Raw genomic sequence first — 576,716 nt, forward strand, 5'->3', positions numbered from 1 at the left:
GTTGATCAAAATAAATTGGGAAATGAAGAAAATTTCTCCAAGCAATCAAAAGAAGTTTCAAATCAAGGACAAGCAGAGGAAAATGGTTACCCTAGCCAAGCTTGATGTAATAACCCTTTGTTGTTGCAATACTTTTTTGTTTAGAATGAATTACGTTAGAAAGAGTGGCGGAAAATCCATGAAGACTATTGGAATATTTATGCAAAGGAATATTTTATTAAATTAATAAATGGAATTTAAGTACTCAGTATGGGACACCTGGAAAATAATATTCTTTCCAAATAAGGATAAACAAAAATCTCATTAGTAAATGAGATTGGAACATTCTTTCATGATAAGAATTCTAAATGAAATTCTAGATAAAATTAATGGATGGGAGAGAAAGATCCATTAAGTTTCTTAGCTAGAGAAAGATGCTAATCTTGGATAAGCATAAAAGTGTTGCAAGAGAGAAAGGTGTGTTTTTATTGAAAAGCCTAGGAAAGTGGATAAAAAGGTCCACAAAAGTAGGACACCACTAAAGGAAATTGTATCATGAAAGAAAGGCATTAAATACCTATTGAAGGGATCAACAAAGGGTGTTGATACCCAGGAAATAACTTCTCATCTCAGGGGTGAACTATGGAGATACAATTTTAGGTTGGGTGGAAAAAGGTGTGGAATTCCCAAGTATCCCTAATGATAAATCTTAATAGTATTAGCTATTGTTTCATCTATTAGTTATTGTTGTATCTTCTTAATCGAAGTAGTCTTATGTGGATATTTTAATCCAAAATTATTAGTATTATAAACTTAGTTCTACGAAATTCAAATTATCCGAGAAGGGTAAGTAAATGGTGATATGAAATGTGAATTATTATAATGAGAAGTAAATTAGCTTAAATATTGACTTGTTTTTTGATCCAAAAAGCATGTATTTTATTACTCTAAGATTTAGTTATATGAATGGGAACCTTGCTTCTATAATGCATGTAGTTATATTCAGTGAACTTCTATCAGCTATCTCAGTTGGAATAATTCAGTTATGTATTGTATTTCAATTCCCAGTTGTCTTATTGTTTTAGTAGGAATAACTAAAAGAAGATGTTGTCCTTTAAAAATAGACTAAAGATTTCACAAGTCAGTTATGTGATTATAGAGCTGTGAATGTATTAAGGAGATGCATGTCTTCTGGGTTAGTTGGGTAATTCTAATTTGGAGGTTGATTTTACTACTTCATAAACATGCAAGCACTTTATTAGTTTCCTCATTATATATAAAATACATATATACTAGGTATATGAACTAAGAAATAGTTGCAGTGATGCGTGCAATATTTTCCAAAGTGTATTAATAATTATTCATATAAAATGATGCAATTGTTTTTAACTAAAGGAAGGGGAGGAGCTTAAATTTAAATAAGTTTCTAGGTCTAAAATCAGAAGTGAGGTGAGTAGTTGTGACTATACAGAGAACTAAATTCTTAGGATTTTCAGTAGTTTTTCTTACAAGCTTAAGGTATACAATAAATTTGAATTAGTGGTTCAATCACCTAGGTGGTCACACCATAATCCTAAGGAAGAACATGTATAAGGTATACCTCCAAACAGATTGTTAAGATAGAAACCAAGAGAGTTACTCTGGAATTATAAAATTATCAAGCTATGTTTTACTCACATGGTATTGTGAGATCAAAAAAATGAAAGAAATGAAATTCTTGATGAGAATATCCTTTGTTATGTAGTATGTAAAGAATAAATTGTAAAGTTAAAACCCAACAAGAAGAAAATTGGAAATAAGAAACAGTAACCTATGTACAAAGTTAAATAGCCATAATAACTATGTAAATTGGTAAAGGAAATGTATAGGTTAACAAAAAATAGTAAACTAATACCAAGCTAATAAATCTCAACAAGATATAACCATATATGAAAAAAAGGAAAGAAACATGTAGAAAGTGATAAATTAACATCAACAAAATATAATAGAGAAGATATTAAGAGTGATAGTTTGAGAATTTAATAAAGGGCATAGATGCATTAAATTAGGTAACAATTGAAACTTAAAAACCCAAATTTATTTCAGTAGTACTAAATTACGAAGTAACCATGAGGTAGGATATAAGCCAACTTATGAGGCGTGCTTAAGTAAAAGGAACAAAAACAACAAAAGTAAAAGTAATTGACTTCACAACCAAAGAGTGAAAGAATGACCTAATCAATTCCTAGTTTGAAAGGAGATGAAAACATCATGGAATTATGAAATCACAAGTAGTATGTAGCATGGGGTAACCGAGAGAACACCAACCTATGAAGAGCAATTAGATGTCAAGGTTGCAAATCGATTCCTACTCCCAACTCAAATTGGGAATTCATGTTAAGGGAAAAATCAATACGTGTAGTAAAGGGAAAAATAAAAGGAAAGAAAAATTAGAAAAGAATGTGTTATCTTATCCCTTAAAGAAAGGACAATAAAATTTTTCCACAAACGAGTGAATGCGTGTGGCTGGTAAGGACGAGATCTCCTCCCTGTACCAGATACAAATACATGTCTTAGTGATAAGAATGTTTATAGAGAGAGAGGTAGAGAAATTTAAAGGGAAAACAAGCCTTCAGAAAAATACCTTCTAGGGTCATTCCAAGCATGTGGAACAAAGAAAGTCCTTGGGCCAAATTTTGTAGAAATTACAAGCTTGGGAAAGAAAAATTTCACTTGTGGAACATCTAGCGCCCTAGCTAGCTAGGTTGAGGCAAGTGTGGATTTTTCCCTTCTAAGTGGTGCTCGACAAAGCAAATGGTCATGCTCACAATGATGCATCTAGTCGAGTCGTTTAATCAATAGAATCAAGATTGTGTCTATCATTCCTAATTTTTATCCAAAGGGCTCAAAATGTGTGTGATTAGACTTTTAATACTTAATAAAAAGGATTGAAATAGTAGGATTTGAAATTAAAATATCCAAGGTTACCTAGAGGGTTTCGACGGTGAAGACTAACATACCGATGCAACCCTTGTATATGAGCCTTCAATTCCTATCAAGAATTATAATGGGTGGTTAAACTGATAATAAGAAAATAAAGGGGTACAAAAGGAAACATAAAAAATCCTGAAAACACACCATTTTTGCAACTTAAACCGCGAAATAACCCAATACTTCGCAAGGTTTTCTCCTACACCAAATCTAGTGGGAGAACCTTGATTTAGAATAAAAAATTCAAAGGTTAGTGTGTGGATAATAGTCAATGATATCATAATAAGTATGAGAAATTAAAATGTAAAGTAATTCTATGTATATTTCATGGCCAGAGTATAGGTATTTCCAGCAAATGGAAAGTGGTGCACGCATGTTGGATAAATGCCCACAAGTGCGACGAGGATCAATGCCACTTTCTTCCACTTCCCTAGCCTCAACATTATATTTTGACACCAGGACAGTGGTGTGGCACTAGGTGGGGTGTCTTTGTGAGGATAATTTCACTTATTCTCTCTATGACAAATTGATATGATCTTAGAATGACCTATGTTCGAGCATTTTCTCAAACTTCCATGGACAATGTAACAAAAGAAAGCTAGTATGTGATAGAACCAGAGGAAAAAAGTGTTTTAGGGTTTAGGGTTAGTAAGGATAAATCCTCAACATTAGATCTTATCTACGAATGTAATTTGATGAAACCAACTCACAAAAATATAGAAAATATAGATCAACGACTTAGAATTCAGCCTCTTCAAGGGGGCAAGCTCCTTTACATTACACAAATGAATGATTCTTTGATGATTCAAATGACAAAACCTCCTTTATATATATAGGAGTCTAAGGAGTCACAATATAACCTAGCCGACCTAACAATAATAATATAAAGGCACAAAAATAACAATAGAGGGATTCTATGGGGCACAGTAATAACAATATGGGGACAACAGGAGCAAAACAATATTAATAAGGGATACAACTACAATAGTAATGGGTAATCACTAGTATTATAGGGACCTAACATGCCCCTCTCCTTCAAAAGAGTGTTTTCCTCAATGCTTGAGTAGTTCTAGATGCTTCTGTGTAAAATTCTCATCCTCCCATGTGGAATCTTCAATAGACAAGTTCTTCCACTTAATGAGATACTCCAAAATTGATCGATTTCGTAGCTGTCGAGTTCTTGTTTCTGTGACTGCTTCCGGTTCCAATATAATTTTTCCTTCCTTGTCAAGTTCTGGCAATATTGTTTGAACTAGGAGCTTGTCACCTATAACCTTATTTAAACATGAAACATGGAAAACTAGGTGCACTCGAGAAGCTATAGGAAGCTCCAATTCGCATGCCATAGTACCAATCTTTTGCAACACCTTGTACGGACCATAATACTTTGGTGATAATTTATTATCCTTCTTATCTTGCTTGAGGGACATTTGTTTATATGGTTGTAGCTGTAGGAATAACCAATCACCTACATCAAAACTTCTTTCGCTGTGATGTTGATCTGCATATTGTTTCATTCTATTATGTGCCAACATGAGGTTATCCTTTAAGAGTTGGAGGACTTGTTGTTGATGCTCGATGTGATGTTCCACTGCTTGAACCTTAGAATTTTCTCTTGAGTATGATGTGATGGATGGTGGCTGATATCCATAAAGTGCCATAAATGGGGTCATTTTTGTTGTTGTATGGAAGGAAGTGTTATACCACCATTCAACCAGAGGCAACCATTTGACCCATTGTGTTTGTTTATCAGATACAAAACAACGAATATATCCTCCCAAACATTTGTTTACTATCTTAGTTTGCCAATTAGATTGAGGATAATAAGATAAGCTATGAGCTAACTGAGTACCGAGACAAGAAAATAATTCTGTCCAAAAATTTCCAGTGAAAATAGGATCTCTGTCACTTACAATAATCTTTGGGTTTCCATGTAGCTTTTTAATTGTTTCCATAAATGCAGTAGAAACTGTACTAGCTTTAAATGGATGTGATAATGCACAAAAGTGTGCATACTTGGTAAGTTTGTTAAATACCACCATGATGACACTCTTTCCCTCAGACTTGGGTAAAACTGTGATAAAATCCAGTGAAAGCTCCTCCCAATGTTGTCTTGAAATGGATAAAGGTTGTAATAGACCTGGGGTCTTATTTGTTTCAACCTTATTTTGTTGGCAAACCAAACATTCTGCCACAAACTTTTGAATATCCAATTTAAGGCCATCTCAAAAAAATTCCTTCTTAACCCTGTGGTAAGTTTTTAAAAATCCCGAGTGCCCTCCTAAGGGAGAAGTGTGCAATTCTATAAGAATATTTTGTTTGAGTTGGGAATTATTATAGAGGTTTAAGCGATCTTTGTACCATAATGAATCATTTTTCTAGCTAAATGTATCAGATGTATTGGAATCTTGTTGTAAATTTCGAATAAGTGCCCACACTTCTTCATCATTCTTCCATTCCTCCCTTGCTTCATTTATCCAATCTAGTTGGATAATAGAAATGGTGCACAACAATGCTTCCACATCCTCATCCTTTCTTGAGAGTGCATCTGCCACCACATTTTGCTTCCCTTTTTTGTAGATGATTTCAAAGTCATAACCCAACATCTTTGTGACCCACTTTTGTTGCTCTTCAAAGGATAATCTTTGTTCTAAAAAGTATTTAAGGCTATCATGATCTGTTTTTACCTTGAAGTGTCTTCCCATTAGGTAGGGTCGCCATTTCTTAAGTGCATGTAGTATTGCCAACATTTCTTTCTCATAAATAGCTTTGTGTCAAAACTTTTCCTTGATTGGACGACTTTCAAAAGCAATGGGTCTTTCATCTTGCATTAAAACAACACCAATTACATTTCCTGAAGCATCACATTCCACAATAAAGGTTTTTGTGAAGTCCGATGTAGCTAAGACCAGTGCTTGGCACATTGCCTCTTTAAGATGTTCGAAGGCCTTTGTTGCTTCTGGAGTCCATGAAAATGCATGTTTCTTCAATAATGTTGTTAGAGGTGCTGCTATTCTCCCATAATTCTTTACAAACTTGAAATAATGCCCTGTCAACCCGAGAAATCCTCGCAAATGCTTTATGGATGTGGAGATTTTCCATTCCTTAATGGATTTAATTTTGCTAGGGTCTACCTTAACTCCTTCATGAGATACAATATGACCCAGATATTACACCTCTTGTACTCCAAAGAAACATTTGGATCTTTTTTCATATAATTGTTTCTCCTTCAATAGTTGTAGCACCTGTCAACATGTTCAACATGATCCTTCCAAGACTCTATATAGATTAGTATATCATCAAAAAATTCTAACACAAATTTTCTAAGGAATGGTTTGAAAATGGAATTCATCAAACCTTGAAATGTAGAAGGTGTTGTTATCACCCCAAGAAACTCTCCTAAGTTGTATCTCAGAGATGCTCGGGAACATTACAAACTCAACAAAAAATGTTGGAAATAGGTGGATGAGTGTAAGGAATGATGCATATTCAAGCCAGATAACCAGTTCTACTATGCTTAACCCTAGACATGGGTGAACACCCCCAGACTACAACGCTTTAGGCCACCAATTACTCGCAGTTTGAGGAACAGGTGAAGATGGAGAATACTGACCACACTAGTAGATGCACAGGACCCTGTGATGGCCGGCTACAACAAGTTAAAAGGTTTGTAGATCTATTTCGTAATGCACAAATAGGATGATAGCTCTCTGGCATTAAAATAATAGAAACTTGCATAACACATTCAATGATACATACTAGATTCTAACACAAAGGTGGGATGATAGCCCCTCTAATGCTAAACATCAAGAGCATATGAAAAATGCATAACAGGCATAGCCTGGAACAAAGAAGAAGTGGAAAGTGAGCAATTAATAGCAAAAGAAGCTTGTATTAGCTGAAAATGAATACCAGACGCTGCAGGTATCACAATAGTTACAGTCTCCAAAATTTGAACCTTACATCAAAACCACAACCATCAACCCTCAGTACATCTTGTTTCTGGGTATATATAGAGGTGGATTATAAAAATATCTGCTATCCTATGCGTGGAGGGGTCATAATGGACCACCAACCACCTTAACTCTCTAATATGGGTCTCTGAAACAAACTAATGCTTCAATAAATTAGTTTGACATTCTCTGTTGCTCAGTCGTCCTTCCTGCACAGGTGGAGTATAAAATGAAACGGGCTCCATTACTGATTAGTACGTTTAACTGCTTGAGGCACATCCTTATTGCTCTTCGACCATAATTCTCTTGAATGGAGTTGCTGAAGAATAACTGCGCCATGTATAGGTAGGTGATCGCCTTCGTTCTTCAGAAACAAAGCTCAGTCAAAGGTGGCATAGACTTCATAGCGGAGGTGTGAGTATGACGGGAACAATTTTCGGCTGTCGGATCACATAGATGAATGGCTAAGATCGGCTTACAGGGGGTATCAGGAGAAAGCGTGGATGGAGAAACGTGGGCCGTCGGATCGTGGTCGGGCAGATCCGATGGCTATTGGGTGACAGGGATGTGTGAGATTTAATGAGTAGGGAATGTACGAGAGGGCAGTAAGCAGTATTCCCTGCACCACTTACGGGGGATGGCAGAATTCATACATAGGGGAAGCGATGCGAGTCAGCGAGTGACACGTGTCAGATGTGACGGGCACGAAACCACTTTCCTCGCAGTTATCGTGTGTGCAGGTCATGGGAACAATACGAGCAATCACGATTAGATCATGCGGGAGGAGCGATCAGATGGTGGAAAGAGATAACAGGTTAACATGCGGGGAAGTCAGCGGAGACCGTTGGATTGCGGCGGATGCGATCGACGGCTCGAAATTAAAGGTGAAAAAGGCGTTATGGAGGCACATGGTCACATGGTTATGGTGATATGGTTTTAAACTTTGCACCTCAGAATCAAGGGAAACATGGGTTTATACAGGGTTCTAGAGGAAAACAGAGCTAGCGGGGGTTTATGAGAGTAAGAGGAAAATAAAGGAGAAGAAGAAAACAGGCTGTTGCGAGCTCTTTTCAAGCACAAAACAACCCGACCAAGCCGTATTTGACCCTTAAATTTCGAGTTATATAGCAGTGCTAACACTGGCTCCTTTTGGGGATGAGATCCTCCCTATGATGTCTCAAGAACCTGCAGATCAATGCCTTTCTGACAAAAAACAAATTAACAAAATTCCTAATGTTCCATTGGGCATGGAGTCTGACTGAACCTACACTACGACTACTAAAAACAAAATATTTACAACTTTTAAGGCCACAGGACCTTAAATCACATAAATTTTTTAGAAAATGCCCATTAACTGGTCCATCAAAAATTGCTTCTCCTCCCATACTTTTCAGTATGAAGGTGTTCTTCCCTTGAATCTGAGAAATGATGAAAGGCCTTGTCCAGAAAGCGTCAAATTTCCCATTATTGTCCTTCTTTTCTTTCAATGCATCCCACTTTAGGACTAGATCTCCAACCTGAAAATTATCTGACTTTGTCCCTTTGTCAAAAGCATCCTTGATCTTTTTCTGATGTGCTGCATCCTTTTCCACTAGCTGCTCTCTAATCTGATGTACCTCTGCCAAATCAGTGATCCTTTTTGCCATGTCTTATTCTTCATTCTGTTCTAGTTGTAGGAACTTCACCAGAGGGATAGTTAATTGAATTAGGAATACAGCCTCAGTGCCATATACCAGCTTGAATGGAGAATTCCATGTGGATTTCTTAATGGTCACTCTGTCAGTCCACAGTGCATACTTGAGCTTAGAATCCCAATTCTTTTTGTTATCCTTCAACAGCTTTTTGATTATCCTTATTAGGCTTTTATTAGAGGATTCTACTAGACCATTTCCTTGAGGATAATATGAGATGGAATGAACCAGTTTAATACCCATTGAATCACACATTTCCACCAATTCATTTTCCCTATAGGCTGGTGCATTATTTGTGATTAATTTATGTGGACATCTAAATCTGGTAAATATATTCTCAACTAAAAACTTCATGACCACATTATGATCAGCCTTCCTGGTAGGGATTGATTCAATGCACTTAGTAAAATAATGAGTGGCTACTAATATCCATCTGTTTTGGCCACTGGAATGTGGATTGATTTCTCCAATAAAATCCAAGCCCCACTGCTGAAAAGGTCCTTTTGCATGTATTGGTTTTAAGGGTAGGGACTTCAACTGCTGCTTTCCTTCAAATCTTTCGCACCTGTCACAAGATTTAACAAATAAAAATACATCAAAAAATAAAGAGGGCTAGTAACATCCAGCTCTGAGAATCTTGTGGGCGGTGGTTTTCCAATAATGGTGCCCTCCACACATGCTGGAGTGAAATTGTTGCATGACTTCTATTGACTGTTCTTTGTCCAGACACCTCAAAAGCACTCCAGATGGATCCCTACAGTAAAGCAGATTTTTATTAATATAATATTTAGCTACTCTAAGCTTGATGGTTCTGGCTTGACTTTGAGTAAGGCTTGAAGGAATTTCTAGCTTCAGCAAGAAATTAATTATTGCAAAATACCAATCACAAGAAGCTAGATTTTCTGCCACTGGCTACTTTCTCTTTGGTTCAGTTGCTTCCTCTTCTTCATTTGTTTGACCAATTTCTGTAATTGTGCATAGGAAATCTATATCCAATGATCTGCAATTTTCTTCAGCTAACAACTTGGAAAGACCCTAACCTCTGACAAGTTTGGTGGGCTTCAGCTCTATATTAAATTCAATCAACTTTGCAATCCATTTAGCCCTTCTTCCATCAGCATTAGGTTGTGTTAAGACATCTTTTATTGCAGCAGAGGGTACATATGCAATTATTTTGGAATGCAGGATGTAAACTCTGAAAGCTTTCAAAGATTTGATAAGAGCATATGCTTGTTTCTCAATAATATCATACCTCAGTTCAGCATCCCTTAAGTTTTTGCTGAAAAATGCCATTGGATGCTTTGAACCTTCTTCATCTCCCTGCAATAAAACTATTGCAATGGTGTCTTCAAAGGCAAATGAGAATACATGGAACTCCTTGTTGTAATCCAGACTTATTGAAGTGGGAGCTTCCATAATGGCTTTCTTAATGGACTCAAAAGATCCTCTTGCTATATCAGTCCATTTGATCTTTGACCCTTTCTTTAACATGGCGGTAACATGCTTCACTAGTTCTACAAAATTTGGTATAAACCTCCTTACAAAATTAATTTTTCCCAGAAAGGACTGGACATCCTTCTTTGACCTCAGGACAAACAGGGTCTATATTGCTTTTACTCTCTTTGGGTCAATTCGGACACCTACAGTAGAAACAATATGTCATAACAGCTTTCCTTCCTCTAAAGAAAATTGTGATTTTTTAGGATTGACTTAAATCCCAAACCTTCTGCACTTTAGGAACACCTTTTTCAAATGCTGCAAATGATTTTGATGGTTGTTGGAGTATACTGTTATGTCATCAAGGTAGATGAGGACAAATTTATCCTTCTCTCTCATAAATTCTATATCCATAGCTCTCTGAAAGGTTGCCCCAGCATCCATTAACCCAAAAGGCATCTTAGCATACATAAAAGTGCCCCAAGGAGTGGTGAATGCAGTCTTCTCTTGATCATCTGGATGCATAAAAATCTGATTAAACCCTGAAAATATACCCAAGAAAGACATTACTTTGGCTCCTGAGACCTTCTGCAATAGATGCTCCATCTTTGGTAGGGGATAATTGTCTTTCTTTGAGCACTTGTTCAAGTTTCTGAAATCAAAACACAGTCTAATTTCTCCACTTTTCTTCCTCACCACTACTAGGTTGGCTACCCATTTGGAATATCTAAGAGGAACTATAATCTTGGCAGCCAATAATTTTTAAATTTCTTTTTCAATTAGAGGAAGAAGCATAGGATTTATTGGTCTCAGCTTCTGTTTGAAAGGAATGGTGCCTTTCTCCAGAGGGATTTTATGTTGAATAATCTTTTTATCATAGGTTTTCAGGTCACTATATTCCCAGGCAAACACATCAGAAAATTGCTTCATTAAATTGCAGTATTCAGAACTCCAATCAACAGATAGATGGGAAGACAAATTTATGTATCTAGGTTGACCTGGACTCCATATGTCATGCTTACAAACTGCAGATTGGTCTTCATTTGGGCAGCCTTGTGAGGCACATCATTCTGGTCAAGCAGTCTTTTGAGAGGAATTAAACCCTTAGGAATATGATTGCTGGGAAGCTGGACATTGCTATATTTGCCAATTTTGTTTCTAAGCTGAGGTTTGGGGCTTTCTTCCAAGGCTTCATTTTCTTGGTCAATTTGCATCTCAGAAAACTCATCAATGACTTGCAGAAACCTATTTATCTCATCATCATCATAAAAAACTTTCTAATGCTGGACATTATCAGGCAACGATGGCCTATACTTCATTTTCACTTCATAAACTAGTCTGGGAGGCATGGGAGGAATAAATAGACTAGCAGACACAACAAGGGAATCAACAAGCTGATTTTTGACTCTAGGGATATATGAAATACAAAAATTATCAAAAGAATCTTTGATTCTCCATACCTCATCTCTCTATGCTTTCAGCCGTGGGTGCTTTGCTTGAAATGTTTTATTTACTTGCTGAATGATCAGATCAACATCTCCAGACACCTTTATGTTCCTGACTCCTCTGTCTTTTGCTGCATTAAGGCTCAATAGCAGAGCCTCATATTCTGCTATATTGTTTGTGACTTGAAAAGCCAGCTTGAAAGACAGATGTGTGCTTTCTTGTTCTGGAGATACCAGCACCACCCCTGCTCTTGCAGTCTCCCTAGAACATGCTCCATCAAAGAACATCTCCCAAACCTTACTACCTTTCTCTTCTTTGGCCTGAACTGTTGGTTTCCTGAGATGCATTGAGGCCTTATGATATTCTTCTATTTGTAGGATACATGCTCCAAAATCAGTGTCCACAACATATATGGGATGATTAGTAGGATTCCTCTCATCACTGATGATGTATTCCAGTTGTGCTTCTCTATACAATCTCCTGCTTTCTCCTCTAAAAACTGGGACAGTGGCATAAGATAGATCATTTTGTAATGTCCCACCTAGTCTCTTAATCCATCCTCTTGACAGCAACATGCCAAACTAAGGAGGGACATATGCTACCACAATATCCATCATCATACTCTTCATGGGTAGCTGAGTTAGGGTAATGGCCAGGTCTTTGATTAATCCTAGGCATTTCACTTTCCTTGAATCAAAAGAGAATAAATCATGATATGGTCTAGTGATATCAAGGCCCAACTCTTCCATAACATCTTTAGGCATCAAATTGTGGATGGCCCCTGTATCTAGCAGGGAGTTGTGGAGGATTTTGTCATGAATGGTCAATGAAAAATAAAAATATGGAGAATTATTATTAGCAGGTTCAATAATGGGGCTAAGCACTACAGCAGGCTTATCATCTTGCAAATTGATAGAGTCAGTGGAGGTCTGTGTGGTTTCCAACTCAAGAGCTTCAAGGATGGGCTTTCTAAATACTTCCCTCTTTACCAACTCTACCAGGGGCACAAATATTTTTAACTTCTGGACTTCTGATTCAAAGCTGAAAGAGGGATATAATTTATCAGAACCTCTTACCTCTTGAATTGGAGCTTTGGGGATGACTAGATCAGCTGCTGGTCTTCTCTGTTTGATATTCTGTGATTGTGTTTGGACAACAGCTCTTTGGGCAGGATCCTCTTTGACATTTTTTGCATGTGACCTCAAATTATATCTTCGCTGGTCACCAGTCTGCAGAACAGCCTCTCTATCCCATTCTTGACTTATTTGGTCCTGCAGCAGTGATTCTTCATATGCAGCCAATGTCAAAAATGCAACATTTCATTTATCTTCGATGCAGTGAATTTCATCCTCATATTCAAATTGTTCTTCCTCCATGACTACATTCTAAAAAGGAGCTTTAACCTTTTGTTCTTCATTTGGTTCTTTTCCCCTTTGAATGATTTGCAACTGTTCATTTGCTCTTCTGAATGGATTTGGATTTCTTGGAGCAAATGTGTTCTGCTGCCTTGTCTTTCCTGAATTTTGCTCAACCTTTAGCTTAGATATTTCAGCAGCCAATGACTCTATCATCTTAGTCATTTTATCTAATTTATGCTCTAAAGATACAATAGAGGAAGAAGAAGCCTCACCTCTCCCCCTCCTTCTATTAGCATGTGTTTTGAGCTTTTCTACAACCATAATATTAGACTCTACTTCTAGGGCCGCATCCTACATGTCTTCCAGAGTAGCACGTCTTCTTTTTCTCAACAATAGGCATAAATCAGAGTCAAAAGCATTGGCATAAGTGAGTTTGGCAGAGGCGAGGGTAGGCTTTACTTCAGCTGGTATATTACTATACATACGATTGAATCTTTTATTAAAATCAGGCAATGATTCCCTATTTTCCCTCTTCAGGTTACCAAAATCCATATGGTAATATAGAAAGTCTTTTTTATCTCCCTAGTGCTTCAAAAATGCATCATCTAGAGCTTCAATATCAACAATAGATCTAGGGGCTATTTCTCTGAACCACTTTCTAGCCTCTCCATCAAGGCTCTGGACAAAAACTCTCATCCACACATCATTTTCACTTATATCTAAGTTATCAGCATAACTATAAAAAGCCTCAAGGTGTTCTTCTGCTGTTACTCCCTCTGTGCCAGTGAACTTAGGCATATATTTCTGATATTCTCCCACAGGCATGGGATTCAAAAGAACAGGCAAGAGCAGGGGTCCATATCTGGCAGCTACAATTCTTTCAATCTTCGTAGGGGCTTGCTGGCCTGCCATGACTGGGATATGTGGAAGAAAACGGAAAAATTGAGCAGTATGAAATAATGAAATGGATGACAGAGACAAAGGGATGCTATGGACTGTATGGGAAGCTTTCTCTGGACTGAGATTCAAAGAAGAACTAACTGCATAAGGGCTTGAATTAATCTCTGAAGGAATTTCCTTAATAATAGTGCTAGGCTCTAAATCTTGAAACTGTATATCTTCAGCTATAACTTTATCTTTCAGAGATGCATGAGATTTCTTAGGCTTACCTGATCCTGATGCCCCTTTCTATGATGTTTTCTTTAGCTTAATGATCTTCTCAGGGTTAGGCACTGGTTTAGCTGGTGCCTTCTAGGGATTTCTTCGAGTATGCCTCACAAACTGAGCCAAAACTCCCCAGTGGAGTCGCTAAAGGTTGGTCTTCCTCCAATGGAGTCGCCAGATAGATGATTACAACTAGAATATGTGTCCAAACCTTGTCTATCATCAAAATTTGGAACTGTGTCATTCTCCCAGGGAAGCTGAGCTTCAATCTCCTCTCCCCGGCAACGACGCTAATTAATGTTATCACCTCAAGAAACTCTCCTAGGTTGTATCTCAGAGATGCTTGGGAACATTACAAACTCAACAAAAAATTTTGGAAATAGGTGGATGAGTGTAAGGAATGATCCATATTCAAGCCAGATAACCACTTCTACTATGCTTAACCCCAGACATGGGTGAACACCCCCAGACTTCAAGGCTTTAGACCACCAATTACTCACAGTTTGAGGAATAGGTGAAGATGGAGAATACTGACCACACCAGCATATGCACATGACCCTGTGATGGCTGGCTGCAACCAGTTAAAAGGTCTGTAGATCTATTTCATAATGCATAGACAGGATGACAGCTCTCTGGCATTAAAATAATAGAAACCTGCATAACACATTCAATGATACATACTAGATTCTAACACAAAGGTGGGATGACAGCCCCTCTAATGCTAAACATCAAGAGCACATGAAAAATGCATAATAGGCACAACCTAGAACAAAGAAGAAGTGGAAAGTGAGAAATTAACAGCAAAAGAAGCTTAGCCGTTGGAGACTCTGCTCAGACTATTTATCATACTAAGCTGGATCTGTTTCTTCAACTTGTCCTGACGATGAACCACACTAGTTGGTTCGAAACGCGTCGACAAATGTCTGTCTACATGTGATTTACGCCGAAGTTATTCTTTCAAAAAAGAAGCTTGTATTAGCTGAAAATGAAGACCAGATGCTGTAGGTATAATAGTAGTTATAGTCTCAGAAGTTGAACCTTACATCAAAACCACAACCATCAACCCTCATTACATCTTGTTTCTGGGTATATATAGAGGTTGATTATAAAAATATTTGCTATCGTATGTGTGGAGGGGTCATAATGGACCACCAACCACCTTAAATCTCTGATATGGGTGTCTGAAAAACAAACTGAGGCTTCAATAAATTAGTTTGACATTCTCTGTTACTCAGCCGTCCTTCCTGCACAGGTGGAGTATAAAATGAAACGGGCTCCATTACTGATCATTACATTTAACCACTCGAGGCACGTCCTTCTTGCTGTTCGACCATAATGCTCTTAAATGGAGTTGCTAAAGAATAACTGTGTTGGGTACAGGTAGGTGATCACCTTCGTTCTTCGGAAACACAGCTCAGTCAAAGGTGGCATAGACTTCATGGCGGAGGTGTGAGTATGACGAGAACAATTTTCGGCCGTCAGATCACACAGATGAATGACTAAGATCAACTTATAGGGGGTACTGGGAGAAAGCGTGGATGGAAAAATGTGGGCTGTCAGATCACGGTCAGGCAGATCCGACAGCTATCGGGCGACATAGATGTGTGAGATTTAATGAGCGGGGAACGTACGAGAGGGCAATAAGAATTATACCCTGCACCGCTTATGCGGGATGGCGGAATTCGTACACAGGGGAAGCAATGCGAGTCAGTGGGTGACACGTATCGGATGTGACGGGGCGAAACCGCTTTCCCCATGGGTTATCGCGTGTGTAGTTCATGGGCGCGGGATGAGCGATCACCATTAGATTGTGCGGTAGGACTAATTGGATGGTGGAAAGAGATAATGGGTTAACGTGTGGGGAAGTCAGCGGAGACCATTGGATTGTGACGGATGCGATCGACGACTCGGAATTAAAGGCGACAAAGGGGTTATGGAGGCACGGGGTCACATGGTTACGGTGATATGGGTTTAAACTTTGCACCTAGGAACCGAGGGAAACATGGGTTTATACAGGGTTTTGGAGGAAAACAGAGCTAGCGGGGGTTATGAGAGTAAGAGGAAAATAAAGGAGAAGAAGAAAACAGGTTGTTGCGAGCTCTTTTCAAGCACAAAACAACCCGGCCAAGCTGTCTTTAACCCTCAAATTTTGAGTTATATAGCAGCGCTAATAGGTGCATTGGTAAGACCAAAAGGCATGACCAAAAATTCATAATGACCCTCATGAGTTCTAAATGATTTTTTTGGAATGTCTTCACTCTTCATTTTTATTTGATGATATCCTTAACGAAGATCCAACTTGGTGAAGTAAATTAATCCATGCAATTCATCTAGTAATTCATCAATGACAAGAATGGGAAACTTATCTTTAATAGTGAGCTTGTTGAGCTCCCTATAATCCGGACACATGCACCATGATCCATCCTTCTTGTGCACCAATACTACTGGAGCAGAGAAAGAACTTTGACTAGGTTGAATTATACCAGCCTCTAGCATTTCTGCAACCATACGTTTAATTTCACTCTTTTGGGCATAGGGATATCTGTATGGCTTGATGTTTAGAGGAAAACTTCTTGGAATCAGATGAATAGCATGATCATGCTCATGAATAGGTGGGATACCTTTGGGAGTCTCAAATACTTTGGAATGATTGTCCAAGACTTTTTGGAGATCTGGAGAAATAGATGATTTCGATGTGGAAACATCTTGCGAACATAATTGTGCAATTACACCTCTTTGTTCCTTCTTTAGAATCTTTGTCATACTGTCAGAGTTGATTATCTTTCCCGGTTTCCCTGCAATACCCCTTAATTCAACTTCCTTTCCTTCCAAAAAATATTTCATGAAAAGTTCTTGAAAATTAAAAGCTATTGTACCCAACGATTGTAGCCATTGGACTCCTAGTACAACATCATCACCTCCCATTGGAATGGAAAGCATTGGGCTAGTCAATACATATTCTCCCATGGATAGCTTGATATTATGGAACTTTCCAGAGTAATTTATCGTTCCTCAATTTGAAAACATCACTTGACACTCTGGTGCTGGATATAGGAAGCAATTCAATTCTTTTTCTATCTTACAATGAATAAAATTGTGGGTACTTCCTGAATCAATCAACACTATTACCTTTTTCTTCTTGATTTTTCCTTCTATCTTGATGGTTTGAGGAGTGGTAATTCCAGCCAATGCATTACAAGACATGGTCAGATTCATTTATTCTTTATCCAGGCTTTGTTCCTGGAGTATATCCTCTTCTTTTGGCCTTTCTTGCTCCTTTTCTTCTTCCTCTTCACAATCTATGTAGAATAATTTCTTCTCAGCACACTTATGACCTTTAGTGTATTTTCTATCACAACTGTAACAAAGCCCTTTTGCTCTTCTTTCTTCCAATTGTTGTGATGTCAACTTTATAGGTTGTGGAAGACTAGGGGCAACAACAATTCCATCTTTATAGTTGTGAGTGGTATGCTTCCTGGTTGCCATAATTTTGCTTTCCATTTTTCTTGCTAACCTGAATGCCTTTTCTAATGAATAAAGTTCCCAAAGGCGAACATCATGTTGGATATTATCCTTTAAAGTCCATATGAACAAATCAATCCTATGCTCCTCTGGAATATTTTTTACCCTTATGTTCAATTTTTGGAACTCCTCAATGTGCTCCATTATTGAACCCTTTTGTTTGAGACTTATCAATTGGCTAAAAAAGGTGTTGCTTTTTGTATCCTCATAATGTGCTGTCAATTCTTCCATAAAAATTTGCCAAGTGATAATTTGTTTACGAGAGAAAAGCCATTGATACCATGCAAACTGATTTGGTTCTGCAATATGTACATTTTGTGTGTTTTGCACATTATTGAGATCGAAAAATTGCTCCATCTGTAATATCCATGTTGTGAGATCCATGCCATCAAACTTCCTCATATTGATTTTTGGAATATGGTGGGTCTTCGATCCAAAATTAGAGTCTATGAAATCATGATTAACATTTCTTTTTTTCACATCATGAGTTTCCTTTACTACCCTTTCACCATTAGTAAGTATTTCTTATAGAAAATTTGTCAAATCTATCTTCAAATCTGTCATGCCTGTCTTCAAATCTGTCTTCAAATTGTCCATCTTAGCTTCCACGTCATTCATCTTACCTTCTACATCTTTCTTTAAACCATCCATCTTAGATTCTTTTACTTTTTGTGCGAGTAACATTTGTGTTAGAAAATTATATATTACGGAGCAATGGAACACATAAAATATTGCAGAAATATAAACACAGAAAGCGCATAAAACAAGAGAGACACAGATATATGTGGTTCACCCAGTTTGGACTACATCCACTCTAAACAGCCAGTCCTTCCTTTCTGTTATCCAACAAATTGAAGAGACACAACCTATGGCAGATCCATTGTAATATCCTTTTTTCTCTCTCACAGTCCCACCTCTCATCTTCTCGCTCGGAGAATACACATATATTACACAGACTCAATACAATGCCCTCATACAAAGAGAGGGGTTTACTTCAAGGGAAAAAGACCCTAAACTAAACATAAGTTCTATCGTCAGATCATCTGCCTAATGAATGACTCAGATTGACTAGAAATTACTATACTTTTACAAGGCAATTTTACATCTGTTCTTAGCTTCGGGGGCGCCGGCCCCCCTGGACCCCCCTGGACCCCCCCTACAATGAATATTTTATGGGCGAAGTTGCCACCCCATTTTGAACTGGGGTCCAATGTGGCGATACCTTTGAATACAGAAGATAGTTAGGCTCCACACCCAACAATTTGTTGCTCTTGGTCTCGTTATTTTGATATATCATGTTGCATTTCTTCCTCTTCTTCATAAGTCATGCTAGAGATTTCAGGTTTCTTACTTGGTGTTTGCATTTTCTTTCCTTGGGGCATCAGTTACTGATAATAATGCTCTACTATGCCCTTTGAATTCCTTCAAAATAATTTTTCAAACCAAGGTTAAGCCAAAATTTAAAAAAATCTACACACCTTTTTTCACTTTGTAGGAGGTTGATATTGCCTCTGATGTATCTCTGTAATTTCAGATCATCTAGTTTTGAAATCATGATCTATAGTAGCCCTCTATTTCCTCTTTCCAATGCCACTAGTTTGATCTAAATTGGATTCTCCAAGGAAGAGTTATGCCAAATCTCCTACAGTGACTTGATTATAGACTAGTTCAGTAGAGCGAACTTGTACGACATGCCACGTGTTCCTGATTCGACCTTTGGCTCTGAAAAATATATACAAGAAACTATAGTTTTTCCTCTTTTTTGACGTTGTTACGAAATTTAAATCTGATGCTCAGAGAGAAAGTTATGAAAACTTTCCCCAGGTCCCCTGTTTTGAATGTAATTCAGGAGTCTACAGAAATACCAACTTCCTTAGATCATATCTCTGTAAATATAACGCAAAAAGCTCTGAAATTCGAACCCAAGGTTCAATGCAATTTCATCTCAAATGGGGTCTTTTTTTTTCTTTTGAAATGTCACAGAAAAAAAGTTATAGCAAAAATTCCATGATGACCTATTTGCAGCAGCAAAACCTTAGAATCCAAAGCTCTAATACCAAATGTTATGAAACCAGCTCACAAAAAGATAGAAAAGATAGATCAACACCTTAGAATTCAGCCTCTTCGAGGGGGAAACCTCCTTTACATTACAAAATGAATGATTATTTGATGATTCAAATAACAAAACCTCCTTTCTATATATAGGAGTCTAAGGAGTTACAATATAACCTAGCCGACCCAACAATAATAATATAAAGGTACAAAAATAAAAATAGAGGGATTCTATGGGGCGCAGTAATAAAAATATGGGGACAATAGGGGCACAACACTATTAATAAGGGATACAACTACAATAGTAATGGGGTAATCACTAGTATTATAGGGACCTAACATCTAAACCATTATCAATTTAAGACAAATTCCATCTCCCAACCATGTGGTCATCACATGATTGAGTATGCGTGGCAGTGGTGGATTTGATATACAACACCCAAGCGCATACTTTGTTCAACATTTACCGGGTGTATATGGGGGCACTTAAAACAAAAACCTTTGTATTAATTAAAAATTATGATATGAAGGGTAACTATTGATTATAACAATGAGGAAAAATCTTGTATTAATTAATTGAAAACTGAAAAGAAGTTTTGAGAAGTATGTGTGCCACAAAGGTGCACTTAAGTAGTATTATAAAGTAAAATGAAATAACATATGCAACACTAACCTAATAATAAACTATGAAGTTTCATAAAAGGGTGAGGAATATATATATATATATATATATATATCTCTCTCTCTCTCTCTCTCTCTCTCTCTCTCTCTCTCTCTCTATATATATATATATATATATATATATATATATATATATATATATATATATATATATATATATTAAGAAACATACATAGCTACTTTTATATTAACCAATCGATAGGTATACAGGAGTATGAATTCAAGAAATGAATAACTATAGAGAATGTAAATGTATATAGAAACAATATTTTTATTCTAAAATCCTCACAAACAATGGACATGGAATTTTTATGATCATAACAAATCAGAAGGAAAAAAATTAATATAGAGTGAAGATATATGATACATGATAGTGGAGATAAAAGGTAATTTACTGAGGATATGATGCAGATAGATGAATAATATGCCATTGAGGAATAAAGGATAAAGAGTTCAAACTTTTCGAGGAAAGATATTTGATGCTTGTAACTGATATGTCAAAGGACAAATCTTCTGCAAGCCAACCTGTTATTCAAATTCATGAGAAATATTAAACAAAATTTAAGGTTGTTTAATCAATATATAGTGGACCTATATCATTTGAAAAGTGTTTCACAACCTATTACACTAAAATCCAACAACAAGGCTACCAGGCTAGACAGGAGAAAGTTGAACAAATTAAAAGCAAAGATCCTCCTCATTTACTTACTCTGGTAGATAAAAAAGGCATGTATTTAAATATGGCATTGATAGAGCCTATTCCTAAAGGAAGTAAATCTCATGAATGATTTAAGACTGATCAATTTAAATTCAATATAAATAAGTTTAATATTGTTGACTAAAATGATTTTTTCAAACAAGAAGGTTAGATGATTTGTGTAAATTTGGTTAATGGGTCCACTACAAAAGAAAAAATTTAGTCAACTATGAAGAAACTAGAGAATCAATTGAAGTAAGAGAAAACAAAAACCAAAGCTTTGCACGTAGGAAAATATTAATTAAAAAGAAAGATTATGGAACTTGATGATGATGCTACAAGTAATGTTGAAGTTTCAAATTTATCAGAAGGAAAATACACAACAATCCAAGTCCCAAAGAAAAATCTCAAAATTCCACATGATGCTCATCCTAAAACTCCAGAGCTTCTTGCAATAATTTAGGGAAGGAGGAGAAATAAAGAGAATTACAGGATGCTAAAGGAACCATTGGAGCATTAAGAAATCAAATTGAAGAGTTAAATAAATAAGTTCAAACACTTTAAAAATCAGAATTTGAACATCTCTCGAGGGATGATCTTGATATTACATTATCCAAATAATTGGAAAATGTGATAGCTAAAGATATGGAGTGCATAAAATTAAATGGGGACAAGATTAAATTAGAGCAAGATAATGGACAGAAAAAGAGGCCCTTGAGGAAGCTCTTGCTAAACAAAAATAATTAAGGGTAGGATTAAATTCAATGAAGCTCAATTTTATTAATACTAAATATGTTATTTGGAGCCATCTTACTTGGGAACTTAAAAGATTGAAGGATTATTTTCAAAGGTTGAACATTAAAAACAACTGGAAAATTCTTGTTTGCCTCAAGCTTCCATTTTTCAGAAGGACTCAGGACAAAAACCTATGAAATCCATAAATGTTGTAAGATTTCTTAAAACAAGGACTAAATCTCAATTGGTTTTCTCAATAATATAGGACAGGGCTGACCTTGTCTTTTAATCTAAGAAGTATATTGTAAAATATGGCCTAATAAAGGACATGATAGGAAAAGAAAATTATATGTTAGAAATAGTATCAAATTTTAAAGATATCTTCTAGGATATTTTTGTAGGGTGTACCAAGCTTCTGGAATGATCAAGGAGTGTTTATCCCAGATGAAGAATATCAGGTCAAGTTTCAATAAAAGAGGAATGGAACATCACAATTCAATCATGCTTCTTCTAATATAATAGGTCAAAACATTTTCGACCTTTTTGAAAAATATTTTGATCTTGTTAATCAAACAAGAAGAGCCATATATGATTTACCTCCCATCTCTTACGATTTTCACAAATAATTGGATAATATGTATAGAGAGATGATGTTAGGCCCCTATACTACTAGTGTAACACCTTAATGTTATTAGTACAACCCCCTTATTATATTGTTGTACCCATGTAGTCCCCATATTGTTATTATTGTGTCCCATAGAAGCCCACTATCGTTATTATTGTGCCCTTACATTATTATTGTTATGTCGGCTCTCATTATATTATGACCCCTTAGACTCCTATATATAGAAAGGAGGTCTTTTCATTTGTATCATTCAAGAATTATTCATTTGTGTAATGTAAAGGAGGTTTCCCCCTTGAAGAGGCCTATTTCTAAGGTGTTCATCTATCTTTTCTATCTTTTTATGAGTTGGTTTCATAAAATTTGGTATCAGAGCTTTGGCTTGTAGGGTTTCGCTGCTCCAAACAGGTCATGATGGAATGTTCACTATAACTTTTTTCTACAACATTTCAGAAGCTAAAATAAAAACTCATTCAAGACTACATCACACTAAACCTTGGGTCATAATTTCAGATTTTGTCTCGCTATATTTTCGGAGATATGATATGAGGAAGTTAGGGTCTTTTCAGACCCCCGAATTACATTCCAAACAAGTCATCTTGGGAAAATCATCATAACAAGCGCTCTGAGCATTAGATTCAATTTCCATAAGAGGTTACAGAAAAAGGATGGACTTTAGTTTTTTGGGTGTCATTTGAAGAACCTCAGGTTGAAACAGTCACCCATGGCATGTCGTACAAGTTCGCTCTACTGAACTAGTCTATAATCAGGTCAATGTGGGAGATTTGGCATAACTCTTTCTTGTATAATCAAATTCTGATCAAACTTGTGGGGTTAGAAAGAGAACTTAGAGAACTAATGTAGGAAGAAATTTCAGAGCTTGGGGATCTGAAATTACAGAGTTACAATCGTTTCAATATTGAGCTCCTAAAATCAAGAAAAATCTAGATGAGGAAGTTTAATGGCAAGGATCCGGTAAATTGGATACTACAGTTGGAGAAATATTTTGATCTACATGGTGTACCACTATTACAAAAGGTATGTATTGCATCCTCATATTTATAACAAGATCAATTTTTATGGTATAAAGGGCTTTGTTCTCGTAAACCACTTATTACGTGGTCAATTTTCATGGAGGAAATTATAGAACATTATGAGGATACAAAGAAAAACACCTTCTTTAGAGCAACACCACGACAATTGGAAGATAAAAGAGAAAAAGGGCTTTGTTACAAAGTGGAAAGAAAAATTGTGGCAACAAGGAAGTCTACCCCTCACAACTATAAATATGGAAGTGTTTTTTCTCCTAGCCTTGCACAACCTACAAGGGTTACACCAAAACAATTGGAAGGAAAAAGGGAAAAAAGGGCTTTGTTACAATTGTGATAACAAATACATTAAAGGTCATAAGTGTGCTGAGAAGAAATTATTTTACATTGATTGTGGAGAGGACAAAGAAAATTATCAAGAAATGTCAAAAGAAGAGTATATAGACCAAGAACCAACCCCAGAGAAAGAAGAAATGAATCCGACCATATCTTGTAAATCATTAGAAACAATTACTACTCCTCAAACTCTTAAGATAGAAGAACATATCAAGAAGAAAAAGGTTCAATAAGTGAAAGACCACATCAATAAAGAAGAAATGAATCCGACCATATCTTGTAATGCAATGGCTAGAATTACCACTCCTCAAACTATCAAGATACAAGGACATATCAAGAAGATACATGTTCAAGAAGTGAAATATCACATAGAGCATCAAGAAATGAATCTGACCATATCTTGTAATGCACTAGAAGAAATTACGACTCCTAAAACTCTCAATATAGAAGGACATATCAAGAAGAAAAAGATTCAAGCAGTGAAAGATCACATCGAGCATCAACAACAAGTTTTGCAACTTTTAAAGGATAACGCCACTTTGGTGCAAAATCGAATGAAACAATAGGTATATTAACATCACAATGAAAAAAAATTTGATGTAGGTGATTGGGTATTTTTGTGGTTACATACATACAAACAAATGTCCCCGAAGAAAGTTATTTATGAGAAGGAAATGTTGGCAATACTACATGCACTTGAGAAGTGGCGACCTTAGCTAATTGGAAGACACTTCTAGGTAAAAATAGAGCATGATAGTATTAAATACTTTTTAGAACAAAGATTATCCTCTAAAGAGCAACAAAAATGGGTCACAAAGATGTTGGGTTATGACTTTGAAATCATCTACAAAAAAGGGAAGCAAAATGTTGTGGCAAATGCACCCTCAAGAAAGGATGAGGATATGGAAGCATTGTTGTGCACCATTTCTATTATCCAACTAGATTGGATAAATGAAAAATGTATGAATGGAATAAGGAAGAATAAGTGTGGCCTCTCATTCAAAAGTTGCAGAAGATCCCAGTTCAAACAATATTGCCAGAACTTGACGAGGAAGGAAAAATCATATTGGAGCCTGGAGCAGTCACAGAAACAAGAACCCAACAGCTACGAAATTAATCAATTTCAGAGTATCTCATCTAGTGGAAGAACTTACCTGCTGAAGATTCATGGGAAGAAAAGAATTTTATACAGGAGCATCAAGAACTACTCAAGCATTGAGGACAACACTTTTTGAAGAAGAGGGGCATGTTAGGCCCCTATACTACTATTGTAACCCCTTATTGTTATTAGTACAACCCCCTTATTATATTGTTGTACCCATGTAGTCCCCATATTATTATTATTGTGCCCCATAGAAGCCCACTATTGTTATTATTGTGTCCTTATATTATTATTGCTATGTCATCTCTGATTATATTATGACCCCTTAGACTCCTATATATAGAAAGGAGCTCTTGTCATTTGTATCATCCAAGAGTTGTTAATTTGTGTAATGTAAAGGAGGTTTCCACCTCAAAGCGGCGTATTTCTAAGGCGTTCTTCTATCTTTTCTATCATTTTGTGAGTTGGTTTCATAACAGATGATAGAAACACCATTACCATCAACAACAACCTAGTAGAGGATAACTTCATTAATTAAGAAATGGATGCATTGGAGGAATATTCTACTTCAATTGATCATTACTCATAGACAATCCCATGATTTTTGCTACATATTGCAAATTTATCTTATTTTGTTACTAATATTGGGGCCTCTCCCCAAAGATTGTACAGCTGAATATTTTGTAAATTTTGTATAAATTCTCCCATCAGGATGAGGAAAATGTTGGGATTTTTGGAAAAGAAATACTATTATGTGTATGAAAATATATTTTTTCTTCTGAAATTGATTAAAGTTTGTCAAGATCATAAGTACTTGAGAAACTAAAACTAGAGTTTCATGTGTTGGTATATTCTAGTTTTTGTTCTTTAGTGATTGTTTCCTTTCAGTATTTTATTTTATTTTTTATCTTTGGCATTTGAATGTAATCAAAGGATTCATAATTCATCTTTGATGCTACATTTTCATCACAATCTCTGTTGATACAAAACGAGTGGAAGAAGCATTCAAGTAATCCTAATTTGTTTCCAATAATTCATACCATATATTGAACACTTGACTGATATTTCAATAGATAATTTATATTGACACAAATAATACTGAAGCATTTCAAATTTTAGGCCATAAGAATAATCATTTTTTAAACATGGATCACAAATAATTATGAAATTTAGAAGTCTTGTTCATTAACATCATTGTTTGGAACAATGTCATCTAGTGTATCATTGTCAATGTTGATATAATATTTCAAGTAGTTAATATTATCCTCATCCTCATCTTGACCTGAATCACCTTCATCATCATTGAAATTTGATTGTAGACCATACATATTATTAGCAGATGTATTTGGCTCATAGTTTTCTATACCATCCATATGATTGTCTTCCATAAAATCATCTAACTCTGTATTGCTCTCTTCTTGTTCTTGAACATAACCATCTTCAACATCATCATGGATGTCAATTTATTTGATTTGCTCTAATCCCTTTTTCTCATTTTTTTCCATCATTGTTTTTCTCAATATCCATTAATGCATCATCAAATACATGCCTTAATCTTGGTTTATAATGTATCATGAATATCCATTTCAGGTCCACAATCTCTTCATAAGGAAAATACCTACACATGAACGAGCACATACATATATTAGATGTATGTTATAACAATTTTACTAATTAATAAACACACATATATATTCACAATAAACAATATATTAATATATTATTGATCATTACCACTTCTTCTTTGAGTTAAAGAAATACCTTATCACAATGAATTAGTAGAACATACAGCTCCTTATCCTCTATGAAGAACATTTAGGAATCTATATAAAACAATATACTATGGGTATCATGTCTTTGTGTACTCTCAAATGCTTCATACCATCTACAATTAAAAATACAACATTTAAAAGAGGGGTAATCTAATTCAATAATTTCTTATATTTCCCCAACATATTGTAGATTCCATTCAATAATATTTTTATCTTTGGAGATTGATCAACTATATTTCTTGAAATCAACCATGAGGCCACAATTGAAGGATTGTCTCTCTACATGTTCTACACAATAATGTCAACCATATGCCCACATTGCTAGATATTTCCTTTTCGTGAGAGACCATTTATTTCGGTTAAAAAAAATATAATGACGGATATTAAAATAGTTAATAGTGTCAAAATAGTAAGGAAACAACATTATGTAAAATTCTAACTGTACTTTTCATATCCTCTAGGCACGTTTATTTCATCTTCTATTATGTTTCAATCTATACTTGCATCTTCTATTTGATTTAAAATTTGTTCAATAACCCACTCTAGTGTATAATATTTGGCCCATTGCCCTTGCAGATCAATAGGAAATGGGGTATTCCTTGGGTTAGATCTCTTAAAATGTCTCCTTTCTTCTAACACTTCTCCCTTTTTATCATACAAATCAATCCATTTGTTCATAAAGTCCATTGCATACAGAATGAACTTATCGAGTATAGCACTTTCATTTACACCTATTACATTTCAACATGTTTATTTCAAAATCCAAAGGCCATGTTGTTAATTTGAGAAATAAACTACGAAGAAAATTGATGATTTCAATGAAAACAATTACCACAATGATCATGAATTTTCTTACTAATTTCTACTTCAAAACCATTAGATTGTGGTTTTCTCCATAAATAATATGTGATGCACGTTATTCATCCCAAAAGCATGGCCCATCTTCGAATTCCTTGCCAAGGATTTCACATAAGAAGAAAAATTCCTCATTCAATACATACCCTTCATCCATGCAACCCTCTAGATGTGACTTTTATCAGACATATCTTTTTCGAGTTTTTGTATACCTCTCAAAGAAAAATATCAACCTCGTCAATACGACACCTGCCAATTTAATGTCATCAACTAGGTGAATAAATAAATGGACTTTTAGGGAGCTCCTTCTCAAATACACATAAAATTTCTACAATTTCGTTCTTCCAATTTGGCAATTCACATTTATGGATCTCCTTGGATGTCACCCACCTAATATAAGAATAGTAAATTAGTATGAATCTTTCGGAAAAAATTAAACTGAAATGAAATACATCTATGTCCTTATTTCATATGACATGATCTATTGTCCTGGCCTCATATTGCCCCTATAATATATAACATAGTCAATGATGTTTAATAAACCAATTATATCATTTCAAGCAATATGTTATCCAAGACAAAACCTCACTTTAATCATATATTTGACATATTGATATCATGTTTTGGATTTGAAAAAAAAAACAATATATTTTATACATATTTATCTAGTATATGTTGTAGCATTTTTGAATTCGTAAAAACCATCCTCCTTTGGTTGAGGTTTCTTTGTATTCTTACCTTTATTGTATCTTCATATTCCATATCTGATTCTATGACCACCCACTTTCCTCTCATCGATTTAATAGGTCTACATCATCTATGTCCTCTTTCCATGGCCTCATCTAAATCCTATTATACAACAAACAAATTAGTCAAATAACATTTATGCACTTCATTGTTGCTCCATGCATAATCAATTTTAGCTCAACTAGTTTTCACTGCACCTTTCTAACTAAAATGCCCCTATTTTCAATATACCATTTTTGTTAATTTCTACTCCTAATATGATGACATGACACAATTCTTGTAAATATTAGATGAGGATTATGAAAACTAATGGAATACCTTTCCTTTTTTTCATATTTTCATGTAACTTGATTTACAACCTTCATAACATGGAGGCTTCCCACATTGAATTTTCAGCTAATTTAGCACCTATAATTTTGCAAAATTATAGGTGCTAAATTAGTGCCTCATTTTGCACCCAAAACCTAATACTTTTTCTTATCCAAATGCTAACATAAAATCTAGCGCTAATGGTACACAAATTATCGTAAACTATTCAAGAAAATCGAAATTAAAAAAAAAACAAATTCCACCAATCTAAAATTTGTGTATAAAATGGATAAACCTATCATGTATCTTGATTATTCAACCAAAACAATGTAATGCATTCACCATATTTCCATTCTCATTTTCACTAGTTGTAAATTGAGGGAGATTTGAAATTCTATGTGAATTTGGAGTAGATCATGTTTGGAGAAATGCGTTGAGGATATTAAATAAAATACTAACCGATTGGATATTGGTTAATGGTGGGCAAAGATATTGATGGGCCTTTCTTCCCCTGTTGTGGATTTCAATAAAAGAAAATGATTTGTGGGTGTGATTTCGACATCTAGAAGTCATAAAATGAATTTGTGTATGTCATTGAACCCCTACCATAGAAAAAATCAAACCCCCATCCATCAATGTTGCACTACCATTGTTTAAAATAGTTAGAGGGAAGGGAGAAAAACATAGTGAGAAAGAGAAGGGATTTTCCATAGTCTAGAGGAAAACAATTTACTCTAGGATGCCAAAAAGTACCAAGCAAGAGCAAAGGGAAATGAGAAAATAGATATGATTCTTGCGAGAATGAGGTATTCAATATTCAATTTATAGATTTGTACATGTTTCCATTTCTTGTTGGAATTGTTTTTATTAGTTCTTAATTTCATTTTTCTTTGTAATCTTGGCAGAACCACATCTTCATCATGTCCAATATATCACCCCGATCAAGGTGGAGAAGTGAACCGGTGAGTTCACATCAAGGAGTGCCTTAACAGATCACCTAGTCACCATCTATCGAAGACCTCATGGACTTAATTTCAAAATTATAAAAGAAGAAATTAGTTTTTTTTTCTAAATTTAAATTAAAAAAATTATATTACATATATAGGGACATGACAGTGAGAAAGTAAAAGAGGAAATGGATTCTATATTGGGGGTAGAAGAAGTGAAAAAATTAGAAGGTATGGACTTGTCCTTGCTTTCCAAATTTGTGGAAGAACGTATGAAACAAACTCAAATAGACCAACCAAGGAAACACTATCAAAGAGAATTGATTGATTCCCCATCAAATCCTGTATCAAGCAAAAGATCTAGGAAAAAATCAAGCACAATAACCTATAAGAATGTGGAACAGGAAACAAGGACTTCCAATGTTCCACTGACTCCTAGGACATATCTTTCTACCATTGCTACTACATTTTATTGTTGGAATCATGATTGTTGTTACACCAAATCCTATAAGTGTTAGTAAATGGACACATCGCCAGAGTTAACGGATCCACGAGAGGCGATTAAGCCATGTCACAAAAAGCATGGGCAATGTTGGATTATCAAATGGACAATAATCTTCCCCCCCAACATGAGCCGGGTGTGATTCAAACTCGAGAGCTTTGGCTCTTATCCCACTTGTTGGAATCACGATTGTTGTTACACCAAACCTCGTAGGTGTTAGTACACAAAAGCATTTCCAGAGTTAATGGATCTGCGAGAGGTGGTTAATCCATGTCACAAAACACACGGGGAGTGCAATATTATCCAATGCCCAACAATTATGCATCTTGCATTGGTACATACAAAACCAAGGTAGAATATAATGATGTCTTCGAGAATATCAAAATGACAAATTCCACGAATGTGTTCAACCGTAAGTTGAAGGAATCATGCCTTCAATGCTTCAAAGAGAATATACATCTTACATTATTGAAGATACCCATGCATATTACATTATTGAAGTCATCCATGACATGCATACTGAATTTGGGACAGGTTGTTTAGTAAAGAAAGTAAAAAAAAAAAGTCTCAAAATGGCAAGATATTCCATTGCAATCAAAGGAAAAAGATAAAACAAAATCCTCCTAGTGTAAGGGCCAAAATAAGGCCAATTGATGTAAGAATGAAAGTATGTAAAGAGCTCGTTAAAGCATGTGATAGAGTAGATGCACAAAGGAAGTTCAATGAGGAGAGTACACATGAATTTAAATTTGGTCATAATATTATTTTAAATTCATTAAAGGAATTTTATATTTTACTGGTGCATAATTAAATTGAATTAGTTTATGTTTTAGGACACTGCCTCGAAGGCCAAGCTTGCCAAATATCTTGCCACACATCAAAGTGGCCAAATAGGTTTAGATATCGTAATATGAAAATTTGTAAGTATATTTAATATCTTAATATATATATTAATTTTGTACAAAATGGTAAATGGTTGGATATTAATTACTTTAACTAGTCCATTTTCCATGCTTTGGCAGGAGCAAAAATATGGCCATTATCCATCACAATTGGAATTTGGTATGATGCAAGAGAAAAAGTGGTCCAATTTTGTTACCTGGATGGAGGATAAGCTATCATTAGTTCAATTTCAATAAATTCGTTGAATTTTGTTATGTTAATAAGTCAACTTTCATTTCTTGTGTTTAGTTTTTTATTTATGTGTAGCTTGATTTGTTTTATGCTCCCATTGGTCATATCACCCTTATAAATCACGAAACTTTCACTATGATCAACTCCTTATAAATCATTACCTAATCATGGCTTTATCAAGTCCTTTTCCAAAAACCTTAGCCCAAAGGAGAGATGCAAGACCATGTAATATGTTGCAACTCCTAGAGAGAACCTTTGGGCTAAAAAGCATTGTTTCTTAGGACATCCATATAATTCCTTTAAATATATGCACACTCTGCTAAAAAATAAACCGAGATTTATACATTTTGATGATATATTTGCCTAGAGAAGACCCTCTAGATTTAATGTGAGCTAGCTATTGGGAAAATTAAAAAATAAGTTCAACTGGACTACTTATCTATGATTACAACCTTAAAATTGCGTGGTTGTATAGCTAGAAGAAAATTAAGGAATTTTAGATTTAAAACACAGTGATAAACAAAATCATTTGCATTAGATCTTCAACATAGAACATGAAATGAATGAAAATGGGATGCAGAAAGTGTGAAGCATTTCATTAAAGCTTCTTATATAAAAATTATAGGTATCTCAGCTATTAGCACAACATTAATCAATCTGTTAATGAATGGAACCAAAAACTTCATTACACAAGTTTCAGAAGATGAATAACGCAAATGTAAAGTTACAGAGAAAGGAAAAAATACTATAAGAATTAGATACCAGGAATCATGTGAAACTTATTCATTAACTTCCTAAAAAAGTTTGAACACATTAAAAAACAAAATTAGTTACAAATCATCTCTAGAGCCAAATATTTGAAGCCCCAATGAGTTCTCCTATAACCATTTTAAAGAAAAGGATCGTGTTTAAGAACAATTACAAACACATGTCAGAAGGTGCAACTGTTTATTTAGCCAATTGTCCTGTTATCAAGTTGTTCTAACCATCTCTTAACTAAAATAAATACATTGTAACAAAATTAAAGTCCACATGCTTAAACATTCACATGAGTATAAGAACTTGGCCGTTAGGGCCTAACACTTGGGTCTTAAGGCTCGATTGTAGATTGATGAAGGAGAGTTTAGCGCATGTCCCACAGAGTTTCATATGGAGTTGGACAATGAGACATTCTCTCAAAATCCACCTATAGCTCTAATATATTGATGTAGTCTAGAGTGGATTCAAACAACGTTTTTATTTACCAAAATAATTGGAAATCCCTACACAAGAAGTTAACTATCGTCTTTCCTTTCAATACCAAAGTATTATCTTCCAAAGAGGTATCCAATCTACACTTTACTGTTATTAAATCCTTCTCATAATCTTTTTGGGATAATAAGCTTCCATATATACCCGACATGTTGGTAATCCACCTCTTTGCCTTTGATCAAACTTGGAGTCAAAAGTCGTTATAGAACTATTTAATACCTTTAGTTTATCCTCATCTTGAACATGCATCTGATTCTTCTCAATATATAGAATTACTACAACCCTGTCAATAATATTGTAACAACCCTAGTGAAAAAGTTCATGTAATAAAAGTTAATAAAGGCAAAATAATACCACAGTTAAGGGACACTTATTCCAAGGTAAATGTTGGGAAAAGATATCCTAGTGGGCATCACTGGATGTGCATTTTGGCTAATAAAAATTGAAAAGGCTAAGGAAAAGACATTAAAAGGAAAAAAAAAATTTGGCACATTTATTAATGAAAATAAGGGAAATTAGGAAAAAGGTAAGGTGAAAGGTCACAGGTTCCATGTGAGGAGAAAATTGAAGGAAAATAATGGAAAATGAAGAAATTAGACGCCTCACTCATAAAACGAGTTCTGGGAAAAGTTCATGGATTTTGTTAGTCTTAGCTTGCGAACTCTCTCATTATTCACTCTCTCTCTCACTCCTGGTCACTTAAATTTTTCTTGGAGCACTCTAGTTTGGAGTAATGAAAGGAAAGGAAACAAAAGCAAGGATCAAGGAAGGAAAAGTAGGATCAGGAAGTTTCAACAAGAATAATTGCAAGTAGCCTTTTGTATGTGTGATTTCCTACCTCGTTTGGACATGCATAGATTTTCATGTTGGTGTATCGTTCTCTTGCTGTCGGTGGCATGGTTTTTTTGGGTTATGATAGTGGTTTTTCATCCTAGCCTTTCCTTTTTCCGGATGCCATGTTGGGATGTTTACCTTAGTTTAATTTTTATCTTTGGTTTTCCATATGGATTTTGAAATCCAGGGCGGAGTTGGTCGCAATTTTCATTCCCAAAGGCCTAGGAATCCCTGGACTATTTTTGGCGGGATACATGGTAAAGGCTGAGGGAGTAGTCTCATTTTATGGCCTAGTGATCCAGGTTTGGATTGCAGTAAATCCTTAGAGACAAGGAGGTATAAAATTACTCAAGTACAATGATGGGTTCCGGATGACATTCCAATTTCTGTTCAGTTGTGATCGGTGCACTAGTTTTGGTGTGATCACGGTTTGTTGAGGGTGGAGGTGGTTTAACCTCTGCATTCCCTTGGTTATTCTTGGATTAGTTGTTCTATGAGATCCCACATTCATTCTTGGAATGTGGCATGGGGGTGATTGGCTATAAGAGAGATTTCATTCAACCATGTTTATGGTCGGGTAGTACATGGAAGTTTGGAAACCTGGTCGGATTTGCCTATGATTAATAAAAACTAAGTCCTCTTACTTTTGCACTGATTTATATGTGGATTTAATGGATGTCATATCTCTAATATTTACATGGTTTTATGTTGGTTATAATCAAGTTTTAATGATTGGATGATGTCATGGTTATTTCATGTATTTACTTGTAACTATTAAATGGATGGATGCAAGATATAATTGACGATTTAGCAGTTCAATGTAGAAGGAGTTGATCCATCTAAGCATGTTTCATAAATTGTTTCAGTCATTTATGTTTTGTCTTGTATCTTAGGCCTGTAGGTTGCATTGATTCCAAGTGTTTGAAAAAATATTAGTCTTGGTTGGGGGAATTCTCATGCCTAGTCCTGAGGTTAATTCTGATTGGTCGACATTGTTAACCTATCTTTAATGAACTTCGAAAGATCTAAAAAGTTGTGGGTAGAGGCCAGGATTCTGGGCTAGAAAAGTGGCTTAAATCACAGGGTCACTAGCACATAACTATAAATTCTGGTCCATAGTCACTCGTAGGCAAGTTTGTGAGAGCGAATTTGGGTTTTTGGTCGCTCCCATGCCCATAGCATGAGATTGGTTGTCGTTGTTGGGATAGGGTACCCTAGGGTCAATTTTGATGCAAAAACCCAAGTTTTGGGGTAGAAATCAGAAGTCTTTATTATGTAAAGTGTAAAGTATCTGCAAGTTGTGGTCACGGAACACATGGATAGTAAAGTGTCATAAAAGGATTTTCATTCTTTTATGTAAGTTATGTCGGCTTTAGTATATCTACCCATGGTCCGCAAAGCATGGGATTCTATAAGAAGGAGAGTATTAGAGACTCTAAGGCATAATAGCAGAGATCAATGAATGGAATGGGTTAGTAGAAGTGAAGATCGAAGAGTATTAGAGTACAAGAGAGGCTCTGGAGCTGTGTGCACTAAGGCCTAGAGTAGAGTCTGCAGCTAAGTGTGTGGACTCCTGCAGCTGAGTGCACAGGGTATTCTTGAGTCTATGAGAAGAATTGAAGTATCAATAAACAGATTATTCCAGAAATATCTATGTTCTGTCCATTTACTTATGTGATGAATGAATATGTTTATGTGATGATGAATAATGGGGTTATGATTTAATACTGTATTGATGTACGATTCTGCATGTTTTACATTGTTATAAGAATGCAAGTAATAATATCTATTTATGCAAAGGATCTCAATGCATGTTAAAGTTGTCAAACACATAAGCTAATTTGGGTAAATATAGAACTAAGGGTAATTATAGAGGTGCGTAAGTGGTTGATTCACCTATTTAGGGTCCGCGAAAGAGAGTTGTAGACCTTCACGAAGGTCTAGAGGTTGATAAAAGGAAGTTATATAGATAAGAATTATGGTCTTATAGATCTATGTGGAGGAAACTTTAGGGCATAAGAAGACATCACAACCATCTCTGGGTGGGAAAACTTGGTTCGCGAATTCCCCCATACTGGTTCGGGTGATACTTCAGTTCGCGCTTTGCAGATTGATGCCGAAAGGGCCAGTAGTGTAGGGATTTGTTTGGAAAACTTAACTCTGAACTTGGGGCAGGACCCACTAAGCCAATGGTCACCTAAGAGCTGGAGAATAGTAGTGGGACCGAGGAACAGACTATCTGAGTGGCTGACTTTTCTCCTAAGGGTTTTGTTGATTATGTTGGATGACAATGTGTTATTTTTCATTGATTCTACTTCCTTAAGGTCACATAGGAGGTCAAATATGATCATGATAGCCTCTCTTCTCATGTTTATCCATGTTGGCATGGTTACTTTGGGTAGACCTAGGAAGTGGCGCTACAAATATGCATTACCTCAAAGTCTGTTATTGATTTTTCATATAAGAATTTGTAGTTTTTCTCACTCTTTGTGCTTCTTTTTGAGTTTCTTTCTTATATGCAGCCAAAAAAGCAGTAAGAGTAGAATCTACTTCCCTTTCTTTTGCAACAACCTGGAAAAATTTCCATGTACCCCATATTTTTTGGATGATATCCTCCCAAATGACTTGTCTAGCATCAATTAGGGACATATTCCCTTTCAACCTACTTTTTAACTCCTTTACCTCCTCTTGAGTTGTCTTGTACTTTTCAAAAGTTTTTTTTGTGTCCAATTTGGCTTATTATAATTTATTTACCTTAATAGCCAACTCTTCTTGAAGCAAGGTGATTTGATCTTGAAGTTTTTCATTTCTACCTTAGAAATGTTAAGATCGGTCATCACCTTTGTCATGTTTTCTAAAGGATCATCTGATTTGGTAGGAACTACAATAGTAAAAACACGATATCTAATAATGTGTTCTAAGTCTTCAACCTTCTCCTTCAAGGATGTTAGCTATTTGTTCCTATCAATTAGCTGAATGGTTATTTTTTCCATTTCTCTCTCCACAAAATCTACTTTAGCAGTGTGCACATGCTTTACTGTAGTCATCTTTAGCTTCTATTTTAATGACTAGACTTCAGCCTATGTTCCTTGTATTAGGGATTTAATTGCGTCTATGTCCTATGGGTTAACACCTAGTTTTATGATCAACTCTTTGAAACCCTCATTCTATACATAAAAGGAAATATAATGTACTTTTTTCTTTCTTGATTATATTAGCAAACTTTTCTAGAACTTTCTCTGCTTTGTTAATTGACAGTGAGGCCTTGCTCAGATCACGATATATCATCTCACCAATCTACCTATGTAAATTAAAATTTTCATGCAGAGGGACATCTATAGTGTTGAAGGATAAGCCCATTGTTTTAAACTCAACCCCTGTGGGGAGTAATTAAGTAGTAATATGTAATAAAAAAATGTTGAGTTTGTTCTTATCCATGTCCATTGTTGAAAGAAATCTGGTATGTGAAGAGGATGATACCTGTTTTCTTAGCTAAGAAATCATCACTCTCTTTGGTCTTTAACTTTTTTCAATTTTGTGATAATATTTTAATGTTGCATCTAGAACATAAGAACTACTTGCCACTGTAGTCACTTTCAAGTCTATGGAGGTAGATGGTACAATCTACTCTCAATTTGCTAGGATCATGTGAAAACATGGCTGATGAGAGGTACTTATTGTTATTTTCGACTGTATTTCATCCTCATACTTAGGTTATATCCTAGCCTTCTTTGGTTTTTGTACATCCTCCACATCTATATCCATTGCTTGAGGAGTATTCCTTTATAAATTTTTCTCTTTGGCTGCAAGGTCCTCAATCTCCAATTTTGAACTTATGGGCCAGGCCTCTTCATTTTCCTTCCACTCTATTTCAAGCCTTATTTCATGGGAATATGGGGTTTATTTGACACTCTTTATCCTATCAGAAACAATATGATGAGGATCATATTTCCATCTCTCTTCCAACTCAAAATGAAACTCCTTAATCGTGTCTTCAACATAAGTTAGGTCTTGTCTAGAATTTACAATGAATAGACTCACAATATTTCCTAAATTGAACATGTATCCTTTAAACCTAGGAAGGAAATTAAATTGGTCCACATATAAGTTCTATCTCATAAATTCCAAAGAGAAAACCCTCATGTGCGTAAAGATTGGAAATCTATAGGGTTTCTCATCAAATCCATACAACTTGATCTTAGTAGAAGACTCAAACAAATACCAATCTCCCACTTTTGCATCATTATTTAGTTACAATGATTACTTCTATGAGAGGATCCTTGGGCCTGCTGTAACATTCAAGATAGTGTAGACGATGGCCATAAAAGTGGACAAAAAATCAGAAAATCCCTGATTTTCATGCTTTCGTTTGACTATATTTGTCCATTCAATCATGAATTTTATCTAGTTTATAAAGTCAAAAGTGCTTAGACCTAGGTACAAAAATTTATCCATTTGAGCATACAAGAATAAATAGACCATAAAGGTGGGACAATTGAAGAGATCAGCAATGTGGAACTTTCCAAACCGGAGGTTAATGGATTTAGCTAGGAATTCATGTATGTCTAAACAATCGGTGTGAGCTAACATGTGGCTTAGAAACCCTAAGGCTGACTTGGTCACCTTGGCCCTTTTATCTTCCTCAAGTAGCACCAGAATTGAGGCTAAGACCTTATCAACATCTTGAGAAAAAATATACATAGGATAGGTCTCGTTCAGTTGAGGAGATGGTGTCCCTGATAGTAACGTTATTGAAAACAAGGCAAGTTTATTCTCTTTTGATAATTAAGCGATGTCTAGAGCCAATGATTCCTCATTGAATGGATTTGGTTTTTGGATATTAGGTAAATAGAAGGCCTTGTGAATGGGGTTAGAGGTGACTTCAAGGATAATTTCTCCTATGGAAGATGCAACATAGTTTCTCTGAGGGACGTATGCAAAAACTAGCCAAGTCACAAACTCAGGAAAGTGATAAGTGGTTGGGGTTAACATATAATACAAATCATAATTCACTATGTGAAAATAATCTCATTTTCTTAAAAAATATTCCCCAAGAGTCACAACGGAACTGGTCAAAGTCAAATGGGCACCTTGGGTCACATATATCTACTTCAGTATGCATCAAGGGTTCTTAAGTGGAGGGGTTAGAGGTTGTGGGCTTTGGGGCAATTTTCTAAGACTTATTTAACTTCAACGTGATGATAACTAGGTTTAGTGAGGTGTATAAGTACATGAAACCAAAGGGGAAGAGTGGAAGTCATATTGTGTTCTTCACAAGCTGATTTGTATGTTGGAAGTATTTTGGTTTGTGGCCAGAAAGGGGCAGGGAATGAGAAATACATATAAATAAAACCTTTTGCTCATTTGAGTTTGATAAGATAGATAAATTCGATGGAATACACGTAAGATGAGAGTAATGATGTGATAGGGAAATGACATGGGTAATGAGGTAGGCGAATGACTCAAGGGTGTGGATGGTGGAGGACATGAGGTGGAGTGGGGTTGATGTGGTAGGGTGATGTGGCAGGTAGGCTTGCTTGGCATATGCACTTGGCATGCTCACCTCATAAATGGAGAGGCCACATGATGAGAATAGTGGCTATTTTGAAAACTCTTTACTGCCCTACGTTACCCCCACTCGCGCTTTTCCAAAAAATGAGTCAGGGTGGCGCAATATATCATAGTCATTGATTGGCTAATCATTGATATTACAATCCCATGTTGCATTTCCCCTTACCCAGCTTATGATTGTGTTACTTGGTGCAGTTCATTTGTGTATGATGCCAACGAACCTATATCGACCCGCGATTGAAATTGCATGGTTCTTAACCATTGGTGATCATTGATGTGGACCCCTTTTAAGAAACATGTTCATGGGCCTGTTTGTTTGGAAATAGTAAGAAAAAAAGGAAGTTCACTAACCCAAATAATTCTCCCTCGTTTGTTTTCATTTTATATTTCCCCCCCTTTCACTTTTAGTATAATTTTTTGGAAAATATTAAAGACATAAGTACATCATAATACATAACCCAAAGAAAACAAACCAGATTACATGGGATTGGATATGGATGCTTGGGCTGAGAAAAAATTACATGGGATTGTGTTGAGGAGCATGGGGTGGTTGTCTTGGAAAAAAAGAAGTATTGTGATGGAAAGTAATTGACACTTGCAACCCATGCTTAGAGAGTGCACTACCCCAGGATTGGTCTCTTGACATGTACACCTTGGAGAGAGATAACTTCACTTGGAGACCTTATCTTCTATATTAAATTAAATTTCTTATGTAATTAGGCCATTTTACCAAAGTTTTCCTCCCTAACCTACTCTGTATAGAGGGAAGAGAATGCCTTTATACATACCGTACTCATTATTCCATCTATATAATTGTCATGGGGAGTTCATAGTGCTTGTGTGATGCAATAGAGGAAGACCTAGAGTTTGTGACATAAACCATAGAGAATAAATCAATATTATTGCTATCACTAGGGATGATCTTGAGTCTTAGCACTTGTCTTAGCAATTATTTTATATATGGTAGGATAAAGGGTGTAATGAGTTCTGAAACAATTTTTTTTGTAGTCATGTATATATATATATATATATATATATATATATATATATATATATATATATATATATATATATATATATATATATATATATATATATATATATATATATATATATGTATTGAATTAATTAAGGAGATATGTGCAAACATGGTTATTAGAATAGGAACATTTACAATGTAGTGTTGGAGCTTGTTTGAACTTTGAAGGCCTGGTTTGAAAGAAAGGACCTGAGTAGATGGTCTTTTATCTTGTCAAAGGTCTTCTTCCTCCTTGTAACCTCATTAATAAAAGTGAATCTTTATTTTGGGTAGATTGATTTTTTGGATCCTTGGCATACTCTATCTCCTTATTTAAAAGGGAGATTTAACCTACTAACTCACTAACTTGGTCCTCTTGCATTTTCATTTCTAATCTAGTTTAATTTCATTTACATTCTAATTGCATTTCTAACTTGCATTTCCTTGCACTGCTACTTGGTCTAAGTTACACTTGAAAAACTTGTTGTCTTGTTTCATTTGAAATTGTGATCTAAGTAGTCTTTCTAATCACTATTAGCAATCTCATCTTCCATTTAACAATTGTGAGATCTCTATAAATTTCTTTCCTGTTCAACTGTCTAAATAAGTGATAACATCTAATAAACACACTATTACCTAAAGGCATTGTGGGATTTCCTCTAATAGTTGAACATCTATTAATGTTATTGTTTCATTGAGGTAATTTTCATTGTTATTTTCTAGAAATGTTGTATCTTTGAACTATCTATCTCATTTGTGATTTCAAACACATTGGCATTAATTCTCTTTAAAGAAATTTTTATATCATTGTCTTATATGAATCAATTGAATTTTGATCCTATAATTTAGCCTTGCATCCTAAAATTTTACCTCCAAGCCTAAGCTTGGTTGATAGAAAGTTTTAGGGCCACCTTCTTCATCTAATTTGAGAGGCTAGAGGCTCATTCATAGTTAAAAGAAGTGGACTTACAATCATCAGGGCCATAATCCCTGCAACACTAGAGGCACTAGGGTAGTTAGAAGCAAGGGGATATATCGCTAATAAAGCCCTAGATTTCTTCCCCATACCTTATCTCTACAACTTATGTTCATGACTAACTTCATAAAAATTTAGAAGAAGGATTCATCTAGACAAGAAATTTAACTAAAAGTAACCAAGACCTAGCATTCTACCTAGTTTAGTTTTGTATTCCATCCTTCTAATTGTTCATCTCTTGTGTCATAACTATCATTGTCAGTATTATATCTTCCTTGAAATATTGTATCGTTGTTATGTAATCATATTTAATTATATTTCTCATTGTCTATTTACATTATCATTATTGTCGTGAGCATTTTCTTGAAAGAACAAGCTATTTCTATTGTGCAAGTTATTTTTATCTGCTCATATTTGATATTGTGCCATTTCTAACACTTCTTGCAAAATTGTTTTTATTGTAATTTGAACATCTATTTAGTCTCTAAATTTCCATTGAGAATTGTTAAGGCATTGGTATATCACCTTTACATCTTATATCTTCCTCATTTGATCTTAATTGGAATCAAATTTTCAAACATTACTTATAAACTCTTAAACTTGCTCTATTTGATAATCAAGTTTCAATAATAGCAATTTCCTTTCCTTATATCTCCTAGGCTTGTTGCTCCAATGAGTTTCATCCTTTAGTTTTCACATTTTAGGGACTACGCCCCTTGACTTAGCTAGAAGAAAGTCTAAACGGAGTGAATAAGGATTAGAGTGACAACCCTTGTTCTGAGCATTGCATCTTAAGTGTACACTTTAGGTAACAACATGTTTTTCAAACTAGAGCTTCAAAGTTTTTTCAATGTTACATGGGGGTGTGTTCTTGATGGTAGGAGACTTGTTGCCTACACTCCCCACACTCCTAGGACATGGGTACTTCAAGTGGTATGTTCCCCACATCCAACCTCATGAGACTTCATATGGAGAAAGTCAACTTTAATATCTCATTCACAATTCAAGAGACCTAACAATTTTCAAGGTTTGAGAAGATGGGTCCTTGGCATAGGAGGTGGACCTTCCTTACATGATCAGCAATAGGAAATAGGAGGAAATCATGGTAACCTTAGAATCATTGGGATCACATGGAATACCTTAGGAGGACAAGCACTTCACTTGAGGATGCTTGGGTTGAGAGCACATTACATTAAAATAATTATGGACCCAATATGCATGTGTTGAGGAGCATGGGATGATTTTTTTAGAAAGCAAGAATCCTTGTGATTCTGGATCTCCGAGCCTAGATCCCTATCAAATTTTGGTAAATCCTAGATATTTTAGACTGTTATCACATTTAAAGTCTTGAGGTCATCTCAATTGAGGCTTTAGGGTTTAAGTTCCGCTAAATTCTTATGAGTGTTTCCATTTATTTTTCTAGCACCAATTCTAATGATATAAAATAAGGCGATGCCAAAACTAATGGCAGCAAATACTATGAATTTTTGTAAGGGAAATGCAATCAAATGTGATGACACCACGTGAAATAAAATATCTCATTCCATAGGTGGCATTATGAAAATCAGGAACTATAATCATTCTTTACCTGTCAAATTAAATTTGCTAAGAAAAAAAGTTGATGCCCAAATGATGGGTATGATCAATGCATGAGGGGTTTATTAGATTTATGTCCACTTGTAAGTTTGAATTTCAATATTTTTACGGATAAATTTATAACTTCTTTGTGTTTATCGTGTTGGGTTTCTGTGGAAGTATCTCTTAGTTATTTGTTCCAAAAATAGTGCCCAATCAGTTGTCAAGTTCTTAACCGTTTTGTGATTTCCAGATCAATTCGTGAAGATGAGAAAGGGTACGTTTGTCTGCAATTATGAGCCAAATGAAGGAGACTTTATTGAATCTTATTTAGAACAGTATGAATGGTTTTTGTAGCAGAGTTGGACAAAGTATTATCATAAGATCCATGGGTTTAATTATAATGTTGCTAGGTCCTGCGTAGAGGGGTTTGATGGGAAGGTTACTCTTACTGACATTTTGTTCCTAGTTACAAAGGAAGTAGTTGTTGAGGAAAAAAATTGCATGTTGATGTGGATATATGGTTTAAAAACCAAAACCTTATGGTTATCAACATCAAATTTGTCCTAAAGGAAGAGCACCAAAATGAAAATTGGAGGATGAATGTGTGGAGACCATGGCTTAAGACCACCTAAAATGATGCCCTGAAGTTCATGTAGATGTATTTTACGTGTGAGGAAAGGTATGGTAGGATTTCCATGTGCCACTTCAAGTTTTTGGATCATTTGGCTTAACCCACTTGGAAATACCCAGGATCAGATTTTCTTTAGCCCAGTTACCTTCAATAGCCTTCAGAACTCACTTAAAACAAGCAACAAGCATCCATGAAGACCTATGGTCAGTCCTTGATGCCTCTGCAACACTCAAGGCTGGCAAGGAGGGACACTCAGCTCAGAGAAGACATAATAATAAACTACAAAACCTGGAAGAAAGACGTAGCAAGGAACGTGAATCTACCCTAAGGTAGCACACACAGAGGAATTTAAGGCGTGTAGATGTCTTCGAGAGGAATTATGCACGGGGAATAGGATCGATGCTACACAGCCTATAGCGGAGAACCTGAACAGGAATACGATGTCTAGTAAGTTTAACGTAGATTCTACCAACATCCATAATGAGGTAAATCTGGTGACCAATTCGAGGCATAAAGAAGAGCTGATGCCACGGAGCCCTATAGCAGAAAACCTGAAAAGGAGTTTACTATCTAATAATTTTAATTCAGATTCTACTAGTGTCCATAACGAGGTAAATCTGCTTCCCAATCTGAGGCATAGAGAAGAGTTGATGCCACGCAGCCCTATAGCAGACCAGAACAGCGGGTCACTGTCAAACAAAACGTGTATATCAGACAGCGCAGATTCTAGGTCCCAGAATGAGGGAAATTTGCCTCCGAGACATGAAGAAGCGCTGATGCTCAGCGAGAAAGTTGGGTCCAACACCAGCTAGAATGAGATTGATCCACGGTCAAACAAAATGGTGAATGACTCCAACAAGTACGCGGTTCGGAAAAGAAACATTAATAATAAAAACAAACGACAAAACAAAGGAAAAATAAATACATGATGAATTAAGTTTAAATGAAATTAAGGCAGATTCAGACTCTAGACCAATTAAAAGCGATAATAGCTTAAGCAATATAGCCATAGACTTAGATAATAAAATATATAGCTATATAAACACTAATGAAATAAATAAAATGGGATATAATAAAATAAATAATAAATTAGATAATAATATAATAAAACTAAATACTATGAACAACAACCTAGAAGAAAATATAGACAATACAAAAACTAATAATAAAACAACAAAAACCCAAAATTCTATTAACAATAAAAAAGTCATAAATATTTCATCTTATGAATTGAAAAAGGAAGAAGCTGAGGTCCTCAACAAGGGACTCAATTTTTCCCTAGCCCCCAAACGAATCCCTAATGAAGAAATTATATGCAGTCTTGAAGATGGAATAAAAACTCTCAATGATGAAGATAAAGAGCTTGTTAGACAAGAGTGCGTTGTCATACTAAGGAGAGCCAAACCTCCTAAAAGTAATCTAAACCATGAGCAACTTAAACCCTTAAAAGGTCTAAGAGATAATTATGACATTGTCATTCTAAAGGCTAACAAGGGAGGTGCCACGATGGTAATGAATCATGTGGAATGCATAAAAAAATGAAAGACCACCCATATAATAGCTTCAGCTACAAAAAGCTTGAAAAAAACCCCATCTTGAAAATTACAAGACTTGTCAAGAAAGCCATCAACGAAGCCAATCTGGATGAGAAATTGAAAAGGCACCTCACCCCTGATAGTGAAATTACCCCTTGTATTTATGAGCCCCCCAAAATACATAATACAGATGTCCCCCTCGGACCTATAGTCAATACTATCGGGGCACCAACTTATGAATTAGCAAGGTATGTCGCCAACACTCTAGCACCTATAGTGGGTAAAACCAGCTCTTTCATCAAATACTCCAACCAATATGTCGAGCTCATCAAACATGTTAAACTTGATCCAGGTGATAAAATTGTTAGCTTTGATGTGGTCCAACTCTTCACCAAGATTCCCTTAGATGAAGCAATCCAAGTTGTAAAAGAAGTAGCAGTGCCCCAAACTGCAAAGCTAGATGAAATTTGTCTCCATTCCACTTTCTTCACCTTCCAAGGGGAAATCTTTGAGCAAACTTTAGGAGTGGCTATGGGGTCACCTCTTTCTCCTATTGTAGCCAATCTCTTGATGGAAAAAATTGAAAAGAAGGCTCTTGATACCTACCCATTAAGACCTAAGTTTTGGATCAGGTTTGTCGACGACACTAATGTAGATTTTCCTGATGGAGATGAGGAGCTTAAAATCTTTTTAAACCATCTCAATAGCATGTCAGATGACATCAAGTTTACAATGGATGTTGAGGAGAATTATTGCATCCCATTCTTGGATATCCTTCTCATAAGAAACAAGGATGGTTCCCTAGGACACAAAGTGTTTAGAAAGAAGGCACATACAGATAACTACCTTCATGTTGATTCTCATCACCATGTAGCTCAAAAGATGGATGTCCTTCAAACCCTGTTTAGTAGAGCATGTAGGATACCAGATGAGATCCACACTGAAGAAGAGATTACTTAAGAAAAATATTTACTAGCTTACGATACAATAATAAAGACATCTTCAAAGCCATCCAAAAAGCCATATCCGGAAACGAAAAAGATAAAATTAATAACCCTCAAACTGCTAATACCTACCTTCCAGATATTTGGGGAGTCACTGACAAGCTAGCTAAAGTTCTCATGAAGAAAGATATCAAAACTTCATTCAAACCCATGATGACCATTAAACAAAGAATGAAATCAGTCAAAGATCCCAGAACACCTCTAGCAAAAAGGTCTGTATATGATCAACTAGTCTTGCAGGGAACACTATATTGGGGAAATAAGCATGTCGGTCAAGATAAGACTCAAAGAACATGGTGCGGATATCCATAATGAGAGAACTTGTTCTTCAGATTTAGCTGAGCATGTAGGTAAGATAAACCACCACATCTGCCTCGAAGACACAAAAGTCATTGCCAGTGAGAAATATCAATTTAAGCGTAAAGTAGGAGAGGCACTTGAAATCATCAAACACTCGAATAACCTCAATAGGGACGGAGGCTTGGAAGTTAGCAGAAATTGGATTCCCCTTCTCACCCCCATTAAATAGGAGACTCCCTCATTTACATTGACCTTACCATTTTTCGTCATACCTGTCCTCCTCACCCTTAACCTCAGTTCCAATCCCCTCTCCTCCTAAGTTCCCTTTCACCTTCTCATACCCCCTTCCTTGGAATTTTAATTGAACCTCCCTTCTTTGACCCTATCGTAGGAGAAACCTCTTTCCCCTCTCATAACCTTAATAAAATATAATATCTAACATTAAGTAAGGAAATATTTCATTTATAATATAACAACAATATTAAGTATAATTAAAACTCTATGTGGAACACAGTAGCAATAAACCAATTGCATAAAATGAAAGAAGCAATATATAAGTATAATAATATATTAACACTTCTCTAAAATCATAACATTAAAATTATAAATTATTTAGAATAAAATAAATTAAAACAAAAGACACAATTTGTAATCAAATCTTACTTCAATAAATCAACTTTATTTTAAATAATATAAGGATGCATTTTAATAAATACCTTAGGGACAAGCCAATAACATAAACGGAAATAAATCAAAAACATATAGGCATTATAGCAATAGTTTAACACTTTACCTATAATTAAATAAAACATTGAAATTTAATTAGAATATAATTAAATTTCAATAAATTAACTTTGTATTAAACATATGGATTAACTTTATTTTAACGCTTTACCTATAATTAAATTAACTATTGAAATTTAATTAGAATATAAATTTCAATAAATTGACTTTATATTAAACAATATTACTTCAATAAAGTGACTTTATATTCAACTATATTAGGACTCATTTCAATAAATTACCTTAGAAACAAGCCAATAACATAAACGAAATAAATCTAAAACTTATAGGCATTTTAGTAATAATTTAACTCTGCCCATAATTAAATAAACTATTGTAATTCAATTAGAATATAATTAAAATGAAAATTAAAGAAACTAATCTTATTTCAAAAGCATAAAGGTAGCAATATAAATAAACAACATTATTATAGCCATTATAGATATATTAATAGAAATATGTTAACAATTATACTAGTAAATCATTATTAAAACAAAGTAAATAATAGAGAAATTTATAAAATATTTTAGGAAGAGGATAATAATAAATAATTAAAATAAAATTAACAATATTGAACTAGTCGGCTTTACTTTACAAATCCTTGATTATATGTATAACTCACGTTTCTTTTCTTGGTAAATCAGTCCTAATGATGAGTCTTGTTCTAGACTTGAAACATAGACAACATAAAATGAAGACCGTGGAATATCCGAATTCTGAACTTAAAAAACCACACCACAGAAATCTGCAAACCATTGTCTTATGAAACTTTCAACAAAAAATTAGAGCCAAACCCAAGCCTTCCCCCATTGCATTTTTTAGAACGGTTTAATTAAATTATCAGTTGTCAATCATTCGAGCTAGATAAGAAGATGTTGGGATCATTTATTATTCTAGGGAGGAATTGTTGAATGAGTCTCTACCAAACCGAAATCCGTCAAGTGTAGGAAATAGAGAAAGCCCAAGAACCCTATCCAAAACCTAGAAGATCCAAAGCAAAAAAATTCCTTTGTCCTTACCATAGGCAGGAGAAAAACTTCGCTAGGTAAAAAATAGAATACCATGCTTCTTTTCCTATGGTAGAAAAAATGGATGTAAGAAGGAGTAAGAGTGTTCTTGAAAAAAAAAACTTCGACTTCTCGTCAAGAACATTTTCTAGAGGCGTTAGAAGATTACCCTACTGATAATCCTAGCAGTAATAAACAAGAATGTAGCTCAAGGCTTAAAAATTATGGGGACAAAGAACTTGAGAGATGAAACCCAATCATTCAAACTAGAACAAAAGGAATATGAGAAAGAGGTTACCCTAGCTAATATGTATGGGATGAGAAGACCCCATATAAGGCCCATAAATAAGCTTAGGTTCAACACCAAATTGTAGAAACACCCAACTTTGAAAGACAAATTCATTCTTATTTATGATATAAATATGAAGGATTTTATAATCAATAAGAAGGAAGCTTTACGTTCCTCGAAGAAGAAGAAGACCGAAAAAAAAAGTAAACAAGAGAGGTAGGCTTCAAAGGCCAAGAAAGGAAAAAAGAAAAAATAAATTGAAATAAGAAACATGGACATTTTTTTAGATGCAACAGAAAAAGTTAAATAAGTATCCCAAAGATAATGTTGTTAAATGTTTTGAGAATGTTGATTTTTTTATCTATTTTTGATAGTGCTATCAAATGTTTTGGTAGCACTGACCTATGATTTGTTTTTTAGAGAATTGGCAAATGTTTCAACAATTCTTTCACTGTTTTTATTTTGACAACACACATACCGAGATATTGTGTCAACCCCTAAATCATACTCCCTGGCAACATAGTTTTGAAGGCAATAAGGATATGGATTTTGTGAAAATCTTTTTGGAGAATATATATTGCACAAAAAACACTATACTGATAAGGACAAAACATAGATCAAAGGGAAATTAGTATTTTTAGAAGATTAGTCAACATCAAAGTACGATTTAGAGGCAAGAAACATGGGATTTGTTGGGCATGGGATACCCCACAGCATGTTTTTGGGGCTCAAAGCCCAACTTTTGGTCAATTATATTATAAGACTCCACGAATTGCAAGCGCAGAGTGCGAAGTCTAGGATGAGTCATAGGGTTGTCCACCCTAAAATATTGTAATTTAATGTAAATTTGTGTCAGCCTACGCATGGTCCATGGACCATGGGATTGTATAAATAGAGCGATGATCTAAGTGTAAAGATAGATGAGTGAATAATAAATAGAATAGGAAAGACACGGTTTGAGGTTAGAGTGGAATCTGAAGTATACTAGGTCGTAGCAGTAGGAAGAGGCTCTACAGCTGAGTACGTAGAGGCTTAGTAGAGTCGCAGCTAAGTGTGCAGACTCCTGCAGCTTAGTGTGCAAGACAGAGTTGGGTTTGTACTTGGGATTGAAAGTTAATGAAGAGAAGTTTACTCTGTGCATCTGTTCTTGAATCCTTATTTTGATTTTATACATTACTTTTACTCTATTTATTTACTGTGTGCACTTGAGGAATACTCGTATGAATGCTTAGATATGGAAATAATCTAAGTAATTACCTAATAGGGCCTAACTAAGGAAGACTTGGGTAAATAACACGGGTCGCACTGTGGCTAGAATTGTGTGAAGATAGTATCATAGGGCACAAGGTGCTTATGGGTGTGCGTAGTGTAGTAAGTTCCAAGGATGAACTGCGTGCCAATCACCTCATATCAGACATCCCCAAGGTGCGTAAACCTGGTTCTAGCACCCTCCCATACTACTTCGCATGAGACCTTAGTCCGCACTCTGCGGATTGTTGCCGAAAGGGCTAGTAGTACTGGGATTTGCTTGGCTAAATCACTTCTGAACCTGGTTCAGGCCCCACTAAGCCAACAAATGGTTCCATTGCTGGGACCAGGATCTGCATAAGGGATGTGTGATGTCACATCACTGGAACCCAACAAAGAAGGAAATTGAAGAGTGGTTCGACAAGAAGATTCACGAATTCGCAACACAAGAAAATAGAACTCCGCAAGTATCTAAGGAAAAGTGGTTGGAGCACTACATGTATATGGAAATCCACGAGATTTTCTTTGCATCCTTTCCTTCTAAGCTATATGAGTGGATTGCGAAGTTAGCTGACAGCCAAGGAAGGTGTAGGCTCGACCAACCAATAGTGTGGACTCTGGAATTAGTGCGCAGACTAGAAGCATCAGAAGAGAAGGTCGCGCGAGGAGTGGACAATTGGCTCGACCGGATAATAGGGGGATTTATTACTAAGTTTGTGGTAGACACTATTGTGAGCTACAACGAGGTAGAAGGATGCTTTCTCAAATGACCACGAGGTAAGTATATTAAAATATCTGAATAAGTGGATTAAGATGTTATTATTTGAAAAAAGGGTAAAGCGAATACATTGATGTTTGGGACTATGTGTAGTGGAAATATCTACAAAAATAGTGAAGAATTAGAAAATATTCCCTTAATTTCACCCTCGCGAGAGAGCGAGGAATAGTTCACAAAGGTATCTCCGAGAAGTGTAGTCAGTTTGATAAGGCAGTGCATTTTGCGGTTACCACCTCCACCCACACCGCCACCTGCTTCACCTCCCTCACCTCCATCTCCACCCACTCCACCTCCAGCACCTCCATAGTTTAGTATGGCGAGCACGATCAAACTACCAGTATTCAGAGGAGTAGGGAATGAGGATCTAGACCAATTTTGGTTCATGGTAAGAGCAGTATGTGAAGCACAAGGTGTCATGGATGACAATATTAAGAAGGATACAATGGTGAGCATGCTGTAGTATCTTGAATTAACATGGTACATCAAGCACTCTAATGACCACCCAAATGCAGCAATAGCATAGATCTAGAATGCACTGAATAGGGAATTTAGTAGACAAAAGTCAGAAACACAATCAATCATCGGGTTTAAAGAAATCACGATGCTCCCGGACGAGACTCCCTGCGATTTGGATCAACGGCTAAAGAGTACGATCCGTGAAGCCAATATAACATTCACAGATGGATAGCATGACGTATGGTTTGTAGCATCTCTAACATCGTACTTGAGGATAGCTGTCATGACAGAAACTTTCCACCCAGGCCGAAGTGTTGGAAATGGCCATGAGATTACATGAGACCTCGATACAAGACCCTGGGTTGGGAGTTCAACAAATCCACATGCAACTACAGAATCGTTGTTTGGAAATGCAAAGTTTGAAGAAGGATAGAGCACCGTGGCCAGAGGTGCACGAGGAAGTATGGTGCATAAAATGCAAAGGCCAGGGCCATAACAAGGATCACTGTCCAATGTTCGTGAACTACTTTGCAAGAGGAGGGCCAATGCCATTGAGACCAGAGGCACAGGCAGGGTCGAGTGCAGCACCCGCTTTATGGTGCGCGATATGTCAGATAGGAAGGAAACACATGATGGATAATTGTCATTTTCTACAGAAGTATACATAGACACCCCAAAAATTATTTTGTAATTTCTGCAGGTCGGTAGGCCACGATGAGTGCACTTGCCGCAGTTACGAGCTAATGATGGATCAGACCCCTACCTATAGGATGTAGACTGAAACGCAAGCCCTCGACCTAGATGCATGAATGGCATGCGCTAGATTTTAGGGGCTGGGTGGAGGACGAGGTGGAATGGGGCTAGGAAGGGGTTGCGAACAATTAATTTGTTGCAATTGTGGAGGACCAGGGCACTATGCCCACGATTGTACCAACCTGACAAGGATATCCTATTCATATTGTGCTCAGTTTTATCACGAAACAATAGACTGTCCTACATTAATCACAAAGATGTGCGAAAAAGGGGTATTCCAGCTTCCCTTGAATCAGAATATATAAATGATGAGGTCTGAGCCACACGAAGAGGACTCGAATGTAAACATGATGCTCAGAAGCCGTGCAACCATAGGAGAGGATACGGGGAGGCATCCAGAGGAAAGTACATGGGTTTGCAAGGCTCCTGCAAAGGAACCTAAGTTTGACATAGAATGCACAAAGGAGACATTCATGGAAGCTAAAAAGAGCTTCATGGAGGCCTCCACTTCAGGTAGTAAGGATCAACCAAAGCCAGGAATGGATCTTTCAATGCTCACAACCTTTCTAGAGACATGCATGAAACTACTACACGACAACAAAGTAGTTAAAGGACTATAGGAGCTGATCACTAGGAGCGTGGGATAAAGAGAACCATGTGTAGTTTGGAAATTGGGGAAGCATGCATTACACACTGGAAAGGAAATGAGGTTGACTGCATAGATTGGGGAGTATGGAATGGATCAGGTAATCCTAGATCTGGGTTCAGATGTGAATATATTACCAAAGAAAACATGGGAAAGCATGGGTAGGCCCACGTTACAATGGTCCCCTATTCAATTATGAATGGCAAACCAATAGAAGATTTTTCCCATGGGGAGGTTGGAAGGGGTAACAATTGATATTGAAGGCGCGAGTACATATGCGGATTTTGAAGTAATACAGATTGTTGATGACAACAATCCCTATCCTACACTGTTAGGAATAGACTGGGCCACAGATATGGATGGAGTCATCAACCTGAAGAAGCACAAAATGATATTTGAGAAAAAGTCACTACGCATAGTAGTCCCACTGGACCCAGCCAAAGGAGTGCACTACGCTGAACCAGTGCGTCACGACGATAGCGAAAATGATCTTGATTGTATTTACAAGATAACTGTGCGAGACTAGGATTGGGTGAATCTCACTGCAGATGGGAGGATCTCGTGGGAGCGTGAAAGCTCTTGCACTTAAGATTTAGACGAATAAGTAGAACAATGGCAGAATCAGTTGAATGGAGTGATGAGGCTGAATTGCAACATGATGGTTAGATCACTGTGTTGTGTGACAGCGGAGGCAAGAGAGCTACCGACATATGATGGATTAACGGTGGTGGATGAATTCTTGAGAAAATTTGAAAGCATTGTACTGGAACAATAGTGGTTCAATGCGTTCAAGTGGGCACTGCACGTAACACCTGCACGATGGTGGGGTACACATCAAGGAAATTTTGAGGACTGGCATGGATGCAGAAGGATGATGTGCATATGATTTGGGAAACCGCAACTACGGCTAGAAGACAAATACGATGGATGAGATGACCCACGCATGCACCTCGCGAAATGGACCAAGGTCTATGGGGAAGAACCACAACCCGAATGGGTACACTTATTCTAACATAGCTTGGATGTAATACCCATGAACTAGTATACTGAGATAGAACTCTGACGTGGTAGGGGTGAATGGGATGTCTTGCATGAGAGATTTCTGTTAACATTCGCATTTGAATACCGATGGTCGGATACTGTTGACGATGTGCTACAAGCAGTAAAAGCAGCCATCTTCAAAATACCACAAGAGCCATTGGAAATCCTGCAACCAGTATGTGCAACCCAATTAAGAAACGCCCTAGAATACTATAATGTGCAGGTGGAGGAAGATGATGACGACCCCTGAAATATTGATATTCCAAAAACCGAAGGCTGTCGTGAGGCTCAAGGACCATTAATTAAGGATCCAAACATCACCATGCAGCTAAAAACAAAGTAGGTAAACATTGGCATAGAAGTGGAGCCAAAGTATGCAACGCTTAGGGACTATTGGGACGATGCTACGGTAGATAAGGTCGCTGAGTTATTCTGTGAATACCAAGACTTGTTCCTGAGCAAAATCACGGAATTGAAAGGGATCATTGACGACTTAGGGATGATGAAGATCACTCTAAAAGCGAAGCTAGTTAAGCAACGACCTTACTGCTTGAACCCAAAGTATAAAGAAAAAGTCCACGATGAATTAGACAAAATGCTCACAGCCAAAATTATTGAACTAGTGGAAGAATCTGATTGGGTGAGTCCTATGGTAGTGCAAGAGAAAAAGCAGAAAGGCGAAATAAGAATATGCGTGGACCTCAGGAAGCTCAATGATGCCTGTGTTCACAATCCATTACTGATAGCATTCACAGATGAAGTATTGGAGAATGTTGGCAGTCAAGAAGTCTACTCATTTACGGATGGCTTCTCAGGGTACCATCAGATCAAGATCTCGCTACAAGATAGGAGCAAAACAACCTTCGCAACATAATGGGGTTGCTTTCAGTATGCTGTTATACCCTTTGGACTAAAGAACGTGCCAACAATATTTTCACGCATAGTGGTGGCAGCGTTCAAAGAATACATCCACAAGTTCTTGGAGGTCTATCTGGATGATTGGACTATCTTTGGATTAGTTAAGCACCATGTAGCAAGATTACGTTTGATGTTGGATACTTGTCGCCGACACCAGATTGCGTTGAACCTTAAAAAGTACACCCTCCTCGTTCCCTTTGGAAACCTACTCGACCATGTGGTCTGCAAACAAGGCCTGATGGTGGACCCTACGAAGATTGTTGTTATTCTGAATTTGGAAGCACTGTGCAGTGTCAAACAATTACACGCTACTTTGGGGCACACTGGCTACTATAGGAAGTTTATCAAGAGTTATACCCAAATAACTGTGTCGATGGAAAAGTTATTGAAAAAAGATGTGACATATTGCTGGAATGATGATTGCATGAAGAGTTTGGATGTCCTAAAGGGGAAACTGGCCTCTGCGCCAATTTGGTCTTCTGAAAATGGGACGTGGAATTTCATGTACATGTTGATGCGTCGTGTATTGTGTTGGGAGCTGTACTCACACATGAGGGTGCGAAGGGTGTGGATCACTTGATCACGTTTGCGAGTCAAAGATTATCCAAAGCAGAAAAGAACTACTCTCACACCGAACATGAGGGGTTGAAAATGGTGTATGCGCTCTAGAAATATCGACACTATTTACTTGGCAGACATTTCAAGATGTATACCAACCATTCCGTGTTGAAATACTTGGTGAAAAGGCTTGTGTTGGGGGGGCACATATGCAGATGGGTTTTACTATTTCAAGAATCTGAGTTTGAGGTCATAGTCAAGCCGGGATGGTTAAATGTAGGACTAGACCACTTGTCATGAATTGAGATAGGCGAGTAACCAACAAATTTGGAGGCGAGGCTACCTGATGCATAGCTCTTTGTAGTATGCATCATGGATGGACACTTCGAAGATATAATCCATTTTATAACAACAGGGACTATGCTGAAGGAGTACTCAATCCAACAGAAGAAAGAATTGGTGGTGCATGCAGCAGACTTTTCTGTCATCGCAGGGCACCTCTACAAGATGGGCAACGATGTGATATTGCGAAGATATGTACCTGAATTTGAATGAGGTTAGATCCTCGCGGAAGCACATGGGGTGCTGCAGAAGGCCACTATGCAAGACGCGTGACCGCACAAAATATTATTCGCGTAGGGTTATGGTGGTCGACCTTGCACCAAGATTTTAAAGCATATTGTAAAGCCTATGATATATGTCAAAGGACGGGAAAACCATCATGAAGGGATGAGATGCCACTAAATCCCCAAATGACATTGTAGCCATTTGAGAAATCAACAATCGACTTTGTGGGCCCAATCAAACCTCAAGGAAAGACAAGTGCATGCTACATCATCACTGTGATGGAGTACCTGACATGATGGGTGAAAGCACAAGAGGTGAAGGACTGCACGACTGCCATGACTACAAATTTTTTGTTCGAAAACATGTTGACACGATTTGGCTGCTCGAAAATCTTAATGAACGATCACAAAACACATTTCGTAAATGAAACCATCAGCATGCTCATGGAAGAGTTCCAGGGTTATCACCAGAAAAGTACAGCATACCACCCACATGCTAATAGAATAGTAGAAGCATTTAATAAAATACTAGAGACTGCACTGACCAAAATATGTAACGCACAGTGGGACAATTGGGACCTACACGTAGCCACTGTGTTATGGGCATACAGGACAACGTGTAAGAAATTGATGGGACAGACACCATTCTGGTTGGTCTATGGTATGTAGGCAGTCATGCCAATGGAATAGATCGTACCTAGTCTGCAAATAGTAGCACTCACAGGCATGATGGACTGCGAAGCTCTGGAAGAAAGGCTCACACAATTAGAAGAACTTGAGGAAGAACGATTTTTTTGCCAGATTTCACCGGCAAGTACAAAAGCAATGTGAGAAACCCTGGCACGACTGCCATCAAGTTGCACACCTTCAAGGTAAACAACTTAGTGCTACTCTATGACAGCAAGTTTGAAAAATTCCCTGGAAAATTCAGAATGCACTAGTTGGGACCATATGTGGTAAAAGAGGTCACAGACGAACGTGTGTTCCAGCTAGTCAAAATTAATGGAGAACCCTTCCCAGCAAAAGTAAACGGTAGTCACCTGAAGCCCTACACGGGTGGGTCGGCTATCTCACAAACTGACCGAAGCACAGTCTTCATGACCCGAGGAGCCGGACAAGGGCATAGGACTATAAGCACAAGCACCATAAGCCGGTACCAAAGAAGAGACTCAAGTCAGATGCAGATGATTCAAAAGTGGAAATGGAGTAGATCCAACAGATGATAAAATAGTGCACTACAGACCTTTGCGGAGCACAATCATAGTTGAAGGGGTTCCGTGCCAAGATCACCGCACCAACAAAATGACTCGGGATGAGTCACAATGATTGTGTTAGGGGCTTGTTAGGCAATGGATCCCCCACAACATGTTTTTGGTGCTGAGAGCCCAAGTTTTGGTATATTGTAAGACTCCGCGAATTGCGGGCATGGAGCTCGAAGTCTAGGATGAGTCATAGGGCTATCCACCCTAAAATATTGTAATTTAATGTAAAGTTATGTCGACCTACCCATGTTCCATGGACCATGGGATTGTATAAATAGAGTGAGACTCTAAGTGTAAAGATAGCTAAGTGAATAATAAATAGAATAGAAAAGGCATGGTTCGAGGTTAGAATGGAATCTGAAGTATACTGGGTCATATTAGTACGAAGATGCTCTATAGTTGAGTGCGTAGAGGCCTAGTAGAGTCTGTAGCTGAGTGTGCAGAGCCCTGCAGCTGAGTGCACAGGGTGGAGTTGGGTCTGTACTTGGGATTGAAAGTTCATAAAGAGAAGTTTACTCTATGCATCTGTTCTTGAATCCATATTTTGATGTTGTACATTACTTTTACTCTGTTTATTTACTCTGCAGACTTGATGAATACTCGTATGAATGCTTATATATGGAAATAATCTATGTAATTAGCTAACAAAGCCTAACTAAGGAAGACTTGGGTAAATAACATGGGTCTCATTATGGCTAGAACTGCGTGAAGATAGTATCGTAAGGCATGGGGTGCCCATGGGTGCGCGTAGCGTAGTAAGTGCGAAGGTTGAACCGCGTACCAATCACCTCATATCAGACATCCCAAGGGTGTGGAAAGCTGGTTCTAGCACCCTCCAATACTACTTCAGGTGAGACCTCAGTCTGCGCCCCGCGGACTATTGCAGAAAGGGCCTGTAGTACCGGGATTTGCTTGCCTAAATCACTTTTGAACTTGGGTTAGGCCCCACTAAGCCAATAGGATTCTCTAGGTTTTTCTACAGATTTTCAATTACCTATTTCAATCCATATCTTCAGTAGACTTCAGAGCTACAGGGAATTTTTTTCATGAACCATCAACACATCACTTTTTCCTTGTAAATGTATTTTTAGTTATAGTTTTAATAGATTATATATATATATATATATATATATATATATAGTATTTTGTAATTAAAACTTCCCAAAAACTATGGATTTCAGTTTGTAAACTTCTATAAAGATGTGAAAAACAAAGAACCAAGGGTTCATTTTTTGGAAAAAAATACTTATATTGTGTATATTTTAATTTTTATATTAATAATATTTTCAAAGAATAAGTATAAAATATTTCATGTCATATATTCCTTTTGTGGTGTTTATCACTTTGTTTCCTTAGTTATGTTTCTTTCTTGTGCAAGATTTCATGGATGTTAAGTCTTCATATTTGATCTAAAGTTAAGTTTCATGGAATTCATCTCTGTTGAGATGCTCTACTATTATGAGATTCAAATATTTTCACCATTTTTATAAAGTTTCACATAACTCATTATGATGCTTTATTGTAATGGTTTGTTCTCTTTTCCTAACTACCAGCTTGATAATCAAAGGTCTAAGTAAACATTATCATATTTTCTCTAAATGATGACAAACATTGAGTCTTCTTCTCTCATCTTTAGAGAAAACCTATATTTATCTCATCAACATGGATCATTGTGAAAATAAATATAAAAGAAAACAATGATGTATCTAAAACTTAATTATTATTTCCAATGCAATTCATTAATCAGTTGTCAATGCAGTGAAACTCATTTTTTAACAAAAATGAGTACCTTTTTCATTAAGTGTGTGCCTCATCGCAACAAAAATCTCGAGAGTGACATTGTTGATCTTCTCTTGGGCATTTGGAATTCCAAATTGCATCTATCTACCCCATTATAAATTACAGTAAAAGCCCCAAACCGACTAAGTACTCTTTTTTTATTAGATGTATATATGAAAAAAACTTGGTAATTTTCTCTTCGAAATTTGGAGTTCCAAATTGCATCTATGTAACCCATCCCAAATTACAAAAAAATCCCCAAACTAGCTAAGTACTCTAATTTTTCTAGATTTATATATGCAAAACACTTGCTAATTTTCTCTTGGGAATTTGGAATTCCAAATTGCATCTATCTACCCAATCCAAAATTATAGCAAAAGCCCCAAACTGAATAAGTACTCTTATTGTATAGAAACTAGAATCCATAGATGATAGATGTCGTGACGTAAACCTAATATAGGTAGAGTAGTTCAGAACTAGACAGGATAACCCAACTACTTGTGTCAAAGGAAAATACCTAATCAATCGAGGAAATAAATTCAAGCCCATATCACCACTTCCAAAAAGCCCACTTCAGCCTCGCTTTGGATTAAAATTGAGAAATTTGGGAACACCAAGTGTTGTTCAATGGAGCACCAAGGAAATTGAGCCAAGAATGGATAATTTTACCTTTGAATAAAAAAAAAATTGTGACTTATTCTCTCGACATAACCAAGCTTGTAATTCCTCATGAGATATGAAATCCATAAATGTAAAAGAGCCTCAGAAAGCTCCACGAAAAATTCCCAATATTCGCAAGTGTTCACCGCTCGGTGAAATGAAGCCACCTTTCTCTTAAGACTCAAAGATTCAACAACCCTTTCCTAGCGCTACTTATTTGAAATTGAGGAATTTGGGCCTCCTATCCACCATTTTAACTCCACTTGGAAGAACATCTCCATGCATGACTGCAGACTCATCTCACCTGATCTAGGTTCCCAAAGTTAGATAATTTTCTTCCCACTCCCCGAAGAGACATTTATCTTGCTCACCATGGTATTTGTGTCACTCCCCAGTATCATGTTCCTTAGATCCCATGGGAATGGCATGTTGGAGAGGGTAATTAAAGTGAGAGGCATAGATGCTAAGTAAAGGATGACAAGATCCATGGTTAATGCCAATGAATGCCACACATTTGCATGTATTTGAGCACTGTAGGTTGCCACGATTGCCAAGTATGGGAGGAGTCCCTCCATCATTGCATATGTAACCATATTTATGAGGATGCTAATTAATATGTAGTCTAACAATTCCAATGATTAAATGCTTATGAATTAGTGGGGAGTGAAGGTATTCAAACTAGGGTTAAAAATTTCAGCTGGTTAACTTAATTTCAACAAATAGTTACCTCACCTAAGCTAGGTTCCCAAAGCTAGAAAATTAACTTCCCATTCCTTGAAGAGACATTTTCCTCGCTCGCCATGGTATCTACCTCACTCCCTTGTCTAATATTCCTTATATCCCATGGGAATGGCACATTGGAGAGGGTGACTAAAATTATAGTCGTACATACTGAGTAAAGGATAACAAGGGCCATGGTTAATGCCAATTAATGTCGCACATGTGCATGTATTCAAGCCATGTTGGTTGCCACAATTACTGGGTATGGGAGGATTCCTTCCATAATTGCAGTTGTCACCATATTTATGAGGATCCTAATTAAACCGTAATCTAATGATGCCAATGATTAAACATTGAGGAATGAGGGGGGAGTGAAGGTATGGGAATTGGGGGAACAAATTTCCACCGATTAACTTAGTTTCAACAAAATGGAGAAGCCATGGGATGAGGGAGGGGTAATAAATATACTTCATAGACATCAATTAGGGGATGATATTTTGGTCAATGATTCCATTTATTTCTACTTGTCCTTCCTCCAAGAGGTAGGATTTGTTATCCAGGATACCAATATCACTATTCAGACTCTAGAGGATATGGTAGGGGCAATAATTAGAGAAAGATCCCAAAATACTAATGATACGATCAAATAGAAGAATTGGGATATTATCAATTGGGGGATTCTTTTTTCTAAGATGTCGAATAATTAAGAAGGATTCATTAGGGATAGTTATATATTTGATAACCTTTTTTTATACTAATATTTTCCCCAAGAAAATACCATACGTCTATGCCTGATTGTTGGATTTTCTGCCAATCCCCTAAGAGAATTTGTTTATAATTATTCCCTCACGATTCAAAATAATCCCTTCCCCTCTTATCACCCCTTGTTTAATTAAATTGTTAATTATTAATCACTTCAGGAAAATTGGTAGAACTTGGGAGAATTTCTTTTTTTGGGGAGGGATTTTTGAGTCGTTTTCTACCAATCCTAAAATGAGCAAAAGAAATAAATAAAGAAAGGTTTATAAACCAATCTAGACTGTTGACACTCTAAAAGAAAAATAAACGGAAATATTTTGTGGACAAACATATTGGAAACCATGTTTCGATACCTGTGGAAGAAAGTATATATGTAATAAAGGGTAAGAGGGCTCTTGAGAAAAAGGCTTCATCCTCCCATCAAGAACAATTTCTAGAGTTACTAGAAGACAACCTTACTGATAATTGTTTCAGTGATAAACATGAGGAGGGTTTAGAAGTAAAGCTCAATGAAATAAGGGATTTAGAGGGTCAAACCAAATCATCTAAACTTATATATAGAAAGAATGAAAAAGAGGTTACTTTAGATAAGATGTATGGTATGAGAAAACCCCGTATAAGGCCCACAAAGAATCTTATGCTCAAGCACAAATTGCAGTAGAACCCAACCCTAAATAATCAAGTAATTAGTCTTGATGATACACGTTTGAGGGACTTAACAGTAAACAAAGAGCAAGCTTCAATTTCCTCCCAAAAGAAGAAGATCTAGAAATAGAGTAAAGGAGAAAAATATGGCCCTAAGACCAAGAAAATAAAAAAAACAAAACAAATAAAAACAAGCAATGTGGACCTCTTAAGATCTAGAAATAAAGTAAAGGAGAAAAACTAGGCCCCAAGGCCAAGAAAAAAAAATCAAGGAATTTGGACCTCTTGTTAGAAGTAGTAGAAACATTAAAATGCCATAAAAAATATAGTGTTTCCATATGTTTTGTCATTGTTGATATTTGATTTTATTTTTGATAGTGCTCCCAAATAGTTTGACAGTGCTTTCACTATTTTGATTTTGACAAAGTATAACGAGATATTTTGTGAGTGCCTAAATAGTACTCCCTCACAACACAATTTTGACAATGATAAGGATATAGATTTCATCAAATATTTCTAAAGGCTATATTTATACAATAAGAATTATCTTGGAAAGATAGGGTAAATTTAGGGAAAATATCAAAAGGAAATTGCTATTTTGAGCATATCAATCAATATCAAATCAGGATATTGGGGCTATAAATAGGGAGTTTTCTATATTTTGTTCTAGATTGTCACTAACCAGTTCGGATCAACATATTCAACATATTTTATAGCTACATGTCTACTTTTTTGCCACCATGGATTATGTTTCAAAGTGTTAATGCATCACTTGTTCCTTGCAAATGTATTTTTTAGGTTTAATTTAAATTCACCAAGATATGTATATATTTTTAATAGTTTGTAATTAAAAACTTACAGATATTATGGATCTCAAAGATTACATATCTTTTGTATAAATTAGATGAAAAAGTAGAGAAAATGGTTAGTTTATGCAGAAAAATGCTTCTGTTGTATTTGAATCCATTTGTAGATTAATATAGATTTCAAGAAAGAAGTATTTGAACACTTATATAAGAGACTCCTTTAGTGATGCTTATTAGTGAGTTTTCCTAGTGATGTTTTTTGTGTGCAACTACATAAGTTCTTTTACTCTTCACATTTTGAACAAAAGTCACATAAGTTTGCATAATTCATTTGGTACTCTTCCTTACATGTTTCAAGTGATGGAATTTTTTGGTTCAATTATAAAACATAAATCAATATAAGGCTCTGTATTGATGTTTGTTTCTTTTTTCACTTATTAGAATGATAATCATATATCTAAATAAGTGTTATTCATCCCACCTCTGAGCTTAGATTGTTCTCCCACCCAATCCTGAAATCTTCACTAGAATGACATCTTAGTTGTAACTTATTTGAAATGTTATTATTATATGTGCACATTGATATGATGTAATATAATAATAATTTTTCATGCTAGATCTTAGACCTTTGTGATCCATAATGATAATCAGATTGTCTTTCGAATTAATCACATTATTAATATTTGGTCAATGTTTCGAACCATACAGTGTGGTTCATCCTTAGGACAAAGGTTGATCCTTTCTCCTGAGTATGAACCGCATTAGATGGTTCAAAACTTCGACCAACTATTAATAATGTGGTTAATCCGAAATACAAACTCATTAATAACTTTTCATTCTAAATGTGTTTTTTTCGAAACAAGGATCTTCTAAAATATTGGAATGGTCCTCATCACATAGATCTAGATCACGTTGGGTCTGATGTTGAGATCACAGAATATGCTCATGATGACACAAATGTAGATGACAACCAGGATGATGTTGATACTAATGATGATGATGATGATTATCATGATCATGATCACAATGGTGATGAGCCAATTGTTGGTAGCAACAAGTGACATTCATGATGATATATACTTCATCATGGATCATTTTTTATATATTGTTATGATGTCAATTTTCATGGTTACTATAATATGTATCATTTTGATGGCCTCCAATACCATATTATTGAGCTGTATCTTTTTGCATGTATCATTTTGAATTATATCATTTGGAAATGACCTATCACATTGACTTGTATCATTTTGTCTTACATAATTTTATCATTTTTATTTATATCATATGTACATGATATATCATTTTGACTTATGTCCGTTGTTGGACATGTATCATTTTCACATGTTATTGATCTAGTAGTATATGTGAATTTCACTTGTTTTCTTTATATATGAGGATGATCTCATCAGTATTAATTTGTCAATTTTTATATATTGAAAGTGGTTCATGATTTGGATGCATATTTATTACGTATGATGGTGTTGATTTACTACTAATGATGGATGTTGTCAAATTCAATTAAATTATATATAGTTGACTCACTTGTTTTAATTATAGATTATCATCATGTTACAATAATTATCTTTTTATTTTTTATATATATTGGATGTTGAAGATTATATTTTGATGGAGATTTAATAAGTATAAATATGTTGTTAATTTGTATGGGTTTTTGTTTCCCTAAAAATTCCTTATAAACGTTATCCTATAAAATATTCCAAATTAATTCATATGACTTACTATATAATCAAATAAGTTATTTAAGAGACATGATAAATTTAACTAATTAAATTGAAATAAAAAATATTAATCTAACTACATGCATAACAATAATAATTTTTAGAATAAAACAAAGAAACAAAAACGAAATCCAAATTGGAAGCCACACTAGAAGCAAAACGAGAAGCAAAAACAAAAGCCAAATAAAAATCCAAACTGGAAGCAAGCTCTAATGCTAAACTTGACTCTATTCATGGTACTATTCCCAATGCTTGGAAGAAAAAAAAGAAGCAACAATGGAAGCCAAGTTGGAAGCCAAACTATATGAAAAGCTAGAAGCAAAACAAGAAGAAAAACTAGACATACAACTCAAAGAAAAACTCGAAGCCAAATTGGAAGTAAATCTTGGTGCTATTCCTGGTGTAACCTCCACTGAATTTTCTGATGAAATTTTTGGAGATATTTCCAGTGTTATTGACATTGTTATTTATGGTGATATTTCCAGTGTTATTGTCATCAATATCATTATTTCTATTTCTGGCACTATTTCCAGTGTTACTACTAGTGTTAATTTCATTTCTATGGTCGACACTATTGTCAGTGTTGTCATCAATGTTATTTCCATTTCTATCGTTGATGTTATTGCCAGTGCTATTTATGGGGCCGTTGTAGGTGCTAATTTCGATGCTACAAACAATGTTATTGATGACCTTATTGGCATTGCTATTAATGATGCTATTTCCAGCATTTACTTCTCTGACGCTAAGACAGACATTATTCGTGATGTCATTTTTGATGTTTTTTTGGGAACTAAATTTGGCATTATGATAAACATACCAAGTCATGCCCAGTTTTGCACTAGAAAAGGTTTCCAATTCATGGAATGAAATACACTAAATTTCGGTGCTATTTTAGGCATTGTTTACATGTTTTATTGTAGTGATTGAATTGCGCTAAAGTAATTGAAACAACATAAAGCATTTTGAAATTTAACATGGTATCATAGTTAAGGTGAAAGAAAAGAAAAAAGGAGAGAAGAATTGAATAAATCATTTTTGCAATGTTGAGGGAGCCTATCTAATCAAGTCAATTTCTCTTCCCCTTTCTTACGAAAACATGAGAAGTTGGGTGCCTCATGTAAATTTGTCGCTTTGAAGATCACATTGGAGATTATGGCTGATAACAATGATGTTTTGGAATTCATTCAACGAAAGGTACCTGAGCCTCTTGAGAATGATTTTGATGTTATGAAGAAAAAGAAAAAGAAAGGTAAGTTAAAATCAAAGCAAAGTATGGTTGATGGTTTACAAGATAATTTACTTGCACATCCTGGAAATTTGAATAATTCTAAGGACATGTATGATAAGCTATATGGCATGTATGAAGTAAAAAATTTGAATGGAATCCTCTCCTTCAAAGATCAACTCAAAGATATGAAGATGAATTAAGGAGAATCTATGTAATCCTACATAATGAGGATATCATGTCCTAAAGATCAATTGTAGAGGGTTGGGAAAACTGTGCCTGATAGGGAATTGGTGATTGTAACTCTTAGAGTTGTCCTTCCCATTTGGGAGACCTTCATTAATGTTATAATCATCAACAATATATTCCCACCATTTGATGAGATTGCTGGAAATCTCATTAAAGAAGAATCAAGGATGATATAGAAGGCTAGGATTCAAAAGTATGAAGAAGGAGAGCATGATGCATTTGTCACACAAAAAAAGAAGAAGAAATGAAAAGGAAGTCCATCAAATTCAAAGAATGTACCTCCTCAAAACTCAAAGCAAAGGAATGATAGAGAATCATAACACATTAAATGTTACAATTATCACAAGAAAGGTCATTGTGCTAGAGATTTCCCCAAGAAGAAAAATGGTCCACGCTACAAATGTAGAATAAATAATAAGGTTTAATGATCAAATAAGAAGATATGATCGAAGGAATATAATGGAAGAGTTGAAAGAAGAAGAAGAGATGCTCTAAGTGATCATGAAGAATATCATCGTCCTCAAAATAAGTCAAGATACACCAGGTATGAAATTAATGTTTCCAATCAATCTGAATATATTCTTATTTATGATCTTACTAGTTCCTCTCCTCTCGATTCATGGGATAGTTGGTTGGTTTATAGTGGGGTCACTCTTCATTTCTCTGGGTATAAGGAAATTATCTCTAAGTTTGTAGAGAGGGAGTCAAATTTGAAAATTATTGTTGGAGACAACTCCACTCCTCCCATTAAAGGATTTGGGTTCACCAAATTTCATTTGAATTCCAGGGAATCTATTTTTCTCCATGATGTGATGTATGTGCCAAGATTGAAGAAGAATTTGGTAGAAATATCTACTTTGGAAGACAAAGGGATGAGGTTTCCTTCATTAATGGAAAAGTTATTAATTTTACTATTAGATCCTTTATGAGAAATGAATTCACATTGGGATTGAGATTTGAAGGAATTTATAGAGTCACTGGTATACCTCTTCTAACATTGGTCCATGATACTAATCATCTAAGTAAGCTATGAAACTAAATATTGGCCCATTTACATTATGATACTCTTGTGAAATTGAAGAAATTGGTATCTGGAATTCCTGATGCTTAAGCCCAACATGATAGAGTATGTCCAATTTGTTCCAGTGGAAATAATACAAGGGGGCATTCCCATCTAGTGGGAAAAATATGAAATACATCCTCCAACTCATTCATTCCTATGTATGTGCTCCAATGCCCATACATTATGTTCGTGTCCATTTCTACGGCATCACCTTTATTGATGACTTATTAAGAAAGACTGGATATAGTATTTGAAGCACAAGGATGAAGCCTTCGAAATGTTAAAGGGGTTCAAATATTTGGTCGAAAAATAAACTGGGAAGAAAATTATGATCTTTAGGTTTGAAAATGGCGGATACATTTCAAATGAGTTCATTGATTTTTGCAAGAAGGAAGGTATCAATAAAGAGATAATTATTCCCTATAATACCAAAAAAAAAGGAGTAGCTGAAAGAAATAATAGGTCTATTATAGAAGCCACTCATGCCATGCTCAATGATCAAAATTTCCCAAAGTTTCTTTGGGGAGAGGCAATGAATGTTGTCATATATGTTCAAAACAGGGTGCCTCATCAAGCATTGTACAACAAGGCCCTCGAAGAAGTGCTCACATGTTTCAAGCTCGATGTTCGCCCTATACATATATTATATTTCCCCATATATTTCTACGTGCCAAAGAACAAAAGAAACAAGCTTGAAGCCACAAGAAGAAAAGGTAAAGTTTAATGAAGATGTTTCCCTTGGGAAATAAATCGACCTTCCTCCACCTCCTCCTCCTAAGAAGAAGAATTATGATATGGATATTTTAGATGGTCCTTCCATGCTTGAATCTGAGAGAGACATCGATGATGATCCCATGGAGACCATGGACCCCTTAGATCCTCCTCCATGTGATCCTCCTACAAGGAAGAGCAAAATTTGGCTTCATGAAACATTACATGATGATGAGAGACATGTTCTTGTCCAAAGAACATTTAGAGAAAGAAAGAAGCCATGGAGGTACCAGGGATATGTTGTAGCTATGAGCACTATGATTCAAGACAAGCCTCCCACCTTTGAATAATACACCAAAGAACAAGTTTGGAAGGATGCTATGGCTAAATAATATGATTCAATTATGAATAATGATATACAGGATGTTATTCCAAGGCTGATAGGAAAATTTTTGGTGAGTTCAGACTAGCTATTCAAGGTCAAAGATGGAGTCGATGGAAGAATTGAGAAATAGAAGGTAAGGTTTGTGGCTTGAGGATTCTCCCAGAAATAGGGAGATGACTATGATGATATATTTGGACCTATGGCTTGATATACAACTATTCGTTCGATAGTTTCACTTTCTACAACTCAAGGTTGGACCCTCCATTAGATGGACATGAAGACAACATTTCTTCATGGCATGTTACAAGAAGAAGTCTATGTTGAGAAACCACATGAATTGTAAGCAGAGGATTTAAGGACATATGTTTATAGGTTGAAGAATTAATTGTATGGTTTGAAGAAAGCCCCTATATCATGGTATGCCTACATAGAAAGTTATTTGGTGAGGCCGGGATTCACAAGAAAAAATGTTGATTCCAACCTCTACTTCAAGGTAGTCCAAGGTATGCCATTTATTTTTGTTTTATATGTTGACAATATATTCATGACAGGTAGTGATCCCCTAATGATCAAGTGTAAGAGGGAGTTAGCCTCTGAATTCGAGATGAAGTACCTTGGACTCATGCACTACCTTTTAAGCCTTGAGGTGCGGGAAAGGCCTAGTGAGGTTTTCCTTTCACAAGGAAAATATGTCATGGAACTCTTGGAGAGATTAGGAATAAAAAAATGCAAGTCCCTTCCCATACAAACGGAAATTAATTTGAGGAAGCTATGTGGAGAAGCTTTAGGATTCGATTTGGAAAATACATCCAAGTCTAGACAATTTATTGGGCCACTAATTTTCCTAGTGAAAACCCATCCATACATATGCTATGTAGTGAACACATTAATTCAATTCATTATCTAGCCTCTCCAAGCACATTGGATTTCGACCAAAAATATTTTGATATATTTTTGTGGGACAACCACCCTTGGTTTGAGATAATTTTTCGAAGATGTTCGACTTCATGGATATACAGATGCTGACTCGGCAGGAAATGTTGTCAAAATGGAGAGTATGTCTCGATGCTTTTTTAGCCTTAGATATGTCATGATATATTCGATTTGTTAGAAAATTAGAAAGGCAGAAAGCTTTTATTATACTTGATAATTAATTGTGAGATTCTTGCGTTCTTATTAACTTTTTTATGTTCTTATTTTATCTTAATTCATCAAGAAATTACCAAAACAATAGCATGACGATCAAGGACACTAGATGTAGGCAATAGTCAGGGAAAAACCCCAATATTGGGGAAAAGATAATTAAAAACTCTACCTTCAATAGTTTTCCTGAGATAATCCAAGATTGTTAACATAGACACAAAAAACCTCAACACCAATTCAACCCTTTCCTTTTTCAGTAGCTGATCACTTTCGAGTACTGTCCTTGATCTAGATGTAACAGTAGCATCAGCAAGACTTGAGTGCAGTAGTATCTTCGACCTAGAAACTTTTATCTTAATGCAAAAATGTTGACCTTGAAGCACTTATCTCGTTGACCTTGAAGCAACACTTCTACCTTGGAGTAGCGCTTTGAAATTGATTTTGTACTTCGACCTTGATGGCTTCCTTCAAACTTGATGTTGCACTTCCACCTTGAAGTCATAACAAAAATTCTTGATGTCGTAATATAACTTTGACCTTGATGCCATAGCCAAGAAAATAACATGTTTGAGAGAGAGAGAGATAACCCAAAACCTTCGATCCTTCAATTCTCTTTATTCCACTGCAACTTCACACTTTTTCACGGCTTCTTCTAGGAGATCAAACTCATGTGAGTGATTTTCCTCCAAATGAATTGAACTGATTCAAAAAATATACTTATAGAGTGGTTGCATTAACTTTATTGAGGTCAACATGAACTTCTTGAGGCCTATTGGTGACATAATTCATTTTTGATTCATAAAAAAACTTTCTACATGATTCAAAAGCCCAAGAAGGGTCTCTTTAAAATTACAATGACTCTATTGACTTAAAATAAATCCAAGAATTCATAAATGGGGACTTTGAATTTAAAAATGATGATCCAAGCATGAAACCCATGCATTAATAAGTCATCATAATCAAATTTATTTTCATTCTTTTTCACAATTTTATTATGACTCAAATAAAGTTATGAAGATCGAACCTATTTACATTTTCCAGCACTCCCTCTTAACTAGGGAGGTATTCATCATATACAAGTACAAGGAATATCTCTAACCATGTGAACCATGAAGAGTTTAGGAAAAAAAATTCCATGGACTAGATTGTTGACCACAGAAATCTATCCATGGTATCTCAACAATTTAGGCACCACAATGCTACAGACTAGATTCCTGACCAACAAAATCTATCTGAGTGGGACTAAGATGGACTAATGCTTTCAACCTCTCTAGATACCATGAGTCTTATGTTGAAAATAGCAACAAGTAGTGCTAACAATAGAAGTGTTAAAAATAGCAGTTCAGGTACCAGCGTTGGACATAGCAACAAGGAATGAAAAATTGAAATGATATAAATAGCATTGCTAAAAATAGTAGTTCGAGATAGATTCCTATTTTAGTTAGTCCCTAAACTAAAACAGAGAAGTAAAAGTTTGAATTTGATCTTAGCAGTTGTTTGTAAAATAATTAATTAATTCACCATGAGTTAATTAGTTGTAGAAAATCAAACATGAAGTCTATGTGGGGACATGCAACAGTTTCTCCATTAGTTGAGGAATTTATCCGTCAGTTAAAGAGATAAGTGTTACAGGGAAAAGTGTCTATACAGAACTGCTCTATCCCACTAAGGTGTGACAGCTACCTTAGAAACAAACAGAGTAAAGCTACTTTCGTTTTTCCTTTATGAATTATAGATAGAGAGGAACAGAAAGACCAACCTCTGTCTTGCGCTAATCTCCTGATTTGATTCCTCTCTTCCTTGATAGTCTTTCGCTACTTGTTCCCTTGCACGTCCAGCTTCACAAAGTACCTGTAAGATCACAGTAGCATAGCACTATACAAAGACATGGATCTATAATCATAAACAATCTAGGATCAGATGTAAATTGACCATACAAATGCAGCAAACAACAATGACACAAGAGTATGGAGGAAAACTTGAATAGCTTTTATTGATAAACAAGAAAGAGCCAAGAGGAGTTACAACCAGTTGTTCTAACCCAGCATCAACCTCTCAGCAAGGAAGCCCCTCTTCACCTCATACAAAGCTTAGATCACCCAACAATCTGATGTTTGTCTCAAGAAACCAACAAAAATTCCTTACAATATGCAAAATTCCAGCCTCTGGATCTCTGGGATGAGGGATCCATATATAGATATCTGTAATGGAGATGAGTCAGCTTATGATTTGATTAGTGTCTTCCCTCTGATAGTTCTTGCTTCCACTTGGAGATTGATGATCTCTTACTCATCCTTGGTCGAATTCAGAGAGGCAAGTGTCACAGGAGAAGTTTCTGGAAGCTTCCATTGCCTCTCCACCTCGCGGAATGACACTGCCATTTGTCATTTCTCGCCCATCGCACCCCATATAAGGGATTTTTGAAATAAGACACACCCACACAGTGTATTTAGGTGAGATGCAATGCACTTGCCCAGTGTAGCAGCTGAAATGATCCTGTTTTGACCAATTCTGAGCAGTTTTTCATGGAGAACTTCTGGGAGAAGCTGTAATCTGTTGACCTAATTCTTTTAGGGGTTAGAACAAAACTTTTAGGGACTTAGGAGCCCTTGGTTTATGGACATTTCATGCTTGGGGTTGTGGTGCCCAAAAATGTCTATAACAGTTGCCCCCTAAAGCATGAGGTTGTTAATCTTTTGATGTCGGGTGAAATGCTTTATTATGAGGATTCAAAGTTCTTTCAAGCTGGGAGGAGACCTGTAATAAGATACAATACAATACATTATCTTCATAATATTTTCATGATCTAGCTGAGGCGGGCATTCCCATGCTCAGCTTTATAAATTCATTTTCATGTACATAGGACAGACAATCGTCTGAGTGTAGACTGATGATTCTGATAGAGCCATCATCCCTTTGATTGGATGATTATCTGTGCAGCAATGATGTACATTTGATGTCTTTATTTTTCCTGAATGTATATCGCAGCCCGGATGGATGAAACTAGATCCAGGGTCTTCAATCTCGTTCGATCTTCACTCGAAGTACAAGTCTATCCATGTGAGAAATGTTCTGAAGTCGAACATGGAAAGACATCGCTTGATTACCAGCCAATGATGTAAGCTGTTAACAAGCGCGAGAGGAATCACCGATAATGATAATGACCCTCAAGGTACTGTAGTATAATTCACGTGGTGTGAATAAAGGACTTGGCATCGAAAACCACACAAAATCTTTCGGTCGAAGGCCATTGATGTAAACCTGTCGCCGGAAGTGAGAAACTTGCCATTGAGGCATGCAAGCTTCAAAGTACTGAATGGGGTGTTCCTAGATCAACTTCTTGGATAATGAAATGATGTCGACAAGAAGTGATCCGTCATAGGAGGGCCTTAATGAATCCCACACCAATGACACGAAACTGAGCAAATGATTTTAATGGAGGTGAAAACGGTCTGGTGATATAAGGTTCAGGGTGGCGGTCATGAAAGAATGGAGTATAAATGTATTGTAGTGGGTGAGACACAGGTGAATTCTCTGAATGACTTCTCTTGAACATATCGACGACACTGACGTGATGGATTGGTAGCATTAACCCCAAATGTGGATGGTATGATGGGACCATGGTGATGTGACCGGTGAATGAAACAACCCAACCCGACTTGGATGCGGAGTGAAAGTGTCATGTTCAAGAGCGACTTGCTACCAACAAAGTTTCTTCAAGTTTTCTTCCCAATTTTCCCTAGCCATTGCTGACCAGTACCTCTTTATTTTTGTCAAGCTTGAGGAGGATAACATATTCTTGTTATATAATTTTCCCTTCTGGCAAACCCATCGCTATGTTTTAACGAGCCTAGCGATAGTGAAACTCGTTCTCGTCTATAGACAAGTTTGTCACTATTAAAATTTTAACGAGTTTAACGACAAAGATAACTTGGTTCTTTTCAATTTTAGAGAGTCTGAAAAGGAACGTAAAGGTAACTCCAAAATTCCTTTTTCGTCATCTAATCCTTCAAGTCCAAAAAAGTATAAAACAATATAGAAGGGATGAATTTTCGATACTTTTAACGAGCCGAACAAAACAAGCGCTCGATCTTTTTGTGTAATAATCCCTCAGGTCCAAAAAGATTAAAATTTAGAGGAGGGATAGCACTTCTGGTCCCTTTAACAAGCTGGAGAGGCCAATGGCTCGGCAATCTTTTCATATTTTACGAGTCAGTTGAAAAGAGCTTAAAGGAGACTCGTCTTTTGAGGAACGAGTGATAAAATGGGTAGCAACTGATTCCAGGTAAGGATTGGAATTTTCCAATCACGGCAGTGTTACAAGGATGGCTAGTGAGATCACTCTTCGCAGCTGTTCCTCAAAATGGGTAAACAATCAAATGGAGGTGAATGATCAGCCAATGCAATAATGGAGGTGACGGTGCAAACACGACCAAGGCTTTAATGGCTGAAGTACTACATTCACGATGGTTATTTACCGGGGAATAGTTCATTTTTTAATGAGCTTAAATGCGGGGGGAAACATTTGCTCATGGCTTATGTTTATTATTGAACGAGTTTGAACTATGCGCTAAAACTGCTCGATTAAATGGTCTCTTTTTAACTTTACCATAAAATACCTTTGTTCTTTCAAAGATTGTACTGTATTCTCACTTGCTTCATCAAACTAGTCAGAAATGAACAATATATGCTTGAAAAATGAGTTAGAACCCTAACATTTTACTTTGAACTACGTAAAAAGTGATGAAAAGGTGCTTTTACCTCTCATTTTACCATTTCATTTGAACTTTGGTTTGTTGGAGCTTTGGAGGTGCTTTCCCCCTTTGATTTTCATCAGCTGATTTTGGGAGATTCTGTGGATGATTCTCGGCGCCGTCTAGACTAGGTAGGAGCTAAACTTGAGCTCTTTCATTTCATGCTTTCCATTTTGCATTCTGAGCTTGATTCCTAGTTTTTCTGAGCCTCTAGGATTTGAAAAACTCGTTCTGCCTTCAACGCACCCGCTGTGTATCGAAAGGTGCGTTGGATGTTGGCCTGTCCAATGGCCATCTGACATGCAACACACCCAGAGCACTATTGTAGGTGCGATGGGCACAGAGAAGGAATGTTATGCACAATTTTTGATGGAAATTTTGCCTGTTTCTTACCAAAAATAGGATCTAACTCTTCTCTTGTTTATTTTTCAGGGATATTTGGAGTAAGATGACTATTACATTGCGAGAACGTGAGCATGAAGAAGAGGACATGCTTGCCCTTCATGATCCGGTTACAGTAAATGCACTGCGGAACTGTGGCTTGCTGAAGTTTTTCCGCATTTCTAGCATGAGACAACAAATCAACTTATTGCAGTATTTGCTCGATGCTTGGGATCCTACCAACCAGGTGTTCCAGATCAGGGGCAAATCTATCCCCTTGACTGTAGTAGACATCTATTTCTTGACTGGCTTGTCGAGGCAGGGTGCCCCCATCTCTTTATCAGGTTCGCCCCGAGGAGGTGAATCTGTGAGAGATTATGTTCGTCGGTATTGCAGAGAGGGATCTCAGCCGAGTAAAGACGGCAAGATCATCATCCGTGATGTCACTGACAGGTCCCTCAGGACTATTGTGTTTACTTTTGGTAGGATGGCTGGTGGTGCGGCTCTTCATGTAGCCAACAGATCTTATATGCAATATGCCTTGGAATGCCTCCAACCGAAGGTGTTCAACTGGTGCGACGCGGTACTTCTTGTGATGAAAGAACAGTTGACCAAGGTAAAGAGCGGGAGGCTGAAGAACTTTGGGTATCGTTCTATTTTGATCGCCTTTGCCTTGGAGAAGATACCACTGATGCAGCCGCAGTATATTGCACTCGATTTACCTTCACCTACTGAACCACGTATGCAGAGATGGGTTGACCTTATGTCTAGGCACGTTGGTCAGTCTCAGATTTCATTTTCTGATACCTTCTTCAGGTGGTTTGATAATCAGGAGATGGTTTATTCCGAGTATCCATATGCTGGCATGGACTTCCGGGGTGATCCAGATTTAGTACTGCCGGATGGCGAACAGTGGGGCGCCATTGGTAAATTCTTTGACCATATTCCTGTTTATCGTTTTTCATTTATAATGTTCTTGTTCTTTATTCTATCAAGACTTTAATCAAACTCATGTGTTCATGCAGATGTTGGTCCTGTTCGGCCAGTAGCATGCCTGAGAGTGCCAGCTATTGCCCCAGCAGGAGAGGCTATTGGAAGGGCTATCCTTCGCGACCTCGATGTGGCCGAGACTCTCACAGCATTACAGGAGTAGGTTGAGGGCCTCACTCTTGGTATTCCAGATGTGAGGACTGGCAAGCTGCCTTTGAGGTTGCAGCGGCATACTACTGGTGTGCCAAGACGATGGACTCGTCTCTTACGCATGATCGCACAGGCTGTGACTTGGTATCACGAGCATAATTAGACTAGGGTGCCCCCTAGCATTTTTAGTTTTTTGGTCATTTGACCGATTTTGTCTTGGTTACAGAACATTATGTGTAAACCATAAACAGTTATATATATTTTTTATTTTCGGAGTTTTATTTTGGTTAAGTTACATGATCCAGATGCAAACATTGATGGTATGCTTCTTTTTATAAATGTTGCAAATGTCTATCTAACACATAATTTGCCAATGAGTCGGCTAATGTGTTTAAGTTTTTGGAAATATGTTGATATTGAATAAAATCAAATTGTCTTTCCAAAATCTTAACCCTTACGAACATGTGATAAATAGCTGGATTTCAGACAGAATAGATACGAGTGAGTTGCAGTATGACGAGTTGTGAGTCTAGCCTGACAATCAGTCGGCATATACCATGTGTGATGGAATCAGAGAGAATTTCTATCAACACGCTATATTCAGCGATGTTATTTGTTTATCGACCAATACATACCCCTCTAAAACTTACTAACTCGTCGCTTGGATCAAAAATGGCCCAGGCCGCGGAAGATAGGTTCCGCGAACTACGACTCGCTCCGTCGGGATATCCAACACATGACTCCAATAGGTTTGACATCTGCAATAAATGTAAAAAGTGGATTACTTGACCAAAATAAACACTTTAGCGAAAACAAAAACATAACAAAAGCATACAGGTTACTATTACGAATAGTAACGCTTGAGGTACAACCCGTTACGAGGTTGCGCCAGTGGAATTCCGTCATATTCCATTAACTCGTAGGTTCCTTTTGTTAACACTCGCTTAACAATATAGGGGCCCATCCATAAAGACTTAAATTTACCTGCTCCCAATTTATCGGATTCTTGGTCGTAAAGCAAGACCAAGTCACCTTCTGAGAAGACACGGGGTTTGACATTTTTGTCAAACTACGCTTTGACTCGTTTCTTATGGGATTCATTAGCCAAAGCGGCATCATGACGGGTTTCATCCAATTGGATTAGTTCCAAGAAACGAGCTTCTTCTTCTGAAGTTCCGGGGAGGAGATCAATTGAGAGTTTGAGAGACGAGATTTCGCACTGGATTGGTAAGATTGCTTCCAGGCCATATACCAGTTGGAAGGGTGTAAAACCAGTTGCATTCCTTACCCACGTTCGGTAAGCCCACAAAGCTGAGTACAGGATTAGGTGCCATCTTCTTTTGTGAACTCCAATCATCCTTTGCAGCATGCATTTCATGACCTTGTTGATTGCTTCAACTTGTCCGTTGGCTTGCGGGTAATATGGAGTAGAGCTGTCGTGAGACAACCCTAGTTTGGCAGCGAATTCAACCATCATGTGATTTCGAAAATGCGATCCATGATCTGTGACTATAGCTTGTGGTACGCCGAATCTGGTGACTACATGATTGAAAAAGAAGAGGGCAGCTGTTTCACCAGTATTATCTAATGTAGGCATCACCTCGTCCCATTTGGTAAAATAGTCAACTGCAACTATGATATACCTTCACCAGTATTATCTAATGTAGGCATCACCTCGGCCCATTTGGTAAAATAGTCAACTGCGACTATGATATACCCATGGCCCCTAGTCGAGGTGGGGTTACATGTCATGAAATCGATGCCCTATTTGGCGAATGGCCCGACAGCAACTATCGGCTGCAGAGGTGCGGGTGGTCTTCTGGTTTTGCTATCGAAAATTTGACAAGCATGGCAACTTCTGACTGCATTTATGCAATCTTTAAACATTGTTGGCCAGACGTATCCTACTCGTAAGATTTTTTGCACTGTAGCATAACCGGATTGATGCCCCCCACACGTGCCTGAATGGCAATCATTCAGGACTTTTTCGGCCTCCTCATGCGTGAGGCACCTTCTCAGAACTGTATCGATACTGCGACAGTAAAGTGTATCACCGATGATCATGTAGTCTTTTGCTTGGTATCGAATACATTTTTTTTCGAAGCGGGAGGTGTTTGGCCTATATTTTTGGGTTTGGAGATAAATTATTATATCTCCATACCACTCATTGCTTGAAGATATCAGAAACAAACTTTCGTCCACGATTGTTTCTTTGGATGTTTCATCATTGGACGACGATGGGAGATCGCATAATAATTCTGCGAAAACCAGAGCTTTCTTCGACTTGGATTTTACAAATTCCAGATCGAACTCTTGTAGGATTGCTATCCATTTTGAATATTTTCCCCTCAGCAACTGTCGCGACAATATATAAGTCATGGGGTTGCAATCTGACAGAATGGTAGTTTTTCGAAAGAGGACATAGTGTCAAAATCTTTGCATCGCTTGAACAGCTGCGAGCGCTAGCTTTTCAACATAAGAATATTTGCTTTCTGTATCATTTAAGTTTTTACTTAAATAATATATAGGATGTTCGATTCCATCGTCTTCTTGAACTAAAACCATTGCGATGGTCGTATCTGCTGCAGCCAGATACAGGTTAAAGTCTTTTTGATTATCAGGGGCGTACATTAATGTTGCTTTCATTAGGGATTCTTTTAAAGCATCAAAGGAAGCTTGCGCAACCTGATCCCAGACAAAGGGTACTTCCTTTTTCAAAAGACGTGTATAACCTTTAGCAAGTTCGGCGTAATTTGGAATGAACCTCCTTAGAAAGTTTGCTTTCCCTTGGAGTTTCTGAATCTAAAGAAAATTCGAAGGTGGAGGCAAATTTATGATTTCTTGAACCTTACATGGGTCGAGACGAATCCCGTCCTTTGAGACTACAAAGCCAAGCAAACGACCAGAACTGACGCAAAATACACATTTGTGTGGATTGAGTCGTATCTTGTAGTGTCGGCAACGTAGAAATATTGCTCTTAAATGCTGCGGGTGATCAGTTCGCTTTCACGAATGAGCTGGAAGGTCGTCGAGGTATGGTTGAACGATGTTTTTGATGTCATGGAAGGCATAATTCATTGCCCTCTGAAACATCGCCCCTGCGTTCTTTAAACCACAGGGTAATTTTCGATATGCGAATGTACCCCATGGACAAATAAATGTAGTCTTTGACTGGTCCTGTGGGCGGATATTTATTTGATTATACCTGGAGAATCCATCCATGAATGAAAAGATTTCGCATTCGGCGCATTCATCAATTATCTGGTCGATGAAGGGTGTAGGGTAGTTGTCTTTCGGAAAAGCTTGATTTACATCCCTATAATCGACGCACACTCTAATTGTTCCTTGTTTTTTCATAACAGGGACAATATTCGATACCCAATCGGTTAGAGGAACTGGGTAAATGAAACCAGCATGGAGAAGTTTCTCAACTTATGCCTTAATGGCAGTGGCTTTCCTGGGGTGCACCTGCCGTAGTCGTTGTCATACTGGTTTGACATCTGGATACATCTTAATTTCGTGTTCAACGATACTCGAGTCAATGCCTAGCATTTCACTATATGACCAAGCAAAGACATCTCTGAATTCGCGAAAAAGAGCTTCATATATTTCCAGTTCTGAAGGAGAACAACATTTGCCAACATAAATATTCTCTACAACATCTGTTTTGGTCGAGATATTTATGGCGATTGTCTCTTCAATGTTGGACAAGTTTCGCTCGGAATCCACCGTGTTTACAGTATTTGATAGAAAATCAAAAACTGGAGGATGATAAAGGTCATCAGGGGTATCTTCTCAACAATCCGGAAGAAGGGAACGATGGTGTGGATCATTCCATGGTGCTCCTTCAATTACCATTGATTGAACAATTCCTTCGTCGGTGACATGCACTCGCGACCAAGGATCTGAAGGGGTACCATATTCCTCAGACCTATCTATCCAAACGCTTGATGAGCGTTGATTTGGGTTTGCCATCCAGGCTAGGAACATTGATTGCTACAATATTTCCGTTGGGCTTGGAGGCAAAACCATTACATGATCCATGTCAATATCGTTTTCTGAGATCTTTTTAGAAGATATCATATTGCAGGTTCCTACCGAAGCTACTTCCGCCAGATGGATTGGAGGTGGAAGGGCGAAAGTTCCCATTAATATAGGATCTTTTAGTAGGCCTACTCCAATATTTTGAAGCGAATGGGGGCTTCCATGGATCATAGAGATGCTTCCTGTAACTTGAGAACCATTGGGGAGGAAGTTTTGTTGATCGAAAATTGTAATCCCTCCTTGGAAGGGAAATGCAATCTTCCTAAAATAGGTCGACACAACAGCAGCCATAGCATATATCCATGGTCTTCCTAGTAGGATGTTGTAATCGAGATTTCCATCGATTACTTCAACATCTATTTCTACTGTTTTCCCTCCTAGTTCAACCTTCAAGTTATTTAGAATACCATATGGGGTATATGTTCTTCTGTCGAATGCTTTTAATGTCGTCGAAGATCGCGAAAAGGTTGGAGATCCTAAAGTTTTCCAGCAACTCATCGACATAATGCATGTAGATGCTCCCTCATCAATAATTGTTCGATGAACAGTTTTGTTGAGGGCTTTCACTTGAACAAGGAAAGCTATTTGAGCTGGTAATTGAGGATCATATCCTTTATGATCGAAGGATACAAGATTGGAATCCTTTGGGTCTATCCCACCAATGGCTGATAATAAAACCTGCTTTTGGGATGGGAAATTTTGTAGTACTTCAAGAGTCGACATAGCGGATGGCGATTGGGCCAAATCTTCCACTATATTATAATGCTGTGCCACTTTAGCGCCAGGATTAAATGCCGACTTGTGTACTACTCCCTTTGGCGGTTTTATTGTCAATTTAGGAATGATGGGCAGCGTAACTTCTGTCGAAGTTGTTGTCGAACTACTAGGCTGATCTTTATCCTTGTTGTTCGACAGTTGTGGATTTCCATAATCTTTGTTCCTTGTCGATATCAAAGCATCATCTTGGTGGTTTGGAACCGACAACATTAGCACTTGACACCGGGAAGCATCTTCACTCTCAACCAGATTTGTTCCTATATTTGGAAACAGATCAGTTAACACTACAGAGGTTTTTGAATTCTTGAAGAATTTTTTAAGCTCAACTCTGTGTGAATAATTTGCGGTCCAATGATCCTCATCGCATATAAAGCATGGATTTTTTGGTTTCCTATTTCCAGGAGGTTTTGCAGAAGATTCTTCAGGTGATGATTCTTCCTGTTTCTTCTTCTTCCATTTTCCTTTCTTCTTGCCCCCTGGTTGATTGGTTTCTTTGCCTTTATCTTTCGATACGGCATTTACTTCCGAGGCAAGAAGTTCATCTTTTTCATTTTGACCTGAAATCTTACGGTCCTTTTTGGATGTACCCTTTGTCGATTTCGTGTCTGTTGTGCCAATCACGCCATCACCGGCATGAGAGTCATTGTTTGATTTAGGAGGAGGAGGAACTGAGAATTCTAGTCTAGAGGCGTCAGGTATTTTATCGTAGAGCGTGCCGAACTGAGTGTAAATCAAGTCCAAATATTGCGCACGAGCGATAACTTGCTCTTCTGTTACGACTCCCCCCTTTGCCACATCTTCCGTGATGGAAGGTAGTAATGACTTGATAAACCATTCAGCTAAGAGCTGATCGGGAACATATGTTTTTACCATTCTACGACGACGTCGCCACTCATGTATATGATCAGATATGTGAGTGGTCGTCGTCTGTTTGAAGTTGGTAAGGAGTTCCGTTCCCGTTTCGTACCTTATTGGTAATTGAAAATGGGTTAAAAAGGTTGTGGCTAAGGTACTAAAGTTGTCGAATGAAGCTGTAGGCAATTCGATGTACCATTTTGCTGCCGGACCTGTTAACGTCCTTTGAAAAAGGTGAAGCCTTATCGAATCATCATTTAGGGTGTTTGATGAACACCGCAGATGAAAGGTCATCACATGATTCGACGGATCTTCACCTAGATTTCCATTAAATTTAGGAATATCTGATGGAATTTTATGCGGGATTGTTGGCCACCAAGGGGCGTAAGTTATTGGATCATTTGTTAACCGATTTAAATCAGGTAACTCTAAAGTTGCCACAAAGGGTAATTGTTGATTCAGGTTAGGTGAAGCATACCCAGGATAAGATGGGATTGCTTGAGTAGTTGGTCTTTGCATACCGACATAATGCATTTGATGTTGGTAACTTTGGTAAGGTTGGTGGGCATGACCATTGTAAAATGGTTGATTTTGACCGTTTTGAATATATAGCTGTCCACTATTTGCAAAGATTTTGTTGCTCAGAACCTTGGTATACTTGTTGGAATTGTGGTTGTTGGTATTGTACTAGCCATGGTTGTGAAGCCATGTGCTGTTGCCCGATATTAACAGTTTGACCAAGATGAGGGGTAATTGTACCCGTCTGAACCTGTGTCATTCCACTAGTCGGCGATTGTGGTTGAGTCGCAGGGTCAAGGGGCTGTTGCATTACAACCTGAGAAACCTGAGGTTGGCATACAACAGGCAGCGCTTGAACCTGTGACACCATCACAATAGCTGGCGTAGTTGGTATATTTGACATAGGTAAGAATTGTTGCATCGAATATACAACTCTTGGTTGTTGAGGTAGTATCGGTACCCAACCACTTGAAGTAATTCCAGCATAACCCGAATTTTGTTGTGAACTCCCGTATGGATGTCCTCCCGGAGGGGATAATGAAAGGGTATACTGCCCCCCATACGGTGGTAATCTAGAATTCAAGGGAATGGTTTTCCCTTGAGGGCCGGACTGCCCAAATTGACCTCCTAATGGATCAATTTGTTGAGACTCAACATAAGAGTTTTCGGATATTATTCCGGATGAACAAACAGGAACAGACCATACTGTCGAAATGGCCCCTGAGTGGGCTCCTTCTAGCGATTGAGAGCTAGTTGGGATAAATGGTATACCAGCGAACATTGTTGGAGTGATAGAAGGGAGTTCTGCCGTCGCTATGTCAGACGACACAGTCTTAGATGTTGACGGTTGTTCAGACATTTCGAGTCTATCCAAAATATTACCTAGAGATTCTACAGGAGCTTCTGCTGGCGGTAGACTAACTTCTGATGAAGAAGGATACATAGTGATCCCGACTCCAAATTGCGATGGAGTACTAGTTGGAGGATCTTCCACAATCTCTTCTATGGTAATCAGACCAGGTGGAAGGGGTAGACCATCAGGTCTGTAGAATATTTCTGGTGCCGAAGAAGGTATGGAATCGGCAGCGGCAGATGTTTGAGGAGCAAGACTCTCCGAACCAGTTGTAAATGGAACTGGTTCGGTAACACAAGTGTTTACCCTCATACTAGGATTAGTACTACTATCCTTCTGTGGCTGCTAAACTTCTTCTGTAGAGGCAGGGATTCTAGAAATGTTTGGAGTAACCAGAGTCTCTGATGTTGTTGGAACACTTGTTCTAACTTTAACAGGAGATTTGGAATTGGTTAAACGAGTTCGATTTGTCCGTACTAGCTTCGATTCCAGAGACAAAGACGGTTGACTCGTAAGCCTCCACGAACGACGGGGTTTCAATTGACTTTCTTCCACGATTGCGGATTACTCGATCAACTAAAAATAAAGGGGAAGTATGTTTCCGAATTAAATGAATTTTAGACGCTTTGACACAACTTGTTTTTTCAATTTATAAGAGTCGAGAAAAAATAAAAGATGACTCTAGTCTCCTTCGATTTTTAATGAGCCTGAAGTGAAAAATGCTCAGATGGACCTTTTTTGTTAAAGAGTCTAAAAAGGAACGAAAGGGACTGCTCTGGAAATCTAGGTAGAGGGATTACCAAACCAATCGCAAAACTACAGAATACTTTTTATAGTACGGCAGTCAATCTTCCCGAATGCTGTGTTCAGTGCATTGCGATCGATAGGGCGGCAAACACGACTTCCTATGGATAAAGGATTAAGCCTATTTGGGTCTCCCAAAATATACTTGACGGTACGTGGGAGCACAAGTCCGTACTGGCACTTATCGTCTCAAAGTGGAGGAATCGCCAAACCATCAGTGAGAACAACAATTACCAGGCTTTATGATGCCAGAATACATCTCTAGCCTAGACTTCTAAATGTTGTGCGTTAAGTTCCAAAGCGTTGTTAGATTCATTGAATTTATTTTATAATTGATCTTGTTTATGAAGTTTGCCTTTCAGGTTCACCACGAGATGTAGATGCAATTCCTAAAATGCAATCTAAGATGATAAACAATATTTTTATCTTCTTTGTGCAATGAAAATCCTAGCTACTAAGGAAAGAAAGACAGAATCTTTTCACAAAGAGCAAAGAGCACACTCTAAATGCACTTTCCTAAATCAAACCAATCAAACTGTCTATATGCAAATGCACATTCATGTATTTTTTTTCGACTTTCTTAGTATATGAATGATAAAAAGAAAGTTGATGCACAAATCTGAATTTCTTTTCAAGTGACAAATATCAACAAGTTTCTTTTCGAAATAAAAAATGGAGACGATCACAACACCTTACGATTTTGAAATGAACACTTGTTCTTGACACTAGAAAATTACAAATTCAGACCAAAAACAATAGTAACAGGATAATCAACCATCAACAGCAATCAAACTCTTTCCTACGATTGAAATCAACACTTGCAACAGTTTCAAATCAAAGGACGACAGTAGGATTACGCTACTTTTGCAGAGGAGAACTAAAAATGACTCAACAAACACACAAAAACATTTATAGTTCTTTTGTACAAAGGAGGCAGAATAACAACAAGGAAAAGGGGTTTCAAATAGACATATACTGATCACACGCAACAAAATTCAGGAATAGAATTGGAAAGAATGAATCACAGAAACCAACGCTGCACAAAGCCTAGTCTGATCAGTGCACTTGCAACACAGGGAATTTGAAATGCAGCGCACCTTCTCCACTCGGGAAGTGCGGTGAAGTTCAGATTCTCTGAACAATACCTACGCTGGGTCAGAAACGAGACTATTTTTGGGTTTCGGGTCATAGTTTGCAGTTCAGTTCATGGGTTTTGGCCGAGCAAAAGGTAATCAGTAATGCAACAATCAGGGGTAGATCTGAGGAGGATCTAAGAGCTATCACAAGGGCAATCAGAGAGTTTGTGAATCAGTTTTTTAAATCATAAACAGATCCCATAGATGGACTGAAGTAGCATTTATCTATTTTGCATTTGCTATGGCAAATGCAGTTCGAATGCTATCTGTAAGTTTATGAAATAGACAACAAGGAATGATAAACAAAAAAACTAATTCGTCCCCAGTGGAGTCGCCAATTTTTTATAGAGAAAAGTGTCTATACAGAACTGCTCTATCCCACTAAGGTGTGACATCTGCCTTAGAAACAAACAGAGTAAAGCTACTTTCATTTTTCCTTTAAGAATTATAGATAGAGAGGAACAGAAAGACCAACCTCTGTCTTGCGCTAATCTCCTGATTTGATTCCTCTCTTCCTTGATAGTCTTTCGCTACTTGTTCCCTTGCACGCCCAGCTTCACAAAGTACCTGTAAGATCACAGTAGCATAGCACTATACAAGGACATGGATCTATAATCATAAACAATCTAGGATCAGATGTAAATTGACCATACAAATGCAGCAAACAACAATGACACAAGAGTATGGAGGAAAACTTGAATAGCTTTTATTGATAAACAAGAAAGAGCCAAGAGGAGTTACAATCATTTGTTCTGACCCAGCATCAACCTCTCAGCAAGGAAGCCCCTCTTCACCTCATACAAAGCTTAGATCACCCAACAATCTGATGTTTGTCTCAAGAAACCAACAACAATTCCTTACAATATGCAAAATTCCAGCCTCTGGATCTCTAGGATGAGGGATCCATATATAGATATCTGTAATGGAGATGAGTCAGCTTATGATTTGATTAATGTCTTCCGTCTGATAGTTCTTGCTTCCACTTGGATATTGATGATCTCTTACTCATCCTTGGTTGAATTCAGAGAGGCAAGTGTCACAGGAGAAGTTTCTAGAAGCTTCCATTGCCTCTCCACCTCGTGGAATGACACTTCCATTTGTCATTTCTCGCCCATCGCACCCCATAGAATGGATTTTTGAAATGCAACACACCCACACAGTGTATTTAGGTGAGATGCAATGCACTTGGCTAGTGGAGCAGCTGAAATGATCCTGTTTTGACCAATTCTGAGCAGTTTTTCATGGAGAACTTCTGGGAGAAGTTGTAATCTGTTGACCTTGTTCTTTTAGGGGTTATAACAACACTTTTAGGGTAGGAGCCCTTGGTTTATGGACATTTCATGCTTGGGGTTGTGGTGCCCAAAAATTTCTATAACAATAAGGATGAGTTATAATATTGAGTTGTAATTAGTTGGCTTAGTTAACTGAGTCAAGTCCAATTAGATTAATTCAAATAGTTTGTTGAATTAATTGTGAGTTCAGTTAGTTAATGCATGCATTCATGTAACTGCTGCACTTCAGATAACTGGTATTCTCTCATAAATAACTCATGCACATCAGTTTAGATAGAGACCCAGTTGAGATCAGAGGAGGGACAATGTACTATCAGTTGGATGATTTTTTCGTATAAAGGAAACTCATCCATGCAGAAGGATTCATCTCCTTCAGGTTTGTGCAGTTATTTCTTAGTCAAGTGAGTAGTGTAAGGTGGGAATTCACACCTATTTCTTAGTCAAGTGAGTAGTGTAAGGTGGGAATTCACACAAGTGGAAGCACTGGACCCCAGGAAAAGCTACGCAAGGAAATAGGAGGCTTGGAGGGTAGATGAGAAGGTTGTGAGAGCCTTTGACTGTCTATGAGCAGTATTGTTTGATTGCAGAGGGATCAGGATAGCTTGAGAGTTGATTCTTTTTGTAACTTGAACAAGAATTCCACTTGTATGATAATATAGAGATTAGGGTTTAGGCTGAGGATTTCCCTGGGTTGTTTCTTCTATGTTATGTGTGATTGATTTCTCATTCTCAGTTATATGTGTTCTCATTTATCTTGCTCATATTTGATATGCTTCTGCAAAGTTTGATGTAGAAGTAGATCTTGTATTTTGCTTTAGTCTATTGCATAATCTATTGATCTACAGTGGGAATTTCTATATGGTATTAGAGAAAAGGTGATCAAGGTGAAGAACATATACAAGAAGGGAGAGGTTTGAATTTTGAGGTTCGTAAATATAGAAATCGATTTCTTATCACATCTAAATTTCACCAATGGCGCTCAGCGGTTTAAGACTCAAGTATGCCCTTGATGGAAGCTCGAATTATATAGCCTGGAAGGATTGCATGGAAGCAATATTAGAGGATAATAGTCTAAAGGACTTCATTGATCAAGAAGTCCCCAAGCTGACTGATGCTACTCCATTGGCGGAATGGAAGAAATGTGTGGCTAGAGCAAGGAGAATCTTTATGGAGGGAGTTCGAAACCACATAATCACGAGTCTCCATGGGAAGGAGACACCATTTTCGATGTGGAAAACATTGAAATATCTATATCAGAACATCAATGATCAGAGGAAGCTAGCACTAAAAGACAAACTTCAGAAAATCAAGTGTGAAAAGGGTGACATGATCTCTACCTGTCTGAACAAGCTCACCACCTGTAGGGATGAGCTTGGAGGTGTAGGGATCATGATAGCCGATGATGACATGGTGAGTCTTGCACTCCTCGATATCCCTAAGAGCTGGCACAACTACCAAGACTTGGTTAATGGAAGAGAAAAACTGCCAGATTGGGAATGACTTTGGTCGGATCTAACGCAGGAGGAGATAAGAAGAAGCACCAGAGATGGATCTTCTTCATCCAAGGAGGATGAAGAAAACTGCACCTTAGCGAGTAAGGAAAAGAAAGGGAAGGAGAAGGATTCTCATCCCAAATCGAGTTCTTCCCATGGTGGGAAGAAGTTTGACAAATCGAAGTGCGATGCTTTTGTTGTCATGAGGTGGGCCATTTTGATACAAATTGTCCATTGAAGAAATCCAAGATGGGATCCAAGGTATGTTCTGAAGGTGAGCCATTGGCCTCACAGTTCGAGTTGGATTTCACTCTCTTCGCATGCATGGTTTCATCCGTGGTGTGAGGTGGTTAGCTTCTCGATAATGGACCTTCTTTCCACATGACTCGCAACAAGAGTTTGTTCAATACCTTGGAGGAGAAAGATATCCAGATACTCATAGTGATGGGTAATGATGAAAAGTATAGTGTCTCAGGTGTAGGAACGATTGTTTTTCAGAGGGAGCATGGACCTCACATTACCTTGACCGATGTCAAGTATGTACCAGGACTAAGGAAAAATTTGGTGTCAATCGCGATGTTGGAAGATAAAGGCTATGATGTAGTCTTCAAAGAGAGAAAGGTTTTCCATAGACACATCACCATGAGACAAGTGATGCAGATCGGTTTACGAGTCAGGAACCTATATGCTCTTGAGGTTCAAGATGCATGCAAAGCCTTGAGTAGCAAAGAAACTGATGGAGACTTGGTGGTTTAGAGGGAGAGTACATTACCTCTCAACATGAAGCCCCAGAAGAAGTCTCAGACAATTATGGAGGAGCCACAATTGGTGAAGCAACTTTAGGAGGTTGTGGAGCATCCACAACTAGAGAAGCTGAGAGGAGATCAAGTAGAGACATCTACTCATGTAAAGACCTCCAATAGGGGGAAATTTTGAGCCAAGTGGGCAGATAGATCACATGCATCCATACCTCCAAGTCGAAGGTGGGGCGATGTGGAGTGACAGTCCCAAGAAGGCTGGAATAGGGGCAGGACCATTGAGGTACCCAACCTCCTTGATTAGACCTTGCTATGGGAGCCCTGTTGAGGAGTAGCAGGACTGGCTAAGTGGGTAGAGATAGATGTGGATGGAGCAGCAGAGAGAGCTACACTGTAGGAATCCCAAGACAGTGTAGAGCTAGCAGGCTACAACAATGTGAGAGGCACAGGAGTGTTGCACTAGTGCCGGATGGACAGAGAGGTGTGCAACAGTGCGAGATGCATGGAGTGTTGTAGTAGCTCAGAGGTCACAGAGGGAGAACTTTTCAGCAGTAAAGGAAGCTTCAACATCAGAGGATGTTTCTAGCCCAATAAAGAGGTCAGTTGGGAGATTTTTTATTTATAGAGTTGCTGGAGCAATAAAACTTGGGAGAAGTGTTGCATGCAGAACATTCCAGAGTTTCCAGATTGGGTTCGAGTTGAATGCCTTTCTTGTTGAGAGGGAGTGTCAAAAATAGAAACAAGAAATGCTAAAAATAGAAGTTCTAAAAATAGCATTGCTATAAATAGCAGTTCGGGTAGTAGTGTGGTACATAGCAACAAGGAATGAAAAATGGAAGTGCCATAAATATCATTGCTAAAAATAGTAGTTCGGGATAGATTCCTATTTTAGTTAGTCCCTGAAATAAAATAGAGAAGTAAAAAATTGAATTTGATCTTAGCAGTTGTTTGTAAAATAATTAATTAATTCGCCATGAATTAATTAGTTGTATAAAATCAAACATGAAGTCTATGTGGGGACATGCAACAATTTCTCCATTAATTGAGGACTTTATCAATCAGTTAAAGAGATAAGGATGAGTTGTAATATTGAGTTGTAATTAGTTGGCTCAGTTAACTATGTCAAGACGAGTTAGATTAATTCAAACAATTTGTTGAATTAATTGTCAGTTCATTTAGTTAATGCATGAATGCATGTAACTATTGCACTTTAGATAATTGAGTATTCTCTCATAAATAACTCATGCATGTCAGTTCAGATAGAGACCCTATTAAGATCAGAGGAGGGACATTGTACTATCAGTTGGATGAATTTTTCCTATAAAGGAAACTCATCCATGCAGAAGGATTCATCTCCTTCAGGTTTGTGCAGTTATTTCTTAGCCAACTGAGCAGTGTGAGGTGGGAATTCACATAGGTGGAAGACTGGACCCTAGGAAAAATGGCACAAGAAAATAGGAGGCTTGGAGGGCAGAGGAAAAGGTTGTGAGATCCTTTGACTATCTATGAGAAGTATTGTTTGATTGTAGAGAGAGCAAGATAGCTTGAGAGGTGATTCTTTTTATAACTTGAACAAGATTTCCACTTGTATGATAACACAGAGATTAGGCTTTTAGGATGAGGCTTTCCCTAGGTTATTTCTTCTATGTTATGTGTGATTTATTTCTCATTCTCATTTATATGTGTTCTCATTGATCTTGCTCATATTCGATTAAGACTTCGTAAAGTTTGTTGTAGAAGTAGATCTTGTATTTTGCTTTAGTCTATTGCATAATCTGTTGATCTACAATGGGAATTTCCACATCTTACTTGCTAACCGCAAACCTAGGGATCTAGGTGCATATCTGAGGTGAGAGTTCTATGACCAATGCCACCCTTCCTACTTTGGGATCTAGATATCAACACATAGTGTTGGCCTGATGTCCTCCCAGGAAATGCTTCACTCAGAAAGCATCAATAAATCTGATTTTTACAATAAATAACAAATGCATCCTGATAAAATAGATCGGCAACAAAAAATATCTCCTGATCAATATGATCGATAAACACAAGCATCCACAACATGTTATCAAAACTTTCAAGAGATTCACTTGTATAAAGACAACCCCAATCAGTAACAATCTTTCAAATGTACATAAGTAAACACAAACCTTGAGGGTCTTTTAGACAACTGAAGTTACTTCTCAATTTATCATAGTAGGACTTCCAAACCAAGCTTGACAGACGATTCCTTAATCATACATGTTCCTTTCCTACTTATGCAACAAGATATTTTATAGACAGATTCTGCTTTTCTTATCTCAGTAGCTCCTCAAAACACATTCTCCAATTTTTTTCTTTCAAGGTGTCCATCGTGACTATAATATTCCCTCCCAATTAACTAGGGACATTTTTTCATGAAGACAAGAGTGGTGTGTCCTTCTCTTACTCATGGCATTCACTAACACTTAGGGCTATTAGTCCTAATCTAGTGCATGACACATGAAGTAGAGAACCATATCCATCACTCCCTCTTAACGAGGGAGGATCTAATCATTCCTATACATGTAATATACCCAAGCTACCTCTTAACCTAGGGACATCAACTTCTTTTCTATGACATCGAGGAATATTTCATGGCTTCCATCATTCTCATCAGAGTTATCATGACCATCATCATCCATATAAATTTCTTCATCATGCTTATCATATCAACCTTACTTACGAATGTCTTCACCATCTTGAATATTATGTATGTGCATTATAACTTAGATAGAAGTTACAACCTAATCTATAGAATCATGAAGTTAACCTCATCAAAATCTTACAATAATGGAATCATTACACTTTATAAACACAATCAACAAGAGACTTTACTTCTATACTTGAATTTCTTGCCCGTGTTTTGTTAGAAACCCTAAATTACATCAACAAGTCAAGATATTAATCTTGTTATATTTAGGGCTTCAATATTTCTTTCAGAGATATGAAAAAATATTTTATAACGTATAGAAAACCCTAGAGACTAGTGTAACACTACATCTAACAAGTTTCAGAATTTATATGTTAAAATTCCTACTAGGGGATTTCATACAAACCTTAGATTTCATGCATGAGAGTCAACAATCAAAACCAATCACACCTCATTCAACAACAAGACTAGGTTCTACTAGGGTTTTATGTGATTTCATACAAACCCTAGATTTCATACATGAGATTCAACAATCAAAACCAATCAGAGCTTAATCAACAACATGACTAGCTTCTACTAGGGTTTGATGTAAACCCTAGATTTTCATTTACTAATTCTCAACAATCAAATTGATCACCATAAAATTTTAGGCTTATATCAACCTTTCATAAATCCTAGATTTGTAGAGAGTTTAACTTCTACTAACGTTTAGCTACAAAAACCTATAATTTACAAACAATATCATCCTAGAATATCAAAATTCAACTAAGGATTGGTTCTAAGTTAAGACTTATGACTATCAATAATTAGGTTAGCACAAATGAATATCTAGGATTTCATCATCATACAGAAGCATATGATAACAACATATGTGAGGCAAACCCAATAACGCAAACACATTAAAGTCAAACACATAAAAAACTTGATGAGATGAACAAATATATACCTAGGGATTCATTCCTAGGTCATAAGGGTATTTCTCATAAACCCTAAAGATATAGAGTTTGAATATCGAACATAGAAAACCCTAAATTAGCAAAAATTCAAAGGTTTGGAATTTCAGATATCACCTTTCAACCGTAACAAGTTAGGGTTTTCATAACCATACAAAAACCCAAAACATGACATCATCAAAGCATCAAACATTTTATTTAGACTTCATCAATAACACTAAGTATGTTAGGGTTTGACACATTATCATCAACATACCCTTAATTTAGGGTTTTACAAAGAACCTCTTTAGCGTTCCACAAGAATAATCAAAGATGTGAGGATGGTAGACTTATCTAATGATGAATCACCCAATCAAAAATATTTACAATTCGAGAGTGCTATAGACAAAAATGTTGGTAATGTAGAGTAGATTGCCAAAAATAATGAATATACCTTTATCATGAGGAGAACAAAGCTTGTGATCTAAGGCATAGCTTTGTTTCTTAACAAAATTTTTAATACCAATGATTTTTCTTGTGAGGCCATATTTCATAATCCTTTGAGTATTAAGTAATCCTTTCCTAAACAAGGAAAAAATGAATAGAAATGTGATTAATATTATATAAACAAACTTGTATGAGTAAGGGAAACCAAATATAAAAGATAATACAAGGAGTAAGATAATTATGTTTGGAAAGTGGTCAAGGCTCGTTTTTAGTCCAAACTTGAGGGATACGTAAGGGATAAGGTCCCTAAAAAATAGGTCTTTTACTTCAGATCCTTCCATCTTGTTCTTCTTTGGTGAAACTTCTTCACAAAACTTTCCCTGATCCTTTTTCCTTCTTTTATTCCCTAGTATTCTTTCAATAGATCTTGAAGCTACCTTTTTCTTTCTTCTCCACCATGGCTATGATACCATGTTAGAAAATCGAAAAGGCAGAAATATTTTATTATACTTGATAATTACTTTTGATATTCTTGTGTTCTTTTTAAATTTCTTATGTTCTTATTTTATCTTAGTTCATCAAGAAATTACCAAAACAATAGCATGAAGATCAATGACACTAGATGTAGTTAGAAAACCATTTTAAAACCCCAATTGCAGGGAAAACTGAGTGAACAACCATTTCTTCAATAGCTTTCGTGAGATAATCCAAGACTCTTGACATAGACACAAAATTCCTCCACACTAAGTGAGCCCTTTCATTTATCAATATATGATCACTTTTGAGTATTTCCTTCAACCTAGATGCAGTAGTAGTAGTAGCGACACTTCGATGTTGTAGTATCCTCAACCTAGAAACTTTGATCTTAATGCAACAACTTCAACGTTGAAGCACTTATTTGTTCGACCATAAAGCAAGACTTGTACCTTGGAGCATCAATTTGACATTGATGTCGTAATTTGACCTTGATGTTGTACTTTGACCTTCATGTCGTAACAAAACTTCGACCTTGATGTTGTAGCCCAGAAAGTGACATGTTTGAGAGAGAGAGATACCCCAAAACCTTTGATCCTTCAATTCTCCTTCTTCCACTGCAACTTGTCACATTTTCATGGCTTCTTCTAGGAGATTCAACTTGCGTGAGTAATTTTCCTCCAAATGAATTGAACTACTTCAATATATAGGCTTTTGGTGAGGTCAAATTAGCTTTCTTAAGGATGACTTGATCTTCTTGAGGCAGAATTGGTGTGGAGGTGACATAATTCACTTTTGACTCAAAAATACTTATTTTTACATGATTCAAAATCCCAATAAGGGTATGTTTAAAAGTAAAATGACTCTATTGACTTAGAATAAATCCTAGAAATCCTCAATGGGAAATTTGACCTAAAACATGATGACCCAAGCATGAAACCCATGCTGTAATACGTCATAATAATAATAATAAAATTTATTTTCATTCATTTTCATAAGTACATTTTATTATGACTCAAATACACTAATGAAGACCAAACCTAGTTACATTTTGTAACATGATGAGGAGGAAGTAGAAGTTTGTAGCATTGAGTACGACTGAGGTAGAATACATTTCCACTAGCATGGCTAGATATGAAGGAGTTTGGTTGAGGAAGCTCTTTGGAGAGATATTTGAGTAGGTCCTATATTCTATAGTGATAAATTCTCACAAGATGAGTGGGATCCGTTTCACATAGAATCTTGTATTTCATGACAAGTCTAAGCACATAGAAATCTGATATCATCACACTTGAGACATGGTACAAAGAAGAGTCGTTCCATCATATATCAACAGATGATAATATTGCATATATTCTCACAAAGGATTTATTTGAAAAAAATGTTCTTGATATTGAGAGATAAAACTTGATTGGTGGATGTGACCCCTCGAGATAATGGGCATCAATGATTAAGAACACTAAGCCGAATCTTCCCCCCTCTTCGAGATCCTACTATGAGGAATTGAGAGGGAGGGATCATGGGGTTAATGGATCTCTAGAAAACAAGGTTTTGCCTTTATATGTTACCGATCATATCGAAGATGTTTCTCCCATATATTAGTCTACGAAGAGTATAACCTAGTTGGCATCATACCGACCTCTCCCCATTTGGCCAATGGGTAGAGAGAGAGCTTGGAGGTGTATAACACAAGTTTATTAACATGTATGTGTTCTACCAGATGAATCTTGAGGTTAATTTCTCATAATATCAAGGAGAAATAGGATGGAGGAGATACTATATTGATTGACATAGAGTGGAAGATGTTAGCTCCCCTATGCTACGATTCCTATTTCTCAACATGGGGTGGAGGATGTTTTCTCCCCTATGAGATGACATGATGTGAGAGTGTCCGATAGGACCTTCCTCATTATCCTGAAAGGGTGGTAGCTAATGCTCCCTCATCATTATTCTTCTTTAGATTCGATAATGTTTCAATAGATGGACTTGAGGAGAGATGGAACATGATATGATGAAAGGATGCACATGATTATCACATGGTGTAGTTGGAATTTCTCCCTAGCTGAGTGGGAGTTTTATTTTGACAGCTCAATGACAAATTCCAAACATGGGAATAGATTTATCTTTTTGAGAGGACCAATTTTGACTATTGAAGAGCTCAATTTGGACAAGGAAAAGTGTACTTTTGAATAAAAGCCCAAATGTGTAGAAAGGACAATTCATCCCTAAGAGAAAAATGAAAACCCTTAGAAGTAATACAAGTGACCTCAAGCTCATTTTGACATCACCAAGTATCTTCTTCTTCAGTTCTCCATTGACTCATTTTGATCCAGGTGGCTCTAGAGACACACACAGGACAAAGAGGATTTGTGGGAGCTCAAAAATCAAAGTGATGAGAATGCTTTCGAACCAAGAATAGAGCATAGACCTCGTCATCCTAATTGTAGTGGTGTGAAGGATTCATCAATCTGAGCGTGGATGAGAAGGATAAAGGCAGTCAAAGTTTTGGTTGATTTTTGCTGACTAGGCAGGATTAATGGAGACAAACTTTGGAATTTTTCCGGCGGATGGAATCAGGCCAACTCCACCCAGATTCCAGGCGAAACTTTCGCCTCATTAAAAGTCTCCTTCGATCCAAAATTCTGCATTTTCAAAATGGGCATATTGTTATATTAAAACAAAAATTATTAAAAAGGAGGGGTGGCCGGCCACCAAGCCTGCCACCCCAACCCTTATCATATGTATTATGGAGGGGCGGGACACTACCCCCGGCCCCTCCCCCCATACCACGGAACCATTACACAGTGCAACAGATAAGAGGGTGGGTTGGCCCTTATGACATGGACCCAACACCCATTAAACAACCATCGCCCATGTGAATAGGGATATGGGCCACCATTAGAGAGGAGGTGAGGTGGGCGGGTAGCCCAAGGTGGGCCCAACCCGACCTCCCTTCTAAAATTAATAATGTTGTTATGTAAATGGGAGGGGGTAGGGTTTGACCACCTCACCTCCTCCACAACAAATGGATCTTAACCACTACGCCAAACACACTCATTGGTTTTACCGCCCAAAGTTTCATATAAACCCAAGATTTTCCTAGTGCGCCCAAGCATGGAGGTACCAAGTGCGCGCATGGAAACTGAGGCAAATTTTTAATTAATTTTTGCAGGTGGAACTATGATCTTGAAAAAGGGTAGGCGGGACCATGATTGAGCGAAATTCTGAGGAGGGTGAAATTTTTGTAGTGTCTAAATTGGAAAAATTTTATGTCGATCTTACACCTCTCGGTGACATGACCCTAATCGCACAGGAAATTTCCTGATCTGAGAAGTCAATTTGCAGATGAGCCGGAGGAGGAATTCTTTGAGGAATCTATGGGGAATCTAAAAGATTCCTTAAGCCCCAGATTTTCACTTTCTCAGAATTTAGAAATTCGACAGTCGATTTTGCACTATTCGACGACACAAATCTCATCACGTTTTTATATTTTCCATTTGCTCATTTTAGTTTTTGTCCCCTTTTCAAAGTGGAGTGCAGGTGTCAGCATTCATGAGCAAGTAGTCATTCCATGAGATTTGATGCCGTGAGATTGATGGTACGAACAACTTCAGCCATTTGACATCCTTCTCTTTAGACGGCCTCAAGATGTGAGGTATATGCAGTGCGTTCATGTACTTCCTTTTGCTATGCATCATGTTGCACAGATCCCTATTTGATGTTTAATGAGGGATCTTGTTTCTTACTTGTTTTCATGATTCCTACTTGATGTGATGCGGAATCATCTATGTGATGTACTTCTTGTCATGATTCATCATGTTTTATTCGAGATCCCTTTGTTGTTATGTTGATGGGATACTCATGTGTCGTAATGTATGTTTGCATTGAGATCCCTTTTATGACGTGTTGGTAGGATGCTCATTATCATCATGCATGAGTGTGTCATACTGATAGGAGTCCTTTTCTACTGAGAGTTCCTGTAGTGGAACATCTCTTAGAGCCAATCCTATGTGAGGGCATTTTCCTTGTATGATAGCAACATGTTATGAAACCAGCTCACAAAAAGATAGAAAAGAGAGATCAACACCTTAGAATTCAACCTCTTTGAGGGAGAAACCTAATTTACATTACACAAATGAGTAATTATTCGACGATTTAAATGAAAAAACCTCCTTTCTATATATAGGAGTCTAAGGAGTCACAATATAACCCAACCGACCTAACAATAATAATATAAAGCCACAAAAATAACAATAGAGGGATTCTATGGGGCATAGTAATAACAATATGGGGACAAAAGGGGCACAACAATATTAATAAGGGATACAACTACAATAGTAATGGGGTATTCACTAGTATTATAGGGACCCAACATGCCCCTCTCCTTCAAAAATGTGTTGTCCTCAATGCTTCAGTAGTTTTGGATGCTTCTGTATAAAATTCTCATCCTCCCACGTGGAATCTTCAGTGGATAAGTTCTTCCACTTGATAAGAGACTCCGAAATTGATCGATTTCGTAACTGTCGAGTTCTAGTTTCTATGATTACTTCTGGTTCCAATATAATTTTTCCTTCCTCGTCAAGTTCTGGCAATATTGTTTGAACTGGGATCTTGTCGCCTATAGCCTTATTTAAACATGAAACATGGAAAACTGGGTGCAATCGAGAAGCTGCAGGAAGCTCCAATTTGTATGCCATAGTACCAATCTTTTGCAACACCTTGTATGGACCATAATACTTTGGTGATAATTTATTATCCTTCTTAGCTTGCTTGAGGGACATTTGCTTATATGGTTGTAGCCGTAGGAATACCCAATCACCTACATCAAAACTTCTTTCGCTACCTGTTGTTTCATTCTATTCTGTGCCGACATGAGGTTATCCTTTAAAAGTTGGAGGACATGTTGTTGATGTTCGATGTGATGTTCCAATGCTTGAACCTTAGAATTTTCTCTTAAATATGATGTGATGGATGGTGGCTGATATCCATAAAGTGCCATAAATGGTGTCATTTTTTTCGCTGTATGGAAGGAAGTGTTATACCACCATTTAGCCAAAGGCAACCATTTGACCCATTGTGTCTGTTTATCAGATACAAAGAAACGAAGATATCCTTCCAAACATTTGTTTACTATCTCAGTTTGCCCATCAGATTGAGGATGATAAGATGAGCAATGAGCTAACTGAGTACCAAGACAATAAAATAATTCTGTCCAAAAATTTCCAGTGAAAATGGGATCTCTGTCACTTACAATAATCTTTGGGCTTCCATGTAGCTTTTGAATTGTTTCCATAAATGCAGTAGAAACTGTGCTGGCTTTAAATGGATGTGATAATGCACAAAAGTGTGCATACTTTGTAAGTCTGACAACTACCACCATGATGACACTCTTTCCTTCAGAATTGGGTAAACTTGTGATAAAATCAATTGAAACCTCCTCCAAATGTTGGCTTGGAATGGATAAAGGTTGTAATAGACCCGGTGTCTTAATTGTTTCAACTTTATTTTGTTGGCAAACCAAACATTCTGCCACAAAATTTTGAATATCTGATTTAAGGCCCTCCCAAAAAAATTCCTTCTTAACCCTGTGATAAGTTTTTAAAAATCCTGAGTGCCCTCCTAAGGAGAAGTGTGCAATTCCATAAGAATCTTTTGTTTTAGCTGGGAATTCTTACAAAGGTATAAGCGATCTTTGTACCACAACGAATCATTTTTATAGCTAAATGTATCAGACGTACTGGAGTCTTGTTGTAACTTTCGAATAAGTGCCCACACTTCTTCGTCATTCTTCCATTCCTCCCTTGCTTCATTTATCCAATCTGGTTGGATAATAGAAATGGCACACAAAAATGCTTCCACATCCTCATCCTTTCTTGAGAGTGCATCTGCCACCACATTTTTCTTCCCTTTTTTGTAGATGATTTCAATGTCATAACCCAACATCTTTGTGACCCACTCTTGTTTCTCTTCAGAGGACAATCTTTGTTCTAAAAATTATTTAAGGTTATCATGATCCATTTTTACCTTGAAGTGTCTTCCCATTAGGTAGGGTTGCCATTTCTTAAGTGCATGGAGTATTGCCAACATTTCCTTCTCATAAATAGCTTTGTGTAAAAACTTTCCCTTGAGTGGATGACTTTCGAAAGCAATGGGTCTTTCATATTGCATTAAAACAACACAAATTCCATTTCCTGAAGCATCACATTCGACAATAAAGGTTTTTGTGAAGTCTAGTGTAGCTAAGACCGGTGCTTGGCACATTGCCTCTTTAAGATGCTCGAGGGCCTTTGTTGCTTCTGGAGTCCATGAAAATGCATCTTTCTTCAATAATGTTGTTAGAGGTGCTGCTATTCTCCCATAATTCTTAACAAACTTGTGATAATACCCTATCAACCCGAGAAATCCTCACAGATGCTTTATGGATGTGGGGCTTTTCCATTCCTTAATAGATTTAATTTTGCTAGGGTCTACCTTAACTCCTTCATGAGATACAATAAGACCCAGATTTTCCACCCCTTGTACTCCAAAGAAACATTTGGATCTTTTTGCATATAATTATTTCTCCTCTAATAGTTGTAGCACCCTATCAACATGTTCAACATGATCCTTCCAAGACTTGCTATAGATTAGTATATCATCAAAAAGTACTAACACAAATTTTCTAAGGAATGGTTTGAAAATGGAATTCATCAAACCTTCAAATGTTGAAGGTGCATTGGTAAGGCCAAAAGGCATGACCAAATATTCATAATTACCCTCATGAGTTCTAAATGTTGTTTTCAGAATGTCTTCAGTCTTCATTTTGATTTGATGATATCTTGAACGGAGATTCAACTTGGTGAAGTAAATTTGTCCATGCAATTCATCCAGTAATTCATCAATGACATGAATGGGAAACTTATATTTATTAGTGAGCTTGTTGAGCTCCATATAATCCAGACACATGCATCCTGATCCATCCTTCTTGTGCACCAATACTACTGGAGTAGAGAAATAACTTTGACTCGGTTGAATTATACCAGCCTCTAGCATTTTTGTAACCATACGTTCAATTTCACTCTTTTGGGCATAGGGATATCTGTACGGCTTGATGTTTGGAGGAACACTTCCTAGAATCAGATGAATAGCATGATCATGATCACGAATAGGTGGGAGACCTTTGGGAGTCTCAAATACCTTGGAATGATTGTCCAAGACTTTTTGGAGATCTGGAGAAATAGATGATTCCAATGTGGAAACATCTAGCGAACATAATTGTGCAATTACACCTCTTTTTTCCTTTTTTAGAAGCTTTGTCATACCGTTAGAGTTCATTATCTTTCGCGGTTTCCCTGCAATACCCCTTAATTCAACTTCCTTTCCTTCCATAGAAAATTTCATGAAAAGTTCTTGAAAATTAAAAGTTATTGTACCCAAGGATTGTAGCCATTGGACTCTTAGTACAACATCAGCACCTCCCATTGGAATGGAAAGAATTGGGCTAGTCAATACATATTCTCCCATGGATAGCTTGATATTATGGCACTTTCCAGAGAAATTTATTGTTCCTCCATTTGTAACCATCACTTGACACTCAAGTGCTGGATATAAGAAGCAATTCAATTCTTTTGCTACTTTACAATGAATAAAATTGTGGGTACTTCCTGAATCAATCAACACTATTACCTTTTTCTTCTTGATTTGTCCTTCTATCTTAATGATTTGAGGAGTGGTAATTCCCGCTAATGCATTACAGGATATGGTCGGATTCATTTCTTCTTTATCTAGGCTTTGTTTCTGGAGTATATCCTCTTCTTTTGACCTTTCTTGCTCCTTTTCTTCTTCCTCTTCACAATCTATGTAGAATAAATTCTTCTCGGCACACTTATGACCTTTAGTGTATTTGCTATCACAACTATAACAATGCCCTTTTTCTCTTTTTTCTTCCAATTGTTGTGGTGTCAACCTTATAGGTTGTGGAAGACTAGGGGCAACAACACTTCCATCTTTATAGTTGTGAGTGGTATGCTTCCTGGTTGCCATAATTTTGCTTTCCATTTTTCTTGCTAACCTGAATGCCTTCTCTAATGAATCAGGTTCCCAAAGGCAAACATCATGTTGGATATTATCCTTTAAAGTCCCTATGAACACATCAATCATATGCTCCTCTAGAATATTTTTTACCTTTATGTTCAATTTTTGGAACTCCTCAATGTGCTCCGTTATTGAACCCTTTTGTTTGAGACTTATCAATTGGCTAAAAAAAGTGTTGCTTTTTGTATCCTCATAATGTGCTGTCAATTCTTCCGTAACAATTTCCCAAGTGATAATTTTTTTACGAGAGCAAAGCCATTGATACCATACAAACTGATTTGGTTCCAAATATAAAGTTTCAATGCGTACCTTTTCTGTGTTTTGCACATTATTGAGATCGAAAAATTGCTCCATCTGTAATATCCATGTTGCGGGATCCTTGCCATCAAACTTCCTCATATAAATTTTTGGAATATGGTGGATCTTCGATCCAACATTAGATTCTATGGAATCATGATTAACATTTCTTTTGTTCTCATCATGAGTTTCCTTTACTACCCTTTCAACATTAGTGACCATTTCTTGTAGCAACTTATTCATATTTATCTTCAACTCTTCCATCTTATCATCTGTGCCATAAATTTTAGCACCCATGCCATTCATCTTAGCTTCCATGCCATCCATCTTAGCTTCTATGCCTTTCTTTAAACAATCCATCTTAGCTTCTACACCTTTCTTTAAACCATCCATCTTAGCTTCTACATCTTTCCTTAAAGCATCCATCTTAGATTCTGTTGCTTTTTGTGCAAGTAACACTTCTTGCACTTGGTCTCATAATTTTGATATATCATGTTGCATTTCTTCCTCTTCTTCATGAGTCATGCTAGAGCTTTCAGGTTGCTTACTAGGTGTTTGAATTTTCTTTCTTTGGGGCATCAATTACCAATTCAAACTAATTTTTCAAACCAAGCTTATGCAAAAATTAAAGAAAAAACTACACACCTTTTTTCACTTTGTAGAAGCTTTATATTAAATCGGATGTATCTTTGCAATTTTGGATTATCCAGTTCTGAAATTGCGACTTGTAGTAGACCTCTGTGTCCTCTTTCCAATGCCACCAGTCTGATCCAAATTTGATTATCCAAGGAAGAGTTATGCACAATCTCCCAAGATGACCTGATTATAGACTAGTTCAGTAGAGCGAACTTGTATGACATGCCGCGAGTCACTGTTTCGACCTTTGGATCTGAAAAATATATACAAGAAATTACAGTCTGTCCTCTTTCTATACCTTCTTACAAAATTTTAATCCGATGCTCAGAGAGAAAGTTATGACTATTTTCCCCAGGTCACCTGTTTGGAATGTAATTCAGGAGTCTACAAAAAGACCAACTTTGTCAGATCATATCTCCACAAATATAGCACTAAAAGCTCTGAAATTCGGATCCAAGATTCAACACGATTTCTTCTCAAATGGGTTTTTTTTTAGCTTCTTAGACATCACATAAAAAAGTTATAGCGAAAATGCCACGATGACCTGTTTGGAGCAGGGAAACCCTAGAATCCAAAGCTTTGATACCAAATGTTATGAAACCATCTCACAAAAAGATAGAAAAGAGAGATCAATGCCTTAGAATTTAGCCTCTTCTAGGGGGCAACCTCCTTTACATTACACAAATGAGCAATTATTTGATGATTCAAATGAAAAATCCTCATTTTTATATATAGGAGTCTAAGGAGTCACAATATAACCCAACCGACCTAACAATAATAATATAAAGCCACAAAAATAACAATAGAGGGATTCTATGGGGCACAGTAATAACAATATGGGGACAATATGGGCACAACAATATTAAAAAGGGATACAACTACAATAGTAATGGGGTAATCAATACTGTTATAGGGACCCAACACAACATCACCCCTTATGTACATCATCACTATTGACAACACTTAATGTAGCGGCCTACACCATCTTGACACCGAGGCCCGGAGACGTAGTCCCTCTTGGATGAACTCCATTATCAACGACTTATGTTTTCATGTGCTGATGATTGTCATGTTCCTCCTCTTTACAACATGCATTTGTATTCATTTATGTTCTTTTAAAAATGCAATTTAACACATCATAAAAGTAAAAGCTCTTGGGAGGGTCCTTTGTCACACCCGGACCCAGATCATGTGGTATCAGAGCGGTCTTTGAGTGGATGTGAATTGCAAGCGTGAACAATGGAACGTGCATTGATAGAGGATGAAAAAATGATGTACGAGAACATGCTAAAAATTTCCAAAAGGGTGGAAATAATGTATGAAACTCTACAGAGAGAGATAGAGGAAAAGGAGCAATTATAGCTTCAGTTGCAAGCCACAAAAGAGGCCTTGGAAGAACTGAAGCACAACAACCAAAGTCTTCAAACAAATAATGTTGCGTTGAAGATGCTTCAACATGAAGAGAAAGAGGAGAAACATAGTTTGCTATGACAGCTGCAAGCAAAGGACGAGGCCTTGGAAAAGTTGCAGTGTGACCCATGTCAGGTAAAAAGTAGTTCTCTGAATTTATGTATGTTTCCTAATGATGATTTTGTTGTTTTTGAAAATCATGCCAGACGAATTGGCTCCAAACTGCTAAAGAAAATGGGGTATGAAGGAAAAGGATTGGGCGTTAATAGCCAAGGCATTGTTAACCCCATCAAAGTAGAAGAATTACCCCGCCAGGCAGGACTTGGGTATGTCAGAAAGGAAGTTGGGGAATGCGCCGAGACATCTAGAGAACCACCAACAATAGATGATGAGAAGCCCTCATCAGTTCTTTCCAAATTGACAGAGGAGGTAGAAGATGTTGATTTCCTTTTGGTTTCATCTTCACATAATATGGTTTTTGTTGGAGATTTGGAGATCCCAATTACAGGGACAAACATGAGGCTGCTTACCAGGACAAGGCACAAGGGGGAAATAGAACTTGGTGTTAATAACCAAGACATAACTCAACCATTGGAGGTTGTGTAGAGACCTCAATTTGCAAGCTTGAGATACACCAAAGGAGAATGCTCGAAGGTGTCAGATTCTTCTGAGATGTAATCGAAATCGTCAAGGAAAGATAATGATGGGAATACATCACCATCCCATGGCAGTGCCCATGGCAGGGAAAGAGCCGAGGCAAGCTCTCATTGCCATAGTTACACTAGATATGGCAAGGAAAAGTTCCCGATATTCAAACGTTCATTTCTATTATATTGATGTTGTTAATGATGGACATAAATCATGGAATCGAAAGACATGGACCTTTTGTGGATTACATAACCATACATTTTGTAAGTGTTGGAAAAGAATGGCAGCACACAAAATGATGAGGCATGAAAGACCCTCTCAACAATAGGTAAATAAACATGTTAAGAAGATATGGAGGAATAAGATGTATTGTAGTCATTGCAATAGAAATGGCCATCAAAAAGTCACTTGTTGGAGGCTCCATCGAGAGCAGCGCCTTAAAGACAAAGCGTTGATGCATGAACCAAGTAAAACAATTGTTCGACAAGCAAAACCACCACAGGGGGATAACCCATTCACCTTGATAAGTGGAAAATGGTTTCTAAAAATGTTAGCTTGTCATGGACATGCTTTTGTAAATCATTTGTTGCATTTTAAGATGGAAAATTGATGATGTGTTTTCCATCACTTATTAAGAAACAATGATGTGTGGTCTTATTTTGTGTTGCATTTTACACTGTGAAAATGATGTTGTGTTTCCATCACTTGTCAAATAAAAAATAGCGTTTGGCCTTATCTTTGTAAATCATGTTTTGCAGCGATGATGTGTTTTCCATCACTTGTTGGAGCAACAATGATATGCTAGCCTTGTTTTTGTAGCTGGGGTATTGTGTCCATCTTGATGAAAACTTGACCATTGAGTATGCGTTATAAATTCGTGGCACATGTGGGATGATTGGGTCATTAGCTGGTCATGAAAGTCAAGCATGTAATTTGCAAAACAATGTACTACAGGTTGCAGAGGTTGTAGGTGTCAGCTCACTAGTTAAGGCTTTGAAGAACAAAGGTGAAGGAGATGGAAGCGACACCTTTAAGGATGCTTGTGATGCAAACAATGTACAGAGAAGTTGTAGATTATTTTTCATGCTTTTGGAGGACCAAAAGCTCCTCAGTGGGGAGGATTGATCGAGGTGGCTCCAGAGACACACACAAGACAAAGAGGGTTTATGAGAGCTCAAAAACCAAAGTGATTAGAATGCTTTTGAAATAATACTAAAGCATATATCTCGTCATCCTGATTGCAACGGTGTGAACGGCTCATCAATCTGAGTCCGGATGAGAAAGATAGAGGTAGTCAAAGTTTTGGTTGACTTTCGCTAACCAGGCATGATTAATGGAGACACAATTTGGAATTTTTTCAAAGGATGGAATCTGGCCAACTTCAGCCGGATTCCAGGTGAAATTGTTGCCTCATTAAAAGTCTCCTTTGGTCCAAAATTCCTCATTTTCAAAATGGGCATATTGTTATATTAAAACAAAAATTATTAGAAAAGAGGGGTGGCGGGCCACCAACCTAGCCACCCGAACCCTTATCATATGTAATATTATGGAGGGCCAGGCCACTACCCCCGGCCCCTGCCCCCATACCAAGGAACCATTACATAGCACAACATATAATAGGGTGGGTCAGCCCTTGGGGCATTGACCCAATCCCCATTAAACAAGCACCACCCACGTGAATAGGGATATGGGCCACCATTAGAGTGGAGGTGAGGTGGGCAGGCCACCCAAGGTGGCCCCAACCTAACCTCCCTTCTAAATTTAATAATTTAATTATGTAAATGAGAGGGTGCAAGGTTTGACCGCTCGACCTCCTCCACAGCAAACAAATCTTAACCACTACGCCAAACAGACTCATTGGTTTTTCAGCCAAAAATTTCATACAAAGACAGCATTTTCCCAGTGCACCCAAGTATGGAGGAACTAGGAGCACGCACAGAAATCGAGGTGAATTTTTAATTAATTTTTGTAGGTGGAACCATGATCCTGAAAAAGGGTGGGGGGAACCATGATTGAGCGAAATTCGGAGGAGGGTGAAATTTTTGCAGTGTCCAAATTGAACAAATTTTATGTCAATCTTACACCTCTCAGCTACACAAACCTGATGGCGTAGTCAGTTTCCTGATCTGAGCAACCGATTTGTAGAGGGTCTGGAGGAGGGAATCTCTGAGGAATCTAAGGGGAATCTAAAAGATTCCTTAAGCACCAGATTTTCACTTTCTCAGAATTCAGAAATTTGACAGTCAATTTTGCACTATTCAACCCCAAAAATCTAATGGTGTGTTTATATTTTCCATTTTCTCATTTCAGTTTTCAGCCACTTTTCAAAGTGGAGTGCAGGTGTCAGCATTCATGTGCGAGTAGTCATTCCATCAGATTCGATGCTGCAAGATTGATGGTATGAATAGCTTCAGCCATTTGACATCCTTTTCTTCAGGCGGCCTCAGGATGTGAGGAATATGCAATGTGTTCATGTACTTCTTTTTTCTATGCATCGTTCTGTTGATCCTAAGTTTTGTTCTTATCACTGTCAGATTTAATTCCCATTTTTCCCCTTTTTGTCACCATGGAACCCATTTCTTTGCTAAATCACTATCCTAATCCTATCTTTACTCTCCACTTGAGGTAAACCTTATCATGGTTGTAGTTAGCTAATTATTGGTAGATTTAAGTAAAATAGAAGTGTCATATTCTCAAACTAACTTATTATTATTATCTAGTGTAGACTCTCGGCTGAATATGTAGGTCAATCCCTAGAAGGAGCAGTTGATGCATGCAGATCTTCTACTTTGGTACTCAAGGGTTATATGCAGATGGGCGCTCAAATATCGAAATGGCTAAGATTGCAACATGTTCTGGAAGACGATAGGACATCGCCACAAGAAGCACACATTATGATCCCTTGATTGCAGCATATACAAAATTGGGAATTGGTTATGGATAGACCAAATTTGAGATGCCTATTTGAACCAACTCACCTGAAATGAGTCATTCAGATTTACTTGTTATTTTTAGTTTATGTTTAACTGTTAGTGAAATTCCTATAAAGGCAATTGAATGTAATATGTTAGGGGGAGACCGTAGCACTGTGGCACTGAACTTATGAAGTAATTTTGATGTATGTTTGAACAAGTTGAATACAATCGTAATGCTATTGTTTTGATCTGTTTCCAAATGTGTTGATGGAATGAAGTTCATGTTTTAATTATATATCGAATCGTTAAACTACTGTAAGTTCTCCAACCCCAGGTGCGGCCGGGCCCACCCATCTGGGATTGTTTATATTTTGGAATAGTAGTGACACTGCAACCCTCGATTTGATTAATTCAATTTTACAGTTCAGTCGTGTGAATTATCATTTGTTTGATGGATTGTTGGTTACGCTTGCAGCAGTCTTTTCATTTTTATGAATCACAATTGGTTTGGTGTGATTTCGTGCCTTTCAAACCAGAGCCACCCCATCACTTTGTTGCCCTCACCTGGAACTCGTTATATGATCATTGATATATCAGTTGGAATTGTCACCCATAGTGGATATCAGAGCCCCTAACGCTTTCAAATAACTAGATGACAAACGATTTCAATTGCATCAAATAGGCTCTATCTATTTTCCCTAATTCCACCTCTGTTTCATTAGCATCAACTTAAATCCATTCCATCGTAGCGTTACAGAGGCATTGAAGATAGGCTGGCACTAGCTAGATCGTTCGAGAAATTCAATGAACTTAGTTAAATGATCAAACTAGTAGTTTAAATACATGTATGTCTAAATTACACAAATGATTAGTTGACTGTTTTACTGTGGATGGATGCATTGTGAACCAGTATAAAAATTCCAGAGAGGTTCCCAAAAGAACCACCCTATAGTTACCATTTATCCCCTTCTGCTCATTTAACTATTAATACCGGCGATAAATCAAAAGATCATCCTTAATTCTATGCAAAAGACAGTCTCTTGTGAATGAATGATTTCTTTTTCAGTTCATACATTAGGATGTTTACTCCATGAATAGCTCAACATTCTGATCAACAACAACATAGTGATTTATTTGATTGCATCATTATGATTTGATTGAGTGTAGCATAGAATTATATACATCTTTAAGGATTGATAGTTGGCATTAATGAGATAGTATCCTAGTTGTTTTCATTTAGGAGAATTCTATAAGTGAACCATTGAATCAAGAAGAAAGACAAAGAAAAACAGAGTAATTCTCCGAATTGGTGCTTGGACCCTAATCCTTGATTTGAACATGAACACTTAAGTACAAGATAATTGGTTGATTGAAGCATTAACATGATAGATCACTTATTGAATTAGTAGTTGGATTGTCATTAATTAGTTATCCTGATTTGCTCTGGTGATGAATGCTTATGGCATCAATAGTTTAATAAGAAGAGTGGTGATTATCATAGGGTTGTTTGATTTCTTCCAAAGAATTGTCATTACAGAATGTTTGATTGAGTTATTTTTGATATAGAGTCTGGTACCAGCATCCAAAGCTTGATTAGGTTTTGGTGTGAATAGAAGTTAATTTCTATTAGGAATATTTAGTTAAGTGCGGATTTTGAGATTTATGAAGATTTTAGGTAAGATTTGATTGTTGGGTTTGCTCATTAGATGATAAGATTTGAAATTATTTCTTTCATAAATCATTAATAAGGAAAACATTACACTCTGACATAGCCTGAACAAAGGAAGTGCAAGGCAATTCGTGCTTACAAACCCCAGGTTGACAATTAATCTTAAGGGATGTAATCTGACAAATTAATCTCTCAAAATTTTGGCGTCATTGCCAAGGAAATTTCCATTTCTTATTTAGGTGATCACTGTCAATTGAGTTTCAAGAACCTGTTGAACTATCAGAGGGTGGAGAGAGTATGGTAATATGTGAGTGAAGAGCCATGCATCCACTTTTATGGGGTTGCTCCAATGTTTGACTGATCACTATTTCTTCTTGAATTTCTATTTCCTTCATCTTTATGCATAAGAGTATAGGTAGACCTAGGGAGAACAAAGGTAGATTTATTTCAAACTCTAAATTTCCTACAACTTTTGGATTAGTCAATATACCTATTTTAACTATTGTTAATCGATATGTAGGTCTAAGACAAGAAGTAGGAAGTGTTGATGCCAACGTGGTTTTAGATCGGGAATTATTTGATCAAGAAGGAAGGATCATTCAAGAAATTATCTTCGATAACCTAGTAGAAGAACTAGTGGAACAACCAGACCTCATGGATGAGAAGTCAACCAATATCTATCGTGTTCCAATACCCCAAATCCACACCTTGATCAACAAACCCCAGTGGGTACCTATCGTAGATATGGAGCATGCAAGTGGTGAAGGCAGACACAATGACGAGCACCAAGAGGAAGGAGAAGGCCCTAGACGGAATGTTAACCTACTTGGGGGAAACCAAGAAGAAGAAGAGGAAGAGGTTACTTTCAGGTTCCCTATCCTAGATGTAACTCGCGACATTAATATGAAAAACATTCCGATGGTATATCTACCACTATTCTACAGTAAATCATCCGAAGATCCCAATGCTTTCCTTTTTGAGTTCGATATCTTATGTCGTAGCTATAACTATTATGATGATGCACACAAACTCAAATTATTTCCCGCCACATTAAAAGACGTAGCCCTTAGGTAGTTCAAGAGTCTAAGGCAGCACACCACATACACATGGGATGACATGAGGTCAACCTTTCTAAAAAAAATTCAAGACATCTGTAAGAGTAGGGACATCAGTGATATCTTTAGGATGCAGCAAACTAAAGATGAAAACCTAGAAGAGTATCTTGAGAGGTTCCTATACAACTTTCATAAATCTGTGGAAATACTCTAGATTTAAAAATCATCAGAACACTGTTCTTAAGAGGGCTAAGAGATGACTATATAGAGACATTAAACTTTCTTAGTGGTGGGGAAATTTACAAGAAATCCTTTGCGGAAGTCATTGACCTTTGTCTCACCTACTCTAGGAGCCACGCTAAAGTAGGTAAAAAGCTTCATGAGCTTAGGGAAAATTCTCAAGACTATGTGCAAAAGAAATCTACGGCTAGCATTGTCACTAGGGTTGAACTGGGAAACCTATTAGAAAATTTCAAAATTGTTATATTAAATAAAATCAGCAACCAACTTGACACCATGAAAGTCAACCAAAAGCATGAGGCTAAAAAGGCAGCTATGGTAGTCTTTTGTCCCAAGTGTAGACAGACACTTGCAGCGAGGGAATGTCCTCTGAATTCTATAGAAGTCTGTGGAATTTGCACTCTGGAGCACCAAACTGATAAATGCCCATCACTTCCTGGTCTTCAGGCCATTTACAAAGGCAATACCGAAACCCTTGACCGAGCTCAGCCAGCTAAGAGACCCACCCGGAGAGGTCAGAGTTAGAGTGCACCCGCAGACCCAAATTTTCAAGGGTATGGCCAAAACTAGCCTTGGACCTTTCCTGCATCCTACTCCGCTAAGAGTGCTCAAAGTACTTCCTGGAGCCAGAATTGGAGAACGATCCCTTATAGCACCAGCTATCAACCTCAATCCCAATTCTACATGCCTTATCCAAATATGCCAAGTACTTCATACAATCCAACCATGCAAACCTATCAGCAGGCATATAATCCTAAGATCTACCAATAACCTATGTAGTTTCTACCACCTTTACATCAATTACTGCCAGCACCTACCAACACATCACCTCTTATGCATCAATTGCTACCTGCACCTACTAACACATCACCACCGCAGGCACCAACTAACATAAACCCCTCACGACCTACACTGTTGCCTGCACAATCCGTACCTAACCCAAATCACAATAGGACACCTCAACCGGTGAAAAACATAGATATCTAGCCCTTTCTGACATACATGATTACGACCATCCCTATGAACGAAATTCAGTTACGATCAGGGAAAATGGTTAATAAGGGAAAATCAGTTGCAATTATTGAAGAAGAGGTGCCCTCCGCATGTTAGGCCCCTATACTATTAGTGTAACCCCTTATTGTTATTAGTACAACCTTCTTATTATATTGTTGTACCCATGTAGTTCCCATATTGTTAGTATTGTGCCCCATAGAAGCCCACTAATGTTATTATTGTGCCCTTACATTATTATTGTTATGTCGGCTTTGATTATATTATGACTCCTTAAACTCCTATATATAGAAAGGAGGTGTTGTCATTTGTATCATCAAATGATTGTTCATTTCTGTAATGTAAAGGAGGTTTCCCCCTCAAAGAGGCTTATTTCTAAGGCGTTGATCTATCTTTTCTATCTTTTTGTGAGCTGGTTTTATAACATTTGGTATCACAGCTTTGGATTCTAGGGTTTTGCTGATCCAAACAGGTCATCGTGGAATTTTTGCTATAATTTTTTTGCTACGCCATTTCAGATGCTAAAAAAAAAACCCATTTGGGTTGAAATCTTTCTGAACCTTGGATCTAAATTTCAGAGCTTTTTGAACTATATTTGTGGAGATATGATCTGAGGAAGTTGGCCTTTTTGCAGCCTCCCTAATTACATTCCAAACAAGTGACCTAGGGAAAATTGTCATAACTTTTGTTTTGAGAATAGATTGAAATTTAGTAAGAAGTTACAGAAATAGGATGGACTTTAGTTTCATGTTTATATTTTTCAGATCCTAAGGTCAAAATAGTGACACATGGCACTTGATACACGTTCACTCTTCTGAAAGGGTATATAATCAGGTCATCTTGGGAGATTGTACATAACTCTTTCTTGGGGAATATAAATTTGATCAAACTGGTGGCATTGGAAATATGACACAGAGGGCTACTGCAGGTCACAATTTCAGAACTTAAAGATCTGAAAGTACAGAGTTACATTCATTTCAAGATCGAGCTCCTAAAATCAAGAAAAAGAGAGATGAGGGAGTTTGATGGCAAGGATCTGGTAAATTGGATACTACAGATGGAGAAATATTTTGATCTACATGGTGTACCACTATTACAAAAGGTATGTATTGCATATTAATATTTAGAACAAGATCATTTTTTATCGTATAAAGGGCTTTGTTCTCGTAAAAAACTTGTTACGTGGTCAATTTTCATGGAGGAAATTATAGCACATTATGAGGATACAAAGAGCAACACCTTCTTTAGAGAAACACCATAACAATTGGAAGAAAAAAGAGAAAAAGGGCTTTGTTACAAAGTGGAAAGAAAAATTATGGCGACAAGGAATTCTACCCCTCACAACTATAAAGATGGAAGTGTTGTTTCTCCTAGCCTTCCACAAACTACAAGGGTTACACCACAACAATTGGAAGAAAAAAGAGAAAATGGTCTTTGTTACAATTGTAATAGCAAATGTACTATAGGTCATAAGTGTGCTGAGAAGAAATTATTTTAGATAGAGTATGAAGAGGAGGAAGAAAAGGATCAAGAACCATCAAAAGAAAAGGAAATATGCCAGGACCCAACCCCAGAGAAAGTAGAAATGAATCCAACCATATCTTGTAAAGCATTGGAAAGAATTACCACTCCTCAAACTCTCAAGATAGAAGGACATATCAAGAAGAAAAAGGTTCAAGAAGTGAAAGAGCACATCAAGAAAGAAGAAATGAATCCAACCATATCTTGTAATGCACTAGCTAGAATTACCACTCCTCAAACTATCCAGATAGAAGGAAATATCAAGAAAAAAAATGTTCAAGAAGTGAAAGATCACATAAAGCATCAATAAATGAATCCGACCATATCTTGTAAAGCATTGGAAGGAATTACCACTCCTCAAACTCTCAAGCTAGAAGGACATATCAAGAAGAAAATGGTTCAAGCAGTTAAAGATCACATCAAGCATCAACAACAAGTTCTCCAACTTTTAAAGGATAACGCCACTTTGGTGCAAAATCAAATGAAACAACATGTAGATCAACATCTAGTGAAAAATGCTTTGATGTAGGTGATTGGGTATTTTTACCGCTACATCTCAAGCAAGTTATTTATGAGAAGGAAATGTTGGAAATACTACATGCACTTAAGAGATGGCGACCTTAGTGAATGGGAAGACACTTCAAGGTAAAAATGGATCATGATAGTCTTAAATAATTTTTAGAAAAACTATTATCTTTAGAAGAATAGAAAAAATGGGTCATAAATATGTTGGGTTATGACTTTGAAATCATCTATAGAAAAGGGATGCAAAATTTTGTTGCAGATGCACTCTCAAGAAAGGATGAGGATGTGGAAGCATTGTTTTGTGCTATTTCTATTATCCAACCAGATTGGATAAACGAAGCAAGGGATGATTGGAAGAAGGAAGAAGAAGTATGGCCACTCATTCAAAAGTTGCAGAAGATCCCAATTCAAACAATATTGCTAGAGCTTGAAGAGGAAGGAAAAATCATATTGGAACCTAGAGCAGTCATAGAAACAAGAACCCGACAGCTATGAAATCAATCAATTTCAAAGTATCTCATCAAGTGGAAGAAATTTCCCACTGAAGATTCCACATGGGAGGACAAGAATTTTATACAGAAGCATCAAGAACTACTCAAGCATTAAGGACAACACCTTTTGAAGGAAAGGGGCATGTTAGGCCCCTATACTACTAGTGCAACCCCTTATTGTTATTAGTACAGCCCCCTTATTATATTGTTGTACCCATGTCGTCCATATATTGTTAGTATTATTCCCCATAGAAGCCCACTATTGTTATTATTGTGCCCTTACATTATTATTATTATGTCGACTCTGATTATATTATGACTCCTTAGACTCCTATATATAGAAAGGAGGTCATGTCATTTGTATCATCCAAGAATTGTTCATTTGTGTAATGTAAAGGAGGTTGCCCCCTTGAAGAGGCTTATTTCTAAGGCATTGATCTATCTTTTCTATCCTTTTGTGAGATGGTTTCATAACACTGCATCATCCAAAAAACAATTACAAAACGAAAAACAACAAACAACGAAAGAAGAATTAACTGAACCACCATAACATGAGAGGCTAATAGTAAGAAAAGAAGATGTCCCGCTTGAATATTACCTAGAAAATGAGCTTAGGAATGTTTGTATTAAAATTCCACTCTTACAAGCAATCCAAGACATTCATATATACACTAAAATTGTCAAGGATCTTTGTATCAAGAAACCGGGGAGAAAAGGGCATAAAAATTAGAATGTCAAGATTATGAGTCAAATTTCCATGATGATTTTAGATCTGCCCACAAAATACAGTGACCCTGGAAATCCCATCATCACTATTGAAATAAATTGAGTGCTTCTGCCAAATACTCTTGTAGATTTAGGGGCTGCCATAAATGCAATGAATTACGAAACAATGATATCACTACAACTACCTGGATTGAAAACCACCCCTATCCTTTTAGAGATGGTAGATAAATCTGTTGTCAAACCAATAGGATCCTTGGAAGATATAGTAGTCACTATCTCCTCCTAGCAATATCCTATAGACTTTGTAGTCAATTCTCCAAAAACTTCTAGACCTGGACATGCTATGGTCTTGGGAAGGCCATGGCTGGAAACTGCAGATGCCGTCATTGGATGCAGAAATGGGGAAATGACCATTTCAAATGAATCTCACAATCAAACATTTTCCATCTTTCCACATACTCAAACAGCTACCGAAGTAATGGTATGGCTCGAAAATCCTTATGGAAACGAAGACTGTATGTTTCCATTATTAACATTAGAACAATCTAGAAGTTTCCAGGAACACTCTAATGAGCATGTTTTGTAGTAGTTTCTAGCTAATAGTTCTTGCATCAACTATCCCATCTTGTTTAATGGTTATCAACATGTGTTTAGTGATGAGTTTCACGAAAATTTCCATCCAACCATCTTTGCCTCATTTGCCACCATGGAGGTAAGTCGCGAGCTCACCACAGAACCTGTGGAAATGTTTGAAGGGAAGATTATACATATTGGCATAGGATTGACTCCAGAACAAAGGCAACAGTTGATGAGCATGGTTCATGAACAAACCGGAGCATTTGCATGGGATTACTTGGATATGAGAGGTATACATCCATACACTTGCATCCATCATATCTACACAAATGAAGAAATGAGACCTATTCGACAACCCTAGAGGTCAATGAACCCCGCATTAAAATATATTGTTAAAGAAGAGCTTCAGAATCTTCTGGTCATAGATTTCATTTACCTCATTTTTGATAGCAAGTGGGTGTCACCTTTGGTAGTGTTCCTAAAGAAGAATGGCAAATGGCAAATCTGTGTTAACTATAGAGAATTAAACAAGGCCACACTATGCAATTATTTTCCATTGCCTTTTATCGATCAAGTTCTTGACACACTCTCAAGTAAGAAATAATTTTCTTTTCTAGATGGTTATAGTGGATACAATCAAATACAAATAGCTGAAGAGGACTAGGGAAAGACCACATTTACATGCCCATGGGGTACTTATGCGTATAAAGTCCTTTCCTTCGGCCTCTTCAATGCCCCTGCCACCTTCCAGAGAGGTGTGCTTACTATATTTTTTGACCTAATCCATGACTGTGTGGAAGTCTATATGGACGACTTCAGAGTCTATGGGGATGATTTCCTGCAAGCCTTGGAGAATCTAGAAAAGGTATTGATCCATTGTCAAGAAGCCGACTTGGCCCTTAGTAGTGACAAATGTAGGATGATGCAAACTAAGGGAATTGTTCTAGGCCACCATGTATCATTTGATGGGATTCAATTTGATCCAACAAAAATTGAGGTAATTTCATGTATCCCTATTTCTAGCTCGCAAAAGGAGCTAAGAAGCTTTCTAGGGAATACAGGATATTATTAAAAATTCATTGAAAATTTCACTAGAATAACAACACCATTATTTAAATTGTTAACTAAAGATGTTGACTTTGTATGGAATGTCAACTGTCAACATGCCTTTTAGGTACTGAAGGAAAAATTGTGTATAGCTTCGGTGCTAAGAGGACCAAACTGGTCCCTACCCTTTCACATTTGTACAGATGCCTCAGATGTTGGCATTATGATGGATGTGTTGTACTTGATGGCAACCCACTTGTAGCAGAACAACTCACTTGTACATGGTAATTAGATGAATCTACATAAGAGATATCAAATGTGATAGAATGCATAGCAGTAGTATTTATAGATGTGATCAAATGCAGAGCAGCTTCAAGGAATCATTTCACAAGGAAAATCACTCAAATGAAAGATCACAGTATAGCAGGTACACAACAAATAATTATAGATCAATCTTCACAAAATGAAGAAAGAGAGGCATACGTAGGTTCACCATTGACCAAGTTGTGTATACACACAGGTTCAATGTTTACAAGTCATTGTACACATGCGCTTTCACAGAAAGAAAAGTGCATATACCTTGGAAAACTAAAATTTTGGTCTGAAGTATTTGGTCCATGGTATTTTGATCCATGGTATTGGTCCAAGGTATCTGGTCTGAGGTATTGACCCCAGGTATTGGGTCGAAGGTATTGGTCCTAAGTGGTTCTGGTCCATGGTATTGAGAAAGGCCTAAAACTATAAAAGGAGGAGAAGATCATTAGCCCAAGGTGTGCAAATATCAAATATCTAATGAAGTGTGAGATATAATATGCAGCTTCTTAGCTTATGGTGTTGTGCTTGATCTGAACCAAGGATGAACCTTAGCATTTGATGAAGGATAGGATCTAATGATGTATCAGGATCTCAAGGCTTGAAGTGAATTATCTTTATGTGGTTTGATCATGTATCTGAATAACTGGCGCATGTTGTACTCTGCAAATATGATGATCTAGGTATGACTAAAGTCTAGAATATTTGTAATGTTTAAATCATCATTTACAGATCTGTACACAGGTTCACTTTAGAAAAGGAGCGTATACACACTGGTTCTACATACCAAAGCAGCGTATACATCATAAATTTGATTTGCAGATATGTACACTAGTTCACTTTGAGGAAAGCATGTATGCACACAGGTTCAACACATGGAAGTAGCATATACCTTATAAAATATGTTTTAGTTTCTTCTGTTTGTTGTTGCAGTGTTCTTGGTTTTGGCTTGGGTTCTAGTTACTGTATTTTGAATGATCAGATTTATGGAGTGATTGATTGATTCGGTTATGGTTGGTTCAAATGGAGATTGGTTGATGCAGATATATTTGATGATTGAATGATGTTGTTGATAGATCTAGTCTAAAAATTTATGAAACATGGTCCCTGGAAGAAAAGAGAAGGTTGCAGCATTCTGTAGGCCGGCACCTACGTACTAGTAAACATATCAGCTAGTACAAGAGCTAGGGAGTTGTAGCTCCCTTCCAGTAGAAACTGGAGAACGAGAGAAGGTTGCAGCCTTCTACAAGTAGAAGCCTACGTACTCGTATAAGACTGCAGTAGTACAAAAATCGTAAACAAAATTTTCTTATTATTAAAAGAAGTTAGAGATGATTGCAGTAGGTGGTTTTCATCCACATTAGGTTTCCACCTTATATCTTGGTGTTCATGTGTGTTGCTTATGTGTGATTCTTTATTTTGTTTTTACTGCACTATCTAATGAATTCCTGATATACTAGTTAAAGTTCAATGCATGATAATTTGGGTAAATCAAAAGATCTCTGCATATACGCTAGTTGCATTAAGTACAATTGCGTATACATGCTAGTTCACTAAGCTAAAGTAGTGTATACAAATCATTTTTGAAAATTAAATTATTGATCTGGTAATATTGATTCACCCCCTTGTCAGTATTATTTCCAACAATTGGTATCATAGCAGGTCCTTCGGAAGAAGCTTGATCAGTTGAACGAAGATCCATCATCATGAGTAATCAAGAAAGCCGAGGATCCACTAGACTGCCAATCTTTGATGGGAGCAACATTGTTTATTGGAAGGTAAGAACCATAGCCTATCTTCAATCTCTTGGAACAGATGTTTGGGAAATCGTGGAAGGAGGATATACATTTCCATCAACAATTCCTATAGATACAGCAGGTAAAAAGAAATATGAAATGAATGCCAAGGTTGTCAATACATTACTGGGAATTCTATCACAATCAGAGTTTGTCAACATTTTGCAGCTCAAATCAACCAAAGAAATATGGGACAAAATCGTTCTAAGCTATGAAGGAGACTCTCAGGTAAAACATGCTAAACTGCAGACTCTCAGAATTCAATATGAAACTCTCAAGATGCACAATGATGAAAGTATAGCTAGTTACTTCTTACGTATAGATGAGATTGTTAATTGCAAGAAGAATCTGGGTGAAGAGATAAAGGAAGTTACCTTAGTTGAAAAGGTGTTAATATCCTTATCTGCTAAATTTGAATCAAAAGTATTTTCCATAGAAGAAAAGCAGGATCTACAGACTATTACTATGACACAGCTTCATGGAATTATAACTGCCTTTGAGATGAGAAAAGGAGGTCCACCAGATATGAGAGAAGCTGCATTTAAAGCTTTAGCAAAAGGAAAAGAAGAACTCAATGAATCCGGACATATTTCAGAAGAATAAGAGGAGACGAACTTTGTCAAGAAGCTTCAACGGGGTTCCAGAAGATTCAGAGGTAAACTACCTTTCAAATGTTTTGCCTATGCTAGAGTTGGTCATTATGCTACCAAATGTCCTCATAAAGATAAATATGATAAAGAGAAGGGATGTGAAAAGTGGAATAGAAAACAAAGTGTAAGTAAAAAGTGATACTATACTCATGAAGATAGCAATGGTTTATCAAATAGTGGTGAAGATGAAAATAGTAATGACTATAGACTTCTAATGGCTTATGAAGATGATGATTTCTTGGATGCTTTAGATGAAGATGACCTTTATGAAGAAATATCTAAACTCAAAATCTGTTTAGAAGAAAAGAATATGATTATAGATACCTTGACATACCAACTTGCTGAAAGAGAAAAACACAATGAAAAGATAGAATGTGAAATTGTGGGTCTAAGAAAGGATCTTGAGAAAACAAAAGCTCTCAATATTAGATTTGCTAAAGGATAAGAAAACTTAAATGAAATTATCGAAGTGCAGCACTCTCCTCTGATAAAGATAGGTCTTGAATATATTGAAGAAACATCTAAATCATAGAAGCCGTCAACCTCCACTAAAAGCTATCTTGATGCAACAAAGAGCAGTGAACAGTTTGACAATTGTCAGCAAAGGCATAAAGAAAATCACCAGGTGAATTAGGATCAATTTACTTCAAGGATGAACAGAAGCCACAATCAACCTTAGGTAAATCATACTCAATTTTCTTCAAAGATAAATATCAATAGAAACTACAATCAACAGGTCAACATATTCGATAATCGCTAGAACTTATTTAATGGTCAATGTTTCTCATGTCATAATTTTGGACACACAGCTACTCAATGTGTTGCCTACAAAACTATCATGAATAGAGAAGCATGAAATCAAAGGAATGTGACAGGGATTAAGAAAAGTTCCTATAATAGCTTTTCTCTTCTTGAAAATGAAATAGAATGCTCAATCTGTAACAACTTTGGCCATGAAGAATCTGAATGCAAGAGTAAATTTTGGCAAATAACTCAAAAGAAGAAAAATCCATTAAATCGCAAAATATGGAGAAAGAAAGAACCACAAATAGAAAGATGTGGTATAGGCTTGTATGTAGAAGGACAAGAAAACCAATGGTACATTGACAGTGGATGCTCAAAACACATGATAGGTGACAAAGAAAATCTACACTCATATAATTCCTTAGAAAAGGAAAAGAGTGTCTCATTCGGAAATGACACTCCTGCTATCATAAAAGGTAAAGGCTTTGTTTTCTTAAAAGGAAAATTTAAATCTGGGAATGTTTATGTTGATGGCTTAAAGCATAACCTGTTGAGTGTGAGTCAAATGTGTGATCAAGGAAATGAAGTAGTGTTTCAATCAAATGGATGTGTTGTTCGTGAGCTTGATATAGGAGAAACCATGATCAAAGGGACAAGAACTCCAAACAACCTATACATACTCAAGGGAGGACAACAACAATACTATCTAAGCAAAAATGATGAAAACTAGCTATGGCACAGAAGATTGGGACATCTAAGCTTCTCTCAAATAAGAAAAGCATGCAGATTCCAAGTTGTTCATGATCTTCCAGATATCAACTTTCCTAAAAATACTATATGAAAATCATGTCAATTTGGTAAGAAAACCAGATCTCACTTCATCGAAAAGGAAGGGTCAGCTAGTAAGCCTCTTGAACTTGTTCATACTAGTTTATGTGGACCATCAAGGAAAAAATCACCTCGTGGAGAAGAATACCTTATATTATTCATTGATGATTTTTCCAAAACGGGTTGGATAGGTCTTATAAAGCATAAAGATGAATCATTTGAAAATTTCAAAGCCCTCAAAGCTTTGGTTGAAAATGAATCAGATCATAAAATCAAATGCCTCAGATCTGATCGAGGAGGGGAATTTATCTTGGATGAATTCTTTGACTTTTGTGAACAACATGGAATAAAAAGGCAGCTCTCCACTGTAAGGACTCCTCAACAAAATGGAGTGGTAGAAAGTATGAACATAACTGTTCAACAAATGGCTCGTGCTATGCTAGATGAATTTGGAACTCCTGCAACCTTCTGGGGTGAAGCTGCATTCACCGCCGTTACTATTCTCAACCAAGCAAATGTTTGGGTAAACAACACTCAAACTCCACATGAACTTTGGTATGGTAGGACTGCTACTATAAAATACTTCAAAGTTTTTGGAAGAAACTGTTACATCAAAAGGACTGATGAAAAACTTGGTAAGTTTGAACCCAGAGCAGATGAAGGTATTCTTCTTGGCTACTCTTCCCAAAGTAAAGGATATAGATTTTACAATAAAATACATGGGAAAATTATTGCAAGTATTGATGTCGTGGTTGATGAAGCATGCAGAAATCCAAAACATATAAAAACCAAATATTATGACAATGAAGAAGATGGGGATCATTTTCCCACATCAAATCACACTGATTCTGAAGAAGAAACCAATGAAGCACCAGAAGAAGAGATAATGATAGAAGCAAAGACCCTATCCAAGTATGTTCAGAAAAATCATCTAGAAACTCAAATTTTAGGAGAAAAAGGGGCAGGCATGTAGACTAGAAGAACCATTGCTGAAGCTTCAAGCTATCTAGCTTTACTATCTTCCATTGAACATCAAAATGTAAATGAAGCATGTAGATAAGAATGTTGGCTCAAGGCCATGAATGAAGAAGTTGTGAAAATTGAAAAGAATAATACTTGGGAAGTAATTTCTAGACCTCATGATAAGAATATCATAGGAACTAAATGGATATTCAAAAACAATATGAACAAAAATGGAGAAGTTATTAGAAACAATGTCGGAATTGTTTGTAAAGGATATGATCAACAAGAAGGTATATATTTTGAAGAAACTTTTGCACGTGTTGCCAGACATGAAGCCATAAGAATGTTTCTTTATCTTTCTAGTTTTTAGAAATTCAATGTATACTAAATGGATTTAAAATCTGCCTTTCTTAATGGAAACTTAGAAGAAGAAGTCTATATTGAACAACCAAAAGGATTTGTTCTTGGAAATTATGCAAAACTTGTATGCAAACTCAGAAAAGCTCTCTATGGTCTAAAAGAAGCTCCAAGGGCATGGTATTACTGTCTTGACAAATATCTCCACCAACAGGGTTTTTCAAAGGGGTCAGCAGATAGAAATCTATATACAAAGATAGACACTGGTAAATTGCTAATAATTGTTGTGTATGTTGATGATATCATTTTTGGTAGCAATGAAGAATCCATGAGTCAAAATTTTGCTCTAGTAATGCAGCAATAATTTGAAATGTCTTTGTTTGGTGAGCTTACCTATTTTCTTGGTCTACAAGTTCAGAAAAATAAAAAAGGTATTTTTCTCTCATAAACCAAATGTCTCAAACAGATCCTGAAAAAGTACGACATGGAAGATTCTAAACCAGTATGTACCTGAATGGTAACAGGATGTAGTCTTAGCTCAAATAATGAATCAGCAGCAGTACATCAACCAACTTACAGATCCATGATTGGCAGTTTGCTTTATCTAACATGTACCCGACCAGACATCATGCATGTAGTGGGAATAGGTGGAAGATTCCAAGCAAATCCAAAGGAATCACATCTTCAGGCAGTCAAAAGGATTTTCAAATATCTTCAAGGAACACAGAAATTTGGTTTATGGTATCCTAGGATATAGATCTTACACTTCATGCATATACAGATGCAAATTGAGTAGGAAGTGTTGATGAAATAAAAAGAACTAGTGGTGGTGCATTCTATATGGGTTCCAGGTTAGTGTCTTGGTTCAGCAAGAAACAAAGTTCAATTGCATTATCTACAGTTGAATCAGAATACGTGGCTACTAAATCTTGCTACACACAATTACTTTGGATGATGCAAACCTTGCAAGATATTTATATCACATGTACTCCACCCATCTCCAATCAATGTGATAATACAAGTTCCATCGGTATTTCAAAGAATCCAGTCATGCACTCCCAGACCAAGCACATACCCATCAAATATCATTTCCTACGTGAACAAGTGCTTGAACAAAAGGTCAAATTGGAGTATGTTCCCTCCAAAGAATAGGTTATTGATATATTCACTAAACCACTACCCAGAGAGACATTTGAATATCTTAGACAAAAGCTGGGAGTAGTTTCTGCATCATCCTGCTATTAAATCCTATTTTTCAGAGAAATTTTGTTATACGCGAGTTTCGTGAAGTGTCATCATGTACATACACAAGTTTCTGTGGACACATTTGCGTATATGTTGGTTTAAAGAAAAACAGTGCGCCAGACTCAGAAAAAAGGGGTCTTCTATGGTTCTGTCAATTATCTGCTCTGTTTGATGATGGTTTCAATCTGCTGATAATGTATGGAAATATATTGGTCCTCTTAAAGTTGTTAATAACTTGATATATATCTGATTGATGATGATTCTTTGATATCTCTTATTGACATATGCAATGATCAGATCTGACAGTAAACAGGTGGAACAGTTTCAGGGGGAGAACATGGTTGATGATACTTTGGGAACTAATGATGGACATATATAGGTTGTTGGTGTAGATGTTGTTGACAGATGCTGTTGATGGTGCAGATCATATGATAGTTGTTGATGACTATCATGGTCTTATTTAAGATATTTGGTCTCTGTTATATATGTCATGTATATCTTTTAATGTAACGGTCATGAAAAGACCTAATTTGTAACCCCACTATGCATGGGATGGATGATGTAATGTTTCTTGTTTTTGACATGTATAAACAATTGATATATCCCCACTTGGTTGGGTGGATGAGTCAAATTTAGTATATCCCCACTTGGTTGGGAGATGGATGTATCTCTGAGTCATTAGTGATAGGAAGGTCATTTGTAATGTATGTATAGAGTCATGTTCTTCTTTTAGAACATATTTTTGTAGAATTTTCTTATGCTCAAGGGGAGCATGGACTTGATCATGGGAGCTCAATCAACACACTTCAGCATATCAGAGAATTCAGCATGCACTCAGGGGGAGCATGACCCTTTGCCCTTGATGTCAAAGGGGGAGAGTGAATTGGCGTGGTTGTTGCCATCAAGTCCAAAGGGGGAGATTATTGGCATTATGATGTACTTGATGGCAACACACTTGTAGCAGAACAACTCACTTTTACACGGTAATTAGATGAATCTACAGAACAGATATCAGATGTGACAAAATGCATGGCAGTAGTATTTATAGATGTGATGAAATGTAGGGTAGCTTCAAGGAATCATTTCAAAAGGAGACTAACTCAGATGAAAGATCACAGTATAGTAGATACACAACAAAGAATTATAGATCAGTCTTCACAGAATGAAGAAAGAGAGGCATACACAGGTTCACCATTGACCAAGATGCGTATACACACAAGTTCAATGTTTACAAGTCGCGTATACGTACACACACTTTCACAGAAAGAAAAGCGTGTATACCTTGGAAAACTAAAATTTTGGTCCAAAGTATTTGGTCCATGGTATTGGTCCAAGGTATCTGGTCCGAGGTATTGACCCCAGGTATTAGGTCCAAGGTATTGGTCCTAAGTGGTTTTGGTCCATGGTATTGAGAAAGGCCTAAAACTATAAAAGGAGGAGAAGATCATTAGGCCAAGGTGTGCAAGTATCGAATATCTGATGAAGTGTGAGATCTAATATGCAGGTTATTGGCTTACGGTGATGTGCTTGATCTGAAAAAAGGATGAACCTTAGCATTTGATGAACGATAATATCTAATGATGTATAAGTATCTCAAGGCTTGGAGTGAATTATCTTTATGTGGTTTGATCATGTATCTAAATAACTGGCGCATGTTGTAGTCTGCAAATATGATGATCTGGTTATGACTGAAGTTTGGAATAGTTGTAATGTTTAAATCATCATTTACAGATCTGTACACAGGTTCACTTTAGAAAAGGAGCGTATACATGTTGGTTCTACATATCAAAGCAGCATATACATCATAAATTTGATTTGCAAATCTGTACGCTGGTTCGCTTTGAGGAAAGCATGTATGCACGCAGATTCGACACATGGAAGTAGTGTATACCTTATAAAATATGTTTTAGTTGTTTCTGTTTGCTATTGCAATGTTTTGGGTTCTAGCTTGGGTTCTGGTTACTGTATTCTGAATGATCAGATTGATGGAGTGATTGATTGATTCCGTTGTGGTTGGTTCAAAAGGAGATTGGTTGATGTAGATACATTTGATGATTGAATGATGTTGTTGATGGATCCAATCTAAAAATTTATGAAACGTGCTCCCTAGAAGAAAAGAGAAGCTTGTACCCTTCTATAGGCCAGCACCTACATACTAGTAAACATATCAGCTAGTATAAGAGCTAAGGGGTTGTAGCTCCCTTCCAATAGAAACTGGAGAACAAGAGAAGGTTGTAGCCTTCTATAGGTAGATGCCTACGTATTGGTATAAGATTGCACAAGTACAAGAATTGTAAACATAATTTTTCTTATTATTAAAAGAAGTCGAGACGATTGCATCTGGTGGTTTTCACCCACATTAGGTTTCCACCTTATATCTTGGTGTTCATGTGTGTTGCTTATGTGTGATGCTTTATTCTGTTTTTACTGCATTGTTTAATGATTTCCTGATATACTGGTTAAAGTTCAATGCATGATAATTTGGGTAAATCAAAGGGTATCTGTATATATGCTGGTTGCATTAAGTACAATTGCGTATACATGCTAGTTCACTAAGCTAAAGTAGTGTATACAAATCAGTTTTGGAAAATAAATTATTGATCTGATAATACTGATTCACCCCCCTCTTAGTATTATTTCCAGCATCGAATACCGCACTAGGAGCAGTTTTGGGACAAAGGGAGGATAACCTTCCCTATGCCATTTACTTTGATAGCAAAAATATCTCTCCTGATGAATTAAATTATACTGTCACTAAAAAAGAGCTATTAACAGTTGTACATGCCATAGGAAAGTTTAGACATTATATTACTAGTTATGAGACATTTGTCCATACAAATCATTCTGCTATTAGATTTTTAATGAATAAACCAGTTACTAATGGTAGGATAACTAGATGGTTGTTGCTTTTACAAGAATTTAACATAACTATAATTGATAGGCCTAGAAAGGATAATCTAGCAGCTAACTTTTTATCATGTTTAAACCTTGTGCAGGGGAACATGCCAATGCCAGTGGCCAATGAATTCCTCGATGAAGATCTATTTTCCATTTCTACCATTACTCCTTGGTTTATTGATGTGGCTAATTATTTGGTATCAGGAAAAATGCCTCAGAACGTATCGACTCAGGAAAGGCATAACATAGTCCAACAGAGTGTGAGTTATTCGTGGATTGAGGGAGATCTATTCTATATAGGGCCAGACTTGATTATAAGGCGATGTGTGTGAGAAGACAAAATGCATGATATACTAAGCGCTAGTCATAGCGAGCCTTGTGGCGGCCATTTTTCCGATAAAAGGACAGCATACAAAGTTCTCCGCACCGGATACTATTGGCATATGCTCTTCAAGGATGCCAAGAATCTTGTTTTAAGTTGTGAGGCTTGCTAAATAATGGGGAGGCCAGTGGCCTCCAATGAAATGCCCCTTCAACTACAAATTTCTATGGAACCCTTTGAGAGGTGGGCATTGGACTTCGTACGACCCATCTCCCCAATGTCAAATAAGAAAAATTTATACTCTAGTGTGTGCTAATTATGTCACCAAGTGGGCAGAGGCTAAGGCACTGTAGGCTACCACAGAAAAGGCGGTGGTAGAATTCTTTTTCGAGGACATCTTTATAATATTTGGGTTTTCATGGGAAATTGTCACTGACCAAGGAACCCAATTTACATCAAAGCTAGTCAAAGAACTTACAAAACAATACCAAGTGAAGCACTGCAAATCGACTCCCTACTACCCCCAAGCTAATGGGCAAGTGGAGTCCATGAACAAGGTGTTGGAATCCATCCTCACAAAGACAATCCAACTGCATCACAGATATTGGGTGGAAAAATTACCAGAGACACTTTGGGCTTACCGAAACACATGGAGGAATGTAACTTGGCATACTTCGTATGAGCTAGTTTATGGTAAGAAGGTACTTTTCCCCATCAAATTTTAGGTAAAAACATTTAGAACAGCTATTCAATTAGGCATGAATTTAAACGAGGCTCAAGAGCAAAGATTGATGCAATTAAATGAGCTAGATGAAACCCGACAACATGCCTATCACCAAACTACATTAGTATAGAACCAAAGAGCCCAATGGCACGATAAATTCATTAAGAAGAAATTCTTCCATCCAGGTGACTCAACTTTATTATACAATAGTAAGTTTAAGCACTTCAAAGGTAAATTTTCTACTAGATGGTTGGGACCATATGAGGTAATTGATGTTTTTGATAATGGCTCAGTTCACATTTGTACTATTGATAATGACAGGACTTCTTTTGTGGTAAATGGTCATCGGCTTAAAGTTTATCATAAGCCACTCTCACGTGATCAATTTTTGCAAGAAATTCAAAAGGACCCAGGACTAGAGATGATCCATGCAAAGGACCAGCCCCTTGCTGGTTCAGTTAATTAATTTTTATCTATCTTATATGTATATATGTATGTATGTATGTATGTATGTATATATATATATATATATATATATATAGATATATATCTACACACACACACACACACACATATATATATATATAACAGTGTGTTGTCCTTTTTGTTATCCATAGGTGGTCTTCCCCACAGCCCATGAAGAATAAAGGAGGAATTCACCAGGAGAATGTTTATCCCTTTAACCAGGCCTGGTGGATTACATATGGAAAAGAAACTCGTGGAGTCTCCCTTGTAAGTCTTCAGACTCTCTAAATATGAAGCTCCCAAGCAATGGCTGATCCATGCTCATAAATGAGATGGACCAGCAGTAGTCTAGGGATTCCTTGAGTACAAAATTGTTCCTTTTCGGGCTAAAGGAAATGATTATGGAAAGGAAACCTGGGGAGTTTACTTTGGGCAATTCAGACTCTCTAAATATGAATGCCTTGAGAACTAACTACTTTAGGCTCATTAAAATAATAAGATAGTAGTAGTATAAGGATCCTCTAGGCTGAGAATTATTCTTTTTCGGACCCAATGGAATAACTACGGAAAAGAACCCCCCTGGAGCTCTCTTTCTGGCCATTTCCAGCTCCCTAAAAAGAATGCCCCAGTCAGTCATCGTTGCAGGCCTAGTTAAAAATTCATGGATGGTAAGCAGTTCTTTATAAAGATAACAACAAATCTGGTCTATGATAACCAAGCTAGAGATTTTAGGAGGGTGTTAGTTGAACTATACACTACACTATGTTCATTCCAAATGTTTTCGTGTGAATCTCAGAATCTGGTGCTACCTAATTCTATTTAGGTGACTTTGCTTTTTGTCACTGATCAGAATAGTTTTATGTCATAAAGGTCTCTGCACTTTACTTTTTCCAAGAACGTGTCTCCTCGTGCACATACGAGACCAAGATTTGGCTTAAAGGAGGGTCCTACAATCCCTCAGCTATCTCCAACACACACACAAGACCACCTTAAAGCATTCATGCATATAAATTCAGGCCTATCTGATATGTAGTCGATGAATGCTCGGGACTATCAATTCGCTCACAATTAAAGAACAGGTTCACATAATCAATATTTTATCCACAAAGCATAGCATGTCAACCTTACAGAATCCAAGCACCATGCACGCAATCGCAGGGGCATTGTTCAAACTCATGGAGCTCACACTCGATGACAAATCACTTAAGTAGTTGAGGTATGTGCTTATTTTTGCTGGAATTTCACTGATCAGTAGTTATGTGTTAATCATTTTGAAGCACGCCTCGAGATCCATCATCTGATCAGCATAATCATCCATTTCATATATTGCTTGCCTAAGTCCCTATTTCATAAACAAATATTCCTTGTATTCCACAATCATCATGGGCTATTCATCCTTATTTTGTCATAATAACCGCTCCTCGCTTAACGATCATTCCACCATATCCCTTGTCGTCATGGTGGTAACCTGTCGCCTCATCATAGAGGAACTCACATGCTCTCCCCACCAACTGCATTCCGCACTCAATTACCCATGCTTCCCAATAGAGAAGGTAGAATGATTGCCACCAGGGAACCAATGCCTAGTATCTGATTGCCATTATGGAACCGATCCCCTGTGCTAGCTCAATTATCACAACAATCATCTAGTGGTAATTAAATAGAGGAATTTGAAGATAGGGGTTGAGAATTAATTAGAGTCTAGCAATGAAAATTGTAGTTGAACCATAGGCACCATGGGAGCTAACAGACACGAGCCAACCTTCATTCAGTTCTTACGCAGCCTAGAGTATGAGTAGTGTAAAGGAAACCTGGAAGAAAAAGGTTGGATGCCTTTTCTCCCAAGTTCCAAGGCTATAATGACCAAGTAGTGCTCACATTTGCTAAGAGCTTCGATGGTGAAAAGGCCAAAGTCAGCAATTTAAGCTTTAAAATCACAGAGGAAACAATTAGTAAGGCCACGGGTCTATTAGTCGATGGTGAGAAATTCTTCAAAGGTGACGAGTTGGAAATACCAAGTTTCACAAAATTCTTAAGCCAACCTACAAGACAATCAGCTGGACAAAGGGGGTGTTGCGTAATTGCATAGAAAAACGATGGTATCCACTCCTAACCATGCTACAACATTTCATAACCTATGAAGGGAGGTCCGATGTGGTCTTCCTCTATCACATCAGGCTCCTGGTTCACTTCACAAAGGGTAAGCATCTTAATATCGCTCATTTCTTAAGGTTGAGCTTGTGAAAAATGGCTAAAGGAATATAGTCACAGGTAAAAAGGCACGACACAGCATTATTCACCACAGTTTAATTCAGATTTTGATTGTGGCTGAGTTGAGGCAATGAAGGCAGTTGTGGGAGGACTTCCTCATAGAAGTGTTCCGTGGACAGGAGACACAAATGAAAGGTCAGTAGTGTGTAGTGGGTAGATCCCTCAAAATTAAAGAAGCCACTCCCCCATCAAGGTATGTGTCTACCCTGACCCATTCTCCTACCCATATTTCTACACCCCCTCCTACTACTGTAAATCATGTGAAGGATGGCACATGAAACGTTCTGAAGGAAACCCACTCAAGCCCATCACGAAAGAGGAAAGGTGATTAGGTAGAGGCCATCCAACTAGTCCAAAACCCCATGATGAAGAGCGATGATCTGGACTCCTCAGAGAAAATCCCCTTCAATCCTAAAAGAATCACTCTGAAGCCTAAGCACCGAATACCCTCATTTCCCTGTAACACTCCCCCGATTGTTGTGGCCGAAACCTTGGCTCAAGGAGGCCGATGAACCCGTAGTATGGGCCGCACCACACAGACCATGATTAAAGGAACTAGCTCGGTCCATGTCCATGTTTCTTCTTCCCACAATGACAGTTCCCCGTAGTCCCAATTGCCCACATAAGAGGAGGTCACTGCCCTTATCAAGCTCCAAATTGTGAAGGATATCGCACGAGATATGGAAGCTTTCTCTCCTACTGAACCAACAACGGGGGAGAATGCTACAGAGCCTACCTCGCATCAGTTACCATCTAAGAAGCAGAAAGGAAACTTGCCAAGAGGGAGTGTGTCACAAAAATCCACAACGCGAGCGAAAAGTCCTACATTGCACGTAGACAAAAATTTGAAAATAAAGCTCGTGAAGCTGCAGAAGACAATTGCTAAATTGAGAGAGTATGCACACAAATATAAGGTTTTGTTTCAATTCGTTCAGGACATAAACCAACAAGTCCGAGATTCCAATATGAAGCTATATGCATCGAATGATGCCTTGGTACACAAAAATAAGCACCTCCTACATTGGAAGGCAGCTCGGAACAAACCTATGAAATAATTGAACACTAAGGGACTAGTGTTGCAATTCCAGAAGTGTTCACCATGGATTGGAAAAGGGATAGAAGTCCTAATTAAGACTGCTAGTCTGTGACAGCAGTCCCCTTCAGTGGCACAATTCCTTTTTGGTTGGATGCATGAGGACATGCATCAGGCTAAGAGTGGGAGGATGTTGATCCTTAGTTTTTTTCTTATCACTGTTGGATTTAATTCCCATTTTGCCCCTTTTTGTCACCATGTAACCCATTTCTCTGCTAAATCACTATCCTAATCCTATATTTACTCTCCAATTGAGGTAAACCTTCTCATGGTTGCATTTAGCTAATTATTGGTAGATTTAAGTAAAATAGAAGTGGCATATTATCAAACTAGCTTATTATTGTTATCTAGTGTAGACTCTCAACTGAATATGTAGGTCGATCCCCAGAAGGATCTATTGATGCATGAAGATCTTCTACTTTGGTACTCAAGGGTTATATGCAGATGGGCGCTCAAATATCGAAATGGATAGGATTGCAACATGTTCTGGAAGACGAGAGGGCATCTCCACATGCAACACAAATCATGATCCTGAGATCGTTGTCCAATTTCCCTCGATTGAAGCATATACAAAATTGGGAATTGGTTATGGATAGACCAAATTTGAGATGCCTATTTCAACCAACTCACCTGAAAGGAGTCATGCAGATTTACTTGTTATTTTTAGTTTATGTTTAACTATTAGTGAAATGCCTATAAAGGCGATTGAATGTAATATGTTAGGGGGACACTATAGCACTGTGGCACTAAACTTATGAAGTAATTTTGATGTATGTTCAAACCAGTTGAATAAATGCTATTGTTTTGAGAGGTTTCCAAATGCGTTGATGGAATGACGTTCATGTTTTAATTGTATATCAAATCATTAAACTACTGTAAGTTCTCCAATCCCAGGTGTGGCCAGGCCCACCCATTTGGGATTGTTTTTATTTTTGAACAGCAGTGACACTATAACCCTCGATTTTCTTAATTCAATTTTACAGTTCAATCATGTGGATTATCATTTGTTTGACGGATTGTTGGTTACACTTGCAGTAGTCTTTTCATTTGTATGAATCACGATTGGTTTGGTGTGATTTCGTGCCTTTCGAACCAGAGCCACCACATCACTTGGTTGCCCTCACCTGGAACTCATTATAGGATCATTGATATATCAGTTGGAATTGTCACCCGTAGTGGATATCAGAGCCCCTAATGCTTTCAAATAACTAGATCACAAATGATTTAAATTGCATCGAATAGGCTCGGTCTGTCTTCCCTAATTCCACCTTTGTTTCATTAGCATCAACTTAAATCCATTCCATCGTAGCATTACAAAGGCATTGAAGATAGGTTGACACTAGCTAGATTATTCGAGAAATTCAATGAACTTAGTTAAATGATCAAACTGGTAGTTTAAATAAATGTATGTCTGAAATGAACAAATGATTAGTTGAATGTTTTACTGTGGATGGATGCACTGTGAATCGGTATAAACATTCTAGAGAGGTTCCCAAAAGAACCATCCTATAGTTACCATTTATCCCCTTCTGCTCATTTAACTATTAATACCGGCGATAAATCGAAAGATCATCCTTACTTCTGTGCAAAAGACAGTCTCCTGTGAATGAATGATTTTTTTTTCAATTCATACATTAGGATGTTTACTCCATGAATAGCTCAATGTTCTGATCAACAGCAACATAGTGATTTGTTTGATCACAACATTATGATTTGATTGAGTGTAGCATAGAATTAGATACATCTTTCAGGATTGATAGCTGGCATTAATGAGATAGTATCCTAGTTGTTTTCATTTAGGAGAATTCTGTAAGTGATCCATTGAATCCAAAGTAGCAAGAGAAAGAAAAAAAGAGTAATTCTCCCAATTGGTGCTTGGACCCTAATCCTTGATTTGAACATGAACCCTTAAGTACAGGATAATTGGTTGATTGAAGCATTAACATGATAGATCACTTGTTGAATTAGTAGTTGGATTGTCATAGATTAGTTATCTTGATTTGTTATAGTGACGAATGCTTATGGCATCAATAGTTTAATAAGAAGAGTGGTAATTATCATAGGGTTGTTTGATTTCTTTCAAAGAATTGTCATTACAGAATATTTGATTGAGTGATTTTTTATATAGAGTCTGGTACCAACATGCAAAGTTTGATTAGGGTTTGGTGTGAATAGAAGTTCATTTTTATTAGGAATATTTAGTTAAGTGCAGATTTTGTGATTTATGAAGATTTTAGGTAAGATTTTATTGTTGGGTTTGCTCATTAGACGATAAGATTTGCAGGTATTTCTTTCGTAAATCATTAATAAGGAAAACATTACACTCTGACATAGCCTGAACAAAGGAATTGCAAGGCAATTCGTGCTTACGAACCTCGGGTTGACAATTAATCTTAAGGGATCTAATCTGAGAAATTAATCTCTCAACAAATGCTGCACAGATCCATGTTTGATGTTTGATGAGGGATCTTGTTTCTTACTTGTTTTCATGATTCATGCTTGATGTGACATGGAATCATCTGTGTGATGTACTTGTTATCAGGATTCGCCATGTTTTATTTGAGATCCCTTTGTTGTTATGTTGATGGGATACTCATGTGTCGCCATGTATGTTTGCATTGAGATCCCTTTTATTCCATGTTGGCGGGATGCTCATTATCATCATGCCTAAGTTTGTGCCATACTGATAGGAGTCCTTTCTTACTAAGAGATCTTGTAGCAGAACATCTCTTGGAGCTTCTCCTGCGTGAGGGCATTTTCCTTGTATGATAGCGACATCACCTCTTATGTACATCATCACTATTGACAACACTTAATGCGCTGGCCTACACCATCTTGACATCGGGGCCTAGAGACGTAGTCCCTCTTGGACGAACTCTGTTATCATCGACTTATGTTTTCATGTGCTCATGATTGTCATGTTTCTCCTCTTTACAACATGCAGATGTATTCATTTATGTTATTTTGAAAATGAAATTTAATACATCACGAAATTAAAAGGTCTTGGAAGGGTCCTTTGCCACACCCGAACCCGGATCACGTTTGCACAGGTATGAGGTTGGGTCGAGGAGAATGGTTCATACAAGTGTGACATTGCATGGTCTCAAGCTTGCACGTGTTTTAGAGTTTTGGTTTCCAACCATGCATTTGACAAAGGAAATTTGTGGCTGTAACCGCAAGCATGCATGCTCATCCATGCGGTTGGAATCTCTCAACCTCACCTATACCTCTTCCTACGTGCGATTGGGATCTAGGTTTACAATTTGACATTTTACCGGAGCTGACCACATACAAGAAAAGTTGTCTTTGATATGGATTAATGCTTGAAACATATTTCTGAATGTTGTTGGGTTAATTTTGCTTGATGATTTTTGTATTGGTCATTCTCATAGAAGAAGAATTTCAAAGGGTTTTCATGAGAGGGGGTTTTTCTTTGGTCATTGATCAAAAATATGGTGTCGCTTATTGAAAGAGAAAGGCTTGAAAATTTTACAATGATGGTTGGACTCACAAAAAACTCTTCCACTTAATGGGAGAAATATAATATACATAATCCTTCTAGATTATTTATTATTATTATTATTATTTTTAATATATATATATATATTAATAAAAATATATAATCTATGAATATTAGAAAGATAATACAAAATTAGTTGTGTGCGGTCAAGAGCCATAATAGTCCATATCAATTTTGGTTGTGCAAAAATAGTGTGGTATTCCTAATATTTCTTAATACTAAAAATGTTAGTTACATGCCCACGGGGCTTTGGATTGACGGTGAATGGGTGCCTTGTTAAGACACTCCTTGCGATAGGTCACCGGTTCAAACCCCCCGTGGGTACATAGGTTAGTCTTAACATAGAAAAAAAAAAAAAAAAAAAAAAATGTTAGTTACATAACATATGTTGTAATACATTAAAAAAATTAAGAGAGTGAGAATGAGTCACTTATTAAGAGGTGGCTCCTTAGGTGGGTCCTTAGTAATAGGTAGGGACATATTCCCTTAAAAACAATATCTAAAGTAAGAATTATTCTTCTATAAATAACTTCTTACAAATTTCTTCAACTCAGATTAGACAAATTACGTTGATATGATGTCAAAAGTATTAGTATAAGAACTCAGAATAAGAAATGTGAATTGGTAAGCTACTATTACCTTATTAGTCCCTATTGCATGTGGCATGGGACTATAGTAATCGGTTTGTAGTCTTAGCATTAATCTATTTGTAAGTAACCTAAAGTTTTCCATTGGCATTTCATGAAATACCTTTGATTAACCTATCGAATAAATGCATTGGCTTTTACGACCAATAATAATCTTTTTGATCTTATTTGGCCTCTTCCCGAGCCGAAGAGGCCATAAAGATTATATACCAAAAATTGGTTTCATTAATATTTTCGAAAGATAAACTAATGCCAACATTGTTTATTGACATCAAATATTTGGTTTGAGAAGGGTCATTAAATTAGTTACCAAAGGTGCCTCGTACCATGATGCTTAATCCATCCCCACCCGTTAACTTCCATAGAGAATTCACATGTTTAAACACATGGCAAGCAGTTCACATGTTTAAACACATGGCTAACACATGTTGAAAGTAATTTGCAAGGCAGTACCCATTTGTCCACTTCCAAAGACTATATTCCAAAGACTATATCGCAGCAAGACTTGATTAGCTTTTTTCATATTTCACACACCAAAATTGCTCCAATGTTGGATGCTTTGATTCTAATGGCTCTCATGGCATAATGTTTGAAGCCACATTGCAAATATGGTAGAATGTTGAAGCCACGCCACATATATGGCATGATCTGCAAATATGAGCGTCTCTCATCACTCTCATGGCAGAATGTTGAAGCCACGCTGTAGATATGGTAGGATCTGTAGATATGGTAGGATGCTCGAGATACACTGTATGGAGAACAAAAAAACACAGAAAACTACAAAAGGATGAAGAAAAAGGAGAAAAAAAAAGTAGGGCAGCTATAGAAAACTAAGGCAGATACTACAACACTAAGGCTAACAAAACTACAGTTATATTAGTCTTTATACCATGGGAGAACACAGAACGAACATTGGATTCTTGCAAAATGAATGCGAGTGATGAGAGAATGCAAGTGGCCAATGGAGACAACACAGAGGTCTTTAGCGCGTGCTTTCCTTACAGATCGCCACTGTTGATGGCTAAGGTCGCCTACAGAGGCGAAGGGGGCATTGTCTATGTTTAATTAACCCTAGGATCACTGCACTTAAATAACAGAAAAGTCTGCAACATGACTTGCATCCATTAATCAACTGCAATCACATATTTTAGTGAAATTAACTAGAAATTAAAGCAGAAACACTGACATAGTCAAATTTTTGGGATGCTTGAATTTATGTCAAGAAAATCCTCTCTGGGTATAACGACATAGCACCGAAAAGAAATCAATTCTTATCGATTAGGATTACGGAGTACATAAGCTTCCTCCATTAAATCTTAAGTCTGGTATCCCTTCCTGCCTCCGGAAACGATGAAGCATTTACTATGGGATAGCCCTTTTGGCAAGTCTGGGGCCTTTTTCAAGTAGAGTAGGTAGCTATTCTTGAGGGGAGAGTACATTGGCATGCAGTATTGTTGGGTGACTGCAGATCTATAGTTCGAGCTTCTCCGTGTTATTTGGCATTGCTTTCTAATTTCAACTTTATTTTTCTTTGGAAACATCAATATGTGTTTAAGAATATGTGTTTAAGAATGAGGTTAGCTCTTTGTACAAAAAAGTCTGCAACATGACTTGCATCTATTAATCAACTGCAATTAGAGATTTCAACAAAATTAACTAGGAATTAAAGCAGAAACACCCACATAGTCAGATTTCAGGGATGATTGAATTTATGTCAAGAAAACCCTCTCTAGATATAAGGACATAGCACCGAAAAGAAATCAATTCTTATCGATGAGAATTACGGAGTACATAAGATTCATCCATTAAATCTTAAGTATGGTATTAAACTTTGGGTGAACTAAAAATCTCATGTCTGGTATTAAAATTTGCATGAACTACAGGCCGAAGACAAGAAGCTAACACAAAAGGGAGAACAATGCAAGTAGCAACTCAACTTCATAAATTAACACTGATCAACAACTCACTAATCAAAAACTCAAGCAACAACTCAACTGCCTAAATTAACACTAATCGGCTAATCGGACACGATTGCAAAGGAGGTTATAAGCACCAACACAAGGAGCAATCCACTTAGGCCAAGAGGCAGAAAAGAAGGTAAAAGATCAAAAGATCAACTGGATCAATGAAGAAGGAGTAGAGAACCCTACCATTCACTAGAAGTGGAGGACCTAAATAGTCAGCACCAACAAAGTTTTCTCCCTTTCAAGCAGCAACATATGTAGGACCTTAAAGGACAACGACTGAATCTCTTTCCCCTTAGATGCTCAAAAGCTCAAAATTGTGCCTAGGGTTACATGTTGTAGTCGCAAAAACTCAAAATATTTCAGATTGATGGTCCAAATTCACCAATTTACATTTAAAAACACGACGAACCAACCAAATGGTAAGTATGCCTCCTTCTATATCCATGAACCTAGCTTGAAATCACTCCCAGCTTCAAAAACAGACAAAGGCTCCCCGAGAGGCTTGTATTCAAATCCTCGGAACCGATCATCCTCCCTCAAGGACTCCGAACCTACATTGGAATCATATATACTAATTTCCAAATTTGATTCATTGAAAAATGACTGTCTCTGAATATTATCACAAAGCACATCGATTAAGTAAGGATGATCACCTGATATTATCCTCAAACACTTAATTTCAGCGTCGGTGAAGGATTCATTCGAACCCTCAACATCAGAGCTATGTTGAAATATATCTGTTTTCAGCCTCTAAAGTTCATGAGATGAAACAAAGTCACCGAGTTTGGTGGTGACTCTTTGAAAGTTCTGGTCTCTACCGAATGGCGATTCAATTACTTCTTCTTCACCAGTTTCATCATTAATGAATTGTACAACCATCTTCGAGCTTCAAAACCTTAATTAGGGATTCAAGAGAGAAACTAAAGATCGATTTTATTAAATAAATCAAAAGAATTAATTCTACCTTAAGTTTAAAAGCCTCTGGATGAAGGTTCCAGATAGGATCTCGTGAAGCAGCTGAAAAGCTTCCAAGTTGTAGTAATTCGGCGAGAAGGAGTGAGGTTAACTGGGTAGGTGAACTTGTGCAACTTGACCATGTGACTTCAATCTATGGCCTCTATGTGAGTTCAGTAAGGTAGGCTTTCTCAGAGGTATCAACCCAAACAAAGTATTTTGTGCCCTTTCAGATCATAACCAGTCTGACATGCATTCGTTTGCTTGACATTATCTAATCTATCTTTGGGAAAAGTAGTTCCTAATATCAACAAATTCCTTTGTTATCTCTGCTACAGAATCTACCGTGTTTCAATCTGCATATGGTTCTGCTTCACCTGGGACTGGATCTTTACCCGCTACCTTTTATGGTTCTCATGGATCCCAATCAGTAAACTTCTGAGACTGAGTCATCCGCCAAAAAAATTATGCTATCTTTGCCTCTGCCACTGGTGGAACTGGAACACAGATGCTGGTGTAATAAGCTGTTGTTTTCACACTTAAGAACTTTAGGCCTTATGTTCTAAACCAGGAATTCAAAATCATACGCAGAGATGATCCTTTGAAGTCTCTAACCTAAAAGCCATATTTGACAGGGAGAACTACAAAATGGATCTTACTTATCATATTTGACAGGGAGAACTGCAAAATGGATCTTACTTATGCAGGAATTTCATCTTGAGTTGAAGTCAAAAAAGTCAGTGACAGGCCAAGTTTAAAGGCTCTCTCGGCTTCTCTGGAGGCGGACACACCAGGGCAGGCAAGCACATAGGAAACTCACTTCGATATTTTCGAGAGGATGAAACAACTGTTTCTGTTTTGGTTTAGTCTCTCACCACGTGGTTGTCTTCGTCAGAGGCATGAAGACAAGTTTCATTTTGAAGTATCTCACCACGAAGCAAGTCCATTGAGTTAGCATTGGGGCGGGGCAGGGACTTGTTGTTGAGCAACAACCCTTGTTTAATGTATTTATTAGATGAAATGCATTATTAAATAGGGAACTTGAAACATTAAAAGGAACTAGATTCCACTCCTATTCTATATCAATATTAAACTTTTTTATCAATATTAAAGTGTTATGACAACCTTTGCTTGTTTTAAGTTGATATGCATTAGTGCATGAGATTTGACATTGATAAGGGTTGAATTAGCCATTGTAATAGTGGAAACAATGCAATAGAAAATATAAATAAAGAAAAATATTTATATTACCGAAGTATATGCCATAAATAAATATTTTCTTAAAAAATATAAAAATATTATATAATTTAAATTTTACAAATGAAATGAAATTAAATATGATAAAATACCAAATTTTATACATATATATATAATATCAAAATTATTATTTTTATCTTCTTTATTTCTTAATCTTCAAAAACTCTTTTATGTAAAAATATTTTTTTTTTACAACCATGTCAAATTGAATGGTTTCCATATGAAATTAATGGGAAAGCCATGTACTTTGTGTAAAATGAGTTAGCTCACACTTATGTGTACGTTGAAGAAAAAGGAAAAGTGGGAAAGAAAAAACTAATGTGGAGTAAGTACAAGATTTATATTTTCTACACCGTAAATTTAAAGAATGAATTAATTTCCATTAAATTCTATGTCCCCATAATCTTGATTTTTAGTAATGGTTTTCAATTTGAAAGGAGATATGGATTTCATAATTTTTTTTTTAAGCTAAGATATTCATTGAGGATTACTTAGTTGAATATCATTTTGAATTTATTAATTATGAGCTAAATTATATATATATATATATATATATATATATAACATGATTCGATGTGATGTGAATAATATTTTGATTACCATAATAGAAAAAATAAGTTGTTATTTTTATAATGTGAAGTCATAAGAATTTTTTAATTCCACATTGATGTATATGATATTTAAATATAATGTTGATAAATTATTTGAACATCATTCTCAATCAATTAATTTATTAATTATTAACGTACGTATGTATATATATATATATATATATATATATATATATATATATATATATATATATATATATATATATTCCTCGAGAAGGAACATGATTTGATGTTATATGAATAACACTTTCACTATCATAATAGAAAATAGTAGACTGTTACTTTCATAATCTAAATTTATTAAGAGTTGTCCTATTCCAAATTGATGTTTATGATGTTTTGATATAGCCTTCAAAAAGTTTTTCTTCATGGTTATGATAGTTCAATATAGCCTTGATAAACTTGTTCTTACTCGAGGATGCATGTAGGGTTCCTCAATAAATCATGGCTAGCCCATGTAGCCCTGAGTAACATGCTCTCAATAAGGATGGAATCCTAGGCACATAGAGAGAATATGTCTAACTAGGTGGAGGATGAACATCCATATCTAAAGAGCACATAAAATAGTATTAATATTTGACAACCAATATTTTTGTCCATTATTTCAGTAAATTATAGATTTTTATTTGTTTTACAAAAAATGGGTTTCAAAAGGTCACTCTCTCCTCTCTTCTACAATAGATTATAAATATTCATAATATAGATTCCACTATACAATCAAGAATTTATATGTTATTTATTATGAATTTCCAATTTATTTGACTAGCATGCTTACATGGACACTACACTAGAAGCTTGAGAACTTTCTCTTTTCATTTATACAAATTGGTTTAAACTTAAAATGTCCCTACTTATGGTTAAATGTACCTACTTATGGTTAAAAATGAGGAAACTATATTATGAACTCATCATCTCCTATCTACCTAGCCTTAGAACTTAGTTTTCCTTTAAGCCTAACCCAAGTACGTGGAAATCGTTACCTTATAGGTTATGATAATGTGAATGTGTAACAAAGTATTTTGATCTAATGGGAGTAGAAAATCTAGTGCATTATGTATAGGGTTGGAGATAATTATATATTTTTTATGCTAGGATGGCTCATATAAGTTGTGTTGATAATTATGCCATGAATACCTAGATATCGAGGAAATTCTATATGGAATGCACACATGACTATTCTTGACTATTTTCTTCAAACATATGTATGAGAAATATTTGATCTATTGAATTTTGTGATTTAGTTTCATGTGACTATTTTCTTCAAGAATATGTATAAGACATATTTGATCACTTGAATTTCGTGATTTAGTTTCGTGAGATTATAAAGACTAAACTAAATACCTTTTGCTAGGATCTAAGTTTCTAGCCTTAAGAGGGCTTAGAAAAGAGCATAGGGAATACATAAAGATCTAATAACTAGTTTCAATAGCATACCTTAAATGGTGAGTGCCTCGTTGAAAAGTGCACTGCTTAGTTCATCTAGTAATGCCAGATAATGTGAAGAGAATTAAGTTCATGTAATAATGCTAGATAATGTGACGAGAATTATTCCACTATTTATTATAGGAATATTTAGTGAAAAGAAGTTACACCAACATATTATTTAGGGCTTAGATATGTCCATATACCTATGGTAGAAGGTGGTTGAATATTGGAGTTTTCAATCTAGGAGATTCCACATGTGTTCCAAAAATGGCTAAGGGAATGGTAATCACAATTAAAAATGAGAGTGATAGGTAGTCCAAGTTAATATTATACATGTTAAAATAATAATTTTGTTTCTTTCTATGCCATGAGTGATGGGGAAGAAGTAAAATAGGTCCTTGGTGAAAATGAAAAAGATTCTATAGACATATTGTCACGCTTCTCCAAGTTTGTAGATAATCCACTAAATATGCTATGACATGGTGGGAAAGATATAAAATAGGCCCTTCGTGAAAATACAAATGATTCTATAGACATATTGTCATGGTTCTACAAGTTTGTAGATAATCCACTAAATAAGTCTATGGAAACAAACTCCTAGGCTTTGAGGGAACCAACCATGGCTAATATATATTGAGCTTATCAGTGGAAATATTTAGTTCACAACATAGTGAGTAGTGATGTATGAATTTATTGACTTGTTTCTTCAATATTGGTTTCTTAAAAATTATTTAGGGATGCTAAAATGACTTATTGGTGCTATACTAATGGGCGTCATAAATAATAACAATGTAAAACTGATACCATTGGGGACACAAATATGCTTGAGTTTTTAAAGCTAATGTCCTTCATCATGTATTCCATGAAAGAGGTTTGATTTGCCTCCGTTGGCTACCATAAGGTATTGATTTTTTTTTAAATATGGATTTTGAACGTACTATTGTTGTCCCTTTTCATATGAAGCTTTCATATGAAGGAATATTAATGTTTATAATAATGAGAGCATAAGTTGAAAGGTGACTCAACCAATTTACTAACGTTTGTAGAGCCTTTCGTGTATTTAATCACCAAGTGGAATTTTTAATATTGTAAATTCCATTCGAGGTGTTGTTCGTCATTTAGCTTTGAGTACGAGTTAACAAAAATCTTCGATCTCCTTATTCAAGATGCTACACGCATTGTGCAAAAATACCCTCTCACGATTTTCTTTCACATCATTACAATGCCTCACACTCTCAATTGATACAACCATGGCTTTGGAAAGTTTCACCAAATAAATAATTTCGTGAAATGATTAAACCATAATTACACTAAGAGAAATGGAGAACAAATCATCCTCGTTGATACACTATTAATTTGGTCCAGTACATTGAACATTGCCAATAGACTCAATTAATCATATTCTTCAATAAATCGGAGACCTTTTCAAGCTTAACCACACAATATTATTTTATGAAGTTTAAGGAGCATTCACTAAATGAAGTGGACACCATGGAAATTACGAGAGAAAAAGGCCGGTGATTTTTTTAATTTTATCCAACACAAGATCGTGCACATGTTGTTGATGAAGGATAACTCCGTATGTATGTCTCTCACTCAAAACTCGTGTATTTTAATTTACACGATCCTCAAAATGTAGCCTTACCCCAAATCAATAAATCACCTAACACCTTCCATACCTCCTTTCAAATATTATTCTAAATTTGAAAATGTATGGAAAGTAAATTACATTTACATGAACTTAGATTCATATTAAATAAATATCTATGAAGATCTTAGAGGGATCAAATCTGTTGAGGTGGAAATCTCTTTTTTGAGTGCTATACTTGAGGAAAAATTTGCACCTCTAGATATTATATACCTCTTAGTGCTTGATAGATCGAGAGATAATATGGATCTAAAATGTTTACATAATACTATATTTGCCTCTGGGACACTTTCTTATTCCCCCTCTCTCACATTTCATATCTCTATATCTTTCCCTCTCTCCTTCTCTCTCTCCCCCTCCATCTCTCCCCAATCTCTGCCTTCTTCACTCCCTCTCTCTCACATATCACTCTGTGCGAGCCTATCCCTCTCTCTATGTCTCTTTCTCTCTCTCACACTCAACCTATCCCTCTCTCTATGTCTATTTCTTTTTCCGTCTCTCTCCCATGCCATCTATACTCACTGCTCCCTCCATCTCTCCTTCTTTATCTTTATATCTCACCTCCCTAAGCACACATGCTCTCTCTCTCTCTCTCTCTCTCTCTCTCTCTCCTCCCCAGTCTCCCCCCTCCAACTATATCTCTATCTATCTATGTCTCTTCTTCTTTGTCTATTTATCTCACCCCCCGAAAAGATACACACTCTCTCTCCATATCTATCTATCTATTTATCTCTCTCACTCTTCCCCTTATCCTTCCCTCTCCTTCTCTCTCTCTTGCCTCTTGCTCTCCTTTCCTTTTCATTCTCTCTCTAACTCTCTCTTGTCACTCCCTCTCTCTCTCCACCTTTCTCTCTCTATATATCTTTCTTCTTCCCTCCCTCTCTCCCCCCCTCTAACTCCATCCCCCTCTCTCTCTCAAGTCCTCTCTATCTCTCACTTTCTCACCCACCTCCTTTTGTCTCTCCCTTCTGCCCCCATCATGCTCTCTCTCTCTCTCTCTCTCTCTCTCTCTCTTCCCCTTCCCTCCCTATCTCTATCCTCTCCTTCTCTCTCTCTTCCCTCCTCTCCTTTCTCCCTCACTCTTTCTCCATCTCTCTCTCTCTCTCTCTCTCTATGTCTTTGTTCTTTCCTCCCTCTATCTCCCCTCCTCTCTCTCTCTCTCTGTCTCTCTCCAGCTATCTCATTATCTCTCTCCCCTACTGTTGCCCCCCTTTTCTATCTTTCTTAAATCTTAACCCATGGTATTGTATTTAAGAAAGTAACTAAATAGAAAAAATTGAATTGGTTTTAAAATATTAAACCTATATTTTGGACCAATCATGTCAAAGAAAATACAATAATGAAAAAATTGAAAAACTTAAAAGAATCATGCCCTCTCTTTCCCCTATCACTGTTAGTTTCTTTGTTTGCTCTCATTGCTTGGATCTTAGTTAAAACATGCTTATATGTTAGTTCCTAATAATATTATATATATTATATAAATTTCACATCTCTATATATAAAACTATTCTCATTTATATTTTCATTAAAGCCTTGATTTAATATCTATCGGAATATTTTTAGTAGTGGTGAGGATAGAGGGTTTAAAAATATCTCAAAAGTAATTATAAATTTTTTTAGATATAAATAAAAAAATGTTATAAAATTAAATTAATATAAAATATTCATAAAATATTTTGATTGTGAAAAAAGTTATGTTTTGCACATGTGCTATTGATAATTCATCCTATTTTCACATGGTATTGTAACAAAGGTTATTTAAAAGTTAATAATATACATGGTAAAGTGGGAGTGAAGATTCATGGTTAAGGATCATGTCATAATGATATAAAATATTTTGATTGTGAAATAAGTTATGGTTTTTGGGCATGTGGTATTGATAAGTCATGGTATTGACACCATGGTGTTGTAATAATGACTATTTACAAGTTAATAATCTTCATGAAAAAGTGGGGTGAATATCATGGTTAAGGATTTTTTTATACTGTATGTTTATTTTAAGTATTCAGTTTTGATTTGAAAAATATTATAAAATTAAATTAAATTAAAATATTTATAATTTTTATTTTTATTTTGAAATGAGTTGTGGTTTTTGGGTATGTGGTATTCATAATCCATAGTATTGGGCCATGGTATTGTAAGAAAGTCTATTTAAAAATCAATAATATCTATGGTAAAATGGAGGTTAGTATTCATGGTTAAGAAATTGCAAATATTATATTTTTATGTGCTTATAAATTAAATTTAAATATGGTTATCATTATTTTAATTATATGATAAAATATATGTTAGTTTATAACCACTAATTATATGTTATACATTTTAATGTGATATGTATAAATTAAATTTAAGTATGGTTATCATTATTTTAATTTATATAATAAAATAGATGTTAATTTATAACCACTAATTATATGTTATATATTTTAATGTGATATGTATGTTATGACTGCATAGTAATGGCATTTTTCACGACCATTTTTCTAGTTAATTTTAATCAAAATATGATGGATATTTTTAAACGCTTGAGTCTAAATTGTGTAATGTGCGAGGGTTTTTTATAGGTGATGAATACATTTATGAATTCAAGATTATATTTTAGATAAAAAAAAAAATAATGTCCTTAGTGCGAATTTTTGAGCTTAGAGGTGAAATCTTGATTTGTGTGTGTTATTTAAGTTCCTTTTTTACTATATATATGGATTTAGCACCCTAATAATTCCCACTAAAAACCCAAGGGAAAAGCTTCGAAAAATCCACATAAATAGGGGTTTTTGAGGGTGGGGAATATATTTATGCATTCAAAATTGTATTTTAGACAAAAAAAATCTTGAAATTGTATTACCGGATTTTGGTGAATTTCGGAAAAAAGGCTATTTAGTCTGTAAGTTAGACTACCACTATTATGAATTTCTTTTATCTAAAAAATTATTCATAATTTATTAATAAAAATAAAATTACAATGTAAAATACTTTGAATTTAAAAAATATCTAATATTTGACATCTAACATCCTACACATCAACCCTAAAAACTTATAACATCTAACGCCTACACATCAAACCTAAAGTGGGTTGTAGAGGGCCTCCTCATTCAATACCGAGAGGTATTGCACCTAGAGGTGCTCTACATTTAACATCTAATGCCTATACATCAACCCTAAATTGAGCCCCTATAGTTGCAATAACAATTACAAATATTTAAATATTTGTAATTGTGCCGATACGTATTGCATCTAGAGGCGTTGCATAAAGATTAGGATTGATGTGTAGGTTTAAATGTTAGATATTTTTTAATTAACAAAATTATGAACAAATTCTTAGATAAAAAAGTCATAATATACATATCACATTAAAATATATAACATATAATTAGTGGTTATAAATTAACATTCATTTTATCATATACATTAAAATAATTATTGCGTAACCATATTTAAATTTAAATAATAATCACGTACAAATTTAATATCTACAATTTCTTAACCATTATTACTCACCTAAATTTTACCATGGATATTATTAACTTTTAAATAGATTTTCTTACAATACCGTGACCCAATGCGATGGATTATAAATACCACATACCCAAAAATAACAACTCATTTCAAAATGAAAATAAAAATTATAAATATTTTATTTTATAACATTTTTTAAATAAAAACTTAATACTTGCAATAAACATATAATAAAACAAGATTCTTGACCATAGATATTCACCCCAACTTTTTCACGCATATTATTAACTTGTAAATAGGCTTTGTTACAATACTATGTGCCAATATCATGGCTTATCAATACCACATGCCCAAAAATCATAACTTATTTCACAATCAAAATATTTTATAAAAATAAGACAATAAGATTCAGGCCCACTTTACCATGGATATTATTAACTTGTAAATAGGCTTTGCTACAATACCATGGGAAAATACCATGGCTTATCAATACCACATGCACAAAATCCATAACTTCTTTCACAATCAAAATATTTTAAAAGTATTTTATATGAATTTAATTTTATAAAATTTGTTTAATTAAATTTAAAAACAAAAAGGTTATAATTACTTTTGAGATATATATAAACTCTCTATCCTCACCACTACTAAAAAGATTCCCACATAAATTTAATTAACATTTTAATAAAATTATAAATGAGAATACTTTTCTATATAGAGATGTGACATTTATATAATACAAATAGCATTACTAAGAACTAGCATATATCCATGAATTAACTAAGGATACAAGCAATGAGAGCAAATAAAGTGACCAAAAATGATAGCGGAAAGATGGTCCATGAATTTTAAAGTTTTTTTACTATGTTATTTTACTTGACATGATTGGTCCAAAATATAGGTTTAATATTTTACAATCAATTTGGTTTTTTTAATCTACATACTTTCATAAATACAATATAATGTGATCAAATTTAAGAAATAGATAAAAGGTTAGTTGGGGGTAAAACAAAGAGGGATATATGATAGAGTTGGATGAAAGAGCGAGAGAGAGAGGGAGAGAGAGGAAGGAAGAGAGAGAGGAGGGGAGAGAGATAATGAGAGAGGGAGGGAGATAGAGATGGAGTTGGAGGGGTAGAGAGGAGAGAAGGAAAATATACATATATAAATAGAGGTGGAGAGAGAGGGGGAGTGACAAATGAGAGATAGACATAGAGTGAGGAAGAGAGGAGAAGAGGGAAGAAAGAGAGGAGAGGAGAGAGATATGGAGAGAAGGGGGAGAGAGAGGTAGACATAGAGATGGAGAGTGCCCAGAAAAGGGGAAGAGAGAGAGAGGTATACAAAGATATGGAGAGGGCCCAGAAAAGGGGAGAGGGAGGGAGATAGTGACAAAGTTGGAGAGAGAGAGATGTGTGAAGAGACAAAGGGAGCTGGGAGAGAAAGAGGCACAAAGAGGACTTGAGAGAAAGAAGGAGAGAAAGACGGAGTTAGATGGGCAGAGAGAGGGAGGGAAGAATAAAGAGAGAGGGAGAAAGGTAGAGAGAAAGAGGGAGTGACAAGGGAGATGTAGAGAGAATGTGAGAGAGAGAGAGAGAGGAGAGTGATAGGGAAGAGAGAGAAAGAGAGAGAGGCATGAAGAAGCTCATCTTGAGGTCATCAAGGGATATGCAAATTTTCATGTGGATAAGTATGCGTGAGGACTCTGCCAAGTGGAAGAGGAAGGTTGTACATGGTCTCCCCACTGCACAATGAGTGTGTTGTGCATCCTAGTGACAGAGTGTGATATTGAAATTGTGAGTTTGCAAATAAGAACCGCGGGGAGGTTCGATTTCCATATCAAGAAAAGTACCTCGCCATTTCTACAACCCTCATGATTGTGGGGGTGAACACCAATTGCACTTTGATGATGGTGTGGAAATGCTAGATATTGTTGTGTACAGAAGCTCGAGTCGTTGTTTATGTCAATTCTACCCACTTAATATTGGAGATGGTGAGGCTATACAATTGTATGGAGCAAGATAAGTAATAATTTTGTTGCAAGAAAATATCAACGATTTGAGCAAGAAAGGCGGGTTTTATGTGAAGATGAAGGTTGATATCACAATTTCATGAAAAAGTATTCAAAGACCCACACTACTACTGTGAAGGAATAAAAAAAGTTGAAGAAAGATTTGAATGATGAGAATGGTGGAGGTACAGTTTACTCTACAAGCTTGAAGAAATGGTATTTTTTGGTTGATAAGCCATGATTAAAGTGTTGGATTGCTCGTTGCGTGATGAAAAGGTTTCCAATTTTTTTCCAATGTTTAGAGTTTTTCTTTATTTCATGTCTGGGAATTTAATACATGTAATGGTTGTATTGAGTCTAGTCAATTTAGTAAGTATTACATATAATGGTTTTTCTAGAATAATTTTAGAGTTCCAGGTAAAGGAGCAATAAAAAGTGATGCATTGGGATGAAGTGTAAATGAGATTATATGTTTAGATAGATGATATTCACATATGAATGTTGTTGATCTATTTGTTGTTGTAAATCTTTTTCAATGCTTGTGATACTTGAATTTAGGTTGTTGTAATCATGCATATGTGTTGGAAGGGGTGAATGATGAGCTCTCCCTATACCCCTAAATATTGGTCCAATTTTATTTTCCTAAGTGTGCTATAAGTCCACTTGAGTCACATATGTAGTGTTTATCCTTTTATATTGGTCCAATTTTATTTTCCTAAATGTGCTATAAGTCCACTTGAGTCACATATGTAGTGTTTATCCTTTTTATTTGAATAAAGGATGTGACATCAAGGTAAGTACTAAGGTGGAAGAGGTATTAGTATCTAAGCTTGATGTACAATTGAAGAAGTTAGCCTTCCATTAAAGTAGGGGAATGAATGTGATGTGGAGTAAAACTGTAAGAGAATAATGGAGTCTTCCGTTATTCTCATCTCTATGTCAAGATGGATGATAAAGATTCCTAATAGTGTCAAATTTGAAAGGCTATCTCGTTTGAACAAAAATTCTGCGAAACAAAATAATCTAATAATTAGAGTACGCCACTGTCATAATTTCCTGGGTAACTGTAGAACTTGCTGGGAGATCTAAAGCACTGATTTGCCGGATGTAAAAGCAGGATTTGAGTCGAACGGTCTACAAAAAGTTGCAGTTGTAAACCATAGTGTAATCTTCTAGTGCACGTTAGCATATTATTAATGCGTGTAACGTAAATCTTCATCAAAATATTGTTCATGATTGTAACACCGTATCCTTTTCAGTGCCAGAAATATCAAAGCATGTTGGCGATAATGGAGGAAAAGGACTTTGCCTGCTTTCCGTGTTATCGTCCTTTGTTGAATTGGATTGCCATTGTTTTTCAAGAAGCTGTCATCCATTTTCGAGAACTCGAATCATTCTCTTTCAGGCTTTCGGTGACATACGGGAGGATTTACTCTCAAATTTCACAGGATTTCACAATATCACTGAATTTTGAGTTTTGTTTTGTTGCATTTTTCGGTATATTTGTAGGTTCAATCATTTTTAAATTATTCATGAGCAAAATATGGCTGAGTAATTCAGAAATTCTTAAACATAATTAATCTTCTCAGAAACCTTCTATATTTTTGTTGGTTTCATTTTTTACTTGCAATTTTGTTCGTTTCCCTCTTCGGTGTGGGTTTTGATTTGGCCCTTAGAGGCCAACGCTCAATCTCTGCATACTGTTCCCGTGAGTAAAATTTATGTTAAAAATGGAGGGAGCATGTTGTCCCATGTCGCATTAGCCATCATTTATTCCGTGTGTTGGGTTTGGGTGCATGCTCTACATTGGAGATCTCTAGGATGTGCGTGCATGCTCTACACTCGAGATCTTCCTTGAATTTGTTTTTCAATGATCCGCTATATCTGAGTGTTAGAAATTAAGTTTCAGTGCTCGGGTTGTGAAATTTTCTTTTTGGATTTTATTTAAAAGGAAAATGATGAATTTTTTATCGGGATGTTATTATCATAGTTTTTTCAAATTTGCAAAATATGTAAGGAGGTACGTTGAAAATGGTTGAACTTATTGAGTGTAAGTTTGTCAAATCTAAAGAATTTGAGGATGCAATCAATTAGTTTGTAGGTAATTTTATCTACGTTATTATTATTGGACAATCTTTCTCAAGCGTATATAAAAATTTTCTTTTGGACATTACCTTAATGTAAAAAGAGGTTTGACATATTTGAAGAGATTTGAAGACCTTGGACTTAAGTATTTTAAGGTGGTTGAATTCAATTTGATTGAAAATTTTGGTTGAAGCTTTGATGGAGATAAAAAAAAAACTAGGTGTTAATTTCATGCAATCTCATAAGTCTTAAATCCATAACTATCTCCTAAAGATCAAGTAAACAATGAGTCCCAATAGATTCTATGACATAGATAATATGCGAGGGTAAGAGGTTTGCATTTCAAAAAAAGTTCATATTCTATAATAGATTCTATGACATAGATAATATGCGGGGTAAGAGGTTTTGCATTTCAAAGTCAAGAATTTCACATTCTATAATGGAACCAAACACATCAAAAGTACCCACTCATTTGGCTTTATCATACAAAAGCCAATGCTATTCACTCTAGATGAGCTAAGGGTATTAGTTTGAGACATTATTCACAAATGAGCCAGATGTAGAAAATCTTGAATTGGAAGAGAAACGTTTGAAAAGTTCACAACGAAACATGGACTCACAAACACTCATTCCACTTAATGAGGAGAGAAGCATACACACAATCCTTATAGAATCCTTATAGGTTATTATTGTTGTTATTATTATTATTTTTAATTGGAATTGGGAAGTATATAAGCCTTTGTATTTATTACTAAAAATCTATGGTATACAAAATGTGAAATTACAAAATGGGAGAGCCATAATAGTCCATATTGATTTTGGCTTTAGAGAAATCCTATAGTGTTCCTAATATGTCCTAGTACCATCTGTATTTTGGAATAGACCTTCAATAATTGTAATTTAATTATTAGCAATTATTAGGTGGATGGTGGAGATTTAACATCCACTTAATATGCTAGAATATTCATTGTAGTATACTTAGAACAAGTGTTAAGATTTATTATGAGGTTATTTATCATATTTTAACTAATTTATCTCAATTAATTAATTAAAGAAAATGTCATATCAACATGCATTATATTATGTGTTATTGACCAACCATAATATTGTAACAAAAATGATTTAAAATTTCCATGAAAAAATGGAAGTGAGTCTCCATAACTAAAAATAATAATGTTTAACTCATATATTAATTGTTAATGGGCCTGATCCCCATATTTTATCGTTCACCCTATTTTATTTATTGACTACTTTTCTTTGTATATATATATATAGTCTCAATTAGGGCTTTGAATCATTTTATAATTTTTTACTTCCCTCTGTATTTGGAGTTTGACTTAGGTTTTTTTAATTCTTGATAGCTATTTTTTTTTCGATTATTAAAAGAATTCTTTTAATAAATTAATAAATTAATATCTTAATTTATATATTATTTTTCAAAAACTAGGCGTTACTTAATAATATTTAGTTTTAATAAATTAATATCATAATTTAAATATAGACATTACTTGAAATTATGGTCTTTACATTACTCTCTATTTAACCATTTTCCATGGTCTACCTCTTCATCTCATCCTCATGATGGATCACACTTTTTGTTTCAAAACATATCTAACAAAAATTTCTCTTATGTGATTTCTACAAAAAGACTTTTCTTAATTCATTATGAATCACAGAAGCCTAAATTCACAAATATTTTACAATTTCTGTTATATTTATTCAAAATTAAAAAAAAATAAAATAAAAAACTTTGTATAATAAAAAAAATTACTATAGATTTTACTAGTAATTTTTTTTACGATTTTATTCTTGCCTATTTAAATTTAATTAAAATTAAGATAAAAAGAAAATGAGTTCAATACATACTTTAAACCCTTCCTCCTTCGTGTAAAATTTTACCTTAGGGTTTAACTTCTTTTACCACTTCACAATTATGTTTTTTCAATTTAAGAATTTTAGATTTAATGGGTTTGTGTACATACTATATATAGAGTGTTTGACATGTAAAATAGGGAAATTAATTATTGAGTAAGATCCAAACTCTAAAATAGTTAATAAAACACGCTAATGTTCCCCGTTCCCCGTGTAGTAGAACACACCGAGATATTTGAACACTCTCTATTTTTTCCAGTATGTTAATCATTGCTCCACATGTAATATAACACACTTAAGCGCCTATTCAGAATAGTATTGTTAAATCATTTCATTGCGTTTATCCTTAAAATGTGAAACATAGTAAATTAAAATTACTTGTAAAACATATTTTTTCATGATGGTCCGTTTCAACAATTAAAACCCCGAGGCTAATCATGTTCCAAATGAATAGTGCTTTTAGTTAGTTAAACACACCTGTTTCTAGAGCTTTTTGGATAGAAATTATTTGATTTATTTGTAAAGTATATTTAATGCTATAAGTTGTATATTGATAAAAAATGTTTTAGATGGTATCTAGTAACAAAAATACTAATTGACACAGTGATAACACACAAAAGAAACAGAGAAGGAATGTTTTCTTTAAATAATTTACAAAATTAATATGTTTGAGCTATATGTAAGTTTAACATAGAGCTGCAAAATGAACCAGGTTGATAAAGATTATTTCTAATCTAAGTGCAAAAGAACGTAAAACCTCATATAAAAATTGTAAAATGATGAATTAGGTGAATGAAAAAATACAATTCAAGATGGGTATTTTCTGTTTTTTGAATTTTCATTAATAATATACTTAAGAGAATTGAGTAACATGTTCCAAGAAATCTATTAATTCATATATGTTTAATGTTCTACATGGAGCAACAATTAAGGAAAAGATCAATCTCCTTCTAAGGAAAGAAAAATTATAGAACATGTAAATGACAATGAATTGATCCTTAGCTCATCTAGAGTGGTGCCAAAGGTTAATGAAAGGGGGGAATTTTTTTATAGAACTCGAGGGATCTAATGGAATGAATGTATAGACTTTCTTTCCACTTATAATACAGAAATCAATCCAATGATTATAAGAATCAAATTATATATAAACTACAACAAGCATTTCCAGAGCAATGGTCAAGGAGTCATGTCACACTTGCAATAGCAGAAATATATAAAAATAAAAAAGAATCATTTAAAAGCTAATATTCCTATTTATATAAGATGATTTTATAGAATTATATGTATATATTACTACAAATCATTCATTTATTAATATTCATTTTGTTATATTTAGTTTTCATATATCATTATAAAAATATTTTATGACTTTTTTGAGGAAGATTATGAAAATCCCAAATGATCAACACGCTGATATGAGAAATATGCTAATAGAAATGTCCAAAAAAGTGTATAAATATATGGTAAAAGAAATGGACATAATTGCATCACATGAGGAGCTATCTCAACAACAACATCCTTCAAATGTATGTAATCATGATTGGATTTGTATATATAAAAAATAATTTAGTGTTAAATATTAATTTTCAAATATTTTCTTACAAAAAAGAAAAAATGATGAAATTCATTCAGTGCATAAAACATGACAACAAGGAAGAAAATGGTTGATTTCAAAGTTTGCGAGTAATTGTCAATATTTGTTTTTATCAATTCAAAGATTGATACAAATAAGAGTCATTCGAGGAACTAATTGATATTGGTTTAAATAAGGGTTGTGAGTATATGTTGGCATATAAAAAATTAGTTCTGGAATTTCTAAGTATCTATGTTGATTTACTTCTCTTATTTTATAATTAATAGAACAAAAAATCCTTTATATTAAATCTATGATTTATAATGTGGTTTAAAACATGTAGGAAACAAAGTATGAAACTACATTAGCATAAGATTTTTTGCAACAAAGCATGAAAGTTTGTTTCGAAACTATGTGCATAATTTATGAGTCACTTATTTCTCTAGTACATTGTTCTTCGATTTACATTGATGTATATTGTTTATTTCAATTTTCATTATTCTCAGTAATGTAGATATGATCATTAAACTTTATTTTTATGTTTGCAAACGGAAAAAGTTAAAGAAGAGAAAAAAAATCGATGCAATCAACAAAACATTCATCCAAATAACGCAAGTGATATAAGTAACTTGGGCAGTGACAAGAGTTCCAATGAAGAATTATGATCGATTTCGATATCAAAGTAACCTATTGTATTTTTTGAAAGAATTGTGTATGAAAAGCAAACATTTTTTTAATGTAATGGACATAATGTCCCAATTAAAATACAAAGGGTTACCAATAACAATCCCATTTTGTATGAAAAAGAGCCTCTTATTGATATATAATAAAATACATTTTGGTTTATTCTAATGTGTTATTTGATGTCACTATGAAATGTTACACCACTGATTAAATATATGGATGATTAAATATCATAATGAAGAGATGCAAAATCTAATAATATAATAAATTAATATAAACATAATATACAAATGAATTTAAAAAAAATTAATTTATATGAATATTTCTATAAGACATGTCAATTTTTCGATGAATAATGGATTTAAAAAATTACAATAATTGTAGTGTCACAAGTCGATCTTTCTAAAAAAACGAAAATTTCAGTCAACAAATTGGTGCATCTATAACATAAAAAAGCACCGTGATGACATCATTTTGTATGTCCAATGCCTTTTAAGAAAATGAGAGCACCAATGCGTTTATTACTTCAAGCAGTGGTCTTGTTTGAGATTAACAGCCGAGTGTGTCGTAATCATAAACACACCATTGCTTTCATATAACTAAATGCCCAGTCCTACAAAATATTATTTTCACCCTCGTGCTTGATGAAAAATAACAACATTCGACCTTTTTATAACTAATGAACCAGGGTTTTTATACTAATGATACACATTGGTGTTGTAAGTTAAAGTAAAAAAGATCGAGATAATAATTTTTTTGTGCGTTGTGGTGTCATTCTTTAGAAGAACAACCAGAGGATTTTTTATCTCTTGGCATCAGTGTGATATATATTACACACTAATATTCTTTGCTTTCAATGACTCAGTGCTTTAGTTATGTATATAGCCTGGTTCTTTTATATATGTAGTGCATTGATGCTATTGGTTCCATTAAGCGCACTGAAAAAGAAAAAATTGCTAAAACCTATGAGGGGGAGTGACAAATGAGAGATACAAATAGAGTGAGGGAGAGAGGAGAAGAGGGAAGAAAGAGAGGAGAGGAGAGAGATATGAAGAGAAGGGGGAGAGATAGACGTATAAATAGAGATGGAGAGTTCCTAGAAAAGGGGAAGAGAGAGAGGTACACATAGAGATGGAGAGGGCCCAGAAAAGGGGAGAGGGATGGAGATAATGACAAAGCTGGATAGAGAGAGAGAGAGAGAGAGAGAGAGAGAAAGAAAGAGATATGTGGGGAGAGATAGAGAAAGCTGGGAGAGAAAGAGGCACAAAGAGGACTTGAGAGAAAAAAGGAAAGAAAGATGGAGTTAGATGGGTAGAGAGAGGGAGGGAAGAATAAAGAGAGAGGGAGAAAGGTAGAGAGAAATAGGGAATGACAAGGGAGATGGAGAGAGAATGTGTGTGTGAGAGAGAGGAGAGTGATAGGGAAGAGAGAGAAGGAGAGAGAGGCATGAAGGAGGGGAAGAGATATAGATAGATAGATAGATAGATATATAGAGAGAGACTGAGGTTGTTTTGGGTGTGAGATAAAGAGACGAATAAGGAAGGACATAAAGAGATAGAGACATAGTTGGAGGGGGGAGAGGGGGAAGAAGAGAGAGAGGGAGGAAGAGAGATATATATGGAGAGAGAGAGAGCATGTATGCTTGGGGAGGTGAGAAAGAGAGATAAAGAAGGAGAGATGGAGGGAGATATGCATATAGATGAAGGCGGGAGAGAGAGGGAAAAAGAGAGAGACATAGAGAGGGAGTGATAGGATGAGAGAGAGAGATGGAGGAGAGAGGGATTAAAGGAGAGAGATATTGGAGAGAGAGGGATGGGGAGAGGGAGAAGTAGAGTTGGAATGAGACAGACATAGAGAACAAGGAGGAGAGAGATGGAATAAGAAAGAGACACAGAGGAAGATATAGCATTAACCCTCGGCGTGGAGGGAGATCTAATCTCTAAAGGTGCAAAACTTTCCTCATGTTTTGCACTCAAGAAAGAGGTTTTCACCTTTATATATTTTATCATTGTTCGCCCTTGATAGATTCAAGTTTAAGATGGATCTAGGATGGTATTATGGATTTTCATAATTTAGTAACTCAAAAAAACTATTCAATTTAAAATATCAAAAATTATTTTTATGATACATATATTAATTCTTAATTTCAAAATATATGTCATATTATGGACTTTCATACTTGTTAACTCACGAAAAGTATTAAAATTTTGATTTATTTTTCTTCAAATTTAATATCAACATATAAATAAATAAAATATAGTTTTATTAAAGTCTTAGACTGTGGAATATGGGTCATGATATGATCTTATTAGTCTTTTTCCTCATGACTTAGCATGCATAGATCTATCTATTGAAGTACAATCCTCTTCTAAAGTGCAAAAGTAGAAGAAAGTTTGCACCTCAAGAGATTTGATTCCTCTATTTTCTATATATATATAAAAGATAGAGATCATGCAACTCTCACTTGTCTCAATATGTGTTCTGGTTTTGTTCCCATTAGCTAGGAGGTTAGCTATTCCTAGTTAGTTGGTTAATAGATTCTCTCCAGCTAAGTAATTTTATGTTGTTGGTATCAAAGCTTGGCCTCTCTTGAAATCTCTTACATAAGGGACTGAGATCATAGGGAAAATAGTATAATAGGTATGATTTTACCATCATCCTATGGAGATGAGTTATTGGTGAAAAACTAAGCTAGAGAAAGCCAAGTGTTTGCAGATTGTGGAGAGATGAGAGCGTGTTTCCTTATGTGAATCTAAGTCAACAAGCGTGCAATTTATTTCAGAGAGAGAGGCCTTTGCATTTTGATGAGAGAATGTAGTGGAAAGAATTATGTTTTGTGTGTCTCGTGAGAGGATTCCATTCTCTAGTCAGAACATTCCACTACAGTGTGGGTCCTGAGTCCCTTGAAGACTATTTAGTTATACACGTCGAATTGCATGTATCTTGGACATCATGAGGTCATCAAGGGATATGCAAATTTTGATGTGGATAAGTATATGTGAGGACTCTGGTAAGTGGAAGAGCAAGGTTGTACATGGTCTCCCCACTGCATAGCAAGTGTGTTGTGCGTCCTAGTGAAGGAGTGTGATATTGAAATTGTGAGCATGCAAATAAGAACCCACGGGGAGGTTCCATTTCCATATCAAGAAAAGTACCTTGCCATTTCTACAACCCTCATGAGTGTGCTGGTGAACACCATTTGTAACTTTGATGATGGTGTGGCAATGCTAGATATTGTTGTGTATAGAAGCTTGAGTCCTTGTTTATGTCAATTCTACCAATTTAATATTGGAGATGGTGAGGGTATACAATTGTATGGAGCGAGATAAGTAATAATATTGTTGCAAGAAAATATCAACAATTTGAGAAAGAAAGGTGGGTTTTATGTGAAGATGAAGGTTGATATCACAAATTCATGAAAAATTATTCAAAGACCCACACTACTACTGTGAAGGAATAAAAAAGTTGAAGAAATATTTGAATGATGAGAATGGTGGAGCTAGAGTTTAATCTACAAACTTGAATAAATGGTATTTGTTGGTTGATAAACCATGATTAAAGTGTTGGATTTCTCGTTATGTGGTGAAAAGGTTTCTAAATTTTTTCCAATGTTTAGAGTTTTTCTTTATTTCATGTCTCGGAATCTAATACATCTAATGGTTGTATTGAGTCTAGCAAATTTATTAAGTATTACATATAGTGGTTTTGTTAGAATAATTTTAGAGGAGGAGGCAAAGGATTAGTAAAAGGTGATGCTTTGTGATGAAGTGTAAATGAGATTATATGTTTAGGTAGATGATATTCACATAGGAATGTTGTTGATATATTTGTTGTTGTAAATCCTTTTCAATGCTTGTGATACTTGAATTCAGGTTGTTGTAACCATGCATATGTGTCGGAGGGGTGAATGATGAGTTTTGTCTACACCCTAAATATTGGTCCAATTTTATTTCCCTAGGTGTGTTGTAAGTCCTCTTGAGTCACACATGTAGTGTTTATCCCTATTATCTGAATAAAGGATGTGACATCAAGTTTTGGAATTAACTACTAGGTAGGTACTAAGGTGGAAGAGGTATTAGTATCTAAGCTTGATGTGAAATTGAAGAAGTTAGTCTTCCATTAAAGTACGGGTTAATGAATGTGGTATGGAGTCAAAATATAAGAGGACTAAGTGAGAGAGAGTTTAACATGATTGATCAACCATGTAGGTGAAAAGGATTCCTAGAGAACTAGGGAGTACATGAGATGGTACCCATGTACCTAGGTAGATGAATTTATTTTTATATGGACATAAATAATCAATTTTATGCTGGTAAAAGAGATAGAAGAATAAATCCCATTGTGAAGAAATCCCAAGGGAAGGTAAGAGAAAATGGACAATGATTTTGGAGGCACAATAACAATAGAGGTTATAACAATAACTCACATTGGATGGTGGAGAAATGCAGGGAAAGGTGAGTTGAATAATAGCATAGTCATGATGATATTGTAGTATGTGTCACACATATGTTTGTAAGAAAGTATACAAATTTATGTTTGACTTGATGAGTACCTAGTACCTCCTTGTGTGAAGTGTCTTGTTTGCTAATTGTAGAATTGTAAAATAGTGAGATTATTTGAAATATTTAACCATAAGAATATTTTACATGATCCCACATATTGAAATATTTTATTTAAATCCATATTGAATTTTATTATTATTTCTTAAATGTTTCATATTAATTTATTAAGAATTGAATGAATTACATTAGTAACCCCTACCCTCATGGCCTTAGGAGAATTGACGCGGTGACCTTCCATTAGCTAGGTGATTTAGTGAAAAGAACTAGATCAATTGAGCTAATAATTGGGGCTATAAAAAAATATGAAATGCAAAATCAATCATGGTCAAATTGATGTGGTGACCTTCCATTAGCTAGGTTATTTAGGAAAAGGAACTAGATCAATTGAGCTAATCATTGGGCTATCAACAAATTTGAAATGCAAAATCAATCATGGTAAAATTCATGAATGAGTGACTCCTTCACAATTAAATAATAAAAAAATGCAGCTTCTATATTCCAAGTAAGATTTTTTCATATCACTTAAGCCTTGTGACATGAAAAAGTGTGAAATATGTTGTACATTCAATAAAAAATAGCCTAGATCCATCTTAACTCAAGATCTAAAAGATCATTTTTTTTCCACTCTAAAAGAGGTGTTTTGCATCTCAAGAGATTTGATCCCTATAGAGACTTGGTAAATAGAGAGGTAGGATGGATCTATGCTTGTCTAATTCACTCTTTTAAATAATATGTATTTCACATGAATAACATGGGCCAATACCATAAGTTCTTATAAAGTAAGAGCTTGATAACATATGAAGTCAAATTTACCTTATTATTTTAGTTTAATGTTATTTTTATTGTAAAGTAAAATTCACTTATTTTTATTTTTATTTAGAACATTACATTACATTATGTTACATGAACTCTACTATACTCTTCTAGAGAACATCTCTTGGCTCAAAAAAGAGTTACCTAAATATTCTATCATAAAAAATTCTAAACTTTATTGTACATTTAATGTATATTTTATATAATAAAGAATTTAATTAAATATTTCAATTTGTTTTTCAAAATGTAAAAAAAAAAAAGATAATTAAAAATGGTTTAAAAAAAATAAAATAACATAAATATATTTTAAATATTTCAATAAATATTTTAAAATTTCTAAAGTATTAAAAAAAGAAATTGAACAAAATTTCTTATAAATTACATGCATAAAAATTAAAACTATATTTTAAAAATAATGTTAAATTTCAACTTAGTTAAAAACCTTAAAAAATTATGTTTAATTTTAAAAAAATCACAACATTTATAATCAAAAGCATTTTTGTCATTACATTTTTTGAAAGTCACATTTATTAATTACAAATTACGACGTAATTTAATATTAAATAATAGATGAATAAAAATAATATTATTATTTAAAAATATTAAATATATAATAAATAAATTTAATATCAAAAATATTAATTATAGTAATTTAATATTAAATAATAGATGAATAAAAAATTATATTACTATTTAAAAATAATAAATATATAATAAATAAATTTAATATCATAATATTAATTGTGAAACTATATAAAAAATGTTATAATTTTTTTAATATAAATAATATTAACTAACACATGATATTTACATTAATAAATTTTATAAACTTATATTTTTTTAAACTAAAATAAGTTCTATTATCGTAATTGAAAATATATTGTTTATCAATTAAATGTTATTACTAAGATTGTAAAGAGTTTAATTAAGTTTAGATTGTAAAGAGTTTAATTAAGTTTGGAGGTTTTTTGAGATACTTTAATTCCATCAAAGTGATTCATATTCTCAACCCTTCTCACTAAATTAAAATCAATAAAATAATAAAAACAAAATCTCCCATAAATCAATTAATCGACAGCTTATAGAAAAAATTATTATTAATTTACTTACCTAATATTCAAATTGCAAATCCACAAACTTACCTGATCATTAATATTATAATCACTTGTACTCATCATTAATATCACTGCCCAATGAAAAACTAGCACAAAAAAAAATACTCTTTTAGAAATGGTTACAAAACCAAATAGGATATCCCATAATGTTAAATACATTCAAACACTATGTTATATTTATTTATCAAATTATAAATATAAATTAACGAAAACGATTATAAAAAAAATAGGCTTCCAAAAGGGAAAAGTTATTTAAGATATATATGTCATCAAGATGGATTAAAATACTTAATATTATATTGGCAAAGTAACTTGGTAAAGAAAATGTAATTATTATAAAATTCAGAAGCTAATTAAAAAATATATTTTTCTTAGGAATTTTTGGCGAAAATCACATAGAAAAACTTTTGTTGACACGTTTCGAATCAGCCAGTGTGGTTCATTGGACAATTTGAATGGGGATCTTACTAAGCACATTAAATAGATAGGGCAGAGAATCCCATGACTTAACGGTTAACAACCAACAGCTAGAATTGACTGGATAACGGCTAGATTAACTCAGATAAAAGGTCAATTAATATTAATATATATATAATTTTTTTTTTTCTTATTCATTTTCTTATTTTAATTAATTTTAAAATTTATTTTTTTGTTCTTAATATTAAAATTAAAATGTAATGTTAGAATTAATATATAAATGCTGTAAATATATTAATGAATATAAATTAAAATGAATTAAATTAAAAGTTTATGTAAAATAAACTAATTTCAAAAATATATTAGTTAGTAATAAATAAAAAATGGAGTAGTAGTTAATTATATTATAGTGTTATAATATTAAAATTAATATAGTAAATTAGCTTTGAATTATAAAATAGATTAATTCTAAATTTATTTTATGTGAATTAAAAATAAAATTAATAGACCCATAGTTTAGTTAAAAAAATATTAGTTAGTAATAAATAGAAATGGTTAATAATAAAAAATATATATATTTTTATGAATATTCGCTCAAAAAATATTATAATATTTAAAATTTTAAATTAGAATATTAGTTAAAAAAAAAAAGAGGATTAGTTTAGTTTAAATTAATAATTGAAATTAGTAAATTTATAAATAAATCAAGTTTAAATAAGAAATCACCAAAAAAAAAAAACAAAAAAATAATAAAAAATAATAAATAATAATAATAATAAAAAAAAAAATCAAAAACATAACAAAAATAAGGGCGGAAAAGAAAGAAGACGACTAGGAGGAGAGGGCTGGGACCCAACCACTGCTAATCTTCAAGCCATCTTCTCTATTAAGATTGTTCCGCTTTTTTTCAATCTCAAGGGCTTCCCTAAATTTCCGGTGATGGAATTGGGATAATTTTAATATTATAACACTATAATATAATTAACTATTACTCCATTTTTTATTTATTACTAACTAATATATTTTTGAAATTAATTTATTTTACATAAACTTTTAATTTAATTCATTTTAATTTTAATATTAAGAACAAAAAAAATTAAAATTAATTAAAATAAGAAAATGAATAATATATATATATATATATATATATATATATATATATATATATATATATAGACCCTTTATCTGAGTCATTCTAGCTGTTGGTTGTTAACGGTTAAGTCATGAGATTCTGTGCCCTATCTATTTAATGTGCTTAGTAGGATCTCCTCATTCAACTTGTCGTGACGATGAACCACACTGGCTGGTTCGAAAGGCGTCAACAAAAGTTTTTCTATGTGATTTTGGCCTAAGATTCCTCAACAAATTGATATGGATCACAGAAGTGTCAATTCAATAATAAAAAATATATTCTATTGTTTTTAAGTTATAACACATAATACAATTATTATAAAATTTGAAATTATTTTAGGAGTAAAATTTCATAGATAAATGATCTTATTTTCAAGTGAAATGAAATCTTTTCACTTTTTTTGTTTAATTTGCAGAGATGGAAATTGTTGACAACTATGAACATTTTTCAAATTTGCAGAGATGGATGATAAAGATTCCTAATACTGTAAATTTTGAATGACTATCTTGTTTGAACAAAAATTCCCCAAAATAAAATAATCTAATAATTAGTCTACGCCATTGTCATGATTTGATGGGTAACTGTAGAACTTGCTGGGACATCTAAAACACTGATTTGCCAGTAATAAAAGCAGGATTTGAGTCGAACTGTCTAACCAAAGTTGCAATTGTCAACCAGAGCGTAATCTTCTAGTGCACGTTATCATATTATTACTGTGTGTAACTTATGTCTTCATCAAAATATTGTTCATGATTGTAACAGATTTGGAGGATGAGAATGGTGGAGCTAAATTTTACTTTACAAGGTTGAGGAAATCGTATCTTTTGCTTGATAAACACTGATTAGATTGTTGGATTGCTGCTTGTGTATGTTCTTGAAGACCCTTGATTGTGGTGGGAAGGTCTTTGAAACATTTCCTATGTTTAGATTTTCTCTTATGTCATGCCTTGGAATTTAATACAGGTAAGAGTTATATTAAGTTTAGTCAATTTAGTATTACATACCATGAATTAGATAGGGGAACAAATTACATGTAAGTATCTGAATTTAAGAGATAAAAAAATAAATGTTGCAGATATAAAAGATGAAGGCATTAGTTTTGTGTATAATTTTAAAGGAGAAGCTAAATGAGCAGTAAAAAGTGATCCATTGTGATGAAGTGTAAATGGGCTTATATGTTTAGGTAAATGATCGTCACATAGGAATATTGTTAATCTATTTGCTGTTGTAAATCATTTTCACTGCTTGTGATACTTGAATTGACAATGTTGCAATCATGCATATGTGTTGAAAAGGGTGCATGATCAATTGTACTAGAAAACCCTAAATATTGGTTGATTTAGGAGGTCTGTTGTAAGTCTTGTTGAGTTAGGCATGTAGTGTTTATCCCTCTTATGTGGAGAGAGGATGTGGCATCAAATTGTGGAATTGAAAACTAGGTAGGTATGAGGGTGGAAGATGTAATGTTATCTAAGGTTGATGTGTAATTAAAGAAGTTAGTCTTCTATCAAAACACACTACAAAGTAAGGGAGAGTCGGGAATGTGAGATAGAGTTACAATATAACTCACCAAGTCAAAGAGAGTTTAACAAGATTGATGAACCATGTAGGTGAAAAATATTGGGGTTGGTACCCATGTACTACAGTAAATAGATTAAACATAAGAGCAAATCTACACAATGGTTTTGGATGCACTATAACAATATAGGTTAGAGAAATAGTTGGGATATGATGGTGGAAAAATGTAGGTAAAGGTAAGTTGAATAATAGCATATTCACTATCATATTCTAGTATGTGTCATATATATGTGATCATATTGTAGTATGTTTCATAATATGTTTGTTTAATCATTCCTATTGAAATATTTTATATAAATTCATATTAATTGGATGAATTACATTAGTAAACCTAACCCTCATGGTCTTGAGGAGAATTGTCCAATGACCTCCCATTAGTTAGGCTAAATTGGGGCTATCAACAAATATGAAATGCAAAATAGATCATCAAAAATTCCTGAATTAATTACTCATTAAGAGTTAAATAATAAAAAAATGAGGCTTCTATATTACAAGGATGATTTTTTCAATATCACTTAAGTCTTCTCGCATGAAAAAGTTGTGAAATATGTGGTACATTCATGGTGTATGTGACATGTTGAAATTTTCAATAAATGAGCCTAGATCCATCTTGACTCTAGATCTACCAAACTCCTAAGGGACCAAACTCTTTTTTAGTCTAAAATAAGTTTGCATATGAGATCTAGAGGTAAGATGGATCTAAGCTAGTTTCATTTCTCATCACTTAGTAGATAGAGAGGTACGATGGATCTAGGCTAGTTTAATTTCCTCCATTAAATAAGCTACACTACACATGACTAGCATGAACCAATATTATGAATTCTCATAAAGCAGGAGCTCAAAAACCACTATTTTAAGTTATTTTCATTTTAAAGTAGAATTGGGTTATTTTGGGTTGGAAAGCCCTTCTAAACTAAAACATGCTTAAATCTTCCCCATAAAAAAGTTCTAAAATATATTATACACTCAATGTTTCAGAAATTTAATTAAAAATTGGTTTTGTTTTTTGGAAAAGTGAAAAAAAAATAAAAAATTAACAATTTGTTTTGGTTTCTAGAAATCTGAAAAAATAATGAAATTAAAAAAAAAATAATTAGAATTTGTTTTTAAAAAAAATAAAATAACATAAATATATTTTAAAATTTGCAAAATATTAAATATTTTTGTTTTTATAAAATTTAAATTATATTTTAAATATAATATTAATTTTCAAGTGCATTAAAAAACCTTACAAAAACTATATTTAATTAATCAAAAGTAACATTTATAATCAAATATCCAATCACTTTGAAACTATTATATATCTAATCGTATTGAAACGGTATATAATGAAAGAATTTTTGTCATTCAAATTTGATAATTAAAAATTACAAATTTAACCCAAAAAAAATTTAATAATTTAATATTTAATAATAATTTACAATTATTTAATGGATAGATAAAAAATAATATTATTATTTACAAATTTAATAAATAAATTTAATATCAAAATTATTAATCGGGATAATTTTTTTTTTAAATTATAATATTAAATCTTATAAATTTATGAATGTAAATATTATTAATTAACATATAATATTTAAATTTTATAAGTAAAAATATTATTAATTTTTTTTAGAATTATTGATGTTTGATGGAGGAACTCATCAATGAGATATTATGATTAGATTGGTGGTAAGCTTTATTGAATTTGGACTTCCATTAAGATAGTTTAATTCCACCAAAAGTGATTTTTATCTTCAACCTCTGTCATTAGATTTGAAATAATAATCTAATAGAAACAAAATCTCTTATAAATCAATTAATCTACACCTCTTAAATAAAGTTATTATTAATTTACCTACATAAGATTCAAATTGCAAATTCATTTACATAACTATTAATATTCTAATGCATTATACTCATAACATAGCATGAAAAGAAATAACTAAATTAAGACTCTTTAACACTTAGAAGAAAAATTTAGAAACCAATTAAAAAATATATTGTATTGCGTTTAAGTTCTAATAACACTCAGAAGACCATTATTATCAAATTTACCATTATTATCAAATTTAGAAATTATTATTGGAATAAAATTTTATTTATAATATTCGATCACAAAGTGATTTTATTGTCCAGTCGAGTGAAATCTTTTCCATCTTTCGTTTTCTTGTTTTTACTTTTTATAAATTTGCAAATGTGGATGATAAAGATTCCTAATACTGTCAAATTTGAAAGGCTATCTCGTTTGAGCAAAAATTCTGCGAAATAAAATAATCTAATAATTAGACTACGCCACTGTCATGATTTCCTGGGTAACAATAGATGTTGCTGGGACATCTAAAACACTGATTTGCCAGATGTAAAAGCAGGATTTGAGTCTAACTGTCTAAAAAAAAGTTGCAGTTGTAAACCACAGCGTAATCTTCTAGTGCACGTTATCATATTATTAATGCCTGTAATGTAAATCTTCATCAAAATATTGATCATGATTGTAACAGCCTATCCTTTCAGTGCCAAAAAAATCAAAGCATGATGGCGATAATGGAGGAAAAGGACTTTGCCTGCTTCCCGTGTTGAATTGGATTGCCATTGTTTTTCAAGAAGCTGTCATCCATTTTCGAGGACTCGAGTCACTCTCTTTCAGGCTTTCGGTGACATACGGGAGGATTAAGTCTCAAATTTCACATGATTTCACAATGTCACTGAATTTTGAGTTTTTTTTTGTTTTATCGCATTTTTAGGTTCAAGAATTTTTAAATTATTCATAATTAAAATATGGCTGAGTAATTCAGAAATCTTTAGACATAATTAATCTTCTCAGAAACCTTCTATATTTTTGTGGGTCTCCTTGCTAATTGCCCTGTTCGTTTCCTCTTGGGTATGGGATGTTTTAGTTGCAGTTTTGTTCGTTTCCCTCTTGGGTATGGGATTTTTTACTTGCAAATTTCTCCGTTTTCGCCCTTAGAGACCAATGTTCAATCCCTGCATACTGTTCCAGTGAGTAAAATTTATGATAAAAATGACGGGAGCATGTTGTCCCATGTTGCATTAGCCCTTTGCCATCATTTATTCCGTGTGCTGGTTTTGGGTGCATGCTCTACATTGGAGATCTCTAGGATGTGCGTGCATGTTCTACACTGGAGATCTTCCTTCAATTTGTTTTTCAATGATCCGCTATATCTGAGCGTTACAAATTAAGTTTCAGTACTCAGGTTGTGAAATATCGTTTTTGGATTTTATTTAAAAAGAAAATGCTGAAATTTTTTATCCTGATGTTACTATAATAGCTTTTTCAAATTTGCAAATTATGTAAGGAGGTACGTTGAAAATTGTTGAAGCTGTTGAGTGTAAGTTTGTCCTTATTGTAATGCAACACAATTTAAAATTTACATTAAAAAAAAAAAATTGTTGATGCAATCAAGTAATTTGTAGGTAATTTTATGTATTTTATTATTATTGGATAATCTTTTCAAGTTCATGTAAAATTTTTCTGAAAGATATGGACACTGTTTTAATGTAAAAAGAGGTTTGACATATTTGAAGAGATTTTAAGAACTTGAATTTAAGTATTTTAAGGTGGTTGATTTCAACTGGATTGAAAATTTTGATTGAGGTTTTGATGTAGATAAAAATCCGGGTGTCAATTTCATGCTATTTTATGAGTCTTTGATGTACAACTATCTCCTAAAGATCAAGTAAACAATGAGTCCCAATAGATTCCACCACATAGATAATATGTGGGTTAAGAGGTTTTGTATTTCAAAGTCAAGAATAGGTCTTCCTTAATTGTGATTTAATTATTAGCAATTATTAGGTGGATGGTGGAGATTTAGCATACATGGAATGTGCTAGAATATTCATAATAGTATAGCAATTATTAAGTGGATTGTGGAGATTTAACATACATGGAATATGCTGGAATATTCATAATAGTATAGATAGAATATGGATTAAGATTTATCACCAAGTTAGTTATGCTATTTTAAATAATTTATCTCAAATTAATTAATTGGAGAAAATGTCATACCAACATGCATTATATTATGTGGTATTCACCAAACATGGTATTTGCCCATGGTATTGTAACAAAAATGATTTAAAGTTAAGAATTTACATGATAAAGTGAGGTGAATATCCATACTTAAGCATAATTTTTAAGTCATATATTAATTATTTTTATTAATAATAATAGTAAATAATAATAATAATAAAGTTATAATTTAATTAATTTTTGTGTTATTTTTAATTTGACCAATATGACATGTATGTTAGGTAAATGTTTTGATGATTATCATGGATTGATGTTTATTGATATTGACATTTACCGGTTGTGGTAGTTACATAAATTTTATAGAACATTCATAAAAGATAACATACTTTGTAATACATATTAAAAAAAGTGAAAAAAATAGTAAAAATAAGTCACTAGTTAAAATGAGGTTTTCACTATATTTTGAACTCCCTTGTACCCAATGCTAAACTATCCTTGAAAAAAGTATTTTTGAACGTTATTATTATTTCACATAATTTGAAAATAGATGAAATGAAGAATTTTTAAGTAAACAAACAATTTTCTTGATGAACTGTAAGTGAGTACCACTTCATTTTATATTCACACATGTTTTGAATTAATAAAAATATTATAATGTAAAATAATTTCTTCGTTCATTCTATTCACAACTTTCTTCCATTCATACTAGACAAATTACTATTACTTTACATCAGCCATAAATGTGCCTATTTCAACTTATGGACAAATTACTTTAACTCAGTCATAAATGTGCTTATTTGAACATATCGATGTAGATTTAGGAATTTTGATTTTTTAATAAACTAATGGAACATTTAATTTCAAAAATATTTTTAATATTATACCAAGCCATAAATGTGTCTATTTCAATTTATGGACAAATTACTTTAATTCAATCATAAATGTGCTTATTTGAACTTATGGATGTAGATTTAGGAATTTTGATTTTTTAATAAACTAATGAAACATTTAATTTCAAAAAAATATTTTTAATATTATACCCATCATAGATGATTTGAAAAATATTTGAATTTCAAACCAATAAATAATATATTAAATATAAATATTACATATCCATAGTTTAGTTAAATTAGAGAAGCCATTATGCATATTGGAATTGGAATTGTTTTTTTTTTTTTCATTTTAATTGATTTTGTTTCAATAATAACCTCTCTTTTTTTTCCATGGATACTTTAAAACAAGCCCCCAACCTCTAGTAACAAGTGCTCTTTGGTTCTCCATGGTAGGCCACTTACTTTATCAACGGTTAGAGGATCCATGTCCAATATTCAAACCATGAACGTAAGGGGTTTAGGGATTTTTTTTTTACAGTTATTTAAGGTTACAATTAAATGCTTGATTGTTAAGGTTACAATTAAATGCTTGATTGTTAGAGAGCTTTTTTTTAATGTGATGTTTAGGCTAGTTAACATGTGTAGTAGTAAATTTTTTATTTATAAATTGTTTTCATGTTTAATATTTTTAATGTTTAAAATTGAGTTATAATTTGAAAGATGAATTAGTGGGAATGAAAGGGTAGGTATATAAGCTAATTACTTTGTTATGAGGAGATGGTTAGTGTTAAGTATGTTGTTGAGTTAATTCTAGTTAAATAATATACCACTTTGTATGTAGCTGTATGTTAAAATATTTTAGGCGCTTAGCTACTTGAAAAAGGTTAAATACATTTAAAGGACTTTATTGTAACAATCAATTAAACTTCTGTGATCAATTAGGAAAACCCTGTGAATTTGCGTTTAACCGGTGTGAAATATTTTTTCCATCTTGTTCTTTTAACTATAACGCACCTTATAATGCTCTTCGGGTTAAGATAAAGCCGCGTTACAGTAGACTTATCTTGTTTAACATGCACGCCGGTCAAAGTTAAATTCGTGGCGTTATAGGACTAACGCTGCACGTCAACGTCACGAGGAGAGTTACACTCAAACTTATTTACTCCACAGCGCGTTAGCCTTAGAAGTCATAGAAAAACGTTTTCAGAAGGATTTGTTCACGTGGAGTACTTTAAAATCACGTGGAGTACCTTTCAAATATTTTAAAAAGAGTGAAGTCAAGATCCTAAGCTGATATAACGTAAAAGTTTATATGAGAGACTTTAAAAAAAAAAAATTAATTAAAGGGTTTGAGTGTGAGTAATTTATAAAGCTGTTTTTTTATTAAAAAATTTAGGGTTTTATTGAAAAGGGGTTTATAAATATTTTTAGCAAAAGAGGATTTTTTTTTAAGAGAATTTTTTTTTGGAGAAATATGGACTTCTCAAATTTCTAGCCCCTCTTCGTATTGTTTAGATGAAAGGATTATGATGTGTGGGCCTTTAAGACGACAACAACTTTGCATCCACATAATGTTTGAGATTCTGCGAGTTTGGGTTTTGAGAACAAGCTCTCACTAATCAAGAGAGGGAACAATGCAATGGAAGAAAGACAAGAAGAAGAATACACAAGCATTGAAGCTTATCGAGCAAGGAGATTATGATCACATCTTTAGCAAAGGAAGCATGAGATACTTTGGCTACAAGCTATAAAGGTATGACCAAAGTCAATATTGTTAAGTTGCAGAATACTAGGAGAGATTTTGAAAGTGTGTAGATGAAGGAGACATAGGACATCATTTCCTTCATGAATCGAGTCATGACATTAAAAAATGAGTTAAAAATTTATGGTGAGGAAATTAAATATCAAAGAGTGGTTGACAAGTTCGTGAGATCTTTGTCTACCAAATTTGATGTTGTGTTAGCAACCATAGAAGAAGCCAAAGATTTGGCATCAGTAAGAGTTGATGAGTTGAGGGGATCACTTCTATCGCATGACGCAAGGATATAAAAAATAAGGATTCCACTTTAAAGACCCCTTTCAAAAGTAAGGTTTTTATTTCAAGAGATAGAGGTTGAGGCAAAGGCCGAGGTTGAAGATATGGTGGTGAGAGAGATGGCTGAGAAGAGCATGAACATGAAAGTGGAAGAAACTACAAAAGCTTCAATAATTATCAAAGAGTTAACAAATCAAAGGTGAGATATTATTATTGCAATAAATTTCACCATTGTGCTCATGATTGCAGGAAGAAGATAAGTGATCAAGGGAACCAAGGAGCTAATGTCACTATAGGGAGTACTAACTCCATATTCCTAGCTTTCCATACCATGAATGAACGTTCTGATAATGTGTGGCTATTGGATAGTGGTTGCGGTAACCACATGACATGCAACAAGAATTTGGTTGCAAATTTGCATCAATTTGTGAAAACAGAGGTAAAGTTGGGGACTCACAAGACTGTGGATGTAGGCGGAAAATGAGTGGTCAATATTGTGAACAAGTAGTGGGAGCTAAAGACAATATGAGAGGCATATTATGTTCCTAGTGTCAAACTTAATTTGATAGGTGTTGGTCAATTGACACAAAAAGGATACAAAGTTATCTTTCAAGGTCAAGAATGTGTTATACATGACAAGCCTCCAAACAAGCATTTGATAGTGAAGGTGTAGATGACAAACAATAAACTCATTCCTCTAATTATGAATATGGTGATGAGGCCACTTTTTTTAAACTTGCATGTCCTAATGATTATTGGTTATGATACTTTCGATTTGGATACTTGCACTTTTTTGGTTTAAGATTGTTGCAGGAGAAATATATGATGAGATGATTACCTCCCATCAAATAAAATGTTAGTACTTGTGAGTGTTGCACCTTGGGAAAGAAACAGTGTGAAATTTTTCGAAAGGGAGTTGCATATCAAGAAAATAAACCTCTTGAGATAGTGCATACAGACTTATTTGGACCTATAAGGACACATTCATTTGGTGGAAGTAGTTACTTCCTCACTTTCATTGATGACTATAACAGAAGGACTTGGGTTTACTTCTTGAAGCTGAAGTTTGAAACTTTTGCAAGTCTTAAAGTATTCAAATCCTTAACAAAGAAGCAATGTGATCGAGACATCGAGGCATTGAGGTTAGATAGTGGTGGAGAATATGATTCAAAGGAATTCCATTATTATTGCAAACAACATTGAATGAAAAGATAGTTTACAACCATATACACACTGTAGCAGAATGGTGTAGCAGAGAGAGAGAAACTTGATGAAAGGAAGAAACTTGTCAAATGAGTATTGTGCAGAAGTAGTTGCATGTGCTATTTATGCAATCAAGAGATATCCCACAAAGAGTATGATGAAAAAAGTACCAGAACAACCATGGTCACGTATGTCTTGCAACATATCTCATCTCTGAGTATTTGGATGTGTAGCTTATGCACATGTGCATAACAAGAGAAGAGGCAAATTGGATGATAAAAGTGAAAAATGCATATTTACTAGTTATAGTGAGCAATCAAAATCATACAAATTGTATAACCCTATCACAAAGAAGACCATGTAATTAGTAAATATGTTGTGTTCAAACAACAAGAGTCATGGAATGGAGCTATAGACAAAACATTTGACTCACAAGTGCCACTTGTGGAAGAATATGATGTAGCAGAAAAGGAGCAGCAAGAATCACAGCTGAAGACACCAAACACAAACACACCAACAAGGACTCGAAGAATTTTAGAGTAACATGGATCTTCAAGAAAATCAATAGGTCAAGATGTTGATAAATGAGAACAAGAAATTCTAGTTTAATTTGTCCTTGAATTAAACTTAGAATAAAAATCGAATTATATTCTCATAGAAACTTGTAAATAGTTAATTAAGTTTAATTAACTTAATTATCTTAGTATTTTCGAGTTGGAAGTCTTTCTATAGTCATGTATATGTTCTCCCTAAATTTTAGGGGTCTAGTACGAGTTTAAATTGAGTTAGAAATTAGATCACTTAGTTTACTGAGTTAACTTAAGTTAAATTAATTCCAAATTGTCTTTGGAACTAATAGAGGACTAAAAGTTAGTTGGTGTAGTAATGCATCCACTAGTGCTACTCCATTTAACTGAAGGTCCCTCATTAGAAACTCATGCATGTCAGTTTAGAGAAAGACCGAGTTGAGACTAGAGTGGAGGGACAATGTTAAATATCATGCATGCATCACAGATTGATACTATGTTTGGATTGGGTAGTTTTGGAAGCATGGATTCCCTTTAAATATGTGCGATTCATCCCAGGAATTACACAAAAGAGATTAGGATCTTGGAGAGATGCACAATTGGCTAAGTGTTGGCCAAGATCTAGCTTGTGAGTTGAGAGAGTTGATCATACTTGTGCAGAATTGTTCTAGTGAGAAAAAGATTTGTATCTTCACTCATATTTCTGATATATGAAATAAAGATAGTGAAGTTTTGTGAAGTGGTTTTCCCGAGATACACCTTATGTTATGTCCCTTTGTTTTATCTTCTTCTCCTTCATATTGTTTTCATCGAGCTATTGACTTGTGCTTGTTGATAATAGAAGTAGATTCTTGTCTTGTGCTTTAGTGCATTGCATGAGCTTGTGAATCTATATGATTTTCCACATTTTATCGGAGCTAATAATAGTATACTAGAGGATAATTCAAAGTTTCGAGTTTTGAGTTTCAAGTGAAATTCGAATTTGCAATACATACTTTACGATCAGCAGATGGCATTCTATTGTTTGTAGCTCGAGTATGGATTGGAAGGAAACTTGAATTTTATGGCATGGAGGGAAAAAATGGGGATTTTTCTAGTGGATAATGGCTTGAAGGAATTTTTTGATAAAGAAATTCCTAAGTGAGAAGCATCAGATGCACAGAATTTTGCTGAATGGAAAAAGTGTGTGGTGAAGTCGAGGTGGATAATCCTTGATGGAGTTCGAGACCACATTGTATCGAGTCTCCATGGCAAAGAAACTTTATATTCTATGTGGAAAACATTGAGAGACTTGTATTAGAACAACAGTGACTAAAGGAAATTGGAACTAAAGCACATGTAGAAAATTTGTATGTAGGTTAACCCGATAATGAAATATAAATCAAAGCATAATACTATAACCTACTTCTACTATCAATTTGCAGAAGCTTAAAGATCGAGCTAAACAATATAACTAGAAAAAGAAGAATCAATGCACAATACACATGAAAATAATTTGAGGAAAGCCTTAGCTAAAAACCCCACTATCTGTATTATCATAAGTTGGAAATACATAAGAATCATAGAAAGCCTTAGCTCTCACAGCTAGCTAGCTCTTAGTACAATCCTCACAGAAACACACAGGCAATCTTGGCTGCTCTCCAACCTTCCTCTCTGCCCTCCAAGCTCCTATATCCTTGTGTTGTTCCTCTGGGATGATTCACCTTCAACTAAGTGGAACACTTTGATCTCACAGATTGTAAGAAGTGCACAATCCTTAAGGAATGATTCCTTGACTGTATGCATGAGTTTTCTTTATAAGAAAACACATGCAACTCATAGTACACTATCCTTGACTTTAATCTCAACTCGGTCTTTCTCAAAATAGACATGCATGAGTTACTGATGAGGGAATCTGCAATTAATTGGAGTAAACTAGTTGAGTGCATGCATGTATCAACTGACTGTTAACTCTCTATTAGTTCCTCAAACAGTTTGGAACTAATTTAGCTAGACTTAACTCAGTAAATTGAGTTAACTAATTGAAACTAAACTATAACTCAATCTTATCTCCTCAATTTAAGGGATAACTCATGCATGACTTCGGAAAGACTTCTAACTTGAATTTCTCCAACTAATTAAGTCAAAATAACTTAATTACTTATTTCCAAGTACATGTTAAGACTAAATTTGATTTTAATTCACAATTTAATTAAAGGAAAAATTAAATTGGAATATTCTTGTTGCCACATTTCAACACTCCCTCTCAATAAGAAAGGGAGTATCTGCCACCCTGATCCTGTCTCTATGGATGTCAAATTTACACTTGGACAATGTCTTTGTCAAAATGTCATCATCTTGCTCCTCTATAGAAATATACTGCACCAACATGATCCTCCCATCATCAGCAGCTTGCTTTACCTTGTAAATCCAATGGGAACTCATAACTGACTTGTTCTCCAGTCTCAGAATCACGTCCCAAACACAGTTACGAACTATGGAGTCACACTCCTCCACCATAGCATCAACCCGAATCGGTTTTTTCACTTCTTCCTCAAAGGAAGATGGCTTCGTCTCAACATGTTCCCCAACAAGGGCCATGTATTCAGTGTGCCTCCCAAGTGACCTCCTTTGTCTGCACTGAGAATATGGTGCTCCCACATTCTCTCTCACATCCTCCAAAAATCTGTCAACTTCTCTTGTGCACTTCTGTCCATCTCTAGAAGAATCTGCTTGAGTGCATGTCTCCACTCCTAGAACCTTTGCATGCAGCTACTCTAAGTCAATCTAAGACTCCTCCTCCTTAGGAACCAATATTTCCTCCATAGCCTGTAGTTCGAGCTCACTCTTAAGGGAAGCTCGCATGGCCTTTTGCTCATCAAAATTGAGATCTCTGCAAACTACTGTCCTTCGATTGGTAGGAAAGTACACCCGATATTTGTGAGGTGTATGAGTGTACCCCACAAGTATCTTCAACTTTGCTCTCAACTGAAGCTTCTTCCATGCATCCTTTGTCCCATGGCAATATACCGATGAGCCAAAGATCCTAAAGTGACCCACATTTCGTCTCTTACCAGAGAAAGTTTCCTCTAGTGTCTTCATCACAAGTATGTGATGTGGGCTTCTATACTACAAATAGACCATTGTGTTGCATGCCTCATCCCACATGTGAAGTGGCAGGCCTTGGTCATGGAGCATTGCTCATGATTCCCCTACAATAGTTATTTTCTTCCTCTTCACCACCCCATTGTGCTGTGGGTTATGAGGTGATGTCAACTCTCGTTTAATTCCTTCCGTTGCACATGAGTCCTTAAACTCTTGAGAGACATATTCTCCATCGTTGTCACTTCTCAAGCCCTTGTTCTTCTTCCTTGGGTCTTTCTCGACCAAAGCTGTGAACTCACAAAACTTTGTGAAAGTTTGTTCGTTTTTTTGCATGAAATAAATCCAACATTTACGAGAATAGTCATTAATGAAAATCACATAATACCTTTGCTTCGTTGTGGATGTCATCGAGAATGGTCCATGCACATCATTATGAACTCATTCTAAGATAGCCTCTGCTCAACTCTCTCGATCATGAAAGGAAGACTTGGTGTACTTTCCCAAGGTACAACCTTTGCATCTATCAACTTGCTCAAGTTTACCTTTAGGAAGTCCTGTAGATATCTGTTGCATTATCTTCAAAGCCCCATGATGCAAATGGCTGAACCACCTATGCCACAACTCGCTAATGTCTTGGCTTTTTACCAATTCTACTTTCATACTCAATCGTGCATAATCATCTACCTCTAGTTTATAGAGATTCTTCACCTGCATCCCTATCCTCTTGGTATGACCCATGGCTATGTGTCTTAAGAATGCCTTTCCTTTACTGAAGACAATATCATAGCCTTTTTCCCCCAACATCGTGACCGATACCAAGTTCTTCCTCAGTCCAGGCACATACCTCACATCTGTCAAGGTGATAGGAGCTCCACGCTCCCTCTAAAAGGCAACCCTACCCACTCCTAAAACAATATACCCTCCGTCGTCACCCATATCTACGTGCATCTTGAGGTCTTTCTCCTCCATGGCACTGAATAACTTTTTATCGTTAGTCATGTGAAATGAGGCTCCACTGTCAATATACTAAACACAACCCAACATCAATGACACCATGAATGCGACGAGGGTAAAGTCCATTTCGAACTGAGAGGATAATGCCTCACCTTCCGATCCTTCTGAGGATCCATTCTTGGACTTCTTCGATGGGAAATTAGTCGCATACTATCCCATCTCATGACAATTAAAGCATCTCACTTTAGACTTGTCACCCTTCTTCCCTCCATGAGAAGAATTTGATTTGGAATGGGAAGCCTTCCCCTTCCCTTTCCTTTCCTTACCTGCTAAGGACAGATTCTCTTCATCATCATTCTTGGATGAAGAACAATCTCGTGTGCTCCTCCTGATCTTCTCCTTCATAAGATCCGACCACATTCATTCCCAATCTGGCAGTTTCTCCCTTCCATTCACAGAGTCACAGTAGTTATTCCAACTCTTTGGAAGGCGAAAGGAGAGTGAGGCTCACCATATAATCATCGACAGTAGTTATTCCCACACTACTAAGCTCATCTCTGTAGGAGGTGAGCTTGCTCAAATATGTGGAAATAGTATCGCCCTTATCCATCTTGATTCTTCGAAGCTTATCCTTGAGCGCCAATTTCCTCTCGTCTCTACTTTTCTCGTAGAGGTCCTTCAGTGTCTTCCACATTGAAAATGAAGTATCCTTCCCATGGAGACTCAAGAAATATGGTCTCGATCTCCCTCAAGGATGATTTGTCTCACCTTCGCCACACACTTCTTCCACTCATCCAACTCTTGTGCATTATTTGAAGCTGGCTTTGGGATTTCTTGATCAATGAATTCCTTCAATCCATTGTCTTCTAATACAACCTCCATTCTATCTTTCCATGCTATGTAATTCGAGCTACCTTCCAAGGCATACTCGAGTCTCAAGACATAGAATGCCATTGGCCAACCTTGAAGTATGATATCAATTCTATTTGCACCTGCAACCCTGAACTTCAAACTTTGAATTCTCTTCTCAGTATATTGCTCATAGCTCAGTTACAATGTGGAAAAATTTCTACAAATCTAGCTCTTTTACCATGTAGAAAATCTGTGATAGGTTAACCCGATAATGCAATATAAATAAAAGTAGAATACTATAACCTACTTCTACTATCAATTTGTAGAATATTAAATATCTAGCTAAACAATATAACCAGAAGAAGAAGAATCAATGCACAATACACATGAAAATACTTTGGGGAAAGCCTCACCTGAAAACCCCACTATCTGTATTATCATACAAGGTGGAAATACATAGGAATTATACAAAGCCTTAGCTCTCATAGCTAGCCAGCTCTAGGTACAATCGTCATAGATGCTCACAAGAAATCTTTCCTGCTCTCCAACCTTCCTCTCTGCCCTCCAAGCTCCTATTTCCTTGTGTTGTTCCTTTGGGATGATTCACCTTCAACCAAGTGGAACACTCCGATCTCACAAACTATCAAACCAGTGCAACCCTCAAGGAATGATTTCTTGATGACATGCATGAGCTTTCCTTATAAGAAAACACATGAAACTAATAGTACATTGTCCTTGACTTTAATCTCAACTGGGTCTTTCTTAGAATAGACATGCATGAGTTACAGGTGAGGGAATCTTCAGTTAACTGGAGTACACTAGTTGAGTGAATGCATGCATCAACTCATTGTTAACTCTCTGTTAGTTCCTCAAACAATTTGGAACTAATTTAGCTGGACTTAACTCAGTAAACTGAGTTAATTAATTACAACTCAAATATAACTCAATCTTATCTCCTTAATTTAAGGGATAACTCCTGCATGACTTCAAAAATACTTCTAACTTGAATTTCTCCAACTAATTAAGTCAAAATAACTTAATTAATTTTTTCCAAGTAGCTATTAAGACTAAATTCGATTTTAAGTCACAATTTAATTCAAGGAAAAATTAAATTGGAATATTCTTGTTGCCACATTTCAACGGGACAAACTTTGAAAAATCAAAATGGAGAAAGCCAAGATGATTCTAAATACTGGACCAAGTTCACTCAGTGTCATGATGAGCTTGGAAGTGTTGGAGTCATGGTTTCTGAGGATGATATGGTGAGTTATTCTCTTCAAATACTCCAAAAGGGTTGGCATAGCTATCAGGATTGTGTCAATGGCCAAGAGAAGTTGCCAGATTGGGAACAATTGTGGTCGGATTTGATGTGGGAGAGATCAAGAGGAACACCAGGGATGGGTCTTCATCAAAGACTAATGATCAAAAGAAGTGCGTCTTAGTGATTAAGGTGAAGAAGGGGAAAGAAAAAACTTCCCATTCCAAATCGAATTCTTATCATGGAGGTAAGAAGAAAGAGATGAAGAAAATTAAGTGCTTTCGTTGTCATGAACTCAACCATTTTGCTACAAATTTTCCACTAAAGAAGTCCAAGAATAAGTCCTCTAGAGGAGCGGTGGGTGAGGCTTTGGCCTTTCAACTCGAATTGGACATTTCCCTCATTGCATGCATGGTGTGATCAATGATGGGAAGTATATGGTACTTAGATAGTTGAGCTTCATTCCACATGATGAACAACAAGGAGTTATTCAGTGACCTAGAGGAGAAATATCTCGAGATGCATATCGACATGTTTGATGATGGGAAGTATAGCATTACTGGATTGGGTACGATTAGTTTTTAGAAGAAGATGTTGCTCCACTCACCTTTAATAATGGTATATATGTTCCCAGGCTGAAGAATAACTTTGTATCCATTGCCATTCTTAAGGATAGAGGCTATGATGTGATCTTCTCGAAAGGAAATGAATTCCTTCGACACATAGCCATAGGTCAAGTAAATAAGATAGGGACTTGGGTGAATAATATCTATAATATGTAGGTAGAGGATTGTGTTTCTTTAAGCACAAAAGAAGAAAGGGTGTAGAGCCGAGATGTTGGTGAGTTGTGGCATACACAATTGGGCCACTTGCATCATGGGGCTTTGAAGATATTGCAGTAGATCTCTACTAGTCTTCCCAAAGGTACACTTCAGCAAGATGATACATGCAAGTGATGTGCTTTGGGAAAATACAAGAAGTATTCCTTTCAATACAGAGACAGTCGAGTAGAGTTGGTTCTAGAGTAAGTCCATTCAAATGTGTGTGGACCATTCTCGACACCATCCACAGCCAAACACAGGTATTATATTATATTTTTCATGACATATCTCGTAAATGCTTGATATTTTTCATGTAAAAAAAGGATCAAATGTTCACAAAGTTGTGTGAGTTTAAATCATTGGTGGAGAAAGATTCTGGAAAGAAGGTTAAAGCTCTACAAAGTGATGATAGTGGTGACTATATCTCAAATTATTTTAAGAAATTTTGTGCAATGAAAGGAATTAAGCGGTAGTTGACAGCACCCCATAACCCTGAGAAAAATGGGGTGGCCGAGAGTAAGAACAAAAGAATAGTAGTGGCATCAAGAAAATTTTTGCATGATCAGGGCTTACCACTACACTTGTGGGTTGAGGCATGCAATACAATGGTTTATGTTCAAAATCATAGCCCACATTAGATACTTGAGATGAAAACAACAGAGGAGGCTTATTCTGGTAAGAGGCCAAATGATGGTCACTTCAGCATTTTTGATTCATCGGTATATTTCCATGTGACGAAAGATAGATGGAAGAAGCTTTAGCCAACAACAGAGTTGGGGATATTTGTGGAGTACACTGATACACCTCACATCTATTGGGTGTAATTTCTGACCAGCAAGATTACATTGGTTCGCAGGGATGTCAAATTCAATTAGGAGAAGGCCACACGAGTTTCACTTGAGAGGGAGCTTTATCTACATGCAGGTGAGGAGATTTTAGCTCTTAAGGTTGAGGAGCCTCATATTGATGAGGAGAAGCCACATGCAAAGAATTTGGGTGTGGACACATCCACTCAAGTAGAGTCTTCCACATAGGGAAGAAAGCACACAAGAGGGGCTGACATATTGTTCGATGATGCACAGGAGAATGCGGGAGCACTCACTTATCAGTGAAAGCAGAGGAGGTCATGTGAGAGGTACACTATATACATGGCTCTTATGGGAAAATGTGTTGCGACAAAGCCATCTTCCTTTAAGTAAGAAGTGCAGTAGTCTATTTGGGTTCATGCCATGATGGAGGAGTATGACTCCATAGTTCGTAACAGTGTTTGGGATGTGGTTCTGAGACAAAAGGACAAGTCAGTGATGAGCTCCTATTGGTTCCACAAGGTAAAGAAAGCTACAAATAGTAGTGTGGAGAAACATAATGCTAGATTTTTTCCCCATGGATTTTCACAAGTAGAGGAGATTGACTACAATGAGGCCTTTGTTCTTGTTGCAAGATTATTGTCAATTAGATCTATATTAGCACTATCCACATAGATGGGTTGGGAGATAAACCATATGGATGTGAAGAAAGCCTTCCTTAATGGCTTGATTGAGGAAGAGGTCTACATAGAGGAGCCTAAAGGTATTGCAACCTTTGACCATGAGTTGGATGTGTGCTAGCTCAAAAGAGTGTTGTATGGGATGAAGCAAGCACCTCATGCTTGGTACAATAGGATAGAGAGCTACTTCATTGGTTTGGACTTCATGAAGAGTGAATCGGGTGCAAACCTGTGTCGCTTAGTGGTCTAAGGTAAATCGTTGATCATTGTACTTTATGTTGATGATCTCATACTGACACGTGATGATCAGCTGATCAAGTATTGTAAGGAGGACCTTGCAAGAGAGTTTGAGATGAAGGACATGGGGCTCATTCATTAATTTCTTGGCATGGAGGTATGGTAGGCGTTATAGACATATTTAGGCACTGGAACCCAAATCACATATGTCCATAAACCAAGGGCTTCTAAACCCCTAAAAAGTGTTGTTTCATACCCTAAAGGAACAACGTCAGCTGATTACAACATCTCCCAGAAGTTCTCCATGAAAAAACTACTTGGAACTGGTCAAAACAGAACCATACAGACTGCTCCATGCATAGGGTGCAATGCATCTCACCTATTACACACGGGGGTTGCGATGCATATTGGAAGGCCCTTCTGTAGGGTGCGATGAGTGAGAGCAGACAAATAGCAGAAATAGTTTGCTAGGTGGAAACCCAGAGAATCTTCTAGAAACTGCTTACATGACACTTGCCTCTCTGAATTCACCTGTGGATGTGTAAGAGATCTAAAATCTCCAAGTGGAACCAAGGACTATCAATGAAATGAAACTAATCAAAATCCTAGAAGCTGACTCACTCTCCTGAAAACATCTATATATGGATCCCTCATCCAAGAGATCCAAAGGCTGGAATTTTGTAATTTGCAAGGAAGTGTTGTTGGTTTCTCTTTGAAGACATTGTTGGATGATCTTGCTTTGTATGATTTGAAGAGGGCTTTCATCCTGGGAGGATGATGTTGGATTAGACAGCCTGGTTGTAATCCTCTCTTCTACTACTTTTATCAATAAAGCTATTTGAGTTTTCCTCCATATGCTTGTATATCTCTGAATCTCTTGTTTATGTATGCATTTATATGGTTAATATAGATCTGGTCCTATATTGTTTATGGTTATATATCTCTATGCTTTGATGGTATTATGCTACTTTGACTCTACAGGCATTCTTTCAAGCAGGACAAGTAAGGAAGGAGTGGAAAATCTCTGTCAAAGGAGGGAGGAAACAAGCAAGGAGCCAAGCGAAAGACTGAGGTTGGCACTCTCTGCTTCTTTCTCATCTATCTCTCATAAAGGAAAACACAAGTATCTTTAATCTGTTTGTTTCTAAGATAGCTACCTGTCTTAGTGGGACTAGCAACTCTGAATGGACACTAGTTTTGCTGATAACCAAATGGCGACTCCACTGGGGATCGAATAGTTTGATTGCTTGTCTCTATTTTTTTGCTTCATAAACTACAGACAGAGCATGAAGTTAATCCAGCTAGCCTTCGAACTGCATTTGCTACGCAAGTGCAAAGTAGATCAACGCTACTTCAGTCAATCTCCATGTTGGTTTATGAACTCAACATCTAGCTTGCAAACATCCTAAGTGCCCTGGTGGTAGCTCAAATAACCTCATTGGATCACCCCCTATACTTTGTGTTTACTAACAATCATTAGCTCAGCCTAAATCCACGAACGTAGCTGCAAACTATGAGAAAACACCAAGCTCAGTCTTGTCCCTAGACCATGACACTGTTCTTCTTGGCAGTCTGGATGCATCGCACCTCCCGTGTGTTGTAGGTGAGATGCATCCTTGTTTCCCTATGTTACAGGTGTGATGATCAGGTAAGACTATTTCTGCCTCCAGATTTTGGTTTTTTCTTCATTGTCTTCAGCTTTATTTAGGAGTTTTGCTATCTGTGATCAGTGTATCACTATTGAAACTCCCTTCTTTTGCATTATTCAGCCTCCATCGATAAAGAATTGAGAATGTTTTTTATGTATTTTTCGTCATTTACAGTTCTCTTGTGCAAATAGTAGCTTAATCGAACTGTCGTATTTTGATTTGAAAGTGTCACAAGTGTCATTTTTAGTCAAGAAAAAGAATATTACAAAGCATTCCTCTTTTAGACAGTCGATTACATTTTTTCCATTGTATTTTATTTGAATCATTAGTATTTCAAGTGTCGAAATCAATTTTTAATTCGAACTCGCAAAGTGTCATCTTGGCTTTACTTTCGTTTTTTGAAAAGAAAATTGTTAGTACTGTCACTTTGAAAGAAGATAGTTTAGATCTTTACTTTGTTTTCTTTTTGTCATTTTCACATTAAGGAAACTGAAAAACAATACATGCATGTGCATTTGCATTAAGATTGCATGCTGAAGTTGATTTAGGAAAAGTGCATCTAGTGTGTGCTCTCTGCTCTATGTTGAAAGAATTTTGCTTCTCTTTCCTTAGTAGCTAGGACATTCATTACAAAAAGAAAGTAAACGACTGTTTATCATCTTAGATTGCATATTTAGGATCTGTATATCTACATCATATGGTGAACCTTAAAGGCAAGCTTCTTAAGAAAGATCAACTATAAAATAAATTCAATGAACATAAAAACGCTTTGGAACCTAACGCACAACATTTAGAAGTCTAGGCTAGAGACGTATTCCGGCATCATAAAGCCTGGTAACTATCACTTTCATTGTAGGTTGGGTGATTCCTCCTCTTCGAGACGACAAGTTCCAGTAGGGACTTGTGCTCCCACGTACCGTCGAGTATATATTGAGAGACCACAATAGGCTATATCCTTTATCCTTAGGAAACCATGTCTGTTGCCCTATCAATAGAAATGCACTAAACACAACAATCGGGAGGATTGACTATCGTACCATAAAAATTATTCTACAATTTTGCGATTGGTTTGGTAATCCCTCTGTCTAGATTTCCAGAGTAGTCACTTTCATTCCTTTTCAGACTCTTTAATAGAAAAGGTCCATCTGAGCACTTGTCACTCCAGTCTCATTAAAAATCAAAGGTGACCAGAGTCATCTTTAGCTTTTTCTCGACTCTTAAAAATTTAAAAAGCAAGTTGTGTCAAAGCGTCATAAAATTCATTTAATTTGGAATAACATTTTCCCCTTCTTATTTTGAGTTGATCAAGTAATCCACAATCGTGGAATAAAGTCACTCAAAACCCCGTCATTCATGGAGACTAACGAGTCAACCGTCTTTGTCTCCAGAAACGAAACCATTTCGGGCCAAGCGATCTCATTTAACTGGATCAAAGTATCCTGGTTTGTTTGAAACTTGTGTTTCAACATCCTCAGAAACTCCAATTACTCCAACTATTTCTAGTATCCCTGCCTCTACAGAAGAAGTTCCAAAGTTACAAGAGGACACCTGAACTGATCCTACTGTAGTGGTAAACACATCTATTCCTGAACCAGTTTCATCTAGGACTAATTCGGAAAGTGTTAACCCTCCAACATATGTCGCTAGAGAGTGTGCACCTACTTCTGCACCTGACATATTTTACGGACCTGACGGTCTGCCTCTTCCACCTGGACTGATTGCGATAAAAGAGATTGTGGAGGATCTTCCATCTAGTACCCCATTACATTATGGAACTGGGATCCACCTATATCCTTCTAATTTAGAAGATAGTCAACCTTCATCGCAAATTCCTATAGAATCACTAGGAAGTCTTTTGGATAGACTCAATATGTCTGAACAACCATCGACATCTAGGACTGTGTCATCTGATACAGTTTTAGCAGAACTTCCTAACACTACTTTGACAATGCTCACTGGTGTACCATCTATCACAACTAGCTCTCAACCGCTAGATGGAGTCCACCTAGGGACTGTTTTGATAGTGTGGTCTGTTCCCGTTTGTTCGTCTGGAGTAATATTTGGAATTTCTTATGTTGAGTCTCAACAAATTGATCCTCCATAACAGTATCAATATGGGCAGTCCAGTCTACAAGGACCCATTTTTCCTTTGACCACTAGATTGCCGCCATATGGGGGGTAGTATGCCTTCTCATTGTTCCCTCCAGGTGAATGACCATATGAGAGCTCACAACAAAATTCAGGTCAAGCTGGAATTGCATCCAGTGGTTGGGTGCCAATATTGCCTCAACAACCAAGGGTTGTATATTCAATAGAACCAAATCTACCTATGTCAAATATTCCCACTACACCAGCTATCATAATGGTGTCGCGAGTACAAGCGCTACCTGTTGTATGCCAACCTCAAGTCTCTCAGGTCATAATACAACAACCTCTTATCTCAACGACTCAACCACAATCGACGATTAGTGGCTCCTTAATTGAAGTGACTCAGGCTCAAACGGGTACTATCACCCCTCATCTTGGTCAAACATCCAGTATTGGACAACAATAAATGGCTTCACAACCATGGTTGGTGCAATATCAACAACCGCAATTCTAGCAAGCTTACCGAGGACCTGAGCAATAAAGCTTTGCGAGTAATGGGCAACTGTATATTCAAAGCGGTCACCATCAATCATATCATAATGGTTATGCCAATCAACCTTATCAAAGTTATCAACATCAAATACATTATGCTGGTATGTAAAGACCCACTGCTCAGGTGATCCCATCTTATCCTGGGTACACTTCACCAAACCTGAATCAACAGCTTCCTTTCATCGCAACATTGAAATTACAAAATCTGAATCGGATAACAAATGATCCAATTTCCAACCTCAAGTCTCTCAAGCCATAATACAACAGCCTCTTGTCTCAATGACTCAACCACAATTTCCGATTAGTGGATCCTTAATTGAAGTGACTCAGGCTCAAATGGGTACTATCACCCCTCATCTTGGTCAAACATCTAGTATTGGACAACAATAAATGGCTTCACAACCATGGTTGGTGCAATATCAATAACCGCAATTCTAGCAAGCTTACCGAGGACCTGAGCAATAAATCTTTGCGAGTAATGGGCAACCATATATTCAAAGCGGTCACCATCAACCATATCATAATGGTTATGCCCATCAACGTTATCAAAGTTATCAGCATCAAATACATTATGCTGGTATGCAAAGACCCACTGCTCAGGTGATCCCATCTTATCCTGGGTACACTTCGCCAAACCTGAATCAACAGTTTCCTTTCATCGCAACATTGAAATTACAATATTTGAATCAGATAACAAATGATCTAATTGCTTACGCCCCTTGGTGGCTAGCCATTTCTCATAAAATTTTGTCAGATATTCCTAAATTCAGTGGAAATATGGCTGAAGATCCATCGAATCATGTGATGACCTTCCATCTGTGGTGTTCATCCAACACTCTCAATGATGATTCGATTAGGCTTCGCCTGTTTCAGTGAACGTTAACTGGTCTGGCAGCAAAATGGTACATCAAATTGCCAAGAGCTTCATTCGATAACTTCAGCACCCTTGTCATGACCTTTTTAACCCATTTTCAGCTACCCATAAGGTATGAAACAGGAACAGAGCTTCTTACAAATTTTAAGCAAACAAAAACCACTCATATATTAGATCATATTCATGAGTGGCGATGTCATCACTGAATGGTAAAAACATATGTTCCTGATCAGCTGCTAGTTGAATGGTTTATTAAGTCATTGTTACCTTCCATTACAGAAGATGTGGCTAAACGGGGGGCGTTGTCACTGAAGAGCAAGTCATTGCCCATGCACAATATCTAGACTTGATTTATACTCAGTATAGCATGCTCTACGACAAAATCCCTGATGCTCCTAGACCAGATTTTTCCGTTCCTCCTCCTCGTAAATCAAACAAAGACTCTCATGTTGGCAATGGTGTGATAGGCACAAAACCGTGAAGGCTGCATCTAAGAAAGCTCGTGCGGTTTCTAGTCAAAATGCAAATTAAGAACTTCTTGCCTCAGAGGTTAATGCCGTGTCCACCGACAAAGGCAAAGACCCGAAGCAGCCAGGGGGCAAGAAGAAAGGGAAAAGAACAAAGAAGAAATAGGATGATTCGTCTCCTGAAAACTCTTCTGCAAACCCTTATGGGAAAAAGAAACCTCCTTCACCATGTCACATATGTGAAGAATACCATGGGATGAGTGATTGTCCACATAGAGCTGAAGTTAAGAAAATCTTTGAGAATTCAAGAACCTCGGCAGTCTTAACGGATCTGTTTCCAAACCTAGAAACCAATTTGGTTGCTAACGAAAATTCTTCCCCATCCCAAGTGCTTATGTTGTCAATTTCGAAACAACAAAATGATGCTTTGATATCGACAAGGAATAAATATTACGGGAGTCCATAGCTGTCGAACAACAAGGCTGCAGATCAACCTAGTAGTTAAACAACAACTTCAACCGAAGTTGTGCCACCCATCGTTCCTGAGCTAACAATAAAGCCACCAAAGGGAGTAGTACACAAATCGACATTTAATCCTCGTGCTCGAGCAACAATGAATTATAATATAGTATAGGATCTGGCCCAATCGTCGTCCGCTATGTCGACACTTGAAGTACTACAAAATTTCCCCTCCCAAAAGCAGGCTCTATTATCAGCAATAGGTGGGATTGACCCAACGGATTCCAATCTTATGGCCTTTAATCATAAAGGATTTGAACCTCAGTTACCAGCTCAACTTTCTTTCCTCATCCAAGTGAAAGCCCTCAACAAAACTATTCATTGAACAATTATTGATGAGGGGGCATCTACCTACATTATGTCAATGAGTTGCTGGAAAACTTTAGGATCACCACCCTTGTGAAGATCATCAACGACATTAAAAGCATTCGATGGATGAACATGCACCCCATATGGGATTTTGGGTAACTTACAAGTTGAACTGGGGGGAAAAATAGTAGAAATTGACGTCGAAGTTATTGATGGAAACCTCGATTACAATATCTTACTAGGAAGGCCCTGGATTTATGCCATGGTTGTTGTTGTATCAACTTACTTTAGAAAGATTGCATTTCCTTTCAAAGGAGGAATTACAATCATTGATCAACAAACCTTTCTCCCCAACAGTTCACAAGTTTCAGGAAGCATTCCAATGATCCATGGAAGCTCTCATTTGCTTCAAAATGTCGGAGTGTGCCTACTGAAAGATCCCACATTGATGGGTACCTTTTCCCTACTGCCTCTGAGTAATCTGGCGGAAGTGGTAATAGTAGGAACCTGCAATATGATATCTTCCATTTAGAAGATTTCCAAACATTTTTTTAGCATGGATCATCAACAGGTTTTACCTCCAAGCCCAATAGAGATTTTATAGCAATCAATTTTATCAGCCTGGGTGACAAACCCAAATCAATTCTCATCGAGTGTTTGGGTAGATAGGTCAAAGGAATATGGTACCTCTTCAGATCCTTGGTCACACGTACATTCTACAAACAAAGGAATTATTTAGTCGATGATGACAGAAGAGGCACCATGGGGTGATTACCACCATCGTTCCCATCTTCCGGATTACAACGAAGATTTTTCCAACGACCTTGGTCATCCTTCAGTTTTTGATTTTCTATCAAATACTATAAACACGGTGGATTCCCAGCAAAATCTGTTCAATATTGAAGAAACTAGCACCATAAATATCTCGATCAAACCTAATGTTGTAGAGAATATTCTTGTCGGAAAATCTTGTTCTTCTTCAGAACTGGAAATATATTGCGCTCTCTTTTGCGAATTCAGAGATGTATTTGCATGGTCATACGAAGAAATGCTAGGCATTGACTCGAGTATAGTTGAACACGAAATCAAGATGTATCTAGATGTTAAATCGATACAACAACGGCTTCGGCAGGTGCACCCAAAGAAAGCCGTTGCCATCAAGGTAGAAGTTGAAAAACTTTTACATGCTGGTTTCATTTACCCGGTTCCTCTAACTGATTGGGTATTGAATATTGTTCCTGTGATGAAAAATAAAGGAACGATTAGAGTGTGCATTGATTACAGGGATGTAAATCAAGCTTGTCCAAAAGACAACTACCCTACACCCTTCATCGACCAGATAATTGATGAATGAACCGGATGCAAAATCTTTGCATTTATGGATGGATTTTCTGGGCATAATCAAATAAATATCCGCTCACAGGACCAGTCGAAGACTACATTTATATATCCATGGGGCACATTCGCCTACCACAAATTACCTTTCAATTTAAAGAACGCAGGGGTAAATTTTCAGAGGGCTATGATTTATGCCTTCCATGACATCAAGAACATCGTTCAACCATATCTCGATGATCTTCCTGCTCATTTGTGAAAGCGAACTAATGATCTGCAGCATTTGAGAGCTATATTCTACGTTGCCGACACTACATGATATGACTCAATCCACACAAGTTTGTGTTTTGTGTCGGTTCTGGTCATTTACTTGGCTTCATATTTCTAAGGACAAAATTTGACTCGACCCATGTAAGGTTCAGACAATCATCGATATGCCTCCACCTTCAAATTTTCTTCAGATTCAGAAACTCCAAGGGAAAGCAAGCTTTCTGAGGAGGTTCATTCCAAATTATTCCGAACTTGCTAAAGGTTATACGCGTCTTTTGAAAAAATAAGTACCCTTTAACTAAGATCAGGTTGTGCAAGATTCCTTTGATGCTCTAAAGGAATACCTAATAAAAGCATCATTAATGTACGCTCCTGATTATCAGAAAGACTTTAACATGTATCTAGCTGCAGCAAATACAACCATTGCAATGGTTTTAGATCAAGAAGAAAATGGAATCAAACATCCTATCTATTATTTAAGTCGAAACTTAAATGATATAGAAAGAAAATACTCCTATGTTGAAAAACTGGCTCTCAGAGCTATTCAAGCAGTACAAAGATTTCGACACTATATCCTATTTCGCAAAACTATCATTTTATCAAATTGGAACCCAATGACTTACATTCTGTCGCATCTATTACTTGGGGGCAAATATTCAAAGTGCATAGCTATTTTGCAAGAGTTTGATCTAGAATTCGTAAAATCGAAATCAAAGAAATTTCTAGTTTTCGTGGAGTTATTATGTGATTTCCCATCATCTTCCAATGATTCAACATCCAAAGCAACAATCGTGGATGAATCTTTGTTTTTGATATCGTCAAGCGATCCGTGGTACAGAGATATAATCATCTATCTCTAAATCCAAACATATAGGCCTAATACCTCTCGCTCTGAACAACGACGTACTTGATACCAAGCAAAAGACTACATGATCGTCAATGATACGCTTTACCATCGTGGTACCGATACAGATCTGCCAAGGTGCCTCACCCATGAGGAGGCTAAAAAGGTCTTGAATGATTGTCTTTCAGGCGCGTGTGGGGGGCATCAATCTGGTTATGCCATTGTACAAAAGATTTTACGAGCAGACTACTTTTGGCCAACAATGTTCAAGGATTGCATAACCATAGTTAGAAGTTGCCATGCTAGTCAAATCTTCGACCGCAAAACTAGAACACCACCCGCACCTTTGCAACCAGTAGTTTCTATTGGGCCATTCGCCAAATGGGGCATAGATTTCATGACATGTAACCCCACCTCGGCCAGGGGGCATGGGTATATCATAGTCGCAATTGACTATTTTATGAAATGGGCCAAGGCGATGCCTACATTAAACAACATTGGCGAAACAACTGCTCTTTTCTTTTTTAATCATGTAGTCTCTAGGTTCGGCATTCTGCAGGCTATAGTCACAGATCATGGATTGCATTTTCGCAATCACATGATGGTCGAATTGGCTGCCAAACTAGGATTGTCCCATGACAGTTCTTCTCCATATTATCCACAAGCTAACGGACAAGTTGAGGCCATCAACAAAGTCCTAAAGCACATGTTGCAAAGGATTATCGGAGTCCATAAACAGAGTTGGCACCTAATCTTGTACTCAGCCTTATGGGCATCCAGAACCTCGGTAAGAAATGTGACCGGGTTTACACCCTTTCAGCCGGTGTATGGCCTGGAAGCCGTCTTACCAATTCAATGTGATATTTCATCTCTCAAGCTCTCAATCGACCTTCTCGCTAGAACTTTAGAGGAAGAGGCTCGTTTCTTGGAACTAATCCAATTGGATGAAACCCGTCGTGACACCGCCTTGGCTAATGAAGCCCATAAGAAATGAGTTAAGGCACAGTTTGACAAAAATGTCAAACCCCGTGTCTTCTCAAAAGGTGACTTGGTCTTGCTTTACGATCAGGAATCCGATAAATTTGGAGCAGGTAAGTTCCAATCTCTGTGGATGGGTCCCTATATTGTTAAACTAGTTTTAGCAAAAGGAGTCTACAAGCTAGTAGATTACAATGGAATTCCACTGGCACAACCTCGAAATGGGTTGTACCTTAAGCGTTACTATGCTTGACTAGGTACAATAACCTCTTTATATGCTTTTGTTACATTTTTGTTTTCGTCAAGAGTGATCTTTTTGATTAGGTAATCCATTCTTGCATTTGTTACAGATGTCGAACCTATTGGAATCATTCGTTGGATATGCCGACGAAGCTAGTCGTAGTGCATAGAACCTATCTTCTGTGGCCCGAGCCATTTTGATCCAAGCGGTGAGTTAGTGAGTTTCAAAGGAGTGTGTATAGGTCGATCAATGAACAACATTGTTGAATATATCACATTGATAGAAATTCTCTCTAATGCCATCACACGTGACATATGTCGAATTTTTGTTAGGCTAGACTCACAACTTGCCATCCTACAACTTACTGGCATATATTATGTTCGGAATCTAGCTATCTATCGTATGTTCGTAAGGGTTAGGATTTTGGAAAGGCAGTTTGATTCTATTCAATATCAATACATTTCCAGAAACTTAAACACATTAATTGATTCATTGACAAATTATGTGTTAGATAGACATTTGCAGCATTTTTAAAAGAAAGCATTTCAAATCAACATTTGCATTAGGATCATATAACTTAACCAAAATAAAGCTCTGAAAATAAAATAAAAATAAAAATAATATATATATATATATATATATATATATATATATATATATATATATATATATATATATATATATATATATATATATATATATATATATTTATATATTTATATATTTATATTTTTTCAAAGATGTTCTGTGTCCAATACAAAATCGGTCACATGACCCAAAAAATAAAAAAATGAAGAGAAGCACCCTACACTAATGGTGTTGGTGATAAAAATTCACCACCTGTGTGATCATACATAAGAGCCTAGTCCATCGACTCGGCACGCCAATAGTATGGCATTGTAATCTCAAAGGTAACTTTTCGGTCCTCACATCCTGGATACCTAGGGTGAGACCCTCAATATGATCCTGCAATACTGCAAGGGTCTCGGCTACATCTAGATCGTAGAGGACAACCCTCCCTATAGCCTCTCCTGCTGGAACAACAGCTGCTACCCTCGGACGCACTGCTGGCTGCATGGGTCCAATATCTGCATGAATATATGAGTTTGATTAGTCTTGATAGCGTTAAGAGACATAAGAACATTATAAAAACAATAAACAGGGATATGGTCAAAAAATTTACGTATAACACCCCACTGCTTGTTGGTCGGTAGCACCAAATCTCGGTCACCCCAGAAATCCATCCCAGCATATGGATACTCAGCAAAGACCATCTCCTGATGGTCGAACCACTCAAAGAAGGCATCAGAGAATGAAATGTATGACTGACCAGCATGTCTGGCCATAAGATCGACCCATCTCTGTATTCGTGGTTCCATTGGTACTGATGGTCTGAGTGAAATGTACTGTGGCTGCATCAGTGGGATCTTCTCCAAGGAAAAGGCAGTGAGAATAGAACCATAACCAAAGTTCTTACATCTTCCATTCTTCACCTTGGTGAGTTGTTCTTTTATAATCGGAAGTACTGCATCACACCAGTTGAATACCTTTAGTTCAATGCATTCTAGAGCATACTGCATATATGACCTATTGGCCAAATGAAGAGCCATGCTACTAGCCAATCTAGTAAAGGTGAATAATATAGTCCTCAAGGATCAGTCAGTGACATCACAAGTACTAATCTTGCTGTCCCTGCTCGGCTGAGATCCATCTCTATAGAATCGGCGAATATAATCCCTCATAGATTCACCTCCACGGGCGGATCCTAATAGCAAGAGAGGGGCACCTTGCCTTGATAAACTGGTCAAGAAGTAGATATCCTCAACTGTCAAACTAATGGATTTACCTCAAATCTAGAACACTTGGTTGGTAAGCTCCCATGCATCGAGAAAATATTGCAACAAATTGATTTGTTGCCTCATGCTCGATATGTGGAAGAATTTGAGAAAACCACAGTTCCGCAAAGTAGTCACTGTACCTGGATCATGTAAAGCAACCATGTCCTCTTCTTCAAGCTCATGTTCATGCCATGTAATGACCATCTTGATCCAATGAATCTCTAAAAAACAAACAAGAGAAGAATTAGGATCCTGATTCAGGCAAAAACAGGCAAAAATTTCCATGAAAAGCAATGCATATACTTGCCCTTTTGCGCCCATCGCACCCCAGCTATGTACTGGGTGAGATGCATCCTGACTAGCCAATGGCCAGCTCAGTATGCATCACACCTTTCAATATACATTGGGTGCGATGGGGAGAGAATGAATTTTTCAAACCCCAGAGGCCCAGCAGAACAGGAAAGCATGCTCAAAATCAGAAAAGGAAAGAATGCAATTGAAGAGCTCAGGGTTAGCTCCTACCTAGTCCAGAAGGTGCCGAAAATAGTTCATAGAATCTCCCGGAATCAGCTGGTGAAAATCAAAGGGGAAAACTCCTCTAGAGCTCCAAAAATCCCAAATTTGAATGAAATGGTAAAAATGAGAGGTAAAAACTATTTTTATGTTACTATTCACCTAGTTCAAGTAAGATATTGTTGTTTAAACGAATTTTTCAAGCACGTGTTTACATTTCTAATCATGTTGATGGAGTAATTGAACAGGCAGCATGACCGTCAAAAGAACATAGTGTTAATGGTAAAATCAACATCTTTGACTATTATCATGAGAAGTTTTACCAAAGTTCAAGCTTGTTAAAAAATAAACCTCACCACGAGAAATTTTACACAAAGTTCAAGCTCGTTAAAAAATAAGCCTAGCAATGAGAAAGTGTTTCCATAGAGTTCAAGCTCATTAAAAAATGAACCCCACCCCCTGGTAAATAGCCATTTTGATCGCATGACTATTAGCCTTTGAACCTTGGTTGTGTTCTTACCATCACCTCCACTCTTTTTTAGCCGATCATATGCCCCCATTTGATTGTTTACCCTTTTGAGGAACAACTGCGATGAGTGATTCTATTAGCCACCCTCTTTCCATTGTCGTGATTGAAAAGTTCCAAACCTTGCCTGGAACCAGTTGCTATCCAAAAACATCACCCGTTCCTCAAAAAATGAGTCTCCTTTAAGCTCTTTTCATCTGACTCGTAAAATACGAAAATATTGCTGAGAAATTGGCCTCTCCAGCTCGTTAAAGCGACCAGAAGTGTTATCCCTCCTCTAGATTTTAATCTTTTTGGACCTGAGGGATTATTACACAAAAAGATCGAGTGCTTATCTTGTTTGGATCGTTAAAACTATTGAAAAGTCATCCCTTTCATATTATTTTACACTTTTTCGAACTTAAGGGATTACATTACGAAAAAGGACCATTGGAGTTGCCTTTATGTCCCTTTCTAGACTCTCTAAAATTGAAAAGGACTGAGTTATCTTTGTCATTAGACTCGTTAAAAAAATAGCGAAAAACTTGTCCATGCAGACAAGATCGAGTTTCACTGTTGCTAGGCTCGTTAAAACACAGTGACGGGCTTGCCCGAAGAGAAAATTATAGAACAAGCATATGTTACCCTCCTCAAGCTTGAAAAAAATAAAGAGGTACTAGTCAACAATGATTGGGGAAAATGGGAAGAAAATTTGAATAGCTTCATTGGTAGCAGGTCGCTCTTGAACATGACACGTTCACTCCATCACCATGATTGAGTCGGGTTGGGTTATTCCATTCACTGGTCATATGACCATTGGTCCACCGTACCATCCACCTTGGGGTTAACGCTACCAATCCATTTCAGTGTCGCCAGTATGTTCAAGAGAATTCGCTTAGAGAATTCACCAACCTAGCCAATGTCTCATCCACTGCAATACCTTCACTCTCCATTTTTCATGACCGCCACCCTGAACCTTGTATCATCAGATCGTTTTCACCTCCGCAAAATCATTTGCTCCATTCCGTGTTGTAGATGTGGGATTAATTAAACCCCTCGTACGAATTGTCACTTCTTGTTGACATCAGCTCATTATCCAAGAAGTTGACTTAGGGACAACCCTTTTAGTACTTTGAAGCCTGCATGCCTCAATGGCAAGTTTCTCTCTTCCGAAAACAGGTTTACATCAATGGCCTTCAATAGAAAAATTTTACGTGGTGTTCGAAATCAGTTCATGTATTCACACCACATGAACTGTACTACGGTACCTTGAGGGTCATCATCATTATCGGTGATTCCTCTCGCGCCTATTAACCGCTTACATCATAGGCTAGTAATCAGGAGATGTCTTTCCGTGTTCGACGTCAGAACATCTTTTCACATGGATCGACTTGTACTTCAAGCAAAGATTGAACGAGTTTGAAGACCACGGATCTAGTTTCATTCATCTGGGCTGCGATTTATTCAGGAAAATAAAGACATCAAATGTACATCACAACTGCACAGATAATCATCCAAGTTAAGGGATGATGGCTCTACCAGAATCATCAGTTTGCCACACTGATGATTATCTGTCTAATGTACATGAATATGAATTTATAAATCTGAGCATGGGAATGCCCACCTTAGATAGATCATGAAAATATTATGAAGATAATGCATTGTGCTGTATCTTATTATAGGTCACCTTCCACTTCAGAAAACCTCAGATCCTCATTATAAAGCATTTCACCCAACATCAAAAGGATTTACAACCGCATGCTTTAGGGGGCAACTGTTATAGACATATTTGGGCACTGCAAACACAATCACATATGCCCATAAACCCAGGGCTTATAAACCCCTAAAAAGTGTTGTTTCATACCCTAAAGGAACAAGGTCAGCTAATTACATCATCTCCCAGAAGTTCTCCATGAAAAAACTACTCAGAACTAGTCAAAACAAGACCATATAGACTGCTCCATGCATAGGGTGTGATGAATCTCACCTATTACACACACGGGGTGCGATGCATACTAGAAATCCCTTCTGTATGGTGTGATGAGCGAGAGCAGACAGATGGCAGAAGCAGTTTGCTAGGTGGAAACCCAGAGAATCTTCTAGGAACTGCTCATATGAAAATAACTCTCTGAATTCGCCCAATGATGAGTAAGAGATATAAAATCTCCAAGTGGAACCAAGGACTATCAGTAAAATGACACTAATCAAAATCCTAGAAGCTGACTCACTCTCCTGAAAACATCTATATATGGATCCCTCATTGAAGAGATCGAGAGGTTGGAATTTTGTAATTTGCAAGGAAGTATTGTTGGTTTCTCTTTGAAGACATTGTTGGGTGATCTTGCTTTGTATGAGTTGAAGAGGGCTTTCATGCTGGGAGGATGATGCTGGACTAGACAGCCTCGTTGTAATCCTCTCTTCTACTACTTCTATCAATAAAGCTATTTGAGTTTTCATCCATATGCTTATATATCTCTGAATCTCTTGTTTATGTATTCATTTATATGGTTAATATACATATGATCCTATATTGTTTATGGTTATAGATCTCTATGCTTTGATGGTATTATGCTTCTTTGATTCTATAGGTGTTCTTTGAAGCGGGACAAGTAAGGAAGGAGTGGCAAATCTCTGTCAAAGGAGGGAGGAAAGAAGCAAGGAGCCAAGCGAAAGACTGAGGTTGGTACTCTCTACTTCTCTCTCATCTATCTCTCATAAAGAAAAACACAAGTAACTTTAATCTGTTTGTTTCTAAGATAGCTACCCGTCTTAGTGGGACTAGCAGCTTTGAATGGACACTAGCTTTCCCGATAACAACAGGGAGATGGGGATTTGTTTTTGTCTCACGAAAATTATCCCAACAAGATACTCAGAAGATTCCGCATGGAGAGAAACAAACCCATGGAGACTCCTCTAGAAGGTAACTGGAGGAAGGAGGAAGCTACTTTAGGGGAAGTAGTGGAAGCTATTGTTTATAGGCATCTTGTGGGTTCACTCATGTATTTGGTAAATGCACGACCGAATATGTGCTACGCAGTTAACCAACTTAGTCAAGCGATGGTTAGGCCTACCAAGATGTATTGAAGGTGGCAAAGCATATGTTGAGATACCTTAGGGGCACCTCTCAGTATGGATTGTTAGAGATGGACAAAGGGAGTGAAGCTTCAAGGCTTCACTAATGTAGATTGGGAAGGGAGTCCATCCGACCAGAAATGTACATCAAGTGGGATCTTCAGTATTGGGTCAATAACAATTTCTTGGTACAATAAGAAACAAGGATCGATTGCAATCAGTTATGTAGAGGCAGAGTACATGGCTGCGAGTCACGTGACATGTGAGGTCATCTAGATGAGGAAGATCTTGGTTGGTTTGTTTGGTCAGTAGATGGATCGAAATGTGATTTACTGTGATAATTAGAGTTGTATCAAACTCTCTGAAAATCCGGGTTTTCATGATCGGTCCAAGAATATTGATATTTGATATCATCATATGAGAGATTGTGTATTGAGGCGAATTATGTTGTTAGAGTACATTCCCACAGAGGAACAAGATGATGAAACTCTGACGAAGGCATTATCAAGATGTAAATTTGAGTTTCACAGAGACAGGATCGGGGTAGCTGATTATCCCTTTCTTGTTGAGAGGGAATGTTAAGAAATTGCAATAATAAATTCGAGTTTAATCTGTCCTTCAATTAAATTTAGAATTGAAATTGAATTATATTCTGATAACAACTTTTAAATATTTAATTAAGTTTAATAAACTTAATTAGAATAGGAATTTCGAGTTGTAAGTCTTTCTATAGTCATATATATGTTCTCCCCAATTTTGAGGGGTCTAGTATGAGTGTAACTTGAATTGGAAATTAGGTCACTCAGTTTACTGAGTTAAGTTAAGTTAAATTAATTTCAAATTGTTTTTGGAACTAATATAGGACTAGAAATCAGTTGGTGCACTAATGCATCCACTAGTGCTACTCCAATTAACTAAATATTCCCTCATGAGAAACTCATGCATGTTAGTTTAGAGAAAGACCGAGTTGAGAGTAGAGTGTAGGGACAATGTACTATCAGTGGTATTATTTACTAGAGTGTAAATATCATGCATGCATAAGAGATTGATCTTATGTTTCGATTGTGTAGTTTTGGAAGCATGAATTCCCTTTAAGTATGAGCTATTCATCCTAGGAATTAGAAAAAATAGATTAGGAGATTGGAGAGCTACACAATTGGCTAAGTATTGGCCAAGAGCTACCTTTTGAGCTCAGAGAGTTCAACGTTCTTGTGCGGAATCGTTCTAGTGAGAACAAGCTTTGTATCTTCACTCATATTTCTGATATATGCAATACAGATAGTAGTGTTTTTAGTAGTGGATTTCCTCATATACATCTTGTGTTATGTGCCCTTGATTTATCTTCTTCTTGTTCATATTGTTTTCATCGATCTATTTGGCTTCCTCTCGTTGATAGTAGAAGTAGATCCCTGTCTTGTGCTTTAGTACATTTCATTAACTTGTGAATCTACAATATTTTCTACACGAGATTCTCCCCTCAATCAGTCAGGTGAGGAACCAAGAAATGGAAAGATAAAGAGGAGAAGTTTGAAATATATTTATGATGATTTGTTTGTTAGTTCAAATTTTGCATTGTTGTCATTCCAACCTTCTTCGTTTGAATAAGCAATTAGAGATGAAAATTGGGTGCAAGCCATGGATGAAGAAATTGAAGCTATTGAAAAGAATGATACATGGGATTTGTTTTATTTTCTGAAGGAAAAAAATCTCATTGGTCTAAAGTGGGTGTACAAAACAAAGTTGAATGAGAAAGGTGAAATTGACAGATTTAAAGCTAGACTTGTAGCAAAAGGATTCTCACAACAACGACGAATAGATTTCGGAGAAACGTTTTCTTCGGTAGCCATATTGGATACTGTAAGAGTAGTTCTAGCCACAAAAGCTCAGAACAAGTGGAAGGTATATTAGAGGGATGTGAAATCATCCTTCTTGAATGTAATTCTAGAAGAAGAAATTTATATGGAGCAACCTCGAGGTTATGAAGATGAAGATAACAAAGCTAAAGTTTATAGGTTGAAGAAAGCACTCTATCGACTGAAGCAAGTGCTTAGAGCTTGTTATAGCAAAATTGATAGCTACATGATCAAGAATGGATTTTGCAAAAGTAACATTGAACCTACCTTGTACAGAAAGGTAAACGAGCATGGACAAATTTTGATTGTTTCCTTATATGTTGATGACACAAGTTTTACAGGTGATTTTGAGATAGATGAATTTAAAGAACCCATGATGTTATAATTTGAGATGACACGTCTTGGTCTCATGAAATATTTTCTTGGCATAGAAGTTGAGGATTTTCAAAAAGAAATTTTTATTTGTCAAAATAAATATGCCAAAGATTTGTTGAAATGATTCATGATGGAAAATTGCAAACCTCTCACTACACTAGCTGCAATAGGTACAAAATTGAGCAAGTACGATGAAGGTCAAATGTCAATCCAACTGTATTAAAAATATTGGTTGGCACCCTCATATATCTCATAGCTACAAGACTAGATATCATGCAAGGTGTGAGTTTTATTTATAGATTTATGGAGACTCCAAAAGACACACATTAGAGTGCAGGAAAAAGAATTATGAGATACATAGTAGGAACTAGAGATTGCGGCATAATGTATGCAAACACATAAAATAAGGATTTAATTAGAGACACGCAGTGATTTCACAGGAAGTAGGATGATAGGAATAACACTTCTCATTTCTGTTCCATTTTGGTTCAGGTGTGATTTCATGGGCATCTAAGAAGCACCCATTGTGACACTTCCGTCAATAGAAACAAAATATGTAGCGACAACATCAATAACATGTCAAGCATTGTGGTTAAGAAGAGTATCTGATGGACTCAAGCAGAAACAACAAGGACCAACAACAATAATTGTGACAACACCTTAACTATTGCACTATCCAAGAATAATATGTTTCGTCATAAGAGCAAGCATATTGATATTTGATACCACTTTATTAGAGAACTTGTGAGAAATGGAGAAGTTGACTTGAAGCCTTGTAAATCTAGTGATCAATTAGATGATATATTTACTAAGTCATTAGAAAAGATATGTGTTTGAGTTTCATACAAGAAACTTGGGTGTTGTAAGCCTAGATGAAACATAGACTAGCAGGCATGTTTGAGTTGTCATTAGTCATGTTTTAGTTTAGGGGTTGTAATTAAGGGGGAGTGATAAAATAAGCTAATTACTCCCGCATGAGGAGTTAGCTAAAATTAGAGAGTTAGTTAAATAAGTGTTACGTGTTGAGTGTTGGAGTGTTGAGTCAAGTCGAGTTAAGTGATAGACGAATTTTAGTGTGTGGTTGCATGTTTAGATATTTTAGGCAAGTTGCTAGTTGGAAAAGGTTAAATACGCTTCACTTGGCTCATCGTAACAGTTAATTTCTTTGTGATCAATAGAAGAGTCTCATCTTGTGTGTTTTGTGTGTGAATTTGTTTTTAAGCTCCTCTTCCTTTCCAACAATGAAAAATTTGATAAAGGTCAGCATGGTGTGGAGCATCTCGTCCCACAAATCTGTCTTCATAAAAGGAGTTTGGGATCTACCTTTATATGCTATTCTCGATTGCCCATTTTGTCTTTGAGTTTCATCAACTTCTACATGGCTCATAATGTTCACCGATAGAGTATAGCTAAAAAAGCCCCACATAGAAGTAGATGAGACATGAGGTGAAAATGGAAGTTCATGAATACATTTAAAAAAAATATATGGAGCTCAAATTCTATCACCGAGGACAAAAACCTTGGCCTCCAGTTGCTCAAAACTATGCGAGGTCGATAAAGGAAAAGACCTTTGTAGTCTCCGAGGTCAATAAAGACAAATACCTTTGTAGTAGTTGATTAAAATCCAAATTGTTGGTGTCAAGTACAAAAATTGGTTGGTTTAATTAAACGCATTTTATTTTTAAATAATTAATATGTGTTTTTCTTATAATCAATAATATTACATGTATCACATTGTGGCTCAGTTTGTGTATGTAAAGAAATGTTTTTATTTGTTGCAATGTCTTTTGTGAGTTTTTTTTATGTTCCATATTCTATTCATGGGGGCTTCACTCAATGAACCTCTCACCTATCATGTGCATTCATGGCATATTAAATATTGAAAAATACCCCTAAAAATCACATTATTTAAACCCCTACCAATACAAACCCAATATACTTTCCCAATTTTAAAAACCCCAACTCCCACTAGATATTCTAGGTATTAATTTTTTCATTAACATTTTTTATACCCCTTTATATTTTTTCGAGCTCCATTTTTTATACGTGCCGATATAAAAACCCTTTAACCCCTATATATCCCCCAATATATTATTTCAACTTTCCTCAATATATATCCCGCTATATGAACCCAGGTGGTATGGTATTGCTCCATGAGTGAAGCCCCCGTGATTCTATTATTGTGAATGTATTTCATTTATTACTATTTATCATTACTTTACCCTTATCATTTAATGGTTAAAGTATTGCTATTATTTATTTTTAGATATCATTGAGAAAGACATTGGATATATGTATGGAATTAAAATTAACTCTTAAAAAATTTCTCAATTCACATGACATTTTCGAAAGACTTTGGGTACTTTTCATTTATCATTTATTTTCTATTGTTTAGGTAAATCTAGCTGGACATCTACATTTTAGAAAATCTTAGTTTGCCATGTAATTTTAAAGTGTTTTGTATTTTCCACTATCATAAAAAATCTTTCTCAAATTTTAGGATGAAATAATAAAGTATTCTTGAATAGTCATGTTATGCATGCTCCTTTTAATTAATTGTATTAAAAAAGGTGCTAATAAAAATTTCTCAAATTTTAGGATGAAATGATAAATGATTATTGGATAGTCATGTTATGCATGTTTCTTTTAATTAATTGTATGAAAAAATGGTGGGAATAAGCACATAGCAGTAAACTACTTTGGGTTTGTGGCTAAGAATTAGATAGGTCTTTTAAGAACAAACTATTTCTTATCTATAGAAATGGAAGGGTTAAGGCATATAAGTAAAATATAAAAACATAAAAGCATCAAGAAAGTATCGCTAAGTTAAAGTACCTTCAAAGGTATGGGTGAGTTTTGTCAAACACAAAGCTATTCCAACTACTTTGTATGCACTAAGGGTACACAAGATTCTTTAGATTAATTCTTATTATAGTAGTTAAAAAATTATCCATGCTAATCACTCAGTATAATGAAAATACATGAATAAAATTATCCATGCTAATCACTCAATGTAATGAAAATACATGAATATAAGTAGCTTTTAAAAGTGGGTAGTCTAATATCATATTTTCTTCACAGGCCTTTACACATTTAGTTAAAGTGTTCATTCACTAACAATGGTAGATTATTGATATATACCAACAATGCATATCAACCACATTTATTAATATGATTTTGCTAATATTACTTTGATATAATATCGTTTTTAAATATAAAAAAATTAACATAAAATTTAAGAAAAAATAGGAAAATAGATTAAACTAATAATATAACATTTTCCACATTTTCCATTAATAATAACATATTTATGAGGTGATATGCATTATTGAACAAAGAACTTCAAACTTGATATGTCCATTTTGGAACTAACTTCCACTAAAAGAAAGCGTATTACAGGTTTTAAATTCTTTCTCAGATAGAACCTAATTATATTATTATCATTTCTGATCATATTCTATATTAGTGTTACACCTTTTCATATTCTATATTAGTGTTACACCTTTTCATTAATATTATTAGTCCGTGCCTCAACCACCGCAAGTACTATAGGAATCGAAATGACCGCATTAAAATTAATTTATTAATTCGTTACTCTCTAGAATAAGGTGGTATAAGCTTGTTACTGAAGTTTTAAACCTTGAACTTTTCTTTCACGGTCTTATTTGACCTAAAGACCTCTTCGTGAGGTGGGGAGGCCATAATCCTAAGTTATATTCTCATCTTTTTCACTTATTCCATTCATATTTTTGAAATCATATTGAGAATATGAATTAATTCTAGCATCACCTTAGTTTTATTAAATACTGGGAAATAATTCTATGTTATTATGGAAACTTGTTCTATGTTACTAGGCGGCAGAACCTCAAGTCATTTAAGGCCGATGGAGCTGCCATCGAGTAAATGCAGCTGTTGGCTGGAGTGGCCACGCGGTGAATGCATGCTCCATGCTCCTACTGTGTCTGCTATGGTGGTGTTGTGTCTACTATGAAGTTAGTGAATGGGAGGGCACTTGCAAAAATACGGAAGGGCGAGGGAGATATTCTTTGCTTCTCGCTGATTCTATGCAACCTATGGATAAAGACGGTGCCTCTGCAAATGGATTACTCCTTGATGTTGGTTTATGGTTCTCCCTGAAACTCAAGTTGACTTCATTGAGAATACTATATTAATATTAATTTTATCATTGATCAATAGAACTCCAATTAAGGATGGGAAATTCAAGTTTTTGTTATGATTTAGAAAATAAAATGCTATGGAATTTCTCATTTGCAGGATTATTTTATCACAGAACGAAAACAAAATTATCATTGATCAATAGAGCTCGAAATAAGGATGGGAAATTCAAGTTTTTGTTATGATTTAGAAAATAAAATGCTATGGAATTTCTCATTTGCAGGATTATTTTATCACAAAACGAAAACAAATTATCAACTTGAAGTGTATTTCTACGTCCTTCAATGTAACTTTAAATGATCTTTCTCATTGCGTACAATTCTCTCTATGACTTAAATGCAGGAACACGATTTTCCAAAAAAAAGATATATATTTACAGGCCTCCTATTATTTTCCTGTGTTCAATTTCCATAAATTTTGCTATTAGGAGAATTTTAAAATTTTCAAATCTACATTACAATTTTTCAGATCTACATTACAAAATAATTAATCTTCTAAATCAAATACACTACTCACTTATTACATTCTCCTCTATGGACATATGTTTCTGCAGGCCTAACTTACATGATCCATGCTGTTCAGAGCAATGCATCAGACAATGTCGACTCCTATCTTCTCTTTGCGTAAATGTTGTTATTGCAAAACCTTATTGCAACAACTCAGTCTTCAACGAATGGCTTCAGGATTTGGTCTATCTAATTATTGTTGAAGAATCAACTTTTTTAATTACAGACCACCATTTGTGTTTAATCTTCAGAAGAATATACTAGGCAAAATCTGGCATAGTATTTAAATACGTTCATCTAGATTTTGTTTGAGTTTTCAGATAAGGTCAAATCAGGTATTTTTTTTTACAGGGTGTATCAAAGAGAGTCAAAATTGAGTGAGGGATGGCATGTAGGCGAGGTTTCTTATTTCTAGAAAGTAGCCAAGCTTCCTAACGTATGAAGAGATAATGGGGTCTAAAAGAAAAAAAAAATCCACTAAAATGATAAAAGAAACGCATGTCCAGGTCGACAAAATTAGATCCCCTCTTGCGAAAGGAAATTCTATGCTTTTGTTAAGAAGAAAGTGGATTATTTTCACCAAGATAATGGTTTGAATGGGTAGAATGTGTACATATCTTTGCAGAATGAATACTATAGTATTTAATTTTCTATTACCAAAGGAAGAAAACTAAAAAAAAACTAAGACTCTCATGTGGCTAATTTGGAAACCAACACTACCTATCAGGAGAATTTTAAAATTTTTAAATCTACATTACAATTTTTCGGATTTAAATTACAAAATAATTCATTTTCTAAATTAAATATACTACTCACCTATTACATTCTCCTCTATGGACATATGTTTCTGCAGGCCTAACTTACATGATCTGTGCGATTCAGAGCAATGCATCATACAACGTCTACTGCTACCTTCTCTTGCGTAAATGTTGTTATTTCAATTCCTTATTGCAACACCTCGGTCTTTAACGAATGGATTCATGATTTGGTCTATCTAATTATTGTTGAAGAATCAACTTATTTAATTACATACCACCATTTGTGTTTAATCTTCGGAAGAATATACTAGGCAAAATCTGGCATACTATTTAAATACGTTCATCTAGATTTTGTTTGAGTTTCCAAATAAGGTCAACCCATGTATTTTTTTTTTACAGAGTGTATCAGAGAGTCAAAAATGAGTGAGTGATGGCATGTAGGCTAGGTTTCTTACTTCTAGAAACCAGCCAAGCTTCCTAAGGCATGAAGAGATAATGGGGGCTATGAGAAAAAATAATCGACTAAAATGATAAAAGAATTCCCCTCGTGCGAAAGGAAATTCTATGCTTTTGTTAACAAGAAAGTGGACTCTTTTCACCAAGATAATGGTTTGAATGGGTAGAATGTGTACCTGTCTGTGCAGAATGAATACTATAGCATTTAATTTTCTATTATCAAAGGAAAAAAACTAGAAAAAGCTAAGACTCTCATGTGGCTAAACTGGAAACCAACACTACATTGTGGCTAACCTGGAAATCAACACCACACTGTCTGAAAAGAGGATGCGATATATACAATTAGACCTGGAAAACACTCAAATGCCAAATTTATTTTAGATTAATGTTGCTCAGAACCATCAAAATAAATTGAGAAAATAATGGAACTTCACATTACTTCTCGTTAGTATTTTTAAGACGAGGAGATGTTGATACCATCAACCTATAATTTACCGAAAGAAAACTTGTTTACCAAAAAAAACCCTTATAATTTAAAATCGCTTGTTATCATAAAGGCTAAGGCTAGCTAAAACACTACTTCTACCTCTGTCATTGATGGTTATGTATTATCTCTTATAACTGGATATGGATCGACATATCGATCTCACTATAGGATATTAACCTGCCCCTCATAATATCATACTTATACCGGTAAGATATTAACCTGCACCTACCTTTTCTCCTGCTTGTAGGTCAATTGCATTTTGGGGACAAGGTAGTAGATATCGAAATTACTATGGATTTGGTAAAAACAATTTAGCTGATGAGAAACCCAATAGATGGAATGATGGAACTAACCAACTAAATTTCCACTCCCTCTCCATTAACTGAATTTTCATCTGGAATATGAGTAATCTCTCTGAATAGAGGTTATGAGATTAGCTCCGCAATGTATATAATGCAGTTGTCCTTCGCTCTTACATTTCCCTTCTTTCCTTTTGGCTTCACTCTTATTTTCAGGGTCTGGCTATAGTGAATCAATACAAGAAGTCAGTTCCGATGATCCAACAGTTGTCCATCCAAAAGTAGGAAATCATGTAGGAATCTAATACCAGTCTAAATTCCTACCATTTCCTTATCTTCGGGCAATATGGAAGTTCTGATGACATCAAACAACAGTTTGAATATCCAAAGCTTATCGGGACAAGATTGTACATAGAGTTGATCACAGAAATTACCACAAAAATGTTCACATGAAGCCATTTCTCATGTCCGCAATGAGATTAATGGAACGACTCATTGTATCACAACCTATATTAAACATTTCCCGCATTTTTCTGGAATTAACTCAACTGTGGTGACTAATGGAGCATTCAATTGTGGTGACTAGAGGATCAAAACATGTGAAACATTCGAACTTACGAAGTTTCAGACACTTAGAATTTATGCAAGTTTCGCCTCACAAGCCTTTTCCTTTTATTTGAAATTTACTTTATTTATTATTTACTTATTTTATATTTAATTAAATTTTAAACTTTTTATTATATGTGTTGGCCTAAATTAAAAAGAAAGCAATACAAGGTTGATACACGGACCATACATGTAGCCCAAGTGTGGACTCCAGAGTCCGTAGAACCATGTTGTTCAAGACGTCTATGAGCCCATGAGGTTTAGCTATGGTTTATATAATTCTTCACATTCATTGCCTCGAACATCATTAAAATAACAATTAGAACTTTGAGAAATTGGGTAGTAGGTAGCAATAGCATAACGACATTTCCATGTCAGATGTCGAGCTTGGAGAAACCAGGGCCGACCCCGAAATCAAATCGATGTCAAGATTGTAAAAAACAAAGCCGTCCCTAAAATCAAATCAACATCTCCACAGGAGTAAACCGTCCCATTAGATCCTTGTACAATGCATGGCCTCCCTGCAAAATTTCCCAATCTTTCGTAACAATAATCATGCAGAGAAGGATGGCTAGAGATTTCAATATCCGTAATCATATGACCAAGCATGATCTTTAAATGGGAGCTTGATTCTCTTTCGACGCTCACTCACAGGCTTGAACAACTATTACTGAAGTCCGTTTTTTACCTTTTAATCCACCACAAAAGTACAACAGTTACATAGGTCCATGCTCATGGAAAAGCATCGTGCTAGTAGAGGGGAATTGGAGAAGGTAATGTTCTTTCCTTTTATGTTGTCACCAAAGAAAATAATAGTCAATAAAAAATTTCTACTTGTTATTGACAGTCTAGTAACAAAGCTTCTATTTTCCAGTAAATCCTTCTTCTATTTTCAGTAAATGATAAATTAGCAGGCTGTGGTCTTTTTGGTATCGATGGAACAAAATATCTTATTTCTAAATATCTACATCGAACATTGATTCTTGTGCTAGTTTTGTTGGCTATCTGACAAACTTGAAAAGGGTTCGCATACAGGATCCAATTCATATTTTTGAATTCAATAATACAGGATCAAAATAGAAGTTATCCAGGGTCCAATTCATAACTTCCTTGACTTGTTGGATGTTCTTTGAAGATTGGTAGTACAATAGAGTTCTACAAGCACAGAATATATTTGCAATCATTTGTACTACATTAATTTTATACTAGAAAATATATGTTATTTGCACCACAATTTTTATCGTAATTGGATGGTACTACAATAGAGATCTACAAGCACAGAATATATTTGCAATCATTTGTACTACATTAATTTTATACTAGAAAATATATGTTATTTGCACCACAATTTTTATCGTAATTGGATGAAACTACAGGTTTGATAAATCATAACACCTTCATCTCTTTCTCCCATCCTTTGAACATGTCACAATTTTATGGTTGATTTTGAACTACGAGAGTTGTTTTTTATAACTTAAGAAAGGAGGTCTCATGGAATGGAATTGTAATCGTGGGAAACAATAATAAGTAGTTATGGAAAGGATGCACCCTTATGGTCTATTTTAAACGCTTTAAATACTTGTGGGCACGACAGAAGTATACAGACACACTTACTGCAGGTGAACATTCAGGTGGTCCATATGTACCTATATTCTACTCGAACATTATACTTATGTGATTATGGTTTTAATTTTTTTTTTTTTGGGAGAGAACAATATAGAAATACAATATGCACTTCACAAGAGAAAATGTTTGGTTTGGGATTTGTTGTTGTACTCAAAGAAATAGAGATTTTCTATTATCTCAAATATTTTGTTGAATGTTTATTGGAAACATCCAATGAAACAAATGTTTTGTATTTTTTTCTCATTGCTCAAGTAGCCCAATTTTTGTAGATGTGTTTGCTTTTATATTTTTTGATGTATATAGGTTTCTAGAAACTAGTGAGTTACTAGTGATTGTAGGTGAAGTTTATGTATCTTTTGATGGCAGGTCTAATTGAGAAATTTAGGTTATCTTACATATCCATGGTAAATACAAGAATGACACACGTTAGTCGTCCATTTACTTGAAATCTCACTTTTGATATTCATAATGGGTTTAAAATGCAACAATCAATTGAACTTGGGTTTTAAGGAATACTTTGCAAGAATTGTCAAAGACATTGTAGTAGTATGGGATTAGGGCTACAGGGAGATTGGAAAGCTAAAGTACCAGAAATAGTGAACCAAACTAGCAGAAAAAAACAATTACATTAATACTTATGAAGAACCAACTCACACAATTATTTATCCACTAACCAAAGAATAATGCATAACATACATTGGTATGTATAATCTACATGTGGACATTGGAATGTATAATCTAGATGTGGAGATAACTCTCAAAGAAGAACTAGGTTGAGATTCTAAAAGGAAGCTCTGATAGCAAAGATAAAAACTAATTAGTGCATACATTTGAAACAAAATATAACATAATAGCTTACTTGTAATATAAAATTAATTCAAAATTTGTTACTTTGACAGAAAAATCTATTTTAAGACAAAAACAAATTGGTTATTTTCTTCTATTGACACTAGCAAGACTTTGGCAGGGACTTGCTGCTTAGCAGCAATCCTTGTTTGTTACCAAAGCATTTGTTTCATTTCAGGTTGATATGCATTTTTCAAGATATTTGAAGTTATGAAAACATTTGTTTCATTTTAAGTTGATATGAATTTTTGTAAGAGATTTGAAGTTAAGGTAAGTCACCAACAGATTGTTAAAGGTTGAATTAGCCCTTATAAATAGGGGAAATAATGCGATAGAAAATATCAATAAAAAATTCTACAATCACTAAAAATATATACCAGAAATTAGTGAATGAGTAAGGTGAAGGTTTTGGGAAAGATAACCTACAATGTTTAGAATGTGGAGAAAACCATTTTCCAAGAAATTTTCCTATATTGTATAAGGCTAGCAAGAACCTATATGACTTACAAGAGGAAATAATTATGAATAATGTGGGTGAGAGAATCCCAAGGATATACATAATGCTAGATAGTAGGAAGGAGGAACCTAAGACTCACAAGAAATCATCACTCAAATGGAAGGCATGGTAAAAAAATCATGAGTTGTTTTAATTTAACCAAGATCCAATTTCAGTTATATTATGCCTAATCTTATGGAAAAATGTGATTTTTCAAAGAAAAACCATGATGAATCATGGCATGTTTAGATGGCCACTGAGACAAAGAGACAAATATCATATATTGTTGAATCCTTCAATGACGAAATTTGAGCCATCAGTACTACAGTCAAATCAAACTTCTTGTCATTGGGATCATATGATGGCCTAATGAGGAGGGATTTCCATCCCACATGAAGATGATGGATTTTTGTGACAAAGCAATAAAGTGCCCAAAAGGATAATATCAAACAGAGACTCGTGCTTACTTCTAAATTTTGGAAGTCACTATTTGTTTGAAACTCAACTAGCCTTTAGCACAAATTATCATACTCAATCCAATGATCAAATATCGAGAGAAAATATAATATTGGAGGACGTATTGAGGATAAATGTGATGAAGAAATTGTGAAGACTACCTTCCACTCATAGAATTTGAACACAAAAATGCTATCAAGAATAATTGGGAATGAGTCCCTTTAAGGCACTTTATGGGATGAAATTAAAAACACATATTAGCTTGGATGATACAATAAGAAAAGTAATATTTGGGTAAGATATTCTAAAATAAATGAAATAGGAGATGATCAAGAACAAACGAAATTTTAAAGGCAAACTAGGATAGGAAAAAAAATTATGCCGATAAGTAGAGATTACATAAAGAGTTCCAAGTAGGAGAGCATGTATATCTCCATATTAATCCAATGAAAATATCATTAAAAATGGATTCATGGGCCAAGTTGGAACTCATATATAACAAATCATTCCAGATATGGAATGGTTTGGGCCAATGGCCTATATATTGGCCTTGCCACCCACAACGAAAGTACACAATGTTTTCCATCTTTCCTTGTTTAATAAATATGTCCATGACATTAATCATGTTGTTGTATAGTTTGTAATATAGGTGGAACAAGAAGGAGAGGTCCAACTAGAACGAATATGCATCCTAGATCAAATGAAAATCATGCTCTACAATGTAATAATAATGATGGTCAAGGTCTAATCGAAACACTTTGGACTTATGAATCCACCTGGGAGATGGCTAAGGAAATAAGAGTGCAATACTCATCTTTTGATTATTGAATGATGATATTTATAAGCTGTGTGTAAAGTTTAGTTTTGTTGTTTCCTATGCTAATAATAAGACCAAGCATGATGTTCCCTTGAAGGCTTAGTAACTTCCCTCTTTCTAGGCCATCATATGATCCCAATGACAAGAGCTCCATGCAACTAATCCACTCTTATATATTTCAAGTGAGACATCTATTCTACTATAGAGATCTTAGCATTGAACCTATTTTTTACTGATCTTAGTACCTTTTGAAAAAAACCTTCATTTTTGAGGCCCTCACCAAGTGTTGTAATCATATTTGAAACCTTATCAAATTTAATAAAGTATTATCCAATATTATCATCCTCAAGATTTCAAATTTCATTTTGAAGGTTTGAAGCTTGGATTTCTTAAAATTTTCATCTCCTTCATAAATATTTTTAAGTTTGTACAATGTTTAGTTAGCTATATGAAAATGCATTACTTTCACTATTTCAAATTGTTTAAGGCTAAAGTGAATACAATTCATAGGTTTTTTGTTAGTTACATATTATTTTATTTCATCTAGGTCTCTCGGAGAAGTTGATGCAACTATATATTCAATCAATACATATCCTAAAACATCGACACTAAGGGACATGAGAGAGGCTTCCATTTTAACCTCATGGAATTGTTGATGGTGTTGTACCCACCAACATGTCAAGGGAATCTCCCCGGTAAGAAGTCCAAATTATACCTCAGAACGTTTGGTGTAGGAGTCCCAGTAGTGGGTCAGCTAGTAATGCCTTGACTGTGATGTCGCACACACACAAGTAAGATAACTATGTCGATAGCAAGGGTGTGATTGATGCAGAGAGTCAAGAAAGGTGTACAAGAGGTTCCAACACTTTGAAGAGGGGAGAAGGTGAAAGTAAGTTCCAGGTTGAAAGGGATTAGTCCCAACTCAACTAGGAATGCTCCACAAAAAGGACATGCACGACTTCTAGCAGAGCTGTCTACTCGTATGTGGCAGTCACAACATACAAGGTAAGATAACACAAACAACACTCATGGATCAGTCAGAGATGAGTGTGATGATTGATATAGCAAGGCTCATGAGGAAGGTCTATATGGTGTCTAGAAGAGCAGTCGACACGGATGGTGACAACATTAACAACATATGCAACACATTAACAACAAGATTCATATAATTGCATACAAATAAGTTCATGCACAAGTGCGTAAGTTAAACAACATATATCATTAAGGCATCTAGATCAGTCCAACTACAATAACAACATATGCATAAGAATTTGTTGGCTCTTATTATTAAAGAACTGTAAGTCACAATCATACAATACACCATGTAAACCTGTTAGCCCCAATAATGGAACAATATAGCCACATCCGCTTGTTCCTCCAAAGAAATGTACTAGCTCCGCATAGTGAAGAAGCCAAGGCAGGGTCCAATACTGTCCAAGCCTTCTTCAGGATAGTCTTAGTAGGAGCATGGCTCACCAAAAGCCCTGGAAATGAGTTATGAGGGATAATTTATAGCAAAGGGTGGGGTGACCCTTGACATTCCCCTTTGTGACAGTTCAACTACCCTCATGATTCTTCACCTACTCTATGACTGTTACATCGAGCCATTGACACTTGAATTACACTTGACATGATTCAACATTACAATGCACATATACTCATGTGAGACAACATGGCTTGAGCAAGCCTTGAAAGACATCATTGACACTTGGTCTGTTGTGATGAAACCAACTACTAGACATGCTTGTGATAGTGAAGGTGGTGAGCTGATGCCAAGCTTGGTCTTCTGTGATGGTGTGCATGCACCTCATGGTGACATCTTGTTGAAGTGAACTCTTGCCTCCGTTGCAACTGGTGCATTGGTTGATCCCCTTTCATCCAACTCATCTGCTAACATGTGCATGGTATTCTTATGTATGGTTAAACCGCCAGCACATTGATGCATAGTGTCCATTCTGATATTCAAGTGTATGTTGGTGGTCATGCACATCAACTTTTCGAAGTACATGTTTAGCCCCAGTTGGACTTGCTTCTAGTTTTCGCCTTGGTGAGTGTGTTCAATGGGTTGGATTGCATGCATGTGCTCAACTACATGCATGCTGTTGGATCCCTTACATGAGATCAACAAAACTACTCACCATGTCTTCTTTATGTTACTAGCGCAATTTCATCCGAGAGTGCATGTCGCGCCCACTGTTGTTCCTATTCCTGCTGCAACTCATTGGACTCTCTATGCTGCTTCATGTTATTCCTAAGTTGTTTCTTCAGCACATGCAACTCCTTCTTTCTTCCATCTTCTGCCTTCATGTGATCTTCATGTCGCGCCATCACTTCATAGCCTGAGTGCCCAAAGTTGCTCTCATTATCAATAGATCTGCTTGATCTTGTAGCTTTTCTCCACCTCTATGTTGTCAAAAACCTTCCTCTTGCGTTCGCTACATTCATTGTGTTTACTGCATTCTGTATGTTGTCTTCAGCTGTTTTTCATGATACTTCTTGTTGTGATGCTTCTACTTGATGGCCTTGTCCATGAACAACTTGATGTCTTTGTGAGTAGGCAAGCTCATAGACACTTGATCGATTGCATCCCCAAGCGTGCTCTGAATGGTGTCTTAGTATTTTCTCTCATGGAAGCCATTGTACCTGTACTTATGAGAGGCAGATGAACACATGTGATACGTGGAGACATGGCAACACTCATAGCAAGGAATATGTCAGTCAAAAATGAGAATGAATGTGAGAACTAACTTGCAACATACTTGGGTGAATGATCTTGAAGGATGCACAATTTCAGCCCAGACGTCGAGAGACCGACTACCAAGACTGCACAAGGCACAGTCTGGTCCACTTAGAGACTAGCTAACTGCTCGAACTACACAATGCATAGTCCACTTTGGTTGTTTCCTATTGGGATTGTGCAATGCACAATTCCAGTGGGGAAGGATTGCTAGCCTAGGGACACATTTGCGCAATTCCTTAAGCCAAGCAACCATTTTCCTCCAGAAATGTGTAAAATAGCCTTGGATGCTAGTGATGGGAAATAATGCACAAATATGGAGAGGAAGGTGAGCCTTCCCTCCCCAATTTGTGTAATGTAGCCTTGGTGAAGGAAGAGTTCGGGCCAAGGTTGGCCCTACTCGCCAATGGGCAACTGAAAGAAAATGAGTCAATAAATACATGGTGACACTAAGTGATAGTAGAAGTGATTAAAAGTGCATCCAAAACACAAATGAAAGATTCAAAAAACAAATCAACATGCATGTTGGTGAGGCAGTTCACCAGTTGGGTGAACGTTCGTGCAAAGCAGTTTCATGCATGTGACAGTAGTGAGATAGCAACGAAAACTGAAACAAAGTTAGGACAAGCTGGTATATATGCAAATGACAACAAGCATTCAAGGAAATCAAGCAAACAATCCTCCCACAAAGTAAAAACACAAAAATAAATAGAAATGCAACACAAGGCATGGGAAGCGGCCTTACCCCAAAACAAGCGAGCTGAATGTGCCGATTGCTCCTAGATGTGATGTGGGATGTCAGAGCTACATGTTTGATGTGAGGAATTAGCTCTGCAATGTCGAGTTGATGAGTTTGGATAACATCAAGGTTGTGAGGTGCATGCCATGAATCTAGGGGAAGCGACATTTGGTGGGAGGTTTCAGAATTGATCCTTGCATGTAACCTGCAACTGCTAAACATAGATCCCTGAAGCAAGGGGATGCCTTTGAATGCTCCCTTGAGAGAAGAAACCCATGAATGCAAGTGTTTTTTTCTCAGTCCCAGAGGGAATTGGTCAACCTAGCTGAACATGCAAGAGAATACATGACTTCTAGAGAAAAATTCACATTTTTGGCTGTGAGCCGAGCTCATTGCCTAAGGGGATTGTTCAATTTCTGCGAAGAGTAGCTGACTGCTACCCATATTTGCACAAGTCCTACGATGAATAGCCCGCTGCTAGGAAAATTTGTACAAATCCTATTTGGAGGGTTGGCTGGCACGATTCCTCCATCTTGGATCCCAGCAAGCTCTCAAAGAGGATTGTGCAATTCATGGAGGGAAGGATAGTTTCCCTCTAATTTCATTCTCATTAATGGAAAAAGAATGATCATTAATTGTTTCTTTATCTTGATAAAAATTTATCGGTGATTCATTTAAATCATCCTCTTTAATTTCTAAAATATCACTAATACCAAGAGGGGAAAAATTACCATCATTAAAAATATCAAGATAAAGGGAAAAATGTGAACCTGAAACAATGCATTTAAGATTGTCTCTGTTTGAGAACTCTTCTGCATTATGCTCATTGTAAATTTCAGATTCTAAATCATTCCTTTGTGTACTCATGCTTTCTTGAAGAAGGCTGCTTTGCTGCTCTGATTTCAGCATTTGCTCATCATGGAAAAATTCAGAAATTTGTACAGCAGGTTGTGTGTTATTATTTACTTTGATTGCTGCTTGTACTTGTTGATTTTTGATTTGATTTTATGAATTTACCGCAGAGTAATTTTCAGATTCCAAGGCAGTTCTTTCTTCAAAATTGTTGTTGTTGTCTTCCTGCATTTGAATAGAAATATTTTCTAAGCTTTGTGAAACCACTTCATCACAATTTATTTGCACATCCATATTGGAATTCTCATTTATGTTAGAAGGGGGTGAAACAAAACTTGAACTAATTTCATATGTATTGGGAATGGGAGGAAGAGAACAAATATATTCAAACCAATCTAGTGATTCTTATTCCGTAAGTTTATCTTCAACTTTAAATCTTAAACAATTCAAGTGAAATCGAATATTAAAATCATTAACAGACTCATTTTCAAACCTTCGTAGATATTCAATTTCTTCACATACCTGTTCATAATCGTAGCCGTCAAATTTAGAAATGAAAATTGTAACAAATTTATCCCAGCTGTGGATTGAGACAATCGGAAGAGTTCTACACCAGTTTCTGGCTTTTGCCGCAAATGTGAGAGTAAAAATTCTGCATAATATGCTTTCATCAATTCCTTGAAAATCATAATTTGAAACGTTTTGAATAAATTGAAGGACATGATTAAAAGCAGAAGAATTCCTCTTACCATTAAACTTTACCTGAGACAAGAGTCTTACCACTTCGGGTGGAGTATTGGAAGGTGCACGTCCATGGATACAACTCCAAATTGGAAGTTTAAGAAGAGCCATCATAATAAATAAAATATTAAAATTGAAAAGACTCCAATAGAGAAAAAATCTCAGGCCCTCCTTCTAGCACCAAAAATGTTGATGCTTTGAAAATCACTGCAACAACAATGGGCGATAACCACCCGGTCCGAACATTAAAGCAGCTCCTTTTCCATTTGGTGTGGTGGCTTCGACTGGTTTAACTAGGTCTAGTTACCTTCTCCCTATCGTTATTGGTTTATTTTATATCTTTAACTACCAATAGACAGGGATATCAGATCAATTCTTCTTTCTGATCAGGCAAGAGAATGACCCTTAAGCTAATTTGGGTTCAGGCAAGCCACAACTAAAATTTTGCCTCTCTGAGAAGAGGACTTGAAAGAATGTAGAAATTACTCTAAATGCAAGCTTATTCTAAGATGCAAGCAAAAGAAACTAATCTAAATCCTATCTTAATTAGGTAGATATAGATCTGACCCAACTAAGAGCAAGATAATTAAAATATTGGGATTTAAACATGCTTTGCTTATAATGAATATCAAGTTAATGAAGTAGTTCAATTAACTGATATTGTGGATATCAAAACAAATCCTATTGAAACCTTTTAACTGAAATAATATACCAACAACATTCCAGGAAGTAGTTCACAAAAATGATATTGATTATCAAATCAATAAATCCAATAATTAAACAATGATATGTAGAAATAGTTCATAACACATTACTATTTAATAAGTCAGTTTTATAAGATAGATTTCTGAGCAAGTAGTTACTTAGAAATCATAATTTAATCCATAAGAACATAGATACATAATAACAACATTGAGACAAATTACCCATATTGACAAGAGTGCACAAACATGAATAAAATGAGACATTCCTGTTACCATAAAACTGAAACTGATATTTGAAATAGTAGTATTAGAAATACCAATTTATTGCATCCATTTATCTGACCTTGGTCTCCAACAGTCCTTTACATTGCTTGAACTTTTTCCTTCAAAACTAGAGCCACATTAGTGCAAACTCTACCTCTCATACATAATTTAAGATACAAAGGAAAAATCCTCAATAATCCCCAGATCTGAGATTTTCTCTCCTCCCTTCTACAACTCTAAATTCCTATTACAGTAGTGCTTTTAGAAGTCCAAAATTGCAGAGGAGAGGAGCCCTTAATTACATTATGTAATCTGCTATTTATAATATTTGTGAAGGAATTCTTGAGAGGAAAGTTTGTTGAAGAGAAATCTGTCAAATCTAATTTTATTTGCTCAAAAATCCTGATCTTCAATTGCTGGAGCATTCTCATTGATTAAGATTTTTTTCTCCATATTTCTTCCACTGTTTTCCTACAAAAGAAATCAAAATAAATTAAGATGCAATCAAAATATCATTTCTGGCAATTAAATCAAATCCAATCAAATTCTATTTAAATAAATAATTGAAAATAAAATATAAGCTCTCTATTGATGTTTGGGGTGGTTTAATTGGCCAAAGATATTATTAACCAATGGATCTGTAATTAGAAGAGGCTTTGGACAAATGTAAATGAAGAAAATAACTCAGAAAATTGATTTTGTTTTCAAAAATCGGAGCTTGATCTTCTGCCTGATTTTTGACTCAATAAATGATTAAATCTGTTAGTGAAACTTCCTCAAAAATGTTCTCCTTGATTTTCTCTTTCCAATGGGCTATCCTGGGCCTCATTTGGCCAAGTATAAGTCAATTTATGAGTCTCCAATGTTGATGGATCAAATCTAGCATGAATCTGCAAATTTTGTTGCTCGGCTAACAAATCAAAATTCTCATTAAAAATTAAATCCTAAATTAGAATTCTAAATTATTCTAAATTAGTTGTTAATTATAAACTAAACTAATTATTAATTAACATTAATCTAATTAACTAATATATAATTAATTATTTATAAACAAATTAAGTCTAATAAAAAACTAATTAATATTAATCTGAATAATAAAATTTTAATTTAATTGAATTAATTATGATTTATATATTCATTAATTTAACTAATCTAAAATTTAATATTACATGTTAACTTTTATTTTGATATTTACACTACACTATTCATATTTATTTAATTCACTCATATGTATGAGTGATTTGAAAACTCAAACACATATAAAACTTATGATAGGCCTTTGTTTTAATGCCCCATGCCTTATTGAGCCATCACATATCGGCGATCGGGAAGGAGGCTATCGCGAGTTTTTAAACTTGTCATATGCAATAGCTCCGATCCGATTGCATAATTTATTATCCCTTTGACTTTTTGTTTATCGGTGATAGGGGATATAAGGGGTATCGACAATCGGCAAATCGGGAGGTGTCGGGGTTTTAAGAGATGTATAAAGTGAAAACCCCCGATGCGATGTAAACTCCCGATGCGATTAATTTTATTTTATATATATTAATTTTATATATTAAATTTTAATTTAATTAAATTAATTATATTTTATGTAATAATCAATTTAATTAATTTGAGATTTAATATATAAAATTAATGTTTTTTTTTTTATTTTATTTTAATGAAATTTAGTTATGAAATTATCTAAACTACAACCACTTGGGTATTATGGGTTTTTAATATTAATAATTGATTTTGAAATTGGAGTAAATTTCTTAAATCCCAATACTTAATGATTTCGCTGCATAACTAAAAATGGAAAAATGTTAGTAAAAATTCGCTACAGGTTAATATTTAAAATGAATGTGTTATTGAACTAATTTATTTACAAAATGAAATATTGTACATTTTATGCATTTTTAACCCAGGCTACATAAATAATCAGACTTTCAAAGGAGTGCCATTTTCAAACCAGTTGACCAAATGAGGCGAAACAAGCGTCAATGGGAAGCTTATAAAAAAATTATTTTAACAAATCAATCCAAACAAGAATCGAAAGAAAATGAAAAGTTAACAAAAGCGTAGGGCCATCAACTAAATAAAAATCCAAAAAGGTGTTTAGCCAAAATCTTTATAGAAAGGGTCACCATTATTTGAAGTGAACAAGTAAAAAATGGGGGGGTTGTGTTTTTACCACAACAAGACCTAATAGTTCGACAAGGGATACATTGGGCCAAGTGTATCCCCTTTGGAAACACCGATATTTTTTGTGAGAAAGAAATATGGAACTCTCAAATTATGCATTGACTATAGAAATTTGAACAAAGTGATGATAAGGAACAGGTACCATTTATTGATGATTGATGACTTGTTCGATGATCTAAAGGGAGAAGAAGTGTTCTCGAAGATTGATTTGAGATCTGGATACCGTCAGGTACAAATCAAAGAGGAGGACATTTACAGGACATCTTTCCAGACTGGGTATGGGCATTATGAGTTTGTTGTAGTTCCATTTGGCCTAAGTAATGCATCAAATATGATTATGTGCTTGATGAATAGAGTGTTGCATTCATATTTGGATAATTTAGTTATTGTGTTCATTGATGATATATTGGTATATTCTAAAAATGAGGAAGACCATGCCAAGAATTTACCACTGGTGTTGGGGTTGTTGAGGGAGCATCAGTTATATGCTAAGCTCAACAAGTGTAGTTTATTTCAGACTAAGGTATATTACTTAGGACATGTTGTCTCCAAGGAGGGCATTGTAGTAGGTCTAGAGAAGACAAGGGCCATCATGGAGCGGGTAGCTCGTAAGAGTGTGATGAGGTGATATCTTTCATCGGGTTGGTAGGCTATTATAGGAGGTTCATCATGAACTTCTGATAGATTGTTTATCCTATCACATTGTTGCATAGGAAATGTAAGAAGTTCCAATGTACAGAGGAGTGTGATGCTAGTTTTGAGTAGCTTAAGCAGTTGTTGACACATGCACTACTGATACAAATTGTCGATCCAGAAAAAGATTTTGTAATGTGCACATATGCTTCTACGAGAGGACTTGGTGGAGACTTTATGCAAGATGGGTACGTTCTATTCTATGAGTCACAAAACTAAACAAGCATGAACATATCTACTTGACACATGATCTTAAGCTAGCAACAATCATACATCCATTGAAGATGTGGAGGCACTATTTTCTTGGTAGGACTGATAGTTATCATGTTGGGTTGAGGTATTTGTTTGACCAACTGAATATGAATGCCCAACAACCTAGATGGTTGGTCACGATTACTGATTTTGATTTCAATATCATGTACATCAAAGGTAAGGAGAACAAGGTGGCAAATGCTCTTAGAAGGCTGGTACATGTAAATCATTTGGCAACTATGAGCTCCTATGGGACAAACTTACATGACAGGATCTTGCAGGCAGGTCAGCAGGATGTCAGGTATATGGAGAATGTGCATATGTTGTAGTAGAGTACTGATACATGTACATGTGGTAGTATATCTACAGGTACAAGTGATAGTATAGGTGAAGGTACAAGTGGTAGTATGGGTGCAGGTACAGGTGTAGGTGCATGGGATGTGAACTATTGTCTTACGATAGATAGATTGGTTATATTCAGAGAGAGTATATATGTGCTAGATAGAAGCGAGATCACGAAGGCGATCTTGAGAGAATTTCATGCAAAACCTTATTCAGGTCACCTAGGTTGTTAGAAGACATGGACTGCAGTGAAGAAATTTTATTATTGGCTAAATTTGAAGAGGGATATAATAGATTTTGTGGCTAGGTGTTTTGATTGTTAGTGAGTAAAAGTAGCGTGTAAACATCTAGGTAGAATTCTACAACTGATCATGATTCGAGAGTGGAAATGGCAGGTCATTTCCATTCACTTCATCACAGGGTTACAAAAGATAGTGAGACAACATGATTCCATCATGGTTGTGGTGGACATGTTGAAAAAGGTTGCACACTTCATTCCAGTGAAGTATACATTCTCAGGTAGTAATGTGGCATAAGTATTCATCAAAGATGTTCGTCAAGTTGCATGGTGTTCCAAAGAAGATTGTGTGAGAGCGGGATGCAAAGTTCACCTCGAAATTTTGGAAGGATTTGTTAGCAAGTTTGGGCACAAAGTTGGTCTTCAGTACAACTTATCATTTGTAGATAGATGGACAGATATAGAGGGTCAATAAGACATTGGAGGACATGCCAAGGATGTATGTGATGCATCAACAGTGGAAGGGGGATGAGTATCCTCCCTTGGTTTAGTTTTCATACAAAAATGGTTATCATGAGTCCTTTTGAGGCATTGTATGGTTGGATTTTCAATACTGCTATCTGTTGGAGTGATTCGGTTAATAGGGTGTTGATTGAACTAGACATGTTGGTAGACATGAAACAAGAAATGTAGGTCATCAAGAAGAATATAAAGGCAACACATGATAGGCAAAAAATATATGCATATTGAAATAGGTTGTTCAGTGAGTTCCATATTAGGCAACAAGTGTACTTGCACATCAAACCAAAGAAGAGCTCCCTATGGAGTGGATCATGTGCCAAGTTGGCACCACAATTTTGTGGACCCTTCAATATCGTTGAGAGGATTGGGTCAATAGCCTATCAAATTGAAATGCCTACAATAGTGAAATTCCATGATGTTTTCCATGTGTCATTGCTTAAGAGGTATGTTAAGGACATTGATCATGCGATTGATTGGTCTGTATTGTAGGTGGAACCAAATGCAGAATTCTAGATACAACCTTAGTGTATATTGCAGAAAAAGGTGCCCATGCTCCAGAACTGAGCAATCGAGCAAGTTAAGGTGTAGTGGAAGCACTTTGGGCCCGATGAATCTACATGGGAGATGGCGGATCAGATGCAGACCATGTATCCTTCCTTGTTTTCCAGTTGTGGTAAAGTAGTTTTGATATGGTGTTTTGGTATATGTTTTGATGTGTTGTTTGGTTATATGTTTTGGTGATATTTCTATATGTACATAGTATATGGATGTAAATACCGCCATGAGTTATTTTATAAAGCTCCAATAAGTGATATGGGTGTCATGTCCTTATGATTTTCATGTTGTTATATTGTCATGTTACTATGATATCATGTTTTTATGTTGTCATGTCAGTTGGCACTCAACAGGGTGATCATTGTAAATAATACATTGAGCAATGTTATAAAGCTCCATGAGTAGTATTTTTCTTTCCAGTTGTTTGTTAAGGTATATGTGTGATTGAACACTGAGGATGGTGTCCCCCAAGGGGAAGGGTTCTGTAATAACAATAGTGAAAATTCCATGTAATAAAAGTTTAAAAAAATTAATAACCATAGTTGATGGGACACTCATTCCAAGCTGAATGTTAGGAAAGACATCCTAGGGGGTGTTCATTTGGTTCTTTATGGCTAAGGAAATTGGAAAAATTAATGGCTAAGGAAATTGGAAAAGGAAATGGATAAGGCTTTGGAAAGGAAAAATGTCATTTTTGGCACATTTGTTTAAGAAAATAATTGAAATTAGGAGAAAATGGAGGTGAAAGGTCGCAGGTTTCATGTGAGGGGTAAAATGAAGGAAAATCATAGAAATGATGAAAATAGAGGACTCATTCATAAAAAGGCTTCTAAGGATCGGTTAGGAACCTTTTATTAGTTCTATCTTGGAGCTCTCTCATTATTCTCTCTCTCTCTCGCACACAGACTTGGACACTTAGAGTTTTCTTGGAGCACTTTGGAATTGGAGCAAGAAAAGAAAAGAAGGAAGGATGAAGTAAAGATCAAGCAAGGAAAGGAAGGATCAAGAGGCTATAGTTGGATTAATTGTAGGTATGAATTTTGCATGTGTATTTTCCTTCCTAGACTTGGAATCCATGGTGTGACATGTGTTTTTTTTCTTTCATGGCATGGTTTTTTCTAGGTGTGACAATGTTTTCATTCCAGCCTTGCCATTTCTTGATAGCCTTGATGAGATGGGTTCTCATACTTCGGTTGAGATGGATTGCTAGATGGATTCAACGCTAAGTGTGGTGGATCTCTAAAATGATAGACACATGGCCTAGTGCTCACCGAACCAGACTATGGATCATGATAATCTGACAGGCCTAGTAAACCTTGAGCCAAATTGTGGGTTGCGGTAAATCGAAGAGTGTGTACCTTGGTAGGCCTAGGAATCCTTGCAGGTGAATGGCGGGATATACGGTAAAGCCAAGAGGCAGGTTTCTCTTCATTGGGCCTAGTACTTTGGGGATGGGATGTATGGTAAATCCTAGAGAGTGGATGTTGGTGTAGAGCCTAGTGATCCCTGGATTAGACTATGGATTACGGTGAAGCCTGAGAGACTAGGAGGTACTCAAAATCCTCATGGTGTACGTCGATAACTCTGACATCATCCATGTTTGTTTGGTTCTTTTCAATTGGTTATGAGTCCTACATTCATGCTTGGAATATGGCACGGGGGTGATTGGTTCAAAAGAGACTTGGCTCACCCAATCTATGGTTAGGTGGAACATGGTAGTCCCATATCTGGTTGGTTTTTGTATTCATTAATGAGAAATTGATTCCCTTGGTTCTCATGTATAAATGTATTGATTTATATGTTGATTTTATATCTCATATATTTATGATATTTCTGTTGTTAGTATGTTAGTTATATTTTTATTTTATGAAAACAACTATGTACGGTTCTCAGTATGTTTTACTTGTAAATGAATGGACAATATGTCCATGACCTAATAGATGGTAATGTAGTAAACGACATGAGGCAACAATGGTTCTTAGTGATTTTGAGATAAGTATGAGTTCCCTATGCTTAATTTTGTTGTTTATAGCTGTAGATTACATGTTTGCGATATGTTTGATGAAATTCCAGTCATGTCTAGTAGGGGTGTAATTAAGGGCATGCTTAAATAATTTCTTCTACTTCATCTTTTCCTTGTTATTTTACTGCTCTTAAGATATCATTCCATTTCAGCCAATGACCTGGGCTCTAGGCCGAAAAAAGTGGCTCAAATCCCGGGGACACTAGCACATAAATAGACAAATTGGCCCTAGATACTAACGTGTACACCTGTGATAGCATCAAGAGGTCCCTAGTTGCTGGCATTCCCATAGCATGAGAGCATCCAGAGGGAAAGTGATTAGAAGTTTCAGTGGGACCCGACATAAAGTTTCCTGAAGTGTTGGAATGGTTCTTAGGGGTCATGTAGTTGATGTGGAAGGTTTGTTTGTTTTGTTTCCAATGATTCCATTTCTTTAAGGTCACATAGGAGGTTGAATCCAACCATAATAGCGTCTTGTTGCATGTTTACCCTTGTTGGCCGGTTACTTGGGTAGATGTGCAAGGAGGGTGTTACAGGAAGGATATGCAAGGCGGCGGAGGAAGCCTACCATGCCGAGTAGAGGAAGATACCTTAACTATTGATTGCCACCATGGGAATGAGATTCTTGTGAAAGTGTTGATATCCTACAATTTCGAAAGCCAATACCCCAAGTGAAAACATCCATCTATCAAAATATGAAAAATAGAAAGAAGGATGTACCAAAGACACAAGAAGGCACACCTAATGGGTTCTCTAAATCAGCAAACATGATGTTGCTTATGATTGAAGGGATGGGCATTAGGCCACATTTCAATATGTTGTTCCACAATGGTGGGAATGTTGTCTGGCATATCCCATGAAAAAATATCCTTGGATTATTGGAACAAGGATGTGTATGTGGTTATTTATTCTTGAGAGCATGCTGCCCCCAGGGAGATCTCTTCAAATTTTCTAGGTTTGTTTGATATATTTACCTTGATTGTAGGTGGAATATTTGACATGTTCCCCTCATTGAATACATCTAGTGAGAGGATGGGATTTTTGAACCAATCGAACTTTCATAGTGGGAGGAAATCTTTTGACTTGGTGACATAGATATTGTTGGTTAGTCTATTAGTGGGTACAAATGTTTTTTTGGGTAGAAAACATGAATTATGGCACATGGAATCCCAAGGAAATTTGGGTTTCATTATGGCTTTTGTAATATTTTCATTTGAGTGAAAACGATTATCTAGCGTTGACTTAGGTTGCACCTGATCTTGAGGTTGGGATTTGGAACTAGTTGTGTTGGTTGATAAGTAAGAATATGATCTGTTAGTTGATGCCATAGAACCAAGCAAGGTTGACCAAGTGCAGATGGGACGATTTTACATCGTCAGTGGTGTTACCACTAGTGAGGCGGATTTTTTGGTCTCGACACAGACAAATGATGAGAAGAGAGAATGAATCATGGTTCCTAGGGATGATGAAATGAATCATATATGGTGTTGTGTGTTGTTAGCATTGGGGGGTGGTATAATTTCAGTTATGGTGGGTTGATGTTGCGTGGGAAGAATTTATTGCATTCTTGTTATCGTACAAGGGGAAAAAGTAGCTTCCTATATAGTTGTTTGATGTTGAATCCTAAGCTTATGAAATATTTGTAACATATGGCATGTCTTAGTACTATGAGAGATATTGATACAAATACCACACACTAGACTAGAGCTAACTGAATGGATAGTATGGGAGGTGGTACTACTCATAGTATGAGATGTTGATGCTTGGTTGTCGTGATGAGATGGAATATCCTAAGGTGGTATCCATATCTAGATCTTAGTATTGGCATGACATGGATTCCTCATGTGGGCTGGCCTCATTTCTTCTCTCGCTGCGGGAAAATGTGGAGGCGACTAAAAATTCCTCATATGATGAAATTGGGAGAAGATGAAACAATAACAACATGTTTTTTTCTCTTGATTAGAGAGATGGATGTGTGGAATTTGGAGAACTAAGTGAAATATGTCATTAAAATTACTCAATTCACGATATTCATTCACCAAATAGTTGGGTTTATCACATAGGGAACATGTGAGGGGTGATCTTCTTTGTGAGATGACCTTAGATCATTTTTTCCCAGATCTAGATTGATGATGGTGAGTGGAGATGTAATGATGGTGGCCTTGATTCTTTGTTGGTGGTCGTTTCTCCTTAAATACACATAAAATGGACCTAGATACTTTAATCGCTAATGGTGTGGTATGATTTGATGGTTCGGTATCTAATCTGACTAAATTATAATTCTCAATGATAAATCGCTGCATGAACCCTAACAAAGAAGGAAATCGAGAAAGGTTGGGATAGTGTCACACATGATGATTTCATGCACAAATTTGGCAAGTGTGACATTTATTCATGGGTCTGGTGATTTGACCAATGCAGGGAACCAGATATAATTAGTTAAAGGACCCTAATTTGGGGCATTGGCTGATCAAATGATCTGGTACATCACACAAAGCGAAAGTGGGTGATGGTAGATTGGTTGGTGGTTTAGGTTAATTTTGATAATGCCAGGAGGTTGATGGAAAAGGTGAGGGATAGGAGTAAGAATCTTCTTCCCTTATGACATAAAAAATATTTTTGGATCCATCCTCTATTGAAAGTAATGTGGTATTATATTGGGTGAGTGCACCTAACACATCCCAATATTGAGGGATTTTGGGGCAGTGATGATTGTAATGCCCATACTCTATGCAAATGGTGCATCTTTGGTTAGCACACATTCCTAAAGAGGTGTGGGTGTGCTCTTTTCTATGTTGGGGGAGCAAGGTTTAATGGCGCTTTTGGGGCATGCAAAAGAGATTTGAGATCATTTAACTCAAGGCACCTTTGGTGGGGTGCCCCACTATTTCACATAACGCGCAGGGTTGAGGGACCCTAGATGAGGCAATATTTAAAGCTTCCAGCTTTTTAACATTTTTCTTATCCTATGTTCTATCACCAGCTAGTGTTGGTGTAGGTGCTACTTGTGGTGTAGATGCTACTTGAGTAGGCGTTGTTTGTGGTGTCATTCTATCTTGAGGAGGAATAGGAATGTTTCGGCTGCAATGATTCTTGTACTTGTTGGCATGGCGTAAGGAGGCAAATACTATATTAGTATTGTGAGATCCATATGGGGCAATGAGAGCATTGTGCTGAATTGGTGCAAGAAAAAAATAGGTGAGGGATATAAGAAGGGTGTATGAGTGATGGAATTTGGTAAGAAAGTCAAATTGGTAACATTGTTGTTAGTATCTCAAATTGGTTCTTAACTTTAGGAGGTGTTTGATGACATCATCATGCACATCGGTGCTCCACTGGTTGGGGAAATTTACTCTATCACTGGAGGGTCTCCTAGGAATGTATATAGGAGCATTAATGGCTTAAACTAGTCAGGGTTGAGCTCAATATAAGTAATGATTAGTTTGTGAGAAGACAAGACTAAGGGTAACACATCATCAGGTGCGGGTAATGTCATATTTGCATAATATGTGAGTTTATCTATTGTAATTATTTTTCCATCGTGGGGGAGCATCATTATCCTAAAGACCAATGAGGCAACTGATAGCATCTTGTACATGTAACATCGGCCCAACATGATATTGTAGTCTAATTGGGTGTCTAGTAATTTGTTATCTATTAGCACAATTTCCCCAGCTAACCTAGCTAACACGCTAGGATACAAGCCAACGGGAGGAGAAGGGTGCTCGCCGCATGCTCTAAGCGTGATATTGAAAGTCTTGAGTTTGTGGGATACTAGTTCTTGATAAACAGATTTCGACATGATACATGTGGAGGCCCCTTCGTCAACAATGCAATGATGAAAATTAATGTTTTGGAATGAGAGTGGAATTTGGAAAGAAACTAATCATGGTAGTCATGGGGTATATTTAATATCTAATTCAAAGACCATTAGGCAAGAATCGGCTAGATCAATTACTCATAGAGTGGAAAGTAAGGCTTTCCTTTGAGTTGGGCATGTTTGCAGGAACTCTACTGCTAACATAGAAGATGGTGATTGTGCTAAGTCATTGATTATGATGTAGCTATGACCATATTTTGAGTTATGTCATGCACACCATAAAGGTTCATTGACTACTTTTGGCATAGGTTCTATAGAAGGTTGAGGAATGGCCAATGACCCTGTAACTATTACCATGGTCAAGGTGGATAGGTCGGGCTTTAGGGGAGCTTCATAACTTCTATTTCATGTTTGTAGGAATATATCTTCTCTTGTCATGAAAATTTCATGATTAGAATTATTATGGGGGTTCCCTCCAGAAGGATGAGTGTGGGATGATTGTTGTTGAGTGTTAACCACTCCCTGATGGGGGAAATGCTCTTTCATTACTATAGTTTGTTGAATTCCTTATTCCTATTATCCTGTATCCTTTTTAACTCTAGGAGATGAGGACAAGGATTCGTATAATGACCATATTCCCCACAGATAGCCCATGAATGCTTACTCAGTAGACTTGTGTTCTTGCTCTATTTCTATGGGTTATTTTTGATTGATACTTGGTTTTGATTTTGGTTAGGGTTAACCCTTTCTAATGACCTTGGGGTTTCTGGTGGTTACTTCCCCGTTGTTCAGGTTCTCCCTTCGATTTTATTTTTTGGTTTTTCTTAGCAACATTAGGCAGGTTAGCTAGATTCAACTACTTCTCTGATTGTTGATGTGAAGCAATAGAAGGTTGCACTAAATTAATCCTTCCATTATTCTATGTTGGTGGGTTATTTTGTTGTTGTGTGGGGGAAGAAGAATATTGGTTTCCTTGTCCTTTATTATTATATGGATTATGGGAAGAGGACATTATGTATGTATTCCTAGAGGAGTACCGGTTTCCAAGTGGGGGAGGATATGAGCCTCCATAAGGGGGTTGATATTGGTTAACCCGACTAACCATATTTTGCATTTTTGTAGGTTGATCGGAGTATCATTCTGTATGTTGAAATGGTGGTACATTTTGTGTAGCCTCAAAATATTGGTCATTGAATGAGTATCGAGAGTACTAGTAGTTATTACTGATTTGGTTTTGGGTTATGGACCCAATCAATCTAGCAACGACATTGGATGCCTCTGGTGTGTCTTTATAAGTTTGGAGGTGCAGGCTGTTTGAAAGCACATCATAAATGTATCTAGACTCAGTGTAGATAACCTTTAACTATTTATATTTACTAATGGCTTCTTCATCGTTATGTGGGGATGCATTTTCCACGTCTTTGGAGATTTCCAATGTGAGATATTTAAAAAAAATGTCTAGGAGGACTTTATCTTAAAACTAAGCTTTACACAAGCTACAACATTTCCTCCATTCATGTATATGATCTGATATGTGGGTAACATGTGTTTGTCTGATGTGGGTGAGGATTTCTAGGTCGAATTCATGAAAAACCAGAAGCTAGAAAATTGTGAGGAAAGTTATAGCTAGTGAGCTAAATTTCCCATGTGATGCAGAAAGCTAGTCACTATACGATTTTGTTGCAGGCCTAGTAAGGGTGTGTTGCAATAGTTTTAATCTAATAGTATCATTTGTGATACTATTAGATGAACACAACAGGCGAAAATCCATGGCATGGTTACCTCGGTCTTCGCCCTACTTCCCTTCGAATAGCGAGATTGGTGGGTAAAGCCGGCCAATTTTGGCCATGAGCGATGAGGTCATTGGTTAGCTTACTTTCCAGTAGGTTTAAAGAATCTAGGAATTGGATAGACGAGTTATCCACCATCATGAAATGATTTTGGATAACTATATGCAAAGGGGTGATCTGTGGGGAAGTTTCAGGAGAGCTACCTCGATGGGTGTCTCATCAACTATCCGAAGAAGTGGTGTGTGGGCTCCCTGAAGGGGTAGCATGTGGGGACCCTTGTGGGGTTGTGAAGGGATTTCTTTGATCGGGAGAGGTCCCGAGAAAACATGCACCATTGAAGGAAGATCATATAATTGTGTTTGTGTGACATCCTCTACGATGAAATGGCGGGAGTCCTGACACACATCTTGGTAATGGGGGAGGTTTAAGAAGCATCTAGATCGATGGGGATTCATGGGGTACCTTGTGGTGTCGATTAACGTGTGTTCTTCTTTGTGTACATGAGGGAAGTAGATAAATATCAATGAAATAAAATCACATAGATAAAATAAAACAAAAAATAAAATGGTTACTTTCCTTTTACAATTAAACTATATGATGAGTCAAATGAAAAATGGTATTCATTTGTTGCATATGATAAAAAATCCTACGCACATCTAATATTCCTTGCTACTCTCAAAGTAATTGGGCCTTACGAAGATATCTTCTGATGGGTCCTGGGGCAATGTCTCAAAAGAACCATTGATGCCTTCTAGTAGCTAGAGAATCAACCAAGGTAATGGAAATGAGGCTCAAGTGATCCCACACCATCACCTATAAGGAAAGGATGACTAATATTTTAGACACTAAAGTACCTTCATCCCATGTGAGAATTCAAGTCTTTAGATTCTTGGTATTCAATTACCAATACCGCGCACTAGATGGGTCAGGTAACCCCGAAGAACACTGTACACACTAGGCGTAAGTCGAACCCCCTATGGATCGGGTCTTTTCCATACTCGGGTAATATTTTTTGTGGGATAATTGAATGATTTTAATATCCCTAAAAATTAAACATCTATTTTTTGAATATGTGACATGACCATGGCGGATTATGGGATACCTACCCCCAATGGTCCTAACCTAAACTATAATTTTTTTGGTGGCCCCTATGGGGAAACTTAGTTGGATCAAGTTATGATTATTTTTAAGGAGATTAATTCACTTAGGGAGTGATATTGTAACAAAAAATAAACTAACTGCACAAAGCTCCGCACACTCAATGAATTCTAGTACAAAGATTATAGAAGCTTAATGTGTGATGCAAGTGAACATACACAGTGTGGTAAGATGTAGATATTTGATGATCCTTTACAACATCATTCTAATTACACTAAGTGTTGATTGTTCCTTGAATTGAAAAGTAAATATGGTGCGGATAATGGGCCACTTACTCTTTTTCTATTAAGCCATGTCAGTTTCAACAAGGGAGATTGAAATTCAAATGCTTTAAGAAAGATTTCATATGCAAACCCAGGTTCGTCCAAGAGATGCAAGGGAAGCAAAGATTACTTACATTCTATAATAAAAATTTCTTATATTCCCAAAAATGAAAAAATGAATTCTTTGGTTAGTAGTAAATGTTGTGGATGATGGGTCAGTTACTCCTTTACTAATTAAGCTATGTCATTTGCATAAAACTTTAGAAAAAATAGTTTGAAAATCATATGTGGATTTGGGCCACTTCCTTCTATCCTAACTAAGCTATGTGTGTATTGCAAATACAGATGAAAAAATACTCTAATTTCTCCACTAATTGAGGCTAGTAAAGCAACTAGGAATACTAAACCAAAAATAAAAAATGCAGAGGTGAAGGCAATTCACTAAAGGCTGCCAATCACCTAAGAAAATAGAAAAAACAAGGTTCTTTTTTATTTTCTGGTTACTGAGAGGGTTAAGCCACACAAAAATGCGCACCCATGTATGTCATAGAAAATTCCGCGTGAGTGAGCAGAAAAAATGAAAACTAAATTCCGTGGGCTTAGAATAGGTCATATAGATCCTACGAAAATTTCATAGAGATGATGAGAATCAGATAGAGTGGTTATGTAGAGAGAAGGTCTTTCAAACAAAACCTTTGGAGTAAAGAAAAGAGAATAGTATGGTTGTCATTCTTGTATATTAGTGCTTTTGTGGCAATGGTGTAGCAAAAGACACCTCCTTAATAGTTCGTTGTTCCTACAAAGGATCACAGGTATAACTGGTGTTGTTAGTTGACAGACTTAGATAGACAAAATCATTGCAAATAGTGAAAACAATGCATATACAAACATAAAGTAAAACAAAGAGGTAAATACCAGAAAAAATCTCAATGGAGAAAACAAGTCAACAAAATAATGGAAAAAACTCTCTTTATTGAATTTTGGTAGTAGAGGTTGAATACAATAGATGAATATTAAGCACTTGAAGATAATTCTTTGATAATTGGTGCTAAAAAATCCTCAGCAAGGGGGTTTCTTTTCCTCAACCTCTTTGCAAGTTTATCCTCTCACTCAAAGAAGTATGAAGACTCTCCAATGGTGGATTCCTCGTCTCTCATAAAGATGGTGGATTGATTAGAAGAAATATGGCCAACATGCTAGTGCTCTTACTTTATTTGGCTTCAACAATGGAATGTTCATTTTCTATCATAACAATTTGGCCTACATAATAATGTCTCATATTTTGGCTCTACGATGGTCTGCTTATATAGAATTTCTGAATCCATATTCCCTCTCTTGGTTCATGCATGACAATGACTCATGAGTAAGACAAGATGATTCCAATCAAGGTTGCATATCTTCAGGGTGACTCAAATTCAACTATCCTAGACTGATATCTTGTTAGGGAACCAGATCCAAGTGTGTGGAGTAGTCCTGAATTCACTGAGCCATCCTTTTCTTCGACCACATGACTTTCAAAGGATATTTCACATGCAAGGGGATATCAAAGAAATATATGAGACATCCTCAACATTTTAACCTTCTAAACTTTTATTCTTAGGAGAAATTAAATGTTTTGAAGTCCATGATGTCTTTAGCTAGAAAGTATTCACTTGTGAATTTAGATGGATGTATTCTAGCCTCCTCTAGATTGTAAAAACATGTGTATGTTTTTCTGGTGTTAACAATAAGGAAGACGGAGGGAGAGGTAGTAAGCATGCATTTTTTTGAGTGTATATGTTGATTTCTAATCCTATTTGATTGCTTACATTAGATGCATTGATTTCAGTGTAGAAGTTGATTTCTAATCTTGTTTGATTGCTTGCATTAGATGCATTGGTTTAAGTGTAGATGTTGATTTCTGATTTGATGTAATTGGATGTATGATGGTACATTACTTTTAAAGTGATTGGATTAATATGGTGCATAGATTTTAGTGTAAACACAAAACATTATTAACAATGTACATTTATTTTTGTGTTATAGTAATTCAACCTATTGATATTGGAGAGCAAGAGAGACAAGGTATGATGTTTACTACAACAACTCGAGCTAAAGATTTAAATTATTTACAATTTCAATTGTCCTTTTCATATAATCAATATGGAAAGATGACATAAATAACAAGGTTGACAATAAGAATAGAAGAAGAAAATAGTTTGAGATTGATCATAATGAATACTATTTGTAATTGATTACATTCTTATTATTGACATTTTCTACCATTCAACATTATTATTGTCAATTTGCATTCAAAATTTTTATTTCATCATTTTTCATCTTTAAAGTTATTAACAATATTTATAATCTCAACAAATTAAAGTAACAAAGAAAATTTAAAATTAAAATGACTAGGTTAATCTCAGACATATTTAGCATATTTAAAATGATTATATTAATATTAGATATATTTGTATATTACTGATAAAATTAATCATATCTTTGGTATATTTTCATTGGTCACACGTGAATGAAACTAGCCTAGATCCATCTTAACTCCAGATATATCAAGCTCCAAGAGGGATCAAATCTCTCAAGGTGAAAACCTTTCCTCAAGTTTTTAGTAAAAAGAGAGGTTTTCACCTCAAGAGATTTGATCGCTCTCGACACTTGATATATCTGGAGTTAAGATGGATCTAGGTTGGTTTATATAAAGTTAACTAATTAAAAAAATGTTATATCATGTGTTATATGGGGCATGTGGTATAGAGCAACCATAGTATTAACCCATGGTGTTGTAACAAAAGCTAATATCCATGATAAGGTTGGGGTGAGTCTTTGTGGTTAAGTATATTGTTTAAATCATATATTAATTTGTTATAATAATAATAAAGTGATAATTTACTTATTTTTTGAGATTTTTTCTAATATTAACAATTTGAAATATATAGTTGGTTAAGTGTTTTGATTCTTATATTGCGTCATTTAATTTAGATGGGTGCACTAGATATACATATATATGTGTGTGTGTGTGTGTGTGTGTGTGTACATAGGACAAGATTCTTAACCATTAAGATTAGCCCCACTTTATCATGGAAATTATTAATATACAAATAGGCTTTACCATAATACCATGGTTTATTAATAGAATATGCCAAAAAACCATAAATCAATTCATATGAGACTTTTTAATATGACATTTTTTTTATTTAATAAATTTAATTAAAATGGAAAAATGGTCTTAGCTACTTTGCAAATAAATTCTACTTTGCATATAAATCTCAACTATTGATTTGTGTGTACTACTATCAATATTCTAAAATATTCCATGGAGGTTAAATCCCAACCATCAAACTAGTAATTATTAATCATTAACACTTAAAATAAAATTATAGAAGCAATATTAAAAATATACCTGCGTGTTAAATATTTTATTTACTTTGTTAGTAAATCAATTCATTAAATTAAAACTTTTTTGGGTCATAGGTGAGTCTAAGCCCAAGATCAACTTGACCCAAACTATATTTTGATACAAGTCTTAATTTTTAAAAAAATCTATAGAGGCATTCTTGGATTGGAAAACCTTTATTAAGGTTTATTTCTTAATTGGAAATTAGGTTGAATGTCAAGTTGGATTTGGAAGTAAATCTAAGTTGAATAGGATCCTTGGATACGAGAAAAAAGTTTATAGACTCTCCAAAGCATGACAGGATAATGAGGTTTCAATTTCTTGACCAATATCTTAACATGTTCATTCATAAAGATGGTTTTAAAATTGTGAGAAATAGAGTTGATTTATAGGCATTGGTGGTGTAAAAAGTGGTATTTACTGAAAATAGGGGAGAATTACTAAAAAATAAGGGTTATTTTTACTATAAAGGTGTATTGGGTCGAGGGATCAACAAATATTGAGGCATTTTGTAATATCCCACTAATGCAAGTATTATGTCACAAGTTGACTATGTGGACATCCCGTGGATAAAATGTGCTACATAATTAGGGTGTTCATTACCTAGGAGATGAAGTTGTTGTGAGAGTAAAAGATGATCAATTTCAAGGATGAATATGGAGTAGTTGATGTATCTTTCAATCCTGAAATTGATAATCTCTTACTCTCACAACAACTACCTCTCCTAACTATTAAACCCCCTAATTATGTAATGTATTCTTTCCATAGGATCTCAACCTAGTCAATTTGTGTCATAACACTTGCGTTAATTGGATATTAAATGATACCTCTAATATTACTTTATATTGAGAAAATCCTCCCAAAGTACATTTGTTTAACCCACCACCCAATACATATTTCTAGTAAAAATAAACCTTAGTTTTAATAGATATTTCTTATTTTCACTGAATACCATAGTTTATACCCCCAATGCTTATAAACCCCTCATTCCACATTCTCCCTAATACCCAAAATATATTGACTCTATTTCTCATAATTTTAAAACCCATTTGTGAATGAGCATGGTAAGATATTGCTTAAGAAGGTGAAACCAAATGATATTATCATGCTTTAGAGAAATAAAGTGTTATTTATTTTTTAGTGGAAGAATTTGTATGCAATGTGAGACAAACTTTGTAGAAGTTGACCATAATATATTGAAAAAATAAAACAAGATAATTATTAATGCAAGATATGTATTTTAATTTATGATTGGAAGAAATTTGTCTACAACATGAGATGAAATATGCTCTCATATTGTAATAATAGCAATGGTAAGTAGCATCTATCACTTTATTGGTTATTTTGAACTCGAGTGATGGAGATAAACAAGCGTTATCTAATTATTCTTAACAACTAGGCTTGGTTCCACAGTCCACACATAATTTATTGTAGTATTTGGTATAATGACTGATGCGGTTGATAGCTTCGCCCATGTTTCCACAATTGCATTATATCCCTTAGTTTATTGTTGAATGGTTGCTCTGAATCATTGACCAACTGTAAGCTTTGTTAAACATAAAATATTTTGAATAATACTTTAAAAATAAGATCATGTACGTATTTACGATATAACATAACATAAAATGGATGATGATAACAAAACATATTGAGCTAAAGTGCTAAAGATGATGACACGGTTATACCATATTGTCTATTCCCCCTAGTATAAAGATTGTAGAATTGTTCTTGGATTGTGGAAGAAGAAAAAGTGGGATGGTTCTTATGTAGGTGTTTCACTCATCTTATGATTGATAAAGGATGCCCAGGAATGACATTCCTGCATTGGACTCATCCATATAAAGATTGAAAAGGAAACCCTCAGATTGGAGACGAGTTGTCGATGCCTCTTTGTTAGAGTAGAAGTCTACTTGGTTGAGAACACTACAAAAGATGTGAACAGTTGAAATCTACAAGAAGTGGCCATCCGATATGAAGAATTCACAGTGAAACCCATATATGTGCACCTCCCTATCCAACTGATGGTTGTTGGGACTGAGTTACCTATGGAGATTGGTACACATGGTTGATGCACATTAAGGATAATTTTAGATGAAGTAGTGGTCCAAGACATTTATGCATCCTTGCTAAGGACAAGCTAGGAATTGAGGGTGTAGGAGATGTTGTAAGGTTATTTTGATCTATGTTGTCATCATACATTATGTATCCTATAAATGACATTAATTCTCGTAAATTTGTAAGATAAAGTGAATGAGGGTTGGTTGTCAATGGGTACAACCACTCTAACTATACTAACTATGTATAAATATATCCAAAGCCTAATAGAATGTTGGTTGTAATTTCTTCCCGATAATCTGTTGTTCTCTGTGTATATATGTGTGTGTTCTTATTGTTTAGAATATAGTCTATTTTGAATAATGTATATTTATAACAATTAATAAAACAAAAGAATTTTTTTTTATTTATTATTATTTTATTTTTGAAATACATTAGAGGCTATCATGTGAGAGATTAGACTCGTAACTATTAGGAAAATAGTTGGACTTAGTTATGTGCAATAAGGATCTAAGAAAACCACTAAAAGGAACGCGTGAGTGAAGATAAATTTCATGTGTCGAAATTGTGTGAAAATGCGCCACAAGAGATAAGGGTACTCTGGACAAAAGAAAGGTGCCAATGGGGAAGAAATACTGGAACTAAACCCATAATTAGCATGATTTTTCCTGGTTTTAAGGAGATATAAGCTACGAAAGACTATTGAGTTCCTTTCCTGGCACAAAGGAGCGTAGATTTTGTGGGGAACAATTGAAATTGCAGTTCAATGGTTGGGCGGAATGTGGCAAACTCTAATCTATTTCTAGAAAATTACAAATAAGTATACGAGTATTTGTGAAATCTATGTTAAATATGTATTTTTGGAAGTTAATAAATGTAATGAATAAGGTAGCATTATGTATAATATATGTTATATTTTTTGTATTAAAGAAATAAAATGAATAATTTGTACTAATTATTTTAGTGAAAATGAATACATGTTTTTTGTGTTGGACACACTGCAGGAGAACTGGAAGCTGATAACATAAGCCCTAAGAGAGGTATTTGAGAACTAAAGTTTTAATATTCCTCATATATTGATGATGCAATGTTGATGTCAGCAAGTAGATGACCATGGCCCTTAAGGATTAGGTCATAAATAGTAAAGGTCAAAGCCGAAAGGATTTTGACACAAAAAATAATAAGGGACAAGGTCATATTTTCAGGGTCACATGGTCGACTCCTCTAAAAATTTGGCTCAAGCATCATCCCAAAGGTTAGCTCATACACATTAGGTAAAAAATGGATGCATAAATATGTATATGAATAAAGTCCATTCACGACATAAATTAATGACAAATTCATTGGTTTTGTGGGGAGAAGTAGGTGAGATATTGTTCTAGGTTCTATGGTTGAGTGGTTATTTGGTTTCAATTTATGATGTAGGAGCATCAAGCCCTAGTCAACAACTTTTGATTAGACATAAGGGAGTCATGAAATTTCCGAAGAGAAATTTATTTTTCCTCAAATGTGAATTATATAAATAAGAAATAGTAGGATTTGGATGAAGTTACATGTGTCTTCATTCTAGAATAATCTAAGTCTCATGGTCTATTATATAGTTTGATGAGATGGTGTTATGGCCAAGTGGGCATTTGTAAGGTTAATAAGGGTTAGGTTGAGGTTTTATATTTTTTGAGACAAATTTCAAACATGTCTGTATTTTTCTAGGATATTTCTTAGCTGATAGAAGTTGTATATGTATTGGTGTGTATAGTTAGAGAAAACGAGGCCTAGAGGATTTTAGAGTTTACATCTCATGAGGTAGAGCTCAAATAGTAGGAGGATGAGAGAGATTAAGGGAGAGTATTTGAGCTTAAGAAGTGAGCCCACTATAATTCCTCTATAAATATTATTTTGTGGAGTAATAAGAGAATCTCAGTTTTATTCAACTATTACCCATGTTCAATTCTCTATCTCAACATGAGTTGCTCACCTGTGTAGATGGGAAAGTGTAACTATGTTAAAATCAATTGATTTTATGTGTGTGGGTTTTGTTTTATAGTCAAGATCAATATCTAGCATAATGATCCAAGAGAGTGAATCCTTGTGTTATTAGCTAATAGTCCTGACCCATAGGGAAATATCATCAAGACATAGTTGTAGAGGGATGAAACCCTTACAAGTGGAGGAAATATTGGAACCTTGAAATCATATGTATAAGCAAAATACACTAGAGCAGATAAAATATTGGGTTACAACGATAACCTCATCCTATAAGTGATTCAACATTAGAGATCAAGTCGATAATTTTTGCGCTGACTAGACAGTTGCTACAATGTAGGTGTTTGATCAAAGTTAAGTCCCATTAGTTTGTAGATAAATCACAATATGAGATTGAAATTATATCTTCATCAATTAACAATAAATTTACTGTTTATGATCATATTTGCAAATGAGGGGTGGAACAAAGAGTGGAGACCCCCCTCCTCATTGTCAGGGTCCCCCTGGAAACCGCCAATTAACTCTGGTAAAAAATTTCCATTCATTGTTGGGGCTATAATAAGTGTGCGACACCCCCACCCCCATGCCCACTTTTGATGAAATCAAAAGGGAAGGCTCCCTACACTCTACTTATCTTGTTGATATTTGTTGTGTGATTATAGTTGTTTTGTGGTGATTTTATACATAGAGCACGTGGGAAAAGAGAAATGAATTGCATGCTTCCAGTGATTTTGGAAATTAATATTGGCCATTACTTGAAGGACCCCATTCTAGTGGAGGAATGTATCCATGCCTAAGATAAAGAGGTTAGGTCTGGAGGGACAAGGAGAAGACCATGAGCCAAAGGGAGTTAAGATAAAATATATTCAAGGTTGTGTGGAAGTAAAGAAGGATCATGCGTTTAATCCTTAGCCCTGGGAACTTGTAATAGTTCAAGAATACAAAGATTGAATAGGTGTTTACCATGGGAAAGCATGGGAAACCATTGTCCAACGTCAAAATGTGACAAAGGTTGTCTCAATATGAAAACCACCCTTGTGAAACCATGGTGAACCATGATTATTTTACAGCTTATAATATTTATCTTAGGGTTTATATAACTTGGGTTTATAACATTATTCCCTTGGATATATAAACCCTAGGGTTTTTAGTATTAATCCCTTGGGTTTATAATATTAATCCTCGGCTTTAATATAAATCCCTAGGATTTATAACATGGTCAACCATGCTCCAACGTCTCACAAATAGTTTCTTGAAATGAAAATCAACCATGGTGTAATGTCTCATTGTGACAAATATTATATACATATGAAAATCAATCATGGTCAACCATGCTCCAAAGTTACATTGTGCCAAATATTTCCTCAATATGAAAATCATCCTTGGTAAACCATGGTGAACGACGATAATTTTAGAGTTCATAATATTTATCTTAGGGTTTATAATATTCATTCCTTGGGTTTAATGTTATTGATAGGGTTTATAATATTCATCCCTTGGGTTTATAATCATGGTCAAACTACATCCAATGTCACATTGTGACATATATTTTCTCAATATGAAAATCAACAATTTTCCAATGTCATATTGTGACAAAGATTTCCTCGATATGAAAATCAATCATGGTCAACCATGGTCCAACATCGCATTGTGACAAAGTTTGTCCAAATATGAAAATCAACCATGGTAAACCATGATCAACCATGTTTATTATAGGGTTTGTAATATTTATCTTAGGGTTTAGATGCCTTGCGTTTATAATAGTAAGAATTTGTGTTTAATATTATTTGCTTGGGTTTAAAATCCCTTGGGTTTTCATATTAAGCCCTTTAGGTTTATTATTACCTTGGGTTTATAATATTAATCCCTTGTGCTTATTAATCTAAGAGTTCATATACCTAGGTTATAATAATATTCATAGGGTTTGTAATATTAATCCTTGGGTTTAATGTAAATCCCTTGGGTTTATAATCATGGTCAACCATGGTCAAGTATAGTCAAATGTCACATTCTGACCAAGATTGACTCAAAAATAAAATCAACCATTATCAACCATTATCAACAATGGTAAACCATTGTCAATTGTCGTCAACCATGGTCAATCATGGTCAATCATGGTCAATCATGGTCAATCATGGTCCAATGTCACATTGTGACAAAGATGATCTCAATATATAAATCCACAATGGTCAACAATGGTCCAACGTCAAATTGTGACAAAGATTGTCTCAACAAGAAAATCAACGACAGTAAACTATGGACAACCATGTTTATTTCAGGGTTTACATACCTTAGGTGTAATATTATTATCTTCGGTTTAGAAGCCCTTTGGGTTTTATGATTAACCCCTTCAGTTAATTATTCCCTTAGATTTATAATATCAATCCCTTGGGTTTATTACTCTAAGGTTTCATATTCCTATGGTATAATATTTTTCATAGGATTTGTAATATTATTCCTTGGGTCTAATATAAATCCATTGGGTTTATAATCATGGTCAACCATGGTCCAACGACTCATTGTGACAAACACTGTCTCCATATGAAAATCAACCATGGTCAAACACGGTTAACAATGGTAAAGCATTGTTTACAATGGTAAATTATTATGAGTCATTTTGAACCATGTTCATCCATGGTTCAATGTCACATTGTGAAAAATATTATCTCAATATGAAAATCAACCATGGTCAACCATGGTCCAACATGACACTGTCACAGTATTTTCTGAATATGAAAATTAGCCATGGTAAACCGTGGTTAATTCAGGGTTTATAATATTTATCTTATGTTTATATATCTTGGGGGTTTATAATATTAATCCCTTGAGTTCAATATTAGTCGCTTGGATTTATATTCCCTTGTGGTTTTAGTATTAACCCTTCGGGTTTAATATTACCTTGGTTTTATGATATCAATCCCTTCAGTTTATTAATCTAAGGGTTCATATAATTGGTATATAATGTTATTCATAGTGTTTATAATATTAATCCTTGGGTTTAATATTATAAAAAATATTGTCTCAATATGAAAAATAACCATGGTCAACCATGGTCCAACATCACATTGTGACAAAGATTGTCTAAATATGGAAATAAAAAATGGTAATCCATGGTCAACCTTATTTATTTTAGCGTTTATAATATTTATCTTAGGGTTTATACCTTCAGTTTATAATATTAATCCCTAAGTTTTTATATTATTACCTTGGATTTTTAATAGCAATCACGTGGGTTAATATTATTCCGTTGGGTTTTTATTATTCCCTGGGTTAATATTATTCCCTTAGGTTTATTAATCTAAGGGTTCATATTCTGAGGGTATAAAATTATTCATAGAATTTATAATATTAATCATTTAATTTAATATAGATCCCTTGGGTTTATAATCATCATAAACTATGGCCAACCATGGTTCAACATCACATTGTGATAAATATTTTCTCAATATGAAAATCAACCATTGTCAACCTTCATCAACCATGGTAAAAAATAGTAAACTATTGTCAACAACGGTAAACCATTGTTAGTCATCATTGACCATGATCGACCATGATCAGCTACAGTCAAACATCTCATTGTGACAAATATTATCTTAATGTGAAAGTCGACCATGGTAAAGGATGGTCAACCATGTTTGTTCTAGGGTATATAATATTTATCTTAAGGTTTATATACCTTGGGTTTATAATAACTTTCCATTGGGCTTAATATTATTCCCTTAGGTTTATAATCCCAAGGATGTTTAGTATAAATCCCTTAGGTTTATTATTCCCTTAGGTTTATAATATGAATCTCTTGGGTTTATTAACCTAAGGGTTCATATTTCTAGGGTATAATATTATTCATAAGGTTTATAATATTAATCCTTGGCTTTAATATAAATTTCTATGGTTTATAATAATGATCAACCATGGCCCAATGTCACATTCTAACAAACATTTTCTCAATATAAAAAATAACCATGGTGCAATGTCGCATTGTGACAAAATTTGTCTCCATATGAAAATAAATCATGGTCAACCATGGTCATATGTCACAATGTGAAAATATTGTTTCAATATGAAAATCACCCTTGTTAAACCATGGTGAGACATTGTTATTTTAAGGTTTATAAAATTTATTTTATGGTTTATATACCTTGGGTTTATAATATTAATCACTTTGGTTTATAAACCCTAAGGTTGTTAGTATTAACCCCTTGGGTCTATAATATTAATCCCAAGCTATAATATAAATTCCTAGGGTTTATAATCATTGTCAACCATGGTCCAATGTCACATTTTGACAAATATTTTCTCAAAATCAAAATCAACCATGGTACGACATCTTACTGTGACAAATCCTCTCTCCATATGTAAATCAATCATGGTCAACCATGGTCCAACGTCAAATTGTGACAAATATTTCCTCAATATGAAAACCATCCTTATTAAACCATGGTGAACTATGATTATTTTAGAATTTATAGTATTTATCTTATGGTTTATATACTTTGGGTTTATAATATTAATCCCTCGGGCTCAAAGTTTTTATCTTGCATTTAAAATCCATTGGGATTTTAGTATTAATCCATTGTGACAAAGATTTCCTCGATATGAAAATCAATCATGGTAGACCATGGTCAACCTTCATAAAAAATCATAAACCATGGTAAATCATGGTCAACCATGGTCCAATGTCAAATTTTCACAAATATTATCTCAATATGAAAATAAACAATGGTCAACGTTGGTTCAACATTGCATTGTGACAAAGTTTGTCTCAATATGAAAATAAACAATGGTAAAACATGATCAACCATGTTTATTACAAGGTTTACAATATCTATCTAACCATTTATATGCCTTGGGTTTATAATATTAAGCCTTTATGTTTAATAGTATTCCCTTGGGCTTATAAACCCTTGGGGTTTTGGTATTAAGCCCTCTCGTTTTATTACTACCTTAGGTTTATAATATCAATTCCTTGCACTTATTAATGTAAGGGTTCATATACCTAGGCTATAATATTATTAATAGAGTTTACAATATTAATCATTGGGTCCAATATAAATCCATTGGGTTTATAATGATGGTCAACTATGGTCAACCATAGTAAAATGTCACATTGTGACAAATATTGTCTCAATATCAAAATTAACCATTATCAACCATTGTCAACAATCATCAATAATGGTAAACCATTGTCAACAATGGTAAACAATTGTCAACCATAATCAACCATGGTCAATCATGGTCAACCATGGTCCAATGCCACATTGTGACAAAGATCATCTCAATATCTAAATTAACAATGGTCAACCATGGTCCAACGTCACATTGTGACAAAGACTGTCTCAATAATAAAATCAACCATGGTAAACCATGGAAAACAATGTTTATTTCAGGGTTTCAATACCTTAGCTTTAATATTACTCCCTTGTGTTTACATTCCCTTGGGGTTTTCGTATTAACTCATTGGGTTAATTATTCCCTATGATTTGTAATATATATCCATTGGGTTTATTAATCTAAGGGATCATATTCTTAGGGTATAATATTGTTCATAGGATTTGTAATATTAATCCTTAGGTTTAATATAAATCCCTTAGGTCTATAATCATAGAAAACCATGGTCCAACATCGCATTGTGAAAAATATTGTCTCAATATGAAAATCAACCCTGTTCAACGATTGTCAACCATCATCAACCATGGTTAACAATGGTAAACCATTGCCAAAAATGGTAAATTATTATCAATCATCATCAACCATGGTCAACCATGGTCCAATGTAACGTTGTCACAAATATTGTCTCAACATGAAAATCAACCATTGTCAACCATGGTACAACATCACATGCTGACAATGTTTGTCTCAATATGAAAATCAACCATGGTAAATCATGTTTATTTCAGGGTTTATAATATTTATCCTAGGTTTTACATACCTTGTGTTTATAATGTTAATCCCTTAAGCTTAATATTGTTCCCTAGTATTTATAATCCCTTGGGATTTTAGTATTAACCCATTGGGTTTAATATTACCTTGGGTTTATGATATCAATCCCTTTAGTTTATTGATATAAGGGTTCATATACCTAGTATATAATATTATTCATAGAGTTTATAATATTAATCTTTGGTTTTAATATAAATCCCTTCAATTTATAATCATGGCCAACCATGGTCAACCATGATCCAATGCCTTATTATGAAAAAATTTCTCAATATGAAAATAAACCATGGTCAACCATGGTCCAACATCGCATTGTGAGAAAGAATGTTGAAATATGGAAATCAACAATGGTAATCCACGGTCAGCCATGTTTATTTTAGGGTTTATAATATTTATCTTTAGGTTCATATACCTTGGGTTTATAATATTAATCCCTAGGGATTAATATTATTCCCTTGTGTTTTTAGTTTTAATCCCTTGGGTTAATAGTAGTCCCTTGGATTTTTAATCCCTTAGGGTTTGTAATATTAATCCTTGAATTTAATATAGATCCCTTGGGTTTATAATCATTGTAAACCATGGTCAACCATGGTTCAACATCACATTGTGACAAAGATTTTCCCAATATGAAAATTAACCATTATGAGTCATCGTCAACTATGGTCAAATGTCACATTGTGACAAAGATTATCTCAATGTGAAAATCAACTATGGTAAAGCATGAGCAACCATGTTTATTTTGGGGTTTATAATATTTATCTTAAGGTTTATATACCTTGGGCTTATAACAATTTTCCCTTGGGTTTAATATTATACCCTTTTGTTTATAGTCCCAAAGATTTTTAGTATAAATCCATTGGTTTTATAATATGAATCCATTGGGTTTATTAATCTAAGGCTTGATATTCTTAGTTTATAATTATATTAATAGGTTTTATAATATTAATCACTGGATTTAATATGAAACCAAGATTTTTCTTGCCAATGACCGACAATGATTCCTAGAACTGATCTCTACTTATCTCCCAACACTTTTGTGTCAATGTCCTCTAGTTTCTGCACTGTCCCTCTGCGTCAATCTCCTCCATGGTCAACGATGGTACAACATCACAATGTGACAAATATTGTCACAATGTGAAAATTAACCTTGGTAAACCATGGTGGACCATGTTTATTTTAGGGTTTATAATATTTATTTTAGGTTTTGTATACCTTGAGTTTATAATATTAATCCCTTGGTTTAACATTATTCCTTGGGGTTTATAATCCTTAGGGTTTTTAGTATTAATCCATTGCATTTACAATATTAATTTGTGGAATTTATATATATTCCTAGGATTTATAACTTTGGTCAACCATGGTCCAACATAACATTTTCACCAAAAAAATGTCAAAATGAAAACCAACCATGGTGCAACGTTGCATTATATATACTGATCTATGTTCTAAGAAAACCTTAAAGGAAACCTGAGGAGATCTATAAAACTCAAATAATCTATATATTTAGGAAGAATAGATTTACAGTTAATCAAAACTTGAAATTTATCATAAACAACTATGTAGTTAAAGCTGAAAATGTCACCATTACAAAAGTCTAATAAAAAAATATTACTAAATCAAACAAAATTATTTTAATTGATTCAATATTTAAAATAGTTAAATAATTTTTAGAATAAGCGTTCATCTACTCTATTCTTATCATCCATACATATGGTTGAAAATAAGTAACCTCCTATAAAGAATTAAATCAATGGGGTTGCATATGCTTACTATTGGATTTTGTCTTTGGAAAAATCAAACTTTGGACCTATACAACCACTCTATAGCATGTTGAATACTTATTGTGAATACATATAACTCAAATATAGGATTACGTGCACATATAAATAGTAAGACCCAATCCAATGAAAATCTTATTTTATAGATGTGGAAGATAGTATGTCATAAATATAGTATAGTGTAGATTTTCCGTGGACGTAGGAGTAATATAAAGTATATAGAGTAGTGTTTCTAAAGTTCGTCAACTCAGACTTGGTCATGCTAAGCGAGTCAAATCTTTGTTGAGGAACCTGTTTGATACCCTGGTACGCTAATTAGATGAGTTTTTATTTATTTGGCCAGGTTGGTTCTCAACCTCCCCACAACCAAATTTTTAAAGGATTTTTTTTCCTTATTTAAATTTTTTATTTTAATAATATAATTTTAAAACAAATTAGGTAAATATAATAGTATATTATCTCTATTAATTTTACAATTTTTTATTGAGTATTTATTAGCTTTTGGAATTTCGAGTAGGGTTACAAAATTTATTTATTTAATTATAACTAACAAAACCATATAAATTAAATAATATCTATAATAAAAATAAAAACACTTATTATTATTATTATTATTATTATTATTATTACAAAAAACTAATTATACCAATAGACATGTTTATTTTAAAATATTCCTTTTAGAATTTTAATTTAATTATCATTAATTATTAGGTGGATGGTAGAGATTTAACCTCCATAGAATATGTCTGAATATTCATAATAGTATTCACAAATCAATGGGTAAGTCTTATTTCCCAGTTAATTATGCTATTTTAATTAATTTGTCTCAAATTAACTAATTAAAAAAATGTAATATCATGTGTCATATAGGGCATGTGGAAATGATAAACTATAGTATTAGCCCATGGTGTTGAAACAAAAGATGATCTCCATAGTAAAGTAGCGGTGAATCTTCGTGGTTAAGAATATTGTTTAAATCATATATCAATTCATTTTTTTTTGTGAATAGGATAAAATATATTATTGTGGAAACTGACAGATTACATAACTTGGGTTGTGTGGGAGAGAGAGCTCGATAGAAGACCCAACATAAATCCCTGAAGTGGACATGGATTTGTCTATTTTATAGTGTAGTCATGTCAAACGTGGGTTTTGAGTCCAAAGGTGGAAATTGAGAAGAACCCTCTTTACAATATTCTCAAAATTGAGAGTATAGAAACTGAGAGAATAGAAGAAAACCATAGCGAGGCTAACAAGGTAAGAGTCATTTTCCTCTGTGATAGATAGTCCTCCGTGGACGAAGAAAAAAAAAGGATGTTGACAAATTCACTCCTGGTTGATGGTTACTAGAACCTTGTCCAAGCAAATGGGAGTCTCCTGGGAGCTTCCCTTTTGCTACATGATGGGGTTCTATCAAATTGTGGAGGCCCCAACGACCTCTTCCTTGATACTTGGGAATCCTTCAACAGTCGAATGGACCTTTATCATCAACTTATTCTCGATAATAGTGTATTTCAATGTGTCCCATGCAATGAATCTACAGTGGTGGATGGCTTCGACATAAATCACAAACTTCTCAAATAGTCGATCAATCTTTGTTTCTAGAGCCTTGGTCCACTCCTACTCATGCATTGCTATCCCCATGATGGTTTTAATTTTCCACCATGTTTTGATAGTTCATGCATAGAGGTTTTTACCCACTTGGGTGAAGGAAGGTTATGGAATCCAGGCAAAGTCAGCATTGACTTCATCAGTAGTGACGTCTCTATGGAGATCATTTGCTTGTGCTTCTAAATTGGAGATGCGCTATTGAGTTTTAGTATTAACCGCCATTGTGTAGCATAAATATGCATGCCTTACAGAGGTCTTCACATAAGTGGTGGGGGACAAACCCAGGGACTGTGAGGAGGAGGTAGCGTGACTGCGCACACCTCCCCAACTAGAAGTGGAGCAATTCTTTGGGGCCATGAGAGAAGGAGAAGGGATAGGGAGCGAGGGAAACCAAAGAGAAAAGGGCCAACAGAGAGGGATGAAGGAATAGAGAAGGATGAGGGGGAGAAGAAGAAGGGGGAAATATATAGAAGCTGAGGGACGGTGGGAGGCTAGGAGCAGGAATAAGGGGCGATAAGGGGAAGCATGCGAAGTTCTGATGTGAGGCAGTGGAAGAATTTTTGAGAAGAGAGGAAGTGAATGGTAGGTGGAAGTCACACAAACGAGAGGGGAGGTGGCATCACAAGCTGTAGAATCAGGTAGGCCAAATATGAGTCTGTACGTGTGCGTCATCCATCTATCATTCCTACGGAATAGAGAATCGATTTTGAAATGATGAAGGGGATGAAAAACAATTATTGTTCGGTGGAGTGGTTATCTTCATCATTGATTGAAGATCATTGCTAACATAGTTCACCTTCCTCAAAATCCTACCATGCTCGAGACCTTAGGTGTAGGGTACCAGTCGTACCCTCATTTGCCAGCCTATCCACAAGTTTATTGCCCTTCCTTCTGATGGCTTGAAAGTGGATGCCTAACATTCTGTCAATTCTCTACTTGATCCGATGTATTTTTTTTTTAGGTGCCAGTTTTCTAAAAAAATTTCCACCTTGATGCCCTACTAAAATTTTTTGCCAACCTGAGTGGCCAATGTGGAATCTCCTTCCATGATCAGAGGACTGAGCTTTAGGTATGCACCATGGTGATTCCATTTTCCAGGGCACGAAGTTTTGCGACATTGTTTATGGCTAAACCTATATTTCCCTCATATATCCAGATTATCTCTCCTTTAGAGTTTCTAAAGACTCCTCCAAAATCGGCTTGGCCTAGATTTCCTTTAGCTACGTCGTCATAGTTGAGCTTGATAGTCCACTTCTCTGGCGACATCCAGATGTTTTTTTATTTATTCTCAAGACTGGAGAGGGGGGTGACTTCGTGGACCTTGATCTGAAGGAGATCCAACGTGTAGAGAATTCTCTCTTTGAATATGGTGGGAGGGGTTTTGACAGTATGAGTAGGTAGAGAGCTCACTTTTTCCTGGATCACACTTTTGATCTTCAAGATTATGATTTCCTCCTCAGTGGAGATGCCATGAAATATTCTTGCATTGCACTCCTTCCACAAAGCCCAACAGATCAGGCTAGGAGTTAAATTCCATGTGCAGTTAACCAGAGGATGTGAGGAGAAGACAAATCTCCAGTTCAGGATGGTGCTTTGAATGGAGAAGGGGTCATGATCAAAGCTACTGAAAACCAATGAAATCTAATCCCCTAAATTGGACGCGTATGGGCATAAATTTAGCAGATGATTGGGGGTTTCTTCTTCTTGCTGGCTAAGAGGGCATCTTGATGGACCAATGAAGCCTTTTCTTCTGAGGTTATCCCACATTAAAATGTTTCTATGCGTGATTAACAAAGAAAGATAGATGAGCCAGTGCTTCCTATCCCAAATTGAGTTCCACTTCAGGTTTGGCTGAAGTTGAGCTAGCATGGAAATGTATCTATAGGCATCTTTTAAATGGAAATGTCATGCTGAGTTCCCCCCCATCTGAGTTGATCCGCTACAAAGTGAAGGAGTATTTCTCTTTTTCATAGTTTTGATGAGATGTCCAACTAGGCTTGGGATTCATATGGGGAGTTCAATCCTCTTGCTCCATCCAAATTCTCCATCTTTCCTTTCATAACTCTTTTTCTAGTATTGGTTGACTTTGATCTTCCCTATGTTTTTCATATAAACCTTGATTTGGTGATAATTATCTTGATCAAGCTTCGAACTTTGTTTCTAGGCTTCCTCCCATAAAAGAGCAGTGTTTCCATTTCCTATTTCCGAGAAATTATGATTTTGAATGATATCGCTATTTTCCCACACTTGGTTCCAGATGAATAAACTATTGATATTTCCATTTATCCTGATAATTTTCTCTTGCAAGAGGGAGGGGGTATACTTTGTTTTCCGTAGGATTCCGCAAGGGGAGTTGGTGTTTACAATCCATCTCCATAAGTTTTTTGCTCTCAAGGCCTTTCCTAGGAGGCCTATGTCTCTAAGACCAAGGTCACCATCTTTCTTGGGCTTGATTTTTTTTCCCATGCCACCAGAGCCCATTTCTGTTTATCGTCTATGCCTCTACATAAGAAATTCCTTTTAAAGTTTCTGGTTTTGTTTGAAATCATTTCTTGGGCTGCCATAACTGAGTACAAGTAGAGAGGGATGTCTTGTAAAACAACTTTGACCATAATAAGAAACCTGCAAGATTGAGAGATATGAAGGTCTAATTGGCAATTCGTTTCTCCATCTTGTTAATTAGGTCATCCAAAGTGGCCCAAAAGAGAGGCATGTCAGTAAGGGGAATGCCCAGGTAAGTGGAGGGGAGGGTACTAATGGGAATGGCCAGGTGTCCGGTGATGCTCCTGCAAATGGGCAGCACATTGTTAAAGAAGAAAAACTTGGATTTCTCAAGGTTGATAGAGATTCCAGATGTAGCAGAGAAGTCAAAAAGTATGTAAATGAAATAGGAAGCTTCTTCGATAGATGGGAGGCCCATGATAAGGGTGTCATCCAAAAACTATGTGTGTGTGGATGGGGGAGCAGAGGCATGGGGATGGAGACCAGAGAGATTATTATCTTGTAGGGAAACATAGGTTGAATGACTTAGCCCTTCAACCATTATGACAAAGAGGAAGGGAGAGGTTGGATCCCCATGCATGATACCCCTGGAAATATTAAAGTGTTTTGAAGGGGAACCATTCACGAGGATGGAGAAAAAGGCTCCTGACACCATAGCCTTGATCCACTTGATGTTGTCTTTGTGGAACCTAAATGCTTCCACGACTTGTCTCATATAGTCACAACTAATTTTATCAAAGCATTTTGACATGTCTGGCTGAATCATCGTACCAGTTATTTTTTGGGATTTAAGAGAGTGGATAACATCATGAGACATGATGATACTATCCATGATTTTCCTTCCTTCGACATAGCCAGACTATTGATGGGAGATGAGGAGAGGGAGGATGACCTTAATTCGATTGGAGAGAACTTTGGAGATTCTTTTGTAGATGACATTGTAGAGGGATATGGGCCTAAATTTTTCTAGGGAATCAATATAATTTGCCTTGGGAATCAAATTTAGGAAGGTGCAGTTAAGGGATTTAAGGACAAACTTCTGAATTTAATATTCTTCCACAAGGGCAAGAACTTCCAAATTGAGGATAGGCCAGCAAGCTTTGTAGAAATGAATGGTGAAACCATCCAGACTCGGTGCTTTTCCATTGGGCATTCCCATGACCACATCTTCCACTACTTGGAGGGAGACTTTCCTTAGGAGCATTTTGTTATGTTCCTCCATGAGGATTTTGGGGACATGCTTGGTGATTTTTTAATGTCTTGATCCTGGTCATTCCTTGGCTCTTTGAGAAGAGACCTAAAATAATGATTGAGCTCTATTTCCATCTCCTCTTGAGAGTGAATGAGATGACCATATTGGTTCTTCAAAGCCAAATATCTATTGTTTCTCTTATTTTGTATCATAGTTATATGGGCCAAAGTCATGTTCTTTTTCCCACATTTCAGCCAATCTATTTAGGATTTTTGTTGCCACAACCTTTCTTCCTAGATGGCTCTTTCATCCCAGCTTTGTTGTAATATTCATTCCTCTTGCTTATTTTTCTCCATTAGCCATTCTTCAATTATGTTTTTTTGGAGAAGTTCTAATTGATGCTCCAAGTTTTTTTTATTCACGATGATGTTGCCAAATGTTTCTTTGTTCCAGTTTTTGATTTCCTCTTTGATATATTTTAACTTTTGTTGGAAAGTGTACATTTTGTTTCCAGTTCTGATGGGAGTGTAAGTCCACCATTCTTTCATTTTTTCCATGAAGTCCTGGTGATCCAACCAAAAGGCCTTGAATTTGAAAGGATGATTTTTTGGACCATCGAAAATTTGTATCTTGTGAGAGATTGGCTAGTGATCAAAGCCTTCTTTTGATGGGATTCTCACCACTATTTCCCACGAGGTAAGATAAGTTGCCTCGGATAAGAGGAAGAGGTATAAATGGGAGAAATTTGACGATCTCCTACTCTTCTTTTATTCTAGGTGAAAATGCCATTGCTAGTGGGAATTTTGATGAGGTTGAGGTTCTCAATGCTAGTGAGAAAAGCCTCAAATTCCTTATCAAGGTTTTATATAGTCCCTTTCTTCTTAGAAAAGTTTGTTATCATATTAAAATCACCTACTACGATTTTTAGAGGATGGTGTAATGGGTCTAAGAGATTGAAAATTCTTTGGAGCATTTTGATTTGCTATGTCACCTTGGGCGGGGCATAAATATTAGTTATGAAAATGCTCTCCTTCGCACCTATGATCCCCAAGATCAATGTTATGGAATGATGAATGGCCAAAGATGACATGAAGTCAAATTTGGAGTTTTCCCAAAAGGTAATTATACCCCCCACTGTATGGGTAGTCATGTTGGTTAAGGAGCTATATGGCTTGAAGGAAGAGTTGAGAAAGAGGGGGCTGAGACGACTCTAGTTTAGTTTCCTGAATTAGCAGGATGTCACAATGATATGATAGGATTCTACTTTTTAAGATACATTTATTCCCAAGACTGTTCACTCCTATAATATTCCAAGCGCTGTAATTCATTGACATGGAGATGGGTATAGATCCGGAGACATTACCTTTCATTCGTTGATTAGTTTGGCACCGAGTTCTTGGAGGAGCTGACTGGTGGTAATTCAAACTCTCTTTCAACTTGAGCCTTTGAGGTTGAGTCCTTCTACTGAATTATTTCCTAATGTGCCCTTTGATGCTATGCTTTATTGTGCTGGATGGTGAGCTTTGAGTTCTAGATCTTCCTAAAGGAGATAAGCTCCTTCGATTTCTAGTAGATGGTGTTCTGATATGGCATTTATCCATTTTGTTTCCGTTCCTCTACAATGGTTTCAAGGTCTACCCGCTCTAGAGTTCCCTCTATGGTGCTTTCCTGTAGTGTTTCCTCTGTTTCTATTTGCTCCATTTTTGTATCCTATTGCATATAATCCTTTCCTCTATTGGTATAACTTGTGTCTCTCTCATCGTAATCATTGTTTACTGGGATCATTTCTTCTTCTCCTGCTTCATCTCCTATCATTTTGTTAGGATCCATTTTCTCCTAGGTGCCCTTTAATGCATTGAACTAGTTATGGCTTACTTCTTTAAATTGGTTCTTCATGGGGATAGAGTTTTTCCTATTGTTCTTGTTCCTGGAGATGGATTTATTAAATCCTTTGCTATCTTTTCTTTCACTTGATTTCTCTTGTGATTGACGGGTTTTATTCATTAGAAGTCTCAGAAGAGAGTCCCATGCTCATGACATTTCTGCATTGGAAGGGAATATGTTCAGAGTCTATACTTTCCAGCCAGACTTCGTCCCTGAAGATTATTTTAATTGTTTATGGCAAAGTAGCAAAGAAGTCTATATATACATAGATTTTGGCATAGGAAACATAGTCACCCATTCTAGTGCCTTCAAAAATTTTGATGTACTCCCCCAGCTAGTCTCCTATACCTTTTGAGACTGAAGGAGCCTAGTAATTAGTTGGTAAGGAGTAGAGGCGTACACATATTGGAACCCTCGTAAAATACTCCTTTTATGGTGTGAAGTTGTCCCTCCAAAATCTCATGTATAAACCCGTTGAATTGTAGAAATAGGGTCCTCCTTCAAATATTATGTCTCTATCTTCTAGGAGGTCAAAGATGACTATAAAGAATCCTTTGGAGCCCAAATCAAGTCTGATCTCCCCTTTGGGTTTCCATTTGCTTTGAATCCACAAGCTAAAGTCTCTTTTAGTTTGCTAGATGCCCATGAACTTGCATATTATTATGTGTTCTTGCATATATTCCCTATATACTAGTACCCTAGGGTCCTAAATTTCTAGCTCTAGGATTTTCCTGCCTTTGGGGTTGTAGTTATTCTTTGCCTTTTTCCCTTGATCCTAGGGCTACTACCTGAGTTTTTGAAGGATTTATATTAGCATGGAAGGGAATTTCTGTGACCTTACCTTTCTCTGCACGAATATCCTTGGTTCTCCTTTTCATTGTATGTTCATTCCTCCGAGGAAACTCTTTTTTCTATAGATGTGTTGTCCCTTCATTGTCAGAGTTTCCACCTGGTGGCATGCAGAAGGCACAGCTCAATGCAAACATTATAAAGAATGAATCCTGGTCTGACGGCCGACTAGAGATAATATCCTCGAAGGAGCTGGCACAAGGATGTTGTTTCAGATCCACCATGCTGGTCAGGGCACTAAGGTCCTAAACTAGAGGAGTGAGGGGAGCCCGTGAAGAGCGCTCAAACCATAAAAAAATTCCTTCCCATATCAATTCATTTCAATAATAATAATAATAATGATGATGATGATGATGATGATATTAATAATAATAATGTGATAATTTAGTTAATTTTAAAGTTTTTGTTTTAATACAAACCATTTGAAATATATAATTAGCTAAGTATTTTGATGTTTATCATGTAGTAATGTAGTAAGTGTCTTGATTCTTATACTGTGTCATTTAATTTAGATGAATACACTAGTATATGTATATATATATATATATCTATATCTATATCTATATCTATATATATATATATATATATATATATATATATATATATATATATATATATATATATATATATATATAGATAAGCATGGAAAAATATTCTTAACTATTAATATTAGCTCCCACTTTACCATGGACATTCTTAATATATAAATAGGCTTTAGAATAATATCGTGAGAAAATAACATCGTTTATTAATAGGACATGCCCAAAATTCCATAAATCAATTCATATGGAATGTGTTAACATGAATTTTTTTATTTAATAAATTTAATTAAAATGGAAAAAGAGCCTTAGCTATTTTGGAAATAAATATGAGCCTTTGATTTGTGTATAGTACTGTGAATATTCTAGAATATTCCATGGAGTTTAAATCCCTACCATCAACATAATAATTATCAATCATTGATAATTAAATAAAAATTCTAGAAGACATATTCAAAATATCAATTCCTATTAAACATTTTAATTATTTTGTTAGTAACTCAATTCATTAAATTAAAACGTATTTGGGTCATGGGTGAGTCTAAGCCCATGTTCAGCTTGACCCTTACTAGATTTTGATATAAGTGTTAATTTTCAAACATTTCTATAGAGGCATTCTTGGCTCGGAAATCCTTGATTAAAGTTCATTTAGTAATTGGAAATTAGGTTGAATGCCAACTTGGCAACGTAAGTAAAATTAAGTTGTATAGGATCATTTGATAGGAGAAAAAAGTTTATAGAGTCTCTAAAACGTGACAAGATCATGAGGTTTCACTTTCCTGACCAATAAATTACCATGTTCATTCATAAAGATGGTTTAAAATTGTGATAAATAGAGTCAATATATTTTGGATATTGAAAGAGTATCAAAATAACCAAGGATTAGAATGCAGAGCTAATTATTCTACCAAGAGATCACAAGATGAATAATGAAGAGAAAACACACTTCATTTCTTCAGAAAATGAGTTATACATAAACCTAATTTATAGGAACAATATAGACTTATAGCAATAGATAGAAGACAATAATGTTGACTTAATAGATAGGGATAAGACTGACGACTTAATAGATAGGGATAAGACTGAAAACACAACTGAGAAGATCACTACATAACCTTACAAATTTCAATATTTCTTGGAACTCTAACACACCGTGATAAGAGAAATGTAGGGTGGAAAATAAAGAAAGAAACACAAATAATGGGTGCTGACCAACAGGCTTTCTTAGGTATCCATTTACAACATTTCATAAGAAAGAAATAATCAAATAAAAGGAAAATGTGAAAGAAGGAGGACTCAATACGACCCCCTAACGACAACTTCCTTTACTTTAAGCGTATGCCGTAACTGAAGAAACCTTGGTGATTCCAAGGACTTTGTAAAAATATTTGTTATTTCTTCTTCATTCGAGATCAACAACACCATCTTGAATAAGTTTGTGAATCAAGTGCATATGAATCTCAATGTGTTTTGTCCGCCGATGCTCTAAAATATTTCGAGAAATTTGTTTTACAATTTTATTTCACATCATAAGAGAGTAGGTTGATCCTGTTGTATGTCAAACTCAAGAAATAACTGTTGTAGCAGGAGAAATTCTTGACTTACAAGAATTGTAGCTCTATACTTGGATTTTGTTGAAGATAATGTAATGGTTTAAAGTTTCTTGCAAGACCAAGCAATAAGAACAGATCCAAGACATAAAACAAATCCAAGGGTGGATTTCTAGTCATCCACTGATCTAGCCCATTCAGAATCAATGAAACCTACAACCGTAGAAGAACCAACATTATACTGAATGCCAAAATTGTGGTGAAATAGAACCTTGGCCAAGGCTCTAATACCATGTTCGGGTTTTTCTTAAAAGATGGAAAATTAAAATGACAAACAAAGGGAAAGACTTGCCAATTTTCCTTTTTTTTCAAGCTTCTTTTGTCTGTTTTTCTTAAATACACCTTTTTTTATTTTATTATGGTCTCTCTTTTTTTATTTGGACCAAAAAATTTCCTTTCTCCATTTAAGAAACCAAAATGGGCAAATTATAAACAACATTTCTCCCTTTTTTGAAAAATGTTTGTGGGTAAAATTAAGAAAACTACAAATAAATTACAACTGACTATTTAATGAATCTACGTGCACTACAAATGCACTACTCCAATCTCTAATATAACTCTTTTGTTTTATCTTTGGACAATTACAACACTTCCACCACCTACTCAAAAGACCACAATTATGAACAACTGCAAAAATATGAAATTTCACTGTAATAGTGGTTGGAATTGGTCTACAGAAATGTGAGATTAGAAAATGAACTATTGTCACTTACACACTACCTTGGAATTTAACAAACCCCAAATATATCTAGATCCAAAAATGGATCTTAAAATATTTAAAATAGATCTCAAAATAAAAAAGAGAAGGGAACTCACAGTTAAGCTTTGATAGTGTGAAGAGTAGCAAAATACCCAAGGATCAGACTACAGAACTAAAAATTCCTTCTACCAGGAGATCACAAGATGAAGAATAAAGAGAAAACACAACTTATTGCTTGAGAAAATTAGCTATACATGAACATAATTTATAGGAACAATATAGGCTTATAGAGATAGCTAGAAGATAAGACTGATGAGTCAATCGATATGTATAAGACTGACAACACAACTGATAAGATTGCTACGTAAGCTTATAGGTTTCAATATTTATTGGAACTATAACAGGTATTAGGGGGGATATGGAGTCAGTGGTTTATAGGCATTGGTGGTGTAAAAAGCAGTATTCAATGAAAATACATGATATCTACTTAAAAATAGGGGTTATTTTTACTAGAAAGGTGTATTGGGCTAATCCAGGTCCGGGTGTGAAGAATGACCTTTCCAAGACCTTTTAATTTCATGACGTGTTGAAATTGATTTTAAAAAGAACATTAACGAATACAGCTATAGACTGTAAAGAAGAGGAACATGAAAATCATCAGCACATGAAAACAAAAGCCATTGATAATGGAGTTCGTCCAGGAGGGACTACGTCTCCGGGCCCCGTTTCAAGATGGTGTAGGCTACTGCATTAAATGTTGTCAATAATGGTGATGTACATAGATATGATATCTCGATCATACAAGGAAAAATTCCCTCACATAGGAGTGGTTCTACGATATGTTCCACACTTAGAACTCTCAATCAAACTCCTATCAGTGTGACACAAAAACAAGCATGGTGTGCATACCGCCAACATGGCACAAAAGGGATGTCAAAGCAAAACACATGCATGATGACAACAAGAGTATCCCAGCAACATACAATAAGGGATCTCAAAGCATAACATGAAGAGTTATGACAGCAAGTACATCATATAGAAGATTCCACATCAAATCAGCAAGGAATCATGACAAAAGATAATAAATAAGATCCTGCATCAATATCAATCAAGGATCTATGCAACCTAATGTGAAAGAAAAAGTATGTAAATGAATCATATACCTCACATGATGGGCCATTTGAAGAAGTGGACGCCTCATGGCTGAAGCGCTCAGACCATCGATCTTAAGGCAACGATCATATGAAGATGGCTACTTCACACAAGAATGTGGACATCTAAAACATAGCTGTCAACATGCTGAAACATCAATCTCACAACATGAAATAAGAAGAATAGATGATAAGGAGAAGAATCGATCAAAGAAGAAGAATCAATCTTAAACAGAATAACTGTGTTAGACTCTTGTCTCTGTAGCTTGCTGGCTATCTGGCTCTATAGCACTCTGGCTTATGTCACTGTGGCTCTGTGACCTGTCAAAACTTCAAGCACTTTCTGACATTCATGCTTCTTTGTAGCTCTATAGCTCTGTGGAATTAAAGCACTACCCTGGGTTCATGCTTCTCTATGTACTCAGGCTCTCGGGCCTCTCTCCATGCAACCTTTTGGGTTCTCTGTTACACCACTCTTTCCCTTTCTTATGCAGCCTTTCGCTGCTCTCGGCTTTCTGCATCCATGCTCTCGGCATTCTAGCATAGGCTTTCGGGCTCTCGGGCACTCTCTAGCATGCAAGCTCTCTCTCCCTCTTTCAGCCTTGGCTCTCTATCACCCATCATGTTTTATAACACGTTTGGGACAAAAACTTGAAAAACACTGAAAAACATTGAAAATTCTGAAAGTTCAGATTTCAAATTTTACAAAATCAGACCTATAAATCGATTAGGTTTGTGCTATATCGCAAGTTAGAATTGTAGATTTCTGATCGCCCCTTGTCATCAGGATCGCCGATCTCTTGATCACCGATTTAATCATGGCCACTGATCGGTTTCCGATCCGACGGCTGAGATTGCATCACATATCACAATCACTGCAGCCTGGGGTCCTGATCCTTGGCCTTTAGGTTTTGTTGATGTCGATCGCTGACACCGATCACCGATCGGCCAATCGCTCTGATCACCGATATCGGCAATCACTCCATCCCTGGTTCTAAATTTCTTTCATCGCCAATTGCCTACCCCCGATCCCGATTAATCAGAGATCGTTGATCGATGGTTCCAAAGGCCTGCCTTATGTCCGCCCTTTGGACTCCCTCCGATGCGATTTTCCTTATAAGGATTAAAAAACCCATTTTTATGGGAAAAACTTCCTTTTTCCAAAGGAACCAAGGCAACTATTTTCGTGATAACTTCATCATCTGGACTCGGATTGACAAACAATTCACACCTCCATGATCAGGAAGATGAGATCTATGCTTTGGTGCTATGTCAACATCATTCTAAACACTTTTATTTTCAAGCATTTCCATCCCATGGTGTCTGAAGATCCACCTGGATCAATCCTCCCCACTGAGGAGCTTTTGCTCCTCCAAAAGCATGAAAAGTAATCTGCATCTTTCTCTACACCTTGTCTGCATCACAAATGTCCTGAAAAGGTCTTGCTTCCATCTCACTCACCTTTGTTCTTTGGAGCCTTAAGCGATGAACCGGCACTTGCTACCTCTGCAACTTGCAGTGCATTGTTTTGCAAATTACATGCTTTGAATCGCATGACCAACTAAAGTCCCATACTTGCCACGAGTTTATAACTCATACTCAGTGGTCAAGCTTACAATAAGATGGACGTAATACTCCAGATATGACAACAAGGCCAACCTATCATGGTTGCTTCAAAAAGTGACGGAAAACACATCATCATTGCAACGCATGATTTACATACATAAGTCCAAACACTATTCTTTCGATACATGATGGAAACATAAAATCACTTTCAGAGTATTAATATGTGACTCAAAATATGATCAAACATCATTGTCGCTGACTACGTGATGGAAATGCATCATCATGTTTACATTTTAAAGTGCAACAAGTGATTTACAAAAGAATGACCATGAAATGACAACATGTTTAGAAACCATTTCTCACTTATATTTTTGAATGGGTCACCTCCTTGAGGTGGTTTTTCTTGTCGAACAACTCTTTACCTGGTTTACGCACCAACGCTTTGTCTTTAAGGTGCTGCTCTAGATAATGATTCCAGAAAGTGGCTCTTTGATGGCCATTTCTATTGCAATGATTGCAGTAGGCTTTCTTCCTCCATATCTTCTTAACCTGTTTCTTTTCATGTGGTGGAGAGGGTTTTTTACACCTCATGAGTGCTGCCATTCTTTTCCAACACTTGGAAAAGGTATGGTTAGGTGAACCACAAAAGGTGCATGTTTTCCAATTCCTTGATCTTCATTCATTATTAACAAATTTATCATAATCAAAATGAACATTCTATGATCAAAAGTGATTATAACTTCCTTTGTTCTTTCTAATGTCAGTATGGCAATGAGAGCTTTCCTCAGCTCTCTCCCTACAATGGAAACTACCATGGGATGATGGGGATGTTTTCCCATCATTCTCGTTCTTGGACGATGTCTCTGATGAATCTGCCACCTTTGAGCACTCTCCCTTAGTGTACCTTCAGCGTGTAAGTCGCTACTCATGCACAACCTCCAAAGGTTGAGTGATGCCTTGGTTATTAGTACCAAGTTCTTCTTTCTACTCCTTCCTTGTCTTTGTAAGGAGCCTCATATTTGTCCCTGTAATTGGGATCTCCAAATCTCCAACAAACATCATACTATCAAAAGATGAAATCGAAAAGAAATCAACATCTTTTACCTTCTCTTTTTATTTGGAAAGAACTGATGAGGGCTGCTCATCAACTATTGTTGGTGGTTCATTAACTGTCTTTGTGCATTCCCTAACTTCTTTCCTAACATACCCAAGTCCTACTCAACACAGTAATTCCTTTACTTGGATGGGATTGACAATGCCTGGGCCCTTAAAACCCTAGCCTTTTCCTTCATATCCCATTCTCTTTAGTAGTTTGGAGCCAATTCCTGTGGTATGATTTTCAAACACAGCAAAATCATTATCAGGAAACATACATGAAGATGGAGAACTACTTTTTGCCTCACATGGGTCTTGCAGTTGTAGTAACAAACTCTTCTTCTCCTCTTTCTCTTCATGTAGATGCATCTTCAATTCATCATTCTCTGTTTGAAGATTATGTCTGTCTTGCTTTAGTCCTTTCATGGCCTCTTTTGTGGCTTTCAACTGAAGTTGTAATCACTCCTTTTCCTCAGTTTCTTTCGGTAGAGTTTTATACATAATTTCCACTTTCTTGGAAATACTAAGGATGGTCTCATACATCGCTCTTTTATCCTCTATCATTGTTCATTCCATTGTTCACACTGCAATTCACATGAACACAAAGACCATTCTGATACGACTTGATCCAGGTCCGGGTGTGAAGAAGGACCTTTCTAAGACCTTTTAATTTCGTGATGTGTTAAAACTGCTTTTAAAAAGAACATTAATGAATTCAACTGTAGACTGTAAAGGAGAGGAACATAACAATCACCATCACATGAAAACAAAAGCCCCGTGTCAAGATGGTGTAGGCCATTACATTATATGCTGTCAATAATGGTGATACACACAGAGATGATGTCTTGATCAGACAAGGAAAAATTACCTCACTCAAACGTGGCTCTACGAGATGTTCCACACTTAGAACTCTCAATCAAACTCCTATTAGTATGACACAAAAAAAGCATGGTGTGCATCCTGCCAACATGGCACAAAAGGGATGTCAAAGCAAAACACATGCATGACGACAACAAGAGTATCCCAACAACATACAGTAAGGGATCTCAAAGCATAACATGAAGAGTTATGACATCAAGTACATCATATAGAAGATTCCACATCAAATCAGTAAGGAATCATGACAACAGATAATAAATAAGATCTTGCACCAATATCAATCAAGGATCTATGCAACCTAATGTAAAATAAGAAGTATATAATCAAATCATATACCTCACACCACGGGCCATCTGAAGAAGTGGATGCCTCACTACTAAAGCTGCTCAGACTGTCGATCTCAAGGTGATGATCTATGAAGATGGCTACTTTGCACAGGAATGTGGACATTTTAAACATAGCTGTCAACGTGTTGAAAAATCAATCTCATAGCATCGAACACGAGGAATCGATCATAAGGAGAACAATCGATCAAAGAAGAAGAATCGATCTCAAAGAGACTAGCTGCTCTTGACTCTTGGCTCTATAGCTCGCTGGCTATCTGGCTCTGTAGCACTCTAGCTTATGTCACTGTAGCTATGTGATCTTTTAAAAATTCAAGCACTCTCTGACTTTCATGCTTCTCTGTAGCTTTGTAGCTTTGTGGATTTAAAGCGTTGCTCTGGCTTCATGCTTCTTTGCGTGCTCAGGCTCTTGGGCCTTTCTCCACGTAGTCTCTCCATGCAAACTTTTGGGCTCTCTGTTACACCGCTCTCACCCTCTGTTACACAACCTTTTGCCGCTCTTGGCTCTCTGCATCCATGCTCTTCGAACTCTAGCACAGGCTTTCAGGCTCTCAGGCACTCTCTAGCATGCAGGCTCTCTCTCCCTCCTTCACCCTCGGCTCTTTGTCACCCATCATGTTTTAAAACACGTTTGGACAAGGCTGCTTCAAAATCAGAAGTCTGTTGCTTAAGAATAGAAGCCGTTTGTATAGAACAATTGGCGAGTGTAAAAACCTCAAAAAATAGCCTTTTTATTGTTTTAAAGCGATAATACAAAAACTTGTAAAACACTGAAAAACATTGAAAAGTCCAAAACTTTAGATTTCAAATTTTATAAAATCAGACCTATAAATCGATCGGGTCTGTGCTATATCACAAGTCAGAATCACAAATCGTCGATCCCCCTTGTTATCGGGATCACCAATCTCCCAATTGCCGATTTAATCGTGGCCGTTGATCGGTTTCCTATCCAATAGTTGAGATCGAATCGCATATCTCAATCGTTGCGGCTCGGGGTCTTGGTCCTTGGCCTTTGGTTTTGCCAATGTCGATCGCCAATCAACTGATCTTTCTGATTGCTGATATCAGTAGTCACTCCATCGCTAGTTCTAAAGTCCTGTCATCGCCGATTGCCTGCCCCCGATCCTGATTAATCGGAGATCGCTAATCGGTGGTTCCAAAGGTCCACCTTAAGTCCACCCTTTGGAGTCCCTCTGATCCGATTTTCCTTATAAGGCTACAAAAACCCATTTTTATGGGAAAAACCTCCATTTTCCAGAGGAACCAAGGCAACTCTTTTCACGATAACTTCACCATCCAGAGTTGGATTAACAAACCGTTCACACCTCCACGATTAGGAGGATTAGATCTATGCTCTAGTCTTGCGTTGAAATCATTCCAAACACATTGATTTTTGAGCATTTCCATGCCATTGTGTCTAAAGATCCACCTGGATCATGGGCCAATGGCTCAATAAATGGACTTTGGAATATTTTTATTAATATCTAGGGATTAGAGGTATTTTTTAATATCCCATTAACGATGGTGTTATGAAATAAGTTGACTAGGTGGATGCCCCATGGAAAGAATGTGTTACATAAATAGGGGGTTCATTACCTAGGAGAGGAAGTTTTGAGAGGAAGAGATGATGAATTTCAAGGATGAAGACAAAGTAGTTTAACTATCTTTCAACCTTGAAATTGATCATCTCTCACTCTGACAACAACTACCTCTCCTAGGTTATAAACCCCCTAATTTTGTGATGTATTATTTCCATACGATCTCCACCTATTCAATCTGTGTCATAGTGCTTGGATTAATGAGATATCAAATAATACCTCTAATATCACTAGATATTGATCAAATCTTCCCAAATTATGTTTTTCGAACCAACTAACCAACACATATTTCTCGTAAAAATAACCCTTATTTTTAATAGATATTTCCTATTTTCACTGGATACCACTTTTCATACCCCTAATGTCTATAAATCCATGACTCGACATTCCTCTAATACCCAAAATATATTGACTTTATTTCACATAATTTTAAAACCGTATTTAATAAAGGACGTGGTAAAATATTGGTGAAGAAGGTGAAACCCCATGATACTATCATACTTTAGAGAAATAGAGCATTCTTTTATTTTTGATTGGTATAATTTGTATGCAACATGAGATGAGCTTTGCAGAACTTAACATAATAGGTTGGAAAAAACAAAACAAGATGATTGTTAATGAAAAATATGTATTTTAATTTATTATTGACAGAAATTTGTCGACACCATCACATGATCTATGCTCTCATATTGTAATAATGGCAATGGTAGGTAGCCTCTATCACTTTATTGGCTATTTTGAACTAGAGTGATGGAGATCAAGAAGCGCTAGCTAATTATTATTAACAACTCAAGTTTCTTCCAAGGTCCACACAAACTTGATTGCAGTATTTGGTATGATGATTGATACGGTTAGTAAATTCGTGTGTGTTTTCACCATTACATTATATTCCTCAGTTGATTGCACAATGGTTCTATGAATCACTAACAATATGTATACTTTATTTGTCCATGTCATAGCCAAGAAAAGGACTATTGTAATCATAATGGTGTAGATTAATAATAATTTGAGCTCGTTAAGATTTTGAATAACTAATGTTTCGAGGCTTGTGATATAACTTTTCATAGTGAAATCATTTTCACCATTTTATTCGGTCTCTTCCAAAAGCAAGGAATCAAAACCATATTTTATCTTCATTTTTTCTTTCGCATTTTGAATTGGGAAACTAATGCTAGCATTAGCTCATTTGCATTAAATGTTTAGATGAATGTTTTAGGTTATTTAGTTTCTAAATAATATATATGTCAGGTGACACACACTACATGCATGGAGACCACATACAGTGTTCAAAATTGAACACATCAGAGCCCTTTAAAATTCTTTTGGCATGTTAGAGAAGTAGTCAGAAAAATTTACCAGTCAAAAAAAAATTAAATTTGGTTTTTACACTTTTAAAATAAAACTTGAATAATATTATTAGATGCCATAAGAATGGTTGTCAATGCGTCCAACATTTTTTCAAATTTTGATTTTATATATTACCATTACCAATTTACCCAAACTTAGGTTAAAACTCCAAATTTACAACTTGCAGACTGTTGTGCAGTTGTGTTGTTCTCTGGTTGGAGTTTGACTTGTCACCACATTACACTTATAGACTCTGCGTAGGGTACGCCACTAGTCTAGTGACCACGTTGTTTCAACATTAACCTACCTAAATCTGTACTTTGGGTTGAGGTTTTTTTTAGAGTCCAGGTTGTTGCAACATTAAAGAAGCTTAATGGTAAGGAGCCTAAAGTTGTTGCATTGCAATTTTCCAGTGCCAACTCCAACACAACAATCATAATGGAAGGCTCAACAGTGACTGATATTTTTCCCTCTCAATGCCAAGGAGAAGAACTGTAGTTTGTAAAAGAGCCATGCTTGCAGCTAAAGATCCATTCCTCTATTGCACATTCATACTCAACATATTCTTCAATCGAACACGAAAAAACAAAAACCAGGTATGTTTCAGCCTCGACCTCAATCTCAACCTTGGTTGCCAATGGTCTAGTAATGAATGCCTCGATGTAATATGATTTCTATGTTGGATAAAAATAGCATCTGATTATGCTATTTGAATTTATTATCATAAATTTTCTGATAGGAAACATGAAATCTAAACCATATACTTATCATACTCCTCTTCACATACCTTGATTGCTTGATACCCAGACCTATGGAAGTCTTAACATAAATCATGCCACTCGCAGGGTCATCAATTTTCATTTCAATGACTGTAAACCAGATGTGAGTCTCCTTGGCCTTCGATCCCTTTTTCTTATTCATATTTCCCTTCTAAATATATGTGCTCACCTCTGGACCATTTTATGTCAAACTTCTAGTTGTCTTGTAAAGATACTCATATTTCCTCTGTCGTTTTACCCACACAAATCTTCAACCCTCTCTCCCTCACAAACCTGCACTCCTCTATTCCCTCCATAGGGAGTAATCTTCTCATAACTTGGAAGGTCTGATTCCTGGAGTTGTTGCAACACCTTTTTCTTGCATGTCTTAGTGCCATGATATACTTCGGCACCAACATTTGCATTAGCCTCCATTACTTGGCCAGACGTGATGGTTTTCTTAGTTTTCTCGAACCTAAATATTGGTTGGTTGTTTAAAATAGTGCACCTTCAATTACGAGTCTTAGATGGGTATGGTGGGAGTCTTAATGGGTCCAAAATAGCTCTCTTTAATGCCATACTGATTGTTCTTCCATCCAAATATCAATCTATTGGGCTTTGAGGTCCTTGATGCCATAACTGATGAGATGGGTTTGCAGAAAAGGTATCAAAAGAACAAAAGGAAAAATAACAACACATCAATAAAAATGAGCTAGGCTCATGTGTGGCCATTTAAATCTATAGGGACTACAATTACAAACATACAAGGAAAACCTACTATTGGCGATTCAACATCGTAGTGCTCAGTTTATTGAAATACAAATTATAAAACCCAATAAGAGACAACTAGTAATGGATACCCAATTTTCCACAACAGATATCTCAGAAAGGAAAAACTGAAAACACTCAGCTCCAAAACAATTTGAACTTTGTTTTGAAATTTCCAATGTCTCTACCACGAATTATGAGAAAAAGGGGAAAATCCAACACAAGAAATGAGTGATCCTTATGAGAAGACACAAAACATCTCCCATTTATAGGCAAGAAGCCTAATATACCCAAGGAGCAAAATTCAAATAGGCTAGTCCATTTTGGGGTTTCCTTTCATTAGGTGGACTATAGATAATAGATAGGAGTAATTGACATTAGTAAGTTACAATCGTAAGGAACACTAATTTTCACACTTGAGTGACGAAGTACTACCAAAAGAGTTGCATCTTTCTCCTCCTGTCTTGGTCACCCTATGTCTTGTGACTCGTGAGCCACCCATGGCATCTCATTGGGCGAAAGGGAAGCCTATGCACCTGTGGGATTCAATTATCCTAACATAGTAGTCCATTCACATAATATAATACTATTAAAAATTCATTGTGGTCCATGCATAACCCCTCCCAAATTATTGATATCCTTGATTACTTTGAAGCTTTAAAAAAAAAGAATGAATATTTCCATAAAATAAAGTATGCCAAAAAGAAAAGAGTGAGTTACATGCGCATCTAGCTCATTTTTATTGATTTGTTGTTCATTTTCTCTTCCATGCTCCTGATACCTTTTCTGCAAACCCATCTCATCCATTATGTAATAAATGACCTCAAAGCCCAATAGATTGGTATTTGTATGGAAGAATGATCATTATGGCATCCAAGACCTTCTTCTTCCATTCAAAAGTCCATAAAACAAATAATGCCAGCAGATCCACAAGCCAAAAGCAAAATCTTGGAAAAAAATGGTTTGAGGTCTTGAAGACTTGATGTAATGCAGGCTCCATGCACAAAACTTAAATAATTATTCATCATATACACTGGGAAAAATATGCAATGCCCTGTACTGGCTATCACCATTCAAGGCGCAGGTCCTCGTAACATTAAGACTATGAGTTGCAGCTTGTTGAAAAATAGAGCTAACCTTATTTCTCTGTGTTAGATCTATTGCCACAGTCATTAATGAGTAAGAGTGAGCCCATTGACGAACAGAGGTTTTCCATTCATAGTATAGTGGGTGCCCCTTGTCCTAACAAACCCATTTCCTCTACCTGCAGCTTGTTGAAGAATGCTATGAAAGAGCAGACCTGATTTTAAATTGAGGAAATTTTAAAAGGCTCTTCGAGAAATGAGGAAAAAAAATAAATTTTAGGTCGGGAAAGTTCAGTCATGTCTATAGTGTATAATGCAATGTGTTGGTGGAAATATAGTAAAGACTAGTATTTTTGAAAGAGTGCTTTATAATTTTTTATGTAAAATTATATAAAATGATAAGTTTTATTCTTGAGCAATATTTCTTTTAATTTATTTTAAAATTATATATATATAGGTTATGCCTTGCATCCTTTGAACATAGGTTAGAAAAACTAGCATAGTCCTCTATCATGTCATTGTGGATTGCGTCGGTCATCTCCACACATCCTTTATTGTGCTAACAATGAATCATCAATTGCATGACACTATTCAACATAAATTCTTTCATTGGCATTTCTTGGCAGTCCGAGGTCCACAAAAATGAGCATTGTTTAGTATCATATATGTAACAAAATTCATAATAGAACATGTTTTGAAAAGTTTACGTATCCATATCATAGCTTGATCATAGGGTCAAGCTTTTCGATTTATGGGCTATGACTCATCTGGAGTTGAACTAGATTTTGTTGTTAGACAATTTGATGAGTTCAGGAGTACCTCCTCGGCTTTTTCTTTTGTAATATTGGGGTTTCTAGAAAGTCAAGAAATCACCAAATTCACTTCCCCTTAGTGAGGTTAAAGGGTGCTTGCAAAGGGGAACACAACCTAAAATTGATTGGAGAAGATGAGAGTACATGATCTCATATAATAGTAGGTATATAAGAATGTATGGTTGAGCATTCCTTACGCTAGACTTATACCACCATATGCTGAAATGAATGTAGATGTATACCACTAAATGCATTACCAAACTTGTAGAAACTAGTAAGAATCATATTATGAGTAACATTGTTAGAAATGAAACCAATTTTTAGGAATTTTCCTGACAACATAACAACCTGATCAAGTAAATCCTTACAGAGACCATTCAGAATTTCAGAATTGTATTATAAGTGACTATGTCATGAATATTTCCTATTGCAGTAAGGCTATCCAACAACTTAAAATCTTAATGAATCATCTTAGTGATGCGAAGATCATTAATCCACGTATTATATGTAAAATTATCAAGAGTGCACCCATTTGAGGACATTGTGTTCATAATTTCGACAACTTTGCTCATGTTGGTTGTCTTACATTATTCATGAATTTAAGTGTTGTAGGTAGCAACATCAAGAACCAAATCGTTGTTATGCATGAGGAAATAGAGCCTATTTACCATATGTACCCTTTTTTGCTTACAAATACCATTAATGAGCATGTTCTTAGTGAAAATATCTAGGACAAGTCCTTCCTTACAATGCTCACCAATCAATGAATTGTAGGTGAAATTGTTAGGGAAAATGTTCTTATTGTTTTCATTTCAATGAAGTGCGCATGGGCCTTCTGCACATTTCTTTTCTTGCAATGCTCATTGATGAAATCAGGGTAGACATGGACATCAAGAAAATGTATTTTTTCTTCCATTTCAGCCCATAGATTGAAATATGGTCATATATCTCTTTTCTTAAAATACCCATCAATTAGTTTAGGAGGCATGTATGTATTCAATTTCTTGGAAATACTTGTCATTAATATATTCCAAATATGAGTTGAAGGAGTAAGACCTTAATTCCCCAATGCTTCAAGAATCCTGGTAGCTTCTGCATGTTTGCTTGCTTAAAAAGATCATATATTAATGTAGTATAAATACTTATGTGTGGATTGTAAAAAAACAATTCTCACTAATTTATCATTGAATTCAACTACCTTGTCGAAAATGCTTTATTTACAATACACAACAATATATTTTAGTTTTTTTAAATATTGAAAATAAAATGCGTGATATTCATCATTATATCATCTATAACATAACAAAAATGTAACAATTTTTCTTCAACCACCACACAGCGTCTAAAATGGCAATAATGTGGCAGTTTCTTCCAACAACTACCACACCATCTCTGGAGTGCGACAAATTCTCGAAAATGGCAGTAATATGGTAGTTTCTTCCAACAATCTCCACACCATCTCCAATGTGGAAGGAGAATTCTTGTAATAAACAATAATTTTCAAAAAGCTAAGATTGAAACTTTTAATTTTTGGCATTAATGTATCCTTTCCACTTTATATAAAGTGTGTGGATATGTTAATAAAGGAATTGAGGGAAGGTTAATGACAAAGTGACACTGTCAACATCCATGAATGATAAAGTCCATGATACATTCATGATTGATGGAAATTGCCATTACATCATTGATGGGGCTATGTCATACATTGTGATAAAGTTAGAGTAATTCAAGTTGTGAAGAGAAGGAGTTGTAAGGTTCCTTGTGTTGTATTAACCCACTCAAAATATGAAATTGTTCTCTCACCTCGTGTATGAAATGTCCTATCAGGACCCTTAAACCTTGAATCTAGAGAAGGGCTAAAACCAGATAATTAATAATCCCCAATTTTCTTACTGCCTGAACACTATTTTTATCCAACCAGAAGTTTAGATTTCCATCTGCAAGCCAACTGGGAAGAGTGTCCACTACAACTAAGGAAAAAGTGTGATGATTTCCATCCATAAACTGTCCAAGGAATGAGGTTACCTCAAGGTCATATGTAGGAATATTGAAAGCCCCAATGCCCATAACTAGTTGATATAACATATATTGGAGGCTCCCTCCATACAGAATAGGAAAAGGCCACATAGTACCCTCAACATACCCATCTATGACAACAAATATTTCCCTAAAATCTCCATTGTCAATGCCATTGGTCACGTTGTTGGCATTTACCTAATCATATGGGAATTTTGACCATCAATATTCATCATATGTATAGGCTGACAAATAAATTTCAACAAAAACCCTATAGACATTTGATGGTACTTGCAATTTATGTGACTAAATATCAAATGTATTTTGTACCAGAAACCAATTCCTCCCATTGGTAGTTCAGGGTTTTGAAATTGGGAGGAACAGACTTGTTAGTCCATAATATTTGGGGTTCTCGGTAATACGGTTTTCAAAAAAATGGAAAGAGATGTTGACCTCGAAAACACCCTCATGAATCTTAAGTGAATTATCAAACATTACAACCAAATTTTGGGACTTATTTAGTAATGTAGAATACCTGGTTACATCCTTGCTCACCTCCAATATAATAGAAGAAGTTTCAAACTAAACTGCTCTTGTTCTGAAAATAAAATGTAAAAATAATATATTGTTGTCAATTGAAATGTTTTTTATTTAAAATTTTCATTAAGGAAGGGCAACCTAAATGTATACTCTTCTAATTAAAATTAAGACCTGCTATTCAAATTTGATCTGACTGCATACCACATTTGATCTGACCACATACCACATGGCTACTCCATGTTTTGCCTATTTTCCTGTGATACATGTGCCTGTAATACCAGTTAATGATTCCATGTGTCGCTCAACATTTGGGTCTATGCCCTTTGCCCGGAAAGATCCAACATGCTCTACCTAGGGAGATGCCAACACCGTAAGCTCATCGCAAACTACATCCTTCTGCGGAGACCTAAGATCTTTAACTTTTGGTTACATCTTGTATATGTTTAACTTCCATTTCAATTTTATCTCTGTAATTTCTGTAATTCTCGAGTTTCAGGTTCAACTCTGCTATGGAACTGTGGCTATCTGCACTAATTGTGTGTACTGTCACTACTTGACCACTCGTCAAGACAAGTTGAGAGCTACAAAACTATCTCTTCATTTGAACTACCCAAGATACCCAAGACAATTGAGCTCCGAATTATGAACTAGTCCGATGACTATCAAGCAAGAATACATTAAACTAGGTGATTCAGTGAGGCTACCCTTCTCACCTGAAGTTATCAACATTACGGGTAGTGAGTTTGTTCCGAAAGAATGGGAAATTGGAGGTAGGGATAACCATAATTTCGTGTGTGAAAACCTCACGGAAGATACAAGTGATCCCAAAATATCGCCTCAGTTTGGATTGTTCTCTGCAACTCGTCATTTCTGTTTTCAAATAGATTTCAATCATGATCAAAATGATGAGACATATTTGATAAAAATGATGAGACGTCTACTCCTAGTTCCTCTGCACCTGCAATAGATGAGTGCATGGCATAAACCAAGTTAAAACGGGTCAGATTTTATATTTTTTACTTCATATTATCTTGAGAAGTTTCATATTATTTATAAATTTCATCATAATATGAAGTTATTGATAGAATATAGTTCTCAACATCATGTAACACTTGAGAAGTTTGATATTATTTATAAATTTCATCATAATATGAAGTTATTATAGAGTATCGTTCTCAACATCATGTGACACATGAAATCTAATGTCTTCAGAATATATGAATTTCTTGAAAATATTCGAATTTCTTTATTAAAAAGATTGCTTGGTGAAGTGACAAGATTAAGAAAAACAAAAAACTATTCAAAATAATTTATGATCTTTCCCTTTGTTATCCGTTCTTTTCATTTTTCTCTGCTAATTCAGGGGTTAAATTTGACGCCCGTATGCCCGTTTTTAGGTTTTTTACACGTAAAATACGTTCTAATTTCAAATATCCACGTTAGGGGTAACTTGCTATTAATTTTTAATACCGTCAATATGACGGGCATGTTTGAAAATGAAAAGTTTTAAGTTTTTTTTAATAATTGTTATATATATTTAACATTGCAACTTCTGTTACCCAGAGACTACAAATGCGTCCGCCGTCCACCAACTTTCACGAATGGAAATAAATTTTGTGGGGTCTTGATTTTATTAGGATCGTCTGATCGCTGGAGCATTTATTGTAAACTTACCAAATACCAAGTACCAGACTACCGCGGCCCGCGTGTCCAAGATATGGAAACGGGAAACTTAAGTAACAAGTTACAGACTCGCAAGGAAGAGTCCTTGTCCACAGGTTGCTTCCGACTGGTCTCGATCCATTGCTTGCCGCCCTCCTCTGTCATCTTTTTGGATATTTAATCGCCTATAGAAGGAGCAATCCTGCGCGTTTCTCTGCGTTCTTAGCTCCCAAAGCGGAGAAACTGTGCATCTGAAATTCCCCTTTTCTTCCTCTTTATTTCGAACTCAAAGATTTTTGTGCTTTCGACCTCAAAGATCGACGGAGTGTGGCTGCTTTTAGCAAATAACGAGGGTTGTCTGTGGTATAGCCAGTTTAGGCTCAAGACAGCGATATCTAAAGTATATCGGACGGAATTTGGCGCTGATCCGGCTTCTTTCAGGTTAGATTTTGGCGAATCTATGACGTTTTGTTTTATTCTTTCTTCTGCGTTATTCATTTCAAAGACACTGGATCTTTATGTCTGGTTTGGAATTGCGTTCTTCTTATTTAATTTTCTGGCTGGATGATATGGTGCATGGACGAATTATCTGTTAACAGTGTGTATTGTCGGATTATATTTTCTTTGCAGCGCGTTTCTAGCTCATTCTTGATGTTTCATTTAAATGCGTTTTTTTTTTCCTTCTAATTTTCATTCAAAATGCAGATTTTCGCAGCATAAAATGAGAACTTGTTTTGGTAAAACTGCCTAACACACACACACACACACACACACACACACACATATATATATATATATATATATATATATATATATATATATATATATATATATATATATATATATATATATTTTAATTTCGTTTCGATTTTTGTATCTGTCTCTAGTGCTAATTTTGTGTATTATAAGATATTCCTCCTGCTAATTCTGTTACTTTCGTTTCAATTATCGTACCTGTCTTTACTGCTAAGTCTCTGTGTTATAAGATATTAAGGAGGAATTCTTATTATTGCTAGAAAGGTGCTTTTGTTTCGACCAACACTGAAAAAATTTCATACTGAATTTTGTATAAAATTCAATATTTTATTTGCTTATATCAGAGGTCCCTAGTAAGTTCAATAGTGTGGTGCATTGCTAGCTGAAATGTTGATCTTATTTGCCTTTTGTTTTATTTCTTTGGCTTCTCATTCACGGACGATTTATAGTCGAAAGCCTGAATATTTATATTTATTGTGAAGGAATTGGGTTTTTTTCCTGGATAACTTTAATGCCATACGAAATTACAAATTCTCCTAAAATACTCATTCTGATTAATAATAACAAAAAAAAATGATATCCTACCTGAGTGGTAGAGGTGCTCTGCATTCTGTCATGTGCTGAGCTGGGTTGATCTCCTTGATAGCTCATGTTTAATAAGTAGTATTTGAAAGTGCAAAATCAGAGGGTTTTTTTGAATCCCATGAGTGGTTATCCAGGTTAAGATGTATCCATCTTTTGTTTTTTTTATTTGACATCCACTGTTAACCAAAGGCCGAGTAGTTTGAGAAATTACCTTATGCAAGTTGAGCAAATGCCAGAGTGTCTTGAAAGTATTCAATTGAAATTTGATGGTAGTGATTTAGCAGTGATTTCACTGTACGTTCACAGGGAATAACAAATTCAGCCTTTCTGTAATTTCACTTGAGTAATCTGGATTCTACATTTAATGATTATCCATGTTAAATATGAAATATAGGGTTTTTATAAAGTTTTTCAGATTAATTATATTATGAGTTGTTGGTTAATTTGAAAGACTATTAAAATCAATATAAATTATAAAAATCTAAAATCTAGGTTATAGAATTTGTAATTTAATAAAACAATTTGTAATGTGACTAATAATTTTTTTATTATCAAAATTTAATATAAATCACAAAAATCTTAAATCAAATGTATAAATTCTATAATTCAATTGAAACAAGCTTTGGGACCTTGCTGCAGGGTTTCTTAATGTAGTGGATACTCAAGTAGAAAACGATTCCAACATTTCAGAACAAATCGGAGCAGTGGGCATGGCGAGTACAATGACTGTGACAATATACAAGAACCGCAGACTCAGAGCCACTGGTAATTTCAAGATCCTTTACTGGAGAGTAACTTTGCATTTATAAAATATCAGTCTTATTTGTTTGCTCAGAAAGCATTTGAAGGTCTAAGAGATAATATAAAGAATATAGAGAAAAATTTATTCAGAATTTTGATCTCAATTATTTCAAAAGATGTTTTAAACAACAATGTAGACATTTTTGTGGTGGTTTGTTGGTAAACTAAATGATTTAAATTTTATTTTGTTTATTTTTTATAATATTTTTATTTTTTATATGTATTAAATTAGAAAATATTATATATATGCCGTTCTTAAATAATTTTTATTTATTTAAGGTATTCAAATTTTTCTTTGTAAGAGGTATATTTAGGCTTATCATTTTTTTTAAAATGTAAGAAGCATGGAAGTGTTGTAGATTTATTATTTTTCTATTTTTTTATTAATAAGGTGAATTATATATATTTCCCATCTATTTTATCAATGTTTCCATTTTAAACAAAAAAACTCAGAACATTTGAACAATCTGGAAAATTTGCAGAAAAATTTGATCAGCAGGTCTCAAAACAAAGTGTAGCAATGAGACTTGAGCCGAATTGTACAACAAAAAATGAAAAATTTGAACAATTATGAGTACAATTTGAAATTAGATGAAACTTGTACAAATAAATTTTAAAAGTCATATGATGGGCAGTTTAAAAATAAAAACGTCATAAAAAAATTCCTTGACGGGTAGGGTCACCTGTTAAATTTAACCCCTGTGCTAAGTAATCAAAAGCATACCTGTGGGTCTTGTCCAAATCCACCAACTGATCTATTCTTGGCTGAAGTACTTCCTTCTCTATCGGGAAATGTTGCCGTAATTTATATCCTCGAACCTTAAAATGAATGGTAATGTTGAAATATACTTTCAATTACTACGTTGCCAGGAATCGGTCTTCCTGCAGCAGCAAAACCGCTTGTCCCTTCCCCGCACCGCTTTTACGGAAGGACGGTATTTCTGGAGGGGACATCGATCATATCCATCGATGGACACGTGGCTGTCTTGTCCTTGCCAAAACCACCAATCCCCTGGAAGGTAAAGTTCGTGCAAATGGGACCTCCGGGGAATTGTTGTCAGCCAACCGATGAGATCTACGGTTTGTGGTAGCGAACATATGTTTTTTGGTTATCGGGAAGACCTCCGATATTAGAGTTCAGAAAATTCAAATCTTTGAATAGATCTTCCGTGTGATATCGTCAAAACAAAATTAACTTATTGTCAGTTTATCAGTACAATGCTTAATAAAATTTTTACTCTGGTTGTTGAAAGTAGATGAAGAATTTATTTCATCTTTTTTTTCACAGAAGTATGGGATGTAAAAAAATGTATATACCCTGTTTTATGTTGCCTGTTGACAATGTAAGTTTTTTGTTGTTCTGGAGTATGGTATGTAGCGTAGCAGAGCGCGAATGAATAAGAGAGCACACATCAACGCGTGGGTAATTTATGTTGGTTGAAATTGCAATGAAAATGAAAAGTGAAACTCGTCGCGGCGAATGAAAGAGGAATTTTACAACAGGTTGAATGAATGTAATACGCAACAACATAAATACATCAAGGTATTTTTTTGTTAAAAGGGAATGCGCAGTAGAGAGATTGAATATAATGCTTGTTGTTGTTTTGTATGAAATGTGGGAGGGCAATACGCACCAGAAGTGTGCGAATAAAAAAGGATTTTTGTTCTTTTATTGAAATGCAATCTCCAACAGTGTGCATTGCATATGTAATGTAAGAGAGGTGCAGCAGCGCGACAGTATGAAAGAGAAGCATAGCAGTGCAGTGAATGAAATGTTTTTTTTGGGCAAAAACGCAGCAGCATGTGAATGAAATTTTGTTTACACAGAAGTGTAGATTTGCAAGCAGAATCACAGAGATTTATTATTGAAATGCACAGCAGTGCAGAGACTGTATTATATCCGTTTTGAAGGATAAATATTATGGGTTGGGTGCCATTGTGAAGAACAACATGAATTTTATTTTGTGTAATGGAATATGCAGCAGCATAAATGTATTGAAAAGTTTTTTTCACACAGCAGTGAATGTAATTTTCTGTAGTTGAAGATTGAAAATTTTTACACACAGCAGTGTAAACTTTTCAGAAGAGACAGAGTAATTTTTTCTGTGAGGAACTGAAGCGTTCTTGGAGAATCCCTCTGTGAGAGGAAGAAGTTTGTAACTGGAATTTTTTATTAATGAATACATAGTGTTTTCATGTGTGTTGAAAACTCTGTTCTTCTCCAGCAATTTTTTTTTTGATCTTGTGGTAAAAACAGAGCATTGTTTCTCTATTCAGTTTATTTGTTTGAAATTACCAAAAATTTCCAACAGTGGTATCAGAGCTTGTCCAGGCTCTTTGAAGGTGTCATTGAAGCTAAAGGAAGGTTTCTTGCTGCAGCAGCTTCTCTAGCAGTTTGAAGACTCAATCAAAAAAATCCAAGATATTTCTCAAACTAGTTTTCTATGTTGCTGTTGAAGACAGTCAGTTACTTTTAATTACACAGTCAGGTATTTTAGAACACAAATGGCAAGGTCAAGAAAGAAAGTCTCCAATCCTCCTAAGGATGTGTATTCCTTTGCTACTAAAATAGAAGACAATTAGTTTGAAAGCATTCTATTTGAGCCTCCAATGTTCAATGGGAACTTTTATATATGGGAAGTAAAAATGAGGACTTTATTACAGTCTCAAGGGATTGAAGTTTGGGAATCAGTGATTGATGATAGCAGGATGGATAGAGAATCCAAGGAGTACAATGCAAAAGCAACAAAGACAATCTTGAATGGGCTACCTGATTCTTTAAAGAAGAATCTATGAAAATATTCATCAGCAAAGGGTATATGGTCAAACTTCATGATCTTCACTCAAAAGGAGATCTTGAACCCATCATAGAAGCTGAAAATGAGAATGATGACATCAAGGCTGAAGCAGACCTAGAAGATGAAAAGAATGAAAAGGATTTTGTAGAAGAACTCCTCGCTCAACTTATGACTGCCATGGAAGAGATTAACAATTTGAAAAAGGAAAATGAGGCACTTAAGAAGATAGCTCCAGTTGGTAACCAAGATCAAACAAGAAAGAAAGTTGACCTTATCAAGCTTCAAGTACAAGAAAGGGATGAAGAGCTTGCCAAGCTTAAGAAGGAATTGAATAAAGCAAAGAAGCAGGAAAATACCTTGTCAAGTCAACTTGAACAAAGGCACAAGAGCGTGAACAAACTTGAAGAAGAGATTGGTCAGTACAAGGTAGAGGTCTCCTCCCATAAGTCTCAATTACAAGAAGCCGGGAAAGAGGCACAAGAAGCTGAGAAGAGAATGGAGAGCAGTGAAGGAAAAAATGAAGAAATCTTCAAAATGAAGTCAGATATCATCTCCCTTAAAATAATAGCAGTTGAAGCTACTCATAGCAAGGAAGAAACCGAGGAACAACTTGCAAAGAAGAATAATGAGTGTGAAATATTGGAAGAAAAGATTGTCCTCCTCAGAAAAAAGCTTGAAGAGATGAACAAAATCATGAAGAGAGAGATGAACAAAATCATGAAGAGCTCTGAAGCCTTGGATGACATTCTCAGCTATCACATATGTCCATCTCATAAATCAGGTCTCGGGTATGTAGGCGAACCCTCAAACGAGAATGAAAATGCTTTAAGGAAAAGAGAGGTGAAGAAACCAGAAAGAAATGGTGATGCTCCTAGTTCTAGCAAAGGCAAGGAAAAAAATCAAGGCTACAATAGAAGAAATCCTATTCCAAGAAGAAATCTTGCTTCAAGTAGAAAACCAGCTCCAAAATAAAATGTAGATGATGTCAAAGAGGCAAGAGGCAATGGTTATCATCAAAGGATCTCAAGGCAGAAAGGATACAAAAGTACATCAAGAAGACCTCCATCTCCCAAGTACCAAAGTTCATTTTTTGGTTATTGTTATTCTTGTTCAAACTTTGGTCATATGGCAAAAGACTGTAAGACATCTCATAGAGATAGATGTTATAGTCTCCGACAACCTCCAAGAAACAATTTTACAAGAAGAAATCATGAAATATTATTCATGAACAATGTAGAATGCTTCAAGTGTCATAACATTGGTCATATGGCACGTGATTGTAACTTAACATGGGCTCTTACACAAGATAGAACCATGCAAAAGAAGAAAGTTACACAAGTATGGAGAAGGAAGGAAATACAGTCCAAAAGTCCCTTGAGCTCTTCAACCAATCTAAGTTTATTTTGAAAAGACTCTCCCAAAAGGAGACGATGCATACAGTTAGGGGAGAGATATGGAATTAAATCTGCCATAAAAGCAGAGAAGAAAAGGTTGCAGGATAGCTTGGAGATGCAAAGGTTGGAAATCTTGCATGAGGCAGAGAGAAAGAGGATATTACATGATTGGAGTGCCTGAGCACAGCAGTGAGAGCGATGAAAGGAACGCTGATATGAATAGACAGAAAAGTTTTAAATTTTTGAGGAAATGTCTCGGTATGACTGATAACCCAGCAGTTGAAATTAAAGGGGAGTGCTGAAATGTACTTTCAACTGGAATCGGTCTTCGTGCAACAACAAAACCGTTTGTCCCTTCCTCCCACCGCTTTTACGGAAGGACTGTATTTCCGAAGGGGGCAGCGATCATATCCACCGGCGGACACGTGGCTCTCCTGTCCTTGCCAAAACCACCAATCCCCCGACAAGTAAAGTTCATGCAAATGGGACCTCCGGGGAATTTCTCTCAGCCAACCGATCAGATCTACGGTTTGTGGTAGCGGACATATGTTTTTTGGTTATCGGGAGGACCTCCGATATTAGAGTTCAGAAAATTCAAATATCTGAATAGATCTTCTGTGCGATACTGTCAAAACAAAATTAATTTACTGCGAGTTTATGAGTACAATGATTAATTAAATTTTTACTCCGGTTGTTGAAAGTAGATGAAGAATTTATTTCATCTTTGTTTTTCATGGAAGTATGGGATGTAAAAAAATGTATATGCTCTGTTTTATGTTTCCTGTTGACAATGTAAGTTTTTTTTGTTGTTCTGGAGTATGGTATGTAGCGGAGGAGAGTTGAATGAATAAGAGAGCACGCAGCAGCGCGTGGGTAATTTATGTTCGTTGAAATTGCAATGAAAATGAAAAGTGAAAGAGGAATTTTATAGCAGGTTGAATGAATGTAATATGCAGAAGCGTAAATACATCAAGGTATTTTTTTGTTAAAAGGGAATGCGTAGTAGAGAGATTGAATATAATGCTTGTTGTTGTTTTGTATGAAATGTGAGAGGGCAATACTCACCAAAAGTGTGCGAATGAAAAAGGTTTTTTGTTTTGTTATTGAAATGCAATCTCCAGCCGTGTGCATTGCATATGTAATGTAAGAGAGGCGCAGCAACACGACAGTATGAAGGAGAACCATAGCAGTGCAGTGAACAAAATGTTTTTTTGGGAAAAAATGTAGCAGCGTGTGAATGAAATTTTGTTTACACAGAAGTGTAGATTTGCAAGCAGAATCACAGAAATTTATTATTGAAATGCACAGTAGTGCAGAGATTGTATTGTATCCGTTTTGAAGGATAAATATTATGGGTTGGCGCCATTGTGAAGAACAACACGAATGTTTTTTTCGTGTAATGGAATATGCAGCAACATAAATGTATTGAAAAAAAATTTTCACACAGCAGTGAATGTAATTTTCTATAGTTGAAGATTGAAAATTTTTAAACACAGCAGTGTAAAATTTTCAGAAGAGACACAGTAATTTTTTCTGTGAGGAACTGAAGTCTTCTTGGAGAATCCCTCTGTGAGAGGAAGAAGTTTGTAAGAAATTTTTATTAATGAATACATAGTGTTTTCTCTTCTCCAGCAAATTTTTTTTTTGAGCATTGTTTATCTGTTCAGTTTATTTGTTTGAAATTACCAGAAATTTCCAATAGGTAAGTGTGACATTCATTATGTATACCCTATCAGCTACATCTAAGTGGATACTTTTTCCTCTATCACTATATCTTTTTGGATTTCTTTGCTCCTATCGGGGGTCTTGGCTATAAAACTATCTCTTTCCCTGAGATTTCTGTTGTTCTGGGACAACTGAAGAAGTAATGTATCTACTGATTTAATCAGGACCAACTAACAACACTTGTGTGAGTCTTATTGAAGACCACCCCATATACTCTTCCCAGAATTTTTTTGTTCTACATGGGTTCCAGAAAAGGAAAATAACAACAAAAATAAATACAACAGAAAAAGACCTCTGATAGAAGTAAACATATCGTTGTACAAATTTCTGGGTTAGTCACACTGTGCGTGAGGCTCCCTCAACACAATTTGCTGCCAAGCTCCTGGTATTTAATTAAAGCAGTGTTTCCATGTGCTTCTAAATCCGGCCTTCTCATTAAATAACCTTGTTGCTCACCAAAAAGTGCAACAAGTGGGTGAGTATGTCTTCCCCTTTTACGTTGAGGCCGTCACCATTGATACGAAGCAGCCCACTCTGATGGTTTCAACTTTCAACCTGTGGCATCAACGTATTAAACCGTCGGTTTCGCTTCGTTAACAACATCAATTCCGGCTGCATATTTGCAGACCCAAGGAGTAAGTAATTCCAAAGTGTCAAGTCCGTTATTCTACACTTCAATATTCCTGTGCATCATCCCATTGAGCATACGCGCGCCAAATCAGTCATCCATTCACATTGTTGCCACTTTTGTGCAATATCGATTTGCTTCTTCACATTCCTCCATGCACAGTTATTGAACTCCTGTCACAGGTTTCATTGACAATGTTGAAACTCGAGGCATCATTAGTAATACCAATAGCAACTGCACAATTGATATGTTCCATCAATGACACTTTTTTCTGGATGGGCTCTCTGTTCAACTTCCCCAGAAGCTTCATCTTTCAACCACTGTGATTCTTTGTTGCGCCATCATGTTCCCTCCTGCAGCTAGCGCGCCTCCTCTCCTTTCCATGACAGATCCGCAGGATACCCGAGCGTTGTGAGAGTTCTGCGCATACCTCCATAACACCACACATTCCTGTCCCACCACACATGGGGTTTTACATGTCTCTTCTTTCGTCGTGATTCAGTTAACCCATAGTTAACTGAACTGATGAAATTAACCCAGTTGCCTAAGTTGATCAAGTTGTTAAGAGAGTCGGTTAATCTTATACAGTCGATTGATGAACCATAGGAACTATCATTATAAGAAGCAAAGCTGGGAGTTTCAGGGAAAACATCAACAGGTTCAACTACGAATTTTATCAATTGTAATTGGAACCTGCTTTGTTCCATCTACCTTTGCATCTTACTCAGCTGCTGCTCAATCTGATGCTTGGACTGAAGGATCTTAAACTATGAGCGTTGGTTCTTATTATTAGATTCAATACCTAACTAAGAGGGCAATGCAATCTAGGCAGGGAAGGAAGGAAGCTCGACACTTTATATATTTTAAAGATGCAACAACAGACCATGCGCCCTATACAAACCTGTAGCTCAGTTTTCAGCTTAATCTTTACCAGAATAAGTAACGTATGCATTATAAGCAAAGACATAAGCACCAAGGGCATAAAATCCGGACCTTAATAAGTGAGAGTGAAGTAAGGTGCGAAGCACGAGAACTGGTAAGAAAGAATCACCCTGCCTCCACCTCTGCTTACTCTGATGCGGGCACGGGATCTGGCCACAATTCCATTTAAACTAGTGCTCCTTCTACCATGAATTATCAGTGCTTGCACCTGAAAACTTTCCATTCATACATTCACTTGTCGGCCACCTACTGACAGGTGTGAACTTGAATTGGATGCATTCAATTTCATCCCAACCACTAACAATCTTAAGTAACCCTAATTGAAGTGTCCGGTCAAATTCATCATTGCTAATATAGGAAGGAGGTAACACTCGCACCAAAAAGAGGCTTCGTAGCCAAGGGATCCAGTTCCACGACCATATGAAGATTGCTAGCTACTCACAACAGATATAGATCGATATTTATATCTAGAAGCAGTGGTTGATTCAGAACCAATTTCAGTTTCTAAACTTGCTCCTGCCATCATCTTGACCGACATCCATACCCAACCAGCTCCACCCCCATCGATCCCAAGCCAACTGACCCATCCATCGATCCATCGATCCAGTTCTCCTTCCAGTGATTCCAGCATTCCAGTTGCAAGTGGGTCTGAGCTGCTTATACAAGCTACTACAAGCTACTAATCGGTCGCATCTTATTTTTTTATCTGTTCGGCCTGCTCATTCATTTCTTCTCATCATGTCGGTATCTTCAAGCCCTTGTAACAAGTATGCTAATGCTATCCTGCTCGAGCTGTTCAAGTGGTTTGTCAGGAATGGATGCCAGTAACGGATTCCAAGAGAGGAATGGATGCCAGTAATGGATTCCAAGAGAGACGTTCGCTCAGACGCTTGTAACTTACCAACTCATTCCTAGGTACGTGGTATCAGTAAGCTGGTGGGAAAATAGATATAAGTATGCATGGCCATGTAACCTGACATAAACCAAAGCTAAAACAAATGTCAACATCAGAAGCTTGAATGCTAATGTGTTTAACTATTTTATAGGCTCAACGCATTTTAATCTGTCAGTCATTTTAATTATATATATATATATATATATATATATATATATATATATTTAATTTATTTTTTTCCGGGTGTTTCATATAGGTTTTGTCTTTCACATCATGTCATCATTTAGTCTTTTTCGTTTTCATATTAACCTCTAACTGATTTCATTACTTAAAAACCAAGCTATACCATTTTTTAAATTGTCAAACTTTAAAGGAAAAAGCATCATATATGTGAAGAACATGAAAAGAAACAGATATGTTTGATTATTCTCTTATGCCATCGTTGGTCAGGAAAACTGACAGGTAGCACGCTACAAATAAATACGTACCTGGAAGAACAATCTCAATGATGTGTGGGGAAGAGACGATGGAAGATTTACAACCACGAACCTCACCCATAGATGATCTGAGATAAATTCTGTGCCATAAACAAAAATGGGTTCTAAACTTGATTTAATGATTTTACCATAAATTTTAAGTAATTCAATGTTCTAAACATCCTGGGACATCAGGAAATGTACTTGAAGAAAATCCTAGTCTCAAAATAGATTTACGTAGAGAAAGTTGCTTTTCTATAAACACGTTCGTATTCATCGAATCACTATATCACTTCTTGATAAGTTGATTGACACATAAATGAAAAAATATTCATGAATAAATCATAGTCTTGTCACTTGATGTTAAACCATAGGCCGTCTAGAGTCTAAACATCATACCCAACGCACAAGGTCAATTGGAAGGGACTTGCTGCCCCGCAGCGCTCCTTGTTAAACATATACTCTTTTGAATAATAAGATAAATAAATTTAAGGAAAATATTTTATATGTTATATATATTTTTAAGTTACATTAAGGTCACCCCATCAACACACCATAAACTTAGAGCTTAAATCTGTAGCAACTAATTAGCTGGAAAATATTTATTTAATGAATTTATGATGGAGATTGTTTAATCAATACATCACGTTCTTATTATTGATCTTATTGATCATGTCCATTTGTTTAATCAATACAACAAAATCAATAAATCATTTAATTTGAATTTGGAATACATGAAGCTCTTTGCATTTTAGAGAATATTATAAATTTAGTTAACTAACATTTCAATTGCATTTATTTTATACATAGTTCAAAAAGGTTAACTTCAAGTGGGAAGATAGGATACACCTCACTCTTCTCAAAGAAATAAAGAAAAAGAAGTACAATTTCTTTTTAACAATTATGTTTCTCTATTTCGGGGCATCGTTATGTAGATTGTTGAATCCCTGAATATTCGGGAATCAGACATACAAGACGGGGTCAATCTTTTTGACCCTAGCCATGTCAGTCGGATTCTCGAATATTCGTGGAATCAACAATTGACTTAAGCTCAAGGATGCTGAGGTACAGTAAGAATAGTAATTAAAAGAAAGGCAATTATAGCGTTTGGGCTCGGTCAATTTTGCATATTTTCTCAAAAACAAAGTTGGGAGATTTTATTCAAATGCTCCTCATGTGCTTCGCAATTCTTCTTTCTTTATTTAACTAACCAGAAAAGAATGTGTAGATCAATTTACTTTCACAGTCCAATGATTTCCCAGCTGGTTTCCAGCTTAATGCTATATATATTTCAGTACTAAACAATCTGTAAACAAGAGAGTAGACTAGTATAGGTGCAATAGATCCTGATCACTGAAAGGATGGAAAAAGTGGAAAGGAAAATTAGAGCGGAAGAGAAGGACGCTGTAGTGAGTATGAAGGAGTGTGTTGAACAAGTTAAAAAGATTGCCACTACACTTTTGGTGGATGTGGAAGAACCGTTGGTGATTAAGGAGGAACGGGTGGTGCAAGTTCAAAAGATGATTCATGATAACAATTACGAGGTTTCTCTTCCCCATCTGGCCACAACCCTCAAAAATGTCAATCTTGAGGCATAAATTCCATGCTTTATTTCGCTTGCGCCATACCACCATTGGAAGCTCAAGAGGGATATTGCCTCCTCTGCACGAGGTACGTTTCAGAGTGGCAGTCTCAAGATCTCAACCTCGGAGGCGTACAAAGTCAATTCTATGGTTGTACTATCGCAGACATCACCCAATCATGGCAAGAGTTTCCAGTCCATAATTGCTGCAAGCGAAAGAAAACGGTCGGAGATTGAGCTATTCTTTGACTGGAAAATAGAAGAAGATGTGAACTATAGGAGCTTCGCTCTAATGATGGCCATAGATTCAACCTTTCTATTATGTTTCTTGTTCATCTTGTTTACATCAAGCTATCCTCAGACAAAGACTGCAAGTACTCTTCCTCCCGGCGATTCTTGTTCAGATGATGACATGAGCAGTTTTAGTGCGCTTCAAGTATGTATAAAATGCGACATTTTGAAGCTAGAGAATCAGGTCCCATTCTCTATGCTGAGAGAAGTTTTCGAGAACGTTACAGAAACTTTAAGTGATGCAGATCACAAGCGACAATTCCCTTACCTATTGAAAAAGACATATATGGTATTGTCTCCTTTTGATGCAACTGACCTAGACAGTTTAGATACTGACCTAATAATGATGTAGTAGCAAAGAAAACCATGTGGGGGATATAAGAAGGGTGTATGAGTGATGGAATTTGGTAAGAAAGTCAGATTGGTAACAACATTGTTGTTAGTATCTGAAATTGTTTCTTAAGTCTAGGGAGTGTTTGATGACGTAATCATGCACATCTATGCTCCATTGGTTGGGTAAATTTCCTCTATCACTTGAGGATCTCCTACGAATGTATCTAGGAGCATTAATGGCTTAAAATCGTCAGGGTTGAGCTGAATATAAGTAATGATCAATTTTTTAGAAGATGAGACTAAGGGTAACACATCGTCACATGCAGGTAATGTCATCTTTGCATAATATGTGAGTTTATCTATTGTAATTATTTTTCCATCATGGGGGAACATCATAATGCTGAACACTAATGAGGTGATTGCTAGCATATCATACATGTAACATCAACCCAACATGATATTGTAATCCAATTGGGTGTCTAGTAATTTGATATCTATTAGCACAATTTTCCCAACTAACTTAACTGACACGCTAGGGTACAAGCCAACGGGAGGAGAAGTGCGCTCGTCATATGCTCCAAGCATGATATTAAAAGTAAGATTTTGATAAATGGATTTTGACATGATACATGTGGAGGGCTCTTCATCGACAATGGAATGATGAACATTAATGTTTTGGAATGAGAGTGGAATTTGGAAAGAAACAACGGATGGTAGTCGTGGGGTATATTTATCAAATTCGGAGACCATTAAGTGAGAATCGGTTGGGTCAATTATTCCTAGAGTGGAAAGTAAGGCTTTCCTTTGAGTTGGGCATGTTTGCAAGACCTCTAATGCTGACATAGAAGATGGTGATTGTGCTAAGTCATCGATTATGATGTAGCTATGAGCATATTTTGAGTTATGTTGTGTGCACCATAATGGTCCTTTCACCATTTTTGGCATAGGTTCTATAGAAGGTCAAGGAATGGCCAGTGACCCTTTAGCTATTATCATGGTCAAGGTGGATAGGTCGGGCTTTAGGGGACCTTCATAAATTCTTTTTCATGTTTGTAGGAAGATATCTTCTTCTGTCATGAAAATTTCATGATTAGAAGTATTATGGGGGTTCCCTCCAAAAAGATGAGAGTGGTATGATTGTTGTTGAGTGTTAACCACTCCCTGATGGGGGAAAGGTTCTTGCATTACTACAGTTTGTTGAATTCCTTGCCCTTATTATCTTGTATCCTTTTTAACTTAGGGAGTTGAGGACAAGGATTGGTATAATGACCATATTCCCCGCATATAACACATGAATGCTTACTCAGTAGACTTGTGTTCTTTCTCTGTTTCTATGGTTTATTGTTGGTTGATACCTAGTTTTGATTTTTGTTAGGGTTACCCCTTCCCAATGCCCTTGGGGGTTACTCGTGGTTACTTCCCCACTGTTCAGGTTCTCCCTTTGATTTTTTTTTTTTTTTTTCTTAGCAACATTAGGTAGGTTAGCTGGATTCAATTACTTCTCTGATTATTCATGTGAAGAAAAAGAAGGTTGCACTAAGTTAACCCTTGCATTATTTTACATTGGTGCGTTATTCTATTGTTGTGTGAGGAAAGAAGAATATTTGTTTCCTTTTCCTTAATTGGTATATGGATTACAAGAAGACGAAATTATGTATGTATTCATAGAGGAGTACTGGTTTCCTTATGGAGGAGGATATGAGCCTCCATTAGGGGGTTGATATTGGTTAATCTGACTAACCATATTCTGCATTGTTGTAGGTTGACTGGAGTATCATTTAGTATGCTGCAATGGTGCATTTTGCGTAGCATCAAAATATTGGTATTGAATGAGTATCCAGAGTACTAGTAGTTATTGTTGAGTTGGTTTTGGGTTATGGACCCAATCAATCCAGCAATGACATTGCATGCGTCTAGTGTGTCTTTACCAGTTTGGAGGTGCGGGGCATCTGAAAGTACATGATAAATGTATCCAGAATGGGTGTAGATAAGCTTTAACTATTTATCTTTACTAATGGATTATTCCTTGTTATGTGGGGATGCATTTTCCACATCTTTGGAGATTTCCAATGTGAGACATTTAAAAAAAAGGTCTAGGAGGACTTTATCTTCAAACTAAGCTTTACACAAGCTACAACATTTCCTCCATTCATGTATATGATCTGATATGTGGGTAATAAGTGTTTTTTTGAAGTGCATGAGGATTTCCAGGCTGAATTCATGACGAATCGAAAGTTGGAAAATTGTGAGCAAAGTTGTAGCTAGTAAGCTAAATTTCCCATGTGATGCAGAAGGCTAGTTGATGTACCATATTTTTGCAGGCCCAGTAAGAGTGTGTTGCAATAGTTGTAATCTAATAGTATCATCTGTGATACTATTAGATGAACACCACAGGTGAAAATCCATGGCATTGTTACTTAGGGTTTCGCCCTACTTCCCCTCGTACAGGGAGATTGGTGGGTAAGGACGACCAATTTTGGCCGTGAGCGATCGGGTCATTGGTTAGCTTACTTAAATCCCATAGGTTTAAAGAATATAAGAATGGGATCGACGAGTTATCCTTCATCATGAAGCAATTTTGGATAACTATATGCGAAGGGGTGATCTGTGGGGAAGTTTCGGGAGAGCTACCTTGATGGGTGTCTCGTCAACTATCCAAAGGATTGGTGTGTGGGCTCCCTAAAGGGGTAGTGCATGGCGACCCTTGTGGGGTTGCAAAGGGATTGCTTTGATGGGGAGGGGTCCCGAGTAAACATGCACCATTGAAGGAAGATCATATAATTGTGTCTGTGTGACCCCCTCTATACCAAAATGGCAGAAGTCCTGGCACACATCCTGGGAATGGGGGAGGTTTAAGAAGCACCTAGATCGACAAGAATTTGTGGGGTCCATTATGGTGTACAGTGAGGAAAGTAGATAAATATCAATGCAATAAAATCATATATATATAAAAAAATGGTTAGTTTCGGTTTACAATTAAGTTATGTGACTAGTCAAATGAAAGATGGTTTTTGTTTGTTGCATATGATAAAAAAAGCATACACAGAGCTAATATTCCTTGCCACTCTCAAAGTAATTGGGCCTTTAGAAGATATCTTCTGATGGGTCCTGGGGAAATGTCTCAGAAGAACTATTGATGCCTTTTGGCAGCCAAAGAATCAACCAAGTTAATGGAAATGAGGCTCAAGTGATCTTGTACCGTCACCTATAGGGAAAGGATGCCCAACATTTTAGACACTAAAGTACCTTCGTCCCATGTGAGAATTCGAGTCTTTATATTCTTGGTACTCAATTAACAATTTCGAGCACTAGATGGGTTGGGTAGCCCCAAAGAGTACCGTACACACTAGACGTAAGTCAAACCCCCTCTGAATCGGGTCTTTTCCATGCTCGGGTAATATTTTCCATGGGATGATTGAAGAATTTTAAGCTCCCCAAAAATTCAACATCTATTTTTCAAATATGTAACATGACCATGGTGGCTTATGGGATACCTACCCTTAATGCTCCTTACCTAAACTATAAATTTTTTGGTGGCCCCTGTGGGGAAACTTAGTTGGTTCAAGTTATGATTGTTTTTAAGGAGTCTTAATTCACATAGGGAGTGATATTGTAAGAAAAAATAAAATAAGTACACAAATCTCCGCACACTGGTGAATTCTAGTACAAAGCTAATAGAAGCTTAATGCGTGATGCAAGTGAACATACACAATGTGGTAAGATGCAGATATTTGATGATCCTTTACAGTATCCTTCTAATTACTCTAAGTGTTGATTGTTCCTTGCATTGAAAGATAAATATGGTGTGGATAATGGGCCACTTACTCTTTTCCTATTAAACTATTTCAGTTTCAACAAGGGAGATTGAAATTCAAATTCTTTAAGAAAGATTTCATATACAAACCCAAGTTCGTCTAAGAGATGCAAGGGAAGCATAGATTACTTACTTTCTATAATAACAATTTCTCCTAGTCCGAAAAATGAAAAATGAATTCTTTGGTTAGTAGTAAGATTTGTGCATGATGGGCTAGTTACTCCTTTACTAATTAAGCTATGTGATTTGCAAAAAACTTTAGAAAAAATAGTTTGAAAATTATATGTGGATTTGGGCCACTTCCTTTTATCCTAATTAAGCTATGTGTGTATTGCCAATAAAAATGAAAAAATACTCTAATTTCTCCACTAATTGAGGCTAGTAAAGTAGCTAGGCATACTAAAGTAAAAATAAAAAATGCAAAGGTAAAGGAAATTCAGTAAAGGCTACCAATCACCCGAGAAAAGAGAAAATACAAGGCTCTTTTTGACTTTCTAGTTATGTGTGGTTTAAGACACACACAGATGTGCACACACATATGTTAGAAAAAATTCCACACAGCTGAGTAGAGAAAATGAAAACTAAATTTCGTGGGCTTAGAATAGGTCATATAGGTGCTACGAAAATTCCATAGATATGATGAGTGTCCTATAGAGAGGTTATGAAGAGAGAAGGTCTTGCAAACACAAAATTTAGAGTAAAGAAAATACAATAGTATGATTGTCATTCATGTGTTAGTGTTTTTGTGGCAATGGAGTAACAAAAGACACGTCCCTAACAGTTGGATGTTCCCTGCAAAGGATCACAGGTAGAATTGGTGTTGTTAGTGGACAAACTTAGATAAACAAAATCATTGCAAATAGTGAAAACAATGCATATACAAACATAAATAAAGTAAAGAGGTAAATACACAAAAAAAATCAATGGAGAATACAAGTCAACAAAATAATGGAAAAAACTCTCTTTATTGAATTTTGGTATTAGAGGTTGAATACAATAGATGAATATTAAGCACTTGAAGATAATTCATTGAGAAATGGTGCTCAAAAATCCTCGGCAAGGAGGTTTCTTTTCCTCAACCTTTTCGCAAGTTTCTCCTCTCGCTCAAAGAAGTATGAAGACTCTACAACGGTGGATTCCTCTTCTCTCATAAATATGGTGTATTGATTAGAAGCAATATGGCCAACATGTTAGTGCTCTTAATTTATTTGGCTTCAACAATTTGAAATGTTGGTTTTCTATCATAACAATTTGGCCTGCATAAGAATGCCTCATATTTTGGCTCTCCCATGGCCTGTTTATATATAATTTTTGAATCCCTATTCCCCCTCTTGGCTCATGCATGACAATGACTCATGAGTAAGACAAGATGATTCCATTGAGCGTTTCATATCTTCAGGGTGACTCAAATTCAACTATCCTGGACTGATATCTTGTTAGGGAATCAGATCCAAGTGTGTGGAGTGGTCCTGAATTCACTGAGTCATCCATTTCTTTGACCGCATGACTTTCAAAGCATATTTTGCATGCAAGGGGATATTGAAGAAATGTTTGTGACATCCTCAAATTTTTAACCTTATAAAATTTTCTCCCTAGGGGAAATTAAATGTTTTTAACTCCATGATGTCTTTAGCTAGAAAATATTCACTTGTCAATTTTGTTGGTTGTATTTTAGCCTCTTCTGGATTGTAAAAACATGTGTATGTTTTTTTGGTGTTAACAATAAGGAAGATGGAGGGAGAGGTAGTAAGAATGCATTGATTTGAGTGTAGATGTTGATTTCTAATCCTATTTGATTGCTTACATTAGATGCATTGATTCGAGTGGAGAAGTTGATTTCTAATCTTATTTGATTGCTTGCATTAGATGTCGAAAATGGCAACAAGAGAGCTAAAAATAGAAGTGCTAAAAATAGCACTGCTATAAATAGCAGTTCGGGTACTAGTGCTGGACTAAGCAACAAGGAATGAAAAATGGAAGTTCTAAAAATAGCATTGCTATTTTTAGCAATTCGAGATAGATTCCTATTTTAGTTAGTCCATAAACTAAAATAGTGAAGTAAAATTCAAATTTGATATTAGCAGTTGTTTGTAAATTAATTAATTAATTCATCTTGAGTTAATTAGTTAAGGACAAATAAACATGAAGTCTATGTGAGGACATGAAACAGTTATTCCTTTGATTAATGGATTTATCCATTAGTTAAAGGATAAGGATGAGTTGTAATTATGAGTTGTAAATAGTTGACTGAGTTAACTGAGTCAAGTCCACTTATATTAATTCACATAGTTTGCTGAATTAATTGTGAGTTCAGTTAGTTAGTGCTTTCATGCACGTAACTGCTGCATTTCAGATAACTGAATATTCTCTAATAAATAACTCATGCATGTCAGTTTTGTCAGAGAACTAGTTGAGATTAGAGGAGGGGTAGTGTACTATTAGTTGGATGGATTTTTCCTATAAAGGAAACTCATCTATGTGGAAGGATTTATCTCCTTCAGGATTACGCAGTTACTATTGGACCAAGTGAGAAGTGTGAGGTGGGAATTCACATGTGTAGAAGCATTGGACCGCAAGAAAAACTACGCAAGGAAATAGGAGGCTTAGAGGGCAGAGGAGAAGGTTTGTGAGAGGCCTTTGACTGTCTGAGTAGTAGAGGGATTATACTAAGAGTTGGTTGGCTTCCAAGCTAAGGCTTTGTGTAATTCTGTGACTATTTTCCACTTGTATGATAATACAGAGTTGGGGTTTTAGGATGAGGCTTTCCCCATATTATATTTCTGTGTTATGTGTGATTTCTTCTCATTCTCAGTTATATCTGTTCTTGTTTGATACTACTCATATGTGATAAAGCTTCTGTAAAGTGTTGTAGAAGTAGATCTTGTATTGTGTTTTAGTATATTGCATAATCTTTTGATCTATAGTGGGAATTTCTACATGGTATCAGAGCAAAGGTGATGAAGGCAAAGAACAGTATACAAGAAGGAGGAGTTCGAAGGTTGTGGTTCCTCAATACAGAAATCAAGTTCGTATCACATCTTAATTTCACCAATGGTGTTCAATGGTTTAAGACTCGAGTATGCCCATGATGACAACTCAAATTATATAGCCTAGAAGGATCACATGGAGGCAGTATTAGAGGATAACGGTCTAAATGAATTCATTGATCAAGAAGTCCCCAAGCTGACTAATGCTACTCAACTAACGGAATGGAAGAAATATGTGGCTAGAGCAAGGAGAATCCTCCTGGAGTGAGTTTGAGACCACATTTTCTTGAGCCTCCATGGGAAGGAGACACCATTTTCGATGTGGAAAACATTGAAAGATCTATATCAGAACAACAACGATCAGAGGAAGCTGGTGTTGAAAGACAAGCTTCAAAAAATCAAGTGTGAAAAGGGCAACATGATCTCTACATATCTGAATAAACTCACCACCTACAAGGATGAGCTTGGAAGTGTAGGGATCACGACCGCTGATGATGACATGGTGAGTCTTGCACTCCTTGGTCTTCCGAAGAGTTGGCATAGCTACCAGGACTCGATTAATGGAAGGGAAAAACTACCAGATTGGGAATGACTTTGGTCGGATCTAATGCAGGAGGAGATAAGAAGAAGCACCAGAGATGGATCTTGTTCATCCAAGGAGGATGAAGAAAATTGTGCCTTAGCAAGTGAGGCAAAGAAAGGGAAGGAGAAAGATTCTCATACCAAATCGAGTTCTTCCCATGGTGGGAAGAATTTTGACAAATTGAAAGTGTGATGCTTTCATTGTCATGAAGTGGGCCATTTTCCTACAAATTATCCACTGAGGAAATCCAAGAGTGGATCCGTGGAAGGATCAGAAGGTGAGGCACTAGCCTTACAGTTCGATTTGAATTTCACACTTTTCGCATGCGTGGTTTCATCCATGGTGGGAGGTGGTTGGTTTCTTCACAATGGAGCTTCTTTCCACATGAGCAGTGACAAGATTTTGTTCAGTACCTTGGAGGAGAAGGATATCCAGATGCCGATCGTGACGGGTAATGATGAAAAGTATAGTATCTCAGGTGTAGGCACAGTTGTTTTTCAAAGAGAGCATGGAGCTCACATTACCTTGACTGATGTCAAGTATGTACCAGGACTAAAGAAAAATTTGGTGTTGATCGCAATGCTGGAAGACAGAGGCTATGATGTAGTCTTCAGTAAAGGAAAGGTTTTCCTTCGACTCATCACCATGAGACAGGTGAAGCAGATCAGTTCATGAGTCAAGAACTTGTATGCTCTTGAGGTTCAAGATGCATGAAAAGCCTTGAGGAGCAAGGCCACTGATGGAGACTTTGTGGTTGAGAGGGAGAATACATTACCTCTCAACATGCAGTGCCAGAGGAAGTCTCAGACGATTGTGGAGGAGCCGCGATTGGTGCAGTATATTCAGGAGGTTATGGAGTAGCCACAACTAGAGAAGCCGAGAGGAGACCCAGTGGAGGCATCCACTCATGTAGAGACCTCTAGTAGGGGGAAATTTCGAGCCAATTGGGCAAACAAATCACATGAATCCATACCTCCAGGTAGGAGGTGGGGCGATGTGGAGTGACAGTCCCAGGTAGGCTAGAATAGGGGCAGGATCCTTGAGGTACCCAACCTCTTTGATTCGACTTTGCTATGGGAGCCGCGATGAGGAGTAGTAGGACTGGCTGAGTTGGTAGAGACAGATGCGGATGGAGTGGCAGAGAGAGCTACAGTGCAGGAGTCCCAAGGCTATGTAGAGCTAGCAGGCTACAACAATGCGAGAAGCGTAGGAGTGTTGCACTAGTGCAGGATGCCACTGAGGGGTGTGCAATAGTGCGATATGCATGGAGATGTTACAGCAACTCAGAGTTCAGAGTGGGAACACTTGTCAATGGCAGAGGGAGGTTCAGCAGTAGAGCATGTTTCTAGCCCAACAGAGAGGTCAGTTGGGAGTTTTTTTGTTTCTAGAGTTGCTGGAGCGTCCACACTTGGAAGAAGTGTTGCATGCAAAACATTCCAAAGGTTTAGGATCAGATTTGAGTTGAAGCCTTTCTTGTTGAGAGGGAGTGTTGAAAATGCAATAAGAAATGGTAAAAATAGAATTGCTAAAAGTAACACTGCTATAAATATCAGTTCAGGTACAAGTGCTCGACTGAGAAACAAGGAAAGAAAAATGGAAGTGCTAAAAATAACATTGCTATTTTTAGTAGTTCGGGATAGGTTCCATTTTAGTTTGTCCCTGAACTAAAATAGTGAAGTAAAATTTGAATTTGATCTTAGTAGTTGTTTGTAAATTAATTAATTAATTCATCTTTAGTTAATTAGTTAAGGAGAAATAAACATGAAGTCTATGTGAGTACATGCAACAATTATTCCTTTGATTAAGGGATTTATCCATTAGTTAAAGGAAAAGGATTAGCTGTAATTATGAGTTGTAATTAGTTGACTTAGTTAATTGAGTCAAGTCTGGTTAGATTAATTCAAACAATTGGTTGAATTAATTGTGAGTTCAGTTAGTTAATGCCTGCATGCATGTAACCACTGCACTTCAGATAACTGAAAATTCTCTCATGAATAACTCATGCATGTCAGTTTAGAGAGAGACCCAATTGAGATCAGAGGAGGGACAATATAATATCAGTTGGATGGATTTTTCCTATAATGGAAACTCATCCATGGAGAAGGATTTATCTATCAGAGGTTAGTGAGTGTGTGAAGAGGCCAATTCACATAAGTGGCTGCACTGGACCCCAAGGAAAATTGCGTAAAGAAATAGGAGGCTTGGAGGGAAGAGGAGAAGGTTTGATAGAGGCCTTTGACTATCTATGAGCAACAAAGGGATTATACTGAGAGCTGGTTGGCTTCCAACCTAAGGCTTTATGTAATTTTGTGACTATTTTCCACTTGTATGATAATAGAGAGTTGGGTTTTTAGGCTGAGGCTTTCCCCAGATTATATTTCTTTGTTATGTGTGATTGCTTGTCATTCTCAGTTATATATGTTCTTGTTTGATAATTATCATATGTGATAAAGCTTCCGCAAAGCGTTGTAGAAGTAGATCTTGTATTGTGTTTTAGTATATTGCATAATCTGTTGATATATAGTGGGAATTTCTACATAAGATGCATTGATTTAAGTGTGGATATTGATTTCTGATTTGATGTAATTGGATTTATGATGGTACATTAATTTTAAAGTGATTGGATTAACATTGTGCTTTGATTTTAGTGTAAGCACGAAACATTATTGAAAATGTACATTGATTTTTGTGTCATAGTAACTCAACCTATTACTATTAGAGAGCAAGAGAGACAAGGTATGATGTTTACTACAACAACTCGAGCTAAAGATTTAAATTATTTACAATTTCAACTATCCTTTTCATATAATCGATATGGAAAGATGACATAACTAACAACGATGAAAATAAGAATAGTAGAAGAAAATAGTTTGAGATTGATCATAATGAATACTATTTGTAATTGATGTAACATTCTTATTATTGACATTTTCTATCATTTAAAGTAAATTTAAAATGAAAAATGACCAGTTTAATCTTAGACATATTTATCATATTTAAAACAACTATATTAATATTAGATATATTTGTATATTACTGATAAAACTAATCATATCTTTGATATATTTTCCTTGGTCACAAATGAATGAAACCAACCTAGATCCATCTTAACTCTGGATGTATCAAGCTTCGAGAAGGATCAAGCGTCTCGAGGTGCAAAACTAATATTATATCATGTTTTATATGGGGCATGTGGTATAGATCAACCATAGTATTAACCCATGGTGTTGTAACAAAAGGTAATATCCATGATAAAGTTGGGGTGAGTCTTTGTGGTTAAGAATATTTTTTAAGTCATATATTAATTTGTTATAGTAGTAGTAATAATAATAATAATAAAGTGATAATTTAGTTATTTTTTGAGATTTTTTTAATATTAACAATTTCAAATATATAGTTGGTTAAGTATTTTGATGCTTATCATGTAGTAAGTGTTTTGATGCTTATATATATATATATATATATATATATATATATATATATATATATATATATATATATCTATATATATATATATATATATATATATATATATATATAGATATAGATATATATATATATATATATATATATATATATATATATATATATATATATATATATATATATATATATAGACACGAGACAAGATTATTAACCATTAAGATTAGCCCCACTTTCTCATGGATATTTTTAATATATATATAGGCTTTACCATAATACCATGGTCGAATGGCATGGTTTATTAATAGAATATGCCAAAAAAACCATAAATCAATACACATGAGAGTTTTTAATATGACATTTTTTTATTTAATAAATTTAATTAAAATGGAAAAATCGTCTTAGCTACTTTGCAGATAAACGCTACTTTGGAGATAAATCTCAACTGTTGATTTGTGTATACTACTATAAATATTCTAAAATATTCCATGGAGGTTAAATCCCTACCATCAAACTAGTAATTATTAATCATTAATAATAAAATTTAAATTATAGAAGCCCTATTCAAAGTATACATGTCTATTAAATATTTTGTTTATTTTGTTAGTAAATCAATTCATTAAATTAAAACTTGTTTGGGTTATAGGTGAGTCTAAGCCCAAGGTCAACTTGACCCTAACAATAATTTGTCACAAGTCTTAATTTTGCACAATGCTATAGAGGCATTGTTGGATTGGAAAACCTTGATTAAAGTTTATTTCTTAGTTGGAAATTAGGTTGAATGTCAAGTTGGAATTGGAAGTAAATTTAAGTTGGATAGGATCCTTGGATAGGAGAAAAAGGTTTATAGACTCTCTAAAGCATGACAGGATCATGAGGTTTCAATTTCTTGACCAATATCTTAACATGTTCATTCATAAAGATGGCTTTAAAATTGTGAGAAATAGAGTTGGTGTATAGGCATTGGTGGTGTAAAAAGTGGTATTTATTGAAAATAGGGGATAATTACTAAAAAATAAGGGTTGTGTTTTCTAGAAAGGTGTATTGGGTGGAGAGATCAACAAATATTGAGGTATTTTATAATATCCAATTAATGCAAGTGTTATGTCACAAGTTGACTAAGTGGACATCCTCAGGATAGAATGTGCTACATAATTAGGGGGTTCATTACCTAGGAGAGGAAGTTGTTGTGAGAGTAAGATATGATCACTTTCAAGGATAAATATGGAGTATTTCAAGTATCTTTCAATCTTGAAATTGATCATCTCTTACTCTCACAACAACTACCTCTACTAACTATTAAACCCCCTAATTATGTAATGTATTCTTTCCATAGGCTCTCAACCTAGTCAATTTGTGTCATAACACTTGCATTAATGGGATATTAAAGAATACCTCTAATATTACTATATATTGATAAAAGCCTCCCTAAGTACATTTGTTTAACCCACCATCCAATACATATTTCTAGTAAAAATAAACCTTATTTTTACTAGATATTTCTTATTTTCACTGAATACCACATTTTATACCTCTAATTCCTATAAACCTATGACTCCACATTCTCCCTAATACCCAAAATATATTGACTCTATTTCTCACAATTTTAAAAGCCCTTTGTGAATGAGCATGGTAAGATACTGCTTAAGAAGGTGAAACCCCATGTTATTATCATGCTTTAGAGAAATAATGTGTTCTTTTATTTTTTAGTGGAAAAATTTGTATGCAATGTGAGACAAACTTTTTAGAACTTAACCATAGTTTATTGAAAAAACAAAACAAGATAGTTATTAATGCAAAATATGTTTTTAATTTATTATTGGCAGAAATGTGTCTACAACATGAGATGAAATATGCTCTCATATTGTAATAATAGCAAAGGTAAGTAGAATCTATCACTTTTTTGGTTATTTTTAACTTGAGTGATGGAGATAAAAAAGCGCTAGCTAATTATTCTTAACAACTAGGCTTGGTTCCATGGTCCACACACAATTGATTGTGGTATTTGGTATAATGGCTGATGTGGTTGTTAGCTTCACCCATGTTTCCAAAATTGCATTATATTCCTTAGTTTATTGCTTAATGGTGGCTCTGAATCACTGACTAGATGTAAGATTTATTAAACATAAAATATTTTGAATAATACTTTGAAAATAAGATCATGTATGTATTTAAAATAGAACATAACATAAAATGGATGATGACAATAAAACATAATGAGCTAAAGCGCTAAAGATGATGACACCATTATACCATATCGTTTATTCCCCCTAGTATAAAGATTGTAGAATTGTTCTTGGATTATGGAAGAAGAAAAAGTGGGATGGTTCTTATGCAGGTGTTTCACTCATCTTATGATTGATAAAGGACTCCCATGAATGATAGGCCTGCATTGGACTCATCCATATAAAGAGTGAAAAGGACGCCCTCGGATTGGAGAGGAGCTATCAATGGTTCTTTGTTGGAGTAGAAGTATATTTGGTTGAGAAGACTACGAAGAAGTGGCCATCAGATATGAATAATTGGCAATGAACCTCATATATGTGAACCTCCCTATCCAACTGATTGTTGTTGGTATTGAGTTACTTATGTAGATTGGCACACATGGTTGATGTATAGTAAGGATAATTTTAGATGAAGTAGTGGTCCAAGACATTGATGCATCCTTGTTGAGGACAAGCTAGGAATTGAGGGTGGGGGAGATGTTGTAAGGGTATTTTGATTTATGTTGTCATCATACATTATGTGTCATGTAAATGACATTAATCCTCGGTAAATTTGTAAGATAAAGTGAATGAAGGTTCGTTGTGAGCAGGTACAACCACTCCAACTATATTAACTATGTATAAATATAATCAAGTTCTAATAGAATGTTGGTTGTAATTCCTTCCCAATAATCTGTCATTCTCTGTGTATATATGTGTGTCTTCTTATTTTTCAGAATGTAGTCTATTTTGCATAATGTATATTTATAACAGTTAATAAAAGAAAACTGAGGAACATTCCAAAATTAATTACAGAGGAGCATAATCTTCTCCTCCTCAAAACCCACAAGTATGCAGGAAGTCGAAAATGTTGTTCATCAGTTGAAAGCAGGGAAAGCGTCGGGTTCGGATGGATTCACCTCCAACTTTTTTCATAACTTTTGGGATCTTATCAAAGTGGAGGTCTGGCAAGTTGTGGAGGAGTCTCCCACCTTATGTTGGATGTACCAAGGGCTGAATGCCACCTTCATCGCTTTAATACCCAAGGCAGAGGAATCCAATACTCCAGACAAGTACAAACCGATTTCTCTATGCAAAATCATCTATAAAATTGTCTCAAAAGTGATAGCTACCAGACTGAAACCGCCGCCCCTCTCATTATGTCGCCCGAGCAATCTGGTTATGTAGAAGGCCGGTAGATAACGGACGGGATCATTTTAACTCATGAAATAATCCACTCTTTGAAGAAAACCAAAAAACCAGGTATGTTGCTTAGAATCGATTTGTCCAAAGCTTTTGATAGTATCAGCTGTGTTTACATTCAAAAAATTCTTACTGCCTTTGGTTTTGCCCCGTCCTGGGTCAGATGGATTATCAATCTTTTGTCTTCCTCATTCTTTTATGTGCTTATCAATGGTAACCCTTCGGCTACGTTTCGTCCTTCCAGGGGTATCAGGCAGGGAGATCCCCTTTCACCTTTTCTTTTTGTTACTATGGCAGAACGACTATGTAGGAGTCTAAATTCCGCCCTGCTTACCCAGCGTCTCAAAGGCCTATCTTTCAACAATTCTCCTACCTACTCCCACCAGCAATTTGTGGATGATAACATGCTTTTTGGTCATCCCTCGGTCCAAGAAGCTCGCCATCTCAAAACCCTCCTATCAAACTTCTCTGATGCTTCCGGAGCCCTTATCAATCATGTCAAATCTCAAATCTTTTTCTTTAACACTTCTGCTCCCACTCAAAAAGCCATTTCCCGTATTCTCAGTTTTACCATTGCCTCCCTTCCCTCCAAATACCTAGGAGCTCCCTTAATAGCCTCGGCCCTCAAGCACTCCTCTTGGAAAAACTTGTTAGAAAAGCTAGAGGCATGGCTTTTCCTCTGGACTCATAGAGCTCTTAATATGGCCAGCAGACTTGTTCTCATTAAGGCGGTTCTCCATTCCATGCCCCTGTATCTTTTCTCTATTCTTGCAGCTCCTAAATGGGTTCTCAAGCGCAACTTCTTATGGGGCAGTTCAGGCCCTTATCGAAAGTGGGCTCTGGTTAAATGGGACAATGTATGTCTTCCAAAGACGGCTGGGGGAATTGGGCTTAGAGATCCAGGGCACAGTAATAAGAAAATGGGAGCCAAAATATGGTGGAGGTGGCTTGCAAATCCTAACACCCCCTCGGCCTCCCTTTGGACAACAAAATATGTGAATAATAGCCCTATTGAAGAAAGAATTCAGATGACAGAAGTAAGCACAGGGTCTGTAATTTGGAATTCGGCCATTCAACATAGATATCTAATACAAAACCATAGCTTTTGGGAAGTTAAGAGCGGCAACACAGAAAGATTTTGGAAAGACTCCTGGCAGCAGCTCCCAAAGATAAAGGATACACTCTCTAACCTTCCCTTACCAGAGCAAGATATAAATCAGTTAGCAACGGTTAATCAGTTCTGGGACCCCTCTTCCACACAGGGATATAGACAATGGATGGATGCCAATCAAATCATGATGCACGGCTCTGAGAAAACTCAGCTATCTCTTTCCTTAGAATTACAAAAACGGAAAATCCTTATCTCAGAAGGATCGGACATACTAAGATGGGGATATGAAGAGAGAGGTGCTTTCACCACAAGGGAAGCATATAAGATAATTATCAAAGAACGGATAATCAAAGACACGTTATGGGATAAAATCTGGCATTCCTCAAACTGGCCGAAGGTGTCTACTTTTCTATGGCTCCTATGTCACCATAAAATTCTCACATGGGATAATCTTAGAAAAAGAAGCTTCTCTGGCCCATCTATATGTCTCAACTGTAAGCAAGAAGAGGAATCAACTATACATCTAATGCATACTTGTCAAATAGGATGGAAGCTATGGGAAAAGGTTGCCTTCCGATGCCAAAAAGAAGGCAAAGTGCAAGGGGATATCAGAGCTACTATTCGCAATTGGAGTCACGAGCCATATCAAAGCAAACTCCTCAACACACTATGGCAGCTTATTCCTGGTCTACTGATGTGGAATATCTGGAAGGAGCGGAACAGAAGAGTTTTTAAGGATCAATCTATGCCTATAGAGCAGATATGGACCAAATTACATCAGAACATTAAGGAGTCATTATCTATTAAAGACTGGTCCCCAGAAGATTTTCCTTCATTTCCGCAGGAACAATCAGTATGGGACAATTGGAAGATACATTTAAATCAACAACCTACCCTTAAAAACAATCCTACTAAGAAGAAACAAAAGTCAACAAAGTGGACTCCGCCGCCCAACAACATGTTCCAGCTAAAATTTGATGGAGCTTCAAAGGGTAATCCGGGAAAAGCAGGTTATGGGGGGGTCTTCAGGGATCATTATGGGACTCCTCAACTCATCTTTCTCGGCTCAAAAGGTTGGGACTGCAACAACTCAGTGGAATTGGAAGGACTATGGCGAGGTCTCACCCTAGCTCAGGACAAAAGTTTTTTTCCACTTATCATAGAAGGGGACTCGCAAATCATCATAAAGATGGTCACAAAACTAATGCAGGGATCCCCCATACATAAGGTCAGTAACAGTTGGAGGATGGCTCAAAGGCTCAAGCTAATAGACAGATGGCTTTCTCAACATCAAGCAATTTCCTTCAGGCACACTAAGCGGGAAGGAAATAAGCTTGCTGATTTTCTTGCTAATATAGGAGTGGAAATTGGGGTAGATCTCTTTGTAGGCTCAATCTCCAGCATAGCCTCCGAGGATCAACTCTCTGAGTTCCAGAATATTGTGAAGGATGACATGCTTCAGGAGGATGACACACACTCGGATGCGGGTGTTAATGTTCTGCATTTATGAGGGCTCGCTCAAGGCAGGCAGCTGGCCCTACACCTGGCTGGCGGACGAAGGCTGAAGATCTCCATGGCATGTGCATTTATTTGGTTGCTGGACAGAATGTTGGTCGCACAGATTGGCATTAATGTGCACCTGGTTCGAGAGTTCATGCTCAAGGTTTTATGTATGGCTCAGTATTTGGTTCATGCCATCGCTCCTGGTTCTTTTCACCTCCTCCCATTGTTCTTCCCGCACCCCTGCCTCGCTCAGATTGTCTGGAAGCATGCCTGGTTATTCGGTTTCGCCGGGTTCCTCTGTGCTCAATCCCTCTCCCGTCAGCTCTGCCATCTTCCCTTTATCAACTGTTCTGTCATTTCAAGAATTCCTCGCCATCGAGGAGTCTCTCGATGAGGAGGTAACACCGGTAACAGAGGCAGAGCCTCTCGGTCTGCTCCTCAGAATGTAATCCCCATTGTTTTGGCCTCCCCGTCCTCACCGCCCTCTGGCCATGCTGGGCCTCTCCCACACAATTCCTTTCAAACTACTCGATTCACCTTCCATAGCAGGCTCAACAGGTCAGTTTTGTCTGCCAGTATCATGGTTATTCTTGCTGAGGAAGAGGACAATCCCAATAGCTTAGCCAACACCACCACCTCTCAATCTCAGGAAGATAGCATCCTTTAGGGGGAGATGGTTGGGGTTGTGTTTAATGCAGATAATATGCAAGACGATACCCCTGTTCCTGAAGCGCCTCCACATCCGGCTGATTCAACTCAGCACGAGATCCTTTCTTGTGGACCAACTCATCGTGTAGGAAGCATCCTCAACCTGGTAACTCCTCCAGAAGGTGGTATCGAAGGAATTGAAGATAATGGTTTCGTCACCTGGGTTGCTTCGTTTAGCCAGGTGGACAAGGATATGCCCAACTCTTCGCAACATGCAGCTTAAGGCTGGTTCATCACCGACGGGTGGCATTCTCGCCTTCGCTCTGTTTGATTTTATGCTATGTGTCTTTGTTTCTGGGTCTCTGGTTATGGGTCTGGTCTCAGTTCTTGTTTAAGTTTTTGGCGCTAGCCAACCTGTTCTTAATTTGTAGCAACAACTCTGGGTTTGATGAGTTCTGTTTTGCCTCTTTTTGTCCATGACATGCATGACAGCATGCGTCTCAGTAAAGCCTCTGCAGGCAATAGCTATGATGTGTTAGACTCAGAACATAATTATTTTTTAGTGGGTCACTATCTAACAAATCAAGTTTTTGAAGTCTGTAATCCGGAAATGGCAGATAGTAGGAGCTATATGTCTCAGAATCTCTGGCTGAGGGCTGGCCTCTGCCCCCTCTGAGGTCTCGACCTCCATGTACATAATTTTCTCTTTTTTAATAGAATTAGTATTTACGCAGAAAAAAAAAAAAAGAAAAAGAAAAAACAGTTAATAAAAGAAAAGAAAATTGTTTTATTTATTATTATTTTCCTTTTGAAATACATTAGAGGTTATCATGTGAGAAATTAGACTTGTAACTATTAGGAAAATAGTTGGAATTAGTTATGCCCAAGAAGGGTCTAAGAAAATGACTAAAAGGAATGCGTGAGTAAAGATAAATTTCATGTGTGGAAATTGTGTGAAAAAGAGTCGCGGGAGATAAGGTAGTTTGGATAAAATAAAGGTGCCAATGTGGAAGAAATACTGGAACTAAACCCATAATTAGCAAGATGTTTCCTGGGGTTAAGGAGATATAAGATATGCAAGACTATTGAGTTGTTTTCCTAGCACAAAGGAGGCTAGATCTTCTGAGGAAGAATTCAAATTTTATTTCAATGGTTGGGAGGAATGTGGCAACCTCTAATCTATTTCCAGGAAAATACAAATAACTATATGAGTATTTCTGAAACCTATTTTAAATATGTATTTTTGGAAGTTAATAAATGTAATGAATAAGGTAGCATTATGTATGATAAAATGTTATATTGTTTTTATTAAAGAAATAAAATGAATAATCTGTACTAATTATTTTGGTGAAAACAAAAACATGTTTTTTATGTTGGACACACTACAGGAAAACTAAAAGTTGAGAACATAAGCCTTAAGAGAGGTATTTTAGAACTAAAGTTTGAATATTCCTCGTATATTGATGATGCAATGTTGATGTCAGCAAGCAGATGACCATGACCCTTAAGGATTAGGTCATACAGATTAAAGGTCCAGGCCGAAAGGATTTTGACACAAAAAATAATAAGGGACAAGGTTATATCTTCAGGGTCACATGGTCGGCTCCTCTAAAAATTTGACTCAAGCATCATCCCCAAGTTCTACTCATACACATTACGTCAACAACATATGCATAAATATGCATATGAATAAATTTCATTCACAACATAAATCAATGAAAAATTCATTGGTTTTGTGGGGAGAAGTAGGTGAGGTATTGTTTAGGTTCTATGGTTGAGTGGTTATTTGGTTTCAATTTATTATGTATGAGCATCAAGCCCTAGTCAACAAATTTTGATTAGACATAAGGGAGTCATGCAATCTCAAATGTAAATTATATAAATAAGAAATAGTAGGATTTGGATGAAGTTCCATGTGCCTTGATTCTAGAATAATCTAAGACTCATAGTCTATTATGTAGTTTGACGAGATGGTGTTATGGCCACGTGGGATTTTTGTAAGGTTAACAAGGGTTAGGTTGAGGTGTTAGGTTTGTTGGGACACATGTCAAAGATGTCTTTATTCTTCTAGGATATTTCTTAGCTAATAGAAGCTGTATATGTATTGGTGTGTATAGTTAGAGAAAACGAGGCCTTGAGGATTTTAAAGTTTACATCTCACGAGGTAGAGCTCAAATAGTAGGAGGATGAGAGATATTAAGGGAGAGTATTTGAGCTTGAGAAGTGAGCCCACTATAATTCCTTTATAAATATTATTTTGTGGAGTAATAAGAGAATATCAGTTTTATTCAACTATTCCCCATGTTAAATTCTCTATGTTAGAGTTGATCATCTATGTAGATGGGCAAGTGTAACTATGTTAAAATCAATTTATTTTATGTGAGTGGGTTTGGTTTCACGGTCAAGATCAATATCTAGCATAATGATCCAAGAGAGTGAATCCTTGTGTTATTAGCTAAAAGTGTTGACCCATAGAGAAATATCATCAAGACATAGTTGTGGGGGGGATGAAACCCTTCGAGGAAGAGGAAATATTGGAACCTTGAAATCATATGTCTAAGAATATTACATTACAGTAGATAAAATATTTGGTTACACTGATAACCTCATCCTATAAGTGATTCAACATTAGAGATCAAGTGGATAATGTTTGGGCCAACAAGATAGCGGCTACAATGTAGGTGTTTGATCAAAGTTAAGTTCCATTAGTTTCTAGATAAATCACTATATGAGATTGAAATTATATCTCCATTAGTCCACACTAAATTTACTATTTATGATCATATTTCCAAATGAGGGGTAGAAAAAAGAGTGTAGAACCCCCACCTCATTGACAGGCCCCATAAAAACTGTCAATTGACTTTGGTAAAAAATTTCCATTCATCGTTGGGGCTATAATAAGTGTGCGACACCCCCACCCCAATGCCCTCTTTTGTTGAAATCATAAGGGAAGCCCCCTACACTTTGTTGATCTTGTTGATATTTGTTGTGAGATTATAGTTGTTTTGTGGTGATTTTATACATAGAGCTCCTGGGAAAAGAGAAATGAATTCGATGTTGCCATTAATTTTGGAAATTAATACTGCCCATTACTTGAGGGAACCTATTTCAGTGGAGGAATGTATCCACAACTAAGATAAAGAGGCCATGTCTTTTGGGAAAAGGAAAAGACCATGAACCAAAGGGAGTTACACTAAAATATATGCAAGGTTGTGTGGAAGTAAAGAGGGATCATAAGTTTAAGCCTTAGCCCTAGGAATTAGTAATAGTTCGAGAATTCAAAGATTGACTAGGTGTTTATACTCTAGTGAGCATTCAAATGAGAATAGAAACAAATAGTCCTTTGAGGATAGATAATATGAGCTTTCTGGTGAGAGAAAATATGTCAAAATAATTGGAATATTTGAGAACCTTGTAAGAGGCTACATTAAGTGGTATCAGAGCTAATAGTATAGCTTTGAACTGAGATACCTAAGGAGGCTACGTTGAGTGGTATCAGCGTGATAGTATGCTCCTTTAGGAATAAATAGAAAGGTGAAGTGGTTGAAAGGAAATTGTAGCCACCGAAGGAGAGGATGTTTCTCATGAAGGATCAAGGACCGAGACAATAAAAAATAATTACTCATGGAGAAGAAAATACACAAAGAGAGAGAAGAATGAAGATAGTTAATGGGAGAGGAATACTAGAGTGGTAGGAATTTCTAAGAAGAATTTTGGGCAAGAAAACACTATAAAATAACACAAGGAGAGATAGAGACTCAGAGCATAGTAGAGTATTTGGAGAAGGTTTGAGAAGTACCAACCAAGAAGCAGAGTTGGGAGAATTGAGATCTCAATGGTGAAGGAACTTGATAGCTAATTGATCCTTCAATTTTATTTTAAATTTATCAAGAATATAATAAGTGCAAAGATAACAATAATATATTATGGCATTGGATACATCTAGGGAAGTTTTAAGAGGGAACCAATAGTCTTCTCAGGGATTACGGTAAAGAACCCTTGCGACTGACAGGATAGATAGAGAGAAGTTATAACTGAGGTTGGAAGTGTTGAGGATAAAGGAAATCCTTAGAGAGAGGTGAAGAGAACAAGTGAAGTTCTTGAGAAGTGTGAATATATGAACATTCATAGTATCATAGGAAGCCTGCATGGTTCTAGCTAAACATGTCATACCAAAAGACCAATCCAGATGAGAAATCTTGGTGAGGTGATGTTTGGAGGCATGGTTGCATCTCATAGTAAGCATGGAGAAGCTTAGAGAGAAGGAGATGACCAATGATGGTTATCATAAGGGTTCGAGTGGAGGCCACAAGAGAATGGGGAAGGATTACAAACAATATGAAATTAGGAGAAGGGAACTAAGTAATGAGGAGTTTGATAGAGATGTGGTTTAGTTAAAATAGATTATGTGTAATAAGCATACTATTATAATAGAGGGAGAGAGAAGACTAGAGATGTAGATGGGCCTTAGAACAAGGTCAAATGGTTTGTTAGACAATTGTATGCCAGGAAGTTGAGGAGGAATATGAGATACCTATTGAGTGCTCAGTGGAGAAGTGGAGAACTCAAAGTATCTAAATATGAGGAGGTCCACTATTGTGAACCAAAGCAAGAAACACTCCATGGAGAAGAAGAAGATGTTGAGGATAGATTGAATGAGAGTCTCACTGATTGCTTGAAAGGTATGGACCAACGAAATGAGATGTTGATAGAAGATATAGTGGCAAAAGAACCAAATTGGGCAAGAAAGCCTCATGATTTTAATAATGATGTTTTGTGTATTTTTGTAGGTCACAGGATTGGATAAACATGGAAAATAATCTATAATTGTCATGAAAATAAAGGGCCATGAAGGATAACTTTCTACAAACATTAGAGGAGGACATAATTCAAAATATATCATATTTGAGGATGAGAGAATATCGCTCATAAAAGAAATTAGAGGGAGAAGGACCATACGCAATGAGAGAAATTGATGTTGAGGACAACCAAAGAGGGTAGATGGACTAATATTTTTAAAATTAACAAGTTGAATGTGAATTAAAGTCTTGAAATTGATGGAAACCATTTGAAGTTGTCGTGAAGGTGTCATGAAGATGAAGGAAAATGTAATATAGAACCAAATTTATGTTCTAAATGAAGATATGGAAACATTGCGTCACGGCGGTGATGAAGAGTTCAAGTTGTTAAGGAAGAAAAAGGAAGAGAAAGAGAATTGCATAGCATATGAAAGGGAAAATATGATTTTCAACTATCAACCTAACTATGTGTATGAAATACATGATGATGGGAAGACTACTCCAAAGTCAAAGAGGAGGAAACAATTTCTTTTATGAGAGGAGAGACAATTTCTAGAGACTATCTCAAATGGAGAAGTAGGCATGAGAGTTTCTTCTTAAAATTTGAAGCAAGGAGAAGCAAGATTTCTTTTGACAACAATACAAGGAATCCCTATAGGAAAATGAAAATGGAAACCATGATAGCAACTGAGAACAAGTTGACATGTAGGCATGATAAAGGTAAAGGGAAACTATTTAAATCTATTACATAGGAAAGAAAAGTTGAGGAAGTGATTTATGAAGACGATCATATGAAGGAGAATGAAAATGCACAAGTATCCTACTATCACAATATGAGAAAGACTAGTTATTATGTCCCAAAGCTGATGAAGACAACATATAGAATGCGATAAGGAAATAGGAAAATGTGGAGGTGCTTAAAGCATCAATTTATTTGAAATACTACATTTAGAAAAAACTACTGGATAATAGATGTTTTCCAAAGAAGGAGTGGAAGAGAATCATGAGACAAGTTTGTCTCCTGAAAATGATTTTTTTTATTTTATTTCTAGCCAAAGAGCATGGAGCGAAAACCTCTTCTAGAAAAAAACTAACACTTTACAATTAATGAAATTGTATGCTTCATTAAGGACAATAATGAGGAAGAACCTGCAATTGATAGACATGAGAATTACTATTACAAATCGATTTTATGTGGAAATGATGGAATTAAATATTCTATAGAGCAATCATTGGGGAGGCTATCAAATTCTCTTGATGAAGAGTGGGAGATATGTTATAGGATAACAATCAATGACACAAAGTTTTTGGAGATATTGCTACAAATTAGTAGCACCAACAATTTTGACCAGCAAGAGAATGTGTTAGCCATTGGAGCTGAGGAATTGAGAAGGCTATTGAAGAATCTACATAAGAAATTATATATTGATGTATAAGAGGACACAACTAGAAGAAACAGGTGGTTGGTTGTAAATGGTTACATTAGCAAAGAAAGTTGGAGGCCACAATAAAGAAAACTGTGGGATCCTAGAGAAATAAGGACATCAACATAAGAACAATATAAAAAAATTGGTGGGAAACAATATAGTGCTTGGGATCTATGAGGATTAGAACAATTTAAAGAACATGACAAGGAGGTCATGAAAATTTTAAACCTGGGTAGTTTGATGCAGAAGCATCAACCCCTAGTTAGAAAGTTTTGATTAGACATAAGGGAGTCATGAAATTTCTAAAGGGAATTTTATTTTCAAACAAATGTAAATTTGAAATAGTAGGATTTGGATGTATTTCCATTTTTCCTAATTCTAGAAGAATCTGGGATTGATAGGGTGCTAGGTAGTTTGATGAGATGGTGTTATGGCAACATGGGTGTTTTTAAACTTAACAAGCATGAGGCTGAGGTGTAATATAGTTTGGACATATGTAAAACATGTATTTTATCTATTATGATATTTCTTAGCCAATAGAAATGGTATATGTATGGGTGTGTATAGTTAGAGAAAACAAGGCCTAGAAGACTTTAGAGTTCACAACCCACAAGATAAATCTCAGATAGAGGGAGGCTAAGAGATATTGAGGTAGACTATGCGAGCTGGGATAATGAACCTACTATAATTCCTTTATAAATATTATGTTCTGAAGTAATAACATAATATGAATTTTATTCATCTATTCAATGTGTTTAATTCTATGTCTAATCATGAGTTGATTCCATGTGTAGATGGGAAGCATCTTTGTGCTAGACCAAACTGATTTGTTTTATTTCTTATTTTTTATGCCCAATATTAATATATGGCAGAGTGAGTTGAGAGAGAGTGAATTATTGCTTTATTATTTAATAGGTTTTCCAGATGAAGTAAGAGTGTTGGGACTTAGTTGTGCAGGGATGAAACCTATTAATAAGGAAATATTGGCACCCTTAAATCATATGTCGAGGAAAAGTATACTGCAATAGATAAATTATCAAGTTGTGTTGATGACTCAGACCTATAGGCAATCCATTGTTGGTGATAAAGTGTAGAAGTTTTAGGCCAATTAGATAGAGGCTACAACATAGGCGGGTGATTAAAGGAAAGTCCTAGCTAGTCCAGAGAGATACTATCGTCTAAGATGAAAATTAAATCTTTGTCAGTTATGGAAAAATCATCATTCGAGATCATAGTTCTAGAAGAGGGGAGGAACCTCGAGTGCACATACCCCCCCCCCCCCACCCACCCCCCACCCGTCACTAACATCATAGGTGTCACCCCTCACAAATCATCGATTGACTCTCGTAGGTTTTGATCATTGATTGTTGGAGCCCGTTGGCTGTGCAACAACACTCCTTTCATTTATTGTTTTTGAGTTAAATTCCCTCCTTATTGCTTATATTAATATTTTTAGTATTTGATCTTGTTATTCATTTTGGAAACCAATTTTTAAACTCCTTGTAGAAAATTATACTACAAAATCCTTACTTCTCTATCACTTTTGATTTGAACCTTGAAATAAGTTTATAACATGTTTACTTGTATTGTTTCTATAGTTATTTTATCACCAAAAAATTGATCATATAACCTAATTTGCAAGATGGATTGAAGTACACCATGGAAAGCCAATTTTACCATAGTAAAATTTCTTTCACTATGAAAAATTACTTAATTAACCACCTTTGTTAAGTAATTTATAGTTAAACCCATGAAGAATAATTAAATAAATCACTATTTATTTAATTTTCTTCTAGTAATAATTAATTAAACCATTGTTCAATTATTATTTCGTGTCATATTTGACCCAATCATTAAAAATAAATAGATAAATCATTCTTTATCTTATTTTTCTCTAAGAATACTTAATTAATCACTAATTAATTATTATTATTTGTTAAATTTGACTAATTCCCTTGGGAATAATTAAATAAATCCTTATTTATTTATTATTCCTTAAATAATTCCTTAAGATGATAAATAAATCATTTATTTATTTATTATTTCTAAATAAAAGTTTAAATACTTTTTCCCTCCTAAACAAATATAATAGAATATTCAAGGTGGTTATTCCAAGAATGGGATCAATAATATTTTATTATTGCTCATTATTCAAGGATAACTCAATATTTTGATATTAATAGAAGGGTTTTCCATTCATTATTCACTTTTGATTATTTTCATTATTTCACTCACTATTACAACTTTGATTATTTTCACTATCACACAACATATTTTTGTTGGGTTTATACATTATAGAGGAGAGAGACTCTACACAAGTTGAAGACGTTTGAGGATAGCCAAGAAACCATCCCATAGAGGGGGACTAGTAACATCTATTTAATCCCTTCACAGGCATTATAATGAAATTATTCTTTACATATATGTTGTCCATTAGATGATTGGACTTGTTACCGTTTCTTTTTGTTGTTTAACTATGATTCTGGCATAGATCCAGACTTTGGCAGGTTTTGTTTCTATCAGTTGCTACATATCTACAATGTTTAGCAGCCATTTATATTGTTGATATTTTTTGTCATCCACAATCTTAAGTGGGTTCTTTTCATACATCTTTGAGAAGAAAAAGCTACAACAAAATTGACGACTGCACTGGGTTTATACTTTAGATCTAGAAACCTGGACGACCTTCAGTTTTCAGCTTAGGGTGGTTATTTTTTCAATTCTATTAATGTTTCCTAGTTTTTTAACCCTAGATCTATTAAATTTTTTACTTCTGCAAATGTTTTGGTATTTTCCGTAGGTCACATGAACCAGCCGCGACAAAGGCGACACTTTTTTATGATATTTTCCAACCGAGATCCACAGAGCATAAATCAAATTTTTTGGCACAAAAAGTGGGATCTAGAGGCCATAGCTCACCTATCAGCCCAAAAAGTGTGATCCCTACTAGAAAACAGGTCAGTACCTGCGATTTCTAGGTTTTAGGGTTTTTCTCAATTCTGTTTCTAGGTTTTGCAGAGAGTTGTCTGCTGGGTTGTCTAACCTATTTCTCATCCCGCTTAGGCCTTGATTAAATTTGATTTGCTCGTCAAATTCGAATTTATACTTCCTTAGGGATTCTAGTATGCTTCCACCATTCTAAGAAGAGTTTATCTGAGTGAGTAGTCTGAGTTTCTGCAGTGCTTTCAACCACATTTTCCAGATTTGTACCCTTCTATTTTAGATCAATTAAGATAGGTTATCACCATCCATAGTTTCACATTTAAACTTGTTTGAAAATTTTCCTTAGGGTCCCATCGATTTCCCTAGGTGTTTCACCCATCTCCCTATCTTTTTGCAGCGATCTTCCCCTTTGGTATTTTTTGCTATTGCTGCACCACTTTCTAGTAGCTTAGTGTCACTCCATCATAGTCACACCAACGTTTATATCTCTTGATAATTTCAGTGTATTTTTCATCAATCTAGCCACTAAACAATAAACTGTTTACAAACCCAGTTTGGGTGGGGTTTAGTTAACTGTTTTGATGTTTATTTTCTGCTATTAATTTCAATATATTTTAAGCAAGATTTTTTCTTTTTAGAAAACATGATATGGGCTTAATCAATTAATACACTTGCACACACAAGTAATCCTCAAGTGAAGGGAACTTGGTTTACACTGCCAAGCCAAGACTTAACATAATAAACTTATCTCCCCTCATTGAGACAAAGGCATATGTTTGATCTCCCTTCGCCATTTTTGTGTCACCTGCGTCAAACCACCATTGCACCACCAAGATGTTTTTCATGGAGACTATTAGGCCTTCACCCCGCATTTTCGCTTGGTTAGATTACCCCTCCCTGTCAGGTTCGAGTTCATAGCCCTATGAGTCCCCACACCAACTCTTCTAGTAGCTCATCTGATTCCTCATCTAATTCCGAGCCTTCTTCACTGCATATCATCACCATGTCTAGACCCATAACTTGTGAAGGAACCCAACCTGGTGTTGGCTCTAGTTCTATCCCAGTGGTCATGTCAAGCAGAATAGTCTTAGGAACCATTCTGGAAACCCCCATGCTCCCCATTATGGTTAGGTTAAGTCTACTGGATTTTAACTAGTTAATAAACTACCCCATACACCTTGATGCTAGTTGGCCCTTTATGCCGACTAGGCTTCCCTCTGACATCCTGATGTTTGACGGTAATGCTAAAGAGGATCCTACCAACCATGTATGATCCTTCCACATGTGGTGTTCGTCAGACTCCATAACCGATGACTCCATTGATGTTCGGATATTCTAATGCATGTGCACTAGAGATGCTGCAAAATGGTATGTAGACTAGCCCTTCACATCTCATTCCATTTTCACGACGCTTGCTAAAGTGTTCCTTTCATATGTCCAATTACCTCTCGAGTACAACACTAGTACAGAGATATTGACCACATTTTGTTAGTCATCCGCCACTCGCCTTTCTAACCATGTTCAAGAGTGGCATCGAAGGAGGGGCGCATGTCGTGCCCCACATTTCGAAGACCATGTCCATCTAGATTTGTTTCTTAGGATCCTTTTATCTCCCATTGGAAAACATGTCACGTCCCTTTTTCCTCAGACAAAGGAAGAAGCTCTCGAAATTGTTGTGATATTTTATCTGAATTTTGCACAATCCATTTATGTATATACAATCATTCTAGAACTCCCTCATCCTAGAAGTGTCAATGCACCGAGGGCTTCTCATGTTGCCGATGGTATCTTTGGATCCATTTCACACTCTTCACTGTATAATTAGAAAAGTTATGTCTACTTGCAGGCGGCACTAGTTCCTCCATCACATTTTCCCCTCCTGTTAGCAACATGTTTCTAGCACCTCAACCCATCTACCAAACTGTTGCTCCTCCTTATGCACATCCTAGTGCTCTAGCCCCTCTATCATTAGTGCCATAGCCGCCCATGCATCCTCAGCCATAGCAACCATTACCATGTCAGGGATAGGTGTTTGTGTAGTAAAATGTGACCAATCCCCTAAAATTCAAGAAGAAGAATAAGGGGAAGGGTAACAAGGGTAACTAGGGTAATCCAAGTAACGAGCCTAGTGAAGCCCAAGGGAACCATCCTAACACCAAAAACTAGCAACAAGGTGGGAAACTCAAGTTCGTATGAACAAGACTTATGCATGTTTTGGTGTACATGGCCACTATACACATGAGTTTCCTGTCTTACCCTAGATGCACCAAATGTGGGAAGCTCAGGTAGATTCTAGAGGTCAACAATCGCCTTAGAATCCTGCGCCATCTCAACTAATAGTGATCACAAATACTTTCACACAACAAGGATTTGTTGCTACTAAAACTCATCGAGGTCAAGCAGCCCATCCCCCCCAACATTCTGGTCCTGATGACTATCAAATCCTTATGATGAACTCTGATGAGGTTAACCCCTCCAATATGAACCTACAAACTCAGTCACTTCAATATGAGAAGCCCTCAAATTCGTCTACTATCGAGTCCAAAACCAAAGTATCTGTTGAGCCTCTTATGCCACCAAATGGTCCTTTACATATCCCTCAACCTAAATATGAGGCCATTCCTAAGATCCCAAAGTGATCATTATGTCGTAATGTGACTTCTAACAGAATTGCCCATACATACAATATAGTAGACAACTTGGTGCAATCACCTCCTGCCATGTCGACACTGGAAGTCCTCCAGTCCTGCCCATCTCAAAAGAAAGCTCTACTAACTGCCTTGGGTGCAGTGGATCCTTCTTACGATCACTTTATTGTCTTCCCGATTGATACATCAGAACGTCCTCCATTGCCTTCATCTATTTCCTTCCAAATACCAGTTCGAGTCCATAATGCCATCATCTCCTGATGCATTATTTATGAAGGTGAATCCACCTGTGTGATGTTTGCTGTTGTTTGGAAACAACTTAAGTCACCTGAGTTGTCTGCCTCCACCATCACTTTGCGGTCTTGTCATGGGCACTCCTCCCAGCCCCTTGGCATGTACTGCAACTATCCAGTGACCCTTGTGAGCAAGACTATCCATGTTGACATTGAATTCATTGATGCCCCTTTAGATTACAACATTCTCTTATGTCATAGTTACACATGTGCCATGGAAGCTATCATATCTGCAGTTTTCTACGAGATGTGATTCCCCCATGAAGGGAAGATCGTTACCATTGATTAGTTGACTTACTACGAGCCGACATCCGTGACCTCCCCTGTGTCCATTATCTCATAAATGTTAGATAAATAGTCTTCACCTCCTCTCACCAATGTTTCACCCAGAGTCTATAAAGATTCCTCATTGTTGGGTGCTTTCTCTTGTCCTCCCCCTCCCATATCAGAGCCTAAATCTATGAGTGTTTTCATGTTACAAGCATCATGGGCTACCCTTAAGTAGACTAGTGCAACTAATCAACAACTAGCTCCTCAGCACCCCGTTTTTGCCCTTCCAGCTGAGCCCTCTAGATCCGCCCCCCTAAGACCTCCTCCATTTCTCAATGCCTCCACTATGTTTCCACTAGGAAATGTTACTCTAGGTCTCAACCATCTAGGAGCTATTCTGCCAGGACATTACTCTGCAGGCCATATACCTTTCTTATTCCCCCCTCTAGGAGTATTTTTTGTCCCTGTCAAGGCTTCGCTGGTCCTTCCTAACATGACTCTGTGGATCCCAGTATGGTACATCAATCCCCCTGTGAAAATTCTACCTGTTCAGCTAAGACCTTATCATGCTTTGACCCCGGTTCAACTGGTCCCCATGACCCCTGTCACTACTTCAGTTCCATCACAACCTCAACAGGAACTAGCTCCTGTTGTGAAAGCATCTAGATAGGGGGGAAAACTAAGAGGAAAGAACCTAAGTACAAGGCTCGCCAAGCTTCTCCATCCCCTAAGGCCCTGAATCCAACACCCCCATGCGATTTGTGTAAAGTTGTTGCGCATGCCACCAGAAATTGTCCTAAACTTCCTCAACTTAAACCTTTGGTTCACGAAGTGTTCCTTGAGTCAAATATCCCAGATGTCCATGTTAACTTGTCAGGTCCACCCAAGAAACTCAAAAGTTGCACAAAAATCACCTTTGTGCCCTTTGTGATCACCGTGGTCATTATTCCCATTGGTGTCCTAATCTCGATGAATTTTGTGACTAGCTTGGGGTGATTCGCGAATACAAGGCCACTCATAATGGATCATCTACTTCCCTACCCATGGATTCTCGTTCCACTAGTCAACAAGAATAGGGAGACTCTGGCCCCACTATTGTGATCCCTCTACCTGATGTCGAGATGCTAGACAACACAGGCCACATCCTTTACCTGTCGTCATCCTTGAGTTCCTCACAGAATTTTTTTTTTAAGGTTTTTGTGCCTGATCAAACCTCTTTCGATAGAATCCTAGGTTTGGATATCCATAGATCCTCCACCTACCTGTCCACCGTCTACCATTTAAGATGATGTGTATGTGAACCTTATTTCTCAGGTTGATGCATGAGGTAATGTCACTGCATCATGTAGTCAACCTTCCTCCTATCCACCCATCTCCCAGCCTAATGAGGAGTCCATGGAAGCTATGTATACCCTTGATTACCCCTACACTTAAGCAAGGAAGAATTTATTTAGATAATTTTGAAGGCTATTTCCTTCCTAATTCTCCCAATGCGCTCTACCTCAAGAAATTTCGCTCATAGCACATCCCTTTGATTTGCATTTCTTTATTTTTTTCCATGAAGTTAGGTAGATTTCATCATCTCATCCGTTGTCTTTTGGACCTTGCAGATGGATCCATCATCCACACTGTATATCATTCAAGCCAATGGTGCGAGTCGCTTCTCCTGGAATCCAGCCTCGGTAGCCTGGGCCATTTTTACCCCCTTGCATATGCTAGTACATTCAAATGATGTGGGCATTGGATCTGCCACCAATAATATGGCTGAATATGATGTAGTGATAAATTTTTTAGTCGATGCCCTCACTCATTGCATCCTTCATCTTCATGTTCGTTTTGATTCCCTACTACTTGTCATGCAATTGAATGGTGTCTATCATGTGCATAACCAAGTCCTATTTAGAAAACATCTACAAGTTAAGTTATTGGTACTTGAATTTGAAACCATTACATTTAGTCATGTTCCTAGAGCCAAAATTCACTATGTAGATACCATCGCAAAAAAAATTCTAGATTGGCATTTATCACATGTATACCACAGAAGATAACTATAAGCAAAACAAATGCAAAACCATCATCGTCATATAAAATGCATATTCATATTATGTATCATATAAGTGTTTGGACCCAATAGCTCTAAATACATCTAGTATTCCTATTGCATACTGGGGAGCACATAGGCCCCTACATCTCCTTTAGAGGATCTCATGCCAAGTTGGGCCAAGATGCTTGAATCCCTTTTTCGAGTAGTCAGAACACAATGGCGCTCTAGAAACTCCTCCTGCTATGGGGCATCATTCCCACCTTTTCATACCAGATCAGTCCCCTCCATCACATATGTTTTTAGGAAGCATCCCATGCTTGGGGGCATGATGGTTTTCCCCTAGCCATATCCTCAATTAAGTCTCGACCTAAATCCCACTAGACCTTGGCATGGTTGATTATCCTCCCATTCCTTGTATAGTTTGTCCTACCGGCCTCTTCGACGAGCCATATGCACAACACATATCATAGATGTTTGATACCATATCTTTAGATATTCTACTCTAAGTCCACATAGTCCCCATGTTGACTTCATAGGAGAGGGTGATTCTAGACATCCTCTAGTAATTCATTCTCATTTTTCCTCCTCCGTTAATTCTTCACTAGGAACCATTGTTCCAAGAAGCATTAAGGCCATATTTAGACAAGTAAGTCCACTTCCCTAAAGCTCATATATATCAATTTTGATGGTAGGTTTGTTTGCTATGATATTCATAATATTTAGGGTCTTCTCCTCCTCTCAAATTGGAGGGAGAACACCCTTTTATAGGAAAACCCATAGTTTGTTTGTTGCACATTATGACTAGACTGTAGCTCAGTTTGATGAACTGTCAAAACCATTGGAAAGACATCACCAAGATCTATAATGGGTCTTCATCATTGTTCGATGATTTGACACTTCACTAAGCAGCCTCTTTTCTAAGAAAGGTTACTTCATCGCCCCTCAAAATCGAATTTCGTCATAAAGTGACGCTTGTACTTCGAGGTCCACCTCCTCCTAATAATTTTCCTACCATATTTCAATTTTCAACATGAGTAACCATCCTTTACTCATGTTTTGATGGTCCCCACTATGCCTATTCTGTGTGGCAATGTCATCAAGTCACCCCTTGTTCAGACCATCCGCAATGAGTCACCCTTGCATCCTTGGAGTCTATCTCATGTACCATTGTTAGGAAACTAGCTCACAAAAAGATAGAAAATATATATCAACGCCTTAGAATTCAGCCTCTTCGAGGGGGCAACCTCCTTTACATTACACAAATGAACAATTCTTGGATGATACAAATGACTAAACCTCCCTTCTATATATAGGAGTCTAAGGAGTCACAATATAATCAAGCAGACATAAAAGTAATAACATAAGGACATAAAAATAATAATAGTGGGTTTCTATGGGGCATACTAATAACAATATGGGGACAATAGGGGCACAATAATAACAATAAGGGATACAATGACAATAGTAATGGGGGAATCACTAGTATTATAGGGGCATAACATGCCCCTATCCTTCCAAAAAGAATTTTCCTCAACTCTTGAGTAGTTCTAGATGCTTCTGTATAAAATTTTCATCCTCCCATGTGAAAACATCAGTGGATAAGTTCTTCCACCTGATGAGATACTTTGAAATTAATCGATTTCGTAGCTATCGAGTTCTTGTTTCTATGACTGCTTCTGGTTCCAATATGATTTTTCCTTCCTCGTCTGGAAATATTGTTTAAACTGAGACCTTGTCACCTATAACCTTGTTTAAACATGAAACATGGAAAACTGGGTGCACTCGGGAAGCTACAGGAAGCTCCAATTTGTATGCCATAGTACCAATCTTTTGCAACACCTTATACGAACTATAATACTTTGGTGATAATTTTGTATCCTATTAGCTCGCTTGAGGGACATTCATTTATATGGTTGTAGCCGTAGGAATACCCAGTCACCTACATCAAAACTTCTTTCGCTCCGATGTTGATCTACTTATTGTTTCATTCTATTTTGCGCCAACGTGAGGTTATCCTTTAAGAGTTGGAGAACTTGTTGTTGATGCTCGATGTGATGTTCCACTACTTGAACCTTAGAATTTTCTCTTAAATATGATGTGATGGATGGTGGATGATATCCATAAAGTGCCATAAATGGGGTCATTTTTGCTACAATATGGAAGGAAGTGTTATACCACCATTCAGCCAGAGGCAACCATTTGACTCATTGTGTCTATTTATTAGATACAAAGCAACGAAGATATCCTTCCAAACATTTGTTTACTATCTCAATTTGCCCATCAGATTGAGGATGATAAGATGAGTTATGAGGTAACTGAGTACCTAGAAAAGAAAATAATTTTATCCCAAAATTTCCAGTGAAAATGGGATCTCTATCACTTACAATAATCTTTGGGTTTCCATGTATCTTTTGAATTGTTTCCATAAATGCAGTAGAAACTGTACTAGATTTAAATGGATGTGATAATCACAAAAGTGTGCATACATGGTAAGTCTATCAAATATTACCATGATGACACTTTTTCCTTCAGACTTGGGTAAACCTCTGATAAAATTCATTGAAACCTCCTCCCAACGTTATCTTGGAATGGATAAAGATCGTAATAGACCCGGGGTCTTAATTGTTTCAACTTTATTTTTTTGGCAAATGAAACATTCCGCCACAAACTTTTGAATATCTGATTTAAAGACATCCCAAAAAATATCCTTCTCAATCCTGTGGTAAGTTTTTAAAAATCCTGAGCGCTCTCCTAAGGGAGAAGTGTACAATTCCATAAGAATCTTTTGTTTGAGCTGGGAATTATTAGATAGGTATAAGTGATCTTTGTACCATAACAAAACATTTTTCTAGCTAAATGTATCAGATGTACTGGGATCTTGTTGTAAATTTTGAATGAGTTCCCACACTTCTTCATCATTCTTCAATTCCTCCCTTGCTTTGTTTATCCAATCTGGTTGAATAATAGAAATGGTGCAGAATAATGCTTCCATAGCCTCATCCATTCTTGAGAGTGTATTTGCCACAACATTTTGCTTCCCTTTTTTCTATATGATTTCAAAGTCATAACCCAACATCTTTGTGAACCATTTTTGTTGCTCTTTCGAGGATAATCTTTGTTCTAAAAAGTATTTTAGACTATCATGACCCGTTTTTACCTTGAAGTGTCTTCCCATTAGGTAGGGTCATCATTGCTTAAGTGCATGTAGTATTGCTAACATTTCCTTCTCATAAATAGCTTTATGTAAATACATTCCCTTGATTGGACGACTTTCGAAAGGAATGGGTCTTTCCTTTTGCATTAAAACAACACCAATTCCATTCCCTGAAGCATCACAGTCCACAATAAATACTTTTGTGAAGTATGGCGTAGCTAAGACCAGTGCTTGGCACATTGCCTCTTTAATATTTATGAAGGCCTTTGTTGCTTTTGGAGTACATGGAAATGCATCTTTCTTCAATAATGTTGTTAGAGGTGCTGCTATTCTCCAATAAACCTTAACAAACTTGCGATAATACCATGTCAACTCGCGAAATCCTCGTAGATGCTTTATGGATGTGGGTATTTTACATTCCTTAATGGCTTTAATTTGCTAGGGTTTACCTTAACACCTTAGTTAGATACAATATGACCCATATATTCCACCTCTTGTAATCCAAAGAAACATTTGGATCTTTTTTCATATAATTGTTTCTCCTCCAATAGTTTGAGCACCCTGTCAACATGTTCAAAATGATCCTTCCAAGACGTGTTGTAGATTAGTATATCATCAAAAAATACTAACACAAATGTTCTAAGGAAGGGCTTGAAAATGGAATTCTTAAAACCTTGAAACATAGAAGGTGCATTGGTAAGGCCAAAAGGCATGACAAAAAATTCATAATGACCCTCATGAGTTCTAAATACTGTTTTCGGAATGCCTTCAGTCTTCATTCTAATTTGATGATATCCTGAATGAAGATCGAACTTGGTGAAGTAAATTGATCCATGCAATTCATACAATAATTCATCAATGAGAGGAATGCGAAATTTATCTTTAATAGTGAGCCTGTTGAGGTCCCTATAATCCTGACACATGCACCATGATCCATCCTTCTTGTGCACCAATGCTACTGGAGTAGAGAAAAAACTTTGACTACGTTGAATTATACCAACCTCTAGCATTTCTGCAACCATACGTTTAATTTCACCCTTTTAGGCATATGGATATCTATACGCCTTGATGTTTGGAGGAACACTTCCTGGAATCAAATGAATAGCATGATCATGATCGAAAATAGGTGGGAGACCTGTAGGAGTCTCAAATACCTTGGAATGATTGTCCAAGACTTGTTAGAGATCTCGATTAATATATGATTTTGATGTGGGAACCTCTAGCGAACATAATTGTGCAATTACACCTCGTTGTTCCTTCTTTAGAAGCTATGTGATACCGTTAGAGATGATTAACTTTCTTGGTTTCCTTGCAATACCCCTTAATTCAATTTCCTTTCCTTCCGCACAAAATTTCATGAAAATTAAAGGCTAATGTACCCAAGGATTGTAGGCATTGGACTCCCAGCACAACATCAGCACCATCCATTAGAATGGAAATCATTGGGCTATTCAATAAAAACTCTCCCATGGATAGCGTGATATTATGGAACTTTAAGTGCAATTTGGTTCCTTCACTTGCAACCATCAGTTGACACTCTGGTGCTAGATATAGGAAGCAATTTAATTCCTTTGCTATCATACAATGAATAAAATTATGGGTACTTTCCAAATCAATCAACACTATTACCTTTTTATTCTTGACATGTCCTTCTATATTCATAATTTGAGGAGTGGTAATTCTAGCCAATGCATTACAAGATATGGTTGGATTCATTTCTTCTTTATCCAGGGTTTGTTCCTAGAGTATATCCTCTTCTTTTGACATTTCTTGTTCCTTTTCTTCCTCCTCTTCACAATCTATATAGAATATTTTCTTCTCAGCACACTTATGACCTTTATTGTATTCGCTATCACACTACAACAAAGCCCTTTTCCTCTTTTTTCTTCCAGTTTTTGTGGTGTCAACCTTGTAGGCTATGGAAGGCTAGGGGAAACAACACTTCCATCTTTATAGCTGTGAGTGGTAGGCTTCCCAATTTCCATAATTTTTCTTTTCATTTTTCTTGCTAACCTGGTTTCCTTCTCCAATGAATCAGGTTCCCAAAAGTGAACCTCATGTTTGATATTATCCTTTAATGTCCCTATGAACACATCAATCCTATGATCCTCTGGAATATATTTTACCCTTATGTTCAATTTTTGGAATTCCTCAATGTGCTCCCTCATTGAACCCTTTTGTTTGAGATTTATCAACTGGCTGAAAAAGCTATTGCTTTTTGTATCCTCATAATGTGATATCATTTCTTCTGTAGAAATTTCCCAACTGACAATTTGTTTACGAGAGCAAAGCCTTCGATACCATACAAACTTATTTGGTTCCAAATATGAAGTTGCAATACGTGCCTTTTGTGTGGTTTACACATTATGGAGATCAAAAAATTGCTCCATCTGTAGTATTTGTGTTTTGGGACCCTTGCCATCAAACTTCCTCGTATCTATTTTTGGAAATGGTGGGTCTCCAATCCAACATTAGAGTCTATGAAATCATGACTAATATTTCTTTTGTTCTCATCATGAGTTTCCTTTACTACCCTTTCACCATTAGTGAGCATTTCTTGTAGCAACCTATTCAAATTTATCTTCAATTCTTCCATCTTATCATCCATGCCATTCATCTTAGCTTCCACACCATCCATCTTGGCTTCATTTACCTTTAGTGAGAGTGAAATTTGTTATACTTGGTCTTCTAATTTTGATATACCATGTTGCATTTCTTCCTCTTCTTCATGAGTCATGCTAGAGCTTTTAGGTTGCTTACTAGGTGTTTCAATTTTCTTTATTTGGGGCATTAATTAATTCTTATAATTCTTCACTATTCCCTTTGAATTCCTTCAAACTAGTTTTTGAAACCAATCTTATGCAAAATTTAAAAAAAACAACACACCCTTTTTTCACTTTGTAAGATCTCGGTATTGAATATGTTGTATCTCTATAAATGTGGATCTCCAATATCTGAAATATTGTCCTGTGGTAGCCCTTTGAGTCCTCTTTCTAACCTTGCAAGTCTGATCAAGATTGGATTCTCCAAGGAAGAGTTATGCCAAATCTCCCATGGTGACCTAATTATAGACTAGTTCAGTAGATTGAACTTGTATGACATGCCACGTGTCACTGTTTCGACCTTAGTACCTAAAACTGATACACAGAAAACTACATGTTGTCCTCTTTCTGAAACTTCTTATGAAATTTCAATCTGATGCTCAAAACAAAAGCTATGACGATTTTCCCCAGGGCACCTGTTTGGAATGCAATTCGAGAGTTTGCAAAAACCCTTACTTCCTCGTATCATATCTCCACAAATATAGTGAGAAACACTCTGCAATTTGGACCCAAAGTTTAGAATGATTGTGACTCAAATAGGTTTTTTTGGCTTCTAAAATGTCACAAAAAAAAAGTTATAGTGAAAATGCCACGATGACCTGTTTAGAGCAGTGAAATCCTAGAATCAAAAGCTCTAATACCAAATGTTAGGAAACCAACTCACAAAAAGATAGAAAAGATAGATCAATGCCTTAGAATTCAACCTCTTTGAGGGGGAAACCTCCTTTACATTAGACAAATCCACAATTCATGGATGATTCAAATGACTAAACCTCCCTTCTATATAGAGGATTCTAAGGGGTCACAATACAATCAAGTCGACATAACAGTAATAACATAAGGGCACAAAAATAATAATAGTGGGTTTCTATGGGGCATACTAATAACAATATGGGGACAATAGGGGCACAATAATAACAATAAGGGATGCAATAACAATAGTAATAGGGGAATCACTGGTACTATAGGGGCATAGCAACCATTATATCATGTCATAGTATTGCATCCATATTTTCATATTGTTCATCCTATGTTACTCATTTTTGCCTCTAGTCATACTGTTCCCATCCCATCTGGAGTCAGGCCATTTGCTTCCAGGTCAGACATGCACTTTATTCTCTGAAAAGGGAAGTCATCTATTTGTCCCTTAGTGCCACCTTTTTCCCATTATCCCTGGCATCAGTACATCGGTCACATTACTACCTTCCCTCACGCCTTAGTTGAGGATCCTCATTGCCTCACCTATCATGGGCCCTATTATGTTGACATCAACTCATTTATTCCAGAAGAAAAAGTAGAGGGTGTTGTATCTCAGTTCTAGCTTCCATTCTTATTCAATGCCTTGGATGGAACAAAGGGTCTCATTATTGCCCTTTGACTTAGTCATTTCATGTTCGTGATCCATACACTTGATGGTCTAGTGATGCAGTAGATAGTACGAGTGATTCTCAGGTGTGCGTGAGATGTTTCTAACCTCATGAGGGGGTCACCCTTCAGATATCCCCCCACATGCCCAGATGCATACCTACTATGCTACAACCTCAGAGGTAGCTCAACAGAGTTGATGGTTTTGGTTCCTACTAAGCACAATGTTCATAGCATGCACATCTCCTCCAGATGATCCATTGAGTTTTGAAGAGCCTTTCTTTGTTTAGCAGGGCTTCTCCGATTTCTCTACCCTCCCTCCTACCCATTTTTTTTTAGGGAAGGGGATTTGTATCTCACGTACTCAGATATTATTGTATTCAGTCCTAGCTCATGTTTCTCTAGGTGCATTATGTATATGGGACACATTGTGTTATTTTCTGGCTCTGTTATGCGAGCATGTCATGTACCATTTAACATGTACTTCATTGCTATGTTTCATATTTCTGGGTGAACCATTATTTTTGTATTAAGTTATCTCGGTGGGTATGGGTATGCCTCCCCTCCCTCATCGAGGTCCAATACCTCAACATAAAAGGACACTTGCATTAGTCTCGACCCCTCCGCCCCTATCCTCTTCCACTTCAACTTCATTGGTCTCTCTCTCTCTCTGTCTCTCCCTCACTGACTCCCATGTGTTCTCTAATGATTGTGTCTTTACAACATACTTCGGTCATACATTTTTCTCCTAACAATCGTACATTGGGAAAAAATCTATTGTCACCAAAAAAGTGATCATATAGCCTAATTTACTAGATGGATCGAAGTACACCATGTAAAGTAAATTTTCTTTCACTGTGAGAAATTACTTAATAAACCACCTTTGTTAAGTAATTTATAGTTAAACCCATGAAGAAGAATTAAATAAATGACTATTTATTTAATTTTCTTCTAGGAATAATTAATTAAACAATTGTTCCTTGTCATATTTGACCCAATCATGAAAAATAAACAGATAAATCATTATTTTTCTTTCTTTTTCTCTAAGAATAATTAATTAATCACTAATTAATTATTATTCTTTGTTAATTTTGACTAAATCCCTTAGGAATAATTAAATAAATCCTTATTTATTTATTATTCTTTAACTAATTCCTTGAGATGATAAATAAATCATTTATTTATTTATTATTTCTAAATAAAAGTTTAAATACTTTTTCCCTCCCAAACAAATATAATAAAGTATCCCAAGTGGTTATTCCAAGAATGGGATCAATAATATTTTAATATTGCTCATTATTCAAGGGTAACTCAATATTTTGTTATAAATAGAAGGGTTTTCCATTCATTATTCACTTTTGATCATTGTCATTTCTGCACTCAATGTTCTAACTCTAATTATTTTCACTGTCACACACCATATTTTTGTTGGGTTTATATATTATAGAGGAGCGAGACTATACGCAAGCTGAAGACGTTAATGGATAGCCAAGTACCCATCCTATAGAGGGGGACTGGTAGAATCTATTTGTTCCCTTCACAGGTGTTATAATGAAATTATTCTTTACTTATCTGGTTTCCATTGGATGATTGGAGTTATTACTCTTTATTTTTGCTATTCAACTATGATTGTGGCATAGATCCAAACTTTGGCAGGCTTTGTTTCTATGAATTGTTGTAGATCTACAATGTTTAGCAGTCATTTGTATTGTTGAGATTGTCTGTCATCCACAATCTTAAGTGGGTTCTTTTCATACACCTTTGAGACGAAAATACTACAACAGGTTATTTTCATTTTTTATACATTTATCATTCATTACAATTCCTAATGTTGTTTCTTCCATAGATTAGTATTTGTCCTTATGATTTCATCAAAGGATAAAAACATTTCTATTTTTATCACTTCTATGTTATGTCGACATTACTATTTTATACTCCTAAACCTTATTAGGGATTGATCCTTTGGTGAGTGTATTGAAATTGTCATATGATATATAATGTTTCAGGGGTAAATTCTATAGTTATATTGTCACAACCCATTTTCAATTATGAATGAAACTAATATTATGGAAACCTATGTATTGAGTAGCTCAATAAAAACATATAGTAGATTTTAATATTTTATTATTTCACCTATTTATATGTTCATGAATCAAATTATGAGCAATCATGTTGCATCATATGTTTTGAGGTTAGTAGTTTAATTCATTGATTTGTTTTATTGGTTATGTGATAATGTCAATGGTTATGTGGCAATGGTAAATGGTTATGCGGTGTATTACACACCCTACACATGGACTAGGGTTATGGAAAAATATCCCGAGGAAAACTATTATGATTATGAACTGGTTTTATTATCACCTTGTATTTTTGGTAATTCCTTCCTTTAACTTTGAATTGCCTCATATCCAAGACCTCTTTGGATTTTGTTTACTGTCATTTTTTTTTTCATTCAAAACCTACCTTGGTTATTTTTTAGAGGTTCTTGGTATGTTGTCTCACCAATTCTCATTCTGCTGAACTCTAACCAATCCCTGTGTTGCTCCTTTGTTCATATCATAGTCCAAATGTCTTTCATCACCCTACAAATATTTTGGGCACATTTTCCATGGTTCCAGTTATAAGACCTGAATCCATTGCTGGTGAAACTATTGAGGCTTCTTAGGAATAAATATCCTTATTCAAGAAAGTTTGTTGGTGGGAGTTTATACAGTCTTTCAAAACACACAATGATGAAGTGGTCAAGGTGTTCACCCATGCTTATAATGGTAAAGTCACATGAGTTGGGGATGTAGAGATTTGAGTGAATGAGGATTTCATCATAAAGTCTATGAAGTTTCTTTTGGAATGTGAACGGTTCTCAAATAATTGTTAATTCAATGATGCGCCATTGTACAAATTCTTCATGTCAAAGAAAACAACATACAATATAATAGGTAGTCTTCTAAACTCATTAAAACCCAATTGAAGCGATATGTTTTTGATAGCTATATTGTATATACCATGTGAAAGTCAATAGGGTTTGGTATTTTGTCACCTTTTTAGGCTACTTATGGTGTTTTTAGGTTATGAATTAAATCTGCCTTATTATCTGCACAAAAGCCTCACAAAAATGTCCAAATTTTATCAAAGGGGTTTGAAGAATCTTTATCATAGACTATTTCATTATGGATTGATACACATATTGGTGGAGTTTATATTAAACCAATTGGGGGACTCATGGAATGTTTTTCCAGATTGAAATAGTTTTTTCAAACCCTTAAAGAAGAGTGGGAGAAAATATTACCCCAAGGTGAGAAAACTTATTAATGTTTTTAGGAACATGTTTAAGAATCCCCATGTCTCCACCTCACTCAAAGAACCCTAGCTATCGATATTCATTGGATACACTATGGTTTGAAAGAAGAATTCTTTTGTTATATTTTTTCTTAAATCAGTCGCAACACGACAAAAAAATTAGAGTGGGTTTTACCGAGAAAAACCCTAAAATGTCACTCATACAAAATCTAAAGAACGAGGTGAATGACTCTATTCATTTTGACAACTATTAACCTACATAAAAGCATAGTTAACTGTGATAAAATGTGATTTCATCAACCCCGTTTAAAAGTAAAATACTTTCCATAATGATTTCCTAAGCTAAAAGAAACAAGCATAGGAAGAAGTCATCTCCATTTGTTCATATAGTAGTTCTTAAAGGGTCTTTTCTGGGACATAAAATATCTGAAGTTGAACCTATCAAGGGTTGTGAGGATAACTTTGTTTTAGTAAATCTAATAACAAAATTGATGCTGAGTTTAGTAAACATAAATAATCTCACAAATGTTTCCAATTGTGTTATTCGCGAGAAAAATATGTGGTCATAGTCCCTTACCTAAAGACCAAATTCATTAATTACAAGAATAAAATGCACAAATAAGGTCACAAAATAAATTCTCAAACAATAACATGAAAAAAATTGTTAAATTTAGGCCGAAACTATAGGTGGTGAAAAAGCAAGTTGTTATCAAATCTTTGAGTGTCAATGTGACAATCACGTCAGGATTGCAAGGTTTTACTACTTCCAAAATAATTTCGTTCAAAGTGAATTTTTATATTTTATGTCTTTAAAAGTTGCGAATTACAATATTTTTGTTTGATTAACTTTGTTAATAATAGCTTCCAAATCCTAGATTCTATAAGCATTGTTTAAATTAGATGATTATTTGTTAATTATATATCTCTTATCCTACACATTTTTCTTGTAGCTAAGTGGCCAACATCAATTTTCAATTTGATCTTTTTGGTTGTTATTGCTTGTTGACATGGATTATTAAATTATGATATATGTCTATATTTAAATCACTATCGTTATGATATAGTGGTCATATCTGTAGGAGATACCTTCATACCGAGATTATGGGAACAAAACCTCTCTTTTTCATTTGTAATTATTTTTCATGGGAACTCTTTGGTATACATAAATTATAGACTTTGAAAAAATGGGTGTGGGGTGGTGTGGTGTGTGTTGGCCTTCAATTTTGGTCTATTTTTGCTTGAGGAAACTTACTTAATCTTTATATTTTCCATCTATTTTCCATTATATCCATCCCATTTTGATGTATTTCATGCATATTTAGGTATTTAATTTTAATTTTGCAATTTCTAAAGTTTTTATGAAAATTTGATTTCAAGTGAAAATTTTGACAGAATGAGAAATTGTCGTAATATCTATGTGGATGACATGTTTGCAGGACACTTGGGATAGAGTTAGATGCATGGATGGAAATATTGGGAACTAGGACTAAACTAATTCAACTTGGTTCATTCAAAACAAGCTTTATTAGGCCCGGTCAAGGCTGGTCAAACATGACTAGTCACCTAGAAAATCCCTAGGAAACAGGCAATTTTGTGATTTCATGGGATTGTCCATATTTCTTCGGATGGATTGAATGAATTCAACTTAGATAGATGGATATGAATGGATATGATTGTTAGAGAGACTTTAGATCAGTTTTTTTCATAAAATTCTATTTAAGCCAAGACTTTGAAGGCTTATAATATGTAATTTTTGTATAAATTTATGCTGAGACATTTGGATTTTGGAGATTAATTTGGTGAACCTGTTCTACTTTCATTTTTATATTCATTGATGTGGATGAGTGACTAAAGTTTCAAAATTTGATATAAATTTCAAGTGTGCAAAGAAAGGGTGGAGGGCCCCCACTCCAAGCTAAGTACACTTCATTGTTAAATTAGCTTAATTTTCATGAATTGGTTACTTTAGAATATTTTTACTTGCTTCATTTCAAATTTTCTTATGAATTTAGGTTTGATTATTTATATTATCGAATCTTAACGTATTTATCACTTTAGTAATATGGGACAACAAAGTGTTAAAGTTGAATTCTCCTTCTATTGAATTGATAGACCAAAGCTAGAATTCTTCTTTGTTACATGCAAGCGGTTTTTCTTATGTACTTTTAGTTTTCCAATGATAGCATCATGATGAATAAATTGTGATAAAAAATTCACAAATATCTCTTAAGTTAAGGTTATCCTTTATTGTTGATTTATGCACCTTAAGCTATTGTTAATTCATGATTTCTGATTTCTATTCATTAAGTGATAATTGAGAGAGAAGGACACAAATGGATCTCTTAAGTTAAGAGAGACTTCATCTTTCGTTCATTGCAAAAGTGAGTTAGAAATTGTTAATATAGGCTTATATTTGTAATATGTACTTCTTTAGTTCTTCGAAATTTATCTTCTAAGCTTGGCTATACTTGATATCCATATATTGTGGACTTGCCTCCAATTTTTACAAACCTAGATTGATAATGAATACTTTTATTAATTTGTGATAATAAATTAGCTCGGCATGTTGGCGCCGTTGCCGGGGAGGTAATTATCAGCATAGTCAAACAGAAAGATAAACAAAAACACTAAAAATTTGATAAAACAAAACAAATAAAAATTAGTTAAGATAAATTTCTTTTTGTTATGTTTCTTTATGCCTAGAAATAAAAATCCTCAAGGTAGATTTATTAAACAAAACCCCCCATTAATAGAAGTAGGCCCATCAAAGCTATCAACACCAATTGCTGGTAAACCAACAATTGAGGAATTACAAGAAAAACAAATAGTAGGACAAAGATTCACTTTAATTGAAAGGCAAAATTTGTTAGCCTGGGAGGTGAAAAGAAAACAAACTCCAACAACAGCACCTACTTCAGGAAAACAAAAAGAAATTGTTCAAGAAAAACAACCCATCTTAGAATCCATAGATCAACCCATTTTTGAACAACTTGAGCCTTAAGTTGACATTGAGACAACTAAAGATATGGCAGAAGAGGGACATGGATCTATTATTCTTACTCCGGAACAAAGAGTTGAATATGAAAGACAACAAAGAGAGTGGAGAAGATAAAGAGAGGAAGAGGCAAAATGAGAAAATGATAGGAAAAGAGAAGAGGATAGGAAAAGACAAGAAGATGATGGTGATCAGGAAACTACTTTTGGCTTTCCAATATTGGATACAAGTGAAGTATTAGGAGAAGATGTGAAAATGAAAAATATTCCACCTTCTGTATCACCAAATTTTTATGGAATGACAACGGAAGATCCTGATTCCTTTATGTTTGAATTTTACATATTGTGTAGAACTTATGGATACACTGATGATACACACAAACTTCATCTCTTTCCTGCTAAATTGAAAGAAGCATCCTTAAAATGGTTCATGGGTATAGGAGAGCAAACAATAGCTTCTTGGGATGACACAAAATCAATCTTTCTAAGAAAATATCAAGCCTATTGTAGGCCTAGGGACTCAAAAGAAGATGTTTTTAGAATGACACAACAAGAAGACGAGAGTCTAGAAGAATACTTAGAAAGATTTGCATATAATCTACAAAAATCTAAACAACACTCTCTAAATGAAGAAAGAATTCGAACAATATTTCTCAAAGGTATCAGAGATGAATACCTTGACATTCTAAATGCAATGGGCAAGGGTGATATTTCAAACTTGCCATTTAATGAAATTGAATAATTATGTCAAAAATATTCTAAAGAAAGATAAAAAACGGGAAGAAGAGATGTAAGTTCAAAAGTAGCAAAATCAACAACAGGAGGAGTAACAAGAGTAGAAATGGGAAGCTTGCTAGAAAACTTCAAAACGGATCTCCTAAGTACATTAGGGACACAAGTAGATGTTCTAAAAGAAAACAAAGAGAATGAGGAAAAAGAACACATTTTAGCAATCTTTTTCCCCAAATGTAGAAAGAAACATGCATTAGGAGAATGTTCTTTGGATAGTGTTCAAGTGTGTGGTCTTTGTATAGAAAATCATTCAACAGAAAACTGTCTAAGGTTGAAGGAATTGAAAATGAACCCAATGGAGGAATTATCGGGAACAAAAGGTTTGTATTATGTGGCACTAAGAAGACGTTGGCAACCAAGGATTCCTCAACAACATCTACAAAAATTCCCTCAACAAAACTATCAGTATCCACCTCAAAATTCTTCGAAACTCCAATTCAGTGGCAAGCTTGGCGTCCACAACAATATCGAAACCAAACTGCACAAGGTTCTAGGGGATATGGTTATGGAAATCAACCACCTCAATAATACCAACAACAATATCAACAACCATTTCCATACCAACAATACCAACGATATCTGAAATCCATTCCATTTCCACAACAGAATTCTCCATCACTACTAACACAACCACAACAGTTAAAACTACCTTCAAAGTAGCCCAAACCAACTCAATTACCAGCCGAGCCAATGGCAAATCCAAGCAATAAAAAGGATAAACCTGCATACAATGTTGAAGAAGAAGCATATTTTCCAACATATTCTATTCTTCCCATAAATGATGTCCATTTAAGGTCTAGAAAGGTGCTTAAAAAGGATTCTCCTCCGATCATAGAAGAACCAAATGAGCAAGGAGAACAACCTGAAACATCACATCCAGAAAAACAAATTCAGAAAGGAAAAACTATTATAAATCAAACACCACCTTATCCTGAGAGGTTAGTAGAGTAGCCAATTGAAATGAACCTTCCTAAGTTTGACATTTTAGATGAATTGAAAAATGATTATGTAAAAATTCCCTTATTGAAAGCAATTAAAGAAACACCAATATATGCTAAAACAATTAAGGAATTATGCATCAAGAAAACTGTTTAAAAGAAGAAGGATCCTACTACAATCTAACTCATTCGAAAATTAGCAAGCCTCATGTCTACAAAAACAACAGTAGAAAAATATATTCATCCTGCTATCCCTATGGTTACTATTTTAATAAATAATTTCTCAGTTCCAAACACATTGATAGATTTGGGAGCTGCTATAAATGTAATGACTCTGGAGACAATGAAGTATTTGTAATTAAAAAAGGTTAGATCTACTTCTACAGTCCTTGAGTTAGCAGATAGATCTAAAGTTGTACGAGAATGAATACTAGAAGTTATTATAGTCTCTTTGGATTCATGGGAGTATCCTATTGACTTCCTCATCTTGTAGCCAGAAACAAATTTGGGAGGACATCCTCTAATCATAGGCAGAAAATGGTTAGCCAGTGCTGATGCCTTTATAGGATGCAGATCTGGAAGTATGATTATTACACATGGAGATGAAAGGAAACACATTACACTCTATTCTCCTGCACAATCACCTTCTTTAGAATCAATGCTTGAAGAGAAAGAACAACAACAAACTAAATCAGTTCTAAGTATCAATCAAGTATTTGATCTTAGAGAAGAAGAAGAGAATGAAGATCTAATGGATCTTTTCATCTCATAACCAAATATATCAGAGTATCTTAGAGAGATTCAATATGAAGTTGCTAGTAATCTTTTGAATCATTGTTTTCAGGAAACTTATACAATCCAATCCTTGCAAGAATCGTTTACAAAGATTTTTCGTGTAAACACAATTACCAGTTCAACAACAAAAACAATTGAGATATATCCAAGAAACCATTTGAATGTTGATAACCATTTACAGTCGTCACAAGAACAAGAGGTAATAGCATTATTACAAAAATATTCAAAAGCTTTTTCCTGGGATTATACAGACATGGAAGGAATTCATCCTAGCACATGTATTCACCACATCTATACAGATGAATAGATTAAACTAGTAAGATAACCTCAAAGACAGATGAATCGCATGATTAAATTTTTTTTGAAGGAAGAACTGCAGAAGCTACTCAAAGTTGGGTTCATCTATCAAATTTCGGATAGTCAATGGGTTTCTCCATTGGTAGTTGTACCAAAGAAAAACGAGAAGTGGATAATATGTGTCGATTATCGGGAATTGAACAAAGAAACATTAAAAGATCATTTTCCGCTACCATTCATTGACCATGTTCTATACTCATTAGCCAGGAAGAAATTTTTATCTTTCCTAGATGGATTTAGTGGGTATAATCATATTATAATAGCAAAAAGAGATAAAGACAAAACAACATTTACTTTCCCATGGGCAACCTATGCATATAATGTTTTGCCATTTGGACTATGTAATGCACCTGCAAGTTTCCAAATAGCAGTGTTTGCAATATTTGCTGATCTAATCCATGAATGTGTAGAAGTCTATATGGATGAATTCATGTTATATGGAAACACATATGATGATTGCTTAAACAATCTTGAGAAAGTTTTAAAACGATGCACAGAAACAAATTTGTCCTTGAGTAATGAAAAATGCTACATGATGTTAACCGAAGGGATAGCTTTGGGACACCATATTTCCTCATCAGGAATTAAGGTGGATCCAGCTAAAATAAAAGTCATTGTGAATTTCATGCCACCTACAACTGAAAAGGAGGTAAGGAGTTTCTTGGCTTATGCAGGCTACTTTAGGAAATCTATAGAAAACTTTAGCAAAATAGCACAATCTCTATTCAAGTTATTAGCAAAGGATGTCGAATTCCAATGGACAAATCATTGTCAAAATACATTTCAGAAATTGAAGGAACAATTATAAATTGCACCCATCCTTTGTGGACCAAACTGGTCTTTGCCATTTCATATTTCAAATGATGCATTTGATACTGCTATAGGTGCATCGCTTGGACATAAGTAAAACCAGTTCAATTATGCTATATACTTCATAAGCAAAAACTTAACACCTGCAGAATTGAACTACACAGTCACTGCAAAAGAAATGTTGGCTGTAGTACATGCAGTAAACAAATTCAGGGATTATATAATAGGATACCAAGTATTCATACATACAGACCATTCAACTATCAAATACTTAATGAACAAATCAATCACAAATGGAAGAATAACAAGATGGTTACTATTAATGCAAGAATTTAACATTCCAATTCAAGATCGACCAGCGAAAGACAATCAAGTGCCCGATTTTCTTTCAAGATTACATACACCCAATGATCCAAACCCTATTGCAGATAACTTTCCAGAGGAACATTTGTTTGAAATAACAGTAAAAAAACAATGGTTTGCAAACATAGCAAACTACCTATCCTCAGGAAAATTTCCAACTCAGTTTTCGAAGAAACAAAAAAGAAATATCATTAGAGAAATCTCTAGATATAGTTGGGTAAATGGTGACCTGTTTTATACTAGTTCAGATTTAATAATAAGAAAATGTGTGAGAGAAGAAGAGATATTAGAAATTTTGAAAGCATGTCATGATAAACCGTGTGGTGGTCATTTTGTAGACAAGTGAACAACTTATAAGGTGCTGCGATTGGGCTACTACTGGCCAGCAATATTTAAAGACTCCAAGGCTTATGTCAAGAGATGTGATAGTTGCCAAAGAATGGGGAGACCAATAGTATCAAATGAGATGCCACTTAAACCACAAGTTCTCATAGAACCATTGAGCAATGGTCTCTAGATTTTGTGGGACCAATAAATCAACCATCAAATGGAAAAAACTACATCTTGGTATGTACAAATTATGTAACTAAATGGGTGGAAGCAAAAGAAATCGCAAAGGTAACAGAAAATACAGTGGTCACCTTTCTCTTTGAGGAAATATTTGTGAGATTTGGCGTGATTAGAAAGATTGTAACTGATCAGGGAGCACAGTTTACTTCAAAACTTGTTCGGGATCTTATGGAAAAGTATAAGATAAAGCACTGAAAATCAGCACCATATCATCCTCAGGAAAATAGACAAGTGGAAGCAACAAATAAAGGTCTACAAAACATAATGACAAAAACAATACAGCTGAGTAGGAAGGACTGGTCAGAAAAGTTAAGAGATGCAATATGGGCATCCATAATAACATGGAAAAACACAATTGGGTTTAGTCCATATCAGTTAGTGTATGGAAAAGAAGTCTTACTGCCCATAGAATTTTAGATACACACATTTAAGTTGGCAGTAGAACTAGGACTATAACTGTTTGAAGGACAACAACAACGTATAATGGATTTAAACCAACTGGATGAATATCGACAACAGGCAATAGAAGACACAACATTGGTACAACAACAAAGAATGAAATGGCCCGACAGATTCATCAAGAATAAAACATTTAACAAAGGAGATTGGGCATTACTGTTTGAATCCAAATTCAAAGATTTCAAGGCCAAGTTCACAACACATTAGTTAGGGCCATATGAGATAGAGGAATTCTTTGAAAATGGAGTTGTTCAAATCAAAAGAATTGATCAAGAATCTACATCATTTTTGGTAAATGGACATAGGCTCAAAGTTTACAACAAGCCTATCAACAAAGAAGAATTTATGAAACAAATGATACAAGAGACAGATTTGGAAGTAATGGAACAACATAGGCATGTACCTTCCAGTACTCCAGAATAATAAAAATTTATATATATATATATATATATATATATATATATATATATTTATTTATTTATATATATATATATATATATATATATATATATATATATATATATATATATATATATATATATATATATATATATATATATAACAAAACAAAAATAAAAAGTTTGCTAGTGATAACCAGGCAACTAGCACCAAGCAAACAAGAATTCATAGAGGAAAGCCAACTCGTTTTGGATTGTATGAATTCACAACTTATTGTTCTACTTTTACAACAACTTTGTTTTGCAGAAAATACCTCAAAGAAACATGACTTGAGGATAAGTCTTCAGATAAGCAAGGAGGAAGGTCCCACAAGAAACTTCGCTGTGCAGCTGAATTGATGACGGAACTTGTATTGTTCGCAGTTGGGACCTGGAATATTTTTTAAACCAATGCCAGTTGGGACCTAAAATATTTTTGAAACCAATGTCAGTTGGGACTTGAAATGTTAAAAACAACATGTATACATTGCATGACAATAGGGACCTGAGTTATTATGAATTATTTGCAGAACCTTAAATGTTAGCAAAAACATGTACATATTGCATAAAAATGTGCATGATAGTTGGGACCTGAGTTATTATGAAACAATTGCAGAGGGACCTGAATGACATTGATAATCCAAGCACCATAATCAATGAAGAATGATAGAACAAAAGGCAGAAATAAATTCTATGTTTCAATCTATCTAAGACATTTGGTCAGAAGACATCATCCAATATTGTCAGGGAAGTACAAGTATTGTGAGTACAAAATTTTGCTCTTGTAAATTCGTTTTTTTTTAGAAATTTTTATATTCATTATATACCCATTCTTTTATACCCATTATCCTATGTATATCCTACATTTACCCTATACCTAATCTTATGTACATCCTATATTTCATTCCACGACCCTAACATTCCATAACCCTAAGTATTTTTCCTCAAAGAAAAAGGGATTAAAAGGGATGCAAAAGGTTGAACCTACACAAACAGATCAAACATTAGCACTATGGAGATAATTTTAAACATGACCTAAATGGTCATTTTAAAATTAAAGAGATACATTGTAAAACATAAGGGATATGCGCATTATGAAATATATTTAAAAATACAAAATCAAAATGATTTATGTATTAACCTTATCATAGCACATAAAAAGAAATGCTATTGGAAAAATATGGATGGTGTAAATTTATAATGGCAAATGGAATACAATATGATGGCAAGCAATATGGTAATACAATGGTGTAAGGATATTATCATAACAAACCTTGTGGAAATACAACATGATGGTGCAAGGTTATCATACCAAGACTTATGATAATATGATGGAGGATGGTCCTCATAGCAGCCCGGTGGTAATGCATTACAAACCCAGCAAAAAACATAATGAATGGCTGACATTCATGCAAGCAATGTGGCAACAAACAATATATACAACAGTCAAAGGTATGGTGAGTTGGTTTGTAGGAGGATAGCCATGACTGGATTGAAGGACGGCTTCAAATGAATCAAACATAACTTGAGCTAAAATCATAATAAAAAAATTTGAATGCAAACAGTAAAACAGATGGTGTCAACAGCACGGTGCAAATAATTACAAATGGTTCCATTTATCAGTTTGATGGTATATGCATGGTATCTGGTCAAAGGGACAACCACGAGGGCATTGTGCAATCAAGAGTATACATGGCATACCAGTCAAAAGGACAACAACCAAATAAGTGAAATGATCGAAACGTTTGGAAACAACAAAGAAATAAACCCTGTGCATTCAACAGAGAAGAGCTCTGCCATTGTTGAAGCTCAAAACCATAAATTTGTTGCCATCACAGCCGTTGAGAGGCTCAAGAATATGGTAGATACCATTGGCCAGCAGTTGAAGAAAGTAAAATGTTTTGACAAAGGAAGTGAAGGTAGAAATAGAGCGGTGAGGACTTGGAGAGATAAGAAAGATAAGTCGATGGAAAAGGAGGAGTTAGTTATCAAAAATCGTGTGGAAGAACTAAGGTATGTAAAATCGGATTTGTTTATTTAACATGATGTGGATTGCAGAGGAAATAACAGGATCCTTTTCACTGAAATCTTTCAATAAGACTGTCTTTTTTGTTTATGCCACCATTCACCAAATAGGGGCATTCAAAACATAGTTAAGTGGGCCATGAATCAAGGGATTACAACACTTTCAACAATAGTTAGGTATACTCTATAAAATTGCCAAGCTTGCTGCTAAAACAAAGTGTTTATAAGTAAATTTTAATGCACGGGTAGTGGGTTTAATAGGACTATGACATAGCTTCAAGATTATGAACATTTTGTTAGCTGTAGGAAGGAAGAAAACAAAACAAAACTCAGCCGAAAGAGACAAATCTTCCTTGAAATTCTGAAATATAGTTTCTTAATAAATTTTGATCACATGCAATGAGGAATTTTGGGTAGTTTTGAAACATGTAGCCTTTGTAAAATGTATAGCCAGCCAATTTTACAACTGCACTTGTTCATTTTTATTTATGATCAAACATTGTGATTAAAAAACTGAGTTTTAGTTTGATTATATAATGGAAATGATCAATAAAAATAGAGTAGAGGGTTTGCAATTCGTTGATTACAACAGTGAATCGTTTCATGTCAATGTATACACAGTAAAACTCAGTAAATAAAAAAACTAGTCTGAGCTTGATAGCAGGAGATATTGGGAGAAATTGGTAACATGATCTTTGTTTTTTTATATTTCCATTACCAAACATATTTCAATTTTTTATTTACGGAGGTTTATAAAGAAGAATGTTTGATTGCATGAACAAAACAAGGCATTGAAACAGAGACAGTATTACTGCAAAGAAAGAGACAGAGGCCGAAATAGATTAATTTAATTGTTTTAAGAGAGCATCAAAGGAAAAGGTAAGCTTCTATTAACTGAACCAGAAAATATTTTTAAGAATCAATACTTGTTATTTTTCATTATTAAAGATGAAGTTAATGACAACAGAAGCATATATCCAATGCTTTACAGAGACTATGACAACCAGGATAGAGCCAAGATTCCAAATAGAAAACTAGAGGAATGAAACAATAGAGAAGTTATATCAGGAAGGGCTCATAGGCTTCTTGCAAAGATTTAGTGGCCATAGTGAAGGAATAACAAGAGAATGTGTAAACAATTACACTCAGCAGCAAACAAGAGTAGGAAACATAATAATTCCCGTCACTCTGGAATTCATTTCACAAGCATTGGACCTGCCAATGATATGAGAGAATTATCATAAGGGTTTTCATTTTAAGGAGAAAGAGTGGAATTTCTTCCTCCAGAAAATTAGAAAGGGAACCTTTGATAGGGCCAAAGGTATACCCAGGGAGTGGTTCAATGAACCATGGGGAGAACTGGTTTTGATTATTCAAAAATTCCTCACTTGTGATAGGAGATACAGTGTGGCACATATGTATCATATTAGACTCCTTCAACACATTAAAGGAGAGGTCAAGATAAACTTACCATAATTCTTCTTTCGAAGTCTCCTCAAGATGATAGAATCAGTCAAAAATGAAAACAAGCCAAAAAAAGCACAAGTTTATCATCATGGGTTGATTAAACGTTTGGTAGAATATCAAGTAAAAACTCAGGGGATTATTTGGAGGGATTTTTTGAACCAAAACCAGTATAAGGAACAAGTCAATGAGGAACAAAACAAAGTAGAGAAGGAAACCATGGATATGATGAATTCCCCTTTTTACCCCAGAACTAGATCTAAAAAGCAAACTAACACAGTCATGATTGAAAATGAAACATCCACCATGTCCATTCCTAGGAGGAAGAGTCCAGTTGAAACAGGTAGCAGGGACAAAGAAGTGAAAATTGTGGACACATGTTAAACATAGAAACACGAAAAGGATATTATTGAGAAAGAAGCATTAGAGAAAGATTCCTATTTTGATAATGTGGCAGCAACATTATTTGTGAAAAACACACAGGAGCTTGAAAAGGAATTAAAATTGAGAAGAATTAGAGAATTAACAGACCAACTTGAAATAAACAAGATTTTGGAAAAGCATTTGAAAGATAAAAACAAAGAAAGTAAAAAGAATAATGCCAATTTGGTTAAATAAAATTAAAGGTTAACTGAAGCAATAGGAAAATTAGAAAGGAAGAGTGATCTGATTTGCAAGAAGGCATTCAAATGGCTCAAGGAAAAGAACATGTGGAAACGTAAATATAAAAAACAGAAAGTTAAGGATACTTTGTATAGAGAAGAACATGACACATGGATGGAATATTTTTTAGAAGCAGCACAACAAGAGATAACAGGGTCCGGAACAACATGTACAACAAGGGTGAGAAGATCCAAAAGGAAGCAACAAGCATGAGGACATGCTTGATGATCAACAAGGGGAAGATGTTGGCCCTTACTTTTGGTCGATTTTTGCTTGAGAAAAATTACTTAATCCTTATATTTTCCATAGAATTTCCATTATATACATCCCATTTTGATCTATTTCATGCATATTCAAGTATTTAATTTTAATTTTGCAATTTCTAAAGTTTTTAAGAAAATTTGATTTCAAGTGCAGATTTTGATAGAATGAGAAATTCCTGTAATAGCTATGTGGATGACATGTTTGTAGGACACTTGGGGTCAAGTCAGATGCATGGATGGAAATATTAGGAACTAGGATTGAACTAATTCCACTTGGTTCAGTCAAAACAAGCTTTATTAGGCCCGGTCAAGGTTGGTCAAACATGACTAGTCACCCAGAAAATCCCTGGGAAATAGGGCAGTTTTGTGATTTCATGGGATTGTCCCTATTTCTTGGGATGGATTGAATGAATTCAACTTAGATATATGTATATGAATAGATATGATTGTTAGAGATACTTTAGATTGGTTTTTTTCATAAACTTCTATTTAAGCCAAGACTTTGAAGGCTAAGAGTATGTAATTTTTGTATAACTTTACACTGAGACATTTGGACTTCAGAGATTAATTTGAAGAACCTGTTCTACTTTCATTTTGTTGTTCATTGATGTTGATGAGTGACTGAAGTTTCAAAATTTGATAGCAACTTCAAGTGTGCAAAGCAAGGGTGGAAGGCCCCCACTCCAAGCTAAGTGCACTTCACTGTTAGATTAGCTTAATTTCCATGAACTGGTTACTTTAGAATATGTTTACTTGCTTCATTTCAGATTTGCTTATGAATTGATGTGTGATGATTTATATTATTGAATCTTAACTTGTTTATCACTTTAGTAAGATGGGATAACAAATTGTTCAAGTTGAATTCTCTTTCTATTGAATTGATAGATCAAAGCTAGAATTCTTCTTTGTTACATGCAAGCAATTTTTCTTATGTAATTTTAGTTTTCCAATGATAGCATAGTGATGAATAAATTGTGATGAAAAATTCCCAAGGATCTCTCAAGTTAAGAGTCTCCTTCATTGTTGGTTTATGTATCTTAAGGTATTGTTAATTCATGATTTCTGATTTCTATTTATTAAGTGATAATTGAGAGAGAAGGACACAAATGGATCTCTTAAGTTAAGAGTCACTTCATCTTTCTTTCATTGCAAAAGTGAGTTAGAAATTGTTAATATAGGCTTATATTTGTAATATGTACTTCTTTAATTCTTCAAAATTCATCTTCTAAGCTTGGCTATACCTAATATCCATATATTGTGGACTTGCCTCCAAGTTTTACAAACGTGGATTGGTAATGAATACTTGTGTTAATTTGTGATAATAAATTAGCTCAACAGCTTGGGGTGAGGTGGGGTGGGGTGCGGGAGACCGTGATATCCTATAAGGGTAGCATAGATACACGAAGTTTAATACTTTGGTGACATTGAGACTTTGAAATTATATGTTGTAAGTTTTATATTGAATGCTTTTAATATAATTCTTAGTTTCATTTCAATACTTCATTGTTGGTTTTGAGGATTTAAAATATTTTCTTGAATGTGTTTCAAGAAGTCTTGATATTGTATACATCATCACTCACTTGATTGTGTTTTAGTGAGCTAGTGTTAATTATATCTATTCGTTTACACATCATTAATTAGTTCTATTTTCCTGTATTTCAAATTAAATTATTTTTCTTACGATTTTCATATGTAGAACTATAGATTAATTTACATATAATGTGCTCTTTTTATTATTGAATTGTCTCCTTGTAAATTGGAATCGTTACATGTATGTACACAACGTAGAAATGATTAATAATTAGAGTGATTTGCTTACTATCTTTCATTTAGGATAAGAGGATGTCTCTAGTTCGTAGAAAGTTAATGATTTATTTGAATTACGGGGAAATGAAAACAATATTGTAGTTAAATATATTTTACTTGGCCAAGGCATATCTATAACTATTGTTTTCACATTTTCTTTCTATTTTTTTTAAATGTAAAATCTGTTAAAGCAAGTTGAGAGTTATTTAATTTTGCTTAAAAGTAATAATGAGTATGGTAGTGTCCTTGCTTGTTCTCTTTTAATTAATGTTACATTAAACATCCGTTGTATTTGATAATCATTCATTTTTGGATATATATATATATATATGAATGAGATATTAATAATAATACTTAAAATTATTTATTAATAATAATACTTAAAATTATTACTTATTAGTAGTATTATTAATTAATAATAATAATTATTATTATTATTATTATTATGATTATTAGGGATTGAAGTTGGAGGGGAAATTAGCTCCTAGGGTTGAGAAGAGGTCTGTAACTTGAGTGCAGATCGAAGTTGACACTAGGGTTTTGCATTAGGGTTCCATGGTAGGACGCGCAGCGGGGAGCGCCGCTCCCTCCTATACTCAGGTAGGCACAGAAGGAGGCAAGGAAGTAGGAGGGAAGGATTTCAGGAAACAGTCGAGAAAGATTTCAGAAACAAGAGGCAAGGATACAGTTGGAAGAAATGAATCCTAAGATCAGGAAGGGAATCAATAGGAAACAAGAAAAGGAAAGGAGAAGGGAGGTGTCAGCAGAAAAACAACTTCCACAAGAACTATGGGGGTTTGCAAACCCAAATCGAGCATCATTCCCCGGGTTGTATCGAGTGATCCTGTGATTCAAGCGCAAAGGGACCATATGAAAGAACATGTGATCATCTGCAAATTCATGGGGTTATGGCCAATGGAGAGGGCTTTATACATCTGGATTAGGATCCATTGGAAGCTAAAGGGAGAAATACATTTACATCTGGGTTCTAAGGGCTTCCTCATGGTGGTGTTTGTGATCCTAGAGGAAAACGATCGAGTATTTGAAGGGGGACCTTACCTTTATGCTATGGCAGGACTCTACATGTGGCCATGGATGATGAATTTTGTTCCGGAATGTAAAACACTCACATCCATACTGGTTTGGATCAAACTATACTCATTACCTCTGGACTACTAGCAACCAGAGTCCTTGAAAACCATAGGCAACAAGTTGGGGCATTTTCTGAAAATTTCAGAGACACTCTCAAAGGTAAATATACTTCCTTCGCTCGAATATGTGTGGAAATGGATCTATCTGGAGCCCTTCGAGAAGCCATAATATTAGAGGTATATGATGAAGAATGGGTGCAAACGGTGGACTATGAGCACATACCATTCAAATGCTGCAAATGTCATGAACATGGCCATCTATTCAAAGACTGCCCTACAAAAAACTTGGAAAGAAATGGGAAAACCTTTGTGGACAACGATCATGAGGGTTTTACCAAGGTTGGGGGCAAAGGGAAAGGGGTAAACGATCACACAAGAAAAGAAGTGAAGACAAACAAACAAGACACAACAATTTCAAGGTCCTAGAGGAAGTGGAGGAGAGCGTGGAGACAGTCTAGGTTAAGGAGAATGTCTTTAAGGAGCAGGATATGGAAGCTAAAATGGAGGAGCTACAAAGCTGCATAGAGATCAGCAAGGACTATGAGATGAATCCAAGTGAGGTAGGTATGGAGGACCACAAATTGTAGGAGATTCTAGACAAGGAAAATATAGATCTCGAGCAATTTATGGAACAAGGAAAGAACAGAGTGGACTCATTGCGAAAAGAAGATTATGATCAAGTCCAACAACTCTATCTATGGAGGGCACAATCGAAGGGAAATGGTGTCAAAATAAACCACGAAAGCCAAGAGCAGAGTGGAGTCAAAATGATGGATAATCCATAGACACTATCTCCAAAAAACCCAGGGAGGAAAAGAGGAAGGAAAAGACAGAATGAACTGCTAAATGAATGTGGGAAACTACTAACTAAAACAGGTAAGATGAAAGATCTTACCAACTATTCTTTTACCAACCCTTCTTAATGAAGCTTACAACCTGGAATATTAGAGGTTTAGGAAGTAGAAGGAAATAGAGAAATCTCAGTAATAGAGTAAAAGAAGAAAAACCCGACATGGTATTTATTCAGGAGACAAATGTTCAATGGAAAAACTAAGAGAAATTCATAATAAATGGTTAATCAAGTATTATTATTTAGAAGTTAAAGCTAATAACTCTGTAGGTGGGATTCTCGTGCTATGGAATCCATAAAATCTGGGAATCCTGGATGCTGAAGCGTCCAGGAACTATCCTTCTGTGGTTTGTAGTCTCATAGGTGACCATGAGACTTACATGATAACTAATGTATATGGCCCTCAACAGAAAGTAGATAAACTCAAGCTTCTTACCTCCTTGTAAGTTCTTAGAGCACGTTATCCCAATATACTCTGGATACTTGCAGGTGATTTCAATATGATAAGATCTCTCTTTCTCAAAAAAGGAGGCACTAGACACCTTGACAGAGACTTTGAAGCCTTCCAAGTTTTCCTCTTGAACATGGGACTAGTGGACATCGAGACTATAAATTGAACCTTCACTTGGAACAACAAAAGAGGAGTTTCCCAAGTGGCATCAAAACTGGATAGGTTTATTGTTTCTGAGGATCTCCTCCTTATAGTATTAGCCATCATAACGTCCATTCTGCCCTTTGGTGGCTCGGATCATTGGACAGTTTAGCTTGAAGCTTCCTTTATGGGCACTACGAGGAATAGGCCTTTCAGATTCGAAAATGCTTGGCTCTCTCATCCCAAATTCATGAGTAACATTGCCAAATGGTGGAAGGAGGATTTGAATATTCAAGGTACTAAGATGTACATGCTCCAACAGAGACTGAAACACATTAAATCCAAACTTAAAGATTAGAAAAAAAAGGGATTTGGTGATATCATCAAGGCCAGAATGAGTACTGAGTAGAAACTCTAGGAAATCAATTAGATCAACATTATAGAGGGCTTCGATGAGGAAAGGAAAAAACTAACTGACTCTTTGCAGGAAGAATGGGAGGAGCATTACTTACAAGAGGAAACATTTTGGAGACAAAAATCGAGAATTCAATAGATAAAAGAGGGAGAAAGGAACACTAAGATCTTTTACAAATCTACTATGGCCAACAGGGCACATAACAGAATCAAAAGGCTAAAGGATTCTCAAGGTATTGAGCTTGTCGCTCAAAAGGACATGGAATCAATCCTAGTACAACACTTCTCTGACATTACAAAGGAGCCATTAGAAGATAGATCTAGGTTCATTGATAAGTTTACCCAGCACATTCCCAAGTTAGTCACCAACGAGGACAATGAAAATCTAAATAGGCCAGTCTCGGAAGAGGAGGTCAATGAGGTGATCAAGGAAATGCAAAGTGGAAAAGCACCAGGCTCAGATGTTTTCAATGTTGATTTCTTCAAAGCCTGCTGGGATACAGTCAAATAGGACATCCTTGAGGTTGTGGAAGACTCAAGACAACACAAAAATGTTTTGAAAGCACTAAATGCGACCTTTATAGCGTTAATCCCCAAAAAGGAAAATTATATGACCCCAGATGGGTTTAGGCCCATCGCCTTATGTAATGTGGTTTATCAAATCATCTCCAAAGTGATAGCCAACAAACTCAAGCCACTGCTACCTTCTCTCATCTCAGAAGAGAAAAAAAGCTATGTGGAAGGAAGACATATTCTAAACAACATCATCCAAGCACATGAGGTGGTACACTCTCTCAAAAGCAACAAGCAAGTAGGCATGATCATTCAATTAGACCTTGCAAAAGCCTATGACAATCTCAATTGGTCTTACATTAGAGCCATTCTAAAATCCTATGGCTTCGACCAAAACTAGATAAGATGGGTTATGGCACTAGTCACCTCGACCAGTTTCTCCATTCTTCTTAATGGATCTCCCTCTAATACTTTTACTCCTTCCATAGGGCTTAGACAAGGCGACCCTGTATCCCACTTCCTCTTTGTCCTCATGATGGAAGGGCTTGGTATGGCAATCAAATTGGCAACTGTTGAAGGTAGAATTCAAGGGATCAAGCTCAACCCGGATGGAGAGGCTAACAATCATCAATAATTTGTCGATGATACTATGCTACAGGGTATGCCCATAGTTAGGGAAGCAAAGGCAATCAAAGATATCTTAAATGATTACACTATGGCAGCAGGCAGAGAGGTAAGCCAAAACAAGTCTAAAGTTTTCTTCTTTAACACTAAAATTGCTATATAGAGAAATATCACCATGATTCTTGGTTTTCAAAGGGTCCAGTTTCCATCCAAATATCTTGGCATTCCTCTTACAGACAAACCTCTCTGTAAGAAAATATGGGAACCTATTTTAAAAAAACTTCAGGACAAAATCAGAAATTGGATTTGTAGAATTATAGGTGCTCAATTTATCCTTTTAATTATTGCCAAGTTCTTTGCATCACAATGACTGTTTGTCATATTTCTTATTTACATAAATTTACAAGTTAGGTTCTTTCAATTTCTGCCCTAGAATGGACGTAGGCATACCTCTCCATGCTTCATTGTATTACTCAATTTATTTAAGGGAAATGCCCATTTATTCAAAGCAATGTATTCCATATTATTAGGACCTATACTGGTGTTTTTATATGAGATTTTCCTTCCCTCTAAGGGTTTTGCTTCTCATGTCTTGAAGTGTATTCATTACCTAGCCAATTTCTTTGGCTACAACCATAATTTCTTCATCATATAGAAATTTATCATATATGTAAATATTTTTACATCTATAATTGTCTTTGGTTCTGTTCGAATGATGATTACAATTATGGTAACTTAATATAACATGCATTTTTCTTATAAGTGAATAGAGCGAAATCTTGTAGGTTCCACTACTTCTATCTAGAATATTTCATGGTGGTAAAAGTGAAATTAACAATTTTACCTTTTTAATGCATGCGATAATTTTTTAGTTTAAAATTCCTTCAGAGCAACATTCTCTCATTATGTCTATAAATACATATAGATATGTTTTCTCTGCTTTTAATATTTAGAATCACATTGTTTCACTTCTGAGGTTTTTTATATATATTGTCTTTTATCTTTCCTTCTTGGTCCTATAATTACTATAGTTTAAACTTAATGAAATGCTTACATATATATCTAGGCTAGAAACCTAATGGATCCCTATAATGGGGGACTTCTTTCAGTTTTCTATGTCCTAATGCTCCTTTTCTCAGGACTATTTGTGCTTGGGCTTATGAGCAAAGAATTTATTATCTATAGGTCTGCACATCTAACCTAAGGATGAGCACAAGCCCCCAACCTTAATATTAAATATAGGTATGTATTTATGCTTATAAATTTTCCTAGTCTACAACTTTAGAAAAAGAACATCATTTAATACATGTAAGTCTCACATTTAGTTTTATGTTTGTTTATGAATACCCAGCCTTACCACCTAGTACTATCCTTGTTAGGGGGAGTTCCTAGTCACTAATTCCACACTGTATTTATTTTATCTACATTGTATCCACTCAAAAATATTTTCACAAGAGTTCCTGGTATCCTTTGGTTACTTGCAAAGATCAAAAGAGATATGTTCTAGTTCATGAGCCCTTTTACACACTCTTAAGAAATAAGTGCTTCATACACTAATTCGCATACATTTAGGTTGATTGATCAAGAATAATAATATATTAATTCGACAATATATGATTTGAGAACTATTATTTTCAAAATAATCATCTATTCTGGTTTTCCCAAAAATAAAGTAGTGCATTTAATCAAAACCCCTACTATTCAGAAATCCAATCATACGGGTACTTATCTAAATTCCTCGAGGAATAGATTAAATGCTTCCACATTCCTTCCAACCCTTAATCAACTATTTTTTAGTGCGCTTCGAGATCCACTCCTAGCTGTTATGAAAACTATGTAGAAACCTTTGTTTAGGATTCAACTCCTTAAGACCTTAGCAGCATATTTCTAATATTTTGGGGTGCTAACTAGTATTTGGTTTCATTTGGTTTTCTTTTCAAAGAAAATTTTATTTATCTCCCATAATTATTTTCACAAATTCCACCACATGGTGTAATCTCCAAGCATGCAAATTTTCGCTAGTGGTCTATGTTTGCTAATGATTCTCTCATCAATAATAATGGCAGAAGGATGATTTTGTTTCCCCTTGTTCTTGCAGCTTTGGGCATAACTTATTTCAACTATTATCTTGATAATAAGGAGTTAATCTCACATGTGAGCTTTTAACATATTTCTAAGAGGATTAAATGCGAAATATCATTTCTTATTTAACATATATATATGATTAAAGAGTTAACGAAAGAGAATGTAAAGAATACAGTTTGTATACTGTAGAGCTATAACGAGGGTCTCTCACACCACCAATTATTCCACATTATTAAGTCAATCCGGGATCGTTTTGTTCTTTCAAGGAGTAACTCAATCCGAGGTTGTTCTGTCCAAGTAGTGCTCGGTAGTATAGCGTTCTAATGACTTGAAAGGAAACAAACACTAAGCTGTAACTAAACCAATTCAGGAAATGAAATCACACAAGGCAAATGATCAGTCAAGGGTACGGAACCAATAACCCTTCCCTTTAGAAACTGATAAAGAAAGAAAACCAAAGCATGGGCTTATAGGTCAGGGAGCTAGGCAGCGTCTTGCTGGGCTCACGACAGCCTTAGGCCTGCTATCACGCGAAAGCAATAAAGGCAGATTGGCGAAAGTAAACTGGAACAGCAATTCTTAAAATGGAACAGCAGTAATGAAATGGAACAACAGTAAAGAAATGGAACAACAGTAATGAAATGGAACAACAAACTATCATAAACAGGAAACGTCAATCATATAAAATGGAACAGCAAACCAAATGGAACAACAAACCCAAATGGAACAGCAAACCCAAATGGAACAGCAACTCCAAATGGAACAGCAAACCCCGAAGTATGTACACGGTCTATACTACTGCAGCGATCCGAGAGTAATGTATGATGTGACTATGTTTCTGAACAAAGCGATATTATCTTCAAGTCTCACAAATACTTATTTCATATGAATCCAATAATGATAACATTCATACCAATAACTTGCTGTAGAAATGGATGCAATTCAAATAGATTCAGTTCGTGTAATACAGAGACGTGAATTAAAGAATTTATTCAGATTCAAGTATTAATTAAGAAGCATAGTCTATCATAGCAAGGATATATCAGATTACTGTAATAAAAGAAATAAGCAAACCACACAAATCATCGTATGATACAACAGCGAGTGACCGTCGGAGCTGGGCCCTTGGCTACGATGGTACACTGCTTAGAGTTACTTCAGATGTAGAAACGAAGTAAACACCAAATCCTTTATATTGATTGCATTAACAAAAGTGTACAAAATGAGATCTTACAAAAGCTCAGTGATCAAAATCGTTCTGAGTTTATAATCATAACAACAGTCGTCCCTCCACGCTCGATGGCGTGGTACCTTTATATAATAGAAATGACGGAGATGTCTAGATACAAAAGATAAACTTAAAGCAGCGATCGATTCGCTAATCGTTCGGGTCTCCTCTTTCCTTCTTGCGTTCTCCGTCACGATATCCTGCGTTCTTTTCCTGGATTATTCGGCTCCAATTTTGCTTGATCTTGTCCGCATCTGGTTCCCTGTCGACGGGGTAGCAGTTGCTTTCCTTGCGCTTCTTGTTTTTACTCGATAATCCCCTATTTCCACATCCTTCTGCATAGAAAACATCGATTATTAGTGATTGAGCTTTTTTTGTCCATTTTCACCCAATTTACCAAAACCCTTATATTTTTAGGCTCATAATGCAGAAAAGATTAGAAATAGTATTGAAAAACCACTAGATTACTTATCAAAAAGCATACCTTCCAGGTGCTCCACACACCCCCCTGCTTACCCTGTTTCATGTCCTCATGAAAACGTTGTAATTGACATGCAGGGATGTGAGAGAGTAGGCCGGAGAAGGGATCTCTCGAAGGGGCCGACAACCATGATTAGCAACTAGATGGTCAAAGAACTGGTCTAACTGATCTGCAGGCATCTCATATAGAGCCTGATATCCAGGTGCAGGATGCCAAACAATTGGACCGCGAAACCGATACCCCAACCAAAATGGGCTTGCTCGCAGAATCCATTCCCCATAGAGACTCAATCGACTGGCAGCCAATTCAAAATTCTCAAAGTTAAAGGGTTCCCTGAGCTGGATGTTTGGGTTAGAGGTTCGGTAGCGAAACTTTGCAGCATGGAAGGCCTGGTCTTTAATAGTCAGGAAATACTCCAGACCATTTCGGATCAAGTCTCCATGCATGGGACCTAATATCTTCATGACACCTGGGATCCTCATCATACTCCTATGCTCTCTCCATAATGCTGCTGGGTCCCTAGGTTCAGCTCGTACCCAAAGGTCTAAACTATTTTCTTGCCTCTGAAAGATGTCGTAAGCTTTAAGCCATTTTAACTGATTCACCCCAAATGAGATAAAGGCTTGAAATTGTATATCGCCAACGAAAGGGCCAGGATTCAAATCAGTTTCCTGGTCTAAGACAAGATTGTGCAAGTAGAATTCACATAACAACCTTTGAACTTTAACTCCATAGTGCTTGCAGCAATCTATAAAATCATTAACAGTGTTGATATGGATGGGTGCTCCTGCCCTAACAGCTTTTATTTTTAATCTCAAATAACGTTCAAGCAAAAACAAAGCATAATTTTTGGTAGGGGCTCTACAAGTCAAAACATCAGTATATAAGGAACACAAGGTGTCCATCTGCTTAACAACACTATCTAGTCGACGAGTTACCTTAGCAACCTTTTCCTGCTCCTTCTGCCATCCTTCAAAGGCCTGGCTCTCAGACTGACTGATGTTTCGAAGTTGTTGTTGGAGCTCCTCGTATCTTTCCTTGGGGACCGTATGTTCTCGTAACTGCTCAGCCTCCTGCTGGGCTTCCTTCATCATTTTATGCAAGGTTCTTGTTTTCGGGTCTTTCTTCCACAGAGCCGTAGAAGCTGGAAGTTTAACCTGGACCTTCCTATTGCGTTGTTTGGAATTTAGGACCCGAATTACACCCGAGGGGGGTGCTTCTGTTTGAACCTCTTTGTTATCTGTTTCCTTTTTAATGCGAACAAAGGGTTGTTGCGGTCTTCCTACCACCGGAGCCTCTTGCTGTTCCATTGGAATATCCATTTGTTCCTCCGGGCCAGATGGAACAACAGTTTCTATTGGAACAGCACCCTGTTCCTCATTGTCATTCGGAACAGCGGACTGTTCCTCAACAGTAGGTCTCCTGATGGGGTTTCGTCCATCAAAACGAACCCTAACCCTCGGGGTTCTTGCTGCCGTGGTCCTTTTCCTTTGCCTTGCGGTTTTTTGTATTCTCAGACTGGCTTTCAACATTCTGATTTGTTGCCGAAGTCTGGCTATCGTGCCCAGCATCCTCTGGTGCTTCTTCTTCAATTTTGCAATTTCCCTAGCCTCGGCAGAGGGTTTGGCCTTCAATCTTACTTCTTCTTCCTCTCCTGGAACATCTTCCGGCGCCCTGGGGACAGATTGTCCCAAATTGATGTCTTCTGCTTCATTACCAAAGCCAGGCAGGTTTTCTTCCCCTGCTTCTTCTGCATGCCCTTCTTCAGGTAACTCTTCTTCTGCGGGACCGTCAAGGATGCCTCCTGGACTGGAGGCTTGGCCGTATTCTCCCATATTGGCCAGAACTGCTGCCAATTCCTCTTCTCCTGGATGGTCTTGCAACGGACTACCCATGGATTGTGCATTTTCTTCCTCAATTCCTTCTTCTGGCTGGTTAGTTCCAGCCTCTAGTTGCTCAGCATTTCCTTCGGGTAATTCACCTTCCTCTTCCGAAGGTTCGTCCTCGATTTCGATTGGTTGGGTCGCAGTTTTCTGAATCTTTTCCAACCTTCCCCGTATTCGAACCAATCGAGCTGACTTCCTGGGTCTTTCAGGCAGGTTGGGAGTGCCAACAGGTTCTCTAGGTTCCTCTGGTCATTTCGGCATATCGGAGGATCGCTTCCGTTTCGACGCAGCATGCTTTTCTGCCGCCGACTTCTTACGTTTCTCTGATTGTTCCGGCGTGCTAGAGGACTGCTTTCGTTTTGAAACAGCATGCTTTTCTGCTGCTGGCTCCTTGTGTTCTTCTGAACGTTCCAGTGTGCTGGAGGTTCGAGGTAAAGCCAGTCCCATTTTGACTGTTTCGACCAATTCCTCCCAGGTGTCTTGCTGTTGGGCAAGACTGTGGCTTATTATTAGCCGAATCAGTCCGTGGTGGCTAACAACCGTCTCTGCATGCTGAGCCTTCTTCAAACTTCGGGCCGCATCATGTAATAATGAATTTAAAAAGGCAGGGAGATTTACAGAGCATTTTCCCTTCAAAACAGCTAGAAGTTTCAAGTGACGAGCCCTTACCACATCTTTTCTCCCTTCGCAGGTGATATAGCTCTGCACTATCTTCGCCAGCTTGGTCCAGGGTTCCCCCAGTGTTGTCGGCAAAACTCCTTTCCCTTTGACTGTCAGACTTTGGCCTTCGCTTTGGAAAATTTCCATTACTTTCTGCAGTCTTTCCTTCTTCAGCTCCTATCTGGGTCCAACAGCTGGTAATCCTGTGGTTTCTGCAATAATGTCCTCCGTGACTTCTATCCGCTTTCCTCCGACTATAGAGTGGTTTTCCTGCAGATTTTGCAGGAATTCCAACGCTACAGCCTCGTTCGATTCTTGCAGGCGGTTGAAGCAATTCAACCATCCCGCATTTCCCAGAATTTCGCGGGCAGCAGCAGACACGGTCAGCTTGTGTGGTTCACTTCGGATTGTTTTCCCGCCCATAGCTTACTCTCAGGAATGAACTCGGGAATGACACAGCAACTGTCCGCAGTATTTACCGAACTGAGGGGATACTCGATGCTCTTTTTAGGAAGGATTTTCGCAGAGCATGCAGCAAAGAGAAAGATCGTGGATGGCAGTCCGTAGAATGAGATCATCATACCGTTAAATCGTGTTATTATTTTGCCCGAATGGTGTGCAGCCACGTAACCATTGGAGTAATGAGGTCACCTCCCCCCCCGCGATCTGATAGGCTGCCCCCAGTCGTCGAAGAGAGGAGCAGCAGCCAGTCGGGAGTCAAATCATAAAGTACAGCAGGTGGAAATTATGCCATGTTGTAAAAGGACAATGAAGTACCGAAACCGAGGCAGAAAAATGGATCGCTTTTAAGATAAGCCAGTGTGATATAATGAGGAACCGAGGGTTGGACGTCTGTCAACTGTACCAAATCTCCAGTAGTCATTGTCAATTCCGTTGCCATGATTGGTGATAATGCTCATGCGATAATTATATCAGGGTGTGACATATGATACATGCAAAGGAAATAAAAGACAAACAGACTTAATATCATACCAGTTGGTGTAAATATTACGACTCCAATGCCATTAACAGAGCTCTGCTGCCAACAGGTGTTCATAACCTTGGCAAAGTTGTTTATCTCACCCTCCGGAACCATTATCCTTTGTGTATCTACTGAAGAGTGCTTTGTAAAAATGCAGGCCATTATGCTGGCTTGGTGACCAGATAACCATAATGCCATTCACAAGGTAGGCACGAAACGTGGTCAGGCCGGCTCGTGATGAGACCTCCTGTTCCAAGGTTTGCTTGTTATTTTACCTTTGGACCATATCCCTGGTGTGGTGGCCGTAATGGGAATGCCACTTCGCTTCCATCCTTATGATCATGGTAGGCTGGCTCTGAATGAGACCCCCTATCCTGCATTTGACGATTTCATGTCTTGTTCTTATTTTTTCTTTTATTCTTCTTTTGCAGCACACTTCTTTTTCTTTGTTCAATTACACATAAGGGTGGTTCCGCACTCCTTAAGAGCGGGGAATGGTGGAAGAAGTCTTACAATCCCAACAGACAGATATAAATGTTTGCTCATATTCCTCAGTGATGATCAAGAAAGTTTTTAGGGAAATCGTCATGATAAAAATTTCCAAACCATGGTTCAGGAACAAGATAATGACAGTAAAGACGAAAGTTAATGTCCTTCCTCTTGACTTCTTACATATACTGACTGTTAAAATAATAGCGATTTACGATATGCAGGTTTCGGTATATCATGCTTTTATGTTCATTGCATAATGTCATTGCTATATCTGAAAGATTTAGGAGAGTATAATCGCAAACGTCCAAATAGAAGCAGAAAGGTTCTGATGGTGTCTTCTCTACACTGAGCATGTAGATGACTCGTCTTGCAGAAAATAGCGGAATTAACCAAATTCTGCATCTAAAAAAAGAAATATGCGAATGCTGTTCCTTTTTGCAAAGGAACAACAAAAATCCACACGGGCTGTTCCTTTTCGCAAAGGAACAGCAAAAATCCACACGGGCTGTTCCTTTTCGCAAAGGAATAGCAAAAATCCACACGGGCTGTTCCTTTTCGCAAAGGAACAGAAAAATCCACACGGGCTGTTTCTTTTCGCAAAGGAACAGCAAAGCCCAAAAAGTGTTGTTCCTTTTCGTAAAGGAACAGCAAAACCAAAAAGTGCTGTTCCTTTTCGCAAAGGAACAGCAGAACAAAAAGTGTTGTTCCTTTTCGCAAAGGAACAACAGAACCAAAAAGTGTTGTTCCTTTTCGCAAAGGAACAACAAAAATTCCAAAACGCCAAAGTGTTGTTCCTTTTTGCAAAGGAACAGCAAAAATTCCAAAACACAAACGTGTTGTTCCTTTTCGCAAAGGAACAACAAAAATTCCAAAACACAAATGTGTTGTTCCTTTTCGCAAAGGAACATCAAAAATTCCACAACGCAAAAGTGTTGTTCCTTTTCGCAAAGGAACAACAAAATAAAAAGTGTTGTTCCTTTTCGCAAAGGAACAGCAAAACAACAAGTGTTGTTCCTTTTCGCAAAGGAACAACAAAAACAACAAGTGCTGTTCCTTTTTGCAAAGGAACAACAAAACACCAAAAGTGTTGTTGCTTTTAAAAAGGAACAGCAAAATCAAACGGGTGTTGTTCCTTTTAAAAAGGAACAACAAAATCAAACTAGTGCTGTGCGAAATAAGGTAATCAAAATACTGCAAACAAAAGATGAAAAGAACATATGTACAGGATGTTATGTACAAATTATGAAAAACAAATTGCTTAAGTTATGGGTGAGGAAGATTTCACTTCCTCTCCTAGGATCTCCAAATCAGTATCTTGCTGAAGCTGTTGACAAAAGGATTCCCGAGTAAGAGGCTTTCGATAGAGGCGAACTCGGTGGCCATTCACTTTGAACGTATGTCCAGAACCGTCAATCGTGATCAGAGTGAGGGTCCCATTGTCGTGCACCTTCTGGATCTCATATGGTCCTAGCCAGCGAGTCTGGAGTTTCCCCGGGAAGTCCTGGAACCGAGAATCGTATAACAGAGCCCAGTCGCCTTCATGGAAGACTTTATTCTTTATAAGTGCATCGTGCCACTTAGCTCGCTGCTGTTGGATTAATGCGGTGTTTTGTAATGCAGAGAGCCTAATCTCATCCAATTCGTTGATTTGTCGTAGTCGATTGATCTGTGCCTCATTCAGATCTAGGCCGACCTCTTGTGCAGTTCGTAGTGTTTGGATCTCAAATTCGATAGGAAAAATTGGTTGTTTCCCAAACACCAATTGATAAGGTGAATAGCCTGTCGTACTTCTCCATGTGGTTCTATAAGCCCACAGTGCTTCAGGTAGCCGAGCAGCCCAATCACGCCTGTGTGATGCAATGGTCTTTGTTATGATCGACTCAATTATCTTGTTACTGTTTTCTACTTGTCCATTTGCCTGCGGATGGTAGGGGGTAGTAATCTTATGTTGGATATGATAATTGTTAAATGTTGCAGCTAGTTTGTTTCCAACAAATTGTGGTCCACCATCTGTAATTACTTCTCTTGGAAGTCCATAACGTACAAACAAATGGAACAAAAATTGTATTACCAAGTCTTCTGTAGCCCTAGCTAATGATTCAGCCTCAACCCATTTAGTAACATAGTCTGTTGCTACCAGGATGTATGTCCTTTGGTTTGAGGGTGGATTAATGGGTCCGACGAAATCGAGAGCCCATCGTTCAAATGGCTCAATAACCAGTTGTGGTCTCAGAGGCATTTCATCAGCTTGACCAGGTTTTCCTTCTCGCTGGTAGCTATCACAGGCCTGCACAAATTTTTTCGCGTCCTTAAAGATTGTAGGTCAATAGTACCCTGCCTGTAGTATTTTGTGTGCTGTTCTCTTGTCGGCAAAGTTCCCCCCGCATGGTCCACTGTGACAAGCCTTTAAGATGTCTAGGATCTCATCCTCTCGAATACACCTTCTGATTTGCATGTCTGCCCCTGTATGGAATAAATGGTCTCCAATCCACGAAAATCGTGTGCTTTTTTGAACAATTTGCTTTCGTTCTTGAGGGGTTAGGTGTTTTGGTAACTTACCCACTGCAAGGTAATTGGCGACGTCAATATACCAGGGTGTGTGAACGGCAATGGCAAACAGATTTTCGTCAGGGAATTGATCTTCCACGGCTGCTGCTTCGATTGATTTGGGTATTCTTGAGAGGAAGTCGGCTACAGGGTTCTCCTTGCCGGGTCGATCCTTAATTGTGATGTCAAACTCCTGCAACAGGATCAACCATCGTGTTACTCTAGCATTCGTGGCAGGTTTGTTTGCTAGATATTTAATAGCAGAATGATCTGTATATAACACAACAGGGTAACCTGTAATATAATGCCTAAATTTATTAACAGCATGAATTACAGCCAGAAATTCCTTTTCAGTAACAGTATAATTGAGTTCGGCAGAGGATAGATTTTTGCTAATATAGTAAATATCGTATGGCTTCTTATCCTCTTCTTGTCCTAGGACTGCACCGATTGCTGTATCCGAGGCATCCGATGAGATCTGGAATGGCAAATTCCAGTTTGGTCCTCGAAGGACTGGCGCTATTGACAACAACTTTTTCAATTCTTTAAAAGCCTGGTCGCATTTATCTGTCCACAAAAAATCGACATTACCTGTCAGAGCATATAGTGGTGCTGCAATTCGTGAATAATGTTCTATAAAACGTCTGTAATATCCGGAAAATCCAAGGAAACTACGTATCTCTGTTTGAGTAGTGGGGGTAGGGATGAGCAAAAGAATCTGAATTTTAGCAGGGTCTACCTGGATGCCAGCTGCTGAAATGTAGTGCCCCAGAATGAGCCCTTCTGTCATCATCATGTAGCACTTCTCATGGCTCAGGCAGAGTCTGGTAGCAATGCAACGTTATAGAACTTTTTCCAGGGTATCCAGAGCTGGATCAAATTCATCCCCATACAGTGTGAAGTCGTCCATATACACCTCAAGTCCATCGTTTATTAGATCTGCAAAAATACTAAGAATAGCCCTTTGAAATGTAGCAGGGGCGTTACATAGGCCAAAGGGTAATACACGATAGGCAAACGTTCCCCAAGGGCACGTAAAGGTAGTTTTATCCTGGTCTTCAGGGGCAATTTGGATTTGGTTATATCCACTGAAGCCATCCAAAAAGGAGAAAAATTTCTTCCCTGCTAACGTGTCCAATACTTGATCTATAAATGGGAGGGGAAAGTGATCCTTTTGTGTAGCCTTGTTTAACTCCCTGTAATCGACGCAAATCCTCCATTTTCCATTTTTCTTGGGTACCACCACAAGGGGAGAGACCCATTTACTGTCAGAGATAGGGTAAATAAAGTTAACATCTAAGAGCTTCTGAAGTTCATCTTTTACTATCTCTTTTAGGTGAGGGTTGAGTCTTCTTTGTGGCTGACGGACAGGTCTTGCGTCTTTCTCTATATAGATGTGATGGGTGCATAATTGAGGATCAATCCCCTTCATGTCGGGGTAATCCCACGCAAATGAATCTTTGTATTTTTGTAACAGATTAACAAGTTTTATCTCTTGATCTGGTGTAAGATTGGCATTAATATTCAGAGTTTTACCAGGTTCAATTTCCACTACTTTAGTATTAGCAACAACAGTTACTGGTATTGTTTGATCATGCGGATCTTTTAAGGGATCTTCTTCTAGCTCACTGTCAAATGCTGCCTCTATCATAAGACACTGCATATGTGTTCTAGCTTCAGCTTGACTAATGAAATTGTTAATGGCGTCGTCTTCTATTTGATCTTTGAAGTCTAACGCCTTCTGTATAGTTAATGGAGATCTGATGTTGTTAGCAAGATATGATACAGGATAAGAGTTAGTTTTAATCATTGGCAGGCTCGGCGGAGCTGGAGGATATAGAATTAAATTTTTGTCATCGGGTCCTTTAGCTATAGTCATGTTTCCCTACCGGTAGCCTATGTAGGCATCGGCAGTAGCAAGCCAGGGTCTGCCTAGGATTAATGGATGTCCATCTAGTCGGGTTTTAGGATTAATTACCAGGAAATCTGTGGGATACTCCCATGAATCTACGGAAACCATGACATCATTCAGAGTACCTTCTGGTCGAACTACAGATCGATCTGCCAATTCTAACAGAGTAGAGGTAGGTTCTACTGACGTAATGCCAAGCTTTTGGCAGGTGGAGGTTGTCAAAATGTTGATTGCAGCTCCCAGGTCAACTAGAGCGTTAGTCAGGGTTTGGCCATAGATTTGAACGGTTACAATTGGGTTCCCGGGATCTTCATATTTGATAGGTGTCTCCTTTCCTGATAATAGGTCGGATAAAGTACCAACTACTTGGACTCTAGGGTTAGTATTTGTATTCCTCCTTGATTTTTTGATGCATAATTCCTTTATGGTTTTCGCATATATAGGAATATCTTGTATAGCTTGGAGGAATGGAATCTTTATATACAAATTTTGCAACTCTCCCAAAATGTCAAAGTCTGGAGGTTGTATAGGTCGAGATATGACTAATCGTTCTGGGAAAGGAGGAGAGGATGTACTTGTTTGTTTATTGTTTTGCTCTTTGTTTTCATCCTCCCGTTGTGGGGGTTGTTCTACTGGTAACTGATTTTCAATATGAACCGTTTTGTCTCCCTCTGTTTCTATTATTCGCCCCGATCTTAACTGAAGATCGTTGCACTCCCTTAGGTCAGACTCAATCTCTGATGTGTCTATGATTTGGATGGATTGGACTGGCCTATTATTAGGATTGGGATTGGGTTGGGCTGGGAGTTGCGGTCTCAGATTAGACTGGGGATTTTGTGGTAAAGCTGGCAGAGTTGGTTGAGGGAGTGGGATTGATCCTGCTGGCTGATATGTCGATCTTGGCCAGCTTGTCTGCCAGGATGAGCTTTGCGAAGTGGAAGGGGTCCACTGTGGAGGATAGGAACTATTCTGCCAATATGGTGGAGGATAAGGGCAGTTTGGCCAACCAAATTGGGACATCCAAGGATTCAGAGTAGGAAACATTTGAGGTGACCAATTTGAAAACGGGGGTTGGGACTGATTTTGCCACATGTTCTGCTGCTGAGTATTGAACTGCGGGGGTTGAAAAGAAGAGGAGGGGTCTGAAAACATACCTGATTGCCTAGGCTGCCATTGACGACGCTGGTTAACAAAATATGCTGGTTCTGACTCCTCTTCTGCTTCTTTGTATACTGCCTTCAAACCAGGAAGTGAAGGGCAGCTTTCGGTCAGGTGGTCCTTGGTACAGATAACACATATTTGGACTATATCCAGCGGGCATTCCTTGTGGCTGTGCTTCTTCCTGCATCGTGGGCAAAAAATGGCTAGATTCTGCTCTGCCTCTGCTTGCTTCTGTTTAGCCTGCACAATGTCAAGTTGTGTAGTTAGTGTTCCCAGGATATCAGTTTTAAAATTTTCTAGCAAATTTCCAAGTTCCACTCATGTTACTCCCTCTGTTAGTGTTCTGTTATCTCTGGGGAAGCGATCATATTCCGCTGGTTTTATCCTTGTGCTGCCTCTTGAGCTCCTGATACACAGATCAATGATATCAGCAAAATTTTCCTGATAAATGTCTCCTTTCCCCATGATGTTTAACGTTTCGATCCATTGCTCTCTCATACCTCTAATTAATGCAGTTTTCAACACGTTATCCGGCAGAGGTAGTGATGCATAAGGGGATCTTTGCAAGTTATATTGGAAACGTTCCACATATTCTTCTAAGGTTTCGTTTGGTCTGGCTGACATTTGAAAGATTTCATCTTTTAGTTCCCTCGATCTACAGTAATCTTGGTATTTCTTTAAAAAGGCTTCTTTCATTTGATCCCAATTGTTAATAACCCCACCACCTAAGCCCATAAACCATCTTAACGCAGCCCCTTTTAATGTAGAGGGGAACAATTTTAGTTTCTGGGGATCGGTGGTGTAATCGTATCCTCTACATAATACATCAAATTCGAACAAGAATGCATCCGGATCTTCTGATGTGAGGCCATGAAATGTGGGAATATGCTGGAGAGGGATGGCTTTCATGGGCGCATTTGCTGCAGAATCTACTATCGGATATTGCGATGTGGAGGTCTGGGTGTTTGGCTGATTCTGCGCCATGGAATCGAATATATGCCAGTAATCTTCAGGAATTTCCAAGAGAGTGTTCCTTGGTTGAGGAGGGGTAGTCTTAATAGGGATTGTCTTGACACCACTCCCTTGATTAGGGATGATAATGGCCCCAACTGTCTGCGGTGAATGAATTCCTTCAACAAGGATCTTCGCAGCGCTTCCCTTGTCTGGGCTATTCAAAGGCTGGTTTAATTCAATAGGAGATCTAGGTTCCTCAATTTCCCCTGTTTCTCCTTCTCCTTCACAAAGGTTACTTTGGGTCCCCTCGTGCAATGGTCCAGGAGTCAAATTTTCAATTTCTTGAAAATCCTGCTCCTCTGTTCGACTGTGCACCTCAGCAAAGGCTTCGGATGGTGATCCCGAGTCCTGAAGGGAACTAGTAGACTGTTTAGAGTTGACTTTCTTATAACCTACTGATGGCTGAGAGTCGGCTTTCTTATAGATTTCATCTATAAAAGTTGTTCGTCCAAGGGTCACCGGCCCCTTGGCTTTGGATGGAGGCTTTTGATCTTTTTCTAACTTTTTCTGCTTAGTCATGCACTCCAATTAAACTGCTAAATCCTATTTAACCAGCAATTCTACTAAGAGAGCGGACGGTGGAGCAGGGCTTCTACATGCTCTGTACGCAGGTTCTTACCTTCCGTTTTTAAAATCCAACTCCCTCCTAGAAGATTTGCGCACTACTCTATAAAGGACAAATGGCTATTACCCCTTCCCTGGCAACGGCGCCAAAATGTAGAGTTATAACTAGGGTCTCTCACACCACCAATTATTCCACATTATTAAGTCATTCCGGGATCGTTTTGTTCTTTCAAGGAGTAACTCAATCTGAGGTTGTTCTGTCCAAGTAGTGCTCGGTAGTATAGCGTTCTAATGACTTGAAAGGAAACAAACACTAAGCTGTAACTAAACCAATTCAGGAAATGAAATCACACAAGGCAAATGATCAGTCAAGGGTACGGAACCAATAACCCTTCCCTTTAGAAACTGATAAAGAAAGAAAACCAAATCATGGGCTTATAGGTCAGGGAGCTAGGCAGCGTATTGCTGGGCTCACGACAGCCTTAGGCCTGCTATCACGTGAAAGCAATAAAGGCAGATTGGCGAAAGTAAACTGGAACAACAATTCTTAAAATGGAACAGCAGTAATGAAATGGAACAGCAGTAAAGAAATGGAACAGCAAACTATCATAAATAGGAAACGTCAATCATATAAAATGGGACAGCAAACCAAATGGAACAGCAAACCCAAATGGAACAGCAACTCCAAATGGAACAACATATCCCGAAGTATGTACACGGTCTATACTACTGCAGCGATCCGAGAGTAATGTATGATGTGACTATGTTTCTGAACAAAGCGATATTATCTTCAAGTCTCACAAATACTTATTTCATATGAATCCAATAATGATAACATTCATACCAATAACTTGCTGTAGAAATGGATGCAATTCAAATAGATTCAGTTCGTGTAATACAGAGACGTGAATTAAAGAATTTATTCAGATTCAAGTATTAATTAAGAAGCATAGTCTATCATAGCAAGGATATATCGGATTACTGTAATAAAAGAAATAAGCAAACCACACAAATCACCGTATGATACAACAGCGAGTGACCGTCGGAGCTGGGCCCTTGGCTACGATGGTACACTGCTTAGAGTTACTTCAGATGTAGAAACGAAGTGAACACCAAATCCTTTATATTGATTGCATTAACAAAAGTGTACAAAATCAGATCTTACAAAAGCTCAGTGATCAAAATCGTTCTGAGTTTATAATCATAACAACAGTCGTCCATCCACGCTCAATGGCGTGGTACCTTTATATAACAGAAATGACGGAGATGTCTAGATACAAAAGATAAACTTAAAGCAGTGATCCCTCAAGATCGAAGATCCTGAAGGATTCGCTAATCGTTCGGGTCTCCTCTTTCCTTCTTGCGTTCTCCGTCACGATATCCTACGTTCTTTTCCTGGATTATTCGGCTCCAATTTTGCTTGATCTTGTCCGCATCTGGTTCCCTGTCGACGGGGTAGCAGTTACTTTCCTTGCGCTTCTTGTTTTTACTCGATAATCCCCTATTTCCGCGTCCTTCTGCATAGAAAACATCGATTATTAGTGATTGAGCTTTGTTTGTCCATTTTCACCCAATTTACCAAAACCCTTATATTTTTAGGCTCATAATGCAGAAAAGATTAGAAATAGTATTGAAAAACCACTAGATTACTTATCAAAAAGCATACCTTCCAGGTGCTCCACATATACTCAGAGCAATTCTCTGATACGAAGGCAACAATCAAAGTGAATACTCTACAATAATCTTCAGAACACTTGGAAAACCAAGACATCCATTGAGAATAAGAAAAATATATTGAATAGTGTATAAAATAATTGATATGATATTATTACAAATGAGGGTGACAATCTGCTTATACACTTAGGAAAAAACCTATTCACCAACGGTCATGTCCTTAGGGACATACCTCTTCGTTAACTAACTACTAGTTAATTACTCATTATTTATTATTATTATTATTGTTTACATTATTTTATATATATTTTATTCATAACATTGCTTTCCTTTTTGAAAAGCTTTGTCTTGAAAGCTTGTCAATGAAAAGGCTACCATTTGTTCTTTGTCTTTGTAATCCATTCACATCTTTTGGAATTCTTTGATTTTCTTCTTCTTCATTGATACAAGATGATAGGATCCTCTTAGCGATAAACAAAATTGTAGAACTGAGAAGCGATATAATGATCCTAAATCAATTTTTTGTGGAGTCTTTCGATTACTCCAAACTTGTAATGAACTCTTTTCATAGGACTCAATTCTAAAAAATTCAGTATTCCTTGGTACATAAATCTAATGTTTCATTTCTAAATTATTCAAATATGTAGACTGACTTAGTTGGATGCTCTTGCGATTCATATTTCGATAAACGGTTCTTGTGGTTTGATTTCTCTCTAATATATTAATGGTGATTTCTTTGTTTTCTTGGGGTCATCTGATTTATTCCAGGTTTCGGAATTTCTTTATTAATTGTGAGACCTTCACTTGAGATTTTTTTTGTTTGGACTACAACTTATGAGTATGTCTTCACGTTAACTAATTTATCATCTCCTTGACATGAAATATTTACTAGATCAAATTTGTTTCCTTTATTTTCAACTTGGCTTGTTACAAATGGAGACTATAACACTTATTCTTTGGTAAGATGTTCTAACTTGTCATTTAGTGACTTCTTGTCACTTTTAGAATTATTTATTTCCATAAGAAGGTTTTGGTTATGATTTCTTAGACATAAAATATCTTTGCCTTCTATATCATTGACTTTATTTTTAGTATGCTCCACATCTTTTAAAATTTGGATTTTTTCCAATAAGGTTCGATTAAGGTTATTTAAGTGTAAATTTTCCTCTTCTTGATCTGATAAGCGCTTCTTGATTCCTTTTTTGTGACCTTATCTTTCTTGAGTTGTGCGAGTAGTTTTTCATTGTGATCTCTGAGGTGTGAAATTTCTTTGTCTTTACTGTTGATGACTTCTTCAAGCTCTTTCTGCTTCTTTGGTATAGTTTTCTTCTTATATTGAAATATCAATTCTGAAATATCCTTAAAGTCTTCTAATGATGGTGTGATTGATTCTTACTTGGTTGTTATGTCTCCAAATGTGATGATCTTCCCCTTATAAGGAAACATAAAAAAATGTTTCTCTGTCATTAACATGAACGTACCCAATTCCTCAAACTAATGTGGATTGAGAATTATGTCAATCTCTCTACTAAACATGGTTACAACACAAAATTTAGATATGCACTCATGATTATCTACTATCACTTGTAACTCACTAATTTCATACTCTTTTTGGCCATAGATATCTTTTCTTTCACCAATACTTGGCTCTTGAATTAATAACTGACTTGCCAAATTAATATTTATGTAATTTCCTCGTTTCTTGTGCTGATAGCGATATTAATTTATTTTCCTTGGATACTTCTATTTAATGTAATTCATTTCTGATCCATAACTGAAATACCTTTATTGGAAATTTTTCCTTAATTTACTTCTGGCTTAGAATCCATTATTTTATCTTTGATTATCGATTCTGTTTTGCATTTGTCAATTTTATTTTTAATATTTCATTTAATATTGACACCTCCTATTATATTTGTAACTCATATTTTATTTATAAATGCTAATACTTTCGATCGGAAAAGGCTCTGTTGCTGGAGTGGTCGATGGTGAAAGGGAGCAATGTATGGCATTGAATCAATGACAATTGATGGTTGTGTTTTTGTATTGCAGTCAGAGTAGGGGTACAGAGTCAGGCAATGATGGTTAGGATTGCATTGAGAATAGGCTAACAGTGGCAGTGGCCCTAGCTAGTGAGTTGTTGTGGTTTTGGGTGGCTATCGAATGTTCGTGTTGTATGGTGATTGTGGTGTTGAAGAAAATTTAATTAGCTTCCGTCTTCATAAATATAATACTGATCTTTGTACTTGTAAAATAAAAGAAATATTATTTTTGTAAATTGTAAAAATGAGTTTCTTGCTCTATTACGTAGGTCTCGGACGTGTCGAGGTGATCCGGATTTAAACAGGAACGCAATAGATTACAGAGATAACCATAAATACAGAGATGCGATAACCATAAAAACAGAGATGCAGCGGAAATAATACTTCATTTCATTACTGTAAAATACTGAATACAACCAGAAATGGAAAGAAACCAGCTAGGGCGATGGTAGCTTATCTCTGAGAAGAGATGTGGCGGCTACATGCCTCTGAACTGTTCCGAACTGTGTTACAATGAGGCTCGAAGGCCTATTTATTGTTGAGAAACAATGGAAAACCCTTCACATCCCGAAACCTAACCCTAGAAGATGAAACGCCAAATTGTGGGCCCCGTTTGGGTAAATTGGTACATCAATTTCCCGGGGTCGTAACTTTGGCATACGATCTCCGTTTGACGCGTACAATAGCTCGTTAGAAAGATCTATCCGAGCACTACCACTTTGGGAAGGGCAACATGGGTCTATAGACCCATGTTGCCCCTAGATTCCCAAAAAAACGTCGTTTAGGGCCTCAAAACGGCTCCGGAAGTTTAGGACCCGAAAAACTGCTAAAAATAGTAAGTTGTGCTACAATTAAGGAAACTGAAAAGACTGAAAGAGACAGTTGTGGGGGTCCAAATGGGTTGGTGGGTGGCCACCAACATCCACCTGGATCATTCCTCCCCCCTTAGGAAGCAATGGTCCCCATTGCGTTGAGTTCCTCCATCTGCTGAACTTGTCCTGCAATCTCTGATGTGTCCAGTGATGGTGGGAAGCATGGTCGACGATGGTCCACATTGAACACTCGGTGCAAGCGAAGGAATGGAGGAATGTTGTGCTCCAAAGCATTGTTCCCCATAGCCTTGGTACTGCTGTAAGGACCATGTCGGCGTTGCCTGAGTTTCTGATGGGTTCTGGTAAGGCGTTCTCTCTGCAGATGTAACCAAACTTTGTCGCCCACCTGAAACTTGTGTGGTACCCCTGTGGATGAGGAGAAGTTGTTCCTGTATTCTGTCATGACCGTATCCCTTTGCTGCTGCTGCTGCGTGGAGGAACCCTTTGCAGGGGTCATGGATGTAGCAACGATCTTCCCCTTATTTTGGGAGTGAACCAGACAGATGAATTTCCTGGTCTGTGATATGAGCTTGCTGCCTTTCTTGGTAGTGATCAAGGATGTGGCAGTAGGTGGAGCTACCTCTGGTATCCTGTATAATGAATCACCCAAGGAAATAATGACAGCGCGAGGCCTTGACTCATACACAGCATGTCGCCTCCACAAGTATGGCTGGCCTAATAATACATCACAAACATCCAGAGGTGTAACATCACACAATACCTCGTCTGTGAAGGGCTTGATGCTGTAGGGAAGGCGGCACTGTTGGCGAACTTTGAGATCTCGTCCTTCGTGAAGCCACCCGATACTGTACGGCTGTGGGTGTGGTGTAGTCGGTAGGCCCAACCGCTTCACGACCTCTGCTGAAACCAGGTTCTTTTGGCTACCACTGTCGACAATGAATCGCAACGGTGAACCCTTCACCCACATCTGTGAGTGGAAAAGACGCTCCCCTTCCTCTGGATCTTCGGGCTCATTTTTCTTGATCTTGGCAGTGGCAACAGTGGCGCTGGGATCCGCATCAATGATCTGCTTCCCTTTGCCATTCCCCTTGTCGGGTTCTGGCTCAGGATCAGAACATGCATCTGATTCGGAAGCCTTCAACTCGGCCACTAGCGACTGCTTGGTCCGACACTCACTTGTGTTATGAGTGGGACTTTTGTGGAACTCACACCACTTTCCTGTGTCCTTCTTCGGCTTCGTGGTGTTGTTCTTTTCTTGTGGCTTCGACGGGTTATCTTGGCTCACCCCGCCTTGGCTTTGTCCTTTGGGCTTCGGATTTGCAGATCCAAAGTCTCGCTTCTTCTGTTTAAACTTTTGCTCGATTTTGACAGCGTATCGATATGCTGTGCCGAGTGAGGAGATGTTCAAGAACACCATCTCTTCCTGGATGTATCTGTGTAGGCAGCCACGGTATTTGAGTACCAGATGCAGCTCAGAATCTTTGATACCCAACTGTGTGCGAAGGGTATGAAAAATGTTTGTGAACTCTGGCACATCTTGGTCTCGTCCCTGCCGCAATGTGGTCCATTTGATGTATTTGTCCTCATAGCTTCCGACAGGGTAGTACTGCTCCTTGATGGCATCCCGAAAGTCATTCCAAGTGGGTGCGGCTGAAAATAGTGAGCCTGTACTTTCATCCTTCTGCTCGCAGTAGGTTTCCCACCAGTCCTTGACGTGGGGGGCTGCTTTGAGAAGAGCGAAAACAATCTTTTCCCGACTTGAAAATTCATGAACAGAAAAATACCCATCTAGCAGATTTAACCATTTATCTACGGCATCTGCGTCTATTTGACCCTCGAAGATGGGGATTTCAAAATTAACTTGTACCTTGAACGGTGTGGCGTTTCCAGAGTTGCTGCTGGAAGCCGATGCGTCACTTCTGGGTAGCCGCTGAAGGATCTGCGCAAAGCTATCCATCATCGCGTTCCTTTGCCGCTCGAGCGCTTCTTCGAGCAAGATTTTGATAGGATCTCCTGCCCCCTCGTCTTTCTTCTCATCCGCCATGGGAGGCCGTCGGGATTTGCGAGGCTGGTCTTGCAAAGGTTCGACCAGTTCAAGCCCTAATTCCTCATATCCCGACCTCGTTGGGGACATGCAAAGAAAAACAGAGAAAAAGCAGACCGCTCTGATACCACTGATCCGGATTTAAACAGGAACGCAATAGATTACAGAGATAACCATAAATACAGAGATGCGATAACCATAAAAACAGAGATGCAGCGGAAATAATACTTCATTTCATTACTGTAAAATACTGAATACAACCAGAAATGGAAAGAAACCAGCTAGGGCGATGGTAGCTTATCTCTGAGAAGAGATGTTGCGGCTACATGCCTCTGAACTGTTCCGAACTGTGTTACAATGAGGCTCGAAGGCCTATTTATTGTTGAGAAACAATGGAAAACCCTTCACATCCCGAAACCTAACCCTAGAAGATGAAACGCCAAATTGTGGGCCCCGTTTGGGTAAATTGGTACATCAATTTCCCGGGGTCGTAACTTTGGCATACGATCTCCGTTTGACGCGTACAATAGCTCGTTAGAAAGATCTATCCGAGCACTACCACTTTGGGAAGGGCAACATGGGTCTATAGACCCATGTTGCCCCCAGATTCCCAAAAAAACGTCGTTTAGGGCCTCAAAACGGCTCCGGAAGTTTAGGACCCGAAAAACTGCTAAAAATAGTAAGTTGTGCTACAATTAAGGAAACTGAAAAGACTGAAAGAGACAGTTGTGGGGGTCCAAATGGGTTGGTGGGTGGCCACCAACATCCACCTGGATCACGAGGTGTTATAGGAAATTCAAAGAGTGAAATAAAATGTTGAATAACCCTTCTTGAGAATATATCAAATGTATTTGGGTCATAAACAATGCCAAGAAGCCCTCCAAAATGACAAGAAAAATCCACTTCCCCATGTTTGCCAGTGAAACGAATTAAATGTAGTCATGTCAACTCATATAATGTGACACATCGGTTCACTGTCATGTCGGCTAATTATGGAGGACAAAAAGCTATAAATACCCTCCTAGGGTCACCACAGGAAACACAAAAGCACAGATTTTTCTTAGATCTTTGGATGGGTACCAAGAGGTACAAGAGGACAATTTTGGATGTCTTTCTCAGGGGTCTAAAACTTTGGATGGGTACAGTAAGATATAATCTCGAACACCTTTGCAATCTTCATGGATAATTACAATAATAAAATTACAGTCTCATCCTTCGTGGTGATGATTGTCTCAGTGTATCTATGAAGATAATTTTAGTGCAAGGAAAATAGTGGTTGTCTCGGTGTAGTGTTCATTAGTATATTTGTGTTGGAGAAAACGAGAGACGATACACTCTCTAGAGAACTTATCTCTTCCTCTGGATAACTATTATCCCATAGTAATATACTTGGCATACTAGACAAGGTCATAATCAAGCTCTCGGTTCATTGATAAAGGCATGAAATCAAGGTCACAATGAAGATTTCAATCATGAGAAGGGACCTTGTTGGCATGGTGAAGAAACAGTAATAAATACCTTAGTGATGTATTAGTGATGGTATTAATCATGTAGCAATGAGGATGATCTAGGAAATGATGAAGAAGAGGATTGGTGTCTCGATCTTAGAGTGCCCTAAAAGTTCAAGGGTCATGTTCTTGGTATTCATGAATTGTAATCTCTATAAGAATAATTTTATGCAAGATTTCTGCTCCAAGAGGGAGATGTTTTCACCGTGGTAGAAAGACAAGCACCTCGTTTTTTTATCTCTTTGGTTTTGGTAACTATTTGATGAATATAAGAAGACACACTCTAATAAGAACAAATTAAGATTATGCTAAGAAGAAAAATTAAAATTCGTCACAAGTAGTTATCATGCTAGAAGAATCTTATTAGCATCATTTTCACTAGATCCTTTAAACATGGTTTCAGAGCTAAGGTATTGGAGTCAAAGGAAGGGCATATAAGAGACTTTCAAAGATCAAGTTTCAAAAATGACACCAAAGAAACTTGAAGGATGTCAAGATCTACATTGAAGAATTTTTTATGAAACCAGTTTGCAAAAAGATAGAAAAGAAAGATCAATGCCTTAGAATTCATCCCATTCGAGGGGGAAACCTCCTATACATTACACTAATGAACAATTCTTCGATGATACAAATAAAAAAACCTCCTTTCTATATATAGGAGTCTAAGGAGTCAGAATATAACCAAAGCCAACCTAACAATAATAATATAAGGACACAAAAATAACAATAGTGGGCTTCTATGGGGTACAATAATAAAAATATGGGGACAATAGGGGCACAATAATAATAATAATAAGGGATACAATGACAATAGTAATGGGGGAATCACTAGTATTATAGGGACCTAACATGCCCCTCTCCTTCAAAAAAGTGTTGTCCTTAACGCTCAAGTAGTTGTAGATGCTTTTATATAAAATTCTCATCCTCCCATGTGGAATCTTCAATGGGTAAGTTCTTCCACTTGATGAGATACGCTAAAATTGATTGATTATGTAGCTGTCGAGTTCTTATTTCTTTTACTACTTCAGGTTTCAATATGATTTTTTCTTCCTCATCAAGTTTTGGAAATATTGTTTGAAATGGGAGCTTGTCACCTATAATCTTCTTTAAGCATGACACATGGAAAACTGGGTGCACTCGAGAAGCTACAACAAGCTTCAATTTGTATGCCATACTACCTATCTTTTGCAACACCTTGTAAGGACCATAATACTTTGGTGATAATTTATTATCCTTCTTAGCTTACTTGAGGGACATTTGTTTATATGGTTGTAGCTATAGGAATACCCAATCACCTACAACAAAACTTCTTTTGCTGTGATGTTGATGATCCAAAATGGATCTTGGATAGACTTCTAAGTCTAAAGTTTTCCTCATAGAGGAAAATGAATGTCAAGGGCTACTCCTGGAAATAGTCCCATTGCATATATCTTTTCATTCTGAATCTGATGTAATTTGAATAGGCTAAAATGGACTTTGGATGAATAAGTTATCGCAGAAAGAAGATTGCCATGGTCCTTTGAAAAGGAAGAAAATTCTTATAAAATTGGGATTAAGGCTTTATATGCGCTCCTTAAGGAAATCATATCAGGGAAAAGAAAAGGAGTGGACAGCAAGCTGAAGGATGCAACGATATGCGATTGTGATTATCGCATCACACATAACCCAAGGGGAAGGAACCGTAGCATTGCGAAGAGCCAATGCAATAGCCGATAGCCTATGCACCGATAGTCGATGAGCCGATGCACTGATAGCCGATGGGCTGATGTTCCGATGGGTTGATTCACTGATAGTCGATTGCCGATGTTCCGATAGTCGATGGCTGATGCTCCAATAGCCGATGGGCCGATGCGTTGATGGGCCGATGTGCCGATAGCTAATGAGGTGCCGATCAGAGTGATCAGAGATCGGGCAATTAGTGATCCCCGATACAAAGCGCCAATGCACATTGCAATATGCGATTACGATATGCCGATAAAAGGTGAACTTGATAGAGTTTATCAATGGGATTTCATAACTTTTGAAATCCAGATTTACAGGATTTATGTGTTTTTCTTGTGTATTGGGTTGTTTTGGCCTATGCCATGCGATAGCAATATGCGATAAAGTGTGGACTCGAAAGGAGTATAGATGCAATTGCACATATTTTAAGTCTGGCTAAAAGGAAAATGATGTGTTTTTAACGCATATGCCTGTGTATTTCATTATGCTACTGTTTTCAGGTTTTCACCTGAGGAAAGGCCCTGATCCCTTTGTAACTTCCCCTAATCATTGTACCATGCTAAAAGTGGGTGTTTTATAACAATGATGCATTTGTAACACGCAGAGCCACAGAGCCAAACTCCAGAGGGCCAACGGAAGATGCAAAGGAATGATCACACACAGAGAAACAGACAAGAAGCCGTAGAGCTGGAAAAATACCTCATAAACGCCAGAGAGAAAGATTGAGAGGCAGAGTAGAGAGTTTTGGAGTCACTTGGAGGTCGCGTGAAGCAAAGAGCTCAATTGACAGTAGTGAGTTATTGTTGAAGGTCACTGGAAGGTTGCTGAGGATTTCTTGGAGGTCGAGTGAACTACAGAGGCACGTAGAGGCCGAGAGAAGCTCGTGAGAGTTAGAGCTAGAGCCAAGAGCAAGAGCACTAGAGCTGAAGAGCCAGAGTGCTTGACAGAGGCATAGCCACTAGAGGTTGGAGGAAAAGTCTTGGAGCTAAAGAGCTCAAAATAGACTTCTAAGCGCCATGGGCTGTAATGAAGCTAAAGAATAGCAAAGAGATTGAAATGGTTAAGTTGTTTCTCGTGTTCAGAGTGTGTTGAAGATAGAAGAAGGCATTCTAGATACAGTGAAAGAATTCTCAGGGAGTTGGTGCAAGCTAGAGGAAGATCACTCAAAGCACTGATTGAAGGAGTCAAGTCTAGAGAAGCCTAGATCTGTCTGTAGAGTGAGGACAACCAATAGGATAAGATGACATTCTAAACCCATAGGTTCAGTTGTAAACGAATGGAGTTGAGCATGGAGCTTGTAAAGGAATTTATGCCATAATCCCAAAGAGCCTAGTTGAGTTGACTAGAGCTCATGGAGATGTAGCCCAAGAGTTTTGGGTGAGCTCCTAATTATATTGTGGTCTTATGTGTTTGCTTACTTACTGCTCTATTGTTGTTATATGTATTTTATATCAATCTAAGAAAATGAACTTAAGGCACATGATCAGTTAAAAACAAACACAAGCATACACCTATTTTCAAGCACTTTTAATTCCGCGGTTGGTTAATGATAAGATCTTGGAAATATTTAAGCTTTGGAAGTGGGAGAGGTTCTTGTAAGCTGACAAGAAGCCTTTAGTGCCCCATTTTTAGATCAAGTGGTATCAGAGATTGAGATTGATTAATGCCACTTTCAGGAAGGTGATATCAATGTTGGTTATACTAGAGCAAGTGGTATCAAATCTGAGTGCTTGATTGATAGAGAAAATATTGCTTGTCTGGAAGGTGTTTAAACAGTTAGAGGTTGATTGTATGCTTATTTGCAGATTGATTATTTTTTGAGTTGGAAAAGTTGAAGGGAAAGCTATTGATAGCTTAGTCTGGGAGAGGAAAAAAAGGAAGAAGGGTTGAAGGCATTATTCTTATCCCAAATGACCTCAAGGCAATCCTTGAAGCACAAGAGGTTTCTTGCAAAAGGTTGTTGAATAAGCTCTTTATTAATCTTTTTTAAAGTTCTTTTATTCATTGGCATAATGACAACTTCTACAAGTGAGTCCTCAAATTCTTATTTCTTCACAAGATTCTTTAATGAAGACAAGAAGCAAGACTTGTTCACCACGATGGATATGGTGAGAGAAATGTATGAGGATGGAAGGAAGAGCAGCATACTTAGAGAGTAGTTGAATTCTGTGAAGGAAGAGAAGGAGTTGCTTTCTGAAAAATTGTAGGAAATGGAGAGGCAACTTCATATTGAAAATATGAACCTAAAAAGGATGGATGAGCTAGAGACATAGCTCTTTATTGCTAAAGAAGCCTTATTCAAGTATTAGCATGAAGAAGAAGTAAACAATTCTTGTTTGTCTTCAAATTCTTCTAAGAATACTTATATTGGTTCTGTTGAAAAACATACCAGAGGCATAGGTTCCAAGTTAATGTCCAAGATGGGATATGAAGGAAAAGGCTTGGGAAAACATGCCCAGGGTATTTTTGAGCCAATAATGGTTGAGGAAAGGCCTAAGTATTTGGGTCCTAGCTATGGACAAGCTTATGGAGAGAGTTCCAAAGCTGCCATGAAGGCCATTGAAATAGTTCCAAGAAGGATTTTCATTTCAGGTGTTCTACCTCAAGAGTGTGAATATTGTATTCGTGGAGAATGCAATATCTTGAAATATCATTTGAATGATGCATGTATTCATAAGCATGCACTTGAACCAGAGAGTTCTAGAAACTCTGACAGCCTTGAAGAGATTGATGAAGTTCCAAAGGGAGCCACTTCTTCATCCAATTCACCTCCTCATGAAGGAAATAAAGGTGAAGGAGAAAGGTATAAATTTGGTTCTTTTCATATTCCTTTTGATTATGTTCAGCATGGTAAATTTCCATATAAGTACGGGAAAATAATTGCATGTTCCTTTTGTGGTTTGGATAACCATAATGTCTCTAGATGTTGGAAGAGAATGGCCACATACAAGAAACTTTTGAAGGAAGGGAAGCAAGAAGCCAAAAGTCCATTGGACAAGGCAAATCATGTTTTCAAGAGGATGCACATGTGTCGCACTTATTACCATAAGTAAGGACATGTTGCTACAAAATGTTGGACTCTGAATCCAACAATGCTTGCATGAAAGCTGAAGAAGGTGGAAAGAGAAAATGGAAGAAACGGAAAGGAATTTTCCATGGATGATGTGTTTCAGGATGATTCACATGTTAGTACTGATGTGCAGAAAAAGGTAGCACATTTGAAATGTATTGGTAAGAAATGGTTAAGGTTCTTATCCAATTAAAGATTGCATGTCTTTTGATTTGATGCATCTATTTTCATTTCTTTTTTAATGGAATGCAAGTTGCAGGATTTTACCAAGAAGGTGAATGGAAAGGTTGAATAGGAGACTCACTTTATTGCTGCAACATTATATTTCATTTCAACTTCAAAAGTACATTGTGCTTAAGTGAAAGTTGAAATATGAAATGCATGCTAAAGCTTGATATGCATGAACACAGGGATGTTGATGATTGTCCTTGTATTTGAACATGTATGTGTAATTAGCTTGAAGGGTTGATTTCTTTTTTTTAAACATGCATGTAATATTGACTTGAGAAAAGCTGATGTGGTCTCCAAGATGGAGATAATGATGAAGTGTTTCATCTTTTGAAAAGAATATGTGAGATCTTTTCTACATTCTTGACTTGAAGGGTCATTTGTTGTAAAGGCATGTTTTGTGGGCTTGTTATCTAGTCCATCATTTGTATGCAGATGTAAGACATGGAGGTCTTCACGAGATGTGAGATCTATTTATTTTGTTGAAGAAGGAGTTTAGGCCATCCAGTTGTTGTCTATATTTCTGTTGTTTTTAACAGTTGTTGTTGACAACTTGTCAAAGAGGTACAAATGTAAATTTTTGTGAAGCTAATGTAACTTCACATTTGTTTGAGCCACCTTGGATCAATGATCAAGGAAGAGAAGTTAAAACTACCTTCTATGACCATCTCAGCAAGAGTTCTACAGGAAGGCAAGGAGGAAGACAGTTCTTCCTAGGGGGACTAGAACATCTAGGAAGGAGAGTGGTCAGAGACTTTAGGTCAGAGGCACTATACAGAGGCAAGCTGAAAGAAGAGGGTGAGTTACTATCATTTACTGTTCAGATCAGTATGTCAATCTTTTGGACACCAAAAATTCTTTAGTGGGAAGGCGTGATCCAAAATGGATCTTGGATATACTTCGAAGTCTAAAGTGTTCCTCACAGAGGAAAATGAAAGTCAAGGACTGCTCCTGGAAATAGTCCCATTTCATATATCTTTTCATTCCGAACTGATTCAATCTGAATGGGCTAAAATGGACTTTGGATGAAGAAGTTATCCTAGAAAGAAGATTTCCATGGTCCTTTGAAAAGGAGGAAAATTATTATAAAATTGGGCTTAAGGATTTATATGCGTTCCTTAAGGAAATTGCATCAGGGAAAAGAAAAGGAGTGGAAACCAAGTAGAAGGATGCAGGGATATGCGATTGTGATTATCGCATCACAATATCACATCGCACATAACCCAAGGGGAAGGACTTGTAGCATTGCAAAGAGCCAATGCGATAGCCAGCAGCCGATGTGCCGATAGCCAATGGGTCGATGCACCGATAGCCGATGGGTTGATGCACCGATGGGATGATGTGCCGATAGCTGATGGCTGACGCACCAATGGCTGATGGGCCGATGGACCGATGGGCCGATGCACCGATATCCGATGACGCGCTAATTGGAGTGATTGGAGATCGGGTGATCGCTGATCCCCAATACAAAAGGCCAATGCATTTTGCGATATGCGATTGTGATATGCCTATAGAAGGCAGACTCGATAGAGTTTATCAGTGCAATTTCATAACTTTTTAAGTCCAGATTTACGAGATTTCTATGTATTTCTCATGTATAGGGTTGTTTTGGCCTATGCCATGTGATAGCGATATGCGATAAAGCACAGACCCAAAAGGGAGTATAGATGCGATTGCACATATTTGAAGTCTGGATAAAAGGAAAATGATGTGTTTTTAATGCATCTACCTGTTTATTTTGTTATGATTTTGTTTTTGGGTTTTCCTTGAAGAAAGGCCGCGATTCCATTGTAACTACCCGTGATCATTGTGCCATGCTGAAAGCGGGCGTTTTGTAGCAATGATGTGTTTGTAATGCATAGAGCCATAGAGCTAGAAGCTAGAGAGCTAGCCGAAGAGGCAAGGGAATGATCACACACAAAGAAATGGACAGGAAGCCACAAAGTTCGAAGAATGTCTCACAAAAGCCAGAGAGCATGATTGAGAGGCAGAGAAGAGATCTTTGGAGTCACTTGAAGGTCGAGTGAACTAGAGAGCTCAATTGAGAGTAGCGATTTTTTGATGAAGGTCACTGGAAGGTTGTTGAGGGTCACTTGGAGGTTGAGCGAAGTACAAAGGCACACAAAGGCTGAGAGAAGCTCGTGAGAGCCACAGCGTAAGCCAAGAGCTAGAGCCAAAAGTGAGAGCATCAGAGCTGCAGGGCCAGAGTGCTTGATAGAGGCATAGCCACGAGAGGCTGGGGGAAGAGCCTCAAAGCAAAAGAGGTTAAAACAGACTTCTAAGAGCCATGGACTGTGATGAAGCTGTAGAATAGAAAAGAGATCAAAATGGTCAAGTTGTTGCTGGTGTTTGGAGTGTTCTGAAGATAGAAGAAGGCATTCCAGAGATAGTGAAATAATTTTGAGGGAGTTGGTGCAAGCTATAGCAAGATTGCTTAGAGCGCTGATTGAAGGAGTCAAGTACAGAGGAGCCTAGATCTATCTACAGATTGAGGACAACCAGTAGGATAAGATGGCATTCTAAACCCATAGGTTTAGTTGCAAACCAATGGAGTTGAACATGGAGCTTGTAAAAGAATTTATGCCATAATCCCAGAGAGCCTAGTTGAGTAGACTAGAGCTCACAGAGACGTAGCCCAAGAGTTTTGGGTGAACTCCTAATTATATTGTTGTCTTATGTGTTTTCTTAGTTACTGCTCTATTTACTATTATATGTATTTTATATCAGTTTAAGAAAATGAATTTAAGGCACATGATCAGTTAAAAGGAAACACAAGCATACACCTATTTTCAAGCACTTTTAATTCCACAATTGGTTAATCAAAAGATCTTGGAAATATTTAAGCTTTGGAAGTGGGATAGGTTCTTGTAAGCTGACAAGAAGCCTTTAGCACCCCATTTCAGATTAGTTGATCTACGTGATGTTTCATTCTATTCTGTGCCAAGGTGAGGTTATCCTTTAAGAGTTGGAGAACTTGTTGCTGACGCTTGATGTGATCTTCCACTGCTTGAACCTTTGAATTTTATCTTAAATATGATGTGATGGATGGTGGATGATATCCATAAAGTGCCATAAATGGGGTCCTTTTTGTTGCGGTATGGAAGGAATTTTTATAGCACCATTCATCCAGAGGCAACCATTTGACGCATTATGTATGTTTATCAGATACAAAGCAATGAAGATATACTTCCAAACATTTGTTTACTATCTCTATTTGCCCATGAAATTGAGGATGATAAGATGAGATATGGTCTAACTGAGTACCAAGACAAGAAAATAATTATGTCCAAAACTTTCGAGTGAAAATGGGATGTCTGTCACTTACAATAATCTTTTGGTTTCCATGTAGCTCTTGAATTGTTTTCATAAATGCAATATAAATTGTACTCGCTTTAAATGGATGAGATAATGCACAAAAGTGTGCATACTGGGTAAGTCTGTCAACTACCACCATGTTAACACTATTTCCTTCAGACTTGGGTAAACCTGTGATAAAATCCATTGAAACCTCCTCCCAACATTGGCTTGGAATGGATAAAGGTTATAATAGACCTGGGGTCTTAATTGTTTCAACTTTATTTTGTTGGTAAACCAAACATTCCACCACAAACTTTTGAATATTTGATTTAAATCCATCCTAAAAAAATTTCTTCATAACACTATGGTAAGTTTTTAGAAGTCCAAAATTCCCTCTTAAGGGAGAGGTGTGCAATTCCCTAAGAATCTTTTATTTGAGTTGGGATTTCTTACGTAGGTATAACCAATCTTTGTACCATAACAAATCAATTTTCCAGCTAAATATATAAGATGTACTAGGATCTTGTTGTAACATTTGAATGAGTGCCCACACTTCTTCATCATTCTTCCATTCATCCCTTGCTTCGTTTATCCAATCTGGTTGGATAATAGAAATGGCATAAAGAAATTCTTCCACATCCTCATCCTTTCTTGAGAGTGCATCCGCCACAACATTTTTCTTCCTTTTTTTGTAGATGATTTCAAAGTCGTAACCCAACATCTTTGTGACCCATTTTTGTTGTGATTTTGAAGATAATATTTGTTCTAAAAACTATTTAAGACTATCATGATTTGTTTTTACCTTGAAGTGTCTTCCCATTAGGTAGGGTCACCGTTTGTTAAGTGCATACAATATTTCCAAAATTTCCTTCTCATAAATGGCTTTGTGTAAATACTTCCTTTGATTAGACAACTTTCTAAAGCAATGGGTCTTTCTTCTTGCATTAAAACAACACGAATTCCATTCCCTAAGGCATCACATTCCAAAATAATGATTTTTGTGAAGTCCAGTGTAGCTAAGCCCAGTGCTTGGCACATTGCCTATTTAAGATGTTGAAAAGCCTTCGTTTCTTTTGGAGTCCATGAAAATTCATCTTTCTTAAATAATGGTTTTAGAGGTGCTTTTATTCTCCCATAATTCTTAACAAACTTGCAATAATACCCTGTCAACCTGAGAAATCCTCATAGATCTGCTTTATGGATGAGGGGATTTTCCATTCCCTAATGGTTTTAATTTTTCTAGGGTCTACCTTAACACCTTCATGAGATACAATATGACCCAAATATTCCACCTCTTGTACTCCAAAGAAACATTTGGAGCTTTTTGCATATAATCTAGGCACATGCGCCATGATCCATCCTTCTTATGAACCAATACTACTGGAGCAGAGAAAGAACTTTGACTAGGTTGAGTTATACCAGCCTCTAACATTTCTACAACCATACGTTCAATTTCACTCTTTTGGGCATAGCCATATATGTAAGGCCTGATGTTTGGAGGAACACTTCCTGGAATCAAATGAATAGCATGATCATGATCACAAATAGGTGGGAGCCCTTTAGGAGTCTCAAATACCCTGGAATGATTGTCCAAGACTATTCGGAGATCTGGAGAAATAGATTATTTTGATGTGGGAACCTCCAGTGAACATAATTGTGCAATTATGCCTCCTCATTTTTTCTTTAGAAGCTTTGTCATTCTGTTAGAGCTGATTATTCTTCTCGATTTCCTTGCGATACCCCTTAATTCAACTTTTTTTCCTTCTGAAGAAAATTTCATGAAATGTTCTTGAAAATTAAAAGTTATTGTACCCAAGAATTGTAGCCATTAGACTCCTAGTACAACATCAGCACCACCCATTGGGATGGAAAGCATTGGGATATTCAATATGTATTCTCCCATGGATAGCTTCATATTATGGTGCTTTCCTGAGAAAGTTATCATTCCTCCACTTGCAACCATCACTTGAAACTCTTGTGCTAGATATAGGAATCAATTCAATTCCTTGGCTATCTTACAATGAATAAAATTGTGGGCACTGCCCGAATGAATCAAAACTATTACCTTTTTTTCTTGATATGCCCTTCAATCTTGGTAGTTTGAGGAGTGGTAATTCTAGCCAATGCATTAAAAGATATGGTCAAATTCATTTCTTGCTTCTTTAGGGTTTGTTCCTGGTGTATATCCTCTTCTTTTGACGTTTCTTGTTCCTTTTCTTCCTCCTCTTCACAATATATGTAAAATAGTTTCTTCTTAGCACATTTATGACCTTTAGTGTATTTTCTATCACAACTGTAAGAAAGCCCTTTTTCTTTTCTTTTTTCCAATTTTTTTCGTGTCAACCTTGTAGGTTGCGGATGGCTAGGGGCAACAACACTTTCATCTTTATGATTGTGATTGGTAGGCTTCCTTGTTTCCATACTTTTGCTTTCCATTTTTCTTTCCAACCTAAATGCCTTCTCCAATGAATCAGGTTCCCAAAGGCAAACTTCATGTTGGATATTATCCTTTAATGTCGTTATGAGCACATCAATCCTATGCTCCTTTGGAATATCTTTTACCCTTATATTCAATTTTTGGAAGTCCTCAATGTGCTCCATCATTGAATCCTTTTGTTTGAGATTTATTAATTGGCCAAAAAAAAGTTGTTTTTTGTAACTTCATAATGTGCTATAAATTCATCCATAAAAATAACCCAAGTGACAATTTTTTTACGAGAGCAAAGCCATCGATACCATACAAACTGATTTGGTTCCAAATATGAAGTTGCAATGCATACCTTTTGTGTGTTTTGGACATTATGGAGATTGAAAAATTGCTCCACCTCTAGTATCCATATTGTGGGATCCTTGCCATCAAACTTCCTCATATCAATCTTTGGAACATGGTGGTTCTTCGATCCAATGTTAAAGTCTATGAAATCATGATTAGCATTTATTTTGTTCTCATCATGAGTTTCCTTTACTACCCTTTCGCCATTAGTAAGCATTTCTTGTAGAAATGTTTTCAAATCTATCTTCAAATCTTACATCTTAGCTTCCACACCATCCATGCTAGTTTCCATGCCATTCATCTTAGTTTCCACACCATCCATCTTAGTTTCCATGCCTCTATCTTAGCTTCCACGTTATTCATCTTAGCTTCTACGCCTTTCTTTAAACCATCCATCTTAGCTTTTACACCCTTCTTTAAACCATCCATCTTATCTTCTACGCAACACATCTTAGCTTCTACGTCTTTCTTTAAACCATCAACCTTAGCTTCTATTGCATTTTCTGCAAGTGAAATTTGTTGCACCTGGTCTCGTAATTTTGATATATCATGTTGCATTTCTTCCTCTTCATCATGAGTCATGCTAGATGTTTCAGATTTCTTACTAGGTTTTTCCATTTTCTTTCTTCGAGGCATCAATTACTCATAATAATTCTTCACTATATCCTTTGAATTCATTCAAACTAATTTTTCAAACCAAACGTATAAAAAAAATTAAAAAAACTACACACCATTTTTCACTTTGTTGGAGCTCGATATTTAAATGACTCTAACTCTGTAATTTTGGATCTCCAAGGTCTGAAATTGTGATCTCCAGTACCCCTTTGTTCCCTCTTTCTAATGCCACTATTATGATCGAAATTGGATTCTCCAAGACAGAGTTATGCCCCACGTCCTAAGATGACCTGATTATATACTTTTTTAGTAGAGCAATCTTGTACGAATTGCCATGTGTTACTGTTTCGATCTTCAGACCAAAAAACAATACACAAAAAATAAATTCCATCCTCTTTCTGTAGCTTCTAACAAAATTTCAATCTGATTCTTATAGAGAAAGTTACGAATATTTTCCCAAGGTCACTTGTTTGAATTTAATTTGGGAGTCTACAAGAACCCTAACTGCCTCAGATTATATATCTAAAAATATAGCGAGACAAGATCTAAAATTCAGACCCGAAATTCACAAAGAATTTGGCTCCAACGAATTTTAATTTAAGAGTCTTAACCTTGCTATAAAAATAATTATAGCGAAACTTCCATGATGACCTCTTTGTGATGAAATTGTAGAGCTTGCAAAAACCATAACTTCGCCAAATCATATCTCCAAAAATATACTGAGCAAAGATTTGAAATTTGGACCCAAGGTTTGGACTAATTTCTTCCCAAATGGGTTTTTCTTTTAGCTTCTGAAACTTCGTAGAGAAAAATTTATAGTGAAAATTCCATGATGACCTGTTTGGAGTTGTGAAACCCTAGAATCCAAATCTCTAATACCAAATGTTATGAAACCATCTCACAAAAGGATAGAAAAGAAAGATAAATGCCTTAGAATTCAACATCTTCAAGGGGAAAACCTCCTTTAGATTACATAAATGAATAATTCTTGGATGATAAAAATGAAAAAACCTCCTTTCTATATATAGGAGTCTAAGGGGTCATAATATGACCAAAGCCAACCTTACAATAATAATATAAGGACAAAAAAATAACACTAGTGGGATTCTATGGGGAACGATAATAAAAATATGGGGACAATAGGGGCAGAACAATAACAATAAGGGATATAGTGACAATAGTAATGGGGGAATCACTAGGGACCTAACATAATCAAACCCTAATTTCGATGAAAACAAAGATCAAAGAAGTAGTCTACAATACCAAGATATTTTATTTTCGCAGTCATCATAAAAAGGCCACAAATACCCTCATCAAGTTGTCTACGAAGAAAGATAACTCGAATAACCTCAAAATTGAAGATCACATCACCTTGGAGAGAGTCATAACCCTAGAAGCAATCTTTCTATACACTACAAAAGAAGGCAAAGCATATTGAAGGCAAGAAGGAAAAGTGTATTGAAGGAAATAAGGCATAGTCATCTCCAAGAAAGGATCATCTACTTTCCATAGAAGAAGATCATTCGAGGAGGAAAAAAGTCATCCTCATCAAAAGGAACAACCTCTTCTATTAAATAAGGGCTTTCCATCTGAGAGAAGATCATGCAAGAGGAATCTTTAATACATCTTATTCAAACATCATCAAATTGATCAAGTAGAAGAGTTCACCTTCACTTGTCAAGTAAGAATATTTCATTCTATAATCAAGTTTAGTTAAATTACTTTGTGTTTGCAAGGAGATCGATAAATTGGTTGTGTAATAAAAATTCCCTGCATAAGAAAGGAGGATAGATATAGTCCCGAGAAGAGACGAAGCGAAGTCATATGAAATTAGTCCTAGGTCCTCTCATCCCTATGTAGAAGGAGAGGTGACATAAAAGAGATATGAAATTCTACCAGATATACTATCTGAAGTGTAGTGAAGAAGGTCATATCACGTAGACCTGATTGAAGGTATCAAATAATGAAGGAATATCTTCATGAAATCTCAATCAAGAGATGAAGATAATCATCATTGTTCTAACTGATAGGCAAGGTAACAAATGTCCATGAACAATAATATTACCTCATTCAACAATTTGTGGTCCCTATGCTATATAGAGAAATACAAGTTGATGGAAAGGAAAGAGAAGTTTGGTACTCAAACAAGACATAATAGTATAGCTAAGATTCAATGTTATGGAAAGATTATGGAAAGAAACTCATATCACTAGCAAGATGGAGGAAGTTGAAGGAAAGGGCCAAGGAAAGATGGAGTAACAGATATTTTCTATGATCAAGATGGTTTCGCTCAATCAAGGAAGTTGTTGAAACAATCCTAAATGACCTAAAAATAAAATAAGGTACATGTATACTTGTATTTAATATTATAAAGCCATGTCATATGGTTGCAGGTAACATGGATCACTACTTATATATTAAGAAGCATGATTAAGAGAAAATGATCTCCTCCTCTGAAAGGATGTAGGAAGACATAAGTCACACTAGATGAAATCAACATAATATGTCCTCATATGAGGTATGAGGTGGTTGACTACAATTAAGAAACTTTGATTGAGAGCTCCTGGGAATGGAATGTGTGAGGAAGGAAGAGGTCATGAGATATACAACCATGATAAAGGCAATCAAAATCCAAAGGCCAAGAAGAGTTGACTTGGAAATATCCCAGAAAGATATGAAGACCATGATGGAAGTCTAAAAAAGATGAAGATGCTTGAAAATGGATATCTTTAGGAGATGTGTCAACTGTTGGAATTATGATGCATGTGTTGTACTTGATGGCAACCCTCTCATAGAAGAACATCTCGCTTATGTATAACTGGATGAATCTTCAGAAAAGATGTCAGATGTGACTGATGGAGGACAGCTCAAAGGAATCAGATGATAGTTCTAAGTGTAACAAGTTAGCTTTGCCATCAAGTCCAAAGGGGGAGATTGTTGGCATTATGAGACAAGTGTTGTCCTTGATGGCAAATCACACTGATGATAAATCATAGTGCAGAAGGATAGCAGCAAGGAATTGATGATCAGACTACAAGTATGAAGAGAAAATATATACATGCTGGTTCACTATATACCAAGTCGCGTATACAAGCAGGTTCACTATATACCAAGTCGCGTATACGCAGGTTCGCTATATACCAAGTCGTGTGTACACGCAGGTTGGCTTTAGTAAAAGAGCGTGTATGTGGAAACCTTATCTTTGGTCCGTGGCGGTTATTCCTTGGAAGTTGTGCCTATGGTTGTGGACCATGGTGTCTCGACGGACATGTTGATCCCTACTTTTGAAGTTGATGGTATTGGATTTCTATGGTTTTGGCCCGTGGTATTGAGCAAGGCCTAAGGCTATATAAGGAGAAGAAGATCATTAGGCAAATGTATCTGAAAAGTCTTGAATATCTGATGAAGTATTAGATCCAGTATGCAAGTTATGGGTTGATGATGCATTGCTTGATCTGAGCTAAGGAGAGATCTCACCGGTTGATGGAGAACAAGATCTAAGGAGAGATCGGGATCAAATGGTTTGAAATGAACTATCTTTATATGGTTGATTATGCTTATTCTAGATCTGCATACTGACGCAGATAATATTCTATAAGTGTTATAGTATGATTGATGTTTGGTACACCTGCAAAGTTATAAGAAATAATTTTAGATCTGTACGCGGGTTGGCCTTGGAAAAAGGGCGTATACACGCAGGTTGGGTTCATCCAAGTAGCGTGTACACTGTAAAGCTTGATATTTGAAGTTGCAGATGGGTCTGATGGTTATTACAGAGTTCTGTGTCTGCTCTGTGCTCTGGTGACTGTGTTGTTAATAGAGTTTCAGTGTTTCAGTGCTTCAGTAATTGATGATGCAGGTTGTACTATAATGGTGATTGTCTTATGGATCCAGTATGAAAATGTATGAAATGTGGTCCCGGGTAGATCGTAGGCCGGCACCTACGTACTGGTAAACATATAAGCCAGTACAAGAGCAAAGGAGTTGTAGCTCCCTTTGAGCAGTTGAAGAACGAGTAAAGGTTGGAGCATTCTGTAGGCAGGCACCTACGTACTAGTAAATGGATCGGCTAGTACAAGAGCTAAGAGGGTTGTATCCCTTTGCAGGTTGTAGCCTGCATGCTGGTAAAGGACTGCACCAGTACATTGTAAAAGAAGTTTCTTATTAAAGGAAGATAGAAACAAATTGCAGCAGGTGGTTTTCACCCACATTGGGTTTCCACCTTATATCATGGTGTTCATGTGTGTGCCTTATGTGTGATGATCTGTTTTGTTATACTGCACCTGTTTACTGTTAATATGGGTAATAATGTTCTGATGCATTTACTGAAGATAAGCTAACTGAATCATAAGATTACTACATGTATGCTAGTTGCCCTTAACAAAGTCGCGTGTATACGGTGATATCCTTAACTGAAGCTGCGTGTATGAATCTGAGTATGAAATTGAAAAGTTTTATCTGATCTGATAATACTGATTCACCCCCCCCCCTCTCAGTATTATTTCCAACAATTGGTATCAGAGCGGGTCCTTTGGTAGAAGCTTGATCGCTTGAAGGAGATCCGTGGAACAATGGGAAAGAAGCTTAAGAAGAAAGCTCATAAGAAGAACATCTCAGAAGATCTATGACAGTGGGAGAGTCGATTGGGGATTAGGTATAAGAAGTTCTTTAGATTCAGAATCAGATTCAGAATCATTATCAGGTATGAATGTGTTATCCTCTAATGTTCCTGCTATATTTCCTTGTGAAAGTGATGGAAGTGATAGTGAAACTACTGAACATGCTTTTATGGGTGAGCAAGAAAAGTATGAAATAGAGGCAGTATTTAGAAGGCTTACAGACAAAGTTAAAGATCAACAAGATCTATTGAACAAAAGGGAATGTGCTTTCAAAAAAGAAGTTACCAAACTAAAATCTCAATCAGAGGAAGGAAACAAGGTAAGAAAGTTACTCAAGGACAAAGAAAATCAATGTCAAAAGTTGCAGGGTGAAGTGACATCATTAAGAGATGAAGTCAATGAAAGAAGCACAACCATCAAGAAACTCAGAGATAGATCCAGTTACTATGAAAGTCTTGAAGCCACGATCCGCTCGCTAAAGAAAGATCTTGAAGAATCAAAGAAGCAGAATAAAGATCTACTCCAAGCTATTGAAAAACAGGTAAGCAAAGATATCAGCTTAAAATCTCAACTGGAATGTGCTCTCAGAATTCGTCAAATGCAGCAGGATCTGAATGAAGAACAAGAAAAGGAGATTCTCAAACTAAGGCATCAATTGGAAGAAGGAAGGAAAGATGGAGAAGACATGAAGAAGCAATGTCTAGAAAAGGAGGAACAACTTCAAGTTGAGGTAAATATCTTGAAAGGTAAATTAGAAGAAAAGGATAAACTTTGGAGATTTCAAGATAGTACTAAAGCCTTGGATGATATTCTTAGTAGTCAAAGGTCTCCTGATATCAAGACTGGTCTTGGTTTTCATGAATCTGTTGAAGGTGAATCTAGCTCACAAGGTGAGGCAAGGAACTCTAAAGAGAAAACTAAAATGATCAACAAGGAGATGAAAGGTCAACCCCATCAACAATCAAGGAAAAAGACTCCTCAAAGAAAATATTTTACTCCTCCTATGAATAATGTTGAATGTTATGTATGTCATAATCTTGGACATGTTGCAGCTAGATGTGGAAGAAGAAGGGTTCAAGACCATCATGTAGAAAGATCATCACATTCAAGGTACTTTAATGGATATTGTTTTTCTTGCAATATGTTTGGTCACAAAGCTGCTGATTGCTACAGGAGGAATATGAAACATGTAAGAAGTTATGCATGTAACAAGCTTGGACATATAGCAAAGAAATGCAGGAACAAAGGATGGACATCACACCAAAAGGAGAAAACCTCATCACACTTGAAGATATGGAGGAAGAAGGGAGTACAGTCAGCACAATGTACTGAGACACACCACAACACAGACATATCAGACTCAGGGGGAGCTGAAAGTGTAAAACTTCAGCGTTCTGAATCTCATACGCAAGTTCCTTAAAGGGAAGTCGTGTATATACGCGAGTTAGACACTGCAAAGTCGCGTATATGTCAGTCTGAGGAAAAGAAGTGGGGACAAGATCAGAGAAAGGATCTGATATGATTCAGTCTATTATTTGCTCTTTGTTTACAGTCTGCTGAGGATGTGTGGAAATTTTTTGTTACTTGTATGATGTCTAGAAGTGTTTTGATCCTAACTTGAGGATGATGATGTTTTGATGCTTATTGCTGATATATGCATGATCAGATCTAATAGATGGCACTGGTGGAGGGGGAGCATATGCCTTTAGTAATTCATTGTTGGCATTATGGTTAATAATCCTTGGTGATGATTCTTATATGGCTAAATGATATATCTTGCTATGATGTGGTTGTGAGTTGTCTATGATAAACTCTCATACGATTCTTGAAGTTACATAGAAGATGTTCAAATCAGATTTATGGTTGATTCTTTGATGATGCATATATGGTGCTTACATGGTGATCTTCATAAGGACAAGGAGAAGTACAAAGCTTGAATACACATCTTCCTCACTTGATGATGAGTCACTTATATACTGCTGTTGTCATATGCATAAAGATCATACAGTTATGATGCAGGCACTCATGTGGATAAGGATTGTTTCTGATGATGATATCAAGAAGCTTTGTCAAAAGAGTTTGAGCTCAAGATACATAGTGCTGATACATGGATGACTCCTCAAAGTCACTTTGTTGGAGACATGATGATGAGTTCGTATCTATATGATGATAGGTTTATACTTACATATGTTGGTTGATGCAGATGTTCCCAAGTAATGATACTTGGGTCATGTAGAGCTTGATGAAATGGCTATGGTGGTTTCACACATGATATAATGTGAATGACTCTGAATTATGTTTAAAGGGATGAATTGATGTAGACATACCTTGTTATAGGTTGATGACTTATTCTCTACAGGACATTTACAGGTTGCTGATATGGAAATTGGTGTACGCATGTCGTTTAAAGGATATCCGCGTACATACATCGTTTTATGCGGGGATAGTCGCGTATATGGTGTACGCGTGTCCATAAGGGATATCCGCGTATATACGCTGATTGATGCAGGTGAAGTCGTGTATATGGAGTTCTGAACAGAAAGGGTAAACTCTGAATGAAAAGATTCTGAAATGGGTCTAACAGAGACCATCTGGTACAGTCAGAGGGATCAGATAATGATGCAGTGTTGGCATTACCTTAGATGCAGAGGGAGAACAAAAAGAAAATATAATTGCTGGACTAGATGCTTATGGAACAAATCATACATTGTGTATGATAGCTACTGATGACTATCGTGGTCTTACTTAGATGTCTGGTCTCTTGACTCATGAAGTAATTGAGTGTCTCTATCTATTGTAATCAGTTGATGAAATATCTTCTGGTCATTTGATGAATGTTGAAATATTTCAGTCATGTATTTTCATCAAGGTCATGTAACGGCCTATGTTGGTTTCCCCACTATGCCTGGGATGGATGATGTTATACTCTTGAATTATCATGTGTAAAATTTTGGTATATCCCCACTTGATTGGGAGATGGATGTATGTATGAGTCTTTGGTGCTAGGAAGGTCACTTATGATGTATAGAGTTGTGTTCTTTCTTGTAGAACATTTTTTTTGTAGACCTTGCTTACAGTCAGGGAGAGCATGATCAACACACTTCAGCAAGAACAGAGATTCAGCATGTACTCAGAGGGAGCATGGACATATTGGTACACCTTGGCATATACAAAGGGGGAGATTATTCAGAGATTTCAGCAGGTACTCAGGGGGAGTATCGACAGTGGAATGATTCAACAAAGGAAGAGAATATCTTGGTCCACCCTTTGCCCTTGATGTCAAAGGGGGAGAGTGATTTGGTGTTGTTGCCATCAAGTCCAAAGGGGGAGATTGTTGGCATTATGATGCATGTGTTGTACTTGATGGCAACCCTCTCATAGAAGAACATCTCACTTATGTATAACTGGATGAATCTTCAGAAAAGATGTCAGATGTGACTGATGGAGGACAACTCAAAGGAATCAGATGATAGTTCTAAGTGTAACAAGTTAGCTTTGCCATCAACTCCAAAGGGGGAGATTGTTGGCATTATGAGACAAGTGTTGTCCTTGATGGCAAATCACACTGATGACAAATCATAGTGCAGAAGGATAGCAGCAAGGAATTGATGATCAGACTACAAGTATGAAGAGAAAATATATACATGCTGGTTCACTATATACCAAGTCGCGTATACAAGCAGGTTCACTATATACCAAGTCGCGTATACGCAGGTTCGCTATATACCAAGTCGCGTGTACACGCAGGTTGGCTTCAGTAAAAGAGCGTGTATGTGGAAAACTTATCTTTGGTCCGTGGCGGTTATTCCTTGGAAGTTGTGCCTATGGTTGTGGACCATGGTGTCTCGACGGACGTGTTGATCCCTAGTTTTGAAGTTGATGGTATTGGATTTCTATGGTTTTGGCCCGTGGTATTGAGTAAGGCCTAAGGCTATATAAGGAGAAGAAGATCATTAGGCAAATGTATCTGAAAAGTCTTGAATATCTGATGAAGTATTAGATCTAGTATGCAGGTTATGGGTTGATGATGCATTGCTTGATCTGAGCTAAGGAGAGATCTCACCGGTTGATGGAGAACAAGATCTAAGGAGAGATCGGGATCAAATGGTTTGAAATGAACTATCTTTATATGGTTGATTATGCTTATTCTAGATCTGCATACTGACGCAGATAATATTCTATAAGTGTTATAGTATGATTGATGTCTGGTACAGCTACAAAGTTATAAGAAATAGTTTTATATCTGTACGCGGGTTGGCCTTGGAAAAAGGGCGTATACACGCAGGTTGGGTTCATCCAAGTAGCGTGTACACTGTAAAGCTTGAAATTTGAAGTTGCAGATGGGTCTGATGGTTATTGTAGAGTTCTGTGTCTGCTCTGTGCTCTGGTGACTGTGTTGTTAACAGAGTTTCAGTGTTTCAGTGCTTCAGTAATTGATGATACAGGTTGTACTACAATGGTGATTGTCTTATGGATCCAGTATGAAAATGTATGAAACGTGGTCCCGGGTAGATCGTAGGCTGGCACCTACGTACTGGTAAACATATCAGCCAGTATAAGAGCAAAGGAGTTGTAGCTCCCTTTCAGGAGCAGCTGAAGAACGAGTAAAGGTTGGAGCATTCTGTAGGCAGGCACCTACGTACTAGTAAATGGATCGGCTAGTACAAGAGCTAAGAGGGTTGTAGCCCTCTGCAGGATGTAGCCTGCGTGCTGGTAAAGGAATACACCAGTACATTGTAAAAGAAGTTTCTTATTAAAGGAAGATAGAAACAAATTGCAGCAGGTGGTTTTCACCCACATTGCGTTTCCACCTTATATCATGGTGTTCATGTGTGTGCCTTATGTGTGATGATCTGTTCTGTTATACTGCACCTGTTTACTGTTAATATGGGTAATAATGTTTTGATGCATTTACTGAAGATAAGCTAACTGAATCATAAGATTACTGCATGTACACTAGTTGCCCTTAACAAAGTCGTGTGCATACGCTGATATCCTTAACTGAAGCTGCGTGTATGAATCTGAGTATGAAATTGAAAAGTTTTATCTGATTTGATAATACTGATTCACCCCCCCCCCCCTCTCAGTATTATTTCAAACATCAACATGTATGCATGATGTTGATACCTACAGGAGGATGTCACCATGAAGATCCATCTCATAAGGTATGACTTGATTTAATGTTATGTTTTGATTTCTTCAATAATATTTGGATGAGTTCATGCAGGGCTACTAGAAAAAAGAGTTGTAAGTACAAGTATAGCTAGCATTCATGTGGTGGATGGAAATCAATGAAAGAATCATGATGAATAAGTAGTCATATGATGAAGGTTGCAGATATGTATCAAGAAGGCCACTTTCCATGAAGAAAGGAATGGCACGACGAACCAAGAAGGAAAGTGATGGATGGCTAATTCCCTACAAGGAAGAAGCTCGATTGAATCTCATGACATCAAGGAAAGAAATTAATTAAGCAACTAAAGGACCTGCGAAGAAGAAGTAGTTGATGAAAAAGGAGAGTTCCTAGTTAAGAGGGAGCCTTGGAAAGTCCCTAATTGAGAGGGAGCTTGGGAAAGTTCCTATTCAGAGGGCACTTGGGTATATACCTTTACACGAATGGGCATATCTTCTCTAGTTGAGAGGGAGAGATAGACGCAACATTTTTGTCTTCATTTGCAAAGAAGGAATGGAGGATTGGGTAATCATATGGCATCTGATGCTCTTTGATGATGTGTAGGGAATCCAAGATAAGAGTATGCAAGAGTACCAATATTTTTTATGACTGGGAATGCAATATAATAATAGTACTTGAAGGTCATACTCAATGAACACCCGGGTGGGTATGTACCTTGAGAGACAATGATGAAGGTATCTATAATCATTGGTCTTGCCATCATTGTATCTCATGGTATCATGGAGAGATGTACCTGTTAGTCATGGCCTTGCACTGTGACAATGTTAGTTGACATGATGATATATAGATGGGATTACCAATCTGATTCTTCTTGTTGGGTTGTGTTATATTCTTTCCATGACTAGCCCACGCAGTTAACCGGGGGGTTAGAGGGGGGGAGGAGCTCCCCCTTCATTGCTCTGTTTGTGAAGCAAGGGCGTCACAAGGGGGGTTTGATGGGGGCGAGTAGCCCCCCTCTATGGGGTTTGGGGCAGTGGCCCAGGAAATTTATTTTTGGACCCTATATTAGTTTGGGCAGACCTACCTATGGTTTTGTGCATGGTTTTTGCACATGGTTTTGGACACAATGATTTTCGGTCCATGTTTTTTGAGGCAATGATTTTTTGGTCCATGGTATTAGATGCTTTAACATGTATAAATATGTATTGTAACATTGAAAGGAAGATAATGAAAAATCAAGCTGGTAGACCTAGTTTTAGGATCGAAGGGAAAATCTCTGTGTACATGTGTTTTATGTGTTATTCTCTCGCATTGTTCATTTTCTTTGTTTTATAAATCGTATGTAGGTAATTTCTGTATGGGGTTAAAACCTACATTTGGTATCAGAGTTGTTTTGGCTTCAAGGGGATGCCTTTGTTGCTGATGGGTTTTTCTCAGGTCTGTGGTAGACCCTGTTCAGTGGGAGATCTGTGGGATCGATTTTGGTGGTGAAACAAGATGACAAGAAGTGGAAAGATGGAGATTGATAAATTTAATGGACAGAGTTTTGAGTTGTGGAAACTCAAGATGGAGTATCTATTGGTGGATAAATATGAGTGGATCACAGTAAATCCATGTACTAAACCAACGGGAGTGTCCGATGAAGAATGGAAGAAGTTGGGTCAGAAGGCAAGGAGCACAATACGATTGTGTGTCTTAGATTCAGTATTGCTGAATGTATCAGGGGAAGCTATGACTAAGGATTTTTTGGACAAGTTAGGGACTTTGTACCAATCTAAGTCTCTGGTGAATAAACTATTCCTACGTAAAAAGCTGTATAACCTAAGGATGAAAGATGGAGACTCGGTGATAAAGAATTTGAACAAATTTAATATTGTGGTAAGTCAGCTATTATATGTTGATATTAAAATTTTAGATGAAGATAAGTACATCCGTTTGTTTTGTTCTCTACCAGATTCGTGGGATAGTTTGGTTATTGCAATAGGTAGCAATGCAACTGCCTTGCAGTTTGATGAAATAGTCTCATCCTTGCTGACGAAGGAGATGAGAAGAGAGAATATGGAGAGCCAGATTGGTGATTCCTTTTCTATACGAGGACAGTCCCAAAACATAAACAAAAATAAGTCATCGAGTGGGAGATCTAGATCTAGAGGGAGATCTAAATATATAGGAAAACCTGTAAAGGTAGTTTGTTGGAAATGCAGAAAGGAAGGGAACAACAAAAGGGACTATAAATCTAAATCTCATCACAAAGTAAATGGATTTGATGATGCTCCTACTGGAGAGGTGAAAACCACCTCATATGAAGGTAGGGATGTGTACTTGGCTTCTTCAACTATACATGTAGATCATGACACATGATTGATTGACTTAGGTGCACCCTTTCACTTCACTCCCCATAGAGAGTGGTTCTGCAAGTATGAGAAATACAATGGTGGTGATGTCTTCTTAGGGGATGATGGGAAGGCTAGAATTGCTTGTTACGGAAAAGTAAAGTTGAAGTTGCAAGGTGGAAGGGTTAGAAAACTTCTGGTTGTTCTGCATATTCTTGCATTGGCCATAAATCTAATTTCTCTAAGCAAGTTGGATGATGCAAGTGTAAAAATAGTGTTCAAAAAGGATACGTGCAAGATGGTTAGGGGAGCATTGGTATTGATGCAGGGAGTTCGGATTAGAACTTTGTACAAGATGCAAGGTAGCACTGTTGTTGATGGGTGCAATAGTTTTCTGGTTCCTGAAAGTGGAGCAGAAAATGTAGTGGTCTCTGGAGAGAAGACCATGTTGTGGCATCAAAGTCTTGGACATATTGGAGAGAAGGGCCTTCAAATACTTCATGGTAAAGGTATGGTAGAAGGTATGAGTAATAGCTCTCTAGATTTTTATTTTTGTGAAAATTATGTATATGAGAAGAAGGATCGGGTGAGTTTCCCCTCTGCTAGTAAGAGGGCGAAACATATATTAGAACTTATGCACAGTGATGTGTTTGGACATGTGAAGGTTCCATCACTAGGTAAGTCTGTGTACTATGTATCATTATAAATGACTTCTCAAGGAATACATGGATATATTTCCTTAAGAAGAAATGTGAAGTCTTTGACACGTTTAGAGAATTTAAGGCTCTGGTAGAAAACCAGATAGAGAAGAAGATAAATGTGTTGAGGTCAGATAACAATGGAGATCCTTGCAGCAAGGAATTTGAAGAATTTTGTAACAAGTGTGGTATAGCATGGTGGAAGAATACTCCATACACACCTGAGCAAAATGGAGTTGTAGAAAGAATAAACAATATGTTGATGGAAAGAGCAAGAAGAATTCTCAGTGGTGCCAGGTTAGGAAAGGAATTCTATGTAGAGGTGGTGGAGACAGCATGTTACCTGGTTAATAGATCACCTTCATCAATGTTGGAGGATAAGACTCCACAACAGGTATGGACTGGTAAGAAACCCTCTCTTTCACATCTAAGGGTATTTAAATGTGATTCATATGTACATGTTCCAAAGGAGAAAAGAACAACGCTGGATAATAAATATGAAAAGTGCATATTTATTGGGTATAAGGATGGGTTAGATGGTTATAAGATTTAGAACCCAGTAACAAGGAAGGTTGTGTAAAGCCAAGTTCTGGTGTTCAAAGAGGTGAAAGATGTTATTAAACATGAAGTCCAACCAAACTAACCGGAGAAGATAGCGTTTGAGATTAAGGAGGAAGCATCAAACTCTATAGCAAATGAGGAATCAGAAGATGAAGAGCCACAAACTCCAGGTGTTAGAAGATCAGTTCGAGAAAGAAGGCAACTAGAAAGCTATAGTCCATCTGCTTTCTGTTCAAATTTTGCTTTGTATATTATTGATGATGATCCCAGAACTGTGAAGGAAGTAGTAGATTTAGAGGATGGAAAACTCTAGAAAAAGTCCATGGTTGATGAAATGGCATCTTTTCGCAAAAATGAGGATTGCGATCCAATGGAGTTGTTGGCTGGAAGGAAACCCATTGGCAGCAAATGGGTGTTCAAGAAGAAGACAAATGCAGAAGGAAAGGTGGAGAAATACAAAGCTCGGTTGGTAGCAAAAGGTTATTCCCAGGTATCGGGAATTGATTTTGGTGATATGTTTTCTCCCGTTTCCAATGTAGCTTCTATTATATTACTTTTATCTGTTGCTACTGCTTTTGATTTTGAGGTATAATAGATGGATGTCAAGACAACATTTCTTCATGGGATCTGGAAGAGGAGATCTACATGAAGCAACCTAAAGGCTTTGCAATGAAGGGTAAGAAAGAACTGGTATGCAAGTTAGAGATGTCTTTGTATGGGTTAAAACAGTCACCAACGATGTGGTATCAGAAATTTGATACATTTATATAGGGACTTGGCTTCACTAGAAGTAAAGAAAATCACTATCTGTATTTTAAATTAACTGGTGACTGTGTTATTTATCTGGTCTTGTATGTGGATGATATGCTGGTGGTTGGAAATGACAAAGAAATTATCCAAGATTTGAAGACCCAATTGTCCTCCAAATTCAACATGAAAGATATTGGTGCTGCAAAATATATTTTGGGCATGGAAATTAAAAGAGATTGGGAAAAAAGGAAGCTCTGATTAAACCAGAAGAAGTATGTCAAGACAATACTGCAGAGGTTTGTTACATAGGATAGTAAACCGGTGAAGGTTCCTATTCCTGTAGGTGTAAAGTTATCTGTTGAATAGTGTCCCAAGACACAAGAAGAGGAAGAGGATATGTCTCATGTTCCATATGCAAGTGCAGTCGATACCTTGATGTATGTGATGGTCTATGCTAGACCAGACATTGGACAGGCAGTGGGAGTATTGAGAAGGTTTATGTCAAAACCAGGGAAGGAGCATTGGACAATAGTGAATCGGGTTTTTAGGTATTTGCATGGCATTAGTGATTATGGTTTATGCTACCAAGGAAGACCACGACTAGATAGAGTTTTGAATATCCGTGGCTTTGTTGATGCAGACTGGGTTGGAGATTTGGATCAGAGAAGATATACAAGTGGGTATGTGTTTAACCTATTTGGAGGTGCAGTCAGTTGGATGAGTAAGAAAAAATCTGTAGTGGCACTATCAACTACAGAGGCAGAATACATGGCAGCCACTCATGCAAGCAAGGAAGCAGTTTGGTTGCAGAGATTGTGTTCAAGTATGGGGTTAGTATAGGGAGCTATAAGGATAGAATCTAACAACAAAGTGCAATTTTCTTGGAAAAGAACTCTGCTTACCATTCAAAGACAAAGCACATTGATGTTTAGTATCACTTTGTGAGGGATATGATAGAAGGTAAAAAGGTGTTTCTGGTAAAAGTGGACACTTTGAAGAATACTAGAGATGCATTGAAAAAAATTATGAGCTCTGAGAAGTTCTCTTGGCGTAGAGAAAAAATGCGCATTAAAGGGCTGGATAAATTACTAAGCTCTCTTGTGGCCCCCTATGGAAAGAAAACAACAAGTGAGAGAATGTTGGGATATGTTATATTCTTTCCACTTCTAGCCCATGTAGTTAACCGAGGGGTTAGAGGCGGGGTAGAGCCTGCTCTTCCTTGCACTGATTGTGAAATAGGGGGGTCATAGGGGGATGGCAACCCCCCCTGTCCGGGGGGGTTGGAGGGGGGCAGGTAGCCCTCCTGTATGGGGTCCAGGGCAGCTGCCTGGGAAATTTTTTTTTGGACCCCATATTAGGTTGGGCGGACCTACCTATGCTTTTGTGTATGGTTTTTGTACATGGTTTTAGACATGATCGTTTTTGGTCCATGGTGTTGGACACGATGGTTTTTTGGTCCATGCTATTGGATGCTTCGTCATGTATAAATATGTATTGTAACATTGAAAGGAACATAATGAAAAATCAAGATGGTAGTCCTAGTTTTGTGATCCAAAGGAAAATCTCTATGTATATGTATTTTATGTGTTATGCTCTCGCATTCTTTATTTTCCGTGTTATAGAATTCGTATGCAGGTAATTTCTGTAGGGGTTAAAACCTACACATTTTATGAGATATTCTCCAGATCGAGAGTGACCAAGTACCATTATGAATACCTCACTAGTTAAGAGGGAGTGTTGAAGAAAGTGTAAGTAGGCTCGGTCTTCATAAATGTAATTTTGATCTTTGTACTCTAAAAGAAAAGAAATATTATTTTTGTAAATTGTAAAAATGAGTTTCTTTCTCATTGCATAGGTATAGCACGTGTTGAAGTGTTATAGGAAAGTCAAATATTCAAATAAAATGTTGAATAACCCTTCTTGGGAATATATAAAATGTATTTGAGTCATAAAAAATGTCAAGAAACCCTACGAAATGACAACCACAATTATCTTCATCATGTTGGCCAAAAAAATAAATTAAAAGCAGTATCGTCTCCTCATATAATGCGACACATCGGTCCACTCTCATGTTAGCTAATTATGGAGGAAAAAAAACTATAAATACTCCGATAGGGTCACCACAGGAAACATAGAAACTTAGATTTTTCTCTAATCTTCAGATGGGTATAGGAGGTAGAGGAGGAAAGTTGCAGATGTCTTTCTCAGAGGTCTAAAACTTCAGATGCATACAGTAAGATACAATCTCAGACACCTTTGCAATCTTCATGGATAATTACAATAAGAATATTACAGTCTCATCCTCCTCGATGATGATTGTCTCAGCATATATATGATGATAATTTTAGTGAAAGGAAAATAGTGATTGTATCTATGTAGTGCTAATCACTATATTTGTGATGGAGAAAATGGGAGATGATACACTGTCTAGACAAATGATGTCTACCTCAGCATAACTATGATCCCATAGTAATATACTCAACATACTAGACAAGGTCATAATGAAGACCTAAATGAAGAAAAGAGACCTCTTTGACATGGTGAAGTAGTAGTAATAAATATCTGAGTGATGCAGTAGTGATGGCCACAATGGTGTAGCAATGATGATCTAAGAATTAATGAAGAAGAGGATTGGTGTCTTTGTCTTGAAGTAGCCTAATAGGTCAAGGGTCATGGTCTTGGTATTCATCAATTGGAATCTATATAAGAAGAACTTTCTGTAGGTTTTCCTCTCCAAGAGGGAGAGATTTTGGCCCTAGTAGAAAGCCAAGCATCTTTTGTTCTTGTCTCTTTTTTTTCATAACTATTTGATGAATATGCCAAGACACACTCTAATAAGAAAAAATGAAGATTGTACTAAGAAGAAAAATTAAAATTGCTCACAAGTAGTTATCATGCTAGAAGAATCTTATTAACTTGATTTTCACTAGATTCTTCAACATGTGGAACCCTACAACATATGTGCAGTAGTAGGAGAATCGGGTCTGACTGACGGCTGGTTTGATGGAGATGTAGGTTTGTTTCACCACTTCTCTCTTTTTTTACATATATGTAAATATATTTGACTTATTTTTCTAATATTTATTTATTTTTATTTATTTGTTTTATTAATTTTTTTAATTTCTCTTTTTATTTATGTATAAGTTGATTTCAATAATTTTTTTCACTTTTTTTTTATAATTTCTTTTTAACCGCTTTTCTTTATAATTTCTTTTTCCAACCTTCTATTTTTCTTTTTTTAATTAATTATTTTTTTCTCACTTTGACTTTCTTTTCTTCCTTATTTTAGTTTTTATAATTTTTTTTTCCTTTGACTTTATTTTTTCCTTACATATTTTTTAATCACCAAAGGCTTTGTTATCCTCCACAATATCCCAAGACTAACAAAGGAGATCGAAGGAGGTAACCTAAAACCACTTAGGGTTTAACAGCTAGCCCTACCAAACCAGAGAGGGCTCTCTATATGAGATCACAACCAATGATGATAGGAGTGGGAAAAAGATATTAGGCTAGATATGTTTAGCTCTAGGGTTTTGAATATTTTAAGGTTTTTGCTGGATTAGGAGTGAAAATCAGGGAACTAGGTGAAAAGATCAAATGCTTCAGTTGCAAGAGATATAAAGGAGCAGGATAGGCATGCCTTTGTGATACTTTGGGGTTTTGTCAATGTAGTGTAAGGTGGAAAAGAAAAGATCAAAATGAGCATAACAAGCATGAACTCATTTATCAGAACACAAGTGACATAAACATGAAGTTCCTAAGAAAAAAGATCTTAAAATTAAGAATTATGTTTATCGCCTCTTAGGAAAATCAGTGAAAAGAATAGATATGGAAAGAAGATCAAATTATCATTCATATAAAACTATATCAAAGAGAAAAAATTATCAAAAACTCACAACACAAGAATTCCTAAATATGAGTTGCAATTGTCCTTTGATTTCGTGTAAAAGGTGATGAAGTACAAGCTCCAAGAGTTCTACTCACTCGATTCTAACCTGTTCTCTCACTGAAAAATAGATACATATAGACTAAAAAACCATCTTCCCCTCACTCAGGGTCGAATCCTTAAGTTTAGGAATTGATTACATGACGTGCTCAACAAAACCCTAATGTCTAGGGAGGTTAAAACAAACCCTCCTTTTAAACTTTGACTAAAATCCTCCTAAAAAATGAGGCCTAAATTTACATGAAGATAACTCTAACAATATTATTTACCACTCCTTACATCATAATTACATGAATCAAAATTAATTACACCTTGAAATCTCTAAACTAGCAAATAGAACTGAGAAATAGGAGTTCCACGCAAAAACATAGTGAATTCTCTGAAAATGTAGCATGCATCTTGTAAGTGATTTTTTGAGGGGTCCTTTACTCCAAATTTATCTCATGATAGCTCATTGGAAGGATATATTTGTCTAGTACCCCACAGAGTTCTTAAGAACTTAAAAATATTTATTTTTGCCCTCCAAAACCTAGTTCTCCCACATCTACTCTAAAAATGTAGCGTGCTCCTCAAAAAGAGGACAAAAAGGTCTTTTTAAGGGACATTGTGGAGTTTTTGACTTGCCAGATCATGTTGTAGTAGAGGTACAATTTTCTTGGATTGATGTAGATTTCAAAAGGAATCCAAAAAACTAAGATTTTTATCAAATAGAGGCCCCCAGTAAAAACATAGCATGGGCCACACTACCTTTTCTCGCTAAAGCCTCCTAAAAATTAGAAAAATGTGCAAAAACTCAAAAAATTGCCAAAATTGCTTAAAATTTGATCCATTGACCCTTTGAAAGATAATTCAAACTATTAAGGATGCATCAAAAAGAAACTCCAAGCTATCCTTGAGCTTCTCTAGGATTTTCTTTAGTTTTACCTTCATGCTCTTAACCCTAATTTGACAAATCTTGTTTCGGATGTAGTAATGCCTATACATGTGCCTTTGAAAGTTGGTGTACCTATTGGCCTTCTCAAGAAGCTTCTCCAAGTGGAAATTAACCTTATCCAACAAATAATCTCTCCCTTTCTCAACATCTTGTGTAATGGATGGGTTAATGTCTTACTACTCCAAAGGTGTAGATGTTTCACTTACTTGGTCTTCTTTTCTCTTTATGCCCTTGGTTCTAGGCCTCTTTGGCTTGACTTGAACCTCATTTTACTCCATTTTCTCTGAACGAATGACTTTATTACCTCTACTTGCCTCATCTTCTACACCAATTCTAGGTTTTGACATTAGTATTTGGTTCACTTTTAGTTGCCTATTTTCCTGCTGTAGAAATGAAATCTAGTTGGCTTTAGCCAAATCATCTTTCAAATCTCTAATCTAAACCAATTTCTCATAAACATGCTCATGAAGTGATGTCTCAGGGTGATGCGAAGATGCTTTCGTGTCACCTGAAGTAAGCCTGGCCCTTCCCTCTCCTCTAAGAGAAAATACAACCCTCTTCCCTCTGATGTAGGTTAGAGTGATTTATGCCCTAGGTTTATTCTTCGTCGGAAATATGCTAGTTGAGCCAACCTCCCTTGGTTTGGATGATGTTGGTGTTGTAATGTGGCTAGTAGGCTAACTATTGGAGGGTGGAAAAATTATGGACTGCATGAAGGTTTTCCAGGAGATATTGTTTTGTAGTTTCATGATCCAGATTATCCACAGTTTTCAGTTCATTCTGCCAACGTTTCAAACCCCAAAGGGGGTCCATCATCAGGACAAATCAGAAAGAATATGATTGAAAAATTATTGAGAGAAGAGAGCCTTGCGACCTTGTTTTGTCCAAGATAGTGTAGGACAATTATTTTAATCAAATAATGGTGTTATAGGCTAGCGTGGTGGTCACATTTTCTATTTTTCACCATTTCTTCCATCTTGACAAAATTTCGGTAAAGATAGTGAGGTAGTTTGAGAGGCTTTACAGAAGCGAAGTGCATCACCAATCTAACATGATACTTATACACTACTGAAAACCTACCCTCACATGTAAAATATTTCATGATGAACTTCATTAATGGAGAAAACCTTTCAAGCAACAGTCTAAAAGGGAAAAAACTCTTGGGAGCCTCTTTGAACTAAATTTTGATGAAATCCCTGTAATTTGAAATGTCCAAATTTGAGTTTTTGAGCCACTCTTCTCCACTGTTCAGTATCCCTGTGGTAGCAGCTATTGTCTCTGATGAAATGATGATATCCACACCTCAAATATTGAGCTTATCTCCTCTAGGGTTTGTGGCAAACAGGCTAGTTAGTTTAGCATGATAACCTACATGTTGGATTTGCTTACAAAACCTTAGGCAACCAACATTATGGACACACTTTATGGTGAGGAGAACAAATCATGAGTGTTACGGGGTTCAAATCTTGACACCTCTCCTCCCTTGTTGTAGGTTTTCTTTTTAGTTCCCATATTTAGATGTTTCACAACAATCTAGGCTATGAGGAATGGGAAAGCAGGGTTTTAGTTAGCGAAACTAGGACTTAGGTTTTCATATTTGAAGTGAGGAGAAGGAGGAGTTAGAAAGAGAATTAAGAAATGGGAAAACATTTTCTAGGTAGGTAGGGGTCTTAGGGAGTTTAGGGAAGTGATAAATAGGATATGGAGTGATGGCAAGGGCATCAAACAATTTATACATAGTCCACACTACCCTTCTACTGAAAACATAGCGTGGGGTATAGGATTAACCCTAGAAGTTATGGGGATAAATGGAAGGGTTAGAAATGATAAGGGATTTCTATATCAGTGTGAGTAAGGGTATATTATATAGGGAAACTAGTTTAGCTGTGTCAAAATCAAACCATGGAGTAAAAAAATGAAAATGTAGCCTAGAAACCCTAGGAGAGAGTTCGACACACAAAATCTGAAAATTCCACTTACTAAGGTGGTGTTCGCTTTAAAGTTACCTATACTAATCTGGAGAGGCCTTTTTTTGCTGTAGAAAAGGATGATATTTGTTCCTTTGCCTCACACCTCAGAAAACACACCATTCAGATGAAAACGTAGTGAAATGGGCAGAAAATGTAGCGAAATGCACAAAATGTAGCGAGCAGGTTTGAAAACATGTTGAAGAGGCAGAAAATGCAACGAAATGGTGGAAAATGCACTGGGGGAGTAGGAATTGATGTTGAATGAGTCTTGTGGGTTATGAATGAGCAATTGGAGTCTTTGTACATGTGAAATGATGAAAAAAATTGTGTCGATGTCTATAAAACATACAAAATCACTTTTTCTTATATATGTTAAAGGATGACAATATACCTTTTTCTTTTGTAGCAATATCTTCATAAATGTTGCTTTTATTACCTTTATCTCCTAACATTCTATCTCCCTTTGTGTGAATACTTAAGACACATAACAATAATGGCTCCTGGCTTTGAAATTGGACATAGTAATGGCAATACCAATGGAAACCCTAGACCAAGACTTGTATGCTGACACTTCAACTGATTCGAGACCAATGATGACATGAACATGACAACTAATGAGAACCATGACTACTGAAGGGAGTAGCAATGACCTAAACTCAAAAACCAATTATCAAAATGTTTATTTGAAGACTTACTGAAACCATAAAAAGTTTGATCTAATACCCTAACAAAACTTTGGAAGATCATATTTGATCATTGGTGATTTGCATGACTCACAAGCACTAACAAGATTGATGAAGAATCTGGTAAAATTGAGAACCTCCAAGTATATAATGAAATTATTGATCATGATGACAACTAATTTGAAGAAGAATTTAATGGCCAATAGATGACATAAGAGAATGTGGCTCTAATACTAATGTAACAAACAAAGTTCATATACTCAAAGGAATGCTCTGATACCAATGTAACGAACAAAATTTTTATTGTACAATAATATTTAGAACACTTGGTACACAAACACATCCATTGAGGATAATGAACATATATTATATAGTGTATAAAAGAATTGATATTAGATGACTACAAATCACGGTGACGACGTGCTTATATACCTAGGCAGATACGTCTTCACCAACGGTCATGTCCTTAGGGACATCTCTTCATTAATTGATTACTAGTTAATTAATCATTATTTATTATTATTATTTTTTATGTTATTTATATTATTTTATATATTTTTTATTCATAATAGAAAAATAATTTGAAAATATGGAAAATAAATTAGACATTAAACACAACAAAGAGGAAATGAAAAGAACGAAATCATTTGGATAATGAGTGCAATAAAGGAGCCTTGAATCTTATAATTGTTGGTATAAGACAGAAAAAATATGAGGACACAATAGAAATAGTAAAATATGAACTAAGAAGTAAGTCACAAATTTAAATAAATTATCTCAGCGAAGCAAGAAGGTTGGGCAAGATACTTGAGAATAAAGAATAGATTGATTTGTGCTAGTACAAGTTTTAGTGGCCATAAATCTGACATAATTAGTAAATATTCAAGATTTAAAGTGATATGTAACTTTATAAATCATGATTTCATTACAAAAAACCAAGTTGAGTTAAAGGAGGTTGAAAAAGTAAAGGAAGCAAGACAGGAGGAAAATGAGCAAATATTAGAAACATGAAAGATATTATTAAATATAAAGACCAAAACGAGAGTAACAAATAAGAATTTGGAACACTTCATATCCTTTTTTTGAACTTTCATGGCTTTCATTGATGTAATGGTCTTATGTTAAGTTAGATCCTTTGTGAAATTGATATTCTTTTAAGTTGAGATTTCAGAGCATGATGAGTCTAAGGTACATCACATATGTGGATTAATTTTGTGGTTATCCTGGAATAAGAGATCCATGTGCATAGGGATTAGAGGAATAACCTAGTATATAAAAGAGAATATTTCTACTCACACTCGGCTTCATAACATTGACCTTATTAATCGGTATATTTCGGTTGAATTATCTAACATTAATGCTAAGACGATCTATATGACAATTATTTATTTGACACCTTTCAATTCTACCTTTTATTAGAAGAACAATCTAAATAAAAAATTTCCTTATAATACCATACAACAAGGTATGAATCATAGTCTTAAGAATCAAGGTAATATCCTTTTTTCAGGAAACTTCAATGATAGAACCCCAATTAATAAAGCTATTATTCTAGGAAATGATTCCAACCCTCACCCTCTCTGGCTAAATGAAAAACTTATTTAGCTAATAAATACAAAAAATACTCTACAAACTTGCCCAAAAATTTATTTTGGTATTGATATACTCAAGATCTATAGTTATGAAGACCTAGTAATTTGTAATGGCGTAATAATGTCGCCAAACTCCAATTACATGACTTGTATTCATTCGATCAAGAATAATGTCATGGATAATGTGATATATGACATCCCTATTTCCAGCCAAGTTATAAATTTTGACCCCTAATTGACCATGATCTTGGATCTTATCATATAACTTTAATATTAAATCTAAACATTGCCATGCACAAAAACCATGTTGTTTATTTTAATTTTCCTCTACTTCCATAATATTATTCTCACAAGCCTATCAAACTAACTTATGAGAGACCTTAGCTCCTATCACTTAACACTTATCAACATGCATGCAAAAAAATAATAATAGGAAGAGTGAGATGGAACACACCTTACATATGAAGGCCAGTCTGTATTTACCCTTGGTAGATGAAAACTCCATAGATCCACTCCTTAGTTGCTTACAATTATGACCTACAAATAAAATACCAATAAATGTGTCAAAATTCACAATCCTACAACAATGTTAGCATTATGAAACCAATAAACCAAAGTACACATACATTCACATGAAGTAAACACTAAATAAATGTAGGGGGAGCCACTGTCTCTCATTATATAACAGAACATACAATATTTGCAACACCTTCAAGTTTCTTGACTTAATATCCTCCTCTCACCGATAGCCATAGCCAAGCTCATTGTATATTTTGATCTATCTCAAGTTAGAGCTAAGTAATCAATCTAAAAACATATTTCTATCTTAACCTTCCTCCTTTTTCTCTCCTGGAGTATGTTTTCTTTTGTAGATGAATTGACAAGGTAATTAGATAAACCAATATATCCCTTTAACCTAGAATGACTTCGTCCTTTCATCCTTATCTTGAATTTGATCATGTTTTGACCCTTAGAAAGTCTTATCCATCAACTTTAGCCACCTTGGACACTTCAATGCTTTATGTCTAAAGGTTTAGAGCATTCAACTCTTCTCTCCATAGTTTATGAGGTATTACAACACCTTTTTCCATTGTCTTGGGAGAATGGGGGGGGGGATGGGTGAAAACATGGCTTATCTCAAGGTTTCAATGAAGCTAATGCTATAATATAGACTTATTTATATGTTTCTGCTATAATGGACTCAAGAGAGTGTTATTTTGAGCTATAAGGAGCATGAAAAATAATTGTGAGAATCAAATGCACCCAATTTTTAACAAAAGTAATTGATATCATATTAGAATATTTAAATAAGCATTTACCCCTCATTAGTTGTAAGGATAAAAATAAAAAAATAAAAAAAAAAAAAAAAAACAACTCTATGATAATTTTCCTACAAAATCTCCACTTCCATTATCAATTTGTCTATCGAGGGATCATATAAAAACAAGTAGAACTATCAACCCTTGGTATGATAATGATTCTAAAATTCCTATATAAGTGATTAGGGATGTTGATACTTATTATTTAAAGATTGATAAGATGAGCACATGAAACATTCTTATTAAAAGGAAGGAAACAAACTATAAACAAAAAATAAGAGTAGTTCATGCACCTATCTAAATCTAATCCTAGAATTTTGAGGAAATTTTAATTCATAAAACTATAGAAAATAATTTGATTCTCTTGAAGAATTGGAATTTATACCTTAAAAGCCTTTATGTTTCCTCTAATTCGATGGACACCATTTTGAATACCCCTAAAGAGGATGATATATTTTCTTTGTAAGGTATCAAACTATATTTAAGTTTATTGCTAAAGGGAAAGCTAAGGGTATTCACTGTTACTTACTTGAAATTTTTAAAATGGAAGAGCCTATCATCATCCCTCATGTACACAAGCTCTTCAATTTGGTAGTGTAGCAAGGATTATTTAAGACTTAGATGTATAATCTTATTGGGATTATGTTAAAAGTGGGGATAAAACCATTCCCTCTAATTATATAAACATTATGATTAGCCACATTTTATCTAAGTTGCATGAAATTATTTTGGAAAATAAGGTTAACCTATGGCTACATATCCATGGCAAAAGAGATGCCATGCTGGGATTATGAGATATCATTCAACTGTGGGCCACCTTTTTACCTTTAGGATCATTGTATAGGAATGTCACAATAAAAAAATGATTTCTTATGTTACTTTAATGACATTGGAAATGATTTTGACAACATTATGATGACAAAATTTTGGAATAAGCTAGAAGATATATTGGCTACACTCAATTTTCATTATTTTTGTGATGAGGTGGTATGATAATTTTATTTCCAAGTTCGAGAACTATGAGGGTTGTTGAAAAGAAATTATATACAATATCAAAGTCAAGGAATTTTTTTCCTTATCCCCTAACCCTTTTGAGCACATTTATTAATAATATATAAAAGTTTTTTTGGAAGATGTAAGTTGTATTGGCCCCAATGGTAGTGATATAGTCATAAATCTTCTCCTTTATGTCACCGATATTTTATTTTTAGAAACATGTAATTATAATCTTGGAAGGAAATTAAGAATCCTCCAATATGTTTTCTCCAAAATGAGTGATTATTAATACTAATAAAAATAGCATCATAATAGTTAAATCGAGAATGACTACATATAATACTTTCATATATGACAACGACTTCTTGTAGAAAGTTGCTTCATATGCATATCTTGGAATTGATATCTGTCACATTAAAGTATATTGGGATTATAGCATTGAAAAAGGATAAATGAAGGAGACAAAATTTATTATGGACTTGAAAACAATTGTGACTTAGCTGATATTTGGATATACAACATACAATAAAAATAAAAGTAAAAATAAAAATAAAAGCCCCTCTTTTTTGTCACTCATATGTTATATGGATGTGGGTTGGGGTTATATTATCTCTAGTGAGTCATTGAGCAGATCCAAAAGGAATTTCTAACATACAATCTCAAGGTTAAAGTAAATACTCTTTATCGTATCATCTTTATTGAAGGAATACTTAATTTATAACCTACAATCTCAAGTTTAAAGTAAATACTCTGTATCCTAGAATTTCTAACATACAATCTCAAGGTTAAAGTAAATACTCTTTATCCTATCATCTTTATTGAAGGAATACTTAATTTATAACCTACAATCTCAAGGTTAAAGTAAATACTCTGTATCCTATCAATTGATTGAAGTAATATTGAATTTCTAACCTACAATCTCAAGGTTAAAGTAAATACTCTCTATCCTATCATCTTGATTGAAGCAATAATTTCCCTCAGTAGAAGCATGACTATGATTTGGTATCTTATGTATGAAGAGAAGTTAAACAACATGGATGTTGTGAGGTTTCCTAAACTCGCTTCTACTTCTAGCCAAAACCCCCATCTTCGACTCAAATGGAGTGGCATAAGGATGCACAGTCTTGGCACGTTAGGGGATAAAGTATATTAAAAATAGTATTAAATCAAAATTCAAGGAAAAAATCAGGAAACTAAGATATTATAATGAACTGATCAACCCCAATCTCAAAAATAAAATATATCTCCTTACCTTGACTAACATCTAGAAGAAAATAAACACAACTAAAATAAAAAATATCTCATATGAGCTTGATAGTGAAACTCGACATTGGTCAATTCCCAAAATACCATCAGATGAAAGAGTTTATTACCTTTTGAACATTAGGAGAGTTGAATATGAAAGTAAATTTATCTTAAATTCTCTATCTTCAGCTTACATTCGATCTAATTACCAAAATGTTGTACAATTAACATTTTTGAGGTTTTAAGTCAACATGACTTTGATGATTTTAGTGTGCTTCTCTTAGTACTTTTCTAGCATAAGAATAAATTTCTAAATCATTTCTTGTAGTCTCTTAATTTTGAGGTCCAACAGACCATATCATTCTTAGAAGACAATAATCATCATTATCATCAATAAACTTTAAGCTATCAAAATATATCAAATAAATTAAGTATATTTTCTTTCTCGATATATATATAGAGAGAAAGAAAGAAAGAAAGTTGAATTGCATCACAATCTAAATATTTATGTTTGATATGAGCACTATACATGTTACAAGCTAGAACTCAACTCAAACTAGCCATATAACAAAAATTCTCCCAACCAAACTTACTTTTATATTTATAGATATATATATATATATATATATATAATATTATTATTTTCCTCATCAAATTCAAGTCCCACAATTTCTATTATAATGACTTCTAATTTTGATGTTAAGTCTAAATATTCATTGGACAACTTACAGTATATATAATTTTATATATAGTTTTATATATAATATAATATATCTCTTTTTATATATATTAAATTATCAATATGAGTTATTATATGAAATATAATAAAATAAAATGTAATAATTTCTAGTTTTGTTGTTATTCAAAATATCTACTCCACAACCTATAGACTATAAAATATGTATAATTTACTATGTAATACATATGCCAAATTATAATTATAAATTATTATATAATTAAAATTTTCATAACGATTGAGTTTTTAATTTGATATAAAAAACTTAAGAACCAATCCATTTTAGAAAAGCCGTATATAAATTACGTATGGCGCAATTTCATAAAAATTATAGATACAATCGGTATATATATATATATATATATATATATATATATATATATATATATATATATTTTGCTATTAAACAATATGAAGGCAAATTCATGAAAGTTGTATACCAATTAACTTATAGATTTGTATTTACAATGTATTTCAAACAGACAATATGCATCATCCGTTCTTGTTTCGATAGAATGAGCTTCCATTTCATAATATCACGAGGTGGACTGTTTGATAAGCTTATGAGTTGATGCATTTAATAAGTTGATGATGCCCCTTTTATAAGTTAAAAAAGTTAAGGATATATTTTATAAGTTTAAAATATCTCTTATTATTTAATGATTGGTATAATAATTATATGATTATATTAATTAAATGAAAAAAATTATGGATTTAGAGGGGAAGGATATCAATTTTGGAATTTCATTTATTAATTTATAGAAGATGTCTATAATATATTAAATCTTTGATTTTAAATGATAATATTATTTATTATTTATTAATATAAAGAAAATATATAAAAATGTGTCGAAATCTTTGAATTTTCACTATAATTTAGATTTTTTTATTTTATTTCAATATAAAGAATTGTATAACGTAACCAGTGTAAAAGTTAAAAGAAAGAATCATATAAAATTTTTCCACCTTCCTAAAAGAAGAAACGAATTGTCTTCTTGATTAAATAGGGAGAGAATAGTATTTTTATAACCGTTCATGCAAATGTACAACGGTAAAGCTCATCATGATTTAATTAAAAATAAAAAATAAAAAAATCCTCATTTTTCTGTATAACCAATTCATATATCAGATATTCTCGTATAAATATTGTCTAGTTTCTTTAATTGCAGAATAACTGGATTGTTGGTTAATATAAAATGAGACAAAATAACTCCTGCAATTATAAATTGCCACCCTTGGATCTATATATATCTTCATCTTCATACGTTCAGTAAACAAGTTTCCACGTAAATATTAAGAAGTTTAATAAAAAAATAAAAAAAATCCTATTTTTCTGTATAACCAAATTCATATATCAGATATTCTCGTATAAATATTGTCTAATTTCTTTAATTGCAGAGCAACTGGATTGCTGGTTAATATAAAATGAGAGAAAATGACTCCTGCAATTATATATCTTCATCTTCATACGTTCAGTAAACAAATTTCCACGTAAATATTAACAACTTCTTAAAGGGCAAAAGCAAATTTCATTTAAAAGTTCATCCACCTTTAAATCTCTATGTTTCACAGACGTGTTCAGAAGAATAGCAACATTAGCATAAATTAATTCCAGAGGGATCGAATACAATACCATCATATCCCATCTGACCAACCCATGGAAGCGGGCCCGTGTAACACGTTATCTTTATGAGTTGCCAAATTACTTTGTCGACTTTGCTTCAAAAAAATTTATTGCGAAGAATTCTCAGGGTTTGAGACCTTGTGATAGTTTATTCAGTATCTTGATGAGCTTCTTGCTTGATTTGTACCAGAAATTTGTTTGACAGAATTCGGAACCTCGGCCTTATTTGGGTGTCCGCCTTTGTGTTTGGTCGCGCCTGAGTGTCTAGATTCAGGCCTCTTTGTGTCCTTCACTCCATGTAAATAATTGACACATGACACTTCACTGCACATTGCTGGAAACTGCATAAACCCTTGCATCCCACTTGAATTTGACATACATGACAGGCTACTTTCAGCTTGCTGTTGCGCAGAAATTTTGAGATGCAGGTTCATTTTTTGCTCTTTTCGGTGAAGACTGCTCAATCTGCTTCATGTCATGGATCGCCATTACTGCTATACATTCCATGACGCAGATTGAACAGCCTCCACTAAAAAGAGCAAACACTGAATTTGCATCTCACAACTTTGCACAACAATAGGTTGAAGCTAGTGTCATGTGTCAAATTCAAGTGGGGATGCAAGTGTTTATACTGATGGAATCCGAAGATTTTTCGGCTATGCGTTGTGAAGAGGGAGTTTACATGAAAGGGGGAATTGCTAAACATCTGGTGAAGAAGACGATGAAATTTTAAAATAATAACTGGTTTAGTAAATGAAGTTGTACTATATGAAATTTTAGATGTCTTAAAATAATAAATGGTTTAGTAAGAATTGGGTTACTAATAAATTGGAATAAAGAATTAGAGATAAAACGAAAGTTATTTATTTAAAAGTTTAATCTTACTCATAATCATTACAAAAAACATACATAGGAGCCAATATTCTATGGAGAACTAAAATTCTTATTTTTTAGTTATAAATTAACTCTCATCAACTTCATTGTGAAACAAGACATGGAAAGGAACCAAAAAGTTTAGGAGAATAGTGTATTTTTCACACTGTCCCATAAAACTAAACATAGAAATATTTCATTTTAGAATATAACACCTTAAAAACAATAAAGACAACTATGTAAATATCTTGAAAACTAGCTTTTAAGATAATTTTTTCAGTCAAAAAAATGTTTAAAAGATGAAAACACCAATGTCACTTCCCATTAAAAAAAAGAGCTAAATATAGAAAACAAATAGCTAAACAGTGTCTCAGACATTATCTTTAACATCATCCCTATTAAAATTTGTAAATTCTTTTTAAATAATTTAAAAACCCTAACCCAACTAAATTACAGTTTGTCAAAATATTCCAAAATTATTATCCATCAGATGCAATAAGAAAAATTCACAACCTAGTAAATATGCCCACTTATATGAAACCTGATATTTTACCACTACATGCCCAGCATGAATTAACTGGTGTGGTAGGCATCATTTTATGAGAAAGTACCGGATTCATGGCTCTTTAACGAAAATGGAAAGAGTGAAAGTGACGATTGATTTGTTAGGGAATATTTTAATTTTGTTGCAATTGTAGGGAAAGGTGTTAGTCATTAAATATAGTTTGTTTGAAGCTACTTAACACAGCCATTTAACGAAGGGATGTGGTGGGCCTTATTTTAACTGTAATTTCTCGTACCTGGCAATACTAATTAAGTGCCAAATTCCAATACAGACTTCACTGCCACGTATCATACGTTTTCGAATCAACCGAGGGTGGCCTTCCTGGTCCAGTTTACTCGACTGTTTCCGTATTTCGGCCCCGCAGTTCGGTTCACGCAACACTTGAGCGGATGATCTGTGGTGTCATTATCTGCCTATTGCTTTCTATTGAGATACTAATGGGCATGGGTGTTACACCCTGGTCAATCAAGTAGGCTAGTTGTTTTTTCGATGCACATATTACTTTTATCAATATTATATCATGACAATATAGTAATATATTGTAAGTATCGGAATGGATATGGAGTAGGAGATTTTATAAGCATTAAGGTGATAAAAATGAAATTAGATAAGAATAGAGATGTAGATTAAAAATATATGTTACTTTTATTTACACAATTTTATTGAAGGGATTTATATAAAATGTTTTTTTTTTAATTTATATAAAATTTTATGAGATTAAAAATATTTTTTAATATAATCTCAATAAAGATATTTTGAAACAAATTGATGAAATAAAAATTTCTGTATTCACGTTCTGTGAACCATAATGAATTAAACAAAATTTTTTAGTAGAAATTACATGAGAGAATTTTTTGGCCAGGGCGTTTCGAACCAACAAGTGTGGTTCATCATGAGGACGAGATGAAGAGGCACACCGTGGCAAAGACTTGAATAGAGAGAAATGTAGACCATGGTTCATCTACATTGCTCTCTATTTAAGCCTTTTCCATGGTCTCTTCATCTCGTCATGATGATAAACCACACTCATTGGTTCGAAAAGCATTGGCAAAAAAATTCTCTCACATAATTTCTACTTAAAAAAACCTTATTTAAAATAAAATTAAATATTACCATAATTATAGCAATTCCCACAAAAATTTCAAATACAATTTTTATTACCACTTACAAAATCCATAAACAACTCACAAACAAATGAAAAAGATGTCGAAGGCCGCAGGAGAGGCTGCCAAATGAAGGTAGTCTTATGTAGGACAAAACGCCTTTACACTCGAGAAGGCTGGCCAAGAACATGGAGTGAGTCTCTAGAATTTCACAAATATTCTATACTCTATTTCTATGTCGACGAAAAGATGCATGGAAGATCGGCTTGCTTTCCTTCTTTATCTATATCTATAGAGCTATAATATTTTTTAATGTAATAGAAATAAAGTATAACTAAGTTATAATGCCTTTTTAATTTTTTTTAATAATTATACACAACCATGACGTTAGTTTAATTTTTACTTTAATTTCTTCATTATTTTGTTAATATATAATCATTATTTTAATTTTTGTTACTACAAACTTTAGTTATTCATTAAAGATATGAAAATATTATGTTTTATAATTTTGTCTTTTCTTAATCTATTATAGTAAAGATGTTAGTGATGTTTAATATTTTCCACTAAGTTAAATGAAATAAAAAATAAAAATAAAAATAAAATCATTTTCTTTATAGTATTTTTCTTTAAGGTGCTAAATTTTCTTAGCATTATTCTTTAATGTAATTTATTTAAAAGCTAATAATTAAACTTACCAAAGATAAAGAGGGATTAAATCTCTCTTCACTCTAAAAGAGGTTTACACTAAAGAGATTTGATCCCTCTCAACGCTTGATAGATTTGGAGTTAAAATAGATCTAGTATGGTTGATAGTTGTAAATTAGTGTAAATGCATAATGTTGGCATTGTCATAGTTATAATAAAATAAATATTAAGCAAAGCCTTTCGGTAGAAATCACATAAGAGAATTTTTTGGCCCAAGAGTTTCGAACCAACAAGTGTGGTTCATCATTAGGAACAATTAGCTAGTGAATTGATGGTTACATATTAACAATTAATCAACAAGATTAGATTAACAATTCGTTAGTGAATTGATGATTACATATTAGCAATTAATTATATTTTCGTTAACATAAGAAAAATACACAACACTCACAAAGTGTCTATGTTAACGTAACATGAATGGAAAATTGTTAATTTTAAAACTTTATGTTTAAGATTATTTAAAATAATTGAAAAAATTTATATTTAAGGGTAAGAGCGAAGAAATATTATTTTTATTAATTTTTTAGTAGTTAAGGTAAATTTTAGTTGGCCAAGTTATTGGTGATTTTTTAGCACAAGAGAACTAATGGTATTAACTCATGGTATTTAAGTGAAATATTTAAAGAGGGAAATTAAACACTAATGATATTGACTTATTATATTCATGTGAATTATTTAAAGAGAGAAATTAAACTAGCCTAGATACATCTTAACTTCAAATCAACGTGTTGAGAGAGATCCCTCTAGGTACATTGTAGATCTGGAGTTAATATAGATCTAGACTAGTTTATCAGTCAGTAATGTTTAATTTATATGAGGATTTAGTTTGAAGTTATAAGAGAATTTTGAGGTAGTGATAAAGATTTGATTAAAAGGTCTCATGACCCGTTCACATATAAGTAGATAAAATTTCATCTCCGTGTTTTTCAATTTTAATGGCCCATTAGAGATAGCTCCATTGATTTGAAGTATTGTTGTTAATGTGACCACCTCTCCTCAAATCTTAACTAAACCACCTAATATAATTTATGGATTATTATATTAGGCAAAAAAAAAAATACAGTGGCGACAATATGGTGCAATATTGACTAATCTAAATTAGTAATTTGATGTAATAACGTATTCTCATTTTTACAAAAAGGAAAAATAAGAAAAACATTAATAAAGTTTCATGTACAATTGTGTGTATAAATTTGACTTGACATGTTATATTTTTAGAGTACAAATGAAATATTCTCAAAATTTTAAAAAATAAAAAGGACATGAATGAATATGTGCTATCTAAATATTGTATGTCTTGGAGATTTTGGTTGGAAACTTTGATTTTGTTTTGGGTAAAATTTTGATCTATGTTTTTTAAAATGTGTTTTTGACTACATATATATATTCAACACTCTAAAAAATTTATGGAGAACTCAAATTGTGGAGAGTTTACAAATCATACAGATGATTACAACAAATATTTGTAGGATTATGGAAAAATGAAATGGAAAATATGCCAGAAACGTCCAAATTGTATAACAGATAAAATAAGGAAAAAAAATCCCTTAACAGATATTTCACAAGACCCTAATGTTTGGCCACATTTTTATGTTCAGTGTCTTTGTGTCCTTCACCACATGTTTCACAACTACCTACATATAAAGTCACACCCTACCCTATTTTCACTGAAATCATATCTAGGTTAGATATCATAAATCACCAAACGTTGCTGCAAAGACTTCAAATTTCATCTAGGTAAACCCTTATATCCGCTCGGATTTGACACACATGAAAAAGTATATTCAACCAACTGTTTACTCAATTGTGAGTTGTAGATTTAGCCTTTTATTTTTTTCATCGAGGTTGTTCAATATGTGTCATTTTATGGATAAAAATTCCACACTTGGATGGAAAATTCACATGAACTTTCCCTTCAACAGCTGAATTGGAAGATGTTGGGACATCATGGAAAATATTTACTGCTTTAGGAATTGATTGCTTTGTATGATTGAGAAACAAATGCCTCATTTGCAAGCCTATTTATACTCAGTCACTAAATCATATTGTAGTAAATCTATCCAGTGACATCCCATGATATTCTAATTCAGATAAAGTAGGGTGGGTTAATTTAAACTTTTCATTTAGGATTGCAACTGTTATTCATGAAATGAAGCAAATTGAGAAACCTTCACTAAAAAGAGTGAAGACTAAACTTTTATTTGAAAATTTTGCCCAACAATTATTGAAACTCCGCTGTCTTGTATATCAAATTCAAGTGGGATGCCAATATTTACCCAAATGCAATTTCATGTTTACTAGCAATGTGTGGTGAAGTTGAATGTGTCAAAGTGGATCCTATCTTGTTGAACATAGAGTAGGTTGTGTGTTTATAAAAAGGTAGTTATGAAACATATATTCAAGGAAACAAAGATGCTTATTTAATTCTAGACACTTAGAGTGGACACATAAAAGAGCACCTAATTAAGGTTGAGGTTATGAAATTTTTGTGAAGAAAATTTCCTATACAAGTCATGTAAGAACCTCATCAAGCGAGGGAAGAAATTATAACATAGGATCTCACCCTTAGAGGTATGAAACCACATATAAAAGGTTATCGTTAACTAAGAATTTTCCACATTATTGAAATCTAGAGAACACAACAAAACACAACTACGACTACCAAATTACAAACAAATATGAAAACAAAGAGTGGCATATTTAACTCTGTTTTTCCATCCATGTATATACAGAATTTCAAGTCAATTACATCAATTTAAAACTCAAATTTTCCTCTTCATATTGTGGTAGTGGCTACACTTTCGAATCTCCACAAGTTCAGGTGGTGTTGTGGTGAGATAATGAAGGTTGTGCTGAACCGGTGGAGGTAGTGTTGGTCTATGAAATAATTATATCTGAAAATACCCCCCTTAATTATTTCACACAAAAAATGTTGTTACACTCAAAATGTTTGATATAATAAAATTTTATTACACCGTACATGCTCCTTTATTTTTCCTATGAATTTTGGAGAATTATTTTATGAAGGGTTTCATAAATAGGTATGAAAACATGTCTTCTAATCTACAAAACTCCATAAAAAATTCTTTATTTTTGACTAATTCTCATATGAAGTGATACTCTTATAAAATACATGATTCCTTGGTAATGCAATAGAATATTTGTTGTCATAGAAAAAATTGAGTTACTCCTTGTTGGAAAAAGTAACTATGTTTGGTCTCTCGGTAATGTACTTGACTCATTATGTAATGTACTTGTCATAAGAACAAAGAGAATTATTATTATTATTATTATTATTATTATTATTATTATTATTATTGTGACTTATTCAAACATGGGTTTCATGCTTGGGTCACCATGTTTTAGGTCAAATTCCCTATTGAGGACACCTTGGATTTATTCTGGGTCTATAAAATTATTGTATATTTAAAAAGACCATTCGTAGGCTTTTGAATCATGTAAAAGGGTTTAGTATTGAGTCAAATATGAATTATGAAACCTCCACACCATGTTTGCATAAGAGAAGATCAAGTTGGCCTAAGGACCCATTTGACCCCACAAGAAGCCTATAAAAGGAAGGACTATGAATTCATTTGAATAATCACTTCTCATTCTCTCTCTTCTTGGAAGAAGTGCAGAAATTTGTTTGTTACGTAGAAGTGCAAAGTAGGAGGTTAGGAAAGTCTGTTGTCAGGAAGTCTAAGCAATTGCAATTTTCAGGGAGCCTAAGGAGTCAAGGAAAATTGAAATTTTCGTGGTGGTATATATTTGTTTTGTGTTCTGGATTGGGATAACAAAGTCTCTCAAGTTGGACTGCTAACGGAAGCCCTTAGTTGTTGCAAGTTGTTGCATAGTCGAAGTTGGTGGAAAGGATCAACCTTCTAGAGGTTGGATTGGTGTGGATGGAAGGTCTGGGCAAGGTCTATGGTGAAGAGTCTCAAATAATATTATTGAAAGGAAGAATTACTTTCACTGGGTTTTCCCCTAGAGTGGTATTTCCATGGCATGTGCCTACATCTTGTGTTCATTGTTTTATGTGTTGTTTCTTTATGTAATTGTTTGGTGAACTAAAAGAATAATATATAAAGAATCGTAATAACAAGTAACATCACAAGCACTTATCAATATCAAGAAAATATTTACTTCCTTTCTTATTTTCCAACATGGCATGAGATCTTTGGTAAGAAAGAAGAAAAAGGCAGACCCATTCATTGTAACTCTCTGAGGGAAGGAATCTATTAAATTCAAGGAATATGTCTAACTCAATCAACGGTGATAACAAACCTGAAGGAGAATATAACCTTAGATTCTAGAAGAAGAGTATTGACCTAATCCTCGAGAAGGAAAAAGTATTGGATTTTGTAAAAGGAAATATAAAGAAACCTACAGAAGAATCCATTGATATCGAAAAGCAAAATTAGGGATTTAGAATTTGTGGCTATGACTCCGAAGGTAAAAGAGATAAAAGAAAATATTGTCTCATTCATAACTAACATCGATCATGCTCAAGAGATGTATGAAGCCTTTTCGAAGCTATTCATTATTAATAACATTGGTCAAGTATCATGTTTGAAGAATGAGATGAGGAATATGAATATGAAAAAAGAAGATAGTGTGGAAACTTTATTTGAAGGTATCTAGAATCAGGGACCATATCTTAGCCATCGATTAGATTGTTCTGAACAAAGAACTAGTGATCTCTACCATATTAGGATTACCACCCTCTTGGGGTGCATTTGTGATGGCTCTCAACCCTTGGAAGTTTGTACATTTTCCTTAAGATTTGAAGGGAGCCCAACAACTTCCAAAGATAAGTATGTCATGAATTTTAGGTTTGGGTTCATGTACTCATTTAGTTTTCACTATATTAAATAATAATAACCTCTCTCCCTCTCTTGTCTTGATCAGGAAAACATCTGAAAGAAGGAGGATCTCTAAAGACAAGGTTAGTCAAGAAAGAAAAGGAAAACATCCAAAAGAAGGAGGATATCTCAAGACAAGGTTAGTCAGGAAAAGAAAGGTATGATTTGAATACATTAATTGAAAGGACTATTCATTTGATGATCTATTACTAACATTTTTATGGCTAGCAGTATTGAATCCTAGTTATTATTGTTTGGATGATTCAACTCTTGACAAATGTACCGACCCCACTCTTATCTAATTTGGTATAACCCTAGACACATTATGGAAAACCATAATTGAGCGGTATGATAATGTGAATATTTGAAACCCCAAAATCCTTGGGGATATTTTGAAATGCTTGTTGAAGTCTTTATTGATGATTTCATGTTTACGATTTTGGTATGATTGGGAAATCCTAACTGGTTAGGACAGAATGATAAGGTCTAAAATCTAAGAAACTTTGAAGTTTTGGTAATATAGTGTTTTCTATGCTTCTATATTAGAAGCCTAGTTCATTGGGGTTTGGTGGAATCTGTTTTCTACTTTGGAACTCTAATTCATTAGGGTTTAGTCGAATTGTGAGAAATACCCTTATATTGTCTTAGAATTGATTTATTTTCCATGTGTGTGTTGTATTATCAAACCCTAGTATAATTGAAATGATTGTGTGTCTATCTCTTATTTGATACTTTTTGAAGTTCGGTTTGACTAACATGCGATATGAAATGTATGTTTCATGATGATGAGATCTAGGCATACATATATCTATATATATATATATATATATATATATATATATATATATATATATATATATATATATATATATATATATATATATATATATATATATATATATATATATATATATATATATATATATATCTATATATATATATATATATATATATATATATATGTCCTCTTGGTTGAATCCATAGCTTGGTCTAGGTCAGATGTATTAATATTATTGGAAATATGATATGCTTACATATGGTTATGAATTCGTAGATATATGTGTTGACCTAGTCCTTGATGGTCATGAATCTTAGGATTTGATGGAAGTCCTTATTTGAGATTCTTGGATGATGATGTTTGGAAATCTAGGGTGTTGTATCTAAACCCTACTAAAGTTAAAACTTGTTTAGTATGTATGATATAACAACATGAAATATATTAAGTTATTGTGGAAGATGAAAATATAGGATTTTGCAGTTCAATCCTAGTGGCAATAATGTCTAGTGTGAAATGTAACAATATGAGATCTATGTATTCAATGATTGTTGAGATTGGAATTCTAAGGTTTTGGAATTAAACCTTAGTCAAAGTAAAATATCTGGAATATAATGGTCTGAGATTTGTATAATATTGTTGAATTTGTGAAAGTGGAATTCTAGGGTTTTGGAGTTGAATCTTAGTTGAAGTAGAAATCTTTGATGAATGTTGACTATATGATAATTTGAGATCTGTGAAGAAATTATTGAAATTTAATTTTTGGTTGAGTATGATGATAGATCAGAAATATAGGGTTTTCAACTAGCCTTAGTAGTAGTTGGTCATGTTAGTGACCAATATATGGTTGATTCAAAATCTAGGGACTTGGAACTAACCCTAGTGGAAGTCAGTCAGGTTTATGGCTAAGTTGTGATTGACTTTGATTAATTTGTTTGTATGGAATCTAGGATTTATATGAATCCTTAGTCAAAAGTCTAATGTATGTATTTTTAAACATTGTTAGATCCTTTAAATATTTATATTTGTTTTGAATTGTTTCTAGGGTTTGATATATGTTATAATAAGGTATGTCATACATTTGGAAGACACATTGAAACCCTAGATAAAATGAATGATTTTATGTAGGAATCTATGGTGTACAAAGTCCATAGTAAGATGTTGAAGATTATATGTCTCTTGTTTGTAATTAAGTTTGGGTATCTGATATGTATGATGATGAAATTCTTCCATGATTTTGATATGGCTAACATCATGCTTCTATAGTTCTAGTTGTACTTTCTATTTAAACTATGTTGGTACACAATCTTCAACTTGGTGAATATGCTCAATGTAACAAGCAAGTTGTGCTAGTGCACAATCTTAAACTTGGTGAAGATGTGATGAGGATGATGGGGATGGTGATAACTTTGATGAAATGGTTGAAGCCACGAAAGATTCCCTAACATTGAAAAGAAGATGATGAAATCCTAGAGGAGTCATGAACAGAAGATATATCCCTAAGATTAACAAGGAGTCTGGATAAAGAGGTGCTTACTGGTTGAGAGAGAGACCATGAATAGGAAAAAGGAAATTGGTGAATGCGTTTTGGAGTAATGTTGTAAGAAGGAAAGCAGAATCCGACTGGAGACTATATTGTTGCATATAAATTGGGAAGAAAAATGTATGATTGAGGAATCTTCTGTCAAATATTTAGTTCATAGTTGTACTATGAAAAAATTGAGAAGTGACATATGTTTCCTGGAATAACCCGGAGGTTTATATTTGATTATGTAGATGTGAAAGCATGTTATTGATTGGGGTTGTTTTTGTATAGGTGAATCTCTTGGAAGTTATCATGTTGGTTACTAATGAGGTTGATTGGGAGAGACTGGTTATTCTTGATATGTTGGATGAAGGGGTGTTCAGGCTTTGCGAGTGAAGCATTTCCTGGGGGGACATATGGATGACACCTTCTTTTATGTCTAAGACCATGAAGTTGGAAAGGTGGCGTTGGTCATTGAGCTTTGACACTCACCTAGATTTTGGTTTGATGGTTAGCATGTAAGCTTGATGGTACTGAAAGAGGCTGAAATATTGAGTCCACCTTAGTCCCACCTGAATAGATTACCCTGGTCATGAATCTAGTCCATGGCATTGTGAGGCCTAAATTGTTGAGTGACTCATTGGATAGATTTCCCTGGTTAAAAATCTAGTCCATGGCATTGCGGTGCCTAAATTTCTTCATGGTTCATATAGTTTGAGATATTCCATTATATATGTACATTATGAATACCTCACTAGTTAAGAGGGGGTCTTGGCAAAAGTAACTATGTTTGGTCTTCAATAATGTACTTGAGTCATTATGTAATGTACTTGTCAAAAGAATAAAGAAAATTATTATTATTATTATTGTGACTTATTAAAGCATGGATTTCATGCTTGGTTCACTATGTTTTAGGTAAAATTTCCCATTGAGGAATTCCAATATTTATTATAGGTTTATAGAATTATTGTACATTTGAAGAGACCCTTCTTCAGCTTTTGAATAATGTAAAATGGGTTTAGTATTGAGTTAAATATGAATTATGAAACCTCCACATCATGTCAGCCTAAGAGGAGATCAAGTCAGCATAAGGACCCATTTGACCCCATAGGAAGCCTATAAAAGGAAGGACTATGAATCCATTTGAATAATCACTTCTCATTCTCTCTCCTTTCGGGAAAATGGAAAAGTATGTTTTTGGGGAAGAAGTGTGAAGTAGGAGGTTGGGAATGTCTATTGTTAGGAAGCCAAAGTGAATGCGAGTTTGGAGAACCTAAGGAGTCAAAGAAAATCAGAAATTTGGAGGTGGTCTCTCTTTGTTTCATGTTCTATATTGGGAGAGTGAAGTCTCTCAAGTTGGAATGCTGCCAGAAGCCATTAGCTACTGTAAGTTGCTGCATAGTTGAAGTTGCTCGAAAGAGATGAATATTCTAGAAGTTGACTTGGTGTGGATGGAAGGTTTTGTCAAGGTCTAGGGTGAAGAGTCTCAAAGAATATTATTGAAAGGAAGAAGTAGTTTTATTGGATTTTCCCCTTGAGGGGTGCTTTTCCCTAGCATGTGCCTACATCTTCTGTTCGTTGTTTTATGTGTTGGTGCTTTGTGTAATTTATTGATGAAATAAATAAAGAATATATAAGGAATCATAATAACAAGTGATATCACAAGTAATTATCAAGATCGAGAAAATATTTACTGCCTTTCTGATTTTCAAACAGTTCTTTCTATTCATTCAAATTTTTAGTCAAAATTATTCTTATCCATAGAGTTTAACATGTTGTTTCTATCCCCACAACATGCTTTACCTCAGATAATAATAAATTTACAATCGTACTTGATCAAAAAATAAACACATACCTAGATGTGCTCCTTATGTCATCAATATTTCGTACAAAATCAATATATATATATATATAATATATATATATATATATATATATATATATATATATATATATATATATATATATATATATATATATATATATATATATATATATATATATATATATATATATATATATATATATAGGTAGTTTAAAATCTAAATATCTTTTATACACGATACAATAATTTTTCATTTCATAAACATATCTTAAGGTTATATTTCCAACCATCCGATGGTTACTCTCGGGAGACTATGAATTTCGAAATGAAACTTACAAAAAACATTATATCAAGTGTTGTTGTAGTAAAAAACATTAGAATTACAACTACTTTACTATACAAGGTTGGATCAACATTTGGACCTTGACCATTATTACTCAGTTTTCTACCAGTTACAATTGATGTTATTGTTGCTTTATAATACTGCATCCTCGTTGTTTTCAATATATCCTTTGCATACTTGGATTGATAAATAAAATACCATCTTCAATAATATTACTTCAATACCAAGATAATATTTCATTAACACTAACTTAGTCATCTCAAATTATATTGTTGCCATGGTTGTCTTAAAATCATATATTCAAAGATCTCCAATGCAAATCATATAATTAATAGACAAGCAAACTATTAAAATTTTACCTTTCTGGTTTAAATTTGTATATATAGTTGACTCTCTTAGACTCTTGTTGAATTCTTTGTTATTCAAATAGTCATAAATTCAAATATACCATACTCAGGGTTCTTGTTTCAATCCAAATATATAATGCTTTCTTGAACTTGTAAACTTTATATTTTTGTCCATCAATTTCATATCCTCAAGGTTGTTTCACATACACCTATTCTTCCAAAAAAACATATACAAATGTATACCTAACATCTATTACATTTTTCATTTATTTTGTTCAGCAATAGCTAATACCATCCTTATTGGGTCAAGTCTAGCTACATATGCAAAAGTATCATTATAACCAATGCTAGGTTGCTAATTAAACCGATGAGCTAGAAGTCTTGCTTTCCATTTCTCAATTTCAACTTGAACATTAAATATAGTCTTATAAATTCATTTAACACTTATACTATTTTTACCTTCAGGAAGATCTACAAGCTCCCAAGTATTAATTCTTTCAATATAATCAATCTCTTCATCCATAAATTTTATCTAAATTTATTTTGATCCGGGGAGATATTTTTGGCTACTCACCTATTCCACTTGGACCCACAACACTAATTCCTATTAGTTTTCCCCTTTTTAGCATAGTTTCCTATTATGGCAATTTTCTATCTATGGCATTTTTTTAGTCATGAACTTTTGAAGGAATTTTAAGACCCTAAATAATGTTTTTTTTGGGGAAATGGGAAAATGCGAGTTAAAGTCTACGTTTTAGATGAAAGTTGTTATTCTATGATATACATTTCTAACAGTCTATCGTGTGCACCAAATAGAGATTGCATGCCAAAATTATCACCAAGCGAAGTTCACATTCCAGCTAACCCAATAAGGGCCCATAAGCTTCTAGTGCTTCATCTCCTAGTGTTAGGTTTTTGGATTCTTAGGGTTTCTTATTATTTATTCATGATAAAAAATGCCTCGGAGCCTCATTGTAACACAATTCGAAAGACATGTAGCCATGACATCTCTTCTCATAGATAATATACCATTGCCCGAGCTTGTTTATTTTCATTCTACATGCAAATAGTTTTCAAATTTTGTCATTTATTAATTGAAGTTCAGTTTCAGTATATCTCCATGTTTTTGTTTAAATCTGTAATTCATTTTTTTCCTTCGTAAATCCAAATTAGTGGTATTAGACAGGACTACTATTTCTTTGTTTTTATATGCATGTCCCCAATGAGGTCGAGGAATAAGGAGTTGGAACTCAAATTACTTGAACCCTTCCAAGACTGTCTTCTCTGACCCTAATGGCCTCCAATGACATAAGGAAATAAATATGAGGGAGTTAGAGATCCTATCAATTTATTTCTCAAAGAATCCCTTAAGTGATAGAGGAATGAAGTGATGGACAACTTTTCCTAGTTCCTTCGATGGTTACTAATAGGAAATGCATTGTCATCTAGTAGTAACTTCAAATGTGGCACCCCCTTTTTAGGTAGAAGTGAAATTTGATATTTCTCTATTTGAAGGGCATATAGATGTAGACTATTTACATAAATGTTTAAATATATTGAAAGGATATTTTTTAGTCCATGACTTTTCCGATACTTTTCCAATGCTTAAAGTCACCCCCAATATAAAGGATTGGTGGGAAACTTACTATGAGAAAAGGACAACAAAGGATTTTACACTCTTTTTAGTTGGACCCTCCTGGACCCATTTGAAGGATGTTATTAAGGAAAGATATTACATTCTTGGAAGTTGCAAAGTCAAATATATAAAATGGACCATGCTATGGATAGAAAGGGACCAAGATGTGCCCGAGTGCATGAATATATTTCATACTTTATGCATGAAGTTGGGTATCAAGGATTATGAGTGACATTTGGTGATAAGATATTCTTTTTTCTTGTAAAAATATATACAAATGGAGATGGAGTTCCTAGACAACTCCTTTCTTGGTGCAACATACTAATAAGTTACCCCAATCAAGAAAAAATTTAAATAGAAAAAGTGATACGTTGGTTTTTTCAATCTAATCATGGAAAGGGAACCCCTAAACCACAAAACAAATGAAAAATCTGAGGTGTAACAACCAAGGAAAACTCATCAAAACTTAAAGAAAAGACTATCAATGGGAAGGTGAATAAGGATATGAGAAAGTGGTTCGGGTTCCACAAGAGCCCCACTCATAACATAAATGAGTTTCACAAAAAGAAATCATTGGTCGCTCACATGAAAGCTTCAAATTCATATGCAGGTTATGACTTTGAAACAGACCCTAATAGGGGGGAATAGATCATTGATGCAAACCCCAGTGCCACTATTACTACAACCAAGGTCCAACACAAGAAGACTAAAGATGAAGAGGAAGGTGAGCATCTCTTATACTTTCAAATGTGGGTAAAGGGGGCTCTGTTGCATTTCATTATTGATAGAAAGAGACAAAAGAGCCTTATCTTAGCAAATATTGTTAAGTGATTAGGCCTCCTAGAAACACTATACTTGCAACCATACACCATAAGGTGTATCCGCTAAGGGTGATATGTATACAGAACCAATAGTGTCACTTCCTTATAGCTTCAAGCCTTTAATAGATGAGGTATTGTGTGATGTTTTTCCCATTGAAATTTGTGATGTTTTATTGGGCCATCCATACTTATGGAAGAGTCATGTTGTATATGAGTCCAAACCTTGTAATGTTATTATTACTTTCGGTAGAAAATTTTATAGGATACCGAAAGTAGCCTCACTTACTAGTATTTCTTTGATCGCTACTAAGAAATTTAGTAGATCATCTCGCAAATTGAGAAATATTTCCTCCTCCTGATTCACTCTCAAAGCAAGGGGAAGATCACAGTCACATCGATAGCCTCCACACAAGGCTCCTCTACGTGGAAACAGAAAATATATAAGGTCCTGGATTGGAAGAGTACAAAGACATCTTATCTTCACAAAAATGTGTACCTTTCCATTTTTAGGTCAATCATTCGATTTATCTAACCCCTTATGTACCTCTAACCAATCAGCTAATGCACCATTGATCTCCTCTAGAAAATGAGGAAATCAAGTGGAAAATGTCGAAATTGCTACAAAAATGGAACATCCGACCAAGTTCCTCACCCAACGATAGCCCAATTGTATTTGTGTAGAATAAGGATGGGTCATGGAGGTTCTTCATTAGCTATGGGTACCTAAAAAAAATCATAGTGAAGAACGAGTACCTAATTCCACAGATTGATGACCTTCTTGATTAGCTCAAGGGGGCCAAATAAATTAGCAAGATTCGTTCAAAGTCTAGTTATCACCAAGTTCCAAAAGAACCTAGTAATGTGTGGAAGACTTTAAAATTGAGTACATTTTTTGAGTGGTTGTCATGCCATTTGATTTAATGAGTTCCCATACAAATTTCATGAGGCTGATGGATGACAACTTGTAACATTTGACCAACTAATTCATGGCTGTATATCTAGATAGTGTCCTAGCATTTAGCAATACTTGAGAAGATCACGTGGAACATATTTGATAGGTCTTGAGTACTCAAGAGTAGAACAATCTATGTGCAAACTTAGAAAAGTTCTCCTTAGGCACAGACAAGGGAATATCTAGGTTACATTATTGATAATAAAGGTGTGCATATGGATCTATCTAGTGTCCTAGTAATTCAAGATTGACTGACCCTAATGAGTCTCATAGAGCTTCAAAAATTCTCAAGCATTGCTAATTTCTACCAGTGATTCATGTTGGGATTACCTCATTTCACTTGGCCATTAAGTCAAGTTTCCAAGGGTAGAGTGAAAGTAAAGGTTTTTTGGTCAAAGTCACAAGAAAAGGCATTCGTTGATCTTAAACACAACCTTTACTCTACACTATTCCTCACATTACCAAACCCACATCAACCATTTGTGATTGAGACAAATTCCTTTGGCTATGTTATGGTTGTAGTGTATACTTACAAAGGGAATCTAGTGGCCTATCATATTGATACTATCTCTAATATTACTTAGAGATAACCCATCTATGATAAGGAGATGTATTTCATCGTGAAAGCCTAATAGGAATGGAAACATAACATTTTGGGGAAGGAGATAATCATGCACATAAAAAACTAACATATTCAATCTATGCAAAAATAAGGAAAGTTACATAATTTTTGCTAGAAAAAATGGTCCACATATATGAAACAATTACATTTGAACATTAAGTACAAGGAGGATAACATCAATCACATTTAATATTGCCTCATTCATCCCCCAGGTGTGAATTTGACCATGGTTCTCAACTCTTGGGGACACGAGACATCCGAATGGTTGCAACTATACAAAATTGATCCAAAATTCACCACCACATACTAGAAAATAATGGATGGAAAGAAAGTTCTAGAATCCTAGCTTTAAGATGCATTATTGTGCTACCTAGGACACCTTTCTATTGCTTTTAGTGAGTTTGACAAGATGATATGAAAGGTACATTACAGTTAGTTGGAAGGACACTTAATCATGGAGAATAAAGTGATGGTACTATAGATGTATTTTTATTAGCTAAATCTATAATAGGATGTTGGAAAATATATGAGATCCCAAACTACCTAGGTCGTCAACAAGCCAACCATTAAGAAGAAATGCCTATACACACCTCTATCTACTCCTAGCCAACCTTGGGAATCGATCTCCATGGACTATATGTCTATCCCTCCTTCTACCAAGCACGATAATGACTATGTATTTTCAGTCATTCATATATTTTCTAAGATGGCCATATTGGATTACTACAAGAAGATTATCACAACACAAGCCATTGCCAAGCTCTTCTTTGAATGAGTGTGGGCACATTTTTCGATCCCACAGGCCATGATATAAGATTTGGATAACATTTTCATAAGCACATTTTGATTGAGTCTCTCATCATTAAATGGAACTAGTTACCCTTCAATAAAACTAGCTTAATCTAATGTTAACCCTAAACTAATCATAATTCTACTATGTTATCCTATATGGTACTAGATGATGCTAAATAAGATTAGGTTTTATGTCAGGGATTAGATCTAGAGCCCCATATGGGAGAAATCTTGGAACGTAATTTTTAACTTTGTGACTAAATCAAATTATATAAAAAGAAAAAGAGAAAATTATTTTAATAAAATTAAATTAATGAAAACTTAATGTAATGTAAACACTTGATTTGGTCAAAATAAAAAATAAAAATATCAAATCAAAAATAACTGTAAAATAATAACTATTAAATATGGGCTAATTCTATGAGGAATTGTGGAAGGGAGTAGCGGCTCGAAATGAAATAGAATTGGCTAAATGTTGACTTGACCTCACTTGTGAGGTAAAGAGATAGATTGTACTAGTACAAAAATTGTTAGATGTGAATACTATTGATATTGTTGCTACCTTTTATTGATCATGGGTTCGACTCTCTTCAATTCCAAGTAAAGGTCATCTACAAGCAATTATAGGAGAGATATTGCAACTTCATTTTTAACATTATAAAAATAACAAATTAATGTAACATAAACATTTGATTTGGTTAAAATAAAAAATAAAAATATCATATTAAAAATAACTAGGAAAAAATAACTATTAAATATTGGCTAATTCTGTCAAGAATTGTGGAAGGGAGTAGCAGCTTGGAAGGAAATAGAATTGGCTAAATGTTGGCTTTAACTCGCTTGTGAGGTAAAGAAATTGGCTTGGAAGGAAATAGAATTGGCTAAATGCTGGCTTGAACTTGCTTGTGAGGTAAAGAGATAGATTGTACTAGTGCAAAAATTGTTAGATGTGAAGATTGTTGATATTGTTGCTAACTTTTATTGATCATCGGTTCGACTCTTTTCAATTCCAGGTAAAGGTGATCTTCTGGAAATTATAGGAGAGATATTGCAACCTCATTTTTAACATTATAAAAATAACAAATTAAAAATAGATATAAAAACAAAGTAAGAATAGAAATAAAAATGACCCATGGTATTGAGAACTCATGGTATCAAGAACCCATGGTATTGACCCATTGTATTAATATGGAATATAGCCTATTTAAAGGGGTGACTTGGGTCCAAACATGATCTAGAGCCCAATATGGGAGAAATCTTGTAACGTAATTTTTAACTTTGTGACTAAATCAAATTATATAAAAAGAAAAAGAAAAAGTTATTTTAATTAAATGAAATGAATAAAAACATTAATGTAATGTAAACATTTGATTTGGTCAAAATAAAAAATAAAAATATCAAATTAAAAATAACTATAAAAAGATAACTGTTAAATATGGGCTAATTCTCTCAGGAATTGTGGAAGGGAGTAGAGGTTTGGAAGGAAATAGAATTGGCTAAATGTTGGCTTGAGCTTGCTTGTGAGGTAAAGAGATAGATTGTACGAGTGCAAAAATTGTTAGATGTGAAGACTGTTGATATTGTTGCTACCTTTTATTGATCTGTTGATATGGTTCCTACATTTTATTGATCATGGGTTTGACTCTCTTCAACTCCAAGTAAAGGTGATCTACAAGCAATTATAGGAGAGATATTGCAACCTCATTTTTAAAATTATAAAAATAACAATTTAATGTAATGTAAACATTTGATTTGGTGGTAGTAAAAAATAAAAATATCAAATTAAAAATAACTATTAAAAAATAACTTTTAAACATGGGTTAATTCTATTAGGAATTGTGGAAGGGAGTAGTGACTTGGAAGGAAATAGAATTGGCTAAATATTGGCTTGAGCTCGTTTGTGAGGTAAAAGAGATAGATTTTACTAGTGAAAAAATTGTTAGATGTGAGGAATGTTGATATTTTTGCTACTATTTATTGACCATGGATTTGACTCTCTTCAATTCCATGTAAAAGTGATCTACAAGCAATTATAGGAGAGATATTGCAAGCTCATTTCTAACATTATAAAGATAACAAATTAAAGATAGATATAAGAAAACAAAGTAAGAATAGAAATAAAAATGGCTCATGGTATTCCAAACTCATGGTGGTATCGGAAACCGATGGTATTGACCCATTGCATTAATATGGAATATAGCCTATTTAAAGGGGTGACTTAGGTCCAAAGGTGATCTAGAGCCCAATATGGGAGAAATATTGTAACGTAATTTTTAACTTTGTGATTAAATCAAATTATATAAAAAGAAAAAGAAAAAACTTATTTTAATTAAATGAAATGAATAACCCGAGATGCAGCTGATTAAGAAGAATTCAATGACGATTAGATAGGGGGATGGTAGGCGGCTAAACCACATGGCCACCTGCGTTCCCATCCATGGCAATTTATGGCGAGCCACCATCAACCTGCAGGTGCGATTACTCTAGTGCATAGGTCGAAACACTCTCTACAAGCTTAAGGTCATGGCTTCTACAAGCTAGAATACAATCACCCCTTCCCCACTAAATTTCTCTTTCCCCCCTGATGGTGCAGATTTGAGCTCTCGCATGACAACAGGGAGGTGCTGCTGGCTCCTCAGCTCTATTTATTTGGGGGATGGTTTCCATTTCTCCCAAAACACTCGTTGTGGTCTGAGTTCTTCTCAGAATATCATTGTTTCCTGCCTGAATAGCTCTATCAACTCTCATGTAGACTCCACCTCACCCTTAGCGATCATTGCTAACAATCTTGTCATATCAGCCCACACCATTCACTGCCAACCTGTACATAGAGCCATGTCGCGTCCTCGACGCTAGATGCATAGCACGCAAGGTAGCAGCCGAGGCAGAAATATTTGCCCTCCCTCGTTGCCACCTCCTAAGCCAGTGACCCTATCTTCCTCACCTTCTTCTGCTCCGTCCAGAAGCCAATTCTCTCACAGATATCCTGCCACCTGCAATGGAAGAGGTCAAGCCCAAGCCTTTGATGCTCGAAGAATAAATGATGCAACTCAGATGAATAACCTCCATGCGCCCCCTCATCAGTGGCACCACATGATCCAATTCCGCTTTCACAACACCATGAATCGCCCTGATATCATTGCCACTATCACAGTGGCTTTTAGTGAAGAAATCTGATCACAGGATGAGTAGGATGTTTAGAGTCATGACACAGTTATGGAGAAAGAGGATAACAGCAAGCAAAAGACAACAAAGGCGAAGTGAGCCACTAGCGGATGGAAGTGCTTGGACAATAGCTCTGCTTTGCCCAGTCGCAAAGATGGCCATGACAGTACTCCACATGGTGAAGGCATCCCTAGAGGCAGGCATGCAGTGAAGGCTGTTCGGGTGGCAAGCTAGCAGCGGTGGAAGACAGGGATGAGTACAAATTTTTCATTATGGAAGAGCCTCCAGCAAGCGACACCTAGTGGGTCCATGAAGCCAAATGTCCATGACACCAGGTTTCGATTCCCCACTCCTTCGATGGTCCATGGGGATTTTTTTAAAATGTTTTTTCAAAATATGTGGTTAATTTTGGTAAAACTTCAGAAACATGTCTGTTTTTTTTTTGATTGGCCACCCTGCATGGGCAACACTTTTTAATTAATTTACTTAGACTGATTTCCCAATGATGGGTAGTCCTGTTTTAGTTTTAATTGTAAGAACATGGCATAACTCTGTTTCAGCACCGCAGAGGCCAGAGCCTCACTGTATTTTTATTGTTTTATTAATAGAATTAGTATCACTTAGAAGAAAAAAATTTAAATGAATAAAAACATTAATGTAATGTAAACATTTGATTTGTTCAAAATAACAAATAAAAATATCAAATTAAAAATAACTATAAAAAATAAAGCAATAATAGAAATAAAAATGGCCCATGGTATTGAGAACCCATGGTGTTGACTCATTGTATGCATGTGGAATATAGCCTATTTAAAGGGGGGAATTAAACTGGCCTAGATCCATCTTAACTCTGATCTATCAAGAGCTGAGAGGGATGAATTGCATTTCAAGGGATTTGATCTCTGAAGCACTGAGAGGGATAGCTACATATCAAGATATTTGATCCCTCTGAACCCTTGATAAATCCACTTCGTCAATTAGTAATGGTTTTAGATCTCTAAATTTATGAAAGCTTATGGTATTCATGTTTAATATTGAGTATTTAAAGGAGGAAAGAATCCAAGTAAGTTTGTCCCCTTGACGTGTGGAGTCATATGTAAGGCCAGTGAGACACCATCATTCTCTAGGTGTATTGGGATTTATCAATTGGTACCAAAGTTGTCATCGGAGTTATTGTCTGTGTTGATTAGAATCCAATGAGCTTGAACAAGAATTGAGTGTGAATGATCCAGTAGATTATGTAGATCAAGCTAAAAATGACTAGACTTATAATGTGTGTTGATTAGACTTGTCATATGACTATGATGACTATGATTAAAGGTAACGTTTAAGAGACACAAATGACTATGATTTGAGGTGAAATTTCTCAAAATCTCTCAAAAATTGTGAAGTGTAAAATCTTCAAAGAGATGCATAGACCTTTTACGTGGATCAGTTGAAATAAAGTGGATATCACTCATATTTGTAAATATTTCATGGATCTATTGAAATAAAGTGAATATCTCTAGTTAAATTCTCAACGATATATTTGTACTGTCTCAACTATGTGTTTGTGTTTGTAGTATTTTGTTATAGGGAATGATTGTGAATCCAATCATTAATTATGTAATATAATAATTGTTTCAATATTTGGAAGCTACAACTTACTCTATCATCAATCTCGGGATTTACTTTTACATATCAGATTTCATTACTGGAAAAATAAAATGGGTTGCCGAACCATTACCCAATGTGAATCTAAATTTCCTGCATGTAACAATAAAATTGAATCTAAAGCAATTCATAAATAAAAGGATAATGTTAGAAGAACTAAACAAGGTAAGCATTATTTTTTAGGATCAGTTTTATATACCATTGTATAATTTTTCATCTACTTTAAATTCAATATCTTCTTTCAAAGGTTGGCCATTTCTTTTATTAGTGAAACACTGAAAAACACAGTAGTCAATATCTTGTCCACTTTATATTGATATTACAAATTCTATCGGTACGTTACCATGGTTTGAGGCAACAAGAATAGCATGTTGCAGAACATCACAGATAGGATTTGGTCCATGTAATCACATTGCTCCCTTCATTTGTTCTAATGCCTCAAAATATATACTTTGGGATGCCATTCATTGAACACAAAAGGTTTATGATACCATTGCTAAAATTGCGATGGATCATCTCTTCCATGCCGATTTTAATTCTCCCTTAAATGTTAATCAATTCGAGGACCTTATTGGATCTAGATTAGCTTATTTTATTGTTGTATAGTTCAAATAAATCATATCTAAGAAAATTGGCATGTGATTACAAATTTGTTTTGGTAATATAAAATTGTTAAAGTGTATAAATTAAAATTAATCTAAAATGATTGAAGTATATAAACTAAAACTATAAGATTATATAAAAAGAAAAAAAAACATATATATATAGATAGATGAAGAAATCAAAGAATATTTGAAATTAACATTTACACTAAAATCAACACATTAGTACCAGTAATCAAATAGGATTAGAAATCAAAATCTACACTAAAACTAATAGAACGAGACTCAATTAGTCAAATAAAATTAGAGATGATTTTACTGTTAACTTATGTATGTGAAATTAAGATATATTTGTTTTAGTATCTTGTTAGGGTATGTGGATATTTATCTCTTTAGTACCTTGTATTTAATGTGTTTTTCCTTTTCAAAAACCAATTTTAGGATATTTCCCAAGGCTTGGAATATGCTTTAGATGCTTTCCAACATTTAACAATTTTACAATGTAGATAAGATAGATAATCCATAGTCAACCCTATGTGAAGATCCATTTCTCCATCTTAACCCTCAGGATCCACATTCAACACTATGTCCAGATTCAAGTATACATCTTAATCAACACTATGTCCAGATCCAACTTTCCGTCTTAACATAACCCTTTTGTTATTGTGTGTTAAAAGGGATCAAAAAATATCAATTAAATGTTTTTCTACGACTGCAATCTCTAGAATTTGGGACATTTCTCTTTTATAATAGTTGCTTGTTATAATAGTCTCTGTTGTATTAAGTTATTTTATAATAGTTGCTTGTTATAATAGTCTCTGTTGTATTAAGTTATTAAGATGTTACTATATATTTTCGCTGCTTAATATTGTTGTGTGTGATGAATTCACTCAGGTTAACTAAGTTATTAGCCCAAAGGTGTTATAAGCTCCATCTATGTTCTCGATCACAATCACTTAGCCTACTTTTTTATTCACACATAAATACAATAACTGTAATTTTCGAAGAGAAAAAGGAAAAAAATATATGAAAATTTGATTTCAAAATTACTTAGTTTACCATGAACATCATTTCTGTCCATAAAATCTATGAAAATTTGATTTCAAAATTATTTAGTTTACCATGAACATCATTTCTGTCCATAAAATCACTTAGTTCACCTAGTTAAAAATTTAATTACTAAACATTGTTTTAAGAAAAATAAAAATAAAAATCAAACATCAATATCACTAATTTTAAAATTGATTCTTCTCTTTACCCAAATTCTTTGTAATACTTCTCATTTTTCAATATTCTTCTGAAGTTATTTCCAACTTCAAACTTTGATACTTTTTTGGACTTCTATATAATTTCATGATTGTCTCATCATATTTTTTTCTCCATGTATTATGGTTTATCATGTCCTTTGTATGATTTGATTTTGTTTTTGTTTTCTGCTCAAATGTGAGTTTTGAGTGCTAATGGAATGTAGAGTTTTCTCTATATTTATATTTATTTTATTTAACAAAATTTTGTAAAAGGATTGTAATTAGAAAGAATTTGTAGATAAATATATACACCTTCATTGTACAAGAAGATGACTTTTCATCTTGGATTTTCCCATAAGGAATCAAAGAGAGAAGATGGTTATTTTCTGGAGCAAGTAGTGGATCCAACACTCCAATATTGGATATAGTGGTATTCGATGTCTACATGTGTCCTAGGGATTTTACTTAATATATGGATCGTGATGGCTAACATGTTCTTCATGCATGGTTTATGAATATTTGTAAGACTATTCAGTGAAGTTTTATGATTCTTGTTTGGTTTTTCCTTTAATAAAGTATTTGAAGTATTTATGGTATTTTAGTCCTCATCATATTGACTATGTGTCTTAATTTTTTAATGACCATTGCATCTTTGTGGACTATTACGCTGGGTGTTAGAGAGACCTTTCTTGTTCATTTGTGTCTCTACTAGGATGGTGTTGTTACCTCTCTCTTAGATGCTCACTTTCCTTTTCCTCCATAGTAGAAAAGCCTTGACACACCTACAACCAAACTCCCACTAGGCATACTTGATTTTAAAAAGCACACATGTGATCCTCTCTCTTGTTCACAGTTAAAGCCAAGGCCAACCTTCAATAGAACGATAACTGGGCTGCATTCTGGATGGGGTTCCTTTCCCAAACGGTGTGAGGGATAATTGGGAGCACATATCACATAGACCCCTTTGAATGTTAAAAATTCCAACACTGTGAGCAAGGTGAAAGAACTTGTCAACTATGTGATGTTAAAAATAGCAACAAGAAATTCCAATTTAATTTAGCCTTGAATTAAATTGTGAATAAAAATGAAATTCTATTCTCATAGAAAGTTGTAATACTTAACTAAGTTAAATATACTTATTTGTCTTAGGAAATTCGAGTTGGAAGTTGATCTAGAGTCATGTAGAATGATCCCTAAATTTTAGAGACCCAAGTTTAGTACTTTTGAGTTGTAATTAATTAACTCAGTCTAACTGAGTTATAGTTAGTTAAACTAGTTATAACTGTTGGCGGAACTAGTACGAGGTCTAGTAGTGGAGAAGGGCATGAGTTAACCATCACCAAAACACAACTTAAATGAAGATTCACTCATAAACATCTCATGCGTGTTAGTCCATAGGAAGGCCTAGCTGATATTAGAGTTTTCTGATAGTTTTCTAAGATGTACATATGGTTCATGAAATCATTCGAGGGCATATGGATGGACTGCACAGTTATGGGGTGAGGATTTCCTAATTAAATATGGGATAATTCTATCACGGCTTGGAAGGAAATAGAATTGGATAAATGTTGACTTGAGCTCACTTGTGAGGTAAAGAGACAGATTGTACTAGTGCAAATTTTTTTACATGTGAAGACTGCTACTATTGTTTGCTAACTTTTATTGATCATGGGTTCTACTTTCTTAAATTCCAAGTAAAGGTGATCTACAAGCAATTATAGGAGAGATATTGCAACATTATTTTTAACATTATAAAATTAACAAATTAAAAATAGCTATAAAAAATAAAGTAAGAATAGAAATAAAAATGGTCAATGGTATCGAAAACCCATCGTCTTGACCCATTGTATTAATATGGAATATATCCTATTTAAAGGGGTGACTTGGGTCCAAACGTGATCTAGAGCCCAATATGGGAGAAATCTTGAAATGTGATTTTTAACTTTGTGACAAAATCAAATGACATAAAGAGAAAAAGGAAAAATTATTTTAATTAAATGAAACGAATAAAAACATTAATATAATGTAAACATTTGATTTGGTCAAAATAAAAAATAACAATATCAAATTAAAACTAACTATTAAATATGGTCTAATTCTGTCAGGAATTGTGCAAGGGAGTAGCAGCTTGGAAGGAAATAGAATTGGCTAAATGTTGACTTGAGATCGCTTGTGCGGTAAAGAGATAGATTGTACTAGTGCAAAAATTATTAGATGTGAATATTGTTGATCTTGTTGCTACCTTTTATTGATCATGGGTTCCACTCTCTTCAATTCCAAGTAAAGGTGATCTCTAAGCAATTATAGGAGAGATATTGCAACCTCATTTTTAACATTATAAAGATAACAAGTTAATGTAATGTAAACATTTAATTTGGTCAAAATAAAAAATAAAAATATCTAATTAAAAATAACTATTAAATATGGACTATTTCTATAAGGAATTGTGGAAGGGAGTAGCAGCTTGGAAGGAAATAGAATTGGCTAAATGTTGGCTTGCAAGGAAATAGAATTGGCTAAATGTTGGCTTGAGCTCGCTTGTGAGATAAAGAGATAGATTGTACTAGTGTAAAAATTGTTAGATGTGAAGACTGATGATATTGTTGCTACCTTCTATTGATCATGGGTTCGACTCTCTTCAATTCCAAGTAATAGTGATCTACAAGCAATTATAGGAGAGATATTGCAACCTCATTTTTAACATTATAAAAATAACAAATTAAAAATAGCTATAAAAAAATAGAGTAAGAATAGAAATAAACATGGCCCATGGTATTGAGAACTCATGGTATTGACCCATTGTATTAATATGTAATATAGCCTATTTAAAGGGGTGAAATGGGTCAAAAGGTGATCTAGAGCCCAATATGGAAGAAATCTTGTAAAGTTTTAACTTTGTGACTAAATCAAATTATATAAAAAGAAAAAGAAAAAAATATTTTAATTAAATGAAATGAATAAAAACATTAATGTAATGTAAACATTTGATTTGGTTAAAATAAAAATTAAAAATATCAAATTAAAATAAACTATAAAAAAATAACTATTAAATATGGGTTAATTCTGTCAGGAATTGTGGAAGGGAGAAGTCGCTTGGAAGGAAATAGAATTGGCTAAATGTTGGGTTGAGCTCGCTTGTGAGGTAAAGTGATAGATTTTACTAGTGCCAAATTTGTGAGATGTGAATATTGTCGATATTGTTGCTACATTTTATTGATCATGGGTTTGACTCTCTTCAATTCTAGGTAAAGGTTATCTACAAGAAATTCTAGGAGAGATATTGCAACCTCATTTTTAACATTATAAAAATAACAAATTAATGTAATGTAAACATTTGATTTGGTCAAAATAAAATATGAAAATATCAAATTAAAAATAACTATAAAGAAATAATTATTAAATATGGGTTAATTATGTCAGGAATTGTGGAAGGGAGTAGCGGCTTGGAAGGAAATAGAATTGGCTAAATGTTGGCTTGAGCTCGCTTGTGAAGTAAAGGGATAGATTGTACTAGTACAGAAATTGTTAGATGTAAAGATTGTTGATATTGTTGCTACCTTTTATTGATCATGGGTTGAACGTTTAAGAGATAGAGATGACTAGGTGAAATTTCTCAAAATCTCTCAAAAATTGTGAAGTGTAAAATCTTCAAAGAGACGAATAGACCTTTTACGTGGATTGATCGAAATAAAGTGGATATTTGAGAAATAAAATTGGTATTTGTAAATATTGCATGGATTTATTGAAATAAAGTGAATATCTCTAGTTAAATTCTCAACGATATATTTGTAGTGTTTCAACTATGTGTTTGTAGTATTTTATTATATGGATTGATTGTGAATCCGAGTATTAATTATGTAATTTAATAATTGTTTCAATATTTGGAACCGCAAGGTTTTATAATGTTTTTTTTTTTTTTTTTAATAGACTATTAAAGTGTATTTTAAGTTTAAATTTTGATCATTAAGCGGAGAGGCTCATTCTATAACCCAATGAGAAAGTTATATGTGAGTATTTTCGTACTCAATTTGTAAATGACATGTGTCCCTCTTAAAATAAAAATAAAATATACTCTAAATAGAAAAACAATGTTGGCTATAATCAACATAGATCAACCACACATTAAAATAGCTTTTATTAATATATTTTTAGGTATACATCAATATTAATTCAAATTAAAACTATTTTATTAACAACTCACATGGGATATTTATTATATAAAACATTAAACATTTTATTTTAATATATATATATATATATATATTAAGTTTTACCATTGGCAGTTTGACAACACATTGTATTTGCTATGGTATTTGAAACTTTATATATATATATATATATATATATATATATATATATATAAATGTTGAAAGAAAATATTTTAGTGTCTTGTATAATAAAATGTCTCAAGAAAGTTATAAATAAAATATCTTAATATGAATTAATATTTAGGTATACCTTAAAAATATATGAATAACAAAAAAATATATATATTATAATATGTGCTCACAAAAGTGTTCAATAGTCATGGTATGTAAATTAATTTATATTTAGTTTTCAAAAATAATGTACATATCATATAAAGCTATTAAAATAAATAAGTTTTCATGGTTAATATGTTTGAGGTTGTCTTAATATATTTGAGTTTAATCATGTTAATTTTGTATTTAAAATAAATCTATGCTAGCTGTATCACCAATATTACAGAACATTGTTAAACATTTATCAAAAATTTATTAATTTTAAAATATAATAAAAATTATAAATAAAATCATTGTCTTTTCTATTTGATTTAAAAAAAAAATTATGTGATTTTTTTTTCTCTTTTGATAATGTACACATCATATAAAGCAATTAAAATAAATAAGTTTTCATGGTTAAGATATTTGAGGTTATCTTACTATTTTATAATTTAATCATGTTAATTTTTTGTTTAAAATAAATCTATACTAGTTGTATCACCAATATTACAGAACATTATTAAACATTTATCAACAATTTATTAATTGTAAAATATAATAAAAAATTATAAATAAAATAATTATTTTTACCATTTGATTTGAAAAAAAGAAATATATAATTTCTAAAAAAAAATCATATATTGGATATATGATTTTAATTTCTAAAAAATAAATAAATAATATAAACAAGCATAAGAAAAATCTCGAACGTGAAAAAAATAATACTCCCACTATTCATTTATTGAATGGAGGATGATCATATTCCGAAATGTCCCCTTCTTATTCTGTTGACCTAGATTTCGCCAGGCTCTTACATTTGGCAGCGTTGTATCTTAGTGTCCGCCATCAGATGTTTCGCAGCTACAACTTACTCTATCATCAATCACGGGATTTACTTCTACATATCAGATTTCATTAATGGAAAAATAAAATGGGTTGCAGAACCCATTTTAACATGTAACATCCTAAGAGGGCGCAAGGTCGGCGGAACAGTGAAGAGCGATCAGCGTCCAGAACAAACAGGAGAGGTCAGTGGGCTCTATGAAGGGCGGTAGAGGAGGGGGCTCCACTCCCTCCTACAAGGAGGCCGTGGCCAGCAGAGGCAAGAAGCCTCTAGAAATAGTCAGGGAAACAGGGGTTGCGAGAAAAGAAAGCATGGAAGACGGAACAAGAGAACCCACAGAAAAGGGTCAATATAGCACTGATGACATAGAGGAAGAAGACAAAATACAACGAACTAAAGATAAGAAAATCAAGGGTCCCTGTAAACCCAAAACAGACACAACTCCCAGGGTTATTTTAAACAATCCAAAGTTGCTGGTGCACAGGGAGCACATGGGGACATATGACATCATTTGTAAGTTCATGGGACTATGGCCCACTGAAAAAGTGTTATGGTCATGGATTAAATAGCACTGGAAACCTAAAGGGAGCATAGACCTCCATCTCGGGTCCAAGGATTTCTTTACGGTAGCGTTCACTAATATTGAAGATAAGGACAGAATATTTGAAGGTGGGCTTTACTTTTATGCTGCTGCAGGACTCTACATGAGACCTTGGATGATGAACTTTGTCCCAGAGAAGGAAAATTTTACTTCAGTGCTAGTCTGGGTAAGGCTCTACTCTCTACCTCTGGATTATTGGCAAAATGAATCATTGGCAGCCATAGGCAATAAATTAGGTCGCTATGTTAAAGCCTCTGAAGCCACCAGGAGGGGAAAATATACTTCCTTTGCTAGAATATGTGTAGACATGGATCTATCAGGAGCTCTACCGGAAGAGATAATCTTGGAAGTTTTTGATGAAGAATGGGTGCAAACAGTAGATTATGAGCACATTCCTTTCAGATGTCGAAAATGCCATGAACATGGACATCTTGTCAGGGACTGTCCGCTCAACAAAGAAATAAACAAAAGAGGGATCAACACAATGAAAGAATTAGATAGCTTCCAGAAAGTGGTTAATCGAGGCAAAGGAAGTAAAAGAGGACAGAAAAATTAGCAAAGTGAAGGGCAACAGTTTAGGCATAACAGTTTTCAGGTGCTTTAGGAAGAGGAAAAGATAACTATAGAAGATCAAACAACGGAAGGGAGTTCTGTAGAAAAGGACAAGGAAAGAAACCTGGGACAAACAAAAAATAATGATTACCAAAACGAAGCCACTATGAGCAATGCTGAGCAAGAAATGGATCAGGAAATGACCCAGAGGAACATGAACTACTAGAAATTCTTGATAAGGAAAACCTAGACCTAGAAGGATTCTTGAGGCAGGGCACTACAGGGGGAGTGGATTCGCTACCTCAAGAAGAACTCAATAGAATACAACAATTGTTTCTATGGAAAACACAAGCTCGAAAGTTAGAGAGAGGGAAAAACATAGTCAAGCAGGACAACCGAGGGGTGAAAATAATGAAAGCCACACTGGGACTAGCTACTTGACAACCAGGCAAGAAAAGAGGGAGGAAAAGGTAGAATGAACTCTTGATGGAGTATGGAAAGCTGATGATTGATTCAGGTAATATGAAGGAATTAGCCAGCTACTCCTTTACAAATATTTTATAATGAAGTTGACATATTGGAATATTAGAGGTGTAGGAAGCAAGAGAAAGCAAAGAAATCTTAGTAACAAAATGAAACAAGAAACGCTGGCTATAATGTTCATCCAAGAAACGAAATGTTCCATTCAAAAGGTAAGACAAATCCACAGTAAATGTCTCAGCAGCTATGATTTCCTAGAAGTTAAAGAAGAAAATACAATAGGGGACATACTCACTCTATGGAATCCCCACAAAATTTCCATTTTGGAAGCTGAGGCTTCCAGAAATTACTTATCCGTTGTTATTCAACCGTTAGGAGAAAGGGACACCTCTCTGGTCACAAATGTTTATGGTCCTCAGAGAATAGACGACAAACTTAAGTTTCTGGAAACCTTGGCTGATCTCAGAAATAGACACACAGACATACCCTGGATCATGGGAGGGGATTTCAATATGGTTAAATCCATTTCAAAGAAAAAAGGAGGTACAAGATCTCTAAGAAAAGACTCCATGTATTTCTAAACCTTTTCTGATAATGTAAATCTGGTTCATACTAATTAGAATACTGGCGTCTTTACTTGGAAAAGAGAAGAGGGGGAGAGTCCCTTGTTGCCTCAAAGCTAGACAGATTCTTCATTTCTCAGAATCTTATGCTGAATGGTAAAGAGGTCACGGCGCGAGTTCTTCACTTTGGAGGCTCAGACCATTGGCCAATTCAATTAGAAATCAAGGGTATAGGCACTCCTAGAAGCAAACCATTCAGATTTGAAAATATCTAGTTGTCACACCCAGACTTCATAAGCAACATTGAGAAATGGTGGACAGAGGACTTGCAGATTCAGGGAACCAGTATGTATCTTATTCAAAAAAGACTAAAGCACATCAAATTCCGGCGTAAAGAATGGAACAGAAAGGATTTCGGTAATATTTTTAAAGAAAATAAAGCAGTTGAAAACAAAATGTTGGTTCTCAACCAAGCTCTAATCAAGGAAGGCTTTGATAAAGACATCAGCAAGCAAGCAGAAAAACATTATCTAGAATGGGAAAATCTATGTAAACAAGAGGAAATATTTTGGAGACAAAAGTCTAGAGTTCAATGGCTAAAAGAAGGAGAGCACAATACTAAGTTTTTCCATAGAACCACCATGGCCAATAGAGCTCATAACAGCATCTCTTCGATCAAGAATGAAGAAGGAGAACTGCAGATCTCCCATAAAGCTATAGAAGTTGTGTTAGTTCACCACTTCCAAGGTATAACATAGGAGAACAATTCAGACAGAGAGCAATCTATCAGGGAAATAACTACTAATGTACTGAAACTGGTATCCAGAGAGGACAATTTCAACCTGAATAGACCAGTAATGGAAGGGGAGCTAAGTGATGTCCTCAAAGACATGCAGAATGGCAAAGCTCCAGGCCTGGATGGGTTCAATGCGGACTTTTTCAAAGCTTGTTGAAATATTCTTAAGAAGGACATTTTGAAGGTTGTGGAGGATTCCAGATCTAACAAAACCATTATGAAAGCCCTCGACACTTCCTTCATCGCCTTGATCCCCAAACAGGAAATTTCTCAGACACCGGATAAATACAGGCCTATAGGCCTATGCAACGTAGGCTATAAGATCATATCCAAGGCTGTGGCTAATAGACTCAAACCTTTACTTCCTGTCCTGGTTTCTGGAGAGCAATTAGGTTGTGTAGAAGGCAGAAAAATTCTGGATAACATCATACAAGCGCAAGAAGTGGTGCACTCTTTAACTAGCAAGAAGCAGGCAAGTATCATCATGCAATTAGATATTGCGAAAGCTTATGACAAGGTAAATTGGGTCTACCTTAGGAAAATGTTGATTTCTTTTGGATTTGATAACAGCTGGTTCAGATGAGTTATGGCACTGGTTACATCCTCCAGTTTTTCTATATTGGTCAATGGTACTCCCTCAAAGATTTTCAGTCCCTCTAGAGGCCTCAGACAGGGTGACCCACCCTCCCCATTTCTTTTTATCATCATGATGGAAGGACTGGGGAGAGCTATAAAACAGGTGAAATCATCAGGAAAGATCAAAGGTATACAACTGACTGACAATGGCCAGCCCTTGACTCACCAACAATTTGTAGATGATACCATGCTACAGTGAGTTCCCACAGTCCAAGAAGTTTCAAACTACAATTTTTTTTTAAAGCTTTTTGACTCGGCTTCAGGTCTGGAAGTTAATCTCTCCAAATCTAAAATCTTCTTCTTCAATACCAATATTTCTATTCAGAAAAATATCTCCAGAATTCTTGGATTTTAAAGGGATTTCCTTCCTTCAAAATATTGAGGAGTCCCACTAATTGCTAGACCTATGCTCAAAAGTATATCAGAACCTTTGCTCAACAAGTTGTAGGACAAAGTCAGTAAATGGACCAAACCTTGCTGGCAGGTTAGTTCTTACAAAAGCAGTGCTTCAAGAAATCCCTATTTTCATGTTATCAACCCTCCCAGCTCCAAAAGGGGTCCTTCAACAATTCAGGAATATTCAAAGAAACTTCCTTTGGGGCAAGGAGGAGACTAAGAGGAAATGGGCCTTGGTGTCTTGAGATAAAATTTGTAAGCCCAAGAACCATGGAGGACTTGGATTAAACGATCAGGAGATTCTCAGTAAGGCTTTAGGAGCCAAACTTTGGTGGCACTGGGTCCAGCATCTAGAGACTCAATGGGCAAATATCTAGAAACAAAAATATGCTAGTTCCTGGAAGAACAATGATCTTATAAGAATGACAGGGAATATAAAGGGTTCTTATATTTGGAACAAAGCCTGTGAGAATAGAAGACTAGTACAAGAGAATAGCTTCTGCGAAATTAGAGAAGGAAATCTTCCTCTTTTTGGGGAAGACAAGTGGCAGCAAGAACCAATTCTAGCAAAAGAAGACTTTCTTGAGCTTAAACAGGAATCAAATTCCCAAGGTTTAATAAAGGTTAAGGATTTTTGGATACATTCTAATCCTATAGATAAGTGGAGAACATGGAAAAACATTGAATGCAGAAATAACACTCTCCTGAAATCTAGAGAAGAGGAGCTCAACAAAATAGTAGAGAAAAGGAAGATCTTAGTGGCTGAGGGACAAGACCAACTGAGATGGGGGAATAACAATGACAGCACCTTTATTCTTAAGGAACCAAAAAGCATTCTTCTTGAGCTGGATCCCCGGGTTACGAACAAAATATGGCAAAAGCTTTGGAGGCATCAAGGGTGGATGAAAATCAAACTCTTCATATGGGTTGTGTATCACAAAAAAATCCTGACTTGGGATAAAATTAGGAAAAGAGGTGTTCAAGGGCCTTCCAAGTGCCCGCTCTGTGAAGCACAAGAAGAAACCCAGGAACATTTACTCAACAACTGTATTTTCACATCCTGGTTGTGGGATGTTTTGCTATTGTTTTTCAAAAATATGATAGAGATAGAGGTTGCATCATTAACACCCTCAGGATCTAGAGGAAAAAAATTTCGGATAATGAAATTCTAAACTCGACATGGGCTCTTACACGAAGATTCATCATATGGAACATGTGGAAAGAGAGGAACAAAAGAATTTTTAAGGAGGATAAAAAGCCCCCCCAACACTTGTTGGAGATAATCCTGAAACATCTCAAGGAGATAGTGAGAACTACTGTTCGCATCTTCCCTAATTCCCCACCGCCCCCCTAGACACAAATTTAAAGATTCTCAGGTAGCTAGGGATGACTGGGCTTACCCTCCTTGGCCTTGACAGGAAGCTCACTACGACGGATCCGGAGAAGGATTTCTGGCATCCTCCTCTAGAGGGCTATTTAAAGTACAACATTGATGGGGCTTCAAAAGGGAACCCAAGAACTACAGGGTATGGAGGGGTCCTCAGAAATGCAGAGGGCAGTATCGTTTCCATTTTTCATTGCCACCTAGGTACAACCACCAATAACATGGCTGAACTTATGGCTATGGAACAATTCCTACATTCACTGAAGCAGAGCATCTGTCTAAACATCATGATAGAGTCAGATTTGGAGTTAATTATCAATTCAGTGCAAAAAATTCATAATGGAGCCGCCCCGGATAAATTCTCTAAGCATTGGAATCTCATCCGAGTCTTCTAAAGAATTCAAAGCCATCTTCAGGGCCTATGCACTATTAGTTTCCATCATGTGCGAAGAAAGGCTAATAAGCTGGCGGATCTTCTGGCCAACTAGGGAGTCAGCTGCACAGAGAATAATGTGTTGATGAAGTGGCAAGATTCAAGTCCAAGTAGACTGAGAGCTATTTGCGATGCACAGGCGGAAGAAGACAGGGATGTGTTTAGACTCAAAACAAGGGAGAATATCTCGATTTGATAATCCCTCGTTTGTGTCATCTTGGTGGGAATTTTATATCGATAGAGAAGGTTACCCTCTCGGGTAGTCCAGAGGCAAGGTGCAAGCGTGATGTTGACCTCTTATTTTTCCCTCACGTCTTTGCTTCATGAAACACTCTCTCCCACACTTTCTCCCAACCAGGGCGATGATGTTTTGTGTTTGTAAGAGGATTCAATCCATTTGGCAATGAGTGGTTTTAGTTCTCGGGGTCCTGTTTGCAAAACCACCTCCCAGACGGCTTTTGACTGTTCGCATAGCCTTCAGAGCGGTTATGGTTTTGGCGATATCGCAACGATCCCATTCATCCTGTGATACATGGGAGGGGATGGGTTTGAAAACTGCCCTCGATATCACATTATCTTTTCTCCTTCTTGTCCGGTGCGAAATCTTTCTTTGCCATAGGATCTGTATGCTGCGAATCAATGGTTGTCACATGGAGGTTAATCTTCAGGCTCTTCTACATATCATCTTCCTCCTCAGCCATCGATCTTTTCGGTTTGATGGGACGGTACTTTAGTTGGGGTTTTTCTGATGGGAGGTTGCCAGAAAGTTTGCGAGTTTCCCGAGGGTTTGTCAGGAGTCTTGTTAATTCTTCTTATGCTTGTTTTTCTAGAGGTTCAACTATTCGATGTTGCCTCTGGTGGCGAAGGTTGTTATTACTTTCTGTTTTCCTTGACGGCGGGTGAACGGTTGTTCATATTGTATACTATTTTTTTTCCATAATGATATATAAGGATTGCTTCAGCAAAAAAAAAACATGTAACATCCTAAATTTCCTGCATGTAACAATAAATTTAAATCTAAAGCAATTCATAAATAAAAGGATAATGAAAAAAATTCATAGAAGAACTAAACAGAGTAAGAATTATTTTTTATGATCAGTTTTATATACCCATTGTATAATTTTTCATCTACTTTGAATTCAATATCTTCTTTCAAAGCTTGGCCATTTTCTTTTATTAATGAAACACTGAAAAACATAATAGTCAATATCCTGTCCACTTTATATTGATATTACAAATTCTATTAGTGTGTTACCATGGTTTGAGGTAACAACAATAGCATGTTGCAGAACATCATAGATAGGATTTGGTCCATGTAATGACATTGCTGCCTTCATTTGTTTTGATGCCTCAAAATATATATTCTGGGATGCCATTCATTGAACACAAAAGGTTTATGATAACATTGCTAAAATTGCAACGGATCATATCTCCCCTGCGGATTTTAATACTGGTGAAATGTTAATCAATTCAAAGACCCTATTGGATCAAGATTAGCTTATTTTATTGTTGTATATTTTAAATAAATCATATCTAAGAAAATTGCCATGTTATTACAACATTTTTTTTAGTAATATAAAATTATGAAAGGTTATAAACTAAAACTAATCTAAAATTATTAAAGCATATAAACTAAAATTATAAGATGATATAAAAAGAAAAAAAACATTTATATATATATATATATATATATGAAGAAATCAAACAGTATTTGAAATCAACATTTACACTGAAATCAACACATTAGTACCAGCAATCAAATAGGATTAGAAATCAAAATCTACACTAAAACTAATAGAACTTTACTTAATTAGTGAAATAAAATAGAGGTGATTTTACTATTAACTTATGTATATGAGATTAAGATAAATTTACACTGAAATCAACACATTAGTACTAGCAATCAAATAGGATTAGAAATCAAAATCTACACTAAAACTAATAGAACTAGACTCAATTAGTGAAATAAAATTAGAGGTAATTTTACTATTAACTGAAGTATGTGAAATTAAGATAAATTTATTTTAGTAACCTGTTAGACAATGTGGATGTTTATCTGTTTAATACCTTGTATTTGATGTGTTTTTCCTTTCAAAAACCAATTTTAGTATATTTTGGAAGGCATGGAATATGCTTTAAATGCTTTCCAACGTTTAACAATTTTAGAACGCAGATAAATAATCCATAATCAACCCTATCTGCAGATCCAACTTTCCCTCCTAACCTAACCCTCGTTTTGTTATTGTGTGTTAAAAGGGATCAACAAATATGAATTAAATATTTCTGTACGACTCCAATCTCCAGAATTTGGGACATTTCTCTGTTATAATAGTTGCTTGTTATAATAGTCTCTGATAATTCCAGCGACGTTGTACTGAGTTATTAAGATGTTACTCTATATTTTCGCTCTTTAATATTGTTGTGTTTGATGAATTCACTCATGTTAACTAAGTTATTATCTAAAAGGTGTCATATGCTCAATCTGTCGTATTAAGCTATTAAGATGTTACTTTATATTTTCGCTGCTTAATATTGTTGTGTGATGAATTCACTCATGTTAACTAAGTTATTAGCCAAAAGGTGTTATAAGCTCAGTCTATGTTCCCTATCACAATCACTTACCCTACTTTTGTATGCAGACATAAATGCATTAAGTGTAATTTTCTTTGAGAAAAAGAAAAAAAATATATATCAAAATTTGATTTCAGAATTACTTAATTTACCATGAACATCATTTTTGTCGAGAGAATCACTTGCTTCACCTAGTTATGTAGAAAAATTTAATTACTAAACATTGTTTTAAAGAAAATAAAAATGAGAATCAAACATCAATATCACTGATTTTAAAATTGATTCTTCTCTTTACCCAAATTCTTTGTAATCCTTCTCATTTTTCAATATTCTTTTGAAGTTATTTCCAACTTCAACTTTGATATTTTTAGAGACTTCTATATAATTTCATGATTGTCTCATCATATTTTTTTTCTCCATGTATTAGTGTTTATCATGTCCTTTGTATAATTTTATCTTCTTTTTGTTTTATCTTCAAATGTGAGTTTTCTGTGCTAATGGAATGTAGAGTTTTCTCTATATTTCTACTCATTTTATTTAATGAAATTTTGTAAAAAGATTGTAATTGGGAAGACTTTATAGATAAATATATACGCTTTCATTGTACAAGAAAATGACTTTTCATCTTGGATTTTCGCGTAAGGAATCAAAGAGAAAAGCTGGTCTTTTCCGGGAGCAAGTAGTGGATCCAATGCTCCAGTATTGGATATAGTGGTATTCTATGTCTACATGTGTCCTAGGAATTTTACTTTATATATGAAGCCCTATGGTTAACATTTTCCTCATACATGAATTATGAATATTTGTAAGACTATTGACTGAATTTTTATGATTCATGTTTGGTTTTTCCTATAATAAAGTAGCTAAAGTATTTATGTTATTTTAGTGCTCATCATATTGACAATGTGTCTTAATTTTTTAATGAGCATTGCATCTTTGTGGACTATTACTTTGGGTGTTAGAGAGGCCTTTCTTGTTCATTTGTGTCTCTGCTAGGATGGTGTTGTTACCTCTCTCTTAGATGCTCACTTTCCTTTTCCTCCACAGTAGAAAAGCCTTGACACACCTACAACCAAACTCCCACTAGGCATATTTGATTTTAAAAAGCACACATATGATCATCTCTATTGTTCACAGTTAAAGCCAAGGACAACCTTTAATAGAACGACAACCAAGTTGCATTCTAGATGGGGTTCGTTTCCCAAATGGTGTGAGGGATAACTGGCAGCACATATCAGACCCCTTTGAATGTTAAAAAGTCCAACACTGTGAGCAAGATGAAAGAACTTGTCAACTATGTGATGTTAAAAATAGCAACAAGAAATTCAAATTTAATTTAGCCTTGAATTAAATTGTGAATAAAAAAAGAAATTCTATTCTCATAGAAAGTTGTAATACTTATCTAACTTATATTTACTTCTTTTTCTTAGGAAATTCAAGTTGGAAGTCGATCTAGAGTCATGTAGAATGATTCCTAACTTTTAGAGACCCAATTTTAGTACATTTGAGTTGCAATTAATTAACTTAGTCTAACTAAGTTATAGTTAGTTAAACTAGTTATCACTGTTGGTGGAACTAGTAGGAGGTCTAGTAGTGGGGAAGGACAGGAGTGAACCATCACTGAAACACAACTTAAATGAAATTCACTCATAAATAGCTCATGCATGTCAGTTCATAGGAAGGCCTAGTTTATATTAAAGTTTCCCGATAATTTTCTAAGCTGTACATATCGTTCATGAAATCATTTGAGGGCATATGGATGGATTGCATAGTTATGGGGTGAGGATTTCCCAATTAAATATGGGCTAATTCTATCAGAAATTGTGGAAGGGAGTAGCAGCTTGGAAGCAAATAGAATTGGCTAAATGTTGGCTTGAGCTAGCTTGTGAGGTAAAGAGATAGATTGTACTAGTGCAAAAATTGTTAGATGTGAAGACTGTTGCTATTGTTGCTACCTTTTATTGATAATGGGTTCGACTCTCTTCAATTCCACGTAAAGGTTATATACAAGGAATTATAGCAGAGATATTGCAACCTCATTTTAATATTATAAAAATAACAAATTAAAAATAGCTATATAAAACAAAGTAAGAATAGAAATAAAAATGGCCCATCATATTGAGAACTCATGGTACTGAGAACCCATGGTATTCACCCATTGTATTAATATGGAATATAGTCTATTTAAAGGGGTGACTTGGGTCCAAATGTCATCTAGAGCCCAATATGAGAGAAATCTTGTAACGTAATTTTCAGTTTTGTGACTAAATCAAATTATATAAAGGAAAAAGAAAAAAGTATTTTAATTAAATGAAATGAATAAAAACATTAATTTAATATAAACATTTGATTTGGTCAAAATAAAAAATAAAAATATCAAAATTAAAAATAACTATAAAAGAATAACTATTAAATGTGGGCTAATTCTATGAGGAATTGTGGAAGGGAGTAGCCGCTTGGAATGAAATAGAATTGGCTAAATGTTGACTTGAGCTCGCTTGTGAGGTAAAGAGATAGATTGTACTAGTGCAAAAATTGTTAGATGTGAAGACTATCGATATTATTGCTACCTTTTATTGATCATGGGTTCGACTCTCTTCAATTCCAAGTAAAGGTGATCTACAAGCAGTTATAGGAGAGATATTGCAACCTCATTTTTAACATTATAAAAATAACATATTAATGTAATGAAAACATTTGATTTGGTCAAAATAAAAAAGAAAAATTAAAAATTAAAAATAACTAGAAAAAAATAACTATTAAATATGGGCTAATTCTGTCAGGAATTGTGGAAGGGAGTAGCGGCTTGGAAGGAAATAGAATTGGCTAGATGTTGGCTTGAACTCGCTGAGGTAAAGAGATATATTTTACTAGTGAAAAAATTGTTAGATGTGAAGATCGTTGATATTGTTGCTACCTTTTATTGATCATCTGTTCGACTCTCTTCAATTCCAAGTAAAGGTGATCTACAAGCAATTATGGGAGAGACATTACAACCTCATTTTTAACATAATAAAAATAACAAATTAAAAATATCTATAAAAATCAAAGTAAGAATAGAAATAACAATGGCCCATGGTATTGAGAACTCATGATATCTTCAATTCCAATTAAAGGTGATCTACAAGCAATTATGGGAGAGATATTACAATCTCATTTTTAACATAATAAAAGTAACAAACTAAAAATAGCTATAAAAATCAAAGTAAGAATAGAAATAACAATGGCCCATGGTATTGAGAACTCATCATATCGAGAACCCATGGTATTGGCCCATTGTATTAATATGGAATATAGTCTATTTAAAGGGTGACTTGGGTCCAAATGTGATCTAGAGCCCAATATGGGAGAAACCTTGAAATGTAATTTTTAAGTTTGTGACTAAATCAAATTATATAAAAAGAAAAAGAAAAAATTATTTTAACTAAATGAAATGAATAAAAACATTAATGTAATTTAAACATTTGATTTGGTGAAAATAAGAAATAAAAATATCAAACTAAAAATAACTAAAAAAAATAACAATTAAATATGGGCTAATTCTGTCAAGAATTATGGAAGGGAGTAGTGGCCTCGAAGGAAATAGAATTGGCTAAATGTTGGCTTGAGCTCACTTGTGAGGTTAAGGGATACATTGTACTAGTGCAAAAGTTGTTAAATGTGAGGATTGTTGATATTGTTGCTACCTTTTATTGATCATGGGTTTGAATCTCTTCAATTCCAAGTAAAGGTGATTTACAAGCATTTATAAGAGAGATATTGCAAGCTCATTTTTAACATTATAAAGATAACAAGTTAAAGGTAGCTATAAAGAAACAAAGTAAGAATAGAAATAAAAATGGCCCATGGTATTGAGAACTCATGGTATCGGAACCGATGGTATTGACCCATTGTATTAATATGGAATATAGCCTATTCAAAGCGATGACTTGGGTACAAAGGTGATCTAGAGCCCAATATGGGAGAAATCTTTTAACGTAATTTTTAACTTTGTCACTAAATCAAATTATATAAAAAGAAAAAAAAAAATATTTTAATTAAATGAAATGAATAACCCTGTATGCGGGTGATTAAGAAGAATTTAATGAGGATTAGACAGGGGGACGACAAGTGGCTAAACCACATGGCCACCCATGTTCCCATCCATGGCAATTAATGGCAAGCCACTGTCAACCTGCAGCTGCCATTACTCTGGTGCGTAGGTTCAGACGCTCTCTGTAAGCTTAAGGTCATGGCTTCTACAAGCTAGAATACATTCACCCCTTCCCCACTAAATTGCTCCTGCCCCGCTCATGCTGTGTAGCTGAGCTCTCACATGACAATAGGGAGGTGTTGCTGGCTCCTCAGCTGTATTGATTTGGGGGATGGTTTCTATTTCTCCCAAAACGCTCATTGTGCTCTGAATTCTTCTCAAAATATCATTCTTTCTCACCTGAATAACTCTATCAACTCTTGTGTAGACTCTGCCTCATCCTTAGTGATCAATGTTAACACTCTTGTCATCTCGGCCCACACCATTTACTGCCAACCCGCCTACAGAGCCATGCCGCGTCTTTGACACAGGATGCATAGCACACGAGGTAGCAGCCAAGGCAGAAATATTTGCCCTCCTTCCCCACCACCTCCTAAGCCAACAACCCTATCTTCCTCACCTTCTTCTGCTGCATCCAAGAGACAATTTTGTGGCAGATATTCTGCCACCCATAGCAAAAGAGGTCAGGCCGAAGCCTTTGATGCTCAAAGAATATTTGATACAACTCAAAGGACTAACCTCCATGCGCCCACTCATTAGTGGCACCACATGACCCAACTCTGCTTTCACAACACCATGAATCGCCCTGATATCATTGCCACTGTCACAATGGCTTTCAGTGAGGAAATCTGACTGTAGGATGAGTAGGATGTTCATACTCATGACACAGTTCTGGAGAAAGAGGATAACAAAAAGCAGAAGATGGCAAAGGAGAAGCAACCCACCAATGGATGGAAGCGCTCAGACAACAGCTCTGCTTCACCCAGTTGCAAAGATGGCCATGACAATACTTTACATGGTGAAGGCATCCCTAGAGGCAGACATGCAGTCGAAGGCAGTTCGGGTGGCATGCAAGCAGTCGGGGGCATCCCTAGTGGCAAGCCAGCAATAGTGGAAGACTTGGATGAGTACAAATGTTTCATTATGGAAAAGCCTCCAGCAAGCGACACCTATTGGGTTCATGCATCCAGATGTCCATGACACCGGGTTTCGATTCCCCACTCCTTCAATGGTCCATGGGGCTCTTTTTCTAATGTTTTTTCAAAATATGTGGTTAATTTTGGTAAAACTCTAGAAACGTTTATGTCCATTTTTGAATTGGGAACCCTGTGTGGGCAACACTTTTTAATTGATTTACTCAGACTAGTTTCCCCTCAGTGGGTAGTCCTGTTTCAGTTTTAATTGTCTAAACATGCCATAACTCTGTTTCAACACCTCCAGCATCTCTATATTTTTACTGTTTTATTAATAGAATTAGTATCACTTAGAAAAAAAAAATGAAATGAATAAAAACATTAATGTAATGAAAACATTTGATTTGGTCAAAATAAAAATTAAAAATATCAAATTAAAAATAACTATAAAAAAATAAAGCTATAATAGAAATAAAAATGGCCCATGGTATTGAGAACCCATGGTATTGACCCATTGTATTCATGTGGAATATAGGCTATTTAAAGGGGGGAATTAAAGTGGCCTGAATCCATCTTAACTGATGAATTGTATTTCAAGAGATTTGATCTCTAAAGCACTGAGAGGGATAAGTTACATATCAGGATATTTGATCCCTCTCAACCCTTGATAATTCGACTTCGTCAATTAGTAATAGATTTAGATCTCTAAATTTATGAAAGCTTATAATATTCATGTTAAATATTGAGTATTTAAAGAAGGAAATAATCCAAGTAAGTTTGTCCTCTTGGCGTGTTGAGGACCACGCATGGCGAGTGAGACACCACCATTCTCTAAGTGTATGGGGTTTATCAATTGGTACCAAAGTTGTCATCGGAGTTATTGTGTGTGTTGATTAGAGTCCAATGAGCTTGAAATACAATTGAATGTGAATGACCTAGTAGATTGTGTAGATCAAGCTAAAAATGACTAGACTTATAATGTGTGTTGATTAGACTTGGCATATGACTATGATGACTATGATTAGAGGTAACGTTTAAGAGATACAGATGACTATGATTTGAGGTGAAAATTCTTAAAATCTCTTTGAAATTGTGAATTGTAAAATCTTCAAAGAGATGCATAGAATTTTTACGTGTATCCATTGAAATAAAGCGGATATCTCATAAATAAAACTGATATTTGTAAATTATTGCATGGATCTATTGAAATAAAGTGAATATCTCTAAAATTCTAAACGATATATTTGTAGTGTCTCAACTATGTGTTTGTAGTATTTTGTTATAGGGAATGATTGTGAATCTGATCATTAATTATGTAATCTAATAATTGTTTCAATATTTGGAACCTCCCACATCAAATAATGGATTTCACTATTATGTGCAAGGTTTCGTACATTTTTATTTTTCTTTTATTTTTTATTTTCAATAGATTATTAAAGTGTATTTTAAGTTTAAATTTTGATTATTAAGCGGAGAGGCTTTTTCTCTAACCCAATGTGAAAGTGATGTGTAAGTATGTTCGTGCTCAGTTTGTAAATGAGATGTGTCCCTCTTAAAATAAAAATAAAATATACTCTAAATAGAAAACAATGTTGGCTATAATCAACATAGATTAATGAACATTAAAATAGTTTTTTTTATTAATATATTTTTAGGTATACGTCAATATTAATTCAAATTAAAAATATTTTATTAACAACTCACATGGGATATTTATTATATAAAACATTAAAACATTTAATTTTAATATTTTTTCTATATATAGATATATATTAATTTTTACCATTGGCAGTTTTTAGGTTCAACGTTATGACAACACGTTGTATTTGCCCACGGTATTTGAAGCTTTGTATTTGCCCATGGCATTTGAAACTTTATATATATATATATATATATATATATATATATATGTTGAAAGAAAATATTTTAATGTCCTATATAATAAAATGTCTCAAGCAACTTATAAATAAAATATTTTAATATGAATTAATATTTAAGTATACCTTAAAAATATATTAATAACAAAAAAAATTATTATTATATGTGCTGACAAAATTGCTCAATAGACATGGTATGTAAATTATTTTATATTTAGTTTAAAAAATTATGTACATATCATATAAAGCTATTAAAATAAATAAGTTTTCATGGTTAAGATCTTTGAGTGTGCCTTAATATTTTATAGTTTAATCATGTTGATTTTGTGTTTAAAATAAATCTACGCTAGGTGTATCACCCATATTACAGAACTTTATCAACAATTTATTAATCTTAAAATAATAAAAAAATTATGAATAAAATAATTGTTTTTTCTATTTAATTAAAAAAAAAATTGTGATTTTTTTTCTCTTTTCATTATCTACACATCATATAAGCTATTAAAATAAATAAGTTGTCATGATTAAGATGTTTGAAGTTATCTTACTATTTAACAGTTTAATGATGTTAGTTTTGTGTTGAAAATAAAACTATACTAGTTGTATTACCAATATTACAGAACATGGTTAGACATTTAAAAACAATTTATTAATTGTAAAATATAATAAAAAATTATAAATAAAATAATTATTTTTTACTATTTGATTTAAAAAATATAAATATATCTATATATATGAGATTTTTTTTTCCGTCAACCTCACCTAGAGGAGGATGTGTATCTAAGTGAGAATATATGATATATATATCCCTAGAGGAGGATGTGTATCTAAGTGAGAATATATGATATATTGGATATATGATTTTAATTTCTAAAAAATAAATAAATAATATAAACGAGCGTAAGAAAAATCTCGAACGTGAAAAAACTAATATTCCCACTATTCATTTATTGAGTGGAGGATGATCATATCCCGGAATGTCCCTTTATTGAGTGGAGGATGATCATATTCATTTATTACATTTGGCCGCGTTGTATCTTGGTGTCCTCCATCAGATGCTTCGCAGGTACAACTTACTCTATCATCAATCACGGGATCTACTTTTACATATCAGATTTCATTACTGGAAAAATAAAATGGGTTGCGGAACCATAACCAAATGTGAATCTAAATTTCCTGCATGTAACAATAAAATTAAATCTAAAGCAATTCAAAAAATGAAAACAAAATTCTTAGAAAAACTAAACAAAGTAAGCATTATTTTTTATGATCAGTTTTATATATCCATTGTATAATTTTTTATCTACTTTGAATTCAATATCTTCTTTCAAAGGTTGCCCATTTTCTATTATGAGTGAAACACTGAAAGACACAGTAGTCAATATCTTGTCCACTTTATATTGATATTACATATTCTATCGGTGCGTTACCATGGTTTGAGGCAACAACAATAGCATGTTGCAGAACATCACAGATAGGATTTGGTCCATGTAGTGACGTTGCTCTCTTCATTTGCTCTAATGCCTCAAAATATATATTCTGGGATGCCATTCATTGAACACAAAAGGTTTATGATACCACTGCTAAAATTGCAATGGATCATCTCTCCCATGCCGATTTTAGTACTCCGTGAAATGCTAATCAATTCAAGGACCCTGTTGGATCTAGACTAGCTTATTTTATTGTTGTATATTTTAAATAAATCATATCTAAGAAAATTGGCATGTGATTTCAATATTTGTTTTTGGTGATATAAAATTATTAAAGGGTATAAATTAAAATTAATCTAAAATTATTAAAGTATATAAACTAAAATTATAAGATTATATAAAAAGAGAAAAAACATTTATATATACATATAGATAGATAGATAGATGAAGAAATCAAACAGTATTTGAAGTCTAACATTTACACTGAAATCAACACATTAGTACTCATAATAAAATAAGATTAGAAATCGAAATCTACACTAAAACTAATAGAACTAGACTCAATTAGTCAAATAAAATTAGAGATGATCTTACTGTTAACTTATGTATGTGAAATTAAGATATATTTGTTTTAGTATCTTGTTAGACAGTGTAAATGTTTATCTTTTAATACCTTGTATTTGATGTGTTTTTCCTTTCAAAAACCAATTTTAGTATATTTCACAAGGCTTGGAATATGCTTTAGATGCTTTCCAACATTTAACAATTTTACAACGCACATAGATAATCCATAATCAACCCTATCTGTAGATCCATTTCTCCATCTTAACCCTCAGGATCCACATTCAACACTATGTCCAGATTCAACTATAGATCTTAATCAACGCTATGTCCAGATCCAACCTTCCGTCTTAACATCACCCTCGTTTTGTTATTGTGTGTTAAAAGGGATCAACAAATGTCTAGAATTTGGGACATTTCTCTTTTATAATAGTTGCTTGTTATAATAGTCTCTTAATTCCAGCCACGTTGTATTAAGTTATTAAGATTTTACTCTATATTTTCTTTCTTTGCTTAATATTGTTGTGTGTGATGAATTCACTCATGTTAACTAAGTTATTAGCCATAATGGGTTATAAGCTCAATCTTTTGTATTAGGTTATTAAGATGTTATTCTATATTTTCGTTGCTTAATATTGTTGTGTGTGATGAATTCACTCATGTTAACTAAGTTATTAGCCAAAAGGTGTTATAAGCTCAATCTATGTTCCCGATCACAATCACATAGCCTACTTTTGTATGCAATAAGTGTAATTTTCTTTGAGAAAAAGAAAAAAAATTATATGAAAATTTGATTTCAAAATTACTTAGTTTACCATGAACATCATTTTTGTCCATAAAATCACTTGGTTCAGCTGGTTATGTAGAAAAAGTTAATTATTAAACATTGTTTTAAGAAAAATAAAAATAAAAATCAAACATCAATATCACTAATTTTAAAATTGATTCTTCTCTTTACCCAAATTCTTTGTAATCCTTCTCATTTTTCAATATTCTTTTGAAGTTATTTCCAACTTCAACATTGATATTTTTAGAGACTTGTATATAATTTCATGATTGTCTCATCATATTTTGTTTCTCCATGTATTAGGGTTTATCATGTCTTTTGTATGATTTGATCTTGTTTATGCTTTATGCTTAAATGTGAGTTTTGAGTGCTAATGGAATGTAGAGTTTTCTCTATATTTCTATTTATTTTATTTAATGAAATTTTGTAAAAGGATTGTCATTAGAAAGAATTTATAGGTAAATATATACACCCTCATTGTACAAGAAAATGACTTTTCATCTTGGATTTTCCCATTTCCATGCATGGATTATAAATATTTGTAAGACTATTTAGTGAATTTTTATGATTCATGTTTGGTTTTTACTATAGTAAAGTAGTTGAAGTATTTATGTTATTTTAGTGCTCATCATATTGACAATGTGTCTTAATGTTTTAGTGACCATTGCATCTTTGTGGAATATTACCCTCGGTGCTAGAGAGACCTTTCTTGTTCATTTGTGTCTCTACTAGGATGGTTTTGTTACCTCTCTCTTATATGCTCACTTTCCTCTTCCTCCATACTAGAAAAACCTTGACACACCTACAATCAAACTCCTACTAGGCATACTTGATTTTAAAAAGCACACATGTGATCTTCTCTCTTTTTCAGAGTTAAAGCCAAGGCCAACCTTTAATAGAATGATAACTAGGTTGCATTTTGGATGGGTTTCCTTTCCCAAACAGTGTGAGGGATAATTGGGAGCACATATCACAGAGACCCCTTTGAATGTTAAAAAGTCCAACACTGTCAACAAGATGAAAGAACTTGTCAACTATGAGATGTTAAAAATAGCAACAAGAAATTCCAATTTAATTTAGCCTTGAATTAAATTGCGAATATTCTCATAGAAAGTTGTAATACTTAACTAAGTTAAATTTACTTATTTGTCTTAGGAAATTCAAGTTGAGAGTCAATCTAGAGTCATGTAGAGTGATCCCTAAATTTTAGAGACCCAAGTTTAGTACTTTTGAGTTGTAATTAATTAGCTCAGTCTAACTGAGTTATAGTTAGTTAAACTAGTTATAACTATTGGTGGAACTAGTGGGAGGTCTAGTAGTGGGGAAGGGCATGAGTGAACCATCACTAAAACACAACTTAAATCAAGATTCACATATAAACAGCTCATGCATGTCAATTCATAGGAAGGCCTAGTTGATATTAGAGTTTATGGATAATTTTCTGAGATGTACATAGGGTTCATGAAATCATTTGAGGGCATATGGATGGATTGCACAGTTATGGGGTGAGGATTTCCTAATTAAATATGGGCTAATTCTTTCAAGAATTGTAGAAGGGTGTGGCGGCTTCGAAGGAAATAGAATTAGCTAAATGTTGGCTTGAGTTCGCTTGTGAGGTAAAGAGATAGATTGTGCTAGTGCAAAAATTGTTAGATGTGAGGAATGTTGCTACTGTTGCTATATTTTATTGATCATGGGTTCAACTCTCTTCAATTCCAAGTAAATGTGATATACAAGCAATTATAGGAGAGATATTGCAACATTACTTTTAACATTATAAAAATAACAAATTAAAAATAGCTATAAAAAACAATGTAAGAAGAGAAATAAAAATGGTCCATGGGATTGAGAACTCATGGTATTGAGAACCCATGGTATTGACCCATTGTATTAATATGGAATAGAGCCTACTTAAAGGGGTGACTTGGGTCCAAAGGTGATCTAGAGCCCAATATGGGAGAAATCTTGAAATATAATTTTTAAGTTTGTGACTAAATCAAATTATATAAAAAAGAAAAAGAAAAAATTATTTTAATTAAATGAAATGAAAATAAACATTAATGTAATGTAAACATTTTATTTGGTGAAAATAAAAAATAACGATATCAAATTAAAATAACTATAAAAAAATAACTATTAAATATGGGCTAATTCTGTCAGGAATTGTGGAAGGGAGTAGCAACTTGGAAGGAAATAGAATTGGCTAAACGTTGACTTGAGATTGCTTGTGTTGTAAAGAGATAGATTTTACTAGTGCAAAAATTGTTAGATGTGAAGATTGTTGATATTCTTGCTACCTTTTATTGATCATGGGTTCGACTCTCTTCAATTCCAAGTAAAGGTGATTTACAAGCAATTAGAGGAGAGATATTGCAACCTTATTTTTAGCATTATAAAAATAAAAATTAATGTAATGTCAACATTTGATTTGGTCAAAATAAAAAATAAAAATATCAAATTAAAATAAACTATAAAAAAATAACTATTAAATATGGGCTAATTTTGTCAAGAATTGTGGAAGGGAGTAGCGGCTTGGAAGGAAATAGAATGGGCTAAATGTTGGCTTGAGCTGGCTTGTGAGGTAAAGAGATAGATTGTCTTAGGTTCCTATACCAATAGGTATCATATATCATGATTGACTTGGTTTAGTTTTGAAATATGTACATACCTTTGCTTCTACAAATGTTTTCCATATTTGTAAAAAATTAAAAAATTAAAAAAATGTAAAGAGGGTATGCTCTAGAAAATGAATAAAAGGGTAAAAAGAATAAAGGAAATGTCAAAAAAGGAAAGAAAATGAACCCCAACAAAAAGAAAAGACCATGAAAGTGTGAAAGTCTAAATGCCACTACTATTTACTTGTTGTATAATGAAGATTATGTGCAGCTTGTCACCTATGCCACAATCCGTGGTAACCAAATAGTTTAAACTTGTTTATTCCATGTTTTCAATTTCATGTTTATAGAGATAGAGAATAAAATCTGACCAAACTGTTTAATCTTGGCAGATAAGTAGATATGTAGAGTGAATAAAATGAGCTCAACAGTTCAATCTGAGCCCTTTGATGTAATAAGGTTAGATTTAGATAGATATCACTATGTAAAAGAAAAGAAAATTTGAAAAGGGTTTGCCAGTCTAAGTGCACCCTAGTAAAGAAATAAATATTCTAGGTTAATTAGGTAGGGTATGTAGATGATGGTTGCAGAATAAATGTGTGATGAATGGTTTAGTTTAATTCTGAAATCTTTTTCTTTCATCACTTAGACAAGGCGTGTATCACATGGAAGGCACATCAACACTCAAAGTAAAAATAATTGACCTCCCTACTCATTTCCCATAAAAAAATTCACTAATTTCCCCTAAGTTCTAAGGGTATCTACAACAGTTTAGAGGGGCTTAGAGCATTTCTCTGACTTTTGGAGGGGCCAGACCCTCGGCCCAATAATTTGAAATACCTAAAGCACTTTAATCCATTTCATCAATATTCACCCCTTCATAAAGTCAAATTAAAAACATTCTATCTATGTGAAACCCTCATATATCATTAGCCTAAGTCTTAAAGGTGTATGATAAAATGTTTTTGGAAACATTTACTTAGTGCACTTCGTATTCCATAGTCATATTAATCACTAATTATATTATTATGTAACAACAGAAAATGACACTACCTATGCCCATATTATTATATAAATCCCAAATATTACATATCCCATCCCACGGTTAAATATAAGCATAATAAAAGTCAATAAAATGGAATTAATTAACCAATCCATGGTTAATTAAGAACCCAACCCCCGCCATGCTAAAACAAGGATTAATTAATCCTCACGATTAATTAATAACTTTCCGCACCAATCGCTTTACCCCTGATATGATTAACTCCTTAATAATTATTGGGCCCGTGCTTTGTTAACCTTCCATCGTTTTCCATTACCGACCACCGTCCAATCGGATCCCTCAGATCCAACAGATATCACTCATATCGCACAAGCCTTTTGGTCGATATTTAGCGTGTGATGTGACCAGTTTCCCAAATAGTGTCGATGCTATGTGTCGAAATATGTGTGGAATCACGCGGTCCTCCCTAAAACCCACTTCCCTCCTAGAAGCGGTGCGATGAAACCGCTTACCACCTCCCATAAATGACAAAATGTCCCATCATTTAATTGATACCAACTGTCACTGTCGTTGACCCGCCAATATCAACCATTTACCCATTTAAACACGAAAACCCCTATGTTGCTTGGCTTCACCTGATTGTGCAGTAAAAACCCTATGCAACCTTTCTGCACCACCTAAAGCCTTTGTTAACCGATTTGAGCATGGATTACCTCCCTAAAATAATTCTCAACTCACTCCACAGACCTTTCAAGCTCAAATGAAACCTTTTCAACCTCCCCTGCAAAACAATTCTTTCTTAACAATTTGTTTTGTTTTACAGGTGATCAGAAGACCACATCCTTGGATAAACAATCTTAACACTAGTCATAAGACCTGTTTACTCCAAGATTGTTATCAAGTATATTCAAAGAGAGATGGAAAATAAAACACAGTTAAAAGACAAGTAGAGGAAACATAAAATTAAATGATTTACTGTTGAAATAGACAGTAAAAACCTAAAAGATACAGTGAAGTTAAAAGGACACAATAAAGAACAGTCAAAGTGTATCAGGGTTAAAGAGTATCAGGGTTAAAGAGTATCAGATTGAAGACCAAGTCAAGTAAATCATCTAGCATGAAGATAAACAATAGGGAAGACAATTACAAAACAAAGCATATAAATTCATGTCAAAGTAAAGAGAGATGAAAAATAGAGTGGTAAAAGTAAAAAGTAAATAGTAAAAAGTAAAAGTAAGCATGAAGACATTAAGGGTTAAACAAAGATGAAAACACTTTCACCAACTACAGTGAAGTTTATCCAAAGTAAAAGTGAAAAATAGTTAAAAGAAATTCAAGGTTAAAAGATGAAATTAGAGCAAAAATGGTACATTCTTCAGAAATTTCCTGTTTAAGTCATAGTTTTGCGGAGAATATTGTGGTCAATCCAAGAAGTATTTCGAGAAATTGGAGGAGGTTTTTGTTTCTAATAGGTCAATATACAAAAACGTATCTCACATTGTACACAGGTATTACCAAGAGAGAGATAAGTGCATCTCTTCACATCCTATGTTTCAGTTTGTGCAAAGTCCTATTTTTGAAATCTTTTTGTAGAGCGTATTGTGAAAATATGGAGATGTTGGGGAAACGGAAAGAGGTTTATCTCAAAAACATTCTTATCTACAATAACCTTTTTCACATTTTATACATCTATCTTTGATTGAGATATAAAAGTGTATGATTGTACCCCAAGTTTGCAGACTTTCTGGGGTAGAATGCACAAAGGAAGGATGTAGTTAGTGACTGGGATGTCTCTTCATCAATTAAGAGTTGCTACCAAATTCGAATTTCTCTTTTTCATCACCATAAATCCATAAACATAGTGCCAAACAGATTTATAGTTTTGAATGTACTTTATTTATGTTCTATTATTGTAAAACAGTTTGAGATATTTGTAAACCAATCTTGATATTTTTTCAAGATATGTCAGTTTAAAATTAGTATAAATACTTCTTCATTTGAAGTATTTTGGTGGATTCTTAGAAATTTTTGTAGACTCTTTATTTTGGAATAGAAGTGTTGTTGAACAACTATTATATGGCTGGCTAGACAAAGTAATAAAACAAAGAACTTTTACAGGATACCTGTGTCAAACGAGAAACGAATAAGTATTCTATATCTTATGTTTCTACAGTTTTCTGGTTTAAATATTCATATGTGTTTCATATCTGAATGATAAACGAAAAATTATATTTTAGAAAGAGCTTTACTACATATTGTCTTTAAAATCGTTTATATTCTTAATGTTTTCTTCCAAGATATCATAGGTAGAGAATTCTTAATTGCTCCCTGCTTTTTAGTTTATCACTATGATCATTTAACAATGAATTCTTAATTGTTTATTGTTAATGAGCAACCACTTTCCCTCATCTTGAACTTTGTTGAAGGATTCTTAATCGCCATTCCTCCCTTTCATGACCATTTCACCTTTTTAAGTTGTCATTTGTCTTTTGTTTCTCTATCTTGCCCTGTGAAACCCTCCTTTGTTAAATCAACCTCATCCAGTTAAGCCACCTTCTATTGACTCCATAGCCCAATGGCCTGAAATACCTTGTTCTATCCATCTGCTCCTGAATTCCACCACCAAACAAAATCAAAACCCCCCAAGTTGTTGTAAATAACCTAATAACCCATAAACAAAGCTAAATTATAAAGAGAGAGCCCTCTCTGAGTACAGATTGGCTAGATTATGTACGTAAAAGGTTGGTTTGTCGTTACCTTGGAAATTTCTTTCTTTAACCTTGAGAAAATTCTGAGTGATAACATAGTGGCGACTCCGCTGGGGAGAATTAATTTTTTCTTTAGTATTGTTTTATAGGTTTAGATCTGATCTATGATGGTGGATAGTGATCAAACACACAAAGGTTAAAATCATCCACCTGGAAACTCCAAATCAATTTCACAATCAAGACTCCACTGGAGAAATGAACTTGAAAGAACTATGTGAAAAGATTAGGCTTTTAACTTGGATTGTTATCCAAGACATTATGTTCTTTCTCATTGATAATTTTTTTCAATGTATATTGTATTTTAGATAAGATTTTAGATTAAATTTTTATTATTTCCCTTTAAAAGTTGTAGATATAAGATCTCCTTACACATTTGAGAAACATTCTTCTAATTCTTATGAATATTATTTTCCAATTGAGGAGAATAAAAAAATTAAGACTGATCATACAATCCCTGTACATATTCCAGTACCTCATAAAGTTCCTGATAGATATAAACCACTCATTTTACCTCCTACACTCCATGCTTTTCCTAATGATTATCCTAAGTATCTCCCTAAGTTTGATGGAGAGAATGGTCTCATTGCCCAACAACATATTCAAGCTTTTGAAAATTATCTTAACTTGTTTGAAGTAGATTAAGAGGATGTCAATATTAGGCTTTTTTCTCTTTCTTTGCAAGACAAAGTCAAGAGTTGGTTCAAAACCGTGCCGGAGGCAATCATCTCAAATCTCGAGCAGTTTCTCAAACTCTTCCTTGATAGATGGACAATCAAAGTTAATATGTTTGTAATCATAGAAGAATATAATCAGGTAAAAAGACAACCAGATGAAACAATACAACAATTTTCAGATAGATTTAATCAAATCTATTAGCCAATGCCATCAAATATAAGACCTCCCCCTTGTTCAACTCTTTTGCATTATCCAAGAGTATTTGATTCATAGATATAATTTCATCTAAGAGAAAGAAACCACTCAACACTAGAACAGATGCAAAACAGGGTAGTAGATGTAGAAGGTAATCTGCAAATTATAAGAGAAAAGTTGAAAGAAGAGAGAGAGGAAAAGCTCAACATTTTGAAAAATAAAACAGAGGAAATGATTCAAAAGATCATAGTGAAAGTTGAATTTTTGTTCAAAATAACCATGACACATTTATTTCACAAAAATAAGAGGTTGACATCCATGAACAAATCCCTATTAATTCCAACTACCATAAATTTTAAGATAGAGTTATAGAACCATATGTGGAGAGGAAATCTGCTAATCTAATATCTACATTTGGTGACATTAATTCTTATGATGATGTGCCTAAGCTTGATCAATATAATAATGATTATTTTTATCAAATCCAATTTAACCTTGTAGAGGAATCAGAAGCTAATTTGAGGAATAAGGAAATTCAGATTCAGCAACTTGAAAATAATGATCAGCTTGTTCATTCCAGTTATGAGAATGAGGAGGAAAGTGCAGAAAATTTTGAAATCAGTGAAGGAACTTTACCATTTTGTTTTGTTTCATTTCAGTTTATCAGAGATAACTATCTTGAAATTAGAAATCAAATGTCAACAAGTCTTGATATTAACTATCTAGAATCTTTGTTCAAGACTTCTCATATCTAGATTTGCAGCCCCAAAATGCCAGTGAATGTTGGGTTGCAGAAGAAAACTTAGAAGCTGGAACATATGATCAAATGATCCAAGATTATTCCCTACCTCTTTGTTTTGAGTCATTTCAATTTTTAAAGGAAATGTGGTATAAATTTTTTAAAGAAAAGGGGGAGCATCTTGTAGAAATCTATGAAGTTCCATTTCAACTTATATGTAGTAAGTTGGAACAATCCTTCCAAGTTCTTTATGATCCAATAGCTGATAGGTTGGATGATGAATGCAATCGGAATTTGTCTCCATTAACAAACTATGAGAGTCAAAATCAAGATGATAATGATTTCAACAGACAAACATTATAATTAATAGAAATATCATCACAAAGCTCATCTGAAAGTCTGCAGGGTGATAAAGATGAAGGTATTATTTTAGTTTCATGGCATGCACACCATACACAACAGATGTATAGTTGTTTGAATCAGTTCAAGAATACTGTATATATGTTACAAGATCCTTTTGTACAGTTTCTAGATCCAACAAAGGAAATCGGGAATTTCCTTATCTTCTCAAAAAGTTAACAAGGCTATATTTGATTTCAATATTTCAATTTTAAACACCAACAAGCAAAAACAAAAAAATCCACCAATGTATATGATGCTTGAGTGGTTGCATTGGTTGTTTCATTTTACCTAAGTAGCAGGTAGATAGCCGATTAGAGTAAGTAGGTAGGATTCCAGTTTGAATAAATTCAGTTTCAATTAGCAAATATATGTTAGATCGGGTTTTAGTTTGCAGAAAAGGCTACAATTTCAGTTCAAAAATTTTAGTGACAAAGATTATGCAACAGAGCATATATATGTGTGGGAATGACCTAATGGATCAGGCTACTAGTCGACGGTGTTCTTGACATTTCACAAGGAAATTCCATCCCCAAATGGAGCCACTGTTAGGTTCCTATACCAATAGGTGTCATATATCATGGTTGACTTTGCTTAGTTCTGAAATATGTACATACCTTTGCTTCTGCAAATGTTTTCCATATTTGTAAAAAATAAAAAAATAAAAAAAATCTAAAGAGGGTATGCCCTAGAAAAAGAATAAAAGGGTAAAAAGAATAAAGAAAAGGTCAAAATATGAAAGAAAATGAACCCCAACAAAAAGAAAAGACCATGAAAGTGTGCAACTCTAAATGCCACTACTATTTACTTGTTGTATAATAAAGATTGTGTGTAGCTTGTCACCTATGCTACAATCCATGGTAACCAAATAGTTTAAACTTGTTTATTCCATGTTTTCAATTTCACATGTTTATAGAGACAGAGAATAAAATTTGACCAAACTATTTAATCTTGGTAGATAAGTAGATAGGTAGAGTGAATAAAAGGAGCTCAACAGTTCAATCTGATCCCTTGGATGTAATAAGGTTAGATTTAGATAGATATCACTATGCAAAAGAAAAGAAAATTTCAAAAGGATTTGCCAATCTAAGTGCACCCTAATAAAGAAGTAAAAATCCTAGGTTAAGTAGGTAGGGTAAGTAGATGATGGTTGCAAAATAAATGGGTGATGAATGGTTGAGCTTAATGCTTAAATCATTTTTTTTCATCACTTGGACAAGGCATGTATTACATGGAAGGCACATCAACACTTAAAGTCAAAACTAATTAACCACCCTACTTATTTCGCCTAAAAAATTCACTAATTTCCCCTGAGCGCTAAAGGTATCTACAACAGATTAGAGGGGCTCAGAGCATTTCTCTGACTTTTGTAGGGACTAGACCCTCAGCCCAATAATTTGAAATACCTAAAGCACTTAAATCCCTTTCATCAATATTCACCCCTTCTTAAAGTCAGATTAAAAACATTCTATCTACATGAAACCCTCATATATCATTAGCCTAAGTCTTAAAGGTGTATGATGAAATGTTTTCGGAAACATTTACTTAGCTCACTTCATATTCCCTAGTCATATTAACCACTAATGATATTATTATGTAACTCCAGAAAATGACACTACCCATGCCCATATTATTATATAAATCCCAAATATTACATATCCCATCCCACGGTTAAATATAACCATAATAAAAGCCAATAAAAAGGAATTAATTAACCAATCCATGGCTAATTAATAACCCGAACCCCACCATGCTAAAACAAAGATTAATTAATACTCATGATTAATTAATAACTTTATGGACCAATCGCTTAACCCTGATATATTATTGGGCCTGTCCTTCGTTAACCTTACGCTGCTTCCCATTTCCGACCACCATCTGATCGAATCCCTTAGATCCGACGAATATCACTCATATCACACAAGCCTTTTGGTTGACCTTTAGTGTGTGATGTGAGCAGTTTCCCAAATAGTGCCAATGCCACGTCTCGAAAGATGTGTGGAATCGTGTAGTCCTCCCTAAAAACTACTTCCCTCCCAGAAGCGGTGCGATGAAACCTACTTACCACCTCCCATAAACGAAAAAATGTCCTGTCATTCAATTGATACCAAGTGTCACTATTGTTAACCCACCAATATCAACCATTTACCGGTTTAAATGTGAAAACCCCAGTTTTGCTCGTTTTCACCTAATTGTGCAGTAAAACCCCATGTAACCATTTGTGCCACCTGAAGCCTCTGTTAACCAATTTGAGCATGGTTTACCTCCCAAAAATCATTTTGGACTCACTCCATATTCATTTCAAGCTCAAATGAAACCTTTTCATCCTCCCCTGCAAACCAATGCTTTCCTAACAATTTGTTTTGTTTTACAGGTGACTAGAAGACCACATCCTTGCATAAACAGTGTTAATACTAGTCACAAGACCTGTTTACTCTAAGATTGTTATCAAGTATATTCACAAGAGATGGAAAATAAAACACAGTTAAAAGACAAGTGGAGGAAACATAAAATTAAATGATTTACTATTGAAACAGACAGTAAAAACCTAAAATATACAGTGAAGTTAAAAGGACACAGTAAATAACAGTCAAAGTGTATCAGGTTTAAACAGTATCAAATTGAAGACCAAGGCAAGTAAATCATCTAGCATGAAGATCAATATTAGGGAACATAATTACAAAATAGAGCATATAAATTCATGTCAAAGAAAGACAAATGAAAAACAGAGCGGTAAAAGTAAAAAGTAAACAGTAAAAAGTAAAATTAAGCATGAAGACATTAAGGGTTAAACAAGGATGAAAACACTTTCACCAGCTACAATGAAGTTTATCGAAAGTAAAAGTGAAAAACAACTAAAAGAAATTCAAGATTAAAAGATGAAATTAGAGCAAAAATGGTACATTCTTCAGAAATTTCATGTTTAAGTCATAGTTTTACAGAAACTATTTTGGAAAATCCAAGAAGTATTTCGAGAACCTGGAGAAGGTTTTTTTTCCTAAGAGACCATTATAAAAAAAATTAACTCACTTTTTACACAGGTGTTACCAAGAGGGAGATAAGTGCATCTCTTCACAGCCTATTTTTCAGTTTGTCCAAAGTCATGTTTTTGACATCTTTTTGCAGAGCATATTGTGAACACCTGGGGATGAATTTTGGGAAACTTAAGGAGGTTTATCTCAAAAGAATTCTTATCTAAAATAAAGTCTTTCCCTTTGTAAATATATATCTCGGATTTAGATATACAATCATATCATTGGACCCCAAGTTTGCATAATTTCTAGGGCACAATGCACAAAGGAAGGATGCAATTAGTGACTGTGATGCTTCATCATCAATTAAGAGTTGCTACCAAATTCGATTTTCTCTTCTTCATCACCATAAATCCATAAACATAGTGCCAAATAGATTCATTAGTTTTGTATGTCCTTTATTTAAGTTCTATTATTGTAAAACAATTTGAGATATTTGTAAACCAATCTTGATATTTTTTCAAGATATGTCAATTTACAATTAGTATAAATACTTCTTCATTTGAATTATTTTGGTGGAATCTTATAGATTTCTGTAGAATTTTTTTTTTGGAATAGAAGTGTTGTTGAACAACTATTGTATGGCTGGGTGGACAAAGTAATAAAGCAAATGACTTTTACACCATACCTGTGTCAAACGAGAAACAAATAAGTATTCTATATCTTATGTTTTTACAGTTTTTTGGTTTAAATATTCATATGTGTTTCATATTTGAATGATAAAAGAAAAATTATATTTCAGAAAGAGCTTTACTGCACTCTGTCTTTAAGATCGTTTATATTCTTAATGTCCTCTTCCAAGCTATCATAGGTAGGGAATTCTTAATTGCTCCCTGCTTTTTAGTTTATCACTGTGATCATTTAACAAAGAATTCTTAATTGTTTTTTGTTAATGAGCACCTACTTTCCCTCATCTTGAACTTTGTTAAAGGATTCTTAATTGACCTTCCTCCCTTTCAAGACCATTTCACCCTTTTAAGCTATCATTTGTCTTTTGTTTGTCTATCTTGCCCTCTGAAACCCTCATTTGTTAAATCAACCTGATCTAGTTAAGCCACCTTCAGTTGACTGCATAGCCCAATGGCCTGAAATACCTTGTTCTATTCGTCTGCTCCTGAATTCCACCACCAAACAAAATAAAAACCCCCTAATCTGTCATAACTAGCCTAACATCCCATAAACAAAGCCAAATCATAAAGAAAGTGCCCTCTCTGAGTATAGATTGGCTAGATTTTGTACTTAAAAGATTGGTTTGTGGTTAGCTCGGAAATTTCTTTCTTTAACCTTGAGAAAATTCTGAGTGATAACAGATTTTACTAGTGCAAAAAATGTTAGATGTGAAGATTGATGATATTCTTGCTACCTTTTATTGATCATGGGTTCAACTCTCTTCAATTGCAGGTAAAGGAGATCTACAAGCAATTATAGCAGAGATATTGCAACCTCATTTTTAACATTATAAAAATAACAAATTAATGTAATGTAAACATTTGATTTGGTCAAAATAAAAAATGAAAATATGGGTTAATTCTGTCAAGAATTGTGGAAGGGAGTAGTAGCTTGCAAGGAAATAGAATTGGCTAAACGTTGGCTTGAGCTCGCTTGTGAGGTAAAGGGATAGATTGTGCTAGTGCAAAAATTGTTAGATGTGAAGACTGTTGATATTGTTGCTCCCTTTTATTGATCATGGGCTCGACTCTCTTCAATTCCAAGTAAAGATGATCTACAAGAAATTATAGGAGAGATATTGCAACCTCATTTTTAACATTGTAAGGATAACAAATTAAAGATAGCTATAAAAAAACAAAGTAAGAATAGAAATAAAAATGGCCCATGGTATTGAGAACTCATGGTATCGGGAACCCATGGTATTGACTCATTGTATTAATATTGAATATAGCCTATTTAAAGGGGTGACATGGGTCCAAAGGTGATCTAGAGCCCAATATGGGAGAAATCTTGTAACGTAATTTTTGAGTTTGAGAGTAAATCAAATTATATAAAAAAAATAAAGAAAAAACTTATTTTAATTAAATGAAATGAATAAAACCATTAATGTAATGTAAACATTTGATTTGGTCTAAATAAAAGATAAAAATATCAATTTAAAAATAACTATAAAAAATGAAGCAATAATAGAAATAAAAATGGCCCATGGTATTGAGAACCCATCGTATTGACTCATTGTATTCATGTGGAATATAGCCTATTTAAAGGGGGGAATTAAACTGGCCTAGATCCATCTTAACTCTGATCTATCAAGAGCTGAGAGGGATGAATTGTATTTGATCTCTGAAGCATTGAGAGGGATAAGTCACATATCAAGATATTTGATCCCTCTGAACCCTTGATAAATACACTTCATCAATTAGTAATCATTTTAGATCTCTAAATTTATGAAAGCCTATAGTATTCACGTTGAGTCTTTAAAGGAGGAAAGAATCCAAGTAAGTTTGTCCTCTTGATGTGTGGAGTGCCACGCAAGACGAGTGAGACACCACCATTCTCTAGGTGTATGGGGATTTATCAATTGGCACCAAAGTTGTCATCAGAGTTATTGTGTGTTGATTAGAGTCCAATGAGCTTGAACTACAATTGAGTGTCAATGACCTAGTAGATTCTGAAGATCAAGCTAAAAATTACTAGACTTATAATGTGTGTTGATTAGACTACTATGATTAGAGGTAACGTTTAAGAGATACAGATGACTATAATTTGAGGTGAAATTTCTCAAAATCTCTCAAAAATTGTGAAGTGTAAAATCTTCAAAGAGATGCATAAAACTTTTACGTGGATCCATTGAAATAAATTGGATATCTGAGAAATAAAACTAATATTTGTAAATATTGCATGGATCTATTGAAATAAAGTGAATCTATATAATTAAATTCTCAACGATATATTTGTAGTGTCTCTACTATGTGTTTGTAGTATTTTGTTATATGGAATGATTGTGAATATGAGCATTAATTATGTAATCTAATTATTGTTTCAATATTTGGAACCTCCTACATAAAATAATGAATTTCACTATTATGTGCAAGGTTTTATACATTTTTATTTTTTTAGTTTTTTGATTTTTAATAGACTATTAAAGTGTATTTTAAGTTTAAATTTTGATCATTGAGCGGAGAGGCTCATTCTATAACCCATTGTGAAAGTGATGTGTAAGTATTTTCATACTTAATTTGTAAATGACATGTGTCCCTCTTAAAATAAAAATAAAATGTACTCTAAATAGAAAAACAATGTTGGCTATAATCAACATAGATCAACCCACATTAAAATAGATTTTTTTATTAATATATTTTTAGGTATATGTAAATATTAATTCAAATTAAAAATATTTTATTAACAACTCACATGGGATATTTATTATCTAAATCATTAAAACATTTTATTTTAATATTTTTTTTTCTATATATAGATATATATTAAGTTTTATCATTGGCAGTTTTTAGGTTCAACGTTTTGACAACACATTGTATTTGCCCATGATATTTGAAACTTTATATTGAAAGAAAATATTTTAATGTCTTATATGATAAAATGTCTCAAACAAGTTATAAATAAAATATCTTAATATGAATTAATATTTAGGTATACCTTAAAAATATATTAATAACAAAAAAAATTATAATATGTGCTGATAAAATTGCTCAATAGACATGGTATGTAAATTAATTTATATTTAGTTTTAAAAAATTATGTACATATCATATAAAGCTATTAAAATAAATAAGTTTTCATGGTTAATATGTTTGAGGTTGTCTTAATGTTTTATAGTTTAATCATGTTAATTTTGTGTTTAAAATAAATCTATGCTAGGTTTATCACCAATATTACAGAACATTGTTAAACATTTATCAACAATTTATTAATTTTAAAATATAATAAAATTTTATAAATAAAATAATTGCTTTTGCTATTTAATTTTTTAAAAAAAATATTTGAATTTGTTTGTTTGTTTGTTTTGTTTTTTTATGTACACATCATATAAAGCTATTAAAATAAATAAGTTTTTATGGTTAAGATGTTTGAGGTCATCTTACTATTTTACAGTTTAATCATGTTAGTTTTGTGTTTAAAATAAATCTATACTAGTTATATCACCAATATTAAGAACATTGTTAAACATTTATCAACAATTTATTAATTGTAAAATATAATAAAATAATTATTTTTACACATATATATATATATATACGCTTTTTTTTCCTCTATATATGCTTTTTTTTTTCTGCTCAACCTCACCTACAGGACTAGGATGATGTGTATCTAAGTGACGATATATGATATATTGGATATATAATTTTAATTTCTAAAAAATAAATAAATAATATAAACGAGCGTAAGAAAAATCTCGAACGTGAAAAACTAATATTCCCACTATTCATTTATTGAATGGAGGATGATCATATTCCGGAATGTCCCCTTCTTATTCTGGTGATCCAGATTTCGCCAGGCTCTTACATTTCGCCGCGTTGTATCTTGGTGTCCCATATCCGATGTTTCGCAGCTACAACTTACTCTATCATCAATCACGGGATCTACTTTTACATATCAGATTTCATTACTGGAAAAATAAAATGGGTTGTGAATCTAAAGTAAGCATTATTTTTTATGATCAGTTTTATATATCCATTGTATAGTTTTTCATCTACTTTGAAGTTTGAATTCAATATCTTCTTTCAATGCTTGGCCATTTTGTTTCATCAGTCAAACACTGAAAAACACAGTAGTCAATATCTTGTCCACTTTATTTTGATATTACAAATTTTATCGGTGCGTTACCATGGGTTGAGGCAACAAGAATAGCATGTTGCAGAACATCACAGACAGGATTTGGTCCATGTAATGACATTGCTCCCTTCATTAGCATATTGCAGAACATCACAGACAGGATTTGGTCCATGTAATGACATTGCTCCCTTCATTTGTTCGGATGCATCGAAACATATATTCTCGGATGCCATTCATTGAACATAAAAGGTTTATGATACCATTGCTAAAGTTGCAATGGATCATACCTCCGATGCACATTTTAATCAATTCAAAGACCCTATTGGATCTAGATTAGCTTATTTTATTGTTGTATATTTTAAATAAATCATATCTAAGAAAAATGGCATGTGATTACAACATTTTTTTTGGTAATATAAAGTTCGTAAACGGTATAAAATAAAATTAATCTTAAATTATTAAAGCATATAAACTAAAATTATAAGAACATTAAAAAAAAAACATGTATATTTATTTATATATATAAATGAAGAAATCAAACAGTATTTGAAATCAACATTTACACTAAAATCAATAGATTAGTACCAATAATCAAATAGGATTAGAAATCAAAATCTACACTAAAACTAATAGAACTAGACTCAATTAGTCAAATAAAATTAGAGATGACTTTAATATTAGCTTATATATGTGAAATTAAGATATATTTATTTTAGTATCTTGTGACACAATGTGCACTACTACATAAAGGGGGGTTTTAGGACAATATTTGAGACAATTTTTTGGTAAATTGTCTTAACCTTTGACAAAAAAAAAACTTGTGTATTGTCCTCAATATTGTCTTTAAGCCGGTGTCTCAAAAATTATTGTCTTAAAGATTATTGTCTTAAAAAATATTGTCTTAAAGATTGTTGTCCAAAAAATTGTGTCTATAAAGACAGTATGATGATGATGATGATGATGGTTACTAAGACCAACTTTGGTCTATCAGACCTAAAGACACAAATTATTTAGTTTGATTTAAGATTTTATTCCTATGCTCAAAAAGCTTGGAGAGAAGCCTCCCAAGCTCACTATAATTTTGACATCATAAAAGGCTAGGAAGGTGAGTATTGCAACAAAGATTATGCAACTGGGATCTAATGTGGCTGTAAGCGGAGGACCCAAAGATGAAGTGGTTTTCATCCTCAATATTCCTATTCTCACAGAGATGGCAGATCCTTTCCATCCATGGTGTTTTAGGAACTGCCCAACAACCTGTTTCACTATGGAGCCCATGAGAGTTGATTCTAATCTTCGCTATATTAATTTTCTTCTTTGAGCTAGCTAGAACATAGAGATACTTTTGATTTTCTAGGGTGGGATTGATGACCTTCTTATAATAACTTAATTTTCTTTTAGCTCCTAAATCTTTCTCACACCACATTTTTTCTTTGAACTTAGAACAATATTTTTAATGTTATTAATGTTTTGCAATGCATCATTCTCGTTGATCTCCCAATGGTTTAACCAGACCCTCATGTCTTTATACCACCCCCATTTGAGCCTTACGCGCTTTAGGCTAGAATTTAAATCTAGCTTAGGAAGTCTATGATATCCTATGTTATTGAGCTTGTGCTTGTACAACAGAACCCTAGTCATAGCTAGGCTCTCAATTGGGGAAATACCTACTTCTATAAGGAGAATAAGGTAGGGTGTATTGCTTTTAATTTTCAGGTTATACATTATAAAGTGCTTTTATATTTGCTCAATCTTTCTCCAAGATTCTCTAGAGATGCTGCAACCCCAAATCTCACATTCATATAAGATAACAGGAGTGTCTAAAGTTTCAAAAAGGAACTTCTTTTTATCGCACATTACGAGGTTTGCCATTTTGCAATTATTTACAAGACCAAAGTAAGCTTTCCACCCCCCATTAATCCTTTTCTCAATGTTGTAGTTCCAATTGAGCTTGTGATGAATATCAATTCCTAGGTACTTGTAAGAATACACTTCCTCCAAGTTATTATTGTCATATATAAAATTATCATAGGTGTTATTATTGGATTGGATAATCACAACTTTTGTTTTGTCTATGTTAACAGTCATACCCATGGTAGAGCATAAATCCCTAAGAAGCCTATGTTCCTTATCAATGTCAAATGGACACCTTGCAAGGAGAAGAATATTGTCAGCATAGAGAAGAAGGATGACGACTATCCCAGCTAAGATTGTGCCAGCATGTCCTAGTTCCTCTAAATAACCTTCGAGCTTATCAATGTAAATGCAAAATAGGGTAGGGGAGAGGGGGAAACCTTGTTTAACTCCGATATCACACTTAATATCTTTCAACCACCCCTCATTGCTCTTTAGCTTGGCAACTACATTCTCGTATAACCTAATAGCGACAACTCTCAACTCAAAAGGAACCTTTAGCTCTTCTAATCTATTCCAAAGGTTGTTTCAAGGAACTGTATCGAAAGCCTTTCTAAAGTCTAAAAAGCAACAAAAGAGATTGGATTTATCATTACGACATTCCATTATGTATATAACACAAGCATTATTGTCTCTTAGGAGACAATTTCATTTTTTTCTCTCTAGAGACAAAACTCATATTAGAGACACTATGTCTTTAATACTAGCTATTGTCTCTCTAGAGACAATAAAATTTTTATTTAAAGATCACTTTTGTCTCTCTAGAGACAATTTAGAACAATGAATCCAGAAATATCTCACCATTGAAATAAATTAATATAAAAAACATTTAATTAGAAGTAAACTACAAAATCATTGATTAATTCATGTTAGCGCACAGTGCAATCAAACCACTAACCTCCTTCTTGTAAGGCAGATTATCTTCCATTGAGCTAGCACACTTTAAAGAAATATGTGAAGAGTTATGGCAATCCTGAAAACTAAATTTATAACCATTGATTTAAAAAAAAAATTAGAAAAAAAATAAAAAAGTTCTAACACATGATCTATAATCTTTATGAAAACTATAATCACGCACACCATATCTTTAACTTACAAAAACTAGCAATTGCACCAAAATTTGCAAAGAGAGGCAGATTATATCTTACTACAGTGGCATATCCTTGTGTTGAGATTTCCTTCCATGTTGAGACTTCTTTTGCTTCATCTTCTTCTCCACACATGTATGTTTCTATTATTGTGTATATGCACCCATATAAAATTCTATAACAAAATGTCTTGATTTCCAAATGTAAAACAAACAGAATTATGATTTGTGAATCCACAATTTGTGATTGAGTCATTATCAAAGCAAAATAAATGAAATGGAGTGGATATATTATCTTGCACCTTTGCAATCAATTCTCCCTACTTAAAAGTTAATAGACCTGGAATATGTTTTTCCTTTGAATTTTAAGCTAGATAGATTCATGGCTCCAACCTATCTCCACAATGATTTGGGGCCCTCTATGGCTTGGGAGTTCCACACCAGCCATTATTTATGATAGTGTAGAGTACTGATGACTGAGAACATGTGCTAAAAATGTCATCTATGTTGCTACTAAATGCAAAGATATATCATGATAATGAAAAAAACAATAAGTTTCTTATTAAATAAGCGGACATTGATTATAAATAAGAGAGGATGACATAATGTAAGACAAACTACTCTTCAGTAGCCAGTGCCAAGAAACCATGGAGCACACTCAACAAAATAAATAAGCATAACATGTGAAAAGTTGCAAACTATGAACTGTAAAGAAAAAGGTCAAAGAATTTCTTACCACAATTGCTCCAGTAGGATCTATCCACCAATACAGAGTACTTGCAAGAATAGCAACAATTAGACCAATTGTGTTGGTGATCACATCAAAGAAATGATATTGAGCATATGCCTTCACAATCTCATTAGTAAAACTTCAACAATACATTACGAGGAACAACTTCACAAAAGTAACTAAAACCATAATTCCAACCACCCAATGCCATTTGTCACCATCTAAAGATAAACCATCCTCCTGTGGAAATTTGGAAATAGAGTTGACAAAAGTTAATTCCTTGTATGCAAATTGGAAAAATAGTTTGTCTCTGAAAATACAATACACAAAATTCTGACAATAAAGTACATGATAGAGCAATCAAGTTGTATACCTATTGTTGAATGAATGAATAAATGTGCACTATTGTTGTATAAAATTTTGATATTTTGGGAACCCTAGCCAACATAGAAACCCTAGGGCAAGAAAATTCCCTTAGAATATTACACTTTCCACATCTTCATGTAGGTTCTCAACTCTATTTCAATGTACTAAAGGGAGTTTATGCCACTATAGCATGTATTTGAGCAATATATTCACCCTAACTGATTAATTATTTAGGCCTTTGCATGGTTTATATACTCTCAACTTCCCTTTTTCCAAAATTAAAGGTGGAGTTAATTATTGGTTATTTGACTTAGAGTCATTGTTACTGTTAGTTAGGCTTAATGAAAGGGAATCAACCCAAAGGATATGAAGTAACAACGTGACTCTGTAATTTTTTACTATCTAAGTTTAAAACTCTCCCCTTCCACCTTGGAAGGCATCTAAGAATAGTTTCTTGCTGCCTAAAACATGTGTGTGGAACAGTTGTCTTGGCATGAGTACATCTGCTTGGATTTTTAATTGGAGTGGCCCCCATTGTGACACAAGACAGTCCACCCACTCCCTCTCACAGTATATTTTTAGGTTTGCTTCATTTTTTAATATTTTATTTTCAATTATCTCAGCATGTGGGCCATTTTGATTTTCTTATTTTCAGCAATTAGATGATGAATGATATGTACATGGAAAGTTTGAATAATGGTAGCAGCAATTCGAAGTAGATAAACAACTTTTCCTTTCTTTATGAAAACATAAACAAAAACAATACATACACGTAATACCAACCATTATATCAAAGACTTGTGAGTTGAGAAATGTGTTGAAATTGTATGTTCCCAGATTGACACATTGGCAGGGTTCTTGGTTAGGATTAAGTGTAGCACTCTGAACCCCAAGATTTGCCCGCCACTCCTATTCCCTAGGATTTACGTCTTCACCTGTATAATAGTGAGAACTATTTTATAATATTGATATTTAATGGCATGTCTGAGCTATTTTTCATCCACGTCAAGCTGCAGAGGTTTAACACTGCAAGGGTACATGCTTCATGTTTCTATTTCAACTCACCTGATATTTTTGGGTAGTAAAAGAACTAAGCAAAGGATACAATAGATAAGGTATTTCAATGAACTTCGAAAGGCAGTAGAAATCTTAGTCCCTTCAAATAAGCTTCTAAGTAACTAAAATTTGTCAAATGACTCAAACTATTACGTGTAAATAGATTTCAATGGATAAGAAAATTTAATTATCCTATTTCTATTTCAATGGATAAGCAAATTTAATGAAATTATTTATCCATTGAAAGTGAACTTCAATGAAGAAGAATTCAATTATCCTATATATATTTCTGTTTCACTTTTAAAACTCTGTTCTTGAGCGAATAAGTAATTTATGGATAAGCTTTTATGTTTCAACCTATGATGCATGGGTACGGTAAGGTGTGGGTACAGTAAAATAAGGATTAAGATATTTTGAACTATGGGTACAGGGGTACAACAAATTTATTTTGCAAAGGAGGAGGTCATGAGGATGCAAGTACAACAAGTACCAACACCATTGTTAGAGGGGTAGAAGTACTCAAGAAACTGTTGTTTGAATGCTCTGTGAGTTTCGAGAGAAGGCTTTGCCTATAGAACTGTAACCCATGTTATGAAACTTAGAATTGATCAGGGGTGAAAACCTATTTGCTGACCTTGCAAAATGATTTTGTTATAGCTTGAAAATATCTATGAAATCATTTTGATAGAGACCAGAAATAGGGGAGAGGTTGATTCCCATAAAACATCAAAGTTTTGGTATGAATTCATTATTTGAGAGATTTGTTCTAGCATTTCTGGATTACTCACATTGAACTTTTTATGGTCGACATTTCGAGCCATCAAGTGTGGCTCATCCTCAGGAGGGAGAGATGTTAATTACGATGGGTTTTCAACTTGTAACATATTAGAAATAATAAATCTGACTAGAACAATCTTAATCTATGAATGATGAAAAACCAGATCCAATGAACAACCTATAAAATATTGGATAAGATTGTGGCATTCCAAATCATAGTGGGAAAAACAATCCATTTTTGCACAGTAATTAATCATGGCCATCATTTAAAGCAATAAGAAATGTAGTTGGATGGCTAAAAAGGTAGCCTCTATTGTCTCAGCACGAGGGGCTCCCAAGCACAAGTAAACTCCTTTGGCAGTTGTGGACAACAGATAGAGAAGGATCCAGATTCTGCTCCTCACTCAATTTCTCCACATGCAAATTTAAGTCATATGATCTCTGGTTTGTCAAACTCCCAAGAAAAAACTATCATCCAGTTAGCCCTAGTGGCTTCAAAGCCACAAAAGACAGCGAGGGATGTAACAGTAGTATCTTGGTTAGGGCCACTCCTAGCAACTTGAACAAGAAGCATTCAGCTCTGATGGGGTTTTAATGAATCCTTGGTCTTTCCAAGAGGTGATCAAGCAATCTAAGGTCCCTTTAGCCCCCAAAAGCTAGACAATGCTAGCAGTTTCATTGTGAGGAGCCTCGATAGTACCCCAACTTTAAAGGTGTCTTCAGAGAAGATTGATCAAATATCCACAACTTCCATAGAGGTTTAGTTTGTATGTTCAATAGTTTGTGGCCAAGTAGTGATGACTTGATGGAATGGATAGTGGAGAATTGAGGTAATGTTAAGATTTTATGCCACAGGTTTCTTTGTAGATATTTTTTATAAGCCTAAAGACAGGTAGTGTAAAGTTGTAAACTGGAGAAGGGATACTGAATTTCAGTAGGGTTCATTTTTTTTAAGTCATGGACTCTGAATTTCAATCTGAACACATAATCTCTAAGATTGTTACACTAAAAAATGTCACCATGGCTATTTACAGTTAGTATGGCTCTATCAACAGTCATGCTATCCTCCTGGGCAAGTCTTATCCCTCTGCTCTCCATGTCAAACTCCAAAAAGAGAGAAAGTCTTTGTAAATGTGTTTATCTCTGGGTACGCAGATTCTCTCGGCTTTACCTGCGTATACGCACCTAATGTTCACAAAAACTGCGTACTTGTACGCTCTGTATGTAAAGGGGCAGGTGCGTACCCCTGTAAAGGTCAAAAGGCGCAAGTTTCACTCCAAAAAAGTTACTTGTGGTCATTTCTAGAGGCTTTTAGAAGTATGTTTGACGTGTATGAAGCGCCTCCAGATGGTTCATGTACCCCTACCAAAGAGGAACTTATCCCATCAATAAGGGAGCTATCCCATCCAAAGAGGGGGTTATCCCATTGATGGTGGACCTGATTAACTTCCTCTTGAGCATTATAAATACAGGCATTGGGCCAGAAGGAGGAGAGGTTGGAAGTTAAACATTTCTAAGGGTAGATGCTACTGGAATTAGGACTCCCATTTAGAAGCTTGTGAGGAGACATTACCATCTTTGCTTGTTCTGTTTGGAAGTGTGTGAGCTTTGTCAAAGTAAAGGAGAACTCTTGATGGACCCTGGGAGGGACTTGCACAACACCAAGGCTCAGGTTGTAATTGTTCCTTTTGTTTCCTATTAATGTAAATGAGTCCATTCTTCTCAATAACTTGTTATTTATGAGTTGTTTCATGTACTCCTTGGTCTATGTGTTAAATATGTTTTATTTTATGAGATTATCAAGTGCTATTTAATCATTTGATTGTTAGTGAATGCAGGTTTCAAAGTGAAGGAGGAGCTCATCCGGATCAGCGAGGCTGGACTGCTACAACAGCGTTGGACTACAGGTAGGATCTAAACACTTGATTTCTCGTATAGTAAATGCATGTTTAGAGAAGGATTGCTCTTGTTTGTCTTGTTTGTCACTAGAGAGTCTTAGGCTCCTAGGGAGGTTGGTTGTGTCCACACTATCGACTCTTTCCGCCTGACAAAATGGCGACTTCGCTGGGGACTCCATTGATGTGAAAGTTTTTTCCTTTGTATGCAACTTTGATCTGAGAAAAGTCATTTATTTTCTGGTTTTTGGCTCTGTGACTTTGTATTTGGGTGGGTTAGCTTAGGGTTAGATTGAATTTCGTTTTTCTTGGTTTTTCCAGTAGCACGCACCCTTTGAATATTTCACAGTGCGTATCTGTACGCATTGTTGCTGTGTGCACAGAGCGGGCCCGCACCTGTCTTAACAAGTTGCCTGCGTGCCCTGCTAAAAATTAAGAAATTTCCATTTTTTACATTTTTCCTCTTAGATTTTGCTTTTTCTTAGTTTTTACTGCCCAGATCCATTAGTCTCTTGTCAAAGATCTTCACCTGAACTTGTTTCGATAGCATTGAGTGTTTTAGTGGATTTCATAGAAGTTTAAGCCCTAGGGTTTGATTTTTGAGTAGGTCCTGTAGTGACTTTGGCGGTAGAAAATGTCAAGCCTTAGATCTCTCTGGTTTTGTCAGCCTTCTTAGGAGTCGGACCTGTCATAAAGTCTACTTGTGAGAGCAACTTACCTTTGAGTTGTCTCTTTGGCAAATTTCGAAGTGCTTGTTGATTGAGTATTGAATTCCATTTTACAAAAAGAACAAAAAGATTTGAGTTTTGTTTTGACTGGTCTTTTGATTCTGCATTAGCTGGTCCTTGGCTTGATTGTGGTCAAGTAAAACAACCTAGAATCATCTTTGTAGGCTTTTGCGTCGTTAGGTTTGCTTTAGAATAAATTTCTTTTTGATTTGCTTGTGAGTCAAATTTTCATAGATTTTATAGATTTTGAGATTGATTTTCGTTAAAATAGATTTATATGCTTTATTAAATAAGAAAAATACAAAAACATCTCCTTTGAAAAGTTTTGTTTCAAGTAGCTTTGAGGGATTTTGAAAGAAAGAGAATTTTTCGTGCACATAAGGAGTGGTCATGTTTTTATGCTTGGAAAGATAAAGAGAATTGTTTCTTTGATTGTCTTTACTAAGAAAGTTGTTTTCTATAAAATTTGCATTTTCCAACTCTCTTAGTTAGGAGTTTCATTGAAAGAGGAAAGTAGCGTAAATCATCTTAGGTGCATCTTTGTAGTGGTTTGAGTCGAGTCTACACACCATTGGTTTCATTTCCGCTACCTTTTGTCTTTAAGAAAAAACATAAAATTAACGCTTAAAGTAAAATCAACGTAGTAACTTTTATTTACTAGGGCTCTGAAAAACCAATTTAGATCAGGCTAGTGTCTTGGAGTAGGAGAGTAATTAACTCTCCAAGACAACAAAACCAAACAAGTAGCTTATCTTGTGATAGAATAAATCCAATTGTCTCATTTGTACTCTGGGAAAGCTCCTCTTAAAGGAGAAGCACGAGCTCGTGTCCGAACCAGTGAGGGGATCAATCCTCCCTCGTTGGGAACGACGCCAGACATGCACGTATTACAAACGGTAAACCTCGGATTAACCATTGTCGAGGAGCCAGGGGTCACTTGTCGGTAAACCTTGGATTATTTTCAAGGAGCCGACAAGGGGATTGAGCTTGATACTCTGCCCTTGCGTGCTGTCGGAGTGTAGACTATTCCCCCAGGTGCATTTTTTGCGGTTGGTAACCTTAGTGACCATTATCTTTAGGATTCTACCGAGGTGACGGTGGAGGGAAGGTCCCACTGTACCTGGAGCAGACGTCGGCTAGACTCACTTGGATTTTATGGGGGGTTCACTTCACTCGAGACGGTTAAAGTGGAGGAACTTGTGCCGGTCTATTCATTAAGCAGGTTGCCGGGGTAACTGTTCCACCCGCCACTTCTGTACTGAATCCGGCGATGTTGGGTTTCATCTCCAACTAGCGTTTTCGGTCTAGAAGGCTACTGTTTGTGCTTGGTTTGACGCCCTAGATTCTTTAGGCGTGTGATTCAAATTTGTTTGGTTCCTTAGCGACTTTAGGTGGTTTGATTTGAGATTTTACTTTGTTTTCGTGTGTAGTAGTTAAAAGTTTTTAGCTGTGGCGGAATTACCGAGACAGTCCCGTAGACTTCGGGGCAAGTCACCTGAGATTGTTACCGGAACTGATTTGTTGAGGAAACTCCGTAGATCACGGGGTGGATCTCCTGAAGACGTCCCGGGTCAGTACGAAGGATTGAAGGTCCTTGTAACTCCTCCTAGTGGTAGTAGATTAGGTTCACCTGAAGAAGGAGAATCTTCCTTGGTAGTCCATCCAGGTTACCAAAGTCTAGAGACAGGTTATAATCCCGAAGCTGTTACAGTTTCTGAGCTTGCTAGTAGTTTTTCATCTACTAGTGATATAGGCGAAGAACCTGAAATATCTGAACCTGTTACTCCAACTTCTAGTGTTCCAGATTCACCAAGAGTAGAACGAGTTATCACCGAAAATCTTCCTACTGGTTTGATTGCTATTGAAGAACTTGCTCCAGAGGAAGAAATAGGCGTCTCTAACCTTGAAGATCAACTTACTATTGAGCTCAGGGACCGTGAATCTATCTTTTACAGTCCTCCTAGAAGTACTACTTGGTACCTTTCGTTAACCAATTATTTAGACAACTCAGGGATAGGTTTTTCTACACCTCGTACTCCTTTTCCACCTGGAGGTATTTATACTCCTGTAAATATGTCTGGTCAGTCGTCCGTGTTTACTCAAATTCCTGAATCTTTCTTACACGGCGGTCCTTCTGTTCCCACCGGGTATCAATCACTTTCTGGTACCTTTGCGAGGGCATCTCCTCAATCCATTGATCATGGGTTATTAGCTGGAAACAATGGTAATAAACCGTTGGGTGTAGGAGACATTTACATGATGTCAGGTTCAGTTCCTGTTTCTCAACCTCAAGGTGGTCAATTACCGCCTGGGGGGCAGCCTCAATTAACGCCTGGGGGGCAACCTCAAGGTACACAAATTGTGTCTGGAGGGAAACCTCAAGGTCAGTATGTACCTATGGTGCAATACATGCCTCAAGGTCAACCCCAGCCTCAATATGTACCCCAAGGTCAACCTCAGTATCAATATTTACCTCAAGGGTATCAACCCCAAGGGTATCAACCTCAAGGGTATCAACCTCAAGGTCAAGGTCAACCCCAGTATCAGTATTTACCCCAAGGTTATCAACCTCAAGGTCAATACTCGAGTCAAGGTTATCAACCACCTCAAGGTCAGTCATAGACTCATATGTTCAAGGTATGGGAACTGTACCTTTCAGTTATCAATCCTATCCTCATTCCGGTTATGGATCTCAGTATTCTCAACCTGTTACGGGTCAATACCCCGGAATGATAGTGTGGGATCCATCACAGGATCAACAGGTGTTGCAGCCAAGTATACAGTTGGTACCTCAAGCTGGACAACCCGTAGTTTCTGGTCCACCCCAACAACCGCAACCTGTCCAGTCAAATGTTCAAACTTCTGTAACTTCGGTAGTTACTCAGCCGCCAATTGCACCTAGTACTCCATCTCAAACGGCTGCTGCAACTACCGCAACATCTGCCGCACTTACTTCTGGAGTATCGACAGCTCGGGTTTCTACTGTCTCTGCAACCACTCCTCAGACATCTTTACCGTTGTCTGGATCTACGATTCAAACCACGGTCCAGATGCCTATAGGTCAGCCTGGTATAAGTACGGTTGTCACCACTCAACCTCAATTTGTTCATCAACCGTACCAGGGACAGTACCAATATGGGCAAGCTATCTAGCAGCCGGTTTACCAGTATCAACCGTATCCTGGGTGCACTTATCAACAACCTCAACAACCCCAGTACGGTCCGGTTAATCCTGGTTTTCCAGGAGGATATAATATCCCTAATGCGATTCCTGTTCCTAGTTATCCTGGATATCCTCCTCCTGGGACTGGTCTTGTGACCCAGAGTTTTAGAGATCCTAACCGGCAATTACCATTTATCGCAACTTTGGATTTACCAGACTTGACGCGCCTAACGAACGATCCAATTCAATATCTTCCGTTCTGGCCGCCAATGCCAAATAAGTTTCCCAGTGATATACCCAAGTTCGAAGGTAAGTCTGGAGAGGATCCGTCCAATCATGTGATGACTTACCACCTCTGGTGTGCTTCAAATTCTATCTCGGATGATTCGATCTGCTTACGTCTTTTCCAGCGTACACTCATTGGTCTCGCGGCCAAGTGGTACATTGAGTTGCCACGGGCCTCTTTTTACAATTTTAGCCAGTTAGCTACCTCGTTCTTAACTCACTTTCAGTTGCCGATCAGATATGATAACGGCACGGAGTTACTAACTTCACTAAAACAATCGACGTCCACGTATATTTCTGATCACATTCATGAGTGGAGACGTCGAAGAAGGTTAGTGAAAGTTTTTATTCTGGACCAAATCTTAGTTGAATGGTTTGTTAAATCATTATTACCGAAGATTACTGAAGATGTAGCTAAGGCTGGAGTAGTTACTGAGGAGCAAGTCATTGCCCAGGTGCAGTACCTTGACTTAGTTTATACTCAGTCAGGTACGTTACACGAGAAGATCCCAGATCTTCCAAAATCGAATCAAATCGCTGCTGCTCCTTCGGGATCTCATGCCGCTGATGGTATGATTGGTACGGTGAACACAAAGAGCAGGAAGAGGTCTTCCAAGAATTTTACTACTCCTATCATCACCTTGCCTGATTCCCTGACAGGAGAGTCTTCTCCTGAACTTTCCGCCGATATTCACGTTGTAGAGTCATCTACAGCCAAATCAAAAAACGGTGGAAAGAAGAAAGGAAAGAAGAAGGCTAAAGCAGACAAGGCTCCGAAGGAGAAAACAGAAAAGTCGGAAACCAATGACGAAAAGCGCAAACCTCGATATCCTTGTCTTATTTGTGAAGAGGATCATTTTACAAAAGATTTCCCTCATCGGGCTGAGGTTGTGAAAATAGTCAAAGGTTCTCCTACTCCTGCTGTGTTAAAAGATCCATTTCCAAAGCAGGAGAGTAAGATGATAGGTTCTTCCTCGACTGCCAGTGAAGAACCCATTTTGATGATGTCTCATGTGAGGATTGCGACTCGATCGCAAGATTATTCATCGGACTGTAATTGATGAGGGAGCTTCTACGTGTATTATGTCGATTCAATGTTGGAGATTGCTTGGTTCTCCTTCGCTGAACCAATCCCCGACCATCCTTAAGGCCTTTGCTGGCCGTGGGTTCCATCTGTTTGGTATTCTGCAGGAATTTCCTATAGGGGTAGAAGGTAAAACCGTTAGTCTGGATGTGGAGGTGGTTGATGCTCCTCTAGACTACAACCTTCTTTTGGGTCGAAGTTGGTCATATGCTATGACAGCGGTCGTTTCATCGGTCTTCAGAGTGATAAAGTTTCCACATAACGGTAAGATCGTGACCATTGATCAGCTGACATATTTTTCATCCGACCCAGCCTCTTCAAAGAGTATCCAGCATGTCGGTAAGACGACAATCCCTTATAGGGACGTTGGCGTAGGTTTAGTTAAAGATTCCGGTTTACTGGGAACTTTTCCTTTCCCTCCAATCAACGCAGACCCTTCATTTGCATCAATTCATATGATTACATCAAACACCATTATTTACGATGATCCTTGGATTGTCCCATCTAAATCTGAGATAGACTCATTCGGTGATGCTATGCCTTTGAGTCTGTTGGATACCTATACCAATAGGTTTCATATTTCATGATGGGCTAGGGAAAGTCCAAATATGCTCTACTTTGATTATGCAAAGATCCCATATTTCCTAGAAACACAAGGCATGTAAAAAGTTTCTCCTTGTTTCAATTTTGATGGCTTTGTTTCCATTCTGATTCATGATCCAACAGTCTAATCTGGATCATGCCTTGATTTCAATTTCCTATTGTAGACTAGAGAAAGAAGTCTGTCCAAACTGTTTAATCTTGGCAGACAAATAGCCTAGGTAGAGAAAATAAGGCTCCCAACTGCTTAATCTGGGACCTTGGAAGCAATAAGGTTAGAAGTAGATAGGAAAATAAAAGAAAAAGCCAAAGAAAAGAAAAGGCAAGTAAGGGTCTGCAAGTCCAAGTGCACCCTCCAAGAAGAAATAAAAAATGCTAGGCAAATAGTTGGGTAGGTAGTGGTGGTTGTAGAAAAAGGCTACCTTCACCATTGCAGGCATGGTGACTATGATTACCAAGGCAAAGTCTATCAAGTGACAAGGTGTGCATATTCATCAAGTTGCAGCAAGGACCATAACTAACCTCCCTCCTTCCCCCTTTCATTTTCATTTGCTAACATCCCTCTATGAGCTGAGAGTCAGGGAGGAAGATCATGGTTTCATAATGATTCTTGTTTATCCAAAGCCACATTTCTTGTCTAAAGATCTTTTCATTTTGATCTACTCCCTAAACTAAGTAAGTTTCAAATGAACTTAGTGTTTGTTCCCCATTCACTTCCATCATCCATGCTAACACTAACTCTATTATATAGATCCCTTATATCACCTTTTCCCTAATATTACTAACACCATGGTGTATAAACCCCAAATTTTGTATAAATACCCCTCCCCCTTGGCATTATAGCCATATAGTCCCATGTCAGGGATCAGATGGCACCTGGTCATCTTGATAAACCTAAGCTAAATCTCCTTTGTCCTCTACAAATTCATTCCCTCATTTTGACCCCCATTTGCACATGAAAACCCCCCTAAAAGCCCAATTTCTACCCTTACCCGCTTCAAAATGGCTAAAAACATCAAAAAACCAACATTTTTCTCTTATCCTAAGTATAAAGGGCGGGTCTATTTTCAAACAAAAATCATGAAAAGCCACTGTTCCAAAGCTTCCGCCAGTGCACAGATCCCCAGGACAATATTAAAATAGGCCTCTGCCTTTCCCCGTACTTGGTTATCGCTTCACCTTCCCGATGACCGTCCGATCAAGCAACTCCAGATCCGACGGCCCTTATCACATCGGACCCCTTCCGACGCCCGATCATTAACTGTACTATCCTCCTGTCATGTCAAGCTCCCGACAACCGTTAGATCTTGCTCCTCCAGATCCGACGGCCACTACAGCATCAGAGCCGATCCGCTGCCCGAACGATATCTCCCGACGGCCGTATTTTGGCTACGTCATGCGGCAGCCACGCGTCCACTCCACAGCCCATCGGAGGTACCACTGACGCATATCGCCACCGTACCGTAGGCGGTGCGATATGAAACCGCTTCGGTTTCCGGTTTTATCATTCCCGCTTGTATTACCTCACCGCCACGTCACTGCTCTGTCACCCCACGTCACCCCCAGGTACGTCGTCGCATCATTTCTCTGCTCAACCACTGGTCCACTTGTCCTACCATCTCACTGTCCCCGTGGACCAACCAGAGGCCGCCACCTGGCCGGATGACGTCCTGCTGACGTCATCCGACCCTGACCCCACCGGTGACGTCATGCTGACGTCAGCGTGAAAACGCGCCAAAATCACCAAAAGATATATTTATGCCAAAAATCGTGTTTTTTGCTATTTTTGGGCGCAAGCTTTGTTGTTTGTTCTGCATGTAAATTCACGTCCAAACCTGCACCAGCCGTGGAAAAGACTTCCGGACCGCTAGAACGTCCATCCCTCAAAGTGCTAGCAAGTTCTAACCGACCAGATTCTACAGGTACTTCTCATTTGCACTCTAAAGCTCCATTTTCACTGAATTTCGGGTATAACTAGTAACAGACCTCCAAACTCAAAATTCACCATTAAAGGACCACTGAACTAGCATTCAGACCAAACCAGAGCTGCCACTACACGTTTATAGGGCCACATTGGGCAAGTTGAACGTAAACTTATTACTGGTTCGCGCAATCGTGAACCAGTCACCTGCAAGAAGCTAATTTGCCTCAAAAACAAACTCTGCTCAGGTCTGCAACTCACCTATTAACTCAAAAGCAGCATTTCAATCGCTACAACCTTTCCCATTCACTCTTTGTCCTCAGAAATTCTCATTTTCCTCAGAAAAAGCGCTGTTTGTGTTACTCTGCATAGTAACACCAGTCCTTGAAAAACAGAATCCTAAGAAGAACCATGGATCCCCCTGTGGCTCCTATAGCCCTCAATGTAGCTCCTCTGAATGCCCCTCACAGAGCATTGGGCTGGAAAGCATTAGCTGACTTAGACTATAACATATCAGAAGAAATGCTAAGCAGGAGCAGGTTTCATCTCCAAATACTAAATGAAATCAAAATCCAACATCAGAATGGGACAGACATCTTGGGAATTTGGGATTCCTCTCTCCCAATCTTCAAGCTACCACAGGTCAACCAATTCCCAGAACTCATCCACTTATGTGCTGAGTATTATGATGCATCCCAGAGGGCAGTGCTTGATTCTTCAGGCGCAATTCTGTTTCTTATTACCCCTGAAGCCATCAGGGAGATGCTGCAGTTCAAAACAAATAAGAAGTTGGTCCCTCTATCACTAGCTGATTTGATAATAGGGGGAGCCAGAATGACAGAGGCCCAGATTACGAAGCTTAATCAGTTATTCATCAAAGCTGACACTGTACAAACTCCTCCCATCAACTTTGTCTACCTCAACCAATTGGGCCTGGACCTTGTTGACATGATCAGTCCCATCCTGGGATATGATTCAGTGGAATATGTGGATGAAACGGTTATGCACATAATGCTCATGTTTTCTCCAGGAAGAAAACCAGTCTGCTATGACTATGCCACATACATCTCTGACAAGATGCATGAGCAGTTGATGAACCTATCAAGAGATAGGGTATTTAAATACACTTCCTACATATATCATTTGCTTCTATACTTCCAGCATGAGAAGTTCTCCTTCCCAATGAAAAGAGAAGATGCACATGGAAATTTGAGATCGGTGGTGTACTGGACATCTGCTTTCCACCTCAATTTCTATTCTCCATACACCTACTGTGAGTTCATTGATCACTTCATTCATCCAGCCATGACTCTACTTTTGGGCTCACCTCCTCCCAGATTGACAGATGAGATGCAAAGACTCCTGCATTTATCAAAAGCATACAGCATTGGGGATTGGTACTTCTACCAACACCACACCGTTATCAGAATATATGGGTGTGAGTTGCCCCCATTTAGACTACCCAGATTTGTGCCTATGAGACTACTTGCCTTAGAATACTTCAGGCAGTTTGGCTTTGTGGATATGTTCCACTTTTCAGGCAAAGGTAAGAAGGCACAGCTAAAGGTCAAAAGTCAACTTGGCCATTTCCTTTATAAAGAAAGGGAGGAAGGGTGGAAGGAAGCAGATAGAATACTTGGGGGCCTTGGTCTCAAATACAGCTTCCTATGGAAACCTTATGACCCTAACAACTTCATTACCATGAGGAGGCTTAAATACAAGTTGTCTGCTTATGATCATTGCAGCCTTCCTCACATAGAAAAACATGCCAATCAAAGTAAATGGAGGAGAGGGACTTTAGAAGAAGCTGTTACTCAAGAAGAGCTTAATCAAAGAGCTCTAAGAAACCTAGAGAAAATGGCTGACCTTGAGTTTTATTCACAGGTCAGCTCACTGCCGAGCACACAAATTGGAGCAGCAGCATCCTCTTCAACCGGCCAACAGCAAGCTACAAGAGTTGCTGGAAATATATCAGAGAAGGGAAAAGAACAGGTGATGGAGATAGAGCCAGAGCAGCGAGAGAAAGAATAGGCAGAGCAGCAGCAACAAAAAAAACAACAACAGCAGCAAGGAGAAGGGCAATCTGAAACACAGCAGCCCTTACAGCAAGAAAGAGTGGTAGATGCCCCAATTACCACTGAGCAGCAGGCCCAAAATGTAGAACATTCAAGGCCTGAAAACATTACTGATGCCTCGGTCCTTCAAACTCCACAGAAGGAGGACCTAAGTAGGAAAAGGGACAGAGAAACACCCATGACTTCATCCATCAACAAAGGGGAGAAGAGACAGAGATTAAATGACTTCTCAGAGGATGATGTGGCAATTAGACAAGCAATGGGTATGGGCCCACCCAGCAGGGAAGCCTCGGTCAGTTCCTTCCACCAAGAACAAGACAGAATCATGGGAGGGGAGGTCACTTCCTCCAGTCAGCAGAGGGAAGGAGAGGTAGGCATCAAACAGCAGTTTATAGACATCAAAAGAAGGAGTGAACCCATGAAAATCAAATTATATAACCATTTGTTGAAAATGGCCCCCTCCAACCAACAAAGATTAATGGCTGCCTTTGATGTGGACGAAGGTAAGTTGACTATGAGTCACTTCATACCCACCGCACTCCAGCCACAATCTACTGCAGATTATCTCAGGACTAATCTAGAGGTCCTGGCCAAGGACATCCACCCAATGGATAAAATTGAGCTGCACAAGCAAACTGGTGAAATGGTGTATGCCTCCTTGGCAGACAAAACATTGGAAAATTACAAATTAACAAGCAGCCTCAGTGCTACAGCCTCTCAACTAGAATTGGAGAGGGCTTCATCTCAGGCCAAAGACAACAGGATAAGATCCCTAGAGGACATCATCGTGGAAATTGGGCATAACCCCAATGACATCAAAGGGATACAGGAGATTTTGAAACTAAGGGATGCTGACATGGCTGCATTAAGGAAGAAAATCAAACTCCCAGCTACCATTCACCCCCAAACAGATGAGGTAGCCCAACAAAGGATGGAAAAGGATGCCACAGATCTGCTAATATCTATATATAAGCAGCTCCTGCAGACACAAGAGAAATTAGGAGAGTCTGAGGCTACTCAAGCGGCCTTACAAGCAGCACTAAAGCAAAGACAAGAGGGTCAGACTTCTCAGCCTCCTCCTCAAGTCATCAATCTTGAGGATGCTGCTCCTACCACTGTGCCTCCACCTCAACAAACTGAACAAACAGCTACATCCACTTCAGCAGCACCTACAAGTACAGAACAGGCACATAGCCTAGACATGCAGAAATTAAAGAATGAAATACAAATCTTGGAAGCTCATATGACAGAGCTGCATGAAACTAGAGATAAGCTGGCCAAGGTCAATGAAAGGCATGATAAGACAAAAAGAGAGGTGGGAGAAAAGGCCAAGGAAATCAAAGCCCTTAAAGATAGGATCAAGGAACTTGAGAATGAGCTCAAGCTAGATAAAATCATATCTGAGATCAGAGCAATGATATGGTCCAATATTGGCCAATCCATCACCAACCAATGGCCATATATCGAGACAATCCATGAGCAACTAGAGCTCATCCCAAAGGCACAGAAGGAAATCCGAACATCAAGGGCCTTATTAGGAAATATGCCTGAAGTTGCTACAAGAATGATCAATGTGATTAACCACAAAACAAGTTCTCAGTTAGCCACCATTGGAATCACAAATAGAACTGAGACTATTCAAATGATCAAGAGGGTTCTTACTCTTAGAAATCTGGTGCAGACATTGGACAGAAGAACCCAGGATATGCAGACAGAGGTAAATAGGTTCATGGAGAAATTTCAGGTATTGCAGAGTAGAGGACTCCCTAGCTTACTGAACAGCGGAGGGAAATTATTCACCCATGAACAGTATACCAAAAGAGTAAATGTTTTTGCCTCAGCACAGATCAATGAGAGGGCCAGCACTTCAGAAGACACAGGGCCTATTACAGGACAGGTTTTCTATAGTAAGATAGAAAATCTATTTTTTATAATGAATGAAATTAATCACTTGTTTGATGTGGCCCCAAATTTTTTCAAATATACAGAAGCAGAAGAGACAATGGAGGCCATCCTCAGGCATCAGCTCCCTACACAGGAATGGTGGACAGATGCAATACAGAGAATTTTGTAATCAGTAAGGCATTCACCAAATTTCTGTTTTATTACAAATTTTTATAAAAAGCACAGTTCAGCAAAGTCAGCATGCAGCATAAATCAAAGCTGAGCCAACTCAGCGGATGTAGCGGCCAACAAAGCAGAAATAGAAGACCACAGCTGGCAAACCCGAGAATGCACTGCGCAGCCAAAAGTAAATGCGTATTTCCAGAATTAAAACAGAGTAATGCAACCGACTCAGTGACTCTCAAAAGTCAAAACAATCCTCTGACAGACATAAAGAGCATTTACGCTGCATTCAAAATTGTAATAACTCCTTGCCTACTTTCTGAACGTAATAATGAAGATATTTTCTCTCTCAGATGACTTAATGCCTGAGATATTTTGTATACGCATTTCTATAAAGTCCCCTTCGCATAAGATTGCAAGGGTTGTTGTTGATTTCTCCTGAAGAAGTTCTTATGCTGTAATCCTTTCAGAAGTTAATAGAGAAAGCAATGGGATTTCTCGGATTTCTGAGGTGTTGGATGCGTTCTGGTGTCTGTTGATAACTGTTGGATCCCTGTGTATTTCATCATACAATAAGTCTCTGTATCTCTCGCTGTTAATTAGTTGTTTTGTTAAAATCCATATATGTTATCTGTTTTCAATACTAAGCAACAAGGAAAAAGAATAGCTTTCAGGATTTATTCACTGAGTACCCTGAGTTCAATCTCTGTTGTTTATCAATGTTTTCTTCAGCTGTAATCTAGATAAGTGTAATTCTTAATTGCTGCACTTTCAGAATACATCTATCACAGTAACCTTTGTCACAGGAATTCAAGTTTTGCTCCTGTGCAGTGTGCTCACCTTCACCCCACCAGCTTAATAGAAAATTCTTAATTGCTTTCTGTTGGTTGACATACATCACCATTTGATCTAGTTTTGTCTCTCTAAAATACACAATAGGCCCTGCAGTTTGAACACCACCAATCCAGCGTATCAGATCATTTCACAACTCCAGACTCCATTGCCCAATGGTATTATACTATCTAAACACTGTATCATAAGACCTGAGAGAAATCCTTCAACCAAAACATAAACCAAAACCTGAGCATAATAGCTAGCCTAAAGCACCATCATAACATAGACAAATCATAAAGAGAGAGCCCTCTCTGGTTGCAGTTAGGCTAGGAACTGTAACCCAAAGATTGGTTAGTGGTTACCCCGGCCGTATTCCCTTGGGAGTCATAGGGAACAACCTGGGTGATAACATAATTGGCGACTCCACTGGGGACCTCTTAGGATTTTTTCAATTACTATCTGTCTTACAAAGCTACCATCAAGCCTGAAACCAGCCAAGAGGCCTTAGAACTGTTTCTGCATCACATTAACAGCTTTAAGGAGGAGCTTGTTTGGGGAATCTTCGTCTTAGCTCTGAGAATATATAGCCATTCCAAAATCTTCATCCAGTCCTTGCAGATATAAAAACTTCCTACAAAATCCCAAAAAACAGGTTGGAAGCTGGCTCCTAAGAAAAATCCACGGCATACTAGGGCAAATCCTGACCCTAATCCACCCATCATTGTTGATAATCCAAATACCATCCGAAGAAACATCAGGAGACAGCAAAAGCAGGAGAAGCCTGCTGATGCAAATATAAGTTCGGATCATCCCAGCCTCATTCCCACTCCTTGCAAAGTTCTTTTCCGGTCCACCCCTAGTTCCCCTAGTTCACCATCAATATCGCAAAGTCCTCCTCTCACATCTTCATCCACTGCACATACTCCTTTAACCAGTCTCCCACTAGCTACTCATCCCGTTAACCCTGTTATACCAGTGATCCCTGTTGTCCCGTTTGTTCCTATTAACCCTCTAAACCTCATAAATATGGCTAACAGGTATGCACCTCTGCAGATACCAACTAATGCTGCGGCTTTACCTCAAGATTATCAAAGCAAAATCTCATATTTTGATTCAAATGGCTCTCTAACAGCTATCCAGCATGGTAAGAAGATGCAAGACCACTTTGAGACCTATGAAATAGATGATGACAGTGTCAGAATGAGAATTTTTGTTCAAAGCTTAACTGGGGATGTTAGAACTTGGTTCAGATCCCTGAATGCAAACTCCATTACAACTCCTGATCAGCTTTACGAAGCTTTTACTGACAGATGGGAGAAGAAGAAAGATCCTCTCCACGTACTTGGTGAATATGACACTATTAAGAGAGGTCCCCAGGAGACAGTTTTGGAATATTGTGCTAGGTTTAACAATGTATATAATGCTATCCCACAGAACTTAAGGCCCCCTCCTGATTTAGCCCTGTATAAATTCCCTGATGGTTTTGACCCTGATATGGCCTATCAGTTGAAGGAAAGAGATCCTCCAACCCTTGAAGAAGCTCAAAGGGTTGCTGTCACAGTGGAAGCTAACCTAATTGCCAAAAGAAACAGGGCAAAGTTGGAAAAAAGGACTGCCTTCAAAGAAGAACCCTCGGGCTTTGATCAAAAGCTGGATGCAATACTAAATAGCATGAAGAGATTGGGTGAAAGAGTGGAATCGGTTGAAAGAAAGTCATCATGGGAAGCACCACAAAACAACCCTCCTAGAAATCCGAATTTTAGGAGAACTCAAAACCAAAACATGGGTAAGACAAGTGCTGACCAAGACATTAGACCCCCTTTCCAAGAAAATTATGCAGAAACTTCAACATCAACTGAACCCAATGAAGACCCTGAGATTAATCTAATGGGTCTAGATGGTAAAAGCCAAGTTTTCTTAACACAAGAGGATCATGAGGATGATGAAATCAAAATATTCCAAACTAAATCAAGAGAATCCTTTGATTTTAAACAAGGATATGATAGTGTTGTCTATGAAGTTCATAAACAGTACAAGCTAAGGAGTAGGACTGTAAATGTAAATTAGCCTGAAAAGATAAAGGATAAACAGCTGTCTAAAGGAACCATAGTCACAGAACCTAATGACAAAACAAACTTGCCTACAGAAGAAGTAGTGGTTGAAGAGGTCACCAAACTATTGTCACCACTACATCAGCCTATGGCAGCATCGTCCTCTCACCCTGATTTAAATATTACCCCTCAAGACATGAGTGAAAGGGGCAGGTCTCAAAGTCAAGATGAAAACCAACAAGAAGATTTAATGAGCAAAGAAAGGGCTGCTATCCATAACTCCAAAACCCAAGCTGATAAACCTTTTGACCTAGGCACAGAGATTGGCAAGCTAAAGATAGCAATTCCCCTCTCAGAACTAGCCAAGCATGACATCTATAAGCAACAGATTAAGAAATCCCTTCAACTCACTAATAGCAAAGATGATGTAAATGTGTTAGATGACACTCCGGAATTACTGTTTGGCCCAGAGGTAGATGGAAAAACAGTAGTTACAAGGATACTACCATTTTATGTCAGCTTGCATATTCAGGACAAAATACTACATAATGCGATGTTTGACTCAGGTGCCTCTCATAACCTCATGCCAAAAGCAGTCATGGAAAGATTGAATTTGGATATAACAAGACCATACAAGGACCTTTTTTCCTTTGACTCCAGCCAAGTCAAGTGTTTAGGTCTAATAAAAGATTTATGTGTGTCTCTGGTTCAATACCCCAACAAAACCATTCTAATGGATGTTGTAGTCGCTGATATCCCACCTAAATATGGGATGCTGTTATCAAGATCATGGGGAGCTAAACTCCAAGGCTCCCTGCAATTAGATATGTCATATGCCACCATCTCTGTCTTTGGGCAACCAAAGAGACTCTACAGAGAAACACTCATGAAATACATGGTCAGCAGTGAGGAAAAGCCTCAAAACTTTCCTGTATATGCTGTCCATTCAGACATAGATTCGTTCATTCTCTTCAATGACAGCGCAAGCCTCTCAAACAATGATATTAGGACCAAAACACTCATGCAAGAACAAAACATTAATCAAGGAAGTACCACCCATAAAACATCGATCAGTCAAGCACGGGACACTACCCCTCCTCTAGTTGTCAAAGATTTTCAATCAAGTGATGAAACTGTTCTAGAACACAAGCTAGAGAAGAAACCCCAACTCCTGCTTACATTGCCATCCCATGAACAGATCTTTAAATCTCCTGTCAAGCAAGATATTCTGTGGGTCTTAGAATTTGATGGCTCAGTCAACAAGTTAGGGGCAGGAGCTGGAGTTTGGATACATAACAAAGAGAAAACCCATGCAGAAGGCAGAGCTTGTAGATTAAACTTTAGATGCACTAATAACATGGCAGAGTATGAAGCTCTGTTACTAGGTCTCAAGCTAGTAAAGGCATTACAAGCTCCTACGGTTTCGATCATGGGAGACTCTGATCTAGTGATTCAACAAGTGAAAGGAAGTTTTGTCACCAATGACAAAAGGTTGAGGTCTTACAGGTCTGCTGTAATTGAAATATTGGACACTTTCTCTGAGTTCCTTATCACAAAAATTTCAAGGGGCCACAATCTCCATGCACACAGTTTGGCAACATTTGCCAGCACTTTCAAATTTCCACTGGAAACCAACAACTACTTCACAGCCGAGGTCAAGTACAGACCCTCCATTCCAAACAATGTCAAAGAATGGCAAGTATTTGAGGATGATATGCAAATAAACAATTTTCTAACCTTACAACAAGAGTTTGCAGGATTAAATATTGACACTGACAGAGCAAGTCAATCACAAATACTTGAGTCAGCAAGTCAATCACAAATACTGTTTCAACAAATGGTTCATCCAATATCACCTAGAACAACAAAACAATTACTGAATCCAACCATTTTCAACAACGAAAACATTCAGCAAATTCACCAAATTGACTGTGAAGAGGTGACCAGCGCTGAAGCTGAAATCATAGAACTCAAAGACAATTTCCTTCCAGCAGGCCTTACCCCGCTAGAGGACATTTTTGATTCAAATGACATCCCTAGGAAGCCAAAAATGCAGCCATTAGATGTAGCCATTGAAGAATGCAATATTGGTACCATTGACAAGCCCAAAATAATAAAGCTGTCTGCTTCTTTGCCCCCTGATCAAAAACCCAAGTACATTGACCTCTTTAAAGAGTTCCAAGATGTCTTTGCATGGGGTTATGAGGATCTAAAGTCCTATGATACTTCTGTCATTCAGCATACCATTCCCCTCAAGCCTAATCAAAAACCATTCAAGCAGAAGTTGAGAAGGATCAATCCTATACTCCTTCCTTCCATTGAAAAGGAATTGCAAAAAATGTTCAAAGCTGGCATCATAGCACCAATCAGATTCTCTGAATGGATTTCCAACTTAGTCCCTACAAGAAAAAAGACTGGTGAGATTAGACTTTGTGTAGACTTAAGGAATCTAAATCAAGTATCACTCAAAGATAATTACCCTTTACCCAAAATGGATCACATTCTCCAAAGAGTGGTGGGGGCTTCAAGGATGTCATTGCTTGATGGATTCTCAGGCTTTAATCAAATCTTGGTACACCCTGATGATCAAGACAAAACTGCATTCACAACCCCATGGGGAACTTTCAAATATGTAAAGATGCCCTTTGGATTGAAAAATGCAGGGGCAACATTTCAAAGAGCAATGGATATTGCTTTTGCAAAAGAGATTCATGACTTCCTAGTCATTTACTTAGATGATCTTACACCCTTTTCAAAATCTGACCAAGAACATCTGAAACATTTGAGACAGATTTTCCTAACATGCAGGAAATATGGTATTTCCTTAAATCCCAAGAAGTCATTATTTGGCTTGGAAGAAGGTAAACTCTTAGGACACATTATTTCAAAAGATGGCATAAGAATTGATCCAGATAGGATACAAGCTATCCTACAAATGCCTCACCCAAGGAATGTCAAGGAGTTACAGGGATTCTTAGGAAAAATCAATTTCTTAAGAAGGTTTATCCCAAACTTAGCAGAACTAATCAGATTATTAAACAACATGTTAAAAAAGGATTCAAAAGTAAAATGGACTGTTGAAGCAAATCAAGCCTTTGAAGGTATAAAATTGGCCTTGACTCAAACCCCAGTGTTAACCAATCCTCAGTTTGACAGAGACTTTATCATTTTCTCTTTTGCCTCCCAGTATACTATTGTTGCTGTTTTGCTCCAAAAAGATGACCAAGGAAATGAGAAACCAATTGCTTTCTTTAGTAAAGCCCTTAGAGACGCACCTCTGAAATACCAAATCATGGAAAAGCAAGCTTATGCTTTGGTCAAAGCAATTAAGGATTTTAGGATTTATATCCTTTATTCCCATGTCATAGCATATGTGCCAAGTCCTATTGTCAAAGACATTCTCACCCAAGAAAACTTAGAAGGCAGAAGAGGAAAATGGATAGCCAGTATCTTGGAATTTGACATTGAGATAAAACCTACAAAACTAATAAAAGGGCAAGGCTTGGCCAAATTAATGACAGAAACAAATTTTCAAGCCTTAGATATCAATCAGCTGGACAGTGAAACAGAGCTGGCGACTCCAAAGATCAATGTAGCCTTTGAACAATCCCCTTGGTACTCTGACATCTGTTATGTGTTACAAAACATGTGTGCTCCCCCAGGACTGTCCAGAACTAAGTGTAGGTTCTTAAAAATGAAAACATCTAGATTTTGTGTGATGGATGGAAATTTACTTTGGAAAAACCATGAAGGTATATTGCTGCACTGTTTAATGGAAAATGAAACTGACAATATCATGCAAGATTTTCATGCAGGAGACTGTGGTGGACATTTGTACTGGAAATCCACTGTGGACAAAATACTGAGGGCTGGTTATTACTGGCCCACCATGTTCTCTGATGTCAAGAAATTCACAACCTCATGCCACAAATGCCAAGTGTTTGAGGGCAAAAGACAGTTGCTGCCACTTCCCCTAAGACCCATTGCAACAGAGAGACCTTTTCAACAATGGGGCTTGGATTTCATTGGGGAAATTCATCCCTCATCTTCAGGCCAACATAGATGGATTTTGACAGCCACAGACTACTTCACCAAATGGATTGAAGCTGCCCCATGCAGACAAGCAAATGACTCAGTAATCATTCAGTTTTTGGAAAACAACATACTGGCTAGGTTTGGTTGTCCTGACAAAATAATAACAGACAATGCTGCTGCTTTCAGATCCAAGAAATTGGTAAACTTCTGCCACAAATATCACATTACTTTGGGTCACTCTACTGCATACTATCCCCAAGGAAATGGCCTAGCTGAATCATCTAACAAGAGCCTGGTGAACATCATAAAAAAGGTGCTGGAAGAAAACAAAAAGAATTGGCACAAGAAACTAGTCAATGCCTTATGGGCAGATAGACTAACAACCAAAAGATCAATTGGCACCAGCCCATATGAGTTGGTTTATGGACTAGAAGCCAAATTTCCCTCATCAATAGGAGTACCTGTTATGAAGCTTCTTCAAGAAAACCAAGCTGAACCAAATGATATGCAAAGAAGGATAAATCAAATCATATGTCTGCAGCAAACTAGAGATCAGGTGTTCAGCAGAGTTCAAGGGTTACAAGAAAAATTAAAGAGGGCCTTTGACAGGAGAACCAAAGCAGAAGATTTCAATGTGGGAGACAAAGTCCTAAAGTGGGATGCAAGAAGAGAAGAAAAGGGAAAGCATGGAAAATTTGATTCCTTATGGAGGGGACCATTTGCTGTCCAAGCAGTACAAGGTAACAACACTTACTTCCTCAAAAGTCTAACTGAAGCTGACTTGGATGAAGGTCCTGTCAATGGCAGGATGCTGAAGCATTATTTTGACTATTTCCCATGAGTGCAACCTGAGGTTCCCTTGTATATATGCAGATGTACATATTATTTTCTGTTTAGATTGTAAAAATGCAGTTTTCCAAGTGATTCACCAACCAGCAAAAGGTAAATAGAATCAGAAGTCTACCAAGAAGGAAAGCACGAAATTTGGTACTTCAAAGCAGCAAACTTTAAGGATGATATAGGCAGCAATGGAGCAAGGCAATCTGACCTGCTGTTCTTGGTCTTTCAAAAGAAACACCATCCCCATGTGGAGCCACTGTTGGATACCTATACCAATAGGTTTCATATTTCATGATGGGCTAGGGAAAGTCCAAATATGCTCTGCTTTGATTATGCAAAGATCCCATATTTCCTAGAAACACAAGGCATGTAAAAAGTTTCTCCTTGTTTCAATTTTGATGGCTTTGTTTCCATTCTGATGGATGATCCAACAGTCTAATCTGGATCATGCCTTGATTTCAATTTCCTGTTGTAGACTAGAGAAAGAAGTCTGTCCAAACTGTTTAATCTTGGCAGACAAATAGCCTAGGTAGAGAAAATAAGGCTCCCAACTGCTTAATCTGGGACCTTGGAAGCAATAAGGTTAGAAGTAGATAGGAAAATAAAAGAAAAAGCCAAAGAAAAGAAAAGGCAAGTAAGGGTCTGCAAGTCCAAGTGCACCCTCCAAGAAGAAATAAAAAATGCTAGGCAAATAGTTGGGTAGGTAGTGGTGGTTGCAGAAAAAGGCTACCTTCACCATTGCAGGCATGGTGACTATGATTACCAAGGCAAAGTCTATCAAGTGACAAGGTGTGCATATTCAACAAGTTGCAGCAAGGACCATAACTAACCTCCCTCCTTCCCCCTTTCATTTTCATTTGCTAACATCCCTCTATGAGCTGAGAGTCAGGGAGGGAGATCATGGTTTCATAATGATTCTTGTTTATCCAAAGCCACATTTCTTGTCTAAAGATCTTTTCATTTTGATCTACTCCCTAAACTAAGTAAGTTTCAAATGAACTTAGTGTTTGTTCCCCATTCACTTCCATCATCCATGCTAACACTAACTCTATTATATAGATCCCTTATATCACCTTTTCCCTAATATTACTAACACCATGGTGTATAAACCCCAAATTTTGTATAAATATCCCTCCCCCTTGGCATTATAGCCATATAGTCCCATGTCAGGGATCAGATGGCACCTGGTCATCTTGATAAACCTAAGCTAAATCTCCTTTGTCCTCTGCAAATTCATTCCCTCATTTTTACCCCCATTTGCACATGAAAACCCCCCTAAAAGCCCAATTTCTACCCTTACCCGCTTCAAAATGGCTAAAAACATCAAAAAACCAACATTTTTCTCTTATCCTAAGTATAAAGGGCGGGTCTATTTTCAAACAAAAATCATGAAAACCCACTGTTCCAAAGCTTCCGCCAGTGCACAGATCCCCAGGACAATATTAAAATAGGCCTCTGCCTTTCCCCGTACTTGGTTATCGCTTCACCTTCCCGATGACCGTCCGATCAAGCAACTCCAGATCCGACGGCCCTTATCACATCAGACCCCTTCCAACGCCCGATCATTAACTGTACTATCCTCCTGTCACGTCAAGCTCCCGACAACCGTTAGATCTTGCTCCTCCAGATCCGACGGCCACTACAGCATCGGAGCCGATCCGCTGCCCGAACGATATCTCTCGTCGGCCGTATTTTGGCTACGTCATGCGGCAGCCACGCGTCCACTCCACAGCCCATCGGAGGTACCACTGACGCATACCGCCACCGTACCGTAGGCGGTGCGATATGAAACCGCCTCGGTTTCCGGTTTTATCATTCCCGCTTGTATTACCTCATCGCCACGTCACTGCTCCGTCACCCCACGTCACCCCCAGGTACGCCGTCGCATCATTTCTCCGCTCAACCACTGGTCCACTTGTCCTGCCATCTCACTGTCCCCGTGGACCAACCAGAGGCCGCCACCTGGCCGGATGACGTCCTGCTGACGTCATCCGACCCTGACCCCACCGGTGACGTCATGCTGACGTCAGCGCGAAAACGCGCCAAAATCACCAAAAGATATATTTATGCCAAAAATCGTGTTTTTTGCTATTTTTGGGCGCAAGCTTTGTTGTTTGTTCTGCATGTAAATTCACGTCCAAACCTGCACCAGCCGTGGAAAAGACTTCCGGACCGCTAGAACGTCCATCCCTCAAAGTGCTAGCAAGTTCTAACCGACCAGATTCTACAGGTACTTCTCATTTGCACTCTAAAGCTCCATTTTCACTGAATTTTGGGTATAACTAGTAACAGACCTCCAAACTCAAAATTCACCATTAAAGGACCACTGAACTAGCATTCAGACCAAACCAGAGCTGCCACTACACGTTTATAGGGCCACATTGGGCAAGTTGAACGTAAACTTATTACTGGTTCACGCAATCATGAACCAGTCACCTGCAAAAAGCTAATTTGCCTCAAAAACAAACTCTGCTCAGGTCTGCAACTCACCTATTAACTCAAAAACAGCATTTCAATCGCTACAACCTTTCCCATTCACTCTTTGTCCTCAGAAATTCTCATTTTCCTCAGAAAAAGCGCTGTTTGTGTTACTCTGCATAGTAACACCAGTCCTTGAAAAACAGAATCCTAAGAAGAACCATGGATCCCCCTGTGGCTCCTATAGCCCTCAATGTAGCTCCTCTGAATGCCCCTCACAGAGCATTGGGCTGGAAAGCATTAGCTGACTTAGACTATAACATATCAGAAGAAATGCTAAGCAGGAGCAGGTTTCATCTCCAAATACTAAATGAAATCAAAATCCAACATCAGAATGGGACAGACATCTTGGGAATTTGGGATTCCTCTCTCCCAATCTTCAAGCTGCCACAGGTCAACCAATTCCCAGAACTCATCCACTTATGTGCTGAGTATTATGATGCATCCCAGAGCGCAGTGCTTGATTCTTCAGGCGCAATTCTGTTTCTTATTACCCCTAAAGCCATCAGGGAGATGCTGCAGTTCAAAACAAATAAGAAGTTGGTCCCTCTATCACTAGCTGATTTGATAATAGGGGGAGCCAGAATGACAGAGGCCCAGATTACGAAGCTTAATCAGTTATTCATCAAAGCTGACACTGTACAAACTCCTCCCATCAACTCTGTCTACCTCAACCAATTGGGCCTGGACCTTGTTGACATGATCAGTCCCATCCTGGGATATGATTCAGTGGAATATGTGGATGAAACGGTTATGCACATAATGCTCATGTTTTTTCCAGGAAGAAAACCAGTCTGCTATGACTATGCCACATACATCTCTGACAAGATGCATGAGCAGTTGATGAACCTATCAAGAGATAGGGTATTTAAATACACTTCCTACATATATCATTTGCTTCTATACTTCCAGCATGAGAAGTTCTCCTTCCCAATGAAAAGAGAAGATGCACAGGGAAATTTGAGATTGGTGGTGTACTGGACATCTGCTTTCCACCTCAATTTCTATTCTCCATACACCTACTGTGAGTTCATTGATCACTTCATTCATCCAGCCATGACTCTACTTTTGGGCTCACCTCCTCCCAGATTGACAGATGAGATGCAAAGACTCCTCCATTTATCAAAAGCATACAGCATTGGGGATTGGTACTTCTACCAACACCACACCGTTATCAGAATATATGGGTGTGAGTTGCCCCCATTTAGACTACCCAGATTTGTGCCTATGAGACTACTTGCCTTAGAATACTTCAGGCAGTTTGCCTTTGTGGATATGTTCCACTTTTCAGGCAAAGGTAAGAAGGCACAGCTAAAGGTCAAAAGTCAACTTGGCCATTTCCTTTATAAAGAAAGGGAGGAAGGGTGGAAGGAAGCAGATAGAATACTTGGGGGCCTTGGTCTCAAATACAGCTTCCTATGGAAACCTTATGACCCTAACAACTTCATTACCATGAGGAGGCTTAAATACAAGTTGTCTGCTTATGATCATTGCAGCCTTCCTCACATAGAAAAACATGCCAATCAAAGTAAATGGAGGAGAGGGACTTTAGAAGAAGCTGTTACTCAAGAAGAGCTTAATCAAAGAGCTCTAAGAAACCTAGAGAAAATGGCTGACCTTGAGTTTTATTCATAGGTCAGCTCACTGCCGAGCACACAAATTGGAGCAGCAGCATCCTCTTCAACCGCCCAACAGCAAGCTACAAGAGTTGCTGGAAATATATCAGAGAAGGGAAAAGAACAGGTGATGGAGATAGAGCCAGAGCAGCGAGAGAAAGAACAGGCAGAGCAACAGTAACAACAAAAACAACAACAACAGCAAGGAGAAGGGCAATCTGAAACACAACAGCCCTTACAGCAACAAAGAGTGGTAGATGCCCCAATTACCACTGAGCAGCAGGCCCAAAATGTAGAACATTCAAGGCCTGAAAACATTACTGATGCCTCGGTCCTTCAAACTCCACAGAAGGAGGACCTAAGTAGGAAAAGGGACAGAGAAACACCCATGACTTCATCCATCAACCAAGGGGAGAAGAGACAGAGATTAAATGACTTCTCAGAGGATGATGCGGCAATTAGACAAGCAATGGGTATGGGCCCACCCAGCAGGGAAGCCTCGGTCAGTTCCTTCCACCAAGAACAAGACAGAATCATGGGAGGGGAGGTCACTTCCTCCAGTCAGCAGAGGGAAGGAGAGGTAGGCATCAAACAGCAGTTTATAGACATCAAAAGAAGGAGTGAACCCATGAAAATCAAATTATATAACCATTTGTTGAAAATGGCCCCCTCCAACCAACAAAGATTAATGGCTGCCTTTGATGTGGACGAAGATAAGTTGACTATGAGTCACTTCATACCCACCGCACTCCAGCCACAATCTACTGCAGATTATCTCAGGACTAATCTAGAGGTCCTGGCCAAGGACATCCACCCAATGGATAAAATTGAGCTGCACAAGCAAATAGGTGAAATGGTGTATGCCTCCTTGGCAGACAAAACATTGGAAAATTACAAATTAACAAGCAGCCTCAATGCTACAGCCTCTCAACTAGAATTGGAGAGGGCTTCATCTCAGGCCAAAGACAACAGGATAAGATCCCTAGAGGACATCATCGTGGAAATTGGGCATAACCCCAATGACATCAAAGGGATACAGGAGATTTTGAAACTAAGGGATGCTAACATGGCTGCATTAAGGAAGAAAATCCAACTCCCAGCTACCATTCACCCCCAAACAGATGAGGTAGCCCAACAAAGGATGGAAAAGGATGCCACAGATCTGCTAATATTTATATATAAGCAGCTCCTGCAGACACAAGAGAAATTAGGAGAGTCTGAGGCTACTCAAGCGGCCTTACAAGCAGCACTAAAGCAAAGACAAGAGGGTCAGACTTCTCAGCCTCCTCCTCAAGTCATCAATCTTGAGGATGCTGCTCCTACCATTGTGCCTCCACCTCAACAAACTGAACAAACAGCTACATCCACTTCAGCAGCACCTACAAGTACAGAACAGGCACATAGCCTAGACATGCAGAAATTAAAGAATGAAATACAAATCTTGGAAGCTCAGATGACAGAGCTGCATGAAACCAGAGATAAGCTGGCCAAGGTCAATGAAAGGCATGATAAGACAAAAAGAGAGGTGGGAGAAAAGGCCAAGGAAATCAAAGCCCTTAAAGATAGGATCAAGGAACTTGAGAATGAGCTCAAGCTAGATAAAATCATATCTGAGATCAGAGCAATGATATGGTCCAATATTGGCCAATCCATCACCAACCAATGGCCATATATCGAGACAATCCATGAGCAACTAGAGCTCATCCCAAAGGCACAGAAGGAAATCCGAACATCAAGGGCCTTATTAGGAAATATGCCTGAAGTTGCTACAAGAATGATCAATGTGCTTAACCACAAAACAAGTTCTCAGTTAGCCACCATTGGAATCACAAATAGAACTGAGACTATTCAAATGATCAAGAGGGTTCTTACTCTTAGAAATCTCGTGCAGACATTGGACAGAAGAACCCAGGATATGCAGACAGAGGTAAATAGGTTCATGGAGAAATTTCAGGTATTGCAGAGTAGAGGACTCCCTAGCTTACTGAACAGCGGAGGGAAATTATTCACCCATGAACAGTATACCAAAAGAGTAAATGTTTTTGCCTCAGCACAGATCAATGAGAGGGCCAGCACTTCAGAAGACACAGGGCCTATTATAGGACAGGTTTTCTATAGTAAGATAGAAAATCTATTTTTTATAATGAATGAAATTAATCACTTGTTTGATGTGGCCCCAAATTTTTTCAAATATACAGAAGCAGAAGAGACAATGGAGGCCATCCTCAGGCATCAGCTCCCTACACAGGAATGGTGGACAGATGCAATACAGAGAATTTTGTAATCAGTAAGGCATTCACCAAATTTCTGTTTTATTACAAATTTTTATAAAAAGCACAGTTCAGCAAAGTCAGCATGCAGCATAAATCAAAGCTGAGCCAACTCAGCGGATGTAGCGGCCAACAAAGCAGAAATTGAAGACCACAGCTGGCAAACCCGAGAATGCACTGCGCAGCCAAAAGTAAATGCATATTTCCAGAATTAAAACAGAGTAATGCAACCGACTCAGTGACTCTCAAAAGTCAAAACAATCCTCTGACAGACATAAAGAGCATTTACGCTGCATTCAAAATTGTAATAACTCCTTGCCTACTTTCTGAACGTAATAATGAAGATATTTTCTCTCTCAGATGACTCAATGCCTGAGATATTTTGTATACGCATTTCTATAAAGTCCCCTTCGCATAAGATTGCAAGGGTTGTTGTTGATTTCTCCTGAAGAAGTTCTTATGCTGTAATCCTTTCAGAAGTTAATAGAGAAAGCAATGGGATTTCTCGGATTTCTGAGGTGTTGGATGCGTTCTGGTGTCTGTTGATAACTGCTGGATCCCTGTGTATTTCACCATACAATAAGTCTCTGTATCTCTCGCTGTTAATTAGTTGTTTTGTTAAAATCCATATATGTTATCTGTTTTCAATACTAAGCAACAAGGAAAAAGAATAGCTTTCAGGATTTATTCACTGAGTACCCTGAGTTCAATCTCTCTTGTTTATCAATGTTTTCTTCAGCTGTAATCTAGATAAGTGTAATTCTTAATTGCTGCACTTTCAGAATACATCTATCACAGTAACCTTTGTCACAGGAATTCAAGTTTTGCTCCTGTGCAGTGTGCTCACCTTCACCCCACCAGCTTAATAGAAAATTCTTAATTGCTTTCTGTTGGTTGACATACATCACCATTTGATCTAGTTTTGTCTCTCTAAAATACACAATAGGCCCTGCAGTTTGAACACCACCAATCCAGCGTATCAGATCATTTCACAACTCCAGACTCCATTGCCCAATGGTATTATACTATCTAAACACTGTATCATAAGACCTGAGAGAAATCCTTCAACCAAAACATAAACCAAAACCTGAGCATAATAGCTAGCCTAAAACACCATCATAACAGAGACAAATCATAAAGAGAGAGCCCTCTCTGGTTGCAGTTAGGCTAGGAACTGTAACCCAAAGATTGGTTAGTGGTTACCCCGGCCGTATTCCCTTGGGAGTCATAGGGAACAACCTGGGTGATAACAGAGTCCATATGAAATTGCTTATGAAGCCGTCATGTTTTTTACCGACTCACGTTCAACCCAAATCGACCAAATGAATGTGGTCAGTGAAGAATCACTTTTCACATCAACCTCAGAACGGATAGCGTTTCCCGAAGTCGTGTCATCTGACGAGCAACTTCGCGAAATCCTAAGTGTAGACGATCTACCATGGGAAGATCTCCATCATAGATCTTCGTTTTTACCTGAGGATGATGCTTTTGAAAATGATTTTTCATCTATTTTTACCGTTGAATATGTCAAAGACGCTCAGAATCCAACGAAACATTATGATTCAGAGTTGAATTTAGGGAATATTTCTCGCACTATTCCCGTTGACATTTCAGTGAAGCCGGGAATTGAGGAAAACATTCATATAGGTGCCTCATGTACAGAAGATGAAATTCAAACTTACAAGGACCTATTCCAAGAATTCTGTGATGTGTTTGCCTGGTCTTACGAGGAAATGCTAGGAATCGATCCTGCCATTGTTGTTCATGAAATAAAGACCTACCCGGACGCTAAACCCGTCCGGCAACGGTTGCGTCAGATTCACCCTTGGAAAGCGGCTGCGATTAAAGCAGAAGTCGAGAAGCTGTTGAAAGCAGGTTTCATTTATCCAATCCCGTTAACGGATTGGGTATCGAATATTGTTCCGGTTAACAAGAAACAAGGAACAATAAGAATCTGTATCGACTATAGGGATATAAATCGAGCTTGTCCAAAAGACAACTATCCTACGCCTTATATCGATCAAATTATTGATGATTGTGCTGGAAGTGAAATGTTTTCCTTTATGGATGGTTTTTCAGGCTATAATCAAATCAATATTCTACCTGCCGATCAACCAAAAACGACATTCATTTTTCCATGGGGGACATTTGCTTACTGCAAATTACCTTTTGGGCTTAAGAATGCCGGAGCCACTTTTCAACGAGCGATGTCTTACGCATTTCATGACATCAAGCACATTGGGCAACCGTACCTCGATGATTTGCCTGCTCATTCTTTACATCGAGCTGATCACCTTGTCCACTTACGAGCAATCTTTATGAGGTGTAGGCATTATCGTATTCGGTTGAATCCCCACAAGTGTGTATTCTGTATAGAAACGGGTCGATTGCTGGGATTTGTTGTTTCAAAATCCGGCATTCGCGTCGATCCCTCGAAAGTCGAAGCTATCATCAAATTGCCTCCTCCTTCGAGTTTGCGCCAACTCCAAAGTTTGCAAGGGAAAGCAAACTTTTTACGCCGATTCATTCCAAACTACGCCGAGGTCACTAAAGGTTTTACACGGTTGTTGAAACAGAACGCTCAATTCTTTTGGGACGAGATTGCCCAACAATCTTTTGATGCACTTAAACACGCGTTGACCCATGCACCGTTGTTGCATACTCCCAACTACAACCAGGACTACTTCTTATACCTCGCAGCTTCGCATTCCACTATCAGAATGGTGCTAGTTCAAGAAGATGAATTCGGAACGGAAAATGTGATATATTATCTTAGTAGGACATTAAACCCCACTGAGCTAAAATATTTGCATGTGGAGAAATTGGCCCTGGCAGCCGTTCAAGTTGTCCAGCGTTTTCGTCACTACATTCTTCTCCGTAAAACTACAGTTATTTCGGATTGCAACCCTATGATTTATATTTTGACAAAACAACTGCTAGGGGGCAAGTACTCTAAATGGATCATTATTCTACAAGAGTTCGACTTGGAGTTCGAGAAGTCCAAGTCTAAGAAATCCTTAGTTTTTGCAGAATTGATGTGTGACCTCCCGCGTGCTGACACAGAAACTGTGGTAGAGGAGTCCATTGCGGACGAATCTTTGTTTCTTATCAGTACTTTAGATCCATGGTACGGGGATATAATCATCTATCTCCAAACCCAAACCTTTCGGCCTGAAGCTTCCAAGTCGGAACGTCGAAAAATTCGATTTCAATCCCAGCAATACAGAATTATTGGAGATACACTTTATCGCCGGGGGGCATACTTAGTTTTTCGATGTTGTTTAACTCACGAAGAGGCTGAGAGAGTTTTGAATGATTGTCACTCTAGAGCATGTGGCGGTCATATGTCTGGGTATGCCACAGCTCAGAAGGTGTTGCGCGCTGGCTATTTCTGGCCGTCCATGTTTAAAGATTGTATCATTGGGGTCCGAAAGTGCCACAACTGTCAAGTGTTTGATCGCAAGATGCGCGCACCACCTGCTCCTCTCCATCCTATAATTGTCGTTGGTCCTTTCGCCAAATGGGGTATCGATTTTATTACTTGTAACCCTCACTCGGCCGGGGGGCATGCGTATATCATCCTCGCGGTTGATTATTTTACTAAATGGGCCGAGGCGATGCCTACATTCGACGCAAGCGGCAAAACAGCTGCAGTTTTCGTATTCAATCACATTATAACTAGGTTTGGTGTCCCGCAAGCAATCATCACTGACCATGGGAGCCATTTTCGAAACATCATGATGACTGAGCTTACAAGCTAGCTTGGTTTGCGCCACGATAGCTCTACTCCTTATTATCCGCAAGCCAACGGTTTGGTTGAGTCTATCAACAAAGTTCTGGTTATCATGATCTGACGAATCATTGGTATTCATCGGTCAAATTGGCACAACATGTTGTTTTCAGCGCTATGGGCATACCGAACTTCAGTGAAAACTTCAACAGGGTTCACTCCTTTCCAGCTAGTTTATGGCTTGGAAGCTGTGTTACCCATTGAATGTGAAATCCCATCACTTCAAATGGCTGTCGAATTACTCCCAGCTACTTTCGAAGAGGAGAAACGTTTATTATACTTAGCTCAGTTAGATGAGACTCGACGTGACGCTGCATTGGCAATCGAGACTCACGCGAAGCGAATGAAAGCTCAGTATGATAGAAATGTGACCCCTCGAAGTTTTTCGGAGGGAGACCTAGTGCTATTATATGATCAAGCTAACGATAAGCTAGGTGCTGGAAAATTCGTTCCTATGTGGCATGGACCCTACATTGTAAAGCGAAAGCTAGCAAAAGGGGCCTATGAGCTGGTAGATTTTGATGGGGACTCTTTGGGTAAACCCAGAAATGGACTTTACCTAAAGAGGTATTATGCTTAAATGGTGGGTATGGAGAATTTTAGTTAGGTTAGGTTTTCTTTCTAGCTAGTATGTTTGTTAGTTTAGATAGTGTCCTTAGCTTAGAAAGTGTGTTTTTCGTCGTTATTCTGGCTTATCTTGGTTTTACTCTTGATATTGCAGATGTCGACGCCTCTCCAAACGTACATTGGATTTGCCGATGGTGCTTGTCGTAGTACACGGAATATCTCTTCCGCAGCTTGGGTTATCTATTCGCCCTCTAACGAGTTAGTTTCTATGCATGGGGCGAGCCTCGGTCAAACGACGAACAACATTGCAGAATACAGTGCAGTGGTTGAATTATTGTCTGAATCTATTTCATTTGGAATTCGACGTTTGATAGTGAGGTTAGATTCTGAACTCGTTCTATTACAGCTTAATAGAGTATATGCCATTAGAAATCCTGTGTTATTAAGGTTGTTTTTGAGAGTGCGCCTCGTGGAACGTGAATTTGATTACATTGAATATCAGCATATTCCAAGGTCTTTAAATACATTAGCAGATGCAATTGCTTCTCGAATGTTGGACAGACATTTACGATAATCATACAAGTAAATTTAAAAACATTTCATCACATATGTTAAACAAGATGAGCCGGTAATAATGATATATATATATATATATATATATATATATATATATATATAGATAGGAGTGTGTCAAAAATATACATCGTCTTCGATCATAGGTTGAAAAACACCTTATGATCGGCAAAAATGATAAGTACAAAAAATCAAAAATGTCATATGTGTCTACAAAAGTGACTAGCCAATCACTGGTGGTGCTCTCTATACAAGACCACTGCCCGTGCTACCCTACACAAGAACCTCCTAGAAGGTCTTGGGACTGCGACCACATAGCGCTGAAGTCGAATGGGAATGTCATCTATGGTGGTCTCTGGTATATCCACCGTCAGACGCTCTAGATCCTGTTCCAGCTCGGCTAAGGTCTCTGCGGCCACATCCTGTGGGGCTGGTGCTGGTACAGCTGGTACTCTCCTCTCAAAAGCCCGGAGGTTGGCTGGACGTCGTGGACCTACATCTGCATTTTGAAAATTTGTGCTGTCAGTTTTGAGGCGATATATAAAAATAAAAAAAATATACATAATTTAAAAACTTGTGAAAAATGAAAGACCTCTGTCGTCCCACTGCTCTACCTGTGGAAGAACCATGTCCGGATCATTCCGAAAATCCATTCCGGCATAAGGAAAGTCCTGAATAGCAAAGACCTGGCTCTCTAGCCAGTGAAAGTAACCATCAGGAAATCGAACAACTGTTGCGCCCTCATCAGGATGCCGAGCCATTACCGCAACCCATCTCGTCAACTTAGGCTCCCGAGGAGACCCAACTGGAACTGTAAGATGCTGGGGGACCAGCATTGGAACTCTCTCTAGGGCAAAGCTCACGACTAAAGGCCCATATCCAAAGGTCTTCAGTTGTCCTCTCTTTGCCCTGGTTAGTTGGCCCTTCAAATTAGCCAACACAGCATCACACCAGTTGAAAATGGTGCCTTGGAAGCAATCTATAGCCATCCGCATTTGGGACCCGGTGGCATGGTGCAAAGCGGCTGCACCGCAAAGTCTGGTAACAGTAAAGGCTATCACCATAAGTTCAGGTCGGGATATGTACTTGATTTCTATCCCCTTCTCCTGGTTTTGATTGTTGCACCACTCTAGCCGGAGACTAGCAAGGGATTGGCCACCCGGCCTAGTCCTAAATAGAGAGAGTTACTCGCCCCTGTTAGGCAAGCCAGTGAGAAAATATATGCCGGAGGGCTCTATCTCGAGCTGGTGCTCTCCGATGTAGAAACATTGCTCCTGAATGTTCCACCTTTCAACCAGCCACTCAAGGAATGGCACCTGGCCCCTCATGCTAGGTATGGCCCAGTATTTATACAGTCTGCATGCTTTTAATGCATCAATGGAAGGTTGATGACCTATCATGGCCAAATCAACGTCCACGTGCTCTCTTTCACACCAATCAAGCATGGTGTGCTCCCTGCACATCATAAAACATCTGTTAGAATCCATAAAATTTTAAAATTTTGGTTCATTTTGGAGAAACGAGGGTTTCAAAATGCGTTTTGCGGGGTACGCACCCCGAATTTTAGGGACAGAGTGTCTGGACGCACCTTCCCTTAAGGCCGGCTGCGTACCCCTGGTATTTTCCCCATTGAGAAAATATCGGGGTACGCAGGTCAGCAGTGCATGACCTGCGTACCCTGAAGGGCGCATCTTGAAACCCCAAGACCCCCAAAAAATCAAATAAAAACTTAAAAATGAATTTTAAATGGATGGAAAGCAAGAGAAGGATGTTGTAGAATACCTGATGAGACGGCGTTCGATTCTGACGGTCGGATTCTCCGCAATGACCACAAGAAGTTTTCTTGTCAAAAGCCTGTTTCTGAACCTCAACAGTAAAATGGTAAAATGACATGGTAAAAAGTCTTTTTATAGGTTTTTTGGATGAATGAATGCTAAGTTTGTTTATTTTTTACCATGAAAGGACATTTTTTCAATGTATTTTTACCCATCTTAAACAGGTATGAGTAATGTGTCGCTTTTGTGCAGGACAAAAGGACTTTAGGGTAAAATCATCATTTTTTACGAACCAAAATATCAGAGTCATCTTTTAAGCTCTTTTCTGACTCCTAAAATATGAAAATATTGCCGAGCATCTCTTTTACACTCGTTAAAACGGAATTAAAAGACGGTCCCCTTATAGCTCTTTTCTGATCGTAAAAACAGGAAAAGATGGTCGGGTTTTTGTCGTTTCAAACTCGATATGGAAATAAAACGATGTGTCCTTGATCGCTTTTTACTTTTCAGGTCAGAGACACTAATCATGAAAGTACTCCTTGGTCGCAAGATCAAGCGGTTCTCCCAGGTATTATTTTATACTTTTTCAGGCTTAGGGGACACAAATTTACGAAAAAGTTCAACCTGGAGTCTTCTTAAGTTTTTCAGACTCTCTAAAATTGAAAAATGCTGAGTTTTTCCTATACTGGGCTCGTTAAAATTTCACAGTAAAGGACCTGTTCAATTACAAACAGGAACGAACCACTCCTTCCTAGGGTTTGAATCAAAACTAGGTTGGACTCATCCGAAGGATGAGCTTATAATCAAGCACATGTTATCCTCCTCAAGCTTGTTAAAAATAAAGAGGTACTTGCCAGAAATGGTGGGGGAAAAGAGAGAAGAATGAACCTATTTGTTATCCTTTGTTACAGAAGAACCTTATCACCGCTCTTGAACACGACACTTTCCATTCACCTGGGTTGGGAAATCCTTTGCCTTAAAAGTTGATCAAACCACATTGAAAGTCTTCAGCTGGGTTCCGGAGATTAACTTTGAGTCATTCATCACCAAGCCATCTGTTCTGTCGTTATGTGTTCAAGAGGTCTGCAAGCAAAACTTTCATCTGCAAAATACTTGTCATCCATTTGACCATCCCTGAGTCAGTCCTTACAGCAACATTTCTTCAACTTGAACAATGATTTCGTGTTGTGGGCTTGCCTGCAACGGGTCGCTTTCTATCGACATCAACACATTATCTAGAGAGATGACTTAGAAATCGTCAGTACCTTGAAGTCTGCATGCATCAATGGCAGGTTTCTCGCCTTTGACGTTAGTTTACATCATTGACTTTCGATCGAAGGATTCCGTGAAATGTTCGACATCATCTCATTCATTCACATCTCATGGATTGTACTGGGTACTTTGAGAACCATTGACATTACTGGTGGTTTCTCTCACACTTGTTAACAGTTTACATCATCGACTGGTAATCAAGTGGTTTCTACCATGTTCGACATCAACTCATTTATTCGCATGGCTAGAATCGTACCAATTCGGGAAGTAGAAATGAAGACCCTGGATCTAGTTTCCACCATCCAGGCTGCGAGGAGTTTTGTATTCATTATCTAGTAGACTAATCATAAACAGATGGTTGCGCCCATACTGTGTCTACGAAAGTCTATGATTATGATGTACTGCAAGATCATTCCTGTATCAGAGTAGTTAGTCTGTTAGTTAAAGTTTTGATCTGAGTATGGGAATGCCTACCTCAGTGATGATATAATCTTATACATGTGTTTTGTGTTGAAAATTGCAGGTTCTTACCAGGATCTCCACAAGATAATCCTTGAAATGATAAAGCGCTTCACCCTTCCTAGATAATACAAAACCCTAATCTACTACAGGCTTCGCACTTTAGGGGGCAATCTATTACACTAAAAAATGTCACCATGGCTATTTACAGGTAGTATGGCTCTATCAACAGTCATGCTATCTTCCTGGGCAAGTCTTATCCCTCTGCTCTCCATGTCAAACTCCAAAAAGAGAGAAAGTCTTTGTAAATGTGTTTATCTCTGGGTACGCAGATTCTCTCGGCCTTACCTGCGTATACGCACCTAATGTTCACAAAAACTACGTACTTGTACGCTCTGTATGTAAAGGGGCAGGTGCGTACCCCTGTAAAGGTCAAAAGGCGCAAGTTTCACTCCAAAAAAGTTACTTGTGGTCATTTCTAGAGGCTTCTAGAAGTATGTTTGACGTGTATGAAGCGCCTCCAGATGGTTGATGTACCCCTACCAAAGAGGAACTTATCCCATCAATAAGGGAGCTATCCCATCCAAAGAGGGGGTTATCCCATTGATGGTGGACATGATTAACTTCCTCTTGAGCATTATAAATACAGGCATTGGGCCAGAAGGAGGAGAGGTTGGAAGCTAAACATTTCTAAGGGTAGATGCTGCTGGAATTAGGACTCCCATTTAGAAGCTTATGAGGAGAGATTACCATCTTTGCTTGTTCTATTTGGAAGTGGGTGAGCTTTGTCAAAGTAAAGGAGAACTCTTGATGGACCCTGGGAGGGACTTGCACAACACCAAGGCTCAGGTTGTTATTGTTCCTTTTGTTTCCTATTAATGCAAATGAGTCCATTCTTCTCAATATCTTGTTATTTATGAGTTGTTTCATGTACTCCTTGGTCTATGTGTTAAATATGTTTTATTTTATGAGATTATCAAGTGCTATTTAATCGTTTGATTGTTAGTGAATGCAGGTTTCAAAGTGAAGGAGGAGCTCATCTAGATCAGCGAGGCTGGACTGCTACAACAGCGTTGGACTACAGGTAGGATCTAAACACTTGATTTCTCGTATAGTAAATGCATGTTTAGAGAAGGATTGCTCTTGTTTGTCTTGTTTGTCACTAGAGAGTCTTAGGCTCCTAGGGAGGTTGGTTGTGTCCGCACTATCGACTCTTTCCACCTGACAAAGATCAACCCTAAAATGGGTATATTACCAATCCTCTCCTTACATCTTTGGGAAGATGAAGTAAAGGAGTGAATTGGAGATTCTCTTGGTAAATTTATTTATGTTGACCAGAGTAGTGAAAAATTGGAATCTTCACTACCAAGGGTATAACTCGATTGGTGATTGCTGTGATATGAAGTCATCGTGAAAATTTGATGTTCAAGGTTCAAATCCCTTGATTTACCATGTGAGCCATGTGTGGGGGCACGTAAGGGTTCATTTAATCAACAATATGATATGAAGCATGGAGAAGAAAATCCATGGCTAATATGAGCTCAATATTAGGGTAACTTTTAAGACAAGGAGTAGGATTATAACTGCGCAAAAAAGCAGCAACAGTATGTAAAATGATTTGTTAAAAGAAAATTTATAAGACTTTGCATACAAGTAGGTCCCGATAAATCTGCACGGGTTTTTGGTGTTTGGGTGTTGCAAGCCCATGCCTCCTTTTAATCTATATTCATAAGACTAGAATTTGTAAATAAATGGGTACTTGCAAGAGTTGATGTCAAGATAGGAGGATTTCTACTAATGGCCATACAAGAAAAAAAGTCAGAAAATCTATATTTGAAAAATTGAAAGCAATTCTGCCAGATATCAGAGAATATATAAAGCCATAAATACAGGCTTTGCAAACTTAGTTTACCTATGAGAGATTATAGAAAGTTTAAATGTAAAAATAAAATGTCCAAATAACTATTCTAATTTGACATTCATAATGAAAAATTTAGAGTATCTTATAGCACACTCAGGCTCACCAAACCTCTCTGGTAGTGAAACAACAGCATGTTTGACCCACAAAATCAAGAGCATATAAATTTTATTAATGTCTAAAATGGAGCCCCAAAAAATCCTTGTTTAGAAAGAGAGTTCAACTCCTGAGACTTGCAAAAAGATAAGATGTGTGATCTGTGTCCAGTTTGACATCAAGGAGTTCAGGACCAAATTGCAGCCAAAGAAATCATGGGTTGCATTGTACATGTATGAGGGAGACTAAGACCTCTATTCCAAGATGTAACATGCAGATTCATCCCTATTGTTTGGATGAAGTTTGATTTTTGTTCATTCTCGTATCTTGTTTTCTATTTTCCTACAATGCTTTAATGGTTTTGACAGTCGTTCCACAACTTTCACTAACTTTGTGTGTAGGTGTAGCTTCTGTAGCTGTAGCACTCTAACACTACAAGCTTGATTCTGCAATAGTTGTTTGACTCTACCTTTCCCAGACTTGCACCATCTAGTGAGAGAACAAATTATGAACTCAATTATAGCACAAATCTAACTCTAATTCTTGGTCAAGGGTCATTCACTAGATTTCCTTGTTTGAGTTGGAATAGGAATTCAATTAGATCCAATTTATAGCTCCATTTTCATGGATGTCAGCTTTTCATTGTCCTCCATTATTTATTAACAATACCTGGAGAAGTAAACAACTTTGGAAATTACTAATAGTTATGAGATCTTTGCATAACATCTCCTCTCCATAGATACAATTTAGCTTCGAAAGTTGTCAATCTGCGCCACTTTCTATTTGTTTTTAGTGGTGTAAAAAGTGTTATTATCTCTTATTTGGCTCATAGCTATAACACCTTTCTGAGACATCCTCATCATATTAGCTTTGACTTACGTGTGACTATCATTAATCCTAGAGAAGTGAATATCTAGGTCAATAAGGCAACCTAGACACCATGATACATAATGAATGCTACTTGATTTTACAAAATGGATTCGGTATAGATTTGATTTAGATTTAGTGTCAAAAGGAACACAAAAGAGTAAGCTATTATGATATAAATACCTTCAAGTGGTTGAGATATCATCATTTGAATCTCAAGTGATGAGTGGCCAACCCAAGTAACAACACCAATAACTTTTAGGTCAGTATCTACATGGATTGGCTTTTTTCAACACCATCTTGTCAACTAATGGTGTCACTAGTAACAATGGTCTTGTTGTGTTGTCCTCATCAGCACAGGCTTGCAAGAGAGGAAACCATTAAAAATATAATGTAAATTTTTCCACTTTCAACCAAAAAAAATTCTTGCACAGAAAACATTACATCTGCAACTTTCCCAATAATATTTTTTATAAATCTAAAGAACAGTAAAAAATACAGATTCACATTCCTACAATAGATGGAACATTTTAGGATTCTTGCTAATTTTATTTTCTTCCCAAAAATTGATTTCCAAGTGTCCATTTTTAACAAAAATGGTTCACCCAGACTCTCTAGCATAAATTTCTATTTCTTAAATAATTGCCAAAATGTTATAGAAACTATATATAAAATCCTTAGAAACTTGAATATTTTGGGATAACATTTTATATTTGCCATTTTCAGTATCAGTAAGATTCACCAACCTAAACAAACACTCTATTGAAGTGGAATTCTGTTACACTATGTAGGTACTATTTGTCAGTCTCTCTGATTTGAATGCATTTCAGGTTTTGAGGCAAGATCTTAGTGAAATTAAATATCAGTTTATTTCCTAATTTTTTTCTGGCATTTGGAACCATTTCATTTTGTCAAATGAATTAGTTCTGGAAAGGGTAAATTAATAAATTATAAATATTTACATTCAACAAAAAGAACTAATGAACTCGGGAAAGGCGAGGCCTGGTGCGTTCACGTGAGTCCAAGAAAATTGTTGTGGAATAAGGCATGAACCCGAGAAAGGCGGGACCTGGTGGGTTCATGTGAGTTCAAGAAAATTGTGATGGAATAAGGCATATTGTACACCAACAATCGTCTAAGGTTGTGTTGAAGACTTCACATTCCAAACATATTAACCATAACATGGCCATCAGATTGGAAAACCTTTAAACATAAATTTTGCAAATAAAAAATCTGTAAACTCCAAACAAAAAAGACAATTAGGTTAAAAATCAAGATATTCCCTCCAAGGGCCAGCCAAATATAGACCACACAATGTGAAAGCAAGCATCTAGTCCCTATGAGAAGGCTTCTTCTTGGCAGCCAAGTCCATGGGGCTTCATGAGAGGTATTCCCAAGAATCATAAGAGTTTTAATACCTTGGTGACTAGTATTTGACACTCTATGCGGTCATGTTAAAATATTTTATTTCCAATAGGTGAAGCAACATTGTTTCTTACATGGAGTGAGCACCATCATAACCATGCAAGAGTCACCACACAAAACTCCAAGTGATGCATGACAGAAAAATATGATCTTTTTATTAGCTCGCTACCTTGAAGCAAAGAGGCAAAAGCAGGGAGAGTTGAGAGTCATGCCAATAAACATGCTAAGATCAATTGCACATAAAAAGACATACTTCTCTGACTGGTCTAAGGCAGTCCTGGAAATTTGATCAGATTTGTTCTTACTTTTGAATCAACATCTTTGGGTGACTGCATAACCCTTTGGCATGCAGTAAGGGGAACTTCCTTCTTATCATCAAAAGATGAATTTCCAACTTCTTGTTTTCGTCTACTTCTCTTCTTCTTTCCTTCAAGTTCAGCATCCACAATTTCTGCATCTTCATGTCCCTCCTCATCTTCCTCATACTCACCAACTGGAACACGTTTCTTAGTGTTCCTTGAGATTTTATGCTGTGATGCTTCCTCACCATCATCATCCTCATCATGATCTCCATCCAACCCAGAATAGAATACGGAACCAATTCACAGTATGGTTAATTCGGAGAAACTGATAGTAAAGGCATAGGAGGTAATAATAAATACCACATCACAAACACAATAAAACTATTGTCACTTGATAGTAAAACACAGAGTTTTAAACTCAGAAATTACGTGCAATGAGACAAGGTGAAACAGAGTAATGCACAATAATAATAAAATTGAAATTCGAGAATTATGTATTCATGAAAGAAAAAAATATTTACAAACTAACAGGAGTCTTTAGCTCCATTCACCACAGTTAATCTAGAAATTTTACAAAGATTTACCGGTCTCTATTTTCACACAGTAAAAACTATGTTTTCACGCACCCACTTATTTTCGCTCCAAACATTCGACCTTACACGAAACCAGCTGAACTATGTGTCATGACACTAACTTAGGATATTTTGATGTATTAATTTTATGACATTAAATCAAAACATGGGTGCACATATACAAAAATTAATTTCAGACACTACGCACTATAGACTCTTTCCTGTGCAGTACACTCAAACATTTACAACTTCATTTATTCCATGTGGATATTTACTAAGATTTGATTTACTGAATTATTGCAGGGATGGGGGAGCTTGTAGGCAGGTTCAGTAACTTATTTACTCCACATCGCTTCAAGCTGAAGGTAAATATGCAAATTGGTTTTCTCTTACTTTTCCGCAGATATCTTAGGTATCCTTGTGCTTTTGCGAACAGGTTGGCCAGCTACAAAATTATTAGTCATTTCTTCCTGCTTTCCAGAAGTGATTTCATTGGCATGATGTGTATCCATCTTTGCAATAGATGCATTGGTATAAAACTGAAGTTCCTTCTTAGGTGATTCTTGCATTTCCACCCTTACAGGAAAGTCATCTTCATCATCCGAATTTTCCTGCACATTGGATATGCAGTCAACTCATGTCCTTGAGTGCAGTAATACGACATACCTAATATGAAATCTTCCATATAACCATCGACAGATCTTGACCACCAACATGTATTTAGACAAATTTAAAACATAAACCACTACCTTCATTAAATTTAATGGTATGAAACATATTCTGCCATGGGTGTCAACACCTTAAGATTACAGAAATATGCCCAATTAGGTAACTCAGCCCCATTACAGGACTAAACATGGCAAGTCCTTGCATGCACATGTTAAATAAAAAGGGAAAAATGCTAATGACAACACAATGGGATATACAGGAACTACAAAATAAAATGGTAAAGTAAATATGTTGCCAACTTATGAAAATATAACTAGAACAAATCCATCTTAGACTTATATCTATCAAGCAGAGGGTCAAATTTCCTGATGTGTACATTTCTTTTATCATCTAATTTGAAGAACTTAATTCATGAAATAGAATTAAATGATTAAAAAAACTACAGCTAATGAAGTTTAATCCCTCTTAGTGCTAGATAAATTTGGATTTAAGATCAATCAACATTAGTTTAATATTTTTTTGGATGGTGTCACATATCTATGTACATGAAAACATCTTTGTCATGTTGGGTTGCAAAGCACCTCACTACTCTCACTGCACAAAGGAAAATATGAGTATATGATACTTCAGAGCTTGGTAGATGTATGAAATATTGTTAAGGTAAATTCACAAGTAGAGTTAATGTTAGTAGGGATTTTTATATTACCAAGGAACCTATGCATGTACCAGTGACATAAAAAGACAATCTACCTTAAATTGACCATAGTTTTGTTCAATGGAATTGAACAAATGGCATAAATCCTGGGTGATTTGGTGGTAGTTGAGATGGTACTAAAAAAAATAAAATAATAAATAAAATATGATATAAATTTATTTGAACATCAGATGCCCAACTTATACATGAAGAATAAGTCTCTGATGTTGTCTCCCACATTCAGTTGCTTGTGGAGGCTTCGCAGATGCAGATGAGGCTTCCAAACCCTTCTGTTTGATTCCTCCTGGATTTCCAGATGCAGATGAGGCTTCCAAACCCTTCTATATGGTTCCTCCTAGATTGCCAATGGAATTTTCATGAACAGTATGAGTAACTCCACCTACCTTAAGCTACACCTTTTTCAACCGAACCTCTAGAGAAGGCAAGTCATCTTTCCGTGGCATTGATTTATCCAAAGAATTCATATCAGAATCCCTGTTATGAGAGGTTCTTCCATCAACCAGTGTTTTGACTTGATTTTAATTGTGCTACACGATGACTACTATCCATAGTCAGCCCTTTTTCCCTCCTACCTCCATCTGTCATTCTACTATGCCTAGAGTCTGCTCCTCCTTTTAGTTGACTCAAATTGTGGGAATATGAGGATCTTCTCTTCAGCACTTTATGCCCATTAGAATTACAGCAATCCCTTGAAGACCCACCTGCACCCAATCCCCCAATTAGATATTTGTGAATGTGGCTCGGGCATTAGCCACCTTTGCTGCTTTTCACATTACCCTGCACATCTTGATCCCTAATCCTATCCTGGTCCCTTTCATGATCACGGTCCAACTTGTCATGACAACCATTCCTCTCATAAGAATCCTTCCTGTCCATCCCAACATCACGAAACGGCTTCCAGGGATCTAAATCATTGCAGTGCCTCTTCTGCTTGAATGTTTCACTAGATCTACCCCTTTCCTTCTTGACCTTCTCCCCAGTTGAATAATACTTGAAATACCTCTCATAATGAAAACCATCCCTGTGACTTTTCTCCCTAAAATACTTCTCAGGACTCTTACTCTGCTCATACTCTTGAGGCTTGGAACCCCCTCTATCATACTTCCTATCATGATTCCTATCATTATCTGGGCTCCTTCTGGAATGCTTGCCATTATGGCCTACAACATCCCTCTGAACCCTATACATTGTATCCCCCTCGGGCATCCACTCATCATCTCCATTAGCCCTTTTGTGACTAGCTGACTTATTACTTTTACAGAAATCATCCTTCCCCATCTCATATTTACCCTTGCTATTATTACTCTCTAGCCTTCTCTTGAAATCATCACCATGAGAATGAGGATTAGAATACTTACTAGGCTCTTCATTCAAACCATTATCAACATTTCTAGCACTTTGAGGATCTAAGGGTAGGGAATCCAATGGCGATGAATGCTTGTACTCATTGAGAAGCATTGCATGGGATACCCCTGATCTGGGCTTCCTTACCAAAAATCTCCATGGCTTCCCCATGCCTTTAAAGCCATCAAAGTACAACCGCTCAATCGTCTCCATGCGTGCACCCTTTGCAACAAAATCCTTTAGAAAAAACCTCAAAAACTCAACAATAAAGCCCTCATATACTCTACGAACCCTTGACCAATATCTACAACAAAATCCTTTAGAAAAAAAACCTCAAAATACCCAGCTTCCCACCTTCTCAGGGTTCTTTTAGAGACGACTTGAAGGATGCCATGATATGCTCTAATTTATGTCAAATACCGAGGCTCCCTTCATTGCAAATGTGTATCCATAATTCAGCTATTTCGATGACAGAAGAATTTATCTAGATTATGCATTTTTTAGTCAACATCTTCGGTGGTGCAAGACACTGGTCGTTGTTACTGCAACTCATTCGAAGCCATGGTGGATTTTATTTTGTCCACAATTGAAGCCTTCGGATATCCCAACATCACACTCATTGTTACTGAAAGCGGATGGCCTTCTGCTGGTGACGAGACGACCACAGTTGAGAATGCTCAGACTTACAACAATAATCTCATTCAGTATGTACTATCAAAGGAAGGGACACTGAGAGAACGAGAGTGGGAATGGAGACCTATATCATCACTCCTTTCAATGAAGACAACAATGTGGGGTCGAGGATGAGTTGATATATAACTTACTTTGAATTTTTCAACTAAATATTAAAGTCTCCAGTGGCTTTTCGAGACATGCACTACACACCTTATCCAAGCTTGGATAAAGCAAGAGGCAATCTAGTTGTTGAATGCTATGGTTGTTTTCAAGTTTTGTCTTTGTAGAGATTATATAATTATGATCCCATAATGAGAGGGTCCCTCTAAATCTCTTCACAGGTGCAATGGTGACACTCTTTGTATTGACCCATCATCGGAAACTAGTAAGGAGAGAATTCTTATATGTGGTAGATTAATATTTGTTTATCAAATTTCTATATTTATTTAATATGATTTATTATGTTTAATATTTATTTGATTTATATAAATATCAATGTTATGCTCATAAATATTTTCTTTCACACTTGGTTATTCAATCCAAAATATGACACATATATAGCTGGAATAAATCCAAATAACTCTAATTTTGGAGTTATTTGTTGAGATAATGTCCCAACAACCTCCAAGAAATCTCAAACCAATCTCTAAAATAAACATTATCACCCTTCCATTATTTTATTTTACAAATAACAATATAGAAACCACAAACAATTCACATACAAGTAACATTTTCTTAGTCTGTCATTGGCCTACGTAGAACAATTTTTAGGTTTTGTTTTTTATATCAATAAGAGGAAACATGTCCTCTTATCTTTTAAAAAGGTTAACATTACAGGTTAGATCTACCTTTCCCAATGACATATAAGCCTATATCACTAGGTCATAATATGTACTTCATGTTTTCATGAAACATAAAATGTTTGCTCCATAAAGAGAAAACTTAGCAAACAAAATTTATGCCATGTAAATACTTGACAGTTCTTAGAATGGGTTGATAATGTCCTAAATTCCAAATCATTAGTATCATTATGGTATCTATCCCTAATAATATCTTTTCATTTCTAATTACTACCCATTTTGCTTCATTTATGACTTCATTTTCTATTTGAATTTAATCTATGTCTTATGGATATAAGAAACATTTTTGAGAGATCATATTTTGTTTTAAGCGTATTGAAAAATTATGTATTTTAATTAATGCAATGACCAATACTGTTCAAATGAGAGTGTTTCTTCTCCGTATAAAGTTCTACATCCAACAAATATTTTTCCCAATATGATATTTGTTACCCAAAGGCAATACATTGTATCCTATGAAAATTGAGTAAAAAGTATACTTCCCATGTTTTTTTATTGTATGATGATATGTATTTGTTATGTTTTTAAACCTATAAACTGAACAAAATTTGAAATATGTATATTTTAAAAAGATGATCGTATCTAACAACATATGAACAAATTGTTTTACCTAGAACATCTAAGTAAAAGGCCTACTCACATTGCTTGGAAGAACATAATATGCCATCATCAAAATCCTCCAGCTCCTCAAATTAAAAAATAATATTAGGGAACGGAAAAGTTACTTTGAATCCTAACACATCTATAGGATTGGCATCGACGGGCAAGATCAGAAATATCTTATTGTGGAAAGGAGAAACCATTCCACATTACTCTTCGGGTTCACTCAGTGTTGAGATGAGCTTGGAGGAGTTGAAGAACATATTCCTTCTCCAAAACCAATGATCTTAGCCCCCCTAGGCATTCTAAAATCCTAGCACAACTATTGGGGCTTTGTAAATGGAAGGGACAAATTACCGAATCGGGATAGACTTCGATCCGATTTAGTGCAAGAATAAATTCAATGGAAGACTAGAGATGGAGTAACATCTAAATCTGAGGAGGAAAAGAATTTTTCCTTGGTTGGAAAGGGAAATAAGGGAAAGGGAAAGAAGGCCCAAACGGAACCATAGATTAGCCAAAACGATGGCAAGAAGAAGGACTTCAGCAAGATAAAATGCTTCCATTGCCATGAATTTTGGCACTATGCAACAAAGTGTTCGCACAAGAAGTATAACAAGAATCCTTCAAGAGGAGTAAGAGATGAAGCACTTGCCTCAAAATTTGAATTAGACTTCACCCTGATTGCATGTATGGAAAACACTATAATGGGGAGTGTCTGGTATCTATATGCAGGTGCCTGGTTCCATATGACATGATGTAAAGAATTCATTAGTAGCCTAAAGGAGAAAGATATCCAGATGCACATAAAAATTGGGGATGATGGGTGGTACAATACCAAAGGAACTGATATTGTAACCTTTAAGAGGGAGTTAGGCTCCCATCTTCATTTGAAAGATGTCATGTATTTACTTGGATGAAGAATAACTTGAACTCTATAGTTGTATTAGAGCATCATGGCTATGAGTTTATTTTTAGTAAGGCGAAAGCCTTTCCGGGACATATAGCTATCATGCAAGTGAAAAAAATTGGATTTTGTGTGAACATCCAATACAAAATTGAGGTGGAATCTTGCATTGCACTAACTAGCAAGGTAGGAGAAGTGAAGAGTTGGGATGTTGGAAAATGCTGGCACAGACAGATGGGATATTTAAACCATGGGGCCTTAAAAATCATGCACTAGATTACCACCGGTCTCCCGAAATGCGCCATTAACCAACATGATATCTGCAAGGGATGCATATTTGGGAAATATGTCAAATCCACCTTCTAGGTCCGAGATAACATAATTGGAGTAATCTTGGAGTGAGTCCACTCTAATGTATGTGGACCATTTTCTACAACTTCTAGTAGCCTAGAGGAGAAGGATCTCCAGATGCACATAAAAATTGGGGATGATGGGTGGTACAATATCAAAGGAACTGGTATTGTAACCTTTAAGAGGGAGTTAGGCTCTCATCTTCATTTGAAAGATGTCATGTATGTACTTGGATGAAGAAGAACTTGATCTCTATAGTTGTATTGGAGCATCATGGCTATGATATTGTTTTTAGTAAGGGGAAAGCCTTTCTGAGACATATAGCTATCGGGCAAGTGAAACAAATTGGATTTTCTGTGAAAAACCTATACAAACTTGAGGTGGAAGCTTGTGTTGCACTAAGTAGCAAGGTAGGAGAAGTGCAGAGTTGGGATGTTGGAGAACTATGTGATAGACACATGGGAGACTTACACAATGGGGTGTTACGAATAATGCAGTATATTACCACCAGTCACCCGAAATGCACCCTTGACCAACATGATGTTTGCAAGGGATGCACATTGGGGAAATATGTCAAATCCACCTTCTAGGGTCGAGATAACATAGCTAGAGTAATCTTGGAGTGAGTCCACTCTAATGTATGTGGACCATTTTATACAACCTCTACAAAAAATCACAAACATTATGTTATTTTTGTTCATGACTTTTCAACAAAATGTTGGATCGTCTTCACGCGGATGAAGGATGAGGTTTTCTCAAAATTTTCTAAATTCAAAGCATTGGTTTAAAAGGATACTAATCATAAATTGAAAGCCCTGAGAAGTGATAATGGAGGAGAATATGTATCTATCACCTTTAATTACTTTTGTACCAAATATGGTATTAGAAGAGAATTGATACCACCCCATAACCTACAACAAAATGGGGTAGTTGAAAGGAAGAACAAAAGAATAGTGGGAGTAGCAAGAGCCATGTTGCATGATCAGGGTATGCCATTACACCTATGGGAATAAGCATGCAACAACACAGTCTATTTGTAGAACCAGAGTCCTCATAGAATACTTGGAATGATCACACCCGAAGCTTTCTATGGGAGGAAGCCAGTTGTATCTCATTTGAAAATTGTTGGAGCTACTATGTATTTCCATGTCTCTAAGGATAACAAGAAGAAACTTGAGCCTACAACTAAGTTGGGAGTCTTTGTAGGATACATAGAGACACCACATAAATATAGGGTGTATTTTTCATCACCCAGCGTGATAGTAATGAGGAGAGATGTCAAATTTGATGAGGAGAAGGCTATGAGATGCTCTCTAGAGTGAGAGTTGAGTATCCCATCATAGGAGGAGCTAATAGTTCCTAAGGAGGAGCCTCATGCAAATATTTAGGAGGTTTTGGAGCAGCCACATGTAGAGTAGACAAGAGGCTGAGTGGAGGCACCCACTCAACCAGAATCTTTCGTTGAGGGGAGGAAGAGAACCAGAGAAGCTGACAAATTGATACAAGATGCCTAGGAGCATGTGGGAGCTCCTTCATCTTAGCACAAGAAGACGATGTCACCAGATAGGTACATACGATATATGGATATCATTACAAAGCTCATTGAATTAGAACCTTCTTCATTTGAGGAAGAAATTTCTCAACCAGTTGGGGTTGATGCCATGGTGGAGGAGCATGAATCCATCATGAAGAAAAATGTATGGGAGGTGGTGCTGAGGCAAGAGAACAAGTTAGTAGTTGGTTCCATATGGATCTACAAAGTGAAGCATGTAGCTCATGGGAGCATCGAGAAGTACAAGGCTAGATTTGTGGCCCAAGGCTTCTCTCAGGTAGAGGGAGTGGACTATAAGGAAACATTTGCACCAATGGAAAGACATTCCTCGATCATAATCATTCTAGCATTAACTACACTGATGGGGTGGAAGATCCACTAGATGATGTGAATACCACTTTGAGGCCACCCAGTTAATCTGTGTGGTGTAAACTTGTTTATTATTTAATAGAAAATGGAATGGACCTGCCAAGCTTAACAAAATAAATAAATAATGAATAACATATTCTTGGCACACTTTAAAATCGATATGCATACATGACACCATTCTAATCACGAAGACACAGTAAGCGTCAAAACTCAGACATTCATTTACATTTAAAAACATGCAATATATTGCACCATTCACAATGTAACAAGATTCATCACACTCCATAAGGAAATACACATAAGAAATGTACACTTATCAATTTGTGTGTTTAATGATGACTGAAAAATGATGGAAGGACTTCAAATCCCCACCTAATTGTAAGTCGGCCACATTGCAATCTTTCTTGTAGCTGATTATCCTGAGATAGATCCAAAGTCTAAGGGGATGCATATTAAGGGAAATTTAAACTCGAGGCTTAATCACATAACTAGGAGAAGGAGTCCACAGTTTAGTTAGTTTATCAACTACTCTGCAATAGTAAGCACCAAAGTGACTCATGGGCTGATTGTAATGACAAACAAATTGTCTCTAATCATATCAACAAATATTGAAGGGAAAAAAGTGGAATTGATGTCTAGGAAATCTTGCAAGGAAAAGTTGTCATGTTCTTCGGAGTCGGTTACCCCCACAAAATGAAGAGCCTAGCAGATCATTGTCTTTATATATGATAATGTGAATGATAATTGAAAAAACAACCTCAATATAGGCACGAAACAATAGTAGCCTGTAAGCTGGCAAACTTAGGGTGCACTGTCAGACTCAATTTTGCAGTTGTTAGATAATATTGTCTTAAATTTATATGTTTTTGTCTTAATTGTTAATTGTCTTGAATGAGTTTAGTCTTAAGTGGTCATTGCCTTAAATATAAAGTTTTGTCTTAAAATATTTTTCTCTTAAACTATTTTTGTCTTAAAATATTTTTGTCTCAAATTGTTTTTATCTCAAATTGTTTTTATCTTAAATATAAAGTTTTGTCTTAAAATATTTTTGTCTCAAATTATTTTTGTCTTAAATATAAATTTTTGTCTTAAAATATTTGTCTTAAACTGGTTTGTCTTAAAATATCTTTTTCTCAAACTATTTTTGTCTTAAATTTAAAGTTTTGAAATATTATTGCCTTAAACTGTTTTTGTCTTAAATATAAAGTTTTGTCTTAAAATATTTTTGTCTCAAACTGTTTTTGTCTTAAATTTTATATTTAAGACAATTCAATTGACATTAAATTTTAATGTAAAATAACTAAAATAAAACGTCACTTTTTAAGACAAAATAGTTCTTTTGTCTTAAAAAAGTGTCTTAAAAGTAACCATGGTGTAGTAGTGGTGGATGTTTATCTGTTTAGTACCTTAAATTCGATGTGCTTTTCCTTTCAAAAACCAATTTTACTATATTTCGGAAGGCTTTGCATATGCTTTATATGCTTTCAAACATTTAACAATTTTACAACCCAGATAGGTAATCCATAATCAACCCTATGTGCATCTACATCTTAACCCTCAGGATCCACATTCAACACTATGTCCCGATTCAACTACACATCTTAATCAAAGTTATGTCCAGATCCAACTTTCCCTCATAACCTAACCCTGGTTTTGATATTGTGTGTTAAAAGTGATCAAAAGATATCAATTAAATGTTTTTGTACAACTACAATCGCTAGAATTTGGGACATTTCTCTTTTATCGTAGTTGCTTGTTATAATAGTCTCCGATAATTCTAGTGACATTGTATTAAGTTATTAAGATGTTACTCTATATTTTCGCTACTTAATATTGTTGTGTGTGATGAATTCACTCATGTTAACTAAGTTATTAGCCAAAAGATGTTATAAGCTCAATCTATGTTCCTGATCACAATCACTTACCATACTTTTTTATACACATAAATTCCATAAGTATAATTTGAGAAAAAGAAAAAAATATATATCAAAATTTGATTTCAAAATTACTTAGTTTACCATGAACATCATTTTTGTCCATAAAATCACTTGCTTCACCTAGTTATGTGGAAAAAGTTAACTACTAAACATTGTTTCAAGAAAAATAATAATAAAAATCAAACATCAATATCACTAATTTTAAAATCAATTCTTCTCGTTACACAAATTCTTTGTAATCCTTCTCATTTTCTATATTCCTTTGAAGTTATTTCCAACTTCAAGTCAGATATGTTTTGAGACTTCTATATAATTTCATGATTTTCTCATCATATTTTTTTCTCCATGTATTAGGGTTTATCATTTCCTTTGTATGATTTGATCTTATTTTTTTTTATGCTCAAATGTGAGATTTAAGTGCTTATGGAATGTAGAGTTTTCTCTATGCTTCTATTTATTTTATTTAAAGAAATTTTGTAAAAGGTTTGTAATTAGAAACAATTTATAGGTACATATATAGAACCTCATTGTACAAGAAAATGACTTTTCACCTTGGATTCTCCCATAAGGAATCAAAGAGACAAGCTCGTTCTTTTCGGGAGCAATTAGTTGATCCAACGCTCTAGTATTGGATATAGTGGTATTCGATGTCTACATGTGTCCTGGGAATTTTACTTAATATATGAAGCCTGATGGCTAACACGTTCTTCATGCATGGATTATGAATATTTGTAAGACTATTCAGTGAATTTTTATCATTCATGTTTGTTTTTTCCTATACTAAAGTAGTTGAACTATTTCAATTATTTTAGTGCTCATATTGACAATGTGTCTTAATTTTTTTAATGACCATTGCATTTTTGTGGACTATTACGTTGGGTGTTAGAGAGACCTTTCTTATTCATTTGTGTCTCTGCTAGAATGGTATTACTACCTCTCTATTAGATGCTCACTTTCCTTTTCCTCTAGAGTAGAAAAACCTTGACACACCTACAACCAAACTCCCACTAGGCATACTTGATTCTAAAAAGCGCACATGTGATCCTCTCTCTTGTTCACAGTTAAAGCCAATGCCAACCTTTAATAGAAAGATAACCTGGTTTCATTTTCGATGGGGTTTCTTTCCCAAACGGTGTGAGGGATAATTGGGAGCACATATCATAGAGACCCCTTTGAATGTTAGAAGGTCAAACACTGTTAGAAAGCTCAAAGAACTTGTTAAATATGTGATGTTAAAAATAGCAACAAGAAATTCCAATTTAATTTAGCCTTGAATTAAATTGTGAATTAAAATGAAATTCTATTCTCATAAAAACTTGTAGTTAAATTTACTTATTTGTCTTAGGAAATTTGAGTTGGAAGTCTATCTAGAGTCATGTAGAGTGATCACTGAATTTTAGAGACCCAAGTTGGGTACTTTTGAGTTGTAATTAGTTAACTCAGTCTAACTGAGTTATAGTTAGTTAAACTAGTTATAAATGTTGGTGGAACTAGTAGGAGGTCTAGTAGTGGGGAAGGGCACTTGTTATGAAACTAGCTCACAAAAAGATAGAAAAGATAGATCAATGCCTTAGATATAAGCCTCTTTGAGGGGGAAACCTCCTTCTATATATAGGAGTCTAAGGGGTCACAATATAATCAAGCCGACATAACAGCAATAACACAAGGGCAGAAAAATAACAATAGTGGGTTTCTATGGGGCATACTAATAACAATATTGAGACAATAGGGGCACAATTTTAACAATAAACGATACAATGCCAATAGTAATGGGGGAATCACTAGTATTATAGGGTCCTAACATGCCCCTCTCCTTCTGAAAAGTGTTGTCCTCAACGATTTAATAGTTCTAGATGCTTCTGTATAAAATTTTCATCCTCCCATGTGGAATCTTCAACAGATAAGTTCTTCCACTTTATGAGATACTCCGAAATTGATCAATTTCGTAACTGTCGAGTTCTTGTTTCTATGACTGCTTCTAGTTTCAATATAATTTTTCCATCCTCATCAAGTTTTGGAAATATTGTTTGAACTTGGAGCTTGTTGCCTATAACCTTCCTTAAACATGAAACATGGAAAATTGGGTGCACTCGACAAGTTGTAGGAAGCTCCAATTTGTATGCCATAGTACCAATCTTTTGCAACACCTTGTATGAACCATAATACTTTAGTGATAATTTATTATCCTTCCTAGCTTGCTCGAGGGACATTTTTTTATATGGTTGTAGTCGTAGGAATACCGAGTCACCTACATCAAAATTTCTTTCGCTGCGGTATTGATCTACCTGTTGTTTCATTCCATTATGCACCAACATGAGGTTATCCTTTAAGAGTTGAAGAACTTTTTTTTGATGCTCGATGTGATGTTCCACTACTTGAACCTTATAATTTTCTCTTAAATATGATGTGATGGATGGTGGATGACATCCACAAAAGTGCCACAAATGGGGTCATTGTTGATGTAGTATGGAAGGAAGTGTTATACCACCATTCAGCTAAAGGCAACCATTTGACCCATTATGTCTATTTATCAGATACAAAGCAACGAAGTTATCCTTCCAAACATTTGTTTATTATCTCAATTTTCCCATCAGATTGAGGATGATAAGATGAGTGAGCTAACTGAGTACCAAGACAAGAAAATAATTTTGTCCAAAAATTTCCAGCGAAAATGGGGTCTCTGTTGCTTACAATAATCTTTGGGTTTCCATGTAGCTTTTGAATTGTTTCCATAAATGTAGTAGAAACTGTACTGGCATTAAATGGATGTGATAATGCACAAAATTCTGCATACTTGGTAAGTCTATCAACTACCGCCATGATGACAATCCTTCCTATGGAATTGGGTAAACCTATGATTAAATCCATTGAAACCTCCTCCCAACGTTGTCTTGGAATGGATAAGGGTTGTAATAAACCCGGGGTCTTAATTGTTTCAACTTTATTTTTTTGGAAAACCAAACATTCCGCCAAAAACTTTTGAATATATGATTTAAGTCCTTCCAAAAAAAATTCCTTCTTAACGCTATGGTAAGTTTTTAAAAATACTAAGTTCCCTCCTAATGGAGAAGTGTGCAATTCCATAAGAATATTTTTTTTGAGTTGGGAATTATTACATAGGTATAAGTAATCTTTGTACCATAACGAATCATTTTTCTAGCTAAATTTATCAAATGTACTAGGATCTTGTTGTAACTTTCGAATGAGTGCCCATACTTCTTCGTCATTCTTCCATTTCTCCCTTGCTTCATTTATACAATCTGGTTGGATAATAAAAATGGTTCACAACAAATCTTCCATATTCTCATCCTTTCTTGAGAGTGCATCTGCCACAACATTTTGCTTCCCTTTTTTGTAGATTATTTCAAAGTCATAACCCAACATCTCTGTGAGCCATTTTCGTTGTTCTTCAGAGGATAATATTTGTTCTAAAAAGTATTTAAGACTATCATGATCTGTTTTTACATTGAAGCGTATTCCCATTAGGTAGGGTATCCATTTCTTAAGTGCATGTACTATTGCCAACATTTCCTTCTCTTAAATAGCTTTGTGTAAATATTGTCCCTTGATTGGACGAATTTTGAAAGCAATGGGTCTTTCATATTGCATTAAAACAACACAAATTCCATTTCCTGAAGCATCACATTAGACAATAAAGGTTTTTGTGAAGTCCAGCGTAGCGAATACCGTTGCTTGGTGCATTTCCTCTTTAAGATGTTCAAAGGCCTTTGTTGCTTCTGGAGTCCATGAAAATGCATCTTTCTTCAATAATGTTGTTAGAGGTGCTCCTATTCTCCCATAATTCTTAACAAACTTGTGATAATACCCTGTCAACCCGAGAAATCCTCACAGACGCTTTATGGATGTGGGGATTTTCCATTCCTTAATGGATTTAATTTTGCTAGGGTCTACCTTAACACCTTCATGAGATACAATATGACGCATATATTCCACATCTTGTACTCCAAAGAAACATTTGGAGCTTTTTACATATAATTATTTCTCCTTCAATAGTTTGAGCACCCTGTCAACATGTTCAACATGATCCTTCCAAGACTTGTTGTATATTAGTATATCATCAAGTAATACTAACACAAATTTTCTAAGGAAGGGTTTGAAAATTGAATTCAACAAACCTTGAAATATAGAAGGTGCATTCGTAAGGCAAAAAGGCATAACCAAAAATTCATAATGACCCTCATGAGTTCTAAATGATGTTTTTGGAATGTCTTCAGTCTTCATTCTGATTTGATGATATCCTGAACGAAGATCCAACTTGGTGAAGTAAATTGATCCAATAATTCATCAGTGATAGGAATGGGAAATTTATGTTTAATAGTGAGCTTTTTGAAGTCCCTATAATCCAGACACATGCGCCATGATCCATCCTTCTTGTGCACCAATACTATCGTATTATTCCAGCCTCTAGCATTTCTACGACCATACGTTCAATTTCAGTCTATTGGGCATAGGGATATCTGTATGGCCTAATGTTTGGAGGAACTTTTCCTGGAAGCAAATGAATAGCATGATCATGATCACGAATAGGTGGGAGACCTTTGGGAATCTGAAATACCTAGGAATGATTGTCTAAGACATTTTGGAGATCTAGAGAAATAGATGATTTCATTGTGGGAACCTCTAGCGAACATAATTGTGAAATTACACCTCATTGTTCCTTCTTTACAATCTTTGTCATACCATTAGAGCCAATTATCTTTCACGGTTTCCATGCAATGCCCCTTAATTCATCTTCCTTTCCTTCCGTAGAAAATTTCATGAAAGGTTCTTGAAAATTAAAAGCTATTGTACCCAGGGATTGTAGCCATTTGACTCCTAGTACAACATCAACACCACTAATTGGAATGGAAAGCATTGGGCTATTCAATATATATTCTCCCATGGATAGCTTGATATTGTGGCACTTTCTAGAGCAATTTATGGTTCCTCCACTTGCAACCATCACTTGACTCTTTGGTGTTGGATATAGGAAGCAATTCAATTCCTTTTCTATCTTACAATGAATAAAATTATGGGTACCTCCCGAATCAATCAACACAATTACCTTTCTCTTTTTTATATGTCCTTCTATCTTGATAGTTTGAGGAGTGGTAATTCCAACCAATGCATTACAAGATATGGTTGGATTCGTGTCTTCTTTATCCAGGGTTTGTTCCTAGAATATATCCTCTTCTTTTGATATTTCTTGTTCCTTTTCTTCCTCCTCTTCACAATCTATGTAGAATAATTTCTTCTCAACACACTTATGACCTTTAGTGTATTTGCTATCACAACTGTAACAAAGCCCTTTTTCTCTTTTTTCTTCCAATTGTTGTAGTGTCAAATTTGTAGGTTGTGGAAGGCTAGGCACAACAAGACTTCCATCTTTATAGTTGTGAGTGGTAGGATTCCTTGTTGCCACAATTTTTCTTGCTAACCTGAATGCCTTCTCCAATGAATCAGGTTCCCAAAGGCGAACCTCATGTTGGATATTATCCTTTAAAGTCCATATGAACACATCAATCCTATGCTCGTCTGGAATATATTTTACCCTTATGTTCAATTTTTGGAAGTCCTCAATCTGCTCCATCATTGAACCATTTTGTTTGAGATTTATCAATTGGCTAAAAAAAGTGTTGCTCTTTGTATCCTCATAATGTGCTATCATTTCTTCCGTAAAAATTGCCCAAGTGACAATTTTTTTACAAGAGCAAAGCCATCGATACCGTACAAACTAATTTGGTTCCAAATATAAAGTTGCAATATGTACCTTTTGTGTGTTTTTCACATTATGGAGATCGATAAATTGCTCCATCTGTAGTATCCATGTTCTTGGATCCTTCCCATCAAACTTCCTCATATCGATTTTTGGAACATGATGGGTATTCAATCCAACATTAGGGTCTATGAAATCATGGTTAGCATTTATTTTGTTCTCATCATGAGTTTCCTTTACTACCCTTTCACCACTAGTGACCATTTCTTGTAGCAACATATTCAAATTTATCTTCAATTCTTCCATCTTATCGTCCATGCCATTCATCTTAGCTTTAGCATCCATGCCATTCATCTTAGCATCCATGCCATCAATATTAGCTTCCATGCCATTCATATTAACTTGCATGCCATTCATACTAGCTTCCATGCAATTATTCTTGGTTTCATTTACCTTTAGTGAGAGTGAAATTTTTTGTACTTGGTCTTGTAATTTTGATATATCATGTTACATTTCTTCCTCTTCTTCACAAGTCATGCTAGAGCTTTTAGGTTGCTTACTAGGTGTTTCCATTTATTTTCTTTGGAGCATTAATTAATGCTCATAATTTTTCACTATTGCCTTTGAATTCCTTCAAACCAATCTTATGCAAAATTAAAAACAAACTACACACCTTTTTTTTTACTTTGTAAGAGCTCAAACTTGAATCTATTATATCTACATAACTGTAGATCTTGGATATCTAAAATCTTGTCCTGCGGAGCCCTTTGAGTCCTCTTTCTAACCCCATAAGTCTGATCAATATTGGATTCTCCAAGGAAGAGTTATGCCAAATCTTCCACAGTGACCTGATTATAGATTAGTTCAGTATAACGAACTTGTGTGACATTCCATGTTTCACTATTTCGACCTTAGTGCCTGAAACTGATACACAGAAAGCTACAGGCCATCCTCTTTCTAAAAAATCTTATGAATATCAATATGATGCTCAAAACAAAATTTATGATGATTTTCCCAAGGTCACTTGTTTGGAATGTAATTTGGGAGTTTGCAAAAACCCTAACTTCCTTAGATCATATCTTCACAAATATAATGAGAAAATCTTTGAAATTTGGACCCAAAGTTCAGAACAATTTCAACTCAAATGGTTTTTTTTGTAGCTTCTGAAACATCGTAGAAAAAATGTTATAGTGAAAATTCCATAATAACTCATTTTGGAGCAGTGAAGCCCTAGAATCCAAAGCTCTGATACCAAATGTTATGAAACCAGCACACAAAAGGATAGAAAAGATAGATCAATGCCTTAGAAATAAGCCTTTTCTAGGGGGAAGCCTCCTTTACATTACACAAATGAATAATTATTATATGATAGAAATGCCTAAACCTCCCTTCTATATATAGGAGTCTAAGGGGTCACAAAGTAATAACACAAGGGCGCAAAAATAATAGTAGTGGGTTTCTATGGGGCATACTAATAACAATGAAGGATACAACGAAAATAGTAATGCGGGAATCACTAGTATTATAGGGCCTAACAACACTATTGAATCATCACTAAAACACAACTTAAATGAAGATTCACTCATAAACATCTCATGCATGTCAATTCATAGGAAGGCCTAGTTGATATTAGTGTTTAGGGACAGTGCACTATCAATTGTATAGTTTTTTGAGCTGTACATATGGTCCATGCAATCATTTGAGGGCATATGGATGGATTGCACAGTTATGGGCTGAGGATTTCCTATTTAAATATGGGTTAATCCTATCAGGAAATTTCAAAGGGAGTAGCAGCTTGGAAGGAAATACAATTGGATAAATTTTGGCTTGAGCTAGCTTGTGAGGTAAAGAGATAGATTTTACTAGTGCAAGAATTGTTCGAGTTGAACAAACATTGTATTTTCTTCTCAGGTATTCTTGTTAATTCCATACAGATCGTCAGGGATTTGGGAAATTTCTTTCCCCAGAGAAATATTATGTTCTTTGTGATTGATATTCTCCCATTCCTACTTATTGTTTTCATCGATCAATTTTGGTTTCCACTGAAGAGTAAAGTAGATTCTTGTCTTTTTTTTTACCATATCACATAAGTTTTTGAATATATAAGTAAAACTCTAAATGATATCAGAGCTAAAGAAAATATAGAAGAGCAGAATTTGAGCTCGTTATGAAGTTAATATCGAATTTGCAATTCATACTTCAAAATCAACAATATGGCTTTCTATGGTTTGAGACTTGAGTATGCCTTGGAGGGAAGCTGGAATTACATAGCTTGGAAGGATAGGATGGAGGAAGCACTGGAAGAAAATGGCTTAAAGGAATTCATAGATCATGATATTACAAAGCCTCTAGCATCATATGCTAAAGATATAGCTGAATGGAGGAAGTGTGTGGCAAAAGCAAGATGGATTGTCCTAGAAGGAGTTCGAGATCACATTGTCTCCTCAATGGAAAGGAAACTCCATTTTCATAGTGGAAGGCATTAACGAACCTATCTCAAAATAATAGTGACCATGGGATGCTGGAACTAAAGGAAAAACTCAAAAAAATCAATATGGAGAAGGGTGACTCTATTTTGAAGTACTTCACAAAGTTCACTCAATGTCGTCATGAGCTTGGAAGTGTGAGGATTATTGTTTCTAAAGACGATATGGTGCACCTAACACTTCTATGACATCCCAAGAGATGGCATAGTTCCCTGGAATTTGTTAATGGGAGGAAGAAACTACTAGAGTGGGAGCGATTGTTGTCACGCAAGACAGGTCCTCGTCAAAGCACGACGATGAGGAGAATATGCCTTAGCAGGTGAGTTAAAGAAGAGGAAGTGGAATTAATATCATTCGAAATCAGATTCTTGTCAGGGTGGAAAGAAGTAGGACATGTCAAAAGTCAAGAAATTTCACTATCATGAGCTGGGAAATTTTGCGACAAAGTGTATGCTCAAGAAGGTTAATAAGAATCCCTTAGGAGGAGCAGCAAGTGAGGCTCTCACTTCACAATTTGAATTGGACTTTACCCTCATCAGTTGTATGGTGTCATCGGTTATGCATAATGTGTGGTACCTCGATAGTGGAGTTTCGTTCCACATGACTGGTAACAAAGGGTTGTTTAGTAAATTGGAGGAGAAGGATCTCTAGATGCCTATCAAGATGGCTGATGATGGGAGGTATATCACTACTAGGATCTATACAATTAACTTTCAGAGAGAGTCAGGTTCTTCCCTCACTTTGTGAGATGTTATGTATGTGTATGGTTTGAAGAAGAACTAGTTATTTGTTTCCAAGTTGGAGGATAAAGGATATGGTGTGGTATTTATTAAGGGAAGGCATCCCTTCATCACATAGCCATAGGATAGGTGAAGAGGATAGGGAGTTGAGTAAAGAATATCTACAAGTTGGAGGTAGAATATTGTGTTGCCCTAAGAACGAAAGTAGAGAAGGTGGAGAGCCAAGTAATCGGTGAGTTGTGGCACAGGAGGTTGGGTCACTTTCACCATGGCACTTTGAAGATCATGTTTCAAATTTCCACGGGTAGTACCAAGGGTCCACTTGAGAAGATAGACAAATGCAAAGGGTGTATATTGGGAAAGTAGACCAAGGCTTCCTTTTATGAAAAATACATCCCAGCACAGGCGATCCTCGCTCAAGTTCACTAAGATGTGTCTGGACCGTTCTCGAGAGCATCCATGACCAAGAAAAAGTATTATGGTATCTTTATTGATGATGTTTCTGATAAGTTTTGGATCTTCTTCATGCAAAACAAAGATCATATTTTTTCAAATTTTTGTTAATTTAAAGCAATGGTCAAGAAAGACACTAGCATGAAATTTAAAGTTCTCAGGAGTGATAATGGTGGAGAGTATGTGGGGTTGAGTTCAAAAATTTTTATGCATCAGAAGGCATTCAACAAGAGTTGATAACACCTCATAACGCACAACAAAATTGGCTGGCTGAGAGGAAGAACAAGAATTGTGGGAGAGACACAGGCAATGTTGCATGATTAGGGCCTACTACTACACTTGTAGGCTGAAGCATGCAACACAACTATTATTTGAATAACATAAGCCCTCGTTGAATTCTTGGGATGAGTACACCAGAAGACTCATTTTCAGGGAAGAAACTAGATGTGGGAAACTTTATGATTTTTAGTTAATCAGTCTACTTCCATTTAACCAAAGATGCATGGAGGAATCTTTAGCCAACAACTGACTTGGGAATATTTGTGGGGTACACTGATACACCTCACAACTATCGGGTGTACCTACCGACCAACAAGATGAAAGTGAATTGCAAAGATGTAAAGTTCAATGAAGGGAGCCATGAGATGTTCTCTTGAGATAGAGTTATATCTACATGAAGATGCGGAGCTTTTAGCTCTTAAGGAGGAACCTCATTATGATGTGGAGTAACCACATGTAGAGGAGTAGGAGGGTGAGACAACCACTCTTGTAGAGTCTTCCAGAGATCAGAGAAAGAAAACCAAGGTTAATAGATTTTTTCATGATGCTAGAGAGAATGTGCGAGCACCCACATCACAATGCAAGAATAAGAGGTAATTGGAGAGGTACACTGGCTACATCTCTTGTATGAGGAGTTGTGTAGAGATTGAGCCATCCTCTTTTGAGGAAGCAGTGTAGCAGCTAGTTTGGGTTGATGTCATCATTGAGGAGTATGACTCCATTGTAAGGAACAATGTTTGGGACAAGTCCATTGTGAGTTCCAGATGGATTTACAAGGTAAAGCAAGCGCGGATGATAGTGTGGAGAAACATAAGGAAATTTTTGTCGCTAAAGGTTTTTCTTAGGTAGAGGGAATTGATTAAGATGACACCTTTGTTCCTGTTGCAAGGTAATCATCAATCAGATCCATTTTAGCACTATTAGCGCATATGGGATGCAAGATATATCATATGGATGTAAAGATAAATTTCCTCAATGACATGATTAAGGAATAGGTGTATATTGAGCAGCCTAAAGGTTTTATACCTTCAACAAAGAGTTTCATTTGTGACGACTCAAGGGAGGATTGTATGGGCTAAAACAAGAACCCTATGCTTGGTACACCAGGATCTATAACTATTTCACTGGGTTGGACTTCACCAAAAGTCAATTAGATGAAAACCTTTACCATATTGTGGTTGAAGGTAAATTGTTGATTATTATTTTATATGTTGATGATTTGATTCTGATAGATGATGATAATTTGATCAAGTCATTAAAATAGTATCTTGCAAGAGAGTTACAAATGAAGGGCTTGGGGCTCATCCACTACTTTCTAGGTATGAAAGTATGGTGAGGTAATGTGGAACTTCTTTTCTCTTAGAGAAAGTATGCCAACGAGATACTCAAAAGGTTCCACATGGAGATAAGTAAATCGATGGATACTCCTTTAGCAGATAACTAGAGGAAGGAGGATGCTACTTCTAGTGAAGTAGTGGAAGCTACTATTTATAGATAGCTTATGGGTTCACTCATGTATTTTATGAACTCATGATCAGACATGTGTTATGCAGTTAACCAACTTAGTCAAGTGATGGTTAAGCTAACCAAGTTGTATTGGAAGGTAGCCAAACATGTGTTAAGATAGCTCAGAGGCACTACTTAGTATGGTTTATGGTACAAACAAATAGAGGGAGTGAAGCTTAAAGGCTTCATTGATGCACATTTGGTAGGAAGTCCATCTGACAAGAAAAGCACATTAGGTGGGATTTTCAATATTGGGTCAACAATTGTTTCTTGGTACAACAGGAAATAAAGATCTGTTGCACTTAGTGAAGAAGAGGCAGAGTACATAACTGTTAGTCAAGAAACTTGTGAATCTATTTGGAGGATGAATATTTTGGTTGGTTTGTTTAGTCAATAGAGGCATCCATCTTTGATTTACTGTGACAATCAGAGTTGTATCAAAATCTATGAAACTTCAGTTTTTCATGATCGATCCAGGCATATAGTTGGTATCGTCATCTTATAGATTGTGTGTAGAGGAGAATTATGTTGTTGTTGTACATTATCGTAGAGGAGAAGGATGTAGATATTTTGACAAAGGCTGTGTCAAGATGAAAATTCGACTTCCACAGAGGCACGATCAGGGTATCAGATAAACCTTTTCTTGCTGAGAGCGAGTTTTAAAAATGGCAACAAGAAATTCAAATTTAATCTGTCCTTGAATTAAATTGTGAATTAAATCAAAATTCTATTCTCTTAACAACTTGTAATAGTTAACTAAGTTGAATTGAAGTAGTTGGCTTATTAAATTTGATTTGGAAGTCTATCTAGAGTAATGTAGAGTGATCCCTCAATTTTAGTGTCCCAAGTTGGGTTCTTTTGAGTTGTAATTAATCAAATCAGTCTAACTGAGTTATAGTTAGTTAAACTAGTTCTAACTATTGGAGGAACTAGAAGGTCTAGTAGTAGAGACGACCACTAGTGCATCATCACTACCACACTAGTGAACTATATATTCACTCATACATAACTCATGCATGTCATTTCAGAGGAAGACCCAATTGAGATTAGAGTTCAGGGACATGCAATATCACTTGTATAACTTTTTGAGTTTTAGAGATGGTGCATGCAATCATTTCAGGGCATATGGATGGATTGCACAGTTATGGAGCGAGGATTTCCCAATTAAATATGGGTTAATTCTGTCAAGGCTTGGATGGCAACAAATTTCCTAAGTGTTGGCTTGAGATGACTTGTGAGGTACAGATATGGATTTTACTAGTGCATGAATTGTTTCGGTTGAATGAGCATTGTATTTTCTTCTTAGATCTTCTGGTCAATGCAATATACATAGTTGGGGTTTTGAGGAGTTTCTTTCCCCAAGGAAATATTGTGTTATGTGAGATTGATATTCTTCCTTTTCTTCTTATTGTTTTCATTGATCAATTTTTGTTTCCATTGAAGAGTAGAGTAGATTATTTTCTTATGTTTTAGCATATCACAGAAGTTTTTGAATCTATAAGTAAAAATCTACATGTTGATACTAAGAGGGTTGAATATGGAAAGAACTTTCTCTTGGGTTGTTTGACTCTTACTCACATTTGTTCACACTTCCAAAATGTATGCCACACTACCAACCTTCTTGAGTTGTTCAATTAGCAAAACTATACTAACTTAGGAACACTTCTTTCCATCCTATTCTATCATAGAAATAAAATACTAAAAAATATCAATTAATCTTCTTGTTTCTTTAGGTATGATATGCTGAGAAACCAAATGTTCGATAAATTAAAATTTGATTCCTCTTCTTCATAATTAATTTTGAATGTTAGCTTTCTTCATATTAATTTACTTTCTCTTCATACAGGAATTATACGAAACTTCAAGGCATAAATATGACAAAGAGACAAAGAACACCACAAATCAGGCTCTAAGCCAGGGAAAAACCTCAGAACAGGGAAAACCCAAAAATCCTTCTCGTATAGAAGAAAATCAAGGAGATATCGAAGACCCAATAACAATACCAATACTTCCACAAAGATCCAATTCAACCCTCCTCCAAGACTCATCCAACCAAGTCAAAGTCAATGAAATTCAATGTTGGACAAACTTTTTGAAATTTGGTCAAATGAAAAAAAATTCAGACCTACAGTGAAGGATGAATTTCTGACCGGAAATTTTCATAAAGCTTCCCTAATATTAGGCCAGCTTGTCTAAGGAGGGTTGACTTAGTTCCTTGTTGACACTTTATCTAAAAATAAAATTATTTTTCTTTTTATCTAAAAATTCCAAATGGGACTTGACTCAAATATATCTCTTTCAACTAAGGATAAATTTTCTTTTGACTCTTTTGACTCTATAAGCATGAAGAACAAGATTTTGACCAAAATAAAATAGTAATAATGAATATATTCATAAGTTTGATTTCTAGGATTATGTTGTAGCAGCTACAACCACCCTACAAGATTTTGCCTTAACTTCATTTTGGAACCTCCCTACCAACCATCCTCAGCAGCATGTCTTGCACTATCAAGTACATGAGCTTCAGTGGTTTTCTAACAACTTTTGAGCTTATGGATGATAGCTTGCTTCACTCCCCTCACAGGCTACTACTCCATACTTGGTCCAAGGGTTGGGTGAGCAGCTCCCTCAAGAAATTGTGCAATTCTGTAGGGGAACCAGTCCTCCCTCTAGAAACTGTTCAAATATGACTGGGAGATTTCTGGGCTTAGAAACTGTGCAATCCTGTCAGACAACCTTCCTAGTGAAAATTGTGCAATCTGGTCCAACAGTTTTTCTCAGCCCAGATATTGTGGAACTCTAGACAGCAGACAACTGCTCCTCCCAGAAATTGTGAAATCGCTCTGGACAACCAGCCCAAATTCCTCCAAAAACTACACAAAATTTCCCCTCAGTCAAGTAGGTTGTTGCATGTGCCCTCATGTTGACAAGTTCCACCTGGGACCAAGAAAACTTCACTTGCATGCATGGGCTACTTTTCCCAAAATAGAAAAAATCATCCCTATATTTTACGGAGGAATTTTTAGTAGTTGGAGGTTATATGCAAAGATCATTTTATAAACATTCCTCCAAGTGTCTCTTTTTCCTAGATTTGTGGCATGCATGTCATGAGCCTCAAAATTATTTATTTAATGCTTCATAGTTATTCTTCACATCAATCTTGGAGCTTTGACATCCCACAACACGTCCATGACTCTTCGACACATCTAACTCAGCTATAACTAGGTAAGTCTGCTTAACTTGTCTTTTGCATCATTTCTGTCGCTTTTTGTGTTTTGGCTTGTGTGAGTGTTTTCTGCTTGATTTCTATGAAAGATTGATGTTGTTTGCATGTTGTTAGCTTGTACAAGAAAAATTTCAGTTTTCATTAGCATCTCACTATTGTCGCATGCATGACACTATTTTGCATGAATGGTCATTGATTCAGTGACTTGTCTCACACACATGCATGTTGTTTCATTTTCTGAATCTTGCATTCCATGTTTGCATGCATGATAATTCACCTCTACTTACACTCAGTATCGCCATGCATTCACATATTCATCTGCGTTCAATTTCCCATCGGTGAGTCTGGGAAGCCTTGGTGTGAACTCTACCTCACCAAAACAACATTGCGCAATTATGAGAGGGAAGGCTCTGTTTTCCTCCTATAAAATGCACAATCATGGCCAGTGACTACCCTCTAGTCTTGTGCAATTCAGAGAGGCAGTGACTATGTTCCCAAAAGGTTGTGCAATGCAGTCCCTATGCCTGCAACACTTTCCAGCTGAAATTGCAAATTACGCAATCCCAGGACCCAGTAGGGTAGTCTGGATTTCTCATTGCACAATCCTAGCATTCCACTAGCCTCATGATAGTCTACACTACCTTCTGCACAGTTCCAGTATTCAGTCTCCTGGACTCCTAGTGAAAATTGCACAATCCTTACCAGTCAATCCCCAGGTATGTAGCATGTCATCCCTCAAGTTTTCTTTGGTTTTGACTGACAGATTTCTTGCCATGCATGTTGCCATGTCTCCAGATATAGTGGGTGTTGTTATCACTCAGGTTGTCCTTAAGCTCCAGAAAGGATACAGAACCACAAACCAACTTTGGACTGCAGGTTCTAGCCCACCTGCAGTCAGAGAGAGCTCTCTCTTTTTGATTTAGCTTTGTTGATGATGATTTTAGGCTAGCAATTGAGTTTAGGAGTTTTGTTTGTGTTTTGGTTGGAAAGATGATACTTCAAGTAGAGAGGCAAGGCATATGGTGGTAAATTTCAAACCATTGGGCATGGAGTCATGGAGTAAGAATGCTGGTGTGTTTTCTTAATCACAAAAAAGATGAGGAGCAAGGTAGCTATTCATGAAACAATTTTGCAAGTTTAAAAGATGAATAAGGGCTAAGGAATGAGAGGCAGCAAAGAATCTCTCAAACAGGTTAGCAGGAAGAAGATGAATAAACTCTATCTGGGAGCAGCTAAGAATTCCTAGATGACAGTCATTCATATGTGAAATAGATCAAACATGAGCCATAACAGAATTCATATTTATGTCTAGATCAAGAAGAAAAACATTAAGAAGCCACAGAACCTAGGCATAGAGTGCAACAAAGCAAATTCTATACCAATCCTTTGTTATGTGACTTAAGCATATATGAAAATGAAATAACAAAGGTAGGGAACACTTATTGTATCATATTGCCGCACAAGCATTCCTCATTTAACTCTTCAGAAACATTAGACACAGAGAAAACAGACATTTCTCCAAGCTTGTATGCAATCTTTGATTATAGAAAAATATTAGAAATACAGTGCAAGTCTTTCCTGGATACATTAGTCGACCAACCCTTTTAACAATGCAGGGGGAGGTATATATACAAAAATTGGATGCAAAAATATCTGAATGAGAAGTTAATAGTTCATAACTTCTTTACCAACTCCTAAGGAGCGGTTGATGAGAAAGTAAATGCTGAAATAAATACAAATGTAACAGTTGTTCTTTTCTGCCAGGAAATGTTGACTTTTGATTTCATTTGAGTCGGTTGGGGCCGTGCTCTAAAAATCCGCACTTTTGGGGCTTGCTATCCCAGCGCACTGCTTTGTGACCGCTCCCACCTGTTCTGCGTGCTCCTTGACTGCTCTGACCGGTGCTTTCGCACTGTATCTTGTGCTTGCTGTTGGCTTGTAGCTGACCAAGGTTATGAAATAAAAAAAAAGGGGACATTACTGAAATTTACCTAGGCAAAACGGCCAGCATTGCCTCCCACCAATCCTGAGGAGGTAACTGATGCTGTTGTATTTTGATAAGTGTCTCGTCGGCCTCTGTTTACTTGTAATAGTTGGGCGGCATTTCAAAAAAGTGGCTGACTTCATGCTCCATGTAAAATAAACCTTCTAGCTTATCATAAAGAGTTTGTCCTGCAGGCGGCCCTGCTTCTGTTGTAGAACTTGATGCAGCAGTGAGCTGATTTGTGGCATAATTATTGATTATGGTTATATATTGGTCACGTGTCAACAATTTTCCAGCACCGGTGAGTAGGCTAGGCAATCCCCTAGTCTGTAGTGCTGCGAGTTTTAATTCAAAATTGTCTACGTCCCTTTGTATCTCTCGACATCTTGCCTCTAAGGTTTCCACAAAGCTTCTCAGTGTGAGCACCCTCTTTACTGTTAATATGGCCTCTGTTCGGTTCATGATATGTAGCGCTGCCAGCTCTTCCTTGGTCTGATGATTTAGAAAATTGATCATTCTATTGGCCTACTCGGGCATGTTTCCCAATGCTGCCTTGGCTCTCTGAGTTTCAATTTGAGCGCGGCCAAGTAGTTCTACCTGTTCATACATTGCCTGGATTGACCTCCATTGGCTGGTAATTGTTTGGTTAATTTTGGCCCACATGATTTTCTTTATTTCAGCCAGGGTATTGTCCAATGACAGCTCTTTCTCCAATGTTTTAACTTTCTCCTTCAGGGCCTTAATTTCCCTTGATTTCTCAGCTACTGTCGTTTTGGACTTGTCATATTTTTCTTCCAGTTTGGCCAGCTTTTCTTTGGCCTCTTTTATTTCTGCTGCTTGTAGCTTTAGCTCATTGACAGCTCTTGTCAATTCATCCACACTCGTGCCAGACTCAAGAACTGTTGTTGTTGCCATTGTAGCTTCTGTAGCCATTGTTGTGATTGGAATAATTGGAGGGGTCACTGCTCCTTATGATGGAGGAACAACAACAATTGGTTTTGTTTGAGGTGGCTGGGAAGTTGATCCAGGTGGATATTGGTGGCCACCTGCCAAGTGCACCTGGACCCCCACCATTGTCTTTCTCAGCATTTTCAGTTTCCTTAATTGTAGCACAGTTTACTATTTTTAGCAATTTTTCGGGTCCTGAACTTCCGGAGCCGTTTTGAGGCCCTAAACGACGTTTTTTTGGGAATCTGGGGCAACATGGGTCCATGGACCCATGTTGCCTCCCAAAGTGGTAGTACTCGGATAGATCTTTCTAACGAGCTATTGTACGCGTGAAACGGAGATCATATGCCAAAGTTACGACCCCGGGAAGTTGATGTACCAATTTGCCCCCAAACGGGGCCCACAGTTTGGCGTTTCATTTCCTAGGGTTAGGTTTTGGAATGTTAAGGGTTTTCCATTGTTTCTCAACAATAAATAGGCCTTCGAGCCTCATTGTAACACAGTTCAGAGGCATGTAGCCATCACATCTCTTCTCAGAGATAAGCTACCATCGCCCTAGCTAGTTTATCTCCATTTCTGGTTGTAAGCATATTTCAGTATTTTCCATTAATGAAATGAAGTATTATTTCCGCTGCATCTTTGTGTATATGGTTATCTCTGTAATTTGTTGCATTCATGTTTAAATCCGGATCAGTGGTATCAGAGCGGTCTGCTTTTTCTCTGTTTTTCTTTGCATGTCCCCAACAAGGTCGGGATATAAGGAGTTAGGGCTTGAACTGGTTGAACCTTTGCAAGACCAGCCTCACAAATCCCGACGGCCTCCCATGGCGGACGAGAAGAAAGACGAGGGGGCAGGAGATCCCATCAAAATCTTTCTCGAAGAAGCCCTCGAGCGACAACGAAACGCGATGATGGACAGCTTTGCCCAGATCCTTCAGCGGCTACCCAGAAGCAACGCATCGGCTTCCAGCAGCTACTCTGGAAATGCCACACCCTTTAAGGTACAAGTTAATTTTGAAATCCCCATATTCGAGGGTCAGATAGACGCAGATGCCATAGATAAATGGTTAAATCTGCTAGAGGGTTATTTTTCTGTTCATGAATTTTCGAGTCGGGAAAAGATTGTTTTTTCTCTTCTCAAAGCAGCCCCCCACGTCAAGGACTGGTGGGAAACCTACTGCGAGCAGAAGGATGAAAGTACTGGCTCACTATTTTCAGCCGCACCCACCTGGGATTCATTCCGGGATGCCATCAAGGAGCAGTACTACCCTGTCGGAATCTATGAGGATGAATACATAAAGTGGACCACGCTGCGGCAGGGAAGGGACCAAGACGTGCCGGAGTTCACCAATCTTTTCCATACCCTTCGCACAAAGTTGGGTATCAAGGATTCAGGGCAACATTTGATACTCAAATACCGTGGCTGCCTGCACAAGTACATCCACGAAGAAATACAATTGCTAAACATCCCCTCGCTCGGCGCAGCATACCGATATGCCGTCAAGGTCGAGCAGAAGTTTAAACAAAAGAAGTGAGACTTTGGATCTGCGAATCCAAAGCAGGGGAAAGGTGCCCCTAAACCACAGAACAAAGGACAAAGCCAAGGCGGGACAGCCCAAGACAACCAGCCGAAGCTGCAAGCAAAGAACAGCGCCGCGAAGCCGAGAAAGGACACTGGAAAATGGTGCGAGTTCCATAAGAGCTCCACTCACAACACAAGTGAGTGTCGAGCCAAGAAGTCACTGGTGGCTGAGCTAAAGGTTTCAGAATCAGATGCATGTTCCGACTCTGAGTCAGAACCCGATAAGGGGTATGAAAAAGGGAAGCAGATCATTGATGCGGATCCCAGCGCCACTGTTGCTACCGCAAAGATCCAGAAAAATGAACCCGAAGATCCAGAGGAGGAGGAGCGTCTCTTCCACTCCCAGATGTGGGTAAAGGGCTCCCCGATACAGTTCATTATTGATAGCGGGAGTCAAAAGAACCTCATTTCGGTAGAGGTCGTGAAGCGGTTGGGCTTACCGACCACAGCACATCCACAACCATACACCATTGGGTGGCTTCACCAAGGACGAGATCTTCGCGTGAGCCAGCAGTGTCGCCTTACATACAACATCAAGCCCTTCACGGATGAGGTATTGTGTGACATTGCTCCCCTTGAAGTTTGTGATGTATTACTAGGACAACCATACTTGTGGAAGCGACATGCTGTGTATGAATCAAGGCCTCGTGCTGTTATTATTACATTGGGAAATAAGTTGTTCAGGATACCAGAGGTAGCACCACCTGCCGCCATCTCTTTGATTACTACAAAACAATGCAGTAAGATCATTTCCAAAACCAGGAAATTTGTTTTCTTGATGATACATCCTCAAGGAAAGAAGAAGACAGTGGCCGCGGCCTCCAAACGGGGTCCCTCTGCATGAAAACTACAAATGGACAAGGTTGTGGAGGAGTACGAGGACATCTTCACCTCCCCGACAGGGGTTCCTCTGCACTGTCAAGTCAAGCACTCCATCGATTTGACCCCAGGTGCGCCGCTACCCAATGGACCAATTTATCGGCGCTCCGTTCTGGAGAACAATGAAATCAAGAGGCAGATTCAGGAGCTCCTGTAGAAAGGTCACATCCGTCCGAGTTCATCGCCCTGTGGGAGCCCGATCGTGTTGGTACAGAAGAAGGATGGGACGTGGAGACTCTGTATTGACTATCGGGCGCTGAACAAGATCACTGTCCGTAATAGGTACCCGATCCCGCGGATTGATGACCTCCTAGACCAACTAAAGGGGGCGAAATATTTCAGCAAGATCGATCTGAAGTCAGGATATCACCAGGTACCAATCGAACCCTCCGATGTGTGGAAGACTACCTTCAAATCCAAGGAGGGCCTCTTCGAATGGTTGGTCATGCCTTTCGGATTGACGAATGCTCCTGCAACCTTTATGAGGCTAATGGATGACATCTTGCGGCCATTCACCAACTCCTTTGTAGTAGTATACTTGGATGACATTCTGATCTTCAGCCAGAGTTGGGAAGAGCACCTCCACCACATCCGACAGGTTCTCCAAACACTGCGGCAACACAAGCTATGTGCCAATTTGGAGAAATGCACTTTTGGCATGACCCAGGTTCAGTATCTGGGATACATCATTGATGAACAGGGGGTGCATGTCGATCCAGCCAAGATCCAAGTCATTGAGGATTGGCCCTCTCCAACCACTCTAACAGAGCTCCGCAGCTTTCTAGGTCTTTCCAACTTCTACCGCAGGTTTGTGTTGGGGTTTTCTCATATTTCTTGGCCCTTGAGTCAAGTCACCAAGGGCGGGGCGAAAGCAAAATTCTTTTGGTCTGAATCTCAACAGAAGGCATTCAGGGAGTTGAAGGATCGCCTCTGCACGGCACCAGTGCTCGCGTTACCAGATTTACAACAACCATTTGAGGTCGAGACAGATGCCTCTGACTATGCTATTGGGGCAGTCCTTACTCAACATGGACATCCAGTGGCATATCACAGTGAAACACTTTCAGACACAGTCCGGAAGTACCCCACTTATGATAAAGAGATGTATTCCATTGTACAGGCCTGCCGACAATGGAAGCATTACATTTTGGGGAAGGAAACGGTCATCCACACAGACCACCGACCTCTGCAGTTCATACAAACCCAAGGGAAATTGCAGAATGATCGCCATCAGAAGTGGTCTACATACCTGCAACAGTTTCACTTGAATATCAAGTATAAAAAGGGCAGCACCAATAATGTTGCAGATTGCCTCAGTCGACCACCGATCATGGCGCTAACCACCGTGCTCAACTCTTGTGGGCACGAGACTTCTGATTGGCCACTTCTCTACAAAAGCGACCCAGAATTCGGCCACACATACCAGACACTCTTGGAGGGTCGGCATGTTGCAGATTTTCACCTCCAGGATGCCCTATTATGCCACCTCGGTCACCTTTGTGTTCCTTCAAGCGAGCGTGCCAAGATGATTTGGGAAGCACACTACAGTCGGGCTGCTGGGCATTTCGGGGTCAAGAAAATAGTGGCAGTACTGCAAAATTATTTCTATTGGCTGAATCTTCGACAGGATGTTGGGAAGTACATCCGATCATGTACTGCCTGTGCCATTGCCAAACCGACCATTAAGAAGCACGGCCTCTATACCCCATTGCCTACCCCTAGTCGACCTTGGGAATCCATCTCAATGGATTACATGTCAGGCCTTCCTTCCACTAAGCATGGAAATGACTGTGTTTTTGTGGTCGTCGACAGGTTCTCGAAGATCGCCATTATGATGGCCTGCCAGAAGAATATCATAGCAGAAGCCACTACTAAACTCTTCTTTGAACGAGTGTGGGTGCACTTTGGGATCCCACAGTCTATCATCTCAGATCGGGACAGTCGGTTTCTCAGCACATTTTGGTCCAGTCTCTGGTCAATGCTGGACACCAAACTCACGAAGTCCACAGCCTTCCATCCTCAAATTGATGGCCAGACAGAGGTTGTCAACAGGATGATTGTGCACATTCTGCGCATGTATAACTCAAAGCATCCACGCACATGGGACGAGAGCCTCCCCTATGTTCAACACAGCTACAACCGAGCTCTTCACAGCTCCACTGGGCATAGCCCTTTTCAGGTGGGTTTGGGATTCCAGCCACTATGCCGCATTGATGTGGCCATGCCCCTTGCAGCTACTCACATGAATTCAGCTCATGTCCAGTCCGAAACACATAAGGCCACCAGCTTCATTGAGCGCATCCAACATATTCGCCAGCAGGTCCATGACATTCTTGAGAAATCAAATGCCAAGTACAAGCAACGACATGATCAACACCGGGTGCCACACAAGTTTCAGGTGGGCGACAAAGTCTGGTTGCATTTGCAAAAGGAACGCCTTACTGGAGCCTATCGGAAATTGAGACCACTCCGATATGGTCCTTACACCATTACTAAGGCTATGGGAGACAATGCATTTGAGCTCAGCATTCCCCCATTCCTTGGCCTGCACCCAGTGTTCAATGTGGACCGCCTTCGGCCATACTTTCCACCATTGCTAGACACATCCGACATTGCAGAACAGCTCAAACCCACAGAATTAAATCCAGATTGCATGGAACAAGCTGCAACTGATCGGATCATGGACACACAGATCAAGAACACTCGCCAACAGAATATCCAACTGTATCGAGTTGTCAAAGCAGGCCAACTCCTTCAGCAGGGCAAGTGGCTCACCAGGGAACAAGTTCAGCAGAAGTTTCCTCATCTCATGGAGGAGCTCAACGCAATGGGGACCATTGCTTCCTAAGGGGGGAGGAATGATCCAGGTGGATATTGGTGGCCACCTGCCAAGTCCACCTGGACCCCCACCATTGTCTTTCTCAGCATTTTCAGTTTCCTTAATTGTAGCACAGTTTACTATTTTTAGCAGTTTTTCAGGTCCTGAACTTCCAGAGCCGTTTTGAGGCCCTAAACGACGTTTTTTGGGAATCTGGGGCAACATGGGTCCATGGACAGATGTTTTCTCCCAAAGTGGTAGTACTCTGATAGATATTTCTAACGAGCTATTGTACGCGTGAAACGGAGATCATATGCCAAAGTTACGACCCCGGGAAGTTGATGTACCAATTTACCCCCAAACGGGGACCACAGTTTGGCGTTTCATCTCCTAGGGTTAGGTTTTGGAATGTTAAGGGTTTTCCATTGTTTCTCAACAATAAATAGGCCTTCGAGCCTCATTGTAACACAGTTCAGAGGCATGTAGCCATCACATCTCTTCTCAGAGATAAGCTACCATCGCCCTAGCTGGTTTATTTCCATTTCTGGTTGTAAGCATATTTCAGTATTTTCCATTAATGAAATGAAGTATTATTTCCGCTGCATCTTTGTGTATATAGTTATCTCTGTAATTTGTTGCGTTCCTGTTTAAATCCGGATCAGAAGTTGACTCTCCCTGCCTTCCTTGCAGTGCTTTCTCCAATTCCCCTTCCAAATCAATTACTCTTTGGTTTAATTTCAACATCAAATCCAATCGATCCTCAGCTTCTTTCTCTTTCTGCAGTTCTTCTGTTTGAGGATGCTCAGTAGGAAGCAACTTCAATCTCTTCTTTAATGCAGCAATGTCATCATCCTTCTTCTTCATAAGGGTCCTCACACCCTTAGGATCTTTAGGATCATGTCGTAAGTCGACAATAATCTCCTCCAATGTTTTAATTCTATTGTCTTTGGCTGTGGAGGACAGTCTCTCAAGGTCCAGCTGAGTGTTAGTATTCTTCAATGACTCCTTCAACTCATGGGCCAATGTTGCCTTCTCTGCAAGGGTAGCATAGAGCATTTCCGTTGTCTGCTTATGCATCTCTATTTGGTCCATGGGGTGAATGTCCTTGGCCAGGACCTCTAGCCTTGTCTTAACAAAATCTGCAGCTGACTGAGGCTACTGAACCTTGGGCTTGAAGTGGCTAAGAATCATCTTTTCTTGTTTGATATCAAATGCTGCCATCAATCTTTCTTGCTTGGCAGGTGTTGCTTTTAGGAATTGATCATAAAGTTGCACTCTTAGCAGCTCATTTTGAGCTTTGATTTCTTTGAAGCTGGCTTTAACGCTAGCTGGTTTCTTGCCTCGTTGTGTGGAGGAAGAGACCTCCATGCCGTGTTGTCTGTCTTGCTCTTGCTGAAAAGAGCTAGTGGGTGTATGCTGGCTTGCTTCCCTTCTCGGGCTTTCTATGACCCCTTCACTGACCTCCTCCTCAATTGGAGAGTCCCCTCTTTGCCTCTTTGACTCAGGCTGCTGTGTGGACCCACTAGCAGGTGTGGAGTCTTCCCGGTCTCGTTTCCTGCCTCTTTCTTCATTGACCGGAGTTTGCAGAGGTGGCACTTGGGCTGTTTCTGTTTGCTGTGGAGGGGCTTGCATTTGAGTTTCTTCCATTGAGGTGACCGACTGTTCAGTGACTCTTTTCTCTGTCTCCATTGGCTCTTTCCCTTTGGCTGTACCTGTTTCTGATGTAGATGCTCCTTGGGCAGCTTGTGAAGGTGTAGTTGTAGATGTGCCCTCTTCAATTTGGTAAGGTAGCTTGAAATTTACCTGGTCATCAGAATCCAAGTCAAGGGTCTTTTCAAGATCCTTAGCAGTTTGCTCCAAAAGTTCCTCTTGAGTAAATTCTTCAACTAAAGTCCCATGTGCCCATGCATCTTGAGTGGCATATTGTTCAATGTGTGGGTATTTGCAATGGTCATAGGGTGTCAATCTATATTTAACCCTTCTGGCATTAATAAAACCAAGTGGGTCATAAGGGACCCACCAGAAACTCCTCTTCAACTTAAGTTGATCCTTCAATATTAGGTCAGCATCTTGCCAACCATCCTTCTTATTCATGATGAAGGGGCCTAGGCGGTCTTTAAATTTTAGCTGAGCCTTCTTCTTAGTGCTGTGAAAATGAGTTAAGTCTGAATTTATAAGCTGCCTGTAGTACTCCAAGGAAAACAGCCTCATTGGCACATATCTCGGGAGCCTGTAAGGACAAAGCTCACAGCCATAGATTCTAAAAACGGTGTGGTCCTGATATAGATACCAATCACCTACTTTGTAGCTCTTAGAAAGCTGTAATAACTTTTGCATCTCATAGGTTATTCTGGGAGGGGGAGTTTTCATTAACAGGCAGGAGACTGGATACACAAATTGGTCAATGAACTCACAGTACGAGTAAGGGGAACGCCGGACTTGATGGAAAACAGCTGACCAGAAGACAACAGATCTTCTTTCTCCCTTTGAATCTAATTTTTTGATGGGACACTGGAAGATTTTAGATTGATAATACATGAGCAGGTGATAAATGTATGAAGATTATTTGAAAACTCCCTGCCTATCCAGGTTAAGGAGCTGGTCATAGATTTTATTTGCTATAAACCTGACATAATCATACTTGACAACAGGAGGCTGTCCTTGGCTAAATGAAGACAATATAACTAGCACTGTTTCATCCACATGCTCACTTGTTGTGAAACCCAACACATAAGATATCATGTCTATGAGTAACTGGCCCACCTCATTAAAATGGTCGTATGGCAATGGAGGTGGCTCCTTAGGTTGGCAATCTGCCCTCATAAATGTCTTAACAATTTTTTCAAACCTGGGGCCAGGGAGCCAAGAGGCTTCTTCCAGCAAGTTGTTCATGGAGAAGGGCAACAGTATCTGAGCCTTCTTGAAGCTCGACATCTGGTTGATGGAGTCAGCAGTGACGTAGAAGAGTATGCTCCCAGATGGAGACTTAACAGCTCTCTGATTTGGCTCATAATTTGCAGAACAGAGGTGAATAACCTCAGGAAAAATATTGACAGAAGGGAGGAAATATTGTGGCAAATTGGACTCCCATATGCCATACATGTCAGATTTGTATATGAAACTGTTTCTCAGCTGGCAGTATGTATGCAAATGATTTCTGTTTCCAACCAAGTCTTGAATAAGGTAGTCTATGTCAACCAAAGGCATTGTTTCAAGTTCTTTACTTGGTAGATTTATGGGAGCGACGTTCAGAGCAGATGGAGTGGCCATTATGCAACTTTTGAATGATTGAGCTGAAACTTGCCTCTCTTAGTGAATTCCCTGGAGCTAGAGACTATGAGGGATGATGTAAAGGGGCCGAGGAAAATTATAGCTTCAGTGGACGGGTTTAAACAGCAGAATCGGGTACAACAGGGCAATGCAGAGCTGCTGCGGGATTTTTCCTGGGGGTCAAACTCTAAACAGAAATAGCCAGTGGAAATATAAATGGGCACAAGCCTTCTAAGGCTTTTTCTGAAGTAAAGGTCTTGGAGAGGTTTTGCATGAAGGTTTAAGTGAGGCAGAGTTGCCAATTGGGAAAAAGTGCAGGCTTACAATATGTGCAGTGGACAAAAGGAAAGAATAGGAGCTGAAAAGGGCAAGACGTGACAAATACCTGGTACAAACAGCGCCGAGAGTGGACGAGCTGGTGCGGAGGTAGGCTATGGAGCCAAATTTGCAGGCCGTGGCAGCTCAACTGGACGCTTTAGCTTTGGAAACAAGGAAATGAATGAAACAAGGAACCAGAGCCTTTCAAATGAGCCAATAGAAGTAAAATATAATGGTCGTCTGTGCTCTTTTAAGCAAAAATTGACATTTGGGCACTTTTGGCGCTTTTTTGGGATGACGTCAGCGTGACGTCATCGGCGGGTCCCGGGGTACAGATGGATGACGTGGCAGCTGACGAGGCGGTGACATGGCAGTGACACGGTGGCAGGGCGTGGGCACACAAGAGATGAGGTGGCGGCGATGTGGCATAGCGGCGGAGGCAAGGAGGGTGACGTCATAGGGCAGACGTGGCAGCTGATGTCACAGGGGGGAGGGCGGTAAGTGGTTTCGGGCACACCGCTTTGGCGCCTGGGTAGTTTGGGAGGAGGGGGTTCTGCCACAGCCCGGAGGGTGACGTGTGGTGGGAGTACGATGGCAAAACTGTCGAAGTCCTGGACGCTAACCCTCGGGCGGTTGGCGTGTGAAAAGACCCGCCCACCGTAGATCTTGGGCGGGCCAAATCTAATGGCTGGCGGGATCAATAATACGGCAGATCGTTAATGACGGGGCCCGCGGCATTAATTCATTTGTTTATTCATATGGCGGGGGGTTATACATTAGTAAAGTGGGTCTTTGGGTTTACGCGGCGTGGGTTAAATGAATAGTTTAATGTTTTAATATAACATTTAAACATTCAAACTTTGGAACGGTGACTGCGGGGGGGAAACAGAAATGGTTATCAGTTCAACCGGGTGTTGATTGATTCCAAGGGGAAAATAAGAGGAGGGTTAAATGCAAGTCCCAGATGGATTTGACATTTTCCCAGATTGTAGAACATATGGCTACAGTGCCAAAAAGGGGATTTTTTGGGATTTTATGTAATTTTTGTAGTAAATAGGGGTGGGGAATAGTTAGGGAGCTATATAGTACAATTAGAAGTTAATATGACTTTATGAGGTGAAAGAAGAGCAGAAGGCTAAGTTTCAACAGTAAAACTTAGATATAGGGCAGATGAAAGTGAAAAGTGATTTTAGACAAGAAATGTGGCTTCTTTTCATTTAAGAAATCCATTTTAGGGGGAGTGAAGAAGAGTTAGACATGCTTTAAGCATTCTGCCACCACACACTGCTTTGCCACCTTTGCCACTGATGAGCTGAGCTTTCCTTATCAAAGCCAAAATGGAAGATGATCTCGTTTCTGGAACCCCGGGCTACCTACCCAGCCTAATACACCTAGGATTTTTTGGTTACTTCCGGAAGGGTGCACTTAGACTTGCAAACCCTGATTTCTTTTTCTTTTAAACTGCTTTTCTATCTGAAAACTAGCCTTATTTCTTCCAAGGGCGCAGATTAAGCTGTTGGGCTCTTTCATTCTCTACCTAGCTATTGTTCTGCCAAGCTTAAGCTGTTTGGACAGATACATTCTCTATATTCTAAAGTAAGCAATTTAAACCTAGGGAAACCAAGCTTAGACTGTTTGGCTTTCCTTTACCTGAGAAATTTTCAAAAATAGAACTTTTGCAGCATGAAAAAGATGAACATTTTTGGCACTTCCACTGTCAATCATGAAATATGAAACCTGTTGCAACAGGAGGCTAACAGTGGCTCCACTTGGGGATGACTTTTCCTTGTGAAAAGCCAAGAACAACAGGTCAGACTGCCTTAATCTTCAATTATTTTCTATGTTCTAAAACGTTTCCCTTCGCTGGCTGCTTTATTGTATGTACATGGCAGCATACTTGAGGAGCTTGGGGCCTTCGCTTCGGGCTTCAACTACAACAAGCTGCTATCCAAAAAAAAACTGAAATCCTACCTACCTACCCTAATCAGCACCTGTTTGCTGGTTAGGTGAAATGAAACAACCAGTGCAACCATTTAAGCACTTGTAGAAGGAAACAAACTGTCTGACTGACCGTTGGTGAGATTAGAGACATTGTTTGGTCATGTGCCCCCATGATCCAAATTGTGACATATAAAGGCCACTGTTGATATACTTGGTCTTCATAGAGAACACATGCTACAAATTCTGAATTTAGCAAGGCCTCCATGTAATCTGCTACAGGATCAACAAAAGCATCATGTTGGATGGTTCTATCTGAGCTTCCTTGGTTTGATGGAACATATGTATCCTCTGTAACAAATTCTGCAACCAAAACTTCAGTTTTTCTCTTGAAAGCATGATTATCCTCAATCTGTAAGTCAGAAAGTATTAAAATTTCCCCATGACTTGGAGAAGGAAGTCCTTGGAAAAATTTTGTAGGATCTCGAAAATCGTATGACTGGATTTGAGAATGCAAAAGTTCAATCTCATTTTCATGTTCTTCCACAACTAAAGCAAGAAGACACATTTTTATTTGAGGCTGTTGTATTGCATTAATCTTAATCAACAACAGTCTAAATTTTTTTTCATGAAGCTCATATTCTGATAGCAACTTTCTGAATTCATTTACAGCCTGTTTAACTTCATCTTCCACACACCTAGTCATCTTATGTGACTATTAACACTGTGAAATGGGATTACTTGGTTGTAACACTGCTCAAAAACTCTGAAACTTTCTTTTTTAGGTCTGCTCCTCCAGTGGAATCTTGATTGTGAAGATGATGATGTGGAGTCACCAGATGGATGATTCAACATTGGAGTGTCTGATTTGTGTTCACCATCACAGATCATAACTAAACTTTGTAAACGCAGTTCTGAAGGAAAGATGAGCTTCTCAAAAAACTAGAAAGAAACTTTTGGTCTGGTTCTCCCCCAGTGGAGCTTTCCAACTAGATTTATGAAATTATATGAGGATGTTCCCCAGTTGAGTCGCCATTATGTTATCACTCAGGTTGTCCTTAAGCTCCAGAAAGGATACGGCCAAGGTAACCACAAATCAACTTTGGACTGCAGGTTCTAGCCCACCTGCAGTCAGAGAGGGCTCTCTCTTTTTGATTTAGCTTTTTTGATGATGATTTTAGGCTAGCTATTGAGTTTAGGAGTTTTGTTTGTGTTTTGGTTGGAAAGATGATGCTTCAAGTAGAGAGGCAAGGCATATGGTGGTAAATTTCAAACCATTGGGCATGGAGTCATGAAGTAAGAATGCTGGTGTGTTTTCTTAATCGCAAAAAAGATGAGGAGCAAGGTAGCTATTCATGAAACAATTTTGCAAGTTTAAAAGATGAATAAGCCTAAGGAATGAGAGGCAGCAAAGAATCTCTCAAACAGGTTAGCAGGAAGAAGATGAATAAACTCTATCTAGGAGCAGCTAAGAATTCCAAGATTGCAGTCATTCATATGTGAAATAGATCAAACATGAGCCATAACAGAGTTCATATTTATGTCTAGATCAAGAAGAAAAACATTAAGAAGCCATAGAACCTGGGCATAGAGTGCAACAAAGCAAATTCTATACCAATCCTTTGTTATGTGACTTAAGCATATATGAAAATAAAATAACAGAGGTAGGTAACACTTATTGTATCATATTGCAGCACAAGAATTCCTCATTTAATTCTTCAGAAACATTAGACACAGAGCAGACAGTCGTTTCTCCAAGATTGTATGCAGTCTTTGATTATAGAAAAATATCATAAATACAGTGCGAGTCTTTCCTGGATACATTAGTCGACCAACCCTTTTAACAATGCAGGGGGAGGTATATATACAAAAATTGGATGCAAAAATATCTGAATGAGAAGTTAATAGTTCATAACTTCTTTACCAACTCCTAAGGAGCGGTTGATGAGAAAGTAAATGCTGAAATAAATACAAATGTAACAGCTGTTCTTTTCTGCCAGGAAATATTGACTTTTGATTTCATTTGAGTCGGTTGGGGCCGTGCTCTAAAAATCCGCGCTTTTGGGGCTTGCTGTCCCAGCGCACTGCTTTGTGACCGCTCCCACCTGTTCTGCGTGCTCCTTGACTGCTCTGACCGGTGCTTTCGCGCTTTATCCTGTGCTTGCTGCTGACCTGTAGCTGACCAAGATTTTGAAATAAACAAAAAGGGGCCATTACTGAAATTTACCTAGGCAAAACGGCCAGCATTGCCTGCCACCAATCCTGAGGAGGTAACTGATGCTGTTGTATTTTGATAAGTGTCTCATCGGCCTCTGTATACTTGTAATAGTTGGGCGGCATTTCAAACAAGTGGCTGACTTCATGCTCCATGTAAAATAAACCTTCTAGCTTATCATAAAGAGTCTGTCCTGCAGGCAGCCCTGCTTCTGTTGTAGAACTTGATGTAGCAGTGAGCTGATTTGTGACGTAATTATTGATTCTGGTTGTATACTCGTCACGTGTCAACAATTTTCCAGCGCCGGTGAGTAGGCTGGGCAATCCCCTAGTCTGTAGTGTTGCGAGTTTTAATTCAAAATTGTCTACGTCCCTTTGTATCTCCCGACATCTTGCCTCTAAGGTTTGCACAAAGCTTCTCAGTGTGAGCACCCTCTTTACTGTTAATATGGCCTCTGTTCGGTTCATGATATGCAGCGCTTCCAGCTCTTCCTTGGTCTGATGATTTAGAAAATTGATCATTCTATTGGCCTGCTCGGGCATGTTTCCCAATGTTGCCTTGGCTCTCTGAGTTTCAATTTGAGCGCGGCCAAGTAGTTCTACCTGTTCATACATTGCCTGGATTGACCTCCATTGGCTGGTAATTGTTTGGTTAATTTTGGCCCACAGGATTTTCTTTATTTCAGCGAGGGTTTTGTCCAATGACAACTCTTTCTCCAATGTTTTAACTTTCTCCTTCAGGGCCTTAATTTGCCTTGATTGCTCAGCTACTATCATTTTGGACTTGTCATATTTTTCTTCCAATTTGGCCAGCTTTTCTTTGGCCTCTTTTATTTTTGTTGCTTGTAGCTTTAGCTCATTGACAGCTCTTTTCAATTCATCCACACTTGTGCCAGACTCAGGAAGTGTTGTTGTTGCCGCTGTAGCTTCTGTAGCCGTTGTTGTGGTTGGAATAATTGGAGGGGTCACTGCTGCTTGTGATGGAGGAACAACAACAGTTGGTTTTATTTGAGGTGGCTGGGAGGTCGACTCTCCCTGCTTTCCCCAGTGCTTTCTCCAATTCCCCTTCCAAATCAATTACTCTTTGGTTTAATTTCAACATCAAATCCAATTGATCCTCAACTTCTTTCTCTTTCTGCAGTTCTCCTGTTTGAGGATGCTCAGTAGGAAGCAACCTCAATCTCTTCTTTAATGCAGTAATGCCATCATCCTTCTTCTTCATAAGGGTCCTCACACCCTTAGGATCCTTAGGATCATGTCCTAAGTCCACAATAATCTCCTCCAATGTTTTAATTCTATTGTCTTTGGCTGTGGAGGATAGTCTCTCGAAGTCCAGATGAGTGTTAGTATTCTTCAATGACTCCTTCAACTCATGGGCCAATGTGGCCTTCTCTGCAAGGGTAGCATAGAGCATTTCTGCTGTCTGCTTATGTAGCTCTATTTGGTCCATGGGGTGAATCTCCTTGGCCAGGACCTCTAGCCTTGTCTTAACAAAATCTGCAGCTAACTGAGGCTGCTGAAACTTGGGCTTGAAGTGGCTACGAATCATCTTTTCTTGTTTGATATCAAATGTTGCCATCAATCTTTCTTGCTTGGCAGGTGTTGCTTTTAAGAATTGATCATAAAGTTGCACTCTTAGTAGATCATTTTGAGCTTTGATTTCTTTGAAGCTGGCTTTAACGCTAGCTGGTTTCTTGCCTCGTTGTGTGGAGGAAGAGCCCTCCATGCCGTGTTGTTTGTCTTGCTCTTGCTGAAAAGAGCTAGTGCGTGTATGCTGGCTTGTTTCCCTTCTCGGGCTTTCTATGACCCCTTCACTGACCTCCTCCTCAATCGGAGAGTCCCCTCTTTGCCTCTTTGACTCAGGCTACTATGTGGACCCACTAGCAAGTGTGGAGTCTTCCCGGTCTTGTTTCCTGCCTCTTTCTTCATTGACCGGAGTTTGCAGAGGTGGTACTTGGGTTGTTTCTGTTTGCTGTGGAGGGGCTTGCATTTGAGTTTCTTCCATTGAGGTGACCGGTTGTTTAGTGATTGTTTTCTCTGTCTCCATTGGCTCTTTCCCTTTGGCTGTACCTGTTGCTGATGTAGATGCTCCTTGGGCAGCTTGTGAAGGTGTAGCTGTAGATGTGCCCTCTTCAATTTGGTAAGGTAGCTTGAAATTTACCTGGTCATCAGAATCCAAGTCAAGGGTCTTTTCAAGATCCTTAGCAGTTTGCTCCAAAAGTTCCTCTTGAGTAAATTCTTCAACTAAAGTCCCATGTGCCCATGCATCTTGATTGGCATATTTTTCAATGTGTGGGTATTTGCAATGGTCATAGGGTGCCAATCTATATTTAACCCTTCTGGCATTAATAAACCAAGTGGGTCATAAGGGACCCACCAGAAACTCCTCTTCAACTTAAGTTGATCCTTCAATATTAGGTCAGCATCTTGCCAACCATCCTTATTGTTCATGATGAAGGGGCCTAGGTGGTCTTTCAATTTTAGCTGAGCCTTCTTCTTAGTGCTGTGAAAATGAGTTAAGTCTGAATTTATAAGCTGCCTGTAGTACTCCAAGTCAAACAGCCTCATTGGCACATATCTCGGGAGCCTGTAAGGACAAATCTCATAGCCATAGATTCAAAAAATTGTGTGGTCCTGATATAGATACCAATCACCTACTTTGTAGCTCTTAGAAAGCTGTGATAACTTTTGCATCTCATAGGTTATTCTGGGAGGGGGAGTTTTCATTAACAGGCAGGAGACTGGATACGCAAATTGGTCAATGAGCTCACAGTACGAGTAAGGGGAATGCTGGACTTGATGGAAAACAGCTGACCAGAAGACAACAGATCTTCTTTCTCCCTTTGAATCTAATTTTTTGATGGGACACTAGAAGATTTCAGATTGATAATACATGAGCAGGTGATAAATGTATGAAGAGTATTTGAAAACTCCCTGCCTATCCAGGTTAAGGAGCTGGTCATGGATTTTATTTGCTATAAACCTGGCATAATCATACTTGACAGCAGGAGGCTGTCCTTGGCTAAATGAAGACAATATAACCAGCACTGTTTCATCCACATGCTCACTTGTTCTGAAACTCAACACATAAGATATCATGTCTATGAGTAACTGGCCCACCTCATTAGAATGGTCGTATGGCAATGGAGGTGGCTCCTTAGGTTGGCAATCTGCCCTCATAAATGTCTTAACAATTTTTTCAAACCTGGGGATAGGGAGCCAAGAGGCTTCTTCTAGCAAGTTTTTCATGGAGAAGGGCAACAGTATCTGAGCCTTCTTGAAGTTCAACATCTGGTTGATGGAGTCAGCAATGACGTAGAAGAGTATGCTCCGAGATGGAGACTTAACAACTCTCTGATTTGGCTCATAATTTGCAGCACAGAGGTGAATAACCTCAGGAAAAATATTGACAGAAGGGAGGAAATATTGTGGAAAATTGGACTCCCATATGCCATCCATGTCAGATTTGTTTATGAAACTGTTTCTTAGGCAGCATGTATGCAAATGATTTCTGTTTCCAACCAAGTCATGAATAAGGTAGTCTGTGTCAGCCAAGGGCATTGTTTCAAGTTCTTTACTTGGTGGATTTACGGGAGTGACGTTCAGAGCAGATGGAGTGGCCATTATGCAACTTTTGAATGATTGAGCTAAAACTTGCCTCTCTTAGTGAATTCTCTAGAGCTAGAGACTGTGAGGGACGATGTAAAGGGGCCGCGGACAATTATAGCTTCAGTGGACGGGTTTAAACAATAGAATCGGGTACAACAGGGCAATGTAAAGCTGCTGTGGGATTTTTCCTGGGGGTCAAACTCTAAACGGAAATAGCCAGTGGAAATGTAAATGGGCACGAGGCTTCTAAGGCTTTTTCTGAAGTAAAGGTCTTGGAGAGGTTTTGCATGAAGGTTTAAGTGAGGCAGAGTTGCCAATTGGGGAAAAGTGCAGGCTTACAATATGTGCAGTGGACAAAACAGAAGAACAGGAGCGAAAAAGGGCAAGACGTGACAAATACCTGGTACAAACAACGCCGAGAGTGGACGAGCTGGTGCAGAGGTAGGCTATGGAGCCGAATTTGCAGGCCGCGGCAGCTCAACTGGACGCTTTAGCTTTGGAAACAAGGAAATGAATGAAACAGGGAACCGGAGCCTTTCAAATGAGCCAATAGAAGTAAAATATAACGGTCGTCCGCGCTCTTTTAAGCAAAAATTGACATTTGGGCGCTTTTGGCGCTTTTTCGGGATGACGTCAGCGTGACGTCATCGGCAGGTCCCGGGGTACGGATGGATGACATGGCAGCTGACGAGGCGGTGACATGGCAGTGACACGGTGGCAGGGCGCGGGCACACAAGAGATGAGGTGGCGGCGACGTGGCACAACGGCGGAGGCAAGGAGGGTGACGTCATAGGGCAGACGTGGCAGCTGATGTCACAGGGGGGAGGGCGGTAAGTGGTTTCGGGCACACCGCTTTGGCGCCTGGGCGGTTTGGGAGGAGGGGGCTCCGCCACAGCCCGGAGGGCGATGCGTGGCGGGAGTACGACGGCAAAACCGCCGAAGTCCCGGACGCTAACCCTCGGGCGGTTGGCGTGTGAAAAGACCCGCCCACCGTAGATCTTGGGCGGGCCAAATCTAACGGCTGGCGGGATCAATAATACGGCGGATCGTTAATGACGGGGCCCGCGGCATTAATTCATTTGTTTATTCATATGGTGGGGGGTTATACATTAGTAAAGTGGGTCTTTGGGTTTACGCGGCGCGAGTTAAATGAATAGTTTAATGTTTTATTATAACATTTAAACATTCAAACTTTGGAACAGTGACTGCGGGGGGGAAACATAAATGGTTATTAGTTCAACTGGGTGTTGATTGATTCCAAGGGGAAAATAAGAGGAGGGTTAAATGCAAGTCCTAGATAGATTTGACATTTTCCCAGATTGTAGAACATATGGCTATAGTGCCAAAAAGGGGATTTTTGGGGATTTTATGTAATTTTTGTAGTAAATGGGGGTGGGGAATAGTTAGGGAGCTATATAGTACAATTAGAAGTTAATATGACTTTATGAGGTGAAAGAAGAGCAGAAGGCTAAGTTTCAACAGTAAAACTTAGATATAGGGCAGATGAAAGTGAAAAGTGATTTTAGACAAGAAATGTGGCTTCTTTTCATTTAAGAAAGCCATTTTAGGGGGAGTGAAGAAGAGTTAGACATGCTTTAAGCATTCTGCCATCACACACTGCTTTGCCACCTTTGCCACTGATGAGATGAGCTTTCCTTGTCAAAGCCAAAACTGAAGATGATCTTGTTTCTGCAACCCCACGCTACCTACTCAGCCTAATACACCTAGCATTTTTTGGTTACTTCCGAAAGGGTGCACTTAGACTTGAAAACCCTGATTTCTTTTTCTTTTAAACTGCTTTTCTATCTGAAAACTAGCCTCATTTCTTCCAAGGGCCCAGATTAAGCTGTTGGGCTCTTTCATTCTCTACCTAGCTATTGTTCTACCAAGCTTAAGCTGTTTGGACAAATACATTCTCTATATTCTAAAGTAAGCAATTTAAACCTAGGGAAGCCAAGCTTAGACTATTTGGCTTTCCTTTACCTGAGAAATTTTCAAAAATGGAACTTTTGCAGCATGAAAAAGATGAACATTTTTGACACTTCCACTGTCAATCATGAAATATGAAACCTGTTGCAACAGGAGGCTAACAGGTGTTCATCTATCTCTCATTAGTTCAGGATCAATGGCCTCCAAGAGAGCAAGATCAATTGAAACTGATGAAAGCACAAATGGAGAAACAATTTGATGAGTGTCTACGAGTTTTCTAATCTTTGAAGACACCAAGGTAATCATAGAAAAATAGATCAAGATAAAATGGAAAGAGGTAAATGATGCATTCTCAGGCACATTTTGGGAATATCTCAAAGACCTCCAAGTCTATGTGAACATTCAGAAGTCTAGCCTATACCAGATTGGATGTAGGTGTCTTGCATTCCCATGCGCGGACATGATACATTGGATCATCTCGCACACTGATCTCGAGATGATGACATTGAGCAGTGTCAGCGGGACAGATATTGCTACCTTTAAGGTGCATGATTTTTAGTAGATGTACCATTTATCGAACCTAGTGATCACCATTGAGACACCCTTCAACATAAACAATGGAAATGCCAATTCAAGGGGTAGCTTGAATAACACGGTAAAGGAGTTGGCCAAATTCAGGATGACACCCAACTAGAATTACCAGATGAAGATACTTCAGAAGGCATATCAATACTTGGTCATATATGCATGTTGCTTTTATGGCCAGGAGAGAACAAAGTCCTTACCACAAAGTTGGGTGCTTTCATTGGACCAACTAGCCAGTGAAGGCAAAGGGCGCACCTCATTTCCACATGTTTCCTGATAGGCTGAAGGAATAGGTCACAGGAGCTCGGTAGCTGCCAAACTATCAGGAATCATAAATATACATTTCCTCCTACCTCTTGGATGCAGTCTGTGCCCATCAGTAGTTCCCGGGCATGAAGTGGGAATGGACATCAACGTAAACCTTTGTCAATACTTACTGTAAACTGTGTTCTAAATACAACTTTAGAGGAGGTATCACACTACTGTTAGATCACTTTTTCACCTCAGTGTACAGAATGATATTTGAGTAGGATCCACCTTGCATCTCGAAGGAAGCAATGGATTCACTGATCGACATAGCGGATTGGGATGCCTCACCATCTAACACCTTCATACAGATGTACAACGTGGAGAAACCTTCGTATGTTTTGCCGAATTTTTCCATGGTCAAGCTCATCATGAAAGAAGTATCATACCACATCTCTGCAATACTGTTAGCTAGATTGCATGAGAAGAAGAAGGTGCCTTAGCCCACTCTTCCATTACTGATCCAATTATACGAGATACAGAACCTCAAGCATGCAAATCTCGAAACAGAGCAGATCAAAAAATATCCTTTCGACTTCTGAAGCTTTAATTCGTATGAACCAAACTGTATTTTGAAATATCACTGACTGAGAGTACAGTTTTAGTGGATCCGCGAGGCATGTCATTGGGCAGAGGAGGAGCCATGGAGATATTTTTACAGCCTCGCCAGGCCCAATGAACTGGTGGGCATCAGTATGGAATAGTTAGCGAAGCAGCATGAAGCAACATCCAAGAGTGCACCAGCAATAGTAGCATTAGAGATAAAAATACTGGCACGTGACAAAGGCAAGAGAAAGGTTGTCAATAGTGCAGAGGCAAAACAAAGCTGCAAATTTAGAGTAGACCCACTTGTACAGAAAGCAGCTTTAGGAATAGAGGCAAAGAGGCAACAACAAGATATGAGGATCGCAACAAGCCAGAGAGAAAAATAGAGGATGGAGGAGACAATGAAGGAGATCCACGTGTTGAAGGAGAAACTCTGGAAGGAACAATATCTGCACAGACAAGACAAGGAAGTGCAATGAGAAAAGGTACAACAGGGGGTGCAACATGTACAGACATATGAAACTTCCCTCGCATAGCTAGTAGACTTATCTAAACAACTAGCACCAAGGGGATAGAGCGAGGAGTCATAGGAGCAAGACTTTGTTCAAGAGATTGAACAAGCACTTGAGTAGATGGATATAGACATGGAGCAATAGGAGTTAGTGAAAGACATTGACCTCATACCTTACCACCAAGAGGTTTACCCACCAGTTTCACCAGATCCAGAAGGAGAACAAATCCACGGCCACCAATGAGATACTAAGATCCTTGGAGACAATCCAGAAGGAGAGAAGCTCAAAATATCATTCGACAAGTCACAACATAGATTTGTGGAATCACGTAGAGTGGATACTCCAGATGACATCACATCTCCTGTACAATTTGAAGAACAAGTGATTGTGTCTAATGTGTGAGAGCATCCAATAACATTGGTCGATGCTACAAGAGCATATGTTGAAGCCACTAGCTCAAATATATGCTTCTTGATACCTGAGAATGAGTGAATTTCTAAGGAGTTACAAATGGCCAAGAAGAGTTGAACAAGGAAATACTGGATGAAGTATTGTCCCTTGAGATATTCATGTGGGCGTTGTATTCCTATATTGTTACCATGCATAAGGAAGTTGTCCATCTCAACAGTTGACAGTACCAATGTGTTATGAGAGAATGTATCTTGTCAAACATGCATACTACTGTCAACTACATGCGAACATGGACAATGAGATACAAGGTAGCCCTGTTACAATTTCCCAAGATGATGAAGCTCAAAGTGGTCAAGCTGAAGGCACGCATCCATAGTTAGATCCAGAACTTTGAAGATCTCCTGCAGCTCATCACTAGTTTGAGGCTTCCCATGCATGGGTATTTAGAAGTATGGATGTTGTTGTGTGCATATGTGATCCCATCTATTATGAAAATCAACCAAGAAAATATGAAGGCACAAGTCCAATTGGAGCTTGACTCGTACTTTGATGAGTTGATAACCATAGCCACCAATGTAGACTTGGTGTTTAGTGCAGATGCCATGCATCCATATGTCACTGGTCCAGCCGCACTAAAGACAATGATGCACATGTTATCAAAAGAGTTGGACAGAGGAGCCAGAGTAGTGTACCTGGATGAAATAGAGGTATGAGTTCATTTCTAGAAAGACGTTACCATAGAGTAAACGAACACCATCGCAGACTATCGAGCTTGGCATCAGTTTAGTACTGTCGACCACCATGAGGATGTCGAAGAGCTAGTCTTCCCACAGTTGTCTGAGTCATAGTCATGTCTTGCATGGCTTTCTCAAGAATATTTTGTCTCACATGGGTACATGTGTGGATTGTATGTAACGTCTTGTCAAGTGGAAGTTCAAGTGTTGATTGTTGGATGTAATATTCATAGAGTAAATGAAGAGTCATGAGAGTATATGAACAGTCACAAAGAGGAATGTCAAGTGCCACCCCACCCTTTTCTATATATAGTCCCTCAAAACTCATTATAAAGGCTTTTGGTCAGCCAAGATTCCGGTAGGAGTATCTCGAAGAAAGCTTGGAGAGTATTGTAACAAGCCTTGGCTTCTCCATTGTGAAGAGATAGTATATCTCTTACGAGGAGCAAGCGACAATGATTGTAACATTCTGTTGTCGGTACTAGTGGTTGTTCATGGTTGTATTATATGATTGGTACATTCACTTCTTAATATAACAGAGCCAACACATTTCATGCATATGTTGTATTGTATTTCAACTATCTTCTTTACTCTAAATAATATATGTATCTATTTTCTTACGCATGCATGTATGGCTTTCCTATATAAGTATGTATGAATTGTAGTGAAATATGTTCTTCATTTAACTATCACTTTCGATTTCTAGCTTACTTTCCTTCGAGTTTGTGATGTATCTTTGCTCATGTGTTCCCTTCTTAACTCCTTTCTTTCACAAGTTCCTAAGGGGAACACTCACCTCACCTTTTGTGTGTTAGAACCAGTCATGCACCTTCCTTGACTTGATGCATGTGTCACATGCTTGCTAGGAACAAGGACATATTACTTACCAAAGCACACAACCGCGTTCAAGGTAATACTATACGACTCACTGTTGGGACTCCTACACCAAACAATCTGAGGTATACTTGGGACTTCTTACTAGCAAGATACCCTTACATGGTGGTGGGTCCAACACCGTCAACATTTCTCACACTAGAAGAAGGGCCACTTGACAAGCTCTCCTCTCATCCTATTTTTAACCTTTGCACATCTATCATGGATTCCATCACACTCATCCCTCCACGATGTCCTTCTCACATTGAACTTCTCACCATCACGAGGGAGTTTTTTTATATTTTGTCTGAATTCACTTATGATGACAAAGGCGAAGTAGCATGGCATGAGTACTTAGAAGGTTTCTATGGATTCCTTGATAATGCAGGCGAGTTCTATGGTGAAGAGGTCAGTATACTGCTATAATACACTTTTCATGAATCCCCACAATGGTGGTGTTGCAGTCTACCTCCTCACAGTGTGCTCTCAATTGAGCAGTTCTTTGATATCATTGAATCATTGAATCTAATTTCCATCATTTTGATCCAGAACCTCTTCACAAAAGAAATGTTAAAACAATGGAAGGCCTCACATGGATCACCTATGGAATTTTGCAGACACTTTCATGTGTTTTAATTTCAAGCTCTGAAAAGTGAGATGAAATTTCCATATCTTTGGCATAGATTTGAATACTATATGAAAAAATCAATCAATCCCAAAAGAATTTTGAGCCCAAGCCCCAATTAACATACATTGGTAGTGGAGCTACATAATCACAGATGGACACGGTCATTGTCACAAAGTGATTGTCCACTATCCCCTCATCAAATAGCTCCACCACCGCAGAGTGATGTGGGAGAATAGGCAGATACATCCATTCAATTATCACATCCTCCCAATATCACTTCTTTAAATTTTCCTATAGATTTGGTTGCAAAGCCTATGGGTTGTCACATGACTATTTTACCTCAACCTCCATCTTTGTGTTCTGTTAATCCTCTAGATTGTATTGTCTTACATTCTTCTGTTCTGGACTCTACACTTGTTGTGAACAACGATCAAGCTATTGATGGAGTTAGTGTTCCACAACCAACCTGCGTTGTCATTCATGAAGAGTATGACTGGGATCTTGAGCATCAATCCTTGGCAAATGATGACTCCCCTCTGTCTGAGCCTCCAACATTCTTTCCTGACACCTATGGTGATTCTATCATCTAATATTTCACATGCGTATCTTCATTTACGGATCCACCCATTTGTTACACTAAAATTTGTCACCATGACTATTTGCAGTCAGTATGGCCCCATCAATTGTCATACTGTCCTCCTTGGCAAGTCTTATACCTCTGCTCCTCATGTCAAACTCCAAAAAAGAGAGAAAGTCTTTAAAAGTCAATATAACTCTGGTTACGCAGTTTCTCTTACCCTTACCTGCGTGTACACACCTCAAGTTCATAATACCTGCGTACTTGTACGCTTTGTCTGTAAAGGGGTGGGTGCGTACTCCTGTAAAGGTAAAAAGGCGCAAGTTTTACTTCAAAAACATTACTTGTGGTAGAATCTAGAGCATTCTAGAAGATGGTTTGACGTGGATTGAGCACCTCCAGATGGTTCATGCATCCCAAAGAAAGAGGAACTTATCCCATCAAGAGGGGAGCTATCCCATTGAAAGAGGGGCTTATCCCATTGATGGTGGACCTGATTAACTTCCTCCAAAGCACTATAAATACAGGCATTGGGCTAGAGGGAGGGGAGGTTGAAAGCTGAACATTCCTAAGGGTAGATGCTGCTGAAATTAGGACTCCCTTATAGAGCTTGAGAGGAGAGATTCCCATCCTTTCTTAGCTTCATTTGGAAGTGGGTGAGCTGATCAAAGTAAAGGAGAACTCTTGCTGGACCCTGGGAGGGACCTGCACAACACCAAGGCACTGGTTGTAATGGTTTCTTTTGTTTCCAATTAATACAATTAAGTTCATTTTTCTCAACAAGTTGTTATATATAATTTGTTTCATATACTCCTTGGTCTTTATGATGAATATGTTTTATTATATGAGTTATTTAGGTGCTATGTAATCGTTTGCTTGTTAGTGAATGCAGGTTTCAAAGAGAAGGAGGAGCTCATCTGGATTGGAGAGGCTTGGCTGCTACAAATAGCATTGGACTAAAGGTATGCTTTAAACACCTGGTTGCTTTTATTTTAAATGCATATTTAGGGAAAGATAGTGCTTGATTTTCTTGTTTGTCACTAGAAAGCCTTAGCTTCTAGGTAGGTCGGTTTTGTCCGCAAAATTGACTCTTTCCGCATGACAAAATGGTGACCTACAGGATTTGCCTATAGGGGTCGAAGGAAAAACCGTTAGTCTAGATGTGGAGGTGGTTGATGCCCCTCTAGACTACAACCTTCTCTTGGGTCAAAGTTGGTCTTACGCTATGACAACGGTCGTTTCATCGGTCTTTCTAGTAATAAAGTTTCCACATAATGGCAAGATCGTGACAATAGACCAGCTGGCCTAATTTTCATTCGACCCAGCCTCTTTCGAGAGTATTCAGCATGTTGGCAAAACGACTATCCCATACAAGGATGTTGGAGTAGGATTAGTTAAAGATGTCGGTTTACTGGGAACTTTTCCTTTTCCTCCAATCAACGCATTGTCTTCATTTGCATCCATTCATATGATTACATTAGACACCATTGTTTATGATGATCCTTGGATCGTTCCTTCTGAATCTGAGATAGACTCATTTGGTGATCCTATGCCTTTGAGTCCATATGAAATTGCCTATGAAGTTGTGCAGTCTTTTACTGACCCGCGTTCAACCAAAATTGACCAAATGAATGTGGTCCGTGAGGAATCACTTTTCACATCAACCTCGGAGTTAATAGCGTTTCCCGAAGTTGTGTCATCTGACGAGAAACTTCGTGAAGTCCTGTGTGTAGACAATTTACAATGGGAAGATCTCCATCACAGATCTTCGTTTTTACCTGAGCACGATCGTTTTGAAAATGATTTCTCATCAATCTTTACAGCTGAATATGTCAAAGAAGCTCAGAATCTAATGAAACATCCTGATTCAGAGCTGAATTTGGGAAAAATTTCTCAAACTATTCCCATTGACATTTCAGTCAAGCCTGGAATTGTTGAGAACATTCATATAGGTGCCTCGTGTACAGATGACGAAATTCAGACATACAAGGCCCTATTTCAAGAATTCTGCGACGTGTTTGCCTGGTCCTATGAGGAAATGCCAGGAATTGATCCCGCGATTGTTGTTCATGAGATCAAGACTTACCTGGATGCTAAACCCGTCCAGCAATGTTTGCGTCAGATTCACCCACGAAAAGCAGCTGCAATTAAAGCAGAAGTTGAGAAGCTGTTGAAAGCAGGTTTCATTTATCTGATCCCGTTAACAGATTGGGTATCGAATATTGTTCCGGTTAACAAAAAACAGGGAACAATAAGAATATGCATCGATTATAGGGACATTAATCGAGCTTGTCCAAAGGACAACTACCCAACACCCTATATCGATCAAATAATTGATGATTGTGCCGGCAGTGAAATATTTTCCTTTATGGACGGTTTTCCGGTTACAATCAAATCAATATTCTACTTGCCGATCAACCAAAAACGACTTTCATTTGTCCATGGGGGACATTTGCTTATTGCAAATTACCTTTTGGGCTTAAGAATGCCGGAGCAACTTTTCAAAGGGCGATGTCTTATGCATTTCATGACATCAAACACATTGTGCAACCGTATCTCGATGATTTTCCCGCTCATTCATTACATCGCGCTGATCACCTTATCCATTTACGAGCAATTGTCATGAGGTGTAGGCATTATCGTATTCAGTTGAACCCACACAAATGTGTCTTCTGTATAGAAGTGGGACGATTACTGGGGTTTGTAGTTTCGAAAGCCGGCATTCGCGTCGATCCCTCGAAGGTCGAAGCTATCATCAAATTGCCTCCTCCTTCAAGTCTTCGCCAACTCCATAGTTTGCAAGGGAAAGCAAACTTTTTACGATGATTCATTCCTAACTACGCCGAGGTTACAAAGGGTTTTACCCGATTGTTGAAACAGAACGCTCAATTCACTTGGGATGAGATAGCTCAGAAATATTTTGATGCACTCAAGCACGCGTTGACCCATGCACCGTTGCTGCATCCTCCCAACTACAACCAGGATTACTTTTTGTACCTCGTCGCCGCTCATTCCACCATTGGAATGGTCTTAGATCAGGAAGATGAATTCAGAACGGAACATGTTATATATTACCTTAGTCGGACGTTAAATCCAACTGAGCTCAAATATTCACATGTGGAGAAATTGGCATTGGTAGCCCTTCAAGCTGTCCAATGTTTTCGTCACTACATTCTACTCCGTAAAACTACAGTCATTTCGGATTGCAACCCTATGATCTACATTTTGACTAAACAATTGCTAGGGGGAAAGTACTCTAAATGGATTTTTATCCTGCAGGAGTTCGACTTGGAGTTTGAGAAATCTAAGTCTAAGAAATCTTTAGTTTTTGCCGAGTTAATGTGTGACTTCCCGCGTGCTGACACGGAAACTGTGGCAGAGGAGCCCATTGCGGACGAATCTTTGTTTCTTATCAGCACTTTAGATTCGTGGTATGGGGATATCATCGTCTATCTCCAGACCCAATCCTTTCGGCTCGAAGTTTCAAAGTCGGAACGTCGAAAAATTCGATTCCAGTCCCAACAGTACAAAATTATTGGAGATACTTTTTATCGTCGTGGGGCGGACTTGGTTTTTCGACGTTGCTTAACTCACGAAGAAGCTGAAAGGGTTTTGAATGACTGTCATTCTGGAGCGTGTGGCGGTCATATGTCTGGGTATGCCACAGCCCAAAAGATATTGCGCGCTGGCTACTTCTGGCCGTCCTTGTTTAAAGATTGTATTACTGCGGTCTGCAAATGCCACAACTGTTAAGTGTTTGATCGAAAGATGCGCGCTCCACCTGCTCCTCTCCACCCTATAATTGTCGTTGTTCCTTTTGCCAAATGGGGTATCGATTTTATTACATGTAACCCTCACTCGGCCGAGGGGCATGCGTATATCATCCTTGCGGTAGATTATTTTACTAAGTGGGTCGAGGCAATGCCTACATTCGAGGCAGACGGCAAGACAGCTGCAATTTTCGTGTTCAATCACATAATTTCTAGGTTTGGTGTCCCACAAGCGATAATCACTGACCATGGACGCCATTTTCGAAACGTTATGATGACAGAACTTACAGGCCAGCTTGGTTTGCGTCACAATAGTTCAACTCCTTATTATCCACAAGCGAACGGTCTGGTTGAGTCCATCAACAAAGTTTTAGTTATCATGATCCGACGAATCGTTGGTATTCATCGGTCGAATTCGCACAACATGTTATTTTCAACGCTTTGGGCATACCGAACCTCAGTGAAAACATCAACAGGGTTCACTCCTTTCCAACTAGTTTATGGTTTGGAAGCTGTGTTACCCATTGAATGCGAAATCCCGTCACTACAAATGGCTATCGAGTTACTTCTAGCTACTTCCAAAGAGGAAAAGCGTTTATTATACTTAGCTCAATTAGATGAAACTCGACGTGATGCTGCATTGGCGATCGAGACTCATGCAAAACGTATGAAAGCTCAGTATGATCGAAATGTGACCCCTCGAAATTTTTCGGAAGGAGACCTAATGCTATTATACGATCAAGCTAATGATAAATTAGGTGCTGGAAAATTCGTTCCTATGTGGAATGGGCCCTATATTTTCAAGCGAAAGCTAGCCAAAGGGGCCTATGAACTGGTAGACTTTGACGGGGACTCTTTGGGTAAACCCAGAAATGGACTTTACCTAAAGAGGTATTATGCTTAAATGATAGGTATGGAGAATTTTTAGTTAGGTTAGTTTTTCTTTTTAGCTGGTGTTTTTGTTAGTTTAGACAGTGTACTTAGCTTAGAG

The sequence above is a fragment of the Pinus tabuliformis genome, chromosome 1_1 (assembly GCF_031772625.1).
Source record: "Pinus tabuliformis cultivar Carrire ecotype Pingquan chromosome 1_1, CPIR1, whole genome shotgun sequence".
NCBI classification, from domain to species: domain Eukaryota; kingdom Viridiplantae; phylum Streptophyta; class Pinopsida; order Pinales; family Pinaceae; genus Pinus; species Pinus tabuliformis.